A 534281-nucleotide genomic window follows, 5' to 3' on the forward strand; every position below is an offset into this window, starting at 1 on the left:
CCATATTACAAAATCATATTGTTGCATTTGACAAACTGTAAAAATGATTTACAAAAGCAAGATCAGAATAGAAAGTTCCACCAATGAGAAAGGTTTGAAAAGCTGTAGTATTGTGCTTTAAAAAGGCTGAGAAATGACCTGACTGAAGCTGATAAAATTCTGAAGGTATCGTAGATGTTGGTGTGTTTCCACTTAAGGATATTCACTCATAAATGTGGAATTCCACGAGAAACTTCGTAGGATAATAGGACTTGAGAGCTGGAGAAGGCATTTAGGCTTATCCATTTGCTTTACCAATCAATAACATCATGACCTCTGATCTAGTTATAAGACCATAAGAAATAGGAACATTTCTATACAGTGCCTCAAGTCAACTCTGCCATTCAATAGGTTCCATGGCTGATCCAACACTCCTCATGTCCCATAACGTTTGATTTCTCTACTGATCAAGAATCTATCTTAGCCTTAAATGTAAACAAATATTCTGCCCCCCACTGCTCTCTGTGGCAAAGAGCTCTGTTGGAGTCTGGAAGGGGAGAAACCATGGCAGAAGCTGCTATCTATAATAATATATTGTATGATGAAACAAAGTATAGTTATGTGCTGTGTTATATAACAAAAGGTAGTGCATATCAACAAAATTGAGAATTAAATATATAAGCATTATAGGATTTAACTGTATACGTGTGGATACTCAGCCTAAGGTTGATAGAAGAGGCTGGAATATGGTTGAATAAGCTGCATTGATGGCCCAAGGATAAATGATAAGAAGTAAATGTCATGAGATCAAGGGATGATCTAAAGCTGTCCATGGACAGATCATGTAGATACAAGATGAACCTGATTTGAATTGTATGCAATCATGCAAGTTAATAACACGGTTGGTTTGTGACAGCCAAGATGGGCTAAAAGTTAATTTATAAAAGAGCGTATGTTCTCCTTTATTCAATGGAGAGGTTGTTTGGACTGCCGAGCAGCTTGCTCCCTACCGGTATAAATAATAAACCTTCGATAATTGGAACAGATCTGGATGTTGAGTGGTGCTTTGATCAGTCGATTTCCTCTTTCAACCCCATACATTCTCAACCCTCTGAAAGAAGAAATTCTTTTTCATCTCAGTCTTAAATTGGCACCTGTTAATTCTGAGACTACACTCTTCGGTCCTAGACTCTCTCATGGTGGTAAATATCCTCTCAGCATTTACCCTGTTAAGCCCCTTAAGGTTTGGCCTCAACTCCATTTGAAACCAAGTGGGGGGGGGGGGGAATGGATGAGTTGGGGGGGGGGGGGGGGAATGGATGAGTTGGGGGGGGGGGGGGAATGGATGAGTTGGGGAAGGGGGGGGGGAATGGATGAGTTGGGGAAGGGGGTGGGGGAGAGGAGTTGGGGGGGGGGGAAGAGAGGGGATGAGTTTGGGGGAGGAAGAGAGGGGATGAGTTTGGGGGAGGAAGAGAGGGGATGAGTTTGGGGGGGGAGAAGGGATGAGTTGGGGGGAGAGGGGATGAGTTGGTGGGGGGGGGGGGAAGATGAGGAAACTGGTGAAATCAACATTGATGCCTTGGTGGTTGGAGGGTCCCAAGGCGGAAGATGAATCATTCTTCCTCCAGACGTAGGGTGGGTAGGATTTGGCAGTGGAGAAGGCCCAGGACTTGCATATCCTTGGCAGAGCCTCATTCACCGCCAAATCCTAGCCATAGGAACATATTTGAAGTACCTCTGGAGTCTGGTACAGTTGATTGCCCGCTCCATGAAGCCCCAGCTCACACCCAGCGGCGGTTGAAGGGTTACAGTCACGTGCTGCCCTTCTGACGCAACTCTCCCCAATCGTCGTCATCGATAGGGCGGGCGGCGAGGGCAAGAACCCGGTCACCTCACCGTGACTGGTTACAAGGGCTGTCAATCACCTACCGGGCGGAGTGTGGGCGGGGAGGAAGTTGTTTTAAACCGGAAGCGGGGGGGGGGGGGGTTGTCGCTTGAGAGGGAGCGAACGAGGTGGCGAGAGCGCGAGGAGGGTGAGCGCTGGTGGCGGTTGAGGAAAATAGGCGCGAGGGCAGTCTGTCCAACCGACCAACGTGGTCCCCGCGCGGGCTTTCTGCGGGGAATTCAAAGCATAATAATTGTTTTGAGTACAAGGCGGGAGGTTATGCTTTATGATTCAGTCTCCAGGAATGTGCCCTATCTGTGGTTTATTTTGGGTCCTGGTGGAGAGGAGAGCGCCAATGGGTTTGTAGTCACTGTCTTGGCCCTTGGTCGATTCTTTCTGTGGAATTAATGCAATTTGAGGAAATTGAGCGTCTTTGGTTTGCTTTAGAGGAGTAAAGCCCTTCAAATGGGAGGATTTATTTGTCCTGGCTGGTAAAAGGATTAGGCTGGTTTCTGTACAGGTCCTGGATGTTTTGTGTGTTGTGCGAATGATTGTAGTTTTAGTCTACCCTGTTGGTTGGTCACCATACACGCTGACAACAACTTTCGTGTAATGCTTTTAACATAGTCAAATGTAAAAAGGTAAACAAAATGACTGCAGATGCTGGAAACCAGATTCTGGATTAGAGTGGTGCTGGAAGAGCTCAGCAGTTCAGGCAGCATCCAAGGAGCAGGAAAATTGATGTTTCGGGCAAAAGCCCTTCATCAGGAATCAAGTCTCAAGACTGTTCCCGTGAGTAAACTTGGCTAACGTTGACAATGAGCTAAGTCAGGTGCCACTAAGGCTGTAAAGTTTTGGTGACAGTGCTTGGTGTTTTGATGCACGGCTGCTAATGTTGGGTGTTCATGGGGCCAGAGGTGGAAATTGTAGGGCTGGTGAAAATCGACAGCTGAGCATATTGAGGAGCGAACCAACGTTTGATGCAAATCAGTACATTTTGTCCCCCTTTCCCCAACCATTCTGATCAGAACCTAGTTCTTGTCAGCATGACCACCTACTCCTTTCTCTGTTGCGGGCCTGGATTTCCACCTGTATGTTATCAGTAGGAATGAATCTTTGTCTCCATTTAATTTAAAGAGAGCAGGCAGAATAAATATCAAAGGGGAAATAGGAAGGGGAGGGAAGACCGTGAAGGAGAAGTTGGTAGTATGGAAGTTAGTGAAAGGAGTTTGTATACAGATGATAATGGAAGGAGTCATAAAGAAGTTGGGAATGTGCTAACATGAGAAAGGAAGGACAGTAGTTAATGTGGGTGATAATGGCAAGGTTTTAAAAAAAGTCTTCAGGGAGTATTCCAAATGCTAGCTGTGCTAGGATATAGTGGAATAACAGTGCCTCCTTAATCTTTTCATTTTAGAGGACAAAGTCAGAACTCTCAAGTCACCAGGTTAGTCCAACAAGTTTATATGAAATCAGAGCTTTTAGAGCACTTGGCATCTTGGAGGAAAGAGAAAGTGAAATGATATCTGGTGTAGGTGGATTGGTTTAAAGAAGACCTTCAAAGGATACGGTTGCTTAAGGTGAATTGTTGTTAGTCTGATTTTTGTTAGTGTAGCATGTCTGTTCATTCAGCATTTAAGGTTGCAAGGTACATGCTGATCTCCGTTCACTGTTGTCTGCCCCTCATTGTAGGTGACTGTTTTTCACTTTGAGACAAAAATGACAGCATATTTGTGTACGTACTTGGGGCTGTGACTTGACAGAAATTCTGGGATTTACATAATTAATCAAAGCCTGCACCCCCATTCTAAGTGATTAAAGACTTAACAGCAATCTAGGTTTGTCTAATACGTCACATCAGTTGTTATTTGATCTTGTAGTATAAATTGTCCTATGATCCTGCCCTACTAGCTGCCTGATGAAGGAGCAGCACTCTGAAAGCTTGTACTTTCAAATAAACATATTGAACTGTAACCTGGTGTTGTGATTTTTAAACTTGTGCACACTATAATTGTAGTGCACCAATGTTAGAGGGAATGAATGGTTAAAGTGGTAGATGGGGCTGATTAGGTAGACTGTTTCATGTTGAAAGATTTTGAATTTCTTGTGATGTTCAACTGAGCTCTTCCAGGTGTAATGTTAAAAGATTGAACATCTCTTTTTGGATGTTAATGTAATATTAAAGGGTTAAACTGCATTGACTCCAAATTCTGGAAGTGGGTGGAAATGACATTCATGCAAGAATGTGGATGACTCCAACCCCATTTAGACAGTCATTTGCTGCTACTCCCCTTACTATTATCAAATTAAACTATCATTCTAACTCTTCCATTCAGAAATGCTTTCATAGACATCTGAAGCTACAACATATCACACCTACATTATCTTGGGGAATCACCGAATCGTCTGCATAACGATTCCCCAGGATTAGGGCATTTACATTTGCATTATTTCAGAGGATGATCTCAACCTACCTTTGTACCTGGGTTAACACGTGACTGAGTGGCTGTGGGGTTGTCTTGAGTGATATGACTGTGGCGGAGTGGGCAGAGCATTTGCCAACTGATCTGTATAAAGGGGGTGTGTTTTCTTTATTCGGGGCCTCTTTGACTCGACTTCACGTGCCTGTGAAGAGGGTCAAAGGGGTCACCTCGCTTGCACAGGCTTTAATAAGCTTTAGGTGAAAATGAATACTGCAGATGCTGGAAATTAGTGTTAAGAGCGTGGTGCTGGAAAAGCACAGCAGGTCAGGCAGCATCCAAGGAGCAGGAAAACCGATGTTTTGGGCAAAAACCCTTCATCAGGAATGAGGCTGTGAGCCTTGGGGTAGAAAGATAAATGGGGGGAAGGTAGCTGAGTATGTGATGGGCAGATGGAGGTCAGGGTAAAGGTGATAAGTCGGAGAGTGGTGCGGTGATGATAGATGGGACAGGTCAGGAGGACGGTGCTGAGCTGGAAGGTTGGAATTGGTACGGGTGCTGTTTTGCAGAAGTTGGTGTGCGAATTGCATGTCGTGTGTCAAACCTTGGGGAAAGAGCACAGGCAAATGGGAGTCTTCCTTCACCCATGTGTCTTCTGTTATATGTGGAGTTTGCAGCTTGTGCAGTTAGGTTACTGGAGTTGAAAAGTGTGGGGCTGAAAAAACACAGGCCAGTCAGCATCAGAGGAGCAGGAGAATTGACGTTTCGGGCATAAGCCCTTCTTCAGGAATGAGGCTGATGTGCCTGCTTGGCACACCAGCCCCCTTCCTGAAGAAGGGCTTATGCCCGACGTTGATTCTCCTGCTTCTCGGGTACTGCCTGGCCTGCTGTGTTTTTCCAGCACCACACTTTTCAACTCTGGTCTCCAGCATCTGCAGTCCTCACTTTCTCCCAGTTAGGTTACTGGACTAGTGACCTCCCCAGGATGTTGATCAATAGGAGATTCAGCAGTGACAATGTTTTCGTGGTTAGACACTCACGCATTACTTTGTGTTTGTGTCTCCTCTCTGTTACTTATCGCCATCGGACTGTCTGATAAGAAATTGTGTTGTTTGGGAATTGGGTTCGCTCCTTGAAGAGGAACTGAAATTCATAATTTAGAGTTCTAGGGATGTTGTGACCGAAGGTGATCGCTAAGATCTGAGTGGATTGCTGAGCCAATTTTGAAGCTTTTTTGTTTTATTACTTGACCAAGATTTGCCTGTTCAGGTTTGTGTCCTACTTATTTGACTAGCTAAGTATAAGGTGTTACAAGTTGATTGGTCAAACTATGCTATGTTAAGCAAAACAGACTTTGTTCATACGTTACAGTTAAAATGCAACAAAAGAAGAAATTGGAGTAACTTAACTTTTCCAGTAGTGTTAACAATAAATTATTTAATTACTCAACAGTGACCGTTCCAATATAGTAGCTTGCGATAACCACAACTTTGGCAAAAGGCAAATTCAGTAAAATAGATTCTCACACATGCAAATCTAGTAGCAGGAAGAGAACCCCCAGCTTTTTCTTGAAATAAGAAGAAAAACAGTATCTACATCCAGCTTCAATCCCCAGTAGCTGCTACTGAACAACTAAAATGGAAAATCCTTTTTGAGGGGTAACGTACCCCCTTCTGTTCAGGCTGCTTCTATTGTTCCAACTTTTACCAAAAGAAACCCCAAAGCCTCAAACCTGTTTTTTGGATTCAAATAGACAGCTTGTTCCTATGTTTTAAAACCTCACTTTTTTTTAAAGAAAAGGACAAAATTCACCTCTTAAGACCATAGTGTCTTTGCAAACTTCTTGGAATCTCAGCTAGAATTGGCTTTGAAATATTACCCAGAAAATCTTAAGCAGCATAAAACCTAATCTAACTTTCAGGTAATTGCATAACTCCTGTTCTCGCTGTTGAACCTTATTCACCACCTCTCCCACTTATCCCAACTGCTCACTTGTCCAATTTATCACATCGTGCTCACTCGTTTCAAATACGATTCCAAGAGTTGCAGGGAGACAAAAAAAATAACTGCAGCAAAACATTGTTGCTTGGATATTCTGCTGAGCTGATGGTCCCAGATGCACAACTCCAATGACTATGCGAAATCCCAGACTTGTACAAATTGCCTGATAATTGACTATTCCAATGAGCATTTGGAATCCTCCCAATAAAAAGAACCCTTAAAGTTTGAATATTTGCAGGATTCTGTTTCTGTTAATAGTTACCCAGGAAAATTAAGATAATTAAAACCTTTTGTCAAATTCTTGAGTAACAATTAAACTACTACTAACTAAACTCAATATTAAGCTTTCCAACCTCAAATACTGAGACAGACACTCTGGTTTTCTGGAGAAGTTGGATTCAGAAGTGTCTATTGGACATTTTTTGCTATTTGTTCACAGGATGAGCATGTAGCTGGCAGACTTAACATTACCCTTCATTTCCCAGAGGCCAGTTGAGAGTCAACAGCATTGCTGTGGGTCTGGATTTGCATGTTGGTCAAATCCGGCGAAGATGGGAAATTTCATTTCCTAAAAAACATGAATAAACCAAATGGTTTTTCCTGGCAGTTGGCAATGATTACATGGTTGACGTTAGGCCAGCTTTATTGAATTCAGAGTTCACCACCTGCCAGTGTGGGATTCAAACCTATGTCTCCAGAACTTTGGCCTGGGCTTCTGGATTGTTATTAACACTGCCACTTCCCCTCTGGTAATGTGGAGGAATTTTAGGTTGGGGAAATTTCTGGATATAGTGGAAATCTGTTGCTTTTTGGAAGGTAGACCATCTCTGTGGAGGGTGTTGAGTAAATAAACTTCACCCAGCTTGGTGAGATTGGAATTGCGAGGCCTAAATGCAGTCAGGTAAGGTAGGATTTCTGTTTGAAGGACAAATTATACTCCAATTTGGACTATATTTTTCCCCAGAAGTGATGAATTTTGTTTTCTTCAAGTTTCCACCCGATTACTTTGTCATTTACCAAGTATGAATTCTTCCATGAAGTCGAGCAATTGGGCAGTAGTTGAAAACTCAGTTGTTTTACATTTAAATATTCAAGTAGTTTGATTACATTATGAATATAGCTGAAAATGAGTATTACAAATAGATTTGAAGCTAGCGTGTGCATTTTCAGCTTTGACAAAGGGTCAGTTAGACTTAACTTAATCTTTTCTCTCCTTACAAATGCTGCCAGACCTGTTGAGATTTTCCAGCATTTTCTCTTTTGGTTTCAGATTCCAGCATCCACAGTAATTTGCTTTTATCCAGTGTATATTTTCTTACCAAGTTGAAAGTGTGTTTGGTCACTTTGAGAGAGCTGAACTGACAGCACGTGTATATGACTTGCTAATAGGTGTAGGGAATGCTGAGAATTGATAATGTGTAACAATCAGCTTGGGGTTGTTTTGATGTTAAGGCAACAGGATTTGAATGTAAGCAATTAATTTAAATTATGCCCAGGATACCAAAAACCATTTGAATTTAATTCTATTGCCAACATGAGACCAATGAGAGTCATAGAACATAGAACATTGTGGGCGGCACGGTGGCACAGTGGTTAGCACTGCTGCCTCACAGCGCCAGAGACCCGGGTTCAATTCCCGCCTCAGGCGACTGACTGTGTGGAGTTTGCACGTTCTCCCCGTGTCTGCGTGGGTTTCCTCCGGGTGCTCCGGTTTCCTCCCACAGTCCAAAGATGTGCAGGTCAGGTGAATTGGTCATGCTAAAATTGCCCATAGTGTTAGGTAAGGGGTAGATGTAGATGTAGGGGTATGGGTGGGTTACGCTTCGGCGGGGCGGTGTGGACTTGTTGGGCCGAAGGGCCTGTTTCCACACTGTAAGTAATCTAATCTAATCTTTTCTAAAAAAAAGAATACAGCGCAGTACAGGCCCTTCGGCCCTCTGTTGCGCCGATCAAAGCCCACCTAACCTACACTAACCCACTATCCTCCATATACCTATCCAATGCCCGCTTAAATACCCATAAAGATGGAGAGTCCACCACTGCTACTGGCAGGGCATTCCATGAACTAACGACTCGCTGAGTGAAGAACCTACCCCTAACATCAGTCCTATATCTACCCCCCCCCTTAATTTAAAGCTATGCCCCCTTGTAATAGCTGACTCCATACATGGAAAAAGGTTCTCACTGTCAACCCTATCTAACCCCCTAATCATCTTGTACACCTCTATCAAGTCACCCCTAAACCTTCTTTTCTCCAATGAAAACAACCCCAAGTGCCTCAGCCTTTCCTCATAGGATCTTCCTACCATACCAGGCAACATCCTGGTAAACCTCCTCTGCACCCGTTCCAGTGCCTCCACATCCTTCCTATAGTATGGCGACCAAAACTGCACACAATATTCCAGATGCGGCCGCACCAGAGTCTTATACAACTGCAGCATGACCTCAGGACTCCGGAACTCAATTCCTCTACCAATAAAAGCCAGTACGCCATATGCCTTCTTCACTGCACTATTTACCTGGGTGGCAACTTTCAGAGATCTGTGTACATGGACACCAAGATCCCTCTGCTCTTCCATACTACCAAGTATCTGACCATTAGCCCAGTACCCCATCTTTTTGTTACTCTTACCAAAGTGAATCACTTCACACTTAGCTACAGCTCTGCAGCTTCTCTATATCCTGCTGTAACCTGCCACATCCTTCCTCACTGTCTACAACTCCTCCGACTTTCGTATCATCCACAAACTTGCTCACCCAACCTTCTAACCCTTCCTCTAGGTCATTTATAAAAATGACAAACAGCAATGGTCCCAAAACAGATCCTTGCGGAACACCGCTAGTGAAGGCACTCCAAGATGAACTTTTGCCATCAACTACTACCCTCTGTCGTCTTCCAGCCAGCCAATTCCTAATCCAAACCTCCAACTCACCCTCAATGCCATATCTCTGTATTAGTCTTGGGAGTATAAAAAGGAAGGCTATTTTGAAAATTAGTTGGAGCTAACTGCCTATCGAACATGAGAGCACCCCATCTGAAAGGGTTCTCAGTGAGCTCAAAGAAATCTCTCCGAAGAGTATTTAAAGAGTAACAAGACTGTTTGTTTGTTTTTACTGCAAGTATTTTTATTTATAAACAATGCCCAGGGAGAAGAGAGCAGATTTGGGAGGACCAGAAGGAAGACCGTATAAGAGACTGTATGGGCATTGAGATTAATGTTCAAAAATTATTAGAGCAGCACTTTTAGAGTTAGCATTAGGTAGTGATTTGTTAAGAAAAAGGGGACTTGGGTTTATTAGTAGTTTTTGTTTAGTGTTTACTGTTAGAATTGGGTATTCTTTTTTTCTTTAAGCAGTGGACATCAGGGGTTTTCTTTCACTTTCGTTTAGCAGATTGAGACGAGGCAAGCTTATCTAGGTCTTTTAGTTATAATTAGCAGAGGTGTTCTGCATTGTAACAATTTTAATAACCTTGTTATAGACTATTTTTAATTGTGTGCATTGTAATGTTAATTAGCTGGAAAGTTCTTTAGGAGTTCCTGAGGTCATACAATAGTCTAGAGAAATTAAAGTCTGTTATTTTAAATAACAGAATAATTTAAAGTGCATAACTGTTTACCAGTTTCACTGCATGACCTGCAATGTGTTAATGCATTTAATATTTAGCAACTTCTAATTAGTATCCCTGTGACCTTTTTTGTGTGTATATAAAGTTTAATTTCAAGAGATTCCTTGAAGTCCCCACAAATCAGTGGAAACCCACTGCACTGATTTGATATGGGAACATTTTGAATTTTAGAAAATACCATCTTCCAGCAAAATAACTTTGAACTGCTCTAAAGAGCATGTGGCAACCTCTTTGCAATGGTTTCAATTTAAGTTTGAAATTCCTCAACTTTTTTGTTGCCTTGGCTGAGTTTTGGCAAATAGTGCTGAAAAAGCAAAGCATCTGGTACTGTCGGTAGTATTTTAGGGAGCATCGTTTTGGAGTGAATAGGTGAAGCTTCAGACTTGGAGGTTTTGTCTGGCCTCAATCCTTGAAGTTGCAGCAATGGGAGCTTTTTTAGCCAGTGCTAAATAAACATAAGGTCACAGGTGCAATTCATTACCTAATGTTGGTTTTACATATTTAAAATTTAGTTTTCATGGTCATGGCTGTTGAGAAAAGTAAATGCTATATCAAGAGATCTCAAGATTTTGGCCTTTATGGTGGCTTTGGCAGTTGTGGGGGGGGTCATATGTTTTAAAAACATTTTTTTTACAAAAAGTAATTCAATAGGGTTAACAACCTGTTTTCAAACATTCCGACTTGAGTCATAGTCATGGAGATAGGATAGTGAAGAAGGCATTTGGTATGCTTTCCTTTTAATGGTCAGAGTATTGAGTACAGGAATTGGGAGGCCATGTTATGGCTGTACAGACATTGGTTAGGCCACTGTTGGAATATTGCATGCAATTCTGGTCCCTTTCCTATCAGAAAGATGTTGTGAAACTTGAAAGGGTTCAGAAAAGATTTACAAGGATGTTGCCAGGGTTGGAGGATCTGAGCTACAGGGAGAGGCTGAACAGGCTGGGGTTGATTTCCCTGGAGCGTCGGAGGCTGAAGGGTGACCTTATAGAGGTTTACAAAATTGAGGGGCATGGATAGGATAAATAGGCAAAGTCTAAGGTAGAAGACAGAGGATGGTAGTGGAGGGTTGTTTTTCAGACTGGAAGCCTGTGACCAGAGGAATGCCACAAGGATCGGTGCTGGGCTCTCTACTTTTTGTCATTTACATAAATGATTTGGATGCGAGCTTAAGAGGTACAGTTAGTACGTTTGCAGATGACACCAAAATTGGAGGTGTAGTGGACAGTGAAGAAGGTTACCTCAGATTACAACAGGATCTGGACCAGATGGGTCAATGGGCTGAGAAGTGGCAGATGGAGTTTAATTCAGATAAATGAGGTTCTGCATTTTGGGAAAGCAAATCTTAGCAGGACTTATACATTTAATGGTAAGGTCCGAGGGAGTGTTGCTGAATGTGCAAACCAATCTGAAACATGACAGGCACATGGATGATTAGTAAAATGAAGGGTATGTAGGTTAGTTTTATCTTGGGATAAACGGTTGTGCAGCATCAAGGGCCAAAGAGCCTGTGCTGTAATGTTCTGTGTTGTATGATCTCTGCAGTGAAAGAAGATAAGATAGATTAGGGAGAAAGGAATAAGTTCTGTTGCCGATGCTGTAGGTTGTTTAAATGAAACCTATTTGTCTATTTCTGCACTTTGTGCTGCAGATGGTACTTCTGTACTTTGTAATATATCAAAATCTATATTTTAAGTTATGTATTTTCATTATGATGCTATTTCAAATCTGTATAATGCTTTTTGCATAAGTTTGGAAATACTTCCTTGCTAAACAATTAAATGTTTTTTTGTTAGAGTTTTATCCATCTAAATTGAAGTTAATTGTCAGCTTTCTTCTATTAGATGCTGCATTTCTTCTGAATGATCGCACCAGGCTTTGGAATGAATGAATAACATGGAGGCTCGATGCACAGCTCGAACCCTGCAGGTGGTGGATACAGAGTATAGTGCAGATGCTGTAGAGTGGTGCCCTATTGAAACATGGCACAATGTACTGACTTGTGGCACTTATCAACTGAAAAATCCCAATGAGAAGGTATAGTGCCATTTGTAAGAGACTTTGATTCAAGCAGCAAAGATAGGGGCAAGATTAAGCTAGTCAGCCCCTTGAGTCCAGTCCGCCATTCAGTAAGACCATGGCTGATCTGATTTACTGTTTCTGCTTAGCCATGATTTTACTTTTCACCTGTTGGCTTATCAAGAATCTATGTATCTCTCCCTGAAACTTTTGAAGGACTCTGCTTCACAGCCTTGAAGAAGAGTTCCAAAAATTCTTAATGCTGAGAAAAACATTCTTCTTTTAACTCTGTCTAAAATTGTCAACCCTTTATTTTAATAGTGACATACTATTCTGTATTTGCCCACAAAAGGAAGCATTCTTTTCACATGGAGCCTTTCAAAACACCAGCAAATATTTATTTCAATCAAGTCATCTGTTACTTTTCTAAACTCCTGTGGATGCAAATCTAGACTGACAACCATTGCTTGAGGCAACCACCCATTCAGGTATTAGTCAAGTAAACCTCTGAAATGCTTCCAGTGCGTTTGCATCCTTAAGTTGAGCAGTATTATAACCGTACTTCAAATTGGTGTCTCAATGTGTTGATAACTTACAAGACTAACTATTTTTTAAATGTTTAATGTACTAGGAGTTTCCTTCTTAGAACTGATGAATGCAGATTAGAAGGCTTTTGTTTTATTTCATAACTGTGCTGCACTCAGTGGGACAGAAGTAGGAATACTCCAATTGTCCTGATAATTCCGAAGCTGTGAAAATTAAACATCTTAATTTCAGCAATTCACAAACTGATCTGTGTATAATTCATCTGTCGTGATGATTGTTGAGAGTAGGCTGTGGTTTAGGTGTGATTCCTGTCATAGTTAAAATATTTAATTCAAAAACTCTAACTCAAAGACTCCCCTTGAACTTAGCATGCTTAGCAGTTTTGTGTTTAACTTGTTTAATTTGTGGTTTTTTTTAGGGTGCAGGAGACTCTGAAAGCAATGAGCCCCATTTGAGACATGGGCGTCTTTATCTTTACTGTTTTAATGAGGATCGGTACTATTCTCCACTAACAGAGATACAGAGGATTGAAATGCCAGCAATATTAGATCTCAAATGGTAAGCATAAAGGGTTTCATGCGTTAGGTAGTCCATTATTAAAGTTGAATTATTTTTAGTAGCACTCAGTTGCAGTGGAGATGACAATAGATAGTTGGATCAGAAGCTCATCTCGGAAATGCCACCATGGCTAAACAGCTTACACATTCTCATGGTTCAGGCTCTGAAGTATGGGGATTTGGATAAGATGCACATTAGAAATGCTGTCTCAAATAAGTTGTTGGTTTTTGGATATTTTGTGACAGATGGTAACGGACATTGAGACTCGTAGCTGCACTCCTAAGAATCACATTCACATGAACTGTGGTTGTCTTTAGAAATTGATAAATTTATAGAGTCATAGAGATGTACAGCATGGAAACAGGCCCTTCGGTCCAACCCGTCCATGCCGACCAGATATCCCAACCCAATCTAGTCCCACCTGCCAGCACCCGGCCTATATCCCTCCAAACCCTTCCTATTCATATACCCATCCAAATGCCTCTTAAATGTTGCAATTGTATCAGCCGCCTCCACTTTCTATGGTAGCTCATTCCATGTACGTACCACCCTCTGTGTGGAAAAAGTTGACCTAACTTCAGGCATGGTTAGGAACATGGGACTGGCATATCATAGTGAAGATCTACAACCCTTCAAGAGGGGCCTCTTGGTTTGAGATCGGTCAAAAGAATCGACAAATGCGGTCTTTTCAAAAAGCAAGGGTCGTTGGCTTATTAAATTAAGATACCTTGATGCAATTCTATTCAGCAACACAAATTGAAGCTTCTGTGTTCAGTGGTGAAGTTGCGCAATTGCATTTGAAAATTACACATTATTATTTGTTTTTAAGAAATAGTGCAGCCTTAATTATAAGAAAGACCAATCACATAATAAGATGACATGATTTACAGCAAGTTAATCCAATGATATTTTCTGGGAAAGGGTTCTTAATTACAAGAAAGGTCCAATCAACCGTAGTATGGTGACATGATTGAAGACAGGCTAATCCAATGGTATTCTATGCTAAAAGATATCTTATTTATGTAAATTGTAAATGTACTGGTTCAAGGTTAGTTTAAATGGTCAATTATTGTGTCAGTATTCTGCTTTCGAAAACTCTATTGTTGTCTTATCTTTGAATTTCAGCTTAGTTCTGCAAATCAGCAGGATAGGTTCACAGGCCATTTTATAGTATTCTTTTAAATTGAGAAACCATTTTGAGTAAATAAAAATCTACATATAATTGTTGCCTAAATTCTCAAATTTTAGATCCTCAATAGAAATTACAGAAACATGGCTCAGGGATGGGCAGGACTGGCACCTTAATGTTCCAGGATACAAATGCTACAGGAAGGATAGAAAGGGAGGCAAGAGGGGAGGGGGAGTGGCGTTTTTGATAAGGGATAGCATTACAGCTGTGCTGAGGGAGGATATTCCTGGAAATACATCCAGGGAATTTATTTGGGTGGAACTGAGAAATAAGAAAGGGATGATCACCTTATTGGGATTGGATTATAGACCTCCTAATAATCAGAGGGAAATTGAGAAACAAACTTGTAAGGAGATCTCCGATATCTGTAAGAATAATCGGGTGCTTATGGTAGGGGATTTTAACTTTCCAAACATAGACTGGCATTGCCATAGTGTTAAGGGTTTAAACGGGGAGGAATTTAAGTGTTTACAAGACAATTTTCTGATTCAGTATGTGGATGTACCCACTCGAAGATGCAAAACCTGACCTACTCTTGAGAATAAGGCACGGCAGGTGACTGAGGTATCAGTGGGGGCCAGCGACCATAATTCTATTCATTTTAAAATAATGATGGAAAAGGATAGACCAGATCTAAAAGTTGAAGTTCTAAATTGGAGAAAAGCCAATTTTGACTGTATTAGGCAAGGACTTTCAAAAGCTAATTGGGGGCAGATGTTCGCAGGTAAAGGGACAGCTGGAAAATGGGAAGCTTTCAGAAATGAGATAACAAGAATACAGAGAAAGTATATTCCTGTCAGGGTGAAAGGAAAGGCTGGTAGGTATAGGGAATGCTGGATGACTAAAGAAATTGAGGGTTTTGTTGAGGGGAAAAAAAGGAAGCATATGTAAGGTGTGGATAGGGTAGATTGTTTCTTTGCTCTGATTGAATTGTACTGCTCAAAATATGCAATTGTACATGCTGTACTGCATGTTTCCAACTGGAAAAGAAATTGCAAAATAAATCACTGAGGTACTTCTGGACCTTTTGGCTGCAAAAGAAACTTTTAAGTTGAAATGGTGTATGTGCTTAAATGCCTGCATTCATAAGTAACCTATGAAGCAATTCTAAAATATTAGAATACAATATAAATGTAATTGTTGTATACAGATGTGAGAATTAAATTTGTCTGAATTTTAATTGATCCTGCCCCATCTAGTGACAGGACTAGTCCCTTCAGGGCACAACTGCCTCCATTGACTATCGTCTGCCACTAAGTGGAGCCAAAGACTGTTCAGAATGGGAGCTAGCAGAAATGGCTACTGGAGAGTCCAAGGTCCAAAAAACTCTCAAAACCTTGAAAGGACAGGAAAGGGAATTCTTTGGGTTGGGTGAAGCAGGGAAGAGGAGGTAGTGTCTGTGGTGAGAAAGGGCTGAGGAGAGTGACAGGAGCGGAGAAAAAGGACTGGGCGCAGAAACATGAGATGTTTTGAGCAGGTAGTACAGGATGTATGTAGGGCATAATGTTAAACTGAAACTCCCAATGTTAAAGATGTTGTCACAATTTTATTAGTGACCTTAAAGTGAAACCAAGTAAATGACAGAAGGATGCTCCTCATGACTGAAATTCAGAGCCAAGAGTCGAAGGACATGGCGTAGGCCATTTAGGACTGTAATTAGGAAAAATGTCTTTACCCAGGCAGTGGTGAGGCTGTGGGATTCTGCTACAGAAAGTGGTTCATGCCAAAACACTGAATGTTTTCAAGAATGAGACAGTAGTTATTATTTTGTGGTATTGTTGTTCAGGGATCAAAGGGCATGGAAAGAAAGCAGGAACGGGCGACGGAGTTGGATAATCAGCCTTGATCACATTGAATGGAGAAGCATGTATTGAAGTGCCAAATGGTCAACTCCAATTTTCTGTAAAATGACATTACACAGCAAGGCCTTATTTACTTTGTGCTTTTTTAAAAAAAAAGTTCATCAATGCAGCGAGAGTCTTGCTGGCTAGGCCGGCATTTATTGCCCATCCTTAATTACCCAGAGGGCAGTTCAAGGTCAGCCATATTGTGAGATTGTGGATTCGCATGTAGGCTAGACCAAGTAAGGATGGCATTTTCCTTCCCTAAAGGATGTTGGTGAAATAGATGTGATTTTCTGACTACTGACAATAGATTCATGGTTGTCATTAGATTCTTAATTCCAGATTTTTATTAAATGCAAAATCCACTATCTGCTGTGGTGGGATTCGAACCTTAGTCTTCAGAACATTACCTGAGATTCAGGATTAACAGTCTAGTGGTGATAATGCAAAGCCATCACCTCCCTATTTTCCCACTAGTTGTTTTACAGTCAGAATTTTTGAAATGTAGGAAGTGCAGCAGCCAGTATACAAACAATAAGTCTCAAATGACCATACAATAACTACCATATCATCTAAGTTTGGTGATCTAATGGTAAATTAAGCATTAAATATTGGCTAGAGCACAGGATAATTTTGCTTCTATATTGGGATCTTTTATGTTGACCCATTTGGCCTGTAATGTCACATCCAAAAGGCATCACCTCTGAGAGTACAGCACTTCGTGTGGTACATCGAAGAAAGAGCTTATTTAAGGAAGGATGTAAATGTGTTAAAACAGTAAATCTTATTTTAACCAGACTGAGATCTGAAATGAACAGGTTGTCTTGAGGAAAACATCCGTTGGAGTTTAGTGGGTAATTAGATAAACATGATCCTGAGTAGTATTGACAAGCTGCATGTCTAGAAGACATTACCTCTTCCGCAGGATTTAGAACTGGCATTCACAGATGAGAAATTGTTTTCTCTCAGGTGATCTTGAGTCTTTGCTTACACAACTTTGAAAAAATGACTTCCAGAATCCGTGTCTCTTAAGGTTGTTAAATAAATTCTTGGTGTTATGTTGATGAGAGTTTGTTAGAGTTAGGTTGTGGGAATATGGGATAATCAGGTCAGCCATTTATTTAATGGCAGAGCTGGCTCTTAAGACCAAGTAGCCTGGTCCATCTCACTTGTATGTTGGTATGAGTTGAGGTAGAGGCAAAGTAGTGTCACTAATCTAAAATTAGGTGATCTTAAGGATAACATCTTGGAAGTTCACAAGATTGCAAGCAGTCTTGTTCAATCTCGGACAGTTGGCTGCGTGAAGAATTGGTAGCTTCAGTCTTCCCAACGTGACAACTAGGATCTTGTTGGAGAGATCAGTTAGGTTAAGCAAAGGAATGTCATGCGTAGAATTGACATTTGTAAGAATCAGTTTGTAGCAGTCATGACTGGAACCTCCGTGATGCTAGTCAGTTGTATTTTCCTACTGCTGGCTAACTCTCCACAGACTACAGACCTAACCTGAGATTTTTGTAATCTGCAAGTTCAATATTGAGCTGTATGTTGTATCTACCACTTCAGGCAGTAACGTCCTTTAAACGTTTGGAATTTGTTGACTTAAACTTTAACAAACCGTTTTCTCTGTGAAATGAATGCTTGATGTTTGGAATCTAATCTAAAGCTATTTTGACTGTAGGTGTCATATACCAGTGGCAGGGCATCCTATTCTTGGCATTGCAAATGCTGAGGGAAGTCTGGAACTGCGTAGTCTGACACAATGTGAGGTATGTGGATTCATTGTTCTGTACGGTTATTAAGGAAACTTTTGAGATGCTAATCATCTTTTACATTTATATTGCATTTGCAGAGTAACCTCTATTATCTGAAGTACGCAGGCAGGGAATGTTTTGTTCGGTTAAGCGAATGCTGGGTAACATCGTTTAGCCAAGCATTGTGACTTTGCAATCTTGTCCGATAATAGAGGTTCCTTTGTAATGGTAGGATATGGATCTCAATACATTTTAGGTAATGCTTTAACTGAATTTAAATTCTGCTGGGATGTGGCCATTGTCTCCAGTTCACCCCACGATGTATTGTTAGTTATGGAAAAAGAGGTTGAAGCAGTTATCAAAGTTTTGGATTACAGAAATAGGCAATTTTATATTGAAATCCTGAGTTCTGATGAAAGGTCATCAAAGTGAAATGCGAACTTGCTTTCTTTCAGATACTATCTGACCTGAGTTCTCCAGCTGGAAGAATAATAAGCTGGTCATGATAATGTCTGTAATGCCAGAAATGCTTCAGAAGGTTATATTGGTTGAAGCTTAATATTTAAAGTTGTTTTTTGCTTGATTTTTGTACTATTGTGGTGATATGGACTGGTTTCCATTTTTTTGTGACCAGTTTGAGTTGGAGGCATAAATTTAACATGCTGCCATTGGGATTGATTATTTTGTTTTATGTAATCATACAGTACGGAAACAGGCCTTTGGTTCAACTCGTCCATGCTGACCAGACATCCCAATATGACCTAGTCCATTTGTCAGCATTTGGCCTCTGTTCATCTAAGCCATTCCTATTCATGCCTATCCAGATGCCTTTTTAAATGCTATAATTGTATCCACCTCTGACTTTCTTTGGCAGCTCATTCCATTCATGCACCACCCTCTGTGTGGAAAAATTGCCCTTCTGGTCTTTAAGTCTTTCCCTTTTAACCTTAAACCTATACTATCTAGTTTTGGACTCCCTTATTGCGGGAAAAAAAACTTTTGGCTATTTGCCGTATCTGTGCCCCTCATGATTGTTTATCTTTTTCAAATAGAAGCAGGTTATAGTCTTATTGTTTGCCTTTGTTGAGGGCATAGATTTTAAATCATTTTATACAACTGAGTTTATATAATGACTTAATTTGAAATATTTTTTTGAAAAATTGTTTTGGAGCCAGTGTAACGTAGAAGTATGTTGTGGAGCTGTTGCTTCAAATTGTTCCCACAATAACTGCTGTTTCTGATAGACTCGCTTCTTGAGTCTGACAGCTTAATATACTTTTGTCAGACAGATGTATGGACACAACAAAGTAGAAAATCATATTTCTGGATGCAATGTGTGCAAACCTCTTTGCGCATTCACTTTTGTGAAGTTCTTGCAAAATTACTGTTGTTGATGGCTAAGATTTGAGGTTTAAATGGGTTTATACAATGCTGCTTTATATAATTGTAGTTTCAATTAGTCTTCATTCGTCACCCCCACTACTTCATCCTGAAATAGGAATAATTTATGGATATTTGGCAAGGGCAGGCACGGTATTGCCTCTAATTCTTCCTTCAGTTGACAAGTTGCAAATAATTACTGTCAGGCCTCAAATTGACACTCGTGGACTTTTATCTCGATCGTGAGTTTGATGTCATTAAGGAAGAGGTGAGAATGACAGCTGGAGTTAAGTATTAAAACAGAATTATTTATGGCTCAGTATAATATTTTCTTTCAGTAGAAAAACAGCTGCTCCTTGGAGCCAATGTGCAGTGTTAGCATAGGCCCAGAATGCCTTGCTCTTTCGCTGGATTGGTCAACGGGAAGAGAACAGTAAGTCTTTATTCCTGCCCCTTCCTTTTGTTGAGTTGTGTTTTATGGTATTTCATAGAATAATGCAACACAGACCATTTGACCCATCAAGTCTGCACCAGGTCTTTCATGGAACAATTTTGATCAGTCTCTGTTTTGTACTGTTCTCCCTCATGTCCCTGAAATTTACTGCTTTGTGTATGTAACCTCTTCCCTTCTGAAGGTTTGTATTAATATTTTTCTCACCATCCTTTTCTCAGTATATTTGCTGTGCTATCCAGTTTTAAAAGAAACTTGTATGTATGTTGCCTTTTTCAACTAGCCATTTCTTGACTGTTTGGAACTTGGTATGTGACTAACTAGTTTCAGATCTACCTTATTGTGCAGTGACATTTAGCTGGTGGGCAGCATGGGAAAGTGTGAAAAATGTTGGACTGGAAGGAAACAAATGCTGGTGTATAATATGTTTTGTGATTAGTACAGTTTTTACTCAATAAAATGTGGAAAAACTCTTCTTCAAACTTGTATCTCTGTGTCCATTATAAATATTCAGAAACTACATTGGCCATGACTTATAACTGTCTGTTCTTTGTGAGCTCTGACCAAAAAGAACTTAGTCCATTATACATTCACCTCACCACCAATTTATCCTGTTGGGTCAACTGTTGTCTGGGAAATGATGTCACCCAACATTCAATCTATTCTTCCCATGTGTAACACCTATTAGCTCCCCAATCTATCTAACAACAATAATTGGAGACAATACAGTCTATTCCATTCTTTATTTCATAGAAAGTTAAGCAAATATCTTTCAAGTTTGCATTTCTTTAAAGTATATTGACCCAGCATTTTAAGCCTAATCATTAAGCTAAGATACTTTACTATGTCCCCATTCAATGTAGAGGTAGTGAAGACTGCTCAGCCAGTTGGATTGATTTCACTCTTCATCTGACTAATTTGTTGCTAACAAATAGCAAAAATGCTATAACTGCCACCCTGATTAATATGGATTTTGCTCAAAGGAAGTTTCTTTAAAAAGTAGATTTTGTGATTACTTCATTCCCGTTACCCTTGCACACTGTCAGATTTATGTGTAAGTATTGCATAAAAATTCTTATTGCTGCTACTATGTTTTCTGGTCTTGGAGCTGAATGTTCCTTTGTGCAAAATGAGTTTTAATTCAGTGGTATTTTCCCTTCTCTGCTAAAGTGAGCCGCTGAAAATCATCAGTAGTGACTCAAAAGGCTACCTGAGCCTCCTTTCTGTGGATGGGTGTAGATCAGCACTAGATATAGTGTCTCACTGGAAGGCACATGACTTTGAAGCTTGGATTGCAGCTTTCAACTACTGGAACACAGATTTTGTTTATTCAGGTAGGTTTACGGAGTCCTCCTGAGCAGTTGTGAAAAGATCAGCCCAAATGTGCTTTTTCTTATCTGTGCATGAGTTGAACATCTTAATTTTGATTTTTCTCCCCCCAACCCTGAAGTTGTTGTGCAGTTGTGTTCTGTCCTCTAGTACAGTATCCCCCAAGTGACTATATTCCCCTCATCTAAATATATATAATTCAGACTACTGTATTTCATAATATTTTGAACTGAATGGAAAGAACATATCATCTGGGTCAGGATTTGCCCCCTCCGGTTTCAGAATTCCAGCATAGTGTTCAATAGCGCTCAAAAGCCTGTCCTAAGTGGTGAATTTTTGAAGTGACCTGATTCAGATTCCACTGTTAGAGATGACCAGTTAAAAGGGTGAGCTTGCTGCCCAATTTAGAACAGCAACTGAATTCTTTAAGACTAATAGATTCTTCCAGAATGAAGAAGCAACAAAGTCTGCCTTTTTAGGTAAGTTAAAGGGAGGCTGTGCTCTGTCCTCAAGTCGTTTAACTTAATTTTTTTTTTAAATGGTCTCAGCAAGTTGATCTGTGACTGTAGTAAAAGCTTGGCAAGGAGGAAGGGGTTCAGATTTTTTTTTTACTCAGGACTGGCACAAGTTTGAGTGACAGTTTTTTTTTCTTCATTTTTGCACTTGACAGATTGTCAACCTGTAGTAGAATCTGGGAATGAGATGGCTGGGACCTAATGATCTTACTGGAGGGCTATCTATATTTGTTGGGTGGCGCAGTGTCTCAGTGGTTAGCACTGCTGCTTCACAGTACCAGTGAACTGGGTTCAATTCTACCCTCCAACTGTCTGTGTAGAGTTTGCACATTTTCTGCCTGTGTTTGTGTGGATTTCCTCTGGGTTCTCTGGTTTCTCCTCTGTCCAAAGGTGTGCAGGTTAGGTGGATTGTTCATGCGAAATTGCCCATAGGGTCCTGGGGTGTGTAGGCTAGGTGGATTAGGCATGGGCAATGCGGGGTTATAGGTTAGGGGATGGTGTTTGGAGGGTCACTGTGGACTTGATGGGCTGAAAGGCCTGTTTCCACACTGGAAATTGTGTTGCCTAAATAATAATTATTTGGAAGTCTTGTAATCTCAACTGTCAACATGATAGGGCGCACAATCAAAATTTTCTTTATCCAGTGCAGTTTTTTTAACTGAATTCTTTGAGCATCCATATGCTTTCTCAGCACCCATCATCCTCCCTTTCTCCCCCACCTCCCCAAAGTTTGCTGAGATTTTTACATACCTGACCACTGAAACTTCCATGTGAGAACATTGTCTTTCTGGAAAACGTTACAGCTAAGTCAACTCCTGACTTTGTATCTGCACTGAACGTGTCAGCAGGTTAGCAGTCCTCTTTGACTGATATTTCTTTTCCTCCTTAGGCATAGAAACAGTTTGATTTTGGTATGGCAATTAGTGTTGCATATTTGATAATGTTTAATTCATACGCTGGTAAGAAAATTGTGGCTTTTAAGTTTACTGTCTGTTTTTATTTCCCACTCAAGGTGGAGATGACAGCAAGCTCAAAGGCTGGGATATGAGAATGGGGACTGAGAGACCAATTTTCATCAGCAATGGGTACCGTGCCTGTGTATTTTGTGTTTAACATGTTGGTTAGTAGGCCAGTATGGCTTTATGGATCTGAATAGGAATTTTCTAATTTAAGGTTTTATACTTGTGATTCTTTGCTTTAAGGTGACTTGTATCAAGCCCAGACAATGGAATGCATTCTCAAACATATTAAGCATTCCCACAGTTGGTGTCACTTGGGTCATTTGGAGAGATCCTCTACGCCAATCTGTCTCTTGTAGGTTAAGTTCAGCACGGATTGAATGCTTGGTACAATTCACTCAGTGCACATGGTCAATGTTCTACTGAGGGTCTTCATCCACAGAAACTAAATTGAGGCTTCTGCAAACTAGGATAAAACTTGCAGGAAGATGAAGGAAAGAATTTTATTTATTCCTTCAGTGGCTATCGTTTCCAGAGGCAAAAGGGCAATGGTTCAAGCTACTGCATCAGCCAATTCCACGCTTAACTTTGCAGCAATGAATTCATACATTTGCAAGTTCCCTTGTTGTTTTGGTCACAATGATTTTAGCAAGGACTCTCATTCACCGCCCCCCCCCCCCCGCCCCCTCATTGCTTTGTTTAGATTTGCAATTTTATTGATTCTCTCTGTACAGAAGAACACAAAGTTCAATTTGTAAGAACCAGATCAAACCATCATTCAGCTATTTCAAGGGGATAGCATCGACCCTAACTTTTTATCTTATTTAAAGGGAAGTATAAGATGCTGTATTCCAGATGTAATTCAATTGGCTTTGCTGTTTGGCGTTAAGCGAAACACACTTTATTCTTCATTCTCCTAATTAAAATATGAACAAAAGAATTGGTATAAGCTTAACTTCTGAGGAAATGTTAATTCTCATTTCCTTCCACAAATGCAGTAGTCTCCACAGATGCTGCTAGACCTGAGCTTTTCCAGCAATTTGTTTTTTTTTTATTTACAGCATCCACAAGTTTAATTCTATTGGAAAACTTAATGGTAAGATCCTGGGAAGTGTTGCCAAGTAGAGACAGTGGGATGCAGGTTCATAGTTCCTTGCAAGTGAAGACAGCTAGTGAAGAAGGCGTTTGGTACCCTTGCCTTCATTGGTCAGTGCACTGAGTCTAGGAGTTGGGAGATCATTTTGTGCCTGTACATGACATTGGTTAGGCCACTTTTGGAATACTGCATTCAATTTTTGGTTTCCCTGCTATAGAAAGGATGTTGCCAGAGTTGGAGGGTTTAAACAATTGGGAGATGGTGAATTGGCTGGGGTTATTTTCCCTGGAGCATCAGAGGCTGAGGCATGACCATAGAGGTTTATAAAATCATGGGCATAGATAGGATGAATAGGACACCTGGGGTAGGGGTGTCCATAACCAGAGGGTATAGGTTTGAGGTGAGAGGGGAAAAATTTTAAAAGACCTAATGAACAACTTTTCATGCAGATTGTGGTGCATGTATGGTTTGAACTGCCAGAGGAAGTGGTGGAGGCTGGTACAATTACACTATTTAAAAGGCATCTAGATGGGTACATGAATAGGAGAGGCTTGGAGGGATATGGGTGAAGTGCTGGCAAATGGGACTAGATTACTTTTGGATATTGGGTCGAATTGGAGTGAAGCATCTGTTCCCGTGCTGTACATCTGACTCGAACAATTCATTATTTAACTACTGAAAAGTAACTGTTTCAATATAGTAACATGCCACAACCAACTTCAAAACTCCAATTGCAGAATGCTAAACAAGCAGGCTGCTTCTCTTGTTCAAGCTTTCTTTATAAAACATAGAACCAAGACCCCCTCACGCTGTTAACTTTATTCTTTTTGAAGAGGCAGTTAATCTATGGCTTAAAACCTCTTAGAGGACAAAATGCACCTGTTTAAAACCATTGTAAATATCTGTCTGTGTAGAATGATTAACAGAGGGCAGCTAGTTGAGATTTCTTATTTCCTTCCTGTTAATCAAAACTATCTCACTACATAGTCCTAGAGATGTACAGCACGGAAACAGATCCTTTGGTCCAACTCATCCATGCTGACCAGATATCCTCAACTAATCTAGTCCCATTTAGAGTCCTATGCCAGCATTTAGCCCATACTCTAAGCCCTTCCTATTCATGTACCCACCCAGATGTCTTTTAATTGTTGTAATTGTACCAACCTTCTCCACTTCCTCTGGAAGCTCATTCCGTGCATGCAATACCCTCTGCGTCAAAAAGTTACCTCTATATCACTTTTTTAAAATTGCTCCTCCCTCACCCTGAACCTATGCCCTCTAGTTCTGGATTCTCCCACCTGAGGGAAAATACCTAGTCTATTTAGCCTATCCATGCCCCTCATGATTTTATAAACCTCTAAGGTCACTCCTCAGTCTCCGACACTCCAGAGAAAACAGCCCCAGTCTTCAGCCTCTCCCTATAGCTCAAACCCTCCAACTTTGGCAACATCCTTGTAAATCTTTTGTGAATCCTTTCAGGTTTCACAACATCCTTCTCATAGGAGGGAGACCAGAGTTGCGTGCAGTATTCCAATTAAAATTCATTGACAATGACTATGGAATCTTCTCCGTGCATTAGACGTCACAGGAGAATTTGCCCTGTCTTCAGTCAACATCATGAGTAACGGTCAAGAATAGAAACGTGGGCTGACGCTTCTCAATCCTTAGCCGAGTGACATTTGAGTCCAGCTGTACTGCTTCTGCCCCACATGCTATTTGAGGTTGCAGGTTTTGCTGAGGCAGCTTTGAACTTGGGAACTGCCAGTTGTAATGCAGTCTTTACCAGCTGAAGTTTTCAAAACGTTTGCATTGAAAAGGGAATAGAAAAGACTAATTTTTAGTAATTGGTTTTCAGGCACTCAATGGGAGTGTGCAGCATCCAAAGCAACCCCCACAAAGAACATATCCTGGCTACAGGAAGGTAAGATTTCTGCTCAACTTAGTAAAAACATAGCAACTGCTTATTGTGTGAAGGTCCTTTTTCTGTTACTATGAAGGTGACTCAAACTTTGCCCCAGTTTGTCTTTGGGCACAAGTAAGGACAATAATTGAAACATTGTCAAAGTACAAAATTTGATCAATGCATGCACCTACTATGCACTTTTATTCTATATATTCCATTCCATTCCATTGATCTCTTTGCCAATTTGTAATGACTGGTCTCTGTTGTTATTGTTAAAAGCCTGCCACAGTTGTCATAAAAGCTGAATTTTTATAAATAAAACATGCAACGCAAATTTCTTACAAGAATATTGAAAAGTTTATTTTAATTCCAGCTCTTGTAGTATATAGTTTGAGTAACTATTGAAGCAAACTAATTTGTTTCTTTGAGGCGAAAGTGAGGACTGCAGATGCTGGAGGTCCCGAAGAAGGGCTGATGCCTGAAACATCGATTCTCCTGTTCCTTGGATGCTGCCTGACCTGCTGTGCTTTTCCAGCAACACATTTTCAGCTCTAATTTGTTTCTTTGCCAGTGATGTGAAGTCTTTTATCTTTGCAGTTATGATGAACATGTTCTTATCTGGGATTCCCGGCAGATGAAACAGCCTTTGGCAGATACTCATGTCCATGGAGGTGTCTGGAGAGTGAAGTGGCATCCAACTCAAGAGCATCTGCTGCTTGCAGCATGCATGCACAATGGGTACCACATCTTGGACTGTGAGGGGGTGCATAATGACTCTTTAGCAGGTGGGAGCTAAAGCTAAAAGGTATCTTATAAAGATTGACATCTAGCCACTAAAATCAAAGTATTGTGCAACAATCAGTTTACCAGCTGTCTTCCAGTAACTTAGTAACTGAACTGTTAGTTACAGTACTAAACCACATTGGTTCAATTCTTTTGTGAGTTATCTCAGCTGTGATTGCAATTTGAATGGTACATCTGACCTCTGTGCCCCTGGGCTAGGTCAGTGAAGAACTCAGCCAGATGATTTGCTATTCATTGCTAACTAGCATCCATGTTGATGTTAATATGGGTGGGATTAATTACAGCTACAATGACTGATGTGGTCTTGTGCATGAAGAGTACTTGGTTGGTCAAGGTAGCAGAGACCTTGACTGTTTTGGAACTGTACCCAGCAAATTGAATAACTCATTTAATCTCTGTTAGGTGATATAAATTTTTGATCTGGACCTGCTTGAAGTTTAATTCTGGAATTTGGGTCTTCCTTGTCTTGTTTACTAGCCTAAGTCAGCGCAGCAGCTCTCTGGAAGATGTGGTCTAAAATGGAGACCTTGAGTACAAAAGAATTGAATAATATATCCTTGCAATTCAAAGATCATTACCTCAGATTTTGCATTTTCTAAATTGGAGTGACAGGATTTATAGCAATTTTCACCCTGACTTGCATTGAGCCTTCATAGTGAGATGTTTTGAGTGCAGGAACAAGGTGTCTTTTTGCAATTATACAAGGTATTGGTGAAGCCACACCCAAATACTGTGTGCAATTTTGGTCTTTCTCTGAAGAAGGCTGCTCTTGCTGTAGAAGAAGTGCAGCGAAGGTTTACCAAATTGATTGAGGTTGGAAGGACTGACATATGAAGGAAGTTTGAATTCGTTAGGATTGTATTCACTGAAATTAAGAATGTGGGGAGATCTAATAGAAAACGATAATGTTCTTAAGGACTAGACAGGTTAGGTGCAGGAAGGATGTTTCTGATGGTGGGGAAAGCCCAGAACTAGGTGTCATTGAAGAAAGAGGACTGAGATGAGAAATCTCCTTCACCCAAAGAATGGTGAGTCTGCAAAATTCACAACCACAAAGTATTCGATGCCAAAATGTTTGTTTTCTAGGAGATAGATAAACTCCTTTGGCTAAAAAGACCAAGGGATATTGGAGGAGGGGTATTAGGGTCGTGAGCTTGATGATCAGCTGTGACCATTTTGAAAGGTGGAACAAGGTTGAGTGGGTGAATGGCCTATTCCTTCTATGTTTCTATATGAATATGGAGTCTTAAGTTTAAGACTCCATTAACAATGAAAATGTCGATGTTACTGTAGTATCCAATTCGGTACGAAACAACAGGTATTTTCTATATAGTTTCAAAACTTCTCTCATACAGTTAATTACTTGAGGTGGAGTGTTTTAAAAACAAAATACTGTGGGTGCTGAAAATTTGAAACAAACTATGCTGTAGAAACTGAACAGGTCTGGCAGCATCTGTGGTGAAGAGAGTTGTCAGAATAACTCTTCAGAATTCTGTTTAGCCATTACCTACTTGTGGAATGTATTTTAAGGGGTGATGGCTTTTTGTGTATATAAGTGTCTGTTTTTATTGGTGGGGGGGAACTTTTTGCTAACTTGTGCCTATGTTCTTGTGCTAATGTAAGTTCTGTTGTGCCTTGGAAGTAATATTTGTAGGCTTTTTTTTATTGGACCATTGATAGCAGCAGAATTAGAATTCTAATTCTGCTGCTGAATCCAGATATTACTTACATTCTGCATCAATGCAGAAGCTAATATTAATAGGTGACTGTATTACCAATAAGGAGGTAGTGAGAATGGAAGAAGTAGCTGTTGAACATCAAAGAACAGCACTCAAAGCAAAACTCTTGACTCCTGGTGTGGTGTAATGCATTTTAGTTTCATTAGTTACTGTATTTACACTGGCAATGTTTTTGGCCAGATTGCTACTGTAGGTGTACAAATTATAAAGTTCAAATAAAGGTAATTACTCTTTGTTCATAATGACAGCAATTAAAATACATGAAGTGAAATTCTCTTCCTAATGGGAATTCTGACATGACATTGACTACAATGATGCAAGAACATAATCCACCATCACTTTCTCTCACTGGCAATGAGGGATTGTGATGTATATAGCAACACCCACATTGTGAAACTTTTTTTTAAACTTCTCATCAGGTACACTTTTTTATTTTCATCCAAAAGGGTTTTTTTTCTGTTGTGAAAGCAGTGTGCTAATTGAATTAATCAGGGAGGCCTTGTTGTCAAATGGGGCAAAGATAAGGTTAGATGTAGATGTGCCTTCTAATCTCAGTACAGCAATGTAATGTGTAACTCAGGCAGACAGATTTGGTTTGTTGACCTGCACTTGTAAACTGAGAAATCATATCCTTTGGAAGTTTCAATCCTAAGGCTCTATTTGTATTCTTAGTCTACTTGTAGAATGCCAATTTTCTTAAACTTTATTTTTCAAAAATTAATTGATGCCTTTCCTTCCAGCTGCTCGCGACAAAGGAATCCCTATTCTTTATTCCTACATATTGCACAACTCATTGGCTTATGGAGCAGATTGGTCAAGACTATCACTTCATCCACAGCTCAACGCTGACCATCACCCTGTATCATCATCAGGTGAAATTCAGAGAAAAACTGAACATGAGCAAGGAGTAAAGGAAGCTAAGGTCAAGTTCCAGCACCTGAAGATTCAATATGAGTCTCCCACTGGCTTATTTGATATGGTTGTGGAAGATGAGTCAGATGATTATAGAGATGAGTTGCCCGACAGTTTGCAGGCCAGTGGTACATCTCTTCAACTGAATATGGACCCTGTAGTAAAGCAGCACAATCCTGACTCTGGTGTAAATTGGACTAAAAGTAAAGCCAGTCTTTTGGCTACATGTTCTTTTTATGACCATATCTTGCATGTTTGGAGATGGGAAAGAAGTAATGTTGTCATCTAGTTGATGTTTCATGAAAAATTCATTTTTAAAGTATTAAATTTGCAAAACTGTGTGGAGGTGGAGTAGAGATGGACTTGCTGGTTTTGATGTACTATAGCAATATTACAAGGTCAGGCACTTGTGTGACAAAGATGGAGTAATATTCCAATACAGATGTGGCAGGTTTGTGACTGGCATTTCCTGACCTCTTCACTGAGTCTAGCAGGAGTCCAGGTATATCTGGACCATTAATTAGTCAGTTACATGAAACATTTAATACATAATGGTCTGTAAATAATCCAGAAACATGATATGAATTGTAAAACCAGCAACCTTTTATATATAGCCTTTGTGGTGGCACTGGGCATACCACAAGAGGTTAAACAAAAATTAAACGAGTGGTTTTTGGAAGACATCCAAATCTTAGATTTCTTTATTATTTGTGTTTTTAAAAAAAAATTCTTAAGTTTTTGGTGTCATACCTATCTATACCTCAGGCAATCAGACAAAAGTTGGTGCTTCACAAACTTATCTTGGACAATGATGTGTGGCTGGAAAACATCATTTAAACAGGAAAAACTTTTTTGTGGTGAGATGAGAATCTATGCAATTGATCCTCCTTGAAACAAACCTTAACCCTTTTGTCCTATGGGCTTTGCTCTGTAAAATCTCAAACCTCACCAAGTTCTTGTTGAAGGCTGCTTTGGGTTTTGCTGCAAATCTATTGTAGTCAGGTATGAATAAATTGACTTTACTGAAGTGTTTTGTCAAAAACTATTTTTGTCTCAATTTTTCTATGACTGCCTTCATTGTACAAATTAGTTTGTAAATATATGCAAACTTTTGTTCCAGAATAAATTACATATTTAATTGTTTTATCATGCTTGAACAGCCTCTCTTTATGCTTAACTTTTATTTTCTTGAAAGATATTGGTTTCTTCATCAATACTGACATTACACACATCCAGGTATTTTTCTGAGGAAATCTTGCAATGATGCTCTTTGCCAATTTGACTATGGTTCCTATCCTCCATCCTTTGGGAGTAGTTTCTCCTCCACTGTTTTAAATTTGCTACCCCTTAATTGAAGTCTATGACCTCTTGTCCTAGAATGCCTCACAAGAAGTAGCGTCCATCCATATTTATTTTATCTAACCTTTTTATCTTGAATACCTCAATTTGAAAATTAGATTGGTATATAAGTGAGGTGGGGTATTGTAGGGGAGAATAATTCTTAGTTTTCAGCCCATTCTACTATTTTATTCTGTTCTTAATTTGAGCTATGTTGCTCCAATGTGAGTTCCAGTAGCAGTTGTTTATTTTTCAGTAAGAAACTTTGCAGCATCCTGGACTTAACTGGAATTGTTATATTCTGTTTCAAATCAGACTGAATCTTTTTGTTGTTGATGGTAGTTGTCTTTTTCCCTAGGATGGGGGATTTCAAGATGAGGGGGCACATTTTTGAAGTGAGATTTAACGAAGGCATGGGAACAATTTTTGAGGGTGGTTTGCATATGGAATGAACTTCCTGAAGTGTTAGATGTGGGTCCAATTGCAATATTTAAAAAGATTCTGGGTGGGTATATGAATAAGCAGGGTGTGGAAGATATGGGGCAAATGCAATTATATTTATTTTGGATATTTGGTCAGTGTGGACAAGCTAGAGTGGTCTGTTTCTGTGCTGTACAGCTGAGACTCTAACATTTGACTCAGTAAACCATGAGGCTTGGTGGATTGTACCCTGAAGACTAAGCTACCATCACAATCCTGCAATTTCATGATATTACTGCACCTGTTGATGCAGAAGAGTCAGTGTTCCACTGCAGTGGACAAAATTAGAATGTAGCTGCGGCTATAGTTCTACAAATACAGATTCACCCCATAGACTTGTACCTGCGTGCAGGTGAGTGTGTGGTACAGTTGGGTGACCTGTGGTGTGACATGAACACAAGTCCCAGTTGAAGCCATCCTCATGGATACCAAACTTGGCTATCAGCCTCTGCTTGGCCACTACATTGTTACCTATCCTGAAGTCTGCTTTGGAGAATGGCCACTCAAAGATCTGAGGCAGAATGTCCCTGGTCACTACAACAATCAGTGACTCTGCCAATGTCTATCTCATACTGCAGGCAAGGATGCCATGAGGCATGGTACATTGGTGACCAAGCAGATGCTATGACAAAGAATGAATGGACACTACTCAACAATCATCACACAGGTGTTCCTTCCTAGTGTGGGAACACTTCAGTGGTAAGGGACATTCAGTCTCTGATCTTCAGGTGACCATCCTCCAAGGTGGACTTTGGGATATGCAAATGTAGAGTGGCTGAGCAGAGGCTGGTTGCCAAGCTCAGAACCCATGATGATGGACTCGAGCCATACTGCAGGAGACCCTACTACACTATCTCTCACACACTGACACATGCAAACCTGCAAACACACTCATTCTCTCCTGTGTGCACACCAGTTTATGGGGTGAATTTGTACATTCTTTGCAGATACATATATTTTTTTTGTTCAAATAATGCACAATTATCAGGCAGTCCACTCTCACAATATTTTGTAAATTCCATTTTGAAAATAGGGCCAGTCACAGGTTGGGATATAGACAGGCTCTAATCTCATGCCTTTTAATGCATTGTCTGTGCTGAAATGTTTTAAAACTTAGGACATTCCTACTTCTAGCTGAGATGAGGAGAAACTTCTTCCATGGAGAGCAGCAATAGCTTTTGATCATCAAAAGAGTTGATGGTTAGAAGTGGGGGAAAAGGTGGTGCAGACAGGAAATAGGAATAAGGCCACAACCAGATCACCCATGTCTCAAAGGAGCTTGCTTCCAACCATTCAAACTGACAACTTGTCCAGCAAGGTGCATCACTCTTTGCCTTGTCAAAACACTTTTGGACTGAAGAGTAACAGCAGAGAAGGTGAATAAAACCAGTCCTACACAATGGATCTCACTATCTTGTAGGTTATCCTAGCCCCATGTGCCCAAAGATCTGTCAGTTGAGAATGAAGCTTCATGGCAGAACTTAAAGCCTTAGCAGACCTCCTTGAATCTAAAGTCAGCTGATGATAATTTAGTTAAATCTGAACAAAGCAAATTACAAAGGTATAAGTAGATGAGGTTCAAGGTAGGTTGGAAAACTAGACTAAAAGGTATGTAGTTCAGCAATAAATAGAGAATTCATAAAATGCAATAAATATGTATTCCTTTAAAGATAAAAGCATGACAGCAAAATGTGCAACTAGAAGTTAAAGCAAGTATTACTATACAGAAAAGAACGGAATGTTGCCACAAAGATTAGTGAGTCTAAGGATTGGAAGAATTGTGAATTCAGCAAAACAACTCCAGATGTAATGAAAGACAAGGTTTAATTAATATAAAACCATGCACCACATGTCTGGATGTAAACACTGGACTTGACATTTCTTCTCTTTCAATATTCCAGTCCAGTAAACTATAATTACTTGAGTAATAGCCAGCATGGGTGAATTTTAGTGAGATACTATCATACATGGCTACTACTTTCGATTTCTCTCAAACATCAGTGTAGGAAATAATCCAATTCTTATCAACGTACATAATTTTTTGGAAATAGTTGGAAGAGCTTGCCCTCTTGTGATGGCTCAAAGCCATATTTTTCAAGATTGTTCAGGTCAAAGTTCCCTTCTTGAAAGTCCTTCTCTATTTGTGGAGCAATGGTTTCTGTAAAAAGTGTCTTGGCTGTCAGAGGTTGTTCTGTTCCTTTTGGTGCTTTGTAAGACACATAGGGTTTTAGTTTAAAACCTTCTAAATTAGGGACTACGAACTCAGGCACCATTTTCCTGATTTTGATAAATTTGCCACTGGAAGTAAATACTCCTGCTGGTTTGGCTCCGCGCGATTTGTAGAAGCTGCGGGGTCCACGCTTGCTTGTGAGTTCTGCTGTCCGGTCAGCTCCACGCACCAAACCCCGTGCCAGATTTGATAGTAATCCCATGTTACACCTAACAAAGAAAGATAAGGAGAGACATAGGTGATCTGAATAGTTTCTGGAGCTAAAGTCAAGGCCTTGAAAAAATATCCCCCAAAAGTAATTTGTTGCGTTCCCAATTCAAATTCAGAAAACATGCTCCAAGAAAGGAGTTGTGTAACAGTAACATTCAGAATAAGTGCAACACAAATGTAGATTATGTGGTGAAAAGACCTCTAAAAACAACTCCATAGGTTTCAACTGCGTTACTGAAATTAATCCTTTGGTGGTCTGGCCTTGTGTTCATATGACACCAGAACGTGATTGTCTCTAGGATGCACTCTGAAATGGCCTATTAAATGAGCAACCCATTTAGTTGCATCAAACCATTACAAAGTCTAAAATAAAAATACTACATTTACAACAGCACAAGTGTATGTACATCACATGAACTACAGCAGTTCAAAGAATTATCAATAAATGTGGCCTCACCAGCACTATTCACACCCTGTAAGCTCATCCATAAAAAGATGGACAATCAGAGCCACGACTATTAGAATTTCAAAGCCAGGGTGCAAGAGTTTGATCCAGTGACAATGAGGAACAGTTATATTGTTCCAAGTCAGAATGATGCAACTTGGAGTACAACTTGGTCTTCTCATGTATTTACGGTGGCACAGTGGTTAGCACTGCTGCCTCACAGCGCCAGAGACCTGGGTTCAATCCCCGCCTCAGGTGACTGACTGTGTGGAGTTTGCACATTCTCCCTGTGTCTGCGTGGGTTTCCTCCGGGTGCTCCGGTTTCCTCCCACAGTCCAAAGATGTGCAGGTCAGGTGAATTGGCCATGCTAAATTGCCCATAGTGTTAGGTAAGGGGTAGATGTCGGGGTATGGGTGGGTTGCACTTCGGCGGGGCGGTGTGGACTTGTTGGGCCGAAGGGCCTGTTTCCACACTGTAAGTAATCTAATCTAATCTAATCTAATCTAATCATTCTTCTAGGTACTAGACGTTATAGGTTTGGAAGATGTTGAAAGAGCATTGATAAAATGCTGCACCTTGTCGATATTTCACTGTGCAGCCATGCCATACTAGTGAAAGCAGAGAATGTTTAAAGTTGGCCTGATCATGCAGCTTGATTTTATCTTGGATGATACAAGCTTATTGGAGCTGCACTCATCCATGGGGGATTCAGCAGTGACTTCATTTACTGTCAAGGTGAGACATTCAGATTCTCTCTTATGGAAGATGATCATTCCCTGGCACAAATATAACTTGCCACTTATCAACTAAACCAAAGGCTACAATCGTTTAAGTAAACAAACAAAACCTCAACTCAGACCTAAGAGGCATCCTCCATTTTAAAATGTGCTCTCTGGTTCTAGACTCTGAATTAGGAGAAATAGCTTACTTGCATCTACTCTGTCTATCCCTTTAAGAATCTTAAGTTTCAGCAATTTCTCTTCAGATGGTCCCACCATCCCAGGCACATTCTTGAAGAACCTTTGTTGGTATAATATTTTTTTCCAAAATAAAGAGACCAAAATTGCAGTACTCCAGGGGTGGTCCAACCAAGCTTCCAAAAGTAAGACTCAATTAGTTGTACTCTCATTGCTCTTGCAAAAAAGATTAATGTACCATTAGCCTACCTAACAGTTTGCTGACCTTGCATGTTAACCTTCAGTGACTTATCAACAGGGACATCTTGGTCTCTTTGTTCATCCACACTTTCTTACCTCTTACCACTTGAGAAAGAATCTATGTGTCAGTTGCTCCTATTTGTTCCACATAATATTCTAACTGATCTTATCCATTCACCAATCCTAACCACATCCTCCTGAAAGCACTTAACATCATCCTCACAGTTCACATTCCCTTCCTCACTCACTCCCTCCCCCGTCCTTTCTCACTAAGCCCACATCCCAGTGAGTCACTCTCAGTCTTTCTCTCACCATGAGCCTCAACCCCTCTCTCTCTCTCTCTCTCCCCGTTTCCTCCCCTGTCCTAAATCACACCCGCCCTTCCCGTCCACCCCTCTTCCGATTTCCCTGCCCCCTACCCCTGCTTGGCCCTACCCTCTTCCTGCTCACCCACTTCCCCACTGCCCCCATCCCTCCAGTGTCTCTCTCCCCCTCGCACATATCCCCTCCCTCTGCCCACCCTCCCTCACATTCTCTCACTTGCCCCCACACCTCCCACACACCCCCCCCCACACACACCCCTCACATCCACTCCCCGTTCCCCCACTCCCTCAGGTCACCCCCCCCCGTGCCCCCACTCCCTCACGTCCCCTCCCCCGTGCCCCCACTCCCTTACGTCACACCCCCTCCCGTGCCCCCACTCCCTCAGGTCACCCCCGTGCCCCCACTCCCTCAGGCCCCCCCCCCCCCCCGTGCCGCCACTCCCTCAGGCCCCCCCCGTGCCTCCACTCCCTCAGGTCCCCCCCTGTGCCCCCACCCCCCCCGCCGCCGTGCCCCCACTCCGTCACGTCACCGCCCCCCCCCGTGCCCCCACTCCCTCAGGCCCCCCCCCGTGCCCCCACTCCCTCAGGCCCCCACCCGTGCCCCCACTCCCTCAGGCCCCCCCCCGTGCCCCAACACCCTCAGGTCCCCGCCCCGTGCCCCCACTCCCTCAGGTCCCCCCCTGTGCCCCCACCCCCCCCGCCGCCGTGCCCCCACTCCGTCACGTCACCGCCCCCCCGTGCCCCCACTCCTTCACGTCACCCCCCCGTGCCCCCACTCCTTCACGTCACCGCCCCCCCGTGCCCCCACTCCTTCACGTCACCCCCCCGTGCCCCCACCCCTTCACGTCACCCCCCCGTGCCCCCACTCCTTCACGTCACCCCCCCCGTGCCCCCACTCCTTCACGTCACCCCCCCCCCCCCGTGCCCCCACTCCTTCACGTCACCCCCCCCCCGTGCCCCCACTCCTTCACGTCACCCCCCCCGTGCCCCCACTCCCTCAGGTCCCCCCCTGTGCCCCCACCCCCCCCCGCCGCCGTGCCCCCACTCCGTCACGTCACCGCCCCCCCCGTGCCCCCACTCCCTCAGGTCCCCCCCCCCCGTGCCCCCACTCCCTCAGGCCCCCACCCGTGCCCCCACTCCCTCAGGCCCCCACCCGTGCCCCCACTCCCTCAGGCCCCCCCCCGTGCCCCAACACCCTCAGGTCCCCGCCCCGTGCCCCCACTCCCTCAGGTCCCCCCCTGTGCCCCCACCCCCCCCCGCCGCCGTGCCCCCACTCCGTCACGTCACCGCCCCCCCCGTGCCCCCACTCCGTCACGTCACCGCCCCCCCGTGCCCCCACTCCCTCACGTCAACCCCCCCGTGCCCCCACTCCTTCACGTCACCCCCCCCCCGTGCCCCCACCCCTTCACGTCACCCCCCCGTGCCCCCACTCCTTCACGTCACCCCCCCCGTGCCCCCACTCCTTCACGTCACCCCCCCCGTGCCCCCACTCCTTCACGTCACCCCCCCCGTGCCCCCACTCCCTCGGGTCCCCCCACCCCGTGCCCCCACTCCCTCGGGTCCCCCCACCCCGTGCCCCCACTCCCTCAGGTCCCCTCCAGTGCCCCCACTCCCTCAGGTCCCCCCCCCGTGCCCCCACTCCCTCAGGTCCCCCCCCTCCGTGCCCTCACTCCCTAAGGCCCCCCCCACCCGTGCCCTCACTCCCTCAGGTGCCCCCCCTCCGTGCCCTCACTCCCTAAGGCCCCCCCCCCCCGTGCCCTCACTCCCTAAGGCCCCCCCCCTCGTGCCTCCACTCCCTTACGACACCCCCCCCCCCCCCCGTGCCCCTACTCCCTCAGGTCCCCCCCCCGTGCCCCCACTCCCTCAGGTCCCCCCCCTCCGTGCCCCCACTCCCAAAGGTCCCCCCCCCGTGCCCCCACTCCCTTACGTCACCCCCCCCGTGCCCCCACTCCCTCACGTCACCCCCCCCGTGCCCCCACTCCCTCAGGTCCCCCCCCCGTGCCCCCACTCCCTTACGTCACACACCCCCTCCATGCCCCCACTTCCTCAGGTACCCCCCGTGCCCCCACTCCCTCAGGTCCCCCCCCCCCCCCCGTGCCCCCACTCCCTTACGTCACACACCCCCCCCCGTGCCCCCACTCCCTCAGGTCCCCCCCCCCGTGCCCCCACTCCCTCAGGTCCCCCCCCCCGTGCCCCCACTCCCTCAGGTCCCCCCCCGTGCCCCCACTCCCTCAGGTCCCCCCCCGTGCCCCCACTCCCTCACGTCACCCCCCCCGTGCCCCCACCCCTCACGTCACCCCCCCCGTGCCCGCACTCCCTCACGTCACCCCCCCCCGTGACCCCACTCCCTCAGGACCCCCCCCGCCCCCACTCCCTCAGGATCCCCCCGTGCCCCCACTCCCTCAGGTCCCCCCCCCGTGCCCCCACTCCCTCAGGTCCCCCCCCCGTGCCCCCACTCCCTCAGGTCCCCCCCCGTGCCCCCACTCCCTCAGGTCCCCCCCCCGTGCCCCCACTCCCTCAGGTCCCCCCCCCGTGCCCCCACTCCCTCAGGTCCCCCCCCCCGTGCCCCCACTCCCTCAGGTCCCCCCCCCGTGCCCCCACTCCCTTACGTCAGCCCCCCCGTGCCCCCACTCCTTCACGTCACCCCCCCCGTGCCCCCACTCCGTCACGTCACCGCCCCCCCCGTGCCCCCACTCCCTCAGGTCCCCCCCCCCCGTGCCCCCACTCCCTCAGGCCCCCCCCCGTGCCCCCACTCCCTCAGGCCCCCACCCGTGCCCCCACTCCCTCAGGCCCCCCCCCGTGCCCCAACACCCTCAGGTCCCCGCCCCGTGCCCCCACTCCCTCAGGTCCCCGCCCCGTGCCCCCACTCCCTCAGGTCCCCCCCTGTGCCCCCACCCCCCCCCCGCCGCCGTGCCCCCACTCCGTCACGTCACCGCCCCCCCGTGCCCCCACTCCGTCACGTCACCGCCCCCCCGTGCCCCCACTCCTTCACGTCACCCCCCCCGTGCCCCCACTCCCTCAGGTCCCCCCCCCGTGCCCCCACTCCCTCAGGTCCCCCCCCGTGCCCCCACTCCCTTACGTCACCCCCCCCGTGCCCCCACTCCTTCACGTCACCCCCCCCGTGCCCCCACTCCCTCAGGTCCCCCCCCCGTGCCCCCACTCCCTCAGGTCCCCCCCCGTGCCCCCACTCCCTCAGGTCCCCCCCCCGTGCCCCCACTCCCTCAGGTCCCCCCCCGTGCCCCCACTCCCTCAGGTCCCCCCCCCCCGTGCCCCCACTCCCTCAGGTCCCCCCCCCGTGCCCCCACTCCCTTACGTCACCCCCCCCGTGCCCCCACTCCCTCACGTCACCCCCCCCGTGCCCCCACTCCCTCAGGTCCCCCCCCCGTGCCCCCACTCCCTTACGTCACACACCCCCTCCGTGCCCCCACTTCCTCAGGTACCCCCCGTGCCCCCACTCCCTCAGGTCCCCCCCCCCCCCGTGCCCCCACTCCCTTACGTCACACACCCCCCCCCGTGCCCCCACTCCCTCAGGTCCCCCCCCCCGTGCCCCCACTCCCTCAGGTCCCCCCCCCCGTGCCCCCACTCCCTCAGGTCCCCCCCCGTGCCCCCACTCCCTCAGGTCCCCCCCCGTGCCCCCACTCCCTCACGTCACCCCCCCCGTGCCCCCACCCCTCACGTCACCCCCCCCGTGCCCGCACTCCCTCACGTCACCCCCCCCGTGCCCCCACTCCCTCACGTCACCCCCCCCGTGCCCCCACTCCCTCAGGTCCCCCCCCCGTGCCCCCACTCCCTCAGGTCCCCCCCCGTGCCCCCACTCCCTCAGGTCCCCCCCCCGTGCCCCCACTCCCTCAGGTCCCCCCCCGTGCCCCCACTCCCTCAGGTCCCCCCCCCCCGTGCCCCCACTCCCTCAGGTCCCCCCCCCCCCGTGCCCCCACTCCCTCAGGTCCCCCCCCCGTGCCCCCACTCCCTTACGTCACCCCCCCCGTGCCCCCACTCCCTCACGTCACCCCCCCCGTGCCCCCACTCCCTCAGGTCCCCCCCCCGTGCCCCCACTCCCTTACGTCACACACCCCCTCCGTGCCCCCACTTCCTCAGGTACCCCCCGTGCCCCCACTCCCTCAGGTCCCCCCCCCCCCCCCGTGCCCCCACTCCCTTACGTCACACACCCCCCCCCGTGCCCCCACTCCCTCAGGTCCCCCCCCCCGTGCCCCCACTCCCTCAGGTCCCCCCCCCCGTGCCCCCACTCCCTCAGGTCCCCCCCCGTGCCCCCACTCCCTCAGGTCCCCCCCCGTGCCCCCACTCCCTCACGTCACCCCCCCCGTGCCCCCACCCCTCACGTCACCCCCCCCGTGCCCGCACTCCCTCACGTCACCCCCCCCGTGCCCCCACTCCCTCACGTCACCCCCCCCGTGACCCCACTCCCTCAGGACCCCCCACGCCCCCACTCCCTCAGGATCCCCCCCCCGTGCCCCCACTCCCTCAGGTCCCCCCCCGTGCCCCCACTCCCTCAGGTCCCCCCCCCGTGCCCCCACTCCCTCAGGTCCCCCCCCCGTGCCCCCACTCCCTCAGGTCCCCCCCCCGTGCCCCCACTCCCTCAGGTCCCCCCCCCCGTGCCCCCACTCCCTCAGGTCCCCCCCCCCCGTGCCCCCACTCCCTCAGGTCCCCCCCCCCGTGCCCCCACTCCCTTACGTCACCCCCCCCGTGCCCCCACTCCTTCACGTCACCCCCCCCCGTGCCCCCACTCCCTCAGGTCCCCCCCCCGTGCCCCCACTCCCTCAGGTCCCCCCCCGTGCCCCCACTCCCTTACGTCACCCCCCCCGTGCCCCCACTCCTTCACGTCACCCCCCCCGTGCCCCCACTCCCTCAGGTCCCCCCCCCGTGCCCCCACTCCCCCCCTCCCCCCTCCCTCAGGTCCCCCCCCGGCCCCCCACACCCCCGGCCCCCCCCCCCGGCCCCCCCTCCCTCTCAGGTCCCCCCCCCCCCGTGCCCCCCCCCTCAGTCCCCCCCCCCGTGCCCCCCCTCCCTCCGTCACCCCCCCGTGCCCCCACTCCCCTCCGCCCCCCCCCCCGTGCCCCCCTCCCTCAGGCCCCCCCCCCCGTGCCCCCCTCCCTCAGGCCCCCCCCCGTGCCCCCCTCCCTCAGGCCCCCCCCGGCCCCACACCCTCGGCCCCCCCCGGCCCCCACCCTCAGGTCCCCCCCGGCCCCACCCCCCCCGCCCCCCCGTGCCCACCCCCCCCCCCCGCCACCGCCCCCCCCCCCCTCCCCGCCACGTCACCGCCCCCCCGTGCCCCCACTCCCTCACGTCACCGCCCCCCCGTGCCCCCACTCCCTCAGGTCCCCCCCCCCCGTGCCCCCACTCCCTCAGGTCCCCCCCCCGTGCCCCCACTCCCTTACGTCACCCCCCCCGTGCCCCCACTCCCTCAGGTCCCCCCCCCCCGTGCCCCCACTCCCTCAGGCCCCCCCCCGTGCCCCCACTCCCTCAGGCCCCCACCCGTGCCCCCACTCCCTCAGGCCCCCCCCCGTGCCCCAACACCCTGAGGTCCCCGCCCCGTGCCCCCACTCCCTCAGGTCCCCCCCTGTGCCCCCACCCCCCCCCGCCGCCGTGCCCCCACTCCGTCACGTCACCGCCCCCCCGTGCCCCCACTCCCTCACGTCACCGCCCCCCCCGTGCCCCCACTCCCTCACGTCACCCCCCCCGTACCCCCACCCCTTCACGTCACCCCCCCGTGCCCCCACTCCTTCACGTCACCCCCCCCGTGCCCCCACCCCTTCACGTCACCCCCCCGTGCCCCCACCCCTTCACGTCACCCCCCCCGTGCCCCCACTCCTTCACGTCACCCCCCCCCGTGCCCCCACTCCTTCACGTCACCCCCCCCCGTGCCCCCACTCCTTCACGTCACCCCCCCCGTGCCCCCACTCCTTCACGTCACCCCCCCCGTGCCCCCACTCCCTCGGGTCCCCCCCCCCCCCCGTGCCCCCACTCCCTCGGGTCCCCCCACCCCGTGCCCCCACTCCCTCGGGTCCCCCCACCCCGTGCCCCCACTCCCTCGGGTCCCCCCACCCCGTGCCCCCACTCCCTCGGGTCCCCCCCCCGTGCCCCCACTCCCTTACGTCACACCCCCCCCCCCGTGCCCCCACTCCCTTACGTCACACCCCCCCCCCGTGCCCCCACTCCCTCAGGTCCCCCCCCGTGGCCCCACTCCCTCAGGACCCCCTCCGTGCCCCCACTTCCTCAGGTCCCCTCCAGTGCACCCACTCCCTCAGGTCCCCCCCCCGTGCCCCCACTCCCTCAGGTCCCCCCCCTCCGTGCCCTCACTCCCTAAGGCCCCCCCCACCCGTGCCCTCACTCCCTCAGGTGCCCCCCCTCCGTGCCCTCACTCCCTAAGGCCCCCCCCCCCCCGTGCCCTCACTCCCTAAGGCCCCCCCCCCCGTGCCCCCACTCCCTTACGTCACACCCCCCCCCTCGTGCCTCCACTCCCTTACGACACCCCCCCCCCCCCGTGCCCCTACTCCCTCAGGTCCCCCCCCCGTGCCCCCACTCCCTCACGTCACCCCCCCCGTGCCCCCACTCCCTCACGTCACCCCCCCCGTGACCCCACTCCCTCAGGACCCCCCCCGCCCCCACTCCCTCAGGATCCCCCCGTGCCCCCACTCCCTCAGGTCCCCCCCCCCGTGCCCCCACTCCCTCAGGTCCCCCCCCCGTGCCCCCACTCCCTCAGGTCCCCCCCCGTGCCCCCACTCCCTCAGGTCCCCCCCCCGTGCCCCCACTCCCTCAGGTCCCCCCCCCGTGCCCCCACTCCCTTACGTCACACCCCCCCGTGCCCCCACTTCCTCAGGTACCCCCCGTGCCCCCACTCCCTCAGGACCCCCCCCGTGCCCCCACTCCCTCAGGACCCCCCCCGTGCCCCCACTCCCTCAGGACCCCCCCCGTGCCCCCACTCCCTCAGGACCCCCCCCGTGCCCCCACTCCCTCAGGTCCCCCCCGTGCCGCCACTCCCTTACGTCACACCCCCCCCGTGCCCCCACTCCCTCACGTCACCCCCCCCGCCCCCACTCCCTCAGGACCCCCCCCGTGCCCCCACTCCCTCAGGTCCGCCCCTGTGCCCCCACTCCCTTACGTCACACCCCCCCCCGTGCCCCCGCACCCCAGGTGACCCCCGTGCCCCCAGGTCCCCCCCCCGTGCCCCCACTCCCTCAGGTCCCCCCCCCGTGCCCCCACTCCCTCAGGTCCCCCCCCTGTGCCCCCACTCCCTCAGGTCCCCCCCCGTGCCCCCACTCCCTCAGGTCCCCGCCCCCCCCCCGTGCCCCCACTCCCTTACGTCACACCCCCCCGTGCCCCCACTTCCTCAGGTACCCCCCGTGCCCCCACTGCCTCAGGACCCCCCCCCGCGCCCCCACTCCCTCAGGACCCCCCCGTGCCCCCACTCCCTCAGGACCCCCCCCGTGCCCCCACTCCCTCAGGACCCCCCCCGTGCCCCCACTCCCTCAGGACCCCCCCCGTGCCCCCACTCCCTCAGGTCCACCCCTGTGCCGCCACTCCCTTACATCACACCCCCCCCGTGCCCCCACTCCCTCATGTCACCCCCCCCGCCCCCACTCCCTCAGGACCCCCCCCGTGCCGCCACTCCCTCAGGACCCCCCCCGTGCCCCCACTCCCTCAGGTCCCCCCCGTGCCCCCACTCCCTTACGTCACACCCCCCCCGTGCCCCCTCACCCCCAGGTGACCCCCGTGCCCCCAGGTCCCCCCCCGTGCTCCCACTCCCTCAGGTCCCCCCCCCCCGTGCCCCCACTCCCTCAGGTCCCCCCCCCCGTGCCCCCACTCCCTCAGGTCCCCCCCGCCGTGCACCCACTCCCTCACGTCACCCCCCCCGTGCCCCCACTCCCTCACGTCACCCCCCCCGTGCCCCCACTCCCTCACGTCACCCCCCGTGCCCCCACTCCCTCAGGACCCCCCCGTGCCCCCACTCCCTCACGTCACCCCCCCAATCCATCACGTCGCCCCAATTACCCGTATCCCCCCCCGATTACCCGTATCCCCCCCCCCCCGACTACCCGTATCCCCCCCCGACTACCCGTATTCCCCCCCCCCCGATTACCCGTATCCCCCCCCCCGATTACCCGTATCCCCCCCCCCCCCGATTACCCGTATCCCCCCCCCCGATTACCCGTATCCCCCCCCCCCCCCCGATTACCCGTATCCCCCCCCCCCCGATTACCCGTATCCCCCCCCCCCCCCGATTACCCGTATCCCCCCCCCCCGATTACCCGTATCCCCCCCCCCCCATTACCCGTATCCCCCCCCCCATTACCCGTATCCCCCCCCCCCATTACCCGTATCCCCCCCCCCCCCGATTACCCGTATCCCCCCCCCCCATTACCCGTATCCCCCCCGATTACCCGTATCCCCCCCCCCCGATTACCCGTATCCCCCCCCCCGATTACCCGTATCCCCCCCCCCCCGATTACCCGTATCCCCCCCCCACCATTACCCGTATCCCCCCCCGATTACCCGTATCCCCCCCCCACCATTACCCGTATCCCCCCCCCCCCGATTACCCGTATCCCCCCCCCCCATTACCCGTATCCCCCCCCGATTACCCGTATCCCCCCCCCCCGATTACCCGTATCCCCCCCCCCGATTACCCGTATCCCCCCCCCACCATTACCCGTATCCCCCCCCGATTACCCGTATCCCCCCCATTACCCGTATCCCCCCCCCCCATTACCCGTATCCCCCCCCCCCATTACCCGTATCCCCCCCCCCATTACCCGTATCCCCCCCCCCCATTACCCGTATCCCCCCCCCCCATTACCCGTATCCCCCCCCCCCATATTACCCGTATCCCCCCCCATTACCCGTATCCCCCCCCCCCCATATTACCCGTATCCCCCCCCATTACCCGTATCCCCCCCCCCCCATATTACCCGTATCCCCCCCCATTACCCGTATCCCCCCCCCCCATATTACCCGTATCCCCCCCCATTACCCGTATCCCCCCCCCCCCCATTACCCGTATCCCCCCCCCCCATTACCCGTATCCCCCCCCCCCATTACCCGTATCCCCCCCCCCCCCATATTACCCGTATCCCCCCCCCCATATTACCCGTATCCCCCCCCCCCATTACCCGTATCCCCCCCCCCATTACCCGTATCCCCCCCCCCCATTACCCGTATCCCCCCCCCCCCCCGATTACCCGTATCCCCCCCCCCCATTACCCGTATCCCCCCCCGATTACCCGTATCCCCCCCCCCGATTACCCGTATCCCCCCCCCCGATTACCCGTATCCCCCCCCCCCGATTACCCGTATCCCCCCCCCCCGATTACCCGTATCCCCCCCCCACCATTACCCGTATCCCCCCCCGATTACCCGTATCCCCCCCCCACCATTACCCGTATCCCCCCCCCCCCCCGATTACCCGTATCCCCCCCCCCCATTACCCGTATCCCCCCCCGATTACCCGTATCCCCCCCCCCCCGATTACCCGTATCCCCCCCCCCGATTACCCGTATCCCCCCCCCACCATTACCCGTATCCCCCCCCGATTACCCGTATCCCCCCCATTACCCGTATCCCCCCCCCCCATTACCCGTATCCCCCCCCCCATTACCCGTATCCCCCCCCCCATTACCCGTATCCCCCCCCCCATTACCCGTATCCCCCCCCCATTACCCGTATCCCCCCCCCCATTACCCGTATCCCCCCCCCCCATTACCCGTATCCCCCCCCCCCATATTACCCGTATCCCCCCCCATTACTCGTATCCCCCCCCCCCCATATTACCCGTATCCCCCCCATTACCCGTATCCCCCCCCCCATATTACCCGTATCCCCCCCCATTACCCGTATCCCCCCCCCCCCCCATATTACCCGTATCCCCCCCCATTACCCGTATCCCCCCCCCCCATTACCCGTATCCCCCCCCCCCATTACCCGTATCCCCCCCCCCCCCATTACCCGTATCCCCCCCCCCCCCCATTACCCGTATCCCCCCCCCCCCCATTACCCGTATCCCCCCCCCCCATATTACCCGTATCCCCCCCCATTACCCGTATCCCCCCCCATTACCCGTATCCCCCCCCCCCATATTACCCGTATCCCCCCCCATTACCCGTATCTCCCCCCCCCCATTACCCGTATCTCCCCCCCCCCATTACCCGTATCCCCCCCCCCCCCCCATTACCCGTATCCCCCCCCCCCCCATTACCCGTATCTCCCCCCCCCCCCCATTACCCGTATCTCCCCCCCCCCCCATTACCCGTATCTCCCCCCCCCCCATTACCCGTATCTCTCCCCCCCCCCATTACCCGTATCTCCCCCCCCCCCCCATTACCCGTATCTCCCCCCCCCCCATTACCCGTATCTCCCCCCCCCCCCATTACCCGTATCCCCCCCCCCCATTACCCGTATCTCCCCCCCCATTACCCGTATCTCCCCCCCCCATTACCCGTATCTCCCCCCCCATTACCCGTATCTCCCCCCCCCATTACCCGTATCTCCCCCCCCCCCCCCATTACCCGTATCCCCCCCCCCCCATTACCCGTATCTCCCCCCCCCCGATTACCCGTATCCCCCCCCGATTACCCGTATCTCCCCCCCCCCCATTACCCGTATCTCCCCCCCCCCCCCATTACCCGTATCCCCCCCATTACCCGTATCCCCCCCCCCATTACCCGTATCTCCCCCCCCCATTACCCGTATCCCCCCCCATTACCCGTATCTCCCCCCCCCCCATTACCCGTATCTCCCCCCCCCCCATTACCCGTATCCCCCCCCATTACCCGTATCCCCCCCCCCCATTACCCGTATCCCCCCCCCCCCCATTACCCGTATCTCCCCCCCCCCATTACCCGTATCCCCCCCCGATTACCCGTATCTCCCCCCCCCCCATTACCCGTATCTCCCCCCCCCCCATTACCCGTATCCCCCCCCCCCATTACCCGTATCCCCCCCCCATTACCCGTATCCCCCCCCATTACCCGTATCCCCCCCCCCCCATTACCCGTATCCCCCCCCCCCCCCATATTACCCGTATCCCCCCCCATATTACCCGTATCCCCCCCCCCCCCATATTACCCGTATCCCCCCCCCCTCCCCCTTACCCGTATCCCCCCCCCCCTCCCCCTTACCCGTATCCCCCCCCCCCTCCCCCTTACCCGTATCCCCCCCTCCCTCCCCCTTACCCGTATCCCCCCCCCCTCCCTCCCTCCCCCTTACCCGTATCCCCCCCCCCCCTCCCTCCCTCCCCCTTACCCGTATCCCCCCCCCCCTCCCCCTTACCCGTATCCCCCCCCCCTCCCCCTTACCCGTATCCCCCCCCCCCTCCCCCTTACCCGTATCCCCCCCCCCCTCCCCCTTACCCGTATCCCCCCCCCCCTCCCCCTTACCCGTATCCCCCCCCCTCCCCCTTACCCGTATCCCCCCCCCCCTCCCCCTTACCCGTATCCCCCCCCCCCTCCCCCTTACCCGTATCCCCCCCCCCTCCCCCTTACCCGTATCCCCCCCCCCTCCCCCTTACCCGTATCCCCCCCTCCCTCCCCCTTACCCGTATCCCCCCCCCCCTCCCCCTTACCCGTATCCCCCCCCCCCTCCCCCTTACCCGTATCCCCCCCTCCCTCCCTCCCCCTTACCCGTATCCCCCCCCCCCTCCCTCCCTCCCCCTTACCCGTATCCCCCCCCCCCTCCCTCCCTCCCCCTTACCCGTATCCCCCCCCCCCTCCCCCTTACCCGTATCCCCCCCCCCTCCCCCTTACCCGTATCCCCCCCCCCCCTCCCCCTTACCCGTATCCCCCCCCCCCTCCCCCTTACCCGTATCCCCCCCCCCCCTCCCCCTTACCCGTATCCCCCCCCCCTCCCCCTTACCCGTATCCCCCCCCCCCTCCCCCTTACCCGTATCCCCCCCCCCTCCCCCTTACCCGTATCCCCCCCCCCCTCCCCCTTACCCGTATCCCCCCCCCCCTCCCCCTTACCCGTATCCCCCCCCCCCTCCCCCTTACCCGTATCCCCCCCCCCCTCCCCCTTACCCGTATCCCCCCCCCCCTCCCCCTTACCCGTATCCCCCCCCCCCTCCCCCTTACCCGTATCCCCCCCCCCCCTCCCCCTTACCCGTATCCCCCCCCCCCCTCCCCCTTACCCGTATCCCCCCCCCCCTCCCCCTTACCCGTATCCCCCCCCCCTCCCCCTTACCCGTATCCCCCCCCCCCCTCCCTCCCTCCCCCTTACCCGTATCCCCCCCCCCCCCTCCCTCCCTCCCCCTTACCCGTATCCCCCCCCCCCCCCTCCCTCCCTCCCCCTTACCCGTATCCCCCCCCCCCCCTCCCTCCCTCCCCCTTACCCGTATCCCCCCCCCCCCTCCCTCCCTCCCCCTTACCCGTATCCCCCCCCCCCCTCCCTCCCTCCCCCTTACCCGTATCCCCCCCCCCCCTCCCTCCCTCCCCCTTACCCGTATCCCCCCCCCCCCTCCCTCCCTCCCCCTTACCCGTATCCCCCCCCCCCCTCCCTCCCTCCCCCTTACCCGTATCCCCCCCCCCCCTCCCTCCCTCCCCCTTACCCGTATCCCCCCCCCCCTCCCTCCCTCCCCCTTACCCGTATCCCCCCCCCCCCTCCCTCCCTCCCCCTTACCCGTATCCCCCCCCCCCCTCCCTCCCTCCCCCTTACCCGTATCCCCCCCCCCCCTCCCTCCCTCCCCCTTACCCGTATCCCCCCCCCCCCTCCCTCCCTCCCCCTTACCCGTATCCCCCCCCCCCCTCCCTCCCTCCCCCTTACCCGTATCCCCCCCCCCCCTCCCTCCCTCCCCCTTACCCGTATCCCCCCCCCCCCTCCCTCCCTCCCCCTTACCCGTATCCCCCCCCCCCCTCCCTCCCTCCCCCTTACCCGTATCCCCCCCCCCCCTCCCTCCCTCCCCCTTACCCGTATCCCCCCCCCCCTCCCTCCCTCCCCCTTACCCGTATCCCCCCCCCCCTCCCTCCCTCCCCCTTACCCGTATCCCCCCCTCCCTCCCTCCCTCCCTCCCCCCCCCTTACCCGTATCCCTCCCTCCCCCCCCCTTACCCGTATCCCCCCCTCCCTCCCTCCCTCCCTCCCCCCCCCTTACCCGTATCCCTCCCTCCCCCCCCCTTACCCGTATCCCCCCCTCCCTCCCTCCCTCCCCCCCCCTCCCTCCCCCCCCCTTACCCGTATCCCCCCCTCCCTCCCTCCCCCTTACCCGTATCCCCCCCTCCCTCCCTCCCTCCCCCTTACCCGTATCCCCCCCTCCCTCCCTCCCTCCCTCCCCCCCCCTTACCCGTATCCCTCCCTCCCCCCCCCTTACCCGTATCCCCCCCTCCCTCCCTCCCTCCCCCCCCCTTACCCGTATCCCCCCCTCCCTCCCTCCCCCTTACCCGTATCCCCCCCTCCCTCCCTCCCCCCCCCTTACCCGTATCCCCCCCTCCCTCCCTCCCCCCCTTACCCGTATCCCCCCCTCCCTCCCTCCCCCCCCCTTACCCGTATCCCCCCCTCCCTCCCTCCCTCCCCCTTACCCGTATCCCCCCCTCCCTCCCTCCCCCTTACCCGTATCCCCCCCTCCCTCCCTCCCTCCCCCTTACCCGTATCCCCCCCTCCCTCCCTCCCCCTTACCCGTATCCCTCCCTCCCCCCCTCCCTCCCCCCCCCTTACCCGTATCCCCCGCTCCCTCCCCCTTACCCGTATCCCCCGCTCCCTCCCCCTTACCCGTATCCCCCGGTCTCTCACCATGAACCGTTCCTCCCTCTCGCTCTCCTCGCGCAGGTACGCACTGTGCAGTAACCCGCTCCGTCATTGGCCGCCCGTCTGCGGTCCAATGGCGGTGCGGCTTGTCGCGGCGGTCCGTGGGAGCTGGCCAATGAGGAGCCGCGTCACAACAGCGGGGCAGTTGTTGGGTCAGAGGGCGGTCCCGGTGCCGGCGCCGGTCTCAGGGGGAGGGAGAGAGCGGGAGGAACCGAGAACCGCGGGTCCGCTCACACTGTGGCCCAGCAACGCGGGCTGGACTGGACTGGACTAACACCGTACAGTGGCCATGGAGACCGGGCCGCCGGACCCGGAGGTGATGTTTGACCCAGGTACTGGTTCATTCAAAGGTCACCCCGCCCCCCATTCCCCAGAGCAGGGCACCACACCCCCTCCCCCTCCCCCAGAGCCGGGTATAAAACACCTGGGTGTAAACCCCACCACCCCGTCCCTCAGAGCCAGGGTTCCATTCCATCCTCGGGGGTAACTGTCTGTGTGGAGTTTGCACATTCTCCCCGTGTCCGCGCGAGTTTGCTCCGCTTCCCCCCCCCCCCCCCCATCACAAAGATGTGCAGGTCGGGGTGAACAGGCCGTGCTAAATTGCCCCATAGTGTTCGACGCATTAGGCAGAGAGAAATGGGTCTGGGTGGGTTACTGTTCTGAGGGTCGGTGTGGACGGGTTGGGTCCGAAGGGCCTGTTTTCACACTGTACGGAATCCAATCTCTCAGAGCAGGGTATAAACCCCCTCAGCCGGGTGTGAAAGCCACCTTCCCTCGGAACTGTGTATAATCTGCACCCTCCCTCCCTTGGATCTCAATATAACCCCCCTCAGAGCCCAGTATAAAACCTCCCTCCCTCAGATCCAGTAATTAATCCCAACTCCCAGGCAGCCAAGAATAATGCCCTCCCTTAGGTCTCAGTATAAACCCCATATCCTTCATAGCTGGGTACACCCCCCCCCTCCATTTTACCTCCCTCCCTCCAAGCTGAGAAACCCACACCCTAACCTCAGAACTGTGTATAACCCTCACCACAACCTCAGAGCAGGGTATAACAGCGCTTTAGGGAACATCTCTGGGACACCCGCACCAATCAACCCCACCGCCCCATGACCGAACATTTCAACTCCCCCCTCCCACTCTGCTGAGGACATGTAGATCCTGGGCCTCCTCCACCGCTACTCCATCACCACCCGATACCTGGAGGAAGGACGCCTCATCTTCTACCTCAGAACACTTCAACCCCAGGGCATCAATGTGGATTTCACCAGTTTCCTCACTTCCCCACCCCCCACCTTACCCCAGTTCCAACCTGTCAGCTTAGCACCATCCTCATGGCCTACCTGCCAATCTTTCTTCCCACTGATCTGCTCCATCCTCCTCTCCGACCTATCACCTTCATCCCCACCTCCATCCTCCTCTCCGACCTATCACCTTCATCCCCACCTCCATCCACCTATTATATTTTTGGCTATCTTCTCCCTAGCCCAACCCCCTCCCATTTATCTCTCCTCTGCGGAGGCTCCCTGCCTCATTCTTGATGAAGGGCTTTTGCCCAAAATGTCGATTTTCCTGCTCCTCGGATGCTGCCTGACCTGCTGTGCTTTTTCAGTACCACTCTAATCTAGACTCTGATCTCCAGCATCTGCAGTCCTCACTTTCACCGGGTATAACATCCCTATCCTCCCTCAGGGCCATGTGTAAACTCCTGACCCTCTCCTGCAGATATTGGTATAACCCCCACCCTCCTCAGAGCCAGGTATAACCCCTCCCTCTGAAAAACTACAAATCTGGACATCACAGTCAGTCAGACAGCATCTATGGAGAGAGACAGCAAGCTAACGTTTTGAGTCTTGATGTCTTTCCATGGATGCTGTCTGACCCACTGTCATTTCCCATATTTTCTGTTTTCAGTATCTGCAATAATTAATCCCTCCTGTTGACAGATTTCCAGTATAATCACCATTTGCCTCTCGTGAGTCAGGTATCACCCCCATCTCCCTCAGACCTGGGTTCAAGTTTTCTGGAGGATCCTTTAACACACACCTCGCAAAGCTTTTTTTTATTTCAAAAATATACTTTATTCATAAAATTATTTTGATATCTATACAATTGGTGATGCCATACATGCATATACATTCTATTTCTTTACAAACAGAGATTGGAATTAATCATTCGTATATACAAGTCTGTGTGTTGACCATCCAGGTATTTTGCTGAGGTGTCAGTGGGGCCCAGTTTCAGAGTGGGTCCCTTGTTCTTCTTAGGCAGGCAGACCTTACAGGGTGGTCTTACCTGACTGCGCCTTGGTGGCAGCTGCCCCAAGCTTCAGCATGTCCCTCAACACATCGTCCTGGACCTTGGAATGTGCCAGTCCGCAACATTCAGTCAGGGTCAATTCCTTCAGCTGGAAGATCAACAGGTTTCAGAGAGCGACTTTCACCGAGTTGATGATCCTCCAGGCACAGTTGATGTTGATCTTGGTGTGCGTCCCGGGGAACAGACCGTAGAGCACGGAGTCCTGTGTCACGGCGCTGCTCGGGACGAACCTTGACAAACACCACTGCATTCCTCTCCAGACTTCTTCTGCGTAGACACATTCCAGAAGGAGGTGTGTGACAGTCTCGTCCCCTCCACAGCCGCTTCGAGGGCAGCGTGCGGTGCAGGAGAGAGTCCGGGCGTGCATAAAGGATCTCACTGGCAGAGCCCTTCTCACCACCGGCCAAGCCATGTCTAGGTGCTTATTGGAAAGTTCTGGCGATGAGGCATTCTGCCAAATGACTTTGACAGTCTGCCCAGGGAACTGCTCCAAAGGATCTGCTCCCTCCTTTTCCTGAAGGGTCTCAAGCACACTACGTGCTGATCACTTCCTGATGGACTTGTGGTCAAAGGTATTTTTCTTCATAAATTTCTCCACAAAGGACAGGTGATATGAAACGGTCCAACTATGGAGCGTTCCGTGGCAGCGAGGCCAGGCCTATCCTTCGCAACACGGGACAGGTAGAACCTCAGTATGTCTTTGATCTCCATACAAAATGGAAGATGACCTGGGTGATTACGATGGCACAGGTTCTGGGAATAGGCCAGACCTGTGCCACACATTACAACACTGACAGTGCCTCACATCTGATGACCAGGTTTTTACCCGCGATGGAGAGCGACCGCCCATCTGCCCAGTTTCTGCCTCACTTTCTTGATCCGCGCCTCCCAAGACTTGGTGCACGTCCCAGCCCCCCCGAACCAAATACCCAGCACTTTCAGGTGGTCAGTCCTGATGGTGTAGGGGATGGAGGATTGGTCGGCCCAGTTCCTGAAGAGCATGGCCTCGCTCTTGCCTCAGTTGACCTGAAGCCCGTTCGAACTGGTCACTTATGCACAAGATTCTGTGTAAAGACAGTGGATCCGAGCAGAAAATGGCGACGTCATCCATGTACAGGGAGGCCTTAACCTGTAGGCCCCCGCTGCCAGGAATAGTCACCCCTGTCAGGCTCGCATCCTTCCTGATGGATTCGGCAAATGGCTCTATGTAGCACACAAACAAGGCAGGAGAGAGAGGGCAGCCCTGCCTGACTCCAGATCTGACTGGGAAGCTATCTGATTCCCACCCATTGATTGAGACTGCACTGACAATGTTGGTGCAGAGCAGTCTGATCCAATTGCAGATTCCCTCGCCAAAGCCCGTTTTGGAGAGAACATCTCTCGTATATGTATGCGATATCCTGTCAAAGACTTTCTCCTGGTTCAGGCTGATGAGGCAGGTGTCCAACCCTCTGTCCTGCACGTAGACGATCGTATCCCTGAGGAGTGCGAGACTCTGTGATCTTCCTGCCCGGTACAGCACAGGTTTGGTCAGGGTGAATCACCGACCCCAGAGCAGATCTGACCCGGTTGGCGATGACCTTTGCCAGGATTTTGTAATCCGCAATCAACAGTGAGATTGGTCTTCAATTTCTGATTTCCTCCCTCTCCCCCTTCCGCTTGTAGATGAGGGTGATGATGATGCCTTTCCTCATGGATTCACTCATGGTACCTGCCAGAAGCATACTGAAGTACACCACTAGCAGGTCCTGGCCAATCAAGTCCCACAGAGCCGAATAGAGCTCGACCGGTAAGCTGTCGTTTCTGGGAGTTTTATTCTTTTTGAAGGACTCGAGGGCCTTGGTCAGCTCATCCAGAGATAGGTCCAGCCTCTCCCATGTTCTGTCGTCTAAGACCTCTGTGATAGAGGACAGGAATGACTGGTAGGCCGCGCTGTCGGTCAGCTTCGAGTCATACAGACTGGCATAGAAGGATTTGCTGATCCTCGTGACGTCAGCCTGAGATGACGTTACCGAGCCATCATCTTCCTTCAGGCTGCTGAGCATGGAGCTCTCTTTGTGCACCTTCTGGAAGAAGAAATGTGAACACGTCTCATCCTGCTCCACAGCGCGGACACTGGACTGGAAGATTATCTTGGAGGCCTCCGAGGCAAAGAGTGAGGCTTGCTGGCCCTTCACCTCCTGGAGGTCCTCCGTGACACTGACCCCCATTGTCTGCAGCAGGAGCAGTGTCTGCATACTTCCTGGAGTTGGGACAGTTTTCCCCACCTCTCTCTCGCCGCCTGAACACCTTTGAGGATGAAGAACCTCTTGATGGAGACTGAAACAGGGACAATCCACAGCACACGAGCAGAATCTTCTTGACAAACACTGTCCGATTAACAGGTGTATGCTCCTTCACCTTCTTCATAGTCACCCTGACTGTATTGCGAATGCCCTGGCCTGGGCTGCGAGTGGCTGCTGAGGCCATAGCTCCTAGGTTGGTTCGTCCCTGAATTGGCATTCAGCCGAAGCCAGCATGAAGATCCACCAAGAGCAGGTCAGTACAACCAAACGATCCTCCAATCACAATCCAGCGATGATCTCAACTAGCTCTGATGACTCTCAACTCGACACCTGTTCTGATAAGAACAGACACTTGATCTTAGCCAAAAGGCCAGAACTTATTGGGTTGTGGCAAAAGCTGTCTGAACAAAGGAAACAGTCTGTCCTTTATACAAAACTCTCAACATCACATTTAGTAATGCCCACAAGACAACCCTCAGCCATCCTCTCATAATCACATGGCATTCAAGACACAATGCGGTGACCACTCCACTGCCAGAAACAGTGCAATGCAAATCATCCCTTAATGGTCAAATCTGTTGCAAATTGTTTTTTTGTAGCCATAGGAGAGTAGTCAAATTCCAACTGTAATGTTCTTATTGATTTCTGGATGAAAATGTAAATCATCTCAGGCAAGTAAATGGCCACGTAAACTTCCCTCATTCCACCTATAAGACAACGACACATCACCTTACCCATGGGGCATTCAATTTCTTGCAGGTCAGTAGAGCAAACCTTTTAATGTCTCACCTCCAGCCTGGGCATGAACATGTATACACGTTTATGTAAAAATCCCATCTTGCTCAAGTGAATAGAGGCTGTAGACTGCCTGCTTCCTGCATGTTGTTAGTCTTCTAGGACTATGATCGGGAGCGGTAATATATTGCCAGGTTATAATGAATGGTGAGTGGAGCTTGCGGGTGGTAATCATGGATTTTGAAGGGTACTGCTGAAGGATTGTTGTTGAGTTGCTACATTGCATATTGCAGATAATCGACATGACTACCACTATGTGTTCGTGGTGAAAGGGATCAGGTGCTAGTCAAGCGGGTTGATTTGTACAAAAACGTTTTGCACTACTAGAAGCATTTCTCCTTCATCTTGTATCACACCATTCTATAAGATGGTATCAATCCTCTCTGGTATTAACTCGCACACCCAGATATATTGTACTCCAGAATAATATCAGATATATACAACTACAAACCTTGCAAATCTTCATCGAAAGCTGTTCTAGGATATAAGATTACCATGAAGGACCTAACTTCTCAATCTTGCACCTTGCCTGACTCTGAGTTTAAACACTTTACCAGCCATCTCTGTTTAATGAGAGGGCACCCTATGGTTCTGTGGACTATGGTGACTTGCACGTGTCAGTCTAGCCATGTAATTTGAGGTTGGATTTAACCAAGCCTATAACCAGACAAAGTTGAAACTGCACGGGGTCAGTCTTTGTTTCTGTTGTGAATGACCTATGCCATTACTACTTGAAGGCAATTTGGAATAAAAATTGCTGGACCAGATTTCTGATATCCTCATAGAAAGCAGCCTGATATTGCAGTTTGCACTGTGTAATTTGTTTGGTTTACTAAAGAATATTTTGCATTGTTTAATTTGTTTTAGTTCTTATCACCTATACTGTCAGACAAGGTACATCACTTGCACTATCTATCTCTGTCAGAAGGCAGACAGTCCTCCTATTTCATCATTGGAGGTAAGCATAATGTTCAAACAAACTGCATTCTCAATTTGAAGTTCAGATATTAAGAGGTGAGGCATAGTAGGGGATTTAGCATAAGTTTGAGAACCTTAAACTTAAGGTCTCCACAGACCTTGAGCTACAATATCAAACATCAGAGGTAATGGGTGAAAGAGGCTTGCTGTGAATTAAGATATAGTCAGCACAGTTTGGATGAGCCCAAGATCATTCAGGTTCGAAGATGGGATGTTGGGCAGGCAAATATTGGAATAGTTAATAATGCAAATGGGATGCGTTGCATGTTTGTAGAATCAACACGAGATACATTCTCAGTTTTATAAATGTATTTTTTCACTCTGAGAATATGGTCAAGGTTAGCATTTATTGCCCATCTCTAGTTGATGTTGAGGACCTGTTTTTATGACTGTGTTCCCACATTGCTACGCTGATATCCAAGATTTTAACCCAGCCATGGTGGGACTGTGATAATGCATTGATTTGAAGGAAACCTTGAAGACAGTGGGTTTCCCATGTGCTTGATCTTCTTGGCGTTAGAGGCTGAGAGTTTAGGAGGTGCTGTTGAAGCAGCTATGGCAAGCTGCAACAGAATATCTGATTGATGGTACCCACTTGGAGTGATTGTGCACTGGTTACAGAGGTAGTGAATGATTAATGTGATGGATGGGGTGCCATTTGAGCAGTCACTTGTGTCCTGGATGATGATATGACCCCTGTGGAGACAGAACTCTTAAAATTCCCAGTGACTGCCTTAAAAGGATTGCATAACAACATTTCACATTTTAAGATTTTTACAGTGACAAATGTATTAAAATCAATTAAATATTACAAAGCAACTCATACTATGAAGTACAGAAATGCTGCACTGAAACCCCATAAAGCATTTTATACATTATATTGTACTTTAAAAATAGCCTTGCATGTAAAGTCCAAAATTATTCCCTGTTTTAACAGGATTCTTTTCCTTGTGTCATTGGGGTGAATCTTATATCCTTTTAAGCAAACTCTCCTTTGTTCAACTTTTTTGAGCATAATCAAATTGACTTCCTGTAGGAAAGTACCAGCTGGTGATTCCACATTCTTCTGTGACTTTGACTCCAGGCAGCTTCTGTTGGACGTTCTACCTCTCTGTATCTGGACTACTGCCCCATTTTACCTTGACTTATAGCTACAGTTTAAAACAAAGCTGTCCAATACAGTCTAAGCATTTGTATCAAAAGTGCTGAGCTTCTTCACTATTGTGGAACTATATTGAGAAGGCAAGTTGTGAATATTGCATGCTTCTGACTTTTACATTTTAGGCTTTCGGAAGTCAGGAAGTACAGGAAGTAATTTGCTGCAAAATCCCCAGCCTTTGGGCTGCTTTTGTAGCCACAACATTAATATGTCTGCTCCTGTTCGGTTTCTGTCTAATAGTTATTCGCGTGTAATTGTCACCTGTTAGCACTTTGGACGACACCTTTCATTACTTTGACGCTTGAGAGTAGGTTGATTGTTTGGTAAACGACCAAATTGAATTTAACCTCCTTTTTGTGACCTCTGTGTATATGCATAACGTTCCTCATTGTTGAACAGAATCCAGTGTTATAGCTGTGTGCTGAAACAGTTTTGCAGATAGTTGTGAAGTCACTATGAAGTATGTGAACACATTGGAAAAGGTGCAAGAGAGGTTTGAGAGTAGTTTCAGGGATGAGAAATTTCAGTTGTGAAGATAGTTTGGAGAAATTGGGATTGTTTTCTTTGGAGACAAAATTAACATGATAGAAGTTTCCAGTCATGAGAGGCTGGACAGAGTAGTTAAGGAGTAACTGGTCTTTATTAAAAAGATCAGGAACATTAGAATAAAGCAAATGTGACGTGTGAACAAGCTTCCCCACACAATGAGTGGATTGGTTTGGAATGTGCTACTTCAAAGCAAAGGGGAGGCAGATTCAATTAAGACTTCAAGAGGGAATAAGATGATTATTATTTAAATAGAAACAATATTTTTATGGGAAAAGGTAGGAGAATGGCAGTCATACAACTCATTCAGAGGGCTGGTGTGCACATGATGGCCTCCTGCTCCATTACACTTATGTGAACTAAGATATTGTTGGGTCCGTAAGCTCAGCTGTTCTTTTATACCATATTGAGAGAATCACATTGGTTGAAGGCCGGCACTTGTGATGATAGAGACTTCAGGAGGGATCCAAAATAGTTCATCAACTGGAAAGTGATCTTAGATTTTTTAAGAATTATCTTTTGTGTTTGTGCTGGGTTTTGCCATTGTTAAGGCTAAGAATGTTCATGGAGCTCTCCTTCAGTTAGTTATTTAATTGCCCAGCAATATTCTTTGGATTTGCAACAATGCAGAGATTTTACCTGTTGCATTGGTTGTAAAATTGCTGAGCTCTATCTGAATCACATTGCTTTTGCAATTCAGTCATAAGCTTAAGATAGAGATAGTATAAATTCTGATTACAATCTTTAGTCCTTCTGAATATTGGAGTGGTTGAATATTGGAGAGGATTACAGATGTTAATTATTTAGAATGGATTACAGGATAAAACTGGTAACAAAGGTCAGTCTAATATCAGGAATGGAAAAACTATTAGATCATTTTTAAGGATAAAATTAAGAAGGGGCAGTCAATACAGATTTGTTAAAATCCAAACCACATCTGACCAACCTGCTTTTGTTGTTGAAATTCTGACTAGTCTCAGTTTATCTGGTGGTCAGTCATACCTATTTCACCTATTGACTTGACCTGTGCGTCCTGGGGTTCTACTGTTAATGTGCTGGATGGAAGCCCTAACTCTTGTCTGTATCTAAAATTTCACTCATTCCTGTTCACCCATTCCAATATGGTTGCTAACTTCCATTGCTGGCTTAATGGTAAGCAATGTCTGGATTTTCAAATTAACCCACAATTTTAAGCCCAGCATCTACTACATGACCTCACCTTTCCCTATTCCTGTAACCTCCTCCAGCTATTCAACACTTGTGTAGAAACATCGCTATTTTTCTTTTATTTTTCTCTTTTTTTTGGTTTGGAACTATTAGTTGAAGCTAAAAGTTGAACTTTGAACAACAGCTTGTTTAAAAGAGAAGATAATAAAGACAGATGTTTTATGTTAAAAATTGGCCTGGAAAGATAATGCAGTTTAATTCCTGATTGAAGAAACTGCTGATGAATCAGCAGCAAGCTATTGCTGTGCTCGGGGTTGGCAGTTAGTTGGATGTTGAGTTGGTTAATGAAGGGAAAACTAGTTCTGATTAGGTTTTGGCAGGAGACAGTGTAATTTTTGTGGACTTCGAGAGACAGTGCTGCTTGGTTTTGCTCTCTTCCTAGTTTCTTGCAGTTATTGAATTGTTTAAAGTTCTGAGGAAACAATGCCGGTCTGTAAGAAATATGTAAATATTTCTAGAAGTCTGCTGAAACTGTTTGCATTAATTAATGACTTTAGAATTCAAGTAAGGCATACAGTACTACTTGTCTGTGAACAACCCATCGATTCCAAGCTTTCACAAAATCTTTGGACAATCATTGGAAACTGTTTAACTGAATTGACAAATTGCAATCTTTTATTTTCTTTTTTGATTTATTTCTTATGTGTAGGGGTATGATTAAAAAAAAGTTAGGCTTTTGATTGTAAGTATTAATTAGATTACTTTGCTGTTTATCTATGTACTACTGTTAGTAATACATTTAGTTTTGAGTTTAAGTTACAAAGTTCGTGTCCAATGTTTGTTGTTTATTAAGTGTGATACAGGACAGTTAGGTAGTTTGGGGGGTCATTGAATGTTAATTCCACTGTATTGTGAACCTAATGATGATGATTTGGTTCGGCTTGCCATCTATGTGTCATAACACTTGTGATTTCTGCATCTGACCGCTTGACTATACACACCACTAATCCACAATATATTAGTTGTTGTCCACTCGTTTCTAAGCTCTGGAATTCTCTCCCTAAACTTTTGGCGCCTCGACTTCACTTTCCAGCCGTAACCAATTTATGATTCTATATGATACTCCTTAAACTGGCTTCTTTGATCAATCTGTTGGTTATCTGACCAGATATTTTCTCATGTGGGTTGGTGTTGGTTTTTTGGAGAACACTTGTAAACAAGCCTTGGGATGCTTTATTACATTAAAGGTCTTCTGCAAGTTGTCAAAAGAATATTTGAAAAAAAAACACACTAGTAAATGAACTTCTTTACTGGTTTATTTGTAAAATATAAGCAAATTTTTAAAAAGGATGTTGAATTTTAAATATGCAAATAGTTAAAGGAAAGGAGCCAGAGAGTAGGGGTGAATGCCTGTTGGCGTAACTAGAGAGTAGGATGCAGGGGGGTTGGTATTATGACCAATACTACTCTGGTTTCATAATGATTTGGACCCCAGTAAATAGTACAGTTTTGAAGAAGCAAAATAACTGCAGATGATGGAATCTGTACAGAAAACAATAAGTGCCGTAAATCACAGTGGGTGAGGCAGCTCAGACCCTCCAACCCTAACAACATCCTTGTAAATATTCTTGAACCCTTCCAAGTTTCACAACATCTTTCCTATAGCAGGGAAACTGAAGTTGAACACAGTATTCCAACAGTCTCCCAATCAATGTCCTGTACAGCCACAACATGACCTCCTAATTCCTATACTCAATGCACTGACCAAATGATGGCAAGCATATAAAAGGCCGCCTTCACTATTCTGTCTACCTATGACTCCACTTTCAAGGAACTATGAACCTGCACTCCAAGGTCTCTTTGTTCAGCAACACTCCGCAGGACCTTACCATTAAGTGTATAAGTCCTGCCCTGATTTGCCTTTCCAAAATGCAGCACCTCACATTAACCTTTATCTGCCACTCCTTGGCCCACTGGCCCAACTTGTCAAAGTCTTCCCGAGAGCTTCAATGGGTAATGGAGGATTGCCTACTGGAGTCGACTCAACCTTCCCTGGTTCTTTCCCTGAGATCGTTCAATTGCCTGGAATAAAATTCTTACAAGCAGTTCATTAAAAGTTTAGCATATTTATTTAAACATTTATTACAGTATCACAGTTACAGAGTAACAAGACACCAAGCCCGAGTCCAAGTCGGAGTTGTAAAACCTTAGCAGAGTAACGGTACCAGCACTTACCAACCTCGTGCTCTCTCAGACTACTACGAAAATGCCACTCACAATCTTTAGTACTTATCCAGTTTTTTTGCCCACTAAACATGTCAGTCAAACACCTGCTGATGAACATAATGTCCTCGCCACATCCCTGCTGTGCTTGTGATGAACTTGTTAGTCTTTTGTTGACTGATCACATTACTAGAATAGCAATAATGAAAGTACCCTTGTACTGACTCGGGTGATGACATTAGTGTTGATATCCTCTAAAGTTTGGTCACATGCTCATCACCTCACGTCCTTGTTTAAACCTGATTACTGACTGTTTTTTATGTCTCATTGTTTTCCACCTCACATGCTTGGTCAGTAAACTCTTTATTCAAACCCCTGTTGTTTTCCCTTGGAGGTACTTTAAGTTTGAAATGATCTGTCAAAAGCTTTTGTTCCTCCTTAATTACTAATTTTAAGTTTCGTAGCTGCCTAAACTTGTTCTTGTACAGAGCTGGACTTCCTGCTTTTCCCAGCAAAACTATCTTAGTTAATACTTTTTTTCCTTTTGCTTTATTCCTAACATTCTTTGGATTCTTTAATTCTATGCTTTCCCTTCATGTCCTTTCTCAATCTGATGAAAGTCCTGTTGTATTATGAGATAACTTTCTTTACTGTCCACTACACCACCAATTTTGGTGTCATCTGCAAACTTACTAACCCTAACTCCTTTGTTCACATCCGAATCATTTATATAAATGATGAAAAGCAATGAACCCAGCATCTATCCTTGTGGTACACCCCTGGTCACAGGTCTCCAGTCTGAAAAGCAACTTTCCAACACCACCCTCTATCTTCTACCCTCGAGCCAGTTCATTCCACATGTGATCCACCCTCTGTGAAATGCCCCATTCTAAGGAAAAGACAGCTACCATTAACTCTATAGATACCTCTCATTATTTTATCAACTTCTGTCAGGTTGCCTCCCAATGTGCTATGCTCTAGTGGAAAACAATCCCAGCCTATCCAGCCCTTCTTTATAACCCAAACCTTCCATGCCTGGCAATATCCTGGTAAATGTCTTCTGAGTCACTGGACACAATATTGTGGAAGAGGCCTTACCAATGTCCTGTACAACCTCGATGTGACTTCCTAACTCCTATTCTCAAAGTACTGAGCAATAAAGGCAAGCGTGCGAAATGCATTTTTAACTACTTTACCTATGTGTGATGCAAACTTCAAAGAATTATTTACCTGCACCCCTATGTCCCTCTGCTCTACAACACTACCGAGGGGCCCTCCCACCATTTGTGTAAGCCATTATGCACTACCTCACATTTGTCCAGATTGGACTCTGTCTGCCACTTTTCAGCCCATTGACCCATTTGATCAAGATCCCTTTGTAATCTTAGTAGACAGCGAAGAAGGTTTTCTATGCCACTAATTGTGGTGTTGTCCACAGGCTTACTAACCATGCTTTCTATATTCTCTTCCAAATTATTTATAGAAATGACAAAAGAGTGTCCTCGTGTGATTTTGCAGTTAGCTTGTTAGACTGCATAAACTGATTCTTTTCATTGATGAGGCTGTTGGGCACAGATTACCATGTGGAAATACAGTGTCTGTAATGGAAACCTGGGCACATGGTGTTTAGGAAATCCAGAAAAGGAAGAGAAAAGGCATGAGAGGCAGTATTTATTACCAGCCTATCATTTCTTGGGTTATTCCTATTGCCCTTCTTAAACAAAGGATCAACATTGGCTATTCTCCAGTATTTTGGGACCTTGCCTGTGGCTAAAGAGGATATAAAGATATCTGTCAAGGCCTCGTCAATCTCTTTTGCCTCCCTCAATATCCTGGAATTGATTCCATCAGGCCTTGGGGAATTATCTACACTAATAAACTTTTAAGACTCCACAATTTTCTCCTTGGTGAATACTGATGCAAAATTAAAGACCTCATGTGCTTTCTCTGGCTTCACACATAAATTCCCACCTTTGTCTTGAGTTTTCTTACCCTTTCCCTAGCTATCCTCTTGCTCCGAATAGGCACATAAAATACCTTTGGATTCTCCTTAATCCCACTTGCCAAGAATATTTCATGGCCCCTTTTACTCCTTATGATTCCTTGTTTAAATTCGGTTCTGCTTCCTTTCTCTTCCTCAAGGATTGTATCTAAAACCATTTCCTTGGCAAGTTAGTTGGTAACTAGAGAGCCTGGTTTTAAAATAATAGATAGAAGAGCTAGAGTGGAAATGAGAAAATTTCTTCATTGTTAAGACTTGGAAGACAGTACCTGGGCTCTCTTCCCAGAGGAACTATTGAAAGGTAATTGAACATGGACTTGAAGAGGACTAATTTACAGAATTATGGGGAAAAGCTGAGGTATGTTTAAAAAAAAGGGCTGAAAGGCTGCCATTTTTCTGATCTGGGGCACGGTGAGCCTGTGTTGTCACTTCACCATATTAACATCATAGATGATTGGCATGTACATCTGCACTTCTTTTTTGATGGTAATAATGCTGAGAGACCTACTGAACCAAGAAATTACAGACTGAAATGGAACGCAGACCATATAGACCAACTTGTGAATGCTCAGGTTTGGGCTGATAGAACTGTTTTGAAGCATCCAATTTAGCAAGCTGGTTGGAATATGGAACATTGTAGAGTGTGTCCTCAGTGTGAATATGCAGTTTGCTTTTTGGACTGCTTAAAATGATTCTTATCATTGATAAGACTGTTGTTGGGCACAGATTACCGTGTGGAAATACAATGTGTCTGTAACTGAGACCTGGCTACATGGTGTTTAGGAAACCCAGGAAAGGAAGAGGAAAGGTATGAGAGGCAGTATTTACTAAGAGTGAAGGACAGAAGCTATTTGGCTGGAGCTATGGAGCCAAAAGACATGGTAATTGCATTATTTGACATGTTTTATAGGTTAGGAGAAAGTGAGGACTGCAGATGCTGGAGATCAGAGCTGAAAATGTGTTGCTGGAAAAGTGCAGCAGGTCAGGCAGCATCCAAGGAGCAAGAGAATCGACATTTCGGGCATGAGCCCTTCTTCAGGAAATCTATCGATGTTTCGGGCATGAGCTCTTCTTCAGGAAACCTTATTGACGTTTCGGGCATGAGCCCTTCTTCAGGAACCCTGAAGAAGACCTCATGCCCGAAACGTCGATTCTCCTGCTCCTTTTGGATGCTGCCTGACCTGCTGTGCTTTTCCAGCAACACATTTTCAGCTCACGTTTTATAGGTTACCAACTTGTGGAAAAGCTGTGGAGGAACACATTTGCAAGGAAATTAGAGTTGCTAACTAAAGCTAACTAAAATGAGAGACCTACTGAATATAGACCATTATAAAGAACAATGAGTGTTGATGCAGTTGATATGCTGTACATAGATGTCCAAAAGGTCTTTGATAACAGTGCTGCACAAAAGACAAGTCCGCTCACAGCTGGTTGGAATAGTTCAGTTTAAGATGCCTGATCAGTATGGACAGGTTGGGCTGAAGGGCCTGTTTCTGCACTGTCTGACGTGATGATTCTATGACTTGTGGAATAAAAGGGAGAGTAGCAACATGGATACTAAATTGGCTGAGTGACAGAAACAGTGAGTCATGTTTGGTGGATGTACTTTGAACTGGTGGAAGGTTTGTAGTGCACTATTAGGATCTCTGCATATAAAGGTATGTTATTGACCCAGAACTTGGGGTACAGAGTACAGTTTCAAAGTTTGTAGAAGATACAAAAGCATTATGGAAGCATTATGAATTTTGAGGAGGATAATCTAGAATTTCAAAAAGGATGTAAACAAGTTGGTGGAAAGGGAGGATAGGTAGCAGATGCCGTTCATTGTGCAGAAATGTAAAGTGATTCCTTTTAAGATTACATGGAGAGAAAATGGGCATAAAGAGCACAATTCTAGAGGGGATTCAGGGACAGATGGACCTGAATGTATATGTTAATAAGTCATTAAGTGTGACAGAACATGCTTCGAGGACACTCAATAAGAGCAAGGAGGCAACTTGCATAAGTCGCTAATTTGGCCTTTGCTGGAGTATTGTATCCAGTTCAATAACTGCACTTTAAGGAGAATGTGAAGACATTAGGAAGAGTGCAGAAAGAGTGGCAACACTTAGGAAAATAGATGAGAGAAATCAAGACTGTTTTTAGACTCCTAGAGATGTACAGCACAGAAACAGACCCTTCAGTCCAACTAGTCCATGCTGACCAGATGTCTTAACTTATCCAGTCCCATTTGCCAGCACTTGGCCGATATCCCTCCAAACCCTTCCTATTCATATACCCATCCAGATGCCTTTTAAGTGCTGTAATTGTACCAGCCTCCACCACTTCCTCTGGCAGTTCATTCCGTACACACACCACCCTCTGTGTGAAAACATTGCCCCTTAGGTTCCTTTTAAATTTGTCCCCTCTCACCCTAAACCTATGCCCCCTCTAGTTCTGGACTCCCCCTCCCCAGGGAAAATACCTTCTCTATTTATCCTATCCATGCCCCTCATGATTTTATAAAGCTCCACAAAGTCACCCGTCAGCCTCTGATGCTCCAGGGAAACAGGCCCAACCTATCCAACTTCTCCCTTTAGCTCAAATCCTCCAACCTTGTCAACACCCTTGTAAATCTTTTCTGAGTCCTTTCAAGTTTCACAACATCTTTCTGATAGAAGGGATTCCAGAATTTCAGGCAATATTCCAAAAGTGGCCGAACCATTGAAACATCTCCTTGTATGGTGTAACAATCCTGGGAAAATGCTTGCCTTCCAGCTCTTGCACACCTTCTGATTGTGCCTCTATAGCCCCCTCTGATCTCTCTATCTTTGTCTATTTCCTGCGCTAATCTCACTGTGATCATTACAGTCAGTTAGCATCTTGTAGGATGGACTGGCCTCCTAAGCCACTATTTATCTTGTAACCGACATAATTTTAAAAACCTAGAATGTCTGATTAATACCTTGTTGCTGTTGTAGGTCCTCTGGATGCCACATTTCCAACATTACAACAGTGACTATGAGTTGCAATTCATTATATTGGCTGTGAAGTGTTTTGAGGTTATGGAAGTTGTTGTTAAATATGATTGTTTTCTGTCCATGTCTACTGTTTCTGAGATTAAATTGATGCTTGTGTGTAGTTTGGGCTAATTCCTTTACTCTGGAGTGACTGTTGTTATGGGTGGAGCTGGTGTCATTAACCAAATAACTATGATTACTGTCATTATTCTGCAAAATACACATCATTCTATGTAATCATGGATCTCTGCAATCTGTAAATGAATAAGCTGCTGGCCATATGTGACAAATTGGGAACTTGGTGAATTTGATTTCTCAAGTAATTAAAACTGTTTAGATGATGTCATTGACCATATGAACTCTGCAGTTGCATGTTTTTAATGCTGTGCAAATACAAACACTGCTTTTCCAGTTAGTGTTTTGCTATTTTCTCTCTAACATCCAGTAAGAACAGAGTTGGGGTCGCATATATGTTTCTTACAGTTAGCGCTTTGGTCACAATCCTTTGACTGTCCCTTCAGCATTCAAGGAAATATGCACATAGGGTTTCAAAACCTCCCCCCGCCCCTGTTGGAATACAGCATGGCATTTGTGTAACTTCTCACCTTATTGCAAATGGTAAAGCATTCTGTGTGAAATGGAACAAAGAACATATTTACAATTATAATTATTTTTCTGTTATGTTCTCTCCATCCTATCATTCTTCCAAAGCTTCATTGGATTGTCAGTACTAATATGTTTGTGAAACAAATTATACCGCAGTCCGGAGTGTTTGATAAATGGTATTGTGCAAATGTTCCTTTAAGATCTTTCCTGTCTCAGAATGTTTATTTGTTGGGGCTGGTTCCTCAGGATGCTAGTTACCTCTGATGCTTTACTCACGTGGCCCTTACTATATGAGGCTTGTTGCCAAATGATGTCAGAGGGTAATATCATGGAAGGAGATCATTTGCATTGAGTTTGTATCAGCTCTCTGCAACAGCAACTTGTCTCATTTCTTTCCTCTGCCGTTCCCTACAGTTCTGCAAATATCTTCTCATGCATCTATCCAGTTCCCCTTTTAAAAGCAATGATTCATCAAACTTGCAAGCTGTCCATGTCAGATGAGGTTTTCTCTTTTCAAAAAAAAATTAACCTATTTTTCTGTTCAGAGACGTTATTATGCACTTTTGAGGAGGTAGGACTTGAATGCAGGGCTCCTGGTACAGGGTAGGGATACTACCATTGAGCCACGAGAGAGCTCTTCCATCCCCTACCCTGTCCTTGTGTGCCTTGCTTGAGTCTTGTTGGCTTTGCTCTCGGCAGAGGTAACCCACTTTCACTTGTTTACAGTTAAGATTTACACCTAAATCATCATTACTTTTGTACTGTGCGTCCCTAGTTATAAAACTCTCAATCTTGAATGTCTTGTTAACAGCTTTCTCCACATCCCCAAACGTGGTTTGGCCAGCATAACCCACATTTTGAGAATAAATTCAAATAGTGACATTAATGCCCTGGTTTCCTTCATATGCGATGGTAATTGTTGTTGGGTTTGTTGGTAAAAATCTTAGTATTCTTTTTCCCAGTTTGTTTGGGATCTCAGTACAGTGTTTCCAATCTATACCCAGGGAATGCTGCTAACAGTTGAACACTATTCTCACTTTTATTTTGAAACAATGAGCACATTGAGTGATGGAGGGGCTGGGTTGGAGGGATACCAGAATGCCATTGTAGGTAATATATGTTTTGGTTCTGAAGAAACTGGTTGGAGTGCTCCTTAAGATTATGGATCCATTTACTGTAGGATGTTACTGATGTGATGGTGTGTGTTGTACCATGTTGTAAAATAGGGGATCTTTGTAATTCTGAGAGAAATAACTTAGTGAGCAGACAGACTGCAGTAATGACATCTGCATACACATTGTTATATGCACTTGATGTTCAGCAGAAACATGTTCATTGTTTAAATATTGTATATTCAGAAAATCTTGTTTTTTAAAGGTTTCTTGATTTCATAAGTTCTAATGATTTGCTATTTTTGAAGGTTTAAAGAATATATTCAAAACATCTTTCTACAATGAAATATTATGGAAACATTTTTCCTTGATTTGCACTTATGGTACAAATCCTGAACTGGACTGGAAGTGCTGTTCAAATTGGGCTTTTACCTTCTAGCCTTTATAAACCTGCCCCTTTACTAATCTGAGGTAGGTCTGAGCTGCAATGACTTGTAATTTTTTCACAGGCTGGAGATAAAAGTGGGATTGTGATTTTCATGGGGCTGCGTAGACACTATAATGTTGCGAAAAAGTATAAAATCCACATCTACAAACTCCTGTCATCTTAAGTTGACATAAACCTACTAACTGCATTTAAGTAATCCTCGATTTTGAGATTAGTAACCATAAGTACCTAAAATGATTAACCAGTAATAGGATCAGGATGTTAATTTGGAATTGCAAGAGAGCAGCCCAAGACCTTGAAATTAGTGTACTTGAGAAAGGGTAGCTTTCAATCTTTAATTTTGTAGCAATCTTGACCAAAGTAATTCAGATCTTAATTTATGACATATAAATGATTATTAAAACTAAGTTGAAGAATGACTTGGAAAGATGGATGTTTCCTTAACCTCAGCTTTGAAGTTGTAAAAGTATGTCAGTGAATCCCCTTTAGTGATTAGTATGGAAACAGGATGAGATTAGTTTAAGCACTCCCTGTTCGTACTCTTAAATTGGTGCTGGCAACCACATGCTCCGTATGTCCATTGCTTACATTTGGCTCACGTCTCCCATCCTCTTGCCTCATAAGCTGACCAATGTCCAAGTCATGTCCCCATCCCAGTACCCTTGGACCAGTGAATCTTGTACAGTGACTCTTGGAAACTTGGTCTGTCATGGGGTTCTGAGACATAGTATGGGCTTGATTTCCAGCCTCCTCGTTCCAGGACACATCATCATCTGGACAGATGCATGTGTAGGTGGTGAGCAGAGGGATACAGATCCTTAGGAATTAGGTTTAGATCTGCTCAGGCATGGAGGGCCGAAAGGCCTGTTCCTGGCCAGTAAATTTTCTTTGTTCCAGTTTAGCATTACTGACAACATATTACAAAATATTGCACATAGCTACACAGCCACATACCTTGGAAAGGACTTGGAAGGGGACTTGTGATTAGAGGAGCTAGAGCAGTAACATGGGAGAGACTAAATCTATGATTGGGGAACATTTTACAGGTTGTGTGCTCCACTCTCTGCTCCTCCAATTAAGATACACTGAGGTGACCTTGAATTATTTTGTCTGGTTATTGTGGTTTTATGGGCTATTTGTAAGAATTTGGGTGTGAATTCATCAACTGTCACAGGGCATTTTGAGTGCTGGAATGTTGCAGAGCTTTTATTCTGCTGCCTCTAAGTCAAGAGTTTGAGCTCATGTCTAAAAAAGGGAACTTGAGCATTCCAGCATGGTACTGAGCGAACGCATTGCTGTTGAATGTTAATAGATATTCCAAGTCAGTTGGTGCGAATGAAATGAAGACTCAATCTTTGGAGAATTTATAGACTTCCTCAGTCCTGCCATTCTTAGTTCACACCCAGTGTCACTGGTGTTCTCTGTATATATGGGGCATTGGTTAGCTTAGTAGGCTGAATGGCTTATTGCGATTCAGACTGATAGAGTCATAGAGATGTACAGCATGGAAACACACCCTTCGGACCAACCCATCCATGCTGACCAGATATCCCAACCCAATCTAGTCCGACATGCCAGCACCCGGCCGATATCCCTCCAAACCCTTCCTATTCATATACTTATCCAAATGCCTCTTAAATGTTGCAATTGTACCAGCCTCCACCTCATCCTCTGGCAGCTCATTCCATACACATACCACCCTCAGTGTGAAACAGTTGCCCCTTAGGTCTCTTTTATATCTTTCCCCTCTCACCCTAAACCTATGCCCTCTAGTCTGGAATCCCCCACCCCAGGGAAAAGACTTTGTCTATTTACCCTATCCATGCCCCTCATAATTTTGTAAACCTCCATAAGGTCACCCCTCAGCCTCCGACGCTCCAGGGAAAACTGCCCCAGCCTATTCAGCCTCTCCCAAGCGCTCAAATCCTCCAACCCTGGCAACATTCCTGTAAATCTTCTATGAAGCCTTTCAATTTTCACAATATCTTACTGATAGAACGGAGACCAGAATTGCATGTGACTTAACCAATGCCCTGTACAGCTGCAACATGATCTCCCAACTCCTGTACTCAGTACTCTGACCAATAAAGGAAAGCATATCAAATGCCGCCTTTAGTATCCTAACTACCTGCGACTCCACTTTCGAGGAGCTATGAACCTGCACTCCAAGGCCTCTTTGTTCAGCAACACTCCCTCGGACCTTACCATTAAGTGTATAAGTCCTGCTAAGATTTGCTTTCACAAAATGCAGCACCTCACATTTATCTGAATTAAACTCCATCTGCCACTTCTCAGCCCATTGGCCCATCTGGTCAAGATCCTGTTGTAATCTGAGGTAACCCTCTTCGCTGTCCTTGCCTGAGTTCAATTCCCACAGTATGAGTTCAATTCCCACACTAGCTGTGGTCTTGCCCTCTCAACCTCACCCCAGGCTTGAGACATGATAACTCAGGTTAAACCATCACCAGTCATCTTTGTTTAGTGAAGTTAAAGATCACACAACACCAGGTTATAGTCCAACAGGTTTAATTGGAAGCACACTAGCTTTCGGATCGACGCTCCTTTATCAGGTGATAGTCACCTGATGAAGGAGCGTCGCTCCGAAAGCTAGTGTGCTTCCAATTAAACCTGTTGGGACTATAACCTGGTGCTGTGTGATTTTTAACTTTGTACACCCCAGTCCAACACCTGCATCTCCAAATCTTGTTTAATGAAAGAATTGTCTGTGGTCCTCTGCGACTTTAGTGACTTTCCGTTCACCTTTATATGTATATACTCAATTAATGGCCACTGATTTATGAACATTGTATAGATGAGACATTAAACTGAGGTCTTTTCTGCTGTGGGGTGAATATAAACAAGCTAGCAGTACTGTTTGTGAAGTGACGGGACATTCTCTCTCGTGACCTGGAATGCTGGTTATTCTTCATCCAAAGTGAATTTAAAAATGTATGGTCATTATCATATTGTTGTTTGTAGGATTTTTTTGGCTGTCACATTCCCCACATGGTAACAATAGCTGCACTTTAAAAGCACACCATTGACTGTGATGTACTTTATTACTTTGTTAAATGCAAATCCTCCTCCTCTCTCTGGTTTCACTGAAATCTTTCAGTTATGCTTATGTGTGTTTTGGGCTAATTTGCTTCAGAGAAGTTGTTAGTGTGGGTGGAGCTAGTCCATGGTATCAACAAAATATTCACAATTTAAGAATGATCTGGATGAGCACTAAAAGTGCCAGGGTATAGTAGGGTAGGGACCAAGTGCAGGTAAGTGGGAGTAGTGTAACTTTATTTTTGTTGGTCAGCATAGACATGGTTAGCTGAAGGGCCTGTTTCTATCCTATATGACTCTGTGACTCATTTGTGTATGAAATAGAGTCATAGAGATGTACAGCTCAGAAATTGACTCTTCAGTCCATCTCATCCATGCCAACCAGATATTCCAACCCAATGTAATCCCACCTGCCAGCATCTGGCCCATATCCCTCCAAACCCTTCCTATTCATATTCCCATCCAGATGCCTTTTAAATGTTGTAATTGTACCAGCCTCCACCACTTCCTCTGGCAGCTCATTGCATACACATACCACCCTCTGCATGAAAAAGTTGCCCCTTAGGTCTTTTTTTATATCTTTCCCCCCTCACCCTAAACCTATGCCCTCTAGTCCTGGACTCCACCACCCCAGGGAAAAGACTTTGTCTATTTATCCTATTAATGCCCCTCATGATTTTATAAATCTATATAAGGTCACCCCTCAGCCTCCGACGCTTCAGGGAAAACAGCCCCAGCCTGTTCAACCTCTCCCTATAGCTCAAATTCCTTTCAGAACCCTTTCATGTTTCACAACATCTTTTCAATAAGGAGACCAGAATTGCATACAATATTCTAAAAGTGGCCTAACCAATGTCCTGTACAGCCGCAACATGATCTCCCAACTCCAGTACTCAATACTCTGACCAATGAAGGAAAGCATACCAAATGCTGCCTTCTCCTTCCTATCTACTTGCGTCTCTACTTTCAAGGAGCTATGAACCTGCACTCCAAGGTCTCTTTGTTCAGCAACACTCCCTAGGACCTTACCATTAAGTGTATAAGTCCTGCTAAGATTTGGTTTCCCAAAGTGTGCAGGTTAGGTGAATTGGCTGTGCTAAATTGCCCGTAGTGTTAGGTGGAGGGGATTGGGTCTGGGTGGGTTGCTCTTCGGAGGGTCGGTGTGGACTCCTCTTCGGAGGGTCGGTGTGGACTTGTTGGGCTGAAGGGCCTGTTTCTACACTAAGTAATCTAATCTAATCAAAATGTAGTCCTTCATATTTATCTGAATTAAACTCCATCTGCCACTTCTCAACCCATTGGCCCATGTATTTATAAGGTCATTTCCTCTGCCCTGAAGGTCTTCAACCATGTCCTGAAACAAACTCGCTACCACAGCCTCATTTCCCCTTCCCCCACCTCACCCTAGTTCCAAACTTGCAGCTCAGCACTGTCCCATGACTTGTTCTACCTGCCTATCTTCTTTTCCACCTATCCACTCCACCCTCCTCCCTGACCTATCACCTTTATCCCCTCCTTCACTCACCTATTGTACTCTATGCTACTTTCTCCCCACCCCCACCCTCCTCTAATTTATCTCTCCATGCTTCAGGCTCTCTGCCTTTATTCCTGATGAAGGGCTTTTGCCCGAAACGTCAATTTTGCTATTCCTCTGATGCTGCCTGAACTGCTGTGCTCTTTCAGCACCACCAACCCAAAACCCATGTATTTATAGTCTTGTGATAACTGGGAAAAAGTTGTTTTTCCACATTAACACAGTAAATATTTAGCACAAAGGGTAGTGATTTATTTGACAAAACAGAGAATGCTCATTTATGTATATGTTACACTGAGAGTCATGATTATATAGAACAAAATGCAAATTCCCTAATCTATTCATGGCAGATTATATTGATCACTGATTATAATGAGTTTAAAAAAAACGATGGTGACTAATTTTCTATTCTAAAGAATGAGGGTGTGAATGGGGTGGCACAACTTTTTCTTAGTTGTTAACAAGATTACAATTACAAGCTCTACATCTCTCACACATGAGTCATAGTCATACATTTGAGAAACAAGCTCGTCCGGCTGAACATGTCTATGCCGAACAACAACAACAAAAAAACTACATTTCTCCCATTTACCTACACTTCATCCATAAACTACTAATGTAATCCCCTGGCATTTTAAACGCTCCTCATATGTTCTGAGAGTACCTACCCCCACCACCCTCTCAGGCAGCACGTTCCATACTTCTACCATCTTCATGATGAAAACAAAATTGGTTTATTCCGAAATCTCATAAATTAGCCACTGGCCACGTGACGAATTTGGAAATCGATTTGGTGAATTGGATTTCTCGTGAGTAAATAAGACTGAGTAATTAGATACCGTCACTGCCCATGTGAACTCTAGTAGTATTTGCACGCCTTTGCATATTTCACCTTTGGTAAGATCGCATGACAAAAAGCGTGTTCGTGCTTTTTTTTAAAAGCGTTTCGGTTCCTTGGATACCAGATAGTAAGCAAATTTGCACTTGAATAATATTTCTCTGAATTATGAGTTTATTAGGTGTTTTGAGTTAAGATTAGTGCAATGGTTATGTCCCTGTGGCTACACCTTTTACGGCTGGATTGACTGTTCGATGAAGCATGTGACAGGTACAATGTCACATAATATTTGTTTAGCTTATTGGGGGATGGTCGAACATGAAATCGCAATGTAGAGTAGCAACAAATACAATTTTTCCAAATCACAACTTTGTAGAATCGAATAACCAGAACAATGAAGTGCTTGTCTTTGCTAATTTATGAAAATAAGCTTCACTTTTTAAAAGAATAGCTTATCTTCCGGATGGAAGGGTTTTGCTTTGATTCCTAATTTCACCCAGGACAAGTGTTGCACACACACTGTTGACCCCTGATTCAGAAAGCATATTGTGTACAGATTGACTTGACTGTGATATCCTGATGATCAGATACAGTCACTGGTAATTGTCTGGATCACTGGAGGGAGCTGTCTTGCGCAGAAAAAATGGGGAGATAAATTATGGATGAAAGAATTTGACGAAGCACTGAGTAAATTGCTATTTACAGATTCCACGGGCCATGGAAGTAACAAGTACATTTTTGCCAGATGATCTGAAATGTATGAATATTATTTATAAGCATGCAAAATTATACTGCATTCATACTGTACCATTCCTTTAGTCAGAACTATGTAACTATGTATCATTTTGATTGTCCACTTTTTCTTTCATTGCTCCAGACGTATTGAAAGAACCAGATGGCTGCGTAAGCTCTGAGGTAAGTTATCTGTTTCTCTACCTTTCTTCAACATGCATTGTAACAGCAGAGCCTGTCGTGCATTTCCAACACAGGGAATGCAGTTACTTGTCATTACACATCCTGGGGGTTATGTTGATATTGTTGTGACTGGTTCATATGCAGTACAGTAAGTTTGCACTTAGATTGGCCTTTCAAGTAGAACCAAGTGCGTTTTATGAAATGAGAATTTTGTAGGTCTTCTCGGAGCATGCGTCAAATGATTTTGATGAAGTCTCAATAGGAATGTGTGAAGGGTTGCTCAAAAGTTAGGAGAAGGTCAGAAGTAACATGACACCAGCTTATGGTCCTCCAGGTTTATTTGAAATCGCACGTTTTTGGAGTGTTGCCCCTCTGTCAGATGAAGTGGAAAAAAAGTATACAGGCACAGAATTTATAGGCAGAGAGATTGTGCAAGTGGAGTGTTGAATAATAAATCTCTGCAGATAAATATTCAGATGGCGTGAGTAAAGTGTCACTAGTTAAATAGTAAGCAAAGGGGATGAAAGAAGTGCCTCTTACAGAAACTCAGCACCTGCAAGCCAGAAACAATTTTGTTTCGGCACTCTACATCAGCATCCCCCATGCTGCAACAGCCTCAGTCTCAAAACCAACAACTGCCAACTTCCACATGCCATCTAACAACCCATCTGCTTCATCCTCGACCAAAACGTCTTCACCATCGACAGCTAGTTCTTCATCCAGACACATGGAACAGCCATGGGGACCAAATTTGCACTTCAATATGCCAATAGTTTCATGCTCAAGTCTGAGCAAGACCTCTTTGCTGCACAGGACCTCCAATCAACAGATACAGTTGGTTCTGCTATGACACGAGTTTCTTTACTGCGAATTGGCTATAACACGATTGGAGAACTTAGACTATTATTTGTAGAATGGGAACATTCCTTACTTGTATTTGCTGTAATGCCATTCCGGTCCCATTGGTTTAAATGGTGCTGCTATTACACTATTTTCTTGTAATGCGGAATTGCACGGGAATGATTGCATTATATCAGAACAGACTGTACACCAGATACATCAACATTTTCTTCCTCTGGACTCATGGCAAGGAATCACTGAAATGATTATACAACAATATCAACAAGCTTCATCTCACCGTCAGACTTACCATGGATTACTCTTCAGAATCCATCTCATTCTTGGACACATGCATCTCCATCAAAGACAGACACTCAGTACCTCACTCTACCGCAAGCCCACGGATAACCTCACAACGTTGCACTTCTCTAACTTCCACCCTAAACATGTTAAAGGAATCATTCTCTATGGACAAGCCTTGCGTATACACAGAACCCTCTCAGACGAGGAGGAATGCAACTGACTCCTAAAGATGCCTCGTAAGAATGGGATGCAATGCTCAACTCATTAATCGCCAGTTCCAATGTGCCACAGCGAAAAACCGTAATGAGCTCCTCAGAAGACAGACAGGTGACTGTTAGAGTACTCTTTGTCATCCAGTACTTCCCTAGAGAGGAGAAACTATGCCACGTACTTCTCAGCCTTCAATATGTCATTGATGATAATGAAGATCTCGCCAAGATCCTCCCCACGCTGCCATGTCTCGCCTTTAAACAACCGCCTTAGCTTAAACAGACCATTGTTCACAGCAAACTACCCAGCCTTCAGGACGACATTGACCACATCACCACACAACCCTGCCACAGTAAACTCTGCAAGACATGTCCGATCATTGAAATGGATGCTATCATCAAATTTGGGAACAATATCCACCACATACACAGTAGATTCTCATGAGATTCGGCCAATGTTGTCTACCTCATATGCTGTCGGCAAGGATGACCCGAGGCATGATGTATCAGCAAGACCATGCAAATGCTGCTGCAATGGATGAATGAATGCTGCACAGCAATTGCTAGACAGGGATGTTCCTTCCTAGTTAGGGAACACTTCAGCAGTCATGGATGTTCAGCCTCTGTTCTTTGGGTAAATGTCATCCAAGGCGGCCTTTAAGATACGCAACAATGCAGAATTGCCGAGCAGAAACTTAACCGTGTTCTTGGGTTTATGCTGCGCTGCATGTAATTCCTCTATACAGTAAAATCTCCCTCCCTGTCCTATTTTAACTCCATTGCCTTGATAACTTATGATCTCTCAACTATAATTAGTTTATACAATTTTGGATTATTTGTTACTTTGGTTAGACCCTCAGCATGCGACTCATACCTATCATCTTATTCCACCCATTTGGTTTGTCTCCAGCAGCACCCCATTTTTAAGTTTTCGTAATTATCGCTCTGCCTCAATTAATTGGATTAAAGGTCATCATCTTCAGTTACTATTCCGCTGTTGACACTTCACTCACATCATCTAATACCTTTCACCACCTGCAGAGACTTATTATTCAACACTCCACTCGCACCATTTGTATAACCTTTTGATCTCTCTGCCTATAAATTCTATGCCTGTATACTTTTCTTCACTTCATGATGGGGCAGTGCTCGGAAAGCTTGAGATTTCAAATAAACCTGTTGGACTTGAACCTGGTGTCATGTGACTTCTGACCTTGTCTACCCCAGTCCAATACTAGCACCTCCACATTAAAATTAGGAGAAGCCATGGGAAAACAATTGTCTTTTGGTTTTGCAGGAGTTGGTGGCAACAGGGCCCTTTTATTGGGTTTTCCTTCCAAGTAGCAGTACGTGACTTGTGCTTATGAAGAAAGCTTTAATACAAATTTTCCAAGTTCTGCAATTCCTCACCTTTAGAGTTGTCACAAATGATGTCAATGATTAATGCTTTGTTATGCAAGAGGCAGGGTTAGTGATTGGGAAAAGTTGGTGGCTGATCAGCAGAACAAGTATTTCAGACTTTGAGTTAGATTTGTCATGATATTAATAAAAAGGGCAATTTATTTTCAAATTCTATCATCTAATGTTAATATCTGGAATCTTCATGGGCTAAAATGGGTTTAAAATAAAAAAAAGCTGACTTAAAATGGCCACAGCAATCAGCTGAACAGAAAACAACAAATGCTGGAGATCGCAGTGGGTCAGAGAGCATCCATGGAAAACTAATGTTTTGAGTCGAGATGACTCTTTGTCAGAGTGAAGTGTGGAGAGGTCAATGTTTATGCTTTGGTTTGGGGAGAGGGACGTGAGGTTCTGTGGGGGTGTAGAGTGTTAGAGGAGAAAAGATGTTGATAGTTCAGATTAAGTGATCGGAATGTGAGAATAATCACTTAATCTGAACTATCAACAGTTTTTCTCCACTAGCACTCTACACCCCAAACCCGCTCCCCCCCCACCCCCCACACTTCCCCCACCCCCCCCACACTCCCCCAGTTATAGCATGAATGCTTCCCGCTCGATACTTCACATTGGCTCTGACAAAGAGTCATCTAAACTCGAAACATTAACTTGCTCTCTCTCCATGGAAGCTGTTTGACCCGCTGTGATCTCCACCATTTGTTGTTTTCAATGCAGATTCCAGAATCTGAGGAGTGTTGCTGAACAAAATGACCTTGGAGTGCAGGTTTAAAGTTCCTTGAAACGGGAGTCACAGATCGGTAGTGAAGACAGCATTTGGCTTGTGTGTCTTTGTTGGTCATAATATTGAGTTTAAGGGACATGTTGCAGCTCTACAGGACATTAGTTAGGTCACTTTTAGAAAATTTCGTACAATTCTGGCCATCCTTCTATAGAAAGAATGTTAAACTTGTAAGGACATGCAGAAATGATTTGCAAGGATGTTGCTGGGACTGGAGCATTTCAGTTATAGGGAGATGCTGGATACGCTTGGATATTTTTCCTAGGGTGTTGGAGACAGAGGAGTGACTTTTTGGAAGTCTAGAAAATCATGAGGGGCATGGATAGGGTACACAGCCAAGGTCTTTTTCCCAGGGTAGGGGAGTCCAAAGCTTGAGGGCATAGATTTAACATGAAAGATTTAAAAGGATCTAAGGGGCAACTTTTTCATGCAGATGGTGGTTTACAGGGATGTGAGCCAAATGCTGGCAAATGGAACTAGATCCGATTGGGGTTTCTGGTCGTCGCGTACGAGTTGGACTGCAGGGTCTGTTTCCACGTTGTATGAATCTGTGCTATGTTTACTTGTGTAACAATAACTTTTTTTTAAATATACTTAAATGCTTTTGGAGCACTTCTGAATGAATTGTTCTTATCTTTGAGTAGGGTACTGACGTGCAAGATGTGCAATGATCATAATGAATATTGGAGTAGATTTAAAGGGTTGAATGACTCGGGCTTGCTATTTCAATGTTTTTAGTCCATTTGTTTTGACCAGGGAATCTATTGTAAAGTAACTACGAGAAATGTTCCTGAGTTAAGCAAAGAAAGGACTGGTCAGAATATACAGAGGAAATTCGATTATCTGGCATTTGATTATCCCGGATATCGGACTGTCCAGCAGGATCGCAAGGTCCCAATGTTTGGCTAAACTATGTTTTCCAGCATTCAATTATCTGGAATTTGATTAACCAACCAAAATACTGTCTCCGCTCCCCCCGCCCCCCCCCCCACCAAACTCCCTTGCCCTTCAGATCCTTGAGGTTCCTCTATATTTGTGATACAGCGCTTTCCTAAAATTTGAAATTAAAATGAATGTTGCATTCTTCTTCAAAGTAAAAACTTTCCGTTTTCTATGTCACAGGTTGCAATACCAATCAGTGGGGATGTTCCAGCATTAGTACAACAGTTCGTCGAGGAGAAAATTCAGACCACAATGGTATGCAACTATAACTTAGATTGCAGAAAGCCAGCTGATGGAAGGACAAAACTGGAGATGATCATTACACTTTATAGGCATTTATTCACAGATGTACATATTACAGACATGGACCAGGTTAGCTGAATTAGCTATGCTAAATTGCCCGTAGTGTTAGGTGAAGGGGTAAATGAAGGGGAATGGGTCTGGATGGGTTGCTCTTCAGAGAGTCGGTGTGGACTTGTTGGGCCGAAGGGTCTGTTTCCACACTATAATCTAATCTAATCAACTACCTCAATCATCACAGTTTCAATCTATATAGGAGCTAAAATAAGTCCCAGCTAATGACCATTAGAGCATATAATTAAATGTCATTAACATACAAAAAGAACTGCCTTTTAAAAATTAATTGCATTGCTGAACATTGTTTCATGTACAGAGCAGTACATTGTGAGTCATTCCTCCTCTAGGACTCTTCATAAATATAAAACAACCTGACCATTAGTAACTTCCATCCACCCATTTTGTTTTTGAAATTTACTTTTGGTCCAACATTTTGTTTTTAAGAAAGCATAACCTTTCTTTCACAATGTATGGTGTGATCATTTACATAACATTTAATGGTTAGATCATCTTCACTCATTGAACAGAATCTCATTTAAAGTTTTTTGCCAAGTAGAATCCCATATTGACTGTCTGCACAAAAGCAAGTGTTTCAGTGGCAATGTGATTCACTTGTGTTCTTTGGGTTACTTAAGGATGAGAATTTAAGTATGTATTTATCCAAACTAAATTTTCTTAATGCTTCTAAAGGAACTGGAACATAGGCTAAATAGTCTTCTCGACTACTTGCGAGACAGTGTGGCGCACTGACCTGCTCCTCAAGCTGTCCAGAATGCTTTAAATTGAGTCAAAAAATGTGGCGCTGGAAAGGCACAGCAGGTCAGGCAGCATCCGAGGAGCAGGAGAGTCGACCTTTCGAGCATAAGCCCTTTGTGTTATTTGACTGATCTCCAGCATCTGCAATTCTGACTTTCTCCTGAATGCTTTTAACCTGGGTTGGGGCAGTTGCTGAAACACACCTTTGCAACAGATGACTGAGTTAAGCTTGTGCAAGGGAGAAATGATTGGACAAGTGTAGCCCCATCCTGTTCAATCTGTGTACAAACTACATACCAACAATAAAATAGAGAGAGAAAAACAGAGTTAACGCTTTGAGTCATTTATGACTCTTTTGCAATTACTGTTTGTTTTCTTCAGATATAACATCTTTTAGTCAGTAAGATTATTTGATATGATTATTGTTTTAAAGCTATGCTAGACTTCTTTGCTTACTATTTAAACAAATATGTTTGAAGACCCCACAAACCATACTCCCAAATTTTATATTCAACTCTAATCTTATGAATAATGCAGTCTTCAAATTCCACAGTACTGTCCAGTAAGTAATCATCAACATGCACAATGAAGTTGCCAGAAAATGTTCTGTCATGAGACCAATCCAACACTATGGGGATGAACCATCTCGTTCGCCAGGACCCTCGTCTGCCTGGCTCAGCTTGTCACTTTGAATAACGTTTCCTTTAATTCTTCTCTCTCACTTCAAAGGTGTGGCCATGGGTATCCACATGGCTCCCAGTTATGCCTGTCTCTTTGTAGAATATATGGAACATTCCTTGTTCCAGTCCTACTCCTGCCCCCACAACCAATTCTTTCTATGGTGCATCGATGACATCATCATTACTGGTTCCCTTTCTCGTTCAAGATTGGAAACATTTATCTATTTTGCTTCCAATTTCTACCTTCACCTGGTCCACCTCTGACTCCTCTCTTCCCTTCCTTGACATTTTTGTTTCCGTTACTGGGGTTAGGCTGGCCACAGTTCCATTACAGACCCACGGACTCCTACAGTTACTTTGAATGTACATCCTCACACCCTGTAAAGACTCTGTTCCATTATCCCAGTCCCTCCATCTGTTCCAAAGATGTGAACTTCAACAAGAGGACCTCCAAAATGTCCACCTACTTTCTCAACCGAGACATCCCCCACCACCATGATAGAGCCCTTAGCCAGGTTCAACCTATCTCCTGCACTCCGGCCCTCAACCCCTTCCATTCCCTCTCACGACAGTAATAGGGTCCCCCTTGTCCTCACCCACTATCCCATCAGCATCCATATCCAGAGGATCATTAGCCACCTCCAGCGACATGTTACCACCAGACACACGTTTCCCTCTCTTCCCATGTCTACTTTCTGAAGCACCATTTCCTCTGGGACACCTTGGACCACTCTTCCTTCACTCCCAACACCTCTCCATATCCCCACAGCACCTTCTCCTGCAACCGCAGAAGTTGTAACACCTGCCCATTTACTTCCTGTATCCTCGATATCCAAGGTCCCAGATGCACCACCCAAGTGAAGCAAAGATTTGCCTGCGCTTCACTCGATCTCATCTTCAATATTCGCTGCTCACAATATGGTCTGTTATACATTGGGGAAACAAAATGTACGAGGTAAAAACAATGACTGCAGATGCTGGAAAGCAGTTCAGGCAGCATCCAAGGAGCTTCGAAATCGACGTTTCGGGCAAAAGCCCTTCACCAGGAATAAAGGCAGTGAGCCTGAAGCATGGAGAGATAAGCTAGAGGAGGGTGGGGGTGGGGAGAAAGTAGCATAGAGTACAATAGGTGAGTGGGGGAGGGGATGAAGGTGATAGATCAGGGAGGAGAGGGTGGAGTGGATAGGTGGAAAAGGAGATAGGCAGGTAGGACAAGTCCGGACAAGTCATGGGGACAGTACTGAGCTGGAAGTTTAGAACTAGGGTGAGGTGGGTGAAGGGGAAATGAGGAAATTGTTGAAGTCCACATTGATGCCCTGGGTTGAAGTGTTCCGAGGCGGAAGATGAGGCGTTCTTCCTCCAGGTGTCTGGTGGTGAGGGAGCGGCGGTGAAGGAGGCCCAGGACCTCCATGTCCTCGGCAGAGTGGGAGGGGGAGTTGAAATGTTGGGCCACGAGGCGGTGTGGTTTATTGGTGCGGGTGTCCCGGAGATGTTCCCTAAAGCGCTCTTCTAGGAGGCGCGTCCAGTCTCCCCAATGTAGAGGAGACCGCATCGGGAGCAACAGGTACAATAAATGATATTAGTGGATGTGCAAGTAAAACTTTGATGGATGTGGAAGGCTCCTTTAGGGCCTTGGATAGAGGTGAGGGAGGAGGTGTGGGCGCAGGTTTTACAGTTCCTGCAGTGGCAGTGGAAAGTGCCAGGATGGGAGGGTGGGTTGTAGGGGGATGTGGACCTGACCAGGTAGTCACGGAGGGAATGGTCTTTGCGGAAGGCGGAAAGGGGTGGGGAGGGAAATATATCCCTGGTGGTGGGGTCTGTTTGGAGGTGGTGGAAATGTTGGCGGATGATTTGGTTTATGCGGAGGTTGGTAGGGTGGAAGGTAAGCACCAGGGGCGTTCTGTCCTTGTTACGGTTGGAGGGGTGGGTCTGAGGGCGGAGGTGCGGGATGTGGACGAGATGCGTTGGAGGACATCTTTAACCACGTGGGAAGGGAAATTGCGGTCTCTAAAGAAGGAGGCCATCTGGTGTGTTCTGTGGTGGAACTGGTCCTCCTGGGAGCAGATCCGGCGGAGGTGGAGGAATTGGGAATACAGAATGGCATTTTTGCAAGAGGTAGGGTGGGAAGAGGTGTAATCCAGGTAGCTGTGGGAGTCGGTGGGTTTGTAAAAAATGTCAGTGTCAAGTTGGTCGTCATTAATGGAGATGGAGAGGTCCAGGAAGGGGAGGGAGGTGTCAGAGATGGTCCAGGTAAATTTAAGGTCAGGGTGGAATGTGTTGGTGAAGTTGATGAATTGCTCAACCTCCTCGCGGGAGCACGAGGTGGCGCCAATGCAGTCATCAATGTAGCGGAGGAAGAGGTGGGGAGTGGTGCCGGTGTAATTACGGAAGATCAACTGCTCTACATAGCCAACAAAGAGACAGGCATAGCTGGGGCCCATACATGTGCCCATGGCTACTCCTTTGGTCTGGAGGAAGTGGGAGGATTCAAAGGAGAACTTGTTAAGGGTGAGGACCAGTTCGGCCAAACGAATGAGAATGTCGGTGGAAGGGTACTGTTGGGGACGTCTGGAGAGGAAAAAATGGAAGGCTTGGAGGCCCTGGTCATGGCGGATGGAGGTGTAGAGGGATTTGGATATCCATGGTGAAGATGAGGCGTTGGGGACCGTGGAAACTGAAGTCTTGGAGGAGGTGGAGGGCGTGGGTGGTGTCTTGAACGTATGTGGGGAGTTTCTGGACTGGGGATAGGACAGTGTCGAGGTCGGTAGAGATGAGTTCAGTGGGGCAGGAGCATGCTGAGACAATGGTCAGGTCCATGCCCCTCTACAACCCACCCTCCTATCTTGGCACTTTCCCCTCCCACTGCAGGAACTGTAAAACCTGCGCCCACATCTCCTCCCTCACCTCTAACCAAGGCCCTAAAGGAGCCTTCCACATCCATCAAAGTTTTACTTGCACATCCACTAATACCATTTATTGTATCCGCTGCTCCCGATGCGGTTTCCTCTACATTGGGGAAACTGGGCGCCACCTAGCAAAGCGCTTTAGGGAACATATCCGGGACACCCGCACCAATCAACCACACCGCCTCGTGGCCCAACATTTCAACTCCCCCTCCCACTCTGCCGAGGACATGGAGGTCCTGGGCCTCCTTCATCGCTGCTCCCTCACCACCAGACGCCTGGAGGAAGAACGCCTCATCTTCCCCCTTGGAACACTTCAACCCCAGGGCATCAATGTGGACTTCAACAGTTTCCTCATTTCCCCTTCACCCACCTCACCCTAGTTCTAAACTTCCAGCTCAGCACTGTCCCCATAACTTGTCCGGACTTGTCCTACCTGCTTATCTCCTTTTCCACCTATCCACTCCACCCTCTCCTCCCTGACCTATCACCTTCATCCCCTCCCCCACTCACCCATTGTACTCTATGCTACTTTCTCCCCACCCCCACCCTCCTCTAGCTTATCTCTCCACGCTTCAGACTCACTGCCTTTATTTCTGATGAAGGGCTTTTGCCTCAAATGTCGATTTCAAAGCTCCTTGGATGCTGCCTGAACTGCTGTGCTCTTCCAGCACCACTAATCCAGAAACAAAATGTAGACTGGGTGACCACTTTGCAGAGCACCTATGTTCTGTCCCTGAGCTTCTAGTTGCTTGCCATTTCAACGCTCCACCATGTTCCCTGGCCAGCATTTCTCTCAGGCTTGCTGCAGTGCTCCAATGAAGCTCAGTGCAAGCTGGAAGAACAGTACCTCATTTTTCATTGGGAATTCTACAGCCTTTTGGACTCAATATCAAGTTCCAACAATTTTAGGGCGTGATCACCTTCTCTCATGTCCTTACTCCAACTCCCAAACACCAGGCCTTGTCATTACATGGGCTACTACCACAAACAGCCCATTGTCAGACATTGATAGACCCCATTAGCAGCTATTTATTGTCCTAGGCTGACCTTTACCAATCCGTTGACTGCCCATCTGTTTTTTCCTCCCTCTTTGGACTCCATCTCCACCTCTTATTTACTTTTATTCCTCTCCCCCACCCCTTCTCCAGGATATATTCTAACCTTTTACCAGTTACAATCAGTCCTGGTGAAGGGTCACTGGACTCAATTCTCCTTTCTCTCCATAGTTGCTGCCTGATTTGAGATTTTCCAGCAATTTCTGTTTTTGTTTCTGATTTTCAGCATCCGTAGTTCTTTGTTTTTTGTTTACAATAGGATCTGCTTTTAGTTGAACACAAGCTATTTTTAGCAAGATATCTCTGTGAAAAATACAATTCCCTAGAGGTGTCATATGAACATGTTTGTTTCGCCTCCCTTCTACATCTTCTGTTGCTTTGGGCTATTTCAGAAAGATTTCACTCTGAAAACTGTTGTCCTTTGGTGTTGATTGACTGAGCTATGCTCTTGAGAATATGTGGCCAAAATGTTAAAATAATTTTTCTCTATGTGGGAGAATCAACACTAATATCTGAATCTCTCATTCATTGCAATTTTTGAGAAAATTCTCTTTAGAGTCAGAGAGATGTACAGCACTGAAACAGACTCTTTGGTCCAACTTATCCATGCTGACCAGATATCCCAACCCAATCTAGTCCCACCTGCCAGCACCCAGCCCATATCCCTCCAAACCCTCCTATTCATATAACCATCTAAATGCTTTTTAAATGTTGCAATTGTGCCAGCCTCCGCCACTTTCTCTGGCAGCTCATACATTCCCCTTAGGTCTCTTTTATATTTTTCCCATCTCAGCCTAAACCTATGCCCTCTAGTTCTGGACTCCCTGACCCCAGGGAAGAGACTTTGCCTATTTACCCTATCCATGCCTGTCATGATTTTGTAAACCTCTATAAGGTCACCCCTCAGCCTCCGACACTCCAGGGAAAACAGCCCCAGCCTTTTCAGCCTCTCCCTGTAGCTCAGATCCTCCAACCCTGGCAACATCCTTGTAAATCTTTTCTGAACCCTTTCAAGTTTCACAACATCCTTCCGATAGGAAGGAGACCAGAATTGCACGCAATATTCTAAAAGTGGCCTAACCGATGTCCTGTACAGCCGCAACATGACCTCCCAACTCCTGTACTCAATACTCTGACCAATGAAGGAAAGCATACCAAACGCTTTCTTCACTATCCTATCTACCTGTGACTCCACTTTCAAGGAGCAATGAACCTGCACTCCAAGCTCTCTTTGTTCAGCAACACTCCCTAGGACCTTACCATTAAGTGTATAAGTCCTGCTAAGATTTGCTTTCCCAAAATGCTGCACCTCGCATTTATCTGAATTAAACTCCATCTGCCACTTCTCAGCCCATTGAAATCCATTCACAATACATTTTGTTCATGCAACAAAGCTGGTTTTCAGTTACTTCAGAATAAACACCAAATTCTGTGAAGCCGTCTTAAGCATCTGGTTTTCAGATTGAGCAAACCTTCTATCACAGGGCTGCATTTTCTGTTTGGCATTTGATTGGCGTTAAATGAGTGGGAGGTGGAACAAAACGTCCTTTTTGGAATCCCATAGAAAAGGAGCAAAGAGCATTCTGGGTAATATAAATGCATACACAAATGCAACATACACATTCTGGGCTGTCATTCCTTGGTAACCTGATTGGATTCATGTTCTTACTGATACTAAAACTTTAAATGTCTAGCTACCTGCAGTAGCGATTGACAGTTGTTTTATCTCGTAAAGTAGTACCTAGACTACTTGTTCCTTGTTCTCTGGCCGAAATCAATGTGCAATGTCGGAATGTGAATGATGATTCTTGGATTGTTTTCAATCTTGTGTCCACTATTTACAGGTACTGGATTTGAAATTGATGGTGATGACTGAATGCTTTAATATTTGAATCGCAAAGTAGCATTAAAATAGCATTTTAACATTTAAATTAACTTTATTATCCCTTTTGTCCCCACTATGTTTTCCAACTGTTTGAATCGATTTTACTATACCCCTACCTCTTCCCATGGCTCCTTCCTCCTCTGCCCAGTTTCCTTTGGATTCCAACTTGAGGCCAATCCAAATATTACTACAAGCTCGTACTGCTTTTATGATACAAACCAGCGAATTGCTGTTGAATGCTTTGAATCATCTTGAGTTTTATCTTTACGATAAAAACAAATGGGACAGTAATGGAACAGTTTAATAGCATGAAGGAGGCACTGGGTAGCTGTTTCCCAATAGTAAGCCATCTTGTGCAGGTTTTACTGCCCATAGATGGAAGGAATAATGCTGTTTTATGCAGGAAAATAGAGAGATTGGGCAAGATGGCCACTGAACAGTATTAACTAAGTGATGCACATACCGAGAATCCAAGATAGAGAGGAATTAGTGTTGCTGAACTCTTGGACATCCACAGGTTCACAGTTGAGTTCTATCTTAGAATTAGGAAATGCTCATTGAGTTAGGTAAGTACCGTACTTTGGTATCTATTGACTTGCTGAATAATAGTTGAGTCTTCGAATGCTGCATTTTATCAGAATTAAACTGCTATATCTAATGCAACCAAGATATCAACATTTATGGCTTTCAGTCACCTTTGAACATTTCTGGATCTATTGGGCAGTTGAGCAGGATGACACTGCAAGGCAGAAATGATTTAAATCTATCACTGGTTTATACTCACGAAAATGATATGTGTTTTGAGTGTGGATTAAGAGATGTTAGTGACAGGATGAAAACTATAGGACCAAAAACATCGTAGTACTTATTTGTGATGTCAGCAGAGTTCAGAGTTCAGCTTGTGATGTATTTTGGAAGGAACAGTGCAAACAGCCAATATAAACAAAACAGGACAAGATAGGCGACAGGACAAGATAGGCGACAGCACAGTGGCTCAGTGGTTAGCACTGCTGCCTCACAGTGCCAGGGACCTGGGTTGAATTCCCACCTTGAGCAACTGTCTGTGTGCAGTTTGCACATTCTCCCTGTGTCTGCATGGGTTTCCTCCGGGTGCTCCAGTTTCTTCCCACTGTCCAAAGATGTGCAGGTTAGGTGAATTGGCCATGCTAAATTGCCTGTAGTGTTAAGTGCATTTGTCAGGGGAATGGGTCTGGATGGGATGCTCTTCGGAGGGTCGGTGTGGACTTGTTGGGCCGAAGGGTCTGTTTCCACACTGTAGGGAATATAATCTAATCTAATCTAAATTGCAAGAGTCTTTGGATTTTCATAAAGAAAGTCTTAAAGTAGAAAAACAAGGATGTTGTTTTGGTAATGAATAGTTTGACCTCCGCTGGAGTATTGTGTCTAATTTTGGGCCCTACCACCTTGTATTTCTAAGGCCTGAGAGAAAGTGCAGAAAAGATTTGCTAGAGGTTTGTCCGTGATGAGAGACGTTAGTTATATATAGAGACTGCAGAAGCTGGGGATTGCTATCATAAAATTATTGGGAAATTTGTTGAAGATCCTTAAAATTAGAGTTTTGTTAGGGTAAGTGAGGAGACAGTTTCTACTTTGCAGTATCAATAACCCGAAAACACAGATTTGAGGTGCGGGTAATTACGAAAGAGTGAGAGCAAGATAAGAATATTCTTTGTACAACAAGCTATGATAATCTGGAATGCATTGTCCAAAAGACCAGTGGAATCCGATTCAATAATGGCCCTCAAAGGTGAACAGGATATACAGTTAAAAAGTAAAACATGCAATACTCTGGGGAAGGATAGGAAAGTAGAGTGAGACATATAACGTAGAGATACCATAGTTATGATCAGCTGTTTGGCTTCATCTATGATTTGAGCATACCATGTGCCCGCTCTATTCAAATTGAATCATTCATTTTAAAACATAGCTTTTGAAAATTGCTCTGTCCTTTGGATAATGGCATTAGACTCTATAATGTCAAATCAAACAGGCCAGAAGTTTGTATCTTTAATCCTCAGTTTGTGTTGTATTAGCCTAACTAGGCCTACAGATAATGTGTACTAATTGGCCTCTGGTGTTTCTGGTTGTGACTGATGGTGATTACAGAGTGCTAGTGTTGGATTGGGGGTGTACAAAATTAATAATCACACAACACCAGGTTATAGTCCAACAGGTTTAATTGGAAGTACTAGCTTTCGGAGCACTGCTCCTTCATCAGGTGGTTGTGGAGTAGAAGATCATCAGACACAGAATTTATAACAGAAGTTTACAGTGTGATGTAATTGAAATTATATATTGAAAAAGACCTGGATTGTTTAAGAGTCTCCTCTTTCAGAATGGGCATGCTGGTTTCAGTTCTGGTACTGTAAATCCTAGAACTTTAAGAAAGTTACATTTGCAAGTGAACTTTAACTATAGGTGCCATGTTGGCCCAGCTGTTGGCATTGAAGAGGAGTTGCCCCATCTGAGGCTGTCTGTGCCCCAATCTTCAGACCGATTCTAACTAATCGAACCGAGAACATTCCTCATCACAATGGGCGTTTCCGCACTCTACACCAGCATCCCCCACAATGACTGCATCGTGGCAACAGCCTCCGTACCCAACACGAACAACTGCCAGTCTCTGAGCACTGTCCTACAACTCATCCACTTTACCCTTGACCACAACATTTTCACCTTTGACAGCCAGTTCTTCATCCAGACACATGGAACTGCCATGGAGACCAAACTTGCACCCCAATTTGCCAACATTTTCATGCATAGGTTTGAACAAGACTTCTTACGCAGGACCTCCAACCAACACTAGATACCAGGTACATTGACATTTTCTTCCTCTGGATCCATGGTGAGGGGTCACTGAAACAACTACACAGTGATATCAACGAGTTTCATCCCACCATCAAACTCACCATGGACTACTCTTTAGTATTTGTCTCATTCTTGGACACATGCATCTCCATCAATGATGGGCACCTCAGTACCTCACTCTACCACAAGCCTATGGATAACCTCACTATGCTGCACTTCTCCAGCTTCAATCCAAAACATATTAAAAATAGCCATCCCCTATGGACTAGCCATTCGCCTACACAGGATGCATTCAGATGAAGAGGAACCCTTCAACTAGGACCCTTGGGTCATGTCACACTGCAGGTGACCCCACTGTACTACTCAGATACACACACGTGCAGACAGACACTCCTACAGACACTTTTACAGACACACTATTGCAAACCTAGACACACTGTTGCAGACGCTCTCTCATACTATCACATACACTCCCACTCTGACATGCACCATCTCACAGACCTGTACCCCTTTACACTTACACACTCACACATACACACACTCACAGACACTCATATCCCCCCCGCGCGTGCACACGCACACAAGTTTGTGGGATGAATTTGTACTTGCAGAATTCATTTCATTGTGCTCAAAAACTGCATGAATCCATGTAAAATTCTTAAAATCCCTTTTTTAGATTAGAATCAGTCTGAACATTGGGCACCAGACAGCCTTACACAGGGCACCTCATACCTTCAGTGCATTATCTGGGTCGACATGGCACCCATTGTTAAAAGTTCACTTGAGAATGTAACTTTAAGAAAGTTCTGGGGTTTACATATGAAAGAACTGAAATCAGCATGCCCATTCTAAAAGACGAAAGACTTAACAAACAATCCAGGTCTTTTTCAGTATACAATCTCAGTTACATTGCACTATAAACTTTTGCTATAAATTCTGTGTCCTATGATCTTCAACTCCACAAACACCCTGATGTAGGAGCAGCGCTCCGAAAGGTACTGCTTCCAAATAAACCTGTTGAACTATAACCCAGTCACTGTGTGATTTTTTACTTAATACATTGGGAGGATGGTTGCTTGAAGGCCTGAGGCCAAATGTCCCGGATCGCTGAAGTGTTTTCTGACTGGGAGGGAACACTCCTGTTTGTGTGGTGCCCGTTCATTCGTTGCCATAGCCTCTGCTCAGTCTCACCAATGTACCATGCCTCACGGCATCCTTGCCTGCAGCATATGAGATAGACAACATTGGCCGGCATGATTTTGCCCCACATGATTGAATAGATTGCCAGGAACCATTTTCTAGGCTGACATGAGCAGCTATCACTTGATCAAGGTGCTGAATGGCAGACAGTGAATGGGGAACTGCCATAATGCTAGCTTCGTGTTCCCGTAGGCCCACTTTGAAGGCTGCACTTAAAGGAAGCAGGGATCAGAGCTAAACGGTCATAGTCCCAATAGACCCATTGCCCCAGAAACTCTTACTGTCCGAGAGAATGGGATCGCATGATAAACCTTCAAGTTCTATTATGCAGGTTGAAGGAGGAAAAGGATTAGCTGGCTGATAACATGAGCAATGGTTTATGGTGATGTGTAGTTTGAGAACAGTGTGTGATTTTTCTGTATTTTAGTTAAATATTTTCCTTTTTATTTACAGCTCACAGGGATGATGATTGGAGCGCTTGCTGCCATTCTTATTGTCGCAATTGTTGTATTTTTCATCTACAGGAGAATGAAACAATCAAGTAAGTAAAGACCAGACCAGTGTCCTAACCAAATACTTTGGTGTGGTAACATACTGTGTGACCCATTGCCTTTTCAATTCACTCTTTAAAAAGTAAAATGTTCTCCACATCAACTCAAGTTTTATTTTTTTCAAAAATTAGTAAACTTGTATTAATTTTCTTCCTTACAGGACACGATTGTGGAGCAATGCAATGTATTTGCAGGCAGATATACCATCTACCATCTTGTGACAGAGCGCCAGTAGTTAGACGATACCCATCCTTCAGTCCATCATGTTAGGGGTTGTGAGCATACTCTGAGCTATGAACAGGAAATTTGCTATCATGCAGACTAATAAAGAGCAGTGAGAAAGTCCACATTGTTGCCTAGATGTTATTTCTTCCTTATGATAAACATTGCATCGCCCCAGGTTTTAAGTTGTTGTTCAGCAGGTTCTGATCCCTCAGACCCTCACTGCTAAAATAGAAAAGATTATTCTGAAATCACCTTCTTTCCTCCGTCTCTCTACCTTGAAATATATATTCTGACAACTAAAAGCTAATGCTTCACCATGGCAGTAATAGGCCTTAGAAGAATATATACAATTATTTGGAATCAGTGGGTCAGTCTACTGGTAAGGTGAGTTCCCCATTCCTCCCTGTAGACAACATGCCCAAGTAGCAGCAATCATACCTTTTTAGTTTGAGTGAGAGAGGAGTGGTTACAAGACTAAAATTTTAAATTTAAATGAGGAGACTGTGGGTATTGAAGCAAAGCCAGCTGAATGAACTGGCAAATTCCTGGTGTTGTGTGATTTTTAAATTCGATGAAGGAATAGGTCAGTAAGATGCAGTGGCAGATACTTTAGGGAATATTTCAGAATGCACAGAATAGATAAATCCTGATGAGAAAAAAAAGTTCCAATGGGGCCATCTGGGGTAAAACAAAAAAATGTTTAAGGTAGTTACAGACTTACAGAGAAAGCAAATAATTATGCAAAGGTGGGTGGGAGATCAGAAGGTTAGACAAGAGAAAATGTAGGGATGATTAATTAAAAGATTAATAAAATGGCAAAAGTCAGAGGACAAGAAAAAGCTAGTTAGAAATATTAAACAAAGAGTTCCTATAGGATGTTTAAAAATGAGTCGTTAATAAAGTGATCATTGGTCCTGCAGATCTGGGGAATTAATTGTGCATAATAAGGAGATGGCAGATGGATCGAACAGATTTATTTAATCAAACTTCATTGTAGAGAATACATGTACCATTTTGCAATAGCAGTAAGTTGCGGAATTGGAAGGGAGGGAGCAACTTGATTATAATCTCAAGGGAAGTGATACTGAGCAAATTGTTGGAATAGCAGACTGACAACTCTGTGGATCTAGATGAACTTCATAGTGTCAAGTAAAGTGGTCAGTGAGACAGCCGATGGGTTAGTATTGATTTTCTGAAAATTGTTTAGATTTGGAGAAATTAATGAATGTAACTTCTCTGTTTAAGAAGGGAGAGATACATAAATGGGGAAACTACAGGCAAGTTAACTTGAAGTTTGAAATAGGGTAGAGGTTAGAGATTAATAATAAAGACATTACAGCAGGGCACTTGTAAAAGATCAAGTTAATCTGAAAGTCAGTTTGGTTTTGTGAAAGGGAAATCATGTTTGTTGGAGTTACTTGAGATGGTAATATTGCTAAGGATAAAGGAAAACCAGTAGATGTACTGTACTTGAATTAAAAGGCTTTTGATGGATGTCACATTAAAGATAATTACAGGAATGATAGGTTAAGGTATAGGATGTAAAATGTTGTCATGGATTGGTTATTGGCTGACTAACAGAATCACAATAGGTATATCCGGGTCATTTTCTGATTGCAAAATCTAATGAGTAATTTGCCACATCGGTCAGCAGTTAATGCAAGCGTGTTGTTTACCTTCATTTCGCAAGAGGAGTTGAGGAAAGGATCAAGGATGTCTTACTGCAGCTGTCCCAGGCCTTGGTGAGACCACACCTGGAGTGTTGTGAGGTTTTCTGCTCCCTAGCTAAGATAGCTAACGTGGGTGGGGGTGGTGTAGTGAAGGTTCACCAGAGCGATTCCTTGGGATGGCAGGACTGTTGAATGAGCAGGGATTGGATCAACCAGGCCTGTGTTCATTGGAGTGTAGAAGAATAGGTTGGTGGGGGGGAATCTCATTGAAATGTCTAAAATTCTGCTAGGGCTGAACATACTGATTGCATGGATGATGTTTCCCTTTGCTAGGAGTGAGACATTTAGAACAAGGTGCCACTGACTCAAGATACAGGGTAAGCAATTTAGGACTCAGATGAGAATTTTTTTTGTCTCAGCATGGTGGACCTGAATATTTAATAAGTAAATACATTTACAAATAATAAAGGTATTAAGGGGTATGGAAGAGAGTAAGAGTTTGGCGTTGAGATAGAAGATTAGCCATGATCATATTGAATGGTAGAAGAGGTTTGATGGGTCAAATGTCCACTCCTGTTCCTGTTTCAATGTGGGGCCTCCATCTTTATCATTTCCATAAACAACTTGGATGAAGGAACCAAAAATGTGCTTGTTAAATTGCTGCTAACATGTAGTAAGCAATGATGTTATGAAAGTAAGTTGTGAAGAGGGTCTAAGGAAGTTACAAGGGATACTGACTGTTAAGTGAGTGGGCAAAAATGTCCAAAATGGAGTACAATATTGAAAATGTGAAATTGTCTATTTGGGCAGCAAGTATAATAAAGTGCATTATCTGAATGATGAGAAATTGTAGACCTCTACAGGAGAAGAATTGGGTGTCCTGGTGCACAAGTTGCAAAAGATTGCAATGCAGGTAAAGTAAGAGGTTAGGAAAACTAATAGAATGTTATGATTTGGAGATGCCGGTGTTGGACTGGAGTGCACAAAGTTAAAAATCACACAACATCAGGTTATAGTCCAACAGGTTTAATTGGAAGCACTAGCTTTCGGAGCGCCACTTTTTCATCAGGTGGTTGTGGAGGACACAATTGTCAGATACAGAATTTAGAGCAAAAGTTTACAGTGTGATGTAACTGAAATTATACATTGAATAATACCTTAATCTGTTAGAATATAGTGATAGTTTCACTTCTTTCGTGTGTAAATCACAAAACTTTTTTTTAAAAGTTGCATTCTCAGGTTAACTGTAACAATGGGTGTTAGCGAGACAATATGTTGAAGGTGTTAGCCCCCTGTGTTCTCTGTCTTTGCCATAATGTTTAGACTGATTGTAAACTAAAAAGTGAGATAAGAGTTTTACATTAATTCATGCAGTCTTTGAGCAAAGTACAATGTAACTCTGCGAGTCCAAATTCACCCCACAAATGTATATGTATATGTGTGTGTGTCTGTCTGTCTGTCTGGGTTGGGGGGTTGAGAGTGAGAGTCTATATGTGTGTGTATTTGAGTGTAGAGTGTCTTAAGTCTGTGAGGGGGGTGCATGTGAGAGTGTGGGTGTGTGTGAGTCTGAAGTGGGGGGTTGTGAGTATCTGTGAGAGAGAGAGTGTATATGTGTGTGCATGAGTGTAGAGCGGTCTAAGTCTCTGGGAGGGTGTGTGTGTGTGTGTGTGTGTATGTAGGAGTGTCTGTGTGTGTGTGTGTGTGTGTGTGTGTGTGTGTGTGTGTGTGTATAGTGCAATGGTGGTCACCTGCAGTGTGACATGAACCCAAGATCCCGGTTGAGGGCCTCCCTATGGGTACAGACACACACACACACTCCCACATGCACCCCCTCACAGACTTAAGACACTCTACACTCCCATACAAACACATATACACTCTCTGTCTCTCACTCACAACCCCCTCCAACCCAGACAGACAGACACACGCACCCACATGCACACATATACATATACGTTTGTGGGGTGAATTTGGACTTGCAGAGTTGCATTGTACTTTTCTCAACGACTGCATGAATTAATCTCACTTTTTAGTTTACAATCAGTTTAAACATTATGGCAAAGACAGAGGACACATGGGGCTAACACCTTCAACATATTGTCTAGCTAACACCCATTGTTACAGTTAACTGGAGAATGTAACTTTTAAAGAAAAGGTTTTATGATTTACACGTGAAAGAAGTGAAACTATCACTGTATTTAACAGATGAAAGCCTCAACAAACAGTTAAGATATTATTCAATGTATAATTTCAGTTATATCACACTGTAAACTTTTGCTATAAATTTTGTGTGTTAGGATTGAGCCCTCCACAACCACCTGATGAAGGAGCGGCCCTCCGAAAGCTAGTGTGCTTCCAATTAAACCTGATTTGGAGATGCTGGTCTTGGACTGGGGTGTACAAAGTTAAAAATCACACAACACCAGGTTATAGTCCAACAGGTTTAATTGGAAACACACCAGCTTTCGGAGCGACGCTCCTTCATCAGGTGATAGTGGAGGGCTCGATTATAACATAGAATTTATAGCAAAAATTTACAGTGTGATGAAACTGAAATTATACATTGAAAAATTGATTGTCTGTTAAGCCTTTCATCTGTTAGAATACAGTGATAGTTTCACTTCTTTCATGTGTAAATCACAAAACTTTTTTTAAAGTTGCATTCTCTGGTTAGCTGTTAACAATGGTGATAGCTAGACAATATGTTGAAGGTGTTAGCCCCCTGTGTTCTCTGTCTATGCCATGATGTTTAGATTGATTCTAATCTAAAAAGTGAGATAACGGAGTTTGACATAAATTCATGCAGTTTTTGAGCTCAGAGTTCTACATGAATGTATGCAATATTTGAGCAAAGTGCAATGTAACTCTGCAAATGCAAATTCACCCCACAAAATATGCGTGTGCATGTGGGTCTTTGTCTGTGTGTGTGTGTAGTGAGTGCAGAGTGTCTTAAGTCTGTGAGGGGGTGCATGTGTGAGTGTGGGAGTGTGTGTCTATAAGGGTGTGTGTGGGTGTCTGTGTGTACCTGTGTCCGTGTCCGTGTCCGTGTCCGTGTGTGTGTGTGTGTGTGTGTGTGTGTAGTGCAATGGTGATCACCTGTAATGTGACATGAACCCAAGGTCCTGGTTGAGGCCCTCCCTATGGGTATCAATTAAACCAGTTGGACTATAACCTGGTGTTGTGTGATTTTTAATAGAATGTTAGCATTTATTGCGAGGGGCATCGAATACAATTGGTGAGATGACTGAGCAGTGTTGTTCTCCTTATTTAAGGAACAAAGTGAATGCTTTGGAAGCAATTCAGAGGAGGTTTACTAGACTAATACCCATGCTGGGGATGCAGGGCTATTTGTTGTCAGCTAATATGGTCTGAAGTAATTTCTGTATTCTAATGGTATCAGGGAATGGGTGATGGGTATAGATATTTTGAATGAACCTAACCAAATATGATATGATATTTCTTTGGAGCAGGTGGGACATTACTGCTGCATTTGGCTGATGGATATATTAATTAAGATTTAATTGGGTTTGAATTGGTTGCATATATATTGGAAACTAAATGTGCTCTGGTGGTGCAGTTGTAGTGCCAGGAGGCCTGAGTTCAAGTCCCACCTGCTCCAGAAGTATGTAATAACATCTGAACAGGATAATTAGAAAATATCTGTAAATGGGGAACTAGTCATCAGTGGGGATGAGAAAATTTGCACCTAGCCAGAGTTGTTACACATGTATATATTCTAGCAGGTGGAAATATTCCATTCCATTCCATACATGTCCTTGAAGATGATGGACAGAGTTTGGGGACTTCAGGTTTCAACCTTGTGTCTTTTTTATTGAGAGAGCAATATGGGGCTATGGCGACTTTAATTATTTCATTATACATTGCTAATTATTCAGTGATGAGCGAAGCTTTTTGAATTTAGCTGCAATCTATTCCCACCTCTTGTATATTAATTTTGTAACATTTACGTTATATTGTACACTTAACCTTGACTGCTTTGTGAAAGTCGTTCTGATATTGAAAATGTTGAGAGCTCAGTATGTTACCAACAGTCTGCAAAGATGCCCTTCTAGTTCATCTACGTACTGGCAAGTGGAGAGAAATCCTGCTTAATGCTTACACCACTGACTTTGGGGAATGTTAATCAAAGATATTAACTCCTCCTGAGTGAGGAATAATCTCTCTCCTGATCTTTTGGCTCTTGAAACTTTTGCCAGCTGGTTTGCAAACCATGCAAAGTGCAAGGACACTCTTATGTTAAATGTTTCTAAATCAACACATTCCAGCATGTAATGACACACCTCTGGAGCACAGATCAGTTTTGAACTGGGGTCCTCTGTCTCAGACGTGGAGACGCTACCATTATACCACAAGAACCCACTCTTTAGTTAAATTTGAGATGTGCCATTTCTCTTCTTAATGAGGTGTAATAAACACAGATGGAGATTGCCTTTTGTGTTTACTGCATTCTTTACAAATCTGTACTATCCTTCTCAGGTTTTCATTTGAGTTCTCTACATTGTTGTCTGTAGGTATTTAAGGTGATAGTGAAGGTAAGTAGAGATAACAGGATCAAGGGTATAGAAGGGTGCTTCTGCCTGTTTTGTTTCTGAGCAAAATGATTATTCAAGCCTGGTTGCAAAACACAATTTAAGCTGATTTCTAAGTTCATCACTGATGGAATGCTGCACTGAAGACCGCATCGTCTTCCAGATGAGATGGTAGACTGAGATTCAATCAACCCTTTCTGGTGAAAATGAGAATCTGTAGCAGTCTTATTAAGTATGGAAATGTGGTGGTCAGTTTCTGCATAATCATTAACGAGACTGAAGACCAGATTTTATTTGGTGGTATTGAGAGGAGGACAATTAATTGAGTGAAACCAAGAGATCTGCAGTCCCTTTGCTTACAGAGCAGGAATCAGTACTTGAGATATGAATAGAATATTTCTGTCAGTACAGAAGAGCTTGACCATGCTCTGATGTGATGTCCACAACAGACCTGATTAATGGGCTTTGGATGTAATCACATTTAAATGCATTTTGTACCTTTTTAATGTAGAAAACACCACCTGATCAAAAACCAAGGTTCTTTTTCCTTTTTTTTTGGGAGGGTCTGATACTTTGGCAGTCATGCCAAAGGGCAGTTTCAGTCAAACGTCGAGCCACATTTTCACAGCTAAGAATCATGTCCTCCTTTGTAGTAGATTGCTTTAAGCACTTTTCCTGTAAGAGTGCTTTTTGGGGTAATGTGCTCACGTCTATGGTTTTGATTTCCCTTGCAGAACAGCAGCAGCAGGGTGTGACTCGGTACAGGTTCCGGAAGAGGGACAAGGTGATGTTTTATGGAAGAAAAATCATGAGAAAGGTAATTTAGCCATGGGTCCAAATCTGTCCAACAGTTTGTGTAATTACTTCATTTCCTACCATTTACATGCGTGTTACATGTGGTCTGTCCTTCTATGATTCAGTCAGTAATATCGTTTCATTTCTCAGCCTGAATAGCTGGAACAATTGCTTGAATTTATACCTTGAATTATTTGAATTAGTGATGGTGGGTGTTTGTGGGGTGTGCTGGGGAAATTGGTGGCAATGTGAGCCTGTACTCATGATCCCATGGTCTTGTTTAGGTTGGATCATAGAATCCCTACAGTGTGGAAGCATGCCATTCGGCCCATTGAGTCCATACTGACCCTCAAGAGAAGAGCTTCCCACCCAGATCGTACCCTATAACCACGTATTTCCCACGGCTATCGCATTAGCCTGTGCATCTCTGGACACTATGGGCAATTTAGCATGCCAAACCACCTAATCTGCACAACTTTCGAACTTTGGGAGGAAACCCATACAGACATGTGGAGAATGTACAAGCTCCATACAAACAGTCACCTGAAGGTGGAATTGAACCCAGATCCCTAGAGCTGTGAGGCACCAGTGCTAACTGCTCTGGCACTGTGCTGCCCTTTTGTTATGTGCATGGTTGAAGCTTGGTCCTGCTGATTTTGACATTTCTATTTTGGTTTTGACAATTACTTGTTGCCATGGTGTGATTTTTTTGTTTTACAATTATTGGCACAATTTGTTTGTTTTTTCTTCCCTCTGAGTTAATTTTGTGTACAACTCAGTTTAACGGAATGAGAGCTACTCTCTTATCTCCTCTCCCTCCTTCTGAGAGAAGCCCTATGTGCAATGAATGGAACCCAAGCTTCCAGTAAGAATGGGTCCACAAACCAAAACTCCCTGCCCAAATTTGATGCTGTTTGTTGGCTTGTCTTGGACGGTTTAGAAATTGAATCGTGTCATTTTGGTTACAGCAGGAATCATTTCTTTAAGACAGGCACAAAAAGAAAGCTATGTTCCAAATCAGATTACACAGTATCTCCTGGGCATATTTGGATAAATGGGAAGAACTGTCTTCTACAATATTGGTGTCCCTCTGTTTTTCATAAGTATGGCATTAAAAAGGGGATCTCTTGGTACTGCCTCAGAAACACCAGAAGGTGGTGCTTGTTCCTTACAAATGAACACTTTAAATTTAGATTATTTTAGATTTGAATACTTCAGTATTAGTCTTGTCAAGTTTATTTTCAGCGATAGCTCCAGAATTTTGGGAACCAGTTCATTGAGATTTTGAAAGGAATTGGGAGTTAGCTTATTGGGCTCCCCTTTCTTCTCCATCTTTTTATGCTGTTTCGTGTTGGTTTTTTATTATTGTTATTGTTTGATCCCAGAAGTAACAAGCATCCCTTTCTCCTTTTACCCGTCTTCATATTCTTTCTCTTTTTGATTTGTCCATCCTTGCTTACAATGATTCGCTTGTATAGCTGTAAACAAATGAAGTAAGAACACTTAAAACAGTACAGGATGATCTTGCAGCTATTTAATCTGTACTTCTTTAAAACCTAGGTGAAACTATCTACCTCATCACTGGTTGGGAACAATGTGCCTCGTCAGAGGTTGAGGAAGAGGCAGAAGGTACTGAACCTGGCTAGAAGGTACACCCTGTACAAATTGCTTTAGTCTAATTATAATTAATCCCTAATGAAGGGGAGGGCTAGAGAGAAATGGCAGACTCTGCCATGATACTTGTTCAGATCTCTTGTATTTCATTAGCTATGCTCTGGATGGATATTCTGTACCAGCTCGAATAGTTATTGTGACTCTTTCTCAATTAAGTACTGCGTTTGTTTATTAAATATATTTACATTTTAAGATATGTCATTGAAAGGCCATTGTAAATTAGCTCAAATTGTTCTCCCCTCAAGTACCAAATGGTTTTCACTGTGATTTAGTTACAACAGCAACAGCATTGATATGCAGGGAGAGGTTGCTATTAAGAGACCCTGGAGTCCTAGTTCCCAAATGTTTATTTTAGGGAGGCATCTTGTTTATTGGCTACGTTAGAACTAATAATATCCCCTTGGGCACATAATATAAAATGACCACACATACAGTACTGAAGATGTGTTGTTCTTTGGGTGAGGCATTTTAACAAGGCTCCCTCTGGATGTGTGTGATTTTGAGGATGTGCAGATGAGTTATCTCCTAAGTCCTGGTCAACATTTCTCCATCATTGAACCACATTATCTGCTTATTGGCATGTTTATGTTTGTTGTGCGCTGTGTGTAGATTAGTTGCTATGTTTTCTACATTACAGCAGGACTGGACTTCAAATGTTCTTAATTTTTTATGCCCCCATATATATAACTTCCTTATGTATAGCCTGTCAAAACAAGGAATAAGTTTAGCAGAGCATTTTACAAGATTAATAATTTGGTGTTGGTTTAATCCAATAGACAGTGAGCATAAATCTTAGATGATTAATGTCATCTGGCCCTGGATGTATATCAAATTGTAAGTGCTTTTATTGTATTGCTTAGGAGTTCTGCTGGTTTGAGTCACAATTCATCCAAATTACCGTTTCCAACCTGGTGTTTTGTACAGTTGCTCACTTTGATAGGATGAGCAAAGGTGACTTATCCTTGAATTTGTGCAAAATCTCTGCAGCTCGAGTTTTAAAACTCTACCCCAGTATGAATAGTGACATAGTTCTTCCTCGCTCTGCCCTGACATTTTGCTGAAAATGTGTTGCTGGAAAAGCGCAGCAGGTCAGGCAGCATCCAAGGAGCAGGAGAATCGACGTTTCGGGCATGAGCCCTTCTTCAGGAATGAGGAAAGTGTGTCCAGCAGGCTAAGATAAAAGGTAGGGAGGAGGGACTTGGGGGAGGGGCATTGGAAATGCGATAGGTGGAAGGAGGTCAAGGTGAGGGTGATAGGCCGGAGTGGAGGTGGGGGCGGAGAGGTCAGGAAGAAGATTGCAGGTTAGGAAGGCGGTGCTGAGTCCGAAGGTTGGGACTGAGATAAGGAAACTGGAGAAATCTGAGATCATCCCTTGTGGTTGGAGGGTTCCTAGGCGGAAGATGAGGCGTTCTTCCTCCAACCGTTGTGTTGCTATGGTCTGGCGATGGAGGAGTCCAAGGACCTGCATGTCCTTGGTGGAGTGGGAGGGGGAGTTAAAGTGTTAAGCCACGGAGCGGTTGGGTTGGTTGATCCAGGTGTCCCAGAGGTGTTCTCTGAAACGTTCCGTAAGTAGGCGGCCTGTCTCCCCAATATAGAGGATGCCACATCAGGTGCAGCAGATGCAATAAATGATGTGTGTGGAGGTGCAGGTGAAATAGTGGCAGATATGGAAGGGAAGTAAGGGGGGAGGTGTGGGCGCAAGTTTTGCATTTCTTGCGGTTGCAGGGAAAGGCGCCGGGAGTGGAGGTTGGGTTGGTGGGGGGTGTGGACCTGACCTGTCTGTGTTGATTCGGTCGCCTGAGATAGAAATGGAAAGGTCTAGGAAGGAGAGGGAGGAGTCTGAGACGGTCCAGGTGAATTTGAGGTCGGGGTGGAAGGTGTTGGTAAAGTGGATGAACCGTTCAACCTCCTCGTGGGAGCATTTACTATAAACCGACCGACTCCCACAGCTACCTAGACTACACCACCTCCCATCCTGCCCCCTGTTAAAACGCCATCCCATATTTCCAATTCCTTCGTCTCCGCCGCGTCTGCTCCCAGGCAGACCAGTTCCAATACCGTACAACCCAGATGGCCGCCTCCTTCAAAGACCGCAATTTCCCCCCAGACGTGATCGACGATGCCCTCCACCGCATCTCCTCCACTTCCCGCTCCTCCTCCCTTGAGCCCCGCCCCTCCAACCGCCACCAGGACAGAACCCCACTGGTCCTCACCTACCACCCACCAACCTCCATATACAGCATATCATCCGCCGTCATTTCCGCCACCTCCAAACGAACCCCACCACCAGGGATATATTTCCCTCCCCTCCCCTATCAGCGTTCCGAAAAGACCACTCCCTCCGTGACTCCCTCGTCAGGTCCACACCCCCCACCAACCCAACCTCCACTCCTGGCACCTTTCCCTGCAACCACAAGAAATGCAAAACTTGCGCCCACGCCTCCCTCCTTACTTCTGTCCAAGGCCCCAAGGGATCCTTCCATATCCACCACAAATTCACCTGCACCTCCACACACATCATTTATTGCATCCGCTGCACCCGATGTGGCCTCCTCTATATTGGGGAGACAGGCCGCCTACTTGCGGAACGTTTCAGAGAGCACCTCTGGGACACCCGGACCAACCAACCCAATCACCCCGTGACTCAACACTTCAACTCCCCCTCCCACTCCACCAAGGACATGCAGGTCCTTGGACTCCTCCATCGCCGGACCATAGCAACACGACGGTTGGAGGAAGAACGCCTCATCTTCCGCCTAGGAACCCTCCAACCACAAGGGATAAACTCAGATTTCTCCAGTTTCCTTATCCTAGTCCCAACCTTCGGACTCAGCACCACATTCCTAACCTGCAATCTTCTTCCTGACCTCTCTGCTCCCACCCCCACTCCGGCCTATCACCCTCACCTTGACCTCCTTCCACCTATCGCATTTCCAATGCCCCTCCCCCAAGTCCCTCCTCCCTACCTTTTATCTTAGCCTGCTGGACACACTTTCCTCATTCCTGAAGAAGGGCTCATGCCCGAAACGTCGATTCTCCTGCTCCTTGGATGCTGCCCGACCTGCTGCGCTTTTCCAGCAACATGTTTTCAGCTCTGACCTCCAGCATCCGCAGTCCTCACTTTCTCCTCCTGACATTTTGCATCAATCATGACGGAATAGATTAAAAATCTGCTGTATTGTGGGGAAGAAGATGGTAGGTTAAAATTTTACATCAATCTATCACCACACAATGACAATAAACATAATTTTGCAAATGCAGCAGTGAGGATTTAAAGTGTGTAAACATTGACTATAAGCAGAGAGGGAAGGGACTGGCTTGACTTTTGCTGATTTGATGTCTTTAATATGAAGTAAAACAATATATATGATTCATATTGAGTTAGCTTGATTGTAGTATTTGAGAGCAATCCAGTTGGTACCTATATATATGCAACAAAGTATTGAACTAAAATCAACACAGGAGGCTTGGAATTGAACGTTGCTTGGTTGCAATCAGTCGTTATTACGTGGCCAGCAGAAAAGTGCAAAACACTTGCACTCAAAGTAATGGTTTGTTTTAGTAGATGCTACAAAATATTTGAAGGGGCGATGGTAGCTTAGAGGTAGTGTCACTGCCTACGTGTATACAGATTCAAATCCCGCACAGCAGTTGATGATTTTTGATTTCAATCAATAAATCTGCAGTACAAAATCAGTTTCAATAATGGTAATCATGATAGCCATGATCGTGCTGAATGCCCATCTGATTTACCAATGTTGTTCAGATGTGTAAATCTGCCATCTGTAGCTGGTCTAGCCTATATGTGACCCCAGACCCACATTAGTGTGGTTGATTTTGACTGCCTTCTCAAATACCATATGTAGCCATCCACTAGGTTCAAGGGAAATCTGAGCTGGACAGCAAATACTGGCCTTTCCAGCCAACTTCGAAACCCATGATGAATTAAAAGAAGTATTTGATATCACTTACTTTTTGTGGTTATTGTCATTGCCAGCAACAGCTATAAATGCATCACATCCTCTTGTCCTCAGCATGCCCACACTCTTTACATTTATTCCCTCCTCATCCTATTTCTTCTACCCTCCCATGCCACTCATCCTGCTCTTAGTATCTCATCATCAAATTAGATCCCTTATGGAAACAAGCTCTCTAGCCAGGGTTATCATAAACCAATGCATTCAATGGCTATAAAATCATATGCAAACATTTGTCAGTTGTACAGTAATAAATTTTGCCTTTCTAAATTTTGGTCATTCCTGGAGAAATGGGTGACATGTCAGTGGCTGTAGGTATCACACTGGTTATGTGAATAGTGGGAATAATTTAATGTTGGATTCTAAAATTGCTTTGAAGCATTTCTGTGCACTATGGAGTGATTGCACTGATGTTAAATTAGGTCTGGAGATCATTAAACCCCAGACACTAAATATGTCTCTGCCTTTTTCATTCTTTAGTAGCTGCAGCATCTGCTAACCTTTGGCAGCCACATGTGCATCATGTGCTCCTGTACTCATTAGAGTTTAGAAAGATGAGAGGAGACCTCATTGCAGCGTAAAGACTTTTAGAGGGCTTGACAGGGCAGATGCAGAAAGGGTGATTCCCCTTGAGGGACAATCCAGACCAGAGGTCATATCTTGCAATAAAAGGGTTGCATACTCAACACAGATGGGAAAGGAACTTTGTTTTGAAGATAGTGAATCTGTGGAATTCTGTGCCGCAGAAGGCAGTTGAGGCTGGGTCATTAAATATATATAAGACTGAGGCAGGCAAATTTCTAATCCGTAATAAGGCAGCAAAGTAGTGTTGAGGGTCATCAAATCAGTCATGAATAATTGAGTAGCGGAGCAGACACGATCACCTCTTGCTTCTATGTCTAATGAGTCTTGTTACCTCTATGCATTAGATCAGAGAGGTCCAGCAGATGGTTAATGTTGGATATAAGTTGCAGATTTTCAGCTGATCATTAATTTTGTGCAGGATAGTACTGACAATGCTTGAACTTAGAGTTGTGAAGTTTGACTGCTAATGTGAATGTGGTCTTCTTGAATTCACAGATATTGTAATGTTGGTGCATTTGATGTTTCTGGCAGGAATGGGAATATTTGCTCAGGAACTACTTAGTCATTGATGACCCTTGTCAATCAGAACTGTCTTCAATGCTTTTTCGTCTTTATTTTAAATATTTTGGGGAATAGGATTTTGTTGCTATTGTATAATCATCTCAAAATGCAATGCTTTAGATGTGAAGCCTTAAAAGAAGGTAGTGAACAGATGGTACAATTTGCTAGAAATAGTTACCCACAGGGATTATCATTGAGGGTGGGTGTCTTGAGAATTTACTAAGAATAGGTGCGCTTGCTAACAGTTGAGCTGTTTGGTGTAGTGTTGATGGAGACATGCATTCAATTATTTTCAATGATTCATGTTACTTTCAAAGTACCTCAACATTTATAAAATGCATTGTTAATTTGTTTTACTGATGTCTTGCAGAATACTCCGACTCAAGAAGGAGCCACCAACCTTGCAGCCAAAGGAACCGCCCTCTTCACTTCTGGAGGCTGACCTGACCGAGTTTGATGTCAAAAATTCCCACTTGCCATCTGAGGTTCTTTATATGCTCAAGAATGTTAGGTAAGCAACCAAATAGGTAATGCCACTTTCCCTGTATACAGAAGAACCTTGATTATCCAGCATTTGATTAACTGAATTTCAGATGATCCAAACAAGATCGGAAGGTCCTGATGTTAACGATGCTAACTATGTTATCCGGCATTTGATTTATTCAACAAAATACTCCCCGTCCATGTCCTTCAGATAATCAAGGTTCCTCTGTAATTGATGTTGCTGCAATGCAAATTTGCTGTTCCTTAGAGGGCATTTGTACTTATTTCAGGATTGTTTAATGTACCAGTAAACTTTTTGAGTAATGTTCTGAATCCAACAACTTGTCTCCATTACTTTGAGTACTGGTTACAGCCATATCTTCCATCTCAGTGGACCTGATGCTAAACATATCACCAATAATTAAAGTCAACAGAATGTTGAATCATATTAAATAATGTTTGCTATGGCCCAGTGGTAGCCTCCCATCTGAAGTTTGTGGGTTCAAGTCCCACTCCAGTCACGCAGTCTACAATTAACAGTGGATTATTCAAGAAACACTGTACTGGAGATAATACTATTTAGACAAGTTGCTAAACTGAGGTTGTTTTTGCAGTCCAAGGTAGATCACAACAGTCATAGGATGTTGCAGTATGGAAATTGGCCTTTCAGCCTATCTTGTTCATTCTGGTCATCAAGCATCTATTTACTCAGTTCCATTTCCTATCACTTGGCCTATAACCTTGTGTGCAATGGTGAGTCAAGTGTTCATCTAAATACTTCTTAAATATTTTAATGGTTCCTGCCTCTATCCTGCTTTCAGGCAATGTGTTCCAGATAACCACCATCCTCTGGATGAAAACATTTCTCCATAAATCCTCTCTAACCTCCTCTTTCTCCCCCCCCCCCCCCCCCCCCCACTGGTTATTGATCCCTGTACTAAGGGGATTTTTTTTTCAACCCCAGCCCTTCTAGTCCATTTTCATAGTTGAAATACTCCAGCCCAAACAACATCATGCTAAATCTCCTCTGCACCCTCTCCAGTGCAATTGCATCCTTCTGAGATCCCAATTTACCAGTTTTAAGAACAGGGGAGAACTCCATGGTGCCCTTCCTAAAATTTATCTTTTCTTACCAGCATTATTAAAAATAATGACCTGGTTATTAATGATGTTGTGGAATCTTGCTGTGTGCAAAATGGTGCTATGTGTTGACTGTGACATACTTTGAATGTCCTGAGGTCCTACAATGTCAGTCTTCCTTTTTAAATCTGAACACAAGATTGCAGTGGTCATGATTAAACTTTACAGTGTTCTGAAGTGACTCAAAGGAGCCATGAAACTGCTTTCTGAAGTTAGACAGTTGATTAAGCATGAACTGGTGTCGTGGTGAATGAATAATGGGAGATGGACCGAGAGAGAGGGAATGCAGACAGAATAACAGCAAAGCGGGAGTTTAGAACGATAAGAGGAAATGAGAGGGAGGGTGAGAACAGATACAGAATGGGAGGGTAAAATTAAAATGATGCTTATAGCACACACTAATGCTTTCTATGGTAATGTATCTATCTTCATCCCTCTCTTTCTCTGTACCTAAGTGATTTCTTAACTGAATTGGCTATATGTTATTGTAGGCTAATGACTAAAATAATTTCAATACTGACAGTTATGAGTTAGTTATTTCAAAATAAATGTGCATAAACAACTTTGTAAGACTACTGGGAAGCTATGACAGGCTTTAAGCTGCATTATCATTTTATTGGGCAAGTTATCTATCCTCTCAACAAACAATCTTTAAATATAGTAAATATTGTAAAATACTGGCAAAGTCAGCCTTAGTTCACTGGCTTGATGAGGACTGTAGTAATCTGATGACAGCACAAACCCTATACCTGAAATTTAAATTGGGGGCATTATCACTGCTTGGCAGTGTAAACAACAATAACTTACATTTGTATTGCATCTTTCATAACATTTTCCAAGGTGATTTGTAGAACTGTTCGCAAAGAAACTGAGTGTGCGAAACACTTGAGAGGCACAATGGCTTAGTGGTTAGCACTGCTGCCTCAGAGCACAGCGACCTGGGTTCAATTCCACCCTGGGATGACTATCTGTTTGGTGTTTGTACATTCTCCCCGTGTCTGTGTGAGTTCCCTCTGGGTGCTCCAGTTTCCTCCCACAGTGCAAAGTTGTGCAGGTCAGGTGGATTGACCATGCTAAATTGGGTATAGCGTTTAGGAATGTATGGGATGGGTGGATTGGCCATGGGAAAGGCAGGGTTACGGGGATGAGGTAGCAGACTGGATGGGATAGCAGTCTAGATGGGATGCCCTTCAGAGGGTCAGTGCAGACTCGATGGCCAAATGGCCTGCTTCCCCATTGAGTTTCTGTGTGATCAAATCTTAGTCAAAGTTGTGTAATCAAGTTATGCTCTTAAGAGCAAAAGGCAGTAATGTATTACAAAGGAATTCTGGAGTTTGGACCTAGTGGGTTGAAGGCACAAATGATTAATAAGTTCATCAGTTAGAGTAAAGTTAATTGATTTGGGATTTTTGAATGGAAAATTACAGCTAGATCATTTAGAAGTGATGCCACTCCTTTTGTGTGTGGAAATATATACTATCTTGATAACTTTGGCTAGACATTAGTGAAGCTTGTTTTCACCTTATGCTTTCATGTTAAAATATGGGATCTGAACTTGTGGACATTTTTAAAAATTTGGGTCTTGTACTTTGGCACAGGATCAGGGATCCTCGGATGGTCCAAGTATGACCCAGTGCAATTTTAAGCCGGGCAGTCTGAAAGAATCAACCAATCTTGAAACAACTAATCTCAATCATTAAGGAGTCGGATAGGAGTGCTGTATTTTGCCTCATTGCCAAACTTGAGGAAAATAAAGCAGCTTAGGTTCTCGCTATCGAATCCAACTGGAAATTGAGGATTGGAGCAGATGCGACTAAAAGTCATAAAATAACCCCCCTCTGATCACTGACTGGGCCAATGCACAAGAAATTACAATTTGGCAACAGTATTCGGGCGGCACGGTGGCACCGCGCCAGAGACCCGGGTTCAATTCCTGCCTCAGGCAAGTGTCTGTGTGAAGTTTGCACATTCTCCCCGTGTCTGCGTGGTTTTCCTCCAGGTGCTCCAGTTTCCGCCATAGTCCAAAAATGTGCAGGTTAGGTGAATTGGCCATGCTAAATTGCCCCTAGTGTTAGGTGAAGGGGTAAATGGATGGGTGGGTTGCTCTTCGGAGGGTTGGTGTGGACTTGTTGGGCCGAAGGGCCTGTTTCCACACTGTAAGTAATCGAATCCAATCTAATCTATTCTCTGAAGCATTCGAGGTCCAAAATCTGTGGGCTTTACTCCCAAAGGGATGGATCTGGCTGCGATGCTCTTTTCGAGTGTCGGTGTAGACCCAGTAGGACAAAAGGCCTGCTTCCACACTGTCTGGATTCTATGATTCAAAGAACATGGAACGTGCAGGAAGGTCGTGGAAGAAGTGAACGTTTTAACATGAGGTGCTAATCAAGTGGAATGCTTTGCCATGGATGCTGTTGGAGCTGCATGCATCTAAGCAAATAGGGACTGTTCCACCACACTCATGATTTACATCTTGAGGATGGCGATCAGACTTTGGGGCATCAGACAGTGAGGTGCTAGCTGCAGCATTCCTAACCTCTGACCTGTGCTTACAGCCGGGATTATTTAAATGGACAGTCGAATTCAGTTTCTGGTCAGTGCTAACCCCAGGACGTCAATAGTTATTCTCCTTGGTAGAAAAAGCCAGAAGTCAGAATATTTCTTTTATCCTTCATGCTGAGAGATTGGGAATTACAGGTTTCCAAAGGACTCTTGGGCATCTTTGTCGATGAATCATTAAGCGCTAGCATGCAGTTAGGAGAGTGAATGGTATTTTGGCATTCGTTGCAAGGAGATTTGAGTACAGAATTGAAGAAATCTCGCTGAAGTTTTATACAGCCTCTGTGAGACATCAAGTGGAGTATTGCATATATTTTTGGGTTCCTTATCTAAGGAGGAATGCACCATAGAGGGATTTCAAAGGATGTTTGCCAGATTACCTAGGTTGGTGGGATAGTCTTACGTGGAGAGATTGAGGAAATTGCGTCAGTATTCTCTAGAATTTTGAAGAATTGAGAGCTGATCTAATTGCAACTTTGAAAATTCTTGGTTTGGGACAAGATAGGTATTAGATTGGACGTTTCTGTGGCTGGTGATACTAGCACCAGGAACAAAGACACCGAATATAAGCGGAGCTATTAAGTTTGGAATAAAGATTAATTCAGGAAATGGTGAACCTTTGGCGTTTTCTGCCTAGAGGACCATGCAAGTTCAAGACAGAAATCAATAGGTCTCTGAAGACTAAGACATTAGGGAATAATGATCAATTGTGGGCAAATGGCATTGAAGAGATCATCAGCCATGATCTAGAAGGCAAGCTAGGCTCAATGGGCTGAATGGCCTAATCCTATTCCTGTGTTCCTACATCCTGTGTTTTAAATTGAGATTAGGGAAGAAATTTAGGTATGTGGTTAGAGACAATTTGAGTCCTGTATAGATAGCATTAAAGTTGCCCCCTGGTTCTGTACATTCACGGTATTGTGACTGCTGAATTACTCTGATATGCAGCACATGTACATTGAGAGTCAAATTCAGAAAGATTTTATCCACTGTTCAACAAAGGCAGTGACCCTAACTCGGGTGTAGTTTTGTAGATGTTGGCAGCATTTGATAGCATATTGTTGGGCAAGGGTTTGGGATAGGGTGGGTTTACTTCATGACTGGGGGTAGATGTCACAGTAAAGGTGGACTTTGTTTCCACTAGATTTTAACATGACCCTCTCCAGTAAGAGTGATAAAATGGTCAGCAGCTGGTCCTGGCTGGTTATCAAAACATATATTTATGTTCCTATTCCTTCAACTCAACTAAAGGGCTTATCCCACTGACATTTGTAAGGTGTTCTGTAGCTGACCTGGCACAGAGCAGTGGACCTGATGCACACCAAGGAATTAGTGTTGTTTTCTAGCAGTTTGGTTTTATTGTAGTGATATTCCAAGATACAGAGGAACCTCGATTATCTGATTATCGGATTTACGGCAAGATTGCAAGGTCCCGATGCTTGGCTAAACTATGTTTTCCACATTTGATTATTCTGAATTCGATAAACCGAACAAAATACTGCCTGCCCGTGTCCTTTGGATAATCGAGGTTCCTCTGTATTCCAAAACTGGCTTTCGGAGGCTTGCAAGAGCAACCTGATATGAAACACTATTCGGTTCTTTCGTTTTATGCTTCCATTTCATGGTATGGTTCACATCAGCTGTGTTAGGATATTGAATGAAGCCCCTTACAAAGGGGAATCAGAACTGGTCATACACATGCCTGTAGTTCTGCCATGAATCTGTAAAAAGGGTCAGTGAGAGTGCAGTGTTAAAAAGAAAATCTGATGTAATTTTGCCCTTTTACAAATGCAGTAGACTTGATGCGGCATCTTCAGCAGCTTCTATTATTTGTATTGCAGTGCAACATGTGTCATTCTTTATCCTTGCAGGGTGCTGGGACATTTTGAGAAACCGCTATTTCTGGAACTATGTAAACATATGATCTTTGTACAAGCCCATGAAGGGGAATACGTCTTCCGTCCAGGGGAGATTGATGACAGCATCCATGTAGTACAGGATGGGAAACTGGAACTCTGCATCAATGAGAATGTAAGAGTGTGAGGACCTTTTGTGTCTAAGAACCATTTAGGAACATTTTATTTTGGTCCTGTTAATTAGTGACATGTTCTGGTTCAGGTCAAAAATTAAACCATTGGAGCCACTGACTTTAATAAGCTCACTTTTCTTGCTTTTAATAGTTATGTTAAAGTAGCAGAGTCTAATCATATTGGAGTTGTTGTCTTTGAGGAGTTACACTGTTTGATGTGTGTGATGAAGCTGGGTTGATATCCTGAGCAGGAGTCATTACTCATAGAGCTTCATCTATGATGGAGGAATGAATCACATTGTCAGCCCAGTAAATCCTCTCAGTCAGTGATCTTTGTTACTGTCTATAACTCTGACAGATATCCCTGCTATGGATTACCCTGCCTGGGTTAATCAGCTCCCTAACGGTGTAGAGCTTGGTTGCTCTTCCAAGTCTGAAAAAAAAAAGTCAACAGCTAAAACTGTTGATCAGCTCTACTGATATAAGACTAGCCTCCACATTCTGCTAAATTCAGTAGCTCTTCCCAGACAGTGTCCTTTGCTACTGACTGTGATGATAATAGTCATCTCACCACCCCCACAATATCACTCAGTAATCCCTCCCTACAGCATATTGTGATACTGTCTATATTTCTCCTGATAGTTATCCAGTTCTCTCAAACTATCCAGCTCATTAACTCCTCTAAACCAAGCTAACCATTGCCCATTGAGATTCAATGGTGTTGCCATCACTGATTACCCACTATCAATATCCTAGGGGTTATCATTGATCAGAAACTCAACTGGGCTTACCACAAATGCAGTAGCTACTAGGACAGGCTAGAAATACTGCAGTGAGTAACTCCCTTCCGGACTGTCCAAAGCCTGTCCACCATCTACAAGGCACAAGTCAGGAGTGTAAATTGCTTGGATGACTACAGCCTCAACAACACTCAAAGCTTGAACCATCCAGGAGAAAGCAACGTGCTTGATTGACACCAAGTCCATAAGAATGCACTCCCACCACCAGCGATGCTCAGCAGCAACAAGATGCACTACAGAAATTCATCAAAGATCCTCAGCACTTTCCAAACCCACAACCACTTTCATCTAGAAGGACAAAGGTAGCAGGTATTTGGGAGCTTTCAAGTTCCTTTCCAAGCCACTCACCATCCTGACTTGGAAATGTATTGTCATTCCTTCACTGCCGTTGGGCCAAAATCCTGGAATTCCCTCCCTAATGGCATTGTGGGTAAACCCACAGCAGGTGGAATTCAGCAGTTCAAGAAGGCAGTTCACCACCACATTTTCAAGGGCAACTAGTGACAGGCAATAAATATTACCCAGCCAGTGTCACCCATGGCCCACAAAATGAATAACTAAAAAACAACCCAGGTCTCTGTTGTTGGCAATCCATTATTAGCTACTTAGAACTAGCCTGGGATGAAATCCAAATCGCTTCTTGCCTGTGGACTTGCAGTTCATAGTGTCTCACCAATGACATGATGGGCAACAGAGGTATCTTGAAATAAATGACTCTCTCTGGCATTGGATACACATTGAGAAACTAGACCCATTGAATAACTAAGTCTTATAGATGCATTTTGTTGAGCATGGGTATTAATAGTTAGGGATCAAGGTGGGTGGATGAGGTTAGACTACTTGTTAGCCGGCTGATCTAATCGAATGTTGGTACAATGCTGAAACTTTATGCACCAATGACTTGCTCCAGTATGCCTCATTTAACAATGATATAAATTGCATCAGTAGAACTGGGAGACACGTTCAAGTTGAGGAAGACAAATTTAACAAAAATATCAAGTTCTAGAACCCTCACAATTTGGAAACAGACCCTCCTAAGAGTATCTTGCCCAGACTCATTCCCCTTTCCTATTACCCTACATTTGCCCATGACTAATGCACCTAATCTACACATCCCTGAACACTGGGCAATTTAGCATGGCTAGTCACCTGATTGTGGGAGGAAACCGGAGCACCTGGAAAAAACCCATGCAGATACAGGGAGGATGTGCAAACTCCACATAGACAATTACCCGAGGCTGGAATCTAACCTGTGTCCCTGGTGCTGTGAGGCAGCAGTGCCAACCACTGAGCCACCGTGCTGCCCTCTTTTGCGAGCAAATGAGTTCTGTGTGGAGATGTGATGTCTTTCTCTTTTTAGTTTATTTATATACTGATCAACTGTGCCAGATAATCAAAAAATGTAGTTTGGGGTGGTTAGTAAGATCAATTGAAACACATTAGTGACTTCAGGTAGTAACTTGAATCAATGACGAAGTTTTTGTTCTTTGTTTGAACAGGATGGCACTGAAGTTGTGGTGAAAGAAGTCCTTCCAGGTGACAGTGTGCATAGTCTTCTCAGTATTCTGGATGTTATTACTGTAAGTAAATAGTGCACTATGTGCAGGCCATTTTAATATGTTTTTTAGATGCCAGATGAATCACAACTAACTATACAGTAGTTAGTATATTCTAGAAGGAGTCACTAGTTACTGATTAAATGCAGGAATTACATCTTGATCTTACCACCACCACTCAAGTACTAGGGCCTTGAGACAAGTTAGAACCGTTCACCAGAATGGAAGTAACCTTTTCAGAAAATTTTGTCAGAAAGTACTTGGTATTTGTTTTGAGTTTAATTCACTTGTGTTGTATCTTCAGACCTGATCACATAGATTTAAGAGAGCACTCTTTTTGCATCTAGTTCCACTACTAATTCTAAATATCTGCCCTTGGAACAATTGTATCAATGTCTTGCCTGATATTTGCCTGTTCTATTAAGGTTGTGGTCAACAAGATGCAAAGAATTCTTCAGCTATCAGCAGTTCAGATGGATCTGTCACCTTTTTACATATGTTCTGCACAACTAGAGTATCTGAGTCCAAATTATTTAATGCTTTGCACTTGCATATTTTGTAATGTTGATGGAATGACATCAACACAATTATTAATTTTCCACTGTATGTTAAGTCTACTTATTTAAATCATAGCCTGCTGGCATCTGGAGATTTATTTCCTTGTTTGAGCTCCTTTTAATTAACAGAAGGCTTTTAGCTTTCATCTTCAAGGTGAATCAAATGGTAATATAACACCCAAGGTCACTGCATACCGAGAACTGCAGAGGTTCCAAAAGGACTTTCTCAAAAACAACTGGGGATGGTACTAATTACTGGCCCAGCTTGTGACTCCCTCATTTCATGAGCGGAAAAGATTAAAGCAATAAAATTTAAACATGTAAGGAGTTTCCTTTCATGTTGTAGCAACCTTGTACAAACAATATAGGCACTTAATAAAAATTATGTTTGCATGATTGTTTGCTTCATCTTCAGCTTCCTGTGTTCCCTTTCTTGTATTTTGGTTAAGGAGAAATTATATATGATTACATTTTCCAGTTTTGTTTCGAGAAAACTTGAGAGCACGTGATTCATTTTCTCATTCTTTCCACTGTTACCTTGCAAGTAACAGTCAAATTCCCCCAAATCTTGGTAGCTGAAAAATGATGTCTGAAGCCAAATTTTCAACCTGCTCATGACCAGAATTCATTTTGACATAATTCTCTTGTGAGAAAGTGGGACACTCATGTGAAAAGCTTTTCTCATAGTGATCATGACAAGGATGCACATTGAGGTATTCTAGATTTTATTAGCTCGGTGCACTTGACACGGTGTACCCATGATCTGGGAACAACTAATTTTACTTAGACAAACTGAAATCTGTGTGATTTTGTGTGAATAACAGTCAGTGACTTGAGCTTACTGCTTGTTTGAATGTCTGCGCTACACTTCTTCTACAATTTGTACCAAACACCCAATTCAATTATTTGATACGATCGCAATTGCTTTGATTGAACAGTAGTGCTTACCTTGTTGTTCACTTCAGATACGGTGAAACAAATATATATATATTTCAATGAGTAACAGTATGTTGGGAGAGAATCATTTTGTTTCTATAATGTACTGACTTGTTCAGATCATATTTATCAGATTGAATGCATCTTTCAACTTCAGTGTTGTGCATGCATTCTTGTTCCTCATCTCTGTCTTGTGTTCAGTGCATGAAGCCTTGTTAATTCGGCTTGATAATATTGTGCGCTATTAAATGCTCTGGTATTACTTGTTTGAAAAGACTCTAATGTTTTCCCCATGACCAATGCTAAGCTAATTGATCTATAAATACCAGTTTTTGACTTGGTGTTTTGGCACGGTGCTCAACAGTTAGCACTGCTGCCTCACAGCACCAAAGGGACCTGGGTTTGATTCCAGCTTCAGGTGACGGTTGCATGGAGCTTGCACGTTGTCCTCGTGTCTGTGTGGGTTTCTGCTGAGTGGTCTGGTTTCTTCCCACAGTCCAAAGATGTGCAGGTTAGGTGGATCAACCATGCTAAATTGCCCTGTAATGTCTAGGGATGTATAGGTTAGGTGGGTAAGCCATGTAAATGCAGGATTAAACTCCATCTGCCATTTCTCCACCGAGTTATAATGATGTACAGTATGGAAATAGACCCTTCGGATCCTGGCCAGATATCCTAAATTAATGTAGTCCCATTTGCCAGCACTTAGCCCATATCCCTCTAAACCCTTCCTATTCATATACCCATCTAGATGCCTTTTAAATGTTCTAATTGTACCAGCCTCCATCACTTCCTCTGGCACCTCATTCCATACACACGCCACCCTCTGTGTGAAAAAGTTGCCCCTTAGGTTTCTTTTAAATCTTTCCCCTCTCACCCTAACCGGTTATGGATTCCCCCACCCCAGGGAAAAGACCTTGTCTGTTTACCCTATCCATGCCCGCATGGTTTTATGAATCTCTATAACATCATCCCTCAGCCTCCAACCCTCCAGGGAAAACAGCTCCAGCCTATTCAACCTCTCCCTATAGCTCAATCCCTCCAACACTGGCAAATCCTGGTAATTCTTTTCTGAACCCTTTCAAGTTTCACAACATCCTTCCTAAAGGAGGGAGACCAAAATTGCGCACAATATTCCAACAGTAGCCGAACTAATGTCCTGAACAGCCCAACATAACCTCCCAACTCCTGTACTTAATACTCTGACCAATAAAGGAAAGCATACCAAACACCGCCTTCACTATCCTATCTACTTGTGACTCCACTTTCAAGGAGCTATGAACCTGCACTCCAAGGTCTCTTTGCTCAGCAACACTCCCCAGGACTTTACCATTAAGTGTATAAGTCCTGCCCTAATTTGTCGTCACAAAATGCAGCACCTTACATTTATCTAAATTAAACTCTATCTGCCTCTCCTCAGCCCAATTAGCCCATCTGATCAAGATCCCGTTGTACTCTGAGGTAACCTTTGCTGTCCATTACACCTCCAATTATGGTGTCATCTGCAAACTTACTAAGTATATCCACTATGTTCACATCCAATTCATTTATATAAATGACAAAATGTAGTGGACCCAGCACCGGTCCTAGGTACACTGCTGGTCACAGGCCTCCAATCTAAAAAGCTACTCTTGACCACTACCACCTTCTACCTTCAAGCCAGATCTAGAACATAGAAAATTACAGCACAGAACAGGCCCTTTGGTCCACGATGTTGTGCTGAGGTTTAATCCTAATGTAAAATAAAGTAACTTAACCTACATGCCCCTCAACTCACTGCTATCCGTGTGCCTGTCCAGCAATTGCTTAATGTCCCCAATGACTCTGCTTCCACCACCACAGCTGGCAACACATTCCATGTATTCACAACTCTCTTCGTAAAGAACCTACCTCGGACATCTTCTTTATACCTTCCTCCTAATATCGTCAAACTCCTCGTACCAGTCAATCCTGCCCTGGGGAAACGTCTCTGGCCATTGACTCTCTATTCCACTCATTATTTTGTACAACTCGATCAGGTCTCCTCTCTTCCTCCTCCTCTCCAGAGAGAAAAATCCGAGCTTATTCAACCTGCCTTTATAAGGCAAGCCCTCCGGTCCAGGCAGCATCTTGGTAAACCTTCTTTGCACACTCGCCAAAGCCTCTGTATCTTTCCTGAAGATACAGGGTGTCCAGTTCTGGGTGACCAGAACTGGACACAATATTCCAAGTGTGGTCTCACCAAGGACTTGTAGAGCAGTAGCAAAACCTCGCAGCTCTTAAACTCGATCCCACTGTTCATGAAAACGAAAACACCATAGGGTTTCTTAACAATCCTATCCACTTGGGTGGCAACTTTGACAGATCTATGTACCTGCACACCCAGATCCCTCTTCTTCCACACTGCCAAGAGTCCTGTCTTTAATTCTACATTCAGCATTTGAGTTTGACCTTCTAAAATGCACCACTTTGCATTTATCCAGGTTGAACTCCATCTGCCATTTCTCAGCCCAGCTCTGCATCCTGTGGATGTCGCGCTGCAGCCTGCAGTAGCTCTCTGTACTATCAACTGTACCTCCAACCTTTGTGTCATCTGCAAATTTACTAACCCACCCCTCAACCTCCTCTTCCAAGTCATTTATAAAAACTTCAAAGAGCAGAGGCCCAAGAACAGAGCCCTGCAGGATCCCACTCAACACTGGCCTCCAGGCAGAGTACTTTCCATCTATAACCACACTCTGACTTCTGTCAGCCAACCAATTCTGAATCCAGATAGCCAAATCTCCCTGTATTCCATACTTTCTGACTTTGTTAAAGAGCCTACAATGGGGAACCTTGTCAAATGCCTTGCTGAAGTCCAAATACACCACACCCACTGCTCGACTGTCGTCAATCTGTCTTGATACCTCCTCAAAGAACTCAATAAGATTTGTGAGGCATGACCTGCCCCTCTCAAAGCCATGCTGACTGCCTTTAATCACACTATGCTTTGCCAAATAGTCATAAATCCTATCCCTCAGAATTCTTTCCAAACCTTTGCTGACCACAGACGTAAGACTGACGCGTCTGTAATTGCCAGGGATTTTCCTATTATCCTTCTTGAAAAGAGGAACAACATTCGCCTCCTTCCAATCCTCCGGTACGACTCCCGTGGAGAGTGAGGAGGCAAGTATCCTCGCCAGCGGCTTAGTAACCTCCTTTCTCGCTTCCCAGAGCAGTCTAGGATAAATCTGGTCTGGGCCTGGGGACTTATCGATCTTAATGTTTTCCAAAGTTTCTAGCACATCAACTTCATCAATCTTGATCTGGTCAAGACTGTATCCCAGCTCCTCAAAGTTCTCATTTACAACAAGTTCCCTTTCCTTGGTGAAAACTGAAGCAAAAAGCTCATTTCGGGCTTCCCCTATCTGCTCAGACTCCACACACAAGTTCCCTCTGCTACCCCTGATCGGCCCTACCTTCTCCATGATCATTCTGTTATTCCTCAGGTATGAGTAAAATGCCTTTGGGTTCGTTCTAATCCTTCTTGCGAAGCCTTTTTTGTGCCCCTCCTGGTTCTTCTCAGTCCATTTCTGAGCCCCTTTCTTGCAAGCCTGTAATCTTCTAAAGCTGTGCTAGCTCCTTGCTTCCTCCATTTTGTGTAAGCTGCCTTCTTTCTTTTGACGAGAAGCTCCTCTGTTCTCGTCATCCAAGGTTCCTTAATCTTACCTTTTTCTTACCTGTCTCAGAGGAGCAAATTCATGCATCACTCACAACAAGCTATCCTTAAATAGTCTCCACATGTCTGCTGTGCCCTTTCTGTAGAACAATTGCTCCCAGTCTGTACTTTCCAACTCCTGTCTGATAGCGTCATAATTTCCTTTTCCTCAATTAAATATCTTCCCTTGGTAACTGCTCCTTTCCCGCTCCAAGGCTATGCGAAGTGCTGACCACTGATATCAAGCTCACTGATCTGTAGTTCCCTGGCGTTTCCTTAACACCTTTTTTATAAATAGTGGAACCACGTTAGCCAACCTCCAATCTTCCTGCACCTTACTTGTAACTATCGATGATACAAATATGTCAGTAAGGGGTCCGGCAGTCACTTCCCTAGCTTCCCACAGAGGTGTAGGGCCCATCTTAATGCATTTTAAGACATCCAGGACCACCACCTCTGCAATATGGACATTTTTAAAGATGTCACCATCTGGTTCCCGCGTTTTGTCTTGTATGTCCTTGTGTGTCTCCACAGTAAACAATGATGTAAAATACTTTGTTTAATATCTCTCCCATCTCGTGCGTCTCCACTCATAGACTGCCTTGCTGATCTTTGAAGGGCCATATTCTTTCCCTAGTTACTCTTTTGCCCTTAATGTATTTATAGAATGGCTTTGGATTCTCCTCAACCATATTTGCCAAAGCTATCTCAGGTGCCCTTTTTGCCCCCCTGATTTCCCTGTTAAATAAACTCCTACTGCCTTTATACTCTTCTAAGGATTAACTCGATCTGTCTTGTCTATACCTGATATATGCTCCCTTTTCTTAACTAAAAAACCTCAATTTCTCTTGTCATCCAGTATTTCCAACACGTCCCAGACTTGTCTTACATCATAAAAGGAGTATACTGTCTCTGGACTCTTTACTCATTTTTGAAGGTTTCCCATTTTCCAGCCATCCCCTTACCTTTGAACGTCCACCCCCAATCAACTTTTGAAAGTTCTTGCTGAATACTGTCAAAATTGGTCGTCTTCTAATTTAGAGCTTTAACTTTTAGGTCTGGTCTATCTTTTTCCATCGCTATTTTAAAATTAATAGAATTATGGTTGCTGGTCCCAAAGTGCTCCCCCACTGACACCTCACCTTCTCCCATCGCTACATCCACATGCTGAATCAGAAAATTTTCTTGTACGCACTTAACAAATGCCTCTCCATCTAAACCCTTAACACTATGGCAGTCCCAGTCTATGTTTGGAAAGTTAAAATCCCCTACCATAACCACCCGATTATTTTTACAGCTAACTGAAATCTCATTACAAATTTGTTTCTCAGTTTCCCACTGACTATTGGGGAGTCTACAGTACAATCCCAATAAGGTGATCATCCCTTTGTTAATTCTGAGCTCTGGTGCAATGTGTCCTTCCTATACAGGTCACTTCTTTCCCAGAAGAGATTCCAATGATCTGAAAATGTGAACCCTTCTCTCCTGTACCAGCTCCTCAGTCAAGCATTCATCTGTGCTATCCTCCTATTCCTACCCTCACTAGCTCGTAGCACCGGGAGTAATCCAGATAGTACTACCCTCGAGGATCTTTCCCTTCCTAATTGTTAGTTCCACTGTATACCACAACCTACTTTGAGAATATTCTGCACTCTTTCCGAGATATCCTTTATCCTGGCACAAGGGAGGTAACGCACTATTCTGATTTCTTGCTGCTGGCCACGGATATATCTGTCTGTCCCTCTGACTATAGAGTGCCCTATCATATTTGATCACTTGGAACCTGACATACCCCTCGTCTTTAAAGCTATTCTCGGTTACTGAAACTTGGCTGTTCATGCTACATTTCCCTGACAGTCCATCACCCCCTGCATTTTCCAAAACAGCATACTTGTTTGAGGTGTTGATAGCTGGAGGAGAATGCTGCACTACCTGCCTCCCTCTCCTACCTTTCCTGGAGATAACCCATTTACCTGACACTGTCTGCAGTTTTTCTCTCTCCCTGCAACTGCCATCCATCACACCACCTAGCTCCTGTAAATTTCTTATTGCCTCTGTTTGTATAACTGATCCATGCAAACTGATAGGATTTGCAACCAAACACACTTACCTTAGACATAATCACCAGTAACATTGAATCTCTCCCTAATTTCCCACATTTTACAGGAAGAAAACATCACTCTACCCAAGGCCATCTTTGCACCTTAACAGTCTACAAACTCAGAAAATAGCACAGTCTTACTGTTAAAAAGCACTGCTCCAGGCTGACTTAATATATATGTTTTATATTTTTTCAAATTTAATCAAGGAACAGTTCTCAATTAAACATATAATAAAAAAAAAACCCAGTCTACTCACTATTGTAGATTCACGAAAAAAAAAGGAACAGCAAGATTGCACTTAAAACTATACATTTAACTGCTTCTGTGCTGTGAGCTCTCTCATGCAAGTTTCTCCAAGGTCGGCTGTGAATTTCGCTGTTTGTCAATTTTTCTTTGACACACTCTGATGTCCAGAGATCCTTGAACTTAAACAGCAAAGGCAGTAACTGTGTAGATTCACTGTTGGGTCCGACAGCAGTGATGTTTTTTTTCTCCATTTGAATCACTGCCCATGTGATCTCTGCCTGTGTCTTTTTCTCCTTTTTAAAGTGCCATTGTTTTAATCTTTTTTTTTCTCCAAATTTCCAAACAATGCAGCAGCTTATAAAGTAGTAATTACTGCTCCTGGAGTTTGAGGAAATTACCTTGAACCCCTGTATATCATGCTGTATCCTCTTTCAATTCTCCTCACACTCCACAGCTCCCTCAATTTTTGAGTCATCCACAAACTTACTAATCAGACCACCTACATTCTCCTCCAAGTCATTTATTTATGTGTGTATATATATATATATAATATATATATATAATATATATTACCAGCAACAGGGTCCCCTTGTGGAAAACCACTCCTCACAGATCTCTATTTAGAAAAAACCTTTCCACTGCTACTCTCTCCCTTCTGTGACTATGCCAGTTCTGAATCCATCTTCACAACTCACCACAGATCCCACTTGAGTTCACCTTCTGTATGCCTTGAGAGATCTTGTCAACGGCTTTGCTAAAATGCATAGACAATATCTACTGTCCTGCACTCATCAATCATCTTTATCACTTCCTCAAAAAACGCAATCAAGTTTATGAGACATGACCTACCCTACATAAAGCCATGTTGCCTATTGCTAACAAGTCCATAATTTTGCAAACGTGAGTAAATCCTGTCCTTAAGAACCTTCTCCAATAATTTGTATTCTACTGACATAAGGCTCACCGGTCTACAGTTTCCTGGATTACTCCTGTTGCCCTTCTTAAACAAAGGAAACATGTTGGCTGTTCTCCAGTCCTGTGGGACCTCTTCTGTGACTAAAGAGGATACAAAGATTTTGTAAAAGGCCCCAGCAATTTCCTCACCATTCTGGCATAGATCCCATCAGGTCCTGGAGACTTGTCTGCCTTAATGTTTTTAAAACACCAAGCACCTCTTTTCATTTTAATATTGATGTGCTCAGAATATCAACATACCCCTTCCAAAACTCACCATCCACCGTGTCCTTCTCCTTTGTGAATACCGATGCAATGTATTTGTTGAGCACTTCACCCACTTTTTCCAGCTCCACACACAAACTCCCTCCTTTGTCCTTGAGTTGACCTACCCTTTCCCAGCCACCCTTTTTTGCTTCTTTTATATGTATGAAATGTCTTGGGATTTTCCTGAAACCTGTTTGCCCTTTCTCGACCTCGTAGTATCTTGTATGAGTTCTTTCCTGCTATCTTTGTATTCTTCGAGGGCTCACTCTTCAGCTACCTAAACATCCTCCTTTATTTTTGACCAAGTTCTTAATTTCTTCTGTCATCCAGGATTCAGAAATCTTACCATCCTTAACCTTTGTTTTCACAGGAACGTGCTGGTCCTTAACTCTAATTAACAGTAAACAGGTTTTTGGTTAGATTTGATCCTATCTTCAGCTGATTCTCCTCTTCATGATTAAATCACTGGATAACACCTCGGAGCAGAAACTCTTAGCTTGTTATCTTTCTCCCACCCTCCATTCCTTCAACTTTTCCTTACTTGGACTGATTGTGATGTTCTTAGCATGCCGAGTGTGGTAGATAGAGCATTTTGAGTTGATCATGAATTCATTCTGTACTTGGCATTATCCTTACCACTAGGCCATCAAGTGGCACCTAGTCCTTTTTTTGATTACTTAAATGTACATTACTTACTTTTATGTTGCATTAGGCTTGCAACTAAGTTATCTTGATATAAAATGGAAAAGTGTTCCTGAAACTCAACTCAAACAACATGAGTTCTCTATCTATCCCCACACCTTGTGGCCTCCTTTAGCTATTTTGACCAGATAAACTGAAACACTGCAACAAGGTTCAAAGGTTATTCGGGACTGGCAGGAATGTGGATTTGAGGATGCAATCAGATCAGTCAAATCCTCTTAAATTTTGATGCTGCCTTAAAGGGCCAAATAGCTTATTGATGCTTCTAATTTGTATGCTTAGTTAAGCATTCAGCCTCAGTGATGTAGCAGTGCTATCTGAAGTGTTTTAAAGGATACAGTTTTAAGTTTTCTGAAGCGTTAATGCTTTAATCATTTTCTAGGGTTATCCTGCTCCATACAAAACTGTTTCTGCCAGGGCAGTGTGTACATCCACTGTTCTGCGCTTGCCTGCTAGTGCATTTCAATCAGTCTTCCAGAAGTACCCAGAAACCCTGGTCAGAGTGGTTCAGGTAAGAGTATTTTTTTTAACTTTTAAAACAGCACTGTTGTACGGAAAGGTGCAGTTGAAATTTTGACTTGGTTTCCTTCCCTTGGACGGGAAGTATGGAAGGGTTGCTCTTGGCCAGTCAAAAGAGTTGCTATTGCCATGACTTGGTGCAGCCTCGTTTCTGGGGAAGTGAGACCAGACACGGTCCTACTTCTCTCCTCCAGTGTTCAGATTTTAAAATTAGTTAATGGACTTCTGTGGTTATTACTAGATATATGGACTTTCAAAATACACACACTTGGTAGAATACACATGATAGATTTGTTTTCAGAACTGAAATTCCTGGGATTAATCATGCTGCTTGGATATAAATTTGGCTAGAGAACAGAAAGTGGTGAACAGCTGGTTCATGGATTGGGTGCAGTAGTGTCTTCCAGGAATTGGTACAGGACCCACTGCTCTTTTGATGTGGATTTGGAATTATAAGGCTTAATATTAAAAGTTTGCAGTTGACTCCTAACTTGGCAATGTACTAAACAGTAAGCAGGAGGATACAGACATACTGGCAAAGAAGTGTCCATGATGACTTGGGTGGGAAGAAAGGCAATTTAAATTAAGCCAAAAACCTTAGATTGGAAGTAGATTTAGAGTCGCAGGTACACAATCTTTAAAAGTGGCAAATAAATTGAGAAAGCTACTAAGAAGATATTTTTAAAATGGCGGAAGTGTATGCAAAAGCAGGTATCGGATTTTTGAGTTCTGGACCACACGTTTCGGGAAGGATGTCAAGATTTGGTGAAGGTGCAGTGGCAATGTTCTAGAATTATATCAGGGATGAGGGAATCAAGGAGGAACTAGTATCGTTCTCCTTGGAATAGCTTAGGTTGAGGGGAGATTTGTTCATGAGGTTCAAATTCACGAAGAGTTTCAAGAATAAGACAAAACTTATATGGGTGGGGAAACGTTGGTAACTAGAGGAGGCAGCTTTGGATAATTGGCAAGAGAATCAGAGAAATGGCAAAAACCTGCATGATGACTAAAGTTGTTTCACCTATTGGCGATTCCTGTGAAATTACCATTACTCTTGGTATAAAGCTTTTTTTATACATTGAAAATAATTGTATTACTTGCCATTCACAAAATTTCCACAGTGGTGATGTCACTGAATCTGTTGAGCAAATATAAAGGGCATTTCAATGTTATATCTGTATATTTCTCCAGAGGCTGTAATTTCCATACTGCACATTGATACTGCCATCAATAATAAACCAGTAATTGTCAGTATTTACTTTGAATTTTTATGTAGCTCACAACTTGTTCCCTGTGTGGAAGTTCACTTTGGAAGGAGGATATCTGAAAATGTATTGCTAACTGCTTTTCATTGTCTCACATTTACCTGGTGTGCTCTTAGGAAATTCTGTTAAAACCGACGTGACACCGAGAGTAACAGAGCTGTTTCTGTTTTCCTCAGATAATCATGGTGCGCTTGCAAAGAGTGACCTTTTTGGCTTTACACAACTATCTGGGCCTGACAAAGGAGCTGTTCAATTCGGTACGTGACAAAAACAAGTGAAAAATAACTGCTCATTCAGCCTAAAAATGCAGATCAGTGCTTGATGAATTTCGCTAATGCACCACTTAGGGGTACAGATATCTTGTGTGGCTAGTTTGAGTTATATTTACTGCCATATGAAATGCTAGAATTATAATATTGTTGCTTCATGATGTATACCACAGCTTGCGGAGGGTGCCCCATACTGGGACAGCTATTATCCCTGATTGTTGACTCATAACGGAGTTTAAAGAAAACAAATAAGGGCTAATTTTTTAAAAGTTGTTTCATCAGATATTGGTGTCAAATCAGAGGCAATGGGGTTGGTTTCCTGCAACTTAATTGTTTTGTTTAGTGCTGCAACTTAATTGTTTAAGTTCATGCTGAAGGGACTTGGTGTATTGCTTTTCACTCTGTTAACTCTTTACAGTGTTTGGTGGTTTTGTGCATAAACCATAGGAATTGATAGACTATCGAAGGTCAAAGTTTATTTAATCAGTTTTCTTCCGTCTTCATAATTGCATGATTCAACAATGGGGTTATTGAGTAATTACAGAATTTAATCTCAATGAATGAATCTACAACAGATCCAGACATGACTCACAGAAAGCCCCCAATGCTAAAAAGCTTTGGCATCTATAGGTTTAAAGGCACCTGGCGCTCTTGACTATGCTACACATTGAGTGTCTTTATTTTCATTCATATGAGCAATGCTGTTGAGCCAGCATTTAATGCCTATTCCTTGTTGCTTTTGAGAAGGTGATAGTATGGTGCCTTCTTATACTGTGGAAGTCCGTTTGGTGTAGGTCGACCCACAATGCAGTTAGGGAGTTGCAGGATTTTGACCCAGTGATAATAAAAGGATGGTAATATATTTCCCATTCAAGATAGTGAGTGACTTGGAGGGGCACTTGCAGATGGTGGGGTTTCTATGTATTTGCTGCCCTTGTCCTTCGAGATGGTGGTGGTTATAGATTTGGAAGGTGCTGTGCAAGCAGCCTTCAGAATTTCTTCAGTGCATCTCGTAGATGGTGCACACTGTCGCTACTTTGCCTCTGTAGTTGAGGCTGTGAATGTGGTACCAATCAGTCGGGCTGCTTTGTTTTGGATATTGTCAAGTGTCTTGAATGTTGTTGGAGCTGCACTCATCCAGGCAAGTGGGATGTATTCCGTCACATTCCTGACTTGTACCATGTAGATGATAAACAGACTTTGGGTATTAGGTTATATTTCTTGAGAGTCATACACACATGATGCAACTGCAATACACCAATTTCTGTGAACAGGCAAAATTTATTAAGCAAGTACAAGCTTTGAAGGATCACTTAATACTCTTTGCAAAGCTTGCAAAGCGTGCCAAGCAAAACTCTCTGAATAAAGGAACAGTTCTTCCTTTATACAAAATCTCACATCACAGTCAGGACTGCCCACAGGACAACCCCCAGCCATTCCCCCACAGTCACAAGCCACTCAAGACAATGCAGTGACCTGATTATCTGCAGAAACTATATAATGTAAGTCATCCCTTAATGGCCAGATCTGTTGTAAATTATTTTTAACTAAGCATGGTCAGGATTCCAACTGCAATGTTCTTATTAATTCTGAATGGCAGGAAGTGACCATGTAAATAATAGGAGATGACCATATAAATTTACTTCTGAATAGTCAGCGATGGCAATGTAAATTTTTTACATGGTGCCTGCAAAACAAAGCCATACCACCCTACCCTCGGGACATCCAATTTCTTGTAGGTCAACAGAACAAATTACTTTAACATCTCATTCCCTCCTTTTTCCATTCCATGATAACCACCTAAAAGGCTCTTATTCATAAGAATCTGCCAGCCAGTATTTAAGCAGGTTATTGACACACAGCATACAATGATTATAACAACAACAATTACTAGTCCATGTAGTGGATATGATCCCCAGGATCCTCTCACGTGGAAAGAACTGTTTTAAAAAAAACACTACATTGGACAAACAGGCAGGAAACTTGCCAACAGGATACATGAACACTAACTAGCCACCACAAGGCATGACCCACTATCACGAGTTTCCATCCATACAGACAAAGAAGGAAACCACTTTGACTGGTACAGCACAAGACATCCTAGGACAGGTGAAACAAAGACGTGTACGCGAATTCTTAAAGGCATAGCATTCTAACCAGAACTCCATCCATACACACATCGATTTAGATCCTAGCTACATTCCCTTAAAAAAAACTGGAAATGACATCACCCACCTTAAGAAATCAAGATCTATAAATAGAGAGGCAGGTCATACCACCAGTGTTTCACCAGAGACTCTAACTGACTATGTTATCTAGTATGGTGATGAAGCATCTGAAAGCAAAACTTCAAGCTCAGCTAGAGTGGACTTATTGGGCTGAACGGCATTTCCACACTTTAGAGATTCAGTGAAAATCTACTCTAGTAACCAGAGAATTTATATGACTAATCCAGTTCAATGGTAACCCCAGATGTTAATGGAGGATTCAGTGATTCATTTAATTGAGTGCCATTAAGTGGAATACATGCTGGCGCATTGAGTAAATTTGAGGAGGGGATACACAAATTTTTAATTAGTAATGGGTTGAAAGGTTGTGGAGAGCAGGCACGAATGAAATGTTGAGGCTGAGGTGAGATCAGCATAACAAGCTTGAGAGGTTGAATTGCTTATTTCTCATAGTTATATTTATAATGTCAAAGGATGATGGTAAAATTCCATCATTGCCAATGCTTATGTGGCATGGAAATTGTTTGCCATCCTTCAGCCCAAGCCTGGATATTGTCCAGGTCTTGCTGCACTTGAGCATGGACTGCTTCAGTGCCTGAGAGTCCTGAAATGTGCTGAACATTGTGCAATCATCGGCAAACATCCCCACTTCTGACCTTGTGATGGAGAGAATGTCATTGATGAAGATGGTTGTGCCTATGACACTAACCTGTGGAACTAGGGCTCTAGTGGCTCTCGTGTCCTACCTCTGTCCCAGGAGGCCTGGGTTCCAGTCCCACCTGCTTCATAAAAATATAATAATATCACTGAACAGATTGATTATTGAATATCTATCCTGAGGAGTGAGGGCTGGTGTGTCACAGTGGTAGTGTCTCTACCTTTTGAACCAGAGGTGTGCTGTACTGTCTCATGTTGATTTAAAAATATCTATCCGAGAAACTCCTGGAGCTAAGATGACTGACTCTCAACAATCTGAACTATCTTCCTATGTGCCAAGTATAACTCCAACTGGTTTAGAATCTTCTCCTGATTGCCAGTGGTTGAATTTTGCTGTGGCTCCTTTCTCCTCTCACCTCTGGATTTATCACTGACAGTGAATTAACAGCACTTGCTAGTTTAATTTTCACAAGTTATTGCCAAACAAGTTGCTGAGAATGGGTGACAGAAATGGTATTGTGTGAAAGAGGGCAGTTTTAACTATTGTGATGATGCTGTGGCTTTAAGAGGGGTATTTTGTCTTGGTTTCTTTTAAAAGAGAGATTGAACAAGAAGTTACAAGCTGTCTGGGGTAATATAAACAACTTGTGGGGTTTTTTTTAACAGTTGTAACAATAGAAGCAGCCTGGATGGGTGTAGCCAGTTCTCACAGACCGAGATTCTAGTTTTTTTTTAAGCTTTTAAATTCAGCAAAAGCTGCTGGCGTCTTGAAGAAGTAGAAGTTATGTTTCCTGTCTCTCAGTTACAACTAGAGGCTGGGGCTTTTCTTCCTACTGCAGGTGTTGCATGTGAGAAAGTCTGTTTTCTGAATTTTTCTTTTTACTATGCAGCATGTTTATGGGATGTTACTATATTGGAACCATTGATCAGTAATAGTTACTATAACTGTTATTGAGTTAAGCTTTCCAAAAGTTTAGTTATTCTAAGTTCCTCTTTCTTTTGTTGTATTTTAAGTATAATGTTTGACTAAATTGTGTATTGCTTACCATCGAGTACTTAACCAGTCAAATTGCATCTGGAGCAAATGTAAAGATATAGGCTACCTTCTTAAAATATTTTGAGGGGGTCTGGTCTGGTCCAGACCACACTACATCTCTTAAATTAGTCTAATTAACAATTTGTTAATGAGCAGTGCAGAATCAGAACTCACATTGGTGAGTGCAGTTTCAAATTTGGTGCAGAGAGCAAGGGAAAGAGTGGATTGTGGGAGAGAGAAAAGGAGGCAAAAAAAATGTTTTAACAGTGTGTAATTGGTTTCTTTTATAAGTTTAATGCAACAAAATGTTGAAAAAAAATTCCATGTGTAAAAGTTCATTTTCAGTGCCTGAGAATTTGTAGCAATTAAGATTGAGATTGAATTAAAATAGCCGAAAATGTGTTGCTGGAAAAGCGCAGCAGGTCAGGCAGCATCCAAGGAGCAGGAGAATTGACGTTTCGGGCATGAGCCCTTCTTCACATTCTCCATTGAATTGAAATAGGCATGTTCTCGGATTGTGGCAAATTTAGTCGAAGTATTTTAACACAGCAATCTTCATCTGGCTTTTCATGAATAGAAGATGCGCTCATGATTGTCCAAAGAGAGACAGTCATCTCAGACAGCAACTTTTCCATGTTCCGATGCTTGCCTGAAGTTCATGTCCATTAAACTGTGAGGAGTGTTATTCCTACAGTACATTCTTGCCTATCGAATTTAAACACACATCGTGTCCTCTCTTTGTGTTATTCTGGAGAAGGTGAAATCACTCATCGTGGCCTGGAATATCTAGTCCCCATTGAATCCTAATAACAGCAATCATATCACCTTTCAACCTCTATTATTCCACCGAGAACATGCTCAATTTACATAATTGTTCTTGGATTCAATTTTACCTTCCCACTCGATCATTCTGATTGTCCTCTCTTGTATCATTTCATTCACTGCAATATTCTTTTATTCTAATGTGGTGAGTAAAATTGTACACAATGTTCTTAAGTGTGGTGACATCGATGATTTATAAAATCCTGTCAGTTTTTGAACGAACCATTGATTTACAGTGTTTCTGGAAAAGTATTGAATTAATGAATTTGATATTCTCAACTCCAATTTCTTCCCCTTTCCTGAGAAACCTTGATTCTCTTACTTACTATATATCTCTCTCTATCATGCTTCATGTACTTAATGATCCAGCTTTGACAGCACTCTGCAGTAAAGCATACCACAGATTCACTAGCCTCTGAGAGAAAAAGATCCCCCTCACCCAGCTGTGAAATTGGCAACTCTTTACTCTGAGATTATGTACTCACCAATCGACTCCCCAAGGGCAAACACTCTTTACTTTTGTCAAGCCACCCTAATTTTCAATAAGATGTGCTTTATTTCTTCAATGGTTATAAGCCCTACCTCCTCAACCTGTTTCATAAGAAAAAACATCCACATGAGAGGGAACCTTCTCTGGACTCCCTCCAATACCAGTGTTTCTCTTCTGAACTAAGAGTCAAAAAACCTATTCTCAGTATTCTAGGTGTGATCTTAATAGTGTTTTGTATAGTTTTAGTAAGACATGCCTATTTTTGTACTCTATTGTCTTGGAAATAATGGCCAACCGTATATCTGCCTTCCTGATTTCCTGCTGAATTTCGGTGTTAGCTTTTAGTGATTCATGCACAAAGAATCCCAGATCCCCATGTGCCACTGTTTTCCTTATATTCTGTGTGTCAAGCTTTTGCCCACTTACTTAACCTGTCCACTTTCCTTGGCAGAGTCTTTGTACTATTCTCTCCACTCGCGCTTCCCGCTTATTTTTCTGTCATCCATAAACTTGGCGACAGTGTATTCACTTCTTTCATCCAAGTCATTAGTACATATTGTAAATACTTGTGGCCCCAGCAGTAATCCTTGGGGCACTCCACTAGTTACAGGTCGCCGTCCTGAAAATACCTCCTTTATCCTGACTCTCTGTCCGATGGAAGAAAGGAAGTAGGTCAACACTATCTTTAGAGATCACTGTCCAGCTCAGTGTTTCAACATTTTTGGGGAATGTTCAAGGTCTGCCTTGAAATAGTGACAGATCATTGATTAAGAGAGTATCTCCGAAAGGTAATTTGAAAGAGAAGCCCACTCCTGCCTCTCCACCATCCACTGCAACCCCTCCACCTCAATCAGTAAAACAGTTTGATGACATACACTGTTCATGTATGTTTGTATTGGCTGTAACAGTGAGCTGGAATCAGCCATGACCTTACTGGACAGTAATGCAGGCGTGAGGGGGCAAATGGCTTACTTCTGCTGCAAATCTGTGGATGTTCTCTGTGAGTTACTAGACAATCGAGTTCACAGTGGTCATTCACGTTTTAAAATGTATGCAAGTTCACCTTTCCCCGATCCCAAATCTACTATCTCGACACTTTGCTAATAGTTTCTATTCACCGGTTCCAGTACCGTAATCTTCACATTGTGTTTAATACAGTTCAAAAAGTTGGAAAGGGCAGACAGAATAAATTTGTTAAATGAGCTAGAAACTAAAATTCAGATGAGACTGGGAACAGTACTTCAAGCAATTAATTCCCATCAACTAGAAGTAGAAATTAATTACTTCCCGCAATGTTAACTTTCCTGTTTAATTTGTGTTACTTTCATGTAATTGATCAGTTTAATGCTTAGTAATGAATCTGCACAACCAGCAGCTGCTACCCATCAGCGATGAATAAGGGTAAAACCATCTCCACCCTCATCCCCTCAAGCGCATTGCACTGAAGCAGCATGCGGCCTGACATGCATCTTGTTTCTTTTCAAACATTCCCTCACACCATTTTGTTATTGAACAATCAGAGTTTCAAGAAAAGAAGTTTAGGGAAAAACTGAAGTCCAACCTCTGAACATGATGGTCAAAGTAATTGTTCGCGGGAAAGATGTAAAAAGAATTTGACCAGCTCACCAGGTGCATGTAACCAAAAGGCATTGGCCCAAACTTGAAGTTAAGGTTGCCAATCCTCCTACATCCTGGATTGTCTGGAGCCTCTTGGAGTTGAAGATTCAACTCCAAGTAGGCGGCACGGTGGCTCAGTGGGTAGCACTGCTGCCTCACAGCACCAGGGACCCGGGATCAATTCCCACCTCAGGCAACTATCTGTGTGGAGTTTGCCCATTCTCCCTGTGCCTGCGTGGGTTTCCTCCGGGTGATCTGGTTTTCTCCCACAATTCAAAGATTTGCAGGGTAGGTGAATTGGCCAAGCTAAATTGCCCATAGAGTTAGGTACATTAGTCAGGAGTAAATCTAGGGGATTAGGTCTGGATAGATTGCTCTTCGGAGGGTCCGGTGGACTTGTTGGGCCAAAGGGCCTGTTTCCATACTGTAGGAAATCTAATTTAATTTTCAGGTTGTCTCCCAGCTGCATCCATTAGAGCATTCCTTGTGACGTTCAGATGAATGCTGTTTTGTTCAACTTGTATGCAAGCTTCAATTTCATAATTAGATAATTTTTGAGATGGGTGATATGATTGGGTGGGGCAGTAGGAGACAGAAGCTCAGGTTATGAAACCTCATGAAATAGATTCAATGTAAAGTTACCAACATGACCTAAGGTGTGCCCTTAGTTTGTACAACATAAGCTTTGAAGAAGATGAATCTCTCTGTTAGGCAGCTCGTCAGAATCAGGGAAGACTTGCTTCCAAACCTGTTCGTTGGGTTTGGAGATGGTTAAAAAGTACATTGTGTTATCTGCAGACTTGATGATGCTTAGAGAGTTAGAAAGATGAGTTATTTGGAGGTTTGCACACTCTGTCTGATGCCTTGACTTTGTCTGTGTTCCTATGAGTAAGTATCGTGATATGTTTGTTATCTTTCAAATGAACTTTCTATATTTTGTTTGGTTACAAACCAGGGAATGCCATGAGCTGGCAAGGATGTTGGACCTCTTCAGGAGTGCTTCAGATACCACAACATGGGTGTCCACATGTGGAGCTCCAGTACTTTTTTTCTTTTCTTGATCCAGAGAACATAGGCTCTTAGCCAGATGAGGTTTTTTAAGATAACTGATATGGCAGTCATTAGACTTTTCATTCTAAGATTTTCAAATTCTGCCATCTGCCACAAAATAATTCAAACCAGATCTCCTGAGCATTAGTTTGGTTCCTATCCAGTAGCAATAATGTATTGCCTTTGCTTTCCCCATATACTGTGCACACTTCTAACACAGACCAATTCTGAACAGAAATCTCAGCTGGGAATTTGAAGCACCTTGGACAGCCGAGAATAGATTAAAGTAGCATTTCCATGGAAAATATCCATGAACTGTTTCTGCTGTCCTCCTGGGAGTCTCCCAGCATGAACAAACTCCTAGGGGAGTAGTTGTTTCCAGAGTCTCTGTCAGGTACATGAACAGCCACTTCCTGCCCACTGAAGTTGTTTTTAAATGATCAGCACCTTGTTATTGATCAAATTGACTTGGGAGAGAATGCTGCTGTCAGATCTCTTCCTGGAATAGGAAAGGTACCACGAGTAATACATCACTAATGCTTTGAGGTGCCTGCCGTAACTAGTGCCTGTCTCTGAAGCCTGTCACTTGCCCAGTATCAACTACTCTGGTTGGATTGCATGATTGAATTGCAGCTTGCATTTATACAATCTTTAACATAACTAAAAGTCCCAAGGTACATCACAGAAGCATGCTAATACAAAAACTGATGGGGAGTGACATGAGGAGATGTTAGGATAGCTGTTCAAAGTTTGCTGAAAGCTTTTAGTGCCTTTATGGAAGAAAACATGATGGAGAATTTTAGGAAGTAAATTGCAGAACTTAAGGTCCAAGCAGCCCAGATGTTGTCACTAATGGTTGAATGATTAAAATCAAAACTTGCTTTAATTATGCAAGTTGAGATGATACAGATAGTTTAAGGGTTGAAGAACTTTTACAGGAGTAAGGAGGGGTGAGGCCATAGAGGGATTTGAAAGCAAAGCTGAGAGTTTTGAAATTGAGGTGTTCTTCAACCGTGAGTCAGTGTAGGGCGATTAGTGAGTGACATTTGCTGTCAGTTAGGTAGTGGAGGTTTTGTTAACCTTGAGTTGACAGTACAGCTGATCAGGGCTGTGTGAGAATAGTCAGCTCTGGATTAGAGAAGGGCTTAGGCTCTTAAAAAAGGCCTCTGGAGAGGGAGGCTTCTTGCTTCATCTATCCAGGATTGAATTAGGGTTTAGGGTTGAAAGACTGTCATCTGACCTGTTAAAAGAAAGCTAATACCAGAATTCAGCTAATCTTTCTAAAATTATTTATATGTGATGTTTCCTGAAATTCCTGATGAGAAAATATTGTAATTTCCCTCATAATATTCAATTTTCTGCTAATACAGTGAACAACTAAAGTTAGGCCTATGGTTTCTGGGAAGATCATGTGCCCACAACCTACCCGTAATTGAGTTTGATGCTTATGCTCTTCCACCACATATATCATTTGTGCCATGTGCATGAAGGAATTGTGTGAATAATGGATTAGTTGTGATTTTGGTAAATGCTTCATATCCTGCAGGAGAGTCAGGCCATCCCCTTAGTGTCGCTGTCCAGCATTGCCCCATCCAGCCCTGGAAAAATGGTCAAACGGCAACACAGCGTCTTAGGGGCCGATGAAGATCATTTTGAGAAAGTGAGCAGAGGTGCAGATGTTCCAGCGCACAATTTGGAAACAGGTAAAAAGCCTACCTAATTTAAATGCTGAGGTTTGAAATACTTTGTGAATAATGTTGTTCTGACTGTATGAAATAATAGAATTTTATATGGAAAGATCTCCCAATAAAATTTGATATTGGGAGTGGGAAAACAATCTACCAAAAATTGTCTTCAATTTGGTTATTCCACAATAAGGTTCAGTCACAGTGTTTTTTGTTAATAGTCTTTGGGTAAGTATGTTAGCCATTTGTCAGAGGCTTATAACAGATCTTACAAAAGATTATATCTCATTTGGTGTCAGCTCAAATTACAAAATCACTGACCTGAGCAATGGGGTTCTTACTGGGATCATGATGCTTCACATAAACCAAGTCCCAAAATAATCATTAGAAAACATCACGGTATAGATATTTTTCAAGCCCTTACACTTACATAAAGTAAGTGCATGGTCAAGCATAATAGCCGCATTACTCTGTTGGTGGGATGTTGGGGAATTTGATATCCATATCTTCAGATCAGATGTAAGTTTGGGAAAGGGTATGACCTACTTCATGAATCTAAATTCTTGGTGACTTGCATACCATCTACTTGGGGATAGTAACAAAAAGGAAATTTCAAAGTGGCAATTATGTACATATTGTCTGCTCAATAGTTGGCAAGGATTAATATGACTTGAGTATTGAATCTAGGGGGGAATGCACTGAAAATGAAGGACAATTAACGGTAGTCACAAAGCCTGGAATATAGCTACAATTGGTACTTTGCTTTCTATTATATTAATAAACAACGTTGAGAAACTGAAAGATGAATTTGTATCGTTGGAGATTATTAATGTGTAGTTTGAAGGAAGGTGTGGGATCGTGTTCAAATAACGACCAAAATCAGTGAGTGATGAAAATAGCCTCTTTTATTTATTTTCCAAAATACAGTTCTTAGAAGAGCCCCTTTATATACAGCTCTTACCTATATTAAAATTCCATTACTGTTGTGTTACATTACTTATAGTACACAAAGGTTTGAAGGGCTTTGTGGAAGTCTGGAGATGGGTTAAAATGTGCTAAATGCTGACTGCTACTTCTATGGGATGAAGAGTGTCTATCCAGTCTGCTTGCATAATTAGGCGACAAGGTGGGGGGAGGGGAAATGAGGAAACTGGAGAAATCTGAGTTCATCCCTTGTGGTTGGAGGGTTCTAGGTGGAAGATGAGGCGCTCTTCCTCCAGCTGTCGTGTTGCTATGGTCTGGCGATGGTGGAATGGGAGGGAGAGTTGAAGTGTTGAGTCACGGGGTGGTTGGGTTGGTTTGTCCAGGTGTCCCAGAGGTGTTCTCTGAAACGTTCTGCAAGTAGGCGGCCTGTCTCCCCAATATAGAGGAGGCCACATCAGATGCGGTGGATGCAGTAAATGATGTGTGTGGAGGTGCAGGTGAATTTGTGGAGGATATGGAAGGATCCCTTGGGGCCTTGGAGGGAAGTAAGAGGGGAGGTGTGGGCACAAGTTTTGTATTTCTTGCGGTTGCAAGGGAAGGTGCCGGGAGTGGAGGTTGGGTTGGTGGGGGGTGTGGACCTGACGAGGAAGTCACGGAGGGAGTGGTCTTTTCGGAACGCTGATAGAGGAGGGGAGGGAAATGTATCCCTCGTGGTGGGGTCAGTTTGGAGGTGGTGGAAATGACGACGGATGATACGATGTATATGGAGATTGGTGGGGTGGTAGGTGAGGACTGTACCATAGCATTGGACTCCTCCATCGCCAGACCATAGCACACTTCAACTCCCCCTCCCACTCCACCAAGGACATGCAGGTCCTTGGACTCCTCCATCGCCAGACCATAGCAACACGACGGCTGGAGGAAGAGCGCCTCATCTTCCGCCTAGGAACCCTCCAACCACAAGGGATGATCTCAGATTTCTCCAGTTTCCTCATTTCCCCTCCCCCCACCTTGTCTCAGTCCCAACCCTCGAACTCAGCACCACCTTCCTAACCTGCAATCTTCTTCCTGACCTCTCTGCCCCCACCCCCACTCCAGCCTATCACCCTTACCTTAACCTCCTTCCACCTATCGCATTTCCAACGCCCCTCCCCCAAGTCCCTCCTCCCTACCTTTTATCTTAGTCTGCTTGGCACACTTTCCTCATTCCTGAAGAAGGGCTCATGCCCGAAACGTTGATTCTCCTGCTCCTTGGATGCTGCCTGACCTGCTGCGCTTTTCCAGCAACACATTTTTAAGCTCTGATCTCCAGCATCTGCAGTCCTCACTTTCTCCTAGTAAAGATTTATGAAAGGCATGGGCTGTCAATCCCGACCAGCGAGCGACTCTCAAGAAAATAAAGATAAATGAACGGGAACTTGGTATCAATGAATATTGCGAACTGGTGAGTGAGTTAATAAAGATAACCTGAAACACACTATCTCACAAAGGTAATGTTCAATGTTTCAACACTTGTTGCTGCTGGAGATGATGGATGAGTGTTTGTTATGAAGTTGAAAGCATGTACTGTATCTTTGAAAGAGTGGATGCTGTTTTGCATTGAGAGCTTGCAAGCACCTGTCATATGACTAGCTAGCAGTCTCGGAGTGTACTGGAAAATTGAAAATACATAACACTTGGCTATGAAACAGATACCTGGGTTTTGGTTAAATTGGTCAAAATAGCAACCAATCAGTTTAAATTATGTCCGTGTATACTAAATTTATTGTTTTGCCAACATCAAACCAATAAGGCAGTTCGATGTTGGGGGAATAAAAGAGGCAGGCAGTTTGAAAGTTAGACACCGAGTAACTGCCATCTAAAGACAGACTGCTATTCAAAGCACACTCTATCAAAGGTACCTTTTTTGTGTGAAACTACCTTTGCAGTAAAAGACAAGGAGATCTTTAGCCAAAAGGAGAAAGACATCAGAGACAACAGCCACTGTGTGTTTTTGAAATTAACTTGATGTAATTTTAATACGGGTTGTTATTGGAACAATATATTGTTATACAGTTGGAGGTAGATAACAAGCAGTGAAGAGAAAAGAGGCTTAGAGTTGTAAATAGTTGTTGTTTAATGTTCACGTTTAGAGTTAATGAATAAATTGATATATTTTCTTTAAATAAAGTAATTTGGGAGTTCTCTGTCGCTCATACTTTAACAGCTTATAAAGTGAGGTGAACTTTTCTGGGTGTTTGGTTTAGTTAGCAGAAGTGTGTTGTAACAGTGTGATAATCAAGGCATCATAGCGAAATCTGTGAATATAGTGTGTTTGAATTTACAAAAGGCATTTAATAAGGTGCTATCTCGGAGGTTGTCACACAAGTTGAGCATTCATTGTATTGGAGGTAATATATTGGTATGGACCGAGGATTGAGTGACTAACCGTTAGTTACTAATATTTTCAGATTGTCAAGTTCTAACGAGCTGCCACATAGATCAATGCTAGGGTCTTCACTATTTACAATCTTTATCAACGACTAGGGCGAAAGTGTATTCTTTCAAAGGATGTGGATGTCGCTGGCAATACCAGCACTTCCTGCACATCCATCAAATTGGGTGGCTTGCTGAACCATTTCAGATGGCAGTTAAAATTGAACTTCGTAATGCGGATCTAAAACTGTGCATAAGTCTGACCAAGTGAGGATAGAAAACCACCTCCTGTAAAGAACATGAGTGAACCAGATGGGCTTTAATAAAATACAATGATGGTTGTCATGGTTACATTACCTAAACAAGCTTTATATTCCAGTTTTATTCATTGAATTTAAATTCCACGTGGTGGGATCTGACCCTGTCCCTCTAGTGCAATAGCCCGGATGTCTGCAATGTCAGTGCAGGGACAATATCACTACACCACCATCTTCTTAGGTGGCTTGGTATCTGCTGCTGTAGGATATTGGAATGGGATTTGCTGGCAGTACAAAGATACACCGGAACGCAAGACATGTGAAGAGTCTGCTAGCGAATGCTGATAGGCTGAGTGAGCACAACCTTTTCGATTGAGTATAATGTTAGAAATATGGTTTTATCTGCTTTGGTGAGAAAAATAAACAAGATTATTATTGAATTGGAGAGTGACTGCACATGCTGTACTACAGGTGACTTGTACATTGTCAAAAAGTCAGCATGCAAATTCAGTAAATAATTTTGAAAGGCACTTGTTGTACAGTTTGCTCACCACACTCGTGAACTTCGTCCCCTCTCTTTGCTTCCAGTCAATATCTTTATACCTACAAGGAGATTGCTAAAATATAACTTTTTTTTTACAGGTTTAGTGATCAAGTTGCAGTAAATGCATACTAGAGTCCCAGCAGTTGCATATTCATGAACTTTGTGTTCTTGAAATGGCGTGATCATTGTTTGTGCTGTAACGTGCTGGTGTTTTGAGATTGATTGCTCTGTTTGGTTTATTGTACAAATATTTACTTGTATAGCTATGATCAATATTGGATGGATTGAAGTCTGGCAAGCCTGCAGGAAATGTGGTCTCAGTGTTTATTTACGTGTCCACATTTTGCTCTTCTTTCATCAATTTAAGGCCGAAATAAATGCGATGTTTTTAATGATCAATTCTCCCTGTAGTTCTAATGCAGTTGTCTTTGTTTTCTTTAATCTTTTAATCCATAACTTCTATTGCAGTCAGAATCAAGATCACCATCCACTTCAAATCATATTTGGATACAATCTCTGACTCTCAAACTTAATTTAAGATTAACAATAATTCCTGGCAGTACTTTGACTTGTTTTATCCTGCCTTTATCAATTTTTTTTTCTCTCCCCTCAGTCAAAGTTAAATTATGAGGAGAGATTGTGGAAACCATGGTTCTATTCCAATTAATTAATAAAGTGAAGGGCTAATTTAATCAATGCTTTCAAATAACTAAAAGTAACTGAGAGAAACTATTTTGACCAGTTGCTGAATCTAGAAGAAAAATTAGAGCCTTCCTGCAGTTAAAATTAGGAAACATTTCTTCAGACAAAAGGTGGCGTTATTTGGGATTCTGTTTTGTAAATGGTAATTGATGCTAAATCAATCATCAGTTTTTATTCTGAGACAGACTAGTAAAGTCACAGCTTATGAGTTTCCGTCACTTGTGAAAATTGGAACATGTTAACCATGTAGTTGCTTTAATCTTAGATTTAAATTTAATAATCGTTAAAGTTTTAATTAACAGCAGGGGCAGCACGGTGGCTCAGTGGTTAGCACTGCTGCCTCACAGCACCAGGGTCCCAGGTTCGATTCTAGCCTTGGGTGACTGTGCAAACATTACACAGACATTCCCCCCATGTCTGTGTGGGTTTTCTCCCACATTCACAAAGATGTGCAGCTCAGGTGAATTGGCCATAGTGTTCAGGTGCATTAGTCAGAGGGGGGTGGATTACTCTTCGGAGGGTCGGTGTGGACTTGATGGGCTGAAGGGCCTGTTTCCACACTGTAGGGAATCTAATCTAAAGCATCTAGTACACACTTCCTCATATAGTAGGTCCTGAAAATATATAGCTTCAAATTAGAAAGTACATAATCATTGGCAGGGAATTAATTACCTCAGTGATCGCATTTTCCTAGTTAGCTGAGTGTTCCTTTGTAAACAGGTTTAAACCTTTTCAGCTTTTCTCTCTCTCCACCCTACAGCCTCAATCTCTCTCCCCCTGGAACGCCCTGATGTCTCCCTCTCTTCCTGTCTCTCAGCCTTTCTTTTCCATCCCATCTTGTGGATTCACCGTCTCTAGCAGTCCACCTTTCCATAGCACTGCTCTCCTGCCCATCCACAGGTAGCTTCACTACTTGCACTATGACCTACTATGCAAAATCCTCAGCTTTTGCCTCTGAGACTCTCTGAATTCTGCATTGATGGCTTCTTTGCCTTGGCACTTGCACGCACAAACACACACTTGGGTGGACTTCCTCCTCTTCTCCCTAACACTCTCTTTATCTACACCCCCTGCCCCTCAGTGAATAGAGAGGAACTGTTTCCAATGGCAGGAGTGTCAAAAACCTGAGAAAACAGTTGGGAGAATTGTCAAAATAACCAGAGGAATGAGAATTTCACTTTATGAAGTGAGCTTTTATGATCTAGAATGTACTGCCTGAGAGAATGCTGAAAGGAGATTCCATAGTAATCTTCCAAAGAGAAAATGAAAAGGCAAAATTTACAGGACTGTGCAGAAAGTACAGAAATCAGGCTGTTTGGATTGGTCTTTCAAAGAGCCAGTAGAGAAGTGATGGACTGAATGGTCACCACCTTTGCTGCATGACCGTGAGTCTGTGAGCTTCAACTGGGACAGGAAATATAAAAAAGAATTGCAGCTAGGTCATGCAAGTACTGATCTGTCTGAGCAGATTTCAGCTATATATGGCAGAGTCATCATTAATCGTTTTGACAGCAGTTATTGATCGAAGCCAGATTTCTTTAAAAAAGTTGCAATCTCCTAAAATCTGTGGTAAAAGTACAACCTTATGGAAGTATAGAGCAGGACCTATAAGTATCACAAAAGATCTAACTGGTTAATACTTCAGAGAGCATTCAGAGAATCTAAAATTCACAGATGGATTCATATTTAAAAGCAGAGCCTGTTTTTATTTTCCTCTTCTCTTTAAGATACTGTCGTGTATATTTTTAGTTTAGCCAGTTCTCCCTCATTGTGAAGGTGATTGTACAACCTGATTTGAATCGCAGCCCATGCCACGCTTAAATAAAGCACATTGTTTGAGGCATTTTAATTTTGTTATCTTAACATCATGGCAGTTGGAAAAGCCAGGAAACTTGATACCATGAGGATGCTGACTTGCACTTGAAGCTGCAACACCTTTGGGTTAATGATTAGTATCGCCCTGATGTTAATTTAGCCCGTTTCCAGTCAATAGGGTTACTTTTTTGGGTGAATAGTAAATGATCTTTCAGAGCTCAATTTAAACACGAGTATACAAATAGACAGAATAGAATGAAGCAGAGTTCCACTGCCTGAAATGTTACTTCCTCACACCATCCCTCAGATTTGTCTGAATATACAGTACATTTGTAGCAGCCAGTGCCAGCATGTTAAGTAAAGCAAGCATAAGGAAATAATAATGTGTTTAATTGTATGACTAATCCTTTTTTATAGAAAGCAAACAGGTGATCGGAGATATTTTTGTTACCTGTGAGGAAATGGTGCTGAAGCAAGCATGTTAAGGTTGCTGGTTCCCTCAGGATTCCAGTTTAACCTCTTCAGTTTCAATCCTAACCTTTCTTCAGGTTGTGCTGCTGTAGAACTAGATAGATATTCAAAATTCTTTAATGCTTACATGCCTGTAGTAACTTGCATTTATGGAACAACGCAGTGGTTCAGTGGTTAGTAATAATGCCTCTCAGGTCCAGGGATCCAAGTTCGATTCCACCCTCGGGTGACTGTCTATGTGGAGTTTGCACATTCTCTCCATGTCTGCATGGATTTCCTCCCACAGTCCAAAGATATGCAGGTTAAGTGGATTGGCCATGCTAAATTGTTCTGTAGTGTCCGGGGATGTGCATGCTAGGTGGATTAGCCATGGGAAATACAGGGATAGAGCAGGGGCCTGGTGGGTCAGGGTGGGATGCTCTTCAGAGGATTGGTATGAAATCAACGGGCCGAATGGCCTGCTTCCTGTAGGGATTCAATGGTAAAGTGTCCCATGTCTCATCATAGAACACCATCCAGCAAAATTGTTGCTGAGCTGAAGAAGCAACATCAGTGCTGGTGACTTGGTCAGATGACTATTCAGTTTCTTAAGAAAGGATTTGTGATCTCTGTTGCAGCTTTGATATTGCTTCTGCTTCTTTTCCCATTATTAATCCATTCAGAAACTTTTTTGAAATTCAACCGGGGAAGGGGGCAACTCAGTAGTCTACCTAGTTCAACGGGATGTGAATTATGTATGCATATAACAGGAAGGATTTCCAAAAGCAGTTGTACGAAAACCCTAAGTTGGCCACAGTCCCCAATTGAGTATTGCACACAAGATCAACTATTCAGTTGTAAAACCTCGTTGGGGTCTGGGGGCCCTCCATAGAACAAAGTAAATAAACAATGCTTCCCAACCAACATTTTGTCCCTGTGAATCTCCTATTACTGCTAGGTCGTCAGCAATAAGGCGACAGTAAAATATTTGGGTTTTCTTTTTGAAGTTCCCCATTTATGATAATTATTATAAATATCTTCAACAGTCATTGCATTTCAGAGAAAAATTGTATTTTAGATTGAGAAACTGTGGATTACTGGATTTCTGTGAAGAGAGCTGGCAGACTAAAGATGAATTCTATGCTGAAATAATGAATGCAAAACTCTGAAAATTGCTAAAACATTCTTGCTGATACAAGAAATACATCATTTTGTCAAGTGATCCAAATTGTAGAAGAGGAAGTAAATAGTTTGAATGGATGATTGCTACTTCCTTAAGGATGTAAGTACTTTAAAGGCATCCTTTATACTCAGCCTCCAGTTAATCACTTGCATTATCCCAGAGCCTCCTCATAGAAAGTGCTTTACTTTCTAGTGTCAATGTGGGATATTTCAGTATATGCTTCAACTGTGATTTATAAAATAACTTCCAACGACTAAATAACTGCATCTATTGTTTTAGCATCATAGCTTAATTTACCAATGCATGCACATTTTTAAAGTACTGTTTAGAACAGTAAGTAGGTCAGAGCTCTCTCCTGATAAGTTAAGTGTGAATCCATTGTCATCAAGTTACAAGACTTTAGGTTCATTGTACTCTCCACATGAACAAAGCAAGTAGGTACACAGTAAACACATTTTGTGTATGTAATTACTTAATAGAGAAAGCATCTCATCTTAAAATGCCAGAGGAATGGCACCTCCAAACATTCAACTCAGGGTTTGCAATTGGCGAGTCTGTTTTGTTCTGGAATTTTGCTCCACTTTTGTTTATTATCAATTTACATGTTTTACTTGGTACTGATCACACATAATGAATGCAGCATTTTCAGCAAGGGCAGTAATCCCTGCTTTGTTGTCAGCTATTATAATTTTTTGTTACCATTATACATATTAATGTTATTTATAATTAAGGACAAAAGCCCTAAAAGTGCACAGTTTATCCTTGTCAGTACATAAAGGCACTTCAACAATACATTGCAGACTGAAATCCAGTTCAGACTTCCAGGTGGCTGGAATATAGTATAACAGAGCAGGAATGAATTATAGCTGGAAATCAAATTCAGATAATTCCAATATAGCTGATACCCGGGAATGAGGGCTGTTATGGTGCAGCAGTTGTATTACTGCCTCTGAGCCAAAAGACCTGGGTTCAAGTCCCACCCATTCCAGATGTGTTACATTTGTGGGCAGGTAGATTAGAAAATATCTATCCAGGAATTAGTTGTAAGGTGGAACCTAAATTAAGAATTTGGGTACAGAGGAACCTTGATTATCCGAACGAGATAGGCGGGCACAATTTTGTTTAATTGATGATTCAGATAACTTATTTTAACTTAAACAGGGGAAACCATACTGATCTAACACTGTGTTGTACCGGAGAATTTGTTTACATCTGTAATTTTAATGAGTCTGCCATTGAAGCAAACTAATCTTTGCAGTCTGCAAGTTACAGGTTAAATGGAGAAGAACTACACCCATACCATGAAATCCCAGCATTAAACAAGGTCCCGAACAGCTGGTATGATCGCAAAACCACTGACACTATCAGTTTCCGGGAACGCAGTCTCGTGATAGAAAGATGGAAGCCCTGTCTTATGCATCATTTACGTTCTCGGCTGTTTTTTTTAAAATGAACTGTCTGGTAAAGTGCCAGGAAAACTGTAAAACACTTAATTACGTAATGGGCTGTGTAACAACCCTTACCTAAAACATATCCAGCCACTGTTGCGTGAGCTGCTTGTGTTTCTTTGTTTTTGCCAGCATCTTCATATCTTCCTCAGTACAGATAAGTCAGATACACTGACCTCTTTGATGTAAAGTTTTTGCAGGACCTTGAAATCATCTTTGGATGATCCGATATTTGATATTTGGATAATCAAGGTTCCTCTGTATCACCGAAACAGAAATTGCTGGAGAAATTCAGCAGGTCTGGCAGTGTCTGTGGAGAGAAAGCAGAGTTAATGTTTCAAGTCTGGTGACCCTTCTTGCCACCTGAAAGTAGCAGGGAAAATTAGTATTTATGTGATGTTAGGGAAGGGAGGGGGAAAGGAGTGAGCAGATAGGTGGGGACAGAACCCAGAGAGAGAGAAACAGAGAGTGACAGTTAAGCAGTCAAAGGGATGGTTAATAATAAACCAGAAAAGGAGAAATGGGGACAATGAGTAGGCAAAAGTGGGTAGGCTGTGCTGAAAGCATCGAAGAGCGTGGTGTTAGAAAAACACAGCCAGTCAGACAGCATCCAAGGAGCAGGAGAATTGATGTTTCGAGCATAAAAGCGGCCCTTTTCATGACTGCCTGAGATGTGGGAATGGGTAAAGGACATGGAAGGAAGTGCCTCAGACCCTAAGATTTGGTGCTGATCCTTCCTGCTTGCACTGAGCCTCACTGGAGCACTAACTGCCAACTGAAACTGAAACCTTAAAAAAAAATCTTGAGCTAGGACTTCTGAATCCCTTTGGGCGGCAGATTTCCAAAGCCTTTTCCCATTTAGAAAATGCTGTATGTTTCTGTTTTTCCTACTGAAGTACATAACCTCACAGTTTCCAACATTGTAATCCATCTGTCACTTTTTTGCCCACTCTCCTGGCCTGTCCAAGTCCTTCTGCAGCCTCCCTGCTTCTTCAACGCTACCTATTTTTGTGTCACCTGCAAACTTAACAATGCCCTCAGTTCCTTCATTCAGGTCATTAATCTGTAACATGAATAATTGTGGTCCAAATACTGACCCCTGCGGAACTCCACTAGTCACCAGCTTCCGTCCTGAAAAAAACCCATTTACCCCCACTCCCGGTCTTCTGCCAGTCAGCAAATCCTCTATCCATGCCAGTATATTGCCCGCAATACCATGGGCTTTTATCTTATATAAGGTAAAAACAAGGACTGCAGATGCTCGAAACGCTGCTCGTTGGATGCTGCCTGAACTGCTGTGCTCTTCCAGCACCATTAATCCAGTATTTTATCTTCTATAACATTGTCCTGTGTGACACCTTGTACAAAGACCTTCTGGAAATCCAAATTGATCACGTCCACTGGCTCTCCTGTCTAACTTGCTCAATACTCCCTCAAAGAGTTCTAACATGTTTGTCAGGCATGACCTCCCCTTGACGAAGCCTTGTTGAATCTGCCCAATTTTATCATGAGGGTAGTAGTTGGCTGTTAGATTTTTTTTCTTGCTTTTTGTGGACAATCCATACTTGGACAATCTTCCACATGGGTTAGAAGATGCTGTACTAGAGGAGCTTGACTAGGGGCACAATCGGTGCTGGAGTGCAAAGTCTTCAACACTTTTGCCGAATGACGTCAGGGCCCATAGCCTTTTTCAGTATTCAGTGCCTTTGATACCTTGATATGGAGTAAATAGAATTAGTTGAAGACTGCTCACTATGAATTAGAAAACCTCAGGTAGAGGCTGAGATGCATTGTCCATGCAGTAATCCTGGCTGAAAAATGTTTGCAAACGACTCACGTAGTGTGCTTTGTGCTGATCTGCTGGGCTCTTGCATTGTTGAGGATGGGATATTGGTAGAGCTGCCTCCTCCACTGTGTTGTAATTGTCCACCTCCATTTACAACTGGATGTGGCAGTATTGCGGAGGTTAGATCTGATCTGTTGGTATGGGATTGTTTAACCCTGTCACTTTCAAGTTTTTCTGTTTAGCATGCAAGGAATTCTGTGGTGTAGCTTCACCTTGTTAGCACCTCATTTTTAGATGTCTGGTGTTTCTGTACACTTCATTGAACCTGTGTTGATCTTCCAGCATGATGGTAATGGCAGAGTCAGGGATATGCCAGGCCATGTGTTTCAGATTGTTGTTGAATACAATTCTGCTGCAGTTGATGACCCATGGCACCTCAGAGATGCCTAGTTTTGAGTTGCGAGATTTGTCCAATGTCTGGCCTGTTAAGCAGTGTGGTAGTGCCACACAACAGGATCGAGAGCATTCTCACTGTGAAGATGGGACTTTGTCTCCACAGTGGTTGTGATGTGGTTACTTCTGCGTTTTGTGGACAAACTCATCTGCTCCAGGATGGTTGTTGAGGACAAGGTCAAATAAGGTTTTTGTTTTTCTTTTTCCTTCAGCAAATGCTCCCCCTCCCCACCTAAATCTAGCAGCAATGCGGTTTAAGACTCAGCAGCTCAGAAAATAGTGGTGTTACAATCCAGTTTTGGTGAAGGATGTTGAAGCTTATGTCTTTACCTGCAGTGCTTTCTCAGTAGTGTTCAGCATGGAGTAAGATTGATTCATCAGTTAGGCTGGTGTTAATCAGCAGGAGGTTTCCTTGCTCGTGTTTGGCCTGATTCCATATGAAATGTGGAGAGGGATGCTGAATTGAGTTTAATAATTGTGGATACTATGTGAGTAGAACACTTCATAATTGTAATTTTTCAATCACTTTAAAGTTGCCTTTGAAGTTTTCAGTTGTGTTGTGCTGTGCTGCATTTATGGTACTCCTATTCAGTCTTGAGCACCGGCCAGTCAGCTAGACTACACAGAGCTTCATTCAGCGTTGCATGGTTCCCAACTGCTGCGAAAGACACTCAATATACCTGATCCTTCCTATTTTCCAGGCCAGTCATCATTGTCGTTCTTTTATGGACATTCACTAGGGTATTTCTGAGGCCTACCAGGGCATGGATGTGAAAGTCCTGAGCGCATTTCACATGAGATGAGATTGATACTGTCAGTCTGTGCTTGATTTGAAACTAGGCACAAAAGAAGTAAGCACAGCATTACTGCCAACCGATAGTCAGGATTATTGATACACTTGGTTCGGTCTGTTGTATAATAATGGATGGACCTTTCTGCTGTTGGCTATGGAAAAAGTGAAATGTCCAGTGAATCCTATAGAAAATAGTTATATTCACATATTTACCTGTTTAGAGAGATTATTGCACTCTGCTGGAGCAGGTGGGACTTGAATCCAAGCCCCCTAGCTCAGAAGCTGGAATGCTACCATGGCATCACAAGAGCGCCCCTGGTACCAAATTCAAGGTTTGCATAAAGATTTGTAGCTCAGATGTTGGTTGTCATGGTTGGGGTATGTTCACCGAGCTGAGAAGTTGATCTGCAGATGTTTCCTCCCCTGTTTGGGTGACATCTTCAGTGCTTTGGACCCCCCTGTGAAGCGCTGCTGTACTGTGTCCTCTGGAATTTATTTTGTTCCGTGCCTGATGCTTCAGGCTGCTAGTTCCAGTTGTTTGTTGTAATGACCGGGTCTAGGTCTATGTGCTTGTTGATAGACTCTGTGGATGAGTGACATGCTTCTAGAAATTCTCTGGCTGTCCTGTTTAGCTTGTCCTATGGTCATTGTGTTGTTCCAGTCAAATTTGTGGTCCCTGTCATCTGTGCATATGGCTACTAGGGACAGCTGGTCATGGCATTTAATGGCTAATTGGTGTTCATGGATGCAGATTGCTTGTTGTCTGCCTGTTTGTCCTATCCAGTGTTTTGTGCAGTCTTTGCATGGAATCTTGTAAATTACGTGAGTCTTGCACATGATGGGTAATGGGTCTTTTGTCCCGGCAAGTTTTTGTTTAAGCGTGGCTGTCGATTTATGGGCTGTCTTGAATCCCAGTGGTCGGAGAAGTCTGGTTGTCAGTTCTGAGACATTTATGGTACCAGTATAGATATTTTCTAACCAACCTGTTCAGAGATGTCACTACCTATATTTGGAGCAAATGGCACTCGAACCCAAGCCTCCCAGTTCAGAGGTCAAGACATTACCACTGTGCATAGCATATACTTCCTAACTGAGCTACATCACATTGTCAGTTTTCTTTGTAGGTCTTGTTAATCAACCTGTTCAGACAGATATTTTTTAAGATTAAGATCTATTAGAATTTTCTTTATTCCTTATTTCAGATTACAAGAATGTGGCAGGGGATTGTTTTAACAAGAGATGGCGCTCAGTATCTGTGCCTTTGGATATCCCAGGTCAGTGACTAGTGTATACAGCATGATATTGGCAATACTTGAATGCCTTGTTTTCTGCCCTAGGTAGTTAGGGTTATGAAACTGGTACTGAGCTGGCCAAACCAGGTAGGTATCAAATTTTCTTCCCGGTCATTTGCTAAATTTGGCCATTTTGATTGATCGGTGGTGGCAGTGCTCCACTTGACAACAGGAGGGTAAGCACGAATTCCAGGAATTCCACTTCGTTGGTCTCGAAAGTGTAAAGAACTCTGCCACATGGAAAGCATTATATCATCAGACATGGGTGTGATGTGAAGTATCTACCCTATCTTGGGGTGATCTGCCAGACTCTTTCTTCCTTTCGTGTACTGCAGGAGCCTCTCTGCAGATCTGGCTAGGCCAGACCACCACATGTGATATTTAGTTCATGTACAGCAATGCCCAGGTTGTCCTTGGGCCCAAAACACACCGCCAATTAACGGATGCAACCAAAACATCCACAGCAATTTAGGTTTCCTGGATCTTTTCAAATGAGATGTGTGTGGAGTGTGCAGCTATTTTATTGGTTCACCAAAGACCTACATCCCATAATCCAAGTGTCAGAATAGACAAAACGGTTGCGTGGTTTTTATTTTAATAGTTAATACAGATGCACATTTAGTATTTTTATTGGGCTATTCATTGTTCATACCAAACACTTAAAACCAAAAGAGAAACAAATATATAGGATCACTGCTCATACTCTGCTAAATTGTTTGATTATTCCTTGCAGTTTTCTTTCTCGTATTTCTGAAGATGCTGACCTTGACTGGGTTAGTTTGAGACATGCTAGAAGTCACTGTAATGCATCATAGAATCCCTATAGTGTGTAAACAGGCTATTTGGCCCTATAAGACAGAAGTGAGGACTGCAGATGCTGGAAATCAGAGTCTAGATTAGAGTGGTGCAATGAGTCCACACCAACTCTCCAAAGAGTAACCCACCCATTCCTGTACGCTATTATTCTACATTTCCCCTGACTAATGCACATAACCAACACATTCCTGAATACTATGGGCAATTTAGCACAGCCAATTCAACTAACCCCCACATCTTTTGACTGCGGGAGGAAACCTGAGCACCTGGAGGAAACCCATGCTGACATGGGGCGAATGTGCAAACTCCACACAGACAGTCACCTGGGTCCCTGGCGCTGTGAGGCAGCATTGCTAACCACTGAGTCATGGTGCTACCCGTCAAGTAGCTTTCCTCAAGTAGCTAATTCTTGTCTGGGAGTGCCGATCATTTCAAGCAGAGCATTTAAGATTAATTTGGCCATGCCTGGCATGTCTGTTTCCCTCACTTGTAATCACTATGAGCAGCCTGGTCAGAATTTGCACATTGATATCTTTCTTTTCCCATTTGAAGAGCTGTGATTATGTGACTGTCGTCAATGATACATAGTAGTTTTGATGCAGCTTAGGGAAAATGAGGTGTCACTGCCATTTGTGTATATACCTAACAGAGATTGCAGTAGCAAATCTATTTTATTGAAATAAAATGGCATCTTCAGCTTTAAACTGAGCGATGTTGCTTAACACTTATTTCAAAGTGTGCAAAACAACCTCGCTGCTTGATGTTCAATTTAAAGATGCTCTTCCCCTTTGACGTATTGCTCACTTCGGTTATATCAGATTAAGACATGCTGTCATCGCTCCTGGCTCATTTGTTGTTCCTGTAGTGCTGAAAGCTTTGTTAATTTTTCATTTGGGTGTAGATTTATTCCCAATAATCACAAATTAAGAAATACTCCCCCGCCATGAACTGAGGTTTCAACACCAGGCACTGAATCCTTTATTAGTGGACTGCAAACCAAATTTGAGCACTTTCACAGAGGAAATAATAATTACATATAATCCAGACCCCAAATTGACAAATTGGCTTCATTTGTCTGTAAAGTGAATCAGTATCGTGGTTATGTTTGTATAAACCAGATGTTTAATACAGATGACAATCTTTGTGAAATTGGATTAATAATTTGCTCTCTCGCTTTGAGATCATTGGTGGTTGTTGTTGCAGGAGGAGCGACCAGCAGTAAGTCTGACATGGATATGGCTTATGAAAGGGCAAGGATCAGCCAGTCAGCGGAGGAACGTTGTTCCAGTCCTGTCATGTCTGCTGTCAAGGTACATATTGATTTCAGCCCAGGTTCTAGGTCCCAAAATCAACACGGAGTGCTAAGTGGATTTGAAACTGAGTAGGGCAACCTGCATCAAACTTACCCTCCGTTCTGTACCAATACTAAATTTGAAAAAAAACCTTCCATTCTAAATAATGATGGACCCAGTGGATGTCACGTTTGCTTAAATGATGATAATTCATGCACTTCAAAAGTAATTGTATATGCTGTTTTCTAAGGTTCCATTAGGGTAAGGAATCATTTAAGTTCAAGCATTAATCTATATATTGTACTTCTAAGAATCCTGATTCTAAGAATACCAGAGAACTTTGAAATCTGTTAGAATCTGCCTTGATGATCATATTTGTTTAAGGAGTATAAAGTGTGGAAAAACCAAGCTGAAGGGAGTAAGTGTCAGGACTCCAAAGTTGAATTGAAATAGTAAAAGAATCTTTGTAAACTTAAACAAAAAACCCACAAAGTAATAGTATTTAAATAGGTACGGTGAACAAGTAAGGTAATGACTTCAAACATCAAAAGCTTCCACCTTAATGTCAATCCAACCAACCAACACCGCTCCTGAGTTAGTTGTGCTGTGGGTTACTGGCTTTCAGTCTGATAGGCTTTTAAATTTATCATGCTTTGGAAGGCAATTGCTTTTAATTTTGGATTAAAAAAAAACGAAAGAAGTGCAGGTACTAGAAATGAGTTGCAAAAACAGAAATTGCTGGAAAAACAAAACAGGTCTGGCAGCATCTGTGGAGAGAAAGCAGAATTAACTTTTTGGGTCTATTAACCCTTCTTCAGAGGGATTTCTGACATGAAAAGTAAATTCTGTTAAACGTTAACTTCCATTTTATTCTGGATTTGGTTACACAAGTCACAGCTAATATGTGCATTTCTTTTCTGTAATGTTCGTATAAATGTGGTATCATAATATAAAGAGCACGATGTGTAAATCTGTTATAGAAAATTTGGGCAATATTTAAAAATCATGATGAATACACTATTTGAGTGGCACATTCTTCATAGTTTTTAACCACAGTCTGTACATTTTGCAATAAAGAATTATGTCATTGCGATTTTTATCCCTTCTCAGAAGGAGAAAGGAGGAGAAGGAAGTAGAGTCTTGATGTGTGGCTCTAAGTAGCTCCAAGCAGGTACATTTGGTGCCGAATGCTCAGAGCTGGTTAAACCCTGAGCAAGTAGTCCTGAGCTTGGGAAAGTGGACTACCTCCGTATGGGAAGGAAACATGCAGTCCTTATTAAGCAACTAAACTAACAGGTGATTTGTTTGGAAGATGGTCTTGACACTTACGTTTGTCAGTAGGTTTATTTTGTGCCACCAAAGTGATTTTAACCTTATAAGCATTGACTTGTTTTAGATCTTGCTTGATTTGAAACAGAGTTTGCATGCATCTGCAGTACCCTGGGCACTCTGATAGTTTCTTCATGGGTCTCTGTAAGAAAGAAGTTCAGTTCAATAAGCTTTACAATGATACTTTGTTTCATGGATCCTATTGAATACTATGGAATTTAAGAAAATATGTGAGAGGCAACATGACATTATGTCAGACTTCAAGACAAATTGTTCACTTATGTTTATGCAATATGATTCTAGTTCGGCTTCCTTTTAGATTCCTCCTGACAAGTTGAAAAATTTATCTACTTGAAAATTTGAACTGAGCCATGTGGCCTAAGCTGAAGGTATCAAGATAGAGATTATAAGTCTTCAACCATTTCTGAGTAAGTTCTGCTACCAAATGTATCAATTACACAGGGGCCTGACAGCAAAATGAACACATTTCTCCCGAGCCAGCTGGCCGAGCAAGCAGTTCTGATAGGCAATTGGCTTTAAGACAAAAAGTGCCGGGGCAGATTTAATCATGATTTTGAAAAGTAGCAAGCAATCATGCTTGCGATATCTGACATCATTTTTTTTTTGTTTCCATAGTCTTCCCTAAAGAAAAGTGTAACCATGATGGAGCAGCCTTCTGTCGTTTACCACTACGTTGAGGGTGAAGAACGAGCAAGTGTCATCACCAATCACAGACAGCAGCATGCGATTTTAGAGGCTGCCAAGAAGGATCTTCTGACCTTGATGAAACTTGATGTGAGTTCTCAAGATATTTACTGCCAATGTCAGTTTTTTAATGTCACAAGTGCTGGATTACTACTTAGGTACGAATATATGGAATTGTGATGAGTCTGATTTGGTTATGGCTAAGTTATCATTCCTGCCGAGAGTGGAGGAAGTCCATGAAAGGAAGCTCTTGATCAGTCCAAGTTCCTGACTGGTAATCCTGGATTATCCAAATTTGTGCACGTTTATCATATGAGTGTGTCATTGACTTGGGAGCAGAGTTTGGCTTCTGCTCGAGTGAAATCAGAAACAAACCTGAAAATGTGCAACAATGGAAAGTGAAGTTACGATTGCAATAGTCTCTGTCAACATGGGTGGCACTAAAAATCTTCTATTGTTTGTGACTGGAATGTTTGTGAATGTCAAAACACTACCCACACAGTATGAAGATAACAAAACCACCTGGATGATCTGCAGAGTTTTAAAGACTTGGATCAGGAAATCAAAGTGAAAGGATGGAAGAAGGGGAAGATTATGATCGTGGAGACTCAGAAGAGAGTGGTGATTGTTTGCCAGTTTCCCAAACCAAAGCTGCAAAGATCATGGAGATGCTCATGGAGTATGTTTGCAGACTGCTTGGGTTACCCAGGGGCTTATTTGGTTACTCTGGAGGCTAGATTTAACGTGAATTGTGGATGGGGGATCTCTGTGACTTGACATATCATAGTAGATGAGGAACAGTGCCTAAACTGACCTTGATTCACCACAGTCCCAGAGACCCTGAGTGTTATCCATTTTTACAATCCAAGATGCCATCAAATCGTCTTTCAAATCTCCTACTGCTGAAGAAGCTTTCATTTATGTAATATTTCAACATGTCTCCAGTGTTTCAAAGAATGTGCCAGTTGTGGGAGTTCAGTTCATTTTTGGAATTTCCAACAATATATTGAATACATTCAGTGTTTGATTTTTATCTTTTCCTGTTATGATGCCATTTCAATTATGCTAAGTTTTAAGCCTCTTGGAGAGAGGAACCTTTGATCTGTTCTGGCCGTATTTGAGTATGGTGAAAGGCCAATAACTGATCATATTGACCAGGAATGTTGCTTTGAATGCTGGAGGTGTGTATGCAAATAGTATCAACACTGACCGATATATCTTGCCTGCTTTAAAAAAAAGGACAAGTTGCTAAGTATCTGAAAAAAGAGATCGATGACATATTATAAATAATTCCATGATTATTGAATGGTTCTGAATAATTACAAACTGAAGGTTAAGCAATGTGTGATGGAAAAAAAACAAAGAACTGCAGATAGTGGAAATCAGAAACAATTCAGAAATAGCTGGAAAAACTTGGCAGCATCTGTGGAGAGAGAATTAACATTTTAGATCCAGTGACCCTTCCTCAAAGCTCTGTTGTTGTTATGCATAAATCTCCACAGTTACACTGAATTGGAAAAGACCCTGCTGGATTCTGGAGCACTGATTGTCTGTGAATGTGAATGATTTATCTATTTATGGGTGTGAAATACACGCATGCATTCGATATAGTAAACTATGACTCAGTATGCTTAGTGAGTTGCTTTTCTAAAAAATTTTTTTGCCTGAAATTGACTGGTTTCCATTTAGATATGAATTTAGGAATTTATACTTTTCTCCATTTTTTTTTCTCTCTGCTTGGGTCTGTGTTCAATCTGATTTGCAATTTCTGAGCTCAGTTGAAACCTTTTTGGAAGGTAGTATCAAGACTGGAAACTTACAGGATCCCCCTGTCTCTCAGCAGGGACATGCTTGAATTCCTTGCAGATTGAAATGCTTGACTGGCTTGCTCTAATCTTGCTATTGTGATTGCTACAAATTACAGTGACAATTGTTTAACTTCACGACCATTATGAACAGAATCTGATTATGCTCAAGCAAATATTTGAAATCCTCTACAGGATACAGTGGTGAAGTCCAGCAGATGTCCTTGGTTTGGAAGGATTACAAAGTGGAAGGCAATGAAAATAATAACCAGTATAAAATTTAGAGTCCTTCTTTCTTACTCACAAGTCAGATTCTTTAATATAAAAAAAATTTTCATAGCAAGTTTTTCAAATTTGTTTTACATTACAGTGCAGTGCCTGTTTGGATAATAACAGGCTATTATTATTTGTTTCCAACAAAATCAGTGATCTGAAAACAGCATTGATCGATTGTTTTCTAATGCTTGCTTTGTGACCAGAACATTGGTGGCAGCTTTCCGATTAATGATCATTTTCCCTCCTTCAATCCACGCAGCTATCTGATTTGTTTTCCCAAGTGGCTGCTTCAGTTACTCGTATGTTCTGATGGTGCAATACATGACCGAACCTGACCTCTCTAATATAGGCTGTTAACAGTTGAGAGAAAACACTCGATAAGACAAAGAATTATGAGCAACTTTCAAAATGATTCTCAAAGTTTTAAAACCTTTTTCCGCTTATATTAGAAATTCTTTTTCATGAGCATCAGAGGTTGAGAGGTGACGTTGTAGGAGTTTCTAAATCATGAGGGATTTTAGGTAGGGTTGATGGTCTTTTCTCTGGGATGGGGATTTTAAGGCTGGGGGCACACTTTTAAGGTGAGGGTAGAGAGATTTAAAGAAGACATGATGTGGCAAATGTTTTACACAGAGGGTGTTTTGTGTGTGGAATGAGCTTCCTGAGGAAGTGGTGAATGTGAGCACAATTTCAGTGCTTCAGAGACATTTGGAGAAGTGCATAAATAGGCAAGGTTTCAAGGGATATAGGCCGGGAGCAGGAACTGGTGAGACTGAAGGGTTTGTTTTCATGCTGTATGACTCTACTGAGGATACTGGGATTGTATTCGTTGGAGTTTAGAAGATTAAGGGGAGATCTAATAGAGACGTACAAAATAATACATGGCTTTGAAAAGGTGGATGCTAGAAAATTGTTTCTGTTAGGCGAGGAGACTAGGACCCGTGGACACAGCCTTAGAATTAGAGGGGGTCATTTCAGAACGGAAATGCGGAGACATTTCTTCAGCCAGAGAGTGGTGGGCCTGTGGAATTCATTGCCACGGAGTGCAGTGGAAGCCGGGACGCTAAATGTCTTCAAGGCCGAGATTGATAGGTTCTTGTTGTCTAGAGGAATTAAGGGCTACGGGGAGAACGCTGGCAAGTGGAGCTGAAATGCGCATCAGCCATGATTGAATGGCGGAGTGGACTCGATGGGCCGAATGGCCTTACTTCCACTCCTATGTCTTATGGTCTTATGGTCTTATGGTCTATACGGTGACCTGATTTTGAACTTTTTAAATTGTCACAACTTCTAAATGTATCTGCATGCGAAAGGGTGGGGTGAAGAGCAGGGGGATCCTGTGAAAGTATGGGAGGCCTTTCTGCTTTAGTGGAAGCACATCTCTCATAAATCCGTCGCAGCTCCCAAAGTTTCAGCTTGCTCCTGCACTTTGTGAGGCCTTATTGTAAATATCACTGAGCCCAGTTAGTGCGCAGGAGCTGAATCAGTCTCAGTGGTGGGTGTTACATCTTATGCTTTTCTCTGTTACTCTGGGTTTTTTATGCCCACGTGCCCTTGTGTGCCCAGGGTCGCTCCCTAATTGTTATCTGCCAAAAGATGGAAAGCTCCCCAATGTCAAACCAGTGCATGTAACTAGGTTAGATTTACGAAAATGCTAATTAAATATTGAGCTTCAGGAAAATATTCAACCTCGTGAAGTTGTTTAAAAAAAATCAACTTTAATGTTAATAATTGGAATGGTCTTTCATTTGTCTTATTCATTGTACAGTTAGATGGGTATTAGTATATCTGGTTGTTTGTCAATCTTATATAATGTTGTGTATTTAATGGAAATTTCCTGCATGCTCCCGCAATTTGCATGTTTTTCCTCGGTAGAAAAGTAAAGGAGAAATAAGAGTTCAAAAGCCGCAATTTGGAGGCCAATCACTAATTGGAATGATACAGAAAAGGTTAGCATGGCATTACACAAGGATGACATCCAAATTTGTGAAGTGTTCCATGCTTTTAAAAAAAAAGGTCTGAACTATTTTGTGGAATACAAATGAGCACTTGAAGATCCTTAAGAACCTCTATTGTATATAAGCTCCTGACCAGATACCAGTTCAGTCACCCTAGCCCTACCTCAGTGAGTTCACTGTGATCTTCAGTGTTTTTGGTAAGGAAAGATATTTTAGCCCAATGAACCCAAATTAATAGAAGTAATTGAGAATAAGTGTAATCTTCACTACACTTATACGGTTGCCTAACTGGTACTTTCTACATGTCCTCCAGATTTAAAGTCTGTCTGTATCAAGGTACGCCATTGTTTGTCATGTTGGATCTGACTTCAGGTCCACACAATTCAGCAATATATCTTTAGTACTGACCTGTACAGAATGACCAGCTAACTTTGCATGTCTACTTGAAATGGGCTCTCACTTCTGCAATTTAGCAGCAAACTCTATTTGCTGTTTGAAATGTGTGCATTCCAATAACCACAGCACCGACTTGTATTTCTAATGATGGTGGCAACCTTCTATTTCATAAGACAGAGATCAATTACCAGTGACGAAATTGGAATGATACAGGGGAGATTAGCATGGTCCTGCGCAAGGATGATATGCAAATTTATGACGTGATCCATATTTTAAAGCAAACTTATTGTATGAATTGCTTCTTCAGTGGTGGTTAACGTAAGCAGTGCCTGAAGTGGATATATGTTGATGCAGAGACGACAGTGAGCTGTTTCTTTCCGGTTCCTCTTCTCAGCCAGCTGAGCTTTTGGTTTCTGTTTGCCTCCTCGACTGTCCTTCCCAACAGTCAGCCTTCAGAAGTCTTGGTCTTTAGCGATTCTTTCCCAGTTGTTAGTATTTGTCCACCACCTTCATACCCCACCTTCAGGTGTCCTTCTGACCGAAATGTGGCTCCAAGGAGTACAGATACTGATGTTATATATGTGCCTTTATGTAGTATGTTTAACAAAGTAAAGACCCAGGACTGTTCACAGAAACATAATCGTTGAATCCACCGTATAGTTCAAACCAGACAAACTTAGCAACAAGAGAGATCGATGCAGTACTGTGCAATAGATTTTCAATTTGCAATGTACTTTTAAAACCAGAAAACTGAAGTAACTGTTATTCATACAATTTGTGTTTTCTCTTCTAAGTTCTGCCTTTAAAGTGAGCAAAGCACTTGACTTTGCATTAACATTATTTTTTCATTTTAGTGGTGAACTATCGCTGTAATATGAATGTTGCAATTATTCCCAAAGATTTTCATCTGAAATTTAGTCTTTGTAGGATGACAGTAAATATATTCTTTTTTTTAATAGATATTTTTATTAGAAATTTAACATTTTTACAAATTTACAAAAATAAACAAGACTCTCAAGTACAAACATTGATATACAATTAAATCTTAAATAAATAATAACCAAAATTTAACAAAAGAAAAATACTGAGAAAGGAAAAAAAACTCAACTAACTACTAATGTAACCTACAACGAACCAGAATGTATAATTAAGTCTCTTACATTATTCAAATAAGAGAAAGAAGAAAAAAAAACAACGGATAACACAGAAATTGGGTAGTGAGATACATGCTTGGAATGATTTAACATCAAATGTAACAAAACCCGTATTCGTGCGGGATTCCTCTCCCAAGGGGCCCCGGATCAGCCAGGTTCGTAATCTCAATTAAATAAAAGCCCTTGTTATGATAGCCGAAATATCAGTATTTATATAATTCAAGAAGGGCTGCCGTATTTTATGAAATAATTTGGTCTTTTGTGCACCATATTTGTAAGGAAGTCAAGGGGAATACGTTCCATAATTAATCTGTGCCAATTTGAAAGTCCAGGGGGCCCCTCAGCCACCCAATTTACCAAAATATTTTTCCTTGCACAGAAAGAGAGAATAGAAAATAATCTCTTCTCGTGCATATCCAGGGAGGGTAAGTTCGAAAAGCCCAAAAGGAGAGATACAGGGTCCACTTTAATTTCCATTCCTAAAATTTCTGTCAGGGTACTTGCTACTTTAGTCCAGTATCTACGGATCTTATGACAGGTCCATAGGCAATGTACAAGAATGCCCACCACTATTTTATATTTGGGACACATTGGAGATGCTCCTGCCTTAAATTTTGCCAATCGATCCGGTGCTATATGGGCCCAATGAAGTATCTTCAGCTGGGTAGCCTGAGTTCTGTTGCAGACGGTGATTCTTCTGGCGTTTTCCCAAATCTCATTCCACGTTTCTATAGAGATTTCTAGTCCCAAATCCAGATCCCATGTTTTAAGCAGATTGTCCATATCTCCCGATACTTCTTCATGTAGTAAATGATAAATAGTACTGACGGAAGATACCCCCATTGGTCGTAGCACTCTACATTCTCTATCTGATTTATAAAGTCTATCTAATAACGTAGTCTTCTTCTGTATGTAATCTTGAATTTGGAAGTATCGAAAGATGTCTCCATTAGGTAATCCGAATTTCTGACGCAGCTGTTCAAAAGACATCAGGACCCCTTCTTTAAACAGATCCCCTAAACATGAGGTACCCCATGATCTCCAGAGTTTAAAAGTGGCATCTGTAAACCCCGGTTGAAATCCCCATGCTCCCACTATCAGAGCATAGGGGGATGTTTTATGTGAGTTGCCCTCATTTTGCTGCATTATATTCCAAGCTTTAATTCTGTTTAGTATTACAGGGTTTTTACAGTGATCGGTAATGATTTTCCTCTTGTCTGAAAATAAAAGGTTAATAAGTCGGCCTTTTACTTGAGAAGCCTCGATATCCAGCCAGATTGATTGTGGGTCAGACAAAACCCAAACAGCTATGTAAATTAATAGGGAACTTAACTGATATTTCCTAAAATCTGGGAAGTCCAATCCTCCCCTTGCCTGTGAAAGCTGTAGCTTCTTCAGCTTAATGAGGGGCTGACTATGATTACAGATAAAGGAACCCAACGAGCCATATAATTTACGTAGTGCTAGCCTCGGCAGCATCACAGAAGCATTCTCATAGGGTATAGGAGATGGGGCAGGACATTCATTTTAATTAGTGCTATTCTACCCAGCTAGGAAATTGGAAGGTCTCCCCATTGCTGGGGGTCCTGCCTTATCCTTTCCAGTAAGTGCACAAAGTTAGCCTTGTATAACTGACCAAATACTGGGGTAATAAAAATGCCTAAATATAAGAAACCCTCCAGGGACCACCGAAAGGGAAAGTGGGATCCGTCCACTAAGTGGGGTATCATAGCAAGGCCACCCTCTGATTTTGAGAAATTAATTTTATAGCCTGAGAATGCGCTAAATGTATTAATAACTTGGATTAAGCGAGGTATGGACATCAGAGGATTACTGAGGAATAGAAGAACATCATCTGCATAGAGGGTAATTTTATATTTACCTGTACCAATCCTCAGGGCCGTTATATTAGGATCAGCCCGTATAGATTCTGCTCGTGGTTCAATTATTAGCGTAAGTAGCAATGGCGAGAGAGGACATCCCTGACGGCAGACCCTATCCACACTGAAGCTATCCGAAGCTAATCCATTGGTCACCACAACTGCTTTGGGATCACTATACAGTGTTGAGACCCATTTGGTAAACACCTTTCCAATGCCAAACCTTTCCAAATAAAACAAATATGACCATTCAACCCTATCAAATGCCTTTTCCGCGTCTAATGAGACTACTACTCCTGGTATCTTTCCCTGGTGGCAGGCTTGAATCATATTCAAAACCCTTCTAATATTATTGGATGATCTACGGCCCTTAATAAACCCCGTCTGATCCTCCTTTATAATATGTGGCAATACCCTTTCTAGTCTCAATGCTGATGTTTTAGAAAGGATTTTAAAATCTACATTTAGCAAGGATATTGGTCTGTATGACGCGCAATCTTCTGGATCCTTTCCTTTTTTAAGGATAAGAGAGATATTTGCCTCTTTCAACGAAGGCGGGAGGCAGCCCTGACCGTATGCGTAGTTATACATGTCCATAAATGGACCAGCCAATATTCCTGTAAATTCTTTACAGAATTCAGCTTGAAAACTATCTGGGCCAGGTGCCTTACCGCTCTGAAGTTGCCTGATTGCGTCAAGTATTTCTTGGACTGTTAGGGGAGCATTTAAGACCGATACCTGTTCCGGAGTTAGGTCCGGAAAGGTCAAATTTTTAAAAAATGATTGCATTCTCCTAGTCCTGTCTTCACAATCCTGCGATTTACATAAATCAGAATAAAATTTTCTAAAGATTGCGTTGATCCTTTTATGATCATGAGTCAAAATACCCGTAGTTTCCTTGATAGACGTGATAGTTTGAGGAGCCTTTTTTTTCTTTGCAAGAAATGCTAAGTATCTACCCGGTTTGTCACCAAATTCATATAACCTTTGTTTTGCAAATAATATTTCCCTCTTAGCCGTTTGGGTAAGCGTAGTGTTTAGAGCTGTCCTAAGGGCCGTAATCCTTTGCAATTTGATAATAGGAGGTCTATCAAATTATGCTGTTTCAGCTGCTTTTAAGCGAGCTTCAAGCAGACGCTGTTGTTCTCCCTTTAATTTTTTCTGGGTCGCTGAGTAGGAGATGATCAAACCTTGCGCGTAAGCTTTGATGGTCTCCCACATCATTGATGGGTTGCTAGCCGTACCAAAATTAATTTCTAAAACAGTTTTAAATTCTTGAGAGAAGTTCTTTACAAATTTACTATCTTTCATCAGGAAGGGGTCCATATGCCAATGCCGAGGGGATGTCCCATTGTTCCTCGCATTGATTTCCATATATACAGCAGTATGATCAGAAATCGCTATGCTACCTATTTTACAGGATGATATGGAATTTTAAAAAATTGGGGGGCAAAAAACATATCAATTCAGGTATGACATTTATGTGGATTGGAGTAAAAAGAAAAATCTCTGCCCTGTGGATGAAGACATCTCCATACATCTACTAATCCTAATTCTTTGTTCAGATCCACCAATTGTCTAGATCTGGGAGATACTCCTGCAGTGCTCTTGGGAATCCTATCTACTTCTGGATCCATAATACAATTAAAGTCTCCCCCTATAATTGTATGATGGGGACGAAGAGCCATCAATTTTGAGAAGGCTTCCGTTATAAATTTAAAGTGGTGTGCCGGGCGGCAGTACAAATTTAAAATCCCATATTCCTCTCCATTTATAAGGGCTTTAATCAGAATATATCGTCCAGATTCGTCTTTTATCTGATTTAGGATTTTGAAAGGGAAATTCTTCCGAATAAGAATAACAACTCCCCTACTTTTTGAGCTAAAAGAAGAAAAAAAGGCCTGATCAAATCCACCCTGTCATAATTTCAAGTGTTCTTTATCCAACAGGTGTGTCTCCTGCAGGAGAGCTATATCAACTCTTTCTTTCTTGAAACTTGATAATATTTTCTTCCTTTTGACTGGCGAATTACTCCCCTTGACATTCCAGGTGCACCACTTAACCGACTGATCAACCATAATCGTCCGGGCAAATCCGAGACTCCTCGGGAGGGAAAACCCTATCCAGAACATCCCTAGCATAGAGCATATAAAATTCACAAAAATAAAGGCTCTCTAATACACTCTCAACAGTATAATAAAAAAAACTATTTCTAAATAATAAAAAAACGTATTTAAATGGAGATTTTCCCCCTTGTTCCCAGGGGGTACCACTTCCTTTCCAAAGATCCATCGTATCCTCTCCTAACCAGTGCCCCACCCTTGACCCAGGCGCTCCTCAGTAGGATGAGGAGAATTCAAGTATACTACAGAGTTAGAGTTAACAGTGAGCATCCTACCCCCACCCATCCACACCAACACCTGGATATATTTGGTAATGTTAATACCATGTATAAACATATATAACTATAAAATTACAACCTCAGCAAGTAATAATTAAATATAATAATACAAAATAACAAGGAAAAAAAACCCTGCTCCTAGAGACAGAGGTAAAATAGAATAAGGTAACCACCTCCCCCCCACCAACATTAACTAGACTCCCCGGCCTATATATATAGAATAATAATAAAAAACAAGGTGGGGGGGGAGAAAACCGTTAAGTAGAGAACAAATAAATAAATCCCTCTCCTCACCCACCCCCCCCCCCCCCGCCCCGCCCAAGGTAATATTAAACAGTAAGGTTAAAAAAAAAGAAAAGGGGGGGGGGGGGTGTAGACCGGAGTGGGGGGAAGGCAAACCAACATCCATTATCTCTTACAATTTATCTAAGAGAGTCCAAAAATTCCTTAGCCTTTTCTGGCGATCCGAAGTTATACACAGATCCTTCATGGTTAAAGCGTAGCATTGATGGGTAGCATAAGGAGTACTGAATATTTAAGTCCCTTAAACACTTCTTCGCCTCATCGAATGCCTTCCTCTTTCAGACCAGAGCTGGGGAAAAGTCCTGGAATAACATGATCTTGGATCCTTTATAGATCATGGCTTGGGAATCTTTTCCAAGATTTCTAGAGGCTTCTAGGAGTATCTGCCTCTCCTTATAGCTCTGCAGTCGGAACAGGACTGGGCGGGGACGCTGGTTCGAGCCAGGCCTGCGTATTGCGACCCAGTAGGCCCATTCCACCCTTACCTAGCCTGATCCAGCCTCCAGATTTAACAGCTGTGGAAGCCACTGTTCAAGAAACGCTGTAAGCTGGCCTTCCTCTTCCCGTTCGGGAAGGCCCAGCAAACTAATATTTTTTTGACGACCTCGATTATCAAGGTCGTCAGTGTGGTACTGTAAGGTCCGGACTCGCTGTTCGAGAGTCCAGACCCGATCCATAGCCGATTGTGCTGTAGTTTCGGAGGTCGCGGCCTTTAGCTCCGCCCCTCCGACTCGACACTCTATTTCCTTGATGTCTTGGTCGTGCTTTTGCAGCGCGGCCGAGAGTGAGTCCCGTCAGCTTCGGGATTCTTCAATAAAAGTGTCGATCTTTGCATCTAGTTTGGAGATGATTTCCACAAGGCTCACCACTGTAGGTAAATCCCCCCGGGGCGGCTGCGGACGCCTCTGCTACAGCTGGGGAGGGTGGGGGAGGAGTTCCTGCTTGCTGAGAGCTGCGGGCTCCCTTCCCTTTAGTTATTTTTACTGAAGATTAGATTGTTTAAATTTAATACTAAGCAACTAATTAAATTAAACAGCTATTTTAAATGATTTGGTGAGTGTGGTGGGGGACCCACTTTGCCCAAGTCTTGGGAGGAGCACTGTAGACTCAGACTTGCTGGGTCGCCGGCATCTTGGATCCCCTGTAAATATATTCTTGACCATAGGAGCAGGCAGGTGGAACCAGTTTAGTTTGGGATTATGTTCGGCAAGGGCTGGCTGGATCAAAGGGTCTGTTTCTGTTCTGTATGACTCTGATTGTATGACCTGAATTAAAAGTTCAAACAAGGTTCTTTGTGTTTGAAGGCAGTAGTGTTGGATTATTTTTTCCCATCCAAATTGCTCGCAAATTGTATTTAAATTAGATAAGGTAGTTATGAGAGTGAATAATAATGGTCAGTGTACTTGCAACCTGGAATAAGGTAGTTTAAAGCGTAACATCTGAATCCTCAGTGAGCTTGCTTCCTGGTGTATGCGCCAGATATTGTGAGATAATTAGTGCTCTGCCTAACTTTATTAGTTAGTTGCAGAGTTTGAGTCATGGAAGGGAACAGCACGTAGGATTTCATTCAGATCTTCATGTTGATTGAAAAAAAGCAAATTGAAAGCGTTATGTAATTAGTCCCATTCACCTGCTAGTTTCTCATACTCTTTTAGTCCTCAGGTATTTCCATCCACTTCTACTTTGAAAAAAGTTAAATCTGCTTTCACTATGTTTTCAACTAGTGCATTTGAAATAATGTACTGTGTATTCTTTACACCTCATGCGACCCCAGTTCTCTTGACAATTATCTTTACTCTCTTCTGTAATTACAGTCCTTTTCCCCCAGGTGACATTAAAAGACTCTCCCAGGACCATCTGTTTCTGCACCCCCTTATAAATTATACCGCGTAGTTTATATTGCCTCATATTTCCAATCAAGCTTAAATTGTTTCTCATTTCTCTGCATTAAATTTCAAAGGCCAATTTTCCCAGAATCTGTCCTTCTGAAATTTGTTACTAACCTCCTCACTGTTCACTGAGTTAGTTCTTCTCAGTATCCAGGCTCAGTGGTAATGGGCAAGTGTCCAACAGTGAGCCAGGTTAGCACAGTGACAGTCATCCTCCTTCCATGTGGAACTAACCGACTCTAACAACCCTGCAGCAATATTTTAAAAAAAGATCAATTTTTATTACCTCCAGGCCGAAAGATTAAACGTTTGATGTGATATGTATCAGATGAGAACTTCCTTACCTGCACTTGAGATAGGATTACTGCAGTAGAAGTAAAGTTGAAATGTAGGCCAAATATGGCATCTAAGACTTTATATTTAGCTGCCCCAAGTCCAGCCATAACAGCCACTAATCAGAGACCTTTTCACAGAACGAGAGATTTTGAAGTTGGAATGATAGGAAGATGGTTTGAAAAGGTTTACCCTTATCTCTGCTTTTTGTCTTGGTTTCTTAGGATCCTTTACTGCTGGATGGCAGAGTAATTCTTCAACAGGTTAAAGCTGGAACAGTTGTAGCAAAACAAGGTGACCAGGTAAGAAGACTGCATTTGCTTAAGTTCTTCAAGCATGAACCTTCCAGCAGTGTATACAAAAGATTTGATTTGATTGTAAGTGCTGCAAAGTGTGCAGGTGCTGTGAAGAGGAACCTGATGTCATTGGATAGCAACAGAAGTGGATATGGATCACCGCTCTTTCGTCAGCAATGGTAAGAGAGAGCTGCAGCTTAGGGACAAGAGATGTAGCAGCAGCCACAGCCCCCAGTCAAGGCCATCCCTCTCCTGAACGGGTCCTTGCCCAGCTAGAGAGGGCTGGAAGCTCAGTTTGCACCCGGGTCAGTGTGAAGCAATGCTTGCGCTGATGCTTCCTGTGGCCAGCAGATGTCATGGGCTGTATTTGCCCATATGCAGGGTATGTTTTGGGTAATTGCTGTTATTGGCAAATTTGGACGTAACTAACTTGACTCCTAGGCAACAAAAAGTGCTGAACAGGTCATAATTATTGCCCGTCGCTGTATTATGATCCTGTTAGGCGAGGTGAACTGATGCTGTGCTTCGTTCCCCTCCTCCACTGACCACGACAGAAGTTTGAATTTAGAAAGGAAAGTGATGTTGCCAATTTTTTATATATAATAGACTGTGTATATCACTTAGTCTTCAAAGCAAATTCCTTCAGTAATAAATAGCGAACTGATTTATTGCAAACAAACCTTCCTCAAGCAAAGATACAAAGCTAATTAACAAACATTTTAAACTATGCTGATGCAAACACCTAAACTTTGTAAACATGCACACACAACCTCCACAATAGAAGAAAAATATCAATCCTCTGTTGTGTTATCTTGAAAGTATATTGAGCAAGTAACAGTTCAATTCAGGAAAAAAGAATTCACAGATTATCCAAATGTTTAGTCTATGCTGAAATCACTTTCCACTTATAACTCACAGGATTCATTTTGTTTTGGAGATGGTGTAAATCTTACATTATCTTTTAGGAACACGTCACTTGTGATGAGCCCTTCCAGTAGGTTTTCAGCTTGCACGTTTAATGAGAGGGTTGTCAAAGAGAGAGAGAGCAAAAGTAGTTGCTTCAGGCAAGCTATCCCCTCACTGTTCAAATTCAAAATCTTTATTGCAGCCACAAACTGGGTCATGTGACCTCAGTGTTGCAGACTCAGAAACTTCAAGGTATCAACATGTTCAGTCAATTACCTTCTGTACTAATATTTCACGGAATGCATCTTCAGAACATTTAGTAATGGTGGAACTTCTTGAAACCACTGCAGGCCTTGAATGAATCTGAATGGTGCATGTTGAGTCTATAATTCTGCTGCTTATGTCTGAACTCTCACCAAATCCCAAATCATGGCTTCAAGTTATTGGAACAATGCCTCCCGTTTTAAAGTTCTTATTGTGGCCTTTACCCCCATGTGGCTTTGCCTTTCCCTAATGCTGTAATCCAATCCAGCCTCCGTCCCTGAGCTATTTTCACACATCTCATTCTGGCTTCCTGAACACCCTTAAACTTAATCACTCCACTATTGACTTCACCATACCCAGCTGCCTGAGCACCATAATGCTCTGAAATTCTGTTTTCTCCTCTCTGTCTTTAAGTTGTTATTTAAAACCTGTCTCAACTTTTATTTGTGTGGCTTGGTGTTACGTATAATAGTGTCTCTGTATTTCAATTGTGTTGAAGGTGCTTTACAAATACAAATTGATGCTTTTCTCCTAAACTATGAAAGTTATTGAGAAATTTTTCATAATATACACCTCCAAATAAGGCACAATGGTAAGTGGAAAACTCAACAAAAGTCCTGATTTTTGAAACTTAATATAAGAAACAAATAGGAATAGATGACACAGTCCCTTGAAACTGTTCTGTTAAATACAAACGTGGCTGATCTTTGGCCTCATCTCCATTTTGGCTCATTTCCCATATCCTTTGATTCTCTCAGAAATCCTAGATCTGTTTCACCTCAGTAATGTGCACCTTCCACAATGGAGCATCCATAACTTAGTGAAACAGAGAATTGCAAAGATTCATATAGTCTTAGTAAAGGAATTTCTCCTCATCTCAACCTTGAATGGTCATTCTCTTATTCTGCGATTGTGCTCCTGTGTTCTAGATTTTATAGCCAAAGGAAACCATCTCTCTGTTTACCCTGTCACAGATCCCTTCAGAATCTTGCACATTTCATTGCGATCACTTCAGGTTCTTGTAAACTCTTCTTAGCTTAGAACAACACTCTCTTACCCTTGGACTCAATGTAATGAGTCATTGCTGCACTGCCAGTAATGTATAGCTTTCCTTAAATACAGAGTCCAAAATTGCACAGTGTACTTTCAAGTGGGTTCTCATCAAAACAGTAGCAAAACTTAATTATATTAATGCTCCTTTGTGGTGGAGGAACCTTTATTTGAGACATTCAAGAGGGCAAAAGATGATTACTTGAATCAAAACGACATGAAGGGTTAGGAGAGAAGAAAAGGCCAGAGGCCAGCACTGTTTCATGTCGCTCATTCAGAGGGGTGGTGCAAACACAATGAACATAAGAACCACGTCTGGCCCTTCGAGCCTGCTCTGCCATTCAATAACATCATGGCTGATCTTTTTGTTGACTCAGATTCACTTACATGTGCTCTCCCCATATCCCTTAAATCGTTTATTGTTCAAAAAATATCTACCTTAGCTTTAAAAACGTTTACTGAAGTAGCATCAACTACTTCCTTGGGCAAGGAATTCCCTAGATTAATAACCCTCTGGGTGAGAAAGTTCCTTCTCCATTCAGCCCTAAATCTGCTCCCTCTAATCTTGAGGCTATGCCATCTTGCCCTAGCTTTTCCTGCCAGTGGAAACATCTTCTGTACTTGTATCTTATCGATTTCCTTCATAATTTTACATGTTTCTATAAGATTCCCCCCCCCCCCCCATTCTTCTGAATTCCAATGAATATAATCCCATCTACTCAGTCTGTCCTCGTAAGCCAACCCCTTCAACTCCAGAATCAACCTTGTGAACCTCCCCTGCACCGCCCTCTAGTGCCAGAACATCCTTACTGAAGTAAGGAGACAAAAAGTGCACACAGTTCTCCAGATGTGGCCTCGCCAGCACCGTATACAGCTGCAACATAACCTCTCTGTTTTTAAACTCAATCCCTTTAGCAATGCAAAACAAAATTCCATTTGCCTTCTTAATTACTTGTTGTACCAGCAGACCAACCTTCTGTGATTCATGCACAGTGATATCCAGGTCCCTCTGACCAACAGCATGCTGCAATGTTTTATCATTTAAATAATAACCCTTTTTACTGTTACTCCTACCAAAACGGATGACTTCACATTTATTAACATTGTATACCATCTGCCAGAACTTTGCTCACTCACTCAAAGTATCAGTGGACCGAATGCACAATAACAATTCTGTGATTCTTTGGTGCGCTGCATGAGTGGGCAGGTAAGATCCTCATAGATGCCCAAAGAGGACAGCTGTCATCTAAATTCGATGGTGTGTGACTGGAACATTAATTACACTGCAATCAATCATCATTGTTCAAAATGTCTTTCATGAACCGAAGGAGGTGTATGAACTGGGATGCAGTTTGCTTTGTGTCTTGCTTGACAGAAATTCGTGGAGCCTTTTCAATACACCTGGTTTTAAAAATTCAGAGGTCACTGGCATTAATGAAATTGTGTGGCTTCTGTTAAAAAGCTCTTTATTGCAGTAATATAACGTCACCCATGAAGTGGGCAGCTTATTTGGAATTCTAGTTGGAATGATGGTGATAATTATTCAAGAGAGATGTGCCTATGTGTTTCTCTGATAAAGTTGTTAAGTGTTACTTTATTTTTAATGTTTTGGTTGTCATGTTGAGGAATAGAGTGCCTTATTAGAATTTCCCATGTCGATCTTTCAATAGTCTCTGTGAATGAGATTGTCTCATCGTTTGGCAGTGGAAGGATAGTCAGTATGAAGGTCATGCCATTAAGAACCAGTATTATATTGTCCTGCTAAATGTACAATTGTAATACTATTTTCATTGTCCGTTGGAAGATATTATAATCTGGAAACAAAGCTCATTGAAGGATGAGGGGCTTGAGGCTGTTGATAAATAGTTTTTTTTGAAGTGATCCAGGGAAACTCATTGCTTCTTGCTGTCCATTCTTTCCTCTTCATCCTTTCCTGCTCACTCCACCCACTTCATATCTCTGACTCCCATTTCATCCTTCCTCCTTCACTCCTTGATCTCTCCTCCCAGATCTGCCTCCATTTGTCTCCCATCATTGATCCCATACTCTTTGTCTGAGTCTTTCTCTACCCTTCTCTTTGAACTCCTTCTTCCCCTTTATATCCCTCCCTCCCTTCCCCTTCCCCTTCCCCCTCCCCCTCAACCAACCCCATTTATTTAATCACATTTTCTATTTTTCTATTTCAGGTTTTCTATTTATCAAATAGCATTCAAGAAATCTCCGCATTTTATCTTTTATCCTCTTCAGCTGTTTTAATTTTTCCCAGGAATATGATCTTCTTTGCATGACCCTTGATGTGAGGCTTTCCCGTGTTTAGGTCCTAATCTCTGGAATTCTAACCTTAAAACTTCACGTCTCTTAGTCTTTTGGAGACCTGTCCTGTAACTTCATGTCTCTTAGTCTTTTGGAGACCTGTCCTGTATCTGTTTCTATCTGAATGCATTCCTGTGAAGCACCTTGGAATGTTTTACAACATTGAACATGCTATGTTATTATAACTAGCCTATATCGACTATAATGCAATTCTGGCCCCATTTTAGTTTGAATGGAGAGGCAATTGCGTGAGATTGCATGTGCATGGAATGATCACGTTATATGAGAACTGAGTATATTTTATCCACATTCGGTGAGAAGGTGGGATTTCATTCAATTTATTCTAACTATACATGTCCTTGAGGATGTATATTTTGTATTGTTAAACACAACACAATTAAACAGGTAACTCATTCTCCTCTACCTGTCAAAGTAATGGCTTAACTATAAGTGTAGCAATACTGGGACACAGTTAAGCACTAGTCAAGTGGTATTGACATAGGCAAGTGACCACTGAACTATTTTGGAATTTATAACTTTACTAACTAAAGTGTTCTCTCAAGCCATTGGACTTCTACTCTGCAGCATGGTCTCATCTCACATCTTGAGTTTCAGAAAGATGACGGTGATTTCTAACCTGTTTTCTATACAGTTTGCCTTGAAGGGCGGCCAAACGAGAGCCTTGAAACCTAGGCTGCCAACCTATGGAGAGACCTAAATCTCACTGAAAATCCTCTTGGTTCTATCCCCTTCTTTTCAATTTGGCAAATTGTGAAACTGTTGGAAGCACTGACTGCAAGTTGAGTTAAAACACTGGGCAAGCAATAATCCTCATGGTCTCTACTGCCATTTTTCAGAAAAGCCAGATTATATCTATCTAACTGCAAGTTCAGAAATTCATCTCTTGCTGCATTTATATTGTTCTCAGGCTTTCAATTCCTGCCCATCTTTCAATCTCCATTGAGACCCTGCAAATCCTCACCTCCCCCTCCCATCCAAGCTAATTCTCAAATTGAAAAGCTGGCGTACATCGTGTCTGGGTTCAGCACACCATGCTTAGCTTTGAGTTTTAATCCATTGGTTTGCAATGTCCTCCTAAAGTCATTGGTTGCTAGCTCGCTCTTTCATTTTGCACAATCCATCTCCAACTCTTGATGTTCCGCAGACTGCAGTTGGCACCAGAAGGTTATTTATGAGCACCAGCACTGAGTGTTTTTGCTGCCAGAGAAGCATGGGGAGAGGGTGGTGGGGGAGGTCTGCTGGTACGTGAGTGAGGTTGTGTGTTTTTGTCAAAAATGGAGTGGTGTCATATACAGAAAAGAGGACTCACTGCCTGCACTTCTCTTCTTCTTTTAGGATGTCAGCATTCATTTTGTGATATCGGGGCTGTTGCATGTTTACCAGCGGATGATTGACAGGGAAGATGAGAATTGTCTGTTTGTGGCTCATCCTGGAGAGATTGTAGGACAGCTTGCTGTGCTGACTGGTGAGCCTCTCATCTTCAGCATCAAGGCCCAAAGGGACTGTACTTTCCTTTGCATCTCCAAATGCCACTTTTACGAGTAAGTTCAACAGTCTTCCCTACTCTGTTTTTCAACTGCTGCCTTTACTTAGAAAGGGATAGAAGTATTTGAGCTTTTCTTTTTATTGAGTGAATTGATAGATAATTTTGAGGCTCAAGAAGAAAATGTGGCACACTAGTTGATTTTCCTCTTTTAGAGAATAAGTATCTCCATCAGAACTATACTTGGAGACTTGTTCTGTTCGAAAGATTTTATAGTTTAGGAATCCAGTTGGAGCGTCAAGACCATAATGAAAGTGGCACCAAGATTAAAGAGAGTCTGCAATGCAACCAGTGGCAGAAAGGTGTAATTAGTGTGGCAAGTTTACACAGGCCATTTCCATTATAAATGTAAAACTATTGTTGGTTATAGCTACATAAGTGAGAATGCAATGCGTGATTTTAAAGTTGGACTGAATTCATCTGAGTCTCCTGCTTCAATTATTCCTTCCTAATGATGTTGCATACAGCAAGATGATGAGATACCAAGTCGTAAAATATTAAATTTATATGTACATAAATTTATCATTCATTTCATTGACAATAGCTAAGTATGTTTCTTGCATTGATCTGTTCTTTTCCCTAAGATACTGATACCTTGTGACTTTTGCACATTGATTTGTAAGTTTGATGATCATAGGGACTTGGTACTGATTTATGTCAGGAACTGACATTTCTAATATCCAAAATAAAGCTCGAATATTTTTTAGAAAATTGTGATGTAAAGTTTTTTTTCTCTTGTTTTTGTGTCCTCTAATACCTTCATGCAAGTTTTTGCTGAAGGCATAACATTCTGACCAAAATGCTCTGAGCTAATTTCAACGCAAGCACTATACTCGATTTCCCCAGAAATTTTTATTGACCAGAATTACTGGAGTGTTTGCTTTGGTTTTGAGCAGTTTCTTTAGATTAGATTCCCTACAGTGTGGAAACAGGCCCTTCCGCCCAACCAGTCCACACCGACCCTCTGAAGAGTAACCCATCCAGACCCATTTCACTCTTTAAAAAAAATGCACCTAACAGGCAATTTAGCATGGCCAATTCATCTGACCTGCACATCTTTGGACTGTGGGAAGAAACCGGAGAACCCGGAGGAAACCCACGCAGACACGGGGAGAATGTGCAAACTCCACATTCTCACCCGAGGCCGGAATCAAACCTGGGACCCTGCTGCTGTGAGGCTGCAGTGCTAACCACAGCCACCGTGTTGTCCCTCGGGTAGTTTGAAAACCCATTTGAAGAAAAGAAGAAGAGAACAAGAGAACTATTAGTAGAGAAAGGGTGAAAGATAAGAAAATTGACAAACAGCAGAATAAAGAAATAGACCCTCTTTTCAAATAGAATGATATCATCTTTATTGAGTATGCAGGCAGGGCTTTAGTTTAGCTTCTTATTCAAAGAATGACCATATTTAACAATATGGCACTTCCTCACAATTCACAACTCAGGTATCAACAACTATTTAGGTGTACATGTCGTCTGAGGTTAGAAAAATCTCCCAAAGTGCTTCACCAAACTAAATAAAGTCATATTCAGAGACAAACAACGTTTGTTTTTTAAGCTGTAGAAATTTAGTAGGGAGTTCCTGAGAGTGGAACTTAAGTGATTCTTAGCTTTGACTATGATTGATTGGGTCAAATCCAGGACTGAGGTTTGAATTCAATCTTTCAACCCAAGATAAGCTAAGGGATCCAAATTAATTTGTTAATGGTTTGATCATCCTGTTTATCACAGTTATGGTTCACAAGACACCATGTTGGCCAAACCTGTTTTATGTGACTCAATTTGATTGACAGGGAGTGCACATTATGCTGTATTGCTTTTTGTTTCATTCTTAAAGGATAATGAGGGAGAAACCAAATGTGGTGTTAACCGTAGCTCACACTGTGGTGAGGAGAATGTCTCCATTTGTCCGACAGATTGATTTTGCCTTGGATTGGATGGCGGTAGAAGCTGGACGAGCTGTGTACAGGTAGGAGAGCCAATGCAAATATTTATATGTACTTCATGGATATCTCAGTAGGAAAAATGCACTTTGCAATGTAGAATAGACTTAACAAGAAGATCCAAGATTCTTTGTCCTAAGTCGAATTAGATAATCTAGTCAAGGTAATAATGTGGGTGATGCAGTTGGACCTCCCTGTATCCCTGCTCCAAGGGTGGGGGGGGGGAGAAGGTAGAAACATCAAAAATATTGATCCGGATATACTGTAATGAGTATCCTCATGATTGGGACACAGGACTGGAAATTCGTAAATAGGATTCATGTAATGAGTCAATGAGTTTCAATCATTTTGAATTAATTTATGGCTATGAGGTAATAGATCCTCTGAAACTAATTAGAGAAAAGTTTTTAGGAGCAAATGATGAATTCTCCATGATGTATGATATACCTGTATTCTGTCAGTGACTCACAAGAACCTGTAAAAATAGCTCTGAAATACCTCAGAGTGTTCCAAGGTACTATAAAACAATGGGCCAACAGGCCAGGTTCCATTGAGCCAGATGGTGAGGTATTGGCATCATGATATTATGTAAGGTATGTGATTGATACATATTTGAATGCAAATTATTTTGGAGTTTTGAATTTTGGACTAGTAGAATATAAGCTTTCTGCATGTCAGAAGGGGTTTAATGTTTTACTTATATGTTTTTCTGTAACCATAATTATTTTTAAAACAGTCTGAGGCAGATAAGCCAGGGATGCTGATGGGAATTTGTTTACACTGAGAAGTTTTTACGAGCAAACATAGTAAATAATTTCACTTTGTTTTCAGTTTAGAAAGTTAGGGATTGATTCTGTTTTCTATGTAGTTTCAGTCAGGCCCAAAGTCTTGGCTAAAACTGGATGTGTAAAATCTTTGCACCTGAGAAAGGGAGGTGATTTGGGACTGCTAAGAAATAGAATCACCTCCATGTAACGAGTTTAATTTTAAAGTTTCAGGCGGGAAATCAATCTGGAGCTGAGAAAGTTTAAGGATTAGAACGGTGCTGGAAAAGCACAGCAGTTCAGACAGCATCCGAGGAGCAGGCAAATCAACGTTTCGGGCAAAAGCCCTTCATCAGCCTCTATTTCTGATGAAGGGCTTTTGCCCGCAACGTCAATTTTCCTGCTCCTCGGATGCTGTCTGAACTGCTGTGCTTTTCCAGCACCACTCTAATCTAGAATCCGGTTTCCAGCATCTGCAGCCTTTGTTTTTACCCTGAGAAAGTTTTTAAGCTCAGTTCGATGGAAGTTCCAGGAAAAGGCAAACAAATAATCAAGGTGGAGAATTAAAACAATAGTTAAATTAAGCCATAGAGGTGGAAAAAAGAAGAAATGTGTTATCGACATAGCTCTCAATCCTCAGATGCACTGCAGTGAAACATAAGTTCTGAGCTCCAGGTGTCAAGCTGGCTGGAGCTTATGATGCTTACGGGGAGCTTTCTTGCTTTCCTGCACTGCCTTAATGATTGGGTCGAGTTGCAACTGGGAGGAGTTGCGACCAGTCATTCAGAATGCATCGCACTTGGACTCTCTTTAATGGTGAAGCAGAGAATCAGACTTGCCATTCAGATTCCATAACCTTCCAGGTTCAAGATCAGCAAGTTGTGAATCAATGTTTTCAGCCACATGCCGAACCTGGGTGGAATTCATCCTTGAATCAAGGGACGTGGAACAGTGATGGTGATGTCAGATTAAGAGGATATGGACAGGATGGGATTCGGTCCATAAAGTTATATAAATCTGGAGAAAACATAGAGAAAGAAAGAAATATACTCTCTTGTGGGATGTGGGTGTTGCTGGCTGGTCCAGCATTTATTGTCCTTGAGAAGGTGGTGGTGAGCTGCCTTTTTGAACCGCTGCATTCTGTGCTGTAGATCCACAATTCCCTTATGAAGGAAATTCCAGGATTTTGACCCAGTGACAGTGAAGGAACAGTGATATATTTCCGAATCAGGATGGAAAATGACTTGGAGGGAACTTGCAGATGGTGGTGTTCCTATATATCTGCTGCCCTTGTCCTTCTAGATGGAAGTGTGTTGTGTGTTTGGAAGGTGCTGTCTAAAGATCTTTGGAGAATTTGTAATGCACTTTTCATGGCCTCATGACATTGCAGAACACTTGATAGCCAGTTGAGTACTTTTGAAGTGTATTTCCTACTGTGACAGACATCTTGCAAAATGTCCAGATTACAGAGGAAGAAGTGCTAGATGTCTTGAAACGGTTAAAGGTGGATAAATCCCCAGGACCTGATCAGGTGTACCCGAGAACACTGTGGGAAGCTAGAGAAGTGATTGCTGGGCCTCTGGCTGAGATATTTGTATCATCGATAGTCACAAGTGAGGTGCCAGAAGACTGGAGGTTAGCAAACACGGTGCCACTGTTTAAGAAGGGCAGTAAAGACAAGCCAGGGAAGTATAGACCGGTGAGCCTGACCTCAGTGGTGGGCAAGTTGTTGGAAGGAATCCTGAGGGATAGGATATACATGTATTTGGAAAGGCAAGGAATGATTTGGGATAGTCAACATGGCTTTGTGTGTGATAAATCATGTCTCACAAACTTGATTGAGTTTTTGGAAGAAGTAACAAAGAGGATTGATGAGGCATAGCAGTAGATGTGATCTGTATGGACTTCAGTAAGGCGTTCGACAAGGTTCCCCATGGGAGACTGATTAGCAAGGTTAGATCTCATGGAATACAGGGAGAACTAGCCATTTGGATACAGAACTGGCTCAAAGGTAGAAGACAGAGGGTAGTAGTGGAGTGTTTTTCAGACTGGAGGCCTGTGACCAGTGGAGTGCCACAAGGTTCGGTGCTGGGTCCTATACTTTTTATCATTTACATAAATTATTTGGATATGAGCGTAAGAGGTACAATTAGTAAGTTTGCAGATGACACCAAAATTGGAGATGTAGTGGACAGCGAAGAGGTTTACCTCAGACTACAACAGGATCTGGACCAGATGGGCCAATGGGCTGAGAAGTGGCACGTGGAGTTTAATTCAGATAAATGTGAGGTGCTGCATTTTGGGAAAGCAAATCTTAGCAGGACTTATACACTTAATGGTAAGGTCCTCGGGAGTGTTGCTGAACAAAGAGAGCTTGGAGTGCAGGTTCATAGCTCCTTGAAAGTGGAGTCGCAGGTCGATAGGATAGTGAAGAAGGTGTTTAGTATGCTTTCCTTTATTGGTCAGAGTATTGAGTACAGGAATTGGGAGGTCATGTTGCGGCTGTACAGGACATTGGTTAGGCCACTGTTGGAATATTGTGTGCAATTCTGGTCTCCTTCCTATCAGAAAGATGTTGTGAAACTTGAAAGGGTTCAGAAAAGATTTACAAGGATGTTGCCAGGGTTGGAGGATTTGAGCTACAGGGAGAGGCTGAACAGGCTGGGACTGTTTTCCCTGGAGCGTCGGAGGCTGAAGGGTGACCTTTATAGAGGTTTACAAAATTATGAGGGGCATGGATAGGATAAATAGACAAAGTCTTTTCCCTTGGGTCAGGGAGTCCAGAACTAGAGGGCATAGGTTTAGGGTGAGAGGGGAAAGGTATAAAAGAGACTTAAGAGGCAACTTTTTCACGCAGAGGGTGGTACGTGTATGGAATGAGCTGCCAGAGGATGTGGTGGAGGCTGGTACAATTGCAAGATTTAAGTGGCATTTGGATGGGTATATGAATAGGAAGGGTTTGGAGGGATATGGGCCAGGTGCTGGCAGGTGGGAGTAGATTGGGTTGGGATATCTGGTTGGCATGGACGGGTTGGATAGAAGGGTCTGTTTCCATGCTGTACATCTCTATGACTCTGTGCTAACTTGGGCATCCGCAAAGACCTACATTAATGTGATAATGGCCAGGTATCTGCTTTTGTGGCTTTGATTGAGAGATAATGGTCAGGGAACCATGGAGAGCTTTCTCATTCCTTTTGAAAATATTGTAATGTGACCTTTTACTCACTCCTGAGAGGAATACCGAGGCCACAGTTTAACATTTCATCCAAAAGACGCTTCTGTTTGATACTGCACTGGGTTATGAGTATTAGTAATGTGCTCAAGTCACTCGAGTGTGCCAACAACCTTTTGACCTGGACGCAAATGCACTACAATCTGAATCAAGGCAGACCCATGAAGATAATGAGCAGCCTAAGGTAAAGGTCACAGGAGCAGAGTTAGGCCATTCAGCCGATTGAGCCAACTTTGTTGTTCAAACAGATCATGGCTGCTTATTACCCCTGCACTGTTCATCCCAACATCTTCATATCCCTTGATGTGCTTGCTGTTTGGAAATCTTGCACCTGCTCAATGGTTGAGCTTTCATAGACAGTTATAGACAATTCTATCAATTCATCACTGTCTGATCAAAGGAATTCCCCCTTATCTTGATCTTGAATGGCCCTCTCCATTGTTCCGAAGTTGTGTCCTCATTTCGACTCACTGGCCAGGGTAATAACATTCCTCTTATTCTGCCCTGTAACAGTTTTCTAAGCTTTAATGAAATTACCTCGCATTTTACAAAACTCTAGAGAATATAAGCCAGATTTGTTAAGTTTCTCTTTGTCAATCCTGCCATCCCAGGGTGAACTAACCTCCTAGGCAAGTATATCTTTCCTTAGGTAAGGAAAATAAAACTACAGTAGCGCCTTGACTTACAAACTTAATCCGTTCCGGGACCCGGTTCGCGAACCGAAAAATTCACGAACCGAATCAATTTTTCCCATTGTTCGGATATTTCCGGAGTCTTATCTCTTATCTCTTGGAGGTTGGTGATGCCACAAGAAAACGATCCAGAGAAACTTTTTTTTCTTTGTTGCAGAATTTTCCAAAAATGGGACATCGCATTGTAATTTAAAATGTTCACTGCTCTGTTGGTCACAGTTTTGTTACGGTGATGCCTCAACAAAAGCCTGCACTTCACTCCATTTGTTCGTACCTTGAATTTTGTCCATATGTTGAAGCAAAATTTTATGTACAATCCTGTTCGTAAACCGATTTGTTCGTGAACGGGGTTGTTCGTATGTTGAGGCGCTGCTGTATATATAATACCCCAGTTGCAGTCGAATCAAGGCTCTTGAACAATTGCTGCAAGACATCCTCAGTCGAAAATGTTGGTGCTGGAAAAGCACAGCAGTTTAGGCAGCAACGCAAGAACAGGAGAGTCAAATTTGTGTTTCGGGCATAAACCCTTCTTCATATATGCTAATCCTCATGTTTATAATGGATGTCATCAAAAGTAAATCTAGGGAAAGGTTTCAGTATTTGCAGTGTTCTAACAAATAGCATTTGTTCGGAACGTTTGACTGCACTGTCTCACTAGAGCTAGCAAGTTGGTGTTTCTAGCAATTTGATGGACCTGCTGGTGTTTGGATAGGCTATAGGAGATAACCGCTGTAACTTAATATCTGGATTTTAAAAAGTTGTATGTCTTCATAGAAATATAACTTACTGCAGTTAATGCAGATATGTTTCATGCTAGGCAATTGAAAATACACGAACAAATAAAATATGACTGGAGGCTCGATCAACTGTATCCTCAATGAATTGTCCTCAACATGCAGACTGTACACTGGGTTACATTATTTGGATCCACAAGCCTGTCTTATTTTCCAGGTAATAGTAATAATGACTTTGTGATCTCTGTATTTTTCACAGGCAAGGGGACAGATCAGACTGCACGTTTATTGTGTTGAATGGTCGATTCCGATCAGTCATCATGAGGGATGATAAGAAGAAGGAGCTGGCAGGAGAATATGGCCGTGGAGACCTCATTGGAGTGGTTCGTAGTAAAGCATTGTACGATTCTATTATAAATATTGGATGGTCGGTCATGTTCTGATCTGCCTAAATGGTGTGTTTGTTTGAGCAGCTGGGATCATGAATGCGACGTCTAGTTCTGAGGGCATTGGTCTATATCATACTGACATATGGCATGAGTGAGGCAGGAAGTTTGCCCGATCTGACACACGACAGCAAATCCTGTGGGTTTATATAGACTTGTGTTTGGACCACATCACTAGTCAAAGTCCTGAATACCATTCTTTGTGACTGCATTAATGCTGCTTTACGTTTCCATAGTGTGTGATGTTCTCACCTGTCAAAACACAGTAATGGTTTCTCTTCCTGATCCACATTCTGCTTGGTTTACTCATCCACTGTGAACCTGTGTATTTGTATTTAAGATCTGGAGGGGACTTGACAAGATTGATATGGAAAGGATATTTACTCTTATGGAAAAATCTAGAATAAGAGTCACTGTTTCAATGTCAGGGTCACCCACTTAAAACCGGGACGAGGTGAATATTGTTCTCTCAGCTGTTCATACGTTTTTGGAACACGCTTCCTGAAAAGGTGTGGAAGAACAGTCTTGGATATTTTTAAGACAAAGATAGATAGATAGGTCCTTGTTAATCAAGGGTGGGTGTAAAGTTATCAGGGTGAGGAGGATAATCTGGATTTGAGGTTACAATTGTAGAAACTTGGACAATAGGAGCAGGAATAGGCCATTCACTGTTCAAGCCTGCTTTTCCATTTAACTGATATTGGCTGATCATCCTAGTCAGTATCCTGTTTGCATTTTCTCTTCATACCTTTTTATGCCCTCAGCCCTAATAGCTATATCTATCTCCTTGAAAACATTTGATGTTTTTGCAACTGCTTTCTGTGGAAGAGAATTCCACAGGCTCCCCACTCTCTGAATGAAGACATTTCTCTTCATCTCAGTCCTCAATGGCCAACTCTGTATCCTTAGACCATGACCCTTGATTCTGGACTCCTTTAATCATTGGCAATATCTTTCCTCCATTAACCCTGCCTCGTCCAGTTAGAATTTAATAGGTATGTATGAGATTCCCCCTCATTCCTCTAAACCCAAGTGAATGTAGCCCTAACTGAACCAGTCTCTCTTCATGCATCTGGGTCTGGCATCCCAGGAATCAGTCTGGTAAACCTTTGCTGCACTCTTCCCATTGCCAGAGCATCCTTTCTCAGGCATGTACTCCAGGTGTGGTCATACCAATGCCAAGTCCAATTGCAACAAGAGATCCCGACTTCTGTAATCAAATCCTCAATCAGTGTAGCCAGGATGATTGAATGGTGGTGCAGGCAGGCTTGAGGGCCTGAATGGCCTCCTGCTCCTTGCTTGAGCGATGATATTCCTCTGTCTGCAGTATCAGGTCTCACGTGCACTCTAATGATCCCCAGCTTTCCTTCTTCCCTCAATTTTCTTGGCCTCTTTGTTGCTTCGTTGTGAGACTGATGCCCAAGCCCTGAATGAGTCACAACTAGCTACAGTTCAACATTGGTCATTTTCAAAAGCTCCAGTTGCTGGTGCTCATTTTTAATGTAAATATTGATTACATTTTAAATCTTAGCAATTTTTTTTTAATACCCAAGTCATGTTCTGTATCCAAATGGCTAGTTCCCCTGTATTCCATGAGATCTAACCTTGCTAATCAGTCTCCCATGGGGAAGCTTGTCAAACACCTTACTGAAGTCCATATAGATCACATCTACTGCTCTGCCCTCATCAGTCTTCTTTGTTACTTCTTCAAAAAACTCAGTTAAGTTTGTGAGATATGTTTTCCCAAGTACAAAGCCCCAGTAGTTCTCATAGAATCATAGAATCCCTACAATGTGGAAAGAGGCAATTTGGCCCATCAAACCTGCACTGACCTTCTGAACAGCATCCTCTCCAGACCCAGTCCTTCCCATCCCCATAACCTCACATTTACCATGGCTAACCCACCTAGCTTGCACATTTCTAGACCCTATCGAGTAATAAAGCATGGCCAATCCACCTAACCTGCACATCTTTGGACTGTTGGAGAAAATTGGAATGCCCAGAGGAATCCCAAGCAGACCCAGGACAATGTGTAAACACAACACAGTCAGTTGTCCAATGCTGTAATTGAACCCAGGTTCCTGACGCTGTGAGGCTTTTTTCTTTATTCTTTCAAAGGATGGAGGTATCAGGAGGGTTATGTTTCTCCTTGCCTTGCCAGGCCATTTCATTGGACAGTTAAGAATCAACTACATTGCTGTGCAACTGAGGTCATGTATAGAACAGGCTGGGGAAGAATGGCAGATTTCCTTTCCTCAGAAATTTCCCAAACCAGTTTTTGCAACAGTTGATTGTTCCATGGGCACTGAGATTCAAATTCTCTTTATACCCTAGATTATTGAATTGAATGTCAGTTTGCTGCCTGAGCTGGAAGGTTCATTTTCAGACGTTTCATCACCATACTCGGTGACATCATCAGTGAGCTTCTGGTGAAGCTTCACTGGAGGCTCACTGATGATGTTACCTGGTATGGTGATGAAACGTCTGAAAACAGACCTCCCAGCTCAGTGAGCAAACTTACATTCAGAACCTCAACGAGAGCTACAAATCTTCTCAAAACTTGCTAATTTATGAATTGAATTTAAATACCACCAGCTGCCATTAGCTTGGACTTCTGCATTAGTAGCTCAGTTACATTATCAATAAGCTGCTGTCTCCTCCATTGCAGGCAGCTGAATAACAAGGGCATCTTATATTAAATAAGGAAACACTGCTCACGAGGTGGGATTTGCCCATTTCATCTCTTGCAATTATGCTATTTTTCCATTATAGCATCCAGTTTTTGTGTCAGTGATTTCTCCCTGTTAAACCAGTCTGTTTATAAAACATTTACTTTCCGCCAGTGCTCAAAATACACTGAGTTGCTGGGTGAAGTTGCTCATGAAGGTCCCAACCAGAATGCCAAGGAATGTTTGATCACAGTGTTGGGGGGGGTAGGCTGAGAAAACACTCTCTCTGGGAATAGAATGGATGGAGTCTACATATGGCTGCTGCTCCAATTGTAGGTTGCTTTTTACTTGTATTTGCTGCTGAGAGCTCATGGGGGAATTATGGGGGAGGGAGGGGTGCTGCAAGAGGGGGAGGAAAAGGAAAAACTGCAATCAAAGGAAGGTGAGTATTAGCCAGGGGTAGGAGGAGAGAAGAATTCTGTGGTAAAAAGGGATAAGTGAAAGCTGCAATTGGCAAGAGTGGGAGTGCGTGGACGGGGAGTAAGGCAGGCTGCAGAGTGGATAGAATAGGTGGCTGCAGTACGATGAGGGTTTAGTTGCAAACCTAAGAACCTGGTCTGCAAGAAGACAGTTCACCACCACCACCTGAAGGGCAACTAGGGACAGGCAATAAATGTTGGCCCAGCCAGCGATGCCCACATCCTGTGAATGAATATATTCTAAAAAAAGACGAGAGAACAGTTTACAGTCTGTGAACAAAGGAATACACAGCTGACAAAGAACCAGGAAGAGATAATGATTTCTTTGTAAATGAATATGGAATCTCTAGCTTAAGGCTGCATATTTTCAGGAGTTGCTATAGACACCATAAAACACAGGAGCAGAAGGAGGCCATTCAGCTTATTGAGTCTGCTGAATTTATTGAGATTGGGTCTGATTTGATGATCTCCAACTCCATTTTCCTGCCTTTCTATGATAACTCTTAGTTCCTCAGTCTCGAATATAGTTATAGTCTTGACAGTCCACAGAGTGGTTCTCCCCTCTTGGAGAAGAAATTCCTCCTCATCTCTGTTAAATTGGCAACACCCTATTCTGAAATTATGCTGGCTGGTATTAGACTCTCCTACAAGGGAGAACAACCTCTCCGCATCTATCCTGGCGTTCCCTAAGAGTCCTGTATCTTTCAAAAAGGCTTCCTCTCATTCTTCTAAATTCCTGTGAGTACTGACCCAATTAACTCAGCTTCTCCTCATAAGAAAATCCCTCCATACCCAATATAAACTGAATTAACCTTCTCTGGACTGCCTCTGATACCAAAATATCTTTCCTTAGATCTGTGCCCAAAACTGTTCATAGTATTCGAGCTGTGGTCTGACTAAGCCTTTTGTATAGTTTTAGGAGACCTCCCTAATTTTAAGCTGCACCCACTTTAAAATAAAAGCCAAAATTCCATTTGCCTTCCCTATTCCAAGCTGAACTTGGATGCTGGTTTTTATTGTGATTTGTGCCTGAAGATCCTTGATGCTATAGGTTTCTGCAGGCCTTCGCCATTTAAGTACTAGTCAGCTCCGCTATTCTTCCTGCTAGAGTGCTTAACCTTAGATTTTCCCACATCATATTCCATCTACCAAGATTTTACCCACTCACCTCGCCTGTCCATATCCCTGGGCAGACTACGTCATTCTCTCCATTTACCTTTCCACCTATTTTTTGTGTCGTCTGCAATCTTGGCTATACTCCAATCAGTTTTTCCATCTAAGTCATATTGTAAATAATTGTGGCACCAGCATAGACCCCTGTGACATTCCATTATGTGCAGATTGCCATCCTGATAAACCCACCTTTTCCCAACTCTGGCTTCTAATTGTCAGCTAATCCTCTGTTCATGGTAATAAACTCACCCTAGCACCATGGGGTCTTATCTTATTCAACAGTCTAATGTGTAGTATGCCTTCTGAAAATCCACATTGCTTAGCGTAATGGAGATGTACAGCATGGAAACTAACCCTTTGGTCCAACTGGTCCATGCCGACCAGATATTGTACCCTAATCAAGTCCCATTTGCCAACAGTTGGCGCATCTCTCCCCTCCCCCCCCCCCCCCCCCCCCCTCCCCAAAACCCTTCCTATCCATATGACCATCCAGATGTTTTTAAAATGTTGGAATTGTACCAGCCTCCACCACTTTCTCTGGCAGTTCATTCCATAACATATACCACTCTGTGCACAAAAAGTTGTCCCTTATACATTTTTCCCTTCTCATTCTAAAACTATGCCCTCTAGTTGTGGATTTCTCCACCCCAGGAAACAGACTTTGTCTATTTACCTATTCATTCTTCTCATGATTATATAAACCTCTATAAAGTCACCCTGATGCTCCACGGAAAACCGTCTATTCAGCCTCTCCCTGTAGCTCGGATCTTCCAACGTTGGCAACATCCTTGTAAATCTTTTCTAAACGCTTTCAAGTTTCACAGCATTCTCTGATACGAAGGGAACCAGAATTGCACACAATATTCCAAAAGTGGCCTAGGCCATGCCTTGTACAGCCACACTATGACCTCCCAACTCCTATACTCAGTGCTCTGACCAATAAAGGAAAGTATAGTAAACACATTCACTATCCTATCTACATGCAACTCCCACTTTCAAGGAACTATGAACCTGCACTCCCAGGTCTCTTTGTTCAGCAACACTCCGTAGGAACTTCGCTTTAAACATATAAGTCCTGCTCTGATTTGTTTTTTCAAAATGCAGCACCTTGCATTTATCTCAATTCATCTGCCACTCCTTGGCCCATTGGCCCATCTGATCACAATCTTGTTGTACTCTGAGGTAACCTTCTTCGCTGTCCCCTACACCACCTCTTTTGCTGCCATCTGCAAACTTACTAACTATATCTCCTATGTTCGCTTCCAAAACATTTATATAAAATGACGAAAAGCAGTGGACCCAGCACCGATCCTTGTGGCACTCCACTGCTCACTGGCTTCCAGTCTGAAAACCAACCTTCCACCACACCCTCTGCCTTCTACCTTCATGCCAGATCTGTATCTAAATGCTGGTTCTCCCAGTATTCCATGAGATCTAACCTTGCTAACCCCAGTCTCCCATGAGAGACTTTGTTGAACGCCATATTGAAGTCCACATAGATTACGTACACCGCTTTGCCCTCATAATCCTCTTTGTTACTTCTTCAAAGAACTCAATAAATTTGAGAGACATGATTTCCCATGCACAAAGCCATGTTGACTATCCTTAATCAGTCCTTGCCTTGCCAAATGTGTGTAAATCTTGTTCCTCAGGATTCCCACCAACAACTTGTCCATGACCAATGTCAAGCTCACCGGTCGAGAGCTCCCTGCCTTTTCCTTACTGCCTTTCTTAAATAGTAGCACACATTAGCCAATCTAGCAGCACCTCACCTATGACTATTGATGATTCAAATATCTCAGCAAAGGACCCAGCAAATAGTGAGGAAAGTTGAGACTGGCTGTGTCAAACAGGCAGACAGCAACAAAGCAGAGAACAAGGTAGGACTGATAAATTAAACTGTAGTTATTTCAATGCAAGAGGCCTAACAGGGAAGGCAGGTGAACTCAGGGCATGGTTAGGAACACTGGACTGGGATATCATAGCAATTACAGAAATGTGGCTCAGGGATGGACAGGACTGGCAGCTAAATGTTCCAGGATACAAATGCTACAGGAAGGACAGAAAGGGAGGCAAGAGAGGAGAGGGAGTGGTGTTTTTGATAAGGGATAGCATTACAGCTCTAATAAGGGAGGATATTCCTAGCAATACATCCAGAGAAGTGATTTGGGTGGAACTGAGGAATAGGAAAGGGATGATCACCTTATTGGGATTGTATTATAGGCCCCCCTCCCCCCAATAGTCAGCAGGAAATTGAGAAACAAATTTGTCATGAGATCTCAGTTATCTGTAAGAATAATAGGATGGTTATGGTCGGGGATTTTAACTTTCCGAACATAGACTGGGACTGCCATAGCATAAAAGGCTTGGATGGAGTGGAATTTAAGTGTGTATATGGAAATTTTCTAATTCAGTATGTGGATGTACCTACTAGAGATGGTGCAAAACTCTTGTAAATAAGGTAGCACAAGTGACTGAGGTGTCAGTGGAGAAGCATTTTGGGCCCAGTGACCATAATTCACTTAGTTTTAAAATAGTGATGGAAAAGGATAGACCAGATCTAAAAGTTGAAGTTCTAAATTGGAGAAAGGCCAATTTTGGTGGTATTTGGCAAGAACTTTCAAAAGTCGATTGGGGGCAGATGTTCGCAGGTAAAGGGATGGCTGGAAAATTGGAAGTCTTAAAAATGAGATAACGAGAGTCCAGAGACAGCATGTTCCTGTTAGGGTGAAAGGCTGGTACGTGTGCTTCCTTGTATTTATCCTAATTGTTACCTGCAAAGAATTCTTAAATGTTTGTCAGACACAATTTCCCATTTGTGAAGCCACACTGCCTCTGCTATTGCATCAAGACAGCCCTCCACTGCACCTCCTCCATTCCCCGCTCCACTGTTATAAGCCGCCCTCCCTCTCCAAACGTATTAAAGGCAGGGTCCTCCTTGTCCTTACCTACCACCCCATGAGTTTCCACATCCAATGCATTTTCCTTAAGCACTTATGCCAACTCCAACTATACCCTGCCAGTAAAAACACCTCCCCCCGCAGCCCCCCCCCAAAAAAACCGTGGTCTCTACATTGGTGAGACCAAATGTAAGCTAACGGCATGTTTTGCTGAGCATCACAGCTGGGCCTTCAGGGGCTGACCTGACTGTCCATTTTAACTCCCCTTCTCACTCCCTTTCTGTCATGACGATCCTAAGCTTCCTCCATTGCCACAGCAAATCAGACCACAAATTGGAGGAGGGACACCTCATCTTCCCCCGTGATCTCCATTGCATCCTTTATAACAGACTTTAATATTTTACCAGTAACAGATGCTAAGCTAATGGTCTCGGTCTTATCCGATTCTTTGTCTCCCTCCCTTTTTAAATAAAGTGTTACATTGGCAGTTTTCTAATTATATGGGACTTTTCCAGAGTCCAAGGATTCTTGGAAGATAATTAGGATAATGTCAACTCTCTCTGTAACTACTTCTCGAGCATACTAGGGTATTTCCCACTGTTAGGGTCAGTTAGCTCAGTTAGCTGGATGGCAGGTTTGCAGTGGAATGCCAATAGCATTCAGTTCCTGTACAGGTTACCATGGACGAAGTTCCTCCTCAACATCTCTCCTCACCTGAGGTATGGTGAACCTCAGGTTAAACCACCACCGGTTGGGTATCTCTCCCTCTCGCTCTGAGATCTGCCCTTTGGTCTGGTATGATTATTACATTACTTTACCTTGACCTCCCATCAAGAGCAGGGCCTTATCAGTCTTCAGGTCCATTAGTTTCTCTTACAAGTTTTCACAAATGATAGATACTGTATTTATTTCTCCTCCTCTTGTCTCTTATTTAGTATTTTTATGATGTTAGTGCCATTTACTGTGAAGATAGTTGTAAATTTATTCATCTCCTCTGCTATTTCCTGGTTCCCCGTTATTACTTCCTCAGCCTCATTTTCTAAGAGGCCTATGTTAACCTGGGGCCCCTCTTCCATTTTACATAATTAAAGGAGCCCTTGCTGTCCATCTTGGTATTATTTGCACGTTTACCCTCAGTGATTATCTTCACAGTCTTTATATTATTATTGGTCATCTTTTATTGTTTATTAAAACTTGCCCAATCCTCTGGCTTACCAAACATTTGTGCCAAATTGTATGCCTTTCTTTTGTTTTGATGCTATCTTTTACTTTCCTGGTTGACCATCATTTTCTAATCCTTTTTGCCACTGGGATGTATCCTTGTTGTGAGTCATATTTTGCCAAATGCTTGCCATTGTTCTTCAAGTGCCTTTGCTGTGAAACTCCTTTCCCAGTTCACTCCAACTAATTCTGCCCTTATTCTTTTGTAATTATCTTTGTTTAAGCCAAACATTGTTTTTTTTTTTGACAAGTACCACCTTCTTGTTGAGGATGTTGATGAACTCTTCTAATTCTGCTTGTGTGAGAGCCCCATCATCCAAAGTGTCTGCACAAATGCAGAAGACATTGCTGCTACGTGTTGGCATTGCCAAATAAATGAATTAATGAGAATTAAAAGCAACACCAAAAATTACAAACTGTCCTTGGAAGAGTCTCGCGAACACCTGTTAAATAAGCAATTTGTTCCCTCCTTCCTTCAATTCCTAAACCTGTGCAGTACTCTGAGGTAGAGTGACTGACTCAGCATTAGTATATTCCAGTGATTGCCAGTATAGGATGAAGAGATTAATCTTTGTTCTTCTGGTGTTTCTTTCACAAGTTTAATGTCGTGCACAGAAAAATAATAAATTAACTCTTCACAGCTCAATTCTGTTTCTCTTGTTTTGATTTCCCCAAATCTCTCGGGGTTTCAAAATGAGAAACTGTCAGTATTTATGTGCATTATATTAACGTTCAGTGTAGCATTCTTCACAATAATCATTTCTCAAATGATTTTATGACTCAGTACTGTCTTGAGTCTTACATCCACAAGGGGGTAATGTGGTTTTACATTTGAAAGCCGTGGAAAATACATCAAATTAGTTGAACCTCAAACATTTCTGGGAATTTTAACTGTACAAATCTATACAGAAAAATTCACAATGAGTTAACTTTACAGTTTGGATTTGGGTTTTATACAATATTAATGCCATGAGTTACACAGACACATATGTGCACATGCATGCAGCATCAGGATGACCTGTTATACCTCCCTAAGTAGAATAATCTGCGATGTTTTGTGTTCAACCTTGCATTGTACAGAATGCTCATTTGGCTGAGGTTTTGGAAAATATCAAACATCATGATATCCAATACATTCCAGCATGGACCCGATGCTTTATTATCTCTCTTCGCCTCTTCAAGACATGGAAAATAAATAAGAAAGTTACAATAAGAATAAATTGATCATCAATAAGTTTTCTCATTGAATGTTTTATGCTGCTGAGTGTTTCTATGCTGAATTAATCCAGCTGCCCTGTGGTGTTTGGCTCTGTGCTGGTGATTGACTGTGTATGCACACACTGCAAATCCAGCTCTCGGTAATTCCCTCTGAGCAGGTTCCCTGTCACGGCAATCATCACCGTTTAAACAGTTGTTTAACAGAAACTGGCGCTTCACGCAAAACCAACAAATGCTGGAAGTAATCAACAAATCTGGCAGTACCTGTAGGGAAGGAAAAGGATTAAAATTTCAAGTCAGCGACCTTTTGGAAAAAGCTGTCACTAGTTATTGAGAACTGTCTCCTTATTTTGTGATTTGCAAAATAACAATGACTTGCATTTTTATATGCAGTGAGCATATTTGGAGAAATCTGTTATATTCGCTGTAGCTCTGCATATTTCCCTTTATCACCAAGTGTGCAGTCACTCAAAGGTTCTTTTGTTCGCCATATCTTTCCAGGGGTGTGATAATTTTCCTCGTTTCAGCAGAGGCTTATCTCTGTCACAGTTCATTAGCAGGGACTGGGTGCTGGAAAAGTCATCTTGCGTAAAGAATGAATGATAAAATTGAACTGCTGAAGATTAATGAACTGCCTCTCCCAAGAGCTCCATTATAGATCGTCCAGCTTTTCTCTAAAGCTGCCTGGCAAGTGAAGTCCTCGAGGTGGGAAATGAGATGTTTTTAACATTGTGCTTCGTTGTGTGAATTGAATGGTCCCACAGCAGACCTTCAATGGAGGATAAAGAACTCTTAGTATTGCCCCCCAAAACTCAGGAACCACACAGATATTCCCGGCTAGATAGCAACTTCGACCTCAAAACAGTAACTCTATTGTTTGTGTGCCTTTCCGTTTGAGACCGAGGGGAAACTATTTCATATTTTATGTTTTGCCCAAATATACTTGCTTCAGGCCTTCACAATGTGCAGGGTGAAGAGGCTTTACTTCCATTAATCTTGGTTTGAAGCCATGCTCCACAAATGACAGGATATTGCATCCTGATATATTTTCTCTTGGTCCACCCTTATTTCTAACCATTCTGATGAGTACAATTCTCCTATGTTTCAATTCCTGCAGCAAGATAGTTTTAAAATGTGTTTTAACACCCTTGAGTGCTCTGACCCTTAAGAACAGATAAAATACAGATTATCGCAAAGCCTAATAGAAGAAGGAATAAATATAATGTCTTGACATTTTAACTTTAAATGCAGCAGCGCTACGTCATACATTTGCACAAGACACACTCCTGCAAGAAAATGTGATTGCAAAAAAGGTAGCATGCACGTATAAGTTTAAGGAGTCCAAAAAATCACTACTGCACTTCTTTTGAGGTGGAAGTTGAAAAACTGTGGGCATGGTTATTCTCTATTGGTTTACTGAAGAAAATTGAGGATTTGGAAGTTATTGATGATGAATTCACAGGAACAAATTCTTTGCAGCAACTGATTTGCTCCAGGTCACAAAGTTGAATTCCTATAGTGAAGATTTGGCTCAGTTCGACAAATCAGTACTTGAAGCGATAGCCCCACATCTCCAACTGTTGGTGAAATTCTAGGCAAATTCCTTTCTCTGCCTGTCCAGATATCTTTGCTTTGTGGTTTCTTTATTTCCTAGACTGACTAATCTTCTGCTCTGAAGGTGTGTGTTAATAAATATTTCTTATCATAAACTGGATTCTGTCAGCTAACTATAGCATCACTGTTCCCATTGACCACACCAAATCTATCATTGGCCATTTGCTGCATTCAATGATTGAGTGGCTTTCCTTTACATCTTTTTATGGAATTTCTGCAGTCATTAAGTCTGAGTGACTATTGTACATTTAGACAATAGTTACTGTTAACTCCTCTGGAGATCTGTAACTTTTTTTTTTGCTGATGCTTCAGTTGGATATCCCGAAGAGATTTTTCTATATTTTGCAGAAGTGCCTGGAGAAGCAGGCTCATTCTGCAGCAATGGATGGTTTCATACGTACAGGCAACGGGGTGAGTGGGGTGGGGGGGGAGAAGGAGGGAGGGAGGGAGGGAGGTGGAGGAGGAGGAGAAGAGAGAGGGAGAGAATGAGCCCCTAGATTTCTCCTTGTTATAATGCAGTCTGTCCTTTTTCAATGTTATTTTTGAATCAGCAAAGTGTTCATTTGTCCATAACATCATGGGCAGAACTACATGGGTGAGACAACAAAAGAAAAATGATCTTGTTTTCCAAATGTCTGTATGCGTTGAAAGATGTGTAGCTGTTCCCCAACATCAGGTTTGATTTTTTTTTAAAAAAAGAAGTCTGTACTTCTGAATATGAAGGTTTTCTTGTTGTTTGTAATAGGATGTGGGTGTTGCTGGCAAGACTAGCATTTATCGCCTATCTGTAATTGTTCTTGAGAAGGTGGTGACAAACCATTTCATTAAGCTGCTGTAGTCTGTATTGTAGTACACCCACAGTGCTGTTGGAGAAGGAGTTCCAGGATTCTGATCCAGGAACGCTGAAAGTTTGAAGCTATGGAGAGGCTTGTAAATGTTGTGCACAGTTTCTTGACAAACTTCTGCGTGTTTTCATCTTCAGCAAAAATAAAAGTTGCTGCAAAAGCCCAGCAGGTCTGGCAGTATCAGTGAAGAGAAATCAAAGTTAACGTTTTGGGTCCGGTGATCCTTCCTCAGAACTGATGGTAGTGAGGAAAATGTTGGTTTATATGCAGAAGATAGTGTGTGGGGAGGGGCTAAGGAGTAAACATTAGGTAGAGTTAGAGCCCAAAGAGAGAGGGGAACAGTTGGATAACGATCTGGCTGGGAGGGTGAATAGCTGTTAATGGAGACATTTAGTGGCGAACAACAGGTAGCGTGTGATGGCAGGCTATGGGATAACAAGGCCTGATGTGTGGCGTAGGAGTCTAGGACATGGGAGTGTTCAGACCCTAACCTTCTTGAACTTGATATTGAATCCGGAGGCTGCAGCATTCCCAAGTGGAAAATGAGGTGTTGTTCTTCCAGCTTGCTCTGAGCTTCACTGGAGCACTGCAGCAAGTCTGAGACAGAGAGGTTGGCTAGGGAACAGGGTTAAAGTGGCAGGCAACTGGAAACTCAGCATCTCCTTTGCGGGCAGAACATAGATGTTCTGTGAAGCGCTCACCTAGTCTACACTTCATTTCCCCAAAGTAGAGGAGACCACATTATTAACAGCAAATGAAGTAGACCAGATTGTGAGAAGTGCAAGTTGTGTGCTGCTTCATCTGGGAAGTATGTTTGAGACCTTGTATACTGAAGAGGGAGGAGGTAGATTGGCAGGGGTTACACTTTCAGCAGTTGCAGGGGAAGGTCCCATGTGGCTGTGGAGGTAGACAAGGGAGGGGAGGGGGAATGTGTGTCTAGTGGTGACGTTTTGCTGGAGGTGGCGGCCACCTTGTTGGATTGATGGTGTTGGTGTTGAAGATATACTGGAACAACTTGACAAGGAATACTGCTAGTTCTGAGCACAGTCTTTATCACCACACTCTTCACTGATAGTTGAGTGTTCAGCCATTTTTTGATATTGCATGGAGGGAATTGGAACAGCTAAATGCAGTAGGAGCTAGTGTTTTAGATTAGATTAGATTACTAATCTAATCAAGTCCAACAAGTCCACACCGCCCCGCCGAAGCGTAACCCACCCATACCCCTACATCTACATTTACATTTGCCCCTTACCTAACACTATGGGCAATTTAGCATGGCCAATTCACCTGGCCTGCACATCTTTGGACTGTGGGAGGAAACCGGAGCACCCGGAGGAAACCCACGCAGACACGGGGAGAACGTGCAAACTCCACACAGTCAGTCACCTGAGGCGGGAATTGAACCCGGGTCTCAGGCGCTGTGAGGCAGCAGTGCTAACCACTGTGCCACCGTGCCGCCCACGGTGTTCATGTTCATTTTCATTTAATTGAAAGGCTTGGATCAATAATTGTTATAGACTAAGTTGGAAAAGCAGATCTGAAGAGACTTCCAACTCAGACTAGCTACAAAACTGCATGCGTTATGAGGGTGTTTTCATGAGCTTCATGGTCTTAAGAATACCATATTAAGACAGTATCTTGATACATAACAAAGGGTAGATGTCTTCACTTGTGTTCAGAGTTGAGTGTGTGGTTCTGGAAAAGCACCGCAGGTCAGGCAACATCCGAGGAGCAGCAGAGTCGATGTTTTAGGCCTGAGCCCTTCATCAGGAATGAGGCTTGTGGGCCTCTGGGGCTGAGAGATAAATGGGAGGGGGATGAGGTTGGGGGGGGGGGGGGGTAAGGTAGCTGAGAGTGTGATAGGTAGATGAAAGTGGGGGGTGGAGCAGATAGATGGGAAGGATGATGGACAGGTGAAGAGGCCAGTGCTGGGTTGGAAAGTTGGGACTGGGATAAGGTGGGGGGAGGGGAAATGGGGAAACTGGTGAAATCCATATTGATCCTGTGTGGTTTCAGCGTCCTAAGGTGCAAGATGAGGACTTCTTCCTCCAGGCAGGTGACTAGGTTTTAGCGATGGAGAAGGCCCAGGACCCCTGCATGTCCTTGGTGGAGTGGGAGGGGAGTTAAAGTGTTCAGCCAGGAGGCAGTGGGGTTGGTTGTTGCGGGTGTCCCAGAGATGTTCTCTAAAATGATCTGCAAGTTGGTGTCTGATCTCCCCAATGTAGAGGAGACCACATCGGGTGCAACGGATGCAGTAGATGACATTTGTGGAAGTAGAGGTAAAAATCTGTCAGAGTGGAAGGATCCTTTGGGGCCTTGGACGGAGGTGAAAGGAGTGGTTTGGGCCCAGGTTTTGCACTTTTTAGATTAGATTAGATTTCCTACAGTGTGGAAACAGGCCCTTCGGCCTAACAAATCCACACCGACCCTCCAAAGAGCAACCCAGTCAGACCCATTCCCCTACATTCGCCCCTGACTAATACACCTAACACTATGGGCAATTTATCATGGCCAGTTCACCTAACCTGCACATCTTTGGACTGCGAGAGGAAACCGGAGCACCCAGAGGAAACCCACGCAGACACAGGGAGAATGTGCAAACTCCACACACAGTTGCCTGAGGCTGGAATTGAACCCGGGCCCCTGGCGATGTGAGGCAGCAGTGCTAACCACTGAGCCACCGTGCCGCTCAAAAGATTGGATTCCCTACAGCATTGAAACAGACCCTTCAGCCCACCAAGTCCACACCAACCCTCCGAAGAGTAACCACTCAGTCCAATTTCCCTCTGACTAATGCAACCAAGATTATGGGCAATTTAGCATGACCAATTCACCTGACCTGCACATCTTTGGACTTTGAAAAGAAACCTACACAGACACAGGGAGAATGTGCAAATTGCTCACAGACTGTCAGCCAAGGCTGGGTTTGAACCCGGGTCCCTGGCATTGTGAAGCAGCAGTGCTAACCCACTGAGCCAGCACGCTGCCCATAAAATTAGATTAGATTTCATACACTATGGAAACAGGCTCTTTGGCCCAACAAGTCCACAGTAGCCCCCCAAAGAGTAACCCCTTCAAACCCATTCCCCAATCCTATATTTACCTCTGACTAATACACCTAACTCTATGGACAATTTAGCATGACCAACACACAGGGAGAATGTGCCAAATCCACACAGACAGTCACGCAAGGTGGGAATCAAAACCGGGTCCCTGGTTCTGTGAGGCAGCAGTGCTAATCACTGAGCCACCGTGATGCCTAAGGGAGTCATGGAGGGAATGATCTCTCCAAAATGCTGATAGGGGTGGGGAGGGAAATATATCCCTAGTGTAGGGATCTGTTTGTAGGTGGCAGAAGAGGCAGAGGATGATGCAATGTGTGGATGTTGGTCGGGTGGAAGGTGAGGACTGGGGGATTTTGTCCTTGTTACGTTGAGAGGAATGGGGTTCAAGGGCGGAGGTGTGGGAATTGGAGGAGATGCACTGGCTGGGCAATTGCAGTCTTTAATGAAAGAAGCCATCTGGGATGTTCTATGGTGGAATTGGTCATCCTGGGAACAGAGGAGGTAGAGGAATTGGGAATAACAGATGATGATATTTGTGGAAGTACAGGTAAATTTCAGTGTGGAAGGATCCTTTGGGGCTCTGATCGGTACTTTTTCAGCACCCCACACTCTAATCTGCAGAATCTGCAGTCCTCACTTTCTTTCAGTTGTGTTCACAGTGGAGCACGATCCACTCAACCTCTAGTTGACTGAGCTGCTTGAATCTTGATTGAAGTTAACTTCTTGATGATGATGAAGCTCACTTTTAATATCTTACAAATACTTATTTTATGTGCTGTTCCTGGCTTGGTTGTGAGCCATGTTAGATGTAAACTTTACTGATGTTCATGTGATTAGACCCTCCATGGTAATACCTTGAGCCTGGTTTTGGTCACTACCATTCAAGTAAGCTTGGAAGTTGTGCATTGTTATTGTTCATTCATTATCGCTGACCACTTAAAAAGATGAATTTGGACTTGTCCCATTTCACAGCAGTTTAGCAAGACTTGTTCATAGTAGTTACTGGTGAAAAGGCTAACAGCCTCCCTAGATGTATCCACATTCAAACCACTTTTAACAAGTGATTTCCATGTGGTCTGAATTCGTCCTTTTTATCACTTCTGAACATGTCATGACTTGTATAGAGCTCTAGGTAATACTTAATGGAGTTTATCAATCATGAGTTTGCAGTTATATTACATGTGGAATACAATTTTAACCAGTATACTTAACAAAGTTCGAAGAGTGCTTTAAGTACTCAGTCCTACCATTGTCACCTACGATGGTGGGGATCCAGGGTGTTAGTCAAGAGGTCATCAATCTACTTTGAAGGTGGTTGCAAGTGATGTGCTGGGCTCGGGGATGGTGGTAGTCAGGAGTTGTCTTCTCTACTTAATTGTCCGAAGCCATTCAGTACTGGATGTGTCAGAAGCAGAGAACTTTGTTCTGATTCATTGGTTGTTAGGTTGTTTAACTCTATAAATAGCTACCTATGCAATGCACCATGCATACAGCTCTGTGCCTTGACTTCATCAGCTTGGCCACCCAGTTTTATTTTATTCTTGGTGGCACCTATATACACTTTTCCACTTTCTTCATTGAACCAGTATTAGTTCCCAGGCTTGATGGTAATATTCATGTCGGAGATACACCAAACTGTGAGGTTTCAGACTGTGGTTGGGTTCAGTTTTACTGGTGCAGATGTCCCATAGTGTCTCATGATTGCTCAGTTTTGAGCTGCAAGCTGTTACCATGTGCAACATTATCTGATGGAGTGTGACCTCTGTGAGGTCACTAGAATGGTATGGTGGTCATTCCTACTGAAGATGTGTCTTCGACAGGTGGTTTGGTGAGGACAAGATCGGGTATTTTTTTCTTCATGTCGGTTCTCTCGCCACCTGCAACAGACCCAAACTGTCCTTCAAATATCACCTAGCTTGGTCAGTCATCTTGTTAATAGCCAGTCTAAGTGGCCATGGAAATCCTCCACCCAGAGGACATTCTGGCACCTTGCTACCCTCCGTGTTTCTTCCAAGCGATGGAAGTGTACTGGTTCATCAGCAGTGCATGGTGGAAGGTGGGGGAGAGCAGGGAGATATTGGTTGGGGTAGATAGGATTTAGTGTGTATCATATGTCATGCTGTTGCCATCTTTCTGTTAGGCACAAGTTGCCAGATGCTGAGTGGTTGTCCTGGTTATATGCTAACTTTTTTTTTGTAGCAGTGTCATGTGACTATGTAGGCTAATACAGAGGACAATTAGGAGTCAGTCATACTGCTGTGGGCCTGGAATTATGTTTACGCCCTAAAGTGTAAGGGTGGTAGGTTTTCTTCCCTAAACAGCGTTAATGAACCAGATAGATTTTTTATGACAATCCATTCCATGGTCACCATAGCTGCTAATGACTTTTTAATTTCAGATGCTATCTAAATTAAAATTCTGCCAACAACTGTGGGGGTGATTTGAACTTGGGTCTGGATATATAACCAAGGGTTACTGGTTCTCAGTAACAAAAGAGCCATTATAATAAAAGCAAAATGCTGAGCATCAAGGTATAAACAGAAGATGCTGGAGAAACCCAGCAGGTCTCTGTGTCTGAGAAGAGAGGAACAGAGTAAACCTTTCAAGTCCAATACTACAGTTCTTCGGGCCCCTTACACAACCCTCCCAATAAATGGACAATGAAACAAAGTGTTAGAAAACACTGTTCAAGTCAGACAGCATCTGTGGAGAGACACAAAAGGTTAATGTGTTGCGTCAATAACTTCTCATCCAAGTTAAATCTAATGGACTATCCTGATTTAGAATTTTAAGAAGTAGATTTCACAGAGGGGGCTGCATCAGTTACTACCTGGTAGGCAAGGACTCTGTTATTGTCATAAGCCACAATGAAGTGAGAGTTTGTACAAAGGCACTCAACTAAAATATTTCTGGCGAGTAGCACTGATAAAAATCAGCTTACCTTTCACAACAACCTGTGGCATTTAGTCACTGAACAATAAGCTACTTGCTCTCTTGAGCTTGCTAAGCGTGTGCTGTTATTTTTAGACCAAGTCTTCGTCATCAGCTGATGGAGTAATTGCTAAGGGATCGTTGATGCTGTCATCGCCTAGCAACCATAGATCACCTGTAAGCATATTTAACTGCTCTGATCATTTTCTGACTTGCTCACTTCTCATACAATCCTCAGTTTTATATATATTTCTGAGTCAATTTAAAAATATAGTTTTAAAAATCAAAAACTGATGATTGTATATCAGTAAACTGTTTGAGTAATTTGATAATCTTTGCAGTGAAATGCTATGGAGCTCCCAGAAGCTCAGTTTGTGTGTTTGGTGTGGCCCTGAGCCAGGTAGAAAGGCAGGTTCCATGTTCTAATCCTGCCTGATGTAGTGTTCTGATCTGGGATGCCTGTAAGAGATTTGACTGTGGGTACTAAACATCACTGGATGACGTGAGGGTTACCAAAAACCCCCTTAGAAGGCAGGAGTTAGTGCTTGGTGTCGATAATGTCTGAGATCAGAAACCAGAGTCAGGTGGTGCCTCCAATGAAAGAAGGATTCTCGCCAATTTGATCATGAGCTAATGCATGCAGAATGGTCACTCGGACAATGGTTTAGAGAGTAGCTGTCCTCTCTTGATCTCATTCTTTTCAAGTGAGGAGGAGGAGCAAACAAGCTCCCCAGTATTTATTTTGTTGAAGCTATATTCATCACCTGAACTTAGACAATGAATCCTGGTGAGATAAACATCCACGGAGTGCTTCACCACTGACTCCATTCCTGCCATAATTAGCAAGGATAACTAAAAGTGCAATCATACCCTGGAAGTTAATTTGACCCTCTAGACTTGAGAGCACTGAAGCCTCTTGTAAAGACTTTATCTGCTGCCCTAGTTGAACATAGCCAACATGGCACTGCCCAGTAATGGTCATGTATGACTCAGCACAACATTGTAGTGTATTTCTCCACTCAGACATTGATAGCAAAACACCCTTCTCCAGATTAGCCTGGATGCACTGAGTGATCACCAGATGAAACACAATTAAAAGTTTAGGAATTGATTGGCTACAAATTCAGATTTCTTAGCACTGACATTTTGGACAAAAGGGCATTAAGGAATTTAAGAAACGATTAATTTTCCCACTTTTGACCAGCAGGATGATAAATAGGTGTACAGAGGAGGGGGAGGATTATGCAATTTAATATTCTGTTGTTAAAGTGAACCAGCCATCTTTAATGTCACAAAGTCTACTTGGTAAATAAACACGGTGATGTCAGCATTTAATTATTCGGTATTGAAGACTTTGCAGATTAGGAAATGCTTGTAAATTTTAGGATTAAGGTCAGAAAATCCAGCTAAGTTTATTGGATTTACTTTGTTTTTGAAATAGTAACAAATTAAAACTATTTCAGTACCTGGTTATTCAATCATATTCATATGTGATTAAAAATGACCATTAATTGGACATGAGCACTATTCCTGGCTGGTTTGATGCTCAGAGTTCTTTTGTTGTTGAGAGTTCCTGATTGGAAAACATGGTATTATCTAGAGTGATATTTGCTTTTTGTTAATTTTCTTTTTGCAACTCTGCATTAATTTCCCATTGGGATGAGGGAGGCTCACATTGCAACTCCCCACCCCTCTCCTGGGCACCTCCGTCACTTGCCCTGCCTTATTTCCCAAGGGAAAGTCAAATTTTGCTCCTTCTCTGTAGCCATATCCACACACTAAATACAGATGTTTTCTTGTACACGCTTAAGAAATTTCTGTCCATCCAAATGAGTGTAAACCGCAAAGAACAGAGTTGAAAAAGATACAAACTGCTGGTGGGAAGATTGGAAATTTTCATTTAATTGTCCTTTATGAGAAACACGTTATCAATGCAAGCATGGCAGCTTGGCTGGAAAACTGCAATGTTGTACTTGACTTCCAAAGAGCAATCATCTAATTAGAACCACCTAAACCTTCAATGAGGAACCATGCAGCTATTGCATTTTCTGGGGCTCTGCTAAGCTGGGATTCACTCAGTTGGTTGAAGATAGGAATGGAGATTTACAATAATTACGGTGTTTAAATGCTAAAATTAAAAGTGAACCGCAATACTCAATCTGAAACAGGATAGAAGTTTGGTATTTTGAGGAGTAAAAGTAATGATAAAAGGATCCAACTGATGGGGAAGATTTTCTGTCACGGAATTACTTGAGTCTGCTCTAGGGGTCAGTTGTAGCGTCAAAGGGAAGAATCTTCACCACCTTAACCAATCCATTTGAGGTAGAATGTACAGCTGCATCTGGCCAGACTTATGTCGTCCGACGTTTGCAAAACCAAATCAGATGGTTTTGTGTTCTCCATCATTGATCCTGGGAGACACCATTTACCACTGCCCAACGAATCAAAGAAATGCATTTATTCGATATCGTTCATGTCTTCAAGATATTTCAAAGTTTTGTGAAATCAATTATCGTTTTGAAAAGTTGTCGTTGTTATTGAGGCAAACACAGCGATCGATTTGCACACAGTAGTGTGAGAATGTGTAGCTGATATACTAATTTCCTTGCCCATTTCTTTTAATACCCTAAGTGAGAAACCATTCAGGTGTGAAGGTATATCCAGCCTCCAACACATTGCTATTAATGTTTTTCTTATTGCATACTTCACCTTTATGAATTACACTTTTGATAATATCTGAACTGCCTGTACATCTGGTATAGTATTCTCCTTCTTCACTAAAGTAAAATATTCATTTAGAAATCCATCAACTCATAATCCTTTGGTATTGTCCTACTTATGTCTGTTTTTGATAAGCTCTCCTGTAGTTTTATCATTTTCTTCCCTGATCTGTGTGCGGAAAATATTACTTTTGTCTTCATTAACACCTGAGACTTTCACACACCCTCTCTGCACTCATTCTTTTCTTTGGTCTCCAGTTGTTGCTTTCTGTTAGACCTGCAGTCCTTAAGTTTTGGAATTACATTTTCGTGCTTAAACCTCTCTAACATTGATTCACTTTCCATTCAGATAGATCCCACTTTCAGTCACTTTACTATTACAATTTTATATTCAATTGGCAATTTTCTACTCCCAAAGTTAGTTTGACTGCAGCCCAAAGCCATGGTTTATGGACCTTTCACTTTCTTCTTCAGATCACATAATGAATATTCTTATAATATGGTTATTGATTCTAAGTTGCTCCATACTGCCAAGAGACTTCTTCTGATATGTTGCTTTTAATTACTATCCTGTGGTCTGTTATTGGGTTGAACATACCTTTTAAATGATTTGGTCATTGAGGCATAGAGATGTACAGCACAGAAACAGACCCTTCAGTCTTGATTCTATTTTATACTTGACCTGTTCAATTAAAAATAGACTCTGTACTGGTTACCATATTTGACTGCCTGACCTTTGTATGCATAGTAATCCTTCTATTCCTCACCATTTGGAACTTATATAAATCAGTGCAACATATCATTTCAGACCACCTATTCTCCTAAGGAGAGCCATCTTATAAAACATGTGGTCCACTGCAAAAAGATAATCTGTAGCCCTAAATAATTGAAGAATGATTGTGAATAACCATGGTGGGTACTGTTAAATATAGTTTTGTGGGAGCTTCTAAGTACTGGTAGTGAGTTTCTTGTGCCCCCTCTCCAAGTATCAACCCATGCCAGTGACGCTTGGAAGAGCCATGTCAAATTAGCAATGTTGCTCCAATCTCCCACTTCCTGGAGAAAGTAACTCAAAATCATATGACGCATGGTTTAATCCAGGGTCTTTGATGCAACCAATCCCCTAAACCCAAGATGACATGGCTCACTATTTAAGGAGCTGACACTCTTCAGAGCCGGAGGATTGCGCTCAAGTCCCATTCCAAAGACTTGCGCACAACACCTACATTGACTCTCTAGAAAATACTTGAGGGAGTGCCACAGTTGTTCAGGTGAGATGTTAAATCAAGGCCTGATATATCCTCTCAGGTGGGCATAAAATATCTCATCGCATTATTTCAAAGAAAAGTCCAGAATTCTGGTCCTATTTAGTCCTCAGACTGCATTACTGGAGCGGATTCTCTGCTCATCACGGCGCTCTTTGTGAGACCTTGCTTTTGGAAATTTAGTTGTGACTTCCAGTATGTTCTGACAGCAACTATATTTCAACAGTGCCTTACTTGTGTACTGTCTGTGGTGGTCTGAGGTTATGAAAAGCAATATATAAATGCATTTTTTTCCCCATTGTGTGAAACGAGGCAACAGATTTCTGTTAAAAAACATCGTTGTCCATTGTAGGAAAGTCAGGATGTTAGATGCCAGCCATCCTTCATCCAAGAAAATATGGCCCAGAACTGTCACTGACCATTAACTGCTTACCCAGAGAAAAGCAAAGTTAATACAATACAACGTAGAGAATATTTTTGGTCTACATTCCCTTGAGATGGTGATATTTAAGAAAGTATCTCTTTCCAAGCCAAGGTCACTTTTTTTATGTATATCGCATTGATACATATTAGGTATAGCTATTTATGTGCTTATTGACTTTTAAGAATAGAGAGGAATCTGAGTTTGAAGATGATACTAAATTGTAAATTGAGCAGAAAGTTACAAAGCAAGTGGGTGTAGATAAAAGAAGTCTGATGTGCTAAACATGTAAGAATGACAGATGGAAATAGTGTTAAAAAGATATTTGATGCTCCAGTGCATTTGTGAACAAAGGGATTTGAAGATCCAGTTACGTGAAAGACTAACTTGCAGGTGTAAAAATGATCAAAGCTTAGCCTCCCATTTTTATTAAATGTATAATTAATAAAAAAAACCCACCGGAGTTGTTATAGAACAATTATCTGATTTCATTTGGAAAACTCCATTTTTTGGCTGCTTTCCTTTTTGAGAAAGAACATCAGGACAATATTTGAGGTTATTATGAGGAACTAAAAATGCTTTGGACTTTGCACATGGAGAAGAAATTGTGGTTGGGGTGGGTGGGGGATCTGATCTGATCTAATTGAGATATTTAGACACCCTGTCAATTCCCTTTATACTTTGTGAATCTAGAAATACACCTAGTTCTTTGTCTCTAACTTCAGACTTGATGGAAAGGTATTAGGTCTGCAGACAAATGAAGGCCAAGGTCCAACAAAATACAAGTGACCTGAAGAACAGCTAGTGGGCAGGACAGGCTCAGGAAGTAAAACAACGGACTGTCAGCCATGATGTGTGTGGATTCTGCAGTACAGACAAGACCATCCACAGCTCAAGCACACGAGGACCTGTCCCACTGAGAGCTAGGGACAGAGTTGTGCTTATGAACAGCAGACAGGCAGTGAGTATTCATTGGAAGTAGCACTTCGAGTATCTTCTCAACTGAGACTCTGCCGTCAATGTGTGTACCCTCAACCATATCCAGAAATATGCTATTTAACAATTATCATCTCAAACCAGGATGTAGTCCAGATGTGGCTGCACATTGAAATGATCACCTTTGGTGTCTAAGGAGTCATGAATGGTGCTGAACTTTCTGCGATCATCGGCGAACATCCCCACTTCTGATCTTCTAATGGAGGGAAAGACATTGATAAAGCAGCTGAAGATGGTTGGACCTAGGACTATGCCAGGGAAGTCTTGCACTAATGTTTGGGACTATGTGATCAACCTCCAACAGCTAGAATTCCACGTTTCTTTGTGCTAGGTATGAGCTCAACCAGTGGAGAGCTTTCCTTCCATTTCCCATTGACTGCGATATTGCTGGAGCTCCTTAATATCACATTCCACAATCATAGATACCCTACAGTGTGGAAACAGGCCATTCAGCCCAACAAGTCCACACCGACCCTCCAAATAAAAGCCCAACCAGACCCATTTCCCCTACCCTATATCCCTGGCTAATGCACCTAACCTATACATCCTTGAAAACTGTTGGCAATTTAGCACGGCCAATTCACCTGACCTGCACATCTTTGGACTGTGAAGGAAACCAGAGCACCCAGAGGAAACCCACGGAGACACAGGGAGAATGTGCAGACTCCACACAGACAGTTGTCCGAGGCCGGAATCCAGCCCGGGTACCTGGTGCTGTGAGGCAGCAGTGCTAACCACTGAGCCAGCGTGCTGCCCACGGTGTTGAGGGTTTTCACACTTCCTTTGTCTCTTGAGTACAACTCTTTTGTCCATGTTTGGACCAAGGTGGTGGTGGTGGTGGAGGAAACAAAAGCCAGAACTCTGGGCATTTAGATGTAGGGCATGAAAGGTGACAGTTTGCTTTTATGTGAACCTAGAAAATCTTTGAAATGTGCTTCACAGGAGAGTAATCAGACCACAATGAATGCTAAGGGAAAGAAATAGATATCTTGGTGTGGCCTAACAAGGTGTGTGTTGAGAGTTCTTATAAATCGCCTCTTTCTTTTGCTTCTGTCCTTTCAGCAGGCCTCATGCACATCATCATTTCTCATTCACACACGTGAGTGAGTGTGTCTGTGAGTGTGTCTGTGAGTGTGTCTGTGAGTGTGTCTGTGAGTGTGTCTGTGTGTCTGTCTGTGTGTAACAATAACATAAATCTAGGGGCAGGAGCTTGTTCTGGGGATTACTATCAGTGGTACACAAGGGGGGGGGTGAGTTATTTTAGCTTGCTAAAGCATTTGACCAAAGCAGGAGTTGTGCTAACAAATAGCACTGAAACTACACACCAGTGCCATGCTTTAAAATGGGACTTGAAAGTTAATTACATCAGAACTGTGAGTTTGCGTATTTTGAAAGAATGTCCAAAGTCATTTTGGAATTCCTTCTGCAGTACCAACTGTTGTGTGGCCAGAGGTAACTGAGTGTTGTGTACTAGCTTTAGCTTCTTTTTCCTTTCTTTTCACAAATTTATTTGATAGGTATTTTCCTGCAATATATATAGCTCTTTGCCTAGAATTACTTGAACTATACTATCGATTCTAGGGCCAAGAATTGCTTCAGGCAGATAACAGTAAAAACTTTGACTTCACTTAAGCATGTCATTGAGCATAATACTATGAATTTGTCCAAAGACATCTGTGACCTAGGCTGTATTACTGCAGCAGTGTCAGAAATTTATTTACTATGGGAAACTATCATTGTGACAGTTTGAACTATTTCAGAGTCTGAGGATCCAGTTAGTTCAAGAACTGCATCTGGTCACCATAACAAAATATGCAATGACTAAGTTCTCATCCTATTGAAGAAGGTGACCCACCACCATCTTCCTGAATGACCAGGAATGGGCAGAAGATATCAATTTGTCAGAAATGCCCATGTCCCATGTATGATTCTGTTTTGATATGAAGTTCATGAAGTGTCAAATTTAAGACGAATAACGATGAGGGGACAGTTTGTTCAACCTTATGAGCCTTACCTATACAGTATACTAACTCCTCCAACCTGGTCTTACACTGTTCTGAATATTCCAAACTTTACATCTCAGCTATTATGTCTGATCGATAATTCAAGATGTTTATCACAGTGTATGAACAAACTACTTCATCCTCGCAAATGATCTAAATTTATTTCTGACATTTTCATTTAAGACCCTTAATCCTATTACAACTCTTGTACTCGAACATAAGGGCATTTCAAAACCATCTCCACTAACTTGCCAGGAACAGTGAACAGATGAGCTAGTGTTTCTGACATTGAGGTATGAGAGCCACAGCTAAAGTGTTGGTTGTGTACAGTGTAATTTAATTGATTGTAGTTGGTGGTCATTTACTGGGGACGATTGATTGTGTGCCAGTATTTAGGGACTTGCCATCAGTACTAGTGTTCCTACCTTTGGGCTAAGAGGTCCAGGTTCGAGTCTCATCTGGTACAGAGGTGTGTTGCAACATGTCTGAACAGGTTGATGAAAAATAATGAAGGCCTCAGACTGTGTTTAAATATAAAGAGATGTTGGAAACACTTGACAAGTTATATATGACCGGAAACAGAATTAATGTTATAGTATCTGTGTCTTTTTAGCTGAACTCTGAAAGGTTACTGACCCAAAACTTTAACTTTGTTTCTCACTCCACCAAAGCTGCCTGATCTGCTGAGTTTTTCTAGTAATTTTGGTCTTCATCCTTGTGAAACCATGCTTGTTAGGATCGAGGTCTCTGTTCACAATGTGGATGAAAGCTCTGTAAAGGTGTTTAGAGATTGGCACCAGTTCTATCGTTCATCTCCTGAGCTTTCTGAAATATAACAGGACACAGTTGAACCGAAGAATTTTGAGGCAACTTTTGAGGAGGTAGTGTTGTGAAATCTTTAGAGTAGCATAGCAATCCCTAATGTTTTACTATGCAGCAATCTTCAGGGATTTACTTTGGCTAAACTATTAAATATTACATGTTTAATGAGATCTGATATAATACTGAAGATATTGTGGTTGATAGGGTGAATGAACCTGTTTGTTGTTTTGTGTTCATCATTTTTGTATGTCCATCTTTATTCGTCTGTCAGGAACAGAAAGTGAATCTTTTGAATCTATCTTTACAATTTCAACTATTCTGCCACCCTCTTTAAAGCTAATCCCTTCTGAATAGTTTCCAGTGTTTACCCTCCCCTTTTGTAAATGCCAATGGCTCAATTGCCATAGAATCCATTCAAATTTCAGATATGATTAGATTAGATTACCTACAGTGTGGAAACAGGCCCTTCAGCCCAACAAGTCCACACCAACCCTCCAAAGAGTAACCCACCCAGACCTATCTCCCTCTGACTAATGCACCTAACACTATGGGCAATTTCGCATGGGCAATTTCGCATGGCCAATTCACCTGACCTGCACATCTTTGGAAATAGGAAAGACTGAATCCTTTGTACCTTTTATCTTTTGCTACTTATTTCAATAACAGCCTAACTATGTGGCACTTCCTTGACCAAAAGCGAAAAGTTGAATTGCTGACTCCTAACCCTGTAGACGGACCATTAGGACAAGATACAGGAGTGTCCCATTAGGGCATTAATCTTGTTGGGTCTGGCGCAATGGCAGCGTCCCTATGTCTGGTCCGCAAGGCCTGGGTTCAAATCCCACCTGAGCCAAAAGTGTGTCTGTGCAAGTTGATTAGGAAAAACATGTAGCATCTTGTGGCACAGTGGTAGTGTCCTTTTTCTAAGCCAGGAGGCCCATGTTCAAGTCCCACCTGCTCCAGTGATATGTGATAACATCTCTGGACAAACCAATTAAAACATATCTAGATTTCTTTCTTGTTTCAGCTGTGCCACTCCACATTGCCAACAAATTCCTCAGGTGCCCGAGTGTTCCTTACCTTCGCTAAGATTGACAACTCATGTTTGGTGATGGAATGTGCATTAATCATGTATTGATCAATTCCTCAGTGTTACAGAGTCAGAACAGAGATATCAGGTTAGATGGCCAAACGCTGGGTAAAGGAGGTCGGCTGCAAGGAACCTGTTTCAGAGAAAAGCTTGGTAGAGATGAGGAAGGCAGTGTGAGTAGGTGGTTCTAGAGTTTAGGGCCCAAGTGATCCACCCTTGTGCTCCCTCTGAGTAGGAAGTCTAACTAGTACCAACTACTAATGGATTTGGAACTGCAGAAATTTCCTTTCATTCTGGGGCCCTTATACCTAACAGAAAGAGGAAACATTTATCAAATGGGTCTGGGCTCAATTCAGTTCAGTTTAGTAACCATTAGCTTGTGTTAGTAACATTGTTTGTTCAGAGCTTTCAGCTTTTATAATTAATGCAGTGAAAGAGTTTCCTAATGATGTGGAAAATTGAGTGGGTATTAGACTTTCAAATATTACTGTGCTAGGGCATAATACTACAACTTAACGTCTTCACTCCAATACTACCATAGATGAATGTCCAAAGTTGAATGACCAGGTTAACATTTATTCTTAATGGTTTTCTTGCCCTCACACAGGTGGAAGCTCTTACACGCCAGCCCTCCGCAACCACAGTTCATGCCGTGAGAGACTCTGAATTAGCCAAACTTCCTGAGGGAGCTTTGAACTCCATCAAGCGCAGGTACCCTCAGGTAAGGAAAACATGCCTCTTCAATAAACAGAATTTCCTGTCGGAATGTTACTTTCTTCATGTCCAGAAACTGATTAAGTGCTCTTTCACATCATAGTTTGCAGAAACATAACCAGTTTGCACCAGTCCCCAAGAATAGAGTTGAAAAAACTGTTTCCGTATGAATGACCCTTAAGAAGGTACATGACATGTCCTTCACCTATGGCTTTTGACTTTTCATTATAGCTGAGTTTTCAAACTCTGTGGGTCATAAAATAGAATCATTGAATCCCAATATATGGAAACAGGTCATTCAGACCAACAAGTCCACACCGACCCTCCGAAGAGTAACCTACCCAGACCCATTCCCCTGCCATTTTACTCCACTTTTACCCCTGACTAATGCACCTAACCACATATCCCAGAACACTATGGGCAAGTTAGCATGGCCAATGCACCTAACCTGCACGTCTTTGGATTGTGGGAGGAAACCAGAGCACCCGGAGGAAACCCACGCAGACACGGAGAATGTGCAAATTCCACACAGACAGTCACCCTAGGTTGGAATCAAACCTGAGACCCTGGAACTGTGAGACAGCAGTGCTAACCACTGAGCCACTGTGCCGCCCTCAAATCCAAGAACGGCAAAAATCCTGTGGGTGCGGAAAATCTGAAGCAAAAACAGAAAATGCTGGACCTACTCAACAGGTCAGGTCTGGGATCGTGAAAGGTCTATTGAAAAGTCATTTTAAATTAACTTCTCCAATGCTGGCTGACAGCAGAGCATTTCCAGCAGTCTTTGTTTCTATTTCTTGAGCAGGTGAGCCTGTCCTTTGAAATCTTGCACCGCTGTGTTGTGTTTACAGTAAAACTGAATCTTTTATGCGACTATTGTGAAATTATTTATGTGGTGCTGATATAGTTTTTCACAGCACTGAGAGAGAGGGGCTGGGTCTTCATGAGCACTTGTATCACTGCCAAGTGGAAGAAAACTCTAATCAAATGGGTGTGTGCCAGAAATGGGGAGCTGATCCTGGGGCTTTGGCTGTGGCACAATGCCAATGCTGTCAGCACAGTAACAAGACCGCACCTCTGAATTAAGATTAGAGTAGTGCTGGAAAAGCACAACAGGTCGAGCAGCAGGGAAGTCGATGTCTCGGGGATAAGCCCTTCCTCAGGAATGAGCGGATTCCTTCCTGATGAAGGGCTTTTGCCCAAAACATCGATTTTCCTGCTCTTTGGATGCTGCCTGACCTGCCGTGCTTTTCCAGCACCACTCTAATCTTGATTCCAATCTCCAGCATCTGCAAGACCCACTTTCGCACCTTTGAATTAGTCTTGGCGTTAGTGGCAAAATGGGTATCGTGGCAAAATCAGCCAAGCTACACTACGATTAACAAAGCACCAAGGTCTTATAAACAGTCTGAGTGCAACTTCATCTTGGAAACCAAAGCTTAATCACTCTAAATGAATTAAAAACAAGAGCCATTGCTGCACATGAAGATTGACTTCTACATCAAAGGGGGCTTTTGACCTTTTTTGAACTTGTGTTTTTTTACAAAGGATGTGATGTGGGAACCCACTTATTGTATTACGTACTGCGAAATTGTGTTTTCTCTGCGTGGGATTAATATTTAAGGATTTCATGTCAGCTTTCTTGCATTAAAGTAACAGGCAAATACTTCAAATAGAATCATACAATCCTTACAGCGCTGATAAGACATCATTTGGCCCATCGAGTGCGCACTGACCCTCTGAGGAGCATCCCAGCCAGACCTACTCATTCCTCCTTCAACCTATATTTAGCATGGCCAATCCACCTACCCTGCACATCTTTGGACTGTGGGAGGAAACCGGAGCGTCCAGAGGAAACCCACGCAGATACTGGGAGAATGTGCAAACTCCACACAGACAGTTTCCCGAAGCTGGAATCGAACCCAGGGCCCTGGCGTTGTGAGGCAGCAGTGCTAACCACTGAGCCACCATGCTGTTGCTGGCGGCAGGCTGTCACAAAGCATTTGTCACTTTTGGGATGACAAGGTGCCAACTTCCTGTATGGTGTTGTGAAATTTGACAGAATCATTACTCGATGCTGCTCAGGGACTGTTGTTATCTACTTGCTTTTCTTTCTTCCAGCTAAACACATGCTGCAGTGAAAACATTTTATTTCCCACTACTGAACATGCTTCCTTTGATTTTGTGTCATGTCCTTCACAGTGTTTCCAACTTGCATTCTGACTTTGTTCTTTCTGCTGGCCTTTCTGCAACTATTTCTTTCTGAGATCTGATGTTGAGCACGTAATTCGTAAATTTACTTTAATAGAGGACTCAAAGCAGGTCATCGAGGTCTTCAATATTTCTCCAATTTGGTTTTTCTGCTCCTTGACAAGGTCTAAGATGCAATACAGCCAGTAGCACAGACTCCCACACATATATAACTACTGTAATTTGTTCAGTTTCCTGTTTACCTCTATGGTTAGGTCATAATCTTGCCATCGTGATAAAATGAAGAGCTGGAGATCTGAAACAAAAGTAAAATTGCTTGTGAAACGCAGTTGACCCGAAAGCATTTGTGGGAAGAAAGCAGAGCCAACGTCCAGAGTTGTCGAAGAAAGGCAGTTAAGAGCAAAACTAAAAGGCGTTTGCCCCACATGTCATTAATTCTGCAAATTTATTGCAGGAATCGGGTAGGATAGGATCTGCGATGTGGGGTAGGTTATACAGTGGGTCAGAAAATACTTGGTTCAGGAAGTCAGGTGAATCTGCTTGACAACATATGCCTGCCAGAACAATTCTGCAATCTTTTCACTCAATTCACACTGAAGTAATTTAAAGAAGCTAAGTTATTACGGTCCATTCCCTCCTTTCAGAATTAGAATCCTGAAGAAATCTCCTTAAGTGCATTCCAGGCTCTCTCTTTACTTAATTTTGGTTTGACTGAGTGTTTCTGCAAATGTTGTCAATTCTTTTTTACTCTAATAATCATTAAATATCACATACACTAACCAGATTGTAAAATAAACTTACATATGCAGGAACCCTGAAATTAAAATTCTCCAGTGCTGGAAATGTTTCAGAAATTGAGCTTGCTTCTCTACTCAGACAGTTGTGTGAATGTGGAACTCATCATCACAAAGAGTAGCTGAGACTAGTAACATGGATACATTTAAGAGAAAGTTAGATCGGAAGCTGATAGAGAAAGGAGAAGAAGGATAGTCCTAAATATGATGGCTTGATGTTTAGTAGCGGGGTCAGGGTCTAAGGGGAGGTAGAAGGAAGTTTGAGAAACTGACATCACCTTCGTCAGCAGGTTTGGTGTCAGTGTTGTGATCGGACCTGACAGAATGGAATGTAACAAGTTCAGAAGAAGGCAAGTTAGATTGAATGATGGGAGTAGAGAAATTGAGATGGGTAATGTCATTACCGGTAGCTTTCATTGAAGAGAGAGTCAGAGGTCAGAGGGAGAGTTCTTAGTGGGGTTGGTCGTATAGTGAGGGAAAAGACCCAGCTGGAGAGGGTTCAGGAGAAATTAACTAGGATGCTGCCACGTATGGAAGGTTTGAGTTATAAAAAAAAGGCTAGAAAGACCAGGACACTTCTCACTGGAGTGTAGGGGATACATAGATGACCTAATGGAAGTTTATGCAATCATGAAGGATAAAGGTCGGGTTAATGGTAGGTGTCTTTTCCCGAGGATGGGGAATTTCCAGACTAAGGGGTACATTTTTAAGGTGAGAGTAGAGAGATTTAAAAAGACATGAGGGGTTAATTCTTTATAAAGAAGGTGGTTTGTGTGTGGAATGAACTTCTTGAAGAAGTGGTGGATGTGGGCACAATTACAACGTTTAAAAGGCATTGAGATAAGTACATGAATTGAAGTGGTTAGGCAGGATATGGGTCAGGACCAGGCAGGTAGGACTAACTTAGTTTGGGATTATGCTTGGCATGGACTGTTGGACCAAAGGATCCGTTTCTGTGCTGTATGACTCTGATAAGGTGATATGTGGAGATTGAATTGGATAGGAGATGCTGGGGTAGCACATGAACGAATATTTAGGCTAACTGGTGAGTATCTCTGCTGCGTACTCTGATTGGAGGAAGCACATCAACGTTTGAAAAGGCAAGTTGTCGGAGTTATGTTTCATCTGTCATATTTGAGATGGGGCTCAGCTGCCTATCCTGTCCAGTTCCTGGTGTGGTTTGCTTTTCTATAACGCTGAACAGTTACTCTGAAGGGGCTTTGAGTTCACTGATGATCCAAATGACATTTTGTGTATTGCAAGGTCTGATTGTCATTGCATGCGCTTGAGTATGGATTAAAGTTTGCTTAGTTCACTGATGATTAAATTCTTCATTTAATTATCATTTTTTAATTAGGTCTCAGTGCAGCTTTGGGTGCATTTTAGTTTATCAACAAATACGGTTGGCTGCTCAGTTATTACCATGGTTATTAAAGGTCTGCTCTGAGACACTCATACCAAAGAAGGTTAAAAGTTTTATTTGAATGATGCTTGTGACATTTCTGGAGGCGTTCATTCAGCATACACAGTATGGGGCTTTGTTTCCCTGGTAACAGTGGCCTGAGTCATCTTTCTTGAAAGCTGAAGCATTTTCTTTTGTTATTTTGCTAAATAAGAGTGTTCAGAAAATGACGGACACGTGTTTTCCAGAAATTTCTGTGTGTAGTTGAGATCACCGTCATCTTTGTGGCAGTAGATGAGGCTCTTTGTTCCCTTCAGAACTGGAAGTGGCTTGGAGAGCAGCTACAACATGTGCATCTGAAGAATCGTCCATGGTTGGAGTGTGAGAAAATACATGGCACACTGTGCAACCGAGGATGGTACTGGGAGTGAGGGAATGGGTAGCTCGCACTATGAATCTATTTGGAGATTGAGATGGGAAATAGGTTTGGGCAGCATACTAAGAAATCCCTGGAGATGGGGTTCGGGTTGAAAGATTGCTGAGAGACTGGAAACTATGGCAGCTGGGGGAACGTGATTATCCATGTACATGAATCAGAAAGCTAACTTGCGGATGCAACAAGTAATTAAGAAAGCAAATGTTCAGGCAGATGTTTAGGGCTATGGGTTCGAGTATCTCCATGACAGATAGTAAAATTTGAATTCAGTAGAAATCTGGTGTTATAAACCAGCCTAATGGTGACCGTGCACCGTCTGTCAATTGTCATAGGTATCTGGTTCATTAATATCCTTCTGAGTAGGATATCCAGCATCCTTACCTGGTCTGTGGTCTACATGTGACTCCAGATTCACATAACTGCCATCTGGCCAATTAGGGATGGACAATAAATACTGCCAGGTCAGTGTGAGTGAATGAAAAAAGCACTGATCTTAACATTAGTTATTGTGGATCTTGATGAAGCCACACCTGATGTTTTGTCAACAATTTAGAACTTGGAGAAACCTTGTAGAAATTGCATCAGAGGCTCACTAGACTAGGCACTGGTGAGTAGAGTTGATCTTGAACCTCTAAGAATTAGAATAATAATCGATCATGGGGAGCTTTAAAGTTTTGGTCACAGCCTTCAAATAAGACGTCAGTCCTTTAGGACTGCAATAAAACCTGTCTTTGAATAAAGACAGGTTGTGAATCTTTGGATTGTCTGTTGTAGGGAGCTGTGCGTGCTCAGTTGTTGGTGTTTATACAAGACAGAGCTCAATGCTGTGGATGTTAAGGGAATTGACAAATGAGGAAAAGCATAGGAAGATGAAGTTGATGTAGAAATGTCAAACGTGATATTGAATTGTAGTGCAGGCTTGAAGGGTTGAGTGACCTACTCCAAATTCAATTTCTTTTCTTCTGGAAAGGAACTATAAACTCTATTGAGGATGAAGTTAAGTTCATGTGATGGGAAGCACATTAATGGTCTGGGGATGTTGGAATGAGTTCTGTTTGGAAAGGGTCTTTCCCCTTGTTGATAGCTGGTAATTGTAGGGAATTCTATAATTAGGGGGAATGGATAGTATCCTTTGTAAGCAGGATCAAGAGTCCCACATGGTGTGTTGCCTGCATGGTGCCAGGGTGCGGGACACCTCTGACCAGCTTAAAAGGAGATTGAAGAGGGAGGAGGAGGAGGATCAAGTTGTTGTGGTCCATGTCAAACCAAAAAACATAGGCAAGACTAGGAAAGAGGACCTCCTCAGGGATTATCAAGAGCTAGGAGCCAAATTAAAGAACAGGTCCTCAGGGGGCATAATCTGTGGATTACTGCTGAGCCACATGCAAATTGGCATTCGGACACAAGAATAAACGAAGTAATCACATAGCTAAAAGTGTGGCGTGGGAAAGAGGGGTTCCTTTTCATGGGCTCGAGCATCAGTATTGGAACAGGAAGGATCTGTACTGTTGGTACGGTCTCCACTTGAACCGAGCTGGGGCCAGTATTCTAGCAAAAAGGTGGTCAACAGGATTTTAAACAAGGAAGTGGAAGGGAAGAGTCAAACTCCTAAAAAGTATAATGACCAATGGGAAGCAAAACTGCAGGTTAATGTCTATAGGGATGGATTCCACATTGAGCAATGTGGAAAAAAAGAAAAGAAAGGAGAACTCATGTTATTTAAATTTCCAGCACACAAAGTAGGACCTAGTGTTTGGAAAAGGTTAGGAATCTAACTTCAAACACACTGGATAAATGATTAACAATGAGAAGAGGGATGTTCAGTACAGGACTGAAGATGTATCTGAATGTGAGCAGTATAAGAAAGAAGGTAAATGAGCTGGTGGCACAAACTGAAATTGGCAGGTATGATGTGGGCATCATGGAGACATGGCTGCAAGGGGATCAGGACTTGGAGCTAAACGTGCAAAGATATATGTCCTATTGAAAAGACGAGGGGGTGGGGTTAGAATGGTTCTGGAAAAGCACAGCAGATCAGGCAGCATCTGAGGAGCAGGAACATCGACGTTTCAGGCAAAAGCCCTTCATCAGGAATGGAGGCCATCAGGAATTGGCCTCCATCCCTGATGAAGGGCTTTTGCCCGAAACATTGATTTTCCTGCTCAGATGCTGCCTGACCTGCTGTGCTTTTCCAGCACCACTCTAATCCTGATTCTGGTTTACAGCATCTGCAGTCCTCACTTTTGCCTAGAGGGGGTGGGGTTGCCTTGTTAGTGAAAAATGACATTAAATCAATAGCAATAAACAAAGTAGGGTCAGATGATGTAGAATCTGTGTGGGTAGAGTTGAACCGCAAAGGTGAGAAAACCATAATCGGAGTTATCTACAGGCCTCCAAACAGTAGTCAGTATCTGGATATTTGTTTGCTTGCTGAGCTGGAAGGTTTGTTTTTAGATGTTTCGTCGCCATACTAGGTAACATTGTCAGTGAGCCTCCAGATGGAGCACTGGTGGCATGGCCCACTTTCTATTTGTGTTTAGGGTTCTATAGGTTGATGATGTCATTTCCTGTGGTGACGTCATTTCCTGCTCTTTTTCTCAGGGGGTGGTAAATGGGATCCAAGTCAATGTGTTTGTTGATAGAGTTGGAATGCCATGCTTCTAGGAATTCTTGTGCGTGTCTCTGTTTGGCTTGTCCTGGGATGGGTATGTTGTCCCAGTCGAAGTGGTATCTTTTCTCGCCTGTATGTAACCATACTCGTGAGAGTGGGTCAATTCTTTTTGTGGCTAGTTGATGTTCACGTATTCTGGTGGTTAGTTTTCTGTCTGTCCAATGTAATGTTTGTTACAGTACTTACAAGGTATTTTGTAAATGACATTAGTTTTGCTTGTTGTCTGTATAGGATTTTTCAAGTTCATTAGCTGCTGTTTTAGTGTGTTGGGGGAGTTTATGGGCTACCATGATGCCAAGGGGTCTGAGTAGGCTGGCAGTCATTTCTGAGATATCTTTGATGTAGGGAAGAGTGGCTAGGGTCTCTGGATGTGTTCTGTCTGCTTGTTGGGGTTTGTTGCTGAGGAATCAGCGGACTGTGTTCATTGGGTGCCCGTTCTTTTTGAATACACTATATAAGTAATTTTCCTCTGTGCTGCAGGGTGTGGTGGCTCATTGAAATAATGTTCTATTATTTCCACCACACACTGCACTGAAACGTCTAAAAAGGAACCTTCCAGCTCAGCAAGCAAACCTACATCCAGAACCTCAACCTGAGCTACAAACCTTCTCAAAACTCACTAATAATCAGGATTTGGGTAACTAAGACAAATTTGCACCTTGATTTTCTAAGACCTCGTGATACTGATGGGATATGAAGGGCTTATGCCTGAAAAGTTGACTCTCCTGCTTGGATGCTGCCTGACCTGCAGTGTTTTTCCAGTGCCACACTTTTCGACTCTTGACTCTCCAGTGTCTGCAGTCCTCATTTTCTCCAAAGGGAAGATGGGGTAACCATGGCTGCCCAGAGAAGTCAGGGACTGCATAAAAATAAAAGAGAAAGCCCATATGCAGGATGTTTGAGGTAGGGGTGACCACCGATATTCCTGCCGACTTCGTGTGCAGGAAATGCAGTCAGATCCTGATCCTCACCGAACGAGTTAGGGAACTGGAACTGGAACTGGATGAGCTGAGGATTATTCGAGAGGCTGAGAGGGTGATCGATAGAAGCTACAGGGACATAGTTACGCCAGAGAACAGAGGTAGCTGGGTAACAGTTAGAGGTGGGAAGGGAAAGAAACAGGCAGTGCAGGGTTCCCCTGTAGTCGTTCCCCTAAAAAATAAGTATGCAGCTTTGGAAACTGTTGGGGGGGACAGCCTTGCAGGTGTAAGCTGCAGTGAAGGGGTCTGTGGCTCTGAGATTCAGAAGGGAAAGGGGGAGAAGAAGAGAGCGCTAGTTATAGGGGACTCTCTAGTTAGAGGGACGGACAGGCGGTTCTGTGGACATGGGCAAGACTCTCGGATGGTTTGTTGCCTCCCGGGTGCTAGGGTCCGAGACGTCTCGGACCGTGTCTTCAGAATCCTTAAGGGGGAGGGTGTGCAGCCAGAAGTCGTGGTACACATTGGCACCAACGACATAGGTAGGAAGAGGGGCGGGGAGGTCATTCAAGAGCTCAAGGAGTTAGGCTGGAAGCTAAAAGCTAGGACAGACAGAGTCGTCATCTCTGGGTTGTTGCCGGTGCCACGTGACAGAAAGGCAAAGAATAGGGAGAGAGTGCAGTTGAACACGTGGCTGCAAGGATGGTGTAGGAGGGAGGGCTTCAGATATTTGGACAATTGGACTGCATTCTGGGGAAGGTGGGACCTGTATAAACAGGACGGGTTGCACCTGAACCAGAAGGGCACCAATATCCTGGGGGGTAGGTTTGCTAGCACTCTTCGGGGGGGTTTAAACTAATTTGGCAGGGGGATGGGATCCGGACTTGTAGTCCAGCAAGTAAGCTAGCTGTGTGTCAGGATGCCCAAGACTGTAGGGAGGCTGTGGAGAAGGTAGCACTGACAGGGACTAATTACAGACACAGAGATGGGCTCAAGTGCGTATACTTCAATGCAAGGAGTATCAGAAATAAGGTGGGTGAACTTAAGGCATGGATCGGTACCTGGGACTACGATGTTGTAGCCATCACGGAAACATGGATAGATGAGGGACAGGAATGGCTGTTGGAGGTTCCTGGGTACAGATGTTTCAGTAAGATTAGGGAGGGTGGTAAAAAAGGAGGGGGGGTGGCATTGCTAATTAGAAATGGTATAACGGCTGCAGAAAGGAAGTTTGAGGGGGATCTGCCTCTGGAGGTAGTATGGGCTGAAGTCAGAAATAGGAAAGGTGCAGTCACCTTGTTGGGTGTTTATTATAGGCCCCCCAATAGCAGCAGAGATGTGGAGAAACAGATTGGGAAACAGATTTTGGAAAGGTGCAGAAGCCACAGGGTCGTAGTCATGGGCGACTTCAACTTCCCAAATATTGATTGGAAGCTCTTTAGATCAAGTAGATTGGATGGGGCGGTGTTTGTGCAGTGTGTCCAGGAAGCTTTTCTAACGCAGTATGTAGATTGTCCAACCAGAGGGGAGGCCATATTGGATTTGGTACTCGGTAACGAACCGGGACAAGTGGTGGGCTTGTTAGTGGGTGAACATTTTGGTGATGGCGACCACAATTCTGTGACTTTCACCTTGGTTATGGAGAGAGATAGGTGCGCACAACAAGGAAGTTTCTACAATTGGGGGAAGGGAAATTACGATGCTGTAAGACAGGATTTGAGGAGCATACGTTGGGAGCATAGGCTGTCAGGGAAGGATGTGGTGGAAATGTGGGACTTTTTCAAGGAGCAGATACGACGTGTCCTTGATATGTATGTACCGATCAGGCAGGAAAGAAATGGTCGTGTGAGGGAGCCTTGGTTGACGAGGGAGGTTGAATGTCTAGTAAAGAGGAAGAAGGAGGCTTACATAAGGTTGAGGAAACAAGGTTCAGACAGAGCAGTGGAGGGATACAGGATAGCCAGAAGGGACCTGAAGAAAGGGATTAGGAGAGCTAAGAGAGGGCATGAAAAATCCCTGGCGGATAGGATCAAGGATAACCCCAAGGCATTCTATGCGTATGTGAGAAACCTGAGAATGACGAGAACGAGGGTAGGTCCGATCAAGGACAGTGGTGGGAGACTGTGTATTGAGTCGGAAGAGATAGGAGAGGTCTTGAACAAGTACTTCTCTTCAGTATTTACGAACGAGAGGGACTGTATTGTTGAAGAGGAGAGTGTGAAACGGACTGATAAGCTAGAAGAGATATCTGTTAGGAAGGAAGATGTGTTGGACATTTTGAACAACTTGAGGATAGACAAGTCCCCCGGGCCTGACGGGATATATCCTAGGATTATGTGGGAAGCAAGAGAGGAAATTGCAGTACCGTTGGCAATGATCTTCTCGTCTTCACTGGCAACGGGGGTGGTACCAGGGGACTGGAGAGTAGCGAATGTTGTGCCCCTGTTCAAAAAAGGGAATAGGGATAACCCCGGGAATTACAGGCCAGTTAGTCTTACTTCTGTGGTAGGCAAAGTAATGGAAAGGGTACTGAGGGATAGGATTTACGAGTATCTGGAACGGCACTGCTTGATTAGGGACAGCCAGCACGGATTTGTGAAGGGTAGGTCTTGCCTTACAAGTCTTATTGAATTCTTCGAGGAGGTGACCAAGCATGTGGATGAGGGTAGAGCAGTGGATGTAGTGTACATGGATTTTAGTAAGGCATTTGATAAGGTTCCCCATGGTAGGCTTATGCGGAAAGTCAGGAGGCATGGGATAGAGGGAAATTTGGCCAATTGGATAGAAAACTGGCTAACCGGTCGAAGTCAGAGAGTGGTAGTAGATGGTAAATATTCAGCATGGAGTCCAGTTACAAGTGGAGTTCCGCAGGGATCAGTTCTGGGTCCTCTGCTGTTTGTAATTTTTATTAATGACTTAGATGAGGGAGTCGAAGGGTGGGTCAGTAAATTTGCAGATGATACAAAGATAGGTGGAGTTGTGGACAGTGAGGAGGGCTGTTGTCGGCTGCAGAGGGACTTAGATAGGATGCAGAGCTGGGCTGAGGAGTGGCAGATGGAGTTCAACCCTGCCAAGTGTGAAGTTGTCCATTTTGGAAGAACAAATAAGAATGCGGAATACAGGGTTAATGGTAGGGTTCTTGGTCAGGTGGAGGAACAGAGGGATCTTGGGGTCTATGTACATAGATCTTTGAAGGTTGCCACTCAGGTGGATAGAGTTTGTAAGAAGGCCTATGGAGTATTATCGTTCATTAGCAGAGGGATTGAATTCAAGAGTCGTGAGGTGATGTTGCAGCTGTACAGGACTTTGGTTAGGCCACATTTGGAGTACTGTGTGCAGTTCTGGTCGCCTCACTTTAGGAAAGATGTGGAAGCTTTGGAGAGGGTGCAGAGAAGATTTACCAGGATGTTGCCTGGAATGGAGAGTAGGTCGTACGAGGATAGGTTGAGAGTTCTCGGCCTTTTCTCGTTGGAACGGCGAAGGATGAGGGGTGACTTGATAGAGGTTTATAAGATGATCAGAGGAATAGATAGAGTAGACAGTCAGAAACTTTTTCCCCGGGTACAACAGAGTGTTACAAGGGGACATAAATTTAAGGTGAAGGGTGGAAGGTATAGGGGAGATGTCAGGGGTGGGTTCTTCACCCAGAGAGTGGTGGGGGCATGGAATGCGCTGCCCGTGGGAGTGGTAGAGTCAGATTCATTGGCGACCTTTAAGCGGCATTTGGATAGGTACATGGATGGGTGCTTAATCTAGGATAGAAGTTCGGCACAACATCGTGGGCCGAAGGGCCTGTTCTGTGCTGTATTGTTCTATGTTCTATGTTCTATATAATATGGTGAAGGGCAGTGGGAAGCCAGAGGATTGGAGAAACCTTCAAAGTCCAACAGAGGACAATGAAGAAAGAAATAAAGATGGAGAAAGTTAAATATGAGAGTCAGTTGGCCAGTAATATGAGGGAAGATTGCAACAAGTTTATTTAGATATACAAAGAGCAACAGAGAAGCAAAAATGGACACTGAACCTCTGGAAAATGATGCTGGAGATCTGCTAATAGGGAACAAAGAAATACCTGAGGAACTGAGTGAGTACTTTGTGTCAGTCTTCATGGTGGAAGACATGAGTAATATCCCAAAAATTCAAGAGAGTTAGGGGTTGGAAATGACTACGGTGGCCATCACAAAGGAGAAGGTGCTAGAAAAACTGAATGGCCTGAAGGTGGATAAATCACCTGGACCAGGTGGATTTCACCCTAGAGTTCTGAAGGAGATAACTGAAGAGATGGTGGAGCCTTTCATAGTGATCCTTCTGATTTCACTGGAATCGAGGATTGGAAAATTGCTAATGTAACCTCCCTGTTTAAGAAGGGAGTAAGGCAAAAGATGGAAAATTATAGGCCAGTTAGCCTGACCTCAAGTCATTGGTAATATTTTGGAGTCCATTGTGAAGGATGAGATTTCTGAATATTTGAAAGTGCATGGTAAAATAGGGCAAAATCAGCATGGTTGTATCAAGGGGAGGTCATGCAGAATTCTTTGAGGAAGTAACGAGCAGGTTAGATCAAGGAGAGCCAAAGGATGTTATCCATCTGGATTTCCAGAAGGCCTTTGATAAAGTTTTGCACAAGAGGCTGCTGAGTAAGATAAAGTCCCATGGTGTTAGAGATAAGGTACTAGCATGGATAGAAGCTTGGCTGTCTGGCAGAGAATGACGATAAAAGGGCCCTTCTCAGGATGGGAGCCAGTGACCTCCGCAAGGGTAAATGTTGGAATCGCAACTTTTCACTTTACACATTAATGATCTGGGTGAAGAAACTGGGGGCATTATGCTAAGTTTGCAGATAATACAGATAGGTGGAGGGGCAGGTAGTATTGAGGAGGCAGGGAGGCTGCAGAAAGATTTAAACCAGTTAGGAATGTGGACTAAGAAGAGGCAGATGAAATGCAATGTGTGAAAAGTGAGAGGTCATGCACTTGGGTGGGAAGAATAGAGGCATGGATTATTTTCTATATGGGAAGAAATTTCAGAAATCTGAAGTGCAAAGGGACTTGAGAGTCCTAGTTCAGGATTCTCTTAAGGTAAACTTGCAGGTTGAGTTGGTAATTAGGAAGGCAAATACAATGTTGTCATTTATCTCGAGAGGACTAGAATATAGAAGCATTCATTGAAAGCTTTATAAGACTCCGGTCAGACCAGATTTAGAGTATTGTTATCAATTTAAGGCTCCATATTTCAGGATGGATGTTTTGACCCTGGAGCACGTCCAGAGGAGTTTCATGAGAATGATTTCAGGAATGAAAGGCTTAACATATGAAGAATGTTTGAGAACTCTAGGACTAGCCTCAGTGGAGTTTAGAAGGATGAGGGGGGGGTCTGATTGAAACTTACAGAATACTGAATGGCCTGAACAGAGTGAATGTTGGGAAGATGTTTCTATTGACAGGAGAGACGAGGACCCGAGGGCGCATAGCCTTAGAGTCAAGGGATGACCCTTTAGGACAGAGAGAACAAGAACCCTCTTTAGCCAGACAGTGATGAAATCAGTGGAATTAATTGCCACAGAAGGCTGTGGAGGCCAGGTCATTGAGTATATTTAAGACTGAGGTAGATAGGTTCTTGATTGCCAAGGGAATTAAAGGTTACGGGGAGAAAGCAGGAAAATGGGGTTGAAAAACCCATCAGCTGTGATCAAATGTTGGATCGAAGGGCCTAATTTCTGCTCCTGTGGTCGTAAGTTTGTACTTTTGCTCTTTGCTGACAGAAGCCAGCAGTTGTTTTAATGGGGACTATTAAATTCCTTGTCCCCACCCCCATATACCAGGCCTTGTTATCGTATGATCTGCTATTACCCACTATTAGTTGGTCACTAATAGTCCCCATAAAATTGCTCCTAGTTTCGAGTGCTTGTCAAATGAGAGTGTACACTGAGCAAAATATTTGAGATGTAGAACAGCGCAGCAGCAGCAATTCCTGTGAATTTATTTACCAACTACATAAGCATGTCTTGCCTTTCTATTTGGCAGTAAAGAGCTTTTAAAATACTTTCCCGGTTCTAGGACTGTTTATTGTGCGTAAAGATTCTTTTTGACTCTCATTAACTGCGTTGTTGACTGAAAGGGAGCAGCATTCTTCAGTGTTTTAAGTGAATAATGAGTCTGGAATAAATTAACATTTGACTGCTGTGCTCCAGGATTGTGCATTCTCAGGTGTCTCTGATGGCAGTGAGCTCAGGGTGAGGGGGTTGCCAGTTTGTTTTACAGCTCTGGTATGTTAGAGTAGAATTGCCTTTGTAAGATCACTGTCACAGTATTGCACAAGTGCATTTTATCTGCTTGTGCAAACGAGTTTTAGAAAGAAAAGTTCCAAGAGTGCTTCAGTCGTGAGCTCTAGATTTCCACACCTTTCAGATGATTTAGCAGTTCACCTGCACTTCACTCAATCTGGTCTACTGCATTCGCTGCTGACTGTGTGGTCTCCTTGACATTGGGGAAATGAAGCATAGACCGGGTGACCGCTTTCCAGAACACCTACGTTCCATCCTCAAAAAAAGAACCTGAGCTTCCAGTTGCCTGCTGTTGTTCATTGGCCAACATCTCCATCTCAGACTTGCTGCAGTGTTCCAGTGAATTCAGTGCAAGCTGGAAGAACATCATCTCATTTTCCACTTAGGGACCCTGTAAGCTTCTGGGCTCGATATAGAGTTCAGCAATTTTAGGGCTTGAGGCATCTTCTCCCAATTCCTTACCCCCACTCCCACACACCAGACCTTGTTATCATATGATCTGCTAGTACCCACTACCCATTGTTGGTCACTAATAGTCCCCATTAATAGCTATTCATTTTCCTAGGCTGACAGTTATCCACTTTCTGTCCCAACTGTTCTCTCTTTCAGCTCCAGCTCCACCTATCAGTTAATCCTTACCCCCCGCCACACCTGATCTTCTGCACAAAAAACAACTACTTACGAACTACAATCAGTTCTGAGGAAGAGTTACTAGACCTGAAATGTTAATTCTGATTTCTCTCCACAGATGCTGCCAGACCTGAGCTTTTTTAGCAATTTATGTTTTTGTTATTGAAAATTCTGGTCCATTTTAAATGATGGTAATTGTAGTTCTATTGATTTTCAATCTTTCAGTTGCCTAGATGCTAATCTCTAAAGTTCCTTCCCTAGCTATTTTCACATTGCTACTCTCTATGTTCCTTTATAATATTTCTGAGAGCTACCTGTGTGACAAAGGTGCTGGTCACAAAATGGAATAGCTACATATGTAGCTTGGTATTAAATTCTGTTTGAAAATGCATCTTGTGGCATTTTGCTTTGTTAAAGGTGCTTTACAAATAAGTTGTTTCTGAAATTGCTATCTTTTAGTTAATTTGATTCCAGAATTACACATGAATTGGTGTTATTGTGTTTTAGGTGGTTACTCGACTCATTCATCTACTTGGCCAAAAGATCCTTGGTAACCTGCAGCAAGTCAGTGGTCCATTAACAGGTAATAACATTAACAACACTTGCACGTTCCCCCTACCATTATATTACATGGACAATAACTACAAGTTGAGTTCCTAGAATCCCTAGTGTCTGGAAACAGACCATTTGGCCTAATAAGTCCATGCCAACCCTCTGAGGAGCATCCCACCCAGACCATCTTACCCTATCCCTGCAACCTTGTATTTTGCAAGGCTAATGTACCTAACGTACACATCCCTGGACGCTTTGGGCAATTTAGCATGACCAATCCACCTAACGTGCACTTTGGACAGTGAGAGGGAACTGGAGCACCCGGAGGGAACCCATGTAGATGAGGAGAATGTACAAACTCTGCACAAACAGTCACCTGAGGTTGGAATCAAACCCAGGTCCCTGGTATTGTGAGGCAGCAGTGTGAACCACTGAGCCACCATCTTTTCTCTGTCAGCCTTTTCGAGATGAAGGAGGGAAACCATTCTCCACATAATTGAAACTGCTTATCAGAGAACTGGTGACAAATAGACTTATTAACCTGAAATATTTTCGGAAAATATAAAATAAGTTTTCTTCCTCGAATTGTAAATGTACCTTCTTTTTGTCATTTGGTAGTGTAGAACTTGAGTAATGCTGAAAATAAAAAGCACATGTCGTGGAGGCCTTTTGTCTTGCACTCAGATTTGCACCAATGCCAGTGTAAAGTGAACCATCATCTTTATACTGTACGGGCAGAGCATGCTGATTGGCTGGCAGCTGGTAGGTTGATAGAGATGTTGCCATGGAGAGTGCACTAGTTAGATGGCGGCTAACTGGCAAGCTTTGTTTACATTTGAATTCTGACTGATGGAGGCAATGCCCTGAGGAATGAACCAGCAAATGACTATGATCTGTTTTGTTTATTTGAAATAGGCTCAGTTTATACACATTTTTTCGTTCCAAATCCTTTATATTGATGCGTGTAAGCTTCAGTACTTGTAAGTGCACCATGCTGCGAGCCAACTCTCAATCTTCCATTGGTTGTCAGCATATTTATTTACAGAATGAGGATTATTTCGTGACGGGGGGACACCCATAATTATGCATTATGAGAACTGGAAAATGGAAAATTCCTGGGTTGCAAAGGGTTTACCATGTGAATTCTTGGAACTAAAATGTCAAAAGATTAAAGAGAACTGGGAAAGCCTGCGGTCTCCAAACATCAATGACATTGTGAAAAATACAAGCCAAAACTTTTAAGAGAGAAGGAAAGGATGAGTTTTACTGCTTTAATTGTTGGACAAACAAACAGACTTGGACAAATTGTGCTATTCATGACCTAGCAGCAGCCTCTGAATTGAATTGCTGTGGTTTTTGCAATGCATACTTAGATGTGGCTGATGCTGGATGGGTTTGTAAAGAAAGGAGCTCTGTCTGTCTCTCCAATAAAGTAATTATGAATCAGAAATTTTCAAATGTCAGGATTCCTAACTGTTTCCTAGCTAAATCTGAAATGTGGCCAAAGATTTTCTGTTGCTATGTAACCAATATCTCTGTTACGGTCTTAATTATGCTTTAAGGATGTAACATTAAACTTCCTTGATGGCCTGTTGGGTAAAGACACTGCTCTCTGTAACACTGAGTCACACGCAGAACATCTTGCTTTGTCTGCTGGTAACTTTGGAGCAGAGAGAGCAAATCTCATCCAGCATTCAGCTGCTATATAGTGTTGTGGGAGATCAGGATTGGACTGTTGTAGTGCAGTAATTTCTAGCTCCATACATGAAGAACAGTCACCTTAGAGCAGCTACCTCACACACAATTTGAATTCAATGAGACAGAACCTTTAGAAGGGCTATAAGAGTACTGGATAGTACAACATTCAGGAAGGTCCAAGTTTGGATGGTTACTGCTTCTGTAGGTTCCAGCTGTACCTTGATGGGAGCAAAAATCCCAGCACGCTGTAGGTATGTCAGAATCGTGCTAACATTTTTTTGCTTGTCATTGCATGTGGTAATTATTTTTTCTGTGTCAGGTCGTAGCATTGGAATCACTCACGCACTGAGCAACAAACTGGAATCAGTGGGAAATCCTGCCAGTAATCTCTCCACTGTGGCCATTCTGCCAGTTTCTGAGGATGTTCCCATTACTGCTTTCACTCTGGAACTCCGACATGCCCTTAGTGCCATAGGTAAAGAACAACTTCAATAATACTCTTGTCTAAAAAGCTTATACTCTACACAGCACAATGCCTAGATCTGTATACAGTTTATCCACACTGTAAACTGTCTGCATTCACCCACAACACACATGTCTATAGTATTTATTTTATGTAATTCTTGAACCAAGCTTGTTACTTTGTTAGGTCAGCAGTATTTCTGACCAGAGATTGATTTTTGTGAAAATATTCAAGCAATCTATTCTGAAACCAGTAACAATATAGTTGAATTATGTTAGTAGAAGATGTCATTGGAAGAAATGGAATGGATGAGAATGGGGAGCTGGAAGCTTAAGCTGTAGTCAAGGTGGGATTGTGGACTTGCAGGCTGTTTTTAATATCGATTTTGTATCAGTGTATTTGTTATCTCTTGTACAGAACATGAGCACACTGACATATTCATAAATAGTCATTCAAACAAGAAATGTAGAACATAGTCAAAATGGTAAATAAGTGCAGTGCCATCTGCAATTAATGGCAGGTGAGGCTTTTACCAGTTATCAGCATGTCAAGTTACTGTGTGTCCTCGGGTTTAAGGCTAGAATTCAGGGTCTTGTGCTACTGCAGCTCTTTAACGGAATGAGTTGCCTGGTCATAGAGTCATAGAGATGTACAGCATGGAAACAGACCCTTCGGTCCAACACGTCTATGCTGACCAGATATCCCAACCCAATCTCGACCAACCTGCCTGCACCCAGCTCATATCCCTCCAAACCATTCCTATTCATATACCCATCCAGGTCCTGTTGTGTTGTCTATCCTGAACTTGCCAGTAATGCACTCCACTCTGATAATGGACTCCTCTTCTGGGTTCTCTGGTGGCATGTGGAGTAATTAGCGAGCATTAAAGTCCAATTCTCTGCCACAGTAGCCAGGATGGGATTTTGTGACCTTTTTCTCGAGCACAGTTAGAAATATGCAATGAATATTGGCCTAGCCAGCAAGGACCAAGAAAGATAATAAAAATTTGTGAATATGCTGAATGTGCATTTTCAGGTGCAGACAGATCTGCTGTGTTTGACCAGACAGCCTCCTGTGCAGTATAAGTTCTATGATTCTAGATTGCATGACTCTGAGTTGTCGCACCAACACATGCCAGACCTAAAGACCAGAAAGTCGCAAGTTGTAACACTAATCCATCAGGACCAGCAGGGCCTCTGATGAAAACTGACCTCTGTGAGGATTGCTGATCTCAATCATGGCAACAGTAGACATGCTAGTTGATCCAAGTTTGAATATTTTTATATACATAGACGCACGCATATGAGAGTGATTGTTGATGTTAAGCAAGAACAAGACCCTCCTGAATATCACTACAACTGCCTCTTTCCACTACTGTAATATTGAGCTTCTCTGTTCTTGCTTCATCTTATCCACTGTAATTCTCATTCATGCCTTTTTCTTAACCTCCACATTTAACTATTCCAATACATTTCCAATCTCCAATTATATCTTCCATAATCTTGAAATCATCAAAAAATCAAATCCTGTTCACCCTTCACTCCTATCCTTGCTGACCTACATTGGCTCCAATATACATTGCCTTTGATCGTTAATCACTTTATATCATCTGCATTTCTCTGGTTCTTGTGCGCGCTCTCTCTCTCACTGTCTCTCGGGAATGTGCACTCGCTCTCGCGCTCTCTATACCTCACTTTTGCTCTTGCGCTCTCTCTCCCTCCACCCAATCTTTGTAATCTCTTGTAAGACCCACAGCCCCTTGGGCTCTGCTAACTTTGGCCTCTTGAACATCTCTGATTTTCCATCATTGGTGATTGTTCGCTGAGATGCTAGGCTCTGAAACTTTGATAATGTTCCTGTAAAACCCCCTTATGATATTTTGCTGGAGTAGCAAAAGATACAAGGATGCTCATGAAATGCAGCTGCAACACGGTGTCATGCTAGAGAGTGTGTGACTGCTACCTCTGCCAGTATTCATTATGCTTCCCACGCTATCATCACACCTATTCTCTGTTCCAGTTCACTTCTATCCCTCCCGCGCTCATCATCTGACCTGTTTGTTGTTGGATGTGGTAGCTACTGGCTGGGCCACCATTTAATACCAATGTTTAGTTACCAAGAGGGCAGTTTAGAATTGCTATGGGTCTGGAGTCACGTTTCGTCCAGATCAGAGGAAAGGTGAAGATTTCCTTACCTAAAGGGCATCTGTGAACCAAATGGATTTGTACAACAACCAACAGTAGTTGCATGGTCGCCATTAATCCGCTTTCGATCCCAGATGTTTGTTGAATTTAAAGTTCACCATCTAATTCAAACTCATGCCTGCAGAACATTTGCCTGGAGCTCTAAACTGCTATGACCAGTGACATTACCAGTACGCTACCACCTCCTTATAACTAAATGTTCTTCCATTGATCTTCCTGCTCTGAAGAAGGGTGCTGGATTTGCAAGATTAACTCTGATTTCTCTCCAGATACTGTCAGACATGAGTTTTCCAGCCATTTCTGCTCCAATTTCCAACATCTGCCATTCTTTGTTTTTTTTTGTCCTTCCATTTATGCCAATATCTATGTAGAAAACCAGGTGCGATCATGAGACCTATCAGTCTGGTGACATTGACCATCAACTGACTCTGATAATCTCCCATCATCAGCATCTGGTGCATCAGACCTGCAAAATAAGTTGCTTTGCTGTTAGCAAGTGTCTAAATTCCAAGGGACTTGACATGAGCACAGAATATTTGTGAAGTCGGGCTGCAGTGGGAGAAGGGGAGTGTGGTTAATTCCCCAGGTGACTCTTATCCAGGCCCTCCCATCCCAGCACAACATAGAATCAAAGTGAGAGACTTGTGTAAGGCAGCCATTCTTTCTGATGAAAAGTAGCATCATATTACTGCACACAGGTGAATCAGCCCGAATCTTGAGCGCGTGCCTTTCAGGAAATACAAGGATGCAGAATGGTTATTGTCAGGACATTTTAAAAGTCTCTACTCTTCCATACAGTATTATATAGAATGTCCTGTTGACGTTGAGGGAGATGAACTAAAGGTTGACCTCCTTTGTGCAAGAAAGGCTAAAGGGTGACTTGAATAATTGAGAAAGAAAAAGACTTGGCAATATGTTTATCTTTTACTCTGTGAGCTACAATCTGGAGTGATGTACCTGGAAGGATCGTGGAAGCAGATTTAAATATTGTTATGAGAAGAAATTAGATGAATACTTGAAAGGGAAATTATTTCTGGGCTGTGGGACAGAGCAGAGGAGTGGGACTAATGGGATGGGTTTTTCAGAGAGAAAGAGAGAGAACCCAGTCACGATTTCACCTGCTGTATAATGCTATGTAAAAGCCCTGTCACACCTCTAGATAAGATTCTATTACAGCCATCACCTGCATCCCAACAGTGGGTTTTATCGAGAAATAATTATTTGCTTATCCTTAAACTTCATGTCTAGTATAAATAATAGTGCACAGGAAGCTGAAAGCCACAAAAGCAATTTAGTCTATAGTTATTATTGTTGTCCTGAGAAGAAATTGTCATTAGAATTGGCCTTGTAGTCCCAGTGCTTGTTTACTGCTTTTTGTACGGTGGTATCATTAATAATCAGGAGGCTGGCTGACCTCCTGGTATGTGAAAATTATTTTGGAGTGTTTGGAGATGGGGTGATTGACGATAGCCATCAGGGTGTGTTCAATTTCAGCTGGAGTGCACTGATAGATTCTCACTGAGCGATGCATGCAACTAATGTAGGTTTCTGAAATTTGTTTTGAGTTTCATTATCTTTGCCTACTTTCTCCTGTTGTTAGGCAGGATGGAAACACTTGGCATTTCAGCATCTATCTCCTTTTAGATGGTGCATTACGGATTGATTGCTTTTATATTTCCAGTTGTCATAGAGTCATACAGCAAGGAGACAAACCCATTGGTCCAACCAGTCCATGCAGAACATTACTCCAAACTGAACTAATCCCACTTGCCTGCTCCTAGCCCATATCCCTCGAAACCTTTTCTATTCATGTCTACCATAGTCTCCTCAATGTAGAGCCATGGCTGCCTGTTACACAGGAAGTAGGAGGTCACTGGGAAGCTCAGAGGGCAGTTGGCGATGAGAGACATCAGCGGAGGTGAAAGAGGAGTGGAACCACAAAGTGGTTGGAGGGACACCATTAACATTGATGTGGGGAAAGGAGGATAATGAGTGGGGACAGAGAATTGGTGATGAGAAACCTGGCACTCGAACATAGAACTGTACAGCACAGTACAGGCCCTTCGGCCCTCCATGTTGTGCTGACTTTTATCCTATTCTAATATCAAATTAACCTACATACTCTACATTTTACTAGTATCCATGTGCCTATCCAAGAGTTGCTTAAATGTCCCTGATGTATCTGACTCTATTACCACTGCTGGCAGTGCATTCCACACACCCACCACTCTCTGTGTAAAGAACCTACCTCTGACATCTCCCCTAAACCTTCCTCCAATCACCTTAAAATTATGCCCCCTCATGATAGCCCTAGGAAAAAGTTTCTGGCTATCCATTCCATCTATGCCTGTCATCATCCTGTACACCTCTATCAAGTCACCTCTCATCCTTCTTCACTCCAATGAGAAAAGCCCTAGCTCCCTCAACCTTTCTTCATGAGACATGCCCCCAGTCCAGGCAGCATCCTCTGGACCTTCTCTAAGGCTTCCACATCTTCCTTATGATGAGACAACCAGAACTGAATATAGTATTCCAAGTGTGGTTTAACCAGGGCTTCAGAGAACTGCAGCATAACCATGTGGCTCTTAAACTCAATCCCCCTTCTACTGAAAGCCAACACACCAAATGCTACTTTAACAACCATATTAAGCTGGGTGGCAACTTTGAGGGATCTATGGACGAGGACCCCAAGATCCCTCTGTTCCTCCACACTCCCAAGAATCCTGCCTTTAACCCTGTATCCTGCATTAAAATTTGACCTTCCAAAATGAATCACTTCACATTTTTCCAGGTTGAACTCCATCTGCCACTACTCAGCCCAGCTCTGCATCCTGTCAATGTCCTGTCGCAACCTACAACAGCCCTCCACACTATCCACCACTCCACCAACCTTCTGTCATTGGCGAACCTACTAGAAGTGAAGATATCCAATAGGAATAGGAGTTGGTGAGGGTTTGGCACCATCTTGGTTGAATTTGATCATGTCCTGAAACGATGGGGAAGGTGAACATGCTCTGTGCAGTGTCCAAACATTTGAAGGGCTGTGGTCAACTGAAGGGTCTGATATCCTCTTTGTGGAATTCAATGCAAGTTAACAATGGTCTGTGACACCTTATGAGTCAGAACAGCTGTGTCACATGACAGCATGTATGTCCCTGTGAATTATGGGCTCTTGTGGGGCAGTGGTGGTGTCTCTACATCTGGACCAGGAGGATCATGTTCAGGCTGTAGATGTGTGCTATAACATCTCCAAACAGATTGATTCACTCTATTTTAAAAAAAGAAATCAGAGCAGGGTTCTTGTGCAGTGGTAGTATCTCTACCTTTGAGCTAGGTGGCTTGGGTTCAAGCTCCACCTGCACCAGAGATGTGAAATAACATCCCTGAACAAATTGGTTCGAAAATATCTAAAATAGCTAGAGGCTCTCACTGATCACTGTAAATAACATTGTTGTGTGCAGCGGTCAAGTGTTAATTTTGTGGGTTTTATTATTATGCATGATAGCATGTGTGTACATGCCTGAGAAAATGAGACAGAGAATTGAATCAGGATTTGCTGTATCCAAGGTTGTTGCACTAAATTGGATTATTGTGATTACAGATTTTAAACAAAACTACAATTGCTTTTTCACTTCCTGCAAGCTGCTAAAGTAAATATAATCATCTAGGTGGTGTATAACAGTAAATTGTTCAGTTTTAACCCTGTCATCTAATTCCCTACTCAAAGCTAGATTTTCATAGAATCAGAGAATTCCTACAGTGTGGAAGCAGGCCATTCGGCCCCTCAAGTCCACACTGACCCTCAGAATAGCATTCCACCTAGACCCTGTGACCCTGCATTTCTCATAGCTAAGCCACCTAGACTGCACATCCATAGACACTTTGGACAACTTAACATGGCCAGTCCACCTAACCTGCACCCTGAGGAAACCCACGCAGACACGGGGAGAATGTGCAAACTCCACACAGACAGTTGCTTGAGGGTGGAATTTAAACCATGTCCCTGCTGCTGTGGGCCAGCAGTGCTAACCACTGAGCCACTGTGCTGCCCCAATCTACAATGCCCCAAACAACTTTATAAGCTGCTTACTCAAATGTGATGTTCTTGGTAAACTCTTTGCCTCTTCAATACAGTACAGTTTAATGCTGTAGACACAAAAGGCAGAAAAGTGTACAACATTTGTGCAGCACAATGGCTTAATGGTTAACACTGCTGCCTCACAGTGTCAGGGATCTGGGTTCAGTTCCTTGGGTGACTGTCTGTGTGGAGTTTGTACCTTCTCCCCATGTCTGTGTGGGCTTCCTCTGGGTGCTCTGGTTTGCAGGTTATATGGATTGGCCGTGCTAAATTGCCTACTGTATTCAGGCATGTACAGGTTAGTTGGGTTAGCCATGGAAAATTCAGGGTCAGGGGATGGATCTGACTAGGATGTACTTCAGAGGATTGGTGGAGACTTGATGGGCCAAATGGCCTCTTTTTCACTTTAAAGGGATTCTATAATTTGTAATTGGTTAGTTGACATCAACAATTACAATTTCATTGCAAAGTTAGATCTGTTGCTACATTTCTCTTTGCTGCATTCTCGAAATCAGGCTGGAGCAAAACTTCAGATCTTTAAATGTTCCCTTTTGCACTCACCCTCCACGTACAGTTTAATGAGCTTTATCCATTATTTTTTTTATTGGAACACCATCTTGTAAATACCATATTGTGCTTACTCCAGGTTTAAAAAAAACACTCTCTGCTCAACTCATAAGGGATTGTTCCAGATGCATATCTCCAGCCTTTCACTCCATTATTTAACTCTGCGCCTGCAGAGTTTATTGAATATTTAGGTTTTGGTAGCAAGTGCTTCGGTTGTCTCTTATATGAATCATAGCCTTTTTCACAGGCTGTGAGTATTTCAGGCACTGAACATGTCATTCGTGTAATCTGGACAGAGCCCTTGGATTTTTCAGTAAAATCTTTGTCACGCGCTCTTCCTTGCATGCTCTCCCTCCCTCCCTCGAGCTCTGTCTGTCTGTCTGTCTCTCTCCCTCGAGCTCTGTTTCTCTCTCTCACCCCCTCGAGCTCGATCTCTCTCTCTCTCACACACCCTTGAGCTCTATCTCTCTCTCTCTCTTTCTCCCACGAGCTCTCTCTCTCTCGAGCTCTATCTCTCTCTCTCTCTCTCTCGAGTTCTATCTCTCTCTCTCTCCCTCTCGAGCTCTCTATCTCTCTCTCTCCCCCCCTCGAGTGCGCTCTCTCTCTCTCTTTTTTTTTTCCTCTCTCTCTCCCTCGAGCTCTATCTCTCTCTCTCCCTCAAGCTCCATTGCTCTCTCTCCCCCTTGAGCTCTATCTATCTCTCTCTCTCTCCCTCAAGCTCCATCTCTCTCTCTCTCTCTCTCCCTCTCTCTCCCTCGAGCTCTATCTCTCTCTCTTTCTCTCTCCCTCTCTCTCTCTCTCTCTCTCTCTCCCTCTCTCTCCCTCGAGCTCTTTCTCTCTCTCTTTCTCTCTCCCTCTCTCTCTCTCTCTCTCTCTCTCTCTCTCTCTCTCTCGCTCGCTCGCTCGCTCGCTCGCTTTCTCTCGCGCTCTCTCTCTCCTCCATCCCTGCCGCCCCCAACCCAGAAGGTGCTAAATCTCATTCACCTGAACAAGAGATTAGATTAGATTACTTACAGTGTGGAATCACAAGTCTTTCCTTTTGTTGATTTGGACTTGAAATTTCCCCTTGAATTGCTGTGATAGATTGCCTCAATTACTTCTCTCCATCTCTTCTCTTCCACCCCCCCCCCCCAACCCCGTCTCTCTCTACCCCTCGCTCCCTCCCCCCCCTTTGCACGTTTGCCTTCATTTTGTCTCTTACCCCTCTCAATGTTCTGTGACATTTCATTCAACTTGACAAGAGATCACAATTCTTTCCCTTTGCTGATTTGGGCTTGAAATTTCCTTATGAACTGATCTCACATTGATTGCCTCAATTCCTGTTCCCTGTCTTTCTCCCCTCCTCCGCGCTCCCTCCCTCCCTGTCCCTCATTCTCACACTTTCGCCTTCCCTTTGTCTCTTCCAGTCTCAATGTGTTGTTAAAGCTCATTCAATTCTACAATAGATCACGATTCTTTCCTTTTGCTGATCTAGGTTTGAAATTTCCTCTTGAATTGCTCTCACATTGATTGCCTCATTTCCTGCTCCTGTTTCTAGTTCGTCACCCTCTCCTCCTGAGTCCACATTCCGCAGGACTCCCAGAAACTATCCTCCGATCTTTCTTTCTGACACAAAAACAGACAGTAGCATGTGACGTCTAAATTAAAAATGACCCCAAAAATGAATTCTTTGGGATTAGAACAGGATAAGGTTTATTCCTGCATTTGAAGCCCAGGGAAGTGATTTGTGACACAGATTCTTGCAATCCTGTAAGGGGATTGTAGTGGTGCAGTATAGTGCCGTGCCTGCTGGGCTAATGGTTCCTTGATTCACATCCCACTGCTCCAGAGGTATGTAACAATATCTCTGATCAGGTAGATTGCAAAATAGCGCACAGTCCTGTATAAAAGAAAGCAAACAGAAAGAACAGAAGTCACAAATTACTTAAAATCAAAGATATTGGAATTTGTTCATCTGAATTAGAGTCCATTAAGGGCGGCACGGTGGCACAGTGGTTAGCACTGCTGCCTCACAGCGCCAGAGACCTGGGTTCAATTCCCGCCTCAGGCGACTGACTGTGTGGAGTTTGCACGTTCTCCCCGTGTCTGCGTGGGTTTCCTCCGGGTGCTCCGGTTTCCTCCCACACTCCAAAGATGTGCAGGTCAGGTGAATTGGCCATGCTAAATTGCCCGTAGTGTTAGGTAAGGGGTTGATGTAGATGTAGATGTAGATGTAGGGGTATGGGTGGGTTACGCTTCGGCGGGGCGGTGTGGACTTCGGCGGTGTGGCCGAAGGGCCTGTTTCCACACTGTAAGTAATCTAATCTAATCTAATCTAATCTAAGTCCATGCATGGTTGAGGTTCTTCCAGCTGGCTGTATGCAGACATCGCTTTCATAGGAACGTAGATGCAGTCCGATTGCTGACGGTGCATTAGCTGTTTACAGGCGAAAAGTAGGTTTCTTTTGAGAGATATTGAAATCATCGCCAAGCATTTAGCTCAGCCCGACTACTTTTCTTGTTGTATGTATATTTGTTCATGAGATTTGAGCGCTGCTAGCCGGGCCAACCTTGGTATTGACCACATAGCAATTGAAAGTCAACCACATTGCGGTATCCCATGTAAAGGTGGGATAAAGATCAGGTAAAGATGGAAGGATTCTTCCCTAAAGGGAATCAGTGACCCTAGTGAAAAATCCTCAAATATTGTCATGAAGTTAAGTAAGATATGGTGAACCTTAGATTGTTGATGCAGTGGCTTATCACAAAACAAAGTTTGTTTGTCCCATTGTTATATCTCAGATGATTTAATTGAGCTGTTTTTATTATTTTATTATTATAGTAGTTTAATTCTATTCTGTAATATCAACTGCCCTTAGTCCTGTGTGAATTAAATGGCTTAGCAATTAAGAAGCTCAAGGAAAGCATTTGCCTTAAATGTTTGTTTTTAATGCCTTATTCTCCATCAGCAGGCATTTTCTTTTCTGAAATATATTCCTGGGATTTGTGACATTGATGAGACTGCACTTAAAGCTCAATGAAGTTATGGTTATCTTTTTCACTAAATTACTGTTTTCCTCTCACTGATGGTTCTCTTACAGCAGAGAATTTGGTCAGAAATTCCAGGGTATTGATTCAAAATGTTAAAATATATCTAGGTCGGACTATGTAGTGATTGAGTGACGGTGTTTCCATGACCTCAGTCAACTGTGTGAACATCTGAGAACTAATCCTTCTTTAGTTATAGTTTCCTGAGCTCGGTTCAACCTAGTCAGGTGATCAACAGCAACCATTTCAGTTCAGCATTTGTCCTTTTCAAAACCATTTTTAGTTCATGAGCAATCGGTGATATTAAAATCAAATGAGGGATGTCAAACATTGGTGATCCATGTTTGCGATTATTGTAACAAATTAGATAAAGAGAAGCACTCCCCCGGAACCCAGTTACACACTGAAATTGACACCAACTATGACTAATGTGGTCCAGTTAAAAGCACCATGCAGCATATTTGGTACAGGGGTAGATGTGAAGGCTAGAATATTGTCAAGCTTTAGTCACTAATATACCAGCACTGGCTGGGTGGTGCTGCAGTTCTCCCTGGCACTGGCTGGGCAGTGCTGCAGTTCTCCCTGGCACTGGCTGGGCGGTGCTGCCGTTTTCCCTGCCACTGGCTGGGTGGCACTGCCGTTTTCCCTGGCACTGGCTAGGTGGCACTGCTGTTCTCCCTGCCACTGGCTGGGCGGTGCTGCCGTTCTCCCTGCCACTGGCTGGGCGGTGCTGCCGTTTTCCCTGGCACTGGCTGGGTGGCGCTGCCGTTTTCCCTGGCACTGGCTGGGTGGCGCTGCCGTTTTCCCTGGCACTGGCTGGGTGGCGCTGCCGTTTTCCCTGGCACTGGCTGGGTGGCGCTGCCGTTCTCACTGGCACTGGCTGGCCGGCGCTGCCGTTCTCACTGGCACTGGCTGGCCGGCGCTGCCGTTCTCACTGGCACTGGCTGGGCGGCGCTGCCGTTCTCACTGGCACTGGCTGGGCGGCGCTGCCGTTCTCACTGGCACTGGCTGGGCGGCGCTGCCGTTCTCACAGGCAGTGACACAGAAGCCGAAAAGTCATATCAGACTCGAAACAGTAACTCTGTTTCTATCTGCACAGTTGCTGCCAGACGTACTGAGTTTCTCCAGCATTCTCTGTGTTTGTATTTAGAGATTATCCATGGGGATTGCTGGAATTGGAGTGCAGTGATGATATTGCAGGATTCATAATGCAGACTGATGCTGTGGAGACATGAGTCCAAATCTCCCTGCAGCAGCTGAGTGCATTAAAATTGTTATCAGCGATTTAAACCTGGAATGAAAGGCTGCCCTCAGTAATGAGTGTGAAGCTGCTAGCTAGAAACAAAAACTCACCTGGCTCCCCCATGTCTGTTGGGGAAGGAAATCTAACCTTACACACTGGGGCCTATTCATGATTCCAGGACCACAGTAATGTACTTCTCCCATAACTGCCCTTTTGTAATGGCTGTGAGGCTCATGGTTGATTTCAAAAAGACGGCTCTCTATCAGCCTTTTGAGGACAAGGGGCAATAGGCATGATCTTTGCCAGCAAAGCCTGCATTCACTGGATGGGATTTTCTCAAAGGTTACTGGTAATGTGAATAAGTAGTTTGACAAACAGCTTGAGGTAAGGTAAGCTGCCGCAGCATGTTGTTTAATGTGATAAGGGTTAGTTTCGCATTTTGGAAGGCAGTGGAGCACGTTTTGGTGGGTGAAGGTTGTAGATGAAAAGCGGCTTGAAGTGCAGAATTCTTTGAACATTCGGGTACAGGTTAATTAGACAAAAACAAAGACTGCTGACATTTTGAATTTTATCAATAGGAGTGTGTAATAAAAGAGGTAAGAGCAAAGGGATTGAGAAGTACTTGATGGATTATTGAATGCTGTGAAAATTGCTGTATCGTTCTTTAATTTTGGTTGCCTTACTCAAGCAGAATTGTAGATTCTCACTTTTGTTGGGTCAATTATTTTAGCATTGGAATAAGGGTCAAAAAGGCATAAATAGAAACAGCAGTAGGTCATTCGACCTCCAGGTGTGCTTTCACAATCCGTAAGATTATAGCTGATCTATTTCAGCTCCAGCTTGCTGCAGTAACCCCATATCCCCTTTGTAGACAAAAATCCACGGATGGAGAAAGTGATGCTGGAAATCAGAGTCGAGTGTGTGGTGCTGGAAAAGCGCAGCAGGTCAGGCAGCATCTGAGGAGCAGGAACACTTGAATATAGTCAGCAACTGAGCCTCAACAGCCATGTGCGGTAGAAAATTTCCAAGATTCATCAACCTTTAAGTGAAATCTTGTCGGGATAGTGATGTCCTTCTCATTAGCCCACTAATCCAGAGATCCAGGTAATATTCTGGAACCCCAGGTTTGAATCCTGCCATGGATTAGTGGTGCTGGAAGAGCACAGCAGTTCAGGCAGCATCCAACGAGCAGCGAAATCAACGTTTCGGGCAAAAGCCCTTCGCTTTTACCCGAAACGTCGATTTCGCTGCTCGTTGGATGCTGCCTGAACTGCTGTGCTCTTCCAGCACCACTAATCCAGTATTAGGTTTTCAGCATGTGCAGTCATTGTATTTAACTTTAATCCTGCCATGGCAGGTGATGGAATTTGAATTCAGTAAAAACCTGGAGTAAAGAGTCTAATGACCATGAAACTGCTGGACATTTAGAGAAAACCTATTTGGTTCACTCATGCTCTTTGGGAAGGAAACTGCCATCCTTTCCTGGACTGGCCAAATGTGACTGCAAACCTACAGCTGGTTTATTGCTGAATTAGCAATGCAAGTGGACCTAGCCAGTGACCCCACATTCAGTGAATTAGAAAGAAATCATTTCAATTGAGTCCAAAGTGGCCAACCGCTTATTTTGGGACTGTGACCCTGTGTTCTCCGTTCCCAAACCAGAGGGAGTCTTCTCACAGCATTACTTCTGTCGAACCCATCACAATTTGCATTTTAATGGGATCATCTCAGCTTTCAAATAATATAGACCTTGTTGTCTTAGTTTGTGCTTGTGCCTTTATCCTAAGAATCTTTCTGGAGAACTTCTGAACCTTCAAGGGCTAATGTGGCCTTACGATGGTAAAGAGATAAAACCTGCATATTGTACTCTGGTTAAGACCCTATCAGTGTAAAATCTATTATCTATATGTCATTGTTAAGACTTTTTCACTCTTATACATCGACCCTGTAAGTTATCTTTCAGACTGATAGCATTTGCTTTCCATGGAAGGTTTTAAAATCCTAATGAATGTAAACAAAACCATGACTTCCCCATGTAATTGGTAACGTGTAAGGCAAATTGCCAAGTATACAGGGTCTGTTTAACTGAGGCAGGTACAGCAGAGCTTTCTTCAAACAGCTTAATGGCTGGTTAGTGTGTCTTGCATCTATGAATATTTACTGTTGTTTTTGAAATGTATTCATGTTCCAGCATATTAAAGGAAATAAATGAAAGGATTCAGTGAATAAATGAATATTTCATTTTGAAGTAATTCAAGTGAGGAGAAAATGCAAGAATTATTCCCCTCTCTTCTGTCAGAATCAGAATGGCAAATTATCATTTCTTTGAAAATGAACATTGATTTTGAATATCAGCATCTATATGACCTGTGACCTTTTGTTTTTATTGCTGTTGCTTGTTTTTAAATTGTGCGTAATTACACCTTAGTTACACCTTGTGAGCAGATATTAAAAGGTTGCAATCAAGAGTTATTTAAAATTAGTTTGGCAATCAGCGTGATCATTCTGGAAACGTCAGTGGTACATTGAGAAGTGAGCAGCCTGAGCAATGCCTTCGACCACAGGAATGGTCTGTCATTGCTGTGCTTTGATCATTTGTATCTGGACTTGCAGCCTTGGTTTTGAGAGTTGGTATTTCTATATTTCTCTTTTGCAACCAATATTTTCACCTTTTGTGGGAGAATGTCATTGCCTGTATTCATATGGAATCGTAGAGCTTTACAACATAGAAGCAGACCTTTCAACTGGCTGAGATCAGGTTAGAGAGTCAAATCCTTTTGTGGCTTCTCCTCCTTTGGCCAACAGTGACATTCCAAGCTTATAATTTAAGGCTAATTGTTTTATAAATGGATGAATGGAAATTGTATTACAGTGAAAATGCTGGGCTGAGCATCTGCAGCTTGTATTGTGTGCAATGATTCTGCGTTTATCCTTCTCCCAGTTATAGAATCTATGTCTAAAAGTACTTGCTTCAATCCTCAGGCATGACTTTTCCCCTTACTCTAGGATGAAGCTTCCCTTTATCATTGTTTTGATGTTTCATTTGATAGCAGCAATGCATTGTTTAGAGTCAAAGAGTTGTACAGTGTGAAAACAGACTCTTTGGACCAACTCATTCATGCAGACCACATATCTTAAATTAATCTAGTCCCATTTACCAGTATTTTGCCCATATCCTTCAACCTTTCCTATTCAAATAACCATCCAGATGGCTTTTAAATGTTGAAACTGTACCAGCCTCCACCATTATCTCTGGCAGTTCATTCCATGCGTGGACTGTCCTCTGCATGAAGAAGTTATCACTTAGGTCCCTTTTAAATCTTTCGTCTCTCACCTTAAATCTAATTTTGGACTCCCCTACCCTGGGGAAAAAGACATTGGGTATTCACAATTTTATAAACCTCGATAAGGTTCTCAGCCTCCAATGCTCTAACGTAAATAGGCCCAGTTTTTCAGCCTTTCCCTGTAGCTCAAACCCTCCAACCCTGGCAACGTCTTTGTCAATCTTTTCTGCACCCTTTCAAGTTTCACAACATCTTTCCAGTATTCCAAAAGTAGCCTAACCAATGTCCTGTAAAGCCACAACATGACATCCCAACTCCTATACTCAATGTACTGATCAATAAAGGCAAGTGTACCAAATGTTGTGATCACTACCCTATCTGCCTGTGACTCCACCTTCAAGGAACTATGAACCTGCAGACCAAGATCTATACCACAAGATCTCATTGTTTGGCAACACTCCCTCGGAGGCAAAAGTGAGGACTGCAGATGCTGGAGATCCGAGTCAAGATTAGAGTGGTGCTGGAAAAGCACAGCAGGTCAGGCAGCATCCGAGGAGCAGGACAATCAATGTTTTGGGCAAAAGCCCTTCCTGGTTAAGGGCTTTTGCCCAAATCGTCGATTTTCTTGATCCTCAGATGCTGCCTGACCTGCTGTGCTTTTCCAGCACCACTCTAATCATCCTGCCCTGATTTGCCTTACTAAAATGCAACATCTCACATTTATCTAAATTAAATTCCATCTGCCACTCATCGGCCAATCTGGTCAAGGTCTTATTGTACTCTGAGGTAACTTTCTTCACTGTGTACTATGCCATAAATTTTGGTATCATCAGCAAATTTACTTATTATTCCTCCTACATTGACATCCAAATCATTTACATAAATGTCAAAAAGCAGTGGACTCAGCACCAATCCTTGCAGCACACTGCTGGTCGTAAATCTCCAGTCCGAAAAACAACCCTGCACCACTACTCTCTCTGTCCTACCTTCAAGACAATTTTATGTCCAAATGGCTTGCTCTCCTAAATTCCGTGTGATCTAACCTTGCTAACCAGTCCACCTTGTTGAATGCCTTGCAATAAGAACCAAATTGCAAGTGACTCCTTCGTTAGAAATGCATTCCTTTTTTAAACTACAGAGCATATCATCCAAGTAACTGCAACAAGGAACCATTCAGAGAAATTTCTCCATTCAACCCTGGCTGACTTTGCTGATTTGGTACACGAGGGTTCCATGAGAAGGAATAGCCATGATTAATTGTACTCCGAGTTCACGTACAACCCAAAATGGTAACTGTGCTGTTACTAATCACAATTAGGACCAAGCATCGTTGTGCTACATTATGTTTTCCTTTTTATCTATTTGATGGCATTTGCATTATTCTGTGACTTTTTTTGTGTTGTAATGTTTTTCTCGCTATCAAGAGGTATGCATGCTGTTTGTCTATGACATAGTGCTGTGCATACGACTGTTAAATTATCCGGATCTTTGTTTTGCAGGCCTGATATTTCTACGTAATGCAGATCCATCTAATTTCCAATAATCTAGTGTTTCACAAAGAGTACAAAAAAATTGTCCCCTCTTATTGATTCTTTCAGAACTTACAGATCACCTGACTCTTAATTTTGTGGTTTATGCTTCCACAGCAAGGAAATCTCTTTCAATTTCTTTTGCTACCCGACATCAATCCTAATTTGATTGTTGTCAGTTTTGACTCTGTCACTCCCATCATCATGATTGAGTTTGAAATAGCCAGGCTTATCAGTACTGTTTGCAACCTTGATCCTGTGTAATTCCTACGCAAAAGATCAATAGTTTGTGAACTGATATATCCAGACATTGATCAGTGGAGAGTGTTGCTCACTGGTTAGTTATCTGGTTTATTGTTCCAGAACACACATAACTCCTTGTCTCCATTTATGATATCTTTAGCCCTAATTCATCGAATCATAAAACACAGGAGGCTTTTCCACCCTTCAGATCTGAACTGTTCTTTAAAGGAGCCACCAAATTAGTCTTGTTTCCTTGGGCTTTATCTGTGGCCCTGAAATTGTCGTCTTTTCAAGTACAGTGCTTACATCCAATTACTATTCAATTTGCTTAAATGATTATTTGCTGAGTAAGAAAAGATTTATTTCTTTTGGGTGTAGACCTGCTGAATTGCTCCAACAATTTTAGTTTTTACTTCAAAGCCATAATATTGAACACCCTGTTAAATCTTCCTTGTTGTAAGCAGAAGAATTTAAACTTCTGTAGTCTTTCCACATAACCAGATTCTCTCTCAAACTTGGAACAGTATCAGTAATTAGTGTTTAATTGCCAATTTTTTCCTGACTTGTTTGTTAAAGTTTGTACCCACTATCATTAGTTATCTTGTTATTCACTTGACCACACCATCTACTCTTGGGAGAACTCTAGGGAGGAGAGCAGTTACCTCATTTATGGCAGAGTCACTGTTCAGCTGTAACTAGATGTTAGAGGTGGCAAGAGTGGATAAGAGGGATTCTTGTATATGTTTTCCTTATCCTTCCAGTCTTGGGAAATGATAGGTGTTGAAGTATCGAACTCTGGCTCATCATTGATGCTTAAAAGCACAGCTGTGCTGGAACTCTTACCATAAATCTTGGCCTCACCACTCTTTACCACGATCTTTCCTGCTGAACTATTCCAGTTCACTATAGACTACTCCTTTTGCATGTGCTTTGTAAAACAATAGAATATGTTAATTTCTTCATCAATTTCCTTTCCCTTTTCTGTAGCATAGTACTTCATTACTGATCTGTGTTCTTCCACCCTCACCCAATCAACGAACCAGCCAGTTGCTCTAGTTTTCTTTTCAGTTTAGAATTTAGAATTAGCTTTATTGTCACATATACTCACATGAGGACAGTGAAATGTTTACAAGTCGCCACTTATGGTGCCATCTTAGGTACAAAGGTACCTAAGTACAGATTCTTAAGTACAAGTTCTGAGGAAAAAAGAAAGGAAAATAAGGAAATAAAAAGTCCAGTATTACAGACCTTCAAAAGTACAAAGTCATGATAATAAATTAGAAAAATAAAGAAATAAAAAGTTTAGAATAACAGTCCTTCCACGATAATATAATATTTTATAAAAAAACTTTTTTAAAAAGGACAATTTAAGACCAAGTCGATCCTAGTCCATTTCAGAGTGTCTGGGCTCAAGGACCTGAGCTCTCCTTGGAATCCCAGGCCAGACTGCTGAAGGGAAAAAAACTATATGGAGTCACAACTCTGAGACTGACAAAAACTGCCTCCGAAGCCACTGAAAGTGCTCCCAGGCTGCTGCCATAGCCACCAACAAGGCGTCCAAGATTGGTCATTGGAGTTTGGGGAATGGATCCATCTCATGTTCAGCCATCACCTAAGTAGTCTAGTTGAAGGCCCCATCAGGAGACAGCCACGACCAGATACATACCCCATTCACCACTGCAGCAGCCTCCCAGGACCTCCTTCCTCACCAAAGCCACCAAAAGAAGGGAAGATGAACTTGATGCTTAAAAAATAATTTTAAAATGAGATGGCAATTGGGTACCAAGGAGGTAGAGGGGTTAGGAGGAATCCTCATACATGTGGGAACTCTGTGAGGTCATTGTTGAGTACAGTTGATTTGGAATGGAGAGACAGGGTGTGGGAACACTGGCCAGGAGGTTGAGCTTGTGGCTTTGTTTTGGTGATTACATGAACCTGTTCTGTAAGAGAAAACAACACTGGTACGGCTTTCCTTGGGTCACTGTTGGTGAAATGTTTAAGTTCCTCTTCACCGCTGTCACCATCACAGTTGTCGTGATGTGACTGGATTTACGTACTTATGGAGTGAGAGACTGGTGGCAGCATTGCCTTCATCAATGGTGAGGACACAATCTGTCAAAACACTTTACTTTCCTCCGGTAACAAATGGAAAACTGGCCCTTATTCAGATTAATTGGTGCCAAGAGCTTAATTTTGCACAAAAGAAATGCAGTTATTGGGAAAATTCTGAACAGATCAGCCCTCTGATAGCTTTCAGAGCTTCGATCCATCTGGGATCAGATCAGTTCAGGATCTGTGACGGGCGGGTAGAGTGAGGCTGGTGTATGATGGGATGGTGTTGGTGTGTGTAGAGATTCTGTAGTAAAAGGACCTGGAAGTTGGAGCTCCAAACCTGACTCCCTGATGCAGAAGTATTGATTGAATTGGTTGTGGATAGCGCTAACCCAAGACCATTTATTACAGTTTTAGCTAGACCTGTTGCAGCTCAGTGACAGATGTACCTACTTACCTTGAAAATTAGCCTTCACAAAGCTGGTGACTGAAATGAATTAGCAAAGACCAGTTGCAGCAGCCATCTGTGATAGATAGATGGTACAAATAACTATGAGAGAAAAATATTGCCTCTAATCAAGTATATCGAAAACATTTATAGTTGGCCTGCATATATATTTAGACATCCTTTAAATATAAGTTCTTCACATTATTCACATAGACAAGACTTTTTATCAGTCCCTCAATGACACATGCTATTATTTTGAGGATATATTTTCCTGCACACCCTTCAATTTTTTTTTAGATTAGATTCCCTACAGTGTGGAAACAGGCCCTTTGGCCCAACTAATCCACACCAACCCTCCGAAGAGTAACCCACCCAGTTCCATTTCCCTCTGACTGACTAATGCACCTAACACTATGGGCAATTTACCTGACCTGCACATCTTTGGACTGTGGGAGGAAACCCACGCAGACACAGGGAGAATGTGCAAACTCCACACAGATAGTCGCCCGAAGCTGGAACCGAAACTGGGACCCTGATGCTGAGCCACCGTGCCGCCACATTGCCACTGCTTTCTCTGTTTCAACACTAGTCACGTTATAATGAGGGATATTCTCATCTTGAGTCCGAAGGCTGTGGCTTCAAACTCCAGTCCAGAAAATAGAGTATAAAAATCTGACACGCTGGTATGATGCAGAGAGAACATAATGCTGTGTGTCGGGTCCCATCTGCCCTTTTTTAAGAGTGTGAAAGATTCTTTTGAAGAGAGCAGAGATGTTGTCTCTAGTGTCATGGCTGAATATTAATCTCTCAACATCATAAAAAAAATTGTGCTTTCGTTATCACAATGTGTCTGAAGACTTTACTGTGTGTAAATTGTCTGCTGTGTTTCTGAAAACAGCAGAGTCCACACTTTGAAAGTTCTTCATTGGCCGTAAATCAGATTGGGCAGTCCTAAAATTGTAAACAGCAAGTATTTTTTCACTTCTGGTTTTCTCTCTCTGTGCTAGTCACACACTGCGTCTGCTTCATTCTCCTTTCTGATGGATGGCGCTGTGCCACATAAGGAGATATCAGGACAAGAGTCCAAAAGGGATAAGTTTTAAGAAATGCACCTTTATTGTTTGAGGGCTGGACACTGCGAGCAAAGCCAATATTTATTGTGGTGTTCCTAAGCATTTGTAATAAGGTGAAGGGTCTTCCTGCAGGTTCGCCCTCAAAGCTGTTATTGAGTTTGTTTTAGGATTTTGATCGAGCAACAGCGAAGGAATGGTGGTATAGTTTCAATTCGGGATGGTGAGCAACTTTGAGGGGAACTTTGAGGCAGGTCTAACAAGGAACTGCTTGGTAGAGATTCCACCAGAAGTTTGTTACTGTGTCATTGGAGTGCCTTAACCAGAACTGCGCACACTGTATTTCAGACACCATCTTAAACCTACAACCTTTAACCTTTTTAAACATCAATCGTAACTAGTTGGCAACAATACCTGGGCATGTCACCAGTCTCCCTTTAAAAGTTCTAATTGCAAGTAACAACAAGCTAATATCAGTTCCAAGCGAAATAGGATTACTATAACAATTAAAAGAATTTGAAAAGTCATTATAAGGAATACACTTTATTTCATGACTTGGAAATTAGGTAACAAGTAGTGACCTGGAAGCTGTCCAGGGTGTTGGTGAGACCACATACTGTTTTGCTCTTCTTATTACAGTGGGGTATACTGTACTCGTGGAAGCTTAAAGGAGGTTCATCGGCTTGATTTCTTGGATGAAGGGGATCTGAGGAGGTTAAATCAGTTGGAGCTATACTCATTGGAATTTAGAAGAATGAGAAGTGATCTTATTAAATCAAGATTGTTGAGTTTAGATTCAAAATAGGAAACGGCTCTTGTTGAGTTTGGATTCAAAATAGGAAACGGCTCATTTATTACAGACATGAGAAATTTCTTTTGACGTTTGTGAATTTTTGGGATTCTTGAACCCATAGAGATATGGAGACTGAGTCATTATCTCACTCAGCTTTGAATATATTCAGATTTTTTAATTATGATGGAGTCAAGGTTTATGGACAAAGGCTAGAAAAGGTAGTTGAGGTCATGATCAGATCAACCATAACCTTATTAAACTACACAGCAGGCTCAAGGTTGTAAGTTTAGAAGATTTGGATGCCAGACGGTTCGGAGGGTGGGGGATCCTGATAGAGCACATTGCTTTGTCGTGGATGTGCTGTGTTTCTTGAATGTTCTTGGAGGTCCGTACTCAAAAGCAACTGGAGTATATTCCCTCAACTTGTCTTGCAGCTGAGAAATAATTTGGAAAGTCAAAAGGGGAGTTACTTGCTGCAGAATGTCCATCATTTGGGTTACTCTAGCAGTCATACTATGTGGCTAGTCTGGTTCAGTTTCCTGTCATGGTGACCTCCATTTTGTTGATGGTTTTGGTGCCGTCAATCGTAATAGCCATGAAAGGCAAGGTGGAGTGGTAAGATTCTCTCTTGCCTCTTTAGGGCAGTTAAAGAGGTTTCAGGAGAGGATTTGTGAATTTTGGGCCTTGACTGCTGATAGCATGGACTGCTGGTGTTGGAGTAAAGAAAATTCAGATGAAATGAGAGACTATAATCAGAGAAAAATTATGAGATATCAGAATTGTATGACAGCAGGAGGCTAGGGAGATGGGAAGTGGAAGAGGTGATGGAGGAATTTGAGTCAGAGAGTCATAGAGATGTACAGCATGGAAACAAACCCTTCAATCCAACCTGTCCATGCCGACCAGATAGTCCCACCTGCCAGCACCCAGCCCATATCCCTCCAAACTCTTCCTATTCATATACCCATCCAAATGCTTTTTAAATGTTGCAATTATACCAGCCTCCACCATTTCCTCTGGCAGCTCATTCCACAAACGTACCACCCTCTGCGTGAAAAAGTTGCCCCTTAGGTCTCTTTTATATATTTCCCCTCTCACCCTAAGCCTATGCCCTCTAGTTCTGGACTCCCCCACCCTAGGAAAAAGACTTTGTCTATTTATTCAATCCAGGCCCCTCATAATTTTATAAACCTCTATAAGGTCGCCCCTCAGTCTCTGACGTTCCAGGGAAAACAATCCCAGCCTATTCAGCCTCTCCCTATAGCTCAAACCCTCTAACCCTGGCAACATGCTTGTAAATCTTTTTTGAATCCTTTCAAGTTTCATGACATCTTTCCGATAGGAAGGAGACCAGAATTTTACGCAATATTCCAACAGTGGCCTAACCAATGTTCTGTACAGTCGCAACGTGATCTCCTAACTCCAGTACTGAATACTCTAACCAATAAAACAAAGCATACCAAACGCCGCCTTCACTATCCTATCTACCTGCAATTCCACTTTCAAGGAGCTATGAACCTGCACTCCAAGATCTCTTTGTTCAGCAACACACCCTAGGACCTTACCATTAAGTGTATAAATCCTGCTCTGTAGTGCATATAATCGTTGCTTTGATGCACATCCTTGTGGTGTTTTTATATCTGGTAGACATAGCACAACGCCATGTTAGGATAGTTTACATCCTTCTTCCTCCATTAACCATCTATGGTGAGGGGTACCTTGTTAGTCTAGCATGCATTAACAGGTATGTGGGTTGAGTCATTGGCAGTCTGCAGGTGGTCAATATGCTGCACATATTATTTCAAATTTTGCTTTCGTATCAGACCCTTCAACTACAATTTATTCCATTTTCCCTCAGAAAATAGCCAAAGACGACTATGTACAACAACCATGATCATTTTATCATAGTGTGCCTATTACTATGAATTAGGATGATGCAATTTTGAGAATGTCGTGCATTTTTAGAAATTGATTCTTTGGTCAGAATGATGTTTGAACAGGAAGTGGTAACTGCTGCTGTCCCTTTGGCTTCCATAGTGCTATCTGATTAGGCATACCTGGCTGAGATTATTGGAATGAGTAGAGCAAGTCCTCTTAATTTGGCACACCACAATGTCATCACAAAATACCCTGAATTTCTATCCTTCCATCATGATTGGTTGGCCAGTTACCACAGGAGAAAGTGAGGACTGCAGCTGGAGATCAGAGCTGAAAATGTGTTGCTGGAAAAGCGCAGCAGGTCAGGCAGCATCCAAGGAGCAGGCGAATCGACGTTTCGGGCATAAGCCCTTCTTCAGGAAACCCAATTACCACGACTTTGCACTAAAACGAAGCCTCGAGGCAGTGCAGATAATATTTTCAGACTAATGAATGATTTCCCCATTTCCATTGATTCCTGCTGGCTGTTTGAACTTGTTCATTTGTATTATTTATTTACGTGTCAGTTGTAGCCTAAGTGCTCTTAGTAATTCTTTACTGTGAATCCCTTAGTCTGTTAAGTAATACATCTTATAGGTACATCTATTTAAATTTATGTAAAACTGAAGTCAATTGTTTCATTTCAGGTCCTACCTTGCTACTGAACAGTGATGTCATCAAACAACGTCTTGGATCTACTGCTTTGGACAGGTCAGGTCACACTCTGCCTTGGCTGACTTCCTACCTCACTCACCTAGCTTGTTCTCTCTGATCTTACACTGTCTTTCATTTTAGTTATTCTGGTTTCACGGGGAGTGTCAATTGGGGCAGATTATATAGCATAATGCCAAGAGATAACGGTAAACGTACAGCTAACAAATTTAGCATATAGGCTGAATGGATCACCCATCTGAAAGTTGAGGAGAAGTCCAAATTCAGCGCTTTGCAAATTGGGATGATTTGAACCTAAACTTTATTCTAAACTTTGGGTTTTCTTAGTTGGTTTGGTGACATGGCATGATAAATGTATCAGGTCCTAGTTTTGTTCCCTGCACAGTGCTGAGTTATCTCATTCCAACCAAAGTGGCGTTGAGGCTCGGGAACAGAAAATTAATCTTTTGCAGTGGATTGTTGTTCCAACTGAGGCTGGTTTATTTATGCTCTGCTATAAAGTATTGTACTGGGTGAAGTGCTGTCACTTGGGGATTAAAAAGAAATTCAGGTTTCCCTTAAGCTCTTCCATTATGCTGTACGTAAATTGGAATCTTCATGGTTTAGACTAGTGTTGTCCCAAGAGAGCTTTTGGCCACTTGTGGCTAATTGGGAATCTAGACATGGATAAGTTAATTGTGATTAGTAAATGATATTCAATATTAACCACCATTGTTGGGTGTTGACCTCATTGCTCATTTGCATGGAGTATGCTTTCATGCTTTAAACAGATCTTGGGTGTTTGGCAATGTAATAAGGAGATACTCTTTATAATTGATACAAGTGCTCCATTTCTTTGGCTGCTGAGCGGTGGCAGAGATTTGTTAACTAAATACATGTATGCAAAGTGCATTTACCCACATTGCGTAAGCGAATGCATGGAATTTTCTGTTAAACTAGCATGGTTAGCTGAAATGATATTTCTGCAGTCTTACACTTGGCTATTCAGCTATTTCATTTGGACAACATTGGTTTGGTGTGGCTATGTATCAAATTGTACAGCCCAGGAAGAGGCCATTTGGCCCTTGGTGTTAAGGCCCTAAAGGGGCCTTCCACATCCATCAAAGTTTTACCTGCACATCCACCAATACCATTTATTGTATCCGTTGCTCCTGATGCGGTCTCCTCTACATTGGAGAGACTGAACGCCTTGTAGCAGAGCACTTTAGGGAACATCTCTGGGGCACCCGCACCAACCAACCAACCACACCGTCCTATGGCCCAACATTTCAACTCCCCCTCCCACTCAGCCGAGGACATAGAATTCCTGGGCCTCCTTCACCACCGCTCGCTCACCACCAGAAGCCTGGAGGAAGAACGCCTCATCTTCCGCCTCGGAACACTTCAACCCCAGGGCATCAATGTGGACTTCAACAGTTTCCTCATTTCCTCTTCCCCCACCTCACCCCAGTTCCAAACTTCCAGCTCAGCACTGTCCCCATGAGTTGACCTACCTGCCTATCTTCCTTCCCACCTATCCACTCCACCCTCTTCCCTGACCTATCACCTTCATCCCCTCCCCCACTCACCCATTGTACTCTATGCTACTTTCTCCCCATCCCCACCCTCCTCTCATTTATCTCTCCACCCTTCAGGCTTTTGCCTGAAACGTCGATTTTACTGCTTCTCGGATGCTGCCTGAACTGCTGTGCTTTTCCAGCACCACTAATCCAGAATCTAGTTTCCAGCATCTGCAGTCATTGTTTTTACCATCGTGTTGACTCTTTGTAGGAGCTGTTTACATCACGGCCTGATTGACCCCTATGCTATTGGAAATTTCCCCTTTTCAAGTAAATGTCTAATTCTTTATTAACAGCTACTTTTGAATTTGCTTACACAAGCTTCTCGGACAGTGCATTCCACAACACTGTAACTAGTTGTATTCTTTTTAAGTGCCTCCACATTTCCTGCTGGGGGTTTTTTGCCAATTATTTTCTGCCCTCTGTGGTTACCAACCTCCTGCTAATGAAAGCAGTTTCTCCTTTATGTATCAGCATTATTTTAAAGAGAGAATTGCAAACGTGAGTTTGATGCTTCTGTAACTACATCTCTGATTTAAAAAAAAATTCAAAGTTTTCATAAATCTGAAATAAATATAGGAAAATAGTCCATCAGCATTATTTGAGAGAAGAAACAGGTTTAAAATTTAGGTCAGACCCGTCTTTAGAGTTGAAAAATGATTGACAAACAAAGATTTTTAGGCATTGAAATAAAAAGGCTAAGCAAACATTACCAATCCCGCAAGCATCTTAACATCTTGGTGAGGTACCTTTTGGATTGCTTTTCCAAGATAAAGGTGCTCTACAAATGTGTGATGTTGTGGTCACTTGTTTAATCAGAAAGCTGGAGATTGTTTTGTGTGACTGCAGTGTGTTGTAACAATAGAAAGAAGCATTGAATTACTACTGTAGTCTGAAACTTGCTGAGGGAATGTGCTGGAAAATCCGAGATATTTGAAAAGCAGCAAGCCTGCATGGCATGTTTAAAATGAAAATGTTAACAAAGCATAGCAGGTCTGTCTGTCTTAAACTGCAAAAAAAAAAGCAGGCCAACATTAAAGCCACAGATCGAGCCCCACTAACACTATCTCCCTGGAGGTTTCCCATCTTCGGTATAGTTCAGAGTGCCTCTTTCTGCCTGGGATAGGAATTGCAAGACAGAAAAAGGCCAAAACCGATTTTGTTTGCTGCCTGTCATCCTTGGAGGGCCCTCTAATGATAATGGAATTGTTGGTTATGCACAGCAATCGATTTCCATCAATATAATCTCCAACAGACCCAGAAATTAGCTGGTGGTAGAAGGTCTTGAAGCTATAAGTCCAAGGCCCCCTTGATGATATTTTCCGCCATCTGGGATACTGGTGATTTTTTACCAGTTCACAAGTGATGCATTGACTCTCTCTGTGCTTGGAGTATCTCTCTCTTTCATTTCCTGCACTTGCCTTTTCCAAGTCTATTAAAGTCCTTCCTTCTCTTGATGTTTGCTTGTCCATTTTCTCCACTGATGTTGATTTGATGTGTGTAGATTTTCAGTGTTCCATTTCTGAATGATCCCTTGGCTTTTCCTTGTGTAGCATCCATGAGTACCGATTATCAAGCTGGCTAGCTCAGCAAGAAGATATCCATAGAATTGTGCTCTACCAGTCTGACAGCAGCATGACTCCCTGGACCCAGCGCTGTATCAGGCAGGCTGATTGCATCCTTATTGTTGGCCTGGGAGAGCAGGAGCCAACTGTTGGAGAGGTAAATCAATAATTGCACTTAACACAGTATTTAGAGGAATTGCAATCATGTCAATGTTCACGTTTCATTATGTCAGTATGTGTCTCTATCGGTGCAGTGAATTGCCAACTTTGGGACAAAAGGAAGGAATAACGTAAGAATGAATGACTTAAATAATTTGTTTTTCATGAAAGCTCCTGTCACATCACTGACTGGAAGGTATTGTGTACATTGGTCACGTGGCTCCTTTGCTGTCTGCATACTCTGTCAGAGCCAGTTCTATGGCAATAAAAATATAAAATGTTGAAAATTTGCAGCAGGTCATGCAGCAACTGTAGAGAGAGAAGCAGAGTTAACGTTTTAGATTGACCAAGCATTCACTGTTCTGATGCAAGGTCACTGGTCTGAAAGTTGAGTTCTCGTTCTCTCTCTCTGTCCACAGATGTGATGTCTACTGAAAATGTCTCCACTTTTTCATGGGTTTCATGTGGGTTTAGAAGAATAAAACTTGGTTTAGATTCATACAGCACAGAAATTGATCCTTCAGTCCAACTCCATCTACCTCCATCAAGTGTCTCAAACTGAATTAGTCCTACTTACTTTGTTTGCCCCATATCCTTCTAAACCTTCCCTATTCACATACTTGTCCAAATGTCTTTCAATGTTGTCAAAGTGCCTATATCTGTGACTGCCTCAGGCCGTTCATTCAACATTTGAACCATTCTGTGTGAAAATATTGCCCTCGGGTCCTTTTAAGTCTTTCACCACTCACGTTAAAAATATGAGCTCTGTTTTTGAAACCCACCGACCCCCCCCCACCCCAACCCAACAAAGGATCCTTCCACATCCGACAGAAATTTGCCTGTACCTCCACAAATTGTCATCTACTGTATTTGTTGCACCCGGTGTGGTCTCCTCTACATTGGGGAGACAGGATGCCAAGTAGCGGATTGTTTCAGAGAACATCTCTGGGGCACCCGCACCAACCGACGTCACCGCCCCCATGGCTGAACCCTTCAACTCCCTCTCTCACTCCACCAAGGACATGCAGGTCCTGGGTTACCTACATCGCCAAACCCTAAACATCTGATGCCTGGAGTAAGAATGCCTCATCTTCCGCCTTGGAACCCCGCAAGCCAATTAATGTGGATTTCACCAGTTTCCTCATTTCCCCTCTCCCCACCTTATCCCAGTCCTAAGCCTCCAACTCGCCACTGCCCTCTTGACCTGTCCATCGTCTTTCCCATCTATCCGCTCAACCCTCCTCTCCTTCCTATCACCTTCTCCCCCATTTATCTATTGCATTCCCATCTGCCTTCCTGCGCCCCCCCCCGCCCCCCCCACCCTGTCATTTATCTCTCAGCTCCCCAACCCACAAGCCCTCATTCCTGATGAAGGGCTTATGCCTGAAATGTTGATTCTCCTGCTCATTGGATGCTGTGCTTTTCCAGCACCACACTCTTGACTCTGTCTACCGATGATGCAACTTTCAAGGAGCCAAGCACCTAAATTCGTAGGCCTCCCTGTTAAATAACACACTCCAGGGCCCTACCATTAACTGTACAAGTCCTGCCCTTATTTGTTTTACTATTATTGAAACATGTAAGATTCTGAGGGGACTAAACTGGGTAGGTGCTGGGAGGATATTCCCTCTTAGGATAGAGATATCAACTAGGGGCATTTGAGAGTGAGAGGTCACACTCTTGTCAGATAATTTATTTTTAAGAATGTCGTTAATCTATGGCAGTCTCTTCCTCAGATGATAATGGAGGTTTAAATGTATTCAAGTTAAATTGATTTTTTTGTTGACAAGGGAGCTGAGGGTTATGAGGGAGCAGACACAAAAGTAGAGATGAAATCATAACCTGGTGTGCCGTGATCTTGGTGACTTGAGGAACAGGTTCGAAGAGCCCAATGCCCTATATCGCTTCTATGTTCTTATATCTGGAGTCCACTGTATTTTGATTTTTTGTTTCAACATAGTATGTACACTGTCAGTGATACTAGTGTCCCACTATTTATTCCAAGGGGCTTATTGTATTCTTCTGGACCTGAAGCATTCCTCACATGAAAACTTTGCATATGACTTTTTTTGACCATTGAGGCAAGGGACTGGAGAAGTGTGGTTCACTTCAGGTCAACCAGGTGACCATCATTGCTAGCTGCCACTTTAACCCGTTTCTGACTTAAATTGATTGGGTGTGAAAGTGAAGCGCTGCACCTACAAAACCTGGTATTGCGACCAGCAAACGGAGACACAGTGGAAGGGGCACACCGTAGAGTAGCTCACGGTGTGTCCCTGGCACTGGCTCAGTGTCCTGTGACTCTTCATGTGTGCAATTTGTGTGTGACTTTGTTTGCAGTTGGAGCGCATGTTGGAGAACACAGCCGTACGAGCTCTCAAACAGCTCATCCTCCTGCACAAGGAGGATGGCCCGACGCCAGCTCGCACCGTCGAGTGGCTCAACATGAGGAGTTGGTGCTCTGGTCATCTACACCTCTGCTGTCCTCGCCGGGTCTTCTCTCGCAAGAGGCTACCTAAACTGGTAGGGAACTCTGAACAGTCTCTGTATATCGTTTGCTACTGTTTTCATTTTATAGGATGATCAGATTGGCATTATTGGAACAGCATCACCTTGAGGGAGAGTGATCTTTGATATTAAAGTATCCAATAATTCCACAATATGCCAGCTGTTGCATAACCATTATGATTCACTCACCTGTTTTTTTTTTCCTGGGCCTCTTCTTGACTAGCTGAGCGTTATGTTTCAAATTGTCTCTTCCAATGCCTTTGCAAAAGGTTAGCCTCCAGCAAGGAGTGGGAGTTTGAGTCTCATCACCTTGATATCCCACTGACAGAGGTCCTTAAAGCAGAGGGTATGACACACGGTTGACAGAGGGTTGTTGGATGTACAATTATCAATTATTTGATGACTGTGTTCAAGCCCACATATTGCACCTTCTTCTCTCTGTTCCACCACTCCGTTCAGTGCCTTTCTGTTCCATGCATATCTTACTTTGTATTTCGCTCTCCAAGATGCTACACATCACACGTTTCTGCAATAAATTGCATCTGCTACCTTTCTGCTCCATTCTACTATACTAAAGCTTCCCCTTGTCTTAGTAAGTTTCAGTACTATGTATTCCAGCAATCAAATCTACATCATCTATTTGTAATGAGAGAGAGAGAGAAGAAAATTCTCCCTGTTCCAACATCTGGGCTCCACCACTTCCACCTGTTTCCCAACTCTCGGGCAGTAGTTCCTCCTGACAAAATTCCTTTTTGAATGGGAATATAAATATTTGAGGCGTACGTTTTTTTTGAAAATCGCACAACAACCAAAGGTAAATTGTGTCTCAAATACAAAGACATGCGAGCAAGACCTTTTTTTTTCACTTGGCTCTTCTCCCTCATCCATTGTGCGGAACATTCTCTAGCAACTGCTTTCTGTACTGATTGGGATATTGGGAAAACCAAAGAGGAAAGAGATGTAATTCCAGACTAAGCAGAAAGGCACTTAACATTTGGATGAGCCCAGAAACTGCATTCCGAATACAAAAGTTTAATCTATGAAATCTTGCTGGATTTCTTTCTACCCAATGTATTTCATTTAACTACCTAGCAAATAAACATTTACCACCTTGCATTAAAGCTGCTGTACACCTTAAATAAACATCAGGTGAAATGTAAGTTTAGAATGCTACTCCTCTAAAATGTGTGACTTTGTGCTCTTTGAGTAGAAAAAAATAGTATTTCCTCCTTTTTCCATGAAATAATTCCTCTGTGCTTTACTTCCCATTCTCATAATACAGCAAGTGTGGAAAGGTGTTTGCCATGCGATCCTATTATAGCAACACAACTAAGACTTGTCCTCCAGTCAGAGGTGCATTCTATTTTATTGTTTTCTGCAAATCTGAAACAAACTGAAATAATAATTGTGTGTGAAAGAGTCGGTACCAAATGGAATTTCTGTCCAGTCAGCAATTGAAGGTTACTCTGTTGTTCATGGTGTATGTTTTATACAGTAAAAAGGATGAGTTAGTATGTTAGTCATAGTGTGTGCTGCTCTATCTATAATGTACTCCAGCATTACTGCACAGTGAATAGAATAGAGGTTACCAGTAATTAATACGTATGTACTAATTATAAGGAATTCCTGCCTAATGAACAGGATGGGGTTACTGCGTTTGTCATCATGTGTGCTGTGTCAACTATTGAGGCTCAAGTATGAGGTTGCTGAAGGCTTAAGAATGTCACTGAGTATCAGATCCTGGATATTTTGAAATGCTGCACTAAGCTGAGATGGAGCAGAATTTGTTAAGTGCATCCAAGAGGATTTCTTGAAACAGTATGTGGATAGTCCACCTAAAGGAGGGGTCATACTGGACCTTGTATTGGCTAGTGAGCCTGGCCAGGTGACTGACTTTTCACTGAGAGCATTTAGAAATAGTGATCGCAACTCCTTAGGTTTTAAGATGGCTAATAAATAAGGATAAGTCGGGATCTAAAAGGAAGGTACTAAATTGGGGGAAAACAAATTTGAATCAGTATTAGGCAGGAGCTAGGGAGTGTTAAATGGGAGGAAGTGTTATTGGGCAAGACCACATGTGAGATGTTGATCAGAGTTCAGCACCAGCGTGTTCCAATAAAGAGGAAGGACAAGGATGGCAAGGTAAGGAGCACTTGGATAATGAGGGAGATTGTGAATTTAGTCAAAAGGAAAGAAGAAGCCTATAGAACATAGAACATTACAGCACAATACAGGCCTTTCGGCCTTCAAAGTTGCGCTGACCTGTGAAACCAATGTAAAGCCTACCTAACCTATACTATTCCATTATCATCCATATGTTTATCCAATGACCATATAAATGCCCTTAAAGTTGACGAGTCTATTACTGTTGCAGGCAAGGCATTCCACACCCTTACTAATCTGAGTAAAGAATCTACCTCTGACATCAGTCCTATAATCTATCACCCCTCAATTTAAAGCTATGTCCCCTTATGCTAACCATCACCATCTGAGGAAAAAGGCTCTCACTCTCCACCCTATCTAATCTTTTGATCATTTTGTATGCTTTTATTGAGTTGCCTCTTAACCTTCTTCTCTCAAACGAAAACAGCCTCCAATCCCTCAGCCTTTTTTCATCATACCTTCCCTCCATACCAGGCAACATCCTGGTGAATCTCCTCTGCACCCTTTCCAATGATTCCACATCCTTCCTATAATGCAGTAATCAGACCTGTATGCAATACTCCAAACACGGCCGCACTAGAGTTTTGTACAGCTCCAACAAGACCTCCAAAATTCAATCCCTCTACCAATAAAAACTAATACACTGTATGCCTGCTTAACAGCCCGATCAACCTGGGTGGCAACTTTCAGGGATCTATGCACATGGATGCCGAGATCTCTCTGCTCATTTACACTACCAAGAATCTTACCATTAGCCTAGTACTCTGTATTCCTGTTATTCCTTCCAAATCACCTCACTCTTTGCCACATTAAATTCAATTTGCCACCTCTCAGTCTCACTCTGTAGCTTATCTATGTTCCTCTGTAACCTACAGCATCCATCCGCACTGTACACAACTCCACCAACTTCAGTGTCATCCACGAATTTACTAATCCATCCTTCTATGCCCTTATCCAGGTCATTTATAAAAATGATGAACAGCAGGGGCCCCAAAACAGATTCTTGCAGTACGCCACTAGTAACTGAACTCCAAGATGAACATTTCCCATCAGCCACCACCCTCTGTCGTCTTTCAGCTAGCCAATTTCTGACCCAAACCGCTAAATCACACTCAATCCCATGCCTCTGTATTTTGTGCAATAGCCTACCGTGGGGAACCTTACCAAACACCTTAGTGAAATCCATATACACCACATAAATCGCTTTACCCTCATCCATCTGTTTGGTCACCATCTTAAAGAACTCAATAAGGTTTGTGAGGCGTGATCCACCCTTCACAAAACTGTGATTATCCCACATCAAATTATTCCTCTCCAGATGATTATAAATCCTATCTTATATAACCTTTTCCAACACTTTACCCACAAGTGAAGTAAGGCTCACTGGTCTATAATTACCAGGGTTGTCTCTACTCCCCTTCTTGAACAAAGGGACAACATTTGCTATCCTCCAGTCTTCTGGCACTACTCATGTAGACAATGACAACATAAAGATCAAAGCCAAGGGCTCTGCAATCTCCCTAGCTCCCCAGAAAATCCTAGGATAAATGCCATCCAGCATAGTGGAACCTATCTATTTTCACACTTTTCAGAATTGCTCGCAGTTCCTCCTTATTTACCTCAATCCCATCTGGAGTAATAGCCTGTATCTCAGTATTTGACTCGACAATATTGCCTTTTTCCTGTTTGAATACTGATTAAAAATATTCGTTTAGCCCCATTCGTATCTCTTTGGACTCCACACAACTTCCCAGTACTGTTCTGTGGAAGCTAAAATCCGATAGGGCCAGTGAGGAATATAAAGAAAGCAGGAAAGTCCTCAAGCAGGGAATTTGGAGAGCAAGAAGGCGCTATAAAATGACCTTGGTAAGTTGGATTGAAGGGAATTCCAAGGCATTCTATACATACATTAAAACAAGAGGATAACTAAGGAGAAGGTAGGACCACTCCAGGATAAAGGAGGGAACTTGAGCTTGGAGGCAGAGGATGTAGGCAAGATCCTAAATGAGTACTTTGCGTCAGTATTCACCCAGGATAAGGATATACATTTGTGTGGGGCATGCAAATATGCTACAACATTTTGGATCTCTCTAAGAGCATGAAGGTGGATAAGCCCCCAGGGCCTGATGGTGTCTATTAAGAGAGGCAAGAGAGGAGATTGCTGGGGCCTCAACCAATATCTTTGTATTGTGGCTAACCACTAGAGAGGTGTCGGTGGGCTGACAGTTAGCTAGTGTTTTTGCAGAAGGGAAATGGGATAATCCAGGAAACTTTTGACCAATGAGTGTCACATCAGTCATTTGGAAGCTATTACAAAAAATCTCTTGGGGATAGGGTTTACGCACATTTGTAAAAGCATGGTCTAATTAGGAACAGTCAGCATGGCTTTGTGCAGGGCAAGTCATATCTTACTAACTTAATCAAATTTTTCAAGGAGTTGACAAAGATGATCGATGAGGGTAGAGCAATGGATGGTGTCGACATGAATTTTAGTGAGGCTTTCGATTAGGTCTCTCATGGTAGATTCATCCAGAAGATTAAGATGCATGGGATCCTCAGTGACTTGGCCACGTGGATTCAGATTGGCTTGCCCATAGAAGACTGAGGGTAGTGGTGAATGGGTGTTTTTCTGGCTGATGGTCTCTAACTAGTGGTGTTTCACACTGGGATATCTGCTTGTGACCTATAAATGACCTGGATGAACATGTAGATGGGTGGGTTAGTAAGTTTGCAGATTATACAAAGCTTGGTAGAGTTGTGGATCATGTAGAAGGCTGTCAAAGGATACAGCGGGATCTTGATCAGTTGCTGATATGAGCAGAGAAATGGCAGATGGAGGTTAATCCAGGTAAGTATGAGATTCTGCACTTTGGGAGATCAGATGTTAAGGAAAAGTATACAGTTAATGGCAGGGCCCTGAACAGTATTGTTGTGCAGAGGGATCTTGGGGTTCAAGCCCATAGCTCCCTGAAAGTGGCCACACAAATAGATAGGGTGAGAAAGAAGGTGTATGGCAAACTTGCCTTTATAAGTTGGGAAATTGAGTAATAGGGTCAAGAGATCATGTTACAGCTTTATAAGACTTTGCAAGAGCAGGTCAGAGGCTGGGAATGCTGTGATGAGTAACTCACCCCCTTACCCCCCAAAGCCTGTCCACCATCTACAAGGCACAAATCAGGAGTGTGATGGAATTAGTCCCCACATGTCTGGATGAGTGCAACTCCAATAACACTCAAGAAGCTTGACATCATCCAGGACAAAGCAACCCCATCTGATTGGCACCACATCCACAAACATCCCCTCCCTCCGCCACTGATGCTCAGTTGCAGCAGTGTGTTGTGTCTACAAGATGCAGAGATTCCCCCAGAGATCCTCAGGCAGCACCATCCAAACCCACGACTACTTTTATCTAGAAGGACAAGGGCAGCAGATATGTGGGAATGTCACCATTTGAAAGTTCCCCATCAAGACATTCACCGTTCTGACTTGGAAATATATTGTTGTTCCTTCACTGTCACTGATTCAGTATCATAGAAGATAGAACATAGAACAATACAGCACAGGTCAAGCCCTTCGGCCCACGATGTTGTGCCGAACTTCTATCCTAGATTAAGCACCCATCCATGTACCTATCCAAATGCCGCTTAAAGGTCGCCAATGATTCTGAATTCTCTCTCTAATGGCATTGTAGGCTAACCTATCGACTACAATAGTTCAAGAAGCCAGCTCACTACCACTTTCTCGAGGGCAACTAGGGGGAGATAATAACTGCTGACTTACGAATGAATGAACATTTTTCAAAAGTGCTGTCAAAGGAGTACTAGTGCGTAGCTGCTGTGCAGCTTTAGATGGCTTACATTGCAGCCATAGTGCGCTGGTGGTGGAGGGGTTGCTGCCCAAGTAGACAAATGAGTTATGTAATGTAACCTTGATTACTGCCTAGGGGCCCACTATGCTAACAAGTAAAATGAGTTTTCAACAAGTATAAAATTAAGTTCTAATTTGAATTAAACTTCTGACACCAGCTGTGGTTAAAAAAACACTTGACACCCATTCAAGCAGTACTAATTCTTAGAACACTCCTCGGCACTGGGCAATTGATGCTCGAGTTGGTTGTTAAAGATGAGCTTTGCATATTTGAGAAACAGCCAAGTGCGAATTAATAATTGTCTCTGTCCCAAGAGCACTTCCTTGATTTGTATCCAGTTTCTGTTGATCTAGTTAAGGACTTATTTTCTTGCAATGATGATTATGGATTAAATATTCATCTGAGCACTGTAATATTCCAACCTCCATGTTGCAGTGAGTGTAAATTCCTCAGGGATGTAAACTTACTAGACATGTCACGTACACCTGTAAAGCATGGTTCCAACAGGCCTCTGGCAATGGATCCCCAAAGAAACCTATTCTCAACTCTTCGAATTTCCTATTTCAATGACCTCATATGCAGTTAATTTGCAAAAGGGTTGATCTTGTGAGAGAGGGTGTTACTTATGGTGTGCCTATTGCTTGCTCTTTGAATCAGTCATCATTATAAGGCTTTTTAAAAAACCTGTAGAATATTAGAGTATGCCTGGATTTAGAATCTTTTTGCTTCCGCTTCTGGTCTAGAGCTCAGATGTAATTGAGAGCAAAGTTTACTAAGGGAGCTGTTGTGTAGATCCAACATCGAAAGGAGAGCTGCTTCTAAAAGGTTTACCCATATTTTAAAAGAATATCAGTGTCATGGCAAGTAATCTTAAATACTTGCACAGGTGAAGGGGGTTCATTGTCCAGAAGCCCAGGCAATATTGCAGAAACATGGGCTCCCACTATTGAGGTGGTGGCATTGGAATCTCATAAAAATTTGGTATTAGAATCTCGTCCACTGGCAACCATGTAACCATTATCAATTGTTGTAAAATACCCATCTGGCTCACCAGTGTCCTTGAGAGCATTCCTTCCTTTTGGGGAGGAATTCTGCCAACCTTGGTCTGACCAAAAGTGACACTAGATCCACAACAATGAAGTTGACCGTTATTGCTGTCTGGGCAATTAAGGATAGACATGAAGTGCTGATGCCCATAAAAATAAAACATATTGTTACAGCCCTGGTGTACAACTGGAGGTTTGTTAATGTGGTGCCATTATTTAAGAAAGGATGTAAGAAAAAGCCAGGGAACTATAGACCAGTGAGCCTTACGTCAGTGGCGGATAAGTTGTAGAGGGGGACTTTGAGGGACAAGATTTATATGCATTTGGAAAGGCAAGGACTGATTAGAGATAGTGTTTTTTGAAGACGTGACAAGGAGGATTGATGAAGGCAGACTGGTGGACAGTATCTATATGGATTTCAGCAAAACATTCTGCAGGGTGGACTGGTTAGTAAGGTTAGACCACATGGGATCTAGGGGGAACTAGCCAATTGAATACAAAATTGGCTTGAAGGTATGAGACAGGCAATGATAGAAAGTTGCTTTTCAAACTGGAGGCCTATGACCGTCAGTGTGCCACAAGAATCAGTGCTGGGTCCACTGCTTTTCATCATTTATATAAATGATTTGCATGTGAATATAGGAGGCATGGTTAGTAACTTTACAGATGACCCCAAAATAGGTGGTGGTGTGGACAAAGCAGGAGGTTACCTCAGAGTACAACGGGATCTGGATCTGTGGGCCAAGGAGTGTCAGATGGAGTTTAATTTAGATAAACGTGAGGTGTTGCATTTTGGTAAAGCAAATCAGGTCAGGAGGGTCCTGGAGAGTGTTTCCAAACAGAGAGACTTTGGGGCACAAGTTCATAGTTCCTTGAAAGTAGAGTCGCAGGTAAATAGGATAGTGAAGAAGGCATTGGCAAGCTTGCCTTCATTGGTCAGAACATTGAGTATAGGAGTTGAGGTGGTCTAGTCGTGGCTGTACAGGATGTTGGTGAGGCCACATTTAGAATACTGCTCACAATTCTGGTCTCCCTTCCACATGAAGGATGTTGTTAAACTTGAACGGGTTCAGAAGAGATTTACAAGGATGTTGCAGGATTAGAGGGTTGAGCTTTAGGGAGAGGCTGAATAGACCGTGACTTCTTTCCATGGAGCATTAGAGGCTGAGGGGGTGACCTTATAGAGGTTTACAAAATCATGAGGGGCCTGGAGAGGGTAAATAGACAAGGTCTTTTCCCTGGGGTGGGGGAGTCCGCAACTAAAGGGCATAGGTTTAAGGTAAGATGGGAAAGATTTAAAAGGACCTGGGGGAAACATTCTTGCACAGAGGGTGATGTGTGTATGGAACAAGCTAACCACTGAGCCACCGTGCCGCCTTTGAAAAAACGTACTTGACAGGATTTGAACCTGCATGGGTCAACCCCAAAATGCTTCACCTTTGTTGTTTTAGCCACTTGGCCACGGACACCAGCGCACAGTGGCTCAGTGGTTAGCACTGCTGCCTCACAGTGCCAGAGACCTGGGTTCAATTCCAGTCTCGGGAGACTGTGTGGAGTTTGCACGTTCTCCCTGAAGCTGCATGGGTTTCCTCTGGGTGCTCCGGTTTCCTCCCACAATCCAAAGATGTGCAGGTCAGGATGAATTGGCCATGCTAAATTGCCCATAATGTTAGGTGCATTAGTCAGGGGTAAATGTGGGGAATGGGTCTGGGTGGGTTACTGTTCGGAGGGTTGGTGTGGACTTGTTGGGCCGAAGGGCCTGTTTCCATACTATAGCAAATCTAATCTAAAGCTGCCAGAGGAAGTGGTAGAGGCTGCTACAATTACAACACTTAAAAGGCATCTGGATGGGTATATGACTAGGTGGGGTTTAGAGGGATATAGGCCAAGTGCTGGCAAATGGAACTAGGTCAGATTGGGATGTCTGGACACCACAGATGGGTTTGTCTAAAGATGGGTGCTGTATGACTGTACTGGAGGAGTGCCATTGCTCCCAGCAAGTGTTTTGCTCTACCTGTCAAGCAAAATACATCGTCATAGTTGACAATATTGTAAATGATCGTCTCTTTGAGAATAAAGCAGTTCAAGACCTTTGAAACTATATATTTAAGGCTGGTTGTTCCAGTAAAGGGAGTAGTTTGAGGAGGGGAGGACAGCAGACCTAAGTTTGTATTCAGTTATGGAAATGCAAATGAATAGTTGTGGAAGACAGAATGGCACCTGATTCGGTAAAAGGATGAGTAGCACAACATTAGAGACTTCTTTGCCTGTCATGTGTGAGATAGCCACAGCGAAAACTAGTATTCAGTGTACCTGTTTAGTTTGTCTCTGAGAAGTCCACATTCAGATCAACATTGAACTTGGAATATTCCTTCTTTAAAATTTGATGGAAAAAATTTGCAAGGTGTAATTTGTCACATCAAATGTATAACTTAGTGCTTTGGTGTTTCCATATTATGCCGAATTTTTACACTTTTACCTCTGTCAGTCAAACTGATGCATGATACTGTTTGGTCTTCTGCCTTCTCAGCTCGAGATGTACCAAAGAATCTCTCAGAAGCTGCCAGATCGTCACTCGGATTTCTCCCGCTTGGCTCGGACTCTCACTGGCAACTCTATTGCTCTGGTGCTGGGAGGTGGAGGCGCGAGGTGAGTCCTGATAGTTGAATTATAAGTATTTAATCTTGAATTAGATTCTGATTGAAATTGACTGCAAGTATATTTCCAGAAACCACAGAGGACTTTCTTTCTTAAAGCTATTTTCCATTTCCAAACCATTACTTATTTCTACTTAGTTTCACCTTCTGGACTATAGGTTCCACAAGGCTGAAGATCTACACATCTACTCACTGCATAGTCCTGTTCCCTACTATCCCACCAAAGATACCAAGGTGGAAATTAATTTCATCAAATGAGAGTGAGTTTTACCTGAAGTTGGGCAACATGACAATATTGCCGAAAGGCTATATCCATCAGTCCATGTGCGTACAATGTGAGTTGGTGCACAGGCTGAAGACTAGAATTTGTTTCCCCTATCCTAATTGCTCTTGAACTGAGTGGCTTTCGAGACACCACTTCAAAGGGCAGTTAAGAGCCAACCAAAGCCTCAACTGCTGCTTCTGGCAGAGGGCCTCCAGAACGGACCCTTCGCAAATCTGGCAGGGAACACTCATGATACTGGTCATTTCTACATCTGTCATGTGAACGCAATGATCAATGAATTTCTACTGGTGCTGCACCAATGTACTATCAAGTATCACAACCAGGCGGTGACCCTTTATGTAAACCTTGACAGAGATTATTACACAATGCATTGACTTATGGTTGTCTTTGGATTCTGGGGTAATTTCAAACACTAACCGTCCATTGATAATTGTGCATAGTTTCTACAGCTCACTCTCAGTTCCTACATTAAGCAATGAGAGATGCAAGGGCCTTCTGTAGAAACTATTTGAGGTTGCAGTGATTTTCCAGGACTAACAGCGAGGCTCATAATGTATTTTAATTTAAGTGATTTCAAATCTGTTAAAATTGGAGAAAGATGAACTATTCTGCCTGTGTGCCAGTTCCCTGTCTCTGAATGATATTTTAAAGTGTTGACAGGGTGACATTGGTACATTAAGGAATTCATTTACATTTGCACTGGTATGTGCACAGCTTCCAATAAATTCTGCAGTAGGACAATGTTTCCGGTCGCATCCATTTGCAACTTTATCTATACCCAAATGCAACTTTACCTTAGTCACAAATTCTGTCATAATCCAGTTTTTCAGAGTTTTCCCCCACAGAACAGAAAGCTAATTTCCATCTGGACAAGAATCAGCTACCTTTCATATTTTTAAATTCAACACTTTAAAGCATTAAGTTAGCTCGAGGTGTTGAAGATTGTTTGTTTTTTTCTGACTTAAATGAGTCACTGAATATTATACCAGCTGTTATTTTGAAGAGCAATGAATAATCAATGTCCCGTGTCTGCTTGCAAGATCCTGTTAGTCTATCAGAAAGTTGAATCACGCTACCACGATTTCAGGTCCAGAGATTCCGGAAATTGTGAGTTGTGTTTATGCTCATGTGTGTTTTTATACTGAAGCACAAGATGGCTCACTACAGCAAAGCTCTGGTGTTTTCAGTGAACCCAAGTTTAATTAAAACTTCATTTTTAATTAGGGGTAAATTAATCTGACAATTGCACAGCTGCTCACAAAACACCCAGGGAAATGGGTGCTGCATTGCATTTCCAATACTGGATGTTAGCTCTGGACGTGGTTTAGAGGTGTGGGATTGGTTTGAGGCAGTCTCCGTGGTTGGGCTTCTGGATATGTGTATTACAAACTGGCCTTTTACTTGTATCTTTTCAAGAATTTTCTCTCCCTTTCCCACTCTTTCTGGCACCATCTTTGGGCACCCATCTCTATCTCACTTCAAATGTAAACCAAGGCACTGTGCCTCATCTGGCTTTTCAACTGTGACAGCATCAGAAGGCCCTCCTGATCCAATAGGTTCGAGTGTCGGTTATACCACACGCAGCATCAGGAGAGCTGTCCAGATATTTATTAAATTCAAATCCAGCCAGCATTTTGAAGGAAGCTTCTCTGAAGATGGCTGGTATTAACACAGTCTTTCATGTCTCTGATTGTTAGTAGATCATGGTTGAAACGAGTGCGGTCTCAAGTCAACATTCTCACCTTCCTGATGGCCATCTTATTCCTCAGCTGAGCATTTCCTACCACTGTTATTGATAGGGCCCTTAGCCATTTTTGACCCATTTCCAGCACTTCAGCTCTCACCCCTACTCTTCCCTCCTATGATGTTGATATGGTCATGCTGGGCCTCACTTACCACCCCGGTTCGCAAAGGATTATAATCCACCATTTCCCCACCACCAGTGGGATGCCATCGCCAGAGACACACTTCCTTCCACTCCTATGTCAGCATCCTGCAGGGACTGTTCCTTCTGCACATCTTGGTCCTCACTCAACATTTCTCCACGGCACCTTACCATACAATCATTGAAGGTGAAATGCCTGCCCATTTAGTTCCTCCCTCCTCACTCTCCAAGGCCTTGGGCACACTTTCCAGGTGAAGCATTTACCTGCACTTAACTTAATCTAGTCTACAGTATTCACTGCTCACAATGTCGTTCCTTGATACTGGGTGACAACTTTACAAGATGTTTACTTTTTATCCACAAAAGTGACCCCAAGCTTCCAGTTGCCTGCTATTTCAACACGTCACTATGTTTCCTGACCAATATTCCTGTGTTGGGCTGGTGCCTACAACCTTCAGGACTCAATGTTAACTTCAATAATTTTAGGATCCCAATACCACCACCTTCTTCTTGAACCAACCCCACACCTCAGGCCCTGACATGACATGGGCAGTTTTCAGCACAGCCAACCCATTCCTAACTCATTGCTCCCATTATAAGCTTTTTCCTTCCCATGCTTGCTATCAGCCATCCCTTTGTCTGAATAATTCTGTGTCTCTGTCTTTGTCTCTCTCTGTCTTTGACTCTCTCTCTCTTTGTGTCTTTGTCTCTTTCTCTTTGTGCGTGTGTGTCTCTCTCTCTCTCTCTTCACTTGACACACAGCCCCACCTCCCCGAGACTGTGTCCCTCGTTCTAACCTCTGCAGCCTTTAAAAGACATTGTTTCTTTTCTTCATTCATGGATATGTGCATTGCTGGCTAAGACAGTATTTATTGCCCATCACTGGTTGACCTTGACAAAATGGTCTTGATCTGCTCCCTTGTACTATTACAATCGCTTTGCTTCAGGTCCCCCACAATGCAGCTACTGTGCACCTACTTTGTCTATCCTGTCTGTGACTACTCTGTGACAAGTATATCCATTCTTAAGCAAGGGGATCAGACATGTACACAACTGCAGGTACAGGCTAATCAGTATTATAGAACATAGAACAGTACAGCACATTAAAGGCCCTTCAGCCCTTAATGTTGTACCAACCTTTTATCCTACTGTAAGATCAAACTAACCTACAAACTAACCTTCATTTCATCCATGTGCCTATCCAAGAATCGCTTAAATGTCCCTGATGTCTCTGTCCTCCAGTCTAGGCAGCATCCTGATAAATCTCCTCTGCACCCTCTCTCAAGATTCCAAATCTTTCCTATAATGAGGCGACCAGAACTAAACACGATATTCCAAGTGTGGTCTAACCAGGGCTTTCAACACCTGCAGCATTACCTTGTGGCTCTTAAACTCAATCCCTCTGCTAATGAAAGCCAACACATCATACGCCTTCTTAACAACCCTATCGACTTGGGTGGCAACTTTGAGGGATCTATGAACGTGGACCCCAAGATTCCCACTGTTCCTCCACATTGCCAAGAATCCTGCCTTTAACCCTGTAATCTGCATTCAAATTCGACCTTCCAAGATGAATCACTTCACATTTTTCCAGGTTGAACTCCATCTGCCACTTCTCAGCCCAGCTCTGCATCCTGTCAATGTCCCATTGCAACCTACAACAGCACTCCACACTATCCACCACTCCATTAATCTTCGTGTCATCAGCAAACTTACTAACCCACCCTTCCACTTCCTCTTCCAAGTCATTTATAAACAATCACATACAGTTGAAGCAATATTCCTTTGTCCCTCTTATGATAAGTGCTGATGGACAAATTGCCTTCCTAATTGCTTGCTGCATCTGCATGTCGGCTTTCAGTGGTTTAGGAACAAGGACACATAGGTGTTTTTGGACATCGGCACTCTCTAATCTTTTCCCGTTTAAGAATTACTTTGCACCTTTATTCCTCATACCAAAGTGAATAACCTCATGCATCCACATTATAGCCCATCTGCCATGCTCTTGTCCACTCGCCCAGCCTAACTAAATCCCATTGAAGCCTCTTTGTACCCTTCTCACAACTCTCATTCCCATCCAGTTTTATGTCATTGTCACATTTGGCAAGATTACGATTGGCACCCACATTCAAATCATTGATAATAGATTGTGAACAGCCGGGGTGCAAACACCCAGCCTTATGATACGCGACTGGTCATAGCCGGCCAAATTGAAAATGACCCAGTTATTCGTAGCCTCGACTTTCTGCCTGTTAACCAGTTCATGTTAGTATATTACCTCAATTCCAAGAGTTTTAATTTTGTTTTCTAACCTCTTGAAAGGGATTTTACTAAAAGCATTCTAAAAATTCAAACACTTCACGTCCACTGCTTGCCCATTGTCAATTCTGCTAGTAACATTCTCAAAAAGCTATGTCAGGTTTATAATCATTGATTTCCCTTTCATAAATCTATGTTGATGCTGTCCAATTGAACAATTATTTTCTAAATGTCCAATCATCACATTCTTTTTAATAGATTGCAGAATTTTCTCTCCTGTTGACATCAGGCTAACAGACCTATAATTCCTTGGACTCTGTTTCTCCCTTCTTTCAGAGGCAATGGGGTTATGTTTGCAAACTTTCAATCTGGAACAATTATTGCAGAGTCCATAGTTTTAAAAGATGATCGTTGATGTATTCACTCTCCCTGTAGCTATCCTTTTCAACATTGTATGTTGAAGTTTACTGGATCCATTGAAAGTTAAAAACTCCCATTAATTTCTCCAATACTACTTTCTCTCAGTAATCCTAATTGCTTTCATTTACCCACTCTGACTAGACCCTTGGATCTTAATTATTTCAGTGAGACATCATATGTCTTCCTCAATTTAGCCAGACACAAAGTACTCAGTTGGCTTTTCTGCCATTTGACAATTATAAACTTCCTGTGTCTTTGTGTAGTGGGCCCAGATTTGCTAGTATTCTTTTTTTGTATACCAGTAGAAGCTTTTACAGTCCATTTGTATATTTCTTGCTATTTTACATTCATATTCTGTTCCATTCCTGGTTTGTTGAATTCTAAAATACTCCCAGTCCTCAGGCTTACAACTCTTCTTGGCAACTTACACCCTTCCACCTTTGATTTAATAAATTATTAACTTCTCTTGTTAGCAATGGCGCTCTCACTTACTCGGTTTTTGTCCTACCATGAAGAAATATGCTTATTGAAAAACAACCATTAACTCTTTAAATGTTAATCATTGTCTAGCTGCTACCAAACCTTTAAATATATTTTTCTGATTCATTGCAGCTAACTTCCTCTTTGTATCTTCATAATTGCCTTTGTTTAGATTGAAGCCCTAGTTTTGCATTTAGTGACTTTGTTTAAACTTCATGGAAATTTCTACGATACTATGCTGATTGTTCGAAAAGGTTCTTTTACTTCAAGGTTATTAATTAGCCCTTTCCTATTGCCTTCACATATTGCTCCAGAAGTCTGTCCAATCGCATTCTCAGAATTCTTTCACCAGAGAATTGGTTTTCATTAGTTTTAGCTCATCTCTATGTAGGTTGTAAATGCCCATGTTTGGTGTTACCACCGAGAAACCTCTCCTACAAATGATTGCTGCTGTCTCCTTGCTGCTTCTAAACTCCACCCAAATAGGTTTGCCATCATTAGTGTAATGATGACCATTGTCGATTGTCAGGAAAACCTATCTGGTTCACTAATGCCCTTTAGGAAGGGAAACTGTTCTGCTTACCTGATCTGATCTATAAGTGGCTCCAGACCCACAGAAATGTGGTTGACTCTTAATTGTCCTCTGAGCAATTAGTGATGGGTAATAAATGTTGGCTGAGCCAGTGACACCCATGTTCTGTGAATGAATGGTTTAAAAAAAAACAGATTCTGCATTCTACTCTTGTAATCAGAGAACGTCTCTCATTAAAACACTGACTTCATCCCTTCTCAGCAGCGCTGCACCACCACCTTTTTACTTTTTGCCTATCTCTCTTAAATGTCACAGAGCCCTGACTATTCAGTTCTCAGTCTCAGTCACTCTGCAGCCCTGCCTGCATAATGGCATTTGAGTAGAAATGTTGGCTTCCAGTTGAGAAAGTAGATGGAACCACAATTTAATGTCTCATCTGAGGACTACCTTCAGCAATCCTGTCAGTAGTGCACCTGAGCATCACCTTCTATAGGGGAGTTGGAATCATAGAATCCCTACAGTGTGGAGAATTCATCGATATAGCAACAACTCAGTATTTCCATTTGCAGTGAGTCATTTATGAGAAGCATGTACAAATTATTGTCTACCATTATAAGAACTTAAGTTTGTTCATAAAGGGTGAGGATCATGAATTCCTCGTTGTAGTTTTCTAAGTGGTTGTGATTTCTTTTGTGTCTCAGTGGTGGGTGTACTGCTGTTTCTGTCTTTATAGTCATTGCCATAGAAGAACTCTGAAGAATAGTGTCCTGTCATTAACTGCTGATTTAGCAAAACATGCATTTAACTGTGCACATGATTTAGCCAAGCCAATTAATACTCATTCAATGCTGAGCTTTAAAATTGAGAGTTTTCTTTAACTGCCTGCTCACATCCCCTTTAGCTGCAGATTTCAATGAATTAAAATTGTACATTTTAATTTTAATTCATTGAGTATAATATCTTTGATGTTGCTCATCTTAAATTAGAGGGTACTTTTTCAAATTTGTAAATCGGAATATTTTGAGAGTTTCAGGCACCGAATATTTAAGATTCTATTACATTCGAAACAATCTGCATGTATTGATGTACAATACCTACACTCCCTATAAGTTTCACTGTTTCTAATACCTTCTCAACCTAAGTAATACATTAGATTAGATTAGATTCCTTAGATTCCTTACAGTGTGGAAACAGGTTCTTTGGCCCAACAAGTAGACACCGACCCGCCAAAGCGCAACCCACCCAGACCCATTCCCCTACATTTACCCCTTCACCTAACACTACGAGCAATTTAGCGTGGCCAATACACCTAACTTGCATGTTTTTGGACTGTGGGAGGAAACCGGAGCACCGGGAGGAAACCTACACAGACATGGGGAACATGTGCAAACACCACACAGTCAGTCGACTGAGGCGGGAAATGAACCCGGGTCTCTGGCTCTGTGAGGCAGCAGTGCTAACCACTATGTCACCATGTCGCCCACATGTTTATATGTACCCATGCACACACCTTTGACTCCAAGGTAGCAACCTCCATCTCTAATGTAGCAGTCGGAAGTTGCTCGAAACTCACTGAAATTGTCTCTTTCTGCCTGCTCTCTTAGCTCACTGCAATCCCTAGCTGCTGCAGTTCTGACAGACTTGACCCCTGAATGAATTGGTCATCCCTTGTTCTTGGCTCCCCTCTCTCTCCAAAGTTTCTGAACTCATTTCACTGACTGTTTTAATGCAGCTCACTGTTTAGTCAAAAAGTCATTTTTCTCCCAATTCTCTTTGTCAACCTGTCCAAGAGAGAATCCTTATTACTGCACAATCAGCTGCAGTCTGCAACACCAGCATGTAACTCGTTACCTGGTTGAACAGAGCTTGATCGTTGCTTAAAAAAATACATTTTGTCAAAGCTGTTGATTGTGCAATCTACACTTTACAAGCACCCGATGTGAAGAGGAGCAACATTTTTATACTGTATGCAAAAATCATGCTGATTGGTTGAAAAATGGATGGAGGTGTTGCCATGGAGAATGCACCAGTTAGATGATGACTGGCCGATAACTGCCAAGCTGTGATTAAATTTGAAACAATCAGTTTGATTATGGTCAAGGCATTGCCCCAAGAAATGAAACAAACAATGGCTGTCATCTAGTTTTTTTTGTAATTTGAGGTGTGTGTGTGTGTGTGGTGTGTGTTTGTTTGTGTGTGTATGTTCTTTCTGGCTGCAAAGGACAGTGCCCTGTGAATGAATATATGTAGCTTTCAATAGTATGAATGTGCCACACTGCAATCCTGAGTAATAGGCTTAAATTGACAATGTAATTCTTAACACAAGAATCTTATCCAATGTCGGACATTACTTAATGTTTTATAAGTGTGTGCTCTTCCTATGGACATATCGTGCCTGGTGTGAACAGCCAAAGAGACATGCTGATTGATATGATGCACCAATCTTTGAGACATACAACCTACATACCTACCATCACACACGTACTGAACTTCAAATCCTCATTTAAATAGTCAGCAAAATGTCTTTTTAGCTTGATGGCAATATCCTGTTACTGAGGCTAACTTTTCATTTCAGATTTTGAGTATTGCTGAAAAGTCTCATGAGGGCATTTCACTCATATAGCTACATGCGGAGTCACCTGTTGATAATTTTATTAAGATAGTTTATCCTTCCAGGCGGTTTGGGCACTTTCACGACAACAAGGCAACCTGAGGCTTATTCATGAGATTACTAATATACAGTGAGAGGTGATGTGCTCAGGAGAGCCATTATCTTGCAGGATGGCTTTGATGCACACTAGTTAGCATCTAGCTTGTGCAGAGAGCAAATAGTTTGAGTCCTATTTAGGAGTTTGCATATAAGGTCAGTCCTATAGCATTTGGAACTCTAGCCAATATTTGTATTGGGATTCCTAACCAGTGAAGTTAGGCTTGCAACAGACTGTCGTTGGGAAACCTCTGGCAGACTTTTCAACTAGCATTCAGGGAAACTGAATTTATTTATCTGGACCATATCAAAGGTGAATTTGAGTGCAGGTTGGAGTTGATTAAAACTAGTAAGGAAAGTTTTACATGCATCTCCGAATTCAAGATTAGTAAACATACCAGCAACATATTTAGCAATATGGGGGTAGGAGGTTGCACTTTCCTCATGGAATCCAACAAAGATGTTTGAGAGTACTAGACTTAGAGCGAGTCCTGTGACAACAGCATCAGCTAGGATGTTTGTGATGTCACTGAAACTCAATGTAGCTGCATAAATTGTAGAGTTCATTAGTTCGCAGAATTTCGGTTCACACATTGGTGACAGATTTCAATTACCATGATGTAGAGTTGCAGGGTAAAATGTCTGTGGCCTCCTTATGTGGTACATTGGTGAATAGGCTAGCATTGTGGAATGAGCACATGAACACGGAATTGCTATTGATTTGAGAGTCCTATATGGCCTTTACAAATATAAAGGAAAGCTTCACCAAAAATGTGGAAAACTTGGCCAAAACTGGTTGTTGTAAATCGCTCTTCATTTGACCAATTTGCGTTGTGCAGAACTGCTTCAAGATAAGACAGGACATAAATGGACATCACTTTTTTATGTCTTGAGCAGCCCTGCATGTGCGGATCCAGTAGACAATGAGGGTGAACCCAATAAGATATATCATTCAGCCGCTTTAATCCAACAAGCATTTTTTTTTAGAGCAAGTTTGTCTGGTTCTGCTGGGCAGCCTGTCACTTAGATACGCTCACATTTTATTGGTATAATCATGCATTTTTCAGATGACTAAACCCATCTTTTTGTTGGTTTATAGATGTGCGTGTCCAGATTGTCCTTGAAACTTCACAGCACTGCTAGATATTCAGTGTTGCATGTGAAAATCAAACCACTTATTTGGCATCTTGCAACATACGTGTGCTCAATCAGCTGGGGGGGGGGTGCACTTCAAGGATCAGTGTCTCTAGTAGATTCTGGTTTGCAACAGGCAAACCTCTACTAGTCAGTATCCACTTTCCAACCAAAAACCATGCTCCTCTCATGAATAATACAAACATTACTCCCCTTTACATTGGCATATTTGCGAAATGCCCTCGAGATTTTTCAACAATATTCAAAATCTGAAATGAAAGGCTAGCCTCCGTAACGGTTACCATGAAACTATTGATTAGTCCAAAAAGCCTATTTAATTCACTAATGTCCTTTATGGAAGGAATTCTAGGTCCTATCTAGTTTGGCATCCATGTGACCCAAGGCCGGCAGTCTGAAAATGGCATAGCAAACACTCAATTTCATAATACTCTGTGAGAACTGTCAAACACTGCTACACTACATGGACTATAGCAGTTCCAGAGTTTAAGAAACTCAATCATCACCATGTTATCAAAGGCAGTTCGAGATGGGCAATAAATGCTGGCCTAGAACACTGACACCCACATCCCACACATGGATTTTTAAAAATTCTGTGGTCTATTGTAAGTTGCTCGCCATGTCTATCAGTCTAAACGTTTTGTCTCTCTCTCCCCCTTTTTAACTCAGCAGCCTAGTTTGAAAGTGAAGCGTAAGTGACAGCTGATGCCTTTTTCAGTGTCCCATCGCTACATCTTTGAGGTGATTTTTTTTAAAACAATATTACACTCGCTATGTGTGAAAATTGCACTTACGCTTGTCAATTGATTTAAAAACTGAAATGTTTTGACTTGTAGTGTAGCTAGAGCAATGGTTATTTCCTTGTTCAATTCATAGAGGGTAGAATAACCAGGTACTGTATTGGTGATTGACGCATGTCGGTCTTTGGGGAAGACCTGCCACTGCTAACGCCTTTACAATTATCTTTTTCTTTGCGCAGTCAGGTAAGGGTTGCCTGATTCACTTTATAATGTTTTGTAGAACAGAATGCCTTTTTAGTCTGCAGTTTCTCTGAAATCCCAATAATAAATGCACAGTCTGAAGGGATTGTAAGCCAAACAGATAAGAATGACTCGAGTTCAAACAATTTTTGCTGTTGATTTAACTGGTTTCAATGGGGTATGGTTCCAACAATTGACTTCAGTTGCTATATCCTTTCTCAAACCTAGTTCCTTCTGTATTTGCATCTGGGGAAAACAAATACTCCTCCTGCAAGCTATCCACAAATGCATTTTCAAATTACTAACTATCCAACCTTGGCCCTAGTTGCAACATTTTTGAAGCCACCAGTCTACTCAATCACACTCTTTTCTTAACTTTGCCCTGCTTCCCGTTCAAGCCATTGCTGTCTGTCTGCTCACTCCCCTCATAAGACTTTCCTCTCAGCTATCTCAAGTTCAGGGACTCAGACCTGATTCAGCTATTGATTACTATCAGGGCTGTGGTATATCTGCTTCGACCTTGTAAAGCACTGTCAAGTCTTGCTACTCTCTGCCAAAATTCCTCACAATTCCTGGCTTCTGTTCTCCACTACAAACCACCTCAATAGCCCCGTCCACTTTCGTCCTTCATCCTGACCTGAAGAAACCGCTATGAAGACCTCAATGATTTCTTTGCCACAAAGATTAAGTTCAATCAGTCAGCTGGTATTGCTGTTTCCCTTGCCTTGTCTAGCCTACCAGACTGTATCCTGGAGGTTTTCCCATTTTTCAAACGTGAACTCCAATTTTTTCTGCTAACTCCCATCTCATGTTGTCTACGAAGTCCACTACCTGCTCCCTAAATCCTACTAAAGGAGGACATAGAGGTGTACAGCACAGAAACAGACCCTTAGATCCAACTTGTTAGTGCTGGCCAGATATCCTTAACTAATCTAGTCCCATTTGCCAGCACTTGGCCCATATTCCTCTAAACCTTTCCTATTCATTTTCCCATCCAGATGACTTTTAAATGTTGTAGTTGTACCAGACTCCACCACTTCCTTTGTCAACTCATTCTATACATGTACCACCCTCTGCTTGAAAACGTTGTCCCTTAGGCCCCTTTTTAATTTTTCCCCTCCCATCCTAAACCTCTAGTCCTGGACTCCCCCTCCTCAGGGAAAAGACCTTGTTATTTACCCTATTCATGCCCCTCATGATTTTATAAATCACTATAAGGTCACCCCTCAGCCTCCAACACTCAGGGAAAACAGCCCCAGCCTCTTCAGCCTCTCCCAATAGCTCAGACCCTCCAACCCTGGCAAAATCCTTGTAAATCCTTTCTGAACCCTTTCCAGTTTCACAACATCCTTGCCCTGTGAGGTGAAAATGATCACCCTCATCATCCTAGTTATTTAATAGTGTTCAGCAGGTTTGTAGTTACTGCTTAAGTAGATCTATCCCCAAAAGGTTGCAATGGAAAAAGGACAGGAGATAGTGGGGACTGGAGATCAGAGTCAAAAAGTGTGGCGCTGGAAAAACACAGCAGGTTAGGAATGAAGGGCTTATGCCCAAAATATCGACTCGTGTGCTCCTCGGATGCAGCCTGACTTGCTGTGCTTTTTCAGCACCGCAAAAGGACAGGATAGTAAGGACGATTAAGTTGCAGGCTCAGGATTTCTTTTAGTGTTTTCTCTCTGCATTTCCAATGTGTTTGATTTCACTGGTGGAAGTATCCTCACTCATCCGATTTCCTCACTTCTTAATCATTTCCTCTTCTCAGGTACTGTCACCCTCCCTTCACATCTCTGATCACAAAGAAATTCTTGTCCCCTTGTCAACTGCCCTGTCTTCAAGTTCTTCCTCTCCAGTGCTTGAACAGGCTTTCACTTCTCAAATTCATGCCCATCCTTAGACAAATGCCCTGTTTGAATTCATCCAATCAGTGATCTTCCTCCACTAAAGTAGCCCTGAAATGGTGTCTGTGACTGACCACTTGTATACTAGCTTGTAGTTAGAACAATCTCCAGCCTTTGACATGGTTCACCATGCTTACCTTCCTCTAATGACCATTCTCAATGTCGGGTTTGTGCTGATGGTCCTTAAAACGTGCTAGACATGCCTGTACGTGGGCTGTTAGACTGCAGTGATTTCCCAAGGGGAGGGGTTTTCAATGCAGACATTTTTAGAGCTTTGCTTTTTTTTAATCCTTACTACCATTTGTGCTGACCACCCTGTGGTGTTTGCCCTAACGCCATTCCCAATGGAGGATCTGCTTGGGGATTCTGTCACCATCTGTGTGGGGGACATGGCCTACTTAGCTAAATTGAATTTTCTGCAGCGTGGCCTCCATAGCATGTTTGTGATTTTGTCCTGTCTCGAATTCTCATGATAGTCCTAAGCTTTTGTAAGACATGGACCATTTATCCAAACTGCCATCCAGCCTACAGTGTTACTGAGGAACTCCCTGTGAATCCTTGAATGAAGTCTTTTTCCTCACTGATGATGATGAGCTTATACTTTCTGATAGAGTTCTGTGTGGGCGGCACGGTGGCACAGTGGTTAGCATTGCTGCCTCACAGCGCTAGAGACCCGGGTTCAATTCCCGCCTCAGGCGACTGACTGTGTGGAGTTTGTGCATTCTCCCCGTGTCTGCGTGGGTTTCCTCCCACAGTCCAAAGATGTGCAGGTCAGGTGAATTGGCCATGCTAAATTGCCCGTAGTGTTAGGTAAGGGGTAGATGTAGGGGTATGGGTGGGTTGCGCTTCGGCGGGGCGGTGTGGACTTGTTGGGCCGAAGGGCCTGTTTCCACACTGTAAGTAATCTAATCTTTAAAAAAAAAGCTGTCTTATTGGAAGCATTCCAGAGGCTGGATGATAGCAGACTCATGACTCTGCATCATATGACAGGGTTGTAAGCACAGTGGGCTTAATGGAGTTCGAATTTAATCTTGAGCTGCTCCCAGACACTCAGCCCATCGCCACTAACCTCTCGTTATTCTCAAGCAATTTCTGCCATCCTTCCTGTTGATCTTCTCAGCCCATATATTCAATCCTCATCCCAGGCCTGACCATTTATAATCTTGTTCCCCTCACGACGACCATGTCAAACCCTTGAAGGTGAATTTGTGACTGTAATTCATTCAGTTTGCTTCTTATGCTCTTGTATGTTTATGTAAACAAACTTGTCTGGGATGCACACACCAACCTACTCTGTTTTTCTCACATTTCATTGCCTCAACTTGTTTTCGTATTCCCTTTTCCTGCAGTGTCTAAAAATGCAATTTCTGCCTACTACTCTGCTCTTTTGATTTTAGAATGAATATTTACGTAAATATACCTACCTGAGCCTTTCCTATCCCTCTATTCATTAAAAAGCCTGTGTTGCCTTTTTTCAGGGCACAGTTTATTTTAGACACGATGTTAAGTTGGATTTGCAAACATCCCTCTCGGGTGAGTATGAAAGATCCCATGGCACAATTGGAGGAGGAACAGGGGACTTCTCCTGATGTTCTAATCGATATGATCAACCTGTTTTTATTCGAACTTGAAAGAGTTCAGAAAAAATTTCCACGGATGTTGCCAGGGTTGGAGGATTTGAGCTATAGGGAGAGGCTGAACAGGCTGGGGCTGTTTTCCCTGGAGCATCGGAGGCCGAGGGTCAAAATTATGAGGGGCATGGATAGGATAAATAGACAAAGTCTTTTCCCTGGGGTCGGGGAGTCCAGAACTAGAGGGCATAGTTTTAGGGTGAGAGGGGAAAGATATAAAAGAGAACTAAGGGGCAACTTTTTCGCACAGAGGGTGGTACGTGTATGGAATGAGCTGCCAGAGGAAGTGGTGGAAGCTGGTGCAATTGCAACATTTAAGAGGCATTTGGATGGGTATATGAATAGAAAGGGTTTGGAGGGAAATAGGCCGGGTGCTGGCAGGTGGAACTAGATTGGGTTGGGATAGCTGGTCGGCATGGACGGGTCTGTTTCCATGCTGCACATCTCTATGAGAACAAATAATCTCATTGATTTCATTATTGATCGTGGACCCCTATTGTAGGCAAATTGACTGTAATATCTCTTACATCACAATGGTAATTTTATGTCAGAAAGTATCTCATTGGCAGTAAAATTCTTTTTGATGTCCTGAGATCATGAGAACTGTTGTACAAATGCACGTCTGTTCTCCTGCTGCCGATGTGGGAAAATTAGCAGACTGAAGTTCAGTTAATGATTTCATCAAAGTGAGTGCTTGAATAATGTTGGCAAAAGCACTGCACTGCTTTACAGCAGTTTATTCAGATCATTAGTGTTATAAGCGACTAATTAAGCTGTCTGCTTCTCTTCCACCTCCGATCCCTGAACATTTGACTCGGTTTTATCACGATGCATTTTTTGAGAATGTTATTGAGGGGAGAGAAAAGAGCCTTTTTTCCCCCCACCTTCTCTGTCAGACTGAGTGACCTTGACCTCAGGCTGATATTTCCTGAAATAGGTTTATTTGTAAAATATCAAGGAGTCTTTAGTTTTTGGATTTTGAAGTGTTAGATAGAAATGCATGAAGATTGAATTCATAACATTGGTGTCTGTAATTAGCTAGAACATGTTCCAACTCACAGTGGATTCAATTTGATGGAAGCTTTGAATAATGGCACTGAGTAATTTGCGTACATTCTGATGATGTGTCTGTCCTGCAAATGTATGCTGTATTCAGAGGAAGAATTTGGGGGGGGGGGGGGTGTTTAGGGGAAGGAAATGGGAGCGATGGCATGCACCTGGTTTACCCTGACTTTGTTTTTTGCACAGTTTACCCCAAAAGGGACACAAGATGATCTGTTCATCTGTGTCATTGCTTTCCTGGATTGGATTGGTCCGGCTGTTTACAGCCAAGCCATACTTGGGCATTTTTTCACCATGTCAGGTGGATGCCAACATTGTAGTTGTATTGAAAGCACCTTAACTAGATGCATGATGAGTTCTGCAGTACTGGTTACAGCATGTTTTTAATAAATGTAGCTGTGAAATTCTTAGATCCATTTTGACAAAGCTGCAACGACAAGTTGCTGTCAGATTGCAGGCTGTGCACTTGCACAGTTAACTGGAAGACCTAAAGGCAAATGAATCTCTGGGCACTGAGTTATGCAGACTGTTCCTTGGACTGCTGCAATTTAACTACGACCAGCTCCAGCGGTACTAAATGGCATATAGTTTTCTTGGAAGCATTCAAGAGGGAATTGGTTGATTATCTGCATGGAAATCATGTGCAAGAGTATGAGGAAAAGGATATTGGCAGTACATAATAATGTTCCTTTGAAGAGCCAGTGCAGACACAGTGGCCCAAATGGCCTCTTTCTGCACCAAAACACTCTGATTCTGTGAAGCAAAAATACTGTCTCAGAGGGTAATTGCGACATCCAGAGATGGAGAGAATTTCTTTCCAACTCATCTGTGCACCTGTAGTATTGTTTCCTGATTATTACTGCGTGTGGATTTTGACTATCCAAAATGGAATATTGAGATGCTAGAACAGCACTTTTTTTGGACTTCCAGAGCGACAGTGCTCATGGCCTTTCATGTGCTCAGCAATTCACCTTTTGCTCCATTTTCCTCCACCATAAAGAGACTGGCTATTGCAGGTGTATGGGTCTCCAAGCAGGCAGGCATTTTGAGTTTCCTTATTGTCTTAGCTGTTCCTATTGGCTCTGGGTTGCATGGTACTGGTACTGAATCACCGTCATTCTTTTCTAGTCTCTGTCTTGTGCATTTTCTCAGCTAAGTGCAGGACACAAAGCCAGTCCAGATCTTATTTCCTTGATCAAGGACAGATAACTGCCAAGGGCAGAAAATGTGTACTTTGGGGACTAAAGCGGTCAGTACAGGGGTGCAATCATTGAAATTACCAAAAGATGAGAAAAAGAGTTTGCTTGTTTGTCATAATTGTTTTTCCACAGAAGCCTCTTATCCTGGTGAACCCTTGACATTGCTTTGACTTTCTGTTGTATTCTGAATGTCAGTGAGCTTTCCTGAAGGAAGTGACATGAGCTTGCTCGTTGCCTCTCCTGAGAATCTTTTTTGAATTAGTTACTATATGCTTAACTCAAGGGCATTTATCCACAGGTTGTGTACTGCGACTGGAAGATGATACATTGCTGTCAAAAACACTAGTGAGCTGAATCAGGAGATTCTTGCAAGGTGATGTTTCAGGATAATCTCGTACCGATCCTTTGGAATTGTCACATTCAGTCAGAAGGATGATGTCAATGTGCTAGTACAATTGCAAGATCACCTCCTGCCATGAATTATATCAGAAAGAGTTATATCATTGCATTTACTGTAATACATACATTTTTCAAATAATTTTATTTTTGTTATGTTCTACTCCTGTTCCTTATAAAGATGCCAACCTGCCTTAAGATGTTTTTTCCTGGCTGCTGCCAGTTCTTTGGTGGCATGCCAGAGTAGCTGTGTTTTTATGAAACTATGTTGGGCTAGTAACCATTGTCTCTCTGTGCTTGCCCTTGAGAAGGTGGCGGCAGTGAGCTGCTACTGGTGACCCACAACTGCTGCAGATAGACCCAGAATGCTGTTAGGCAGGGAATTTGTTACCCATGTCCTTCTGGATGGTAGTGGTCAGGTGGTTAGTGGAAGGTGCTGTAATGATCTTTTGGGGAATTTCTGCAGTACATTCTGTAGATAGTGGTGGAGGGAGTAAATGTTTGTGGATGTGGTGCCAATCAAGCAGGTTGCTTTGTCCTGAATGGTGCTACGCTTGAGTGTTGTTGGAGCTGCACTAATTCTGATATGTGGGAGTATTACATCACAATCCTGCCTCGTGTCTTCTAGATGATGATCAGGCTTTGGGGAATCAGGAGGTGAATTACACACTTTAAGATTTCTAACCTCTGTCCTGCTGTTGGGTTGCTACAGTATTTATGTGGCTAGTCTAGTTCGATTTCTGGTTAGTTTGAGTTGAATGTAAGTTGATGATAGTTAGATTCTGTCTTGTTGGAGATGGTCATTGCCTCGCCTTCGTGTAGTGTGAATTTTGCTTACCGCTTGTCAACCCAAGCCTGGATGTTGGCAAGATCTTGCTGCATATGTGCATAGACTGCTTCAGTATCTGAGAGGTCGTGAATAGAGTCACAGAGATGTACAGCACGGAAACAGACCCTTCAGTACAACTTATCCATGCTGACCAGATATCTCAACCCAATCTAGTCCCATGTGCCACCACCCGGCCCATATCCCTCCAAACCCTTCCTATTCATACACCCATCCAAATGCCTTTCAAATGTTGCAATTGTACAAGCCCCACCACTTCATCTGGCAGCTCATTCTGTACATGCACCACCCTCTGCATGAAAAAGTTGCCCCTTAGGCCTGTTTTATATCTTTCGCCTCTCACCCTAAACCTCTGCCTCTAGTTCTGGACTCCCCCACCCCAGGGAAGAGACTTTGTGCGAACATTGTGCTATCCTCTCTTCTGTCCTTATGATGGTGGGATCAAGGAAACAACTGTAGATGCTTGGGCCTAGGACATTACCATGAGGAATTTCTTGTGTGATGTTCTGTTCGCTATAACATCTTTTATGGTATGTTTGACTCCAACCAGAAGAGCGTTTTCACCTGGTTCCCACTGATACCAGTTTTACTAGGGCTCTTTGGTGCTACACTCTGTCAAGTGAGACCTTGATGTCAAGGGTAGTCGTTCTCACCTCAGCTCTGGAGTTATCTCTTTTGTCTGTATTTGAACCAAGGCTATAATGAGGTCAAGAACTGGCAGAACCCAAACTGGGCGTCACTGAGCAAGTGCTGCTTGACAGCACTTTATGACACCTTCCATCATTTTACTGATGATCGAGATTAAACTGATGGGGTGGTCATTTGCAGGGTTGGATTTGTTCTGTTTCATTGTGTACAGGACACAACTGTGCAATTTTTCACATTGCTGGGTAGATGCCGCTGTTGTAATTGTACTGCAACAGCTTGACTAGGGGCATTGCAAGTTCTACAACAGAAGGTGTCCATTGCCAGAGAATAGCCTTCACAAAATGCAGTGCCTCCAGACATAGAATGAGGCATGAATCTAATTGGCTGGAGACGTCCTGAAGAGGGCAGTGTTCAGTACTTGCAGCTGAATGTTGCTATGAATCTTCAGCCTTTTCTTTTACACTGAAGCACTGGACTCCCCTATCATGAAGGATGGAGATATTTCTCAAGCAGTCTCCCCCAGTCAAATGTTTAATTGTCCACCAGGTCATCGCAGCTCAGATCTGATCCTTGAAAAAAAAACAAACCACTGCCAGTGTTGGAAATCTGAAAGACTGCTGGAGAAACTCAGTAGGCCTAGCACCACCTTTGGACAGAGTAACAGTTAACATGTTGAGTCTGGTATGATTGTTTTTCAGCTTAGCTCTGTCTATTGTTTGCTGCATCTGCTGTTTGGCATACACATAGTCCTGTTTGGTAACTTCACATGGTTGACTCCTCATTTGTCAGTACTGTGATGGTGCTCCAGGCATGCTGTTCAGCATCCTTCATTGAACCAAGGTTGGTCCCCTGACGTGATAGTAATGCGAGAATGGGAATGTGCTGGGCCATCAGGATGCAGATTATGCTTGAGTGTCGTTCTGCTCCTTGATGACCTACTGCGCCTCATTGATACCCAGTTTTTTAGTTGTCACATCTCTTCAAAGTCTGTCCTGTTTAACACTGTGATGGTACCGTGCAACACATTGGAGGATATTCTCAGTTTGAATATGGCATTTTGTTTCTGTGCGGTGCTCACTCTTACCAATAGTGTGATGGACAGATGTGTCTGGAGTAGGCAAATTGGTGATGTTGGAGTCAAGTCTGTTTTGTTCTTTTCTAGTTCAGTTCACCACCTCTCGCAGACCCAGTCCGGCAGCTATGTCCTTTTGGACCCAACCGAAAGTGGTATTGTTGCTGAGCCACTGTTGGTGGTGGACATTGAAATCCCCCACCTCGAGTACATTCTGTGCCCTTGACACCCTCAGTACTTCCTCCAGTGTTGTTCAGCATGGCAGACCACTGATTCAGCAGGTGAGGAAGGTGCAACACATTGTCATAAGCGAGGGATTTCCTAGCCTATGGTTGATTTGATTCCACAGTTACCGACCCCGAAAGTATACCACTGTGCCATCACCTCTGCTGGGCCTGTCTGGTGATATAGGAAGTACACAGGGAAAGCAGGAGTGGTCTGTGTAAGGAATGATTCCATGAGTATGTTTGTGAGGTTGTTACTTGGCTCATCTGTGAGACAGCTCTCCCAGTTTTGACACCAGCTCCCAGGTGTTAGAAAGAAGGACTTCGCAGGGACGGTGGGGCTGTTTTTGCTTCCAGTGTCTAAGTCAATACCAGGAGATCTGTCTGGTTTCATTCCTTTGAGACGTTTTAGTGATTTTTTTTTTTAACAACTGAGTTACTTGCTAGGCTATGTTAGGGGACAGGAAGTTTTCCTCCTCTCTCTACAAGAATCTCAGGGAGTCCCTCTCCCACTGCAACTCCCAGGTCATTTCCTCTGCTCTGAAGCTCTTCAACCATGTTGTGAAACAAACTCGGTACCACAGCCACATTTGCTTCCTCAGTGCATGCCTCCGTAACCAACTCATTCCACACGGACTCCAGACCACCTTTAAACCAGCAGAGTTTGGACCCGAACAGGACAAACAGTACAGACTACAGATTCAAAAACACCAGCAACAGTTCTCCTTCAGGATCCTCCGCTCCACGCTTGCAGCAATGCGCCGGCACCTAACCTCTCTCCAGTCATCCCTGCCTCAGCTGAGGGCCACACTCTCTCAGAATTGCAAAGGACCCACTCTGCACTACATCCTCAGGAGAATTCATACTCTCAACAAACAGTATTTCAATTCCATCTCAAACATCAAAAACTGTAAGTACAACAAACTTTTATCCACCCACCTCCATAACCAGCGCTCCTCAAACATTCCAGAAGATTCCCCTGGCCTCGGAAACGCCATTAGCCATGCGGCTGACGCAGCTACCACCCCCACGCTGAGTGATGATGTCACTTCCACCCCCATCATGGCCACTCCCACAGCCACTTCCGCCCCTCACATCATCGCTGATGCCACATGCTCAGTGACCTCCACCACCCCTACTGCCATGATCACCACCACTTCCACCCCCACCAGCGCCACTCACCTGCATTCTGCTGACACGGCCCCCACAGACCCCACTGTCATGATCCCCACACCCCAGAACCCCGAGGGCAACATTACCCCAGCTGATGCCTCCACCCCCATTCCCCCCACCATCACACCCACTCCAGGTACTGGCTCCGACCCCACTCCCAGCTCCACACCCACACCAGATCCCAGCTCCCAGCCCTGCCGAGTTTTCACCATCCCTCCAGACCTCCCACTCACTGAGGATGAACGGTCAGTCCTCAGCAAAGGACTCACCTTCATCCCCCTCCGTCCACGCATCAATGAATTTAATACACGCCGTGATGTCGAACAATTCTTCCGTCGCCTCCGGCTCCGAGCTTACTTTCACAATCAGGACTCCCGCCCACCTTCCGAGGACCCCTTCGCCCACCTCCAACACACTGCATCCACCCGGACACCCCGCGCTGGCCTATTACCTGCCCTCGACCTCTTCATTTCCAACTGCCGCCGGGACATTAACCGCCTCAACCTGTCGTCCCCCCTCCCCCACTCCAACCTCTCACCCTCACAACGCGCAGCCCTCCAATCCCTCTGCTCCAATCCCTCTGCTCCAATCCCAACCTCACCATCAAGCCAGCGGATAAAGGGGGCGCAGTGGTAGTCTGGCGCACTGACCTCTACACCGCTGAAGCCAAGCGCCAACTCGAGGACACCTCTTCCTACTGCTCCCTCGACCATGACCCCACCCCCCATCACCAAACCATCATCTCCCAGACCATACAGAACCTCATCACCTCAGGAGATCTCCCACCCACAGCTTCCAACCTCATAGTCCGGGAACCCCGCACTGCCCGGTTCTACCTCCTTCCCAAGATCCACAAGCCTGACCACCCTGGCCGACCCATTGTCTCAGCATGCTCCTGCCCCACTGAACTCATCTCTACCTACCTTGACACTGTCCTATCCCCCCTAGTCCAGGAACTCCCCACATACGTTCGAGACACCACCCACGCCCTCCACCTCCTCCAAGACTTCCGTTTCCCTGGCCCCCAATGCCTTATCTTCACCATGGATATCCAATCCCTCTACACCTCCATTCGCCATGACCAGGGCCTCCAAGCTCTCCGTTTTTTCCTCTCCAGACGTCCCCAACAGTACCCTTCCACTGACACTCTCATTCGTTTGGCCGAACTGGTCCTCACCCTTAACAATTTCTCCTTTGAATCCTCCCACTTCCTCCAGACCAAAGGTGTAGCCATGGGCACACGTATGGGCCCCAGCTATGCCTGTCTCTTTGTTGGCTATGTAGAACAGTTGATCTTCCGTAATTACACCGGCACCACTCCCCACCTCTTCCTCCGCTACATTGATGACTGCATTGGCGCCACCTCGTGCTCCCGTGAGGAGGTTGAGCAATTCATCAACTTCACCAACACATTCCACCCTGACCTTAAATTTACCTGGACTATCTCTGACACCTCGCTCCCCTTCCTGGACCTCTCCATCTCCATTAGTGACGACCGACTTGACACTGACATTTTTTACAAACCCACTGACTCCCATAGCTACCTGGATTACACCTCTTCCCACCCTATCTCTTGCAAAAATGCCATCCCGTATTCCCAATTTCTCCGCCTCCGCCGTATCTGCTCCCAGGAGGACAAGTTCCACCATAGGACACACCAGATGGCCTCCTTCTTTAGAGACCGCAATTTCCCTTCCCACGTGGTTAAAGATGCCCTCCAACGCATCTCGTCCACATCCCGCACCTCTGCCCTCAGACCCCACCCCTCCAACCGTAACAAGGACAGAACGCCCCTGGTGCTCACCTTCCACCCTACCAACCTTCGCATCAACCAAATCATCCGTCGGCATTTCCGCCACCTCCAAAAAGACCCCACCACCAGGGATATATTTCCCTCCCCACCCCTTTCCGCCTTCCGCAAAGACCGTTCCCTCCGTGACCATTCTGGCACTTTCCCCTGCCACCGCAGGAACTGTAAAACCTGTGCCCACACCTCCTCCCTCACCTCTATCCAAGGCCCTAAAGGAGCCTTCCACATCCATCAAAGTTTCACCTGCACATCCACCAATATCATTTATTGTATCCGTTGCTCCCAATGTGGTCTCCTCTACATTGGGGAGACTGGGCGCCTCCTAGCAGAGCGCTTTAGGGAACATCTCTGAGACACCCGCACCAATCAACCAAACCGCCCCGTGGCCCAACATTTCAACTCCCCCTCCCACTCTGCTGAGGACATGGAGGTCCTGGGCCTCCTTCACCGCCGCTCCCTCACCACCAGACGACTGGAGGAAGAACGCCTCATCTTCCGCCTCGGAACACTTCAACCCCAGGGCATCAATGTGGACTTCAACAGCTTCCTCATTTCCCCTTTCCCCACCTCATCCTAGTTTCAAACTTGCAGCTCAGTTACTAACTCCTTGACTTGTCCGACCTGCCTATCTTCTTTTCCACCTATTCACTCCACCCTCTCCTCCTTGACCTATCACCTTCATCTCCTCCCCCACTCACCCATTGTACTCTGTGCTACTCTCTCCACACCCCCACCCTCCTCTAGCTTATCTCTCCATGCTTCAGGCTCACTGCCTTTATTCCTGATGAAAGGCTTTTGCCCGAAACGTTGATTTCGCTGCTCGTTGGATGCTGCCTGAACTGCTGTGCTCTTCCAGCACCACTAATCCAGTATGTTAGGGGACAGTTAAGAGTCAACCACATTGCTATGAATCTAGAGTCCCATGTCTGCCGGATCAGGTAAGGATGGCAAATTGACTTCCCTAAATCGGAAGTCACACGACACCAGGTTATAGTCCAACAGATTTATTTGAAATCATAAGTTTTTGGAGCACTGCTGCTCCATCACCTGATGAAAGAGCAGTGCTCCAAAAGCTTATGGTTTCAAATAAGTCTGTTGGGCTATAACCTGGTGTCATGTGACTTCTGACTTTGTCCGCCTGAGTCCATCACTGGCACCTCCACATCATTCCTTCCCTCAAGCACTTTAGTGAATCAGTGGGATTTATGAATTCAAATTTGAAATACAAATTCCACCATCTGCCACTAGATCTAACATGACGATGACATAATTCCTGATGCATATACTCTACAACTACTGTCAGAGTATTGGTACAATTAACTCACACTATTCACTTCCATTACTGCTTGCAGTGAATTTTAAATTCTCATAATGCGCTGGATAAAGATGTTTCTCCTGAATTGCATGTTGAATTTATGGTCCCTTGATTTGGTCTGGCATATCAGTGAAAACATCTTGGCGATGTCCACATGAATGATCATTCATTATTACACTGTAATTTGTCCACCACTGTGCCTATTGTCTTGTCAGGAATTATTGTGCTGTCTTGCGTGTTTTGCATGTCTTATGCACTTTATGCTGCCCTAATTATGATCATGTAGTTTATGTTGTTCATGTAGTACCTTGGTCCTGGAGAAACAATTTCTCATTTTTACTGTATCCATTGTATATGGTAGAAATCATAAATAAAGCTCTTTTTTTCTTTTTTTCTCTCTCTCTCTCTCTCTCTCTCTCTCACTCTCTCTCATTCACTCACTCATTTTCACTCACACGGGAACCCCTTCATAATTTTAAATGCCTTGAATCAGTCCCTTTTTGTTAAAAAAGAAATCAATTCTGGCCTTCCTGAACTATAACCTCTCAGTTATTTTATTATCAATGTAACCAGTGTTTAACCTTCTCCAGTGTCTCCATTTGCTTTTAAGAATGTGCAGACTTTTTCTGATGCTCATAATATTAAATGTAGACAGATGGAGGAAGCCATGACTGAGCCCAATATTGGTTTTAGAACAAGAACAAGGAAAATTTACAGCCCAAGAACAGGCCGTTTGGCTCACCAAGCCTGAGATGATCCAAGTCCATTGTCTAAACCTGTCGCCCAATTCCTAAGCATCTGTATCCCTCTGCTCCCCACCTACTCATGCGTCAATCGAGATGCACCTTAAATGAATCTACCATGCCCACCTCTACTACCTCTGCTGGCAATGCGTTTCAGGCACCTACCATCCTCTGTGAAAAGTACTTGCCACGTGTATCCCCCTAAACTTTCCACCTCTCACCTTGAAAGTGTGACCTTTTGTTATTGAATCCTTCACCCTGGGAAAAAGCTTATCTCTATCTACTCTGCCTATACTCTTCATGACCAGGCACTATGACTGCAATTACATCCCAGCATATTTTACATTCTGCAATTTCACCAGCTGGGTGTGCCGTGATACGAGCTGTTTCTGATGTGGTGGAATAAATGGGCAGACCAACCAAATGTGAGGAGAGCTCCTGGGACTGCCATGCTTTCCCCTTGCAGACTGGCCATGTTATTAAGCATCTGCCTATGTTCAGTGACTTGGAGCCTGAAGCTTGGTAGATGTTGAGGGTCCCGTACCAGCACTGGTATCCATACCTCTGCAGGTTGCACCATTTGAATGCTCTTTGAGGCCAGCCCTGTTTCTATAAAATAGTGTGAATATTTTCTTAGTTTGCTCCTCGCTAGTTTGAGCACTGTCAATCTTTCCACTGGTCCTCAAGAACACCTCCCAGCCCCATCCCTGAAACTGGTCCTTCAAACACATCCCACCTCCCCCCCCCATCTCTCCTCTATTCAGCATCCCACCCAATCCCACCAGCCTCCTTATATATAACTTCCTACCTCATCCTCATGACTCTGTCATGGAAGTTTACGGCTGTCACCCCAATGACCCAGTGTCCAGTTAATTCTATTCATTCTCCAGCCTTCTGTCAAATTTTCCCACGTCTTTCACTAACGTATTCTAGTGTTGCCAATCACCTTGAATCTCTCTCCTTCAGATGCTAACCCTTCTGTCACTGGGAACAATTTCCCCACATTGCTCTTGTCAAACTATTTGTGATTTCGAGCACTGTCTGCCGTTCACTTTTTCCTGTTACAGTGGGAACAACTGCAGCTTCTTGAGCTCTTGGGTCTAAATCACTGACATCAGCAGACAGCATAAAATGGCAGCTGATTCAGCTGTTTTTTGTACGTGTAATCATGTTGTTTTTACCTCACCCTGTTAAACCACTCCCTCCAATCCCTTCCGGCATCAACCTCTATTTTTCATCCTGGAATCTTAACATGTGAGTAAAGCATTAAAATGGAGCTACAGGAGGAAGAACATTGAGGAAGTACTGTTCTTGGGCTTCCATGGGACTCAGCCCAGACTTTGGGGTCTCGTCTGCAGTCAGTTGTGTTCTGAGCGCTTCGGAAAGAAAACAAATCTTGCACCAGATTTGCTGAATGGGTGTCTAATCAAGGCTGCAGAAGAAGCTCAGGTGCTGAGCTGTTGGCTCAGTTTCTTTTGCTAGTTGCTGTAAAGGTAACTCTGAAATTCAGATTTACAGCTGGACCTTGTGGAGTTGTCAACTCCGGATGTTTAATTGCTTTACCGTACTGCCAATAAAGTGATTTTAGATAGCGATATGGATGCAGTGCAAATAGACCATTTGACAGAACAGTATGGGTTAACCATCGAAGCTTCATAGGCTTATGAAGAAAAAGTTATAAAATGGCACCTCACCATCTAGAAATCAGGCTGCTGACAATTTATGGGCCATTGCAGAATTATGCATCTGTCTTTCCAAAGTTGTTCAAATTTGATCATTACGGCAAAGTCGCGTTCGGATGGATAAGTGCTCAAGAACCATTGTGAAAGTAATTCATTAGAGCGTGCTAAGTGTTTTAATGAATGATACTCAAATCTGGCCCAAAGTTTTAGGTTAAATTCTAAAATTCAGCATCCTTGAAACACTAATGGATTGCCTTAGGGAACGGAGATGGCATAGTGTGTTTTTGCAGGGGAAGGGAACTGAGGGCTCCACTTAAATAAGGTGCAAATGAATTTAGTCTGACTGACCTTTTCATTGGAAGCAGCAATAGATTACATCTGATGGCTTAATTTAGTTCTGCAGTCAGGGATGAAATGAGTCTCAATGCATGATTTATTTTGGAAAGACATTAGGCATTCTCCCTCTTCTGTATCCCCACCCGGTGCCAGAAACAAAGGGGGATGTGTAGGCTGCCTAGTTTTCAGGGTGAGTGCGGATAAGTCAGGGTGGGGCAGCAGCTGTTTAAATGTTGCTGCCTTGCTAACATCTGTAACGTTAGCTAGCAGCTAGCATCACCCGAGCCCGGCCTGCCTCCATCCTTCCCTTCGGCCTGTTTGCACTCCTCTCCCAGCTACTCCCCAGGCACCTGCAGATACTCACACAGTTCTCTCACCTGCTGTGGGCCTGAACTACTCCTGGCTGAAAGGGTTCGGCAGTATGAATATGAATATGTAGTATTGAATCCTGGCTCATCCATCTCCTTGGTTCACTGGTATATACTGAGACTTTAACATCTGGGTTTTATTTTGATCTAGTTTATTGTAAAATGTCAAGATTTGTGCCTATAAAATGTCTTTTACAACAGAAAGGCACTTTACTGCCAGTACAGACATTAGAATTAGAATCCCTACAGTGTGGAAATAAGCCCTTTGGCCCAACACGCCCACACTGACCCTCCAAAGAGTACCCCACCCAAACCTATTTCCCATTACTCTGCATTTACCCCTGACTAATTCACTTAACCTACACTTCCCGGAACACTATGGGCAGCTTAGCGTGGCCATTCCACCTAACCTGCACGTCTTTGGACTGTGGGAAGAAACAGAGCACCTGGAGGAAACCCATGCAGATATTGGGAGGACGTGCAAACTCCACACCAACAGTCGGCCGAGGCTGGAATCGAACCCAAGTCCCTAGCGCTGTGTGGGAGCAGTGCTAACCACTGAGCCACCATGCTGTCCCAAACATATTGGAAGTATTATGACTGTTGAAATTAAGAAAACCAGCGAGGTTCCACCGTAGTTAGGTAAAGTTGTTATATACCTATCAGACCAGAGGGCTGCTCTCTCTTTCGAGAGAGATGATTGTTTGAGGGACGCCGTGTCACAGGTGAGGGGAGATGTTGAAAAGGGGAAGGCTTCATGGTAACCTCAGCCGATGTTACCACGCTATTGGCGTTATCCTGCATTGCAAATTAGCTATCTAGCCAACTGACCTTACAAATAGTTGTGTGATAACATTCAGAAAATGTGTTTTAAACACTGATGAGGATACGAGGACGAAGCTCATGCGTTGTTTGAAATCTTGTCTGTCCACCTGAGAGAGCAGATAGGGTGGCAGCTCTACAATAGAGTCGTAGAGATATTCAGCACAGAAACAAGGCCCTTCTGTCCAACCCATCCATGCCAACCAGATATCCTAAATAAAATCAGACCCATTTGCCAGCATTTGGCCCATACCTCTCTAAAACCTTCCTACTTGTATGTTCATCCAGATGCCTTTTAAATGTTGTAATTGTACCAGCCTCCACTGCTTCCTCTGACAGCTCATTCCATGCACACCCCACTCTCTGTGTGAAAAAAAGTTGCCTATAGGTCCCTTTTAACTCTTTCCCCTCTCACATTAAACCTATGCCCTCTAGTTTTTGATTCCCCCACCCCAGGAAAATGACCTTGTCTGTATACCCTATCCATGCCTCTCATGATTTTATAAAACTCTGGAAGGTCACCCACCCCTCAGCCTCCGACACTCCAAGGAATCAGCCCCAGCCTACTGAGCCTCTCCATGAAGCTAAAAACCCTCCAACCCTGGAAACATCCTATTGCAAGGGGACCAGAATTGCATGCAGTATTCCAATGTCCTGTACAGCCACCAGATAACCTCCCAACTCCTATACTCAATGCACTGACCAATAAAGGCAAGAGTACCAGGTGCTGCCTTCACTATTCCTGATGAAGGAGCAGTGCTCTGAATGCTAGTACTTCCAATTAAACCTGTTGGACTATAACCTGGTGTGTGATTTTTAACTCTTCACTATCCCATCACCTGCGGCCCCACTTTCAAGGAATTATGAACCTGCATTTAAGGTCTCTTTGTTCAGCAACATTGCTCAGGAACTTACCAGTAAGTATATAAGTCCTGCCCTACTTTGCCTTGCCACAGTACAGCACCTAACATTTATCTAAATTCAACTCCATTTGCCACTCCTCGGTCCATTGGCCCATCTGATCAAGATCCCATTGTACTCTGAAGGAACCTTCTTCGCTGTCCACTATACCTCTAATTTTAGTGTCATCTGCAAACTTACTAACCGTACCTCCCACGTCTACATCCAAATCATTTATATAAAATATAAAAAGAAGTGGACCCAGCACTGATCCTTGTGGCACATCGCTTGCTGCAGATCTCCAGTCTTACCCATAAAGATGCATTATATCTTTCCCATAAGACACATCCTTGCACTGGAGAACCAGCCTAGATTTTGTGCTCCGAAGAGGCACAGCTAAATTGCATTCAGTACAGTTTTGGTTCCTGTACTTCTGATCACTTTTTGTTGGTGAGGTCATGGATCTTCCTACTCTTGAGAGTGCTTTTACATCTTCCATCTAGCCAAATTATATTCATAACTACAGATAACTAATAGTCTTTCAGATGAATCCAGCTAGTGATTGAATCTCATGTCTCTGCCAGCTGGTCTTTGTACTGAAAAGCAGAATAATGTTAAAGTAGTTTGTGAGCTTTAAATTCCAAACAAACAATATTTAGGAAAATGAGTTAATTAGGGAAATTATGCTACATTAGTTTATCTTTATAGGAAAATAAGAACTATTTCATGGATAGTAATTCAAACATTAGGCCTAAGATTACACTTATTGGTCGCTCTCATTTTTTGCCCCTGCCAACGACTATGTTTCTTTGCTATCCTCTCTCGAATTTTCAGTCAAACAATCTATGTTTGGAGAGTCCAGATCAAAATCAGTGACTGAAACAGGTCAGGCTGCTCAATACAGTGAAGGGAGTTTGATTAATTTAAAGAACTGTCTTGTTAAATTCTAAAAGCTGCCAGTCAGGCCAATATTTAAACAAATCTTGCATCATATTTATATTTGAATTGAATAGTTTGCCTGTACCTTCCAGCAAACTGCTCAGTGACCAAGTGAAGCATTGTTGTAAGAACGCATTGAGTTACATTGAGGAATTGTTTTTGAGAAACAGCTTGGCTCTTAACCCCTAAAGCTCTGACAGAAATGGTGAAGGCAGTAAACCTTAGACAAAAAAAAACCCTACATCTAATAGTCTTCTGTGTCCGTCACACTGTCACCTATGCAAATTTATCTGTCTCACTTAAAATAATAAGGATTTTATTTTAAAAGCTCACCAGCTGAACTCAATTCAACTCATCCTGGAGTACTGTGTCCAGTTCTGTGCACCACACTTTAAGAAAGATGTAAGTACATAGAAGAGACAGAAAAGATTGTGTATATTTTCAGGAATGAGGACTTTCAGTTCTGTTGATGGATTGGAGACGTGCTCGGAGAAGATCGTGGGGAGATTTAATGGAGGTATTCAAAATCGTGTGTCTGGTCGCAGTCGTTGCAGAGCACCTGATTCCATTTGCAGAAGGCTAAAAGACTAAAGAACAACAATTCTTAATGTTAGGGAACTAATAGCATGAGGAAATATTTTCTTAGGCTGCATGTGGTTAGGATCTGGAATGTACTGCCCAAGTGTGATGGTGACCAATTGAGTCATAGATATTAAAAAGGAAGTGGAAAATTATCGGAAAAGATTTGCTGGGTTGTGGGGAATTTGGGAAAGCAGGACTAGTTGAGTTGGCCTTGCAGAGAATCAGCACAGGCAGCAGAATCCAACAACTACCTGTGCTGTAGCCTTTCCATGATTTGAACATCTAATGGAGCAAAGGATTTGCTCAGAACAGTTAGCTCTAAGTTAACCTTAGCAATGCCCAGCAATTCAGCTGTGGCCTTAAAGGGGCATATTAATTGTGCATGCATACAACTTTTATCATGGATTATATTGCGTTACATGGTGCATTGTCTCTTATGGAGAATGCCAAACCAGCAAAATAGTTATAAAAGTGTGAATCTGATCAAACTTATTCTTCTCATGGCATGTGGATGTCTCTGGCAGGAACAGCGTGCCTACCCTAATTGCCCTCGAACTGAGTGGCATATTAAGCCATATCAGAGGACTGCTTTAGAATTAACTACATTGCTGTGAGGTATATGAAGGCCAGACCAGGTAAGGATGGCAGATTGCCTGTCTAAAGGACATTACTAAACACAGTGGTATTGATAGTTTTATCACTAAAGCATATCATCCAATTACTTTAATGTTTGTGGATGCTTGATGTTGCACAATTGACTGTTGTGTTTGCTTCATTACAAAAGCAACTCCTTCATTGTAAAGTTTTTTTTGAATAGTCATTGCTCATGTTAGGTGTTGCATAAAGGCACATCTTTGATGTTTGAAGTCACAGCACTGCTATGCGTTGTATCACTTGTAGCTGAGCATTGCCAGCAGCTGCTGTGAAAACTGGTGCAGAGTAACCATCTAGAACCTCTGCAGTGTCTGTACTTAGTAATCTTTTACTGCCCCAATTATTACTTCTGACTCCAAAGTTAGCTAAACTGGCCTCAGATGTTGAGAAAACGTCATTCCTTGCTGCCCTGTCCACTGACCACAACAGTTTCTGTTACCTTTAGCTGAGCTTGTTACCTCTTCGTGTTCTCTAGACTGTTCTGAGAATGTTGTTCTCAACTGTAAAGATATTTTTACTCTCAGCCAGCATTCCATATTGACTTGGTTTTGCTACATATCCATAATCTTCAGCGATAAACACCACCAACCTTTGCATCAGAATGATTTCCAATGTATTCCATGTATCTTCCACGTTGCTAATTTCTTTAACATGTGAGTTTGTCCAAATGTCAAATTGATACAACCTGCCCTCTTGAAATCTGGAGCCAGCATTATATTTTCAGCATCTTTGCTTAGATGACAGTCCTAGATGACAGTCCTATTTATCCCTAGCTGCTTCACTAATCCATTATATTGGCAAACAACTACTTACCCTGTCAACACATCTCCAGTTCTCTACAAAATAAAATCTCCTATTATGCAAATTTTATCTTGGCATCACTGAAGTACTTAGGCGGAGAGGTTTTGCATGACACACCTGAGATCTGTTTGATGGAGACCAGGCCTCAAGTCTATCCTTCAAGCCAAATGCCACAAAAGACTGATCATGATTACATTGCTGTCTACGGGAGCCTGCTGTGCACAAATTGATTGCTGCATTTCCTACATTCCAACAGTGACTACATTTCAAACGTACTTAGTTGGCCATAAAATACTTTGAGACCTATCCTAATGTGGGTGGTGCTTTTGTATATTTTGTTTGGCATTGGACAAACCCTAGTTTCACTCTCTTGGTCTTGTTTAAAATGGAGTAATCTGTTCCCATCTTTATCCTATCTTTATGTGGACTTCTTGGAGGTTGGAGATTTATAGTGTTTGAAGAAGAGTTGTACTGGATGCTGCCAGACCTCCTGAGTTTCTCCAGCACATCTAGTGTTCGTTTCCAATTTCCAGCACCTGCAGTATTTTTGTTTTTATTTATTTTGGCCATTAGTTTGATTGATTGGAACACAAAGCTTTATGTCATTGAGCAAGTTCGTAGCATTTGGAAAAGAAAACAAAAGTCCAAACTTCATTTCTGGAACGTGTGTATCCTGGTATTTGTCACTTTGTTTCTGTCAGAAGGCTGTTTTTTTTTGAGATTTGCAGAACCATTTGTGGTGACTTGATTCATAGGAATGACAAGGACAAGTTTGGAGATTGTATGACAGATGTCTTTATTTAAGATGATTTAAAGCAAAAAGTGGAATCTTGTTTTTGTACAACCTGCCATTAGTTTAGTTAACCAGAGTTATTGAGCTTGGAAAACACTGGGAGATGAGTTTAATTTTGACAAATTGCACCAAGGATAGAGTGCTTTCTGACACACAAGATTGTACAAGTGAACAAGTGCTCTGTGAGTAAGGTTCCAATGTGGATGAGTCATCAATTCCAAAAGACATAGAGTGTGACATAATTGCAGTCACTTTCTGGGTACAACATTTGGAACTGCAAGCAACAGAAGGCTGCTGGTGGGAGTAGGCCTTCTAAACGTGGGTGGTTTGACTTAAGCAGCTATTACAATGGTGCAGAATATACTACATTAATAATGGGAAGCTGAATGGAGCTCAGTGTTACTTGGAAGTAAATCGTCGGCATCGCCTGGTGAGGAAACTATACCAGTAAAACTGCAAATCAACACGAATTGCGAGATTATTTCCTTTTCTCTACTGTTAACCTTGCATTCTATCAACCACTGTTTTTCAGGAGATTGCGGAGTTTGCCCCATTTAATTGACCTCATTGTAAAAACGTAAGCTGGTATTTAGTAACGTTAGGACCCTTTTAATGATGGGCTTTGTCCAGGCTTTTGCCATTTGGGTTGCCTACTATTGTGTTAAAGTGAGTGGAGTGTAAGTGGTTTGTTTGTCACTTGTTGAGCAGTGATTTGTTCCCACACAGCCTCATTCATGCAACAGATATCTGCAACTGTGGGAAATCATAGATATATCTCCATTGTAGCAATGATTTGAACATCACCTTTTTCTATATAGTTAGTGTCAGTAAGTAATGATGTTACTGTTGACTTTTTCAATAATTACAGTGGCTTCATGCTATCCATAAAGCACAGTAGGATTGCAACCAGAAGTCTTTTATCAATAACTACTCTTTAGTTCAGTTAACAAGTTCTTCTAGCAAATAGCTAATACTATCCTCTTTATATTTTAGTCTGACCTTCAGAGGCAAGATTGGGCTATTTCTGGGATGTTAGGAGGTGCCTGTGAAACAAGGAACATGCTTTTCTTCCACAGCTCCTTCTGCATGTATCCCTAGAGTGAGAAGGAGGCATCCTGCCTCTGTGAGCGGACTGTCACTTGGCTACAGCTGGGAATAGATGTCATTGAATTACTGGATTGTGTGCATGTCGTAACATTAGGGTGACCATTCTTTCTGTGACGGTTGGATTTCTACCCTCATGACATGAATTGCAAACTGATTCAGTCATGAAAACTGGGCAAATTCAGAACCTGGGTGACTCTCTCCTATCTGTCTTTCAGTTGTGACATTTAACCAAAGTCTCATCGGGTCTCTCAGGTACACAGTAAAAGGTCCTATTGTGAGATTGAGCAGGGGAGCTCTCCGTGGATTCTGGCTGATATTTATTTTTCAGCCAGCAACTTAAAACAGAATATCTGATCAATACTTGTGATCAGTAAGTTTTTGGGAACTTAGTGAGTGCAAATGGACTGTCAGATGACCTACATTAAATATAATAATACCTCCATGTCAAAAATGCTTAATTGTCTCTAAAGTTTGTTGGGATAGCATAAGGCCCTATATAAATGCAAACATTTTCTTATGCACTTTTGGAATACTGCATTCAGTTCTGGTCTTCCTGCTATAGGAAGAATGTTGTGAAACTTTGAGCTTTAGGGAGTGGCTGAACAGGCTGGGGTTATATTCCTTGGACTGTTAAAAGACTGAGGGATGACCTTATAGAGATTTATAAAATCATGAGGAGCAGAGATAGGGTGAATAGTCAAGGTCTTTTCCCAAAGGTAACAAAATCCAAAACTGGAGGCGTAGGTTTAAGAGAGGGAAAAAATTAAAAGGACCAAAAGGGCAAATTTTTCATTCAGAGGGTGGTGTGGAATGAACTACCAGAGGAAGTGATGGAGGCTAGTACAATTACAACATTTAAAAAGCATCTGGATATGAAGGGTTTAGATGGATATGGGCCAAATGCTGGCAAATGGGACTAAATTAATTTAGGATATCTGGTCGGCATGGACGAGTTGGACTGAAGGGTCTGTTTCTGTGCCAAACATCTCTCTAACTCAATGACAGTGATATGAACAGACTATCTGTTGAGACGAATGAAGTTTCTGTCTGAAACTCTCCAATGACATTGATCCATCCTCTGTACTCTCCAACATCACCAGCAGATGGTGCTGGTCATTTCCATGACAGTGTCAGTCAATGCATTGGTCAGTCAGGGTTACATTGCACACAGACTAATTGATGTTCAGGGATAAATGACATATAAAATAACAGATGGAGTTGGCTGAGTTACTGTAATGGAGGGCTAGGGTTTCATTACATGGATAATAATGACTGAAATAAATTATTTGATAACGTCAGGAGCCGGTGTGATGGAATTTTACTGTCTGCAACAGAAGTATAGTTTGGAGGGTACCCAGTATTTAAGTGCCTGCAGCTGGGGTCAGCTGTCCCTCAGTTCCTTTAGCAGATGGCAGAAACAAGTTGCCAAGCACACACCTGAGCTTCGTCGAGAACTATGGGCCTCTTAGATTTGGAAGGATGTTACAGACTAAAGGCTGAGTATTTCTCATCTCATACACTTTCATTATCGATCACCCTATTTCTGATTTTCCCTCTCCTCCCACCCCTGCCTCTGCAGGCTGACTGGGATCCAAGTTCACAATGCCTGAAAGAGGTTTGTGTGGAGGAGTTGGGGTGAGCATGTTAATAAGCTTATAGAGAATAAAACTCTGTGTCCTGGAAGGAATGAATCTGCATGTACTAAAGGAACCTGGGGAAAAGGTAGCCGAAGCGTTATTAATACAGAAATTCATTAGAAAGTGGATCGTGCCAATGGACAGTTGGATAGCTAAAATTATTTGTATGTTTATAAAAGGAAATGGGCAATTCCAGGGAGCTCTAACAAAACCAGAATACTGGGAACACCGAAAAATCGGGTCAGAGACTATTTAGGCAGTTGGGGGGGGGGGGGGGGGGGGGGGGGAGGGGGGGAGGGGGGGGAAGGAGCAAAATTCATAGCTGGGTACAAACCAGAACCAGAGAGTCAGGGTTAACAATCATTCATCAGATTGGCAGAAGGTGGGAAATGCAGTTCTACAAAGAATTGATTGTGCCTCCACTCTTCATCATTTCCATAAACAAGTTCAGCTGGAGAATCTGGTGTGACCTGAATGTTTGTTTGGTGCTGAGTATCCTGGTACTGAACTAGTTACTTTAGCTAGCAAAATAATGAGAGTGGAGAGAACAAGCAAACCACAGCAACTTATCGTATTGAGCACATTTACCACAAAACATCTCAAGGTTCTTCACATGAGGATTATGAAGAAAAATTCAACAGATGTGATATTACAAAAAGCAGTGCTTTCAGCTGTTATAATGTTTAGTCAGAGACAATGTCTACATTTTGTTTAACTGCTTGTGGGGTGTAGGAGTCGATGGCTGGGCCCACATTATTTGCCTGTCTCTAGTTGCTGTTCAGAAGTTGGTGGTGAGCTGCCTTCTTGAGCTGCTGCAGTTCATGTGCTCTAGGTGTGAACAAATTTCTGTGAGGAAGGAAGTTCTGGCACCTTGACCCAGCTTAAAGAAATGGTGATATATTTCCAAGTCAAGCCGGTGAGGGATATGAAGCAAAACTTACAGGTTATAGCATTCTCATGTGTCTGCTGCCCTTCCATCTAGATATTAGTGGTTGTGCGACTGGAGGGTGCTGTCTAAGGAACCTTGGTGGATATCTGCAGTGCACCTTGTAGATGTTGCTCACTGCTGCTGCTGAGTGGAGGGAGTGGATACATCACTTTTGTTCCTTTTGCTGTATTACTTGCATTGTAATGTAGTTATCTCGTCTTACTCTACTATAAATTGGTATCTTACTATTATGTAATAAATTATTTTGTTACTTCAGAACATGCTCCTCCTGTGACTCCCACGTGGTCATCCTTTACCACTTAATATCTGTAAGTCTTAGACTAGTACGGGAAAAGGAAGATAACCATCTTGCAAAGTTCCCACTGACAATAAGGTGTCACTCTAGGTATATCCTGCAAACACTTTGCATCTAAAATCTATTGACTTCTGTCTAGAATATACTCAATGACTGTGTATCCACAGCTATCTGGGATAGAGAATACCATTAATTCACAATTCTTCGATGAAGACATTTCACTCTATGTCAGCATTAAATGACTGACCCCGTATTCTGAGACTGTACTCCAAGTTCCCCAGCCGGGAGAAACATTTGCTCAACATCTGAGCTGTCAAGCTCCTTAAGAATGTTATGTTTTAATGTGATCGTCCCTCATTCTTCTGTACTCCAAGCAACATTTGCCCAGACCACCCAATGACTCCTTATCGGGCAATTCCATCACATTCTGCTCATTATTCCAGTAGCTGCAGGAATGTCATGGCAATCGGATGACTAAAAACTTGATGGTGGTAGTTGTGAAAGTGGATGGGTTTTATTTTCTAGGGACAAAAGAGTAGGTTCAGTTGGGATGTGGACGGGTTGTGGATATGGGACTGATGCAAGAAGGTTATCTGGAAATAAGTCAATGAACCAGTCGCCCCTTACCCTTCTTGCAAGTCTCCCAGCCGTAATATGTCTGGAACAAAGGTCACACTGACTGCGGGCAATGTCTGGGATTGTTGGAATGCCGCAAGTGCCTCTGGGCACAGGGCTAATTTCAATGTCCAATAATGTTTCTGTTTGTCCACACAATCCAAATGGGCAAACTCACTAAGTGATGAAGACATTTGCCCACTCTTCCCTGTCCTCTTAAAGGTGACACATTGCAAAAATCTGTTACATTCAAAAAGCACTTGAGAATGAGAGATATTCCGAGTTGCCTCTGTTCCAATTCGTTCATATAAAACTCCATCTAAATGCTTGAGTGAGTATTTATTTGCATCGCTTTCCATCTTGCACGGCCTATCTCTGGACAAAGCATGTTGCCTTATCCGTGTTTCTGCAGCTGGTGAGATGTAGCTGAATTCCATGCCAGAGGAATCTGATTGACATTCGGAAACTAGAGAACTGGTGAAGTAGTTGGAAAATCCTGCAAATGAAAGGATCACTTGGTATATCCTGTGTCGTGACATTGCTTGGTTGAATGGTCAACGCATTTAAAAGTCTTTTTGTTCTGCATTCAAACTGTTGAACTAATCAAAGCTTTCTCCTGTACAAGAACATGATGTAATGTTTTCTCTTAGCCATCCAGTGTTGGGAGTGAAAGAATTTGGAGATATCAGGTGTCATTTAGCATTACGTCTGTTTGAAATGCTGCACTGTCATCTGAAATCACCAGACTATCAATTACAGAATTTCCATTAAAGGCAATGTTTATTGAGTTTGATCTCCAGTGCATATGACAGCATTCGATGGGTGAGAACCAGATCATTTCAGGAAAGTAGTTTTTAAAAAGCAAGCATCAAACTAAAAATATTGAAAGCAGGATGTTCCTGTTTAGGCTAATTCAGTACAGGTGGAGCCTGCCTTGCTTTTTGAAGTGTCAATATCTTCTCTTCAACTTTCTTCACCTTTTCTTGCTAAAAGAGTTATTCCAAGGGATCTTCCAATTCCTTAATACACCTCCAAGAGGATGGGGTGAGTTTGACTGCCTTGGGATTTGTTTTCCCCATTTCAGGAAGCAAAGGTTCAGGGGGATATGAAACGACTGGCCTTGTGGAGTGCACATCATTTTACCTTACTGCATCATTCTCAGTCTATAATCTGTTTGGTCCTTCATTGGGAGCAGGGCTGAGTCACAATGCTGCAGTATTAAAGTTGGTTTTGATGGACAAAGTCTGAGAATTAGATAAACAGAATTACATAGAATTTACAGAACACAAACAGACCATTTGGTCCAATCGTATAATGCTTCATTTGAGACTCCTCAAATCCCACTTCATCCAACACTATCTGCAAATATTTATGTTCTTTTTCCCTCTTGTACTAATCTAGTTTACCCTTAAATCCATTTATATTGTTCACCTCACTACTACTTCATGGTATTGAATTCCACATTTAACTGTTCTGTGAGTCAAACCTCTACTGTCTTTATTAGTGACTATCTTATACTTCAACAGGTTTATTTCTCTGTGTCTTACAATCTTATTCTCCACAATCACCTGATGAAGGAGCAGCACTCCAAAAGCTAGTATTTCCAAATAAATCTCTTGGACTATAACCTGGTGTTGTGTGATTTGTAACTTTGTCCACCCCAGTCCAACACCGGCATCTCCAAATCATATCTTATACTTATTACCTTCAGTTTTAGACTCTTCCCGCAAGTGGAACCATCAATTTTAAAGACCTGTTATCAATTATCCCATTAGCCTGTACTTTCCAGGAAAAAGGAGCCTCAGTTTGTTCAGTTTTTCCAGGTAATTATAACTTCTTGGTTATGGTTTCTTCTGTGTAAATTGAGGAAAAGAGACGTTCTTTAAATTTCCAGGGTATTAAATAGAAGCTTAGATATTTCATCGTTGGGTCCCACTGGAGAGTCATTATGGCTCCATTAGCTGTAATCAGTGAGTCTCACATTAGCAAACGTTAAGTGTGAAGGGTTTTCGAGGCTGTGTTTGCTCAGGGTTGATCTATCTTTACTGGGGTTTATTCTCTCCCAGCGATGGTAGATGTATTGCAACTTTAATAACAGAATCTGTACAATGCTGGATCTCATCACAGTGTCTCGTTAGGCACTCTGTGCTGAATCTGCTTTGAGAAACATTTCAATGTTCTTGTATATAGGCATACGATAAATATGGCTGGCCTTTAAACCCCTCCGCCAGCACAATTCTATCTTTAGCTTTGAATTGACTGCTCTAGATAGTACCGACCTAGATACTGAATGAATCTCATTAAAACCAAATCAGAAAGGGTGCAACTGAATTAAACATGAAAGAATTCAGCTGTTATTAATGTAAAAGATTTATTAAAGGGTGAATCTTTTTCTCATCTGACCAGCTCTAACTAATTGATTTCTTGCAAGTGTAGGCCTTTGCCATTCAGTTTTAGGTGGAAGTAAGTTATGGTATTTAAACAAAACTTGACCAGAGAGATATATCATCTAATAGTCCAACTGTTATGTTCTTATAAACAAACCTGACTATTGGAATTCATGTGTTTTATTTAAATATTCTATAACTTATCGAGGCAGTGTATTAATGTTGTTAATGTTCCAGAAGCAGGATACTCGAGGATGTCTGCAATCATAAAACATTACTTTCCATCAAAACTTGCATTTATATAGCACCTTGACACACATGTCAAGATTTTGCTTGTTTCTCAAAATGGATGACACTAGCTGCACTAATTGGTTATGATTGCTCTGTGAAGAATTGTGAGCTTTTTAAGGAATGAACAGTCGATCATGGGCAGGGTAACCAGAGAGGGCAGGAGATTTCCTTTGCTGAAAGATACCAGCTGGGCTTTTGCAACACTGTCTGTCAGATATTGCATATCTTATTGAGTTTGGTTTCATGGCGAGCAAATAATCTTAGTAAAGAGTAATACATCAAGCAACATATTCTGCCCTCTTTCTAATAGATCTTAAGCTTATCCAGATTCCTATGCAGATGCAAATGCAAATAAATAGTTCACAACTTCCATCCTAAGTTCTAAATGTTAGTTACCCTTTAGTTTTTGTTTTGCCTTGTCCAGAAATCCTGCTTCCTGGACTGTCTCACTATAAAGCTATCGGCAGAGTGTTGTCTCTTTGAAAGCTCCAAATGTAACTTCATCAGACAGACCACCTGAAGCTATATTAAAGCTTCAGATCGAACTTAGCAATTTGCAGGCAACGGGCACCTCAAACTTCAGAATTTAATTAACAGACTGTTCTCGGTTGCTCTCAATTGAATACTTACCTAAACACATTAAAAAGGAGATTGATTTAAATTGAGTTACTCATCTCACTAAACCGTCTGACACTGTGCAAGTTTAAGTCAGGACATCATTTCTGACTTTGTAACAGGTTTTCGGGGGGGGGAATAGAAAGAAAGGTTGATCCTCCAAAATGATGTGCGGCCTTGATGAAGTACTTCTTGGAGGTGTAGTCACTGTCGTAATATTGGACACACAACAGGCAATTTGTGCATAGCAAGGTCCCTACAAACTGCAATAAGATAACCTATTGAGGATTATAGGATGAAGGATAATTACTGGCTAGGACACCAAAAATACTTCTCCAAGTAATGCCTCAAATTCTTTCACATCCAACTTTAATGTAGAAAAGTGTGAGGTGATTCACTTTGGAAAGAGTAACAGAAAGACAGAGTACTGGGCTAGTAGTAAGATTCTTGGTGTGGATGAGCGGAGAGATCTCTCTGTGTCCATGTGCACAGATCCCTGAGAGTTGCCACCCAGGTTGATAAGGTTGTTAAGAAGGCGTACGGTGTGTTAGCTTTTATTTGTAAAGGGATTGAGTTTCAAAGTCATGTGGTCATGCTGCAGCTGTACAAAACTCTGCTGTAGCCGCACTTGGAGTTTTGCTTACAGTTCTCGTCGCCACAATATAGGAAGGACATGGAAAGGGTGCAGAGGAGATTTACCAGGATGTTGCCTGGTATTGAGAAGGTCTTATGAGGAAAGGCTGAGGGACTTTAGGCTGTTTTCATTAGAGAGGAGAAGGTTGAGAGGTGACTTAATAGAGACATACAAGATGATCAGAAGGTTAGATAGGGTGGACAGTGAGAGGCTTTTTCCTCAGATGATGATGACTAGCATGAGGGGGACATAGCTTTAAACTGAGGGGTGATAGATATAGGACAGATATCAAAGGTAGGTTCTTTACTCAGAGTAGTAAGGACGTGCAATGCCCCACCTGCAACAGTAGTAGACTCACCAACTTTAATGGCATTTAAATGGTCTTTGGATAAACATATGGACGATAATGGAATAATGTAGGTTAGGTGGGTTTCAGATTAGTTTCACGGGTCAGTGCAACATCGAGGGCTGAAGGGCCTGTACTGCGTCATATTGTTCTGTGTTCTAACTGAGAGAACAGGCGAGACTTTGTTTTGATGTCTTACTGGGAAGCTGTCAGTTTTCAATATTGCACTGGAATGTTCACAAGGAATTTGGTGGTCAAGCCCTCAAGTCACTGCTAATTTGCTGACTAAAGACAAAAATACTGCGATGCTGGATTCCAAGGTAGACAGGCAGGAGACTGGAGGAAGACAGCAAGCCAGGCAGCATCAGGAGATTGTGAATCAATATTTTGGGTGTAACACTTCTTCAGGACTTGGAGTGGGTGTAAGGGGAACAGCAGATAAAAGGGGTGGGAGGGGGCAGAGTAGTGAGGCAGCAATAGGTGAACACCGGTTGAGAGTATGACCTGATTGATCGATGGGAAGAGTTGCACCTAAAATGTTGACTCCTCCACCTCCTGATGCTGCCTGGCTTGCTGTGTTCTTCCACCCTCCTGCTAATCTGTGGACTAAGGCATGAATATTAGCAGTTCCACCACAGCCAGTAGGCATTTGTGTACTATGACTAAGTTTTAGAAACCAATTCCAATGTAAATCTGGGAAATGTATCAGTCTCAATACAGAATCTCATTTATTATGTATTATTCTTTGGTGCAAAAAATATCATTACTGGACTGAAATGCCAGTTAAGGCTTGCATGCTTAAGATCTAGAACAAAACTCAAAGCTTCAATGTTTGCTCTGAGATGAACACGCTGCCATTCAGGTAGACTGATGTTTAACCTTGTTATACTTGAAATCCTTGTACAGCCTCACTTGAAATGTGGGTCAGTGCAGTTGAGTGGCCTCTTTCTGCTCTGTAGGGTTTTGGTGAATGCTTAAAGAAGTGAATTTGTGCAGAATTTGCTGTAGTTCTCAGGAGTGATAAAATTTTGTTTCTGAGGCAGTTTCAGAGTTTTGGAGCTCAAAAGTGTTTGTTTATGCTGTACTGTCCCACAGGACAGTGCCAATAACAAGTTGCTACGTTTATGTCCCAAATAATAGCCGAGTCACAGAGCCAGAATGGTCTTGTTAGTTATCCCCTGCTATGTTAACTTCAGTGATCAATTAATTGATCAGAAGAATCCATCATATCACGTTTCATTGTCAGAGAGTGCATTTTTGTATTAAAAGACTTAACTCAACTGAAGTGTAAATGAAAATGCAGAGTGTAATGTTCCAACACTGGGCATATGTCTTACTGTTCTGCTTGGCTTTGCAAGCCACTGTCGAATATGTGTTTTAGTTCGACAGCACATTTCCCATCTCTCGGCGTTCTGTGAAAAATTGACAAAGGAACAGCTCTGTTGTCTTCTACATACATAGTGATTTTTCAGCTTTGGTTTCCCTCTTTGCTGATAGTTCATCAGTCTCACAGATGAAAGGAAAAGGCCATTCTCTCACTGAACATAAATCTGGGATGCTATCAGGCTGTATGCCCATGGGCAGTGATATATTGGATTTTATATTTATGTTAGCTTCAGCTTTGTCCTCAGCACTAAGCTCTTGAACCATTACAGCGCTGATTAGATATTTCAGTGGTTCCTCAGAGAGAGGGTCCAGGTGTATGATGTCAAACACTTTGGGCTGTTGTCTAAAGATCATTTCTTCTCATAAGGCCCTGCATCATTTAATTATAATTTTGTACACTCCACAGGGCAGAGGGATTAGCTAAAACATACACAAAGGTGCTTCCTGCTCCCACATCAAAGAATAAACATATACTATGGGGGCAGTAACTGAGATTGACAGCTAAGTGGACCAAACCATTGTGCCTTCTTTGCCATCGTTTCTACCACATGCTCTCTTCATCGCAATGTAGGTTCTGTTTCTTGCTCTCCTTCAGTGGTTTATATTTACAAAGCAGCAACATGGAAGGTGCAGTAATTATTCAATGAGAACTATAGCCAGTCGTAAGAGAACATTCTGTGGGTATTAAATGCAACGGAATGGATTTTGTTTTTGGGTGGACGGGGGTGTAGCTGGTTTATGAAGAATGTTATTGCAAAGTGGAAACACAGTGGGATTGAGAGGGGATGAGAGGTACACACAGCCAGTATTGAGTGTGGATGGGGAGATTAACAGCATGGAAATGCGTTGCGGTACAGTCAAGTCTTGCACATCAAGAGCAGGGTGAGGGAGATCAAATCTTGTCCATTGGGAAGAGAACTGAAACTTCTGGGTTTGGTAGATTTTGCTCAGTAGCTGATAGACGTTGTTTAGTCAGGTGGTTGAGCTCAGAACAGAATTGAAGAGTACAGAAAACATAAAAGATTGATAACCTTCCTGTATGTTTTGTTAGGAGCTGTGAACAACATGACCAGTGGAACGTGCAAGGTTCTTTTTTCTTGCTACCTTTAAGAGTTATTGATTAGAGAGTAGGAGAACATATGCTGTCTCTGCTTTGTTTCTCTAAACTAAGGCTGCTGTGTCCTGACTGAATAAAGGCTGTGACTTTCCTGTGCATGTCCCTTGGTTCAGTGATTTTTTTTACGAAGGAGCCACGTGGTTGAGCTGTACAACACATCTTCATTTGATCATTGTTGTTCTCCCATCATTGGACAGTTATCTCAACTGCTGTGGAAATTGCAGTCATAGAGTCATAAAGATGTATGGCATGGAAACAGACCCTTCGGTCCAACTTGTCCATGACGACTAGATATCCCAACCCAAATTAGTCCCACCTGCCACCACCTGGCCCATATCCCTCCAAGCCCTTCCTATTCATATTCCGATCCAGATGCCTTTTAAATGTTGCAATTGTACCAGCCTCCACCACTTCCTTTGGCAACTCATTCCATACACGCACCAACCTCTGAGTGAAAATGTTGCCCCTTAAGTCTCTTTTATATCTTTCCCCTCTCATCCTAAACCTATGCCCTCTAGTTCTGGACTCCCTACCCCAGGGAAAAGACTTTGTCTATTTATCCTATCCATGCCCCTCATAATTTTGTAAACCTCTATAAGGTCACCTTTCAACCTTCGATGCTCCAGGGAAAACAGCCCCAGCCTGTTCAGCCTCTCCCTGTAGCTCAAATCCTCCAGCCCTGGCAACATCCTTGTAAATCATTTCTGAACCCTTTCAAGTTTCACAACATCCTTCTGATAGGAGAGAGACCAGAATTGCACGCAATATGTTCCAAAAGTGGCCGAACCAATGTCCTGTACAGCCGCAACATGACCTCCCAACTCCTGTACTCAATACTCTGACTAATAAAGGAAAGCATACCAAACGCCTTCTTCACTATCCTATCTACCTGTGAGTCCACTTTCACGGAACTATGAACCTGAACTCCAAGGTCTCTTTGTTCAGCAACACTCCCTAGGACCTTAACGTTAAGTAAGTAAGTCCTGCTAAGATTTGCTTTTCCAAAATGCAGCACCTCGCATTTATCTGAATTAAACTCCATCTGCCACTTCTCAGCCAATTGGCTAATCTGATCAAGATCCCGGTGTACTCTGAGGTAACCTTCTTTGCTGTCACCTCTAATTTTGTCATCTGCAAACTTACTAACTGTAACTCTTATTCTCACATCCAAATCATTTATATAACTGACGAAAAGTATTGGACCCAGCACTGATCCTTGTGGCACTCCACTGGTTACAGGCCTCCAGTCTGAAAAACAACCCTCCACCACCACCCTCTGTCTTCTTCCTTTGAGCCAGTTCTTTATCCAAATGGATAAACTGAAGTCCATATTGATCACGTTCACTACTCTGCCCTCATCTTTGTTTCTTCAAAAAACTCAATCAAGTTTGTGAGACATGATTTCCCACGCACAAAGCCATGTTGACTATCCCTAATCCGTCCTTGCCTTTCCAAATACATGTACATCCTATCCCTCAAGGATCCCCTCCAACAACTTGCCCACCACCGACAACAGGCTCAGTGGTCTATAGTACCCTGGCTTGTCCTTACCGCCCTTCTTAAATAGTGGTACCACGTTAACCACCTTTCAGTCTTCTGGCACCTCACCTGTGACAATTGATGGAACAAATATCTCAGCAGGAAGCCCAGCAATCATTTCTCTAGCTTCCCACAGAGTTGCAGAGTACACCTGATCTGGCCCTGGGGATTTATCCACTTTCATGCGTTTCAAGACATCTAGCACTTCCTCCTCTGTAATATGGACATTTTTCAAGATGTCACCATCTATTTCCTACATTCTACATCTTCCATGTTCTTTTCTACATTAAAATTGATGCAAAATACTCATTTAGTATATCCCCCATTTCCTGCGGCTCCACACAAAGGCTGCCTTGCTGATCTTTGAGGGGCCCTATTCTCTCCCTCGTTACCCTTTTGCCCTTAATGTATTTGTAAAAACCTTTTGGATTCTCCTTAACTCAATTTTCCAAAGCAATCTCATGTCCCCTTTATGGCCTCCTGATTTCCCTCTTAAGTATACTCCTACTTTCTTTATCCTTTTTCTAAGGATTCACTCGATCTATCTTGTCTATACCTGACATATTCTTCCTTCTTTTTCATAACCAAATCCTCAATTTCTTTCTTCATCCAGCATTCCCTATACCTACCAGCCTTTCCTTTCACCCAAACAAGAAGTACTGTCTCTGGATTCTCATTATCTCATTTCTGAAGGCTTCCTATTTTCCTGCCATCCCTTTACCTGCGAACATCTGCCCCCAATCAGCTTTTGAAAGTTCTTGTGTAATACCTTCAAAATTAGCCTTCCTCCAATTTAGAACTTCCACTTTTAGCTCTGGTCTACCCTTTTCCATCACTATTTTAAAACAAATAGAATTATGGTCACTGGCCCCAAAGCGCTCCCGCGCTGATATCTCAGTCATCCGCCCTGCCTTATTTCCCAAGAGTAGGTCAAGTTTTGATTAACTTTTGAGGCTAACACCTTTGGGTTTCCTAACAGTAAAGCGCAAATCAACAACAGTGGCCTATTTAGGATTTTTTAAATATAAACTACCTATTTGGAATTTGTGCAATTCAGCATTGGCTAATCATTTTAGCTTATTTGCCCATGTTACATGTCATGTTACACTGGTTCCTGGTGTCTCTTTATGTACAAATTTAAAGCCAGAATTGATAATTTATATGTTTTAAAGTTACCTTTGTTTTTTAAATGGGCATCTTGTGATGCAGCAAATACATGAATAGTTGACTCTGCTTTTAACGTTATCTGGACATTGTCAATGACTTTGTAACTCGAATAAAATTTGACATTTGTTTCTGGAAATCAGGACTACCATTTTGCATCGCATAATTACCCTCAAGTGCAGGGAATTTTATTAACCTGTGATGGGTCACTGGCACCACAGCAGTGTTGCATCTGTCCATGTATCTCTTGATGATGATGTTGCCCATAAGCTGTTGTAATTTCTCTTTGCTGCACTAATACATGCTGACATTTGTTTTACTCTGCACTGCTTCGTCCACCATCTGTCTTCCGTCGCGAGGCTGGATGTTGTTGGCAGATCATTTGATCCTGAGGGTTTGCTGAACAAAGACCATCACGTTGTTTCAATCATCGACTGTTATTCCAGGGCTCGTAGGAGAGGCCTTTTTCTGCCTTCCCATTTCACCTCCGTCTAACGTTCCTCGGTGTTTTTTTAACTGAAGGCAAATTCCTTATTACGACTGTGGATTGCTGATTCAGTGAAACACAGACCAAGCGCTGAACTGGGACAGATCAGGGTGCATGTAATTCAACAGTATAAAGAAAGCCTTGCATTTAAGTAGCACCAATCGTGACCTCAGACCTGCCACAAAGTCCTTTGCAACCAATGGAAGTGTACCTGCTATTGCAGACCTCGGCATTTTACAGCCTGCGGGCCATAAAATTTGGTCATTCCTTTGGTCATTCCTGTCCAGCCCACTTGAGGTCAATCTTAAATTAGAACATAAATGAAAAAGTATTTACACCATGCACGCAATACAACTGTTGCTTTTGTTTTGAAAAGGATGTTTTTTTTATTTTCGTATGGACGCACATGCGTGTGTATGTGCATGAACAGCTAAAAGTGATGCTTGCTGGCTAGCCCTCAAAATGTCAGCACACACCATGATATGTCATATCCCACAAAATTGTCAGAAACAGTAAACAGTTTTCTGACGGTGAGTTTATTAAGGAGTACATGTTAGACTCTGCAGAACTAATATGCCTTGAGAAAAAGGAGGCATTTGAGAATGTGCCCCTCTCCCGACGCAGTGTAACGAGAAGGGTTGGGGACATTGCGAGAAATCGGGAGCTTCAGCTGCAGCACAGAGCGGTCAACTTTGACTTTTTTTCCTTGGCTTTGGATGAGAGCTGTGACGTACGTGACACAGCCCAGTTACTCATCTTCGTACGTGGGATAACTACGGACTTTAAAATCACAGAGGAGCTGGCAGCCATGTAGTCAATGAAAGGAACAACAACTGGTAAAGATTTGTTCACGGAGGTAAATGCATGTTTGGACACGTTGGGACTAAAATGGGACAAGCTGGCAGGTGTGACAACGGATGATTGTCCAAATCTAACGGGAAAAAATGTTGGACTCTTAAAGAGAATGCAGGATAAAGTGACAGAAATTGACCCTGAACAGAAATTGGTATTTTTGCATTGTATTATACATCAGGAAGTGTTGTGTAAGTCAGTGTTAAAAACTAACCATGTGGTTAATGTTGTAACTAAAATAGTTAACTTCGTCAGGGCAAGAGCTTTGAATCACAGGCAGTTTGTTGCACTTTTGGAGGTAAATGAGACTGAACAGCGTGACATAGGCTATTACACAGCTGTCAGGTGGCTCAGCCTGGGCAAAATACTGAAAAGTGTATGGGACCTGAGAGAAGAAAGGGAATGGTATTCCACAACTTTCAGATGCAGACTGGATTGCAGACCTTGGTTTTGTTGTTGATGTGACTGCACTTATGAATGAACTAAATGTGAAACTGCAGTGCAAGGGCCTTTTTGTGCATGAAATGTACAACTTGGTGAAGGCTTTTATGAGAAAGTTGCAGCTTCTCTCTAGCCAACATTCTCACCCACTTGCCAACGCTGAAGGAAGCCGCACCTTAAGCTGATCACCTCCACAGGTACTCATCGATGTTAGAAGCAGTGCGTGGTGAATTTTCAAGACCATTTCAAGACTTTAAAACAGTTGAGAATGAAATGCACATGATTTTTTCCCCCATTTACATGGAATGTGGAGAATGCACCCAGTGATGTACAGCTTGAACTCATTGACCTGCAATCTGACACACTTCTGACGAGTACTTCAGGTCAGTCTCACTGCTTGATTTTTACTCTTCCCTCAAAGAGGACCACTTTCTACGCATGAGGAGGCATGCTCAGAAGATTCTAGTCCTCTTTGGATCTACCTATATTTACGAACAGACATTCTCAGTGATGAAGTTCAACAAATCCAAATACAGATCCTCTATCACTGACAATCACCTCTCAGCTGTCCTTCGCGTATCCACCTCAGACATTCAACCAGATTTCAATGCACTTGTTCAAGCCCAAAACAGACTGGATTTTTCTCACTAAACAAGTAAAATGAACTGAAAAAACATCAAAAGCACTTACTGCTTTTTGTATAAAGTTGTTTGTTGTTTGTAATACTGAACAATAATGAAACAACTTTTCATTATTGGGTTGTGAGGTTAACATGTTAAAAATAAAATGAAATACCAAAATTATTGTTTTTACTGTTTATTTCTTCTATATTTGACCTATTCCACAATTTCATATCTTTTTATTGTAACAGAATATCCTTATTCTTTTGATTATAATTTTCAGTGCAAGACTGTATAATTTAGTACTTTTTACAATGGGAGAAAATTAATACTGAGCAGAATTATGTTCAACTTATTGTTGGTTCGGCCCTCCAACACAACTCAGTTTTCTCATGTGGCCCCTTGGAAGAATTAATTGCCCACCCCTGTGCTATTGTAATGTTTAAAGCATGGTAGTCAATTTGCTGAGAACAAGGTTGAGTGTAGGTTTTGTGCCAAAACTCAAGTCATAATTTTGCAGCCTTTATGACTACTCAGAATCATTTTGTTCCACCCACAAAGCTCCTTGACCTAAATACTGAGCTTGGCAAATTTCTCCTGATTGAACTTATTTGTGGCCCATAGAGGATGCTCTTCCCAAGTGTGGTACAGAGGAATTAGTCGGCACAATTAAAACATTGCTACACATTTAAGAATATACTCAAATTTGCTAGGAAACTGAACTAAAATGCCAGTGCAAAGTGAAACAACTCAATATAATTTCAGTTATGAAGCATATATACTGAGCATGTTTAAGTAGTGCTCACTTTTTTTGTGACAAATTTATTTTCAATTCTGTTAACACTAAAATTTATCACTTGACGATGTCAAGAATACATAATTTTGTTCAGTTATGCGAGCTGATTCTACATTTGATGAAGTTATAGAAATGTATTTTTTGCAGAAATTTGAGCTGTAGCCTAATGAGTATAATTCATACTAATTTCCCAGCTGCACCCAAAATAGAAACTCTATCAGCAATCTGTTCAGTGATAATGCTTGAGGGATAATTATAAACAAAGATAGTGGTGTTGACGTGAGCATGGAACAAGTCACCTTCCACACTTCAAATAGTGCCCTGCGATCTTCTGTGTCCATCTGAGTGGCAGACAGGGCCTCCAATTATCAATTACTTGGAAGGTGGTGCTTCCAAATGTGCAGGACTCATTCAGGACTGTATTGGGGCATGTCAGCTTGGATAGGGCTCTCTTGACTCAAATGAGATCTTCTGACTTGTATGTAAGAGTGCAACCAAATGAGTCTTCAGCAGTGTTCATAATCTCAAATTAAAGCTAATTTTCTTTTGAAACAAAAACAGAAATTGCTGGAAAAGCTCAGTAGGTCTGCTAACACCTGTGGAGAGAAATCAGAGTTAACATTTTTGCACCCAACCCAATATTTAGCCACTAAACTGATTGTTTTCCATTCCTTTGACTGTTCATTTGTTCTCTCTTTTTGGGCTCTATCCCCACCTATCATTTACTCCTTACCTCCTCTCCCCACCCTATCATCTGTATAAAAATCAACCTTTTCCTAGCTACCATCAGTTCTGAGGAAGGGTCATTGGACCCAAAGCATGCACTCTGATTTTTCTCCAGAGATGCTGCCAGACCTGCTGAGCTTTTCCAGTAATTTCTGTTTTCATTTGAGTTTTTATCTAATTTTCTTTTGTATTGGTTGGGGAGAAAAAGCAACAAGGAAAAATTACCTTCGGTATTATAATACATGTTCAGAGACTGCCATTTGGCAGAACTAATCAGTGCTGGGGTTCCACTCCAAGTCTTTCCCATTCCATCCACTTCATCTCAGTATTTATTCTATTCCCCTTTCTCAGGTGTACTCACTTAGTCTCCTTTCGAAAGCATCTGAGTTATTTGCCCCAATTTTATCCTGTGATAGTGAGGTCTAGATTCTAACTCTATTGAGCAAGTCTACAGTTTAAGGAGGAAAATACTGTGAATGCTGGAAATTGGAACCAAACATAAAGAATACCAGAGAAACTCAGTAGGTCTTGCAGCATCTGTGGAGAGAGGGGTATTAATGTGTTGAGTCCTGTAAGACACTTCTTTAGAACTGAAAGGTGTTGAAATATAGGTGCCTTTTATACTTGTGACAGAAGCACAGGAGGAACTACAGGGCAGGTGGTATGGAGGCCTGATGCACAAGACACAGGGATTGTTAATAGTGGGGAAAGAAGCAAAGATGTGAAAATGTGTAAATCAAGGTGTGAAAGAGAGAGAATTGGTCCTTTCTACTAAGTGTAAAGTAAGTGTGGGCGGCACGGTGGCACAGTGGTTAGCACTGCTGCCTCACAGCGCCGGAGACCCGGGTTCAATTCCCGCCTCAGGCGACTGACTGTGTGTGCGTTTGCACGTTCTCCCCGTGTCTGCGTGGGTTTCCTCCCACAGTCCAAAGATGTGCAGGTCAGGTGAATTGGCCATACTAAATTGCCCATAGTGTTAGGTAAGGGGTAGATGTAGATGTAGGGGTATGGGTGGGTTATGCTTCGGCGGGGCGGTGTGGATTTGTTGGGCCGAAGGGCCTGTTTCCACACTGTAAGTAATCTAAAAAAAAAATATGACACCGTTGTGGGAGACTGTAAGAAAAATGGGAATAGATATAATGTAGTTAGTTTCTGAAGTTAGGGAGTTCAATGTTCAGACCTTACAGGTGCCTCAGCAGAAAATGAGATGTTGTTCCTTGAGCTTGTGTTGTACTTCATTGGAACACTGCAGCAGGCCCACAGCAGAAATGTTAGTATCGTGGCAGCATGGTTCATTGAAATGGGCACGGTAATTCCTATAGAATTCAGAAATCTTCATCTCTGCCCAAACATAGCAGGTCTGACACTGAGTTGCTCTATTCTGTGTTTGCTACTGTCTGTTAATGTTGGAAAATGCTGGTCGATGTTATAAGCTGCAACCACATGAACTACATTTGTGTTTGCAGGGGCTGTTCTCAGGTGGGGATCATCCGAGCGATGCACGAGGCTGGTATCCCCATCGACATGGTGGGTGGGACCTCAATTGGCTCATTCATGGGGGCACTCTACGCAGAGGAGAGAAACGCAAACCGCACGAGGAACAGAGCCCAGCAATGGGCCAAGGTAAGACCAGTTGCCTGCCAACCACAACTAGAGAGGAAGATCATTTAAAGGGCAGAGTTACTTGCAGAGGAGTCACTATGTATACAAACACTGAGGTGCCCTCCAATAATGGGATGTTGCTGGTTGCATCAGGTGCTGTTTTTCCAGTAAATCGTGTGGCTCAGTTAGCTAACAATGATTGAGATCATGCAGAGGTGGAATTATCCAGCCTGGGATCGCTGAATTCATTACCTTCCACTACAGCTGCTCAGTAGTGATTACTCACTATTGCTTCTTGAGTGATGCACTTCTTAAATGGCAACTTCAGGGAGGGAGGGGTTTAAAGCTGTAGTTATTGAGAACCATGATTCTGTCACTGTCAGGAACAATGTTGTAGCTATTGTTATTGGAAATACCAAATTTCTTGAATGGTGAGGGAGGATATAACGAGGGAAAAGCGGTCAGTGCAGAACTTACAGGTGGAACTGAGGAGCAGTAAAGGATCTAAAACTATAATTTGTGTTGGGTACAGACTCCTTTGAAGTGCTAGATTGTATAAATGCACAAATTAGGCAAGTGTGTACCAAATCCAGAGTTGTATTAAGTAGGAGATTTTAACTTTAACACAGATTGGGGGAGTCAGACAAGCACCTGACAGAAAGATGGTGAATTTCTGGAGTGTGTCCGGGATAGTTTTTGACAGCAGTATATCTGAATGCAACAAGGGGGCAAACAATATTGGATTTATTAATGAGTAATGAGTCAAATTCAATTAGTAATCTAACTGTGTGTGAGCATTTATTAAACAGTGGTCATAACATGATTGAATTCAATGTCACATTTGAAAGTAAGAAGCATAAACCAGCGACGATCGTTTTAGATTAAGATAAGGCCAACTTTGACGAGATGAGACAGGGACTGTCCACAGAAAACTGGGAAAGTCTGCTCCTGGGTAAAACAGCTGAAGAATAGTGGGGAATGTTTGAAGAAACATTTAACACAAAACAAAGCCAGTTTGTAACCCTGAGGGGGAAAGGCTCCACTTCACAGGGGAAAGAAAACAGCCATGGACAATTAAAGAGATAAGGGGACTTTGTAAAGCTAAAAGAAAGGGCTTACAAAAATGCAAAAACCACAGATCCTGCTGAATGTGACAAAGAAAGATCAGCAAAAGGGTCATAACTTGGCTTATAAAGACAGCTAGAAGGGACTATGGAAGGAAACGTGCCGATGACATCAAAATGAATAAGAAGAAATGTTATAGTTATATGAAAGGAAAACAGGTGGTCAAGAGCAATGTGGGCCTAATAAAGACTGGAAGTGGAGATATTGTCAATGAATATGGGAAAATGGCAGACATATTGAATCATTACTTTGCCTCTGTATTTACAGCAGAAAATGAGGATAACTTGCCAGAAGTCACAAGGAAAATAATTCTTGTTTGGAAGCAGAAACTGAATTAAATTAATATAAATAACATAGTGGTTAAGAGGAAATTAATGGAATTAAAGAGTGACAGATCCCTGGGACCTGATGATTTTCATCCAAAGGTGTTAAAGGAAGTAGGGGGGGGCACACTATAGATATCCTAATTGTAATTTCTCAGCGTTCCCAAGAGACAGGGGTCATCCCTCTGGATTGGAAAATTGTGCATGTTACTCTGCTGAAGGGTGAAAGTGGAAAACCAAGGAAGTACAGACTGTTGCCTCGCATCGACAGTGGGGAAATAGTCAGAGTCTACAGTCAAGGATGAGTAACTGAACACCTTGAAAATTTTCAGTTAATCAGGGAGGCCAGTCATGCCTAACTAAACTGATTGAATATTCTGAAGAGGTGACTAAGGTACTGGACAGGGGAGTATGGATGTTGTTTATATTTACTTTCTGAAGGCGTTTGATAAAGTCCCATATTGAGACATAGAAGCCCATGGAATTAAAGGTAAATTAATGACATAGCTGGGAAATTAGTCGAGTGGCATTTGACAAAAAGTAGGGATAATGGGTGGGTGATCAATCATGTCCCACAAGGGTCTGTGGTGGGCCCTCAATTATTCATATTATTTATTAACTGCTTGGATAATGGCATATATACAGATTTGCTAATGACCGCATTGTAGACAGTGTAGATGACAATGTAAAATTACAAATGGATATTGATAGATTTGGTAAATGGTCAAAACTGGCCAATGGATTTCAATGTTAGCAACTGTGACATTATCCATGTTGCACAGAAAAAGAATAGATACTTTCTAGATAGTTTGAAGTTACATGTAGTGGATATCCAAAGAAACTTGGGGGTTCAGCTGCATAGATCTTTAAAATGCCATGAACAAATGCAGAAAATAATCAAGAAAACTAATGGAACGCTGGACTTTATATTGAGAAAACTGGAGCATAGGAATGCAGAGGTTATGCTGCAGTTATACAAAACCCTGGTTGGAGTACCGAGTGTGGATCTGCGTGTCACACTTTAGGATGTATTGGCTTTGGAGGGAGGACAACATGTGTTTACAAACATGACAGCCCGACTTCATGGGTTAGTCATGAGGAAAGATCATACAAATTAGGCCTATTATCTCTAGAAGTTAGAAGGTTAAGGAGTGACCTGATCTAAGTCTTAAAGATATTAACAGGAAAAGGCAGGGTAGCTAAACTCTTTCCACAGTTTGCACAAAGCTAGAACTGGATTCTCGAACTAGGGGCACAGTTTAAGAACGAGAGCCAGACAGTTTGGGAGAGATGTTAATGAAACCCTTCTACACGCAAAGGGTGATATATGTTTGGAACTCTCTTCCACAAACAGTAGTGATACAGGATCCGTTGTTAATTTTAACTCTGAGACAGATAAATTTTGGTAAGCAAAGGTATTAAGGGATATGGGCCAAAGACAGGCATATGGGGTTAGGGCACAAATCAGCCATGATGCCATTGAATAGTGGGACAGGCTGGAGGGGCTGAATGGCCAACTCCTGTTCATAAGTTGTGGGGGTAGGTGTCACTTTGGGGGTTGGTGGTATGATATTAATACTCGCATTGTCAGAGGGTGTGATGTTGGTAGTGTTGTTATTGGTGTTAAGTGGGATCATAGAATTGCATTTCCAACAGAAAGTTGTCTGTTGATCTGTCACTGATTTGCACCAAAAGGTCCCCAAGGGTTAATTGAAACAAAAACAGTAAACACTGGCGAAACACAGAAAGTTTGACAGTATCTGTGGAGGGAGAAGCATTTTGAGTCCAATGACCCTTCATAAGTGAAATCAGCTGGGCAGTGGTATTTGTGCTGCTGTTGGGGTTGGGGCGGATATCGGAGTGTGTCTGGGAAAACTTAACAAGCAGTGAAATTTACCTGTTTGGGAGAGGTCACAGCACAAAAACAGATTAGTGAATAGTTTTAAGTATAGCGGGGGGGAGAGGAGGTGGGGGGGAGGAGGGAGGGGTGGGCGGCAGCGGAAACACAGGAGGTAGTGACAAAAGAGATCACTCTGAGACTGATACAGTTTGGAAAGGGACCAAGTCAAACAGACAGGGTAGGCAGGGACAAATTAGAACAAGGTAGGATTGATAAATTAAAACTGAATTTATTTAAAAGCAAGAGGTCGAACAGGGAAGGCAGATGAACTCAGGGCATGGTTAGAAACATGGGACTGGGATATCATAGCAATTACAGAAACATGGCTCAGGGGTGGACAGGACTGGTAGTTTAATGTTCCAGGATACAAATGCTACAGGAAGGATAGAACGGGAAGCAGGAGAGGAGGGGGAGTGGTGTTTTTGATAAGGGATAGCATTACAGCTGTGCTGAGGACGGATATTGTTGGAAATATATCCAGGGAAGTTATTTGTGTGGAACTGAGAAATAAGAAAGAGATGATCACCTTATTGGGATTGTATTATAGACCCCCTAATAGTCAGAGGGAAATTGAGAAATCTGTAAGGAGATCTCAGTTGTCTGTAAGAATAATAGGGTGGTTATGGTAGGGGATTTTAACTTTCCAGACATAGACTGGGACTGCCATAGTGTTAAGGGTTTAAATTAAGAAGAATTTGTTAAGTGTGTACAAAAACATTTTCTGATTCAGTATGTGGATGTACCTCCTAGAGAAGGTGCAAAAGTTGACCTACTCTTAGGAAATAAGGCAGGACAGTTGACTGAGGTGTCAGTGGGGGAGCACTTTGGGGCCAGTGAGCTTAATTCTCTTCATTTTAAAATAGTGATGGTAAAGGATAGACCAGATCTAAAAGTTGAAATTGGAGAAAGGTCAATTTTGATGGTATTGGGCAAGAGCTTTCAAAAGCTGCTTGTTTCAGATGTACACCGGTAAAGGGACAGCTGGAAAATGGGAAGCCTTCAGAAATTAGATAACAAGAGTCCAAAGAAAGTATATTCCTGTCAGGGTGAAAGGAAAGGCTGGTAGGTGTAGAGAATGCTGGATGACTAAAGAAATTAAAAGTTTGGTTAAGACAAAGAAGGAAGCACATGTCAGGTATAGACAGGATAAATCGAGTGAATCCTTAGAGTATAAAGGCAGTAGGAGTATACTTAATAGGGGAAATCAAGAGGGCAAAAAGGGGATATGAGATAGCTTTGGCAAATAGAGTCAAGGAGAATCCAAAGGGTTTTTTACAAATACGTTAAAGACAAAAGGGTAACGAAGGAGAGAATGGGCTCCTCAAAGATCAGCAAGGTGGCCTTTGTGTGGAGCCGCAGGAGATAGGGGAGATACTAAACGAGTATTTTGCAACAGTGTTTACTGTGGAAAAGGACATGGGAGGTATAGAATGTAGGGAAATCTATGGTGACATTGAAAAATGACCATATTACAGAGGAGGAAGTGCTGGATGTCTTGAAACGCATAAAAGTGGATAAATCCCCAGGACTAGTGCTGGGTCCACTACTTTTTGTCATTTACATAAATGATTTGAATGAGAACATAAGAGGTATAGTTAGTAAGTTTGCAGATGACACCAAAATTGGAGGTGTAGTGGACAGCGAAAAGGGTTACTTCAGATTACAACAGGATCTTGATCAGATGGGCCAATGGACTGAGGAGTGGAAGATGAAGTTTAATTCAGATAAATGCGAGGTGCTGCATTTTGAAAAGGCAAATCGGGTCAGGACTTATACACTTAATGGTAAGGTCCTAGGGAGTGTTGCTGAACAAAGAGACCTTGGAGTGCAGGTTCATAACTCCTTGAAAGTAGAGTCACAGGGAGATAAGGTAGTGAAGAAGGCCTTTGGTATGCTTTCCTTTATTGGTCAGAGTATTGAGTACAGGGGTTGGGAGGTCATGTTGCGGCTGTACAGGACATTGGTTAGGCCACTTTTGAAATATTGCGTGCAATTCTGGTCTCCTTCCTATTGGAAGGATGTTGTGAAACTTGAAAAGGTTCAAAAAAGATTTGCAAGGATGTTGCCGGGGTTTGGAGGATTTGAGTTACAGGGAGAGATTGAATGTGCTGTGTCTGTTTTCCCTGGAGCATCAGAGGCTGTGGGGTGACTTTATAGAGGTTTATAAAATCATGAGGGGTATGGATAGAGTACATAGACAAGGTCTTTTCCCTGGGGTGGGGGAGTCCAGAACTAGAGGGCATAAGTTTAGGGTGAGAGGGGAAAGATATGAAAAAGACCTAAGGAGACCAGAATTGTGCGCAATATTCAGAAAGTGGCCTAACCAATGTCCTTGGATATCAAGCACTAATGAGCAAATTTAAAATCGACATAGAAATAAAATATTGCAGAAGCTGGAAATCTGAAATAAAAACAGAAAAGGCTGGAGAAACTCATCAGGCCTGCCATCTTTTGTGGAGAGAGAAACAGAGTTAATGTCTCCAATGTGACTCTTCTTCAGAACTGTAGTCTTGGTAATCATATTTGACTAACTCATTTGCACTCTTTGAGGAAGTAACAAGCAGCATAGATAAAAAGGAATTTATGGATGTATAAATTAGTCAGAAAGCATTTGACGATGTGCCACATCAAAGGTTGCAATGCAAAATAAGAGTTGCGGGAAAAGGGTAACATGCTAATATGGATAGAGAATTATTTGGCTGATAGTTTTCAGGAGTACATAAATGGATTGTTTTCTGACTGGTTAAGTTGTCAGGAGTGGTGTGGTGCAGGGTTGCTGCCTCAATCATCTGTAATCTGTACAAATGACTCAGGTGAAGGGCTCAAATGTATGATTGCCAAATTTGCTCATGATGTGAAGATCTGAGCATAAACTGTGAAGAGGGCATGATAAATTTAGGATGGTTAAGTAAGTGTACAACAATTTGGAAGGTGGATTATAAAATGGGAAAATGAACTTCTCCACTTTGGCAGGAAGAATACAAAAGCTACATATTATTTTAACGGAAAGAAATTGAAGAACTTTGAGGTACAAAGGGGTCTGGGTATACGGCAAGATTTACAAAAAGATTAGTATGCAGGTACAGGAAGTGCTTTGGAAGGCTAACAGAATGTTGTCATTTATTGAAAGAGGGATGGAATATAAAATTAGAGAAGATTACCAACAGTAGTATAGAATGTTAGTAAGGCTACATGTCAACTACTAGGTACAGTTTTTGTCTCCTTATTTCAAGTCGGATATATATGGATTGTAAGCAGTCCAGAGAAGGTTCACTTGACTGATGTCTGAGTAGGGGTGAGGATTTTTTTTAAAGAGTTCCTACAGTGTGGAAACAGACCCTTTGGCTCAACAAGTCCACACTGAGCCTCCAAAGAGTAACCCACCTAAACCCATTCCTCTACCCTACATTTATCCCTGACTAATGTAGCTAACCTACACATCCCTGAATGCTATGGGCAACTTAGTATGGCCAGTTGTCTAGTGAGATAATGTTGGACTGGTTAGGCCCCTATCCTTGGGAGTTTAGAAGTCAAAAAGTGATTTTAGTGAGACACTTAATAACTTAAGGGGGCTCGGCAAGGTGGGTGCAGGTAGGATGTTTCTGATAGGTGAAAGGTAAAACTGGCTACTCAGTTTATCAGTGAAGGGTCTTCCAATTAAGATGGCAATGAGCAGCAAGTTTTTCTCTGAGGCCGAAGAATTTTGGAACTCTCCCTGAGAGTGATAGCAGTGGGGTCCTTGAATACTTTTAAGGTAGAGATATATTCTTAACTGACAAAGGACTTGGAGATTGTCAGAACTTAAATGGGAGAGTAGATTTGAGGTGTCAGTCAGATCAATCATGATTATCTGAAGCAGCTCAGGCTAGAAGACCAACCACTCCTAACGGGCATGTTTGTAAGACATTACCTTGGGTTTATTTCTATTAGTTTGTAAAGTTGACGGTGATCTACTTGATGCTTTTAAGATAATAAAAATATTTTAAAATGAGGCGAAGATTATTCCTTAATTGAGAGACTCCAGAACAAAGGGGTCACATTCTTAAAATTTGTTTTAATTTGAACAAAAAAAGGGCAGTGGGAATAAAGAACTATTTCCCACTAAAATACTGTGGATGCTCGGACAATTTAAGTTTTCAAACTCTGAATGATGGATTATTTGCAATTTTGGCGAAGTTGTTCGGGGAATGTGGTTAGAGGAGGATTTTTGATTTGGCGTGCTAATCTTTCATGATCTAATTGAATAGGCGAGCAGGTTTCAGGAGTTAAGCGGCCTACCCCTTTTCTTATGGAGCTGTCAAAAACTTCGTAAAGCCTTTCTGGAAAGGCACTGAAAGTGGAATTCTGTAATCTGTTAAAATTGCTATGTTTGTTCTCACTTTTAATACTTTTAGTTAATTAGCCTGATTCATAGTAGTGTGATCTGTCAGAGTGTGTCACCACTTTGTTTATCTAAGCGATCGATAGAGTACGAGGATGCCACTCATTATAGGCTTAAGGAAGCTGCTGCTGCCGTGGTTGTAGGTCCACTTGTTCCCAAATCTTTGAGTTTTGTCCCAAAGTTATGACAAAAACAAAAGCTGGAAATTTTAGCACCCTCTCTGACACAGAAGATAGACTGTAGACTAATCAGAGAATGCCAGATCTACTCAGCAGCTCGAGGCACTTTTTTTTCAGGTTGTGTTTCAGATTTCCAGCATCCACTGTTTTTGTGGTTAGGTCGAGTGTTGCACTCATTGTCTGATGGAGTAGGTGATCTGATGTCGATGGACTGGGTAAAGAGCTAGGAGAAAATGTGAGTGGAGTACAAATGCCAGAAGAGTAGAGTTCGGTTCAATGACTCGTTTCTGTGCTGTAGGGACTGTGTCAGAGTCACATGCTCAAACTGGTCTTTCTACAATGAAACACCTCTTCCAACTGTTTCCTGCAAATGGTGTGTCCATATGTCTCTGAAATGAAGTTTCATAACCAATGTGTTTTTAATCAACAGGAAATGACAAATGTTTTCAAGAAAGTGCTTGATTTAACATACCCAATCACCTCAATGTTCTCAGGATCTGCTTTTAACAGCAGCATCAGTAACACCTTTAAGGACAAACAGATAGAGGTAAGAGGTGTAGCCATAAGTATTGGTATCAGCTAATATAACCCTGTTCTTGAGCTGCCAACATGTTCAAAAGAGTACTGATGTCACCTTGACTGACTGTCAGCTTCCTTCTTGCAAAACCTACACTATTTTGCAGGGCTCCTAAATGTTCCCTTGGTTCAACATTCTCTTCTTCAACCACAGAATTCTAAACAGTCTTGCAATGTTTTATATACTAAATACTAGTTTAAATATTACGTGCTGGTTGTTATAATTAGTAACACTTGCCCCTGATGCCACATAGCGGGTAGTTGCTACGTAAACATTCAGTAGTTGATGTGCCTTAACATTTTATCCTGGAATTGTCGCACAGAACTTGCTATATTACTATGGGTCACTTGGTTGCACAGCACCAACTTGAACTGGTTTCTGTGCACAGTCCCAACTTGGCACTTTCCAATCTTTATGACTTGACTCATCTCTCAGTGGGTTTGAAAAGTGATCAAGAATTCCCAATCCCCTTGGTTGCCTGTTTCTGCACAGCAATGGCCTGGGGGCAATTCAGCAGCTGTAGTGTTGTTGTTAGAGGTTTCCAACATGAGATAATCTAAGGCAATTGAAATATGCACAACTATAACAAAATATTCGGTTTGGATGTAATGATCCACCTCTATACTTTGTGATAGATTTTCATGGCTATACAGCCTGTAAGATTCAGGCCATTTGAGCCATTCTAGCTTTCTGCTGTCCATGTAATCTCCCTCCCATTTATTTCCTTAATCTAAAAATCATTTTTTAAATCCTTCCATGTATGTAAATAACTTCTCCTTTAAATGTGTTCTTTTCCTCAATTGTTTCAAATTTGACCTTGTAGGTGATCATTCCCCACTATCCGTTTCCCCCCCCCCCCCTCACCATCCCAGTCTCCCTCCAGATTTAGTTTTTTTTTAATTCAGAAATTAGAACTGCTTGTTGATGGAAAAGGTTGGAGGGTACGACTGTGTTGCCTGTCCTGACACTGAAAGGATGCTACATGTTCTCTTTTCAGGATCTGTGGATTCCTTACTTTAACATCACGACAGATATAACTGCTTCTGCCATGCGGGTTCATACTGATGGTGAGTACACCGTGGTATTCTGAGCAGTCCTGCCTCCGCTACCTAATTTGCCTAGTTTATGTGATCAGTGATAATTTTACCCACCTAACTAGGGAGATGCTGTTGAATCATTAACACAGGAGATTTAAACCTCCATTCTTAGCATTGTAAAAAGTTAATACTTATTTTGGCAACTCCACCTCCGTTGGTGATCTTCGGTTGTTCGATGTCTCTGCACCGCCATTGATCTGATCACATTGATTGGCCCACACCCTGGTGATAGATGTCCCAGGAAAATGTTACTTGTCACTGAGAGCCTTGTTGTGGTACTTTGTTACTTCAGTTCTGTGAAATTGAATTTGTTTTCAAAGTTTAAAAACACTTTTAATATAGGATTGAAGTATACACTCACAATCCCCACTCTCCAAATTTCTGTTGTTCCGGATAGAAGATTGGCTAACTAACAGAAGAGGAGTTGCAATAAGGAGGACATTTTCAAAATGGCAACCTGCAGCTAGTGGTGTGCGACAAGAGTCAGTGCTAGGACCACAATTATTGATATATGTTAATGATTTGGATGGGGAAGTGAATATGCTATTGCCAAGTTTGCGAGTGACACAAAAATAGGCGGAAGGGCAAATGGTGAGGATGACACAGAGTCAGCAGAGGGATATTGGCAGATTAAATTAGTGGACAAAAACGTGACAGATGGAATATAATGTGGGAAAATGTAACTTTGGTCACATTTTTATATGAAAGTGTGCACTTTGGCAGGAAGAATGTGGAGATGAATATTATGAATTTGTGGGCGGCACGGTGGCACAGTGGTTAGCACTGCTGCCTCACAGCACCAGAGACCCGGGTTCATTCCCGCCTCAAGCGACTCTCTGTGTAGAGTTTGCACATTCTCCCCGTGTCTGCGTGGGTTTCCTCCGGGTGCTCCGGTTTCCTCCCACAATCCAAAAATGTGCATGTTAGGTGAATTGACCATGCTAAATTGTCCGTAGTGTTAGGTGAAGGGGTGAATGTAGGAGTATGGGTCTGGGTGGTATACGCTTCGGCGGGTCGGTGTGGACTTGTTGGGCCGAAGGGCCTGTTTCCACACTGTAAGTAATCTAATCTAATCTAATCTAATTATTTAAATGGAGAAAGACTGCAGAAAGCTACAGAAGAGAGGATTTGGAAGTCAATAAAGTGAATCAATAAAAGTTAGCATCCAAGTTCATCAGGTAATGGGGAAGGAATATGGCGTGTTGGCCTTTTATGTCAAAAGGAATTGAGTGTAAAAGTTCAGAGGTTTTGCTAAAATTGAACAAGGCACTAGTCAGACTACACCTGAAATTCTGTGAACAGGTTTGGTCCCCTTATCTAAGAAAAGACATACTTCTTTAGAATGCAGACATTTTGATGAAAAATCATTCTGGCCTCAAAACGTTAATTCTGTTTTTCTCTACATAGATGCTGCCAGACCTGCTGAGTTTCTCCAATATTTTCTGTTTTTATTACATTGTAGTCTTGTCTCTTTGGGGTTGTAAAATCGGCTCACGAGCTTAGTGACTATTTCTAATATCTGTAATAACAACACTGGCTGACAGATGCAAGAATGGTATAGGCTATTCAGCCTCAGGTCTACGTCACCATTTATTAAGATCGTGGGTGATCCATAACTAGTCCCCTCAGTTCAGAGATAAAAGGGATTTTTATTTTCAACAACAAACTGCTGTTTTAGGGATGTCATTTTTGTTTAAAGCACAAGAGTATTATGGATAGAAACGTGTTGCATGATCTTGGGATATCCTAAGTCACTTTACCATGAATGAAGTACTTGAGAAATGAAATGCGAGAAACATAATAACCAGAACTTAATCCCATATTCATTCTTATTTGCAATGAAAAATGTAGAAATTAGTATTTGAATTTGAAATTTCACCACTTTCAGTGTGTGGAACAGGTGTAACTACTAAGTGAGTGAATTATAATGTAATGAGGCAAACAATATGCAAATTATTGGATTACTTTATATTCTGTGGGTTATAATTTCTTTGAATTTAATCTATCTTGGTGCTAATATTCCTCGAATGATGCCTGTCCATGTTTTCAGAGGGTGAAGTTTGTGTAGTGTCTGAATGATCATTATTTGAAACTTTGCTCTCCACACCCCAAAACTCTTTATCCACTCTGTCACAGATGATGGGAGCTCAAGAAATCAGAGTAAATGCTTGACCAATCCAAGAGCCAGTGTTGCAGTCCTGTGGATTAATTTTAATGCCTTCATGTGGTGTCAGTGCCCAAACTTCGATATCCTGATATTTTTCAGAGGGCAGGTGAAAATATGAACCAGTTATTGTAAACCACCAATGTATATTAGCATTCAAAGATAAAAGCAATTCCTTTGTGTAGGTTAATATTATCTCTGTAATAGTTGCAATTGTAACATATATCAACTGATGCTTGGTCCAGCCTCACTGCAGTGGGGTGCTAAGCATCAAGCCCTGCTATTCCTGGCGAAAGAAAGACTTTTGAAAGCAGGCCAGAATCCTACTTTACCTGATTTTCAGATCCAGATTGACAGAAAACACTGATCAGATTTCCATACTTAACAGGAATTGCTATTTATTACAAGTAAATAGAGTGTAGCTACAGGTAAACAATTCCGAACATCAGCATATAACTCTACTAGTTAAAGCTGTACTCCCCTTTATGCACAAAAAAAAGGTGTCTTAGTTAGAAGGAAAGACTGGAAAAGAAGTTCAATGTTTCTATTTGCAGGATCTACTGAGATGATCCTTGTGCTGCTGTTTGATCTTCCTTCTCTGGATGCTTACACTGGTTTATAGGAGTCCTGCGCTAACTGGTTCACATTTTATAAAGGCCTATGCATTATTCATCAAATGACCAAGCTTACAGCCACTGACAGAGGAAAATTAAATTGGTTTCCTTTAGTTTTAATGTCGCTTTGACAGTGGAGAACAGAGAGAGGTCCTGAGTTAGTGGTGACTTGTAGGCTTCTCACGATCTTCTTCACAGTACCAAGCTGTTCAGTCACCTGATAAACCCAGTTGTCAGCAGGTGGAAGGTCTTTGTTGGCAATGACTGGTCACTAGTTCACAGACCAATCAGTTGCTTTTAGCCCGCTGAACCTCCATTTGACACACTCTTGGCTCCAGCTTGTCTGCACTTTCAACTCCTATGTGAACCAGCAGCTGTGGAAACAGTGCTCACAATGAGTGTCAAGTCACTTGCTTTCAGAAACATGCAACAATCCTTCAGCAATCCTTTATCCTTGACTTCAAGATAGTTCTTTTCCCATTTGCCACTTAAAAATACTGAAAAATAAGATTATAATCTTTTTCACAGCATAACTGCAAGCTTAATTGGGTTCTTGTATGGTTCTCCTACACGCCTTAAAATCAAAAAGACTTTTATGGAATTGACAAAATGTGGCTGCTGCCAAACATTCCCCAGGAGTCACCGTTGATAAATGCACTGAGCAGCAGCAATCCCAAGTTTGGTTCTTGACCTGTTCACAGCTAACTTACCTCAGCTGGAGCACAGTTGGACAACCACAATGTTGGATTCAGAGAGGGAGACGATGCTGCCACTGTGTTTATTCCTGATCACGAACCAGTGATGGCTACTCATAAGACTTTCTGTGGGATTTCAGTTAAAGGCTACATTGAGCCCAAATATGATATCCACATTGTTCAATATGCTGCAAATCCACCCTGCCTCAGTTCACTCAGGAGAATTGTTTGAATTACCATCATCCCTTGGGGACAAAAAAATTCTAGTTTGACACTTGGAGAGAAATAAGGGGGATAAATAATTTAAGTAAAGATTATCTAAATTTTATTTTAAAAAAGACATACTAATCAAATAGTTCTGCAATACAGCTTGGTATCAAATTGTGTTGATAATGTCTATAGAACATCTTATGATGTTTTATTGCAACAACGGCACTACATAAATGCGTTGTTGACTGCTAATCCAGATTGTGACATTTCCTGTTCATATCTGCGAAATGTCGAGTTTTCAAATGGTCCTCAGTAGCACTGCATGATTCTGTAATGTAACAGCCCTTCTCCTCTAATCAGAGTGCAGTTCAATAAAGAAAACCTTCATTGTACTTTAAAGACTGATTGCATTGGTATTGATTTTTTTTTCACTACCAAATCAAGGTCATAGCATAGTATTCCCATACTTTCACTGAATCTCCTGCCTTTGTATCCTTTCAGATTTTGACTTCCTGTCAATGAAACAAAGCACTTGCTTGCTGTTCTCTTGTTATAAATCTTGCAAATGCCCCACTTTGTTTCCAGCACCTGTGTCAGTGGATTGAAAGCCTGGCCTCAGAGAGGAAACAGGAGAAAGTGTCTGAGAAAGTTCTTTATCATCCGTCAGATTGTTGCAACAATCCTGCCAGGTGTCGTGCTGTTTAACAGCCACGCCATTGAGACAGTTTCTGGCTTGATTTCTGTTTCATGCCTTTTTCTCTCCTATTTCAGAATGGTGGAATTGTTCAGCCCAATGAAGCTTAGCATCTTGAGTGTCTCATTACGTTTGGGCACAGAACAGCTCACGCAGCCTGACATTTCTATGAGAAATGCCCACTGTTCTACCTCTGGGTAGCTGGTGAAGATGAAATTGAATAAGCTATCATCCAAACAGGAGCAAAAGCTCTGGGACATAGTAAGTGTCAGACTTCATACCGTAAACATTGGGTAACCTGGTGAAGTCCTATCTTACATACCCATTGCTGTAGCAGTGATTTCCCTCGATCCTTCTCACATTGAAGCGGCTGCATTTTGAAAAAGAAAAGAATTGAATTTATATGCCGCATTTTATGGCCACCAAACAGCTCAAACCACTTCACAGTGAATTAGCATTCTAATGTCAGAAAAGTAGCAGTCATTTTGCACACACACAACTCTTGTGCACAGCAACATGCTCATAGTTGTTTTTGCTGCAAACGCAGTTTCAGACTTCCAGCATCCGCACTATTTTCCTTTATCTGTTTTCGGGAGTTTGATTGAAGGGCAAGTGTGAGCCAGACATCAGAAATAATCCCCCTCTCCTCATAATACTGTAGTCTTCTACATCTACCTGAGAGCTCAGACACGGCCTCAATTTAATGGCTCATTTGAAAGAGCTTTCTCACTGGCCTATCAGCCTGGAGGTTTTAACTGCAGTCCCAGAGTGGGGTTTCACCCCATAATCTTTGGACTCGGGTGAAAATGCTTCCCATTTGTTTTTTGTTAACAAATGGAACCTACTCATGTCAGATAACCAGAGAAGAAGACACTTCCCAGTATTTTACATTATGCTTTATTTTTCCTATCCTTAAATTAGAGCATTTTATTCTTACAGCAGTCAGACAGAGCTCTGTCAAAAAAGCATTTCCTTATACAAGTGCGGCAGCTCCTCCTTTCCCCGTAATTTGGGAAATAGTAATGATCGCAACAGTCTGTGGGGAAATAACTGGGGCCCTGACATATCTTTGTGGCGTCCCTAAATACAGGGAGGTGCCAGAGGACTGGATGGTTGCTCATGTTGACCCCCTGTACAAGAAGGGCAATAGGGATATTCCAGTAACTACAGACCAGTGAGCCTGTCATCAGTGGTGGGAAAGTTGCTGGAGAAGGTGCAGAGGGATAGGATCTATTTATATTTAGAAAGGAGTGGGCTTATCAGTGTTAGGCAACATGGTTTGTGCGGGGAGATTGCGCCTTACCAACTTAATCGAGTTCTTTGAGGAAGTGACCAAGTTGATAGATGAAGGAAGGGCTGTCGTTGTCATATCCATGGACTTAAGTAAGGCATTTGATAAGGTTCCCCGTGGTAGACTAATAGAGAAAGTGAAGCTATATGGTGTACAGGGTGTTCTAGCTCGGTGGATAAAGAATTGGTTGAGCAACAGGAGACAGAGTAGTAGTTGAAGGGAGTTTTTCGAAATGGAGAAAGGTGACCAGTGGTGTTCCACAGGGGTCAGTGCTGGGGCCACTGTTGTTTGTGATATACATAAATGATCTGGAAGAGGGCACTGTTGGTATGATCAGCAAGTTTGCAGATGACACGAAGATTGGTGGAGTAGCAGAAAGCATAAGGGACTGTCAGAGAATACAGGAGAATATAGATAGACTGGAGAGTTGTGTGGAAAAGTGGCAGATGGCTTTCAATCCAGACAAATGTGAGGTGATGCATTTAGGCAAGTCTAATTCTAGAGCGAATTATACAATGAACGGAAGAGCCTTGGAAAAGTTGATAGGCAGAGACATCTGGGAGAGCAGGTCCATTGTACCCTGAAGGTTGCTGCACAGGTGGACAGAATGGTCAAGAAGGCAGATAGTATGCTTGCCTTCTTTGGACGGGGTATTGAGTTTAAGAGCTGGCAAGTCATGTTAAAATTGTACACGACTTTGATTCAGCTGCATTTAGACTACTGTGTACAGTTCTGATCACCCGCACATTACCAAAAGGATGTGGACGCTTTGGAGAGGGGGCAAAGAAGGTTTACAAGGATGTTGCCTGGTACGGAAGGTGCTAGCTATGAAGAGAGGTTGAGTAGGTTAGATTCGTTTTCATTAGAAAAAAGGAGATTGAAGGGGGACCTGATAGAGGTTTACAAAATCATGAAGGGTATAGACAGGGTGGATAGAGATGAGCTTTTTCCCAGGGTGAAAGGATTCAATAACGAGAGGTCATGCTTTCAAGGTGAGAGGTGGAAAGTTTAAGGGGGATACACGCGGCAAGTACTTCACACAAAGGGTGGTGGGCGTTTGGAACGCATTGGCAGCAGAGGTGGTAGAGGCAGGCACGGTAGATTCATGTAAGATGCGTCTGGACAGATGCATGAGTAGGTGGGGAGCACAAGGATACAGATGGTTAGGAATTGGGCGACAGGTTTGGACAGTAGATTTGGATCGGCTCAGGCTTGGAGGGCCGAAGGGCCTGTTCCTGGGCTGTACATTTTCTTTGTTCTGTGGTTCAGATATCTTGGTGCTCCTCAGTTTAGTGAGAATGAGCACACCTATATGGAACTCAGGAGTTAGAGCAAAGCATTTAGCATTTTAGATAGCCCTACTCCCACAATTCAACAAGATCATGGCAGATCTAGTTTCAATCTCAAATCCATTTCCCCAACTACACCTCTGGCCCATAAGCCTGGACTCCCATGTTTGTCAAAAATCAGTATTCCTCAGTCTTCAATGAACGCAATGACCATGTCTCTCTCACTTCCTAAAAGAATTCTGCATCCTCTGAGAGAAAACAAATTCTTCTAAAATCTCTAGCTCAAAAGGGACTCTGCTTATTCATAAAGGGGTGGCCCGGTGGCTCAGTGTTCAGCACTACTGCCTCGCAGCACCAGGGACTCTGGTTTGATTCCACCCTTGGGCCACTGTGTGGAGTTTGCCATTCTCCATGTATCTGTGTGGGTTTCCCTCCTGGGTTATCCAGCTTCCTTCCAAAGTTGTGCAGGTGAGGTGGATTAGCCATGGGAAATAGTCCATAGTGTCCAGGGATGTGCAGGCTAGGTGTATTAGCCATGGGAAATGCAGAATTACAGGGATAAGGTAGGGGCTTGGGTCTGGGTGGGATGCTCTTCAGAGGGTCAGTGTGGACTCTATGGGCCAAATGGCCACCTCCAACACTGTAGGGATTCTGTGATTAACTCTAGTCACCCAACAAGAAGAAACACCCTCTCTGTGTCTAGCCTATGAAGTCTCCTCGTGACTTGGTGTTTCACCAGGATGTCTTTTCATTTTTCTAAACTCCAGTGGATAGAGGCACAACTGTTGCATAGCAACATAGAAAAATAGGAGCAGGAGTAGGCCATTCACCTTTTGTGTGTTCTACCATTCATGATAATGGGTGATCATCCAACTGAGTGCCCTATTCCTATTTTCTCCCCATACCCACTGTTCCTGTTGGTCCTATGGACTGTGTTGAGCTCCTTCTTAAAAACATTCAGTATTGTGGCTTCAACTGCTTTCTGTGGCAGAGAATTCCACACATGCACCACTCTCTGGGTGAAGACATTTCACCTCATCTCAGTTGTAAATGGCTCACCCTTTAGTCAGTGACACCAATTCTGGACTCTCAATCTTCAGGAACATTTTTCCTGTGTTTACCTGTCTACTCCTGTTGTAATTTTATAGTTTCCTATGAGATTCTTCCCTCATTCTTTAAACTCCAGTGAATGTAGTCCTGACCAGTCCAGTGTCTCTTCGGATGTCAGTCCTGCTATCCCAGGCATCAGTCCAGGAAAGCTTTGCTGCATTCCCTCCATCACCAGAACATTCATCCTCCGATAAGGAGACCAAAACTGCGCTCACAGGTGTGGTCTCACTTAGGCTCGGTATAGTTGTGGCATGCCGTCCCTGCTCCTATACTGTTTAACCTTTCTTCACAAAATAAGGCCTTCATCTCAGAAATGAGGTGAGTGAACCTCCTCTTAACTGCTTGCAATATAATTAGATCCTTTATGTTTTAGAACTGGATGGTGTAAGAGGGTCTTCAAAGAAATTTAAGGTGCAGCTAATATATCCAGCAGTTAGCCGGCATGCAATGTCGACTTGCTTTCAAATTCAAGAATTTCTTCAAGGATTTGAAGAACAAGTAAATTACTTCTCAGTGATAATTTTCCTCAGAAAAGGATTTCCTTTTGTTATAACTGGAGGATTGACTGCGGTAAACTCGATGAGAAAATGAGGACTGCAGATGCTGGAGATCAGAGCTGAAAATGTGTTGCTGGAAAAGTGCAGCAGGTCAGGCAGCATCCAAGGAGCAGGAGAATCGACGTTTCGGACGTTCCTGAAGAAGGGCTGATGCCCGAAACGTTGATTCTCCTGTTCCTTGGATGCTGCCTGACCTGCTGCGCTTTTCCAGCAACACATTTTCAGCTCTGCGGTAAACTCGATGTCATGCAAGTGACAAGTGAACTTGTTCCAAACGTTCTTTACAGCTTAGTCCCCGAGTGTTGGCAGGTGGCCGGTGCCTGAATGCAACTTAGTGTTCACTCTTTCCTGTCATCTTTCCTCATGCGAAGGATTCCTCAGAAGCATCCAAGCTGGAGGAGGACGAAAGTATGCAAATGTTGAACTTCTGAACTGCAGACAGCAGACGATTGAGAAACATTCTGAGGTGAAATTGAGTTGGGGTGCGTGCTGCTGCCCAGATGAGTATTCTCCCACACTCACTTCAATAGAACAGAATATCTCCAGGGTGTCTAATAATAGGAGTCCAACATGTTTCTGCACATTTACTTAGCCTTCCATTTCTATTTTCACACCAATGGTGTTGTCAGCATCTTAAATATTGGGTTAACATTTTGATGGTAAACTCTGAACAAAATATTCAAGGCATTGTTGCACACCAAGAATGCTTCTCATTCCAGAAACTGACAGGCCTATTGTATATTTCCAGCATCTTCCATTTTTGTTTTAATAATTAATAGCCTTGTTTCATGCAGATGTTAAATATGCAGAGAACAAAGCAGTCTGTACCCAGTGTCGAAAATAACTACATAGCAATGTCTGGAGTGTGACATGACATTCTCGCCAGCCCAACTATTACAGCCAAACGCCATGTCTGTGATCGAATAATTACGGGCCATCCTCCAATATCATCACCTATTGAACCCCTACTTTCAGAATTACTAAGTACAGTAAACATTAGCTAGTACCTTGTGTCCCAGTTGGTCAAATATTCTGGTTGATGATTAGGTGGATTGATGATTAGGTGGACCACTTCAGTGTAAAAACTAAGAAATAGAACGTAATTCAGAGGGAATAGACATCAGTGTTATACTTCATTTCCCCATAAATCACTTAAATAATAATGTAACTTTGCCTTAAATAAAACGTACTGGCAGAGAGCCTTCTCACTCGCACTGCCAGGTGACTACTCCAACTTCCCAGCAATGACAGTAATACTGTAAACGTCTGGTACTTCAGTTATATAATTTTTGCTGATTCATCGAGTCTGCTGGCTCGTGAGGTGCCAGTTAAAACAAAGTTTGCTGTACTTTCTTCTACCTTCCAGAGAAGAGAATCAAACAGTGTTACTAATGTCTTTAAAATAAACTTCCAAGCTCTGCCTCCAATCCAGCTGGTTCTCTGGGATTTCCGATTATCTCGTGAGCATAGTTTTATTGTAATCTCTCGCTTGAGCCTTGTGAATTTTCAATTCTTCACTGAGATAATTGTCCGATTTTGATTTCCACCATAGCTAAAATATTAAAAGAAAGTTCCATAGCACTCAGTGATGTTGATATTTTCAACTGTTGGTTAATCCATCAAAGGAAAGGTTGTGTTGAGTCAGAATTTTATCTGCATCACCTTTCCTTGACCCTCTACTGTTAGCCAGCATCTCGGTTTTTTTTTTTGGCAGATGTTTGTCAGTCGAAAAGTGAATTGAAAGCCCAGGACACACAATAATGAACATCTGGTGCTTCTGGTTGTTATGCCTGTGAGAATTCACTTTGCTTTGGTCATTTGCTTTGAATGTGAGGAAGCAAATGGACTGGAAGTTATTGCTTTCTGCTGACTCTTTGAGAGTGCAGTAGAAGTTTTGAATCATTTAAATGGTTACCATTTTGCAGCTAACCTGGTTCTTCGCTCAGAACCAGACCTTCTGGCAATTGTAATTCTACGCGTAGTTCTCCTGCAGACCTCTCTGTATACAGCCTCCTGGAGTGTTAATGTGAACCTCAATGTACTTTCACCTTTCAGACTGGTGTTTTCCCATCTGGTCTCAATGTTATTGAGTTCAGTAATTTCAATCTGTAATCTCTGCCTTGATTGTTTTGCTTTCTTTGTCAGTTTTGAACTTGGAGAAAGTGAGGACTGCAGATGCTGGAGATCAGAGCCCTGTTCCTAATGAAGGGTTTTGCTCTCCTGCTCCTTGGATGCTGCCTGACCTGCTGTGCTTTTCCGGCACCACACACTCGACTCAGTTTTAAACTTGTTATCCTCATTTTCTTACTGTTGGTTGTAAATTATTCCCATTGTTCATACTTCCTCAGGACACACCTTTTTTTTCTTATTGCACTGCACATCCAACTCTTTTGTCAGTTGATGTCCCCTGTCTTTCACTGTATTGTAGACATTTCCTTTTGTGCTTTTCCCACTCTGTAAATTCAACATCTGTTAATTTCCCAACAGTTTCCATTTGAAATGTTAACTCTCTTTCTCTCTGCATTGGTGTTGCCTGACCTGCTGAGTTTCTCTAGCATTTTCAGTTTTAACTTGGCTTAATTTGAATGTGGCTTCATCACATTCCCTCTCAATTTTTCGAACATGTTTGTTATATCAATGCAAGTTGCCAATCTGAGGCTATGTACTGCGTTAAAGAAAGCACCTCTGAGAATGACTCACCCATCATATCTTCATATTCCTCTGTGTTCTGTGAAGTGTTCAATTGTAGTGACGGGAGAAGAGCAGTGAATAAACTAACCTTAACATGTACAATCAACAGGGCAACATTAATGCCAAGTCCACAGTGTAGCTCTAATGTTTTAGCTAGTGTTGCTACACAAAGTACCATGGAGCAACTAAGTAAAAATGTCTTTGTAAAAACTAATTAAAACAGAAAGCAACTACCTTGAATACAGTTTATGATGAGGAATTCCCCATTGTAGACATTTTAAATTATTTCATTGAGGTATTGCCTCGTGAGCACAGATGTGAAACAGCAATTATTGTTGATGTTTATTTTATAGGTTGTTTAAAGTGCCTTCTATTTCCCTTCTCTCCTATAATATTAATATAGAGTAATGAAGGGTCACATTGTAGAGGCCAAGAATTCTTGCTAGATGAGTTGCCAGTTTAGATCAAGCTTAATTTAGGAAGGTGCAATGATTTGAATAGAGAAACAGCAACTATCTGGCATTCTCAGTTTATGACCTCGTCTCCTTATCTTGATGTTTTATGCAGAATCATTTATCTACACTCCCAGGTTTTTGGCTGTTCTTACTTCATTTGTTTTATTACCTTCCAAGGACTTGGTGTCCTCCTTACTTCATCAAGCAAAATGAACTATCCTGTACTTTGCAATATTGACATTCTTTAGCCATTTAAACTCATCAGCACAGCACATGTATTTTTATAATGATTACCCAAAATGGCAAAGTAATTTGCAATCAACAGGCAGACAGTAATTACCTTTCACAAGTAAATCGGACTAACCGACAAGAGCCTGCAGTCACACTGCTGTAGGTAGACTAAAGTGGTTGCTGGGAAGAGATAAAGGTGTCGAATGAACAGGGCAGAAGCTCAATTTCTACATGAGTACTGGTTGAACATTTTGGAACTTTTAAATTGTTTCTCTGGGGAAATGCATGAACATAGATCAACTTAGTTTAGAAGCAACATGTCCAGCTTCCTGTGGTGCAAGCAGTTTGTCAGGAAATTGTATTTCATTCTCACTTTTGAGCCATACTCTGATAAATAGTGTTTCTTTTCCCTCCTCACGACCTAGGGTGACTTATGAAACTACAAATGGTTATTCCAGGGGCTTTTGCTACTGCAGCATCTGCTTAGTGGAGTCTGCTTTGTTTGCAATCATCTCCCTTCTTCATTTCTCTGCCAGGGTTGTTGATTCTTGACATACTTCTGAATCCTCTGAGGTTTAACCTGCCTGGCTCCCATGTAGGCCAGGCTTGGGTGTATGTGTGGGCTGCTCCCATGAGGGGTGCAAAGGCAGCTGAACTGGTCTTGGACCTAAATATCATTCACCTACACACACGCACTTCCTAAATGGGGTCCAGGATGTCTTTTCCTGAACGGGGTGCTGGGATGTCACTTGCAATTACAAATTTGAGTTGACTTATTGACTTGATAGGCAGATGAACATTATTCCAGCATAAATAGGATGTGAAATGCCCATCATAGCGCAAATAAATTGTCGGAATTGACGTACTGCTCTTCATTGCTGAGGTGGCCCTGAGGTAAGCCTTCTCTCAGAAATGCAGAGCTCACTTGTTCATTGTAAAAGATGACCTGGTGCAGCAAACTGTGTAAGATCACCACTCCCCAGAAAATCCAGCCCTTTCTTTCGGACCAACCTCCACAGTAAGGCTAAACACCATATTAAATTTATGGGTAGTATAGTATGGGGAGCCATCAGCCATCCCCTGAGTTGGCGTGAGACACTGTTGTCCTGCTCTGATGGTCCCCATTCTCCATGGATTTAGTTGAAAAGTTCAGACCAGATTGAATTGTGTACCATAGAGTCATATAGCACAGAAACAAACCCTTCATCCCAATCAGTCCATGCCAAACATAATCCCGAACTAAATTTTAACCCCACTTGCCTGCTCCTGGTCTAAATCTTTCCTATTCATATATTTATCTAAATGTCTTTTTAATGTTGTAATTGTTCCCACATCCACCAATTCCTCAGGAAATGTTGTAATTGTTCCCACACGCTGACCACCCTTTGTATAAAAAAAAATTCCCCAATGTCTTTGTAAGTCTTTTTCTGCTCACCTGAAAAATATGCTCCCGAGTTTTGAAATCCCCACCCTGAGAAAAGACCCCCACCATTAACCCTATCTATACCCTTCATAATTTTATAATCGTCTATAAGGTCACCTCTCAACCTCCCGGTAATCCAAGATGGAGGACCGGAAAAAATTGTGACCAAGAGCTGCTCCTTTTTTTTTGAGGTGTTTTAGGTGCTGGGGGTGAGTTCCTTGAATTCCAGGAGCAGTAATTACTGTTTTATATGATGTTGCATTGTTTTGGAACGTTTGGGAGGATGGGGAGAAAGATCAAAACAATGGCACTTTAAAAAGGAGGAAGACAGACAAAGGCAGTGACCAGAGAAAGAAACTGACAGACAGCAGTGAATCTGCACAGTTACTGCCTTTGCTGTTTGAGTTCAAGTATGTCTGGCCATCTGAGTGTGTCTAGGAAAAATTAACAAACAACGAAATTCACAGCTGACCTTGGAGGAATCTGTGTGAGAGAGCTCACAGCACAGGAGCAGATAAGTGCATAGTCTTTAAGTATAACTTTGGTCTAAATCTACAACAGTGCATAGAGTGGGTTCTTCCTTGATTATATGTTTTATTGAGATCTTTCTCTTGATTAAATTTTAAAAATATAAAGCATATGTACTAAGTTAGCCTGGAGCAGTGTTCTTAGAGCTGTAAGACTGGGCTATTTTCTGGGTTTGTAGATTGTGAAGGAGCAAAGATGCCCTTCAGTGGAGTGATGTGCTGTTCCTGTCAGATGTGGGAAGTAAGGGAGAGTTTCCTTGGTACTGATTATTACGTCTGCAGGAAGTGTCTTCGGTTGCAAATCTTGCCATATTGCATGGATCAATTGGAGCGGCAGTTAGAGGCAGCAAGGAATATACAGAAGCTAGGGGGTCTGATGGATGGCAGATATAGGAAGGGAGAAATGCCACAGATACAGTCAAATAGATGGGTTACCTCCAGGAAAGATAGGAGAGGGGAGGCAGGTAGTGCAGGAGTCTCCTGTAGCCATCAATATCTCAAAGAATTATGCTGTTTTGGAAAATGTAGGTAGTGATGGACTCTCAGGGGAATGTAGTGTGTGCAGCCAAGTTTCTGGTACTGAGAATGGCTCTAATGTATTGAGGGGTATGTCAGGTTCCAAGCGAACAGATGTTTCTGTGACCAGCAGCGAGAAGTCAGAATGGTGTGTTGCGTCCCTGGTGCCAGGATCAAGAATATGTCGGAGAGAGTGCAGAATATTCTCAAAGTGGAGAGGGACCAGCAGGAGGTCCTACTGACATAGGAAGGAAAAAGGGAGACTCTGAAGGGAGAATATAGAAAGTTAGGCAGGAATTTAAAAAGGAGGTCCTCGAGGGTAGTAATATCTGGATTACTCCTGGTGCTACAAGCTAGAGAGGGTAGGAATAGGAAGATAGAGCAGTTGAATGCATGGCTGAAGAGCTGGTACAGGAAAGAAGGGTTCAAATGTTTTGGATCACTGGAATCTCATCTGGGGTAGAAGTGACCTGTATAGGAAGGAGAGATTACATCTGAATTGGAAGGAGTCTAATATACTGATAGGAAGCTAGATAGAGCTGCTCAGGAGTATTTAAATTAGTAAGGGGATGGATCCCGGGGAAATAGCGAGGAAAGCCATCAATCTGAGAACGGAACAGTCAGGGCAGGGAAGCAGAGAACAAGATAGGACTGGTAAATTAAACAGCATTTATTTCAATGCATTAGGCTTAACAGGGAAGGCAGATGAACTCACAGCATGGTTAGAAACATGGGACTGGAATATCATAGCAGTTATGGAGACATGGCTCAGGGATAGACAGAACTGGCAGTTTAATGTTCCAGGATACAAATGCTATAGGAAGGAAAGAAAGGGGGAGCTGGTGTTTTTGATAAGGGATAGCATTACGGCTGTACTCGGAAGATATTCCTGGGAATGCATTCAGAGAAGCTATTTGGGTGGAACTGAGAAACAAGAAAAGGATGATCACCTTAGTGGGATTGTATTATAAACCTTCTCCCCTTCCCCCCCCCCCCCCCCCCCCGCAATAGTCAGTGGGAAATTGAGAAACAAATTTGTAAGGTGATCTCTTTCCAAATATAGACAGGGACTACCACAGTGTTAAGGGTTTAGATGGAGAGGAATTTGTGAACTGTGTCCAAAATATTTTTGTGTTAGTCTGTGGATGTACCTACTAGACCAGGTGCAAATCTTGACCTACTCTTGGGAAATAAGGCAAGGCAGGTGACTGAGGTGTCAGTGGGGGAGCACTTTGCGGCCAGCTACCATAATTCTATTAAAATAGTGATGGAAAAGGATGGACCGGATTTAAAAGTTGAAGTTCTAAGTCGGAGGAAGGCTAATTTTGACAGTATTAGCCAAGAAATTTCAAAAGCTGATTGGGGGTAGATGTTCGCAGGTAAATGGGAATCCTTCAAAAATGAGATAACGAGAGACCAGAGACAGTATATTCCTGTCGGGGTGAAAGGAAAGGCTGGTAGATGCAGGGAATGTTGGATGACTAGAGTAATTGAGGTTTTGGTTAGAAAAAGAAAGAAGCATATGTCAGGTACAGACAGCAGAGGTTGAGTGAATCCTCGGAAGAGTACAAAGGCAGTAGGGGTATACTTAAGAGGGAAATCAGGAGAGCAAAAAGGGGACATGAAATAGCTTTGGCAAATAGGGTTAAGGAGAATCCAAAGGGATTCTACAAATACATTAAGGACAAAAGTGTAACCATGGAGAGAATACAGCCCCTCAAAGATCAACAAGGCAGCCAATGTGTGGAACCACAGAAGATGGGGCAGATGACACCAAAATTGGAGGTCTAGTGGACAGTGAGAAAGGTTACCTCAGAATACAACGGGGTCTGGAACAGATGGGCCAGTGGGCTGAGGAGTGGCAGATGGAGTTTAATTTAGGTAAATGTGAAGTGCTGGATTATGGAAAGGCAAATCAGAGCAGGACTTATACACTTAATGGTAAGGTCCTGGAGAGTGTCTGAACAAGAAGGAATGCAGATTCATAGTTCCTTGAAAGTAGAGTTGCAGGTAGGTAGGATAGTGAAGGTCGTGTTTGGTATACTTTCCTTTATTGGTCAGAGCATTGTGTATAGGAGTTGAGAGGTCATCTTTCAGCTGTACAGGACAGTGGTTTAGTCGCTTTTGAAATATTACGTGCAATCCTGTCTCACTCCTATCGGAAAGATGTTGTGAAACTTGAAAGAGTTCAGAAAAGGTTTACAAGGATGTTGCCAGGGTTGGAGGATTTGAGCAATAGGGAGAGGCTGAACAGGCCAGGGCTGGAGCGTCGGAGGCTGAGGGGTGACCTTATAGAGGTTTATAAAATCATGAGGGAGATGGACAGGGTAAATAGACAGGGTATTTTCCCTGGGGTGGGTGAGTCCAAAACTAGAGCACGTAGGTTTGTTATGACATGGGGTAAACCCTCCTGCTTAATTTAAAATCGGCAAAACAGAAAAGATTTATACTGTGCAGTAATCTGTAAACATCGAGTGACCAAGAACTGTTTAAAGTAAAAATTAACAATTTTATTCTCTGCTATACTGTAAGAAATAATTAACTAGCCACTATTTACAATTTCTTTCTCTAACCTATCTTTTAGCTTCCCTTCTATAATACTGGTCCCATAAAACTCCAATTAAAATTTACAAAACAACGCTTCTTATCTCAAAACCAGGCAGCTATAGGTTATTGTTTTCGGATCTTCCTGTTTCTTCTTTACTCCTTGTTAGGAATTTCTGCGTTACAGGTTACTGATCGAAAGGGACTTTTAAGAGAGATATTTTTTCAAGCCGTCTCTTACATGCTAGCATGCGGCAGATCTCCTTCCAACTGTTCAATTTTCCCCGGTCTTATACTCCAGAGCATCGGATTGTGTCATTGGCTTTTAAGATTGTCAATATACTCAATTCAAGCTTGAGTTTGATATGTTTTGGGTATAATTTAAACTGATTGGCCAAATTCGAAATTATTTTTATCTCCAAGCAATGAACTAATTGAGTGGTTTGACCCAGGGTTACATTGTTACCATTTTTGAGTACACTTGGTGCTGGGTCCAGTAGTTCTGCTGCTTTTAACTCTCTTAAAGGTATACCCACATCTTCATAGCAGGTTTAGGGTGAGAGGGGAAAAATTTATAAGGGACGTAAGGGGCAACCTTTTCACGGAGAATGTGGCACGTGTATGGAATGAGCAGCCAGAGGAAGTGGTGGTGGCTGGTATAGTTGCAACATTTAAAAGACACATGGATGAGTTTATGAATAGGAAGGGGTTAGAGGAATATGAGGCAAATGGGCAGCACGATGGTTCAGTGGTTAGCACTGCTGCCTCACAGCGTCAGGGACCCAGGTTTGATTCCAGCCTCGGGTGACCGTCTGTGTGGAGTTTGCACATTCTCCCTGTGTCTTTGTAGGTTTCTCTCTGTTTCCTCCCACAGTCCAAAGATGTGTTAGGTGAATTGGCCGTGCTGAATTGCCCATAGTGTTCAGGGATATGTAGTTTAGGTGCATTAGTCAGGGGAATCTGTAGTAGGGGAAATGGGTCTGGTTGGGATACTCTTTGGCTGATTGACCTGGGCTTGCTGGGCCAAGTACCTTTTTTCAGCACTGTAGGGATTCTATTTATCTATCTTCTATCTATTAGGTTGAGATATCTGACCGGCGTGGATGAGTTGGACCGAAGGGTGTGTCTCCATGCTGCACATCTCTATGACTCCTAAGCTCCAGTGAGAAAAGTCCCAGACTATCCAGCCTTTCTTTACAACGAAGCCTTCCATAACTAGCAACATCCTGATAAATCTTTTCTGAAGCCTCTCTAGCCTAATGATAATCTTCCTATAACTGGGCGACCAGAACTGGATCCAGTATTCCAGAAGAGGCCTCACCAGTATAAAAGTGAATTGTTGAAGCTTCAGGCCAGGTGGTAGCTGCAAGATTGTTAACATTTTAATTCATTACAACAAAAGACTTTAATTTGCTTCTACATTGGAGAAATAACTGCTGGAATCTGTACTGAAAACAACAAATGCTGGAGATCGCAGCGAGTCAGACAGCATCCATGCAGAGAGAACAAACTAACGTTTCAAGTCTAGATGACTCTTCAGAGCTGAAGTGAAGTGTGGAGGGGGCAGCATTTATGCTACAGTGGTGAGGGGGGGGGGGGAAGCAGAGGGGTCATGGATGTAGAGTGCTGGGGGAGAAAGGGTTTTGATAGTTCAGATTAAATGATTGGAATATGAGAATGGCAGAGCAATGGGGTGTCTAACTGTCAGACTTGAAAGAGAAAACAGACCCACTGGGGTGGGGGAAGGGGAGCGAGGACCTGGTGACAGAGAATTTAACAAGTAAAGCTGAAAGTAAGGGAAGGAATAGGAAGTGGTACACAATTTGAAGGTATTGAACTTAAAGTGCCGAGTCTGAAGGGGAGATGTTCCTCCAGTTTGCGCTGTGATTCACTGGAGCATTGTCAATAGCAAAGACAGATAAGTAGGCATACAAGCAGGACGCTGTGTTAAAATGACCAGCAACGGGATGGTTGAGATCACGCTTGCACATGGACCAGAGCTGTTCTGCAAAGCAAGTCACCCTGTCCGCGTTTGGTTTCTCCAATATATAAGCAACGCTGGGTGCAGTGAATACCACACACAAGATTGGAGGAGGTACAGGTGACATGCTGCTTCACCTGGAAAGACTGTTTAGGCCCTTGGAAGGTGGGCAGGGAGGAGGTGAAGGGGCAGGTTACAGGGGAAGGTGCTATAGGAAGGAACGTTGGTGTTGGTGGTCATGGATTAACTTGTGTGTCCCGACGGGAGTGATCCCTGTGAAATGGTGGCGGGGGAGTGAGAGCAAGCTGTGTTCGGTGGTAGTGTTCTGCTGGAGTTGTCTGAAATGATGGAGAATGATCCTTTGCGGAGGTTGGTAAAGTGAGGTCAAAGGGGAGCCGCTCACACTGTGAGTGAGGGGAAGAGGCAAGGGCAGAAGCACAGGTGATAGGTCGGATGCGGTTGAGGGCCCTGTCAACCACAGTGAGTGGGAAACCAAGGTCATGGAAGAAGTAAGCCATCTCAGCAGCATGAGTTTGGAAGGTTGCATCATTAGAGCAGATCTGACTTGGGAAAAGGAACTGGAAATTTGGGATGGGGTCCTTGCAGAACATGGGGTGTGAAGAGCTGTAGTGAAGGAAGCTATGGGAGTCAATGGCTTTGTAGTGGATAACAATGGACAGTTTATTCCCCAAAATATAGACAGAGGTCAAGGAAAGGAAGGGAAGTGCTGAAAATGGATGACGTGAAAATTATAGAGGTGAAAATTTGAGGCAAAATGAACAAATTTGTCAAGGTTCTGGCAGGAGCATGAAGCGGCACTGAAGTGGCCGTTGATGCATCGACAAAAGCGGGAAGGGGTCAGTGTAGGTCTGGAACAAGGATCGTTCCACATACCCCATAAAGAGGCAGGACATAACTGGGACCCATGTGGGTGCTCATAGCCACTCCTTTGACTTGGCAGGTGTGAGATGAATTAAAGGAGAAACTGTTCAGTGAAAGAACAAGTTCAGCCAGGCAGAGGAGAGCGGAGGTGGTTGGGGGTTGTTTAGGCGTCTGGTCGAGGAAGAAGCCGAGAGCTCTCAGACCGTCCTGTTGAGGATGGAGGTAAAGAGGGATTGGACATCCGTGGGGCCAGCGAACTGGACATTATCCATGTGGTGGAGGGTACCAGAGGAATCGCGGATGTAGGTGGGCAGGATCTGGATAAGTGGAGAGAGGATGGAGTCAAGGTAGGAGGAAATAAGCTCAGTGGGACAGGAACAAACTGATACAATGGGCCTAACAGAGCAGTCTAGTTTGTGGATTTTGGGAAGGAGGTGGAAGCGGCTGTCCGAGCTTGGGAGGCTATTAGGTTGGAAGCAGTGAGGGGGGGGAATGATCTCTAGAGGTAATGAGGTTGGTGATACCCCTAGCAACAATGGCTTGATGTTCAGATGTGGGGGTCGTGGTTTGGGGGAAGACATCTCCAAGAGCTGGTGTTGAGCCTCTGCAAGGTACAGATCAGTGCACCAGACTACATGGAACTGCCTTTGCCAGTCGATTTGATAACCAAGTTAGGGTTGAACCTGGGAGAGGGAAGTGCAGCAGCCTCGGGCAACTGTCTGTGTGGAGTTTGCACATTCTCCCCGTGTCTGCGTGGGTTTCCTCCCCCAATCCAAAAATGTACAGGTTAGATGAATTGGCCACACTAAATTGCCCATAGTGTTCAAGGATGTGTAGGCTAGGTGCATTAGTCAGAGGTAAATGTAGGATAATAGGGTAGGGGAATGGGTCTGGGTGGGTTACTCTTCGGAGAGTCAATGTGGACATGTTGGGCTGAAGGGTCTCTTTCCACACAGTAGGGTTTCAAAAAAAAATTTCAGAAAGAGACGGACTAGGTGAGGAGAGCAGAGAAACTGAGATAGCTGACTCGAGGATTGTAGTTTTCAATGAAGAGATCGAGGGCATGTAAGAGGCCGGGGTAGGGAGAATGAATACTGGAGGTGGGTGAAGGGATCAGTAGAATGGAGGGGCGTGGTGGGGGCAGAGGGGTTGGTGGCAGGGAAATGAGACCTGCCTGAAGAAATGGAGGCGGTGGAAAAACAGTTCAACGTTATGGTCAACCTGAAATTCATTGATTTGGGGTGTAAGGGTATGAAGTTGAGTCCATTGTATTTCTAGCATGGCTTTTGCAAACTCAATATATATTAAAATTTTCTGTCTTCGATGAAACAATTTTTGAAGTGAAGTTACTACTGTAATGGAATTGTGAAAACCAAACTGTTGTGAGCATTAGTGAGGTGACGATGAACAGATACTTTGATTTTTCTTGTTCATGGTGTCAATGATAAATAGTAGGACGTTGGTGAGAATACACATTCACATGGTGCCATGGGATCTTCTACGTAACGTGAACATTTTGATTCAGAACCACCATCTCTGAAAGATGACACTGCCCTCAGTACAGCATTGGGGTGTCTGCCAGGTTTATGTGGTGGGGATTTCCGGAGTAGGCCTTTTACTGGTTTTAAATCAGAGTTGCTTCTTTAGCTATCTATGTATTTGCAATTTTTTCTTCTCTATCTTAGAATTCCAACTTTACTGACTGTGAATCTCTCACATTTTTAAACATGTTAGATAAATTGGTACTGGACAGACTCACTCGGTCTGGCAGCTTCTGCAGAGAGAGGAAAACAAAATTAATGTTTTGAGCCCAATATCCCCAGCTTCCAAACTATTTTGCTTCTATTATTTGCATAAATTAGTGTGTTTGTCCCTGATGGTGGATTTATCACAGTTACTGAATGCAAGACTGCTGGTTCTACCTATAATAGTAGTGTTCCTAAATGAGTGAATCTTGTTTAGCTGTACTTGACTCACTTCACACACAACTATATTATTGGTCAGTATGTAAGTTAACTTGCTGAGCTGAAAGGTTTGTTTTCAGATGTTTCGTCACCATACCAGGTAACATCATCAATGAGAGTCTCTAGTGAAGTTTCACCAGAAACACTCACTAATGATGTTACCTAGTATAGTGACAAAACATCTGAAAACAAACCTTCCAGCTCAGTGAGCTAACTTACATACTGATCATCAACCTGAGCTACAAATCTTCTCAAAAATCACTGTTCTTGATCATTGTTAATGTTTCATCCTCATCACCAGGTTCTCTCTGGCGATACTGTCGAGCTAGTATGTCGTTGTCGAGTTACCTGCCGCCTCTTTGTGATCCAAAGGATGGTCACCTGCTCATGGATGGGGGCTATATCAACAATCTACCAGGTACATTTGAGTGAGCTTTATAAAGAGAAAGATGAAATTATGTTTATATATTATAGTTCACGACTGTCAAATGTTCCGAAAAGCTTTACAGTCAATGGAGTGCATTTCTTTTCCCCCAAAGAATAGTCTGCTCCAGGTTCTCTGAGGTTGTAAGCTAGGAATACCACAGTAAACTCACCACCTGTCCACCAGGCGGCACAGTGGCTCAGTGGTTAGCACTGCTGCATACAGCGCCAGGGTCCCAGGTTCGATTCCAGCCTTGGGCGACTGTCTGTGTGGAGTGTGCACATTCTCCCCGTTTCTGCGTGGATTTCCTCTGGGTGCTCCAGTTTCCTCCCACAGTCCAAAGAATTGGCCATGCTAAATTGTCCATAGTTGTGAGGTAGGTGCATTAGTCAGAGGCGGGTGGGTGACTCTTCGGAGGATCAGTGTAGACTTATTGGCCGAAGGGCCTGTTTCCGCACAGGAGGGAATCTAATCTACAAGGCACAAGTCAGGAGTGTGATGGAATACTCTTCACTTGCCTGGTTGGATGCAACTGCAACTACTCAAGAAACTTGACACCGTCCAGGACAAAGCAGCCCACTTGATTGGCACCACATTCACAAACATCCACTTCCTCTGCCCCCGTTGCTTAGTGGCAGCAATATGTACTGTCTACAAAATGCATGCAATTCACTAACAACCCTTAGACAGCACCTCGCAATCCCATAGCCACTTTCATCTCGAAAGACAAAGATAGCAGATACATGAGAACACTGCCACCAGAATTTGCCCTCCAAGTCACTTACCATTCTGACTTGGAAATATGTTCTTGTTCCTTCACTGTCACTTGTTCAGTATCCTGGAGTTTCCCTCTAATGGTATTGTGGGTCAACCAACAGCAGGTGGACCTCAAGAAGACAGCTCACCACCAGCTCCTCCTGGGCAACTAGGGACAGGCAATAAATGCTGACCCAGCCAGCAACACCCACATCCCTCAAATGAATAAGAAAAAAGCTTTGTTTATTTTTTTCCAATTTATTTTATGTAATTTTAGAAGTTATGGAAAAATAAAATGCTGTATACTGTTCTAAGTTCATATTGAGAAGACACATTACAAATGAGCACCTTCAAATCAAGCAGCTACGGTCTGCTCCAATTTCTGTATTTCAAGTTGAAATACATTTTACAAGCAGTATTGATTTATGAATGTTTAATTTATGAAGGCTTGCATTTACAAGTGCAATACCATACATGGTTGTAATTTTCAAGGCCTGACATATGATAATTTTCAGTACTTACAAATGGCTGCTTTGTACTCCGACTGGTGATCAAATTGACTTGCAAGTGGATTCCAGAATGTAATCGGTTTGCAAGTTTGGAGACAGCCTGTATTATCATCATATAAATATTTACAGTCCTTCACGAACAGAATACATTATGATAGTGGCATGGTCTTTCATTTCGCTCTCATTATGTTGGTCAAATTATTGGTGGAATAATTCTAGGTGTATTTATTGCATTTTTGTAGATGCAGCAAACTAGGAACATATAGTTATTTGACTTCCTTTATTAAATTAAAATATTACATTGCAGTCAATCCAACATGGGCGCATGTGGTATTGGAGCTCTGAAATACTTTGCAACAATGCACAGTAACCCATACAGTGGTTGGTTCCCTCTTCAAAATCTCACAGCTTTGTCCCCTGTTACCCAAGAAGCCTTGGTCATAAACAGTGCTGCTCCAGTTACCCCAAACTTTGTAAAGAGCCTGATGGTCCTGGGTGCGATAAGGAACCCTGCAGCACAGGTAATCTTCCACCTGCACACCCCAGTTAATGTGAATGCAACTAAATCCTGAACATTCAACACATTCCCACCTCCTGTAGTTGCGTGCTGTGCATTGCACATTAGGGATTTCACTTTACCAAGATGGACATTCTTCACACTCAATCTTAGACGTTCTCTAACTTGATGCCATGGAATGTGACGGGGAACTGCCACAAGTCAGTTTACTGCTGCCTTCACCTCACATTCACACTTTGCAATCACTGAGAAATGATCCACAGTACGCCTGTTCTTCTTCCACTCTGTGTCTCTCAAGAACAGAATAGGACCAAACATTAATCAGTTCAGTTGCTCTTGGGGAAAATGAACTCACGTTGCCTGCAGAGCAAATTTAGCTGCTCAGCATGATGAGCCTGTCAAAGCATCAGTAGTTTCTAACATGTCCAGGCTCGAGCATCAAAGTAACTCAGTCTGGAGTGTGAAATCTTATAGTCCAGCAAGAGGTCCTTCAAGTTTTTAAGTTATTCCCTTAATCTTCACTGCTGAAAGGAGAGTAATCCCAGCCTTTTTTGTTTCTCCTACTCACCTCTGGCCTCAATCATCAGTGATTGAAGAGAACTGCACTCCAGCTCTGTCATTGTGGTTTACGTTGATGTGAACATTGGCATCTTTTATAAGTGGAGTGTGAGCCAGGCTGCACACTGTCCCTATCATTGGTTGTTCTCCTCAAACACTATCAGTCACAAGGGGATGCAGTTGGAGAGGTTGGAAATGTGGTCACTTCTTGCAGAGCTGGACACTGCTCACTCACTCAGGTGGCCGGTCTCCTGAAGTCCTGCGTCCAAGGTCAAGACGTTTTGCTCACTTATCTATCTTTCCTTTTCAGCTGATGTCGCCCGGTCTTTGGGTGCAAAGGTCGTGATAGCAATCGATGTTGGCAGCCAGGATGAAACCGATCTGACAAATTATGGAGACTCCCTTTCTGGCTGGTGGTTACTATGGAAACGTTTTAACCCTTGGGCAACAAAAGTGAAGGTAAAGAATAAAAATCCCTGTAGGACCCTTGCAAGCCTCCTGCCCGAAGGGGTGGCTGGTGCCTTGTAACTGCAATGACAAGCAGAACAAAACTAGCGCTGTCATCGGCAGCACAAGCACTGATATTTATTGAGCAACTTTAATCTATTAAAGGGCTTGATGCTCTTCATTACAGCATTATTAAGCAAAGTTTGAGACCAAGCCATATAAGGTATGATTGGGTCAGCTGGCCAGAAGGTAGGATTTGAGAGGTTTTGGGGGAGTTGAGGCTTAACACAACTATTGACAGTGGAGCAACGAAAATCAAGGATGTTCGGGCCAGGATTAGAAGAGCAGAGATATGGAACTGTTGATTTTTATACAGGTGAGGAAAGGCAATGCAATGGAAGAATTTGAAAACAAGGATGAGAATTTTTAAAGCAAGGCATTCAATAACAGGGATCCAATGTAAGCTAGGAAGCAAAGTGCCAATGAGAGACTGAATGGCCATGGTGCGTGTAAGGACACTGGCAGCGGTTTGGAAGATCTCATGTTTATAAAGTATGAGAGGCTATCTAGGAGGGCACTAAAATAACCAAGTCTAGAGTTAACTAGCAAGGACAAGAGTTTCAGCAGTAAACATAATTCTGCAGAGCTGTGCCGTCTCTACCCTGCTGTGTTTGTTCACTTTAATGCAGTGATAGAATCAGTAGCCTTTCATTTTTAACACAGTCCTGAAGGCAGCCTTCCCTGTTGTTGAAGAATGCAGTGATAATGCAGCACACTCACAAGAGAAGAGAATCTGGCTTGCCTGATTCAACAGAGAGCAAACATATCCAATTGAATTTGTGATTGCTAAATCTAGCCTTTTAAAAACTAAAAGATAATCTCATCTGAGCCCTACTGTAACATGTTACAGATTAAAACCTCTTCCATAGAGGTATAGCCCTGGAAAAGAACATTTTGTCCAACCAATCAAGTTGGTTCACCCACCATATGAGTCAATCAATCTGATCAGATTTACCCACCTGGTTTCCATAATATTCAACCCCTTTTCTTTCATCCATCTAGCCAATCAAATCTTGAACGTTGGCAGAGTTTATAGTTTAGGAGATCTGCTCTGGACTGGGGAAGTGGGAGGGGCAGGATCTGGTGGCTATACCAACAAAAATAGGTGGAGTTACGAAAGAGACTCTGCTGAGGGGTTTTTGAGATGCTAGGTATTCAGTGAGAAAGCAGAACCACAAAAGTGATAATCTCTGGTTTATGGCACAAGTCAAATCAGACAATTAGTGAATTCATGATGGTAGTAATGGAAAAACGTGCTTTGTGGATCATTGAGATGGTCTACAGTTGTACTGTGCTGGGACTGGTGTTCCAGTGAGATGGGGAGCCAGCGTAGGCCATGAAGCACAATTGTAATGTGTGTTTGTGACTAGGTTTGAGCCGAGGTAATTACAGCAGAATGTTGGACAAGCTTAAGTTTATGAAGAGTGGAAAGCTCACCAAGAGTGTATTGGAATTCCTGTATGTGAAGGTATTAGAGCTTGAGGGTTTCAGTTAAGCAAGGGAGGAAATGGCAAATATCATAGAGGTATATGTTGATGAATTTTGTGGTGATGAGAATGAAAGTTATAGCGTTCAGTTTGGGGTCAAATTCGGTGCAGCAATTGCAATCAGTTTGTGCACCCTGAAGAGAGGTGAATAGAATTGGTAGTGGGGACTGAGGGTTTGCTCTTCCAATCTTCAATTTGATGAAATTTCTGCTCACCCACTGCTGAATATCAGACAAGCAGTACGGCGTACCAGTAGAGAGGCAAAGTGGTTCTCCGCAGGGAGAATTCTTCCCTGCCATCATTGATTAAATCTTGTATTGGTTGTTAATGCCCCCTCCCTGAGTGGAAGGAGTCTGCTATCTACGTTAGAAGTTGGCAGCCTGGTTGAAACAGAAAATGTCAGAGCAGTCAGCATCTGTGAAGAGGGAATCTGACCAGCTGGAGTATTGCTTGTGTTTGCTGTTGTTGTTTCTTTCAACATCCTGTTATAAAAACTACAGTCATATGTAGCCTCAGTTAGGAGAATCATCTGCTCTCGCTTCACTCAGCTTCTCTCATTCAGGGACACTTGTCATTTGTTATTCTGTCCTGATTACAGGTGTTGGGCATGGCAGAAATCCAAACTCGCCTTGCTTATGTTTGCTGTGTGCGGCAGCTGGAGGTGGTGAAGAACAGTGACTATTGCGAGTACATTCGACCTCCGATCGACCGCTATGAAACCCTGGAGTTTGGCAAATTTGATGAAATTGCAGTAAGTGGAGCATTACTCTGAGCTATTGTAGGAATCTTTGGTTGAGGTTCGAGAACGCGAACAGGCCTGTCATTCTTTGCAGCTGATCAGTATCCATCCATTAAAAGACCTGCATGTGATTAAAGAACCACGCATCAAAAACTCAAAACCTAATTGGTCTTGTCGTCACTGCTCTACCTGTTACAGATGTATTTGTTCATGATAGCATTGAGAGGAGTTCCTCACCCAGTGTACTTGTGGAACTAAACACCAAACCCTTCAGTTGATTGCATTGCACTTCTCGAATAGATTCGTAACATTTACTCGCAGTACCATGAGACTGAGTGGTTAGGGTTGGTTTTGCAATCAGTATAATTGTACTCTGATGAAAATCTTTAACCTGATGACCTGACATATTCTTCACTCTACCATTACTATCGAGCCAAGTAACCAATTCTAGTTCAGTGAAAGCTGTGGAAGACCATGCTAGGAACAGCACCAGGTGTACCTGAAACTGAGTTGCTATCATGGTGACACTACAATGCAGGGCTAATATATTTGCTGGACAACAGATGCCATGTCTCTACTTCATGAGGGCACAAGTTAGGACTAAACTGTTTGTTTCTAGTTGATGATCTTTGCAAAGTAGATAATCCTCATCATTGAGCACTTCTGTGTATGAATCCATCTGCACTGTTCTCACCACAGGGTGGGTTTGTTGCTACCATCCTCTCTTTTTAGGGTAAAGATCTACAGGGCTCTAGCTTAATAAAGGAAAAACCATGAGGTAGTCTTTTTTTTTGACCACTCTCAGGATGTGGATATTACTGGCCAGCATTTCTAGCCCATTCCCAGTTGCCCTTGAGAGAACGATGGTGAGCTGTCTTCTTTAACGACTGGACTCCCATGTGCTGTAGGTGGGCCCACAATGTTAGGTCGATAGGTTCCAGGACTTTGACCCTGCAACACTCATGGAAAAAGGTTCTTATTCTAAAAAAGAGGCTGGGACTATTATGACCCAATCCCACCGAAGTACAAGTTGTGTGGATACTCGGAGAAGGGCCTCAGTGGGAGCTATTGATCTTTCAGGTTCCCCACAAGCCTGGATGATCTCATTGTCATTGCCGCATAAGGTACTTCTCCATATTAACCCTTTCAGAGCCTTACACCCAAATAAAACTTCTCCATAGAGTTTTTCTTCATTTTAAACCTTTCACCTTTTCCATATATAATTAAATTTACCTCTACTCCATCTCTACCTTATTCCTACTCAAGTTTCAGACTTCACAAATTCAGGTGATCTGGCAATTTCACTATTCTGCCAGAGATTGGCAAATGGCAATGGCTGTATGCTGTTACTGAGGATTCTTCCTGGGAAGATAAGGAGTTTGATTATTCTGCTTCATCCTGTCTCTTCCACATCCCTGTAGCTTCAAAGATCAATCTTAAATCGACCGTAGATATTTGTTCGCCAAGCCATGTAGCACTGAGAGTTACATCAGTACTGATTCATTCGTTAGCTCACGTAGGGTGGACTGGTCATTGGAGAAAGTGAGGATTGCAGATGCTGGAGGTCAGAGTTGAAAAGTGCAGTGCTGAAAAAGCGCCACAGGTCAGGCAGCATCTGAGGAGAAGGAGAATCCACATTTTGGGCATAAGCCCTTCATCAGGAAACTCACCTTGAAGAACTTCTCCTCCTCCCTCCTTTCCCTTGGACAGTTCATTGGCTAACTCATTGCTTGTGCTTCCTTGCAAACCTTGCTGATTCCTATAGTCTGATCTCTCTTTATGTTCATTGCAATGAAAAATATATCTGTCAATCCAGTATAGTCACAAAATCCTACCAAGCTTACAAATTTCTTATTTCAAACAAAGCTAAGCTCAATGGATTCTGTCTTCTGTTTGGATTCTTCCAAGAGTCTCGGGACCCCTATAAAATATTCTGCTGATGTCCTTCTTATTAGTTTTTCCATGATTGGCAGTTCCTTGACCTGTTGTTCTTTGTGACTATATATTGCTGGTACATTGTTTCTTGATCAGGACAAGATCCACGCTTGAGCTGATAGCTGTATTAAGTAAATTTGAAACCTGCATTTCAGTAGAGTCTAACCATCTCCCCTTGACATTTAGTGGCATTACCAGTTTGAAGGCTACATCATTGAACATTCTGGAAATAGTTATTGACCAGAAATTTGACATACACACTGTGACTGCAAGAGCAGGTTAGAGACTGCGAATTCTATGACTCATAACTGACCTCTTGAGTTCATAGAAACAGGCTACCATCTGAAAATTGCAAGTCAGGATAATTATGCTCCATTTGACTGAAGTATCAGAGTTGGGAGAACATGTTGCAACTGTACAGGACATTGGTTCGAGCACGTTTGGAATACTGCATTCAATTCTGATCTTGCTGCCACATGAAAGATGCTGTTAAGTTTGAAAGGGTGTAGAAAAGATTTACAAGGATGTTGCCATGGTTGGAGGCCTTGAGCTATAGGGAGAGGTTAAACAGGCTGTGGGGCTGTTTTCCCTGGAGTGTCAGAGGCTGAGGGGTGACCTTATAGAGGTTTATAAAATCATGACAGACATGCAAAGGGTAAATAGCCAAGTTCTTTTCCCCAGGGTAGGGAAATCCAGAGCTAGAGAGCACAGGTTTAAGGTGAGAGGGGAAAGATTTAAAAGGGACCTAAGGGGCAACTTTTTCACATGGGGTGGTGTGTGTATGGAATGAACTGCCAGAGGAAGTTGTGGAGGTTGGTACAATTACAACATTGAAAAGGAATCTAGATGGGTATAAGGAGAGAAAGGGCTTAGAGGGATATGGGCCAAAAGCTGGCAAATGGGACTAGATTAATTTAGGATATCTGGTTGGCATGGATGGGTTGGATTGATGGATCTGTTCCCTTATTGTTTGTCTCTATAAATGCAGCTCTAACAACTCTTGAGATGCAACATCATTGAAGGCAAAATAGACTGTTTGATGATCACCCCGAGTTTAACATAAATTCTTTGCTTTTCAATCTGTTCTTCTAACGTGCATTGTAACTGAGTGAGAAAGCCATTGCTATTCAGAGCACAGAAAATGGCCATTTGGCCCATTGAGTCCATGCTGTGTCTCTGTGGTGCAAAGTACTATGTTTTATTCCTTCGCTGTCTCCTTTCCTAGCCATGCAAGTTTGTTCCAATGCAAGTCCCTGTTGAAAGCCATTGAAGTCCCTGCTTTCATCAATCCATGTGGGCAATGAGTTCCAGTTCATTATCACACATTGTAGGGGGAGAAACATATTCTTCCTCAAATTCTAGCATTCTTTTGTCCTAGTGCCATCAACAATTGGGAACAGTATTGTTTTTTCACTTCTGCGTTATCTAAGCCACTTATAATTTTGCGCATTTCATTCGAATCTTTCCATGATCTCCTTTGTCCTATGGAGAACAATCCGAGCTTCTCCAATCTAACCTCATAATTAAAATTCCAGATCTCTGGAATCATTCTAGTAAATCATTTGTCCACCATCCTGAGGACCCTCGCACTTTCCAAAAGTGCTGTGATCAGAACTGGATGCAATCCTCTAATTGTGGCACGCAGAGAGCTTTATAAAAGTTCGACATAATTTCCTGCTTTTGTTACTTGTAGTTCAAGAACTGGCCCAGACCTCATTGCTGTACTGAGTCAAAGGTCAAAGACTTTCATATGAGAAATTATCCTAAGGCCCTGTTTTGCCTCTCAGGTGGTCAGAGGTGATTCCATTGAAGTATTTTAAATAACTTGTCCAGCTCTGATTTCCCTGCTATAGACAGGATATTATTAAGTTGGAGAGTGTTCCAAAGAGGTTTACGAGGATGTTGCCAGGAATGGAGAGTTTGAGTAATATGGATAGGCTGGGACTTCTTTCACTGGAGTGGAGGAGATTGAGGGGTATACAAAATCATGAGGTACGTAGATAAAGTGAATCACAGTTATGTTGTCCCAAGAGTGGGAGATTTCAAGACTAGTGGTCATATTTTTAAGGTGAGGGGAGAAAGATTTTAAGAAAGGGATAAGGGGCAACTTTTTCTTTACATAGTATGGTTCACGTGTGGAATGAACTTCCAAAGGAAGTTGTGGCTGCAGATACAGTTACAACATTTAAAAGACATTTGGATAAGTACATGAATAAGAAATATTTGGAGGGATATGGGATAAATTCAGGCAGGTGGGACTAGTTTAGTTTGGGAACATGGCAGGCATGGACCTTGGACGGAAGTGTCCTTCTCCATGCTGTATGACTCAATAAAAGACAGAACCTCTCTCTGGTGCCTTAGCCAATAATTATCCCTTAATCAACAGGCACGTTTTCTAGTCATTGGCACATTACTATTTGAGGTATCTTGTGGTGCACAATTTAGCTGCGACATTCCTATCCTGTTATTGCAGTGACTGCACTTAAATATTACAACAAGGATTCTAAATCATTTGAGATGTCCTAAGGTTACAAAAGAAACGCGGATCTTTCTATAAGTGCTCACTACTGCTTTAGAGATGACCTTTTACTTGTGATTCAAATGCAGGAAGTGGGCTATCAGCATGGGAAGACACTGTTTGAGCTGTGGAGCAGGAGTGGAGTTATCGACAATATTCTGAAAGACAGATCGGTCGATAATGTCACCAAGGCACGGCCCTCTGATGTAAGTTCAACGTTCAGTAGTACTGGAGAGTAGAATGGTATCTGTCATACAATCTGAACTCTGAATAATTGTAGCAAGTCAATGCTTGTCGATGCGACCGATGCACAGAATGTTATTAATTTGCTTAGAATGTTTACTGACTTTTCAAAGCCATTTTTGGTTTTGTACAAAGTATTCGTTTGCAGAAATTGATATACACTGAATATTCAGGAAACTGTTGATGTCCTGAGTAATATGTGTGATGTATTCTGCTGCTGTCATGCTGTGCTATCTTTACCAGGAACACTGAGTACATTGCGTGCTAAGCCCTTCCCTTGCTTTCATTTGTCTAGCATTCCCCACTTTCCTGTAATATCCTCAGGAGAATCTCTCAGTCCTCTCTCTGGGCCACAGTTATACCTCTTTATGCCTTTTTGCATCAATAAATATTAACTTTTTAAAGTTATATATATTTTTCAGAAAATTTTCAGAATGTACCACATTCCTAACATAGTGTCAATGTTGCTTGATTTATCTCATCATTGCTCCTTCTCATTTGAAGCTGTGTGATGCTGTCTCATTGACTTAGTTTCCCAATGTCAAACCAAGAGAGTGTCATTCAGGGGTTGTGTTATTCAAGGGAGGCTCAGTCAATGTTCAAAATGTGGTGTTAAAGCTTTTTCTGATACTGTTTCTTTAATTGTGGGATGTATGAAAATGCACAAGTCACCCATTCATGGTATTCCTTAGTTACAGCCTTAGGGGGAAGAGAGAGAGAGAGTTGAGATAAACAGATTTGTTCAGTTTGCATTGGATTGGCAAATCCTTTCTTTGAATTTGACAGGCAGGGCAGTTCAGGTGATCGTATTTTACTGGGATTAAGCAAAAATGCTATTCTGTTATGGGCAATGTGAAAATCCCTTGAAAAGAGACTGAAATCTCAGAGAAACACATTTTGGTTCAGGAAATGTGTACATCTAGTGACAATTTTGTTTCTCGAGTATTAGTCCTGATCTTAAAATTGTGATTTTAAAAAAAACTATTTCCCCTCCTCCATGAGTTAGTTGGAACTGTTTTGTTTTTTCTTCAGTGCTTGTTTAACTTATTGTAAATAAATTTGTTTCTAATTTAAACTTAAAACTAGGTCTTCTGTAATACTTTGTCCAATTAAAATGCCAGGACAAAACACATTGATGCCAGAGACACATCCAGGAGCTAAATGGTGATACCACCTGCATTTGCACATTACCCAAAACTGATCACAGGAAACACAGTCATTGGGACAGGGAGGTGGGACTAACCCCTGAGAATATTCTAAGAGGTTGGAAAGTCAGGAAAACCTTAACTTATGAGAAAAAGACTGTACGATCTTTCTTGCTAGATCAAGTTAATTGGGTCAAAAGGTACATAGACCTATATTCCCTTGGGTTGAGAAGAATGATATGTTGGTTGCAGGGCTGAGGGGTGACCATATAGAGATTAATAAAATCATGAGAGGCACGGATAGGGTGAATAGCCAAGGTCGTTTTCCCAGGGTAGAGGAGTCCAAAACTCCAGGGTATAGGTTTGGGTGAGAGAGGAAAGGTTTAAAAAGGACCTGAGCGATAACGTTTTCATGCAGAAGATGGTGCATGTATGGAACAAACCACTAGAGGAAGTGGTGGATGTGGGTACAATTACAATATTTAAAAAGCATCTAGATGGGTACATGAAGAGGAAGCCTTTCGAAGGATTTGAGTCAAATACTGGCAAATAGAACTAGGTCGGATTGGGATTACTGGTTGGCACAGATGAATTAGATCAAAGTATGACTGTATCTCAGTGAAAACTATAAAATTCTGAAAGAGGCTTGATATGGTTGATGCTGGAAGGATGTTTCCCTTGGTTAGGGAGCCTAGTGTTAGGATTCACAGTTCTGGCCTCTTCGGACTGAGGTGAAGAGAAATGTTGCCTTTCAAATGATTGAATCCCTGAGACTGCTGATACCTAGTTATTGAGCATATTTAAAGCCGATTTATAGGTTTCTGAATGAGAATGGAATTGACAGGATGTAGGGATGAAATAAGAAGGTGGAGCAGGTAAAAATGTTCATCCATGATCTTATTGTTTGACAAATGTGCCATATTACTACATGTGATCCTATTTCTTAAATGATCTTCCTCATCCATATTTAACTTGTGATATTGCTTAGTATGATCAGCAACAGAGCTAGCCCACAGTTACTTGCTTTGTCTCTTTTTTTTTTGAATAGGACTCTTCCATTGACCCTACTGCAGTCTTTTGATACAGTTTCAGTTATGGAAAACCATGTGTGTGTATTTTCGTAATGTGGAGTGTAATTGGCAAGGGACTGTTTTTGACTAACGAGTTTGGAAGGGACTGCTGCATCTTTTAAAAGTAACTTTTCCCACATTGTAATCGGTTTCCTTCCTTGCTGTTTGTTTAAGTAGTAGGTGGAGGCTACTGCAGGCAGACTTGAGCGTGTGGGCATATACAGGGGGAAACTTGCAACATGTAGCTGATTGGTTTGAGAGTGGTGACCAGTTAATGGCAGAGGCTTTTCACCTGCCAAGAGCAATGTGATTGGCTCCTTGGTAGCTGGACAAGTTGTGGGAGTGATTAATAAAGTCAGAAACCTTTAGACCTCTGGAAAGGGACTTGGTATCTTTTACTCTGCAGTGGAACATATCTAAAACTTGAAGAAAGCCAGTCTATTATCCCTCACCAGTTGCTGTTAACTGTCGCTTGAGAGATTGAGGAGGACCACCTATCAAATCTTGTGGACAGGGACCATTGAGCTGCCTTCCCAGTTTTTCCTTCCACCCATAACAGCGAAGTTATTTTGTCTGTCTGTGTGGATAGGGGGTTTTAGAAAGGGAGGATTAGAGGTTTATCTGGTCAAATTACGTGTCAGTCATTCACAGTGTTTACCTGTGGCCACAATCTTATTTATAATAAATCATAATTCATTGATGCAGAGGCATGGTCTGTGTTTTCTGTTAACCTGGATCTAAAATGACAGATAAGTTAGGAAATTTGTTTATTTTAACAAAACCTTTAACTTGTGTGATGATTCCAGGACTAGATTTGATTTCCGGTGCACTACCCCAACACGACATGACTGTGTACGTGTATAAACCATGGCTTGTGGAACGCTACAAAACCCTCTGTATACTCTGGTTTGTGGATATGTCTGTTGCTGTCTGCTGTGCTTCTTACAGATTGTTTAAGATTGAGTGTAAAATGAGAAAATGAGGACACTTTAGAGATCAACACATCATTGTTATTGCAATATTCCCACTATTAAAGTCAACAATTTTAGATTGGGAGTATTTTACGGAGTTAAGCCATTTCTCCTGACTCTGATCATAATTAATCAACAACTAGTTTCAGAATGTCATTACACAGGAGGTTTGTGCAGTAGCCAGACTTCACACCAAGGCACAGTCTCTAATGAAAGCTGCTTTCTTGCTTTTCATCTTCCTTTCCTAGTGACCTTCCTACTCCTTTATTCAGTATTAACTTCTTAAAATACCTGAAAAGTGGTTCATTACTAGCTGGTATGTGGAGATATCACAGCCATTCCTTCTCATCTCCACCTCCATAATGTTTCACCTCCTAAATGCCCAATTCTTTTGTTTTTGTTCCCATAAAGCTGTGATGGATGCAGTCTGCTTGTATGTTCTGTCAGATTGTTATGGAGACAGTGACCATTGAACCTAGCGACCTTCCATCTCAGCTCTTGCCCTTGGAGATGGAGTTTTCACAGCTCCCTAGTTACTCAGAAGGTGATGAAATATCCCAGTGACTGACTGAGCACCCACATTGACTGTTGCTTGCTCATGCTGTCACTGTTTGAGCTATAAGAATTATTATCAGTTTGAAATGATTTAAAGAAAAATTTTAGTCTGACATGTCTGAAAAAGCCTTCCTCAATGGCTTAACCATGGTTTATTTACATACAGCACGATTCACAAAGACAGCTAGTTTATTGAACCAAATTGTCAGTGTTTAAAATGGTGTGAGTAATTATGTGAGTAAACTAAAGACCTGCATTTAACCAGCACCTTGCAAGGTGTCAGCGCGTTCCAAGACACTCAGCAGCCAGTGAAGTATATTTAAAATGTAGTCACTGTCATGATGTTGGATTAGCATTTCAAATGTACACTGAAAGGCACAAGTAGGTCAAGCTACTGAATGATCATTCACTGCTGCAGTTTCTGATGTTTGAGAGAGCTAAGGGATGGGCTATTCTGATCACTGAATATAAGGTATAGATGTTGGGGACTTTGCTGAGTACTTTTGAAATCCAGAAATGTACAGGGCCATAGATAGGTCTTCAGCTGGGATTTCCTTCTTACGATTGTCGTCACCTTTCTCTTCCCCTCACCTATTTTTATAAGTTGTGTAACTTGCCAAAGTGCCGGAGGGCCATGGGCTGCACTCTCATTAAAGAGAGGAAACTGGTGGTGGGGTTAACCTGAAGGTCACCATGCTTCAGGTAAGGGGCAAGTTTCAGAAGCTGGGACCTTCATGGTGACCTTTATGAAAATCAATTGAACTGGCATTCGCTCTTTTGTTTTAATCCATAGATTAGAACATGGGCAGCACGGTGGCTCAGTGGTTAGCACTGCTGCTTCACAGCGCCAGGGACCCAGGTTCGATTCTAGTCTCCGGCGACTGCCTGTATGGAGTTTTTTTGCACATTCTCCCCGTGTCTGCATGGATTTCCTCCAGCTGCTCCAGCTCCCACCCACAGATGAGGTGAATTGGCCAAGTTAAATTGCCTGTCGTGTTCGGTGATGTGTCGGTTAGGTGCATTAGTCAGGGGAAATGTAGAGTAATAGGGTACAGGAATGGGTCTGGGTGGGATATTCTTTGGAGGGTCGGTGTGGACTTGTTGGGCCAACTGGCCTGTTTCCACACTGTAGGGAATATATGATTCTATGGCATGATGTTTGAAACAGAAACAAATTGCCAGAAAAGCACAGCAGGTCTGACAGCATCTGTGGAGAGAAATCAGAATTAATGTTTCAGATTGAGCAACTCTTCCTCAGAACTGATTGTGTTTGATGTCTTTTTATTGAGATTGGAGAGCTGAATGGGAATCAAGTGAAGTGATAGATGGAGGTAGATTGGGCTCTTTTTAACCCCAATGTATCCAGTCGCTGGGGAGAAACTATTTCAACTGGATGCAGGGTTGGTAAGTGGAGGACCTTACTTTAAGGTACTTGACAAAAAAAAGAGGGATATATAGAGATTCTTACACAGCCAGCTAAGATACAGAACCTGCCAGATTCAATAGTAATGTCAAAGGTAATTAGATGAATAATTGGAAATGAAAAATTTGCCAGCCTGTGTGATAAAAGTGGAACCAATTAGATAGACCTTTCAAAGAGCTGGGACCAGCACAATAGACCACCTTATGAGGCTGTGATTCTTTGGGAAGTGCAGAAAACACAGTGCATTTACTCATGCATTCTCTACAGAGACATTGTACAGCAGCTGGATCATTGTGTGCTATTACACATCACTTATTAGGTGCTTTCAGCCTTGCACGTATCATAAGATGATGTCAAAGGAAAATAGGTCCTTCCCTTAATGAATAAAAAAAAGCACATTTATTTTCATAGAACATCACTGTGCTCTGCAGCCTTCGATGTTGCGCTGACCTGTAAAACCAATCTAAAGCCCTTCTAACCTACTCTCTTCCATTCTCCTCCTTACGTCTATCCAATGCCCTTAAAGTTGGCAAGTCTACTACTGTTGCAGGCAATGCATTCCACGCCCCCTACTACTCTGAGTAAAGAAACTGCCTCTGCCATCTGTCCTATATCTATCACTCCTCAATTTAAAGCTATGTCCCCTCATGCTAGCCATCACCATCCGAGGAAAAGGCGCTCACTGTCCACCCTATCTAACCTCCTGATTATCTTACATGTCTTAACTAAGTCACCTCTCAACCTCCTCTCTAATGCAAACAGCCTCAAGGCCCTCAGCCTTTCCTTCTAAGACCTTCCCTCCATACCAGGCAGCATCCTAGTAAATCTCCTCTAAATCTTTTCCAAAGCTTCCACATCCTTCCTATATTGCAGTGACCAGAACTGAACGCAATGCTCCAAGTGCAGTCGCACCAGAGTTTTGTACAACTGCAGCATGACCTCATGGCTCCAAAACTCAATCCCTCTACCAATAAAAGCTAATACACACCATATGCCTTCCAAACAACCCCATCAACCTAGGTGGCAACTTTCAAGGATCTATATACCTGAACATCGAGGTGTCTCTGCTCATCTACACTATCAAGAATGTTACCATTAACCCAGTACTCTGCATTCTTGTTACTCCTTCCAAAATAAATAACCTCATGCTTTTCTGCTTTAAATTCCATTTGCCACCTCTCATCCCAGCCCTGCAGCTTATCTATGTCCCTCTGTGACCTACTACCTTCATCACTAACCACAAATCTACCAACCTTGGTGTCATCCACAAATTTACTAACCCATCCTTCTATGCCCTCATCCAGGTCATTTATAAAAATGACAAACAGCAGTGGACCTAAGACAGGTCATTGCGGTACCCTACTAGTAACTGAACTCCAGGATGAACATTTCCCATCAACCACCACCTTCTTTCAGCTAGTCAATTTCTGATCCAAAACGCTAAGTCACCCTCAATCCCATGCCTGTGTATTTTGTGCAATAGCCTACCGTGGGGAACCTTATCAAATGCCTTACTGAAATCCATATACACCACACCAACCACTTTACCCTCATCCACCTGATTGGTCTCGTCCTCAAAGAAATCAATAAGGTTTGTGAGGCATGACCTACCCTTCACAAAACTTTACTGACTGTCCCTTATCAACTTATTCCTTTCTCAATGATTATAAATCCTACCTCTTATCACCCTTTCCAACACTTTACCCACAACCGAAGTAAGGCTCACTGGTCTATAATTAGCAGAGTTGAATCTACTCCCCTTCTTGAACAAGGGAACAACATTTGCTATCCTGCAGTCTTCTGGCACTATTCCTGTAGGCAATGGTGACATAAAGATCAAAGGTTTGGCAGTCTCCTCCCTGGCTTCCCACAGAATCCTAGGATAAATCCCATCTGGCCCAGAAGACTTATCTATTTTCACACTTTCCAGAATTGCTAACACCACCTCCTCATGAATGTCAATCCCATCTAGTCTAGTAGCCTGTATCTGAGTATTCTGCTTGACAATCGTGTCTTTTTCTATTATGAATACTGAATAAAAGTATTCATTTAGCAATTCCCCTATCTTCTCTGACTCCATGCACAACTGTCCTTGATTGCCACTATTCTTACTCTCGTCAGTCTTTTATTCCTGATATACTGATAGAAAGCCTTAGGATTTTTGTTGGTCCAATCTGCCAGCAACTTCTCATGTCCATTCCTGGCTCCTCTTAGCTCTCTCTGTCTTTCCTGGCTAACCTGTAACTCTCAAGTGCCCTAAAACTGAGCAATCGCATCTCATCCTAACATAAGCTGCCTTCTTCCTCTTGACAAGAAATTAAATTTCCATCGCTCCCGCACTCAACCACTTCCTTCCTGCCTGACAGGTACATACTTATCAATGATCCGCGGACCTGTTCCATGAATGAGTTCCACATTTCAATTGTGCGCATCCCATACAGTTTCCTTCCCCATCCTATATATCCTTAACCTTGCCTAATCACATTGTAATTGCCTTTCCCCCAGCTAAAACTCTTGGCCTGCTGTATATACCTATCCCTTTCCATAAACCTAGAAGTAAACATAACCAAATTGCGGTCACTGTCACCAAAATGCTCACCTCCCTCCAAATGTAACACCTGGCTGGGTTCATTACCCAGTACCAAATCCAATGTGGCCTCGCCCTTGTACGCTTGTCTACACACTATGTCAGGAAACCCTCCTGCACACATTAGATGGGTCAGTTTTTGTCCAAAATACTTGAACTATAGTATTCCTAGTCCATATTTGGGAAGTTAAAGTCCCCAATAACAATTACCCTATTATTCTCGCTCCTATTGAGGATCATCTTTGCTATCCTTTCCTCTACATCTCTGGAACTGTTTGGAGGCCTATAGAAAACTCCCAACAGGGTGACCTCTCCTTTCCTGTTTCTATCCTCAGCCCGTACTACCTCAGTAGACAAACCCTCAAATGTCCTTTCTGCCACCATAATACTGTCCTTGACTATCAATGTCCCCCCTCCCTCACCCCAACTCTCAACCTCCTGTATACTCGAACTACAATTTAGGTTCCCATCCCCCTGCTGAATTAGTTTAAACCCTCCTGAACAGCATTAGCAAGTGCCCCCCAGGATATTGGTACCCCTCTGGTTCAGGTGAAGACCATCCTGTTTGTTGAGGTCCCACCTATCCCAGAAAGAATCCCAATTATCCAGGAATCCAAAACCCTCCCTCCTGCACCATCCCTGTAGCCACATGTTCAACTCTTCTCTCTCCCTATTCCTTGCCTCGCTAGTACATGGCACAGGCAACAAACCAGAGATAACAACTCTGTTTGATCTAGCTCTAAGCTTCCACCCTAGCTCCCTGAATTTCTGCCTTAACTCCTCATCTCCCTTCCTACCTATGTCGTTGGTGCCTATGTGGACCACGACTTGGGGCTGCTCCCCCCCCTCCCCCTCAGGGATCCTGAAAACATGATCAGAGACATCATGAACTCTGGCACCTGGGAGGGAACACACTCCCTCTGTCGTTCCCACAGAACCTCCTATCTGTCCCCCTAACTATCCAGTCTCTTTGCTACATTTTTATACTGCATGCCTGTCCACTGATGTAGAAATAGTATTCTGTTTGTACACATTTCTTGCCTGGATGTCACGTTGTTATGGTTTCCAGTTGGGTGTTTTTATGGCAGTTTCTCCTTGTTGGAACTTGCTGTGTATGTAAACTGGGAATCCCGTATGTAAGCATTTTTTTTCTTTAATCATGTCATTGGAAGTAGTAACCATGATTCTGAAATCTCCCTCCTACTGTCATCATCCTATACTTAGACCAAGTTAAAAATCTTACAACACCAGGTTATAGTCCAACAGGTTTAATTGGAAGCACACTAGCTTTCAGAGCGACGCTCCTTCATCAGGTGATTGTGGAGGGCTCGATCGTAACACAGAATTTTTTGCAAAAATTTACAGTGTGATGAAACTGAAATTATACATTGAAAAATTGATTGTCTGTTAAGCCTTTCATCTGTTAGAATACAGTGATAGTTTCACTTCTTTCATGTGTAAATCACAAAACCTTTTTTTAAAAGTTGCATTCTCGGGTTAGCTGTTAACAATGGTGATAGCTAGACAATATGTTGAAGATGTTAGCCCCCTGTGTTCTCTGTCTATGCCATGATGTTTAGATTAATTCTAATCTAAAAAGTGAGATAACAGAGTTTTACATAAATTCATGCAGTTTTTGAGCTCAGAGTTCTACATGAATGTATGCAGTTTTTGAGCAAAGTACAATGTAACTCTGCAAGTACAAATTCACCCCACAAAATGTGTGTGTGCCTGTGGGTCTTTGTCTGTGTGTGTGTCTGTCTGGGGTGGAGATTGTGAGTGTGAGAAAATGTGTGTGTGTGTGTGTGTGTGTGTGTGTAGTGAGTGCAGAGTGTCTTAAGTCTGTGAGGGGGTGCATGTGTGAGTGTGGGAGTGTGTGTGTCTATAAGGGTGTATGTGGGTGTCTGTGTGCGCGTCTGTGTGTACCTGCGTCCCTGTGTGTGTGTGTGTATCGTGCAATGGTGATCACCTGTAATGTGACATGAACCCAAGGTCCTGGTTGAGGCCCTCCCTATGGGTACCGAACTTAGCTGTCAGCCTCTGCTCGACCACTTTTCTCTGCTGCCTGTCCCGAAGTCCACCTTGGAGGATGGTCACCCGAAGGTCCGAGGCTGAATGACCTGGACCACTGAAGTGTTCCCCAACTGGGAGGGAACCCTCCTGTCTATTGATTGTTGTGCAGTGCCCATTCATCCGTTGTGGTAGCCTTTGCTCGGTTTCCCCAATGTACCATGCCTCCGGGCATCCTTGCCTGCACCGTATAAGATAGACAACGTTGGCTGAGTCACATGAGTACCCGGCACGCTACACAGCTCTCATTATGCTCTTCCGATCTCCTGTTGATATGTTTTTGATCTCAGTTTTGTATCAACCTTTCCAGTAGTGAATTTAAATGTCTACATTTTCAATGTAATTTTCCTATGTCAACAGCCTTTGGTCATGGTGTAATTGTGGGATCTGTCCATCAGATGGCACTGAAGTTTTAACCGTTGTATTATTCAGCATTAGCCAATGGGTAGAGATTACTTCCGCTATCTTGCCATCACAAAATGTGATATTTCTCACATGTTCATGCTTTTTTATATGTTGATTCCAATTGTCTTTAATTTTAATATTTTGTACTGTTTTCAATTTCTTTCTTTCCCAATTTTAAGCCAGTTATGGCCCACTACCCAGTGTCACGTTGTGCCCAACTTAATTGCTGTCTTGTCCTCAGCCTCTCTACTCCTTGGTTCATCCTTGGCCACTCGCTGACTGATTAGTCATAGTGTTTTCAAGAACAGAAAAAGGCCCTTTGATTTGATAAAAACTGAAAGAACTGTGGCTGCTGTAAATCAGAAACAAAAACAGAAATTGCTGGAAAAGCTCAGCAGGTCTGGCAGCATCTGTGGACAGAAATCAGAGTTAACGTTTCAGGTCCAGTAACCCTTCCTCAGAGCCAGTTGCAGGTCCAAAATACTTCAGAGACTTTGACAGTCTACAGCAGTTACCTCCAAGCACTGGATAAACATCATCAATGCTCTCTATGTAAAATGTTTCAGAGTTGTTGGCAGAATAGGTGGTGGAATGCCTGCATTCTCTCCCAGGCTAACAGGGGGCACTAATCAGGTTTCATGACCAGGTCATGTGCTCATGTACCTGACGAGAGACTCCCAGAGCAACTAGTCTACTTCAAACATTTTCTTGTCAGACACTTTCACGAAGATGGAAGGCATTCTTTGAGGCCACCTTTGAAGCATCAGTGAAGGGATCCAACATTCATACTAATTCACAGGAGTTCCTGGCCTGCGAGTGCCCAACGGGGAAGGAGTGTTTGCGAAGGCACTAAGGACTTTGATGGGATCTTGCGGAGGCCAACATTCGGCAGTGGAAGATATGCTCAGTTCCCTGGCAACTCCTCTCCCTGTTCCTTTGAACACCACCAGCCCCACAAGTGGTAAGGTGAATCAGGTCATCTCAGTGTGTGTAACAGGAGACATCCTCAACGCTGATTATGGAACATCTTGGTGTCATTGTGTCATCTGCACCCTGGATAAACGCCTAAAATTCCTGCTCCTATATCCACTTGTACTCTACTTTGTATTTACTTCCGCTTCTTATATTTACTAAGCTTCACACTCGAATGTGAAGAGTAAAAGAGACAAATTGGACATTAATATTAGAACATTGACTTGGACAATAACACAGGACAAACTTGAACAACTTCCCAAAATGACCAACACAGGAAGAGATACATGGCTCCGGCTAACTGATAAGCAGTGCCATGGCTGATTCACTACGTAGCGTCTGCCACTGTCTGGGGTCGTGGCCAAGTTCAACACAACCACTGAGACAATCCACAACAGTGGAGAACAATTTCTCACCCTGTACTGCACCCCTCTAATGAGCCCACAAGTGTGTTGGGGAAATATCAACAGCGTGGTGAATAATGTATGAAGTTTATTTTGTCCATAATTTCTATTTTCGGGAAGATAAGACCACAAGTCATAGAAGTGGAAGTAAAGCCATTCGGCCCATCGAATCCACTCCGCCATTCAATCATGGCTGATGGGCATTTCAACGCCACTTACCTGCACTCTCCCCTTAATTCCTCGTGAGATTAAGAATTTATTAATCTCTGCCTTGAAGACATTTAACGTCCTGGCCTGCACTGCACTCCATGGCAAAGAATTCCACAGGCCCACCACTCTCTGGCTGAAGAAATGTCTCCTCATTTCCGTTTTAAATTGACCCCCCCTCTAATTCTAATATCCTAGTATCCCCACCTGACGGAAACAAATTCCCAGTGTCCATCCTTTCTAAGCCATGCATTATCTTGTACATTTCTGTTAGATCTCTCCTCAACCTTCTAAACGCTAATGAATTCAATCCCAGGATCCTCAGCCGTTCATCGTATGTTAGGCCTACCTACCATTCCAGGGATCATCCGTGTGAATCTCCGCTGGACACACTCCAGTGCCAGTATGTCCTTCCTGAGGTCTGGGGCCCAAAACTGGACACAGTATGCTAAATGGGGCCTAACCAGAGCTTTATAAAGTCTCAGTTAACACATTGTTGCTTTTACATTCCAACCCTCATGAGATAGATGACAACATTACGTTTGCCTTCTTAGTCATGGACTCAACCTGCAAGTCAACCTTTAGAGAATCCTGGACTAGCACTCCCAGATCCCTTTGTACTTTGGCTTTAGGAATTTTCTCACCGTTTAGAAAATAGTCCATGCCTGTATTCTTTTTTCCAAAGTGCAAGACTTCACATTTACACACATTGAATTTCTTAGCCATTTCTTGGACCACTCTCCTAAACTATCTAAATCTTTTGTAAAGAAAGAAGATTGAAGAAAAAATGAAGAAAGCAAAAACATTGTCTGCTCTGGGTTGGAGGTACTAATTATTTAAAATTGCCTAATTTATATAAAATCTGCTTCCTACCTCAGGGCTCATAAATAACTTTATAAAGAAAATTAGGAACGTGAGTAAGCTATTCACACCCTTGGGCCTATTCCATCATTCAATTAGACTCGAGCAGATCAGTGCTTTAACTTCATTTTTCTACCTTATCTCCATTTCCCTTGATACTCTGAAACAGGCATAAATCTAATGATCTTTATCTCCAAACCTCCAATCTTCCTAACACTTTAAACCTTCTCGGGGAGAGAGCCATCTTTTACAATTTTCCTATCTCCCAGATAAATGAGCATTGCTGTTGCCTGGCCAAGCTTTAACTTTAAGGTTACGCCCTCGTTCTTGATTGCTGTAGCAGAGAACATAGTTATAGGAAAAGAAAGGGAATGCATTGAAGACAGTGAACAGCACAGACAACATTCTTGGAGAGATGTTTTAGTTGTAGATTCCTACCAGGTTAGAAGATAAAAAATGATTAGCACCGAAAAGAATATAAGAAACGGGGAAAGACACATGCATACACAGGAAAGAGATAGAACAAGCTGTTACACGTTTTGGTAGAGATCAGGAACTGGTTAATTATTTGTGATGGATAAAAGAACTTGCCATAAAACCTTTTCGTGGTTTAAAGGCATCATTATTGGCTGTGACAGGTCATCGGGGATCTTATTCCCACTTGAGAGCAGATGATGCCTCGGTTTAACATCACAACTAAAAGACTCTATACTTCATAGAATGGAATACAATCCCTACAGTGTGGAACCAGGCCATTCGGCCTGACAAGTCCACACCGACCCTCTGAAGAGTAACCCACCCAGACCCATTCCCTCTACCCTAATATTCTACACTTATCCCTAACTAATGCACCTAACCTATGCATCCCTGAACACTGTGGGCAATTTAGCATGGCCAATTCACCTGCACATCTTTGGATTTTGGGAAGAAACTGGCGCACCCAGAGGTAACCCACACAGACATGGGGAGAATGTGCAAACTCCACACAGACAATTGTCCGAGGCTGGAATCGAACCCAGGACCCTGGCGCTGTGAGGCAGCAGTACTAACCACTGAGCCACTGTGCCGCCCTGTTGCCGGCGCAGCATTCCTTTAGTACCACACTGAATTACCAGCCTACATTTTGTGTAAAATCTCTTAATTTGGGAGGCAGGAAATGGGGTTCTTCAACCTGCACCCTCTCTGATACTGAGGCAGGAGGTGCTTTATGTTGAACTAAGCTAAGACAGAAGAAGAAACAATGTGAGAGATCAAAGACTCGTAAGATAGAGAGTCGCTAGAGGATAGCAGTATAGTGAAGTGTAGGTAGGCACAAAGCAATGGATATAATTCAAAAAGTCAAGCAAGCTCTTGCAGCCCAGAGCCCTGGGAGAAAGCAGTTGGCCAGCATCAAGTGTGTAGATCACCTTCCGAACACAGGTGCAGTGTCCAATAGAGAGGTGAGATTCTCTTCCTCACACTTAGAGACAAAGCAATACAATTTGGCCTCCTCAAAGTTAGGAAATCATGTGCCTCGGCTGAGGACTTCCATTCTGTCTGAGTTTTGTCACTTGCTACTTCAAATCTTTGGCATCCTCCTGACAGACTGGCCTGTATGTGCGTTTCACAGGTCCACAGAAAGACTCTGGGACTGAGACCGACTGGATTGCTCTAAGGAGAGTGAGGGTGGTTTGGATGGACCAAATAGCTGACTCCTGGCGCCTGAAATAACTGTGATTGTGTCTGCATTGAAAGATTGAAGACCTTGAGGTGGTTTTTGCCACACTTTGTTTAACTGTCATCCAACAGTAGCAGACTTACCTTTTGAGTTAGAGGTTGTGGGCTCTGACCCCCAGATACATGAGCACAAAATCCAGATTGACGCTCCAATAAATCATGAGAGGGTGAGAGAGTGCTGCACTGTTAATGATGTGGTCCTTCGATTAAACCTCGTCTGCCCTCTTAAGTGGGGTTGTAGGTTGGAAGAAAATCAGTAGAGGTTTCCCCAGTGCCCTGACCAACATTAATCCTTCAGCCAACGTTGTAAACATAGATTCAATCACAGAGTTATTCCTGTGCAGAAAGAGGCCATTTGACCCATGTCTGCAACTCTCCAGTGAACATTATGAATTCATGCCATTCCCCCTGCTTTCCCCCCTCCCCACCCCACACCCGTATGCCTTGTTTCTATTCTAATAATCCATCTAATGCCCTCTTGAATGGATTAGATTAGATTACTTACAGTGTGGAAACAGGCCCTTCGGCCCAACAAGTCCACACCGCACCCACCGAAGCGCAACCCACCCATACCCCTAACCTAACACTATGGGCAATTTAGCATGGCCAATTCACCTGACCTGCACATCTTTGGACTGTGGGAGGAAACCGGAGCACCCAGAGGAAACCCACGCAGACACGGGGAGAATGTGCAAACTCCACACAGTCAGTCGCCTGAGGCGGGAATTGAACCCGGGTCTCTGGCGCTGTGAGGCAGCAGTGCTAACCACTGTGCCACCGTGCCGCCCAAATGGCTCAATTGAACCTGCCCCAGCCATATTTCTGGGAACAAATGTGAAGACATTTTCTCTCATCACGTTTGCTCTGTTTGTAAATCACTTCAAATCTCTGCCATCTTGTACTTGTTCCTTTTACAAGCAAGAGCAGTTTCTCCATCTACTTTCGCCAAACCCCTCATGGTTTTCAAAACTTCTACCAAGTCCCCTCTGAGCCTTGTTTTCTCTAAGGAGAACAGTCACAGCCTGGAATCATTCTCATCAACCTCTTCTGCATTTTCTCCAATACATTCACGTCTATCCTACAGTGTATGGAGGGAAGGCCTCATAAGGAAAGGCTGAGGGACTTGAGGCTGGTTTCATTAGAAGAAATTTGAAAGGTGACTTAATTGAGACGTAAGATAATCAGAGGGTCAGATAGGGTGGACAGTGAGAACCTTTTTCCTCAGATGGTGATGGCTAGCACAAGGGGACGTAGCTTTAAACTGAGGGGTGATAGATATAGGACTGATGTCAGAAGTAGTTCCTTTACTCAGACAGTTGTAGGGGCATGGAACACGCTGTCTGTAACAGTAGCAGACTTGCCAACTTTAAGGGCATTTAAATGGTCATTGGATAGGCATATGGATGAGAATGGAATAGTGTAGGTTCGATGGGCTTCAGATTGGTTCCACAGGTCGGCGCAACATCGAAGGCCAAAGGGCCTGTACTGCTCTATAATGTTCTATGTGGTGCCCAGATCTACACGCATTACTCCAGCTGAGGTCTAACAAGAGTCTTGTCTAAGTTTAGTATCACGTCCTTGGACTTATATGCAATACCCCAGTAGATAGAGCCCAGAATACAGTGTGCTTTATTAACTGCTGTCTTCATCTGAACTGCTACCTTCAATAATCAATGTACCTGTGTACTCAGGCCCCTCTGCTACTCTATTAAGTACTGTACTCACTGTTTTAGACTCTGTCCTTCCTACCAGATAAAGACAAGTCGGATAGGCTGGAACTTGTTCACTGGAGTGTACGAGGTTGAGAGGTGACCTGATAGAAGTTTATAAAATAGTAGAGTTAATGGTAATTATCTTTCAAGACTAGGGACACATTTTTAAGGTGAGAAATTTAAAAAAGACCTGAGGAGCAGTTTTTTTTTCCACAGAGGGTGCTTTGTGTGGGGAATGAACTTGCAGAGGAAGTGGTTGATGCGGGTACAGTTACAATGTTTAAAAAGCATTTGGTTAGGAAAGGTTTGGAAGGATATGGGCCAGGAGCAGGCAGATGGGACTAGTTTAGTTTGGGATTATGGTTGGCACAGACTGGTTAGACTGAAAGGTCTGTGTCCGTGCTGTATGACTCTATGACCTCATACTTCTCCTTATTAAACTACAGCCTGTTCCACAAGCTTGCCCTGTCATTTTAAAGTTCTGCACTGCCCTCCTCACAGTTTGCAACGGTCCCATGTTTTGTATCATCTGCACGCTTTGAAATTGTCTCCTGTATGTCAAGAGCTAGATCATTAATATGTAGCCATTATCTCATTGCTGTTTATAGGATCTTATATGTAAATTGACTGCAATGTTTCCTACATTCCAACTTCAAAAAATACTTTACTGGCTGTGAAGGATTATGGGACATCCTGGGTTCATGACTGGGCCAAGGAAATACAAGATTTTTCTTCCTTTCACACTTTATTGATGGAATGCGGTGGTGTTATCTAGTCTTTGTTGTGCCTGGTTGGGTAAGACTGTGAGTACAGCCTCTCTAGAATCTAAATCAATCTGCAGTAGGTGGAAAAGAAAGAGGCAACACAGAGGAGGAAGATATTTGTCAGAATCCTGTCTTTAAGCCAAAAACAGCAGCTAGGACAATGGAAGCCCCTGAAAGTTGAGACGCAGTAATTGCCAAGGTGATTCTGCCACTGAATAGCTCTATTCGGGGAGTGCTGCTAATTACTACATTCTGCCAGGAGCCAAGCTCACTGTATTCAGAGCAGCGTGGAAAATGAAAACTTGACACAAGCCTCCCTTTCAGCTCTCCTCTCAGGGCAGCTGTTGTTTTTAAAGGTACTGAATTTGCTGTAGGATTGAACTAATCTTACCAGAGACCTGGTCTCACTTCAGATCACTGAGTTGTAAGATTAGGGTTTCCCTCTTTAGTAAGTCTCACCTGTATTATTCTTTTGAACTTTTGCCCCACTAAATCATTAAAGCTGTTGTTCCTGACTGTGATCTACTGTCTACCTTTGGTCACCATTGAAGGCTAGCTCTCCACATTTCTGACAAGCTGAATGAAGAGGCTGTTTTATTGGAAGCAGAAATACATTCTGTTGGATTGTTACTAAACATTTGAAGAGAGAGAGAGAGAAAATCTTAAAGCTCTGCTAACTCTGTTGCAGTTTCCATTGTTGCCTTGTCAAGCTATCAAGAACAGACAGATGTTGTTCAACGTGCCAGGGACTGGGAATGTTACTGGTGAACTACAGCCTCTCGCGCTTCATGGAGTGAGTCAGCGAAAGTGCAGAAAGCCCGTTCACACACCTATCATCCTCTGATTAGCCTGGAGGAGAGAGCTGGCAGTAACATGTGTGACATGAGTTCAAATCCTCCCCATAGCAGCTCCTCAAAATAGCAGAGATTCACAGAAAGATACGAATCATCGAACTTCCCGACACAGGAGACCATCCAACCCATGTCTGTGCTGGCTCTTTGAGAGATCAATCCAACCAATCCCACTCCTTTATTCTTTCCCCACAATCCCAAGCATGTTTCCTTTTCAAATGTAGATCCAATTCATTTTTGAAAATTACCATTCACCCTGCTTCATCTACATTTATATTACAGTGTATTCAAGATCATGGCAACTCGCTATGTAAAATAAAATCTTCTGTTGCCCCCTCTGCTGCTTTTGCCAATTAGAAGATTGAGTTACATCACTTTCCAAAATAAAAAGAAAAGGATCTGTGAGCCTAAATTAACTTACTCTGGTCTGTCAGAGGATGAAATTAATGGAGACAGGGAGGCACCTGTACTGCAGCTGTAAGTCTGTAGGGGCAGAATAACATTCACAAAGCTCAGCTGATACCTGTGTCCTTTGGTCCCTGTTCCAGTGTTGGAGAGTCTTCCTGCACCTTCAAGTACAGCCACACAACACACACAAACCAGAAAGGGAAATCAGTATGCATATGAAACTTAAAATTAACCCATCACTGGACCAGCCATCTTGATTCCAGTGATTACTTCTCAACAGATCTCCTTAATCTATACCTTAGCTAAATGTGAGCTGGTTAAAATAGAGCTTCAGTTTAATTCTGGCATTGTGGAATTCCACCTATTAAAAAGGGCTTTAAACATCGAGAGAGATGAGATGGATCCAGACAATCTATCCCAAGTCAGCCAGCCTTTTCTTTTCTATTCCATGTTCAATATTTCGTAATTAAGAAAGAGTGTTCAAAGGATATCAGTATTTTTATTAATGCTCCCGTGCTGTTTCTAACCTCTGATTGTTGAACCCTCTGGGACAGCCTTGGAGTATTGGCAACACTATGCAGCATTGGGATTGCTGACAACTCCCAGGGTGTTTAGAGATTGCGTGTGAGCAGGGAATATAGCCCTCGGGATGGAGGACCTGTGTGTTTACCTGATATCCAGCTGATTCAGTCCGTCCCTAGGGTTGCAGCCTCTGAGCCTTCAGGATGTTCAGGGTTGATTTCAATCACGGCCAGGTTCTCCCCTTCCAAGATCGAGTTTCCCAGTTACTTGACAGGTTCCCAGTCAGTCCATTTGGAATACTCCCATTTAATGATTAGAGAGGAAAAGCTGCCTTCTTTGCCTGGTCTGGCCTGTATGTGACTCGAGACATCAAAGTGGTTGACTCTTGACTATCCTCTGAAATAGCCAAGGTATCCACTCTGTTCAAAGGGTAGGAAACAAATGTTGGCCCTGCCAGTGGAGCCCAAATCCTATATAACACTTTTCAGAAACTCCTATCAACTTTGTGATTGATCTGTTGAAATGGAACAGAACCCTTGAGAGAATGTGGTGATGCTTGAGTCATTGAGAGCTGTTAATATCGCCTGAAAAGTAATGGTTCTGAACCAGATTAATTGAGGGATTAATATTAGCCACGATGCTCAGGATAACTACTCTTAAAATCTAGCCATTTGGCAAGCCTTTTTGTCATGGGATATTGTACAATGTTAGAAGAGCTCTAGGAATGCACATTGTTCTGGAGAGTTTCAAGTTGGTTGTTGATGTGAGAGAAAAAAGAAAAGCATGATTTGAGAATTTGCACTAAAATACTGGCATTGCATTTCGACAGTGGCTGAAAGGGAAAGGATTAGCAATCTGGATCTAACTGTATCCATGAAGTTAAAAATCACACAACACCAGGTTATAGTCCAACAGGTTTAATTGGAAGCACACTAGCTTTCGGAGCGACGCTCCTTCATCAGGTCCGAACGCTCCGAAAGCTAGTGTGCTTCCAATTAAACCTGTTGGACTATAACCTGGTGTTGTGTGATATTTGACTTTGTACACCCCAGTCCAACACCGGCATCTCCAAATCATGTATCCATGAAGGTTCTCTCTGATCTGGACTCACTTTGTGTTTCACTGCATTCTGTTACAGCCACTTTGTAAACCCAGTGACTTAAAACAAACTCTCCCTTTCTCATCCACCCTGTATAATGTCCATGTTCCCTTTCAACAGGTCACCTGTCCAAATGCTTCCTTCACTGACCTGGCTGAAATCGTGTCTAGAATCGAACCTGCAAAGTTGTTGGTTGTGGACGGTAAGTCACGACTTCTTGTGGAGGCTGCTTCACACAGTCTATCAGTGCCAAAATGTTAATGCGATGCAGTGTAGCCCTTCCCTTTCATCATCTCAACTGCCCATTGCTGGTTGCCCACGCTCCCTCCCCCCCCACCCCCACCTGTACTTCCAATTTGAAGGATTCACTGGACTTCAGAGACTTCTGATTTTTTAAAAAAAGCAAGTCACATCACTTATCCATCCATTGGAAGTTTCATTAGGATACATGGAGACAGCTTTTGAATCCTATTCGCTCCATGATTCTTCATATCCTGTGATCCTTTCTGGGAAAACTGTTTCACCATCAAGACTCAGTCATGATGATTCCCATTGTCACAAAGCTTGGTACATAGTGGACCCATATGAAGAACATCAACAGATGCTAGAGGGTCTTAGCCATCTGTCATAGGAAGAGTTAACACCTTTAACTGCAGAGCATAGTAAATTTGGGAAAAAGCAAGGATTCTTCTTTCAATGAAATAATGGTTTATGTTTCTTTAAGAGCTAGCCCACAAATCTAGAGTCTGACACCCACTGTCAAGGCTGACATGTGCTTTACAGTGCAGCATGAATCACAACGTCAACCATTGATGTGAAATTCATGAGTGTTACATTTCCCCATTATGAATTAGCTTTGGTATTTGCAGTCTGTGTGTGAAAAAGCTCCTCGTTCCAGATGCTGTACTGACTGTACATTACCACATACTCAGTTAACATTTACTGTCTGTTCCACAGATGAGTCTGACTACCAGACTGACTATGAGGAAGATGCTTTTGACACTGAAAGGGATGACTTTGATGGTGTCCCCAGTGAGCAGAATGAAGATGAAATCTCTAACAGTGTAAGGAGTGTACAGTATTGGTGAGAGATTGCAAACGCTGGAAACACACGGTAGGTCTCTTCAGTGTCTGAAGGAGAAAGGTGGGAGAATGTGATTCATTTCAAACTGCCTCGCCTGAAGACACTGATAAACCTGCTGTGTATCTTGAGTTTATTTATCACTGGTTCTGTTGTTATCGTTTTTACTGTTTACAGTTGCTGCACAAACACCACTCCCCAGCTTCAAAACAGGTGCAGTGAATAATAGACAAAGGTTGCAGGCTGACACTTTACCCTTTGTGCATCCCTTGATACCTTTACCTAGCAAGAATCTATTTATCTCAGTCTTGAAAGCTGGTATTTTCAGCAAGAGGTTCTAGACTTCTATACGAGCCTCTGTGTGGGAATGTTTCCTAATCCCCACACATCCCGCTGTCTTCAACCAGCCCCCTAACTGTCTGACTCTAATACTAAGATTATAACCCCTTGTTAGTTATTTCTGCATCAAGGCTCTCAAACTAACATCTTCATCACACCGCTGGGACACGCCAAGAAATCTCGTGAAATAATCCCATCGTTTAACTGCTAATGGGCAGAGAGAGATGCCTTTCAGACAAAACTGGCTAAATCAATATTTTAGTTAACAATACATTGCCTGATCGAAAACTGCCACTTGAAAATGAAAGGAGAAAGACTGAGCATGACAGGTAATTAATCGCCAGAGCTCTCAAAAGTTTGTTCAGCTTGACAGGAGCATAAGGGACTTAAAGTGTCTCTGGTGCACAGATAAGTCAGACTATCTCTAACTTTTACCTATCAGCTTGCATCAGTTGGCAGTTCTCGTAGCTCTGAGTCAGAAGCTTGTTGGTTCAAACCCAATTCCAACATTTGGAGAGGTAATCTAGGCTGACACTCCAGTTTTGAACTGAATGAATGCTGTCTTCCAGCTAAGATGTTAAACCTGTCTGTCTGTCCCAGTGATTCACATGTCTGCAAAAAGAAAGCAATCATTACATTGGGAGCAGAGGGAAAAGTGAGGAAGAAACCAGAACAATACTGTGATCCACCAGCTCCACGACCAGCTCTGAACTTTCTCACCCTCTGATCTCCTCCTCATCTTCCATTTTAATCTTTAACCATTGATAGGTGATCTTCAGTCCCCTGAACCTTAAACCCTGACATTCCCTGCCTTAACCCTCCTCTCTTACCTTGAGATGCTCCTTAAACCTACTTCTTTGACCAAGCCCTTGGTCTTAATAAATTCTTCAATAGTTCAGCATCAAAGTTTGGCTGGTAACTGTCCAATGTAGTGTGTTGGGGCAGTTTACTTTGTTAAGAGGATTATACAAATGCAGGTTGTATTTGAGAATTGAGAAAGTGGAGTGGTGGGAAGATGATGGCCAAGTGGTATTATCATTGGACTATTAATCCAGAGACCCATGGAATGTTCTGGAGACCCCTGTTCAAGTCCAGTTATGCCAGATGGTGAAATCTGGAATTAAGAGTCTAATGATGATGCATATTAATTGTGCAAAAAAACCACATCTTGTTCCCTAGTGTCCTTTAGGGAAGAAAACTTGCCTGGTCTGGCCAACATGTGACTCCAGATCCACTGCAATGTGGTTGACACTTAACTGTCCTCTGGGCATTAAATGCTGCCACCAGCGATGCCCACATCCTATGAATGAATAAGGAAAAAAAAATTCAGTGTGGCTTCAGATGCTTAGAGAAAGAATAAATTGAAATATCGCTGACTCTTTGGATAATAAAAGTATATTAGAGGGGCAGTGGATGCTGAGAAGATTGGATCTTTCAAGGCTGAAATCAATTTTTTTGTTTGAATGAGGGTATCAGAATATTAAAGTAGAGATTTGATTAAAGGTACAGTGGCTGCATGTATATGAAATCACCTACAACACGGGCAGTCATGAGTAGTAGGATTGTTTTTCAGATGAGACGGCAGCGTACAAGTGGTGTCCTCCAGGACTCTGTGTTCAGGCTTCTGCTTTCTTTGATCTATATTAATGACCTGGCCTTGGAAATACAGGGGTATAATTTCAAAGCTTGCAGATGACATGCTGGAAATGTACACAACAACAAGAAGGATTGTAACAGATTTCAGGAGGATGTAGACAGACTGGCGAAAGGGGCAGATGAAATCTAACACAGAGAAGTGTGAAGTGATTCATTCTGGTAGGAAAGAGGTGGTGAAACAATGCCAGTTAAATGAGAACTTTAAAGGGGAACAGGAACAATGGGTCCTAGGGGAAGTCGTGAACAAAGATTTAGAAGTTGCAAATCAGGTTGAGAAAGCTGTTAGAGGATTGTTAGCTTCTGAAATAGGAAATTGTTAAACCTTCATAATTCTTTTTACCAATACTTCGATGTTTCAGCGGGGTTATTGATTTCAGTTCCTAGGCATTGCTCTGATAGGAAGAAGTCATGCCCTTTACACGTTGACTTTTACACTTTAGGCAGCGCAACTCAAGGGAAATTCATTAGTGACTTTCAAACAGGAAACTGGATATATATTTGAAAGAAGTAAATTTGCAAGGCTGCAGGGATGGAGCATGGGCATTAATTGGATAGATACTTTAAAAATTACTAGCACAAACATTATGGGCCAAATGGCCTCCATCCGTGCTGTCAGATCACAGGAATGGGTGTAGACCATTTAACACATTGAACCTATCACATTGCCATTGAGTGAGATCATAGCTGAACTGTGACATAACTGGTTTGTCCCATATTCGTTAGTAATTTTGGAAAATCTATCAATCTCAGTTTTAAAATTAACAATTAATCAAGCATCACTTACCATTTATATAAGAAAGTTCCAAACCTCTACACTGTTTCCTGACTGTATTCCTGAAAGGACTGGCTGTAATTTTTAGAATGTCCTAGACTCCCCCAAACAGTAAAAATATTTTCTCTCTATTTACTTTCACAGTTGCCCTTAATGTATTGGAAAGTTTAACCAAATCACCTTTTAACTGTCTTAAATGCCAGAAAATACAACTCTAGTCTATGTAATCTCTTCTTCACATTGGAGAAAATAGATAAGAACTGCTTTTGTGTAGAACCTTTCATCACCACTGGATGCCCCAAAGCACTTACAGCCAGGGAAGTACTTTTACAGAGTAGCCACAGGGTGTGATGTTGGAAACATGGCAATCAGTTTGTGCACAGCAAGCTCCTACAAACAGCAGTGTGATAATAACCAAATCATCTGCTTTTACCAGGTTGGTTCTGGGATAAATGTTAGTTGGGACACCGGAGATAACTAGCTCCCTGCCCTTCTTTTAAAATATTGCCATTGATCTTTTCCATCAGCCTGAGAGGGTGTACCAGACCTCAGCGTAATATCATACCCAATACAGTGCATCTCCAACAATTAGCACTCCCTCAATACTGCACCGATCGGCAGCCCTGATTTTTGTGATCAAGTCTAGATATGCAACTTGAACTCAAAACATCTGAAAACGCTAACACCTGAGCTGCTGCTGACCCTTGGAAATCAATATTGTTTGGTAAATCTCTGTGATAGTCCCTTTGCGTTCAGTATGTCATTACTAAAGTTTGGTGTCCAGAGGTCACACGACCTGCAGTGAACTGCAGCCAAGACTTTGTTTAGTTTAATCATGGCTTCTTAAGCCTTGATTCTTGTTTCTTGTTTTCTGGATCTAAAGGCCAGCATCCCATTAAGCTTTTTGATTCTTTTCTGTTTCTGCTCATGACATTCTAGAGATCTATGTACCTTGGCTTCCAAGTCACTTTGAACTGTCTCCATGATCAGCTTTTCACCGTTTAGATAGTGCCTTGTTCTGTCCATTTTAGGTGCTGAACTTACATTAGCCCACACTGAAATCCATTTACCACATTTTTGGAAATGTCAGTAGTGATTTGTCTTTGTAGAATTTTGTTTCCATTTATGCTGCTTACAATGCCATCTGTCTTTTCATCATCAACAATGTAGAAATGTGGCATTCTGTCACATCTGAGTCATTAACACACACAGTGAATAGTTAAGACCCCAGGGTTCTTGAGAAATACTACTAGACACATCCTGTGAATTCAAATACCTGTCCATTGTCCCAACTCTCTCTCTCCTGATCTTACTCCGTTTCCTAAACAGGTCGATAATTGCTTAATGGCAAAACAGGCTCCAGTGATTAAATGTCCTGCTGTTACTATGCTCCAAGAACTGCAGTCCTCCACCAGCTAACACTCCAGAGCAATCGGTCATTCTTACCGTTTATTAGTTTTGGGGGGGGGGGGGGAAGCAAATGAATATAGAAAAGTCTGGAAGTCCAGTCACTCTACATCTTTACCCCCAACAAAGCAGCTTATCCAGTTTTCCTGCAATCAGAAGCCCAACCAGTATTTATCTCTCAACCCCCTCCTCCACTTTCCTGAACTCCTACTCTTAAATGAAATAGCCTCTCTGACTCCACTCTCTTCCTCCAAATAAAAGGGGTTGCCATGGGAACTTATATTAGCTGCAAACCATCTCCGTACTCATGGGATAAGTCTTTGTTCTCGTCCTACTCAGGACCACTTCATTCAATCTTGTTTTCTGACACATTCGTGACCATAACCATGCCTTTCCCGGCTGTCCCTCCAGACTGATCAGTTTAATTTCCTGTCCATTTCCAGCAGTCCGAGGGCAAATCTGACATTTCTAGACTCTCCTAGCATCCTATCATGTATTCGGCCTGTCCTTCACTCCCCTCACCCTCACCCTCCTGGCCCACTCTGTGCCTGTTGCCATGTAAGCTTTCTGACATTATAACTCTGAAAGGAACTGCAATGCAGAATTCTTCCTAAAAGATTTCTGCCTTAATCTTCCCAGAGCCGTCTCTAACCTTACCTGTTTGGCTGCCCCATCAGCCATTTACATTGGTCTGTTGCCTACTCCTGACCTATATTCCCGTGTTAAAATGTTAAAAGCAACATGCCTGTGGAAGCTGTCATAATTTTGAATCTTTCAAGGGATGTGGCTGGTGCTGACACGGACAGCATTTTTGCTGAATTGCCATTGATCTGAGGGGATGGCTGAAACTGAAATGGGAAACTGACTAATCCCGAGGGTAGTTAAGAATTAACCACATTGCTGTGGATACTGAGTCACATGTAACATAGGCTGGTAAGAACGACAGATTTCTTTCACGAGAGGTGACCATCTTTATATTCCATTAGCTGTTGGTCTGAATTGGTCACATTAGCCTGGCCCTCTGGATTAGTGTCATTACCACGCCACTGCCATCTCCTTCTGCACGCCGGTTAAGAGGTGCTTTAGATTTTACAAATTATAATATAGGATGGGGTCTGCATTTATACCATATACAGGGTCATGTAGTGCATTGTCCTCTATCTAACCCACCTACAAGGAATGCTCAACAGCATTTTAATGGAAAGAGATTTTATAATTGTACAGATACAGACTCTGAAAACAGGCCACCTTTTTTGGGTACAAGATTGTGGGGTGTGTGAGTCTTGAGTGAGGAATGGTTGCTGTCACATTAGATAGGAATAGATAAAGCCAGAAGTCTCCCAGCACCAGGTTATAGTCCAATGAGTTTATTTGAAATCACAGGCTTTCAGAGTGCTGCTGCTTCATCAGGTGACAAAGGAGCAGCACTTTAAAAGCTTTTGAATTCAAATAAGCCTGTAAACTCTCGGTGGGAGGCAGAGGCAGCTCCCATTCTACTCTCACACACAGGTGTTGCAGCCCTACTGCGTTTCCGTAAGTTTATTGCTGTGTGTGGTCTTTAAGGATTGCTGATGATTTCACCGCGTTTTCCCAGAATGCACCGGCTCCCTGAAGGTAAACTCATTTTTGCAGTGGGGCCGTCAAACGCTTGTCTCTTTGCATTTGAAAGCAAGGACCTGTTCCAGGCACACACACTGCACACTAATTTTTGGAACTTTACCAATATGATGTAGAATGGTACTTTGGCTTATTGAATATGCATCTCATGCCTACCATATACGGGCTTTGAAAGCTAATTAATGTCCATAAAAATAGGAACTGTGGGGCTGTTTACAGGTCAATTTGAATGGTTGGCCTAAATTCAGGGTTGCACTCAAATAAACAAAGAGATCAACAGCTCCGTTCAAGGTTATCTGTTTAACCTTGGTATTCTTTACAGAACAAGAGCCTTGATATTGTTGCCATGGCAATTAGGCCCAACCAATGGTGAGGCCTACTGCTCAAGGGCACAGTAAAATCTTAGCAGATCTGTTCTCAGCATAATGTGTTTACGTCTTTTTGTTTTAAATGTGTTACAGGATGAAGAATGTGAATTGAAAGAAAAGCACTCGACTTCTAGACCTCAGAGCACGGAGGCTGGAACGGAATGAAGCCCCGACCTTTGCAGACTGTATCCTGATGGGTTTATTAGTTTTCAATCCTCTGTTCCTTGTCACATTTTACTTTCCGAAGAGTGACAGCCTCTTCCATTTCATATCCAGGGGCTAAGATGGAGGAAGAGTGTTTGTGACAAAGCAGTAATAGCAATATTGCCTGCCACACCCTGTTTGTAATTGGAGTGCGTGAAATTGAGGCCTTATGAATCCAGTTTTGTAAACCAAATTGTACAGAGATTGTTTTCAGACTGGAACTTTAAAAGTCAGATGCTTAGTGTGTCAGTATCCTAATTATTTCAGGACTACTTTACAACACCTCATTCCTCTTTCCCCACTCCCAGCCTTCTTTTTCCCACCCCCATCCATCAGTAGAAGTTCCAGAAACGAGTCACACAGACTCATTTAGCACTTTATATCCACACGTTCTCTTTTCAATGGCATGATGTAGCGTTTCATCTTGTGAATGTGTGTGTTTTAAACCCAACGTTTAGCCATTTACAGTTGCCTCACAGTGCACTCCTGTAACTGCAAGGGCAGTAGACAAGGAACAGGAGACCTGTCACCAGGCCTCTGCCTAAATACTGTTCTTCAGGTCACCAGCAGGAGGCAGCGCTCACATACTTCTTTGATCTTTCTCGTCTGGAGTGGATCACCCATTTCCTGCTTCTGTGTGGAAAGGTGGCCAAAAAAAAGGCCTTGCGAAAACACACTCCCGAAAAGCTAGACATTTTGTTTCTTAGAGTGGGTTTTCCATTCGAAACGACTGCTTCTATCTCTACCCCAAACACAAAGTGTCCACTTCAAATCCGTTTGGATTTTCACAAAAAACACCTGCTCTTTGTATTGGTGCTGACAGTTAAACCTCTGTTAACATCCCTCTTAGTTTACTAACACTTATTTATTTCCTCCCCGTCAGCTAGCTACAATCAGAGTGGATCTGATTTTAAAGAAAATACAGACCTCATAGTCCCTGCTTTCCAAACTCTAAGTGATTCCCAGAGCCCAGTTTATCTGTTGCTGCTCATTGACGTGGTATCGTGACTGATAGTTACCACAGAGAAGGACACTTTGCGGGACGCGGTCCTCCAAACACTTTGTGGTACTAGACTCAGCCTGTGTCTGTGTCATGCTGTACGTTGGCATGTAGTCGTCCACACTTGCATTGGCTGACTGTGTTCTTTCCAAATATCTTGTTCCTTTGACCGAGAGGGACCTCAGGACCTTCTGCAACTCTCATGGTTGATGTCTCCTGTCTGCCCAACCCAGCGCCCTCACTCCTTGAGGCTCGGTTTAGCCAGGGGTTTCCTCAAATCGTTGCCAGTTTTCCCAGTTTGGAGCCTTGTAAACTCAGCCAATGAGTGAAATTTATAACCACAAACGTCCTGAAGCTTTCAGAGGCCATTCCTGCTCTCTCTAACATTCTCAAACCCTTGAATCCTAAGATTAAATATTTTCCTCTACTCTTCCACCTTCCTCTGTCCTCTCGCACATTGGAGGGTGTGGGCAAGCTGCATGCAGCTCAGGTTTGACACTGATACCTTTGTGGCTCTTGTGATTGTTGCAGTAAGATTGGGTACCTTCTAGGAGTGTGTTGTATGGACAGTTGGACTGTTCTGGAAAGATGGGCACGGCATTGTGATAGCTTTAATCCTACGTGCAGTACTTACGACACTGTTATAAACTGGGTGCACTTGCCTGCCATTCAAATTCTGCCAATCTCATCAGAACATCAAATCACCACTTGGGTTGCTCTCCAGCCCTACATATCTGCTTTGTACTTTTCAAGCCAAATATGAATGAATAATGTGGTCCAAATATACCAAGGAAACAAGAGAGCAGTGTAATTGAAAGGTAGCATCACTGCATATCAGTGTGTTGTGAGCTATGGTTCCCTGCTCATCTAAGGCAGACTAACAGCTATGGAGTACTCGTTCAGCAAGTGCGTACTTTAAAATAACCTTAACATTCTGCAGAATATTGGTGTGCTGAAAGTTTGGAACATTATCTCATAATGCAGCCAGCATATATATAAAAAATATCAGCCTTTATGGACTAAGTGCTCAGTTTCTGGTTTTTCAGCTCCATCATGTGTGCACACATTCATCCATAGCCCACAATTCCCTGGTGCATTGGCCCACATGTTTATTTTAATGGCCAGGAAAGTCATGAGCTAATACAGGTCAGTATCCTGCTCCTGACTGGCTAAGACAGGTGACCTCCTGTCAGCTGCAGGCCCTCGACCTGAGTGGCTCACAACTCCCTCCCTTTGGAAGCTGTCTTCAATGATACTATAAAGAGTAAGAATCACAACAGATCTCCCTTCGTAGTTCTGCACTACCGGCCACCAATTTACAAACTCAAATGTAGCAGGCACTCCCTGGCAGATTTCCCAGAGATGCACTCCAAATCTTTTACAGTTGCAGGTGTCTGGAGGATGTACAGCTCAATGTATGAAGAACATGTTTACTTTAAATCAGCTTGAGATTGATTCTGTGATGGGAGTGAGTGCAGAAATCTCATACACAAGGCACTTCATCTGCTGTCACAGGAACCTGAATTTGGTAAAGACTTGGGGGAGTCTTAACAGTGATTTCTCTTGAGTTTTTTTAGTTGCTTTTTTAAAATGTTGACGATAAAACCACTGAAAGGAACACGTGAACTTTAATAGCATCTCCGGGCAGATCCATCAAAGGAGAATGAAAGGGTAAAGTCATACTCTATAAATCATGCCTTTGTCATGTAATTGGAGTCCTGAAGCAAGTTAAAAGCTTAACTGGAATGAACAATTCACAAAAAATACTAATAGCCAAAAGGATTATTGACATATGAAGCACAATTCCTGTAGCCATCCTGATTGTGATCAGGTGAAAGATTCTTTTTTTTGTTGCAATAATCAATGCAATATTTAATGTTACTGAAACTTTATTTGTACAGAGTTGAGAGGCTAATGATGATTAACTGGTGTCTGGTGCCTTGACAATAGAATCAATCCCCTCCCATATGAGGCTGGCCACAGCTGCTGCCTGAACACACCCCAATGAAGTGTGTAAACCAGAAATGCATTTAAACCACGGCGTTTTGCAATCCGAATAGGTATGGGGACTATATGAGCAATGAGCCATTTCGAGAAATCAAAACAGAACTCTGCATGAAGGTGCCATCAGGGAATCGTTACAATGGTTAAAAAAAAAAGATCATCTGTTCACATCCTGCCTGAAATGCTGTTTTCAGAGTGGTGTTTCACAGGGTGGTGACTTTACTGAGCTGCACTGGAGCAATGTGCTGTAACTCACAGTTGTGCAGTTTTCAAGGGTACCAGTGTCTGAACAGCTTCAGTCCTGTTCTCTTGCTGGGGAAGGACATGTCTGATTCTGATATTGGAGCAGTGCAGTGAGTCCCTTTACTAGGAAGCTAGGATGAAGAGAAATCCTCACTCCCACTTGTGGAGGGATGTATTGGGGGTGTAAAAAAATCTCCAGTTGATGTCAGGCCTATCTCATCTCTTTTAATGTAATTAGCAATGTACCTTGTACCTTGTACCAATGTACCTTCCTCTCCCAGACTACATGTTGAACTGGGAGGTCAATCTTTCTTAGAATCACTGCCTGAGTTTGAATGGAAAGATGGGAGAGTTGTGTGTTAACTATGAAATATTGGCTTGTGAAATACTGAATGTTTATTATCTTAAGGTTTCTTTTAAAATTCTCTTTAATATTCTGTTAATGAGCTCTGTGTATAATTTTTTGTGTTTGGAAAGCCCTGCACTATATATTGATGGGGGCAGTCTGTCAGTGTGTTAATTGAAGCCTTGATGTGCCTATTGTTCAAATTCATCCATCATGGCATCTCCCAGTGGCTCATCCAGGGAGAAGGACCAAGAATGAGAAACCTCAGGGTTCTCCCATGGAGGCCACCTGATCTATTGGTTGGGAACTGTGCATTTATTCATGAAGCCAGTCAATCTGCTGAAGGTGGACACTGTCGAACAACACAATGTGAGGTGGCAGTGCACAGCACAGATGAACATGATTGTTTGTCCCATTCCTGGTTGTGTATCGTTGGTTGGAACATATTATCAGGTGGTGTTAGGGGATTGAGCTACCATTGGCCACAATGCCTCGTGACCAAAGCAGGGTGGAGAGTTTACCAGGGTGAAAGTAAGTCTGTTTTTGATGCCATCACAGCTATTCATGACCCACTGTTAAAGCTCGCAGACAAAGAATTGCCTCTTGGGCAATGTGTACCAGAATGTGTATAATCGAGTGGCTTTTTATCAGCATTGACCGCAATCTCATCGGAGCAGGATGTTCAGGAATTCAAGCCCCATCCTACTGCATGGAGCTGGGAGTGCAGCATTGTCGAAGCTGCTGTTCAGTTGGATTGGAGAGATGAAAAATGGGACATTCTCCAGAGGGCAGTGGTCAACATTATCTTCTCCTTCTACCCCCACCCACCAAATCCGATTAACTGGTCATATATTGCAATGGAATCCTGCAGTGGGAATGTTGCCTGCTGTAACTGAACTGCCAGATTCAGCAGAGAAAGGGAGGAAAGAAAAGGGGGAGAAAAAAGATAAAAAGGAAATTTTGAGTAGGTGCCTTACCATTTCTGCTGGGTGACTCTAGATGTATTTGATGGATTTTGCTATGCAGGTTGTTAAAACAGCTTTTATAAATACATTTAGGGGCTTGTGTAGGACAGAGTTATTAACGCAAGCTTCAGTTTGTTGACAAAGTGAATGGATGTTTATCATTAAGGAGTTTACTTGAGAATAGTTTCTTCGATGGAATCTGTATGTAACATGAAGTATTTTCAGTATCCACTTTATATTGTGCCCATGTGCCTTATATATCCATTAAAGATGATTTCTTCATTGTTCCTTGCCTGAAAGATACTTTTTTTTTAAAAACTGCTAAGTTCGGGATAAGAAGTATGCAATCTGTCAATTAGCACCTGGAACAAGCGAAACCAACAGCACTCTCCACTCAGATTTCACATTCAGCTGTTACTGCAGCATTTTAGGGCTCTCTTATTTTTACTAAAATTCACTTCTCTCAATTCGGAAGGGACAGGTCTGCGATATAAAAGATAATAAGACATTGTAGCAGAATGGGCCATTCAGCTTAATGAATCTGTTCCATCATTCCCCGTGATCATGGCTGACCTGATAATCCTCATCTCCACTTTTCTCCATAATCCTCACTAATTAAAAATCTATCTCAGCTTTGTATCAGTTTAATGACCATGTCTTTCACAGTAATAGAAGCAGGAGTAGGCCATTTGGCCCATCCAGCTTGCTCTGCCACTCAATAAGATCTTGGCTGATCTATCCATTGTATCAGTTCCTCCCACCTGCATTATCCCCATAACCCTCAATACCCCGACCATGCAAAAACCCATCCTTGAATATATTTAATGAAGTTGCCTCTACGCTTCCATGGGTGGATAATTCCATAGATTCATTACTCTCTGGGAAAGGCAGTTCCTCCTCATCTCTGTCCTAAATTTACTCCCCCTAATCTTGAGTCCATGTCCCCTAGACCTAATCTCACCCGCCAGCAGAAACAACTTGCCTCCTTCTTAGGCAGGCAGATGTTACACGGTGGTCTTTCCCCACTGCGCCTTGGCGGCAGCTGCCACAAGCTTCAGCGCGTCCCTCAACACGTAGTCCTGGACCTTGGAATGTGCCAGTCTGCAACACTCAGTCAGGGTCAACTCCTTCAGCTGGAAGATCAACAGGTTTCGGACCACCCAGAGAGCGTCCTTCACCGAGTTGATGATCCTCCAGGCGCAGTTGATGTTCGTCTCGGTGTGCATCCCGGGGAACAGGCCGTAGAGCACGGAGTCCCGCGTCACGAACCTCGACAAACACCACTGCATTCCTCTCCAGACTTCTGCACAGGCACATTCCAGAAGGAGGTGTGTGACAGTCTCATTCCCCCCGCAGCCGCTTCGAGGGCAGTGTGCGGTGCGGCTGAGAGTCTGGGCGTACATAAAGGATCTCACAGGCAGAGCCCTTCTCACCACCAGCCAAGCCATGCCTTGGTGCTTGATGGAAAGTTCTGGCAATGAGGCGTTCTGCCAAATGGCTTTGACAGTCTGCTCAGGGAACTGCTCGATAGGATCCACCCTCTCCTTTTCCCAAAGGGTCTCAAGGACACTACGTGCTGACCACTTCCTGATGGACTTGTGGTCAAAGGTGTTTTTCTTCATAAACTTCTCCACGAAGGATAGGTGATACGGAATGGTCCAACTACTCGGAGCGTTCCGCGGGAGCGAGGCCAGGCCCATCCTTCGCAACACCGGGGACAGGGAGAACCTCAGTACGTAGTGACACTTGGTGTTTGCGTACCGGGGATCCACGCACAGCTTGATGCAGCTACACACAAAGGTGGCCATCAGGGCGAGGGTGGCATTGGGTGTATTTTTTTCCCCCGTTGCCCAGATCTTTGTACAGCGAGTCCCTTTGGACCTGGTCCATATTTGACCTCCATATAAATTGGAAGATGGCCCAGGTGACTGCAGCGGCACAGGTTCTGGGAATAGGCCAGACCTATGCCACGTATAATAGCAATGACAGTGCCTCAAACCTGATGACCAGGTTTTTTTCCTGTGATGGAGAGTGACCGTAGCTTCCATCTGCCCAGTTTCTGCCTCACTTTGCTGATACGCTCCTCCCAAGACTTGGCGCACGCCCCAGCTGCCCCGAACCAAATACCCAGCACCTTCAGGAGGTCGGTCCTGACGGTGAAGGGGATCGAGGATTGGTCGGCCCAGTTCCCGAAGAGCATAGCATCGCTCTTGCCTCAGTTTACCTTGGCCCCCGAGGCCCATTTGAACTGGTCACATATGCACATGAGTCTGTGCATGGACAGCGGATCCGAGCAGAAAATGGCGACGTCATCCATGTACAGGGAGGCCTTGACCTGCAGGCCCCTGCTGCCAGGAATAGTCACCCCTCTCAGGCTCTCATCTTTCCTGATGGACTCGACAAATGGCTCTATGCAGCACACAAACAAGGCAGGAGAGAGAGGGCAGCCCTGCCTGACTCCAGATCTGACTGGGAAGCTATCTGATTCCCACCCATTGATTGAGACTGCACTGACAATGTTGGTGTAGAGCAGTCTGATCCAATTGCAGATTCCCTCCCCAAAGCCCATTTTGGAGAGAACATCTCTCATATACCTGTGTGATATCCTGTCAAAGACTTTCTCCTGGTTCAGGCTGATTAAGCAGTTGTCCAACCCTCTGTCCCCGTAGGCGATTGTATCCCTGAGGAGTGCGAGACTCTCAGTGATCTTCCTGCCCGGTACAGCACAGGTTTGGTCAGGGTGAATCACCGACCCCAGAGCAGACCTGACCCGGTTGGCGATTACCTTTGACAGAATTTTGTAATCCACATTCAACAGTGAGATTGGTCTCCAATTTCTGAGTTCCTCCCTCTCCCCCTTCCGCTTGTAGATGAGGGTGATGATGCCTTTCCTCATGGATTCACTCATGGTACCTTCCAGAAGCATACTGACATGCACTTCCAGCAGGTCCTGGCCAATCAAACCCCACAGAACGGAATAGAGCTCGACCGGTAAGCCGTCGCTTCCGGGAGTTTTACTCTTTTCGAAGGACTCAAGGGCCTTGGTCAACTCATCCAGAGATAGTGGCTGGTCCAGCCTCTCACGTGTTCTGTCGTCTAAGACCTCCGTGATAGAGGACAGGAACGACTGGGAGGCCACGCTGTCGGTCGGCTTCGCGTCATACAGACCGGCATAGAAGGATTTTTGCGATTTTTTTTAAATTTCAAAAATATACTTTATTCATAAAATACTTTAATGATCTGTAGAACTGGACATGCCATACATATGTAAACATTCCATTTGTTTGCATACTGAAACCAGAGTAATCATTCCTATTTACAGGTCTGTACGATTACATTTTTAGCTGAGGCGTCAGCAGAGCCCAAACGACTGCACGGGCTCCCTGTTCTTCTTAGGCAGGCAGATGTTACACGGTGGTCTTTCCCCACTGTGCCTTGGCGGCAGCTGCCCCAAGCTTCAGCACGTTCCTCAACACATAGTCCTGGACCTTGGAATGTGCTAGTCTGCAACACTCAGTCGGGGTCAACTCTTTCAGCCGGAAGATCAACAGGTTTCGGACCGCCCAGAGAGCGTCCTTCACCGAGTTGATGATCCTCCAGGCGCAGTTGATGTTCGTCTCGGTGTGCATCGCGGGGAACAGACCATACAGCACGGAGTCCCGCGTCACGGCGCTGCTCGGGACGAACCTCGACAAGCACCACTGCATTCCTCTCCAGACTTCCTCTGCATAGGCACATTCCAGAAGGAGGTGTGTGACAGTCTCATCCCCCCCGCAGCCGCTTCGAGGGCTGTGTGCGGTGCGGCTGAGAGTCTGGGCGTGCATAAAGGATCTCACAGGCAGAGCCCTTCTCACCACCAGCCAAGCCATGCCTTGGTGCTTGTTGGAAAGTTCTGGCAATGAGGCGTTCTGCCAAATGGCTTTGACAGTCTGCTCAGGGAACTGCTCGATAGGATCCGCCCTCTCCTTTTCCCAAAGGGTCTCAAGGACACTACGTGCTGACCACTTCCTGATGGACTTGTGGTCAAAGGTGTTTTTCTTCATAAACTTCTCCACGAAGGACAGGTGATACGGAACGGTCCAACTACATGGAGCGTTCCACGGGAGCGAGGCCAGGCCCATCCTTCGCAACACCGGGGACAGGTAGAACCTCAGCACGTAGTGACACTTGGTGTTTGCGTACTGGGGATCCATGCACAGCTTGATGCAGCCACACACAAAGGTGGCCATCAGGGTGAGGGTGGCATTGGGTGTATTTTTTCCCTCGTTGCCCAGATCTTTATACATCGAGTCACTTCGGACCTGGTCCATCTTTGATCTCCATATAAATTGGAAGATGGCCTGGGTGACTGCAGCGGCACAGGTTCTGGGAATAGGCCAGACCTGTGCCACGTATAACAGCGATGACAGTGCCTCACACCTGATGACCAGGTTTTTTTCCCATGCTGGAGAGCGACTGTAGCTTCCATCTACCCAGTTTCTGCCTCACTTTGCTGATACGCTCCTCCCAAGACTTGGCGCACGCCCCAGCCCCCCCGAACCAAATACCCAGCACCTTCAGGTGGTCAGTCCTGACGGTGAAGGGGATCGAGGATTGGTCGGCCCAGTTCCCAAAGAGCATGGCCTCGCTCTTGCCTCGGTTTACCTTGGCCCCCGAGGCCCGTTCAAACTGGTCACATATGCACATGAGTTTGCGCATGGACAGCGGATTCGAGCAGAAAACAGCGACGTCATCCATGTACAGGGAGGCCTTAACCTGCAGACCCCCGCTGCCAGGAATAGTCACCCCTCTCAGGCTCTCATCTTTCCTGATGGACTCGACAAATGGCTCTATGCAGCACACAAACAAGGCAGGAGAGAGAGGGCAGCCCTGTCTGACTCCAGATCTGACTGGGCAGCTATCTGAATACCACCCATTGATTGAGACTGCACTGACAATGTTGGTGTAGAGCAGTCTGATCCAATTGCAGACTCCCTCCCCAAAGCCCATTTTGGAGAGAATATCTCTCATATACCTGTGTGATATCCTGTCAAAGGCTTTCTCCTGGTCCTGGCTGATGAGGCAGGTGTCCAACCCTCTGTCCTGCACGTAGGCGATCGTATCCCTGAGGAGTGCGAGACTCTCAGTGATCTTCCTGCCCAGTACAGCACAGGTTTGGTCAGGGTGAATCACCGACCCCAGAGCAGACCTGACCCAGTTGGCGATTACCTTTGACAGAATTTTGTAATCCGCATTCAACAGTGAGATTGGTCTCTAATTTCTGATTTCCTCCCTCTCCTCCTTCCACTTGTAGATGAGGGTGATGATGCCTTTTCTCATGGAATCACTCATGGTACCTGCCAGAAGCATACTGACATACACCTCCAGCAGGTCCTGGCCAATCAAGTCCCACAGAACGGAATAGAGCTCGACCGGTAAGCCGTCGCTTCCGGGAGTTTTACTCTTTTCGAATGACTCGAGGGCCTTGGTCAGCTCGTCCAGAGATAGCAGCTGGTCCAGCCTCTCGCGTGTTCTGTCATCAAAGACCTCCGTGATAGAGGACAGGAATGACTGGGAGGCCGCGCTGTCAGTCAGCTTCGAGTCATACAGACTGGCACAGAAGGATTTGCTGATCCTCATGATGTCAGCGAGAGATGACGTTACCGAGCCATCTTCTTCCTTCAGGCTGCTGAGCACGGAGCTCTCTTTGTGCACCTTCTGGAAGAAGAAACATGAGCACGTCTCGTCCTGCTCCACCGAGCGGACCCCACCAGAAGATTATCTTGGAGGCCTCCGAGGCAAAGAGTGAGGCTTGTTGGCCCTTCACCTCCTGGAGGTCCTCCGTGACACTGACCCCCATTGTCTGCAGCAGGAGCAGGTTCTGCATACTTTCCTGGAGCTGGGACAGTTTTCCCTGCCTCTCTCTGTTGCCTCCTGGACACCTTTTGAGGATAAAGAACCTCTTGATGTTTCCTTTTACTCTTTCCCACCAGTCTGCTGGGGACTCAAAGAGGGGCTTCACGGTTCTCCAACCTGCGTAGTCCCTCTTGAGCTCCTCAATGTTTCCCGGGGACAACAGCTTTGTGTTCAGCTTCCACATTCCCTTACCAGCCCGCTGCTCGTCCTGTAGGTGACAGTCAGCCAGCAGGAGGCAGTGGTCAGAGAAGAACACCAGCTTGACGTCGGTGGATCTGACCGAGAGCGTTTGGGACACAAACAGGTAATCTATCCTTGAGCGGATAGACCCGTCTGCCCGTGACCAGGTGTATCTACGCTGCGCTCCGTCTGCAGGGGTGCTGAAGACATCATGCAGCTTGGCATCTTTTACCATGTCCATCAGGGCTGTGGACATGGCGTCCAGTTTACTGTCCCCCCCCACCGGATCGTCCATCTGCTACAATGATACAGTTGAAGTCTCCGGCCAGACTGACCAGCCTGGACGTAGCCAGCAACAGTGGAAGCTGCTGCAGGACGGCCAACCGTTCACTCTTACCCACTGGGGTGTACACATTAATTAGTCTCAGGGGAGCATTCCTGTACATGACGTTGGTGATGAGGTGCCCACCCACCACCTCCTTAACATCGGAGATGGTGAAGTTGCCTCCTCGCAACAGGATTTTTTTTAAATTTCAAAATATACTTTATTCATAGAAATAAATCTTTGGTACTTGTACAATTTGCCATGTCATTCATAGATATATACATTGCATGTCTTAACATTACAAAGAACAGATTGAATTAATCAAATTTACAGTTATCCTATTAACAGTTACCTTTATTAACTATCCAGTCTCTTGGTATTTGGCTGTGGCTTCAGCGGAACCCACCTACTGAGTGGGTGCCCTGTTTTATGAAAGCAAATGAAACTTCTTTAACCCCCAGTTTATGGGGTTACCATTGTCCATTTGACTGTCCTGTCTCTGGGGTGGCTGTCTACATCCCCAAGGTAAGCACGAACTGCTGGACCTTCGCTGGGCTGAGGTAGCTATCCAGCTCCTCACTGGGGTCATTTACCCGCTCTGGTGTCATTGAGCCAAGGCAACGGTCCTCCCTGTCCAGTTCTATGTCTGACAATGGGACTGTCAGAGGTCCATCTGTCAGTGGGTACCTCCTGGTTCTCACTGGGTGGAGGGTGAACTTCGGGGGGTCCGTTGTTTCCTGGTTGGGAGGAAATGCCCTCCTCTTTACCGACGGCGCTCTGTCTCTTCTTCTGGTGGTGATGACCTTCTGTGCGTCCATCTTCCCCCTCTGAAGAGCTGGCCGTCCCTCCCTCGTGCAGCTGTCTTTTCCCCTTTTGCTGGGAGGCTTTGGGGGCCTGGCAGGGTTTCCTCTTCCTGTTTTTAACAGGTATCCACTCCTCCGCCTGCTTGATTACCTCCTCCTCCTCCATTTCTTCCATCTGCCCGTCTCGAGCTAGGATCAGCTGCTGTGTCTCTCCGCTGGCTGCTGCCTCCTCCACTCCAGCCTGTTCTTCTTTCTGGGTGCCACCAGACTCCATTTCCCTGCTGTCCGGGTGGACCTTACTGATCTTTGGGGGTCCATGGCTCATATTGCCACCTCCAGCCATCTGTGCGTAAGTGGGCCCCCCCCGCCCCCCCGTCTTGGGCAGGTCTTATACATGTGGCCCGCCTCTCCGCACAGGTTGCAGCTCTTTTCTTCCTGGCAGTCCTTAGTCAAGTGACCCTCCTGTTTGCAGTTCCTGCAGATGGTCACTTTGCAATCCGCCGCCACGTGTCCCGACTTCCCGCAGGTTCGGCACACTTTCGGCTGCCCTCCATATGTCAGGTAGCCTCTGCTCCCTCCAATTGCGAAGCTCGAGGGTGGGTGGAGGATGTTCCCACTATCATCGGCCCTCAGAGTTACACTGACCTGCCGCTTACTGGTCCAGATCCCAAAGGGGTCGATCACATCAGTGGCTTCTCCCTCAACTTGGACGTACCTTCCCAGGAAGGTCAGGACATCAGCCGCTGGAACATAGGGGTTGTACATATGGATTGTAACAACCCGACTCCTCTGCGCAGGAAGCACACGCAATGGGGTCGCCGACAAGATGGAAAACAGCGGCCGAATTTCTGTGATGTTCAGACAAGTTGTGGTGAGTGTAGTGCTGTCTCCCAGATGCACTCTGATTTGATGAGGGAGTGTGTCCTGTGGAGGTCTCCTGTACAGTCGTGAGGACTGTGGCAATGTCTCCCAGAATTCTGCTGTGATGACTCTCAGCTGCCCTCTAATTCGCCACCCTTCGCAATCTCACAGAGGGTGTCCTGCGGAGGTCTCCTCTACAGCTCTCTGCAGTAAAAGAATTCCACAGATTCACACACACTGAGAAGAGAAATTACCCCACATCTCTGTCTTAAATGGGTGAGTCCTTACTCTGTGATGATGCCCCCTGGTCCTAGACACTCCTACAAAGGGGAAACAACTTCTCATCTACTTTGTTGAGCTCCCTCAGAATATTATATCTTTCAATAAGGCCTCCTCTTGTTCTTCCAAACACCAATGAGTATTTTTTAAAATGCCAAAAGAACTGAATTCAGAAACAAAACATTTCTGGAAAAACTCAGCAGGTCTGGCAGTGTCTGTGGAGAGCAAACAGTTAACATTTTGGATCCAGCGTCCCTTCCTTCAGAACTGAACCTGAAACATTAACTCTGATTTCTGTTTCCAATGAGCCCAACCTACTTAACCTCTCCTCATAAAATAGTTCCCTCACACCTGGGATCAACCTGGTAAACATCTGGACTGTCACTTACATAAGAGGACCAAAACTGCACAGTTTTCGAGTTGTTCTCTCACCAGTGCCTTGTATCATTTTGGCAAGACTTTTATTTTTATTCTCCATTCCCTTTGCACCACCAGGACAGAACCCCACTGGTCCTCACCTACCACCCCACCAACCTCCATGTCCAGCGTATCATCCTTCGTCATTTCCGCCACCTCCAAACGGACCCCACCACCAGGGATATATTTCCCTCCCCTCCCCTATCAGCGTTCTGAAAAGACCACTCCCTCCGTGACTCCCTCGTCAGGTCCACACCCCCCACCAACCCAACCTCCACTCCCGGCACCTTCCTCTGCAACTGCAAGAAATGCAAAACTTGCGCCCACACCTCCCCCCTTATTTCCCTCCAAGGCCCTAAGGGATACTTCCATATCCACCACAAATTCACCTGTACCTCCACACACATCATTTATTGCATCCGCTGCACCTGATGTGGCCTCCTCTACATTGGGGAGACAGGCCACCTACTTGCGGAACGTTTCAGAGAACACCTCTGGGACCCCCGGACCAACCAACCCAACCACCCCGTAGCCCAACACTTCAACTCCCCCTCCCACTCCACCAAGGACATGCAGGTCCTTGGACTCCTCCATCGCCAGACCATGGCAACATGACGGTTGAAGGAAGAGCGCCTCATCTTCCGCCTAGGAACCCTCCAACCACAAGGAATGAACTCAGATTTCTCCAATTTCCTCATTTCCCCTCCCCCCACCTTGTCCCAGTCAAATCCCTCGAACTCAGCACCACCTTCCTAACCTGCAATATTCCTCCTGACCTCTCCGCCCCCACCTCACTCCAGCCTATCACCCTCACCTTAACCTCCTTCCACCTATCGCATTCCCAACGCCCCTCCCCCAAGTCCCTCCTCCCTACCTTTTATCTTAGCCTGCTGGACACACTTTCCTCATTCCTGAAGAAGGGCTCATGCCCGAAACATCGATTCTCCTGTTCCTTGGATGCTGCCTGACCTGCTGCGCTTTTCCAGCAACACATTTTCACCTTTGAAATAAAGGCCAACATTTCATTTGCCTTCACTATTACCCACTGAATTTGGAGGTTAGCTTTTTGCAATTCATGTTCTAGGACGCTTTCCCTCTCAACCTCGAATCCCACTGCTGTTGTTTATTTTGTAATCTTACCTATTTAAATAAGTCTGCTCCTCTTCTTCCTGCCAAGTGCCAACAGCAGGACTGATTATTTGAGTAAAATAAATTTGATTGTACCAATGTAAAGAGTAGATTTGCATTCAGCAAGGAAGGGAGAGATCATTTAATTGAAACCTTTTATGGACAATTCAGTTCTCTGGACAAGCACATTGAAGCAGTTCCAATGCTTTTGTGTGTTCTGTTCCAAGTGGTTGAGTTGGCATGAATTAGTTAAATAAGTAGCAAATAAAGAGTCATCGATCCCCACACCTGAACACAGTGCACCTGAACATAATTTGATTTCATTTGGTGACTTATGTTTAAGAAAAAGAATAAGATCTACCTACAACCAGAGAGGTGTCATAGCATCTTTGAATGGGCTTTGCTTGTAAATATTTAATCAGCTACTTGAGTGATTACTGGTGGCAGGTAAATGGGGTGAAAAAGAAGCCACAGTGATTTCGGGGGGTGGAAAGTTGCTCTGCGGTGTGTCATAGCACTTCTGGGTATGAACAGAAACTAGTAAGCCCCCGAGGTGTGGTGGCAATGTTCCCACCTCTGAGCCTGGAGAAGCAGGTTTACCTACACCAAGAGAGGTGTCATAGCATCTCTGAATGGGGTTTGATTCATAAATGTGACCAGACGCTGGAAAACTGGAAGAGCTGAGTTTTAGGGCTCTTGCGACACAGTGGTAATATCCCCACCACTGGAACAGGAGCCCTGGATTCAAGTCTCACCTGCTCCAGAGATGTGTAATAACATCCTTGAAGAGGTTGGTTGGAAAATATCCAAGAACATCTCGTGACCTTGACAATCCTAACTTAATTAAGGATATTCTGATCTTTGATATCGCATGTTTCCTTTGAAACCATTTGGTCTGGAAATTTAGTTTTGTAAGCCTCTGATGTTCTGCCACCGACAGAGCACTGTTGCAGCTCACCGTTTCTCTGCTCAGCGAGGACGATTGTAATGTTTCAGGAGGAGCTACGATGAATGTCTCACCCTGATTTTGGTGTACAGCTGACCACAACCATCACCGACATCAAGCGAGCAGCACTTTGGAATTTTTGGTGTTATGGGAAGGTGGAAGCCATCACTTCACCCACCTCGTTCAGAAGGAAGTTTGTTTTGCCTTATAGCATTGGTCGAGACCCAGCATGAAGCAGGCTGAATGTGACACCATCTCCCCCTCCACCAACTTCCTCACCACCACCACCACCACAAGGAGGAACTTCTGGATCTGAGAGAAAACATTGTTGCTCCTCACTTAGTTAATTACTATTGTCTCCCTGTCTGTTGCTTCTCTCTATCTTTGATGCAGCTTCCCTACCCTTCTTCATGAAGGTGTCTCTCTTTGCCCTGCCTCAGCACTTCCAAAGAAAGCTTAGAAGAATTAGTAGGTCATTCAGCTCCTCGAACCTGCTCTACTATTTGAAATGATCATGACTGATCTCAGTCCAGCTTCAACTCCAATTCCCTGCCCACCCTCCATCTCCCGTCAACCCATTACTGTCTATCACCAAATAGGTAAACAGATTATGGAAAGATGTAGAAGCAACAGAGTGGCGGTGATGGGAGATTTTAATTTTCCCAATATTCACTGGGATACACTGAGTGTCAGAGGTCTGGATGGGGCAGAATTTGTAAGGAGCATCCAGGAGAGTTTTCTAGAGCAGTATGACAATAGTCCAACTTGGGAAGAGGCCATATTGGACCTGGTGTTGGGGAATGAGCCAAGTCAGGTGGTAGAAGTTGCACTGGGGGATTTATTTGGGAATAGTGACCACAATTCTGGAAGTTTTAGAATACTTGTAAACAAAGATGAGAGTGGTCCTAAGGATAGAGTACGAAACTGGGCCAAGGCCAATTATATCAAAATTCAGCAGGAGCTGGGAAATGTGGATTAGGAGCAGCTATTTGAAGGGAAGTCCATATTTGATATGTGGGAGGCTTTCAAGATAGGTTGAAGATAGTGCAGGATAGGCACAGCTCTTTGAAAATAATGGATAGGAAAGGCAAGATTTGTGAACCATGGATGACAGGAGAAATTGTGCAACTAGCCAGGAGAAAAAGGGAAGTGTACATAAGGTTCAGGCAACTAAGAACGGAACCGGCCCTGGAGGAATATCGGAAGAGTAGGACCAATCTTAAACAAGGAATCAAGCGGGCTAAAATAATGAAATAACTTTAGCAAGCAGAATTAAGGAGAATCCCAAGGCCTTTTATTCATTCATAAGAGGCAAGAGGGTAACTAGGGAAAGGGTTGGACCACTAAATGATAAGGAAGGAAGGTTGTGTGTTGAACCTGAGAAAATAGGTGAGATTCTCAATTATTACTTTGCATCAGTGTTCACTGAGGACAGGTACACGATGAATGTTGAGATTAGAGATAGAAATGTCTTTACCCTGGAGCACATTGACAGAAGGAGGGAGGATGTGTTGGGTAGGCTAAAGGATGTTAAGGTGGACAAATCCCTAGGACCGAATGGGATCTATCCCAGATTACTGAGGAAGGTGAGAGAGGAAAGAGCTGGGGCCCTGACAGATATCGTTGTAGTATCCTTAAACACAGGAGAAGTACCGGAGGACTGGAGAGTTGCTAATGTTGTCCCCCTGTATAAGGAGGGTAGTAGGGATATTCCAGGTAACTACAGACCAGTGAGCACGATGTCAGTGGTGGGAAAGTTGCTGGAGAAGGTACTGAGGGATAAAATCTATTTGTATATGGAAAAGAATGGGCAGAGGTAGGCAATATGGTTTTGTGCGGGGAGATCGTGTCTTACCAACTGAATCGAGTTCTTTGAGGAAGTGACCAAGTTGATAGATGAAGGAAGGGCTGTCGATGTCATATCCATGGACTTAAGTAAGGCATTTGATAAGGTTCCCCAACGTAGACTAATGGAGAAAGTGAAGTCACATGGTGTGCAGAGTGTACTAGCGAGGTGGATAAAGAACAGGTTGAGCAATAGGAAACAGAGAGCAGTAGTTGAAGGGAGTTTCTCGAAATGGAGAAAGGTGACCAGTGGTGTTCCACAGGGGTCAGTGTTGGGGCCACTGTTGTTTGGGATATACATAAATGATCTGGAAGAGGACATTAGTGGTCTGATCAGTAAGTTTGCAGATGACACGAAGGTTGGTGGAGGAGCAGGAAGGATAGGGGACTGTCAGAGAATACAGGAGGATATAGATAGATGGAGAGTTGGATGGAGACTTGGGTGGAGAAGTGGCAGATGGGGTTCAATCCAGGCAAATGTGAGGTGATGCATTTTGGGAAGTCTAATTCTAGAGCGAAATATACTGTAGTTGGAAGAGTCTTGGGAAAAGTTGATGATCAGAAAGATCTGGGAGTTCAGGTCCACTGTACCCTGAAGGTGGCTGCACGGGTTGGTAGAGTGGTCAAGAAAGCATATGGTTTGCTTGCTTTCATCAGACGGGGTATTGACTATAAGAGCTGGCAAGTCATGTTAAAATTGTACAAGACTTTGGTTCGGGCGCAGTTAGAATACTGTGTACCGTTCTGGTCGCCACATTACCACAAGGATGTGGACGCTTTGGAGAGGGTGCAGAGAAGGTTTATGAGGATGTTGCCTGGTATGGAAGGTGCTAGCTATGAAGAGAGGTTGAGTAGGTTAGGATTGTTTTTGTTAGAACAAAGGAGATTGAAGGGGGATCTGATAGAGGTTTACAAAACCATGAAGAGTATAGACAGGGGATAGAGACAAGCTTTTTCCCAGGGTGAGGGATTCAATAACGAGAGGTCACACTTTCAAGGTGAGAGCTGGAAAGTTTAAGGGGGATACACGTGGAAAGTACTTTACACGGAGGGTGGTAGGTGCCTGGAACATGTTGCCAGCAGAGGTGGTCAGGACAGGCACGGTTAACCCATTTAAGGTGCATCGGGACAGATGCATGAGTAGGTAGGGAGCAGAGGGATACAGATGCTTAGGAATTGGATGTTAGGTTTAGACAGTGGATTTGGATTGAGTCAGGTTTGGAGGGCCGAATGGCCTGTTCCTGGGCTGTACATTTTCTTTGTTCTTCATTGTTTGCCTCCGGTTTATTCAGTGTCCCAGTATCCACCACTCTCCAAGGTAGTCAATTCCAACTGCTGCCTGATCGATTGTGCATTTTTGAGCTTTTCCTATTGATCTTGCTGCCACGTTTGCAAAGTGGAAAGTTTATTTAAAGTCAAGTCGAAATTGGACTAGTATTCTACATCAGAGGATAAGTTTCAGAGTGTTTCAAGTCAATGTGAGGAACTGGTTTGAATGTGGCAGATTCCAGATATTGAATGATTTCAATAAATCTGGTCGGATTTGCAATTTGCACTTCTTACTGATTTGGTGCATTTCTGGAGTAATTGGTTAATTCTCCCTGCTGTGTACTAGTGACACTTTTTTTCATTTTCACTTACTTGAATGGGTGCAGCTCCAGTACTATCTAGGACAATGGGGAGTGGTATTATTGTGAGGTGGGGAGTGGTATTATTGTGAGGCTATTAATTCAAAGACCCAGGTAATGTACTGGGGACTTGGATTCAAATCCTGCCACAGCGGATAGTTGGAATTTGAATTCAGAATTAAGAGTCCAATCTTGACCATGAACCTATTGTCAGAAAACCCTTTGGGCTCACTCATGTTCTTGAGGGAAAAGAAACTGTCATCCTTCCATGGCCTGGCCTACATTTAACTCCAGTCTCATTCTTAAACTGCCCTGTAGGCAGTTAGGGATGGGCAATAAATACTGGCCTTGCCAGAGACTCCCTGATTCCATAAACCAAGAAAAAGCGACCCACTTGATCAGCACCTTGTCCACCGTTTTTCAAATGTTCACTCCCTCCATCAGTGACAGACAGTGATAGCAGCAAGTACCATCTGGAAAGTACGCTGCAGTAACTAACCAAGTCTCCTTCAACAGAACCTTCCAAACCTACAATCTAGAAGGACAAGGCTAACACAGACATGGAGAGCACCACCACCTTCAAGTTCCCCTCCAAGTCACTCACCATCCTGACTTGGAAATATATCTCCATTCCTTCAATGTCATTGGGTCAAAACCTTGAAAATTTCAAAAGCACTGTGGGTGTATCTCAACACATGGATTGCAATGATTCAAGATGGAGGTCACCACAATCTTCGCAAGGCCATTGATGATGGACAGTGAATGCTGGACTCGCCAAAGACAGCTGCATTCCATGAATAAAAACATTTCAAAGTTCCCTTACAATCCGTGTTTCAGTATGATCTGTTGCCTGCCTGATCCACTTGGTTGAAGAGGAGAATTTTCCAGTGGCAAGCCATAATTCCTGTTAACCAGAATACGGCGCGATGGTTTTGTGTTTCTGGAATTTTGCTCCATCTACTCGGGTAAGAGCCAGGGGTCGACCTTTGTCTGACATGACTTTTTGACATTAATATCAAAAGACAGCAGTGGGGCCTCACTTGAAACTCTTTGCCCACCCTTGTGCTCCTTCCTGGTGAAGCCAACAGCCACTCAGACTATGTTTTGGGAAACGCCTGATGGTACTTATAGAACATGATGGAGTCTCTATCAGAAATGCAGAAGTTTATTAAGCTCAAAAAGGCTTACCCTCTCAATCCCCCCTGTTCCCAACTGAGTGCACGGACAGAACATTTCACATGGCTATGAGGAGGTACAATGGCTCCCTGTAGATCTCAGTCTCCATCGCGAGTGTAATTAAGATAAGGAGTGAGCGCACCACACCCCCTTGTCCTTCAACCGTTCTGATTGAATCATTCGTGGACTGCCATTTTACTCCTAACACAGATATGATCGGCAGAATGTTCCTTCTCAGTCTTGTACGACCCTATGATTCTTGATCAAAATGTTACTGGAGAAACCCAACAGGTGTGATATCATCAAGAAGAGAAAGCAGATTTCAGGTTTTGAGCTCAGGGATCTTTCTTCCATAGTTGCCAGGTTCTTGCGATGCCAATTGCTGCCCGTTTGTGGTCCGGGACGCCACAATCCTCTTTCATTGACTGAGGGTAAAGAGCCTTCTTTGGTTTACAGAGGCAGAGGGAAGACACCGATGAGACTGAGTGAGAAGAGGCTTTTATCTTAAACAAAATGTAGTTCATTGCATGAGAGCATCAGGAGCAGTTTAGAGGAGTGAGTTTAACATAGTCACAGATGATTGGGGAATGTGCATATATGTCTTCATCTACTAGATCCAAAAATGTTCTGCCTTATCTCACCCAAGTCCACTTGACAGCAACAAATTGGGTGGGTATTAATGCAGCCTCAAACATGAACCCTTTCACAATCATTAATTTAGACAATAACCATGATAAGTGTTTAGTCCTGATATAATTTCAGGGGAACAGTGTCTTGTCTAAACGTCTGTCACTTGTAAAAGACAGGATGGTTTAATACTTATCATTTAAATACCTCTGATGACTCAAACTTATCTCAGAACCAGACAGTACCTCCACATAGTGATTTGATCAGTAAATTTAGCCTATAATGACATTCAGCTCCAGTGCCCCATTGAGCATATTGTCTTTTATAGTCTTGCATCATCCCAGGAAAGCCTCTGGGGGGATAACAAGTTCTTCATCAGGAGGTTTGCCCGTTATTTCACACGAAATCCAGGGTGACTGGGCATCTCAGATGGATGGCATCAGTACAGCAGCAGCTAAGGCTCTCAGTGTTTCTGTGGTGACCATCACAGCTCATGCAGCCATCAGTGATTCAGCACCATTCTACATTCTGTATGAGTCACCCCTCCGGCTGCTCCTATTCGTTTAAACATGAAGGAAATAAAAATGATCATCTCCATCAAACACTCCCAGTACAGACAGTCCACGGCTAAATACCGAGTAAAGCTCACTCTACTCTTTTAGTCAGGAGGTGGACAGAAAGTGTCCTCAACATTGCCCCAAATCAACACTCCTGGGACAGAGGCAGCAATATTCATGGATTCAATACAGTGTAAAGCTCCCTCTACCCCTCAAACTTAAAGTTCCCCAGACTCTTTAGACCTGAAAGTAGGATTCCCTCGACACCGTCTGCACCAGACACTCCTGCGACAGGGACAGCACAGGGTGGAAATAGAGGTAAAGATCTCCTATCACAAATCAACTCAACGTAAAGGTCTTTTGGCACCATCTGCATTAAACACAGGAACAACAAGGGGTTAACATACAGAATAAATCTCCCTCTATCCCTCTAGTGTGAATCCAAAAACTCAAAAGGGGAACCGTATCGAAACGAAGCATAAACGAAAAAGTCAAATGAAAACATACAGAACTAAACCGAACCGTACTAAATTAAAAAGGTAATGTTTAGGTGGATGATGCACCCAGTCCCCATGGTGCACATCGGGCTCGAAAGGCTGTGACTATGTCAGTGAACAGCACGGACCCCGTCCCCTGGGACACCCGAGCACTGGTCTAACCGTGAAAGACGGTCTGACAGAAACACTGAGCCCCCAAGTAGCCCTCTGCCTGGGCCTGTTAATGGCCATCTCAGCCATGCCCAGGAGAAGACCCTTAGACTGGTCCAGCCCTCCCTGAGCCGGGTGTCCATAGGTCAGGAGTGTGGGACTGAAGTGTAACCAAAACTCAAGGGGCAGCCCCTTCAAAACACTAGAGGAGCTGTAAACAGAAACATTCTCCATGGTCGACCACCTCCTGCAGACCATCAAAACAAAGCCCCACAGAGCTAGTCCCTCAACTCTCCAGGTCACAGGCCTCCCCTTTCTGAATAAATGCGAGTCCTATGTCACCCAGAAATATGTTGCATGTGATTACATTACCTACAGTATGGAAACAGGCCCTTCGGCCCAACAAATCCACACCGACCCTCCAAGAGTAACCCACCCAGACCCATTCCCCTACCCTATATTCACCCCTGACACTTTGGGCAGTTTGGAATTGACAACTCACCTAACCTGCACATCTTTGGATTGTGGGAGGAAACCGGAGCACTCGGAGCACACCCACGCAGACACAGGGAGAATATGCAAACTCCACACAGTCAGTTGCCCGAGGCTGGAATGGAACCAGGGTGCCTGGCGCTGTGAGGCAGCAGTGCTAACCACTGAGCCACCGTGCCACCCATGCCACCTGTGAGACATGGAGGAGGTACGTTTAGGTTTATCAGGATAATTTTTGAGTCTTGCTGTCCGCGAACAGGATGCCCCATAAATGTCATCCTCAAACGACCAAGTTCCCACTTGAGTGGTGTTGGTATTGTTTGTGTGTGCCACCTTAATGAGTGATTCTTGGGACATTTGACATGTATAGGAATGAACAGAGGTGGAGGGGATCAGCAAACTTTTCTAGTCAGTAAAACCCTCAGGCCAATGTATCTTTTGCCTCTCCTGGTTCCTGTCTTCGCTTTTGAATTTGCTGATAGTTTCCATCTCCTCTCCCTGGACAGTCCATTCCAAATATGCACCACACTCTCTGTGCAAAACGTAGTTTCCACCTCCCTTCTCTGAGTTTAACTGTAGTCTACCATCTCCCTGCACTGGATTCTGGACACTAATAAAGAGGGGTATTGGTAAGAGAGGAATTTAGTGAGAAGGTGCAGGGAGCCTTCAACAGTGGGTTTTTTGACCTGATAAATGTCACAAGCTGAGCAACAGTGCAAAACTGAGAGTCCAGCAAACTGACACTAAATCTATAGAAATATAATCCTAGGGCTTGCAGTCTGATGGGATATTGAGAAGAAAGAACTTGCATTTCTATAGCAGCTTCATGTCTTAAAGCGATTTGTGGTCATATCTTTGACGTGTAGTCACTAAATCCAGGAAGGCGTTCCCTAACAGTGTTTCTAGGGTCCCCACACCATATGGACTGCAACGGCTCAACAAAGCAGCTCAGCACTGGACCTTCTCAAGGGCACGTAGGGGGGGAACCAATGAAAGGTGGCCCAGCTGTGATGCCTACATCCTGGGAAAGAATAAAACCATGACTAGCCAATGATATACAGTAAGGCCTCATAAACTGTTGAGATAAAGAGCAGGTGTTTTTTTTTATTGGTTTCATCTGAGGGATGGGCTATGACCATGGTACTACCTGATGTGGCAGTCAGAGTTCTCACGCGAGACAGACTGTACCTCTAAGCCCACTCCCCAAGTCTGGGTAGCCCTGAGACTGCGCCTTTAGTTGACCTGGAGAATGTCCTGAACCATGGGAGATCACATGTTGGGGTCAGCATGGAAATGTTTAAACCATTCATATCTCTGCTCCCGCCCCTCCATATCAAGGTGTTTCCATTATCCCTAAAGCAACAGTGCGTACACTCATACCTATACCAAGATGATAGGTACAGCTCAGCAGTTGGCACAGCAGCCTCACAGCACCAGGAACCCAGGTTCGATTCCACCCTTGGGCGACAGTCTGTGCGGAGTTTGCATTTTCTTCCCATGTCTGTGTGGATTTCCTCCCCCAGTCCAAAGATGTACAGATTAGGTGGATTGGCCATGCTAGGTTGCCCGTAGTGTCCAGGGATGTGCAAGCTCGGTGGATTAGTCATGAGAAATTCACAGATAGGTTGGGGAACACAAATGGGTTGTTCTTCAGTGGATCAGTACAGACTTGATGGGCTGAAAGGCCTCTTTCTGCACTGTAAGGTCGCTACAATTATGTGATCATGAGGGTGAATCAGCTGGTCTGGAAATTCTCCCTGCCGTGCTGGAAAACCGGAAAACCTATCTGAACAACGAATGCTGGATGAGGAAGGTACAACCTGTACTGTTTTGGAATGTTTTGCTCTGGTTTGGGACTCAGAGAGTTGATCTTCTGCTTCAGAAAGCAAGCTACTACCTGAACCCCAACTAAAGAAATTCCTTCCTCTCGGAATCTCACCAAGTCTCTGGCACGTGGCACTGAATTCTGGCAATGCTCATGGTCATTGTGACATCAGGAATCAGTAATCCCAATGGACACCAATCCGACTCGAGGTAAACCATTGATGATCCACCCGGCAACATAATCAGAGTTCATCCAGCAAGGGACCCCATGCTCCAGGATTTAACTTGTTGTCAGAGCAGATTTAAATTGAAGAAGCATTTTAATGTCACTGATTAACATTGCCTTAGCTGAGGTATTTATTATAGTTTTTAATTATTATCTGACCTCAATTGTGCATTATCCACTTATTAGGCACTGAGCTGGCTGCTTTCTCTCCAAATAGATGAGCTGGAAGTGGCTGGATTCTGCCAAGTGGTCCCTGGATCATAGAGTTCATCGTTTGGCAGCACTCTCAAACAGGTAAAAACCATGACCCCACCCCCCATCACCAAACAATCACCTCCCAGACCATACAGAACCTCATCACCTCAGGAGATCTCCCACCCACAGCTTCTAACCTCATAGTCCGGGAACCCCACACTGCCCAGTTCTACCTCCTTCCCAAGATCCACAAGCCTGACCACCCTGGCCGACCCATTGTCTCAGCATGCTCCTGCCCCACTGAACTCATCTCTACCTCCCTCGACACTGTCCTATCCCCCCTAGTCCAGGAACTCCCCACATACGTTCGAGACACCACCCACGCCCTCCACCTCCTCCAAGACTTCCGTTTCCCTGGCCCCCAACGCCTTATCTTCACCATGGATATCCAATCCCTCTACACCTCCATTCGCCATGACCAGGGCCTCCAAGCCCTCCGTTTTTTCCTCTCCAGACGTCCCCAACAGTACCCTTCCATTGACACTCTCATTCGTTTGGCCGAACTGGTCCTCACCCTGAACAATTTCTCCTTTGAATCCTCCCACTTCCTCCAGACCAAAGGGGTAGCCATGGACACACGTATGGGACCCAGCTATGCCTGTCTCTTTGTTGGCTATGTAGAACAGTTGATCTTCCATAATTATACCGGCACCACTCCCCACCTCTTCCTCCGCTACACTGATGACTGCATTGGTGCCACCTCGTGCTCCCGCGAGGAGGTTGAGCAATTCATCAACTTCACCAACACATTCCACCCTGACTTTAAATTTACCTGGACCATCTCTGACACCTCCCTCCCCTTCCTGGACCTCTCCATCTCGATTAGTGATGACCGACTTGACACTGACATTTTTTACAAACCCACCGACTCCCACAGCTACCTGGATTACACCTCTTCCCACCCTATCTCTTGCAAAAATGCCATCCCGTATTCCCAATTCCTCCGCCTCCGCCGGATCTGTTCCCAGGAGGACCAGTTCCACCACAGAACACACCAGATGGACTCCTTCTTTAGAGACCACAATTTCCCTTCCCACGTGGTTAAAGATGCCCTCCAACGCATCTCATCCACATCCCGCACCTCCACCCTCAGACCCGACCCCTCCAACCGTAACAAGGACAGAACGCCCCTGGTGCTCACCAGGGATATATTTTCCACCCCACCCCTTTCCGCCTTCCGCAAAGACCGTTCCCTCCGTGACTACCTGGTCAGGTCCACACCCCCCTACGACCCACCCTCCCGTCCTGGCACTTTCCCCTGCCACCGCAGGAACTGTAAAACCTGCGCCCACACCTCCTCCCTCACCTCTATCCAAGGCCCTAAAGGAGCCTTCCACATCCATCAAAGTTTCACCTGCACATCCACTAATATCATTTATTGTGTCCATTGCTCCTGATGTGGTCTCCTCTACATTGGGGGGACTGGGCGCCTCCTAGCAGAGCGCTTTAGGGAACATCTCCGGGACACCCGCACCAATCAACCAAACCGCCCCATGGCCCAACATTTCAACTCCCCCTCCCACTCTGCCGAGGACATGGAGGTCCTGGGCCTCCTTCACCGCCGCTCCCTCACCACCCGACGCCTGGAGGAAGAACGCCTCATCTTTCGCCTCGGAACACTTCAACCCCTGGGCATCAATGTGGACTTCAACAGCTTCCTCATTTCCCCTTCCCCCACCTCATCCTAGTTTCAAACTTCCAGCTCAGTAACTGTCCCCTTGACTTGTCCGGACTTGTCCGACCTGCCTATCTCCTTTTCCACCTATCCACTCCACCCTCTCCTCCTTGACCTATCACCTTCATCCCCTCCCCCACTCACCCATTGTACTCTATGCTACTCTCTCCCCACCCCCACCCTCCTCTAGCTTATCTCTCCATGCTTCAGGCTCACTGCTTTTATTCCTGATGAAGGGCTTTTGCCCGAAACGTTGATTTCGCTGCTCGTTGGATGCTGCCTGACCTGCTGTGCTCTTCCAGCACCACTAATCCAGCACTCTCAAACAAGCAGTAAGAATGATGCTGAGAAGGGGATGGTCTCGATTCGATTCCCCCTGTACACTCAGTGTCTCACACACTGCCGATGTACGGTGGGACAGTGTCTATCGCCCACCTCCTTCAGGAGAGAGCCTTGGCCCAGCAGCTCTGCAGAGAGGTGCGGTGGATTTTTGTTGAGGGGCCTGCTGATTGGTTGTCTCTGGCCTGTACTGTTCCAGGGCACACCCACCAATAAAAGGACCAGCTATTCTAACGCAGTGAGAGTTGCTCTCCGGGCTGCCTAACGCCTTCTTCACCACACTGTCTACCTGTGTGCCCACATCCCTGGGTCTCTCTGTTCAACAACACTCCCCAGGGCCCTACTATTAAGCGTATCGATCCTGCCCCTGCAGCACCACACATGTATCTAAACTAAACTCCATCTGCCACGCCTCAGCCCACTGGCCCACCTGATCAAGATCCCATTGTACTCTGAGAGAACCTTCTTCATTGCCCACTATGCCAGCAAATCTGGTGTCATTTGCAAACTTACTAACCATGCCTCCAACATTTTCATCCAAATCCTTTGTATCAATGACAAACAAAAGTGGACCCAGTACCGATCCCCACAGATCATCGGTTATCGACCTCTGTTTTCTACTGTCAAGCCAATTTTGTATCCAATTGGCTATCTCTCCCTGGACACCATGTGACCTAACTTTACAAACCAAGCCTCCAAGTGGAACTTTGTCAAAGGCCTTGCTAAAGTCATGTAGACAATGACTACTGCACTGCTTTCATCTATCTTCTTGGTCACCCCTTCAAAACTTCAATCTGTGAGACGTGATTCCCCCTGCACAAAGCCATGCTGATTATCCTTAATCAATCCTTGCCTTTCCAAGTGCATGTAGATCCTGTCTCTCAGAATCCCCTCCAACAACTTACCCACGGCTGACATTCAGCTCATTGGTCTGTAGTTCCTTGGCTTTTCCTTGCAGCCTTTCTTAAATAAAGGCACACCATTAGCCCCCCCTCCAGTCTTCCAGCACCTCACCCATGGCCCAGAGATTGACCCAGCTCTTGTTTCTGTTCTCTTGGTGTCCTTCAGCAAAGCTGCAGAGTGTGGAGGAAACTGCTTTTAATGTGTTGGTTCTCTCAGAGAAACCCTGTGCAGGTCATCAAAGTCATGCCCTGAAACCGGAGGAGTAATTCCACATGAGGAATGCTGCCCCATCCATAACTGTTGGAATCTGTGACTCTCTGCACTGTGCAGTCACTTTAAGACACACATGTTGGATGTGGCAGTGACCAATTGGCCAGGTATCAGTCATGACCTGCCCTCGGCCCCCAACTAACAGTTTCTGAATCAAGCAAACTCCTCCGGTCGGAAGAAAAGTCACATTACATTCAAAATGTTAACTTGTTTCTCTCTCTCTCTGCAGATTCTGCCAGACCTGCTGAATTTCTCCAGTATTCTCTGGGTTCATTTCAGACTTGCAGCGTCCACACTATTTTACCCAAATTCCTCTAACTCTAGCTGCACTCCAGTAATCTTTCACATTAAAAAAAATATTCTTTGTGATCGACCTGTTCAGACACAGTTTGACTCACTTCCGGGTCAAGTGGGTCTTGAACCCAGATCTTGGCTCTAGAAGTAGGGTCACTGTATCCCATTATTCACATTGACATCAGGAGAAACGATCAATAAATAAAGAGGTAACACTTACTGACTCCTGCTACCAGCTGTGGTTTTCAAGTCCCTGGTTATAAGGGGTGATGTGGTAGCTCAGTGCTGCTGCCTCCCAGCACCAGGGACCTGGGTTCGATTCCAGCCTCAGGTGACTGTCTGTGTGGAGTTCGTCCATTCTCCCCGTGTCTGTGTAGGTTTCCTCTGGAGGGTCGGTGTGGACTTGCTGGTCGAGTCACCTGTTTCCATGCTGTAGGGGTTCTCATTTGCTATTTCCCTAGCCCCAGTGTGATTGAGATGATGGAGATATTCACAAGGAGGTTCATACAAGGACCATTTGTTCAACACTACTTCCAGTCATTCAGGAAAGGGTCTATTTTGTACACAGCTCCAAGGACTGAACGTAATCCATCAAATTTAAAGACTAATTGAACCAACATATATCCACAGATAATTTCTAAATTGAAAACGAAAACCACAGCTATTACAAGGCACAATATGCACGCGCTTATAAATGTGCATAGAATAAAACAATTCATCATTACCTTTCAGAAGAATAATGATTTTTTAAAAAGTAGATGGCCAATATGGTCGCTCAGCAGTTAGCACTGCTGCCTCACAGCACCAGGGACACGGGTTCGATTCCAGCCTTGGGTGCCTGTCTGTGTGGAGTTTGCATATTCTCCCCGTGTCTGTGTGGGTTTCATCTGGGTGCTCCAGTTTCCTCCCACAGTCTAAAGATGTGTTAAGGTTAACTGGCCATGCTAAATTACCCCATAGTGTTGAGGAGTGTTTAGGTTAAGTGGATTAGCCATGGGGAATGTGAGGATTGGGGGTGGGTTGGTCTGGGTGGAATGCTATTTGGAGGGTCGATGGCCTCTTTCCACACTGTAGGGATTCTACCTATCCTGAGGATGCAGTATTCACTGTCAAGGATGGAGGTTGTTCCCCTGCCTTAGACAGCCTGTGGAGATGGTCAGAGATTCCCACAGAATTGTTATAGTGCAGGGATAGGCCATACACCCATCCTGTCTGCATTTACAAGCAACTCACTGTTCACTATTCTCCCACCCCTTTCTATAATCCTGCACATCCGCTTTTAGATAATAAGGTAATTCCTTTTCGAATATTTCCATTGAATCTGTCTCCACCACTCTCTCACATCCTTGACATTAACCACCCTGTACATGAAAAGATTTCTCCTTGTGTTGCTTTTGCGTCTTATATGTGAAATCTGAGCCCACTCATTCTCGATTCTTTAACAAGTGGAAACAGAATCTCACCATATCTACTATCTCCCTGATTTTTTTAACTAATTGGGCGGCACAGTGGCACAGTGGTTAGCACTGCTGCCTCACAGCGCCAGAGACCCGGGTTCAATTCCCGCCTCAGGCGACTCTCTGAGTGGAGTTTGCATCTTCTCCCCGTGTCTGTGTGTGTTTCCTCCGGATGCTCCGGTTTCCTCCCACAGTCCAAAAATGTACAGGTTAGGGTGGATTGGCCATGCTAAATTGCCAGTAGTGTTAGGTGAAGGGGTAAATGTAGGGGAATGGTTCTGGGTGAGTTGTGCTTCGGCGGGTCGGTGTGGACTTGTTGGGACTGAAGGGCCTGTTTCCACACTGTAAGGAATCTAAATCTATAATCTACCCAACAGAGGCCTTGAACGGATGGCCCTGAGAGTAAGTGGTTCATTGTTTTTACCAAATGAGCTGCCTAGGCTGTTAAAAAGCCAAAGTAGAAAACATGAGCATCAATTCAACATAACCCTCACAATCTGAGCCAGCCAACAAAGACTTTCCTTTATTGGTCAGAGCATTGAGTACAGAGGAACCTTGATTATCCGACATTCGATTATCCGAGTTTTGGATTATCTGAACAAGATCACAAGATTTTGATGCTTGGCTATACTGTGTTGTCTGGAATTTGATTATCCAAACAAAATACTCCCAGCCCGTGTCATTGGGATGATCAAGATTCCTCTGTACAGGAGTTGGGAGGTCATGTTACAGCTGTACAGGACATCGTTTAGGCCACTGTTGTAATATTGCGTGCAATTCTGGTCTCCTTCCTATCGGAAGGATGTTGTGAAACTTGAAAGGGTTCAGAAATGATTTATAAGGATGTTGCCAGGGTTGGAATGTTTGAGCTATAGGGAGAGGCTGAACAGGCTGGGGCTGTTTTCCCTGGAGCGTCGGAGGCTGAAGGGTGACCTTATAGAGGTTTATAAAATCATGAGGGGCATGGATAGAGTAAAAGGCAAGGTCTTTTCCCTGGGGTGGGGGAGTCCAGAACTAAAAGGCATTGATTTAAGGCAAGAGGGGAAAGATATAAAAGGGGTAACGTTTTCACACTGAGGTTGGTGCATGTATGGAATGAACTGCCAGAGTAAGTGGTGGAGGCTGGTACAATTACAGCATTTAAAAGGCACCTAGATGGGTTATGAATAGGAAGGGTTTAGAGGGATGTAGGCCAAGTGTTGGCAAATGGGACTAGATTAGGTTGGGATATCTGGTCGGCATGGACGAGTTGGGCCGAAGGGTCTGTTTCCATGCTGTAGACCTCAATAACTGTATGACTCTAATGCTCCCATGCTTTAAACCTGCACAAGTCTGCTGCTCTTTGCCACCTGCTTAAGAGATTTGGCAAGTGTCCTGAATGACAAATTACCCGAACATTTGGCAGTGGTGGGGTTTAAGCTGATGCCATAGTGTTACCATGTTGGTGATAAAACGTTTGCAATTCTGTTAAGCCAAAGTCTGGCAAATTCAACCATTTAACCTTTACCCAAGTTTGCCCAACATGGAATGACTGAATGTCTTTGAGGCAAATTTCAGCTGGCAGTGACAAGCTGCATGAAACTGTGGCTTTTTATACAAACCAATAATTTTGGCCACACTAGGATTGGTTGCGTATGTAGTGATCGTTTTATGTCTTTGTGTCCTCTCCTGCCATGAGATTTGAGATTATCCTCTGGTCATTTGCATCGTGGATCCTTCAGGCAAGTTTGTTACAGCCAGCAACACAGCCAGACCTACCCACAAACCCAGTGTTCAGGAGACCTTGGATGCTGTGCCAAGAGTTGGACAATTATATTCATCACTACACACAGTGTTCTGGTTCAATGATACCCTAACTCCATTGGTAAATGTCCCAGTGACAAGCTTCTGATTGCAAAGGCTGCAACAGTTGGGGAATGGACGAGTGGGAAACAGGGAAATGAGAAATAGCAGGAATGGGATGATGGGGGATGGACAAGTGAGGAGCAGGGATATGGGAAACAGCAGGAATGGGATGATGGGGGATGGACAAGTGAGGAGCAGGGAAATGAGAAACAGCAGGAATGGGATGATGGGGGATGGATGAGTGAGGAGCAGGGAAATGGGAAACAGCAGGAATGGGATGATGGGGGATGGATGGGTGAGGAGCAGGGAAATGGGAAACAGCAGGAATGGGATGATGGGGGATGAGATATTGAAGGGATGAGGTGGGAATGGGTAGTGGGAGATGCGAGAATGTAATAGTGGAAGAATTGGATGGTGGGAATGGGTGAATGAGGAGGATCAGGGGACTGGGATAGTTGGGGAATGGGATGGGAGGGGAATGGGCTGATGAGGGGTTGGGGATAGGATGGGTGGTCCAAGTTCTATCCATGTTCTGTTTCTGAGTAAGTTAATGGTAACTTGGTCAGAGCAAGGGCTAGATGTTGAGTTGCAGTTTTATAAATCCCCCAGACCATCCTTGGATTTCTGGGAAATAAAGAGTCATCTCCTGGACACTGCTCCAAGTAGCTCACATAGAAAATGACTAGAACATTTTGGAAATTATACACATTTTGTAATTGTCTGTAAAGATTTTCAAAAGTTAGTCAGGAGGTGGAATTAAAAAGCTGTTTGACTGACAGCCATGCATCAGCCAATCAGCTCCTTATAAGCTTGTATGGTTTCTCATTGGCTTGGGGTGGAGGAATATGTCGATGATGTGTTCATTGGACAACAAATGGCGGAAGTGCTGGGGCGGGGTATCGGGCCATGTGCTCATGTGATGAAACCTCCAGGATGAGGACGGGGTGGTGAGGAAGGAGGAAATTTGCACATAGACTATTCGCCAGTCCAGTCATGGGCAGGTGAGTGGGTGTGAGAGACTATCAGGTCAGCTTCTGTTGAAAAGATTGAAGATTTTTTTAAAAAATTGATTCTGGGATATGAGTGTCACTGGCTTGGTTAAAGTTTATTGACCAATTGTTGTCAATGTCATATGACCCCGGCAAAAATATTGCCTTTTTTTATTCACATCTGAGAGCATTGCTGGATGGACCAGCATTTATTGTTCACCCCTAACTGCCCAGAGAACAGTTAAGAGTCAACCACATATTGATGTGGGTCAGACCAGGTAAGGGTGGTAGCTTTCTTGCCCAAAGGGCATTTGTGAACCAGATGGAGTTTTCCAACAATGGTCATCATCAGACTCCTAATTACAGATTTTGGTTCAATTCTGCCATGGCAGATTCAAACCCAGGACATTACCTGAACAATCCAGTGATAATACCGCTGGGCCATAGCCTCCCCATTTATTTTGCACAGCAAAGGGAAAGTCACAACAAGACTGCTTTCTCATTAGACAGAAATGGCTGGTGGTGGTTTACCCTGAGGGTCACCATACCTCAGGTGAGGGGAGAGGTTGAGAAGGAGAATGCTTCATGGTAACCGTAGCCAGCGCTGGAATTGGACCCATACTGTTGGTGTCACTCCACATTGCACATCAGCCAACTGAGCTAAGTGACCCCCTTCACAGCACCATAGTATCTTTCCACAAACACATATCATACAAAAATCTCAAACATGCATACTTTTCTCTTGGCTGAATTGAGATAAACGCATGCTCGTTTACGCTGTGGTTCCATTTTATCCCTTCTTCCCAATGATGTGTCGAGTACGTGTGGTTGGGTGTTGGGCATGCGAGAGGGCAGGACTGAATGGATCTACCTTCCAAACATGGGGAGCTGCTGGTGAGGGCAAACCATTGTCTTGAGGAGTGGAACATGGAGTTAACAAACCTGTCCGAAAATCTGTGCAAGTCACTTCACATCTGACTATCAAGGATTTTATGAGCAGTGTGAGACCATTTGACTGAGGATAGTGAGTAACATGTTGAGCACCTCATCTCCTGCACATTTTGGAAGGGTGCTCTTGTGTCTTCTGGCTCTTTGTCCAACACAGTCTGTTGAGGTACATTCCGAATATGGTAGATAACATGTCAACAGTCATTGCACTGGTAGTATCTTTAATTGGACTCACAGAAGGGAATTAGGTGAAGTGGTCAGTTATCAAAATATAGCCATGGCATTGAATAGGGAAAACCTCCATCTCATGCATCACAGCGTGGAAGGAATCTGTGTGTAAAAAGTAAGGCAGCCTCGATTGTTCATATGTTTCACACAACTTGATCAAGTTAGTCCTTTTTAATGCCTGACGGATACATGGATTCATGCAGAAGCGTCTTGTTTTTAGTCTGCGTCCATGTCAGTTATATGTACAATACACCTTAGAATGTCTTAATGTAGAGGTTGTGGAATTATCATCTGTCTGAAAAAGGTAAATTTCAGGAGGGTCCAAGTTGGCCTCTGAGCGACTGGAACAAACATACCAGCTCAGGGTCCTGCTGGATGTGCTGAGTATGATTTTCTCTGGGTTGTTGTAGCTGGTTATAGTGTGCTGTAACTTACTGATTCTGATCTGCTGCGCTGGGATCAACATGTAACAGATCAATATTAAAGCAATCTTCCAGTTTGGTTTTATTAAGGTCCACTTGTCAGTCTAAAGGAATATCTTTATTCTTAGAGGGTTCTAGAAGTCAGCTGAGTCAAATTAAAGATATCACGAATGCAATGGTTGATAACATGTTGTTCCCTATATTCAGATGTTCATTGTACCTCAACAGATTGTATTGGACAATGACCCGCAGTACATGAGCTAAGAGCATCGAAGAAAACCATTAGGTACCTGGCTTGTTTTGTACTTTCACATCATACTTTGGATTTTCACGAGTAGACGTTGTGGTGGTGGAGTGCAGTTGTGAGAGAGTTTTGACAGATCATTTCCAATTGTTTGTGGTTCAGTATGTGTAATGAAATGCTTTCTGAATAGGGACATGTGAAACTGCTGCATTTTGAGATTTGGAACAAGAGTCTCTTGTTCAATATTGCAGTCTTCTGCCTGAGCATTTGTCATCCTGTGATAGACATGATTCCTGCTTCCAATCTGGTGAGGTTGGCAGCATTAACATATTGAAGAACACACCTGCTGGGTGATAGAGCATTTCGCGAAGTTGAGAAATGTGTTGGTGATCATCTGCCATTTGTAATGGTGTGTTTTTGCGAAGGCGATCTGAGAGGGACGGCTAAGGATCCTGGGATTGTATTCACTGGAGTTTAGAAGATTAAGGGGAGATCTAATAGAAACTTACAAGATAATACATGGCTTGGAGAGGGTGGACGCTAGGAAATTGTTTCCGTTAGGCGAGGAGAGTAGGACCCGTGGGCACAGCCTTAGAATTAGAGGGGGTAAATTCAGAACAGAAATGCAGAGACATTTCTTCAGCCAGAGAGTGGTGGGCCTGTGGAATTCATTGCCGTGGAGTGCAGTGGAGGCCGGGACGCTAAATGTCTTCAAGGCAGAGATTGATAAATTCTTGATGTCACAAGGAATTAAGGGCTACAGGGAGAATGCGGGTAAGTGGAGTTGAAATGCCCATCAGCCATGATTGAATGGCGGAGTGGACTCAATGGGCCGAATAGCCTTACTTCCACTCTTCTGTCTTATGGTCTTAGGAAATATCTTGGGTACAAAATCTTGAATTTATGGGGACAAAATGTTGAAGAAACGGAAGCACTTTTGTAAATCACCTTTATTCCTGTGGTACAAGCATCTTTGATATGTCTTCTACTTTGGTCAAAACAGGTTTAATATTGGAGATTGAACTGAAGAAATTGATTTGTTTCATGCGAATTTGACATCTTTTTTGCTTTTGCTGTTTTCCTCTGCCACTATTATGAGTCGATGGAACTTTGTATTGTATTAATTTTAATTATTCCAACGGCTGCAATGTCTTCTGTGATACAGAGACAACCTGCTGGATTCTCAATGTAACAATCACTGTGTTGTTGGAATATCTTTTGGCTGACAGATAATCCAAATGGTAATCTGAGGGAAACCATATCGACTGAATGGCGTTATCAAAGTTGTCAGCTCCTGTTACTCTGAGGAAATACATATGGACCAATATCCATTCTTGGCATCAAGTTTGGAAAAATGCTTTTATCCTGAGATATTGGAATTAAGCTTTTCGAGGGTAAGAATCCTGTCTGGACATCTTTAGAATGCATTGGACTCAAATATACACAGACACTGGATCTCCAATCATAAGTATGGTGGCATGATGGCTCAGTGGTTAGCACTGCTGCCTCACAGTGCCAGGGTCCCAGGTTTGATTCCAGCCTCAGGTGACAGTCTGTGTGGAGTTTGCATGTTCTTCCCACGTCTGCATGGGTTTCCTCCCATAAGTCAGGTGGATTGGCCACGCTAAATTGCCCATAGTGTTAGGTGCATTAGTCAGAGGGAAATAGGTCTGGGTGGGTTACCCTTCAGAGGGTTGGTGGACACTTTTTGGGCCGAAGGGCCTGTTTCCACACTGTAGGGAAACTAATCTAATCCGTAGAATGTTCAAACTCCTGGACGATGTTTCTCAGTGAGGAGTCCAATTCCAGTTGGAGATTCTCCTCTGTTACAAGGAGCATCAAAGCAAGTCTGGGTAAAGATTGTTCTCCTCCTCTCTGACTCGCCTGCTCCTCAGACGCTGCCTGATCTGCTATGCTTTTCCAGCACCACACGCTCGACTCTGGGTAAAGGTTAGCCAGGTTATGGACAGACCCAGAGTTGCAGTTTGGGATCTTTGGTGCTGCAGCTGAAAGATTTGTCATGGATCACAATAATCTGTCAATCTGTGGATTGACATTTAGATTTAAGATAGGAGAATATAAATGATAATGCATGGGATATCAGACCCATTGTAAGCAGCTAGCTTATCTTAAGGAGACTGCACCACACTGTGCCAGTTTCCTGAGTGCACTTCATGCAAGATACAAAAAGGGTTTGATATTTATAGGTGCATTAATTTCAATTTTGGCGTATCATGCATGTTGCTCATTCCTTTTGGGGTTTATCACTTAGATGGAGATAAAGGTTTAAACATTTTCTGATGGTGTCTATGTTGTGTATCAAGTGGATCCTATGTGCTGTCTGACAGGGGCCTATAAGATATACCATTGTTGTTACCTCTTGGACTTTGTTGATGCTCTGCCCAAGATTGCAAGACATCACAGGGAGTTGTGAATGCAGCCTTCACATAAACCAGCCTTCCACCCACTGGCTCCATCTATAATTCCCACTGCTTTGGGAAAGCAGCCAATGTAATTAAAGGCCCCTCCTACCCCAATTATACTCTCATTCACCCTCTTCCATTGGGCAGAAGCTACCAAAGTTTGAAAACATGTACCAACAGATTCAAGAACAGCTTCTTCCCCGCTGATATCAGATTTAGAAACATATGGGCAGCACAGTGTCCAGCACTGTTGCCTCACAGCACCAGGGACCCATCGTTGGGTGACTGTTTGTGGGGAGTTTCCACATTCTCTTCATGTCTGCATGAGTTTCCTCCAGGTGATCGTTTCTTCCCACAGTCCAAAGGTGTGCCGGTAAGGTGGATCAGTCATGGGAAATATAGGGATATGGGAAAAGGGTAGGGTGGGTGGGTCTGGGCGGGATGCTGTTCAGAGAGTTGGTGTGGACTTGATGGGCTGAATGCCCTCTTTCCACACTGTAGGGATTGTACGATATTAGTCGTGATCTTTTTCTGTAGTTGTAACACTATATTCTGCATCCTGTTCAATTACCCTGATGTACTTGTGTAAAGTATGATTTGTCTGGATAGCGAACAATACAATACTTTTCACTGTATCTCAGTACATGTGACGATAATGGATCAAATCAAATGCGTTTGTGAGCCATGGACTAAATCTTGGGATTGTTGTTGACATTGTTCCTTCACATGGCGAATCATCGTGTACTCTGGGTTGGTCTGGACAATTGCATGGCTTGGTAATGTCAGGAAGAAATTTGTACTTGTCAGAGTTTGGAGGAAGAGTATATATCAAGTGCCTCATATTATGTATAAATAAAACATATTTTACGTATACATTATGCATACAAATATAGTGTCAGGTTTGTGAACACGGGTTTCCCAATTTTTGGTAAACAAGATTGTGCTGTCAACATAAATCCAGAGGACTGGGCTATTGACGGTATACTAATGAAGGAAAGTTGATCTACCATAAAAGGTTCTGAGAACATAAAAAAAAACATTAATCTGCCATCAGGAAACTGAACCATTGCCTCCCACCCTAACAGGTTCCACCACTTCCTCTGCTGAAAGCTCTGGAAAGGTCCAGGAGACTTGCACCAATTCTTTCAGTTTCCGTTTCTCCTTCCAAATCCAATTATTCCCCTGTTCCATCATTCTCACTGCCTTTGCACCTCCTCCACTGAGACCATTCTTAATCTGCTGCTGTGGTTGGGTTGTATCTGCAAATGCGGTTAATAAACAGTCTGAGTTATTGGCAAATATTATCTTTTCTTTAATCTATTGGATATACCAACTTTGTACAGGATAGGACTTCACCATAACCACGATGCTGCTAGATACAACTACTGTCTATAAAATATAGCTATGTATATTATAGAATATATAAATTATTTTAATATATTGTATATACATGATATAGAACTACTATGATGGAAATTATTCACATTTTCACATTAACCTATTAATACAACATCTCTCCCAAGTCCCCGACTCCACCTATCATAATACTGATACCTGCCCTACACATTAATTCCACCAATTTGGCCAATCTTTACTTGGCCCTCCTAATATCTCCTTTGTTTCAGCTTTTAATACACTTCTGTGTTTTTGTTTATGTTCTAAGGTTATCCTTGCTGCTGTTTTGTTTTTTCCGTCGCTCTGTGCTTTGTTGTCTCATTACTTTACATTCAGCCCGCACACTCCTGCCTCATTCTTTGCCTTTCCCACATTCATATTTCATAGGAAGGAAGAGCAGGATTAGGCCATTTGGCCCTTCGAGCCTGCTTCACTACTTAACCCAACCATGGCTGATCTTCTACCTCATTCTCCCCACATCCCTCAATAGTTTTGAAAACTAGTAAGCTATCAATATTGGCCTTGACATGGCAACGACTGAACCACCACCATCCTTCATGGGAAGGAGAATTCTGAAGGTTATGCCTTCTGTGTGAAGGATTTTCTCTTCCTTGCAGCTCTCAATGGCCTCCTCTTATTCTGAGACTGGGTCTGGTTTTCTTCTGCCAGTGAAGGGAAGCATTATCTTATAGCTTCATTCTTCTAACCAGTAGGAAACGTGCCCCCCAGTCTCCTCAACCTGTCCTCACAGGACAACCCTACCATCCCAGAGATCAATTTGGTGAAACCTTCATTTCTCTCTCTCTCTCTTTCTCTCTCTCTCTCTCTCTCTCTCTCTCTCTGTCTCTGTAAAGTGTTCTGGGTCTCAATGAGTCCCTGTTCCAATGATGAGTCTGATGCCCCAGAAGAGGCCAGCTCTGCTGTTGTAGCCACTTCACCAATATCGCCAAGAGTCAATGCTCCCCGCCTCCCACAGCCAGGGGGCGCCCCTCTGGGTACTGCCACCATCACAGCTGATGCACTGCTGACAAGAGAGTCCATCCTCGAGGCTTCCCATAGTCAGGAGTCCCCAGGACTTTCTCTCTCTCCCTCCCTCCCATGTTATCTCTGTTTCTTTCTGCCTTTAAATCTCATTTGTTCAATAATAAAGTGCAAAAATGCTAATTTTACTAAAGAGAATTTTAAATAGCTGCATGGCAGGACTTGCAAAGAAAAAAAGTGTTTTGGGTAAGGATCAAAGAGATGACCTAGCACCATCTCTGAAAGAACACAGAATATTAGAACTGTTTCAAACACTGCAACATCCTTATTGATATAGTGCCATGCACTCATTTAGCTTCCTATAATATCATTTCCAAGGGCAATAGAAAGACTTAATTCTGATGGAGAGCAGTGAGGAATACTCTGTAAAGGCAGGCTGAGAATTCTTACTATTGCTTATCTATGAATGGGTTAGCTCAGTTGGCTGCACAGCTGGTCCAATACAGAGATAGCAACAGTGTGGGTTCAATTCCTGCATCAGCTGAGGTTACCATGAAGGACTTGCCTTCTCAACCCCTCCCCTTACCTGAGGTGTGGTGACCCTCAGGTAAATCACCACTAGTCACTTCTATCGAGGAGAGAGAGAAGCTCTCTAGGATGGTGATGACCTTACTGCCTGCAGGTCCCCTCTATATTTGCCTCTGTATTTATCTGGAAGCCATGGGGTGGAGGTGCCGGTGTTGGACTAGGGTAGACAAGGTCAGAAGTCACATGACACAAGGTTATAGTTCAACAGATTTATTTGAAATCACAAGCCTTTGGACCAACGAGATGGAAGGTTATCAGGGAGATGCAGGAATTTCAAGCTAAGGTTAAAATCAGATCAGCCCTGACCTTATTGAACAGCAGAGCTGGCTCAAAGGGCTGTTTGGTCTCTTCTTGTTTCGTCAAATCTGTTGAAATGTTAAAATGATAGTTGGGTTAGAAGTGAAAGCTCCAGTACCTATTCTGGAATAACTGCTCTGTTACCAGGAAAAATGGAAAAGATTTCAGTAGATTGCAAACTACTACAATCACAAACTAAATGGAGAACCCTGCAGTTGAGGGCAGGTTTACTAGACTAATACCTAGAATGAGCAGTTGCCTTATAAGCAATGGCTAGACAGGCTCGGCCTGTGTCCTCTGGCAGGATAAAGTGAGGGCTTAAGATACTGGAGAACAGAGTTGAGAGCGTGGTGCTGGAAAAGCACAGCAGGGTCAGGCAGCCTCCAAGGAACAGGAAAATCAACGTTTCGGGTGATTCTCCTGCTCCTCAGGTGCTGCCTGACCTGCTGTGCTTTTCCAGCACCACGCTCTCAACCCTGTATCCTCTGGCTTTTGGAAGGGTCAGAGGTGATGTAATTGAAGCATTTCTAAGATCCTGAGGGAATATAATCAGTTGGATGTTGAAAGGATGTGTCCTCTTGTGGGAGAATCTAGAACTGGGGGGTCATAGTTTTAAAATATAGGGTTACTCATTTAAAACAGGGATGAGGGTAAAAAAAAATTCTGTTTGTTGAGAGTCTTGGAATTCCCTTCCTCAAAAGGCAGAGGTAGACAGACCGAAGAGATGGAAGGTTATCAGGGAGAGGCGTGAAATTCGAGCTGAGGTTAAAATCAGATCAGCCATGACTTTATTGAACAGCAGAGCTGGCTCTTGTTCCTTCTTCATAAATTCGTCAATCTGTTGTGAGACATGTTAAAGTGATGCTGAGGTCCTTGATGGTTCGGTTAGAAATGAAGGCTCCAGTACGTTTAGACTCACACATCGGCACTGCAGGGTCACCGCAACAGGGTGTCCCTCTTCCCAGTTCTTCACAGCCTGTCAGGGAGACTCGGAACAGGGCAGGCTGGAACAGAGTGTTAATGCCATTGGATTAGGAAGCCAGACACCAGCTTAATGCTGTGGGGTCATGGGCTCAAATCCTACCACAAATGGGAGATGGTGGAGCTTCAATTCAATGACGAACATCAGCTATGAAAGTCTACTCTCAGTGACAGTGACCAGGAAGTTATTGTTGGTTCGTCTTCCGAGATGATGGAATTCTGCCATCCTTACCTCGACTTATAAGAGACGTGTGCCCTCTGAAGTGGTCTTGTAAGTCACCCAGTACAAGAGTAATTAAAGATGGACACCAAGTGCTGACCTTTACAGTGATGCCACACCCATGTAAGAGTAAAACAAATCTCGTTGCCCACAGGTGAAGGAGCCTACACACGGGAGAGCTGCCCCAACATAGGACCCTCTTATCCTGGCACTATCTGTACCTCTGGGTATAATATTCCTCTCCACAGAATGGAATGCTCCGCAATCAATAAATCACAGCATTATTCCGAATGTATTAAAACCAATGGGTTATTTTCTAAAGGTGGCACAGGTTGGCATTTAGAAGGGTACAACTCATTTCTTTCTGTCTTAGATTGAGAAGACCATTGGATTAAATTGCAAACTCATTTACTTGTGTATTTCTCCCTGTTTTCTAAAGCAGTGTAGAGGCCAAGCACTGAGACCCGCTGTTCAGTGTGGGAGCTGTGATGCTAAGGGAGCTCGCTGACTGAGACCTTCCAAGAATGCTCTCGATATCCGTAGCTCTGAAACCACTTTGTGTGGGATTCACGATGGCCATCATTCATGGTTCGCCCGACTCATGGTGGCAATCAGGACAAGGGTAAAGCCATTTCCTTTCCAACCGTACACACTCAAATAGCCATGAAACCGACAGCTTCATCTAATATTTTCATACCTTGTAACTTTCAAGGGCGATTGCTCAGATTGGCCTCATTGTATAGAATCCTACATTCTACACCAGAGGCAGGGTGAGAAAAGGGCCCCTGTCCCCCTCGCCCCCAATAAACACACAAATACACACACACACACATGCATACAGACGCACATAGACAGACACATATACACACACACAGACACAGACATGCACCCATACACACTCAGGCAGCACACACAGACACATAAACACATACACACATGCACCCACTCAGACACACACACAGACAAGCGCACACACAGATACACACACACACATCCAGATGCACACAGACACTCACATACACACACAGACACACAAATACACACAGACACACGTGTGCGGACAGACACACATGCACACACAGACACATACACGCACTCATGCACATACTTGTAAACATATAGACACAGACAGACATGCACACATGCATACACATACGCACGCACACACACATACACACACACACATGCACATACACGCACAGACACACACATACACACACACACATACACACACACACACACACACACACACACACACACACAGACACACATACACACACACACACACACACATACACACACACACACACACACACATACACACACACACACACACACACACACACACACACATACACACACACACACACAGACACACATACACACACACACATACATACACACACGATAGGACACCGTCTGAGAGAGTTATGATACCTTGCAGATAGCAGGTGGACCACACAGAGGAAGTGTCTCCACTCCCTTGACCCCAGGCCTATCTAAGCAACGAGCCTGCAGATCTATTGTGGCTCCACCACTGAACTCAGCAGCATATTCCCACTCCCAGCACTGGCCCCGGTAGCTGTCTATGGCAAATATTAGCATTTCACTGACAGCCCAGCACAGAAACAGGCCATTCAGCCCATCTGTTCTCCTTGTCCTTTATACTCCACGGAGCTACTGAGGTGTCTCTGTGAACCGCTGTTCAAAAAATACAAAGGGACAATCAAAATGTCACAAAGATAGTGCACACCGATGAATCAAACTGATTGCTCCAATAAACATGTCCAGAACCTTTTGATAGAAGAAGGATTGCTGGGATAAAATCACAGAAATTTACAGCAGAGGACAAGGCTTTGAAACAACTTGTTGATATCTCTGCCTTTTGACAGAGCTGTGCAATTAATCTTAATCCTTCCCCATGATCCTGTTGTAAATGTGAATCCAATATTCTGTTGGAAGTCGTTACTGATTTGGTCTGAATTCCCTAATGGTAATGGATTGTACATTCTAATCATTCTCAGGGGAAGCACCTTCCTCCTAATTGGATTTGAGTGTGACTATCCCATATATATAGCCCACAAGCCTAAACACTTTCTCTACATTTGTCCTAATGAATTGGACCCTCGTTTCAAGAAAGGAGCTCCAGCCGCTTCTCTCTCTCAAAGTGAGTGGAGGCGTGTTGGCCAGGTTTAATTTCCGATTCGGAAGATAGAATATCTGAGAGGGCACGATTCACTCAGTGAAACTCTGAATTGGACTATCTGATCGGGTCAGCCCCTGGGGAGAGTCCCAAACCTGATTCAAAGGCTATAGCCCTATCACTGAGCCAGAGAGAGATCTATTCACACTGAGATAGCTAACACACACACACACCCCATCTGGATAGATGTATGTCCACATAATGGGTTGCGTACATAAATAAATGTACATACAAAGATCTATACTGACATATTTCCAAATGTAAACATGCGTTTAGATTCAACGCACAAAAACCAGATGACACTCCACTGCAGCTGCTGTCTTGTGAGACAGTAAAGTACAGTTCATTCAGCTGTTAAATCAATGGCCATTAGACACTGCTATTTTCCACCATCTCCATTCACCATCCTGCTGGCGTGGGTGAAAGAATGTGTCACAGAATTGACTCCCTGTCACAATTCATGTATTTATCCCGACTTTGACCTCCAAGCCTCTACTTAATTAGCACGATGCGATCGATAAATCAACGGGAATATTTTCGCTGCTGTATCATTGGATGGCACATTGTTTGGTTTCAACAGGCAAACAGTTGTGTCTCGCCCATGGTCTCTCAAACCCAGGCCGAGCAAAGAGCAGCACACTGGCTGCATGAAAAGTCTTCTCCGAGGCAATTACATTTTGGCATAAAAGACATTAATCTCGCGGTTTGTGTGAGAGGTTTTTTGATGAGTTGGACCTGGGCACCTCTCGTTCTGATTCACTTGAGATTCAGGGTGTTAGCTCAGGTGCATCAAGGACAGTCTGTAAGAGAGGCAGTAGCTTGGATTGGAGGATGCAGGAAGACCAGGAGTAAAGGACCTGCCTAGACAAGAACATGGAGGGTGAGGAAGACCTCACGGTCTGTGAATACCCTAAATAATCTCCACTCTCTCACAGTCAGGGAAGTGGATACAGCAGGAAGATCCAGAGTAAATTCCCCTCTCTAACATACGGCTTACGAAAGGGAGAAGAGAGAATGTGTTTCATATTTTGTTACGTCTCCACATTCCTGACATAACAGTGACTGGGATGTAATTTTTACCTCTGTTTTGAATCCCATTTTAGGCATGGAATGCAGCACCCCTGACACTCATATGACACAAGGTTCAGTAATAAAAGGGACATTTATAGATGTCTCTTTACTTCGGATGGCTTACCTTAAATAGGTTACTGCTCCCATTACAACTGTGCTCTGAAGAATGCAGCTCATTTAGTCTTCATCTGCCAGCGGCAATTCTCTGCCTAATGTTTTCTATGTTTGGTTGGTTTTTAATTGAAAGATGTTCCCTTAATATTCAGTCTCCAGCCGTGTGACCATCAGGGAGCCAGTTAGACTTGCTATTGGCTGGAAGATGGAATTGGAATTGAGCGAAGTTGTTGTAAATTTATTTAAGTTCACTCTCATTATACCTCACTCTAAAGCAGATTTTGAGTTGCCTGTCTTCTGATCCAGCTTTCATCTTGTCTCTCAGTCTGAATTCCACCACCTATATCGTTGCTGTCCTTTTGAGTTCTTCCAGCATAGCTACTCCCATTTTGTTAATTAGCGATCAGACCAACTTTGTTCATTTCATTTCCCAACTAAATCTCCTCACGCACCCCCCCCCCCCCATCTCCTTCCAACCCTAGTCCTTTCTGTATCCAATCCTGGAATAGAAATTCCTTCCCAGTTCACTAACTGCTGCCCTTTCCAACCTGGCCTTTGGTGCTCCTGCTGCCTCACTATGTAAATAAGGCCCTCGTCCCCATTCAAACAATGACCCTTACCCTAGGCCTTACCCCAGTATGGCCATTATCTCTGCCCCCTTCAGGCCAATGGACACTCAAAGGGATATAGTGAGCAGCTAACTTAGTCATCCACTGTCAGCCCTGGCTGAACCACATAACGCAATCACGCCCTTCCCTACTTAGCTGTTCAAGCTGCCACTACTCCAGGGTCATCACATAAACTACATCACAATCAAATATACCCCTGGCCTCCCCATCCTCACCTCCAACCACACAGGAGAAAGTGAGGATTGCAGATGCTGGAGATCAGAGCTGAAAAATGTGTTGCTGGAAAAGCGCAGCAGGTCAGGCAGCATCCAAGGAGCAGGGGAATCACCGTTTCGGGCATAAGCCCTTCTCCAACCACACAGGGCCAGCTCATAGACCTCACAGTTGACATTAGTCAAATGTCCCTTCCATCTCCTGCCTTATGCTAACCCTCGAAACCGTGCCTTTCTCAAGTTTCTATCCTCATTGGGGTCAATATGCCCTGCTCTGACCAGCCCAATCCTGACTAAATCACTGACACCACCCCCCACCCTCCAACCACCCACCCCCCAACCACTCCCTTTCCCAGAGCCTCCTTCTGATCCTGAGGGAAACCGATGCTGTAAACCTGGGGTTCTGCTCCCCCTCTGCGTTGTACCTGCTGTTACCCCCCCCCTGCCTTGAAAGAACAGCACGTGAGCCTTGTCAGTGGGATCCTGTCTCTCCAGTGCAAAGGCCTTAAACATGGGGCTCCCTGCCAACTCTTGGAGGACTCCATCTTTCAATACCCCCGCCCCACGACGGGTTTCTGCCTCCATGACAGGATCCAACCAGACTTAACCAAAATCACCGATGGCTTTCTGTGGGTGACTGTGGTAAACATTTCCTCCTCAACCTTCGGGATCTGTCTTATCCCATCCTCAACCTGAGACCCTCCCACTGGGTGGGACTGCACTTGCCTGATTCGGTTCATATCCACCTAGATTGAACCCAGTGGATAGGATCCAGTGCCTTATATTCCTGATCCCATCCCATTACCTTCTCGTGTCCCCCAGGCATCCATTTCTGACCTCCTTCTGTGCATCATCATCTCCACACTTCCCCTTGGTTACAGCGATTGACAGTATAGTGCTGGTTTTCACAGCTTTACTGGGCTTCTTTCAAGCTTTTTTTGTGCAGTGGCGCAGTGGTTAGCACTGCTGCCTTACAGCACCAGGGATCTGGGTTCAATTCCCGCCTCAGGCGACTGACTGTGTGGAGTTTGCACATTCTCCCCGTGTCTGCGTGGGTTTCCTCCGGGTGCTCCGGTTTCCTCCCACACTCCAAAGATGTGCAGGTTAGCTGGATTACCCGTGGGAAAAGCAGGGATAGAGTTGGGGCATGGGTCTGGTGGGATATCCTTCAGAAGGTTGGTATGGACTTGATAGGCTGAATGGCTTCCTCTCACGTTGTAGGGATTCTATGCTCCTACATCCAGCTCTACCTGATTTCTGTCTCTGTCAACCCATTTACTGTCTCTAAAATATGAGACCCCCTCAGCCAGAGTCTGAGCACTGAGTGGGCAAAAAAAGATCCAACAATTTCTCACCATCACCTCATGATAATTCCCCGAGGCCGAACCAGCCCAGTTTCTGACCACTCCCCATACCATCACACAGCTCTCTCTCTGCCTCAGGTCGGCAGCCATGACAACACTTCAGTCATGACTTTCACCTCTTAGACTTGACTATTCCCATGCATCTCTGGCCAATCACCCAGCTTCTACCTTCTAAAAGATTGAGGTCACCGAAACATTTGCTTCCCATTTCCTGACTGGCACCAGATCCAGCTCTACTCTGTTATTGCTGAGCTCACTGAGTCAGCTCAGCTTCAGGCAAGAAACACCTTGACCTTAAAATGGTCACCTTTCTTTTTAAGTGGTCTGACCTCGGCTCTCCCAATCTCTGTCATCTCCTCCAGACCCACAGCCCCTTCGGATGCAAAGGTATGAAGAAGGAAATGAAGGGGATCTCACAATCTTATAAAGGTGTTTGGATGAGCATTTGAAGTGTCATAACCTTCCAGGATATGGGCCTAGTGTGGGAAAGCCAGCCCAGAGTAGGTAGTAGCGTAGTTTTGGTGGTACAGACTCAATGGACTAAAGGACCTCTTCTGTATTGTATGATTCTCGGGGGCTATTCAATCCTTCAGCCTGCTACACCATCCACTCAGATCGTGGCTAATGTGATTGTAATCTCAACTCTACATTCCTACACATCCCCGGCAATCTTTCATCCCCTCAGTAACCAACAATCTATCTATGATGCGCTTAAAAATATTTAAAGATTCTGCATCCACTGCCTTTTAAGAGAGGTTTCCTTATCTGGAAATTGTGGCCCCTTTTTTAAAACTATGACCCCTAATTCAGATTGTTCCACAGGAGGAAGCAGGTTTTCAGCATCCACCCAGTCACATCTCCTCAGGATCTTAAGTGTTTGAAGTCAGTCACCTCTGACTATTCTAAACTCCAGAGGGTACAGGGCTAGCCTGTCCTCATGAGACTACCCACGTATTCCAGGTATCTGCATTCCCCTGATCCCAGCACCTTAAACATCTCTCCATGATTGGCAGCAAATCTTTCTGTTACCTGAGCTCCGATCTCAGAATTTCCTCCCTAAACCTCTCCATGTGTCTGCCTCTCTTTCCTCCCTTAAGAAATCCTGGAAACCTACATCTTTGATCAATGGCTGCCTTAAAATCTCCTTACAAGATATTGCTCCTGTGAAGCAACTTGGGATATTTCACACCATGAAAGATGCTACATAAATATAAGTTGTTGTTGTTATCACATATAAAGTGCACCGCATAATTCCCGCAGTTTAAATGTTGCACTAAATTGAAGACATATCAAATAAAACGATGGGAGGATAATGGTCATGCTATTGGATTTGTGATATTATTCCTTGGGGAGTGGGGATTCAAATCCCACAATGATGGCTGTTGTAATCTGGAATTTGCTTAATGAAACATCTGGAATTAAAATTTAATCTCAATCATAGGGCTAAGAAATTATTATCAATTGTCATCAAAACCAAAGTGGCTCAGTAATATCGTTGAGGGAGGGGCACGGTGGCTCAGTGGTTAGCACTGTTACCTCATAGCACCAGGGTCCCAGGTTTGATTCCAGCCTCTGGCGACTGTCTGTGTGGAGTTTGCACGTTCTCCCTGTGTCTGTGTGGGTTTGCTCTGGTTCCCTCCCACAGTCCAAAGATGTGCAGGTCAGGTGAATTGGTCATGCTAAATTGCCCATAGACTGAGGTGCATTAGCCAGAGGGAAATGGGTCTGGGTGGGTTACTCTTCGGAGGGTCAGTGTGGACTTGTTGGGCCGAAGGGCCTGTTTCCACACCATAGGGAATCAAATCTAATTTGCTGTCTTTACCTGGTCTGGACAGGAGTTGGGAGGTTATGTTGGAGCTGTACAGGACACTGGTTAAACCACTTTTGGAACATTGTCTGCAATCCTGGGTCTCCCTGCTATAAGGAAGATGTTAAACTTGAAAGGGTTCAGAAAGCATTTACAGGTATGTTCGAAGGTTTGAGCTATAAGAAGAAACTGAATAGACTGGGGCTATTTTCTCTGGAGCATCGGAGGCTGGGGGGTTGGGGGGGGTGGTGGTCTGACCTTATCGGGGTTTATAAAATCATGAGGGACATGGATAGAGTGAATAGGGTAAGAGTCCAGAATTAGAGGGCATAGGTTTAGGGTGAGAGGGGAAAGATATAAAAGGCACCTAAGGGGCAACTTTTTCACACAGAGGGTGGTACGTGTATGGAATGAGCCGTCAGATCAGGTGGTGGAGACTGGTACAATTACAACATTTAAAAGGCATCTAGATGGGTATATGTATAGGAAGGGATTGGAGGGAGGCCAAATGCTGGCGAGTGGGACTAGATTAATTTGCTATATCTGGTCAGCATGGATGAGTTGGACCGAAGGGTCTGGTTCCATGCTGTATGACTCTATGATTCTACAGTCTGGCTTACATGTGACTCCAGACCCACAACTAACATGGTTGACCGGTTTATGAAATGGCTGAGCTAGTCACTCAGTTCAATTAGGGACAGGTACAAATGCTGATCTTGCCACCAATGGCCACACCCCATGAAAGAATTCATAAAAGTTGCCTCTTGCAAATGTGCAAACTAAATTTCACTGATGTGAAAAACACCCTTTGTAGTGCGCAGTAAGTTTACTGAGTCATAGTTTCAGTACTGCATGGTGGCTGAATATTGACAGAGAACTTTCCAGCAATGTAGCATCATCAGGTGTACCATGTGAGGTTAGATTTATTCTTGCAGCCCTTAGTTTCAAATCTCTTTGCCAACGATCTTGATAGAAATATGGGCAAGAGCAATAGGCCACCCTGGCACCATGTGGAAGGATTGCAGGGACAATGTAGTTCCATGACACTTAGACATAGGAGTGGAAGTGGGCCATTCGGCCCATCAGGTCTGCATTCATTGAGGTCATGGCTGATCTGATAAGCCTCAACTCCATTACTCCCTGCCTTTTCCCCATAACGCTTGATTCCATTACTCATTAGAAATCTATCTCAGCCTTGAATATACTTAACAGCCTCTAGAGCCCTCTGCATGAAGAATTCCACAGATCCACTAGCCTCAGAGAGATTAAATTCTTTGTCATCTCTGTCTTAAGTGGGTGACCCCTTATTCTCTGCCCTCTGGCCCTGGACTCTCATAAGGGGAAGCAACTTCTCTGCATCTACCTTGCCAAACCCCTGAGAATTGGATAGGTGTCAATGAGGTCTCCTCTCACTCTCCTAAACGCCAATGAGTACAACTCCAACCTACTCAGCCTCTCCTCATAAAAAAAACACTCCATACTAGTGATCCTTGTCTGGACTGCCTCCGCTGCCAGTATGTCTTCAACAGATCAGATCCAGGGGCCTAGCAGTCATTAATCCCATTGATTTCCCTCAGACCTTTTCTCCAGTGATATTTGTTGTGTCCATTTCCTCTCCTTCTCTTGCTCATTCATTATTTGGTATTTTTGGAATCCTATTAGTAAGCTCTAACATGAATCCTGGTGCAAAGTATTTAGTTAACTCCTCCACCGTTTCCTGTCTCCTCATTGTTAGTTCTTAGCCTCTTCCTTTGAGGGACCTATATTTACTATTGCCTATCTTTACCTTCCTATATATTTTTTAAAAAGCTCTCACTGTCTGTTCTCATGCTACTTGCTAGTTTGTGCTGATAATTTATTTTCTCCTTCTGTTACTTTTTGGTCATTATTTGTTGGTTTTTAAAGCTTTTTTAATCTTGAGTCATCGCCAATCTTTGCTATATTGTGTATTTTGTTTTCTTTCATTTGGTACTGTCCCTAACTGCTATGGTTAACTAAGGTCAGTTTATCCCCCTGCTAGAGTTATTCTTCCACAGTGTGATATAGAGGTGGCACAGTGGCTCAGTGGTTACCACTGCTAACAGCACCAGGGACCTGGGTTCAATTCCCACCTCAGGCGACTGTGTGGAGTTTACACATTGTCCCTGTGTCTGTGTGGATTTCCTCGGGGTGCTCCAGTTTCCTCCCACAATCCAAAAGATGTGCAGGTCAAGTGAATTGGCCATGACAAGTTGCCCATAGTGTTAGGTGCATTAGTCAGGGGTAAGTGTAGGGGAATGGGGCCAGAGGGCTTGGGCTGAAGGACCTGTTTCTATACTGTAGGAAATCTAAAAAAAAATCCTTGCTGTGAGTCATTCAACTATTTTTCAAATGTCAGCAATTGTTTTTTTCTCTCTGTCCACTCCATCCAACTCTGCCCTCTTTCTGATATAATTATTCATATTGAAGTGTAGTGCTATTGATTCTGACACAGCTTTCTCACTCTCAAATTGAACGTTAAATTCTACCATGTTATTGCTTCTGTTCCCAAGGGGTCTCTTATTCTGAAATCATTTATTCAAATTGCTTCACTACCAATTACTAGATCAAAAATAGGTTTGGAGGGATATTGGTCAAGTGCAGGCACATGAGACTAGTTTAGTTTGAGATCATGGTCGGCATGAACTGGTTGGACTGAAGGGTCTCTTTCTGTGCTGTATGACTCTATGATTCTATGATCCCTGGTTGGATCCACAACATATTGTTCTTGGAAATTATCTCAAAGGCAGTCTATGAATGTTTCCTCACGGATATCTCTGCTAATTTGATTTTCCCAAACTATAAGAAGATTAAAATCACCCATGATTTAAGTACAACCTTTTTACATGCCTTTATTATCATCTGGTTTATTCTCTGTCCTATTTATATTCTGTACTTTCAAAGCTACCCCACCCCCCTGCCACCTTTTCAAAATATCTCCTATCACAATTCTCAGCTTTGATCTCCTTGCAATCAAGACTCCACAGTGGCTGTAAGATCGTACCTATTAACCTCTATTTGTGTGTAAATTTGTTTATTTCATTCTGAATGCTACATGCATTCATATAAAGACCCATTAATTCTGCCTTTATTTCTCCCTTCATATCAATTTACTCTTTTTTTCTTAAGTTTGTATACTCCATCCCTCCTGTCCCCTCTGGTTATCAATATCATTACCCAGCATTGTGGGCATATGCTTTTGCTTTGCACACTTATTTTTCCTTCCTCCTGAACACCGCCCCGATTCTAAATAATTCACAGCTCTCTCTACAGTGTAATGGACCAGATGAAACCCCTTCAACATATACGAAGAAATAGCCTCGACCGTAACTTATTCTCAGTTTAAAGGCCAGTGCCAAACATTGCGATCCAGATACAATTTGATTGGTTAAACTACATGACGTTAAGCAAAATACACTTTATTCATATGTTACAATTAAAATACAACAAAAGAAAGAAGGAATTGGAATAAATTAACTGTATTAGAAAGCTTAACAGGATAATAGACTACTTGACTGCTAAACTGTAACTGTTCCAATACAGTACCATCCCATAAACACACCCTTGGCAAAATGCAAATTCAGTAAGAGAGAGAGTGTAATGGGGAGAGATGAACTGCAGCTTCCAAACCCAACTTCAACACCCTAGCAACTGTGACTGAGAAAACTCAAACTAGAAGTTCTGGTTCAGTGGGCCCATGACCCTACCCATTAAGGCTGCTCCAACTTTAGTAAAAAAACCCAAGGCCTAGCAAGGTGTTTACTGGTTTCAAATAGACAACTCCACACCTCTGTCTTAAAACCTCTCTTTTTAAAAAAAAACCCAGGACAGAATACAACTCTTAAACCCACAGTTTCTTACTTGCCTGATTCTCCAGCCCATCCTGGAGTATTCTGATGATGTCCCTGGGGGCAGGGCCTACAATCTCCTATCATCCACGGCCTGAGTAGGACACTGAGTCCCAGCAGCCTGAAATGTACCTCCCTCAGCTGGTGGTGGAGATATCTCACTGAACTGCTCACCAGACTGTGTACCTAAACATTCACAAACCAACCTTCACACAGAGCACGCAGTCTCAGTGCTGCTGGGAGGGTGAGAGGGGAGACCTCCTCCAATGCTCCCTCTGAGGTCCCACTTCTCCCTCTCAGAGTCGGGTTCTGGGCGAGACTGAACCTTGTCTGTGGAGGGGGTCGATATGTCAGTGCTAACCACTGGAGAGGGCATCATGGCAAGGGAGTAAGGGTTGGGGAGGAATGACTGACAGTGATAGTGATGGGAGGGTTATTGTGACAGTGATGGGGGGGGGGGGGGGGGGGGTTACTGTGACAGTGATGGGGGTCACTGTGAGAGTGATGGTGATGGGGGGGTCACTGTGAGTGATGGGGGTCACTGTAACAGTGATGGGGGGGTTCAGTGTGAGAGTGATAGTGATGGGGGGTCACTGTGAGAGTGATGGGGGTCACTGTGAGAGTGATGGGACATTCAGTGTGAGAGTGATAGTGATGGGGGGAACTGTGACAGTGATGGGGGGTCACTGTGAGAGTGATGGGGGTCACTGTAACAGTGATGGGGGGGTTCAGTGTGAGAGTGATAGTGATGGGGGGTCACTGTGACAGTGATGGGGGTCACTGTGAGAGTGATGGGGGGTTCAGTGTGAGAGTGATAGTGATAGGGAGTCACTGAGAGAGTGATGGGGGGTCACTGTGAGAGTGATGGAGGGGTCACTGTGAGAGTGATGGGGGTCACTGTGACAGTGAGGGGGGGGTTACTGTGAGCGTGATGGGGGGGCCACTGTGAGAGTGACAGTGATGGGGGGCCACTGTGAGAGTGATGGGGGGCACTGTGAGAGTGATAGGAGTCACTGTGAGAGTGATGGGGAGGTCAGTATGAGAGGGACAGTGATGGGGAGTCACTGTGAGAATGATGGGGGGGTCACTGTGAGGGTGACAGTGATTGGGGGTCACGGTGACAGTGATGCGGGTCCCTGAGATTGATAAGGGGTCACTTTGAATGTGACAGTGATGGGGGTCAATGTGAGAGTGATGCAGGGTCACTGAGAGTGATGGGGGGTCACTGTGAAAGTGATGGGGGGTCACTGTGAGAGTGATGGGTGGTCACTGTGAGAATGATGGTGGTTCACTGTGAGAGTGATGGGGGGGTCACTGTGAGAGTGATGGGCGGTCACTGTGAGAGTGATGGGGGGTCACTGTGAGAGTGATGGGGGTCACTGTGAGAGTGATGGGCGGTCACTGTGAGAGTGATGGGGGTCACTGTGAGAGTGATGGGGGTCACTGTGAGAGTGATGGGCGGTCACTGTGAGAGTGATGGGGTTCACTGTGAGAGTGATGGGCGGTCACTATGAGAGTGACGGTGATGGGGGTCAATGTGAGAGTGACAGTGATGGCGGGTGACTGGGAGTGATGCAGTGTCACTGTGAAAGTGATGGAGGAGTCACTGTGAAAGTGATGGGGGTCACTGTAAGAGTGATGTGGGGGTCACTGTGAGAGTGATGGGGTCACTGTGAGAGTGATGGGGTCACTGTGAGAGTGATCAGGAGTCACTGTGAAAGTGATGGGGGGGTCACTTTGAAAGTGACAGTGTTGGGGAGTCACTGTGAGAGTGATGCGGGGTCACTGTGAGAGTGATGCTGGGGTCACTGTGAAAGTGATGGGGGGTCACTGTGAGAGTGAAAGGGTTCACTGTGAGTGTGATGAGGTCACTGTGAGAGTGATCGGGAGTCACTGTGAAAGTGATGGGGGGGTCACTTTGAAAGTGACAGTGATGGGGAGTCACTGTGAGAGTGATGGGGGTCACTGTGAGAGTGATGCTGGGGTCACTGTGAGAGTAATAGGGGTCACTGTGACAGTGATGGGGTGTCACAGTGAGAGTGATGGAGGTCAATGTGAAAGTGATGGGGTATCACTATGAGAGTAATGGGGCCAACGTGAAAGTGATGGGGTCTTACTGTGAGAGTGACAGTGATAGGGGGGTCACTGTGAGAGTGATGGGGGTCACTGTGCCAGTGATAGGTGTCACTGTGGGAGTGATGGGTGGTCACAGTAACAGTGATGGGGTGTCACTATGAGAGTGATGGTAGGGTCTCTGTAAGAGTGATGCAGGGCCACTGTAAGAGTGATGGGGGTCACTGTGACAGTGGTTGGGGTAACTGTAAAAGTGATGGGGGTTCACTATGGGAGTGACAGTAATGGGGGGTCACTGTGAGAGTGATAGGGGGTCACTGAGAAAGTGATGGGGGGATCACTGTGAAGGTGATGGGGGGTCACTGTGAGAGTGATGGGGGTCACTGTGAGAGTGATGGGGGATCATTGCGAGAGTGATAGGGGGTCACTGTGGGAGTGATGGGGGGTGTCACAGTGAGAGTGATGGGTGGCTCACTGTGACAGTGACAATGATGGCGGGGTCATTGTAAGAGTGATGGGAGTCACTGTGAGAGTGATAGGGGTCACAGTGAGAGTGATGGGCGTCTCACTGTGACTGTGACAATGATGGGGGGTCATTGTGAGAGTGATGGCGTGATCTCTGTGAGAGGGTGGGGGAGTTACTGTGAGAGTGATAGTGGTGACACTGAGACAGTGATGGGGGGTCACTGTGAGAGTGATGGGGGGTCACTGTGAGAGTGATGGGGTTCACTGTGAGAGGGATAGGGGTCACTGAGAGGGATGGGGGGTCACTGTGAGAGTGATGGGGGTCACTGCAAAAGTGATGGTGGGATCACTGAGAGAGTGACAGTGATGGGGGGTCACTGTGAGAGTGATGGGGGTTCACTGTGAGAGTGATGGGAGGTCACTGTGGAAGTGATGAGAGAAACACTGTGAGAGTGATGGGGGTTCACTGTGTGAGTGATGGAGGGTCACTGTAAGAGTGACAGTGATGGGGGGTCACTGTGAGAGTGATGGGGGGGTCACTGTGACAGTGATGGGGGTCACTGTGAAAGTGATGGGGGATCAATTGTGAGAGTGATGGGGGTTCACTGTGAGAGTGATGGGGGCCACTGTGAGAGTAATGTGGGGTCACTGTGAGAGTGACGGGTGCTCATTGTGAGAGTGATGGGGGTTCACTGTGTGAGTGATGGAGGGTCACTGTAAGAGTGACAGTGATGGGGGGGTCACTGTGAGAGTGATGGGGGATCAATTGTGAGAGTGATGGGGGTTCACTGTGAGAGTGACAGTGATGGGGTCACTGTGAGAGTGATGTGGAGTCACTGTGAAATTGATGGGTGATCCCTGTGAGAGTGATGGGCGGCTCACTGTGAGAGTGACAGTGATGGGGGGATCACTGTGGGAGCGATGGGGATGTAACTTTGAGAGTGATGGGGGTCACAGTGAGAGTGCTGGACAGCTCACCGTGAGTGACAATGATGGTGGGGTCACTGTGACAGTGACAATGATGGGGGGTCATTGTGAGAGTGATATGGGGTCACTGTGAGAGTGATGGGGTGGTCACTGTGACAGTGATAATGATGGGGGATCATTGTGAGAGTGATGGGGTGTCTCTGTGACAGTGATGGGGGGACGCTGTGAAAGTGATGGAGGGGTCACCGTGTGAGTGATGGGGGGTCACTGTGAGGGCGATGGGGTACTCACTGTGAGAGTGATGGGGGGCCACGGTGAGAGTGATGGGGGGCTCACTGTGTGAGTGATGGGGGTCACTGTGAGAGTGATGGGCGGTCACTGTGAGAGTGACGGTGATGGGGGTCACTGTGAGAGTGATGGGAGTCAATGTGAGAGTGACAGTGATGGCGGGACACTGGGAATGATGCGGTGTCACTGTGAATGTGATGGGGGTGTCACTGTGAGACTGATGGGGGGCACTGTGAAAGTGATGGGGGCGTCACTGAGGCAGTGATGGGGGGACATCGTGAGGGTGCTAGGGTGTCACTGTGAAAGTGATTGGAGTCACTGTGAGTGATGGGGATTCACTGTGACAGTGATGGGGACTCACTGTGAGAGTTATGGGGGCTCACTGTGAGAGTGATGGGGGATCACTGTGAGAGTGATGGTGGGGTCACTGTGAGAGTGATGGGGGGCTCACTGTGAGAGTGATGGGCGGTCCCTGTGAGAGTGATGCGGGGTTCACTGTGAGAATGATGGTGGGCCACTATGAGAGTGACAGTGATAGGGGGGTCACTGTGAGAGTGATGGGGGATCACTGTGAGAGTGATTGGGGTCACTGTGTGAGTGATGGGGATTCACTGACAGTGATGGGAGGCTCACTGTGAGAGTGATGGGGGTCACTGTGAGAGTAATGTGGGGTCACTGTGAGAGTGACGGGTGCTCATTGTGAGAGTGATGGGGGATCACTGTGAGAGTGATGTGGGGGTCAATGTGAGAGTGATTGGGGGGTTACTGTGTGAGTGATGGGGGGCTCACTGTGAGAGTGATGGGGAGTCACTCAAAGAGTGATTGGCGGTCACTGTGAGAGTGACGGTGATGGGGGTCACTGGGAGTGATGCGGTTTCACTGTGATAGTGATGGGAGTGTCACTGTGAACGTGATGGGGGTGTCACTGTTAGAGTGACGGTGTGTCACTGTAAGAGTGATGGGGGGTCACTGTGGGAGTGATGAGGTGTCACTGTGAGAGTGATCGGCAGTCACTGTGAAAGTGATGGTGGGGTCACTTTGAAAGTGAGAGTGATGGGGGGGTCACTGTGAGAGTGATGGGGCCACTGTGAGAGTGATGTGGAGTCACTGTGAAAGTGATGGATGATCCCTGTGAGAGTGATCCCTGTGAGACCCCCATCACTCTCACAGTGACAGTGATGGGGGACACTGTGAGAATGATGGGGGGTCACTGTGACAGTGATGGGGGTCACTGTGATAGTGATGGGGATCAATTGTGAGAGTGATGGGGGTTCACTGTGTGAGTGTTGGGGGGGTCACTGTGAGAGTGACAGTAATGGGGGGTCACTGTGAGAGTGATGGGGGGACACTGAGAAAGTGATGGGGGGATCACTGTGAAAGTGGTGGGAGGTGACTGTGAAAGTGATGGGGGATCACTGTGAGAGTGATGGGTGTTCACTGTGAGAGTGATTGGGGTCACTGTGTGAGTGATGGGGGTTCACTGTGAGAGTGATGGCGGGGTCACTGTGAGAGTGATGGGGTGCTCTCTGTGAGAGTGATGTGGGATCACTGTGAGAGAGATGCGGGGTTCACTGTGAGAATGATGGTGGGCCACTATGAGAGTGACAGTGATGGGGGGGTCACTGTGAGAGTGATGAGGGGCACACTGTGAGAGTGATGGGGGGTCACTGTGAAAGTGATGGGGGATCACTGTGAGAGTGATGGGTGTTCACTGTGAGAGTGATTGGGGTCACTGTGTGAGTGATGGGGATTCACTGTGACAGTGATGGGAGGCTCACTGTGAGAGTGATGGGGGTCACTGTGAGAGTAATGTGGGGTCACTGTGAGAGTGACGGGTGCTCATTGTGAGAGTGATGGGGGATCACTGTGAGAGTGATGGTGGGGTCACTGTGTGAGTGATGGGGGATCACTGTGAGAGTGATGGTGGGGTCACTGCGTGAGTGATGGGGGATCACTGTGAGAGTGATGTGCGGGTCAATGTGAGAGTGATGGGGGTGTCACTGTGAGAGTGATGGGGGGCTCACTGTGAGAGTGATGGGGAGTCACTCAAAGAGTGATGGGCAGTCACTGTGAGAGTGACGGTGATGGGGGTCACTGGTAGTGATGCGGTTTCACTGTGATAGTGATGGGAGTGTCACTGTGAACGTGATGGGGGTGTCACTGTGAGAATGATGGGGGTCACTGTAAGAGTGATGTGGGGTCACTGTGAGAGTGATGGGGGTTCACTGAGAAAGTGATGGGGGATCACTGTGAAAGTGGTGGGGGTCACTGAGAGTGATGGGGGTTCACTGTGAGAGTGATGGGGTTTCACTGTGAGAGGGATGGGGGGTCACTGTGAGAGTGAAGGGGGGTCACTGAGAAAGTGATGGGGGATCCCTGTGAGAGTGATGGGGGTTCACTGTGTGAGTGATGGGGGGGGTCACTGTGAGAGTGAGGGGGTCACTGTGAGAGTGATGCAGGGTCACTGTGAAAGTGATGGGTGATCCCTGTGAGAGTGATGGGGGTTCACTGTGTGAGTGAGGGGGGGTCACTGTGAGAGTGACAGTGATGGGGGTTCACTGTGAGAATGATGGGAGGGGTCACTGTGACAGTGATGGGGGGTCAATGTGAAAGTCATGGGGGATCACTGTGAGAGTGATGGGAGTTCACTGTGAGAGTGATTGGGGTCACTGTGAGAGTGATTGGGGTCACTGTGAGAGTAATGTGGGGTCACTGTGAGAGTGACGGGGGTTCATTGTGAGAGTGATGGGAGATCACTGTGAGAGTGATGTGGGAGTCACTGTGAGAGTGATGGGGGATCACTGTGAGAGTGATGGGGAGTCACTCAAAGAGTGATGGGCGGTCACTGTGAGAGTGACGGTGATGGGGGTCAATGGGAGTGATGCGGTTTCACTGTGATAGTGATGGGAGTGTCACTGTGAACGTGATGGGGGTGTCACTGTGAGAGTGACGGGGTATCACTGTGAGAATGATGGGGGTCACTGTAAGAGTGATGGGGGGTCACTGTGAGAGTGATGCATGGTCACTGTGAGAGTGATAGGGGTCACTGTGAAAGTGATGGTGGGGTCACTTTGAAAGTGACAGTGATGTGGAGTCACTGTGAAAGTGATGGGTGATCCCTGTGAGAGTGATGGGGGTCTCTGTGAGAGTGATGGGGGGTCACTGAGAAAGTGATGGGGGGATCACTGTGAATGTGATGGGGGGTCACTGTGAGAGTGATGGGGGTCACTGTGAGAGTGATGGGGGTTCACTGTGAGAGTGATGCGGGGTTTACTGTGATAATGATGGTGGGTCACTGTGAGAGTGATGGGGGATCACTGTGAGAGTGATGGGGAGTCACTCAAAGAGTGATGGGCGGTCACTGTGAGAGTGACGGTGATGGGGGTCAATGGGAGTGATGCGGTTTCACTGTGATAGTGATGGGAGTGTCACTGTGAACGTGATGGGGGTGTCACTGTGAGAGTGATGGGACATTCAGTGTGAGAGTGATAGTGATGGGGGGAACTGTGACAGTGATGGGGGGTCACTGTGAGAGTGATGGGGGTCACTGTAACAGTGATGGGGGGGTTCAGTGTGAGAGTGATAGTGATGGGGGGTCACTGTGACAGTGATGGGGGTCACTGTGAGAGTGATGGGGGGTTCAGTGTGAGAGTGATAGTGATAGGGAGTCACTGAGAGAGTGATGGGGGGTCACTGTGAGAGTGATGGAGGGGTCACTGTGAGAGTGATGGGGGTCACTGTGACAGTGAGGGGGGGGTTACTGTGAGCGTGATGGGGGGGCCACTGTGAGAGTGACAGTGATGGGGGGCCACTGTGAGAGTGATGGGGGGCACTGTGAGAGTGATAGGAGTCACTGTGAGAGTGATGGGGAGGTCAGTATGAGAGGGACAGTGATGGGGAGTCACTGTGAGAATGATGGGGGGGTCACTGTGAGGGTGACAGTGATTGGGGGTCACGGTGACAGTGATGCGGGTCCCTGAGATTGATAAGGGGTCACTTTGAATGTGACAGTGATGGGGGTCAATGTGAGAGTGATGCAGGGTCACTGAGAGTGATGGGGGGTCACTGTGAAAGTGATGGGGGGTCACTGTGAGAGTGATGGGTGGTCACTGTGAGAATGATGGTGGTTCACTGTGAGAGTGATGGGGGGGTCACTGTGAGAGTGATGGGCGGTCACTGTGAGAGTGATGGGGGGTCACTGTGAGAGTGATGGGGGTCACTGTGAGAGTGATGGGCGGTCACTGTGAGAGTGATGGGGGTCACTGTGAGAGTGATGGGGGTCACTGTGAGAGTGATGGGCGGTCACTGTGAGAGTGATGGGGTTCACTGTGAGAGTGATGGGCGGTCACTATGAGAGTGACGGTGATGGGGGTCAATGTGAGAGTGACAGTGATGGCGGGTGACTGGGAGTGATGCAGTGTCACTGTGAAAGTGATGGAGGAGTCACTGTGAAAGTGATGGGGGTCACTGTAAGAGTGATGTGGGGGTCACTGTGAGAGTGATGGGGTCACTGTGAGAGTGATGGGGTCACTGTGAGAGTGATCAGGAGTCACTGTGAAAGTGATGGGGGGGTCACTTTGAAAGTGACAGTGTTGGGGAGTCACTGTGAGAGTGATGCGGGGTCACTGTGAGAGTGATGCTGGGGTCACTGTGAAAGTGATGGTCTGTCACTATGAGAGTAATGGGGCCGACGTGAAAGTGATGGGGTGTTACTGTGAGAGTGGCAGTGATGGCGGTGGGGGGGGGGGGGGGGGTCACTGTGAGAGTGATGGGGTGTCATTTTGAGAGTGATAGTGATAGGCGGTCACTGTGAGAGTGATGGGGGTCACTGTGACAGTGATAGGTGTCACTGTGAGAGTCATGTGTGGTCACAGTAACAGTGATGGGGTGTCACTGTGAGAGTGATGGGGGTCACTGTGAGAATGATGGGGGGTCACTGAGAAAGTGATGGGGGCATCACTGTGAAGGTGATGGGGGCATCACTGTGAAGGTGATGGGGGTCACTGTGAGAGTGATAGGGGTTATTGTGAGAGTGACAGTGAAGGCGGGTCACTGGGAGGGATGAGGTGTCACTGTGAGAGTGATGGGGGGGTTTACTGTGAGTGATGGGGGGTCACTGTGAGAGGGATGCGGGGTCACTTTGAGAGTGATGGGGGTCACTGTGACAGTGATGGGGGTCACTGTAAGAGTGATGTGGGGGTCACTGTGACAGTGATGGGGTCACTGTAAGAGTGATGTGGGGTCACTGTGAGAGTGATGGGGGGTCACTGTGACAGTGATGGGGTCACTGTAAGAGTGATGTGGGGGTCACTGTGACAGTGATGGGGGGTCATTGCGAGAGTGATGGGGGGTCACTGTCGGAGTGATGGGGGATGTCACTGTTAAAGTGATGGGAGTCACAGTGAGAGTGATGGGTGGCTCACTGTGACAGTGACAATGATGGGGGTGTCATTGTAAGAGTGATGGGGTCACTGTGAGAGTGATGGTGGGTCACGGTGAGAGTGATGGGGTGGTCACTGTGAGAGTGATGGGGTCACAGCGAGAGTGATGGGGTGATCTCTGTGAGAGTGATGGGGGTCACTGAGAGAGTGATGGGGTGGTCTCTGTGACATTGATGGGGGTCATTGTGAGAGTGATGCGGGGCCACAGTGAGAGTGATGGCGGTCACAGTGAGAGTGATGGGGGGTTACTGTGAAAGTGATGGGGGTCACTGTGAAAGTGATAGGGGATAAATGTGAGAGTGACGGGGGTTCACTGTGAGAGTGATGCGGGGTCACTATGAGAGTGATGGGGTCACTGAGAGAGTGATGGGGGGTCACTGTGACATTCATGGGGTTCACTGTGAGAGTGATGCAGGGCCACAGTGAGAGTGCTGGGGTTCACTGTGAGAGTGATGGGAGGTCACTGTGACAGTGATGGGGGGTCACTGTGAGAGTGACGGTGGTGGAGATCATTGTCAGAGTGATGGGGGTCAATGTAAGCGTGACAGTGATGGCGGGTCACTGGGAGTGATGCAGTGTCACTGTGAAAGTGATGGAGGTGTCATTGTGAGAGTGATGGGGATCACTGTAAGAGTGATTTGGGGGTCACTGTGAGAGTGATGGGGGTCACTGTGAGAGTGATGCAGGGTTCACTGTGGGAATGATGGGGGGTCACTGTGAGAGTGATGGGCAATCACTGTGAGAGTGATGGGGGTCACTGTAAGAGTGATGTGGGGGTCACTGTGAGAGTGAAAGGGTTCACTGTGAGTGTGATGAGGTCACTGTGAGAGTGATCGGGAGTCACTGTGAAAGTGATGGGGGGGTCACTTTGAAAGTGACAGTGATGGGGAGTCACTGTGAGAGTGATGGGGGTCACTGTGAGAGTGATGCTGGGGTCACTGTGAGAGTAATAGGGGTCACTGTGACAGTGATGGGGTGTCACAGTGAGAGTGATGGAGGTCAATGTGAAAGTGATGGGGTATCACTATGAGAGTAATGGGGCCAACGTGAAAGTGATGGGGTCTTACTGTGAGAGTGACAGTGATAGGGGGGTCACTGTGAGAGTGATGGGGGTCACTGTGCCAGTGATAGGTGTCACTGTGGGAGTGATGGGTGGTCACAGTAACAGTGATGGGGTGTCACTATGAGAGTGATGGTAGGGTCTCTGTAAGAGTGATGCAGGGCCACTGTAAGAGTGATGGGGGTCACTGTGACAGTGGTTGGGGTAACTGTAAAAGTGATGGGGGTTCACTATGGGAGTGACAGTAATGGGGGGTCACTGTGAGAGTGATAGGGGGTCACTGAGAAAGTGATGGGGGGATCACTGTGAAGGTGATGGGGGGTCACTGTGAGAGTGATGGGGGTCACTGTGAGAGTGATGGGGGATCATTGCGAGAGTGATAGGGGGTCACTGTGGGAGTGATGGGGGGTGTCACAGTGAGAGTGATGGGTGGCTCACTGTGACAGTGACAATGATGGCGGGGTCATTGTAAGAGTGATGGGAGTCACTGTGAGAGTGATAGGGGTCACAGTGAGAGTGATGGGCGTCTCACTGTGACTGTGACAATGATGGGGGGTCATTGTGAGAGTGATGGCGTGATCTCTGTGAGAGGGTGGGGGAGTTACTGTGAGAGTGATAGTGGTGACACTGAGACAGTGATGGGGGGTCACTGTGAGAGTGATGGGGGGTCACTGTGAGAGTGATGGGGTTCACTGTGAGAGGGATAGGGGTCACTGAGAGGGATGGGGGGTCACTGTGAGAGTGATGGGGGTCACTGCAAAAGTGATGGTGGGATCACTGAGAGAGTGACAGTGATGGGGGGTCACTGTGAGAGTGATGGGGGTTCACTGTGAGAGTGATGGGAGGTCACTGTGGAAGTGATGAGAGAAACACTGTGAGAGTGATGGGGGTTCACTGTGTGAGTGATGGAGGGTCACTGTAAGAGTGACAGTGATGGGGGGTCACTGTGAGAGTGATGGGGGGGTCACTGTGACAGTGATGGGGGTCACTGTGAAAGTGATGGGGGATCAATTGTGAGAGTGATGGGGGTTCACTGTGAGAGTGATGGGGGCCACTGTGAGAGTAATGTGGGGTCACTGTGAGAGTGACGGGTGCTCATTGTGAGAGTGATGGGGGTTCACTGTGTGAGTGATGGAGGGTCACTGTAAGAGTGACAGTGATGGGGGGGTCACTGTGAGAGTGATGGGGGATCAATTGTGAGAGTGATGGGGGTTCACTGTGAGAGTGACAGTGATGGGGTCACTGTGAGAGTGATGTGGAGTCACTGTGAAATTGATGGGTGATCCCTGTGAGAGTGATGGGCGGCTCACTGTGAGAGTGACAGTGATGGGGGGATCACTGTGGGAGCGATGGGGATGTAACTTTGAGAGTGATGGGGGTCACAGTGAGAGTGCTGGACAGCTCACCGTGAGTGACAATGATGGTGGGGTCACTGTGACAGTGACAATGATGGGGGGTCATTGTGAGAGTGATATGGGGTCACTGTGAGAGTGATGGGGTGGTCACTGTGACAGTGATAATGATGGGGGATCATTGTGAGAGTGATGGGGTGTCTCTGTGACAGTGATGGGGGGACGCTGTGAAAGTGATGGAGGGGTCACCGTGTGAGTGATGGGGGGTCACTGTGAGGGCGATGGAGTACTCACTGTGAGAGTGATGGGGGGCCACGGTGAGAGTGATGGGGGGCTCACTGTGTGAGTGATGGGGGTCACTGTGAGAGTGATGGGCGGTCACTGTGAGAGTGACGGTGATGGGGGTCACTGTGAGAGTGATGGGAGTCAATGTGAGAGTGACAGTGATGGCGGGACACTGGGAATGATGCGGTGTCACTGTGAATGTGATGGGGGTGTCACTGTGAGACTGATGGGGGGCACTGTGAAAGTGATGGTGGCGTCACTGAGGCAGTGATGGGGGGACATCGTGAGGGTGCTGGGGTGTCACTGTGAAAGTGATTGGAGTCACTGTGAGTGATGGGGATTCACTGTGACAGTGATGGGGACTCACTGTGAGAGTGATGGGGGGCTCACTGTGAGAGTGATGGGCGGTCCCTGTGAGAGTGATGCGGGGTTCACTGTGAGAATGATGGTGGGCCACTATGAGAGTGACAGTGATAGGGGGGTCACTGTGAGAGTGATGGGGGATCACTGTGAGAGTGATTGGGGTCACTGTGTGAGTGATGGGGATTCACTGACAGTGATGGGAGGCTCACTGTGAGAGTGATGGGGGTCACTGTGAGAGTAATGTGGGGTCACTGTGAGAGTGACGGGTGCTCATTGTGAGAGTGATGGGGGATCACTGTGAGAGTGATGTGGGGGTCAATGTGAGAGTGATTGGGGGGTTACTGTGTGAGTGATGGGGGGCTCACTGTGAGAGTGATGGGGAGTCACTCAAAGAGTGATTGGCGGTCACTGTGAGAGTGACGGTGATGGGGGTCACTGGGAGTGATGCGGTTTCACTGTGATAGTGATGGGAGTGTCACTGTGAACGTGATGGGGGTGTCACTGTTAGAGTGACGGTGTGTCACTGTAAGAGTGATGGGGGGTCACTGTGGGAGTGATGAGGTGTCACTGTGAGAGTGATCGGCAGTCACTGTGAAAGTGATGGTGGGGTCACTTTGAAAGTGAGAGTGATGGGGGGGTCACTGTGAGAGTGATGGGGCCACTGTGAGAGTGATGTGGAGTCACTGTGAAAGTGATGGATGATCCCTGTGAGAGTGATCCCTGTGAGACCCCCATCACTCTCACAGTGACAGTGATGGGGGACACTGTGAGAATGATGGGGGGTCACTGTGACAGTGATGGGGGTCACTGTGATAGTGATGGGGATCAATTGTGAGAGTGATGGGGGTTCACTGTGTGAGTGTTGGGGGGGTCACTGTGAGAGTGACAGTAATGGGGGGTCACTGTGAGAGTGATGGGGGGACACTGAGAAAGTGATGGGGGGATCACTGTGAAAGTGGTGGGAGGTGACTGTGAAAGTGATGGGGGATCACTGTGAGAGTGATGGGTGTTCACTGTGAGAGTGATTGGGGTCACTGTGTGAGTGATGGGGGTTCACTGTGAGAGTGATGGCGGGGTCACTGTGAGAGTGATGGGGTGCTCTCTGTGAGAGTGATGTGGGATCACTGTGAGAGAGATGCGGGGTTCACTGTGAGAATGATGGTGGGCCACTATGAGAGTGACAGTGATGGGGGGGTCACTGTGAGAGTGATGAGGGGCACACTGTGAGAGTGATGGGGGGTCACTGTGAAAGTGATGGGGGATCACTGTGAGAGTGATGGGTGTTCACTGTGAGAGTGATTGGGGTCACTGTGTGAGTGATGGGGATTCACTGTGACAGTGATGGGAGGCTCACTGTGAGAGTGATGGGGGTCACTGTGAGAGTAATGTGGGGTCACTGTGAGAGTGACGGGTGCTCATTGTGAGAGTGATGGGGGATCACTGTGAGAGTGATGGTGGGGTCACTGTGTGAGTGATGGGGGATCACTGTGAGAGTGATGGTGGGGTCACTGCGTGAGTGATGGGGGATCACTGTGAGAGTGATGTGCGGGTCAATGTGAGAGTGATGGGGGTGTCACTGTGAGAGTGATGGGGGGCTCACTGTGAGAGTGATGGGGAGTCACTCAAAGAGTGATGGGCAGTCACTGTGAGAGTGACGGTGATGGGGGTCACTGGTAGTGATGCGGTTTCACTGTGATAGTGATGGGAGTGTCACTGTGAACGTGATGGGGGTGTCACTGTGAGAATGATGGGGGTCACTGTAAGAGTGATGTGGGGTCACTGTGAGAGTGATGGGGGTTCACTGAGAAAGTGATGGGGGATCACTGTGAAAGTGGTGGGGGTCACTGAGAGTGATGGGGGTTCACTGTGTGAGTGAGGGGGGGTCACTGTGAGAGTGACAGTGATGGGGGTTCACTGTGAGAATGATGGGAGGGGTCACTGTGACAGTGATGGGGGGTCAATGTGAAAGTCATGGGGGATCACTGTGAGAGTGATGGGAGTTCACTGTGAGAGTGATTGGGGTCACTGTGAGAGTGATTGGGGTCACTGTGAGAGTAATGTGGGGTCACTGTGAGAGTGACGGGGGTTCATTGTGAGAGTGATGGGAGATCACTGTGAGAGTGATGTGGGGGTCACTGTGAGAGTGATGGGGGATCACTGTGAGAGTGATGGGGAGTCACTCAAAGAGTGATGGGCGGTCACTGTGAGAGTGACGGTGATGGGGGTCAATGGGAGTGATGCGGTTTCACTGTGATAGTGATGGGAGTGTCACTGTGAACGTGATGGGGGTGTCACTGTGAGAGTGACGGGGTATCACTGTGAGAATGATGGGGGTCACTGTAAGAGTGATGGGGGGTCACTGTGAGAGTGATGCATGGTCACTGTGAGAGTGATAGGGGTCACTGTGAAAGTGATGGTGGGGTCACTTTGAAAGTGACAGTGATGTGGAGTCACTGTGAAAGTGATGGGTGATCCCTGTGAGAGTGATGGGGGTCTCTGTGAGAGTGATGGGGGGTCACTGAGAAAGTGATGGGGGGATCACTGTGAATGTGATGGGGGGTCACTGTGAGAGTGATGGGGGTCACTGTGAGAGTGATGGGGGTTCACTGTGAGAGTGATGCGGGGTTTACTGTGATAATGATGGTGGGTCACTGTGAGAGTGAGAGTGAGAGTGATGGGGGGTCTCTGTGAGAGTGATGGGGGTTCACTGTGAGAGTAATGGGGGTTCACTGTGAGTGTGATTGGGGTTACTGTGTGAGTGATTGGGATTCACTGTGACAGTGATGGGGGGCTCACTGTGAGAGTGATAAGGGGCCACTGTGAGAGTAATGTGGGGTCACTGTGAGAGTGACGGGGTTCACTGTGAGAGTGATGGGGGGTCACTGTGAGAGTGATCGAGCGTCAATGTGAAAGTGATGGGGGAATCACTGTGAGAGTGATGGGCTGCTCACTGTGACTGTGACAATGATAGGGGTGTCATTGTGAGAGTGATGGAGGGCTCACTGTGAGAGTGATGTTGGGGTCACTGTGACAGTGATGGGGTGGTCACTGTGACAGTGACAATGATGGGGGTTCATTGTGACAGTGATGGGGTGTCTCTGTGAGAGTGATAGTGGGTCACTGTGACAATGATGGGGGGACGCTGTGAAAGTGATGTAGGGGTCACTGTGTGAGTGATGGGGGGTCACTGTGAGAGTAATGTGGGGTCACTGTGGGAGTGATGGGGTCACTGTGAGAGTAATGTGGGGTCACTGTGGGAGTGATGGGGTCACTGTGAGAGTGATGTGGAGTCACTGTGAAAGTGATGGGTGATCCCTGTGAGAGTGATGTGGGTTCACTGTGTGAGTGATGGGGGGTGACACTGTGAGAGTGACAGTGATGGGGGGTCACTGTGAGACTGATAGGGGGGTCACTATAAGAGTGATGGGGGGTCACTGTGGGAGTGATGAGGTGTCACTGTGAGAGTGATCGGGAGTCACTGTGATAGTGATGGTGGGGTCACTTTGAAAGTGACAGTGATGGGGGGTCACTGTGAGAGTGATGCCGGGTCACTGTGAGAGTGATGTGGAGTCACTGTGAAAGTGATGGGTGATCCCTGTGAGAGTGATGTGGGTTCAATGTGTGAGTGATGGGGGGGGGGGTCACTGTGAGAGTGACAGTGATGGGGGGTCACTGTGAGACTGATGGGGGGTCACTGTGAAGTGATGGGGGTCACTGTGAAAGTAATGGGGGATCAATTGTGAGAGTGATGGGGTTCACTGTGATAGTGATGGTGGTCACGGTAAGGGTGGTGAGGGGGGTCACTGTGAGAGTGATGGGGGTTCACTGTGAGAGTGATGGGGGTTCACTGTGAGAGTGATGGGGTCACTGTGAGAGTGATGGGGGTTCACTGTGAGAGGGATGGGGGGGTCACTGTGAGAGTGATGGGGGTTCACTGTGAGAGTGATGGGGTCACTGTGAGAGTGATGGGGGTTCACTGTGAGAGGGATGGGGGGTCACTGTGAGAGTGATGGGGGGTCACTGTGAGAGTGATGGAGGGTCACTGAGAAAGTGGTGGGGGGGTCACAGTGACAGTGATGGGGTGTCTCTGTGAGAGTGATGGGGGGTCACTGTGAGAGTGATGGGTTCACTGTGAGAGTGACAGTGATGGGGTCACTGTGAGAGTGATGTGGAGTCACTGTGAAATTGATGGGTGATCCCTATGAGAGTGATGGGCGGCTCACTGTGAGAGTGACAGTGATGGGGGGATCACTGTGGGAGCGATGGGGGTGTCACTTTGAGAGTGATGGGGGTCACAGTGAGAGTAATGGACGGCTCACCGTGAGTGACAATGATGGTGGGGTCACTGTGATAGTGACAATGATGGGGGGTCATTGTGAGAGTGATGTGGAGTCAATGTGAGTGTGATGGGGTGTCTCTGTGAGAGTGATGGTGGGTCACTGTGACAGTGATGGGGGGGTCACTGTGTGAGTGATGGGGGAAACGTCGGGGTGATGGGGGACTCACTGTGAGAGTGATGGGGGGCCACAGTGAGAGTAATGTGGGGTCACTGTGAGAGTGATGGGGGATCACTGTGAGCATGATGGGACATCACTGTGAGAGTGATGGGGGTCACTGTGAGAGTGATGGGCAGTCACTCTGAGAGTGACAGTGTTGGCTGGTCACTGGGAGTGATGCGGTGTCACTGTGAATGTGATGGGGGTGTCACTGTGAGAGTGATGGGGGGCACTGTGAAAGTGATGGGGGTGTCACTGAGGCAGTGATGGGGGGGCATTGTGAGGGTGCTGGGGTGTCACTGTGAGAGTGATTGGGGTCACTGTGAGTGATGGGGATTCACTGTGACAGTGATGGGGACTCACTGTGAGAGTGATTGGGGGGTCACGGTGAGAGTAATGTGGGGTCACTGTAAGAGTGACAGTGATAGGGGCGTCACTGTGAGAGTGATGGGGAGCTTACTGTGAGAGTGATGGGGGGTCACTGTGAGAGTGATGGGGTCACTGTGAGAGTGACGGGGGGCTCAGTGTGAGAGTGATGAGGGATCACTGTGAGAGTGATGGGGGGCTCACTGTGCGAGTGATGGGGGGCTCACTGTGAAAGTGATGGGGGGGGTCACTGTGAGAGTGATGGGTTCTAACTGTGAGAGTGATAGGGGGTCACTGTGAGAGTAATGTGGGGTCTCTGTGAGAGTGATGGGGGGCTCACTGTGAGAGTGATGCGGGTTTCACTGTGAGAGTGATGGGCGGTCACTGTGAGAGTGACGGTGATGGGGGTCACTGTGAGAGTGATGGGGGTCAATGTGAGAGTGACAGTGATGGCGGGTCACTGGGAGTGATGGGGGTAACTGAGCGAGTGATGGGGGTTCACAGTGAGAGTAATGTGGGGTCACTGTGACAGTGACGAGAGTCACTGTGAGAGTGATGCAGGGTCACTGTGAGAGGTACAATGGTGGGGGGGATCACTGTGAGAGTGATGGGTGGCTCACTGTGACTGACAATGATGGGGGGGTCATTGTGAGAGTGATGGAGGGTCACTGTGAGAGTGATAAAGTTCACTGAGAATGTGATGGGGGGTCACTGTGAAAGTGACAGTGATGGGGGGCACTGTGAGAGTGATGGGGGTCACTGTGAGAGTGATGGGCGGTCACTGTGAGAGTGACAGTGATTGGGGTCATTGTGAGAGTGATGGGGGTCAATGTGAGAGTGACAGTGATGGCGGGTCACTGGGAGTGGTGTGGTGTCAATGTGAAAGTGATGGGGGTGTCACTGTGAGTGTGATGGGGGTCACTGTAAGAGTGATGTGGGGGTCACTTTGAAAGTGATGCAGGGTCTCTGTGAGAGTGATGGGGAGTCACTGTGAAAGTGATGGGGGGTCACTGTGAGAGTGATGGGGGTCACTGTGAGAGTGATGCTGGGATCACTGTGAGAGTGATGTTGGGGTCACTGTGAGAGTGACAGTGATGGGGGGATCACTGTGAGAGTGATGGGGGGCACTGTGACTGTGACAATGATGGGGGGGTCATTGTGAGAGTGATGGGGGTGTCACTGTGACAGTGATGGGGCTTCACTGTGAGAGTGACAGTGATTGGGCGTCATTGTGAGAGTGATGAGGGGCTCACTGTGAAAGTGATGGGGGGTCACTGAGAGTGATGAGGGGCTCACTGTGAAAGTGATGGGGGGTCACTGTGAGAGTGATGGGGCTTCAATGTGAGAGTGATTGGGGTCACTGTGTGAGTGATGGGGGTTCACTGTGACAGTAATGGGGGGCTCACTGTAAGAGTGATAGGGGGTTACTGTGAGAGTAATGTGGGGTCACTGTGAGAGTGACAGGAGCTCACTGTGAGAGTGATGGGGGAATCACTGTGAGAGTGATGTGGGGTTCACTGTGAGAGTGATGGGCGGTTACTGTGAGAGTGACGGTGATGGGGGTCACTGTGGAGTGATGGGGGTCAATGTGAGAGTGACAGTGAGGACGGGTCACTGGGAGTGATGGGGGTGTCACGTGAAAGTGATGGGGGTGTCAGTGTGAGAGTGATGGGGGTCACTGTAAGAGTGATGTGGGGTCACTATGAGAGTGACGGGGGCTCACTGTGAGAGTGATGGAGGGTCACTGAGAGTGATGGGTGCTCACTATGAGAGTGATGAGGGAATCACTGTGAGAGTGATGCGGGGTTGACTGTGAGAGTGACGGGGATCACTGTGAGAGTGATGGGCGGTCACTGTGAGAGTGACGGTGATTGGGGTCATTGTGAGAGTGATGGGGGTCAATGTGAGAGTGACAGTGACGGCGGGTCACTGGGAGTGGTGCGGTGTCAATGTGAAAGTGATGGGGGTGTCACTGTGAGTGTGATGGGGGTCACTGTAAGAGTGATGTGGGGGTCACTTTGAAAGTGATGCAGGGTCACTGTGAGAGTGATAGGGGTCACTGTGAAAGTGATGGTGGGGTCACTTTGAAAGTGACAGTGATGTGGAGTCACTGTGAAAGTGATGGGTGATCCCTGTGAGAGTGATGGGGGTCTCTGTGAGAGTGATGGGGGGTCACTGAGAAAGTGATGGGGGGATCACTGTGAATGTGATGGGGGTCACTGTGAGAGTGATGGTGGTTCACTGTGAGAGGGATGGGGGGGTCACTGTGAGAGTGATGGCGGGTCACTGTGAGAGTGATGGGGGTCACTGTGAGAGGGATGGGGGGGTCACTGTGAGAGTGATGGGGGGTCACTGTGAGAGTGATGCGGGGTTTACTGTGATAATGATGGTGGGTCACTGTGAGAGTGAGAGTGATGCGGGGTCTCTGTGAGAGTGATGGGGGTTCACTGTGAGAGTGATGGGGGTTCACTGTGAGAGTGATTGGGGTTACTGTGTGAGTGATTGGGATTCACTGTGACAGTGATGGGGGGTTCACTGTGAGAGTGATGGGGGTCACTGTGAGAGTAATGTGGGGTCACTGTGAGAGTGAAAGGGTTCACTGTGAGAGTGATGAAGTGTCACTGTGAGAGTGATCGGGAGTCACTGTGAAAGGGATGGAGGGGTCACTTTGAAAGTGACAGTGATGGGGAGTCACTGTGAGAGTGATCGAGCGTCAATGTGAAAGTGATGGGGGAATCTCTGTGAGAGTGATGGGGGGTCACTGTGAGAGTGATGTTGGGGTCACTGTGAGAGTGATCGAGCGTCAATGTGAAAGTGATGGGGGAATCACTGTGAGAGTGATGGGCTGCTCACTGTGACTGTGACAATGATAGGGGTGTCATTGTGAGAGTGATGGAGGGCTCACTGTGAAAGTGATGGGGCGGTCACTGTGACAGTGATGGGGGGAAACTGTGAGAGTGTTGGGGTCACTGTGAGAGTGATGTGGCGTCACTGTGAGAGTGATGGGGGTCACTGTGAGAGTGATAGGAGTCACTGTGTAAGTGATGGGGGGTGACTGTATAAGTGATGGGGGGCTCACTGTGATAATGATGGTGGGTCACTGTGAGAGTGACAGTGATGGGGGGTCACTGTGAGAGTGATGTGGGGTCACCGTGAGAATGATGGGGGTCACGGTGAGAGTGATGGGGGTAACTCTGAGAGTGACAGTGATGGGAAGGTCACTGTGAGAGTGATGGTGGTCACGGTAAGGGTGGTGAGGGGGGTCACTGAGAGAGTGATGAGGGGTCACTGTGTGAGTGATGGGGGTTCACTGTGAGAGTGATGGGGGGCTCACTGCGAGAGTGATGGGCAGTCACTGTGAGAGTGATGCGGGGTTTACTGTGATAATGATGGTGGGTCACTGTGAGAGTGACAGTGATGGGGGGTCACTGTGAGAGTGACAGTGATGGGGGGTCACTGTGAGAGTGACAGTGATGGGGGGTCACTGTGAGAGTGACAGTGATGGGGGGTCACTGTGAGAGTGATGTGGGGTCACCGTGAGAATGATGGGGGTCACGGTGAGAGTGATGGGGGTAACTCTGAGAGTGACAGTGATGGGAAGGTCACTGTGAGAGTGATGGTGGTCACGGTAAGGGTGGTGAGGGGGGTCACTGAGAGAGTGATGAGGGGTCACTGTGTGAGTGATGGGGGTTCACTGTGAGAGTGATGGGGGGCTCACTGCGAGAGTGATGGGCAGTCACTGTGAGAGTGATGCGGGGTTCACTGTGAGAATGATGGTGGGTCACTGTGAGAGTGACAGTGATGGGGGGTCACTGTGAGAGTGATGGGCAGTCACTTTGAGTGATGGGGGGTCACTGTGAGAGTGATGGTGGTTCACTTTGAGAGTGATGGGGGTCACTGTGAGAGTAATGTGGGGTCACTGTGAGAGTGAAAGGGTTCACTGTGAGAGTGATGAAGTGTCACTGTGAGAGTGATCGGGAGTCACTGTGAAAGGGATGGAGGGGTCACTTTGAAAGTGACAGTGAAGGGGAGTCACTGTGAGAGTGATCGGGCGTCAATGTGAAAGTGATGGGGGAATCACTGTGAGAGTGATGGGCTGCTCACTGTGACTGTGACAATGATAGGGGTGTCATTGTGAGAGTGATGGAGGGCTCACTGTGAGAGTGATGTTGGGATCACTGTGACAGTGATGGGGGCCACTGTAAGAGTGATGGCGGGTCACTGTGTGAGTGATGCGGGGTTCAGTGTGAGAATGATGGTAGGTCACTGTGAGAGTGACGGTGATGGGGGTCACTGTGAGAGTGATGGTGGTCAATGTGAGAGTGACAGTGATGGCGGATCACTGGGAGTGATGGGGGTAACTGAGCGAGTGATGGGAGTTCACAGTGAGAGTAATGTGGGGTCACTGTGACAGTGACGAGGGTCACTGTGAGAGTGATGCAGGGTCACTGTGAGAGGTACAATGGTGGGGGGGATCACTCTGAGAGTGATGTGTGGCTCACTGTGACTGACAATGATGGGGGGGTCATTGTGAGAGTGATGGGGGGTCACTGTGAGAGTGACAGTGATGGGGGGTCACTGTGAGAGTGATGAAGTTCACTGAGAATGTGATGGGGGGTCACTGTGAAAGTGACAGTGATGGGGGTCACTGTGAGAGTGATGGGGTCACTGTGAGAGTGATGGGTGGTCACTGTGAGAGTGACGGTGATTGGGGTCATTGTGAGAGTGATGGGGGTCAATGTGAGAGTGACAGTGATGGCGGGTCACTGGGAGTGGTGCGGTGTCACTGTGAAAGTGATGGAGGTGTCACTGTGAGTGTGATGGGGGTCACTGTAAGAGTGATGTGGGGGTCACTTTGAAAGTGATGCAGGGTCACTGTGAGAGTGATGGGGAGTCACTGTGAAAGTGATGGGGGGTCACTGTGAGAGTGATGGGGGTCACTGTGAGAGTGATGCTGGGATCACTGTGAAAGTGATGGGGGGTCACTGTGAGAGTGACAGTGATGGGGGGGATCACTGTGAGAGTGAATGGCGGCTCACTGTGACTGTGACAATGATGGGGGGGGTCATTGTGTGAGTGATGGGGGTGTCACTGTGACAGTGATGCTGGGGTCACTGTGACAGTGATGGGGCTTCACTGTGAGAGTGACAGTGATTGGGGGTCATTGTGAGAGTGATGAGGGGCTCACTGTGAAAGTGATGGGGGTTCACTGTGACAGTAATGGGGGGCTCACTGTAAGAGTGATAGGGGGTTACTGTGAGAGTAATGTGGGGTCACTGTGAGAGTGACGGGAGCTCACTGTGAGAGTGATGGGGGAATAACTGTGAGAGTGATGTGGGGTTCACTGTGAGAGTGATGGGCGGTTACTGTGAGAGTGACGGTGATGGGGGTCACTGTGGAGTGATGGGGGTCAATGTGAGAGTGACAGTGAGGACGGGTCACTCTGAGTGATGGGGGTGTCACGTGAAAGTGATGGGGGTGTCAGTGTGAGAGTGACGGGGGCTCACTGTGAGAGTGATGGAGGGTCACTGAGAGTGATGGGTGCTCATTATGAGAGTGATGAGGGAATCACTGTGAGAGTGATGGGGATCACTGTGAGAGTGATGGGCGGTCACTGTGAGAGTGACGGTGATTGGGGTCATTGTGAGAGTGATGGGGGTCAATGTGAGAGTGACAGTGATGGCGGGTCACTGGGAGTGGTGCGGTGTCAATGTGAGAGTGATGAAGTGTCACTGTGAGAGTGATCGGGAGTCACTGTGAAAGGGATGGAGGGGTCACTTTGAAAGTGACAGTGAAGGGGAGTAACTGTGAGAGTGATCGAGCGTCAATGTGAAAGTGATGGGGGAATCACTGTGAGAGTGATGGGCTGCTCACTGTGACTGTGACAATGATAGGGGTGTCATTGTGAGAGTGATGGAGGGCTCACTGTGAGAGTGATGTTGGGATCACTGTGACAGTGATGGGGGCCACTGTAAGAGTGATGGGGGGTCACTGTGTGAGTGATGCGGGGTTCACTGTGAGAATGATGGTAGGTCACTGTGACTGTGACAGTGGTGGGGGGTCACTGTGACAGTGATGGGGGCTCACTGTGAGAGTGATGGGGGGTCACTGTGAGAGTGATGGGGGTCACTGTGAGAGTGATAGGAGTCACTGTGTAAGTGATGGGGGGTCACTGTATAAGTGATGGGGGGCTCACTGTGAGAGTGATGGGCGGTTACTGTGAGAGTAATGTGGGGTCACTGAGAGTGACGGAGGCTCACTGTGAAAGTGATGGGGGGTCACTGTGAAAGTGATTGGGGGGTCACTTTGAAAGTGATAGTGATGGTGGGTCACTGTGAGTGTGATGCTGGGGTCACTGTGAGAGTGATGGGGGGTTACTGTGAGAGTGACAGTGATGGGGGGTCACTGTGACAGTGATAGGGGGTCACTGTGAGAGTGATGGGGGTCTCTGTGAGAGTGATGGGGGTCTCTGTGAGAGTGATGGGGGTCTCTGTGACAGTGATGGGGGGTCACTGTGAAAGTGATAGGAGTCACTGTGTAAGTGATGGGGGTCACTGTATAAGTGATGGGGGGCTCACTGTGAGAGTGATGGGCGGTTACTGTGAGAGTGATGCAGGGTTTACTGTGATAATGATGGTTGGTCACTGTGAGAGTGACAGTGATGGGGGGTCACTGTGAGAGTGATGTGGGGTCACCGTGAGAATGATGGGGGTCACGGTGAGAGTGATGGGGGTAACTCTGAGAGTGACAGTGATGGGAAGGTCACTGTGAGAGTGATGGTGGTCACGGTAAGGGTGGTGAGGGGGGTCACTGAGAGAGTGATGAGGGGTCACTGTGAGAGTGATGGGCGGTCACTGAGAGAGTGATGGGGGGCTCACTGCGAGAGTGATGGGGATCACTGTGAGAGTGATGGGCGGTCACTGAGAGAGTGATGGGGTCTAACTGTGAGAGTGATAGGGGGTCACTGTGAGAGTAATGGGGGGTCACTGTGAGAGTGATGGGGTCTAACTGTGAGAGTGATAGGGGGTCACTGTGAGAGTAATGTGGGGTCTCTGTGAGAGTGATGGGGGGCTCATTGTGAGAGTGATGCGGGTTTCACTGTGAGAGTGATGGGCGGTCACTGTGAGAGTGACGGTGATGGGGGTCACTGTGAGAGTGATGGGGGTCAATGTGAGAGTGACAGTGATGGCGGGTCACTGGGAGTGATGGGGGTAACTGAGCGAGTGATGGGGGTTCACAGTGAGAGTAATGTGGGGTCACTGTGACAGTGACGAGGGTCACTGTGAGAGTGATGAAGGGTCACTGTGAGAGGTACAATGGTGGGGGGGATCACTGTGAGAGTGATGGGTCGCTCACTGTGACTGACAATGATGGGGGGGTCATTGTGAGAGTGATGGGGGGTCACTGTGAGAGTGACAGTGATGGGGGGTCACTGTGAGAGTGATGAAGTTCACTGAGAATGTGATAGGGGGTCACTGTGAAAGTGACAGTGATGGGGGTCACTGTGAGAGTGATGGGGGTCACTGTGAGAGTGATGGGCGGTCACTGTGAGAGTGACGGTGATTGGGGTCATTGTGAGAGTGATGGGGGTCAATGTGAGAGTGACAGTGATGGCGGGTCACTGGGAGTGGTGCGGTGTCACTGTGAAAGTGATGGGGGTGTCACCGTGAGTGTGATGGGGGTCACTGTAAGAGTGATGTGGGGGTCACTTTGAAAGTGATGCAGGGTCACTGTGAGAGTGATGGGGAGTCACTGTGAAAGTGATGGGGGGTCACTGTGAGAGTGATGGGGGTCACTGTGAGAGTGATGCTGGGATCACTGTGAGAGTGATGTTGGGGTCACTGTGAGAGTGATCGAGCGTCAATGTGAAAGTGATGGGGGAATCACTGTGAGAGTGATGGGCTGCTCACTGTGACTGTGACAATGATAGGGGTGTCATTGTGAGAGTGATGGAGGGCTCACTGTGAAAGTGATGGGGCGGTCACTGTGACAGTGATGGGGGGAAACTGTGAGAGTGTTGGGGTCACTGTGAGAGTGATGTGGCGTCACTGTGAGAGTGATGGGGGTCACTGTGAGAGTGATAGGAGTCACTGTGTAAGTGATGGGGGGTGACTGTATAAGTGATGGGGGGCTCACTGTGATAATGATGGTGGGTCACTGTGAGAGTGACAGTGATGGGGGGTCACTGTGAGAGTGATGTGGGGTCACCGTGAGAATGATGGGGGTCACGGTGAGAGTGATGGGGGTAACTCTGAGAGTGACAGTGATGGGAAGGTCACTGTGAGAGTGATGGTGGTCACGGTAAGGGTGGTGAGGGGGGTCACTGAGAGAGTGATGAGGGGTCACTGTGTGAGTGATGGGGGTTCACTGTGAGAGTGATGGGGGGCTCACTGCGAGAGTGATGGGCAGTCACTGTGAGAGTGATGCGGGGTTTACTGTGATAATGATGGTGGGTCACTGTGAGAGTGACAGTGATGGGGGGTCACTGTGAGAGTGACAGTGATGGGGGGTCACTGTGAGAGTGACAGTGATGGGGGGTCACTGTGAGAGTGACAGTGATGGGGGGTCACTGTGAGAGTGATGTGGGGTCACCGTGAGAATGATGGGGGTCACGGTGAGAGTGATGGGGGTAACTCTGAGAGTGACAGTGATGGGAAGGTCACTGTGAGAGTGATGGTGGTCACGGTAAGGGTGGTGAGGGGGGTCACTGAGAGAGTGATGAGGGGTCACTGTGTGAGTGATGGGGGTTCACTGTGAGAGTGATGGGGGGCTCACTGCGAGAGTGATGGGCAGTCACTGTGAGAGTGATGCGGGGTTCACTGTGAGAATGATGGTGGGTCACTGTGAGAGTGACAGTGATGGGGGGTCACTGTGAGAGTGATGGGCAGTCACTTTGAGTGATGGGGGGTCACTGTGAGAGTGATGGTGGTTCACTTTGAGAGTGATGGGGGTCACTGTGAGAGTAATGTGGGGTCACTGTGAGAGTGAAAGGGTTCACTGTGAGAGTGATGAAGTGTCACTGTGAGAGTGATCGGGAGTCACTGTGAAAGGGATGGAGGGGTCACTTTGAAAGTGACAGTGAAGGGGAGTCACTGTGAGAGTGATCGGGCGTCAATGTGAAAGTGATGGGGGAATCACTGTGAGAGTGATGGGCTGCTCACTGTGACTGTGACAATGATAGGGGTGTCATTGTGAGAGTGATGGAGGGCTCACTGTGAGAGTGATGTTGGGATCACTGTGACAGTGATGGGGGCCACTGTAAGAGTGATGGCGGGTCACTGTGTGAGTGATGCGGGGTTCAGTGTGAGAATGATGGTAGGTCACTGTGAGAGTGACGGTGATGGGGGTCACTGTGAGAGTGATGGTGGTCAATGTGAGAGTGACAGTGATGGCGGATCACTGGGAGTGATGGGGGTAACTGAGCGAGTGATGGGAGTTCACAGTGAGAGTAATGTGGGGTCACTGTGACAGTGACGAGGGTCACTGTGAGAGTGATGCAGGGTCACTGTGAGAGGTACAATGGTGGGGGGGATCACTCTGAGAGTGATGTGTGGCTCACTGTGACTGACAATGATGGGGGGGTCATTGTGAGAGTGATGGGGGGTCACTGTGAGAGTGACAGTGATGGGGGGTCACTGTGAGAGTGATGAAGTTCACTGAGAATGTGATGGGGGGTCACTGTGAAAGTGACAGTGATGGGGGTCACTGTGAGAGTGATGGGGTCACTGTGAGAGTGATGGGTGGTCACTGTGAGAGTGACGGTGATTGGGGTCATTGTGAGAGTGATGGGGGTCAATGTGAGAGTGACAGTGATGGCGGGTCACTGGGAGTGGTGCGGTGTCACTGTGAAAGTGATGGAGGTGTCACTGTGAGTGTGATGGGGGTCACTGTAAGAGTGATGTGGGGGTCACTTTGAAAGTGATGCAGGGTCACTGTGAGAGTGATGGGGAGTCACTGTGAAAGTGATGGGGGGTCACTGTGAGAGTGATGGGGGTCACTGTGAGAGTGATGCTGGGATCACTGTGAAAGTGATGGGGGGTCACTGTGAGAGTGACAGTGATGGGGGGGATCACTGTGAGAGTGAATGGCGGCTCACTGTGACTGTGACAATGATGGGGGGGGTCATTGTGTGAGTGATGGGGGTGTCACTGTGACAGTGATGCTGGGGTCACTGTGACAGTGATGGGGCTTCACTGTGAGAGTGACAGTGATTGGGGGTCATTGTGAGAGTGATGAGGGGCTCACTGTGAAAGTGATGGGGGTTCACTGTGACAGTAATGGGGGGCTCACTGTAAGAGTGATAGGGGGTTACTGTGAGAGTAATGTGGGGTCACTGTGAGAGTGACGGGAGCTCACTGTGAGAGTGATGGGGGAATAACTGTGAGAGTGATGTGGGGTTCACTGTGAGAGTGATGGGCGGTTACTGTGAGAGTGACGGTGATGGGGGTCACTGTGGAGTGATGGGGGGTCACTGTGAGAGTGACAGTGATGGGGGGTCACTGTGAGAGTGATGAAGTTCACTGAGAATGTGATGGGGGGTCACTGTGAAAGTGACAGTGATGGGGGTCACTGTGAGAGTGATGGGGTCACTGTGAGAGTGATGGGTGGTCACTGTGAGAGTGACGGTGATTGGGGTCATTGTGAGAGTGATGGGGGTCAATGTGAGAGTGACAGTGATGGCGGGTCACTGGGAGTGGTGCGGTGTCACTGTGAAAGTGATGGAGGTGTCACTGTGAGTGTGATGGGGGTCACTGTAAGAGTGATGTGGGGGTCACTTTGAAAGTGATGCAGGGTCACTGTGAGAGTGATGGGGAGTCACTGTGAAAGTGATGGGGGGTCACTGTGAGAGTGATGGGGGTCACTGTGAGAGTGATGCTGGGATCACTGTGAAAGTGATGGGGGGTCACTGTGAGAGTGACAGTGATGGGGGGGATCACTGTGAGAGTGAATGGCGGCTCACTGTGACTGTGACAATGATGGGGGGGGTCATTGTGTGAGTGATGGGGGTGTCACTGTGACAGTGATGCTGGGGTCACTGTGACAGTGATGGGGCTTCACTGTGAGAGTGACAGTGATTGGGGGTCATTGTGAGAGTGATGAGGGGCTCACTGTGAAAGTGATGGGGGTTCACTGTGACAGTAATGGGGGGCTCACTGTAAGAGTGATAGGGGGTTACTGTGAGAGTAATGTGGGGTCACTGTGAGAGTGACGGGAGCTCACTGTGAGAGTGATGGGGGAATAACTGTGAGAGTGATGTGGGGTTCACTGTGAGAGTGATGGGCGGTTACTGTGAGAGTGACGGTGATGGGGGTCACTGTGGAGTGATGGGGGTCAATGTGAGAGTGACAGTGAGGACGGGTCACTCTGAGTGATGGGGGTGTCACGTGAAAGTGATGGGGGTGTCAGTGTGAGAGTGACGGGGGCTCACTGTGAGAGTGATGGAGGGTCACTGAGAGTGATGGGTGCTCACTATGAGAGTGATGAGGGAATCACTGTGAGAGTGATGGGGATCACTGTGAGAGTGATGGGCGGTCACTGTGAGAGTGACGGTGATTGGGGTCATTGTGAGAGTGATGGGGGTCAATGTGAGAGTGACAGTGATGGCGGGTCACTGGGAGTGGTGCGGTGTCAATGTGAGAGTGATGAAGTGTCACTGTGAGAGTGATCGGGAGTCACTGTGAAAGGGATGGAGGGGTCACTTTGAAAGTGACAGTGAAGGGGAGTAACTGTGAGAGTGATCGAGCGTCAATGTGAAAGTGATGGGGGAATCACTGTGAGAGTGATGGGCTGCTCACTGTGACTGTGACAATGATAGGGGTGTCATTGTGAGAGTGATGGAGGGCTCACTGTGAGAGTGATGTTGGGATCACTGTGACAGTGATGGGGGCCACTGTAAGAGTGATGGGGGGTCACTGTGTGAGTGATGCGGGGTTCACTGTGAGAATGATGGTAGGTCACTGTGACTGTGACAGTGGTGGGGGGTCACTGTGACAGTGATGGGGGCTCACTGTGAGAGTGATGGGGGGTCACTGTGAGAGTGATGGGGGTCACTGTGAGAGTGATAGGAGTCACTGTGTAAGTGATGGGGGGTCACTGTATAAGTGATGGGGGGCTCACTGTGAGAGTGATGGGCGGTTACTGTGAGAGTAATGTGGGGTCACTGAGAGTGACGGAGGCTCACTGTGAAAGTGATGGGGGGTCACTGTGAAAGTGATTGGGGGGTCACTTTGAAAGTGATAGTGATGGTGGGTCACTGTGAGTGTGATGCTGGGGTCACTGTGAGAGTGATGGGGGGTTACTGTGAGAGTGACAGTGATGGGGGGTCACTGTGACAGTGATAGGGGGTCACTGTGAGAGTGATGGGGGTCTCTGTGAGAGTGATGGGGGTCTCTGTGAGAGTGATGGGGGTCTCTGTGACAGTGATGGGGGGTCACTGTGAAAGTGATAGGAGTCACTGTGTAAGTGATGGGGGTCACTGTATAAGTGATGGGGGGCTCACTGTGAGAGTGATGGGCGGTTACTGTGAGAGTGATGCAGGGTTTACTGTGATAATGATGGTTGGTCACTGTGAGAGTGACAGTGATGGGGGGTCACTGTGAGAGTGATGTGGGGTCACCGTGAGAATGATGGGGGTCACGGTGAGAGTGATGGGGGTAACTCTGAGAGTGACAGTGATGGGAAGGTCACTGTGAGAGTGATGGTGGTCACGGTAAGGGTGGTGAGGGGGGTCACTGAGAGAGTGATGAGGGGTCACTGTGAGAGTGATGGGCGGTCACTGAGAGAGTGATGGGGGGCTCACTGCGAGAGTGATGGGGATCACTGTGAGAGTGATGGGCGGTCACTGAGAGAGTGATGGGGTCTAACTGTGAGAGTGATAGGGGGTCACTGTGAGAGTAATGTGGGGTCTCTGTGAGAGTGATGGGGGGCTCACTGTGAGAGTAATGGGGGGTCACTGTGAGAGTGATGGGGTCTAACTGTGAGAGTGATAGGGGGTCACTGTGAGAGTAATGTGGGGTCTCTGTGAGAGTGATGGGGGGCTCATTGTGAGAGTGATGCGGGTTTCACTGTGAGAGTGATGGGCGGTCACTGTGAGAGTGACGGTGATGGGGGTCACTGTGAGAGTGATGGGGGTCAATGTGAGAGTGACAGTGATGGCGGGTCACTGGGAGTGATGGGGGTAACTGAGCGAGTGATGGGGGTTCACAGTGAGAGTAATGTGGGGTCACTGTGACAGTGACGAGAGTCACTGTGAGAGTGATGAAGGGTCACTGTGAGAGGTACAATGGTGGGGGGGATCACTGTGAGAGTGATGGGTCGCTCACTGTGACTGACAATGATGGGGGGGTCATTGTGAGAGTGATGGGGGGTCACTGTGAGAGTGACAGTGATGGGGGGTCACTGTGAGAGTGATGAAGTTCACTGAGAATGTGATAGGGGGTCACTGTGAAAGTGACAGTGATGGGGGTCACTGTGAGAGTGATGGGGTCACTGTGAGAGTGATGGGCGGTCACTGTGAGAGTGACGGTGATTGGGGTCATTGTGAGAGTGATGGGGGTCAATGTGAGAGTGACAGTGATGGCGGGTCACTGGGAGTGGTGCGGTGTCACTGTGAAAGTGATGGGGGTGTCACCGTGAGTGTGATGGGGGTCACTGTAAGAGTGATGTGGGGGTCACTTTGAAAGTGATGCAGGGTCACTGTGAGAGTGATGGGGAGTCACTGTGAAAGTGATGGGGGGTCACTGTGAGAGTGATGGGGGTCACTGTGAGAGTGATGCTGGGATCACTGTGAAAGTGATGGGGGGTCACTGTGAGAGTGACAGTGATGGGGGGATCACTGTGAGAGTGAATGGCGGCTCACTGTGACTGTGACAATGATGGGGGGGTCATTGTGAGAGTGATGGGGGTGTCACTGTGACAGTAATGCTGGGGTCACTGTGACAGTGATGGGGCTTCACTGTGAGAGTGACAGTGATTGGGGGTCATTGTGAGAGTGATGAGGGGCTCTCTGTGAAAGTGATGGGGGGTCACTGTGAGAGTGATGGGGGTTCAATGTGAGAGTGATTGGGGGTCACTGTGTGAGTGATGGGGGTTCACTGTGACAGTAATGGGGGGCTCACTGTAAGAGTGATGGGGGTTACTGTGAGAGTAATGTGGGGTCACTGTGAGAGTGACGGGAGCTCACTGTGAGAGTGATGGGGGAATCACTGTGAGAGTGATGTGGGGTTCACTGTGAGAGTGATGGGCGGTTACTGTGAGAGTGACGGTGATGGGGGTCACTGTGGAGTGATGGTGGTCAATGTGAGAGTGACAGTGAGGACGGGTCACTGGGAGTGATGGGGGTGTCACGTGAAAGTGATGGGGGTGTCAGTGTGAGAGTGATGGGGGTCACTGTAAGAGTGATGTGGGAGTCACTGTGAGAGTGATGGGGTTACTGTGACTGTGATGGGGAGTCACTGTGAAAGTGATGGGGTGTCAGTGTGAGAGTGATGGGGGTCACTGTAAGAGTGATGCGGGGTTCACTGTGAGAGTGACGGGGATCACTGTGAGAGTGATGGGCGGTCACTGTGAGAGTGACGGTGATGGGGGTCACTGTGGAGTGATGGGGGTCCATGTGAGAGTGACAGCGATGACGGGTCACTGGGAATGATGCGGTGTCACTGTGAATGTGATGGGGTGTCAGTGTGAGAGTGATGGGGGTCACTGTAGGAGTGATGTGGGAGTCACTATGAGAGTGATGGGGTCACTGTAACTGTGATGGGGAGTCACTGTGAAAGTGATGGGGTGTCACTGTGAGACTGACAGTGATTGGGGGATCACTGTGAGAGTGATGCGGGGTCACTGTGTGAGTGACGGTGATGGGGATCACTGTGAGAGTGATGCGGGTCACCGTGAGAGTGATGGGGGGTTCACTATGAGAGTGATGTGGGGGGTCACTGTGAGAGTGATGGGGTGGTCACTGTGAAAGTGATGGGGGATCACTGTGAGAGTGATGGAGGTTCATTGTGAGAGTGATGCGGGTCACTGTCAGAGTGATGGGCGGTTACTGTGAGAGTGACAGTGATGGGGGTCACTGTGAGAGTGATGAGGGTCATTTTGAGAGTGACAGTGATGGGAGTCACTGTGAGAGTGATGGTGGGGTCACTGAGAAAGTGATGGGGGATCACTGTGAGAGTGATGGGGAGGTCACTGTGGAGGTGATAAGGGAAACAATGCGAGAGTGATGGGGGTCACTGTGACAGTGATGGGGGTCACTATAAGAGTGATGTGGGGGTCACTGTGAGTGTGATGTGGTGTCACCGTGAGAATGATGGGGGACAAGGTGAGAGTGATGGGGGTAACGCTGAGAGTGACAGTGATGGGAAGGTCACTGTGAGAGTGATGGTGGTCACGGTAAGGGTGGTGAGGGGGGTCACTGAGAGAGTGATGGGGGTTCACTGTGAGCGTGATGGGGGGTCACTGTGAGAGTAATGTGGGGTCACTGTGAGAGTGATGGGGCGCTCACTGTGAGAGTGATGGGCGGTCACTGTGAGAGTGATGCGGGGTTTACTGTGATAATGATGGTGGGTCACTGTGAGAGTGACAGTGATGGGGTGTCACTGTGAGAGTGATGGGCGGTCACCTTGAGTGATGGGGGGTCACTTTGAGAGTGATTGGGGTTACTGTGTGAGTGATTGGGATTCACTGTGACAGTGATGGGGGGCTCACTGTAAGAGTGACGGGGTCACTGTGAAAGGAATGGAGGGGTCACTTTGAAAGTGACAGTGATGGGGAGTCACTGTGAGAGTGATCGGGAGTCAATGTGAAAGTGATGGGGGAATCTCTGTGAGAGTGATGGGCTGTTCACTGTGAATGTGACAATGATAGGGGTGTCATTGTGAGAGTGATGGAGGGCTCACTGTGAGAGTGATGTTGGGGTCACTGTGACAGTGATGGGGGCCACTGTAAGAGTGATGGGGGGTCACTGTGAGAGTGAGGCGGGGTTCACTGTGAGAATGATGGTTGGTCACTGTGAGAGTGACAGTGATGGGGGGGTCACTGTGAGAGTGATGGGGGGTTCACTGTGAGAATGATGGTGGGTCACTGTGAGAGTGACAGTGATGGGGGATCATTGTGACAGTGATGGGGGCTCACTATGAGAGTGATGGGGGGTCACTGTGAGTGATGGGGATTCACTGTGACAGTGATGGGGGCTCACTGTGAGAGTGATGTGGCGTCACTGTGAGAGTGATAGGAGTCACTGTGTAAGTGATGGGGGGTCACTGTATAAGTGATGGGGGGCTCACTGTGTGAGTGATGGGCGGTCACTGTGAGAGTGATGCAGGGTTTACTGTGATAATGATGGTGGGTCACTGTGAGAGTGACAGTGATGGGTGGTCACTGTGAGAGTGATGTGGGGTCACCGTGAGAATGATGGGGGTCACGGTGAGAGTGATGGGGGTAACTCTGAGAGTGACAGTGATGGGAAGGTCACTGTGAGAGTGATGGTGGTCACGGTAAGGGTGGTGAGGGGGGTCACTGAGAGAGTGATGAGGGGTCACTGTGTGAGTGATGGGGATTCACTGTGAGAGTAATGTGGGGTCACTGTGAGAGTGATGGGGTGCTCACTGCGAGAGTGATGGGGATCACTGTGAGAGTGATGGGCGGTCACTGAGAGAGTGATGCGGGGTTCACTGTGAGAATGATGGGAAGGTCACTGTGAGAGTGATGGGGGGCTCACTGTGAGAGTGACAGTGATGGGGGGTCACTGTGAGCGTGATGGGGGGTCACTGTGAGAGTGATGGGGCGGTCACTGTGAGAGTGATGCGGGGTTTACTGTGATAATGATGGTGGGTCACTGTGAGAGTGACAGTGATGGGGGGTCACTGTGAGAGTGATGGGCAATCACTTTGAGTGATGGGGGGTCGCTGTGAGAGTGATGGGGGTTCACTTTGAGAGTGATTGGGGTTACTGTGTGAGTGATTGGGATTCACTGTGACAGTGATGGGGGGCTCACTGTGAGAGTGATGGGGGTCACTGTGAGAGTAATGTGGGGTCACTGTGAGAGTGATGGGCGGTCACTGAGAGAGTGATGGGGGGCTCACTGTCAGAGTGATGGGCAGTCACTGAGAGAGTGATGGGGGTTCACTGTGAGAGTGATGCGGGGTTTACTGTGATAATGATGGTGGGTCACTGAGAGAGTGATGGGGAGCTCACTGTGAGAGTGATGGGCGGTCACTGTGAGAGTGATGCGGGGTTTACTGTGATAATGATGGTGGGTCACTGAGAGTGACAGTGATGGGGGGTCACTGTGAGAGTGATGGGCAGTCACTTTGAGTGATGGGGGGTCAGTGTGAGAGTGATGGGGGTTCACTTTGAGAGTGATTGGGGTTACTGTGTGAGTGATTGGGATTCACTGTGACAGTGATGGGGGGCTCACTGTGAGAGTGATGGGGGTCACTGTGAGAGTAATGTAGGGTCACTGTGAGAGTGAAAGGGTTCACTGTGAGAGTGATGAAGTGTCACTGCGAGAGTGATCGGGAGTCACTGTGAAAGGGATGGAGGGATCACTTTGAAAGTGACAGTGATGGGGAGTCACTGTGAGAGTGATCGAGCGTCAATGTGAAAGTGATGGGGGAATCACTGTGAGAGTGATGGGGGGCTCACTGTGAGAGTGATGGGGGGCTCACTGTGAGAGTGATGGGGCGCTCACTGTGAGAGTGATGCGTGGTTTACTGTGATAATGATGGTGGGTCACTGTGAGAGTGACAGTGATGGGGGGTCACTGTGAGAGTGATGGGCGGTCACTTTGAGTGATGGGGGGGTTACTGTGTGAGTGATGGGGGTTCACTGTGAGTGTGATTGGGGTTACTGTGTGAGTGATTGGGATTCACTGTGACAGTGATGGGGGGCTCACTGTAAGAGTGACAGGGGGTCACTGTGAAAGGGATGGAGGGGTCACTTTGAAAGTGACAGTGATGGGGAGTCACTGTGAGAGTGATCGGGAGTCAATGTGAAAGTGATGGGGGAATCACTGTGAGAGTGATGGGCTGCTCACTGTGACTGTGACAATGATAGGGGTGTCATTGTGAGAGTGATGGAGGGCTCACTGTGAGAGTGAGGCAGAGTTCACTGTGAGAATGATGGTGGGTCACTGTGAGAGTGACAGTGATGGGGGGGTCACTGTGAGAATGATGGTGGGTCACTGTGAGAGTGACAGTGATGGGGGGGTCATTGTGACAGTGATGGGGGCTCACTGTGAGAGTGATAGGGGGTCACTGTGAGAGTAATGTGGGGTCACTGAGAGTGACGGGGGCTCACTGTGAAAGTGATGGGGGGTCACTGTGAAAGTGATGGGGGGTTACTGTGAGATTGACGGGGGTTCACTGTGAAAGTGATGGGGGGTCACTTTGAAAGTGATAGTGATGGTGGGTCACTGTGAGTGTGATGCTGGGGTCACTGTGAGAGTGATGGGGGGTTACTGTGAGAGTGACAGTGATGGGGGTGTCACTGTGACAGTGATAGGGGGTCACTGTGAGAGTGATGGGGGTCTCTGTGAGAGTGATGGGGGTCTCTGTGACAGTGATGGGGGGAAACTGTGAGAGTGTTGGGGTCACTGTGAGAGTGATGGGGTCTCTGTGAGAGTGATAGGAGTCACTGTGTAAGTGATGGGGGGTCACTGTATAAGTGATGGGGGGCTCACTGTGAGAGTGATGGGCGGTCACTGTGAGAGTGATGCAGGGTTTACTGTGATAATGATGGTTGGTCACTGTGAGAGTGACAGTGATGGGTGGTCAGTGTGAGAGTGATGTGGGGTAACCGTGAGAATGATGGGGGTTCAATGTGAGAGTGATTGGGGGTCACTGTGTGAGTGATGGGGGTTCACTGTGACAGTAATGGGGGGCTCACTGTAAGAGTGATAGGGGGTTACTGTGAGAGTAATGTGGGGTCACTGTGAGAGTGACGGGAGCTCACTGTGAGAGTGATGGGGGAATCACTGTGAGAGTGATGTGGGGTTCACTGTGAGAGTGATGGGCGGTTACTGTGAGAGTGATGGTGATGGGGGTCACTGTGGAGTGATGGGGGTCAATGTGAGAGTGACAGTGAGGACGGGTCACTGGGAGTGATGGGGGTGTCACGTGAAAGTGATGGGGGTGTCAGTGTGAGAGTGATGGGGGTCACTGTAAGAGTGATGTGGGAGTCACTGTGAGAGTGATGGGGTTACTGTGACTGTGATGGGGAGTCACTGTGATAGTGATGGGGTGTCAGTGTGAGAGTGATGGGGGTCACTGTAAGAGTGATGTGGGGTCACTATGAGAGTGATGGGGGCTCACTGTGAGAGTAATGGAGGGTCACTGAAAGTGATGGGTGCTCACTATGAGAGTGATGAGGGAATCACTGTGAGAGTGATGCGGGGTTCACTGTGAGAGTGACGGGGATCACTGTGAGAGTGATGGGCGGTCACTGTGAGAGTGACGGTGATGGGGGTCACTGTGGAGTGATGGGGGTCCATGTGAGAGTGACAGCGATGACGGGTCACTGGGAATGATGCGGTGTCACTGTGAATGTGATGGGGGTCACTGTAAGAGTGATGTGGGAGTCACTATGAGAGTGATGGGGTCACTGTAACTGTGATGGGGAGTCACTGTGAAAGTGATGGGGTGTCACTGTGAGACTGACAGTGATTGGGGGATCACTGTGAGAGTGATGCAGGGTCACTGTGTGAGTGACGGTGATGGGGGTCACTGTGAGAGTGATGCGGGTCACCGTGAGAGTGATGGGGGGCTCACTGTGAGATTGATGTGGGGGGGTCACTGTGAGAGTGATGGGGTGGTCACTGTGAAAGTGATGGGGGATCACTGTGAGAGTGATGGAGGTTCATTGTGAGAGTGATGCGGGTCACTGTCAGAGTGATGGGGGGTTACTGTGAGAGTGACAATGATGGGGGGTCACTGTGAGAGTGATGAGGGTCATTGTGAGAGTGACAGTGATGGGAGTCACTGTGAGAGTGATGGTGGGGTCACTGAGAAAGTGATGGGGGATCACTGTGAGAGTGATGGGGAGGTCACTGTGGAGGTGATAAGGGAAACAATGCGAGAGTGATGGGGGGTCACTGTGACAGTGATGGGGGTCACGATAAGAGTGATGTGGGGGTCACTGTGAGTGTGATGTGGGGTCACCGTGAGAATGATGGGGGTCAAGGTAAGAGTGATGGGGGTAACTCTGAGAGTGACAGTGATGGGAAGGTCACTGTGAGAGTGATGGTGGTCACGGTAAGGGTGGTGAGGGGGGTCACTGAGAGAGTGATGGGGGTTCACTGTGAGCGTGATGGGGGGTCACTGTGAGAGTAATGTGGGGTCACTGTGAGAGTGATGGGGTGCTCACTGTGAGAGTGGTGGGCGGTCACTGTGAGAGTGATGCGGGGTTTACTGTGATAATGATGGTGGGTCACTGTGAGAGTGACAGTGATGGGGGGTCACTGTGAGAGTGATGGGCGGTCACTTTGAGTGATGGGGGGTCACTTTGAGAGTGATTGGGATTCACTGTGACAGTGATGGGGGGCTCACTGTGAGAGTGATGGGGGTCACTGTGAGAGTAATGTGGGGTCACTGTGAGAGTGAAAGGGGTCACTGTGAGAGTGATGATGTGTCACTGTGAGAATGATCGGGAGTCACTGTGAAAGGGATTGAGGGGTCACTTTGAAAGTGACAGTGATGGGGAGTCACTGTGAGAGTGATTGGGCGTCAATGTGAAAGTGATGGGGGAATCACTGTGAGAGTGATGGGCTGCTCACTGTGACTGTGACAATGATAGGGGTGTCATTGTGAGAGTGATGGAGGGCTCACTGTGAAAGTGATGTTGGGGTCACTGTGACAGTGATGGGGATCACTGTGACAGTGATGGGGGCCACTGTAAGAGTGATGGGGGGGGTCACTGTGAGAGTGATGGGGGGTTCACTGTGAGAATGATGGTAGGTCACTGTGAGAGTGTCAGTGATGGGGGATCACTGGGACAGTGATGGGTGGCTCACTGTGAGAGTGATGGGGGGTCACTGTGAGTGATGGGGGTTCACTGTGAGAGTGATTGGGGCCATTGTGTGAATAATGGGGATTCACTGTGAGAGTGATGGGGGCTCACTGTGAGAGTGATGGGGGGTCCCTGTGAAAGTGATGGGGGGTCACTGTGAGAGTGATGGGGGGTCACTTTGAAAGTGATAGTGATGGTGGGTCACTGAGAAAGTGATAGGGGATTACTGTGAGAGTAACAGTGATGGGGGGGTCACTGTGACAGTGATGGAGGTCACTGTGAGAGTGATGGGAGTCTCTGTGAGAGTGATGGGGGTCTCTGTGAGAGTGATGGGGGTCTCTGTGACAGTGATGGGGGGTCACTGTGAAAGTGATGGGGCGGTCACTGTGACAGTGATGGAGGTCACTGTGAGAGTGATGGGAGTCTCTGTGAGAGTGATGGGAGTCTCTGTGAGAGTGATGGGGGTCTCTGTGACAGTGATGGGGGGACACTGCGAAAGTGATGGGGTTGTCACTGTGACAGTGATGGGGGGGACACTGTGAGAGTGTTGGGGTCACTGTGAGAGTGATGGAGGTCACTGTGAGAGTGATGGAGGTCACTGTGAGAGTGGTGGGGGTCTCTGTGACAGTGATGGGGGGTCACTGCGAAAGTGATGGGGTTGTCACTGTGACAGTGATGGGGGGACACTGTGAGAGTGATGCGGGGTTTACTGTGATAATGATGGTAGGTCACTGTGAGAGTGACAGTGATGGGGGGTCACTGTGAGAGTGACAGTGATGGGGGGTCACTGCGAAAGTGATGGGGTTGTCACTGTGAGAGTGATGGGCGGTCACTGTGAGTGATGGGGGGTCACTGTGAGAGTGATGGGGGTTCACTGTGAGAGTGATTGGGGTTACTGTGTGAGTGATGAGGATTCACTGTGACAGTGATGGGGGGCTCACTGTGAGAGTGATAGGGGGTCACTGTGAGAGTAATGTGGGGTTACTGTGAGAGTGATGAGGTGTCACTGTGAGAGTGATCGGGAGTCACTGTGAGAGTGATGGGGGAGTCACTGTGAGAGTGATGGGGGAATCACTGTGAGAGTGATGGGGGAATCACTGTGAGAGTGATGAGCTGCTCACTGTGACTGTGACAATGATAGGGGTGTCATTGTGAGAGTGATGGAGGGCTCACTGTGAGAGTGACGTTGGGGTCACTGTGACAGTGATGGGGGCCACTGTGTGAGTGATGGGGGGTCACTGTGTGAGTGATGCGGGGTTCACTGTGAGAATGATGGTGGGTCACTGTGAGAGTGACAGTGATGGGGGGTTCACTGTGAGAATGATGGAGGGCTCACTGTGAGAGTGACAGTGATGGGGGATCACTGTGAGAGTGATGGGGGGTCACTGTGAGTGATGGGGGGTCACTGTGAAAGTGATGGGGATCACTGTGAGAGTGATGGGGTTTTACTGTGAGAGTGATTGGGGCCATTGTGTGAATAATGGGGATTCACTGTGACAGTGATGGGGGGCTCACTGTGAGAGTGATAGGGGGTCACTGTGAGAGTAATGTGGGGTCAATGAGAGTGACGGGGGCTCACTGTGAAAGTGATGGGGGGGGTCACTGTGAAAGTGATGGGGGGGTCACTGTGAGAGTGACGGGGGATCACTGTGAAAGTGATGGGGGGTCACTTTGAAAGTGATAGTGATGGTGGGTCACTGTGAGTGTGATGCTGGGGTCACTGTGAAAGTGATGTGGGGTCACTATGAGAGTGATGGGGGGGTCACTGTGAGTGATGGGGGTTCACTGTGAGAGTGATTGGGGTCTTTGCGTGAATAATGGGGATTCTCTGTGACAGTGAAGGGGGCTCACTGTGAGAGTGATAGGGGGTCACTGTGAGAGTAATGTGGGGTCAATGAGAGTGACGGGGGCTCACTGTGAAAGTGATGGGGGGTCACTGTGAGAGTGATAGGGGGTCACTGTGACAGTAATGTGGGGTTACTGTGAGAGTGACGGGGTTCACTGTGAGAGTGATGAGGTGTCACTGTGAGAGTGATCGGGAGTCACTGTGAGAGTGATGAGCTGCTCACTGTGACTGTGACAATGATAGGGGTGTCATTGTGAGAGTGATGGAGGGCTCACTGTGAGAGTGATGGGGATCACTGTGACAGTGATGGGGGCCACTGTAATAGTGATGGGGGGTTCACTGTGAGAATGATGGTGTGTCACTGTGAGAGTGATGGGGGGTCACTGTGAGTGATGGGGGGTCACTGTGAGAGTGATGGGGTTTCACTGTGAGAGTGATTGGGGTCATTGTGAGAGTGATGGGGGCTCACTGTGAGAGTGATGGGGATTCACTGTGACAGTGATGGGCGGTCACTGTGAGTGATGGGGGGTCACTGTGAGAGTGATCGGGAGTCACTGTGAGAGTGATGGGGGAATCACTGTGAGAGTGATGGGCTGCTCACTGTGACATGTGACAATGATAGGGGTGTCATTGTGAGAGTGATGGAGGGCTCACTGTGAGAGTGACGTTGGGGTCACTGTGACAGTGATGGGGATCACTGTGACAGTGATGGGGCCACTGTAAGAGTGATGGGGGGGTGTCACTGTGACAGTGATGGGGGGGTCACTGTGTGAGTGATGCGGGGTTCACTGTGAGAATGATGGTGGGTCACTGTGAGAGTGACAGTGATGGGGGGGGGGTCACTGTGAGAGTGATGGGGGGTCACTGTGAGAGTGATGGGGGCTCACTGTGAGAGTGATGGGGGGTCACTGTGAGTGATGGGGGGTCACTGTGAGTGATGGGGGGTCACTGTGAAAGTGATGGGGGATCACTGTGAGAGTGATGGGGTTTCACTGTGAGAGTGATTGGGGTCATTGTGAGAGTGATGGGGGCTCACTGTGAGAGTGATGGGGATTCACTGTGACAGTGATGGGGGGTCACTGTGAGCGTGATGGGGGGTTCACTGTGAGAATGATGGTGGGTCACTGTGAGAGTGACAGTGATGGGGGTGTCACTGTGAGAGTGATGGGGGCTCACTGTGAGAGTGATGAGGGGGTCCCTGTGAAAGTGATGGGGGGTCACTGTGAGAGTGATGGGGGCTCACTGTGAGAGTGATGGGGGGGTCCCAGTGAAAGTGATGGGGGGTCACTGTGAGAGTGATGGGGGGTCAATTTGAAAGTGATAGTGATGGTGGGTCACTGTGACAGTGATGGGGGGTTACTGTGAGAGTAACAGTGATGGGGGGGGTCACTGTGACAGTGATGGAGGTCACTGTGAGAGTGAGAGTGAGAGTGAGAGGGGGGATAGAGAATTGGTTGGCTAATAGGAAACAAAGGGTAGTGATTAACGGCTCCATTTCGAAATGGCAGGCAGTGACCAGTGGGGTACCGCAGGGATCCGTGCTGGGACCGCAGCTTTTTACAATATATGTAAATGATATAGAAGATGGTATCAGCAATAACATTAGCAAATTTGCTGATGACACAAAGCTAGGTGGTAGGGTAAAATGTGATGAGGATGTTAGGGGATTACAGGGTGACCTGGACAAGTTAGGTGAGTGGGCAGATGCATGGCAGATGCAGTTTAATGTGGATAAATGTCTGGTTATCCACTTTGGTGGCAAGAACAGGAAGGCAGATTACTACCTCAATGGTATCAAATTAGGTAAAGGGGCTGTTCAGAGAGATCTGGGTGTTCTTGTCCACCAGTCAATGAAGGCAAGCATGCAGGTACAGCAGGTCGTGAAGAAGGCTAATAGCATGCTGGCCTTCATAACAAGAGGGATTGAGTATAGAAGCAAAGAGGTGCTTCTGCAGCTGTACAGGGCCCTGGTGAGACCACACCTGGAGTACTGTGTACAGTTCTGGTCTCCAAATTTGAGGAAAGACATTCTGGCTATTGAGGGAGTGCAGCGTAGGTTCACGAGGTCAATTCCTGGAATGGCAGGATTGCCTTACACGGAAAGACTGAAGCGACTGGGCTTGTATACCCTTGAGTTTAGAAGACTGAGAGGGGATCTGATTGAAACGTATAGGCTTATGAAAGGATTGGACACTCTGGCAGGAGGGAACATATTTCCGTTGATGGGGGAGTGCCGAACCAGAGGACACAACTTAAAAATACGGGGTAGACCATTTAGGACAGAGATGAGGAGAAACTACTTCACCCAGAGAGTGGTGGCTGTGTGGAATGCTCTGCCCCAGAGGGCAGTGGAGGCCCAGTCTCTGGATTCTTTTAAGAAAGAATTGGATAGAGCTCTTAAAGATAGTGGAGTCAAGGGGTACGGAGATAAGGCTGGAACAGGATACTAATTAGGAATGATCAGCCATGATCATATTGAATGGCGGTGCAGGCTCGAAGGGCAGAATGGCCTACTCCTGCATCTATTGTCTATTGTCTATTGTCTATTGATGGGGGTCTCTGTGAGAGTGATGGGGGGTCACTGCGAAAGTGATGGGGTTGTCACTGTGACAGTGATGGGGGGACACTGTGAGAGTGTTGGGGTCACTGTGAGAGTGATGGAGGTCACTGTGAGAGTGATGGGGTCTCTGTGAGAGTGATGGGGGTCTCTGTGACAGTGATGGGGGGAAACTGTGAGAGTGATGCGGGGTTTACTGTGATAATGATGGTAGGTCACTGTGAGAGTGATGGGGGGTCACTGTGAGAGTGATGGGCGGTCACTGTGAGAGTGATTGGGGTTACTGTGTGAGTGATGGGGATTCACTGTGACAGTGATGGGGGGCTCACTGTGAGAGTGATTGGGGGTCACTGTGAGAGTAATGTGGGGTTACTGTGAGTGTGATGAGGTGTCAATGTGAGAGTGATCGGGAGTCACTGTGAGAGTGATGGGGGAATCTCTGTGAGAGTGATGGGCTGTTCACTGTGAATGTGACAATGATAGGGGTGTCATTGTGAGAGTGATGGAGGGCTCACTGTGAGAGTGATGTTGGGGTCACTGTGACAGTGATGGGGATCACTGTGACAGTGCTGGGGATCACTGTGACAGTGATGGGGGGTCACTGTGAGAGTGATGGGGGGTCACTGTAAGAGTGATGGGGGGTCACTGTGAGAGTGATGGGGGGTCACTGTAAGAGTGATGGTGGGTCACTGTGAGAGTGACAGTGATGGGGGGGTCACTGTGAGAGTGATGGGGGCTCACTGTGAGAGTGTTGGGGGGTCACTGTGAGAGTGATGGGGGGTCACTGTGAGTGATGGGGGGTCACTGTGAAAGTGATGGGGTTTCATTGTGAGAGTGATTGGGGTCATTGTGTGAATAATGGGGATTCACTGTGACAGTGATGGGGGGCTCACTGTGAGAGTGGTGGAGGGTCACAGTGACAGTAATGGGGGAGTCACTGTGAGAATAAGAGTGATTGGGGAGTCTCTGGGAGAGTGATGGGCGGTCACTGTGAGAGTGATGACGGGTCACTGTGAGAGTGATGTGGGGATCGCTGTGAGAGTGGCAGTGATGGGCGGGCAATGTGACAGTGATGGGGGGGTCACTGTGAGAGTGATAGTGATGGGGGGTCACTGTGAGAGTGATAGTGATGGGGGGTCACTGTGAGAGTGATAGTGATGGGGAGTCACTGGGAGAGTGATGGGGGGTCACTGTGAGAGTGATGCAGAGTCACTGTGACAGTGATGGGGGTCGCTGTGAGAGTGATGGGGGTCGCTGTGAGAGTGATGGGGAGTCACTGTGAGAGTGACAGTGATGGGGGATCACTGTGAGAGTGATGGGGGGTCACTGTGAGAGTGATGCAGAGTCACTGTGACAGTGATGGGGGTCGCTGTGAGAGTGATGGGGAGTCACTGTGAGAGTGTCAGTGATGGGGGGGTCACTGTGAGAGTGATGTAGGGGTCACTGTGACAGTGATGGGGGGGTCACTGTGAGAGTGATGGAGTGGTCACTGTGAGAGTGATGAGGGGTCACTGTGAGAGTGACGGGGTGTCACTGTGAGAGTGACAGTGATGGGGGATCACTGTGAGAGTGATGCAGGTGTCACTGTGAGAGTGATGGGGGGGTCACTGTGAGAGTGATGGGGGGGTCACTGTGGCAGTGATGGGGGAATCATTGTGAGAGTGACTGTGATGGGGGTCACTGTGAGAGTGATGGGGGGGTCACTGTGAGAGTGATGCGGGGTCATTGTGATAGTGATGGGGGAATCACTGTGAGAGTGACAGCGATGGGGGGTCACTGTGAGAGTGATGTGGGGGTCACAGTGAGAGTCATGGAGGGGTCACTGTGACAGTGATGGGGGGTCACTGTGACCGTGACAGTGATGGGGGTTCACTGTGACAGTGATTGGGGGATCACTGTGATAGTGACAGTGATGGGGGTTACTGTGACAGTGATAGAGGGTCACTGTGAGACTGATGGTGGGTCACTGTGAGAGTGATGGGGGTTCTCTGAGAGAATGATGGTGGGTCACGTGGGAGAGATGGGGGGGTCACTGTGAGAGATATGGGGGGTCACTGTGACAGTGATGTGAGGTTCACTGTGTAGTGACAGTGATGAGGTGTCACTGTGAGAGTAATGGGGGGTCACAGTGAGAGTGATGGTGTGTCACTGTGAGAATGACAGTGATTGTGGAGCCTCTGAGAGAGTGATGGCGGATCACTGTGAGATGATGGGAGGAGGTCACTGTGACAGTGATGGGGGGTCACTGTGAGAGTGATGCGGGCTCACTGTGAGAGTGATGTGGGGTCACTGTGCGAGTGACCGTGATGTGCGGTCACTGTGACAGTGATGGGGTATCACTTGAGAGTGATGGGGGGTCACTGTGACCGTGATGTGTGGGTCACTGTGAGACTGACAGTGGGAGAGTGATGGGCGGTCACTGTGAGAGTGATGGGGGGGTCACTGTGAGATGATGGGGGGGTCACTGTGAGAGTGATGGGGGGTCACTGTGAGTGTGACGGGGTCACTGCGCGAGTGACAGTGATGGTGGGATCACTGCAACAGTGAAGGTGGGGCACTGTGAGACTGATGAGTGTCACTGTGAGAGTGACAGTGATGGGGGGTCACTGTGACAGTGATGTGAGGTTCACTGTGTGAGTGACAGTGATGAGGTGTCACTGTGAGAGTGATGGGGGGTCACAGTGACAGTAATGGGGGAGTCACTGTGAGAATGACAGTGATTGGGGAGTCTCTGGGAGAGTGATGCGGGGTCACTGTGAGAATGATGGGGGGGTCACTGTGAGTGTGACGGGGTCACTATGAGAGTGACAGTGATATGGGTATCACTGTGAGAGTGATAGTGATGAGGGGGTCACTGCGACAGTGAAGGGGGGGCACTGTGAGAGTAATGGGTGTCACTGTGAGAGTGACAGTGATAGGGGGTCACTGTGAGTGTGATGGGGGTCACTGTGAGATGATGGGGGGTTACTGTGACACTGATGGGGGGTCACTGTGAGAGTGATGTGAGAGTCACTGTGAGAGTGATGTGAGGGTCACTGTGAGACTGATGGGGGTTCACTGTGAGAGTGATAGTGATGAGGGGGTGACTGCGACAGTGAAGGGGGGTCACTGTGCGAGTGACAGTCATGGGGGGATCACTGCAACAGTGAAGGTGGGGCACTGTGAGACTGATGAGTGTCACTGTGAGAGTGACAGTGATGGGGGATCACTGTGAGACTGATGGGGAGGTCACTGTGAGAGTGACAGTGATTTGGGGTCACTGTGACAGTGATGTGAGGTTCACTGTGTGAGTGACAGTGATGAGGTGTCAGTGTGAGAGTGATGGGGGGTCACAGTGACAGTAATGGGGGAGTCACTGTGAGAATGACAGTGATTGGGGAGTTTCTGGGAGAGTGATGCGGGGTCACTGTGAGAATGATGGGGGGGTCACTGTGAGTGTGATGGGGTCACTATGAGAGTGACAGTGATATGGGTATCACTGTGAGAGTGATAGTGATGAGGGGGTCACTGCGACAGTGAAGGGGTGGCACTGTGAGACTGATGAGTGTCACTGTGAGAGTGACAGTGATAGGGGGTCACTGTGAGTGTGACGGGGTCACTGTGAGAGTGACAGAAATGTTGGGATCACTGAGAGAGTGATGGGGGGTCACAGTGAGAGTGATGGGGGATCACTGTGACAGTGATGAGTGGTCACTGTGACAGTGATGTGGGTGTCACTGTGAGAATGACAGTGATGGGGGGGGTCACTGTTACCATGATGGGGGGATCATTGTGACCATGATGGGGGGCTTCACTGTGTGCGTGATAGTGATGTGGGGGTCACTGTGAGAGTGATGGCGGGATTACTGTGAGAGTGATGGGGGTTCACTGTGAGAGTGATGGCGGGATTACTGTGAGAGTGATGGGGGTTCACTGTGAGAGTGGGAGGGGTCACTTTGAGAGTGACGGTGATGGGGGGTCACTGTGACAGTGATGTGGGGACCACTGTGAGAGTGAAAGTGATGGGGGGTCACTGTGAGAGTGACAGTGATGGGGTGGTCACTGTGAGAGTGATGGTTTGTAACTGTGGGAGAGTTGAGGGGGGTCACTGTGACAGTGATGAGGGGTCACTGTGACAGTGATAGAGGGTCACTGTGAGACTGATGGTGGGTAAATGTGAGAGTGATGGGGGAGTCACTGTGAGAGTGATGGAGGGTCACTGTGGGAGAGATGGGGGGGTCACTGTGACAGTGATGGGGGTCACTGTGAGACTGATGGTGGGTCACTGTGAGAGTGCTGAGGGGGTCACTGTGACAGTGATGGGGGTCACTGTGAGACTGATGGTGGGTCACTGTGAGAGTGCTGAGGGGGTCACTGTGAGAGCGATGGGGTTCACTGTGTGCGTGACAGTGATGTGGGGATCACCGAGAGAGAGATGGGGGAGTCACTGTGAGAGTGATGGGATTACTGTGAGGGTGATGAGGGCGTCACTTTGAGAGTGACAGTGATGGGGGAGTCACTGTGAGAGTGATGGCATTACTGTGAGAGTGACAGTGATGGGGAGTCACTGTGAGAGTGAAGGGAGCGTCACTTTGAGAGTGATGGGGGGGTCACTGTGAGAGTGACAGTGATGGGGGGGTCACTGTGACAGTGTTAGAAGGTCACTGTGAGAATGATGGGGGGTCACTGTGAGAGTGACAGTGATGGGGGATCACTGTGAGAGTGATGGAGGGGTCGCTGTGACAGTGATGGGGGGGTCACTGTGAGAGTGATGGGGGGGTCGCTGTGAGAGTGATGGGGAGTCACTGTGAGAGTGACAGTGATGGGGGGGTCACTGTGACAGTGTTAGAAGGTCACTGTGAGAATGATGGGGGGTCACTGTGAGAGTGACAGTGATGGGGGATCACTGTGAGAGTGATGGAGGGGTCGCTGTGACAGTGATGGAGTGGTCACTGTGAGAGTGATGAGGGGTCGCTGTGAGAGTGATGGAGTGGTCACTGTGAGAGTGATGGGGAGTCACTGTGACAGTGATGGGGGTCACTGTGAGAGTGATGGGGGAATCATTGTGAGAGTGACTGTGATGGGGCTCACTGTGAGAGTGATGGGTCGCTGGGAGAGTGATGGGGGTCGCTGTGAGAGTGATGGGGAGTCACTGTGAGAATAAGAGTGATTGGGGAGTCTCTGGGAGAGTGATGACGGGTCACTGTGAGAGTGATGTGGGGATCGCTGTGAGAGTGGCAGTGATGGGGGGCAATGTGACAGTGATGGGGGGGTAACTGTGAGAGTGATAGTGATGGGGGGTCACTGTGAGAGTGATGGGGGGTCACTGTGACAGTGATGGAGGGGTCACTGTGACAGTGATAGGGGGTCACTGTGAGAGTGATGTGGGGTCACTGTGACAGTGATGGGGGAGTCACTGTGAGAGTGACAGTGATGAGGTGTCGCTGTGAGAGTGATGGGGGTCACTGTGAGAGTGATGGGGAGTCACTGTGAGAGTGACAGTGATGGGGGGTCACTGTGAGAGTGATGTAGGGGTCACTGTGATAGTGATGGGGGGTCACTGTGAGAGTGATGGAGTGGTCACTGTGAGAGTGATGAGGGGTCGCTGTGAGAGTGATGGAGTGGTCACTGTGAGAGTGATGGGGAGTCACTGTGACAGTGATGGGGGTCACTGTGAGAGTGATGGGGAGTCACTGTGACAGTGATGGGGAGTCACTGTGAGAATAAGAGTGATTGGGGAGTCTCTGGGAGAGTGATGGGGGGGTCACTGTGAGAGTGATGCGGGATCATTGTGATAGTGATGGGGGAATCACTGTGAGAGTGACAGCGATGGTGGGTCACTGTGAGAGTGATGTGGGGGTCACAGTGAGAGTCATGGAGGGGTCACTGTGACAGTGATGGGGGGTCACTGTGACCGTGACAGTGATGGGGGTTCACTGTGACAGTGATTGGGGGATCACTGTGATAGTGACAGTGATGGGGGTTACTGTGACAGTGATAGAGGGTCACTGTGAGACTGATGGTGGGTCACTGTGAGAGTGATGGGGGTTCTCTGAGAGAATGATGGTGGGTCACGTGGGAGAGATGGGGGGGTCACTGTGAGAGATATGGGGGTCACGGTGACAGTGATGTGAGGTTCACTGTGTAGTGACAGTGATGAGGTGTCACTGTGAGAGCAATGGGGGGTCACAGTGAGAGTGATGGTGTGTCACTGTGAGAATGACAGTGATTGTGGAGCCTCTGAGAGAGTGATGGCGGATCACTGTGAGATGATGGGAGGAGGTCACTGTGACAGTGATGGGGGGTCACTGTGAGAGTGTTGAGGGGGTCACTGTGACAGTGATGTGGTGTCACTGTGAGAGTGACACTGATGGGGGTTCACTGTGACAGTGATGGAGGGGTCACTGTGACAGTGGTGGGGGATTGCAGTGTCAGTGATGGGGGGTCACTGTGAGAGTGATGCGGGCTCACTGTGAGAGTGACCGTGATGTGCGGTCACTGTGACAGTGATGGGGTATCACTTGAGAGTGATGGGGGGTCACTGTGACCGTGATGTGAGGGTCACTGTGAGACTGACAGTGGGAGAGTGATGGCGGGTCACTGTGAGATGATGGGGGGGTCACTGTGACAGTGATGGGGGGTCACTGTGAGATGATGGGGGGGTCACTGTGAGAGTGATGGGGGGTCACTGTGAGTGTGACGGGGTCACTGTGCGAGTGACAGTGATGGTGGGATCACTGCAACAGTGAAGGTGGGGCACTGTGAGACTGATGAGTGTCACTGTGAGAGTGACAGTGATGGGGGGTCACTGTGACAGTGATGTGAGGTTCACTGTGTGAGTGACAGTGATGAGGTGTCACTGTGAGAGTGATGGGGGGTCACAGTGACAGTAATGGGGGAGTCACTGTGAGAATGACAGTGATTGGGGAGTCTCTGGGAGAGTGATGCGGGGTCACTGTGAGAATGATGGGGGGGTCACTGTGAGTGTGACGGGGTCACTATGAGAGTGACAGTGATATGGGTATCACTGTGAGAGTGATGAGGGGGTCACTGCGACAGTGAAGGGGGGGCACTGTGAGAGTAATGGGTGTCACTGTGAGAGTGACAGTGATAGGGGGTCACTGTGAGTGTGATGGGGGTCACTGTGAGAGTGACAGTATTGTGGGGGTCACTGTGAGAGTGATAGTGATGGGGGGTTACTGTGAGAGTGATGGAGGTGTCACTGTGAGAGTGATGGGGTCACTGTGAGACTCATGGCGGGATTACTGTGAGAGTGATAGGGGGTCACTGTGAGAATGATGGGGGCATCACTGTGAGAGTGACAGTGATTGGGGTTCATTGTCAGAGTGATGGGGGTGTAATAGTGAGAGTGATGGCTGGATTACTGTGAGAGTGATGGGTGTCACTGTGAGAGTAATTGTGGTGTCACTATGAGAGTGATTGGGTGTCACTGTGCCAGTGATGGGGGGTCATTGTGAGAGTGGCAGTGATGTGGGGATCACAGAGAGAGTGATGGGGTGTCACTGTGAGAGAGATGGGGGTTCACTGTGACAGTGATGGGGAGTCACTGTGAGAGAGATGGGGGTTCACTGTGACAGTGATGGGGGGGTCACTGTGACAGTGATGAGGGGTCGCTGTGTGGGTGACAGTGATGGGAGGTCATTATGAGAGTGATAGTGATGGGGGGTCACTGTAAAAGTGATGGGGGGTCACTGTGAGAGTGTCAGTGATGGGGATCACAGTGAGAGTGATGTTTGGGTCACTGTAACAGTGATGTGGGTCACTGTGAGATTGATGGGAGGGTCACTGTGCGAGTGATGGGGGGTCACTGACAGAGTGATGGGGTCACTGTGACAGTGATGGGGGTCACTGTGAGATTGATGGGGGGGTCACTGTGAGAGTGATGGGGGGGTCACTGTGACAGTGATGGGGGTCACTCTAAGAGTGATGTGGGGGTCACTGTGAGAGTGATAGTGATGGGGGTCACTGTGACAGTGATGGGGGCTCACTGTGACAGTGATGGGGTATCACTGTGAGAGTGATGGGGGTCACTGTGACAGTGATGTGAGGGTCACTGTGAGAGTGACAGTGATGGGGTCACTTTGAGATTGATGGGGAGGTCACTATAAGAGTGACAATGTTGGGAGGTCAGTGTGACAGTGATGGGGGAGTCACTGTGTGAGTGACTGTGATGGGGGGTCACAGCGAGAGTGATGGGGGGGTCACAGTGACAGTAATGGGGGAGTCACTGTAAGAATGACAGTGACCGGGGAGTCTCTGGGAGATTGATGGGGGGGTCACTGTGAGAGTGGCAGTGATGGGGGGTCACTGTGAGTGTGACGGGGTCACTGTGAGAGTGACAGAAATGTTGGGATCACTGAGAGAGTGATGGGGGGTCACAGTGAGAGTGATGGGGGATCACTGTGACAGTGATGAGTAGTCACTGTGACAGTGATGTGGGTGTCACTGTGAGAGAGACAGTGATGGGGGGGGGGGGTCACTGTTACCATGATGGGGGGATCACTGTGACCGTGATGGGGGGTTCACTGTGTGCGTGATAGTGATGTGGGGGTCACTGTGAGAGTGATGGCGGGATTACTGTGAGAGTGATGGGGGGTTCACTGTGTGCGTGATAGTGATGTGGGGGTCACTGTGAGAGTGATGGCGGGATTACTGTGAGAGTGATGGGGGTTCACTGTGAGAGTGGGAGGGGTCACTTTGAGAGTGACGGTGATGGGGGGGTCACTGTGACAGTGATGTGGGGACCACTGTGAGAGTGAAAGTGATGGGGGGTCACTGTGAGAGTGACAGTGATGGGGTGGTCACTGTGAGAGTGATGGTTTGTAACTGTGGGAGAGTTGAGGGGGGTCACTGTGACAGTGATGAGGGGTCACTGTGACAGTGATAGAGGGTCACTGTGAGACTGATGGTGGGTCAATGTGAGAGTGATGGGGGGTCACTGTGACAGTGATAGAGGGTCACTGTGAGACTGATGGTGGGTCAATGTGAGAGTGATGGAGGGTCACTGTGGGAGAGATGGGGGGGTCACTGTGACAGTGATGGGGGTCACTGTGAGACTGATGGTGGGTCACTGTGAGAGTGCTGAGGGGGTCACTGTGACAGTGATGGGGGTCACTGTGAGACTGATGGTGGGTCACTGTGAGAGTGATGGTGGGTCACTGTGAGAGTGCTGAGGGGGTCACTGTGGGAGAGATGGGGGGGTCACTGTGACAGTGATGGGGGTCACTGTGAGACTGATGGTGGGTCACTGTGAGAGTGATGGGGGGGTCACTGTGAGAGTGATGCGGGGTCATTGTGATAGTGATGGGGGAATCACTGTGAGAGTGACAGCGATGGGGGGTCACTGTGAGAGTGATGTGGGGGTCACAGTGAGAGTCATGGAGGGGTCACTGTGACAGTGATGGGGGGTCACTGTGACCGTGACAGTGATGGGGGTTACTGTGACAGTGATGGGGGTCACTGTGAGACTGATGGTGGGTCACTGTGAGAGTGCTGAGGGGGTCACTGTGGGAGAGATGGGGGGGTCACTGTGACAGTGATGGGGGTCACTGTGAGACTGATGGTGGGTCACTTTGAGAGTGCTGAGGGGGTCACTGTGAGAGAGATGGGGTCACGGTGACAGTGATGAGGGGTCACTGTGAGAGTGATGGGGGCGTCACTGTGACAGTGATGGGGGGTCACTGAGAGTGATATGGGTCACTGTGAGAGTGATGGGGCGTCACTGTGACAGTGATGGGGGGCCACTGTGAGAGCGATGGGGTTCACTGTGTGCGTGACAGTGATGTGGGGATCACCGAGAGAGTGATGGGTGGGGTCACTGTGAGAGTGATGGGATTACTGTGAGGGTGATGAGGGCGTCACTTTGAGAGTGACAGTGATGGGGAGTCACTGTGAGAGTGAAGGGAGCGTCACTTTGAGAGTGATGGGGGGGTCACTGTGACAGTGATAGGAGGTCACTGTGAGAATGATGGGGGGTCACTGTGAGAGTGACAGCGATGGGGGATCACTGTGAGAGTGATGGAGGGGTCGCTGTGACAGTGATGGGGGGGTCACTGTGAGAGTGATGGGGGAGTCACTGTGAGAGTGACAGTAATGAGGGGTCACTGTGAGAGTAATGTGGGGTCACTGTGAGAGTGATGTGAGGGTCATTGTGAGAGTGACAGCGATGGGGGGGTCACTGTGAGAGTGATGGAGGGGTCACTGTGACAGTGATAGGGGTGTCACTGTGAGAGTGACAGTGATGGGGTTCACTGTGACAGTGATAGAGGGTCACTGTGAGAGTGATGGGGGTTCTCTGTGAGAATAATGGTGGGTCACGTGGGAGAGATGGGGGGTCACTGTGACAGTGGTGTGGGGTCACTGTGAGACTGATGATGGGTCACTGTGAGAGTGCTGAGGTGGTCACTGTGAGAGTGATGGGGGTCACGGTGACAGTGATGTGAGGTTCACTGTGTGAGTGACAGTGATGAGGTGTTACTGTGAGAGTGATGGGGGATCACAGTGACAGTGATAGTGTGTCACTGTGAGAATGACAGTGATTGTGGAGCCTCTGGGAGAGTGATGGGCGGTCACTGTGAGAGTGTTGAGGGGGTCACTGTGACAGTGATGGGGGGGTCACTGTGAGATGATGGGGGAGGTAACTGTGACAGTGATGGGGGGTCACTGTGAGAGTGTTGAGGGGGTCACTGTGAGAGTGATGTGGTGTCACTGTGATAGTGACACTGATGGGGGTTCACTGTGACAGTGATGGAGGGGTCACTGTGACAGTGATGGGGGATTGCAGTGTCAGTGATCTGGGGTCACTATGCAAGTGACCATGATGTGCGGTCACTGTGACAGTGATGGGCTATCACTTGAGAGTGATGTGAGGGTCACTGTGAGACGGACAGTGGGAGAGTGATGGGCGGTCACTGTGAGATGATGGGGGGGTCACTGTGAGAGTGATGTGAGGGTCACTGTGAGAGTGATGTGAGAGTCACTGTGAGAGTGATGGGGGGTCACTGTGAGTGTGACGGGGTCACTGCGCGAGTGACAGTGATGGGGGGATCACTGCAACAGTGAAGGTGGGGCACTGTGAGACTGATGAGTGTCACTGTGAGAGTGACAGTGATGGGGGGGGTCATTGTGACAGTGATGTGAGGTTCACTGTGTGAGTGACAGTGATGAGGTGTCACTGTGAGTGTGATGGGGGGGTCACAGTGACAGTAATGGGGGAGTCACCGTGAGAATGACAGTGATTGGGGAGTCTCTGGGAGAGTGATGGGGGGGGTCACTGTGAGTGTGATGGGGGGGTCACTGTGAGTGTGACGGGGTCACTATGAGAGTGACAGTGATATGGGTATCACTGTGAGAGTGATGAGGGGGTCACTGTGACAGTGAAGGAGGGGCACTGTGAGAGTAATGGGTGTCACTGTGAGAGTGACAGTATTGTGGGGGTCACTGTGAGAGTGATAGTGATGAGGGGGTCACTGCGACAGTGAAGGGGGGCACTGTGAGAGTAATGGGTGTCACTGTGAGAGTAACAGTGATAGGGGGTCACTGTGAGTATGATGGGGGTCACTGTGAGAGTGACAGTATTGTGGGGGTCACTGTGAGAGTGATAGTGATGGGGGGGTTACTGTGAGAGTGATGGAGGTGTCACTGTGAGAGTGATGGGGGTCACTGTGAGACTGATGGCGATATTACTGTGAGAGTGATGGGGGTCACTATGAGAGTGACAGTGATTGGGGTTCACTGTCAGAGTGATGAGGGTGTCATTGTGAGAGTGATGGCTGGATTACTGTGAGAGTGATGGGGTGTCACTATGAGAGTACATTGATGGGGGTTCACTGTGAGAGTGATGGGGGGGTCACTGTGAGAGTGACAGTGATGGGGGGGTCACTGTGACAGCGATGGGGGAGTCACTGTGAGCGTGATGGGGGATCACTGTGAGAGTGATTGGGGGGTCACTGTGACAGTGATGGGGGGGTTCACTGTGAGAGTGATCGGGGTCACTGTGAGAGTGATCCTGATGGGGATCACTGTGTGAGTGATGGGGGGTGTCACTGTGAGAGTGACAGTGATGTGGGGGTCACTGTGACAGTGATGTGGGGGTCACTGTGAGAGAGACAGTGATGGGGGGTCACTGTGACAGTGATGGGGGATCACTGCGAGAGTGACATTGATGGAGGGGGTCACCATGAGAGTGATGGAGGGGTCACTGTGAGAGTGATAGGGGGTAACTGTGAGAGTGCTGGGGGTTCACTGTGACAGTGATGCGGGGTCACTGTGACAGTTATGGATGGGTCACTGTGAGAGTGATGGGTGTCACTGTGAGAGTAATTGTGGTGTCACTATGAGAGTGATGGGGTGTCACTGTGTCAGTGATGGGGGGTCACTGTGAGAGTGGCAGTGATGTGGGGATCACAGAGAGAGTGATGGGGTGTCACTGTGAGAGAGATGGGGGTTCACTGTGACAGTGATGGGGAGTCACTGTGACAGTGATGAGGGGTCGCTTTGTGGGTGACAGTGATGGGGGGTCATTATGAGAGTGACAGTGATTGGGTTCCCTGTGAGAGTGAAGGGGGGGTCGCTGTGAGAGTGATAGTGATGGCGGGGTCACTGTAAAAGTGATGGAGGGTCACTGTGAGAGTGATGTGGGGGTCACTGTAACAGTGATGTGGGTCACTGTGAGATTGATGGGAGGGTCACTGTGAGAGTGATGGGGGTCACTCTAAGAGTGATGTACGGTCACTGTGAGAGTGATAGTGATGGGGGTCACTGTGACAGTGATGGGGGCTCACTGTGACAGTGATGGGGTGTCACTGTGAGAGTGATGGGGGATCACTGTGAGGGTGATGAGTGGTCACTGTGGCAGAAATGAGGGGTCATTGTGAGAGTGATGGGGGGCTCACAGTGACAGCAATGGGGGAGTCACTGTGAGAGTGACAGTGATGGGGGGTCACTGTGATAGTGATGTGAAGTTCACTGTGTGAGTGACAGTGATGAGGTATCACTGTGATGGGGGGTCACAGTGACAGTAATGGGGGAGTCACTGTGAGAATGACTGTGATTGGGGAGTCTCTGGGAGAGTGATGGGGGGATCACTGTGAGAGTGGCAGTGATGGGGGGTCACTGTGAGAGTGATGGCGGTATCACTGTGAGTGTGTTGGGGTCACTGTGAGAGTGGCAGTAATGTTGGGATCACTGTGAGAGTGATCAGGGGGGTTTACAGTGAGAGAGATGGTGTGTCACTGAGAGTGATGGGGGATCACTGTGAGGGTGATGAGTGGTCACTGTGGCAGCAATGAGGGGTCACTGTGAGAGTGATGGGGGCGTCACTTTGAGAGTGACAGTGATGGGGGTTCACTATGAGAGTGATGGTGGTGTCACTGTGATAGTGATGGGGGGTCACTGTGAGAGTGACAGTGATGGTGGGATCAATGCAACAGTGATAGGGGGTCACTGTGACAGTGATGTGAGGGTCACTGTGAGAGTGACAGTGATAAGGGTCACTGTGAGTGGTGGGTGAGTCACTGTGAGAGTGACAGTGATAAGGGGTCACTGTGAGAGTGATGGGGGGTCACAGTGACAGTAATGGGGGAGTGACTGTGAGAGTGACAGTGATGGGGGGTCACTGTGAGAGTGATGGGGAGTCACTGTGATAGTGATGTGAGGTTCACTGTGTGAGTGACAGTGATGACGTGTCACTGTGAGAGTGATGGGGGTTCATAGTGACAGTAATGGGGGAGTTACTGTGAGAGTGATGGGGAGGTCACTGTGAGAGTGACAGTGATGGGGGGTCACTGTGATAGTGATGTGAGGTTCACTGTGTGAGTGACAGTGATGAGGTGTCACTGTGAGAGTGATGGGGGGTCACAGTGACAGTAATGGGGGAGTCACTGAGAGAATGACAGTGATGGGGGGTCACTATGATAGTAATGTGAGGTTCACTGTGTGAATGACAGTGATGAGGTGTCGCAGTGACAGTAATGGGGGAGTCACTGTGAGAATGACTGTGATTGGGGAGTCTCTGGGAGAGTGATGGGGGGATCACTGTGAGAGTGACAGTGATGGGGGGTCACTGTGTGAGTGAAGACGGGGTCACTTTGAGTGTGTTGGGGTCACTGTGAGAGTGACAGTAATGTTGGGATCACTGTGAGAGTGATGGGGGGGTTCACAGTGAGAAAGATGGTGGGTCACTGTGGCAGCGATGGGGGTCACTGTGACAGTTATGAGGGGTCACTGTGAGACTGATGGTGGGTCACTGTGAGAGTGATGGGGGGTCACTGTGAGAGTGATGGGGGGTCACTGTGAGAGTGAAAGTGATGGGGGTCAATGTGAGAGTGATGGGGGGTCACTGTGAGAGAGTAATGGGGGGTCACTGTGAGAGTGATGGGGGTCACTGTGAGAGTGACAGTGATGAGGGGTCACTGTGAGAGTGATGGGGGGTCACTGTGACAGTGATGGGGGTCACTCTAAGAGTGATGTAGGGTCACTGTGAGAGTGATAGGGATGGGGGTCACTGTGACAGTGATGGGGGGTCACTGTGACAGTGATGGGGTGTCACTGTGAGAGTGATGGGAGATCACTGTGAGGGTGATGAGTGGTCACTGTGGCAGCAATGAGGGGTTATTGTGAGAGTGATGGGGGGCTCACAGTGACAGCAATGGGGGAGTCACTGTGAGAGTGACAGTGATGGGGGGTCACTGTGATAGTGATGTGAAGTTCACTGTGTGAGTGACAGTGATGAGGTATCACTGTGAGAGTGATGGGGGGTCACAGTGACAGTGATGTGAGGGTCACTGTGAGAGTGACAGTGATAAGGGTCCCTGTGAGTGATGGGTGAGTCACTGTGAGAGTGACAGTGATAAGGGGTCACTGTGAGAGTGATGGGGGGGTCACTGTGAGAGTGATGGGGTCACTGTGACAGTGATGGGGGTCACTCTAAGAGTGATGTAGGGTCACTGTGAGAGTGATAGTGATGGGGGTCACTGTGACAGTGATGGGGGCTCACTGTGACAGTGATGAGGTATCACTGTGAGAGTGATGGGGGTCACAGTGACAGTAATGGGGGAGTCACTGTGAGAATGACTGTGATTGGGGAGTCTCTGGGAGAGTGATGGGGGGATCATTGTGAGAGTGGCAGTGATGGGGGGTCACTGTGAGAGTGATGGCGGTATCACTGTGAGTGTGTTGGGGTCACTGTGAGAGTGGCAGTAATGTTGGGATCACTGTGAGAGTGATCAGGGGGGTTTACAGTGAGAGAGATGGTGTGTCACTGTGAGAGTGATGGGGGATCACTGTGAGGGTGATGAGTGGTCACTGTGGCAGCAATGAGGGGTCACTGTGAGAGTGATGGGGGCGTCACTTTGAGAGTGACAGTGATGGGGGTTCACTATGAGAGTGATGGTGGTGTCACTGTGATAGTGATGGGGGGTCACTGTGAGAGTGACAGTGATGGTGGGATCAATGCAACAGTGATAGGGGGTCACTGTGACAGTGATGTGAGGGTCACTGTGAGAGTGACAGTGATAAGGGTCACTGTGAGTGATGGGTGAGTCACTGTGAGAGTGACAGTGATAAGGGGTCACTGTGAGAGTGATGGGGGGTCACAGTGACAGTAATGGGGGAGTGACAGTGAGAGTGACAGTGATGGGGGGTCACTGTGAGAGTGATGGGGAGTCACTGTGATAGTGATGTGAGGTTCACTGTGTGAGTGACAGTGATGACGTGTCACTGTGAGAGTGATGGGGGTTCATAGTGACAGTAATGGGGGAGTTACTGTGAGAGTGATGGGGAGGTCACTGTGAGAGTGACAGTGGTGGGGGTCACTGTGAGAGTGATGGGGAGGTCACTGTGATAGTGATGTGAGGTTCACTGTGTGAGTGACAGTGATGAGGTGTCACTGTGAGAGTGATGGGGGGTCACAGTGACAGTAATGGGGGAGTCACTGTGAGAATGACTGTGATTGGGGAGTCTCTGGGAGAGTGATGGGGGGATCACTGTGAGAGTGACAGTGATGGGGGGGTCACTGTGTGAGTGAAGACGGGGTCACTTTGAGTGTGTTGGGGTCACTGTGAGAGTGACAGTAATGTTGGGATCACTGTGAGAGTGATGGGGGGGTTCACAGTGAGAGAGATGGTGGGTCACTGTAAGAGTGATTGGGGGATCACTGTGAGAGTGATGAGTGGTCACTGTGGCAGTGATGGTGGGTCACTGTGAGAGTGATGGGGCGTCACATTGAGAGTGACAGTGATGGGGGTTCACTGTGAGAGTGACAGTGATGGGGGGGGTCACTGTGACAGTGATTGGGGGTCACTGTGAGAGTGATGGTGGTGTCACTGTGAGAGTGATGGGGGTCACTGTGAGAGTGACTGCGATGGGGGGTCACTGTGAGAGTGATGGAGGGGTCGCTGTGAGAGTGATGGGGGTTACTGTAACAGTGATGAGGGGTCACTATGAGACTGATGTTGGGTCACTGTGAGAGAGTAATGGGGGGTCACTGTGAGAGTGATGGGGGGTCACTGTGTGAGTGATGGGGAGGCAACTGTGAGAGTGACAGTGATGGGGGGGTCGCTGTGAGTGCGTCGGGGTCACTGTGAGAGTGACAGTAATGTTGCGATCACTGTGAGAGTGATGGGGGGGTTCACAGTGAGAGAGATGGTGGGTCACTGTGGCAGCGATGGGGGTCACTGTGACAGTTATGAGGGGTCACTGTGAGACTGATGGTGGGTCACTGTGAGAGTGATGGGGGAGTCACTGTGAGAGTGAAAGTGATGGGGGTCAATGTGAGAGTGATGGGGGGTCACTGTGAGAGAGTAATGGGGGGTCACTGTGAGAGTGATGGGAGTCACTGTGAGAGTGACAGTGATGAGGGGTCACTGTGAGAGTGATGGGGGGTCACTGTGACAGTGATGTGACGGTCACTGTGAGAGTGACAGTGATGGGGGTCAATGTGAGACTGATGGGGAGGTCACTGTGAGAGTGACAGTGATGGGGGGGGTCACTGTGAGAATGATGGGGTGGTCACTGTGAGAGTGACAGTGATGGGGGTCACTGTGATAGTGATGTGAGGTTCACTATGTGAGTGACAGTGATGAGGTGTCACTGTGAGAGTGATGGGGGGTCACAGTGACAGAAATGGGGAAGTCACTGTGAGAATGACTGTGATTGGGGAGTCTCTGGGAGAGTGAAGGGGGGATCACTGTGAGAGTGACAGTGATGGGGGGTCACTGTGTGAGTGAAGACGGGGTCACTTTGAGTGTGTTGGGGTCACTGTGAGAGTGACAGTAATGTTGGGATCACTGTGAGAGTGATGGGGGGGTTCACAGTGAGAGAGATGGTGGGTCACTGTAAGAGTGATTGGGGGATCACTGTGAGAGTGATGAGTGGTCACTGTGGCAGTGATGGTGGGTCACTGTGAGAGTGATGGGGCGTCACATTGAGAGTGACAGTGATGGGGGTTCACTGTGAGAGTGACAGTGATGGGGGGGGTCACTGTGACAGTGATTGGGGGTCACTGTGAGAGTGATGGTGGTGTCACTGTGAGAGTGATGGGGGTCACTGTGAGAGTGACTGCGATGGGGGGTCACTGTGAGAGTGATGGAGGGGTCGCTGTGAGAGTGATGGGGGTTACTGTAACAGTGATGAGGGGTCACTATGAGACTGATGTTGGGTCACTGTGAGAGAGTAATGGGGGGTCACTGTGAGAGTGATGGGGGGTCACTGTGTGAGTGATGGGGAGGCAACTGTGAGAGTGACAGTGATGGGGGGGTCGCTGTGAGTGCGTCGGGGTCACTGTGAGAGTGACAGTAATGTTGCGATCACTGTGAGAGTGATGGGGGGGTTCACAGTGAGAGAGATGGTGGGTCACTGTGGCAGCGATGGGGGTCACTGTGACAGTTATGAGGGGTCACTGTGAGACTGATGGTGGGTCACTGTGAGAGTGATGGGGGAGTCACTGTGAGAGTGAAAGTGATGGGGGTCAATGTGAGAGTGATGGGGGGTCACTGTGAGAGAGTAATGGGGGGTCACTGTGAGAGTGATGGGAGTCACTGTGAGAGTGACAGTGATGAGGGGTCACTGTGAGAGTGATGGGGGGTCACTGTGACAGTGATGTGACGGTCACTGTGAGAGTGACAGTGATGGGGGTCAATGTGAGACTGATGGGGAGGTCACTGTGAGAGTGACAGTGATGGGGGGGGTCACTGTGAGAATGATGGGGTGGTCACTGTGAGAGTGACAGTGATGGGGGTCACTGTGATAGTGATGTGAGGTTCACTATGTGAGTGACAGTGATGAGGTGTCACTGTGAGAGTGATGGGGGGTCACAGTGACAGAAATGGGGAAGTCACTGTGAGAATGACTGTGATTGGGGAGTCTCTGGGAGAGTGATGGGGGGGTCAATGTGAGTGTGTCGGGGTCACTGTGAGAGTGACAGTAATGTTGGGATCACTGTGAGAGTGATGGGGGGTTCACAGTGAGAGAGATGGTGGGTCACTGTGAGAGTGATGAGTGGTCACTGTGGCAGCAATGGGGGTCACTGTGAGAGTGATGGGGTCACTGTGAGAGTGATGGGGGTCACTGTGACAGTTAGGAGGGGTCACTGTGAGAGTGGTGGTTTTTCATTTTGGGAGAGTTGGGGGGGGTCACTGTGACAGTGATGAGGGGTCACTGTGAGAGTGATGGGGGGGTCACTGTGAGAGTGATGTGGGGGTCACTGTGAGAGTGATGGGGAGTCACTGTGGGAGAGTTGGGGGGTCTCTGTGACAGTGATGAGGGGTCACTGTGAGAGTGATGGGGGGGTCACTGTGAGAGTGATGGTGTGTCATGTGAGAGTGATGAGGGGTCACTGTGGGGGTGATGGCGGGGTCACTGTGAGTGTGTCGGGGTCACTGTGAGAGTGACAGTAATGTTGGGATCACTGTGAGAGTGATGGGGGGATCACTGTGAGAGTGATGATTGGTCACTTTCGCAGCGATGGGGGGGTCACTGTGAGAGTGATGAGGGTCACTGTGACAGTTATGAGGGGTCACTGTGAGAGTGATGGTGGGCCACTGTCGGAGAGATGGGGGGGGGGGGATCACTGTGACAGTGATGAGGGGTCACTGCGACAGTGATGGGGGCTCACTATGAGACTTATGGTGGGTCACTGTGAGATTGATAGTGGGTCACTGTGAGACTGATGGTGGGTCACTATGAGAGTGATGGGGGGTCACTGTGAGAGTGATGGGGGTTACTGTGACAGTTATGAGGGGTCACTGCGAGACTGATGGTGGGTCACTGTGAGACTGATGGGGGGGTCACTGACAGTGATGAGAGGTCACTGTGAGAGTGAAGGGGGGTTACTGTGAGAGTGAAGGGGGGGTTACTGTGAGAGTGATGGGGGGTCACTGTGAGACTGATGGTGGGTCACTGTGAGAGTGACAGTGATGGGGGGTCACTGTGAGAGTGATGGTGGGTGACTGTGAGAGAGATGGGGGTCACTATGAGAGTGATGGGGGGTCACTGTGAGAGTGATGGGGGTCACTGTGAGAGTGCTGATGGGGTCACTGTGAGAGTGATGGGGGTGTCACTGTGACGGTGATGGGGGGTCACTGTGTGAGTGATATGGGTCACTGTGAGAGTGATGGTGTGTCACTGTGAGAGTGATGGTGTGTCACTGTGAGAGTGATGGGGCGTCACTGTGACAGTGATGGTGTGTCACTGTGAGAGTGATGGGGGGTCACTGTGACAGTGATGAGGGGTCACTGTGACAGTGATGGGGGGTCACTGTGAGAGTGATATGGGTCACTGTGAGAGTGATAGGGCGTCACTGTGAGAGTGATGGGGCGTCACTGTGAGAGTGATGGGGAGTCACTGTGAGAGTGACAGTGATGGGGGGTCACTGTGAGAGTAATGGGGGAGTCACTGAGAGAATGACAGTGATTGGGGAGTCTCTGGGAGAGTGATGGCGGGTCACTGTGAGAGTGACAGTAATGTTGGGATCACTGTGAGAGTGATGGGGGGTTCACAGTGAGAGAGATGGTGGGTCACTGTGAGAGTGATGAGTGGTCACTGTGGCAGCAATGGGGGGTCACTGTGAGAGTGATGGGGTCACTGTGAGAGTGATGGGGGTCACTGTGACAGTTAGGAGGGGTCACTGTGAGAGTGGTGGTTTTTCATTTTGGGAGAGTTGGGGGGGGTCACTGTGACAGTGATGAGGGGTCACTGTGAGAGTGATGGGGGGGTCACTGTGAGAGTGATGTGGGGGTCACTGTGAGAGTGATGGGGAGTCACTGTGGGAGAGTTGGGGGGTCTCTGTGAGAGTGATGAGGGGTCACTGTGAGAGTGATGGTGGGTCACGGTGAGAGTGATGGTGGGTCACTGTGGGAGAGATGGGGGTTGGGGCCACTGTGACCGTGATGGGGTTCACTGTGAGACTGATGATGGGTCACTGTGAGAGTGCTGAGGGGGTCACTGTGAGAGTGATGGGGGGTCACTGTGAGAATGATGGGGGGTCACTGTGAGAGTGCTGAGGGGGTCACTGTGAGAGTGATGGTGTGTCACTGTGAGAGTGATGAGGGGTCACTGTGGGGGTGATGGCGGGGTCACTGTGAGTGTGTCGGGGTCACTGTGAGAGTGACAGTAATGTTGGGATCACTGTGAGAGTGATGGGGGGATCACTGTGAGAGTGATGATTGGTCACTTTGGCAGCGATGGGGGGGTCACTGTGAGAGTGATGGGGGTCACTGTGAGAGTGATGATTGGTCACTTTGGCAGCGATGGGGGGGTCACTGTGAGAGTGATGGGGGTCACTGTGACAGTTATGAGGGGTCACTGTGAGAGTGATGGTGGGCCACTGTCGGAGAGATGGGGGGGGGGGGGGTCACTGTGACAGTGATGAGGGGTCACTGCGACAGTGATGGGGGCTCACTATGAGACTTATGGTGGGTCACTGTGAGAGTGCTGAGGGGGTCACTGTGAGAGTGATGGGGGGTCACTGTGAGAGCGATGGGGGTCACTATGAGAGTGATGGGGGGTCACTGTGAGAGTGATGGGGGTCCACTGTGAGAGTGATGGGGGGCCACTGTGAGAGTGATGGGGAGGGCCACTGTGAGAGTGATGGGGGTCGCTGTGAGAGTGATGGGGGTCGCTGTGAGACTGATGGGGGGGTCACTGACAGTGATGAGAGGTCACTGTGAGAGTGAAGGGGGGTTACTGTGAGAGTGAAGGGGGGGTTACTGTGAGAGTGATGGGGGGTCACTGTGAGACTGATGGTGGGTCACTGTGAGAGTGACAGTGATGGGGGGTCACTGTGAGAGTGATGGTGGGTGACTGTGAGAGAGATGGGGGTCACTGTGAGAGTGATGGGGGGTCACTGTGAGAGTGATGGGGGGTGACTGTGAGAGTGCTGATGGGGTCACTGTGAGAGTGATGGTGTGTCACTGTGAGAGTGATGGGGCGTCACTGTGAGAGTGATGGGGGAGTCACTGAGAGAATGACAGTGATTGGGGAGTCTCTGGGAGAGTGATGGCGGGTCACTGTGAGAGTGATGGGGGGGTCACTGTGACAGTGATGGGGGTCACTGTGAGAGTGATGGGGGTCACTGTTACAGTTATGCGGGGTCACTGTGAGAGTGATGGTTTGTCACTGTGGGAGAGTTGAGGGGGTCACTGTGACAGTGATGGGGGGGTCACTGTGACAGTGATGGAGGGGTCACTGTGAGACTGATGGTGGCTCACTGTGAGAGTGATGGGGGTTCTCTGTGTGAGTGATAGTGGATCACTGTAGGAGAGATGAGTGGGTCACGGTGACAGTGATGGAGGGGTCACTGTGAGACTGATGGTGGGTCACTGTGAGAGAGATGGGGGTCACGGTGACAGTGATGTGAGGTTCACTGTGGGAGTGACTGTGATGTGTGGTCACTGTGAAAGTTATGAGGTGTCACTTGAGAGTGATGGGGGGTCACTGTGACAGTGATGTGAGGGTCACTGTGTGAGTGACAGTGATGGGGGTCACTGTGAGAGTGATGGGGGGTCACTGTGAGAGTGATGGGGGAGTCACTGTGTGAGTGACAGTGATGGGGGTCACTGTGAGAATGATGGGGGGTCACTGTGAGAGTGACAGTGATGGGGGGGCCACTGCAACAGTGAAGGTGGGGCACTGTGAGAGTGATGGGCATCACTGTGAGAGTGACAGTGATGGGGGGGGTTACTGTGAGAGTGATGGGTGTCACTGTGACAGTAATGGGGGAGTCACTGTGAGAATGACAGTGATTGGGGAGTCTCTGGGAGAGTGATGCGGGGTCACTGTGAGAATGATGAGGGGGTCACTGTGAGTGTGACGGGGTCACTATGAGAGTGACAGTGATATGGGTATCACTGTGAGAGTGATAGTGGTGGGGGGGTCACTGCGACAGTGGGAGCACTGTGAGAGTGATGGGTGTCACTGTGGGAGTGACAGTGATGGGGGGGTCACTGTGAGAGTGATGGGGGTCACTGTGAGAGTGATGGGGGTCACTGTGAGAGTGACAGTATTCGGGGGGTCACTGTGAGAGTGATAGTGATGGGGGGTTTACTGTGAGAGTGATGGAAGTGTCACTGTGAGAGTGATGGGGGTCACTGTGAGAGTGATGGGGGATCACTGTGAGACTGATGGGGAGGTCACTGTGAGAGTGATAGTGATGGGGGGGTCACTGTGACAGTGATGTGAGGTTCACTATGTGAGTGACAGTGATGAGGTGTCACTGTGAGAGTGATGGGGGGTCACAGTGACAGTAATGGGGGAGTCACTGTGAGAATGACAGTGATTGGGGAGTCTCTGGGAGAGTGATGCGGGGTCACTGTGAGAATGATGGGGACTCACTGTGGGAGAGTTGGGGGGTCTCTGTGACAGTGATGAGGGGTCACTGTGACAGTGATAGAGGGTCACTGTGAGAGTGATGGCGGGTCACGGTGAGAGTGATGGTGGGTCACGGTGAGAGTGATGGTGGGTCACGGTGAGAGTGATGGGGGGTGGGGCCACTGTGACCGTGATGGGGTTCACTGTGAGACTGATGATGGGTCACTGTGAGAGTGTTGAGGGGGTCACTGTGAGAGTGATGAGGGGTCACTGTGAGAGTGCTGAGGGGGTCACTGTGAGAGTGATGAGGGGTCACTGTGGGGGTGATGGCGGGGTCACTGTGAGTGTGTTGGGGTCACTGTGAGAGTGACAGTAATGTTGGGATCACTGTGAGAGTGATGGGGGGATCACTGTGAGAGTGATGATTGGTCACTTTGGCAGCGATGGGGGGGTCACTGTGACAGTTATGAGGGGTCACTGTGAGAGTGATGGTGGGCCACTGTCGGAGAGATGGGGGGAGGGGGATCACTGTGACAGTGATGAGGGGTCACTGCGACAGTGATGGGGGCTCACTATGAGACTTATGGTGGGTCAATGTGAGAGTGCTGAGGGGGTCACTGTGAGAGTGATGAGGGATCACTGTGAGATTGATAGTGGGTCACTGTGAGAGCGATGGGGGTCACTATGAGAGTGATGGGGGGTCACTGTGAGTGTGATGGGGGAGTCACTGTGTGAGTGACAGTGATGGGGGTCACTGTGAGAATGATGGGGGGTCACTGTGAGAGTGACAGTGATTGGGGGGGCCACTGCAACAGTGAAGGTGGGGCACTGTGAGACTGATGGGCATCACTGTGAGAGTGACAGTGATGGGGGGGGGGTTACTGTGAGAGTGATGGGTGTCACTGTGACAGTAATGGGGGAGTCACTGTGAGAATGACAGTGATTGGGGAGTCTCTGGGAGAGTGATGCGGGGTCACTGTGAGAGTGACAGTATTGGGGGGGTCACTGTGAGAGTGATAGTGATGGGGGGTTTACTGTGAGAGTGATGGAAGTGTCACTGTGAGAGTGATGGGGGTCACTGTGAGAGTGATGGGGGGTCACTGTGAGAGTGACAGTGATGGGGGGGTCACTGTGTCAGCGATGGGGGAGTCACTGTGAGAGTGATGGGGGATCACTGTGAGACTGATGGGGAGGTCACTGTGAGAGTGATAGTGATGGGGGGGTCACTGTGACAGTGATGTGAGGTTCACTGTGTGAGTGACAGTGATGAGGTGTCACTGTGAGAGTGATGGGGGGTCACAGTGACAGTAATGGGGGAGTCACTGTGAGAATGACAGTGATTGGGGAATCTCTGAGAGACTGATGCGGGGTCACTGTGAGAGTGATGGGGTGTCACTGTGAGAGTGATGGGGGTTCACTGTGAGAATACAGTGATGGGTGGTCACTGTGAGAGTGATGGGGGGGTCACTGTGAGACTGACAGTGATGGGGGTCACTGTGACAGTGGTGGGTGGTCACTGTGATAACGATGGCATTGTCACTGTGAGAGTGACAGTGATGGGGTTCACTGACAGTGAAGGGCGGTCACTGTGACAGTGACAGTGATGAGGGGTCACTGTGAGACAGTGACAGTGACAGTGAGGTTACTGTCAGTGACAGCATGGTTGTGGGTGAGTAGTGAATGTGGTCGGTTTGGCAAGATACAGTGAGAGGACTCATTCGACTTCATGGCAATAAAACATTACAAATAACTCAGACTTGATCAAAAATACATCAGATTCAGCAGGTTGTGTTTACAAAGGTAAAAGGGAGCCACAAAAAATAGTTAGCAGGCTGTGGTGACCTGAATTTCAAAGGATATTTGTTACAAAATGCTACCAATGTCCGCGTCAACAGATGTGCATGTCTTTGTTTTTAACAACTCCAGCTTATTAGTAGATTGATGCTCCTAACTTTATAGCAATCCAATTCACTACCTTTGTGAAACGTTAGAGCTAAACGATTGGGTGAGAACAACAGGAAAGATTTGGTCCAACACACACTGTGCAGGAGTAGAGGGGTTAGTGAGTGACAGTGTGAGGGAGCTGGATTAACATCGGTAGAGGTACTGTCAGTAACACAGAGCTCTGGGCGAGTGGAATCTGAATGGTATTGACTTTCGGACATTTATCAGGGTGATGGGATGTAGCACAAACATTACCCAGCAATTGGCATTAAACTGCCAAATAGTCCGAATAGCTGGCAGATGTGGAATTGGTGTTGTTATCCTGAAGTGATGTGGGTGTTCACATGTGCAGTAGCTTGAGGAACACGGAGATGTTGGGAAATAGAATGAGTATCGATGCGGGAGTCTTTGATGGGGCTGTGTAAAGGGAACTTTAACATGTATTTTATCCATCGTCTAACTTACCTGCACATGCTAAATAGCATAGTACAAAGTTATAACGAAAATAAAAATCAAGTACAACAGAGGCTGGAGAGCTGAAAACGGAAAGTGCTGGAGAAACTCAGCAGGTCCAGCAGTATCTGTGGTGAGAGAAGCAAAGTTAATGTTGCGGGGCCAGGGACCCATCTTCAGATCTGAAATCTCAGAAATTTCTATCTCAGTTCTGAAGAAGGGTCACTGATTCTGACTCTGTTTCAGTCTCCACAGAAACTGCCAGCCCGGCTCAGTTTCTCCAACAATTGCTGCCCCTAAAACAGATTTCCAGCATCCTCAGATCTTTGTCTTCTGTACAATTCTTCTCCTGGTGAGGGAGTGCTCTAATGAAGCAGAGCAGAGATGGGAACTTTATGCTGTATCTAAATGATTTTATTCATGACCAGAGAGTGGTTGCCAAGCACTATAATGGGACTGTATCTGACTTGAGAGTGTTCATGTTGGACTGATATAAGGTACAGCGTGTCCCCAATTCAGAAACGAGGTTCGAAACTGAAGGGCTGATGAAGGGCTTTTGCCCAAAACGTTGATTTCGCTGCTCGTTGGATGCTGCCTGAACTGCTGTGCTCTTCCAGCACCACTAATCCAGCAATGAAAAGAATCCCCATCACTGACATACACATTGCACATTTTAAACGGTGCAAACATCTTCCCAAACCAGTATGAAACTCAGAATACCAGCAGCATCACAAGAGGAGAAAATAAACAGAAACCTTCAAATCAGTCCTTGGAGAATTAAAAATGCAACACTTAGGAAGCAGCAGGATGAATTTCCAGGCCCGCGCAGTTATTTTAGGCTACAGTTTCTTAAATTCATTTTCGTGAGTGAATACTTTTTTCCCAATGTTAATTTTAGCAGTGAACAGATGATGCTTATGTCACATGATTAAATATAGCCGGACTTATGTCTCTGTTACTGTGACACTAAAGACGTCTTTATATTCCCTCCAGAGCATTCAATTCAGCAATTTATTGTGCCAAGGGCAGTTACCCCCTACTCATTTATTAGTTCGGGGGGTGGTGGTGGTGGGATACTTTTTGGTATAAATGGACCACAAAGTTAACAAAAAATATTAATGTCATTTTTAAAAAAAATCACTTGCTGTAATTGATTTATTTCTGCTGATATTAAGCATTATCAAAATAAAAAAAACAGTCAGCAACACACTGTGCTGGGGGAGAGGAGTTATTGAGTGACAGTGTGAGGAGCTGAGTTAAATCAGTAGAGATACAGTCAGCAACACAGGGCACTGGGTCAGGAGGGTTACTGAGTGACAGTGTGAAGGAGCTAGATTAGCATCAGTAGAGATACAGTCAGCAACACAAGGCAGTGGGGACAGAGGGGTTTCTGAGCGACAGTGTGAGAGAGCTGGATTATCATCAGTAGAGATACAGTCAGTAAAACAGGGTATTGGAAAAGGGTTATTGATTGACTGTGTGAAGGAGCTGAATTAACATCAATAGGGATACAGTCAGTAATATAGGGCAATGGGGGAGAGGGGTTACTGAGTGACACTGTGAGGGAATCAGCTCTCACACACTCACTCAGTAACCCCTTTCCCCCAGCGCTCTGTATCTTTACTATTCATAATCTTTCTTCTCATGTTACTGGGTTGAGGAATTTGAAGTTACACTGTGGTTCAGTACCAAATGGTACATTCAGTGATGGAGCTGTTATTGTGCTGGAAGAGGACTATTGCTACAATGAAAACTATGGCTAGTGGTAGATTTAAAATCTTGTTAGATTGATGTATTTTGATCCAACTGCTAGTATTGGAAAATAATGTGTAGTTCAGTATTGTAAACATGACAATGCTTCACAAAGATAATGTATCTTCAATAATTTGGAAATTAAATGCATTACATTCTGGTGTGGAATGAAACCAAACTGACTGCTTTCTTGTTGAGTTTGAGGAGCCTGTGGACATGGATCATCTGTTGCCTGAATCTTGTTCTCAGATGCTAGTTGTGATTTGAACATCCCCTGAACTAAACACAGCCTTGCAACTTTGACATTTCCACTGTGAGCACTTGATTCTCAAATTGGACATGTTATAATCTGTTTAATTTGCTCTGAAGTGTCCAATGAGCGGTGGGTGGGGGCAGTAGGGGAAGAGAGAGAGAGAGAGAGAGAGAGAGATTAGCACACACTCCTGTCCTTGTTGCTACATCTCTGTTAGATGAACACCCTTTCTGTTCTCCCTGCTTGGTCTGGATATTAAAGAGCACATGGCATTAGGGTCAGAGAGTCAGAGAGATGGTACAGCAAGGAAACAGACCCTTTGGTCCAACTTGTCCATGCTGACCAGTTATTTTAAATTAATCTAGACCCATTTGCCAACATTTGGTCTATATCCCTCTAAACCCTTCCTATTCATATACCCATCCAGATGCCTTTTAAATGCTGTAATTGTACCAACCCCCTAGAGAGATGATGCAGGCGGGGAAGGGTCTAAACCCCTGAGACCTGTCCTGGACTAATATCTCAGCGGGGAGAGTTAGCACTGCTGCTATAGATGTGGTTTAAACAGCAGGTAGTGTGGCAAGGGGATGGGAGAGAAAAGAGTGAAACAAGCTGAAACTAGAAGGAAGCATATGTCAGGTATAGACAGGATAGATCGAGTGAATCCTTAGAAGAGTATAAAGGTGGTAGGAATATACTTAAGAGGGAAATCAGGAGGGCAAAAAGGGGACATGAGATAGCGTTGACAAATAGAATTAAGGAGAATCCAAAGGGTTTTTACAAATATATTAAGGACAAAAGGGTAACTAGGGAGAGAATAGGGCCCCTCAAAGATCAGCAAGGTGGCCTTTGTGTGGAGCCACAGAAAATGGGAGAGATACTAAATGAATATTTTGCATCAGTATTTACTGTGGAAAAGGATATGGAAGATATAGACTGTAGGGAAATAGATGGTGACATCTTGCAAAATGTCCAGATTACAGAGGAGGAAGTGCTGGATGTCTTGAAATGGTTAAAGGTGGATAAATCCCCAGGACCTGATCGGGTGTACTCGAGAACTCTGTGGGAAGCTAGAGAAGTGATTGCTGGGCCTCTTACTGAGATATTTGTATCATCGATAGTCACAGGTGAGGTGGCGGAAGACTGGAGGTTGGCTAACGTAGTGCCACTGTTCAAGAAGGGCGGTAAAGACCAGCCGGGGAACTATAGACCGGTGAGCCTGACCTCGGTGGTGGGCTAGTTGTTGGAGGGAATCCTGAGGGATAGGATGTACATGTATTTGGAAAGGCAAGGACTGATTCGGGATAGTCAACATGGCTTTGCGCATGGGAAATCATGTCTCATAAACTTGATTGAGTTTTTTGAAGAAGTAACAAAGAGGATTGATGAGGGCAGAGCAGTAGATGTGATCTATATGGACTTCAGTAAGGCATTTGACAAGGTTCCCCATGGGAGACTGATTAGCAAGGTTAGATCTCATGGAATAAAGGGAGAACTAGCCATTTGGATACAGAACTGGCTCAAAGGAAGAAGACAGAGGGTGGTGGTGGAGGGTTGTTTTTCAGTCTGGAGGCCTGTGACCAGTGGAGTGCCACAAGGATCAGTGCTGGGTCCTCTACTTTTTGTCATTTACATAAATGATTTGGATGTGAGCATAAGAGGTACAGTTAGTACGTTTACAGATGACACCAAAATTGGAGGTGCAGTGGACGGCGAATACCTCTGAATACCTCAGATTACAACAGGCTCTTGACCAGATGGGCCAATGGGCTGAGAAGTGGCAGATGGAATTTAATTCAGATAAATGTGATGTTCTGCATTTTGGGAAAGCAAATCTTAGCAGGACTTATACACTTAATGGTAAGGTCCTAGGAGGTGTTGTTGACCAAAGAAACCTTGGAGTGCAGGTTCATAGCTCCTTGAAAGTGGAGTCGCAGGTAGATAGGATAGTAAAGAAGGTGTTTGGTATGCTTTCCTTTATTGGTCAGAGTATTGAGTACAGGAGTTGGGAGGTCATGTTGTGGGTGTACAGGACATTGGTTAGGCCACTGTTGGAATATTGCATGCAATTCTGGTCTCCTTCCTATCGGAAAGATGTTGTGAAACTTGAAAGGGTTCAGAAAAGATTTACAAGGATGTTGCCAGGGTTGGAGGATCTGAACTACAGGGAGAGGCTGAACAGGCTAGGGCTGTTTTCCCTGGAGTGTCAGAGGCTGAGGGGTGACCTTATAGAGGTTTATAAAATTATGAGGGACATGGATAGAATAAATAGGCAAAGTCTTTTCCCTGAGGTTTGGGAGTCCAGAACTAGAGGGCATAGGTTTAGGGTGAGAGGGGAAAGATATAAAAGATACCGAAGGCGCAACGTTTTCATGCAGAGGGTGGTACGTGTATGGAATTAGCTGCCAGAGGATGTGGTGGAGGCTGGTACAATTGCAATGTTTAAGAGACATTTGGATGGGTATATGAATAGGAAGGGTTCAGAGGGATAGGGGCTGGATGCTGGCAGTTGGGACTAGATTGGGTTGGGATATCTGGTCAGCATGGATGGGTTGGACCGAAGGGTCTGTTTCTATGCTGTACATCTCTATGACTCTGTGACTCTATGACTCTCGAAGGCGGGAAATTAGCAAGAAAGTATGAAGGTGAAAAAATGGACTGCAAAGTTCAGTGATCGGTGACACTTGGACTTCAACACAAGGAGTCTAAGTGAGTAAGACTAATGGGATCAGCACACAGAGATGGAGAGAGGGTTCAGAAAATGACAGAACTATTGCCGAAACAGTGCTTAAAGAACATCAGGACTAGTAGCTCAACATTTTTGATAGCACAGTATTCAGATAGAGCAGGGAGGGAATCAGAAATGTAGGTCAAGGATCATGTAATTAGTAAGGGGGGAGTGATACCCAAAAAAGGGAGATAGACCCCCAAACAGTCAGACAGAGTCAGTAACAAATTACTGAGCCATGTAGACATGAGGACAATAATAGTTGGGGATTTCAATTGACCTCAGTTTAACTGGCTTAAAATCAGCGTTCACAGAATAGAGATAGCAGAATTCTTCAAGTACATGCAGGAGAACATACATAGGCAATGTGGAGCAGGACAAGTGCTTGGTTTGCCTGCAGGAGACAAAGCTGGCTGAGTAGACAGGTAGCATCGGTCAGTTAGCTTTAAGAAAAGGACACATTTAAATCAAGGGCACATGCTTTTAAAACGGGGGAAAGGCCAATTTTAACAAGCTGGCTCATCATTTGGCAGAACTGGACTAGAAACAACTAATGGGAGGTGAATCAGTCTCAGGGCAGTGAAAGTGTTTAATGAGAAAATCCTCACCATTGCTAATCCTGTCAGGACTCGTCACCAGGAGGGAACTATGACACCAACACCTCCTTTTAAATTGTGGGAGAAGGAAGCAACCGGAGAGGATAATGAGACCACGCTCTGGCCTTAAACAGGATGTAGTTTATTTCCTGATAGCAATCAGGTACAGGTTAGATTGGTATCATAGGGCGCTTGGGCAAAGTGGTGGTGCTCGTGTGTCTGGGCCAGGAGGTCCAGGTTTAAGTCGCAACTGCCCAGGTATGTGTTACACTATGTCTGAGCAAATGTATTAGAAGTAATTCCATTGGTATGATAGAACTTATTAGTGAGATAATGAGCAAGACCTTGATGCTAGGTTTGTCTCCTTGAAGATCCAGGGCTATTCCCCTCAAGCACTTCTCAGCATTAACTCTTTCATGGCCAAACACCTTATCCAACAGGGGGTTTTCAAAGGGTGTTCACAGCAAATATATACCCACTCAACAAAGAGTGGACTTCTCCATCCAAACAACCTGATGTCAAAAAGCACACAGATAATAAAAGGGAAGTTTATATCTGATTCAGTTCAACACTGCAGAAAACCTAGGAAAAGGAAAGTGCGAGGATAAAAGTTTTAAAAATATAGGAAAGCAAAGAGGAATCTTATTGGCAAGTAAAGTCAAGGGAAAGCCAAGGACAAAGAGCAAAAGAATAATTAATGTAAATAGATGGCCCATTAGAGATTGTTATAATCCCAGACCTGACCAGTGTAATTTATATTACAACCTAGTTAGGGACCAGTAACTATAATTTTTAAATGAGATGGAGTGTGAAATCCAGAGGACTTAACTCAGAGAATAAAGCCACAAGATTCCAAAGTTTTGAACCAATAGTAAACTTTGCTATACAATACAAGAACAACAATAAAACCTAAAATACATGTACAAGTTAATCCTCCAGAATTAACATGTGGTAGATGTGGGTAATAGACGAGAATCAAACCATCAAAAGCACACATTAAAGGCCAAATGCAATCAAGACAGATCCGACACACTCCCCAGCAACAGTTGTTAACGACAAATGGCATTTATTCTGGAGAAAGGTGAGGTGGTGCACTTTGGAGGACTATCAAGGCAAAGGATACTTGGTAAATGGTGGAGATACCGAGAAGTGTAGCTGAATAAAGGGACTTCAGCTTACACAGCCACAGATCCCCTGAAGCCAGTCACTTGCAGGCTGAGGGTGGCTCAGTAGTTAGCATCACTGCTTCACAGCACTAGGGACCTGGGTTTGATTCCAGCCTTGGTTGTCTGTCTGTGTAGTGTTTGCATGTTTTCCATATGTCTGCATTTTCCTCCCACAGTCCAAAGATATGCATATTAGGTGGCCATGGGAAATGCAGGGATAGGGTTGGGTGGGGGGCGTTGGGTTTAGGTGGGATGCCCTTTGAGGGAGGGGGTTTGCTGTGCTCTTTCTGCATTGTAGGGATTCTATGAAGGGCATACAGGATACTTTCCTTTATTGGCTGAGTATAGGAGCTAGAAGGTTATGCCAAACACCAGCTGGATTGTAACTGGAGTAAGATGTACAATTCTGGTAATGACAACCCAGATAGAAATGGATTGTCTTACAGAGGAGATTAGTGAGCATGTTGCCAGCAGTGGGAGGTCGAGCAATGAAGAGATAATTGATTGTCTGGCCTTGTTTTGTTTGGACCAGCGGAAGTTGCCCACAGATTTGAGGAAGGTGTACAAAACCATGAATTGAAATGATAGGAGGGACCTCACAAGGTCAGTGACTAGAAGGCACAGATCTAAAGTGATTAGTAGAAGGTACAGGCAGAAATCTTCATCACACTTAAAATCCAGAAGCCCTCAATGGTCTGGGGGTGAAGATCGGGTCCGATTAGTCATGGTGTGGAGATGCCGGTGTTGGACTCACTGACTCAGGTGAAGTCTGATGAAAGAGCAGCGCTCTGAAAGCTTGTGATTTTAACTAAACCTGTTGGACTACAATCTGATGTTGTATGATTTCTGACTTTAGTCCAATTAGTGGCATTGGCAGCTGTGATAGCAGATTTAATTTATCTGTGAGGCAGTTTCTCAGTTTGCTTATTGAATCCTCCTGTCATTACGCAGACCTGAATAATATTGTTGAACGATATGAAAACAAACATGGAGCTATCGGCTGGGCGTTCAGGATGGGGTGGAAAGCAATGTTGGGAGCGTGATTTCAGGCAGTGTCGTGGCCCACATTAAAAGATTCTGTTGCTGAAGCTCTTCATCATTATGGCTGGAATTGTTCCAATGTGTCTGACTGGTAGACCCCCCCCGCTGCCTGGACACCAGGGTCATAGAACGTAGAACATGACAATGCAGCACAGGCTGTTCGGCCCTCAATGTTGGTCCTCTGGGGTAAGCCAGGCCATCCTGTCGAGAAGAGGACAGTGTTGTTCCGGGTTCTCCACTTCATTCAGCTTCAGGTCTCTTTGTGTGTGGTCAGGGTGTGCAGTGTTAAGCAAATGATCACCTCATGAGACAGTCTACACCAGCCAGCCAACTGGTCAAACTCATCTTCAAAACCAACTGACTGCCTTTCTCATGGCAGAAGAATTCCACCTTGCGACTTTCAGCAATCCAAGGTTCACTCTCATGCTCAAAATTTATTCTGTCCACTTCCCTCCCAAGAGTTGAGAATGGGAAGTGTGAATTGTGCAGGGTTCAGAAAGGGTGTGACAGGGTGAGGCTGATTCTCTTATACTGGGCAATTGAGCATGAGGGACACAGTTTCAGGATAAAGGGCCAATCATTTAGGACGGGGATGAGGAGCAATTTCTTCCCTCAAAGAGATCGGGAAATCTCCACACCAAAGAACTCATCATTGGTGTATATATTTAAGACAGGAATCAAGGGAGGGAAAGTGGTATTGAAGCCCAATCATATGGTGAGGAGAGCTGGGCAAGCCTCATGGTCTATATGTACTCCTATCTCTGATGTTCTTATCAGCACTACCATCTCTCTCTGTTTTATTCAACTCCGTCTACACGGGGTGGATGTATCCCTGAAGATTCATTAGTAGCTCAGGTAAACAAGTTATGTTGACACTTTTTCTCGCACCATGTCCCTGCACCTGACTGTCCGAAAGTAAATATTTTGCAGCAAAGTTGTAGTGCAATCCCAGAATGTGCTACAGCTGCGATATCTCCAGGGAGACGTGAGCTGCTCTTTACTTGCTACAGTCACACTGGGTATCCTCAGGACCGCTGCAGGGACTTTGGAGGGTCCACACTCTTAGATCCCTATCCCAGTGTTTCTTGTGCTCCCAATTACAGGTTAGGGAGGCATGGGAAAGAGTGATGATCCAAACATACTCCTTTGCTTCACAACCACTGATTTGATAGAACCAGGGTCAGATGGCTCTTTGGGTGGCATGGTGGTTCAGTGGTTAGCACTGCTGCCTCACAGTGCCAGGGACCAGGATCAATTCCACCTTTGGGTGACTTTGTGGGTTTCCTCCAGGTGCTCTGGTTTCCCCTAAAGTCCAAAGAGGTGCAAGTTAGTTGCGTAGGCTATGCTTAAATTGCCCATTGTGTCCAGAGGTAGATTCGCCATGGGAAATGCAGGGTTACAGGTATGGGGTGGGAGTTTGAATCTGGGTGGGGTGCTCTTTGGAGGGTCTATGGAGATTTGATGAGCCAAATGGTCTCTTTCTACATTGTCGGGACTTTATGAGTATTATGTGAAGTTCTGATCTACATGTCTAAGGGGGGATTGTGATGCACATACTTCAGAGGGAGTGCAGCAGATGTTCACCAGGTTAGTTCCTGGGGTGGCAGGATCCCTCTATGTGGAAAGACTGGGGAGCCTGGATTTGTATTCCTTAGAGTTTTGAAAAAGGAGAGATAATCTGACTGAAGCATGCAAAAGGAGTGTGACAGAAAGGATGTTTCTCCTGGGTGGAGGAGTGTGGAACCAGGGGAAAGTATAAGCGATAGAGATGAGGAGGAATTGCTTCATTTGGAGAGTGGCGAATCTTTTCGAAGACTCTGCCCCAGAGGACTGTGGGTGCTCAGTCATTGAGCAGTTCAGGTCAGAGGTCAATACATTTCTAGAATACAGTTTGCACCTCCCTAATCCAGCACTCTCTGGTCTGGAAACGTCTGTCATCCGCCATCCACAGGACTCCTGGTTATCAAGGATAAAAGAAGATGGGTGAGAGCTGAGAAAGGAATAATTTGAGAATTTCCAGACTGACCTTAACACATGACCTACCATGGCTCGAGAAACCAGCAACCCTGAGACCACCAGTTTAGGGAGCCTGTGCTATTGACAATGGACAGAGGGATAGCACAGTAAGATAGCCACAGTATATGAATGGTAGAGCAGGCAGGAAGGACTGAATGGCCTACAGATCTACTCCTATTCTTTTAACATTCATTCGCAGCCTATGGGTTTCATTGGTCATGCATTTATTGTCCTGGGGGCTGTTCAGAGTCAGACACACATAGATCCAGTCCGGAAGTGAAATGCAGGCCAGACTAGGTAAGGATGGCAGTTTCTTCCCCTAATGGGTATGAGTGAACCCATTGGGCTCCCCACTACACCTCCCCCCCCAACCCCAGTAATGGCCACTGTTAGACTCTTAATTACAGATTTTTATTGAATTCATATTCCACCATCTGCCATGGTAGAATTCAAAACCAGGTGCCCAGACCATGACCTGGGTCTCTGGATTAATAGTCTAGTAATAATACCACCAGGCCATCATCTCCACATCATTTCTACGATCACTGAGAGTACACTGTTCTCATTTTGCAGCATCAAGGAGCAGTCTATGGGATACAGACACTAGCCAATGGCTCGGAGAGATTATTCATAAATAGCTCAGCCAAATAGCCACAGGCATTTGAAATACAGTCACTGCTGGAACAGGAAATTTGGCAGGTAATTTGTGGATAAAGTGAGGACTGCAGATGCTGGAGATCAGAGCTGAAAATGTGTTGCTGGAAAAGCGCAGCAGGTCAGGCAGCATCCAAGAAGCAGGAGAATCGACGTTTCGGACATAAGCCCTTCTTCAGGAAATTTGTGGATAGCAAGCTCCAATACATTGCAATGCGGCGAGGATAATCTCTTCAGTAACGGTGCTGCTTGAAGGATAAATATTCGTCACGAGGTCCACACTCCCGTTTTTGGATCCTTGTGATCCCATTTAAACAGGTCAATGAGACCTTGGCTTAACGTCTCACCAGAAAGGTGACACCTTCAACAAAGCAGCATTCCTTTAGTATGAACCTGAAAGAAGTTAGCAGTAAACTAGTCAAATCTTATTATTAAGACATTCTTAATAAAGGAAAATCTCTGAACGGCAAAACTAAAAATAGATTTAAACCACTGCATTAAACAAATGGACATTGTTATAATTGTGTAAAAACCATTGGGAAAAGCTACAAGCTTCTTAGAGTCATAGAGTCATAGAGGTGTACAGCACAGAAACAGACCCTTCGGTCCAACCCGTCCATGCCGACCAGATATCCCAACCCAATCTAGTCCCACCTGCCAGCACCCCGGCCCATGTCCCTCCAAACTCTTCTTATTCATATACCCATCAAGATGCCTTTTAAATGTTGCAATTGTACCAGCCTCCACCACTTCCTCTGGCAGTTCATTCCATACACGAACCACGTGAAATCTGCGTGAAAAGATTGCCCCTTAGATCGCTTTCATATCTTTCCCCTCTCACCCTAAACCTATGGCCTCTAGTTCTGGACTCCCCCACTTCAGGGAAAGGATTTTGTCTAATTATCCTATCCATGTCCCTCATGATTTTACAAATTTCTATAAGAACTCAATCAAGTTTGTGAGACATGATTTCCCATGCACAAACAAATCCTTGTCTTTCCATTTATATGTACATCCTGTCCCTCAGGATTCCCTCCAACAACTTACCCACCATCAACATCAGGCTCACTGGTCTATAGTTCCCTAGCTTGTCTTTACCGCCCTCCTTAAACAGTGGCACCACATTAGCCAACCATCAGTCTTCTGGCACCTTATGTGTGACTATCAATGGTACAAATATCTCAGCAAGAGGCCCAGCAATCACTTCTCTAGCTTCCCACAGAGCTCTCGGGTACAACTGATCAGGTCCTGGGGATTTATCCACCTTTATGCATTTCAAGACATTCAGCACTTCTTCCTCTGTAATATGGGCATTTTTCAAGATGTCATCATCTATTTCCCTACAGTCTATATCTTCCATGTCCTTTTCCACAATATTCACTGATGCAAAGTACTCATTTAGTATCTCTGCCATCTCCTGCGTCTCCATACAAAGGCGGCCTTGCTGATCTTTGAGGGGCCCTATTCTCCCCCTAGTTACCCTTTTGTCTTTAATATATTTGTAAAAACCCTTTGGATTCTCCTTAATTCTATTTGTCAACGCTATCTCATGTCCCCTTTTTGCCCTCCTGATTTCCCTCTTAAGTATACTCCTGCTGCCTTTATACTCTTCTAAGGATTCACTCGATCTGTTCTGTCTATACCTGACATATGCTTCCTTCTTTTTCTTAACCAAACCCTCAATTTCTTTAGTCATCCAGCATTCTCTACACCTACCAGCCTTTCCTTTCACCCTGACAGGGATATACTTTCTCTGGATTCTTGCTATCTCATTTCTATAGGCTTCCCATTTTCCAGCTGTCCCTTTACCTGCGAACATCTGCCCCCAATCAGCTTTCGAAAGTTCTTGCCTAATACCGTCAAAATTAGCTTTCCTCCAATTTAGAACTTCAACTTTTAGATCTGGTCTATCCGTTTCCATCATTATTTTAAATCTAATAGAATTCTGGTCACTGGCCCCAAAGTGCTCCCCCACTGACACCTCAGTCACCTGCCCTGCCTTATTTCTCAAGAGTAGGTCAAGTTTTGCACCTTCTTCAGTAGGTACATCCACATACTGAATCAGAAATTTTTCTTGTACACACTTAACAAATTCCTCTCCATCTAAACCATTAGCACTATGGCAGTCCCAGTCTATGTTTGGAAAGTTAAAATACCCTACCAAAACCACCCTATTATTCTTACAGACAACTGAGATCTCCTTACAAATTTGTTTCTCAATTTCCCTCTGACTATTAGGAGGTCTATAATACAATCCCAATAAGGTGATCATCCCTTTCTTATTTCTCAGTTCCACCCAAATAACTTTCCTGGATGTATTTCCGGGAATGTCCTCCCTCAGCACAGCTGTAATGCTATCCCTTATCAAAAATGCCACTCCCCCTCCTCTCTTGCCTCCCTTTCTATCCTTCCTGTAGCATTTGTATCCTGGAACATTAAGCTGCCAGTCCTGCCCATCCCTGAGCCATGTTTCTGTAATTGCTATGATATCCCAATCCCATGTTCCTAACCATGCCCTGAGTTCATCTGCCTTCCCTGTTAGGCCTCCTGCATTAAAATAAATGCTGTTGAGTTTATCACACCTAATTTGTTCTCTGCTTTATCCCTGCCTGCCTTGACTGTTTGACTCGCTTCTGTTCTCAACTGTACCAGTCTCAGATTGATCTCTTTCCTCACTATCTCCCTGGGTCCCACCTCCCCCCCCACCTTACTAGTTTAAAACCTCCTGAACAGCTCTAGCAAACCTCCCTGCCAGTATATTAATCCTCTCCCAACTCAGGTGCAATCCATCCATCTTGTACAGGTCCAATGATCCAAAAATGTGAATCCTTCTCCCATACACCAGCTCCTCAGCCATGCATTTTAAAATAACAAACTTCAAGAAAATTGGGAAAACAACAGTACAATTTGACAATAGTGTGGCCAATTAAAAGCAGAAATAGAAGTTTTAAAATCATGTTCTGCAACAAAGCCAATTTTTTTATTAATCAACTGAAAATATTTCTAGAAAATGTGATATCACCTTGAGGCAATTATTTTCCATTTAAAACAGCATGTAAAACTCAGGGAAGAGAGAAAAGGCACAAACCATCCTTGATATTAAAAAGGATGTGAAAGAGGGAAAACAGGAGTCTTTTCTCCATCTTGGGAGAAGATACGAAATTTAATGTCATTCACATTGAAACCTTTCAATGCTCTTTAGACACTTGTAAATATTTCTCCCCCAAGAATAAGAGGATAATTTTGAAACATTCAGAAGTTTTTCAACTTAATCAACATTTCATGAAAGAAATTTCTGGAAAGGAACAAAAGAAGAGGAGATGTAGAAGAGGAGAGAAGGTTGAGGTGAGGTGATGGCCAAGTGGTATTATCATTGGACTGTTACTCCACAGACCAAGGTAATGTTCCTGGACCCTAATCTCACCAAATGGCCAGCTTGATTGTAGCCAGCTCCATGAACTTAGATCAGATGATGCCTTTTACTAACTGTGCCCTGACTGACCAAAACCCCCCTTCACTGGAATAAGGATTGCTCCCCTTAGAATTTGAGTCGTGGTCATTTGATTAAAGCACATGTGAGCTGCCATCTGCTGAAGGTGCCATACACCAGCATGCCCATCAGCAGCACTGTCCGCTGCTGGTAAATACGACAAGCTGCCTATAGTTCTGTCTGCAGTAAAGGAAAATGCAAGTCAGAGATGCTGTGAGTGTCCAGGTAAAGTGAGGGAGCACTAAGAAAGCTAAGAGTTTGGAGGTCCATCATGTTTGATTGTTATGAACCAGATCAAATCCTCTCAAAATATGCCAGGGAGATAGATTAGATGCTAAATTTTATGTTATTTAAAGGCAGACATAAGGCACTGTGTTCCAGATGTGATTTGATTGGTTACACCACTCGGCTTTAAGCAAAATATACTTTATTCTTACATTACAGTGAAAATATAAAATGAAAAAGAAGAATTGGCATGGCTTCAACTCTACTGAAATACTTAACAGAAGTAATATATGTTATTTAACTACTAATCATCAAATGCTGCAAAATAACAGCATTCCATAAACATATCCTTGGCAAAGGCAAATTTGGCAAATCAGATTTTCTTATGGACTATCTCCTTTCCAGTCCAGGAGAAAGGATCGCTGAAAGAATGAATCTCACAGGAGAGACAGACCTCAAGGCATTGCTGAAGCAGAGAAAGAGCTGCATCTATCAGCTTCAATAGCTCCAAGCCCCATGTGAAAACCCAACCAAAACCCTGGCTCTGTGTGAAGCTGACACCACCTCATCTTGCTGCTTTTGTCTAACTTGAAAAACATGTCAGGAAGCTCAAAGCTGTTTACCCACTGCTTCTGAAGGAGACATTATGGCTCCAAGATGATAATACCGCTCTACAACCGAAGCAGCAAGATCCAATCCCTCTTTAGCGCACATTACTGGGGTATGATGCATGTGATGGATATTTGTCCCTGTTGCCTGGCAGTGCCATTGCAATGTAAGGTGTCAGTAAGCTCCAAGTATAGTGATTGTTATGAAGATGGACATCATAGATTATGAGTTTCTTGATTGGGGCTGTTAATCTGGTTCATTCAGGGGGCCCTGGATGACAGATAAGAATATCCTGTTCACTCTGAGAGCCAGCTCTATAGGAGCTGGAACAGTGTCAAGGACTCACCACGTGTCATTTAAAAAAAGCTTGGTGACGGGATACCGGTTTCTGTAGAGTGTTTTCAGTGGCGATGAGAACAATGCATGCTCCTGAAGAAATTTGCTGGCAACAGTCATCTTTGAGTTGGGGTAAGAATTTCTGGCATCCTGCCATTATTTAGGAAGCTTGACTTGATTGATTTTGCCATTGAAGACTGGGCCCAGGATGTGGAAAGCACGCGTTATTTTTTCGAGGCAAATGACATTGGGGCAGATGAAAAGCAATGGATAATTCTCCTGACAGCTTGCGGACCCACAGCTTTTTCTGTTTTTAGGAGCCTAACTTTCCTTGAGGCACCCAGATGATATTACTGACACCTTTCAAGAAATAATGGATTTCATAAAGAAAGATGATATCGGTTTTACTCAGCAAGACGAGAACCAGGCAAATCCATATCGGAATTTTTGACTAGGTTAAGGCAACTTGCAGAGATATGTGATTGACTTAATGAGATGCTGAGAGACTGTTTAGTATGTGAGATGAATGATGTAACCATACAAAGGCACCCACTAGCTGAAGCCCAACGGGATTTCAAACAGTCAGTACAACTGGCTTTATCATTGGAAAATGCGGCAGATGCAGCATATGAGTTGCAGGGTATTCCAGTGGGGAACACCACTTGAGTGAAGGCAATTATATAGCCTCACTCAGGACATATCCTAAACAGAGAGACACTCGGTTAGCCCACAGCAAAATCCCAAAACAAAGCCAAGCCTCGGCCAAACGATTACAAGTTTCTTCAGGATCCAGGTTGTCAAGCCTCTGTAGTTGCTGTCGTTATGCGGACTCAAGACAGGGAAGGAATCACACTAGGCCTCAGAGGCCAGTAACCAGGCGAGTGCACATCCTGAAAAATCCACCTACACCTGGTTTGGAACAGTCAACTTGCTTACCAACATCCAAATCAGAACCAACTAAGGTAAACATCTAGTTAAATGGTCACCCAGTTCTAAAGTGCCACGATTTCAAAGATCGCAAAACCAGTCTTCAACAAAAATTTGCTCTGGACTCCAACCATTAGGATTGTGCAAGGCCTTAGCCAGACTGAGAATGTATACCGGGGATCCTTTACAGATTAAGGGTACAAACATCAGTTCCGGTCTCTTATGAGAAGCAACAGGTTCAGTTACCACTGATAGTAGTAAAAGACTTGGGCCCAAGCTTAATGGGGTGAAAATCTCACTTAGATTGGCTCAACATTTTTCAATTAGAAAATGGCTGCTTGAGTAAAGTCCTAATTAAAAACCTGGAAGTCTTCAGGAAGGTCTAGGGTCTAGGTCTTGTATGTTGACCAGGAAGCAATTCCATGATTCTGCTCGGCCCACCCAGTTGCAGTTGCCTAACAGGCAAAAGTAGAAGCAGAAATCAGAAGGCTGGAGAGTGAAGGAATCATCAAACCAGTCCAGTTTGTGGAATGGGCAGCGCTGGTCTAGTGAGGCCTAATGGATCGGTTTGCCTTTGTGGGCATTTCAAACAAATGGTAAACTGCTTTTCACAGCTGGACTGTCATGTGGAGTATCGTTAGCTTGTGCAATTTTTCAGCAGATGATGGAGAACGTTTTACAAGCTTTACCCCGGTTCACCATTTATCTAGATGACATGCTAATAACAGGGAAGACCAATAAAGAGCACCTAGAGAACTTAGACATCGTTCTTAGACATTTCTCCCAAGCTGGCGTACGCTTACAAAGAAAAGAATAGGCTACAGAGTCAACGTAACTGGGTTACACCTGTTGGAAGGTAATGTGAGGGTGATCAAGCATGTCCTAGCTCCCACATCTGAACTGGATCTTATGTCTTTCATTGGGCTGGTGAATTATTATGGAAGGTTTATACATAACCTGGCCTCCAACGTGGCATCTTTGGATCAACTCTTAAGAAAGGGCAGCCTTGGAAATGGTCACTTTCATGGAAGTGAAAAACGTCCATCTCAGATGTCATTGGCACACGACGATCCCAAACGAGACCTGGTATTGGTTTGCAAAGCCTCCTCTTATGGCTCATTGATGGCCCAAAGGAGAGGAATGCCCAACAGGGCATATGTCCAGGATTTTAGCTAATACAGAGCATAGATACCACCAGATAGAGAAGAAAGGTTTGGCGGTCATATTTGGTGTCAGGAAGTTTCAGCAATACCTTTATGGATGTAAATTTGTGTTACAAACAGACCACAAACATTGCCAGGTCTACTTCAAGAGACCAAGGCTGTCCATCGTCTCAGGCCAATTCAGCAGTGGGCTCTATTACTCAGTGTGTATAATTACAAGTTGGAACACCTTCTGGGAGGCCAAGTAGCAAATGCAGATGCATTGAGCTGCATCCCACTGGCAGATACACCACCAGTGGTACCAACAATGGAAGAATCTGTGATGGTTTTAAATTTTCTGGACACACTTCCCATCACAGCTGGCAATATCAGACTTTGGACACACCAAGATCCAATCCTGGCAAAACGAAAACAGGTCCCATAATGTTTAAAGTTCAGGTAGGTGCGACAATCCTGAACAAGTACATGGGCCGTACGTGGTGATGGGGGAAACCAAAAGACTATCACAATCAGAACTGAGAGCTTTTTGGACCCAGAGAGACCAGATCACACTAAAGGATGGCACATTTTTATGGGGAGCAAGAGCGATTGTCCTGAGCAAAAGTCTCAGTCAGATACTGGCTGAACTCATAATACTCATCCATAGATTTCCCAAAGTAACCATGTTGGTGAGAAGTTATGTCTGGTGGCCAGGATTGGATGCAGACATTGTTGCATTGGTGGGGCAGTGCCCTTAGTGCCAACAAGGACAAAAGTTACCAGCAGCTCCCCCAAATTCATGGAAATGACCAGGTAAAGCTGGGACTTGGTTACACATCGACTATGCAGGTCTCTTCATGGGCTCAATGTTCATAGTCACTGTGGACACCCATTCAAAATGGCTGGATGTGTGTAGAGTTCATTTGCCAAACATGGGGACGATGTTAGAAAGTGCATACATCATTTGTAATGCACAGACTCCTGGAGGTGTTGTCATAGATAACAAGCTATCACTTACCAGCAGGGAGTTTGAGTATTTCCTAAAGTCAAACAGCATTTGACAAATAAGGAGAGCTCCATTCTATCTGTCATCCAATGGTCTGGCAGAAACAGCAGTCCAAATTTTGATGGCAAACTTAAAAAAAGGCCTACATCTTCACGAGATACCAAACTGTCCCAACTTTCTTTTGGACTATAGGATCACCCTTCATGCAACTAAAGGGATATCTCCAGCAGAGTTCCGAATGGGGTGAAGACTCCCGACGGGTTAGATCTGATCTTTCCAGACCTGGGGGTGAGGATGAAATGGCAGCTGGAATGCCAATACTGGTCATAAGACTCCACTAAGTGAGAGAGCCAGGTTACTTCAAGGGATAAAGTTTGGTGTTGGAACCATAGAAATGCCCCTACATGGGTAAGAGTCATGGTCGACGTGAGGTCCAATCCCATGATGTATGAAATTCATGTAGATGTGATGGTCCTGAACAAGTACATGGGCTATATGAAAACTGCAAACTCAAAAACAGTGTCGGAGCAAAATGTGCCTGACTCTTTGTCTGTCTTTCTGATTGCTCCAGAACCCATGGGTTCTATCTCCCTGTCAAGCATCGAAGATACCTCAGATTCTGAGATGGACAGAACAGATGTCACTGTCTCAATGTCTTTGCACCTGAGGAAGAGAGTGAATTTCTTCTGAATGCTCTTGTTGCAAGAGGTGAGCTACTGTGTGTTACATGCTGTCTGTATCAGGGCAGAGGCGGAGGAACCTGACCAGAATGAGCCACAAAAAACAAAACTGGCCTGCGTCCTTGGACTCAGAGGAGCAGGGACTTAGTGATTGCAACAAGGTCAATCAGATGAGCCTCATAGAATACGTGTTCCCCGGTTCGGGCAGTCGCTGGCCATGAAGGGTGCCCCGAGACTTTGGGGAATGATGGCTAACATGGAGGCCTGGAGAAGAGGCTGTTGAGCTGCAACAGCCAAGTAACTGCTCTCAATGTCCTATTGGGAATTGGCACTGTCTGGTATAGACAGTGGGAGAATCGAGACCTGCATGGACATGATGGGAGGTAAAGTCATAGAGTCAGACAGTGCAGAAGAGGGAGGCGATGGTGTAGTGGTATTATCACTGGACTGTTAATCCAGAGACCCAGGTAATGTTCTGTCAATCTGGGTTCAAAACCCACCATAGCAGATAGTAGAACTTGAATTCAGTAATAATTAGGAGTCTAATGATGACCATGAAATGATTGTTGGAAAACTCATCTGCTTCACTGCTGTCCTTTAGGGAAGGAAACTGCCATCCTTACCTGGTCTGGCCTACATGTGACTCCAGACCCACTGCAATGTGGTTGACTCTTAACTGCCCAGTAGAGAATAAAAGCTGCCTTAGTTAGCTATGTCTGCGAATGAATAGTAATAAAGGTTGTTTGTCCCCTCCGACCAGATCAGCAAGTAATGAGGTGTAAATGCATGAAAAGAGGGTCTTTTACTACTTACTCATTAGATTCTCATTGACTTGTTGAAACTTTAAGGGTAAACTTAGATTTTTCTTCTCAATATTGAGTCTTTTCTGTTTATTCTCCCCATATTGTCCCAACTTTCTCCCCAATGTCCATTTCATTCAGAGGCTGTGAAAACTCCTCCCAGAATTTACCTTGAAGTTTGCAAGAAAAGTAGACATTTCCAAAGAATTTGCAAAAGCAACCTCTGAATAGTAGAAGTAATAATTCTTACTTGTGTATAAAGATTACCACAGGCAGAACCGAGGATGCCATGACTTATTTACTTACTGGAACTTACAATAATATACCTTTGGAAGAGACAACTCAACCTTTCCTAGGGATTTACCTTAACCAGATTTAGCACAAATCATGCAGCTTAATGGTAATCGAAATCATTTCAAATTTGATGTCGAAGGAATTGCTGCTGCATTACCTGAAAAAAATCCCTCGGTCAAAGAGAATTAAATTACAATTGTCTGCCGGAGAGTTACAAGGCACTGGCAGAACAACACTATCTCACAGTAATACTGAGATCAGTCTTTAAGTATGGAGATCAGTTCCCTATGGAACTCCTGCACATCATCAGAAATCAACACGTCTCACTTCGGAGTAGACAAGCACGCTATGCTTTTAAAATCAAAGCTTTAATGGATTTCAACTAGTTTCAGGACCCAAATGCCAGTGATCAACATAACTCTGCTCAATGAGAGAAGGATATCACAGGCCTCAGATAAATATTTATAGAAGCTAAGAGAAAATATGCACAGCCCGTTTGGTTAGGGAGCCAGGGATCTGGGTTCGATCCCACCCTTGGGCGACTGTCTGTGTAGAGTTTGCATGTTCTCCCTGTGTCTGTGCTTTCTCCCACCGTCCAAAGATATGCAGGTTAGGTGAATTAGATTAGAATACTTTACAGTGTGGAAACAGGCCCTTCGGCCCAACAAGTCCACACCGCACCCGCCGAAGCGCAATCCATCTACCCCTTACCTAAGACTACAGGCAATTTAGCATGGCCAATTCACCTGACCAGCACATCTTTGGAGTGTGGGAGGAAACCGGAGCACCCGGAGGAAACCCACGCAGACACAGTCAGTCGCCTGAGGCAGGAATTGAACCCGGGTCTCTGGCGCTGTGAGGCAGCAGTGCTAACCGCTGTGCCACTGTGCCGCCCCTAATTGACCATGCTAAATTGCCCAGAGTATCCAGGGATGTGTAGGTTGGGTGGATTAGCCATGGGAAATGCAGAGTTCAAGGTTGGGTCTGGTGGGATGCTCTTTGGAGGCTTGGTGTGGACTTGATGGGCTGAATGGCCGGCTTCCACACTCTGGGAATTCTATGATTCATGGTTAATTATGTTGATGCACAACTCTTTATGACCAAAAGATCAGAAGGTGCTACGTGTTTCACAGGGTTAAAAGAAATTTCAATTGTTTTCCAGCTGCAGACAAATTATTAAATCCGTGGACATCCTCAAGAGCGCAACAGCTAAGAGATCGTGTCATGTTCTTGACACAGTTAAAACAGCTACCTGCTAGAAGCAACACCAGAATAATGCAGTCAGCTTTGCTCTCTATGATTAGATCTGACAAAAGGTTGACATTGTTCATGTGAGGATGGAAAGATCATTTTTTCAGGAGCAGTGAGGAGAGAGTGAGAGAGGAGAGGGAGCTGCTGCGAGGTAAGTTTCCCACCTAAAAGGGACTTACCTCAAGAATCAGGCCTCCATTTTTTTTTTCGGGAACAGCATGGAAAGCGGGAGAGAGGCTGCTGGGGGGTAAATTTCTGCTTTAAGAGCTTACCTTGTGAATAGGCAGAGCGCACACTGAACAAGAGTGGACATGGGACTGCTGAGTAAGTGAAGTAATATATTTGGGTGTTTGCCTAACCTGGAGCACTACTTGGGCAGTGTTGCCCACCCATCCTCCTCCTCTAACCAAAAACAAAGGTTCTGGGCACCGGATTGGTAAGATAACTAATTTTTTTTATTCTTTATTTTTCAATAGTCTCTTTAGGAATTTAGAATAATGGGAATGGTGGTTAGGGCACTTGAATGTTCCTCCTGCAGAATGCGAGAGGTAAATATCACCACTAGTGTCCCTGCTGACTTCATCTGCAGGAAGTGCACCCAACTCCAACTCCTCAAAAACTGTGTTAGGGATCTGGAGCTGGAGCTGGATGAACTACGGATCATTTGGGACGCGAAGAGGATTATTGAGAGGAGTTACAGGCAGGTAGTCACACCTCAGGTACAAGAAGAAGGTAGATGGATGACTGTCAAGAGACAGAAAGGGAACCAGCAGACAATGTAGGGATCTCCTGTGGCCATTCCCCTCAATAACAAGTATACTGTTTTAGATACTGTTGGGGTGGGGTGAGTGGGACTTATCAAGGGTAAGCCATGGGATACAGGGGTCTGGCACAGAGTTTGTCCCCATTGCTCAGAAGGGAAGGGGAAGAGGAGCAGATCATTAGCCAATGGGGACTCCATAGTTAGGGGGACAGATAGGAGGTTTTGTGGGAACAAGAGAGCCTGACAGTTGGTGTATTGCCTTCCAGGTGCCAGGGTTCATGATGTTTCTGATTGTGTGTTTGGGATCCTTGAGGGGGAGGTGGAGCAGCCCCAAGTCGTAGCCCACATAAGCACCAACAAAATCGGTAGGAAGGGAGATGGGGATTTAAGGCAGAAATTCAGGGAGCTAGGGTGGAAGCTTAGAGCTAGAACAAACAGAGTTGTTATCTCTGGTTTGTTGTCTGTGCCACGTGCTCGCAAGGTGAGGGATAGGGAGAGAGAGGAGTTGAACACATGGCTATTGGGATGGTGCAGGAGGGAGGGTTTTGGTTTCCTGCATAATTGAGGCTCATTCTGGGGTAGGTGGGACCTTTACAAACAGGATGGTCTTCACCTGAACCCAGAGGGGTACCAATATCCTGGAGGGACATTTGCTAAGGCTCTATGGGAGGGTTTAAACTAATTCAGCAGGGGGATGGGAAGCTAAATTGTAGCTCCAGGGTCCAGGAGGTTAAGAATGGTGAGGTCAGAAATATAGTTTCAAGGTCGCCAGAGTGCACCGCAAGCAGGAAGGTGGTTTGAAGTGTGTCTACTTCAATGCCAGGAGTATCTAGAATAAGGTGGGTGAATACCCAGCTTGGTACCTGGGACTCCAATGTTGTGGCTGTTACGGGGACATGGGTAGAGCAGGGACAGGAATAGTTGTTGCAGGTTCTGGAATTTTGATGTTTCAGTAAGAACAGAGAAGATGGTAAAAGAGGGGGAGGTGCAGCATTGTTAGTCAAGGACAGTATGACAGTGGCAGAAAGGACGCATTACGTGCTGAGGTTAGAAACAGGAAAGGAGAGGTCACCCTGTTGGGAGTTTTCTATAGGCCTCTGAATAAGCCTCAGAGATGTAGAGGAGAGGATTGCAAAGATGTTTCTGGATAGGAGTGAGAGTAACAAGGTAATTGTTATGGGGTGTTTAACTTTCCAAATATTGACTGTAAATGAAGGGTTAGTTTTTGTCCAATGTGTTTTCATTAGAGAGAAGGTGGTTGAGAGGTGACTTAATTGAGACATGAGATAATCAGAGGATTAGATAGGGTGGACAGTGAGATGGGGATGGCTAGCATGAGGGGACATAGCTTTAAATTGAGGAGTGATAGATATAGGGCAGATGTCAGAGGTAGTTTCTTTATTCAGAGAGTGGTAGGGACATGGAACGCACTGTCTGAAACAGTAGTTAGCTCGCCAAGGGCATTTAATTCGTCATTGGATAAACATATGGATGATAATGGAATAGTGTAGGTTGGATGGGCTTCAGATTGGTTCCACAAGTTGGCGCAACATTGAGGGTCGAAGGACCTGTACTGTGCTGTAATGTTCCATGTTCCATCACATGCCAGTCTACCTTATCACAAGTTTAAAAAAAACGACCTCTTTCAGAAATGCTACAGTCTTCTCTGATGTGATTTGAGGAAAGTAAAAAACTTTTCCAAAAGAACCATGCGTTCAATAGTGATGTCAAGGCTAGAGAATGTTTTCTGCAAAGGATATAGAACATAGAACATAGAACATAGAACAATACAGCACAGATATGTGGGAGATCAAGGATCCACCAAGGTTCCAGTGCGGCAAAAATAATTACACCTGAATGTTTCACTCTTGAGCAGCAGATATTCAAAGAGGTCATCAGCCATTAATAAAGTGAAAGAGAGATGGAGAAATGGTAGATATGCCTCACTTATTTCAAACCACTGTCTGATGACTTTAATAGCCAGAAAATGCTTGATGGGAGATGTTGTGTAATTGAATTGAATTAGCTTTATTGTCACATGTAATCACGTGAGTACAGTGAAAAGTTTATAAGTCACCACTTACGGCACCATCTTTGGTACAAAGGTACTATGTGCAGATTCTTAAATACAAATTTGTAGGGAAAATATATCAGAAAAATAAAGAAATAAAATGTCCAGCAACAAATTAGAAAAATAGAGAAATAAGAGTTCAGATAGTAATCCTTCTAATCTAGACCATGCCAGGCTTTATCTCGTGGCTGGGAGTCGGGTCCACACTGAGGCCATGAATCCAAGTCTGTGCTGAGGCCGGGAGTCTGTGTCCATCCTGAGGCCGGGAGTGTGAGCCCCACACTGACACCAGGAGTCTGAGTCTGTGCTGAGGCCGGGAGTCTGAGTCCATATTGAGGCTTCGAGTTGAGTCCACACTGAAACCGGGAGTCTGAGTTCATACTGGCTTTCACCCCAGACATTGCCGTGGACGGGAGGTAATGCAAAAAGAGGGAGAATAAAAGAAAAGAAACAGACGGAGTGGATAAGTTCAGTGTCAGGAATCCTACTCTGCCGTCACCTTAGGGACTGATAGGATTGATAAGACATTTAGGATCCAAGAAATCTGAACTGGCTTCATAACATAAGCTCCATCCACTAGGATTGCTCCTGAAAGGAGGTAATCAGCTTTCAGTATGTAGTGTTTGTGTATTGGCATTTAAAGAGGTATGAGTTTAAGTTTGGATATTTATAATTAATAGCATTAATATTCTCTCTTTTATTGCATTACCTCCCATCCACGACAATGCTAATCAAAGATTAAGGTTGTTTATAATAAGTTTTATTTCCTTTCTGGTTTATTGATTAAACTGAGTTTAGTTTTATTTTAGATGGTGGTCAAAGTCAGATATTAAGCATCTTAGTGATTAAATTAGTTTATTACATTTGTAATGACATATGGAATAGTGGGGCCTGGTTTTTACTGTACTCTTACTATCAGGGACATCCCGTGTCCTATTGCAGGGCAACTGTACTGCTTTTCCTCTCTTGCACATTTTTTCTATTGTGCTGAACCAGCCACCTTCAGGGTTTTAAAGGTCTCATTTAATTACACAGGAACAATACAAATCTCCTAAAAGCCAGCTGCCACTTATGGAACAAACCTAAAATGAAACGCAAAACCCCATCTTCTCAAACACACAATGTAGAAAAACCAATCAAATGTACAGTAATACAGTTTAAAACACAAGTTCTCAAGTGATTATTATTCATCAATAACCTTCGACTCAAAATATACTCTTCCCAAAAGTAGTCCTTGGAGGAGGTCAGGATAATGAAGTCCACCAATCTGGGTACACACCATCGTAGTGGCAATGTATTAGTTGGAGACATCTGTTTCTGACTAAATTATCTACGTCTGTTGTGGGGAGGGTCCGCAAGAGCTGAGATTATTCTCAGAATAGCGAGGGTTAAGGTGAGGTCTAAGAAAGGTTGCGCAAACTGATGAATGGTTGTGATGAAGGAGGTATGGAGAAACTTGGCTGTTCTCGCTAAAACGCTAGCAAGCACTAGTCAGATTTGACTGGAATACTGAGATCTGCTTTGGGCCCTTTGTCTAAGGAAAGGTCATCAGACATTGGAGGCAGTCCAGAGAATGTTCATTAGGTTGATCCTGGGAATGGAGGGATTGCCTTATAAGGAGATGCTGAGTAGGTTGGGCCTGAATTATTCAAGTTTAGGTGAATCAGGGGAAATTTTATTGAAACATAACATTCTTAGGGCTTGGCAGTGTAGATGCAGAGAGGATATTTACCCCTGTGGAAGAGTCCAGGACCAGATGATATAATCTCAAAGTAAAGGGTTACCTAATTAAGACAGAGATGAGGAGGAAATTGTTTACTCTCAAAGGGTAATAAATCTGTTGAGCTACTTATTGCAGAAGGCTAAATCATTCGCAAGATTCTGGGCTGAGATGGAGTTTTATTCCAGAAGGGAATTCAAGGTTATTGTGAAAAGGCAGGAAAGTAGACTTGGGGATTATCAGATCAGCTATGATCTCATGGAATGGTGGAGCAGACTCAATGGGCTGAACAGCCTACTCCAGCCCCTTTGTCATAGAGTCATGGAGATGTACAGCACAGAAGCAGACCCGTCAGTCCAACTCATTCATGCCGACCAAATATCCCAACCTAATCTAGTCCCATTTGCCAGCAATTGGCCCATATCCCTCTAAACCCTTCCTATTCATATTCTCATCCAGATGCCTTTTAAATGCTATTGTTGTACCAGCCTCCACCACTTCCTCTGGCAGCTCATTCCACACACACACGACCCTTGTGTGAAAACGTTGTGCCTTAGACCTCTTTTGTATCTTTCTCCTCTCACTCTAAACCTATGCTCTCTAGTTCTAGACTGACCTAAGAATGTTATGTTTCAATAAAATTTCCCCTGATTCACCTAAACTTGAATGATTACAGGCCCAACCTACTCAGCATCTCCTTATAAGGCAATCCCTCCATTCCCAGGATTAACCTAATGAACATCCTCTGGACTGCTTCCAATGGGAAAAGACTTGATCGATTATCCTATCCATGCCCCTCATGATTTTATAAACCTCTATAATGTCACCCTTCAGCCTCCAATGCTCCCAGGGAAAAACAGGAGGAAGACAGCTTTGAGATGAAACAAAAAAAGGGAAGATGCTTGAAATCTGAAATGAAAATGGAAATTGCTGGAGAAACTCAGCAGGTCTGGCAGAATCTGTGGAGACAGAAACAGAGTTAATATTTCAGGACCAGTGATCCGTCGTCAGAACACAATTTTTGTTAAAACTTCAAGATAATTTGATGTAGAACCATAGCAGAGATGATGGATGAATTATTTTATCCAGTGAATTGTTATGATCTGAAATGTACTGCCTGAAAGAATGGTCCAAGCAGACTGGGTAATAATTTTCAGAAGAGGAACAACAGAAATCCACATTTATACAGATGTAATTAATTATAAAATGAGGGAAATTTGCAGAGCTAAGGATCAGGAAAATGTGATTGATTAGATCACTCTTATAAAGAAGTACGTCAGTATTGTTGGTTTGAATCTGCTTCACTCGGGCTGTATCATGAAGTTTCCTTCATCAGCAAAGAAAACGTATTTATCATCCTGACATTTCTAACTGTCTGAAGGATTATCTGTGATTGCTTGGTGATTATAACCACATTATGCTGGCAACCTCAACAGCAGTTACAATCTTATTGACAACAAAAGAAAGTTATTTTCTCCAATGAATATCTCCACCGTATTATGTTCCAATAAATGGCATCTTTTAACCATTATTTGCCGTTTACAAAGGCAGTTGCATTGTCAGAATATGGGGGAGAAATCTTAATTGTCTGCTATAAACACAACAAAATATGCAGTGTTAACGAATGTCAGATCTCCCAAAATAACAGTGCTGTAGCCAGGCTGGCTAGATACATCATGCACATGCTATTAATATGTCGAGTTCAGAGATTCTGGAAAACATGCGAAACATTAATTATCAGGCAACGTCAATTAATTTGCAAATGTAAACTGCGGTTGCTTGAATTGTGTAGGAGATTTCCAGTTTAGTCCTGGGGAGCAGGTCCAGAGAAATGTACCGTAGCATTTGGGATTATTTTCTTAAATATGAGTCTTTATGTTTCTTGGAGGCCATTCTGTGATCAAGCTACCTCAGTGGGGTTTTTGAGGGAGCATTGATGGGAATTGTTGGGAATGATTTAACTTATTTTTTTGTTCATTCAGGGACTATTAGGTCAGCATTTATTGCCCACTCCTAATTGCCCCTGAGAAGGTGGAAGCGAACTGCCTTTTGGAATCGCTGCAAGTCTAGGTGCATCCCTAATGCCGTTAAGGAGGGAGCTGACCCAATGACACTGAAGGAACAGCAGTGTATTTCCAAGTCAGGATGGTTAGTATTTTGAAGAGAAATTGCAAATAGTGGTGTTCCCATTTATCTGCTGTCCTTGTTCTTCTAGATGGTAATGGTCACGAGCTTTGAAGGTACTGGGTAGATGGTAGTACTGCTGCTACTATGTGTCGGTGGTGGAGGGAATGGATGCTTGTGAGTGTGGTGCCAATCATGCGGGCTGCTTTGTCCTAAATGGTGTCAAGCGTTTTGAGTGTTTTTGGACCTGCATCCAAACAGGTAAGTGGGGATTATTCCATCACACTGCTGTCTTGTACCTTGTAGATGGTGGAGCCAGGAAGGGATTGCTCATTGCGAGATTCCTATTTCTGGCTTGCTGTTGCAGACACTATTTTTAAAGCTAGCCAGTTCAATTTCTGGTTAAGGATAAATCCCCAGGATGTTGATAATGGAGGATTCATTGATGGGAATTCCATTGAATGACAAGAGGAGATTGCTAGATTTTTGCTTGTTGGAGATGGTCATAGCCTGATATTTGTGTGGCATAAATGTTACTTGCCACTTGTCAACCTAAGCCTGGATAGTGCTAAACTCTTGTTGCATTTGAACATGGACTGCTTCAGTATCTGAGGAGGCATGAGTGGTGCTGAACATTGCACAATCATCGGGAACATCCCCACATTGACCTTATAATGGAGGAGAGGACATTGATGAAGCAGCTGAAGATGATTGGGATTGGACACTAACCTGAGGGACACCTGCAGAAATGTCCTAGAGTTGGAATAATTGACCTCCAACAACAACAACTGTCTTCCTATTTGCCAGGTATGATTCCAACCAGCAGAGTTTGCCCCCAGTACACACTAATTTTAGTTTCACTCAGGTTCCACAATGTCACATTTGATTGAGTGCAGCCATGGCTGTCAATCACACCTCACTAAGAGTCATAGAGATGTACAGCACGGAAACAGACCTTTCAGTCCAACCCGTCCATGCCGACCAGATATCCCAACCTAATCTAGTCCCACCTGCCAGCACCCGACCCATATCCCTCCAAACCCTTCCTATTCATATACCCATCCAAATGCCTTTTAAATGTTGCAATTGTACTAGCCTCCACCACTTCCTCTGGCAGCTCATTCCACACATGTACCACCCTCTGAATGAAAAGGTTGCCCCTTGGGTCTCTTTTATATCTTTCCCCTCTCACCCTAAACCTATGCCCTCTAGTTCTGGACTCCCCCACCCCAGGGAAAAGACTTTGTCTATTTATCCTATCCAAGCCCCTCATGATTTTATAAACCTCTATAAGATCACCGCTCAGCCTCCGACCCTCCAGGGAAAACAGCCCCAGCTTGTTCAGCCTCTCCCTGGAGCTCAAATCTTCCAACCCTGGCAACAGCCTTGTAAATCTTTCCTGAACCCTTTCAAGTTTCACAACATCTTACGATAGGAAGGAGACCAGAATTGCATGCAATATTCCAACAGTGGCCTAACCAATGTCCTGTACATAACCTCCCAATTCCTGTACTCAACATACTGACCAATAAAGGAAAGCATACCAAAAGCCCTCTTCATTATCCTATCTACCTGCGACTCCATTTTCAAGGAGCTATGAACCTGTACCCCAA

At 44.9% G+C, this 534281-nt stretch overlaps 3 protein-coding genes, 1 non-coding gene and 1 pseudogene across 14 annotated transcripts; 4 read left to right on the top strand and 1 right to left on the bottom strand.

Annotated features, from left to right (window-relative positions):
* Positions 1 to 1970: 1970 nt before the first annotated feature.
* On the top strand, positions 1971 to 30052 carry dph7 (diphthamide biosynthesis 7). 3 transcript variants are annotated; one of them, XM_072566386.1, is made up of 10 exons: positions 1971 to 2012; positions 11758 to 11950; positions 12897 to 13036; positions 17748 to 17835; positions 19542 to 19633; positions 20822 to 20985; positions 22508 to 22580; positions 25406 to 25471; positions 26051 to 26238; positions 28737 to 30052. In XM_072566386.1, the coding sequence occupies exons 2-10, from the start codon at positions 11801 to 11803 to the stop codon at positions 29195 to 29197; spliced, it is 1422 nt and encodes a 473-aa protein (XP_072422487.1). In that variant the 5' UTR covers positions 1971 to 2012; positions 11758 to 11800; the 3' UTR covers positions 29198 to 30052. The 3 variants fall into 3 exon arrangements, with proteins under 3 accessions (XP_072422487.1, XP_072422486.1, XP_072422488.1); XM_072566385.1 differs by lacking the exon at positions 1971 to 2012 and adding an exon at positions 2019 to 2656; XM_072566387.1 differs by lacking the exon at positions 1971 to 2012 and adding an exon at positions 2019 to 2223.
* A 2481-nt stretch (positions 30053 to 32533) lies between these two features.
* Positions 32534 to 48924, bottom strand: mrpl41 (mitochondrial ribosomal protein L41). Its single transcript, XM_072566416.1, has 2 exons — positions 48820 to 48924; positions 32534 to 33165 (listed from the first exon to the last, which is right to left on the bottom strand). The coding sequence occupies exon 2, from the start codon at positions 33156 to 33158 to the stop codon at positions 32751 to 32753; it is 408 nt and encodes a 135-aa protein (XP_072422517.1). The 5' UTR covers positions 33159 to 33165; positions 48820 to 48924; the 3' UTR covers positions 32534 to 32750.
* Positions 48925 to 48981: 57 nt separating this feature from the next.
* On the top strand, positions 48982 to 389712 carry pnpla7b (patatin-like phospholipase domain containing 7b). Of its 9 annotated transcripts, none has more exons than XM_072566409.1 (36): positions 48982 to 49166; positions 73777 to 73814; positions 78486 to 78677; positions 90427 to 90514; positions 97704 to 97786; positions 99325 to 99413; positions 104932 to 105072; positions 110615 to 110774; positions 113072 to 113152; positions 122951 to 123079; positions 124529 to 124609; positions 134068 to 134224; positions 148179 to 148250; positions 150288 to 150394; positions 152342 to 152500; positions 165030 to 165107; positions 170991 to 171196; positions 173036 to 173167; positions 178823 to 178946; positions 207052 to 207165; positions 223010 to 223085; positions 225072 to 225227; positions 248318 to 248381; positions 251455 to 251623; positions 253966 to 254148; positions 263741 to 263859; positions 315934 to 316090; positions 324408 to 324524; positions 325552 to 325621; positions 347791 to 347907; positions 350564 to 350712; positions 352846 to 352998; positions 357529 to 357645; positions 377545 to 377626; positions 378382 to 378508; positions 384758 to 389712. In XM_072566409.1, exons 1-36 carry the CDS (start codon positions 49124 to 49126, stop codon positions 384774 to 384776), a joined length of 4149 nt encoding a protein of 1382 aa, XP_072422510.1. In that variant the 5' UTR covers positions 48982 to 49123; the 3' UTR covers positions 384777 to 389712. The 9 variants fall into 9 exon arrangements, with proteins under 9 accessions (XP_072422510.1, XP_072422508.1, XP_072422512.1 ...); XM_072566407.1 differs by having other exon boundaries at positions 378382 to 378488; XM_072566411.1 differs by having other exon boundaries at positions 78486 to 78560; positions 378382 to 378488.
* On the top strand, positions 156396 to 156497 carry LOC140469703 (U6 spliceosomal RNA). The gene has a single exon (XR_011956211.1). It is a non-coding gene; the product is annotated as a U6 spliceosomal RNA (small nuclear RNA).
* On the top strand, positions 157022 to 157120 carry LOC140469702 (U6 spliceosomal RNA; annotated as a pseudogene).
* Positions 389713 to 534281: the final 144569 nt, after the last annotated feature.

This window comes from Chiloscyllium punctatum, chromosome 49, assembly GCF_047496795.1.
Source record: "Chiloscyllium punctatum isolate Juve2018m chromosome 49, sChiPun1.3, whole genome shotgun sequence".
Lineage (NCBI taxonomy): Eukaryota > Metazoa > Chordata > Chondrichthyes > Orectolobiformes > Hemiscylliidae > Chiloscyllium > Chiloscyllium punctatum.

What these genes read in the sequence shown, in the direction of transcription:
- dph7 (XM_072566386.1), top strand. Translation starts at nt 11,801, where the DNA reads ATGAATAACATGGAGGCTCGATGCACAGCTCGAACCCTGCAGGTGGTG. An exon ending in GCAATATTAGATCTCAAATG is followed by an intron (nt 13,037 to 17,747) that starts GTAAGCATAAAG and finishes TTTTGACTGTAG; the next exon opens with GTGTCATATACCAGTGGCAG. An exon ending in GCATAATGACTCTTTAGCAG is followed by an intron (nt 26,239 to 28,736) that starts GTGGGAGCTAAA and finishes CTTTCCTTCCAG; the next exon opens with CTGCTCGCGACAAAGGAATC.
- mrpl41 (XM_072566416.1), bottom strand. Translation starts at nt 33,158, where the DNA reads ATGGGATTACTATCAAATCTGGCACGGGGTTTGGTGCGTGGAGCTGAC.
- pnpla7b (XM_072566407.1), top strand. Translation starts at nt 49,124, where the DNA reads ATGGAGACCGGGCCGCCGGACCCGGAGGTGATGTTTGACCCAG. An exon ending in GTACTGAACCTGGCTAGAAG is followed by an intron (nt 99,414 to 104,931) that starts GTACACCCTGTA and finishes GATGTCTTGCAG; the next exon opens with AATACTCCGACTCAAGAAGG. An exon ending in TTAAGGACAAACAGATAGAG is followed by an intron (nt 324,525 to 325,551) that starts GTAAGAGGTGTA and finishes TTCTCTTTTCAG; the next exon opens with GATCTGTGGATTCCTTACTT.